This window comes from Tinamus guttatus, unplaced genomic scaffold (assembly GCF_059628265.1).
Source record: "Tinamus guttatus ecotype Peru unplaced genomic scaffold, ASM5962826v1 Tinamus_guttatus_pri_ptg000203l, whole genome shotgun sequence".
In the NCBI taxonomy this organism is placed as follows: domain Eukaryota; kingdom Metazoa; phylum Chordata; class Aves; order Tinamiformes; family Tinamidae; genus Tinamus; species Tinamus guttatus.
Window position 1 is genome coordinate 747,212 of NW_028288737.1, and position 576,716 is coordinate 1,323,927.

A 576,716-nucleotide genomic window follows, 5' to 3' on the forward strand; every position below is an offset into this window, starting at 1 on the left:
CATAAAAAGAAAATTCATCAGTATTCCCTGAAAATAGTTGAAATCAGGAGTTACCTTATCTGAAAGTTCATTAAATAGCTGTCAATAAATTTCAGTGCAGAGGTTTTGAACATCTTTTTTTTTTTCATGTTTTATGATCTACATGGTCATGGTGAGGTAGAGCTGAGTTTTGAGGTGGAAGTGTGCAAGCTATATTCTAGAGAATGGTTTATGTATCACTTTGGAGAGTAAAACCTTGAAGTTACAAAGGATTTGGGCAGGCTTAGCCCTGCAGCATCTGAAAGTTAGTAGGTTAGAACAAGCCTTATGAATGAAATGACTACCATTTATTTTAATTACACAGGAACAGATATCAGCTATTATGTCATAACATAAGTAATCTCTAATTTTGTTGCAGTTTGGAGAAAACCTCCCTGATGGTGTGCTATCTCACAGGTCTTTACCATTGCACTGTTTTATGAAATTTCTATCATAGAAGGCTAGTAAAAAGGCTGCTGCATCTCATGGACCATTAGACTGATTTGGAGTGGCAGTTCCTCTATTTCTCGGAGGATAACATGATGTGAGCCGAAAAAAGAACTAATATACCCCTGTAGCTTTTTTTTTATTTATGCATCCAAGAAATTTTACAAGAATCTTCTACTAAATATAGTCTTCTACTAAAGATAGAGTGGATACTTTGGAATTTTATGCCAGATATCAATGGCCTCACCTTTGGTCTTTGATTGCTACAGGTATATGGTTACCCACCTGTTAAAGGACTTAAAGAAGCCTGAATATTTGGTATTCCTTCCTGTGTGAAAGAGACATCAACAGCTGGGACTGCCTCAGACTGTTTGACTATTTGCTAAAATTTGGTCTGTGACCAGGAAATCTGATTGTCTTGTGCTAGATCTTGGTCACAGCCCACTCTGCTGGGACTTGTGATGTAAAACTGTGGGGAATTTCCTACGATATGGCACCTTTTAAAAAGTATTTCAGAACAAGCTGTGCTAGAAAAGAGCTGTCTCTTCAGACTTGCTTATAAGAGAATCTCACTGGGAAAGAGTTTTGGGGGAATACAGCTTCACCCGAGCTCTGTGCACCTTCACTTGGAGCACCTTGCTCCGAGAAGAAATGAGCAAAACATTACTCATTTTACGAAAAGAAAAGGAAAAGTCGCCTGCAACTTGTGTTGCACAGTACCTAATTGCAGTGTAAAAGCCTCTGGAGCAGGAACATGAACATCCTTTTATGGAAAGAGAGGAGGGGAGATGAGGATGGAGAAGGAAAGTGGGTGTTTGCGGATAAGAGAGAACGTGTCTGGAGAAGTAATGAAAAGAAAGGCTGGCAGCCATGGAAGGCCATTTTTTGTCTGAGAGTGGTGGAGCTATCAAAACAAATAATTTCTCCTAAGTGAACATTGCAAAGCAGTAGGTTTAAAAGAGTAATAATAAATAGGAATTGCACGGCACTGATGTTACTGAATCTCTTAGTGTACCCACTCTGCATAGTGCTTCAAATTCATGGTTAAGCCTAATACTTTTCAGTAGTTTAAAATGTAGAAGAAATGTGCAAATTTTACGTCCCTCCGCATCTGTCTCAAGTAGAGTCGGTGGCAGCCACAGTGGCATAACAGGATGGCCTGGCACGAGGCCTGGAGTGGCTCAGATGTGCTGGGTAGGTGAACTGGCTGGCATCTCCAGGCAGCTGCAGCTTGTCCAAAGTTGTCTGATGTCAACTCGGGCATGGTCAACACTTTAAAATGAACAGCAGAAAATTGTCTTTGAAACCCATAAATTAACAGAAAGAGAAATTGCTAGCCAAACTGGCAAAAGAAAGAATAACATGCATCATATACTCTTGACATTATGAAATAAATTAGAAAGTATGCTATAGCTTTTGGCGTGGACATTCAGCTCTTCCATCTGCAGTGTGGGAAAACTTGCTTTTAATCCTTACAGCTTGAACATTAGTCTCGCACATCCCAACAGAGCTCTCTGACTGCAGGCCATAAAACTCAGTCATTCTCCCTTGCTGTCTCTACCTGCTCCAAGTTAATACCCAAATATTTATCCAAAGCAGACGAGCTTCAACTCCTGCAGTGGGGAGATGCTGAATTTTGGCTGCTGTGTTCGTCTGGGAGGTGGGAAACCACTGCTGATGTCGCCACTCAAGCTGAGACTGAGTGGTCTTGCATGTGAGCAGCAGCGTTTGAGGACATGCCTTTCCTGCTGCCCTGCTGCGTGACAGGGCTGCTGCAGAGGAAAGCGTTTGGGAGCCTGTTGAAACCATTTCAGCAGAAGTGTATCTGGAATGGATCCAACTCTACAAAACATTGCTCATTTTATGAAAAGAAAAGAAAAAGTCCCATGCAACCTGTGTTGCACAGTACCTAAAAACTTGCTGGATGATGGTGCTTGGAAAATCAAAACCGGTAAATCAAAACCTTAGCGAAACTCGAGAACACATTATTGATAATGAATCCAAGAAAGAGGAGAGACCTGTAACATGACCAGATCCAACATTTCTAACATTTCAGTCAACTCAGCAGAGTCCAGTGAGATAAAATTCGTTTTCAGCAGTGAAAGCAAATTGTGGGGGTATTGGATATAGGAACTGGCATTAGAAACCACTAGTGACTTGTCTGGTATCTTTCCAACATTTCCCCACGCCCCAGGCAAAGCCTCTCAAGCAAGGCAACTTTTGAGACCAAAATTAACAGAAGAGTTGCTTCAGCTAACACTGATCTTGGCACATGATTTGATTTCTGCAGGAGTTCTAGGAAGATGGGATTTATATCTACCAACAAACTGAAAAATAACCTTCAGTACTTTCCAAGCAAAGACATCTGTGCAAAGAATATGGAATCACAAAACACATTAAACTTTTTGTTTAGCCTTTTTACTCTATGATTTGTTGCACATTTGTAGTGTGAGTTGCAGGAAAGTCTGTAAGGATTTGACTTAGCACATGGAAAGATCTGTTCTCATATGATCAGATTAGAAAATTTAATGACACCAGAAATGAACAGAAAACCTAATTGTATGGCATACAGAACCTCTTCTAGTCACTATTTTTATAACAATCTTTTATATTAAGTGACAATAGAGGCATAAACAGGAAAAACAATCATTTTTTCCCACGGCTGATGGACAATATGTGCCCTTATATTAATTCACATTATTGTCATTCTTGTTTACTAAGCTATACAGCATGACTCTCTCATCATTCGCATCATAAACATAAATCTAGCACACAACACTAGTGCCACTAGTGCCACTACACCATACTGTAGTTAAACTTTCTGACTTGTCTAAGAATTTAATTAAGTGTAACCTATTGCTCTCCTATATGTTTGGAAAATATACAAATGGATAGTTATAGACAGTTAGCTCTCATTAAATCATTCTTAGCTACATGCCCCCTCCTCAGACATTATAAATCAATAATCGGATTGTTTGTAAATTTATAAAACATTTATTTCTGAACTCTCCATGCATAAATTTTTGTGACAATATATAAATAGTAATAGAACAGCAACAAGAAGAAAAGGAGAAAATGTCTGCTTGGATTATGGGAGTTTGGTGAATACCATTTGAGAAAGAGTGAAGAAGCAAAAGTAGGGATAGGAGCCAAAAATTGGAAGCCAAAGACAAATGTGGGAGAGTCAAGGATATGAGAAGAAGCACAGGAAGAGCAATTTTGAGAAAAGTAGACTAGAATGAAGATTAAATCAGTTCTGTGAGACTATTCGTTTTGAATATTGCTGTTTCTAACATGGATCTACAGTGTTTTGATCAGAGAAGCCATGCATGCCTCCTGATGTTTATTTAAGCTATAGCCAGTAAAGTCTGAGACTGAGTTATATAAGTGTTTGGGGTGAAATTAATTTTTTCTAGAATAGTTTTGCAACTCTACACTTCCCAGATATTTGGAGGGAAAGCAGTAAGCTTCCTTGGAAACCAAAAGCTATTTGTGCCAGAAGTCCCTGTTTTGTATCTGGAATGGCATTTAGTGTGTTTCCTGAAGGACCTGCACAAAATATGGTCCATTAGTATGATCAAAAATATAAGATAGGAAAGAGTCAGATCTACCTAATGCAGAAACACTGAGCTAATTGCTAGACATTAATATTACGTTGTCTGATGAAGTTTTGGCCTCAAAAACAGCTTGGGAGAGTGTATTGAAAGTTACTGAAAGGCTTGTTCATTTTTGAATTACTTAAAAGACTCCTTTCTAGCAAATATGGAAGACAAAGCCCAACTCTTTTGAAAAAGCCATAAGAGAACTCCTGTACAAAGTTCAGCATTCACTTTTTAGCTAAAGTTTGTGTTATGCTTTTATTTTTCCACTTGAGTAATGCTTCTCCAACAAAACTGCACTGCAGGTCTCACCAATCCTATGGATGAGGAATTTTTGCAAACTAGAAACCTGGAAATTCTGAAAATGTTGAAATCTCAGCTTTCAAAAAGCGGCAATACGTTTCTCTTCATTCCCTTCCTGAAAATAGAGTGCAGTCAGTGGATATGAAAGTTAATGACTTTTTTTTTTTTAATAGATACTACTATAGTCACAACTTCTGCCAAAAAGTGACATACACCATCTGCCCAGAGGTAGAAGCTTTCCGAGAGCTCTTCTACTTCTATATTATGGTTCTGCTTCTAAAATGGATCCCCTGCCTGGGCACTCAATATTTCTGTCACAATTTCTGTATTAAAAAATTTAGCAATGATATCTCATGAGAGATAAATGCAAAGCAATAATTTCATGTTTCCAAACACTTCAAAGATGGGGCTTTGTTGCAGACCAGCTCCTGTTAAGGAGGAATTGTCCCATATAAATCTGATGTGGTCAATTAGCAACTGAGCTATCCTCAGGAAATAGCTTCTCCTGGTGGCAGGAAATAGTGGTCACCTAGAAGTTCTCATCTGCTTATAATACATGCATGCAGAATGTATTTTTTTTTCTATTGGGACCTATTTCTGTTTTAATGTATTAGAACAGGGTGTGTTTGAGGGATCTTCCCCAAGGAATTGTTATTCAGCCTTCTTAAAACTCTTGTTCTGAATGGTTTGGCCATGAAAATGGGAACAGCTCCACTTTACCCGTAGTCAGGCACAGTGCTAGTGTGACCATTCATCATGTTCATCATGAAGTGGGTTAGGCTGTACAGGAGCAGGAAGGCTTTAAGGACATTCAAGTTGGAAAGCATAGTAGCCACTAGATGTAGGTTACTCAAGGGAATGCCAGATAGTTCATAGGTGAAAAGAGTTGTGTGCACCAAATTCATTGAGGAAGAGTGGGGAGGAGTCATCCCACAAAGTTAAGTTATACCTTTAAGTTATAGCCCTCAGTTTGTGATTTTCTGAAAATAATAGAGTCTGTAATTACCGAGTTGAAAGAACAACTTGTAATTGTTCAGAAAATCTGCAATGTATGTAAGCTGAAATGTTGCCTCTGACCTGCATTTTCATGTCTTATTTTCCAGATAAGCATCTCTTTTTTCTTAGACCATATGGTTTATGTTATAGACTATCTCTAGTACTCTTTCATCTTGGCTTCATGGGTCAGTGAGAACAGGGGCTGCCTGTTGTCACTACATGTAATGTTACATACAGGGCATATTTGTTCACAGTGTTGTCAGTATTGGCTTAATTGCAATTGGTCTTTAATAACACATTAAAGGCAGTCTGCTATATCTCATGAAGTTGTACCTATGTGTAGCATGAGTGTAAAGAAAACATATAGTGAAGAGAGTACTGCTAGGTATTGGATATACTTCAATGAATATCTCTTTAGTTGGGATTTTCCACTCTGCAAAATTCAAAACTCTTTCATGAAATAGATAAGGATATTAAAGGGTTGTGTACCAACCTTTTCTGATTTCTGATGTTTTTTATTTATAGTAAGTATTTTGTAGCCTTATGTCCTAATTTAAATCCAGAAACTGTGTAGGCACACAAAATATCATTTGATATCCTATTTCCCCAAAAGAGGTTCTCCTACTTTCATTGATTTATACTGGGTGCTTCTGTCTGACTTCCATCAGGAGCTTATTCCATTAACTCGAGTTAATGATTTTTTTCTTTGAGTTACTGATATGACGATCTCTTCCTTTAGCTTCACCTCTTAAGACTTGAACTGACTATGCCTCTCACCTTAATTAGTCTGTGTATATGCTTGTATTCCCACATCTTCTCTTACACCTTTTTTTTCTTCTAAATGCTGCATTCGGCCACAGTGGGCCAAGCTTCTTGCTTTTTGTTTTTCCTTTAACCTCAAATCGGTGAGGTTACCTCTAACTTATATTTCTGCACCAAGAGAACGTAAGACCTGTCCTACCTAACCAGACGTAGCCCCATGTCCTGCCTCTGGCGAAGGAGGACACTGACTGAATGTTTAGAGGAAGATGATGAGAAGCAGAGCTAGAATAAATGACCCTTCCCCTGGTCCACCCTCCCAGCTTCTGGCAGTCACAAGTTTAGGGACTTCCTGAACTGGAGGTTGCATCTGGAGTGTTAATAGCCCCTCGTGGACCTATCTGCCATGTATTTATAGTTTTGGCATTTACAGTGTCCTGTGGCAATGAATTCCACAGCATAATTATGCATTATATTGAGAAAAACTTCCTTCCGCTTGTTCAAAATCTGGCACCCAGTGATTCCACTAAAGGTTCCCTAGTTCTTGTCTTATGCAAAATAATCATCGCCTCTTCACTCTCCTCATATTGCTTATGATCTTCATGCCACTCTTTTCGTTTTCATTAAAATGTAAAAAGTCCGTGTTTTAAAAGTTTTCTCACTAAGGCTGAGCTTCATGTTAGAATAAAGAGCACACTTTCTCATGAGCACAGTAGGATGCCGTCAGTAAATTTTTATAAAACATTTATATGATGGTATAAAAAACTATGTTTAATGGACTAAAAACTCACAGAGTCTATTGTTACTATACAAGTGGTATGGCTCTGCAATTTAAATCATATTTATAATGTAGTATGTTTATATATCCTTGGAAAGGGGTCAGTTTTGACCCAAAATGTGCTTTTATAGTCCATGCTTATTATGGTACATTTCCCTTGCTAATTCTCTCAGGATGCAAGTTTTAATATTTCAGCTTCCTATTCCTGAGGATCCACTGGCCTACTACAAGAGAGATTGTAAGACACATTTTTGGTGGCTCCAAGCTTCTTAGGCACTACTGTAATGTAGCTTGCACAAAGGTGCTTTATATCAGTTTGGGCAATGCTCTGATTTTGATATATAAATTATTTTGTATTATATTATATTAGATAAATGCAAAAAAAAAAAAAGGGCTGCTAGTCTCCCTTCAAATTTCTCCCCTGGAAGGGCATCCTGTTCTGGCCAAAGAAAATGAAAAAAGAGGAGGGAAGGTGTATCATAAAATACAAGTTATGCTGCTCTGTATGTTTGCCTGCATGTGGTCTGCTCACCTTGATCCCACTGGGATTCAGAGCACGTGTGGGGATGGATATTGTGCAGAGTCCCCCTTCCTATGGCCTGAGCAGATGCAGGCCCCAGCTCAGTTTAGGTTTCAGCTTTCCATGGCTGCTAAGGAAGATGTCAGGACTGGGCAAAGTCTCCCTCAGAGAATTAGACCAGGGCTCAGAGTTTCTCATAGTTCCTTCAGATCTGCTTGCTGTCCATCTTTGCTGCACTTTGCTCTTTTTTACTTCTTCCTTTCTGACCCTCCTCCTCTTCTCTAAATTCTGCAGAGCCTCTGCAAATAAACTGTGGGATTGGAAATTATTATCCCATTTTAGTGACAAATTGGCTAACTGAAATTCAACTGATTTGCCCAGCCTCTTGAGATTAAGCTCAGAAGATTGTTCAGCTCTTCTGATTTCTGGCCCATTAATTATGAAACTCATTTCCATTTCATGGAGGGGCCAAACCATGTATCCATGTATTGAAATTTCCAATGTTTCTCCCAAAGAGTTTGTCTTTTCAGAGTTCAATAGCTCTTTTTCTGAATAGCCTTTATTTTACTTCGGTGTTGTAAGTCACCTTGGATTGGTGTTATTGCTTCCTACATTATTTCTCTGGTTATAACTTTCATACATATTACTAAGTCTGGCATGCTTTTGATCCTCTTTGGTGGTTGCGCATATTGAATTATAAAGCTATCACATACCAGATACAAATGCATGCCATCAGCTTTATTTCCTCTGTCTACTATGATATAATCTATGTACAGCTAAGCAAAATTTCCATTTGCGACCACTTTGCCCTCTCTGTAATTTTCTCTATTTAGCCATGCTGTTATTCATTCCGACTGGCTGGTCCAAGACCCACTTTAACAATTAAATCTCTGACAAAAAGTATGAGCAATAATCTAGTGAGTTCACACAGGTACTACTTCTCTCATATCCTTCCTTTTAGTAAAGAAAAACACTTGCTTAAAATTAGTCTGTTTGGATTATTTGACTATATTTTCTTTAAAATCAACATTTATCATTGTTGGTAAAATACTTGCTTCACAGATTAAATCAAAAGCTTTCATAAGAAAGTAATATGAAAATGGCACTTGTCATTTGGTGATGGTTAACAGTTTTCTAAATAAGAAATTTTAGCAGATTATGCTTCAGATTTGTTCTGGAAACCTACATACTTCTCTTTGGTGACCATGGGAGGGTAGCATTACTATTATTCTCATTTCTATATTTATTCTTTTTTTCTTAAATGATGGTAATGACATGATGAAATTTCTTGAGGAAGTAATAATTTAAACATTTTTCAATGCTGAAAATTGCCAGCTGTGTGAAAGAATAGTGGCTGACGTAAAGCATACATAATGTGGATAGAGCTTCCAGATTTTGTGTTATGTGATTGCGAAATGCTTATTTCCTGATCAAGCAGAAGATTTATATGCATAAGGACAGTAACTTTAAGTTCTGTAGAGAACCACAAGAAATGCAGAAATGTGATAAATACATGATTAGTAGAAACATACAAACCAAAGTATGGCTCAGGAAATGGATTTTTCCTCCTTTTTGTGTCATGCATGAGTCTGAGATTGTATGAGTCATGTACTTGTGTCATGTATGAGTCCACTTGGCAAATTTCGAATCAGAATTGCATACACAGCTTATTTAGCCCTTTCTGCAGCACTGCTTTTATTTTCTGTTATTAGCTGACTTTTTTTAAAGTAATATCTTACAAATAATACGGTCTCGTTTTGGCTAATTTGGCTAATTTTGGCTAACATAGCCTCACTTTGTGTATTTTTATCAGATGCTTTGCCGATACTTTGAATTTAGAAGCTAAGGTCTTAGATAAAATCCTCTGCATACGTACCTGTTTACTTTGCCAAAAAAGAAAAAAACATACTGTTGATGATGGCAACTTTGAACTTTCCTTTCAGGAATTCAAACAACAAGCAATTGCTTGATCACCTGAAATAAACTCATGTATGTCTGTGTCCTGTATATAATTTATTCACTGTGAAAATATTTTCACTACTGTCTAGCCACTCACTGGCTGAGCAGCACAGTCATTTTCCTGTTATGACTATTAATATTAAGGATAAATGAATGCATAGATCAAATTATATTAATTCTTTACTATTAGTGTAAGCAAAGAAGAAAATAAAATTGCCTTTCAATAGGTGTTTAATGAATTGGTTGTTTCAGGCTGGTTGGATATGCCAACAGCTCTAAAGCACTAATCGATGTTTTTGGGTAGTCTCAGTAGAAAGGTAAAAAATTCAGTGTGAAGAGAGCTAGAACTAAGTTCCAAGCTTTATAGATGGTCCCTTCATAGTTGTTTTGAGACATGTTGGCAAGGTGGCCTCCGCAAGCTTTTGCTCCCTTTCTCACTCAATAGCTATTTCGTCTCGTGGCATGAGCCCAAACTTTGAAGCACTAGAAGCTAGTCAAAGAGTAGATTTTGTGCTTACAGGAACAATTTCCACGGAGACATGAATAAAAATACTCTGCCTCTGAACATCTCTGAACTTAAGGAAGGTTCTGGTCCAAATCTGTTCTTTCTGGCTTTGCTGAGAACTTGCTGATGGTATTACCTTAGCTATTTCCCTTATCCCAGCAATATATGTTGCAAAATTTTAATTTTGTTTTTTAAAAAGTAACTTTTTGTAAATGGATTTAAATTGTGATACTATACATGCAATTTGGATTCCTACAATAGGAAGATATTCACCACTCTCAAATTATTGAATATATTTAATTTCCTTTTTTTCATATGTGTCTGTTTTTAATATTGTATCCAGTTACTGTGAACAATTACTATTAGCTGTATTAAGCGCAGCTGTCATCATAAATTTCCATACACTTCCCATACACATTTATCCTCATGTTACAATGGCTTGTTTTGCTTAGGTAGACTACTTGACATAGTTTGGTATTTACTGAATGCAATAAAAAAAAAAAAAGAGCTTCTAAATCATAGAACAAGAGCTAAACCTTTCAGAGCAGCTTATGTGCAGGAATGTGCTTATGCCATGGGATATTCTTCTTTGATTTTGGACTAAAAATCTTTCTTTGATTTGGACTAAAAAAAGGACAATAGAAAATCCTGGAAGAAAAGGAGAATTCAAACAGGAACATGGATACTCTGTGCTAATAGAGATATAAAGCAGCCCGGTTGATAAACCAGGGCTTCAGAGGATCATACACTAAGAGCTGGTGCAATCTAGCTATGTTCAGCTGGGACACATGGGCTTCCCACAGGTGCCTGCACCAAAGATGATCTCTGCACATGATGCACATGATGCTTGCAGCCTCACCCTCTCCCCTCTCTCTCTCCAGTGTCTTTTTGAGGGAATAAAGACCCACAGAAGCCCTCTGTGAAATCTGTGATTTGGATGTCTCTGGTCCATGACGTGCCATGGAGATGTTTCTACCTGCAGCCTCATCATGGTCTGTGTCACCGTCTAAGGCACAGGTATGAAAGGAAGCACAGATCAAAACTCATCATATGCTGTTGGAGATGTGGCAAAGGACACGGTAACACACTGTACACTTTATGGTCCACATGCTATAGGTGGTTCAGGAATAGTTGCTGTGGTTGTGGTTAGTGAGACCTACAACTAGGTCTCTTACAGGTTTCTAGGCTGGATAGTAAAAACTTTGGGTTTTATTTATTTGTTTATTAGTTTTGCAGAGATAACCAGGAATCAGGAATCACGCTTATTGGAATCTCTTCACCAGCTAACATGAACATGAAAAACATTTCATTCATGAGCAAATGGCAGGAGCAGATAGGATTTTGTTTGTTTTGGGACCATCCAATTCTGAAGAGCTGAAGAGGGCTGAAGAGCAAGCCAACTGCAAAATATTAATAATATTTTGCTTAATGATTATTCTAACTATTTTCATCACGCTAGGGTGTGGTATATAAATACTCCTGCAAAGGATGTCCTCCTCTTCTGCTTTCAGTGAGCCTGAAATCAGCAAGCCAAAGAGCTGTCCGCACAAGAAGTCAGTGCATCCATGTTCCCTGCTCCTGGATTTCCGCTCTTGCTAGCTGCACACCATGATTTTCTTTACTACCTTTGCCTGGAAGGCTAGCGAAGTTTGTTGTATCACAGCAGAGATACCACAAAGGCATGAGACAGGAATTAAAAGCTAGAAAAATAAAAGCTAGAAATGTCCACTCTTGGTGGAGAGCATCCCCACTACCTGTTGCAAGGATCAGCAATGCTAAGCTGCCGAGTGCTCACCATCACAAATGAAGAATTTGCTGAATTTGGCTCATGGTTCAATGGGCCACCTATACCTTTGTGCAACACGGAAATTGTATGCAATAACCAATGTCACTTTGTTGGCATTAAACACATACGCTCAGACACGCAAGGACTCACACACATGCACACACAGGTGCGCACACAAATTAGCCCTGCTTGGAAATTAAATAGATAGGGCTCAGGTGGGGGCATTTGGACTAATTTTGGGGTTTGATTCTTCAGGATATTCTGAGCCCTGTTACTGCTTTCCTTTCTTATTTCTTCCCCTTTTCAAGGTCATAGCTTTACAGGGACAGACGGTTACTGAAACCGGAGGGGCAGAAACAGGACAATTTTATTAATATTCTAAAAATACAGGGTTGTATTTATGAAGTGCATGAAGTATTTTAAAAGACAGTCTCAACACTTTAATTTTTATTGCCACTTGTCTCCCGTCTCTGCCAAAAAATTTCAACACTATACAAAGGTTCCTTTGTGGTCTAATGCCGTCCAAACCTAAACTTCAGATCCTAGCCACTAAATCCAGTTATTCAAGACCTGTGTAAATTTTCTTTTTATCCATTTTATCTTATTTCACACAAATGAGCACATTCTCCATCTTTCAGATGAAATAAAAAAGGGAGGTCCAGAGCAAGTCTAACTATTAAAAGAAAATCCTACAGCATATTTCAAAAGAGTAAGCATGTTATTTGGCTGTACTCCATTTTAAGTAATTAGATTTTGCCTACCTGAAACTGTCCCTCTAGTTCTAACAGAATATGTTTACTTTTTACTTCCTGCATGAAAATTTGCACTAATTTCGATTAGTCGAGTTCTGCTCCAGAAGGGGCAGATTTTCATGTTAGATGACACTGCTCTATTCATAAAAACCTATTTGAACATGCAGAAGGTTTCGTGCAGACTCTTGGGCTTCCCTGAATGAAGAAAGTTCTGTCTATTCTCTAAATTTTGTAACAACTAAAATACTATTGCCTTCAGTAATGAAACATGGGGTCTATACAGTTCCATGAAATGTCAAATAAGTGCAAAGATATCTCAGTCTAAACAATTCCTGTGAATTCAGCATGGTGCTGTAGGAGGGGCATTGCCTCACTGGATCAGCACAGCAGCCTGTCTGGTCTAGCATCTTTTTGCTGCCAAAAGCTCCAGTGCTGCAGATCTCTGTAGCTCTTGCCTGCAGGGAAAGTTTGTTCCTAAGCTCATCAGCTAACAGCTGATGACGCCCTGAAGTCTTGAGGGTTTGTCTCACTAATTGATTTTTTTTATTCTTCTAACTAGGGTGGTTTTGTGGCTGTTTTAAATATGCATCATCCCTGTGGTATTCATCTCTAATTCACTCCGAATTAATTGAGGTCAACATTAAATTACTTCTGTTGAACAAGAAGATTTTGCATGGTGCTGGAAGTTACCAAACTGTAAAATCTCTAAACTCATCAGTGAAGGCAAAGATAAAGGTCCTATCTTTTCAAATTGCTTTTAAGCAGTAATGAACTTGGGAATGTGCTTATCTTTCACAGATTAATCACTTGCAATTGCAAACCTGGCACATCATGCCTCATGGCAGAGTCAGTTCTAGTCTTCTAGTCTCTTTAAGAGCTGCGGATAACAGGCTTTACTTATTTGTTTATTCATTTTAATATATGCCAGACATATGTTCCCCTTCTCTCTTATTCGCAAGCCAGATAAGATATATTCTTTAGGATTATATGAAGTCTAGTGTGCAGAAGCATGTTGTGCCATAGCAACTGGAGAGATTTCATTCCTTGTTGCCATCTTTCAATGGGGCTTCCTCATCAGCAGAAACCTAAGGCATAGAATCATAGAATGCTTAAGGTTGGAAGGGACCTCTAGAGGTCATCTAGTCCAACCCCCTGCACACGCAGGGTCACCTAGAGCACATGGTACAGGGTGGCATCCAAGCAGGTTTTGAAGATCTTCAGAGAAGGAGAGACTCCACAACCTCTCCTGGCAACCTGTTCCAGTGCTCTGTCACCCTCACTGTTAAAAAAATTTTCCTTAAGTTCCCGTGGAACTTTTGGTGCTTCAGTTTGTGGCCATTACCTCTAGTTCTGCTGGTATGCTGCAGTGCATCAGACAAGGCCATGCAGAAAGTAGTGAGTAGCTGAGTAGCTATTGCAAAAAAAAGTGATCACATATGACTTCAAAACAAAACTTTCCAAAGAATGATTATATTATACTTTACATCTATCATTTTATATTAATAAGCTTCTTTCATTTTTTAAAGTGTCTGATCTGAAGTCAGAGCTCTCTCTGCAGAGCCCTAGTTTGCTTTTAACCCATGCTTTCCTCAGGGCACCCTCAGTGCATTCTTTGCATACTGTTCTGCCTCACGATGGTTGAAATCAATATTAACTTTTAGTTAGGAGAAAGGGAGAAATTATTCAAAAAGCTGATCATGAATAAAAGATACATCCATATCACCAACAAATAAAGTCCACATATTTATTCAAAAGAGGATCTATGTACAAGGAATATGAATCTCCTACAATAAGCCCCCACATTTTTGAAAAAAAAAAAAAGACTATGACTATGCATCATCACTTACTTTGTGATTAATAGCTTGAGAGAAAGATAAGATACAGGACTGGAATTTGACAGAACTGATTATTCTTTAAGTGTTTTGAAATGTATTAATGAAGTATATGAATCTCCCAAATAGGTGACAGCAAAACTTATTCATAATTTTTATCTTTCGTCCACATGGTTTTGGTCAACTTACTGCTCGATATGCACCATCTTTATTGATAAACAAAGAATAGCAATCATACGTTTTAAAATCTACCAGAACCTGATGTAAGGCTGCTTGTCCTTCCTTATACCTGAAGTTTTACTAGATATCTTTTTCTTCTGGGATGCTAATAATGGGGAAATCTGTCCTTTCCTGATGGTTTAACTTTGAAATGCTCCTACTAGCTATGTTATCAGTGAGATCTTTCACTCCGTGGCCTCTCCTATGCTTTACCTTAAACTTTAGTAGACTCAGCAGGGATGTGATTTATCTTAAGCCATTCTCCAGAATACAGTTACTTTTGTACAGTTACCCCTACTCACATAGGAAAAGTACCTGCTTTTAACAAAAGAGGAAAAACTCAGAGGAACGGCAACTCAGGCTGCTATGATTTATGTTATTAGTGAGCATAACATAATTCATTCCTGAAAATGAAATTCTGCCACAAGTTTCCTTAGGACTCTGGACAATTTATTTAGCTTTTATTTGCCTCAGTTTCTATATTTCAAAGGTAGACGTATGCATACAAAGTATTACTTATTTAAAACATTTTAAAAAATGGACTGGGGAAAATTTCAGGAAACAAAATTATTGTAATGTCTCTCCAAGCAGTCGTTACTTGTATGAAGTACGCACTGTAATACTAGACATTTCATGCCTGAATTCTAAAGAGATTTAACCAGACCCAGGTTTAGTTTCCCGAGTAAGCTGCATAGAGACTAGCTTTCAAAGCCCCTTGATTTCAGTTCCTTTCAAGGGTTTCCGACAAGTAGCTCTTTACATATTTCTGTGCAGAGTTTTTTATTTCCATTTGCTGTGTAGGGATGAGGGAAGCCTGTTTAGATTTAAAAATACTAAATCACAAACCACCAGCACTGCTGGCAACCAGAAGGCTTGAGGTCATTCGTTCTGCATCCTGTCCACAAAGATAAGGAAGGATCAAGACAAATTAGACCAAAAGATATATAAAGGACAGAGAGTACTGGACGCATCATTATCAGTAAGTTAGTCCGGATCTGGATTGCACTTCTGAAACAAATTTCCCAATTGCTCCTGCTTACCTTGACTCATATTGCAAAGCAGTTCTTGGACCAGACTCTCTTTAGCAAATGTCCTCCTGGAGGCAAGTCAGGGGCTCAAGCTGCTTATAAGAGTTCAGTCCATGGGACCTGATTAGGGTTAGTCTAAAGCCAAGCTTCTGAAAGAGGTGGAGGATCAGGCCCACACCCTCAGCACCAGCTGCTTTACTCCACCAACCATGTCCTGTTGGTTTGTGTTGCAGGACCACAGCTCCCAAGCGGTACCAGGCCTGTAGGACTGCGTGCATCCTCTGGGGCTTGAGGCATTGGGAATAGATGCAGGGTATTCAAAAAAAGATCAAGATGAACTCTCAAAAGCCCAACATGTCCAGTGCCCTCTCCTCAAGTCCAGTGTTACTGTCAGATCCCCTCAGATCCCTCAGACCCTGCAGCCCTGCCACTCACTGCCCCTCCTGGCTCTCCCTGGCCCCATCTTGATCCAGCCTGGAGCTGCCCTGGCTCTCCTGGGCCTTGCACACTCAGGGTGACGGGATGGGAACTGGTGGCCAGGATCCCCTGAAACTGCCCTGCTGGCAGCCCCCACAGGCAGTTAGCACTGGAGAGTTCCTGCTAAGAAGACAGCCCCTCCAGGGTCCTTTTCTCTCCGCAGAGGTTAGCAGGGAGAAGGAGTGATCTCTGCTTCGTGTACTGATGTTATTATGGAGTTGTTCATTCAGGTAAACCTGGAACTTTGCATGATCAATCACCTGTCTGCAATCTGAGCTGTCACAGAGCTGTCACTTTTCCCTCCTTACTCATTTATCCTCAGTCACTGGGAGGGTTCATCCTTAGTCCCACAGGATGGCAGTCCAGCCTACAATCCTGTCGGTTAGTGCATTTGTTGCCTGAATTTCTTTGGCTTGTCTACAGGTGCAGTTTAAAGCTCTGCATTCCACATCCTCCATACTGGGGTCTGGTCTATGCATGTGTTCATGCTTCACAGGAAGAGCAATTTTTCTCCTGCAGGGCCATGTACACATACACGCAGCCCTCTCCAGCCTGTTGTTTTCAAAATAGCCAGTGTATCCTTGGCACAATTGCTGTCTACTATTTGTTTGGTATCTAAGAGGCATCTCAGTCAAAATCAAGAACATTGCTGTGTGTCAGAATTTCCGAAGGAAAAAGACATACCGTAGGGGCAATTAAATATATACGCGTTTAGACATCCAGGGTAGGATAATGCAAGCTTGCATTAATATCACATTTAAAATTTGTTAAGGGCACCTTCTTTCAATTAAGCTGTACATATTACAGGATGGTGATATATATTTTTTGTTGTTTCTCATGAGCACTGTGCAGCTCAGTTGTGACAAGAGGTAGTGAGATGGTTCTGCTCCCTGAAATCTGCTGCCTGTGTTGTACAGGTGGGAGCTGCAGTCACCATCATTCAGTGCCTGAGGTCTGGGTCCAAAATGCAGGATAAAGTAATGTCTAGTCCTGCCTGGCTGGCTGGTGTACCAAAAGCTTTACCATATAGATATAGTGCATTGCTTTGTGGGGTTAAAGTGGGGTCGGATGGAGGTGGTCGCGTTCCTCCTGGCATGGAGTTCTTGTAATAGACCTGCACTGCCCTTAATGACCCCTGGTTGCATAGTTCTGGTTGTGTATGCTGTTGGGTACTTCTTCTGGGGAATTATTTGCCTGTTGTTATTATCAAGTAATGGAGTTGCTGTGATGTCCTGCTGGCACAAACATGCCACAACGCAGACATGCCATGAAAAGTGCGAAGGAACAACATCAACCAAGACAAGCACCTGCAAAGTCTGTCCTGGTTTTCCTTGCAGAGTCTCTCCGTTTCATATATAGAAGGGAGAGAGTTGAGCAGCTGCCAGGGCAAGATATTCTGGTCTGTGCTGCTCTGAAGAGGAAAGCAGGGCTGTGGGGGCAGGACGTCAGGGCAGTGACATTGCTTGTTCCTCCCATCAGACGCTCCTTTTCCAGACAATGAACTCACCAGAGCTTGGTGGATGCTGGAGCTCTCTCTGCCCCAGACTTTTTTTCCAGGCAGGAGCAGAGAAAATGGGAAAGAGTGAGTTAGAATGAGGGTAGCATGGTGGTGCTATGGCTGTGCCCTGTTTCATGGACCCTTTCAGAGCAGCGACATAAACCTGTCTCTGACACTCCTAATCTCTACTGAGTTGAAATAAATGCAAAATGCTAATAGGAGAGATGTCCTAAGAAACTGTGACCTCATGTTGTATTCCTCTCTCTATGCATTAGTGCTGCTTTTTAACCAGCATCCTTCTCCAATTCTTTACTTGCATGTTGTCACAGCAAACTGTAAATATTGTGGAGCGGTGAGTAAAACCACCTCCTGCATGGCGTGATTGTTTACATGGTAGAGCAATATAGTGTTAAAGATATAAGGCATGAGAAACTGGCTGTGAGAAGTGGATTAGAATAGAAAAGGGGTGGTAGGGCAGTTGTACACACTGCAGCGTCCTTGAAACTGCATCATGATACAAGAAGGTTCAATATGTGGCTGCCTGACTGAATCGCACCGAAAAGGGAAAACCCATGTGCTTAACCTCTGTGTCCAGAGGCATGTTTTTCTTCTTTAAATGTTGAATGTTTTTCCCCTTTGTTGCTTCTCTAGGATGATTTATTTTTAATCCCTCTGAATTATGGGTACTTTTTATAAACTGCTAAATTTAAATCTAGGCTAGCATTTTTCTAAGATCATAGACTGTAAACATCTGTAGAGCATTTTTTTTCCCGCATTTTATTTAAAATTGATTAATTTGATATACTACCTTGGCCAATCTACTACACTGTCACAATCACCCAGGGATTTGCTCTTAGGAGCAGGCAGGATATTTCATAATGATCCTGACCACATTAGGGGTGCTGACAGAAAAACAAACTTCAGCGCCTTGGGGGCTTGCCTGGCACTGAAAATATACAGTGAAATAAAGTCCTATAGGCTTCTTTAAAGCTTGATTTCTTTTCCAGCACACACTGACTAGATCTGTTCTCCTGGTGACTACGATAGCTGCCGGATTCCTTTCCTGCTTTCTAGATAGGCTTGCTGTTTATTTCAACTTTTACTCTGGATTTATGAAGGAGCTAGTGCATCCTGAAATAGAGATTTGTGTTGCACTGGTTCTTTTGAATGTTTTCCTAGTAGATAATGCCTTTTTTTTTTCTCTTTTCTTGTGATTTTCCTCTAATGCTTTATTAAATTGTTTCAGATGATGTATTTGTAGTTTATTTGAAATCGCTAATATTTTATATAGATTTTATATATAAAAATTATAAATAATTTATGCTCATTTCCAAGATACTTCAGAAAAAAACAAAGATGCCACAGACAGAGCAGAGGTTTGAACTGACAGAGTTAAATGGCATCCCTCTGTAGGTGACATAACTCTATAATCAGGATCATTCCAGTGCCCAACAGTACAAAAAATGAGGTGATTGAAAGGCTGCCAGATTTACTTAATACCTAGACTGCTATCTCTATTATCTCCAACATTCAAAACTCCTATTCTGTAAAAAAAAAAAAAAAGTCTTTAGTGAAATATTTATGAACAAAAAGATAAAAGGGGCTGATTGATACCTATACCCTCACAAGAAAAAAGGGAGCAGTACTTAGTGCAAAGCTTGCCTCCTGCAAACCCGTTTTGCTGCAGAAGATTGACCTCTCCGTTTGACATGTTAGGCTGGACGCCTGCTCCGAGGAACAGCCAGGCAGCAATGCCTGCATTAAGCGTACGGTGCTCCAGCACACCTTGTCTGCAGAACATGAGTCCCTGGTTTTCCTAAGTTATGGCCTGGGAACTATGCAGAGCACTTCCATATGCAGCAAGGGATGGAGCCAAGGAGTGAATTAACTCCTTGTTCTCTGCTGCTATTGTGCTCTAATTCTCATGGATATTCATTCTTTTGGAATAGGTCTGGCTAATAAACAATAGTTCTGGTCCATAAAAGATTGATGGTGCGCACCTGGCTATTCCGTCTGTTGTTTGCGCTATGCCCTTGAACAATCCCTGTGAAAGCACTATTTATTTATCTGTGACTAAACTAGAATTGTATCCTCCTAGGTGTACACCAGTGTTTATTTTTGATCGAGATAAATATATTTGTCTCTCAGTCTGTATAGGTTAATACTCTCCCTATTTCTATACTTAAATGCTTAAGAAAGACCAGTTAGCCTTTAAAGCACAGCAAGTCTATGTTAGACATCAGGCATGAGTTCTTGATTCCCAGGATATTGCCTTAAGCACAAAATCATGTTTTTCTTCATAAACTGAAATGTAACAGGGCAGTGATGCTGGGGGAATCCCTTGTAGTGCAGCATAAATATAATGCCCATCAAATTAGGCATCTTTTCATTGAAACCTCTAGAAAGTTCTCTAAAGAATATGATAAAAAAGAAAAAGAAAGAAGAATGAAAATTATGTTGAAGAACGGAAGATTACAGAAATTCAGAAAATTCAGTTACAGGTGAGATGAACAGTTTTTGTTTAAACAAGCAATATCTTAAAACATGACTCTCCCTTTTCACTTTACAAGGAGCAGGCAGACCTAGTAAAGAAAAGAATTATTTTGATTAAGCAGCCTGGATAACATGCCCTCCCTGCTTTGTAGGGTTCGATCACATTTTAGGTAAGATAAACTTATGGAAGTGTATAATGTAGCAATCTATCAATGTCTTGCAATGATTAATGACACAAGTGTCACAACAAACTTATGAAGGAAATGTGGTATTTATCTACATAGCTGATTGAAAGATTTTTAGCAGATTTTTTTACATGTGAGGGTTTTTCCATAGAAAAATGTTATTTTCAAAAAACTTACCAGGTAGGATTAGCATAAGCTCTTTCAATGACAGAAAAATTCCTCAATTCTCCTCTTGTGATGGGTAGCAACTGCCTAATCTGGATCCTGCCCCACTTTCCTGACTTGCATTGGGAGCTCTGACCTCTCATAATATAGAAAGTAATCACAAGGCTTTTGGGAGACAAGTCTCAGCATTTGCTTTTCGGATCTCTTCTTTAGCGACTTTTTGATGGAGTCAATAGGTTGGTAGATCATCAATCCAATCTCCCTACTCAAGCAGGGTCACCTAGAACAGGTTGCCCAGGACTGTGTCCAGTCAGGTTTTGAATATTTCTAAAGACGGAGACTCCACAATCTCTCTGGGCCACCTTTTACAGTGTTTGACCACTCTATATGCACATATAAACTTATATATGCATATGTTTAAGTGAAATTCCTTGTATTTCAATTTGCACTCGTTGCCTCTTGTTCAATCACTGAGCGCCACTTAGAAGAATCTGGCTCCATCTTCTTTGCACCTTCCCACCAGGTATTTATTCACATTAATACAATCCCCCCAAGCTTTCTCTTTTCCAGCCTGAACAGTCCCAGGTCTCTCAGCGTCTCCTTGTATGAGAGATGCTCCAATCCCTTAATCTTCTTTACAGCCCTTCACTAAACTCGCTCCAGTAGCTCCATGTCTCTCTTGTCCTGGGGAGCTCTGCACTGGGCAACTTCCTGGAGAGGTAAACAAAGAAGCAAAGGAATCACTGTGATAGACATCATAAACCAGAAGGATAATTTTGTCAGCAGAGTTTTGAATAGACTTGAGGAGGCCAGGTTAATATTGAGAAGTGATGTTAACACTCAGAAGGCAGAGACGTGAGGTGAGTAGCAACTGAGTAAATCTGGACAGGGAGAACAGACTGTGTTTGGAGATGTTTCAAAGGGAAGTTAGCAAGACTTGGAAACTGCACAGATATACAAGACTGGAGAAAATGAAGTCCAAGTATGATCTGGGAGAAAAAAACAGGTGTTTTCTGCTTTTGTTGCCTGCACTCTATCAGCCAAGGGCTTGCATTAATACTGTGAAAGTATGGTTTTGATATCTTGCTTGAAAATGGCACTGTAATCCCTAATCTAAGAACCTGAGGGAAAGTTCTTATCTGTGCTTTTTTTTCCCTTCAAGGTTTTGTACTGGCATGTTACAGTGATTTTTTTTTCAGTCAACTATATTGGGTTGTATTTTACATGTTTATATGGAGTGATATGACTATGTGGTTGCTACTTCTAAGAAATGACTAAGTCATAACACAGTTCAACCAGAGGTGCACAAGTGAAAGGTATTTTGAAACCAAAACACACTGTTAAATGGACATTTCAGATATTCTACTACTGTAAATCATTATTCTGTAGAAGTCAGTGGATTTACATAGATTTATTCGTGTGGAAGATTAGCCCTGTGTTTGAGTTGCTAAAATTTAATGTAGGACCAAAATTTTCCTTTAGACTCAGTGGGACTTACAGACATCCTCCTGTGTTGGTAGTTGTCAAGTTATTCACGTTATTGCAGAGCACTGAGAAGACTCCCAGGAGCTAGTCGGCATACAAATATAGAGCTTTGCTAAAGAGTTTATGCCCTTTAATAGATAGTAATTTATTAATTAGATATTTGCTACTTCAGAAGACTAGGACAGATTTCCTTCCTCCTCCTCCTCTTCTCCCCACACCATATACACAATGACCATTAGAAGGATGCTGTAGAAGAAGGACTTGCAGGTACCTATGCACACAGTTCATGTGCTTGTAAGTAGCACATCGGGAGAATATAGCACTGTTCAATGCTTTGTAAAACAAACTGTATTGTGGCAGGAAAAAAAATTCTTTGTTGTGCATATTGTTCCAAATCACCTGGATTGTTGCCTGTAGCTTGATCCGACACCGGTTTTGCCAATGGGAGGCATGAAGAAGGAGAGGAAGGTTTTTTTTTTTTATCTTTTCTCCAATGCATGTTCATGTGATGACAAGAGAAATTTCATGTATATGTTTCACAAAGTCCTCGTTCATGTAAATTTCCCAGTGGATTTAACCTCCTGTCTCCACTGACATTTATGAGAAATTTTCCATGAGTCAAGGGCTTCGAGGTTTAGACAGCAGAGAGATTTGTTTTGATTTTGAAGACAAGAGAGAATTTGTCTATGTGACTGAGTCACTAGATTTATATTGCTAACAGATAACTTAGTTTATAAAATATGTATATGAGAGAACATCATTAGTGATGCAATCTATTGTGGATTAGACTTTCCCAAATTACTGAGTAGGTGAATAAACACAGTGTAAGTGCAAAAATCAGCTAATATATTTTGCACATTGATTTTGACAATTACAGCCCTGTTTTAATTATTTATGATGCTTCATGTATTAGTAAGTGATCTGTGGTGTATTTTATGAATAAAATGAAATCTCACATTATGTCAGCTCACCACAGGCTCCTGTACCAAATCTTTGCTGAAAGGAGGGGAAAGATGTTCAGTGTTTATACAGATCATACAATATAACCACTGTATTTCAATGTATTAGTTTGCCGACTCTCTGTCTGAACTGATTTTTCACAATGCCTGCAATATCTGCAGGTGCCACACCAATCTTCTTGCCTACATATTAAATGTGAAACTTAATTTTCTCTTGGAGAAGTCAAAGTGGCAACCCAACATTTTTTTTTTCTTCCCTAGGGTTTGACCCTTCCTATATGTATTTCATTCAAGAGTCCTTTTGGAGTAATTAAAAATGTCAGGAAGCAGTAAGGGCAGGCTGCTCCACGTGGGAGGATGAGCTGGGAGCCAAGGTGCCAGCAGGGCAGTGATCCCACCTCCAGGGCACCAGCAGGTTAGTGACAGTGACGAGTCCCACTGACATCAGACAAGGTGAGGTGATGAGTCTGGACTGGGGCCCATCTAGGGGATCCAGGCAAATCCAAAGGGAGTTGGGCTGGAGACCAGCACACCTACCTGTGCTGGGCAGGGACTGGCTGTCCAGGGCTGAGGTGAAGGGAGGCTGGTCCTGGTCGCTAATGCCTGCTGGTGAAGGGCCTGATGAAATAGAAAGACAGGCACATTTTATAGAAAAGTGAGGCCCCTTCCTCCCCTGCCCCCCCCCCCCCCACCCAAAAAAAAAAACAACTTGATCTGGGTGGGTTAACTATTTTTAAATATTTGTATGAATATCCCAATGCATATGACATCATCAGCACATATGTACACTCATGGGATAAACTGTACTTGCTGGGCCTGATCCAAAAACCATAGAGTCAACAGAAAGCTCTATTTGTTTCTATGATCTTTGGATAAGACCCATATTGACCATACCAGTTATTTCAGGACTGGGGATTGGTGTCATGTGATATCAGCTGGATGGCTGTCCTTCTGCAGATTCAGGAAGGAGTTTTATAATTTTGAGACACGTGTGTTTAGTTTTTTATGCTGGTAAAAATGTCTTTATCTCTAGCAGTCTGCATCTCCGTCTCCTTGTCTAAAAATCACATAATTGTACATTGTTCTTTCCCTTTGGCATTGTCTCAGACATGGAAGCATAGGGGCTTCGTTATTTTCCTGTCCCCTTCTGTTCTGTTATCTAGCCTTTTCCTGCACAGTTTTCCTTTTGGCCAACTGCCAGGCTGCTGCCAGACTTCTGCATGAAGTTTCTTGCAGAAATGTCGAAATCGTGCTTCCTCCTCTTTTCTGTGTCAACAGCTCCTTTCTGTTCCTTTTGCAATTATTTCTGATCTGACATGGTCAGAAGTGTGTCAGTTGAACACAGGCAGCTCTTTGTAACGTTTCACCGTGAAAGTATTCACATTTCAGCCTTTCAAAGCTCTGTGTCATCCATGTTCTAAAGCAAGACTGTGAATAGACAAATTTTGTGCAAGACCTTTGAGTCTAGAGAAGAAAGAGTAAGTTGTTGATCTGGATTTTCTCTCTGTATATTCTCCACAAGTAAAACAGAAAGGTGCTGGGTGGTAGAAGAGGGCCGTTTGTGTCTTTGAGCAGTCAAATATCCAGTTAATCTAACAGCTACTGGTGTGTAATTTTGTCGTTTTGTTAGCTGCCCTGTCTGTACTGAATATAATTCCAACCTCCTCTTGTCATTCTGCAAAATCATTCCTTCCCTTTTCCTCTCCAAGCACACTTTTTTTTTCAGTTTTGCACCAACTTTACATCTGTTATTATAAGATGACAGTTCTTCGAAATACATTTCTCACTCTTCATTGATTTGTGGGTAGCAGATATTAATTTTAGAAACATAATGCACCCTCAGTTTTAATGGGGCATCAGAATATTGCTAGATTTGCCCTTCAGATAAACAATATTGTTTATTTGATATCTTAATAATGCACACAGATTGATTTTTTTGCAGATTGCATACTGTACCTAGTCCAGACATATAGTATCCAGTGATGGATAGTAGTATCTATATAAATGTCTGGTGTCTGCCTAATCAAAGAAAACTGTCTTATGGTGCACCATCTATCTGGCAAACTCTAATACAAATGAGTGTGGCAAGGGAATTTTGTGCATCATTTTGTGTTCTTATTTATCAGTGCAATTCTGTTGCCTTTTTTTAAAGTTACTATGAATTGTTTTTCCATTCCTCTGCTTCTCTATTTTCTAATATGCATATGTGTTGCATAAATATATTACTTATATTTACTGTTTCTCACATGGTGTAAATTATGCCCATTTAGATAGCAAAAAAGTTATGGATTTTTAGTCTGCTTATAGTCAACTTTGGTCAATACTCTGTGCTTTTAGTTAGCTCACTTATTCAGGAGCATTTTAAGCTTTGAGATCCTATCTCATCTCTTCTGTATCACAAGGAAGAAAGCACTTCTATTCTCTGGTCACTAGAACCTGGGTATGCTGAACATAAAACCAAATTCTCAAGGTCTGGAATCAGGATACAACATGGATTTTTTGGGTTTTTTTTTTTTTTTTTTGGTCCCTTATCTCATGTGCTTACATGTGTTTAAGAAGTGAGCTCAGCAAGGTTTTCTTAAATAATAATGAGTTTAAGAGCTTGTTAAACTACCTAAGTAAGTTTGTCACTATGGTTCCATTCTTATGGCCATTGGATTCCACAGAGGAAAACCTATGCTTTCCAGATGGATAAAACTAGCAATGCTGCAATAAGAACATGTTTTCTTTTCTTTCCCCATATTTCCTAAAGCTAGTGAGAATTAAAAGTGGAGTCGATTTATTTTACAGACAAAAATTCACAGGTCTCCAGGGAAGACTATAAAAAAGTAGTGCATGGAGGAAGAGAGTTTTAAGAAGCATAAAGTTCTCTGTGTGTTTCATTTTCTATGTGTCCAGAGATACAGTAGAAGAGTTAGTTTATGACTGTCATGATGGCCTCAGTACAGTGTAAAAGATGATGCAGTTGCGCATACTTATTTGTCCTTATTATCTAATTCATCTAGAAAAGAAATCTGAAGAAGTCATAAGAAATCTGCCTTAAGTCTTTCTAAGATTGGTACTCATCCCTCCCCTCTTTCTTCTTCTTTCCTCCTGATTCCGTTAACTGCCCCTAAAAAAGAAAACAGAAATCATAGGCATAGCAGATCAGGCTTATACAAGATGCCTTCCATAATGTCATAGCTACAACACTTCTAAGTGGTAAATAGCATGGTAATTGCTGAGGACAAGTTGTTGGAAAGGATGTTTCCTTACAATTACACAGAATTTTTGTTCTGGTTATGTCTACACTTGTCTTAGTACATGGTGGTAGACAAGATGATTTCTTGAGATTTTTTTCTCTAGGCACAGTCACCTGAAATTTTATACATTTGCAGTAGGACTGGCACAGCTGAAAAGCACCATGAACAAACATTTCATTGAAGATCAAATTTTCTTGAACTTTAGGTTTCCCCTTGCTTCAGTTTTGTTTCAAATTGAGCTGGCCTAAACTAAAATATTTTGTTTCTTTGATGTGACTTAAAAAGATTTTGTCTTGAGTCATTGCAACATTGTTCTCTATCCAGAGACAAAACAAAGTAAGAATCTCATTGCTGGAAAAATCAGCTTTAAACTTTGCATAGGACCACAGGCGATTTTTCCCTTTCTTTCATCATCGTCCAATCTGAATTCAAGGCAAGCTTCTTCAATCTCATTTTCTCTCTCAAATCCATAGAAAAGCAAGCATAACACAATAAGTATATAACACTTGCATACAGAGCTGTCTTGAGGCGGGGAGTGGGGTGACAGGCAACATGAAGGAAATGGGACCAATGCTTGGGTAGGATTTATACCAGCTATGTGTGGTTAGCTGCCCAAAGTAGGTGGGGAAGCACCTTAAAGACTGAAGGGCAAATTTTAAGTGTCTGTGATGGATGATGTGCTTTGTCTTGAGCATATAGCAGTCCGGGACTCCAGGCGCAGAAGTACGTCTGTGGAGGTCAGCTATCTGACTGAAGACTGCTCGTTACCTACTGGCACTTCCTTGGGATGCCAAGTGCTGAAGAGTGTGTCAAGCCCCTGCGGAGTGGTCTCTTGACTTAGGAATTCAGCCGCTCTCTTCAGGTTGATGGCATTTGATCCCACAGCTAAAAATTGCCTTCCTGAAGTCTGGTTAAAAGCCTGGCACAAATCTGTCACCACTGTTGTGAATTCAACACTTCTTCTCATCACTGACTTCAAGTATAGCTGATGTCTGCAACTGTCTCTTTACAGAATTAGAGGCCTCTGCAAACTGTGCTGGCCATGGATTAAGGCCTTCAAATTTAGATGCCTGTCTGAAGGGTGCTGCAGTTTCTAAGCTGCCTTGGCTACGTGAAGGCCTAGTCATACTGCTCTAACCTGGGGAGAGAGACTCTTTACAATCTGTCCTTAGAGCTCAGTTGTTCAGTTGTCCTTGTGCTCAGTGTGTATTTTAAATTTGAACCTGCCTTTCGAAGCTCACATTTTCTAACTTAGGAAAACAGAAGAAAATCATTGTAGCATTATGTTACTAAACTCCTTTAATTTTAACAGCATATTTAACTGCCTACCTAAAGGCAGATTGCCTATCTAAAGTGCCAGTACAACATGCTAGCAATAAAGTTGATCAGTGTTTGATTTTAGTAAGATTATTTGGAAAGTGAAAGAGCACCAGATGCATGACTGCTCCAATACAGTGATTTTTCCATTAAATTAGAGCAGGAGATGCCATTTATCCTAGAATTATATTGCCTTGATAGAATGTGATATGAAATCTCTCTGGTTCTCTTAGAGAAATGGTCCGTTGGGTCTAATATACAGTACTCCTGAATTGAATATTCTTGGTTTTAATTATTGCATGTGAAATTGATTAAGGCATACAAGTAAATAAAACAAACTTTGCCTAAAAAGAATCAAACAATACTATTGCAAATCTAATCATTTTGTACTGCTGATTAACTTCTTTTTGTAACTGCTTTACGGCAGGAACTTAAATACTTTTAGAACAGTACACTCAACATTATGAAATGAATAATATATTCACTTTTTCTTTCAGTGAGTCATTAATACATCTTATTATTAAGATGGCTTGATATTGATAAAATATAGCACTCATGAAAATGAAGTGAGGGTCTATGCATGTGTGTGCTTACACAGTTTTAAATATTGGTGGCAAAATTTATGACCTTCGTTGGATCACCTAAATTTAATTGAATTTAATTTGAGATTATCAACTGAAAAAAAAAGACAACGTCATTTGCAAAAGCATTGTAATATTTGCCTTTATCTATAATAATATTTGCTCACTTTTAAAATCCTTAGCTGTTATGGTATTTTAGTTGGCTGCTACAACATGGGCTTTATCTTCTATCTGCGCTCTCTTACTTGATTTAAATTAGTTATTCAGAGGGAGAACTCTTTTTTTTTTTTTTCGTTCTAGGCTGTGCATTTACATTGAGAAGTGGTTTGCGAAGGTAAGATGAATCACAAAATATTTTCTTCTTAATGAACACATTTCTGAGAAATATTTTTGTTGTTTCTGCTGAAATAGCTGAAAGGGCAAAAATGATATTTTGTTTTAATTAATTAATTAAAGTGAAAATTAAAGGCATCTTCTTTCACTGGTTGTTGGAAGTTTTCCTAATGAAAATGATTTTTAAAGAAATAATATGATCTCTGGAAAAGCTTTAGTAAAAAATAGAACTTTATTCATCTTCTTAACCTTTTGATAGGAATATTTGGGTGGGTGTGATATGGAATTCAGCATTACTATAGAAATATTGTGGTTCATATCTGTCTCCAGATCACCCAGCAATTTTTAATCACTGTTAACATGGGACAAATTTAAAGGAAACTAGCAGGACCCCTAAAAGTTCATCATTCTTGCTGAGATGAAGTAGATGGATTCCTTTTGGAGTGCAGCTAGTAATTGCTGTGCATAAAAATGGCAAAATAAAATAGAAATTGCATTCCATGGATTCTCCAAAGGTGCTTTCACCTGCAAAACTTTCTGATCTTTGTAATATAGTTCAGAGAATATTTTAAAGTGATTTGGGAAAATCACGAAAATAACAATGACATTCCTATAGTACATTATTATATAGTACAAGTAATGTAGCTCAATGTGTCTGTTTTTGCAATGTTTTAAAATTAATAAAAAAGAGGTCATTTTAATGTATTGGGATCATTTTAATTTCTTCTTATTCCCATAGAGACAGAATGGATAGAAAAGAAAGACTTGTCATATAGATGTTTTCAATTATCAACATAGTTGTTTAACACATTCTGCAATTACTTGAGCTGGTTAGATACATTTGCATATACCTATTGGAACAGATCTTTATTTCTCAGTAAAATACACATATATAAATATGGGACACACACGAAATAACACTCAGGTTTTGTTTTTCCTTTGACAGGTCTGAAATGTATGATTTTAGCTGCCACACGTTGCATTTTCTAGAAATCACTGAGTCACAGTAACATATTCATTTGGTGTCATTTTTAGCCACTTTTTAGAACTGATCTATACTTTTCAGTTAAGTACTAATTTTAATCAAATTCCTTTTTATCTTTGCAGAAACATTTCCAGTATTATCTAGCTTGACTGCACTTTAATTCAGTTTTCACATTTCCATTTCACATTTCCAGTTTTCGTATTAGCTCCTCCGCATGGATGCAGACAATGATGTACCAAAAGAGCTTTACCCCAGAGTGCAGTTTCACTTAATAACATTTTATCTGCAGTAAAATATGCAGTTTTAATCAACAACATTCTCGCTATTTCTGAGTCTGCCTTGGAGATAACAGTATTTTCTTCAGATTCAACTGTTGAGCGAGACTCCATATTCTTGTGTGGATGCACAAAAGCATAAGGAGGTTGTTTTGGAAGGAACCTGAAAATAAATAGCATGTTCTGCAAAAAGCCTGTGTTTGTTCTTTCAGGAAAGTTTTGAAAGTCACGAAATAATGAGATATTCAGTAAAGGATGTTCTTTATTTAATATTTCTCCAAGGAATGGATATTATATATGAGGAGGTGTGATGTGGATAATTACATCCAACTGCATTACAGTTTAGGAGCTCTGGTCCAGAGAGAAAACTCTGGACCATCTCCTTAACCTTCTGCTTTGTAGTCGGCCTGGCAGAGCAATCGTGAGAAATGGAAGCTTTAATGCGTGGCAGGAGTTTATCAGTGGTTTGGTGATGCGTAATGTGCAAATAAAATAGTAATAACAATTGTTCATTGTTAATTAGCTCACTGGCTTCAGCTAGATTGACTGTGTTTGTTGTTGTTGTCGTTATTGTTTTCTTTGGTGCCATAACAGAGATTTTCATAGCATAGATTTTCACTGGAGCTGCTCGGCCCTCCAAATTGCATCACTGTGCGGTCTAGGCTTGTACCTTTCTAGCAGTATCATATTGCTATGGCATGGGCTCAAGTTCACTGCAGTTTAGCAGTGAGGTCATTGCCATAGCATAAAAACTAATTTGAACTAAATGAAATAACATTCCACGTTAGTATATATCAGTAAGGAAGTTAGTAAGTAAATGCATTTTAAGCATTTTACCATCTCGTCTATCTTAAAACTTGTTCAGAAGCAGTTGCTGAAACATGTTCAGCTACCAGAAACACCTTGATTTTAATAATAAGATGTGCATTTGAGAATTTTGCCAAAACATTATTTTTATGCTATGAAATGTTAGAATCAAATTATAAATAAAGCATTTGTTCAGCAATGCTGCCAAACAACACAGAAGAGCCCCAAATGCCCATGGATACACCAGTAGTCCAGTTCATTTTTAATACGTTCTGATCAGGAAGAGGATTATGCCTGGGGCACATATTGAAATAACTTCTGCAATATAAAGGGGATAATGCATAGTATTTCCAGTTACTTTTAAAAATACTTCTGTTTTGGAACCCCAGAAGCCCCTTTTACTCAATTCCTCATGACTTTTCTCTGACATGTTGCAAAAGTGGGCCCGGACCCAAATGCTGGATCCAAACACATGGAAACCTTGGATCCAGGACTACTGCATAGTTAAAACAGCCCCCTTCTCTCTATTATACACTGAACTGTAGCAGCTGTGAAGAGCCTGGAGCTTTGATGGAAAAGATAGACAATTTTGTGATTTAATTGAACTGGAATCTGTATCTAGTTCTCATTCAAATTCTAATATTAATCTAATTTCAATAAAAATCCACAGACAATTTATTTTTGAGTCCATATCTTGATTCAATCCACTGTAAAAAGTGTGATACATTTCCAGTTTTCCATTTGAAGCATTTAATATAGTATGCAGTGAACATTACTTGATAATTAACATTAACATTACTTGATAATAACATCTAATTAAAGCTGTAAAGCAAAAGCAATAACTTATTCTTTGTTCTGGAAAATTGAGATCTTTCCTGTCCTTTCTATGTTGATGTTATTTCGACATTCTTGTGTGAATTTGTGGATGTTGCTGTATAGAGGCAGCGTTAGTCAAATTCCTTATAGCAATTCATGCAGTTTCATGGATATTTTCCATGTTACAGGACAAAATGTTTAGTGTACAAATTAACATTTTATATAGAGAGACTGAATATGATTGCAAAGAACTTAGTAATTTTAGTAAGAATTTTATGCATTGCAGAGATATCATAAGATGCCTTTCCTTAGGAACTCAACCTTATTTTGATTTCTAGTTTATTATTTTAAGTTGTCACACAGCCTTAATTTTTATCAGAATTTATATGCAAAGAAAAGTTTAGACATTGTGGACATGCACCACGGCACGAAAAGCTTTGTAATAAAATTATTTATTTGTTTTTAGGCTATAAATAAGAAGATGTAATCATATTTCCAAAATAATTTTCAATGTAAAAGCCAGCAAACAATCTAAACCAGAGATCAGCTGGGGAAATAGTAGTCTGAACTAGAAACATCTTTAGAGTCTAAATTTGAGCCAGGATTAAATATGGATTACTCATAAAATGTAACAAACCCATATGATTGTAAAAATGTACAGCATTTGGATTGTGTCTTAGATTATAGTAACAGAATGAAAATTATCTTTTTCTATAATGTGATTTCCTTCTGAGAAGTCTAGAGGCATAAATATTTGTTCTTTTGGGGCAATCAAAAAAAAAACTTGAAAAAATAATCCCCATGCAGTAGGAAATTCTTTTTTTTTCTTTTTTTTTTTAAAATCTATTTCTAATGGCAGTTTTAAATTTCTATTTCTGAATGGCAGTTGTAAATGACCAAAGTTTACCTTTCTGCTCTGCTGTCCTGTTTCGTATCTAGAAGGCATGTAATTTATTTTCTTTCCAACCCAGGGCCTGTGTAACCTGAATTATATGTTGCACAAATTTCATCCTGAGTAAGCATCTGAAGAAGAAATAAGAATTCTAGTAGAACCTAGGGTACCTCTTTCAGGAATTCCCTCAGTGGGAGAATGGAGATATCTCTTCATGTTCTTTGGAATTCAATTCTCATATTTTAATACTTTTAATAACACCTAATAATGGAAAAGGGGGCCTCACTTTTTCCACCCTATACTTTTTTTTTCAAGGTACCCAAGCGCCAAAGAAAATGAGACGTGTCAGATGATTACTTTTGATGAAGTATACAGACACATACATCACATCTCATTATTTCTTAATGAATTTCACTGAAAATATAATTGATATGCTAAACCAATTTTTGCTCTTCAAAGCAATTTTTAATGAAATATATTTACGATTTATGAAGTGGGTGCATCCTGTGAAGGCCATTTCCAGTCTGACTTTGATTAAAAAGTTACAGAAGTTATAAGAGTTTAATCGTTTTTCTTTTTTACTTGATTAAATTGAAGAAGTAATGGAGCTATGTCAGGTCAGAGATATAAGAAAAGATCTATGTTCATAACATACAGTGAAGTGAGAAGTTAAGAGAGGGATGACATTCTAACCACAAGCTCAAAGTAGAAGCAACAGTAAAGACACTAAAAAATAGCTCTGCAGACTCTAGCGGGTAACAACACACTGAATGTATTTCTGAAAAGATTTAGAAACAGACCTTAATCAAATGTTTGCATTAATTTGGAGCCTGAATTTAAGTAAGATTTTCTTGGAAAAGAGAGAGAAAAGCAAATTGTCAGCTATTTTGCTACTCTTCGGTAAAAATACAAAAATAAACTTTGTTTAACTTTTTTTTTTTTAAGTAGTAGTAGACTGGGATTACCAGTTCAGACAACACGCATTTGTAGCTAGACAGAAATGGGCCTAATGTAGATGCCTTCAGGCTTTCACTAATGTAGGCTGTTACTAAGTGCATCCAAAACCGAATAAACAAAATTTAGTGAAGCCCAGAGGTGAAAACTTGATCCATAGCCGTGATATTGTGAAGAATGTTTTTGTTTTTGCATGCTGTCCTTGCTTAACTGCACCATTTGTCTCTAATAGCTGGTCTCAAAGTGGCTAAGAGGTGGGAATTATTTTCTGTTTAGTCACTGCTCTACCAGAGCTGGCAAAAGAATTGAGTGGCAACACAGAGTTGCAATGGCCTTAACACTGATCCATTGTTCAAACTCTTTACTACTGCCAGACCACGTTAAAAAATTATGTCTAGATTTTATTAGCACAATCACATATTTTATATTATCTCTGGAAGTATGAATCATAGAATTTAGACGTGCTCTATTTCTAGACCATCCCCCAGACAGTAAAGGACTGCTTTATGTACAGTTTTAAATGATTCTGTGGTCTTTAATTTATTGTCAAATGTTATAGAATGGTCATATCTGGCAGGAACTGGTAAACAGGATCTAAATATATGTATGAGGCTCACTGGCAGACAACTTTTTTTTTTTTTTTCAGCTTGATGTATAAGAGAAACAGTCTACTCAATAAACCCTATAGATATTTTGGATAAATAGGTATCAGCAGAGCATTTGGTAGCTCTTAGCTCTTGTAAGGAGTCCTCCAACTCTGATGCTATTCTAGCAGCAAAAGAAAGCCCTGGCAGTGGCTGCTGTACAAAAGTGTGTCCATGGTAGACTGCGAAAAACTGGGCATCTGGCATGTTGCTTACTAAATGTATCTGCGGATTTTGGTGACTTGACTTGTGACCAGTTCTGAAAGATCTTGTGTGAGAGTTGAGTTTGCTTCTTCCCTCCAATGCAAGAGGCTCTAGCCTCTTGCTTGCTCTTGTTAGAGAGCTGTGATTTTGCGGTATTTCTCCTTATGACTGTGAGTAGGACATTGTGTCTTTTGTAAGGCATGATACAATAAGCTGAGGATCACTAAGATAACGGAAACAGGAGCAGCTGATGTAGAGAAAGCAGCCGAAAGACCTGATTTATTCAGTACTGGGCTAAGAGAAGATCTTATTGCTGTCTACTTCCTGGTTGCAAGGAAGATCAAGCCATACTCTTTTCAGAGGGGCATAGTGGAAGGACAAGCAGAAAGGGATGAAGCTACAACAACAGAATTTCCAGCCAGATGTTATGATTTATTTTTTATTTTTATTTTTATAATGACAGTCATAAAACACAGGAGCAGGTTCTAAGGAAGAGAGAAATTGTGGAATCTCCATCCTTGGAAACTGTCAGAATTTGACTGGACACAGCCCTGGGCAACCTGGACTGGCTTTGAGGGTGGCCTTGCTCTGGGCTGTGAGTGGGACCAGATGAACTCTAGAAGTTCTTTCCAGGCTAAGTTATTCTGTGATAGTCAGTGTGTGTGTGGGAAAGCTAGAATACTGATTTTGAGCAAAACTATTTTGTTGTTGTTTTAACTGTTGTGCTTACAGCAGAATAGACAAAATTGAAGTCTTTGTTTATATTTGCTGTGTAAATTTTCTGAACTGTGGGCTAGTATCCAACCTGAAGTGAAAAAAAATACTCAGCAACAAGCCTGAAACTTTTGGCAACTGCTCTATAATCCATTTGTTGGCTGTTTGCTTTTCTGTAGATGTAGATAAGCTTGGCCAAGCCAAAGATCTTTGAAATTAATGTGTAAATATGTGTTTCAACCTGGTTGCCAGTAAAAGAAACAAAGTAAAATGAAATCAGTGCATCAAGGAGAGATTCTTTGATGTGTGCAGCTTCACCTTCAAAATGGCCAGGAAAGAGCAGAACTAACCTTAATGTGTTTTTATTACAGCAAAAGAGGCATAAATTATGGTTGATTTCTCTCTATTAGATATGGTTTACTGTGCTAATTTATTGTAGCCTTACTCCAGAAGTTTTATTGTGAATGTGCTATGTAGCAGATTAAGCTGAAGTGAAACCCAGAAAACAGCATAACCAGTCTGTCTACCTGTATGCTTTTATTGGTTTCCATCTACTTCCCATTTCTTTGTTAGTATGTGGACCTTAAGAGCAGGAAAATGTTGTTTCTCAGGAAAATACTTGAGGCCAATCAAGTAATAAAATATCAGCTTCACCAGCTGACCACCTATTAATGCCATTGCTGCATCTTGTAATATTTTTTCAAGTGCCCTGGGGAATTAAGTCCATCAGACAACAGATGTGCATAGAAGCAGCTTGGCAAGATGATCATGGGGGATATGAACAGCTGGAGAACTCATAAGTGCTAACAACTTTGAAAATGTGGAGTAGACACCTGGCCCTCCCTGAAGTCAGTGGGTCAGGGTCTCACCCCTTCCACATTGATGTCTATTCTCCAAATGTCTGGAACGGAGGTGACGTGTGCGACTCAGTTCCTTCTCTGGTTTTAGGGGAGAACTGCTTGCTTCCTTGTGCAAGCAGCTAGTGAAAACCACACATTAAGAAACTGAGGCACTGCTCAGCATGAGCACGTTTTTCTCAGTGTAAAAGATGCTAGATTTTTTAATGTGTATATCTTTATGGACATATGAAGATCTGCAAAGTGTGGAACATTTATTAAAATGAAGTAAGACAGAAGGGTAGGTTTCTTTCCTGCTGTTTGGGAACAACAATTAAAGCTAAATCCGGACCAGACAGGGAGGGAATATTCGGCTGAAACCCACCACGAAAGAGGAAGTGCATCCTGAGAACATGACCATAGATGTTCTGGGCTCATGGGTCACTGGGGATGTCACAGGGGCATCCTAGGGGGACTGGAATCTTCTGAAATTGGGAACACCAGAAAAAAAAAATCCTGCTTGTCACTTCCACATATACTTCAGTAAAATAGAAAATCCATCTCCTTTTTCTTTGACTCTTGATGACTCCCTCTGCAGCAATAGAGGCTCCTCAGGTCTCTGTGGTGAACTCCTCCTCTCTTGCTGGGACAAGTCAGTGTAGGGACTTGGATGCTGGTGGTTTTCCCTCTATACAGCAGAATGCCTAAAGTGATCTCAAAATGGTTATCTCAGGTGAGGATGGTCTTTGCTTTGACACTGTTGAAATGGAAACTCCTGGTGACAATGATTTTTTCTTAAGAATTAATTGGGTCTGTAGATGCATATTTTGGTTATTCAGCTATTCGTTTGTATAATTCAGCTGGCTGAAGACAGGATGTAAGAAGAAATATTTACACTCTTTCTGTGCTACTTGGAATTTAATTTCTGGAACTGGACCTTACTGAAAAGTGCATTTATTGAGAGTTTTGACTTATGGAAGCTGTACATACCCATCATGAATGACTATATGGAGTTAAATTAAGAGTTATTACGGAAAATTACTAAACACTCCTCATAAAGAATTAAGTCTTATGCACACTTAGGGAAAAAAAGAGTTTGAAAAAAAAGAAGATTGCTGATTCCACCTGTAGCTGTGAATTGCCACATTCACCAGTTGGTTGTGGAAAACCATAATCAGCAGCTCTGCTAAGGGGCAAGGAGGACAATAGCTGTACTGAGAGACACAATGGGCAATTGTTAGTGCAACAACAGGAGAATTTGATATAAATTGGGGAATTGTATCTCAGGCCACAACTGAGATATTGTTGTATCTCAGGCCATTTGCATGTTTATGGCCTCTCAAGAAAATAAAAGGGATTATTCATTTCTATGTCTGTCTGGTGTCCCATATATATTCCTTGCTGTATCCTCCTTGCCACTGCAGCACCTGGACCTGGTATGCAGAGAGCTGTGCAAGATAAATGGTATTGCTGCAGGAGGGAGAGCTGGCACACTGCATGAGCCAGGGCACCAAGGGCAAAAGTGTGCTTAAAATCAATGCGTTGTGTAAAATTAGTATCTACAGATGCAAGGAAGTGTCAATGAGAGAAGATCGAGTTTGCTATTTAGCACAGCCTGTATGTATTATATGTCAAAATAGTCAGATCTTTTTTGTTTTGTGTTTTGTGCATAGTATCTGCTACTTAGTAGTGTATTAGCAATGTACATCAGATTTGTGCTGAAAACAGACAATCATTTATTTATTTATTTTTAAACAACTTCTGCACTCTGCTGTACTTGCATGGATGCTCCAATGTTTCCATGTTGCATCCAACATGGAAATCTGGGTTAGATATGGCCGTGGTCCTAGGCTGAAGGACAATAGGAGATTTGCTACTGTAAGTCACACAGATGCACAAATTATTTGTCTCAACTATAAAGTATCCTGTAGATTAGTGAAAATATATCTCTGTCGATGCACAAAAATTTGGCTTCAGTCCAGACGCATAAAAGCAGCAGATAAAGCTATCAAACCATTGCTTTAATATGAGTTCATTTTAACAGTCTGATTTTTCTGTACTTTATATCTATAATTATGTTTCAATAAAAGGATAGCTTGTCTCATTTGCTTAAACCACAAGAATAATTCTTTTAACTGACTCCATTAACCACAAACATTGCAGCAAAACCAATACAAAACAAAGCTGTAGCTTGCTATCTTCTTGCATTTTCTTTGTTACATAGGAAATTCCACTGTAAAAATTAGATGAATTTAGTACTAACTTTTTCGGTGATCCTGTGTATAGCTTGATTTATATTTCCTTTAAGAAAACCCTATTATTGAGACAACCTGTCCCAGAAGCATGAATTAGCCAGGATTGTACAGGATCAGATGTGGAATGTCTTCTGTTGCATCCATCCAGCACTCAGCCACTGATGTACCTGATGATTAGAAATTCAACCTCTTGCAGGAAGAAAATTTTATTTGGTTGTTTGTTGGTTTGTTTGTTTCCAACAGGCCATGGTGTTCTAACCTGCTAAGAACAAAGCATCTTGTTTTCCTGAGAACTTGCACATGGGATTAAGACAGGTCTAAGGAAGCCCAAGGGTTACACGGCAGGCACGGGAATTAGTGTATAACTTTTTCTTTCCTTTCCCAAGCAAGCTGGGAAAGTTTCAGCAAGAACTTAAAAAAGAGATGCATGTGTCTTCCTTTTTGTATGTTCAGTTTCTGAAATCTTGATTTTTAGGAAAAAAAAAAAGCACAGTCAAAATTATTGCTTCTAAGCAACATAAAGTTACTCTAAGTTAGAGTTTGCATGCAGACTAGTCATTTCAGAAAGTCTTTAAGTCTAAAGTACTTTTTTCTAATTAAATTTTTCTCATGACTTACTAAGGTGACTGTACAATTTCTCCAAGCTTATCTATATTATTTTTAGTCATATCAATACCCAGAGGAGAAAATGTATTGGATTAATTGCATGTTAAATATATATTGGGATGTTGGGATCTTATTATTTTCTTTCTTAATGGAAAGAGAACTATAATGCCTCCCTATCATTATAAATACATATATGCTCTAAAAAACCCACCAAACAAACAAACAAACAAAACTCAGGGCTGTTGCTTTCTTTCATGATTCACGCCAAAGTCTGCAAAATCAGAGAATGTGGGGAAAACACAGTTTTTAACAGCTTTAGAGATGCAGTGGCCTACATTTCTTTAATTTTCAGCAAAAATTAAGCTGCTAAATTATATGATATCTGTGGTCTTTTACATCATGCTAGTAAGTCAGGATATATGAACACTTGTGGTTAGTTTCATGAAGTTCATTTTTTATACAACATGAAATGCAGTAGAATAGGTTATGCTGTCTAAACTCAAAAGCAAAAAAAAATTTAAATAAAAAACTGTCAGACTATTCCCTGTCCACAATTCCTTCATGCAAAGAAAACAGCTAATATTTTAGACCTGTACCTAACAGGGAAAAAATAATAAATTCTAAATCTGGAGCAAGACAAATGCGAATACAATCCTTTGGGGGCTTTGTTACTGTTTCCTGAATAAAAGTTGTAATTTTTGTAATACCCTTCCACTCCTTATTGCTTGTGTCTAGACACAGATTGACCATAAAGCAATATTAATATTCTATATTGCCCTGGTTAAGAGTTTTTGTTTGGCATCAGGGAAGAACTTTGAACATTTTAATGGTACATTCTGTGGCATAGTAGTTGTGAATGGGCTTATTTTAATGTAGAAATAAGTTGGTTATCGAAGGTATTTTTATTATGCATCTCCTTGTAATTTCTGCCAAATAAACAAAATATTTCTCAGATAATTGGCCTATTAGTCCGTCAGTTTCTGGTTATTTTTTCAGTGTTGTATTAAAAGGCTTGTAAATCCAAAATTTTTTTATTAGCTTGCTGATTTTGCAGAGCCTGATGGTAAATAACCTGGCATAGCATTAAAAGCTCTTTATGGAAGGAAGACAGTATATTTTTTTGGTGTCGACTTCTGCATGATTCAATTTACACTAAGTATCACCATGACCTTTATAACAGCACAGTGAATTTTAAAAGCCAGTTAGCATGTGACGGCTAACTTGCCCTTGTATAATGCGGCTTTAAAAATGACTGCCTAGCCTTCCCAAACTTGATAAATGTACAGCTGATAGTCCAGCAATGAACGCAAAAGGTCTTCAAAAATGCTGAGAACAGTAATTAAGCATTTTGAGAAGTGAAAGATTTATGTCATTAATTATATAAAAATCATTTTAAAAGATCCTCTGCAAATTATTTGTTTATTTAGATGAATAATGTTTCTTCTATTTATATAAAAAGCTTTTGAGACTTTAGCTGTACTGAATCAAAGACAAGATACCTATTTCTCTCACCTTGAATATTGTTTTGTCTATGACATTAAACTCATTACTGTGGTATTTGGAAAAGAGAAGATTGAGAGGGGATCTTTTCAACATGTACAATTATCTGAGGGGAGAATGCACAACTTTCCTGCTTTGTACAATATTGTAGTTTTTACACAAAAGAACCAGCACTTGGTTACTTGTGGAATGACTTTCCACTTTTTGTTTTGGGAACAAACTCTTCTCAGTGGCGTCCAGTGGGAGAACAAGTGAAAATGGGTACAAGTTGAAACACAGGAAGTTCCATCTCCATGTGAGGAAGAACTTCTTTCCTTTGAGGGTGACAGAGCCCTGGAACAGGCTGCCCAGAGAGGCTGTGGAGTCTCCTTCTCCGGAGATCTTCCAAACCCACCTGGATGCCACCCTGTGCCACGTGCTCTAGGTGTCCCTGCTGGAGCAGGGGTGCTGGTCTAGATGATCTCCAGATGTCCCTTCCAACCTTAAGCATTCTGTGATTCTGTGATTCTGTGATCGGGGTGCTCAACTTCTTTCTCACGCAAATAATCATGGCATATGGGAATGATACAACACTGAACGAGTTTAGTTTACTCCTGTCAATATTAAGTGTCAGCACTGATACTATATGAAAAGACAAATCAGTATTCAGTGGGTCTGGATTTGGGATCTAGATGTTTGAAGATACAAGATGCAAAAATCCTTCCTGCAATCTATACGATCCTGCACAGGGACTGCTGTATTGCTGGATGGGGGAAATTGCATTGCTAAGATCATATTAGTTGGATAGTGGCCCAAAATCATTTACAAACCATAAGCTTTTCAACTTCACTCTTTAAAATTTTGAATATTTTTCTAGATGTCAAAATTTGAAAAAGCTGTCTTACTATTTAAAGCAACAATTCAAAATATACTTTCAACTTTACATGCATCATTTTTATAAGAGGATGTTTTTGTTTGATTTCAGGTTTTGTTTTAGTTTTATTTAAGTCAGTACTAAAACAAATGATTAAACTGTGTTGGCACAGAAAAGGGGAGACAAATTTCTTAAGAGGATGATTCCCACCTACATGCTTACTATGTCTACACATACATGCAAAATCCACACAGATATTATTTCTGATTGTATGAGGCTGAGGGCAGGACAGATGTGTGAGGAGCTGAAATTTCTATCTGTATTTCAGTCTTTATTTGCTTTAAGTTAGGATTAGTTTGTCAGGATTTAGTGCTTTAACCAATTACAGTGCCTAACTGAGGTTTAGAGTTGTTGTACAAAGTTATCCTCATTATTGTGCATAGGACAATTTTAATAGCTAATATTTATAATTTGCCAAAATTTCATTGAACTCAAAAGAAATATATTTACTTGGAAGTAAATTTTCAGAGGGGGAATTTCTTTTTCATTCTGCTTCTTTCTAATTCCCCATGAATATACAGGTTAAAAAACAACCCTGTCTGTGAAAGAATAAGGGTCTCTGCTGTAGGACTGTGTGATTTACACCAGGCAATTAAAATCAATTCCTAAGCTACACAAGGCATTATAAAGTGAATTGGGATGTTGAGCACTGTGTGGTAAGTTTTATTATGGTATAAATGCTTTACTATACTGTAAAGAGAAGAATGTAATTGCAATATGCAACTAATATTTTCAAATAGGTAATGTTTAATGGAGCTTTTTGTTGGTTGCACTTACAATGTGTGAGTTCAAAACAGAAGCTGGAGTTGGAGGGCTTCAGGATGTGGAGCGCTCCACGTAGGACGTGCGTTCCTGCTGCCCATCAGCACAGACGCTTTCCTGTAGACAGGGTTATTCTGGACTTCTGTGGTTACTCAAGTGGGAGGGTGGCCACTCGTGCACAGGTTCAGCCTGACGACTGGGATAGCTGGAGGCATCTACGTTGGCTTGGAAGGCTGCTTAGTTTTCCTACCATGTTCCTATCATCAGACAATGCCTGTATGTTAACCATAGGTATATTTAAAAAAAGCTTTAAATAGTGAAGATGCTGTAGAATCAAAGTATGGTCACAGTTTGTCACAGTGATCATGTGGCCTCAGCCTATTCTTTCACCATAATCGCATGTGGCTCTAGGGAGCCAGGTTTCACTGCCCAGTTTTAATTTACCATGAATTGCTAATAGGCTGAGATAGATGCCCTGGGTGGTCTCCAACCATATTAAGCTGACAGGTTCATCAAGGGTCAGCACCTGTCAAATACTTGCTGGGAGGGACCACTGCAAACGGGAGTGGGGCATCCAAAAGACCTCTTTCAGAGGGAGAGGGTATTTATTCCCTGATGGCTAAAAAGCACACCGACCCGTCCTAAGGACAAACAAATTTCCTTTGCTATCCTCTCTGTGTTGCCTTTCCAGCTGCCATGCTTGTGAGGCTTCTTCCTCCACCCACCATTGCTACAGCGTGGGAACAACCTCCCCGATGGGCTTCCAGCCTTGGGAAGAACCAGCTTTGCCAGGGTGGGAGCTGCCAGCTCACATCCTCTCCCGTTGGTCCTGTAGGATTTCTTCCTCCCCTTACCTCTCCCATTTTCTGCTTTCACTTTACCACTTCATGGGATTTAACCTTAGCAGGTCTGATAATAATGAAAAGTGAGGAACACACGGCACATTCACAAAGCAGTAGAGCAGGTAATATACCTATTCTCATTAGGATGTTTTTTTCTGTGGGCACAGAGGGTATGTTTATTTAGTCACAGATGCAGTTTATAACATTTCCTCTGGAAAGCTGGAGGTGCACTAATTCATGAGGCCAAATTCCCTTTTTTTTTACCCCACCCCTCCTTATTTTTGGTTCTTGCAATCTAACTATGTGCTTTGGATTTAGCTGTTCACTTGAGGACATCAGAAATGCAAAAAGCAGGAGAGCAAAAGGCTCAGAGTTGTTCCTGTGCTTATATGTTTTTTACATAAATTTTGGTGTCTACATCCCTAGAGTGGCTAAATTACTATATTTTATGTAGTATTACTATATTTTATATGGTATTATTATATAATATTACTATTTTTTTTTAACATCTGGTTTCAGAAGAGGATTCGGCACAAAGGCACAGCTATATTCTTTCCAGCATTCCTCTGATTAGGAACTCTCGCACACCGCAAAATTCCTCCGTGTGTCACGAGATCTAGGTGTGAGCCTATTTTATCTCCTTGCCCATTGACAACCCGGATGCTTCCCACTAGCAGGGATAGGGAGTGGGACCGTTGTTCTAAAAATGGACTCACGGGGCAGAAAAAGTCTCTTGCAGCCTTCTTAACTTTTAAATACCACGTTATGAGCCGATGGCTCTTGAACTGCGTGACAGCAAAGACATCATATTCAGCAAGGACATTTTATTCTGCAAAGACTGACAATGCAGTGACTGACCAAACTATTCAGCAGAAGGGGAGGAATCAAACACTGAGGTCCTTTTTGCCAAAATGATTGGTTGCTAATATATTTTTATTCACTACCATTCTCCTTCTCCACTAAAAGACGGGGATAAAGCCAAAAATTCAACATATTCTCTAGTTTGCTCCAATGGGCACGACAATAAAGCAGGTAATACAGTGGTCAGGGATAGCAATGTAAGAATGAAAATGTGCATGCACACATATCTAGAAAAGAGCTACTATTTGACTTTCCCTAAATCAGATCCATTATGCTTATAAGTAATGACTTCACTTACATAGCCCAGTAACTTTCTTAGTATTTTTTTATGTTATTTGACTCCATGCCCTGTGTTTAAAATGCCCCACGGCTGGAATAACTGGTTTTCTAGAGTCAGAGAGCAATACGCATTTCAGCACCAATTCAACGTAGCTCAAACAAACAACTGAATTAATGCTCATCTGGAAGCTAGTATACCAAATTGCATTTTCTCTCTGAAATCAAGAGTTTGGTCTGTGGAACATCAGCTGTTTAAACTTAGTGACATTTTAAGTCCTCTTGGAAAGCAAGAAATGTATTTTCTATTTCTGTGAAAGTCATTCCACAAGTAACCAAGTGCTGGTTCTTTTGTGTAAAAACTACAATATTTTACAAAGCGGGAAAGTAATGCTAAATATAATATCTTCTTCTTCTTTTTTTTTTCTTCCTGAGCCACTTCTAGGATCAATATAGAAATATCTGTTCTGCTTCACAAAGGGAAAAAAAAATGCATTCTCTTAACATGTGTCTTGCAGGAATGGTTTCTGGATTTCTGCAGGGAAAGAGCTATGCTCTTTGCTACTGGTATGTTCAGAGACAAACTGAAAAAAACGAAGTGTAAGAGAAAGGATTTAAAAATAAATTTGAAGTACAAAAAAAAAATCTAATAAATTGAGTGAGTACGGAAAAATTCTGACAGCCTATATAATTAAAAAGGTTTATTTACTTTCTTCTCTGTGACCAGAAGTATAGAAAGCCCAAAGGGAGGAGAAGTGGAATGAAAAACAATATTCTGTTAATAACCCAGCTGGTAGAGACAAAGGAAGTGTCTGTGAGAGAGAGCAGGGGGAATGTGGGAGAACATTGCTTGCTGTCTGTGCACTTCCTAGCAAAAACTTAGCAGAATATTAAGCCTATATTCTCCCTAACTCCATATTCTGGGGAGATGTTGTCAGCACCTTTCATGACCCAATGCACGTGGTATCCCAGCCCCAGGAGATCGCTGGTCACAATATGCTTTTACTGAAGTTTTTTTTATCTCCTGGGGCAAGAAGAGAACTTAAGTCTTTCATTCATTTCTTTCATCTCTTTGAGACATAACCTGTTCCCTGAAGTCACTGTTGTTATGGGATTTCCTTGTGGCTACCACAAACTGTGTTACCAAATTACTCCCGTTGTGCAACCACAAGTGAATCTGACAGCTTTCTGCAGCCATTAGAAAGCGCATTACTAAGGAGAAAGGTGAACAAGTCAAATAATTTCCTCTTACTGCCTTGCAACCCAGAAGACTTTGAAATGACCTGGGTAGCTCTCTATTCCCATAAACTTTTTTGTTTAGCCTGTTGATTTCTGGTCAAAATTAACCTGGCATAAGCATGGGCAAACCTCATACAATATTCTTCTGGCAAATTTCAATCCAGATCTAAATTCTGAAGTTCTCTGACTACCTTATTACTTACATAGGTCTGTACCTTTTTTCTGGCAAACATGAGGTAGCAGTGAGTGGAACCAAGCGATGTCTTATGCCATGCCTATGTCTTTAACACCTTTTAAAAAAGTTATGAATGGTGTGTGGCTTAGACACAATCCATCCATATGGATCTAATGGTTATTGGGATGTAGGGTAGCTAACGGACTATCATCAAAGACAGAAAAAGCCGCGAAACTAAAAGATGGCCAGCATAGTTTCACAGGTTGGACTGATTTAAACAAATGCACACCTCCATAGCATGGAGCTGCTTTAATGTGTGGCGGATTTGGAGAGCAAGATGAGGGGGTGGAAAGGGACATAGGCTCTTTCTTCTTTGTTGCTCACATCACAGCCTCTCTAAAATGGACACCAAAGTTTGACAGCATTTTCAGCATTCATGCAATTACTCGTTCGTGCAAAAACATCACTCTAATGTAAAGTTTTTTGTGCTTTTGGAAAGCATGGGACAACCCTGCTGAAGCTCCAGAAGGAAAGAGAACAAAGAGCAGATACAACAAATACTAACCCTGTGAAAAAAAAAAAAAAGGCACCAGAAAGGTTGAGAGCCTGCCACCATAAACATTATTTTACAGGAAATGACAGTTCCTTAAAAATATTGGGAATAATTCTCTGAGGGAGGAAAAAAGAACACAACAACCCCTTTTCAATTTTAGAATTACCAGTGATGTCAAGGCTAAACCATTCCTGCCTTGCGCTCTGGCCTGCATGGTCTGTGAGTAAAAATGCTGCAAGAACAAAAGCGTTGCTCTCTCGTTGTAGCGATGGCTCTTGTGGCTTGGCTTTGAGCACGGCCTAAGCAGCAGGACTGCTGACCGGGGCAGCAGATTTTGTGGCCTGTGGCAGCAGCTAATCTCAGGTAGGCACCGCTGCACTGAGCTGTTTGCCTGGGGTGTGGGCTCAGGTGGCTGTCACTGGCACCTCTCATCTTGCTATGGAGTCGGAAGAGGGAGAGAGGAGCGAGTGTCTTCAGAGGAAAACCCAGCACGCTGAAATTAGGAGCCTGATGTGTGCGCTCTGGATTGCCCTCTAGAGGTGCCTACAGCTCTCCGAGAGCTTTGTGGGAAGATTGGCCTCCCAGATTGGGTTGTTAAAACATCCATGGGGTACTCCTAAACCAGGCTAGTCCCAGATTTAACTCTTACATGTGTATGCTTCAAAGATAGCATACCTCAGCGTATGAGCAGCTGCTTCTGCAGCAGCAGAAATTTCTCAGAAAGTGGAGAAATACAGATTCTCTGGCCTCCCTGCTGTGTCATGTGCAGGTTTTGGTGTTGGAAAGCACCATAGGTGCGGAATGGATGCAGCAACCTGTGTGTGGTTTGGTGCCACCCGCAGGCAGATGCTCCATGAAGTTGCCACACGTGCATTGCCGGGATCTCAGCACGTTTCTCCGCATGGAAAGAGAAACCGAGGCAGTTTGTTCACATATCCCATAAAGGCTGATCACCTCACAATGACGTTTGACTCGGACGTGCTTCTCTGAGTCTGGCTTGGCCCTGGTGTGAATGACACGCAAACTAAATTCATGAACTGTATTTAAACATGAGTCTTGCTCGGCAGAACCAACAATGGCACAGCTACTATCAAACACTATTATTTGCTTTTCAGAAACGTGTTGTATTTTTGAGTGCAGAAAAATAACTACAAAGAAGAAATACAGAGTTAATGGACTTAATATATTAAGAGCAACCAGGTGCGCAAGTCCTCAATATTTGACATACAGGATCTGCTCCTAGAGAGGAGTCCAAACCTTTTGTTTAGCCTCTCTGTGTAATCCCAGTGGAAAGTTTGGCATCTTCAACTCTAAATTTATGATCTAAACTCTGAAGATTTGGACTCCCAGATCATAGGACTACATTTTTTTCAATTCTTTGCATTTTAATTTTTTGGTTCATTAGTACAACTCCACATCAAAAACAAATGAATTAGAATTGGGCTCTCTCAAAAAATAAATAAATTAGGATTCTTTGATAAAGATTTGATCCTGTAGGTTGTAAACTAGGCCTGTGCTGTGTTACTGGTGCATCTCTTTTTTTCCCTGATCCTCTGCAACTGGCAGATTATACTGTCATTCCTTTCCAGAGCATCTACTTGGATGTTCTCCTGTTGTGGAAACCACAATTCAGGCTGAGGAGAGGAAGGGCTGAAGTGCGTCAAGTTAGCGTCGGGGAATTGCACCCAGCCTAAGTTGCTCCAAACCCAGAGTTCCTCAGCTTGTATGCAAGCATCTTTACCAGAAGTTCTGTGATCAGACCAGTTTAAAAACCTTCCTGTGCACTTCAGTCATCAATTCCATAATATTCTTTTTTTGCAGTGGCATTATTTCCCTGTTGAATGAACGCTATGTTCTTCTAAGAAGCAATGGTCTTACATGTTTCTTGAACTGGCCAATGTGCTTGCCCTCTGCCAGCTTTGGCTCCTTGGAGGAGTGTTTGTGGTCCACAGTCAAGTCCACAGCCCTCAAGGGCCCCTCAAGCTGTGGCCAGCTGTCCACCAGGTGGTGTCCTGGGACATCGGGGATCTCAGCTCGAAGCCGCCTTCTTTGCTACCTGATAACTCTGCAGTTGCTGAAGTTTCACCACTACCGCCTGACCTCAGCAACAGCACCCATAAGTGAATTAACAGTGTGCTTTTTTTTTTTTTCCCTTAGCTGATAGACAGCATGCAGGGCTTTCCCCTTTCACCTCAAAGTGGGCTTAATTTCTAACAGTATCATCTAATTATAGCGCTGGTCATTGGAATGGAAAATTATTGTTACTTGTTTATTCACTGCTGGTTGCTCTGGGGACAGATACCCCACCCCCAATATGTTAGTCTTTAAAAATATTTTGAAAAGGACACTGGGGCCCTGAGCAACACTTCCAGGTAGTTCTCTCTCTTGATTGGAGCTAGTCACCAGTGGGCTCCCACTTCTTGATGCTCTCTTTCCTATCCAAGGTGGGGGTAAAAAGTGTGTGCATATATGCACACAAACCCATTGCCTTCCCTTCTCTTCCTCCTTTCTCTCACCCTTTCCTCCCAACCTAGCATTCTCCTAGAGTTGCTAAGGACTTTTGCACCTAAAGCTTTATCCCACAGGGCCAGAAAAATCAGAGGGTAGAGAAAGGGCCAAACGCCTGCTTGCCCTGCTTGGCTCAATCACACAGGGCAGCGGTGGCCTGTCCCAGCGCCGACGCTCCTCCCTGATTCCCAGGGGCCATGGGGCTGCTCGAGTCACTAAGTTGTGCTAACAGCGTGTGCGGGGCTTACCCAGAGCGGGTGCCTCTGTGCACCTACGTGGAGGAGAGAGGCTTCTCAAATGCCCCCTGAGCAAGGGCGTTGCAGTGTGAGGTTCTGCAAAGGGGCAGGGAGGAAAGACATGGAGCTGCAAACAGCCTGGGAGACCAAAGGCGTTTAACCACCTCGCTAAGAGAGCTGTTCCCATCCCTCTAACCGTGAGTGAGCGAGTGAGGATGAGGGCTTTGGGGACCTGCCTGCCCACTGCCCGGTCGACCCTGGCGACCCATCTCCATCACAGCCAGCCTGACCCGGGTCTGAACCAGCGACCTAGAGGAGTCAGTGGTTTCCTTGCTTGCGTAGGCTCAGTTGGAGGAAGGAGTCCTGGCTGAAATACAGGTGTCTGCTCTTTCACTTGGGTAATAAATCTATTATTTTACTGTTATACTGCTCTATGGAGAATTCTGGGTTTGGTTCAGTGGTTTTTTTGGATCCGCTCAGCCTGATTTCTTGTTGCTCTGCACTGATGCAGCCAGCAAAAGTGTAAATTGTGATGGTGCTTCTGTGATGGAAAGGTCTGTCTCTCTGCTGGCTACTAAACTGCATGTAACTCATATCACCAAGACAGCAGAACAAAGTTTACAGCCATTATGAAAGGAGCCCAGGGTTTATGTTTTTATTCCAACTAGCTCGGATCTATTACATAGCTCTGTGTTTATGGCGAATGTGTCAGACTGTCTTGGAACCACTTAATTTCATTGCAGTTATCACTTATAATTAGCTAGAGCCAAGCCCTTACAATCTGTTTTATAATGCAAAACCAAGAATACTTGTAATTTATATCATTATTTCAAAGTGGTTTTGAAAGCTACTTAAAACTACATTTGGTATGAGAAGGCATAGAACAAATGCTTAAATAGTTATTTTTTATTCAGTATGAATGAGGATGTTTACTGCTTCTGATTTTCTCTGTTTGAAAAAAAAATAATCTAGATAGTTATGTTCCTATGCTAGGCAGTTTTAATTATGTGACAACCCCATTTGCTATTTGAGAGTCCTGCTCATGTCTGGACTATTAACGCACAGGGTGAAATGTATAGCTGTCTGCTTATGAAGTGATTCTTGTGGATTTTGGACAATCTTTTTCAAAGTCATTTCCATTTAAAATGTAATGAATCACAACTCTCTTTCATCTCTTTTTTTTAATTGTTTTTCTATCACTATTGAGGAATTCTGCCTAACATTCCCTGCACAATTTGCCTTGGAGATCTTTTAATACTAATAATCTAATTATAAGTTATTAGCACTAGTAGTAATCTATAATAGAGGATGGCCTGTATTACTTGTTACCACAAGCAGGTACCAAGAAACAGGCGACTGGCGAGCAAATGAGAGAGTAGTCCATCTGTTGTAGCTGACTTGATTTGAACTGAGCAAACAAAACTTATGCGTAATTGCTAAACGCTCCTTGTATAACGAGTAAATTCACATTCCTTTCACCTTCTCTAGTGCCTCATTAACAGGCCTCAAAGAGCTTTCCTCTGTTCTTAATTCAGCTGCACAATTCACGTGTGAGGAGCTCGGTGATGTGTTTCCACCGGTTTGGTTCTGTGGTCAGGAGACACTGAGCTAGGACCCAGGAGCAGTGACTCGTTAGTCCTCTGCTCTGATCACTAGGCAATCCCATTTCTCTAATCACTAACAACTCTTCCTGATATCTGTGGAAATATTCAGTAGTCAGTAATAGTCTCCACTTTTAATTGCAGCTAAAGTTAATGAAGCCTCAGGGTATCATTTGGATCCTGCCTCGTTTGCTACACTACAATTTGCTACTGAACGGTAGAACTGCTTAAGTACATGGTAGCTCCCTCCTGTTTCGTTCTGCATTACTCCGAGGTCAGATCAGTATCTTCTGATGCTTCCTAATTGATGACTGTAAATTCTAGCAGAACAAGCCCAGCAATAAGCATGAGCTTTATAGTTATTAGGGTCTCTGCAAATAGATTTTTACCGTGCAAGACAAAATTTCTAGACAGACTCTCTGAAACAGTGAAACCGAACAAAGGATAGGTGAAAAAACTCACACCTTTAGCAATGCAGCCTATTTCAAAATGTTTACTGCAAATCGTGTGCCAGGTTCTAAATCAGTGGAAATGAGGGGTGAAATTATGGATTAATGAGTGGAAGGTAAATCAAGCATGAGGAGAACTTGGGGGGTCCTAGCAAAGTGTCCTACTCTGCCAGGGAGGTTGAGTAATTCTAAGCGTGGTCTACTCAGCCCACATTTGGGTGGGTGGGATGAATTTCCTTATTGTGAGGCAAGGCGAGTTCATCATTTAAGAGAATAGTTACTCAACACCGCCGGTACTGGGGAGTTGACCTGAATCTGAACCAAAAAATCAGTTTGAACTGTTTTTCTTTCAAGTTTTCTTGAACCAGAACTGAACTTGAATGTTATTTTGAAGTTTAGCTGACTTCACTCTGGAAGTGAAAAAAAACAGCTTCAGTCAGAACTGGATGTGAACAAAGCTGAAAATGGGCTCACTTGAGTCCTGGCAGGCCATAGCAAGCTGCTAGCCTTGCTTGCAAACATGCCTAAGGAAGAGGAGGACTTTCAGAATAGATAAGAGGAGCAGGATGCTTTAGTATTCTTAGAAAGTGTGGATCAATTGACCAAATGCACCAGTTAATCATACCGTAAATGTTAATGTCATTTCCTTCACTGTAGGTTCCTAAATCTGGACTCTCATACTGTAAGAATAACAATTAAAAAACAGCCTTGTACAGCAGTGATTACCCTGGGAAGGTTTTGGTAACTTTTCCTGTCTCAGTGGGATCTGATGCTTGTGCTTCTTCTTTGAAAGAAAGGTTTTGCTTCTTCTGCTCAGTTGGTACTCACTTGCAGAACTCACCAGCTCTGTTGGTTATGTGAGCATGTATATACATACAACCACACACAAACCTTTGCTTGCTTTATCCTGTATCTAATGATGTTAGTATGATGCCACTAGTTCATGGTTAAAACAGACAAGCAAGTAAGATGCTCTGGACAAATGTATTATGTCTCTGACAAAATTTTGGACAGTTAATTGGCAAAACACATCTTGTTTCAACCTGCAATACTGACCGACTGTTCCGCCTAAGGGAATTGAGTGTTGAACTTTTTTTCCCAAATAACCTTCTTGGCCTCTGGACTCCATTGTCTGCAGCTGATTTTGCAAATCGGATGAAGCAAAGACAATATTATTCCTAAATTCCCCCAAGTTGTTGCTGGAAGGAAGAAGGGACAACGTGAAGTGGAGCAAATCTCTTCATGGCTGAAGCTTGTTCTCATGCAAGCTCTCCTTATTTGGATTGAGGAAGGTCTCCTCAGCCTTGGCATTGCCACAGTGTTTTCACCCAAGATGGGTGCTACCTGTCTGTTTATAGGAGCTGAGAGCCTCATAGTTGAAAGGAGGGGAGATAAATGCTGGCAGGTGGTGAGGTTACTGTATCCGCTGTGCACTCATCTGCTATTCTCTGTGTGACTCACACAGTCTTGCAGTTTCCAGTGGGAATGGGAATATCTGTGGCCCATACTGTATTTTCAAGTCCTCATGGAAGAAGGAGCTCTTCAGCTTTATATTCAAATTACTTTTCCTGTGGCGTGGAGTGGTGGACATTAGCTCTGGGTCAATTGCAAACAAGTTTATTGAAGATGGTGATACAGTGTAGTCATGGCAAGCAAATCTTTCTGCACATCTGTTCCTGTCTGAGTCTCAGCTTTTTACCTCTCCAGCAGTTTCTTGTCAGAGGTTCTCACAGCTCCCAGAGAGCAAACTCACGAGGTGTCCCGACTCAAGGGCACATTCACCACCGTGCAGCCAGCTGCCCTGCACGAGGGCTGAAGGCGCTGTAGGTCATGGAGTGCTCTAGGGCTCTACTAACGGGCATGGAGTGTGACTCACAGTCATACGATACTTGGGGTAGAGATGAACCTTTTTTGCTGACCTCATGCCCATTTCTGGCCTCCCCGGTCGCTCCCAGTATCGCCTAGTTCCTGCTGGTCAGCGCTGGGCATGGGCAGGTCGGCTGGGCCGCGGATAAGGGCAGGAGGGCTCGTAGCTCCGCCACGCTGTGTCACTCCCCAAGCTGATACAGGCTAAATAGGCTCCTGGCTACCCTTTAAACTTTGCTCACTATCATGAATCGCTTTATGTGTGTTTTATTCAACAGGTGCTTTTCCCATTACTTCAGTTTCTCCTCCTGTTTCTCATATTTTAGTCAGAGTCCTCTGCTTTATGGCTTCTGCGCTTGCTAATAGCGCTCTTCCAATTTTCAGGTTAATGCATCTGATGCTGCTGGCAACAGCGGCACTATGAGGTGCATGTGTTTATTGATAGGGTTTTTGTGTATATCTTGTACTTATTTCTGCTACTGAGGTTTCTCACTGTTCTAGCACACTTACATGCAAACAGTTAAATCCTGGCAGTTGTTGAGGAGAAATGTTGCAGCTTGCACAAAAGACATTTTTAACCAAAAGGTGGCACTGCGGCTGCATAGATTTTACAGGAGATCAGCAGTTTCGCACACGTAAATGAGCCACTCAATATATTGCATTATAACTCCCCCTTTCTTACCTTGTGAACAGTGAGTATTGCAAATCGAGTGGGCAAGTTAGTTGTTTTGCAAGCATTAAAATAAAATCGGTGCTCCAGGAAGCAAACGATTTTTTAACTCTGCTGTAAAACTAATAAATACTTCATTCCAGCTTTACTGAATCTGAATGACTGACTGAAAAAAGAGCAATCGATAGCTGAAAATGTGCTACCAAAGTGTCCAGAATATTTCAGCTCTGGAGGCATCCTACGGGCACAAACCATTCCTCGGAAGGGCTTGCTTTGCAGCCTCTTCGGCAAGAAGAGCTTCCACAGTAGCTTGTCCCAGGGATGGATTCAGCTGCCTTAAGAGCTGTTCTGGGGCTGACTTTAACACGGGCTAATTAGATGCTTCACGGGCAGATTAAACACCACTCAATTCTTGTATTTTACCATGTGCAGGCAAGATCCCTAGTCACAAAGGATGATTTGTTTTGTAGAGAAACCAAAGCCAGAAAGTTTGGGAGGGGATATCCAGGCTTGGTGCCCGGACCAAGAGCCTGGGTGAGCCGGGGCTGGCTGGAAGGAGGGTGCAGGACGCCGGGGTGGCCCAGCCTGGCTCCGCGGCGAGGAGGGAAGAGCGGGCAGCGCTCGGCACCCCATGCCCGCCTCATCTCCTCTGCAAAGGAGCCTTTGCCGGGGCTTTAGCTGAAACTCCTGCTCCAAGCGCCCATGCTAAGGTGTCAAATCTCTACTGCTGTGAGAGCCCTTGTTTCCGTCCCTGTTTTCCAGATAGAAACAGGCGCAACATGAAGTAGCCTCTTAATGGGCTGGTTCAGCATACTGAGGTTAAGTTTTCTTACCTTTCCTGAGTGTCTTTGTACACATAACAACTGCAATCACTTCCTAAATATACTAATATACTAATACCCAACTAAGTTTGCACAAAGTGGGTAATTGTTATCTTTTGTAAAACAAAAATAAGGTGCCTGCACACCCTCCTTCAGCCCCCCAGTTATGATGGTCTCTTTTTTAAGATCTTTTGTATTTTCCTCGGAGTCATGTGCACACTCGCAAAAGTTTTTCTCTGCAACAAGGATGGCGAGCTGATTTTTGGGAAAAAAATAAAAGCACAAGAAGGCAAGGGATTATTAATAAATTTAAGATTTAAAAAGCCATGACTTCAAGAACAAGAATAAAACTTCTCAGACTCAAAGCGATAAAGGATGAGGTACTTTATGGGGAAAAAAAAAGCAAGGAAAATTGAATCTTAGGAGAGCGAGGAGCTATCTCCTGCGCTGCCCCCCAAGGTGGTCCTGTCCCATCACAATTTGCCTCATTGAAACAGGAAGAATTGCAATATATTGCCTAAGACTGAAGAGACTTCTGCCTGCATCACTAACGCTGTTAGCAACTTTCCACTTTGCAGAATCACTATTCAGCCAAACCTTTAGGTTTATTCAGTGCACACAGGGGCACAGCAGCTGAACCCTGCAGCTGCCCACAGCATTTTCAAAGCAGCACCGTATTTTAAAGGGTGTGTATATACATATATATATACATACATATATATATATATATAAAGCTTTCCAAAAGAGTCAAATACATTCCAGCGCCCATAGTTTTCTGTGTACGTGGGGGCGGTGGGGGGGGGGTATGCGTGTGTATTCCCCAGGTGACCAATCCCTTGAGGACCCAAACACGCTGCCAAAGCCTGGGGTGGAGGATTAACACATTGCATAGAGCTGCTCCCCCCGCCCCTCGAATCTTCAAGTGAAAAAAATCCCTAAATAATAATTAAATAATAATTTTTGATTAACGCTAAAAACAAAGCAAAACACGATAAAATGAAGGGTCGGGTAACGAACGCCGCCCGAAGGAGGGGCTGGCACCTCCGCTGCTCCGGGGAGCGCCCCGGGGCGCCGGCCGGGGCGGGAGGGGGCGGGCAGGGGGCGGGGGCGCCCCGAGGGGGCGGGCGGGCGCCCGGCCGCGCGGCGGGCGCGGAGCGGCGCGGAGCGGGTGGCGGTGCCGGGGCCGGGGCCGCCGCCGCGGGGATGCGGCGGGAGGCGTGAGGAGGAGGCGGCGGCTCCGCGCGCGCTCGCGCGGGCGGCCCGAGGAGCGGCGCGGCGCGATGGCCACGGAGGTGGTGTGCGGGCTGACCTTCCGGCTGCTGCTGCCCGTGTGCCTGCTGGCCGGTACGTGACCCCCGCGGGAGCCGCGGTGCCTCCCGGCCGCGGGATGCGCTGCCCGCCCGCGGCGTCGCGCGCGTCCCGCGTGTCCGCGCTGCGAGCCGGGAGCCGGCGCTTCCCGGGCATCGGCGGTTCTCCGGCTCCTCGGGAGGGAGCGTTTCTCCTTCTTCGCCGTCTTTCTTTGAGACGTTTCGGATTATGAAGCGGCGTTAGTTAGCGGGCAGCCGTCCAGGGCTGGGAATTATTTTTGGATGCAGAACCGCCGGACTGCGCGCGCTAATAGCCATCCCTGCCCTTCCCACAGAGTTTGAAAAGACTCCTCGGAGGAGCGCGGCGGCGGCTCGCGCAGCGCCCTCAAAAGCGGGACATTCCCGGGGTACCCCCGCCGTGGGGGGAGAGGGGCAGAGCGGTGGGACCCCCACCCAAGCGGAACCTGATTTCCCTTCCACCTCCGCGGGGCACCGGCCCTGCCGCCCCTCGAGCCCCGCGTTCTCCTGCCCCGGCGCCGGAGCGGCTCTTGCTTCGGGCGTCCTGCCCTTCCTCCTCCTCCTCCTCCTCCTTGCACACCTCGGGCTCCTCGGGGCCGGCAACAGTGCGCGGGTGCCAGCGCAGGGGTGTCCATCACCTTGCACAGTGTGGCCCCTTCATTTTTTAGGGAGTGGTGGGAAAATACCCCTTTTCCTTCACTGTGCAGCTTTGTTTCGGGGAGCGTGAGCACCCTGGGGCCAAGGGCAAAGCGGAGGCCCTTCCGCTGCAGGCGCCAGCGCCCTGACCCGTGTCTTGCTCTTTGTGAAGTGCATGTCCTCTGCCATGCTTCGAGGTCGCCCATCTGGCCACCCCTGCAGGGGCTTGCGACATGAGAGCCGTCACTTCGCCCACGGGCAGGACGCGTGGAGGAAGGGCCTGGTGCAAACGATGCCACCCTGGCGCCGGGTGGGCTGCGCGGCTGCCGCATGGGCTATGGAGGGGCCGCCGAGCCAAAGCCTGGTGGCGTGGGGTGGGATGGGTGAAACTCTGTGCTTTAAGCAGGTTGAGTAATTCCAGACCCTCCCTAATCTGAAGGATGGTTGGATTAGGAATGAGGATAGATTTTACCCGAAGGAAGGGCTCTGGAAAATAAATTGTGCTCAGGTGGAATTTGTGTGTGGGGCAGCGCACCTAAGAGTGCGGGATCCAGCCCGAGCACTAAGCGTTAGTGTTACTGGTCTGTGACACTCTCACTCGTGTTGCTCTTCCCGCCGGACTTCCCGGATCAAAGCAGATTTGGGTGTCGTTGCTTTGCTGCCCTGGCAGTTAGGAACACAGAGGTGCTCTCGCGCTGCAGCAGTACCCACAGCGATGAGAACGGGCAATGGGAACGGACGTTGTCCTAAGTTGCTGGTGGTCATTAGTGTCCTTCATGTGCAGATTAATCCAAATCTAAAACCTGAAGCAGGCACTTCCCTTCTTGAACATGAATAAAAAAAAAATCCCACTGGCTAAATCCCGCAGAGTTGGGTGTGTTTGGAGCCAGTAATCTTGTTCTTTTGGATGTGAGGGGAGTAGCTAAACCGACAGCTCTGTGTTGCCTTGATTTTCTCTGTCTGTGCCTTTTTATTCCTTCTTTAAAAACTGTTAAGTTGATGCTCACTAGGGTGAAACCCAGTTCAGAGTCTCCACATTTCTTAAACGCCTCCACCTGAGTTATCCTTGAACCCATGCTGTCCTGTATGCCCCTATATGAATAAAGCGTTGCTTGTTGCTGTGACTTCAGGTGAAATTATATACACCTGGAGCTGAAAAGCTAGCGCAGTGACTCCTTGCACAGCATGATGCTTTGCCTCCTGCCCCTCTCTGGGCAGTAGCTGTGTGTACCTGCAAAAAAGGTGGAAACACATGGTTGTGCTTTTGTCCTGAATCTTTGTGTACGTGACGGAAAATGACAGACTCCTCTGGTTTCTTGTGATTTATTTTGTCCTTCTTTTTCCTGGAGGAGAGAGTGACCAGGTTGGTGAACACTGATAAAATGTTTGGAAGGGAATGGCAGCTGTGGCAAACTTTAAGATTAATACGGCTGCTGAGCTGAAGGTTGATTCCTTAAATACTTTAATGCTTTAAATGCCTGAAGTACTAGTTTTCAATGTTCTCAAAGCAATATTTAATACTTTAAATACTCTATTTTTAAAGTAAATAAATTCTAATTCTACTTATCTCTGCTGGTATGAAACGTGCATATTTTCCAAGCACCAATTCCTATTATGTAGTTGGCTAAATACAATTAAATGAGTTGTTAGTGTTTTGGGATCAGGTCTGTTATACTAAAGAGTATTGTCTTGTGCCAGTAAGCCTAGGTATATTTGTTTAAGCTTGAGAACTGTGTCTTAAGTGCCTACTGAAGATGGGAAATGCTACATGTATAAAATGAAAGATTTTGGAGAATGCAAATTTTGTTGCGGGCTTGCTTACTTCTTCAAAGTTAATCTACCATCAAGTTCTTTTGAGAGTAAGATCTTATACTCAATCCAAGTTTAAAGGATAACTCATAGCAATAGAAACTTTCTTAGAAATAAAGTACTGTGCTCTGTAATAAGACAGACACTGTTGGTTTTTTTGATTTCTTATTTAAATTTTAGAGACAGTAATAAAGTAGTAATAATAAAAAGTTGAAAAATCAATGAAAGATGTTGGAGAATAGATTTTGGTGCTGGGAAAGATTGTTTTGTTTTTGTGTATTATCATATTTTTAAGCTTCATCCTTGACATAAACTCTTTTTTTTTTTTTTTTTTTTGTTACTCCTGTAAACCCAAAATATGAAGAAAGAACATGATTCCTCCCTCTCTGAAGGAAGGCATCAGAACTCTCTTTTGCTAATTGCTTTCCTTGGTCTATAAAGATTTGAACCACAGAGCTGTGGTTTACATCACTTGATAACAATTTTTAATTTGCCTACTTTCAATTGTTTTACTTCACACACGATTCATTAGTTTTGTTTTAAGGAAAATGTTATTTTCAAATGGGATGCTGGAAAGCAAGCACTTAGAGAGAACAGCTTTCTCTGATTTTAGACGTAGGGTGCTGGATTACATGTTATCAGCAGATTGATAGCAGCCAGCTTTGACTGGCCCAGATGCACCCCAGAAGTTGCACATAAATCTACTTGCTTTTCTGAACTCTTGAATTTTGGCCAAAACAAAGTATGAATTATGGGAGCTTCTAGAAATTTTTTGTTTGTTTGTTTCTGTTTTTGAATGTATTAGTATGTATTAGTATGTACATGTACAGAGCACATGTATTAGTGCTCTGTAAATGGCAACAAATAAGAAAAAATACTTCAAAGAATATAGGGAACTTTTTGAATACTTAGGGTGCAGTTCAGATATTCATTGGAAAATTGCATTTGCTTTTTCAAGCCAAATCTTGAACTCCTGGTATATGGTGGGAATCACTTTTATCCCTCCTTTCAGCAACTGATTCATCACAATGATATTGAATGAATCAGAATGACCATCTCTTCAGGCTGTGAAGAAAGTGTTATGCACAGTATTTTTAAAAGCACGCACCATATTTTCACAAACACATATATTTACTGGGGCTGGAAGTGCCCCAGGAGTGTGGCCAGCTGGACAGAGGTGCTTGTTCTGCCTTTGAATGAGGAGGTAGATTCCAGCACACTTGAGTGTTCTTGGACTTTTGGCCCCAAATTAACAGGTGCAGATTAAAGCTTTGGACGGAAATACCTTGCTCCCTTTGCAGGTGCTGCAATGCTGTTAAAATAATTCATAATTTGTAATCTCTCTGTACGTTTTATTGCAGTATATGTGTCCTATAGAATGACTTGGACAATTTTGTAAAACTCTGGTAGTTTGGATGCAGTGATCTGTGCCATGCCCTGATTTTTTTTTTTCAAAATTCAAGTGAACTTTACACTGTTAATGATAGTGCTGTTTGTTACACTTTTAAACCAGTCAATTCCTTAAAAAGGGAGAAAGAAAGACTAAGTTTTTTTTTTTTTCTTTATCATTATAGTGGCACTGGGGAATATTTACTATGATGTGCTGAAAGGAATGGTAGGGAACAGTATGAGAGAGATTCCCATAGACTTCCTGTTACATTTTAAAACCCTCTTGTTGTCTCAGAGCACTCATAAAAATGTTAGTCGCATCAACAAAAAAAACCTAGGGAAGTCTTAATGGATAGCAGGCTAAAACAAAACAAAACAAAACAAAACTAAAAAGCCCTGGAAAGCTTGGATGCCCATTTCCATGGAAGAGCCTGAAATGGCTGCTAAATTTCTAAATTATTTGAAGAGGGGAAGGAAAGTTACCAGGTCTCCTTTACTGAAATAATTTTTTCTGTTTGCTTAATTTCCAATCTGTCAGGAAAAACACTTCCCAACCACAAGCATATAAAGGCATATTTTTATTTGTTATTTATTTTACTTTTATTTATTTATTTATTTCTGTGCAAATGTGAGTTAAATCTGCACGGCTTCCATTTTCAATGTCAATTAACAGCTTGTGGAGCACAGTGTGCCACCTCTCCTCTAACAGCCCTTGCAGGGCAGCTGGGAAACTAGGTAAATCTCACAAAAAATGGGATTATAGCATCTGTCCTTAAGATTGCATCAGCCAGATTTATTTGTCTTGACTCTTCCATACAGCAGTTCATACACACTTAAGGGATGAAATAAGTTGAAGGAGAATCTGCAGATTACTTGGTGGGTTTAGGGTTTGCCAGGTAGGTAACTTGCTGTGCAGATAGGGAACATGGCCATGGATATTGGTGGGAGCAGCTGACTGCAGAAAGCTGCTTGAAGAACGTGGCAACTGGCCTGGTGTCTGTTGGACCTGGAAAGGGTTTGGACCCGGCGTGTGCAGGGCAGGAGCTCCCAGGCACTGTCTGCAAATCGTGCGGTTCCTCCTCACTGTTGTTGAAACAGCAGGTGCAAAACTGAGACATATTCTGGTTTCCGTATCAGAGCAGTCAAAGCACAAAATGGAATGACAGAACTTTGCATTTTAGGAATGGATGGCTCTTATTGCTATTATTTATTTATTTGGTAGACAAGGAAGAGAATGCTACCGTTAATACACTAGTATGGGTCGCTTTTATGCTGTTCCATTCCAGATAATTTTCTAAATGTCAAAAAACCTGAGACACCCAAACTCTTAAGGTGTGGGGAGGAGCGTGCCGTAGTCTTAACCACTAAAGCACTGAACTATAGTCACAGTGCAGCTTTTCCAGGATGTTCAGAGGGGGAGTTGTGAATGCTGGCAAAAGCAGACTGGCTTCACGGTGGCTGGCACTGCTAAAAATACTCTTGCAAGACCATACCAGCTAATTGCATCCTGTCCGAAAGGGACTTTAAATGATGCACTTCTCCATAGCAATAAAATCTCTCTTTTTTTTTTTTCACTAGCATATAAATGGCTGAATGTTTGCACTTCAGTCTCTTTCCCTTCCCCTCTTCTCCCACTGCAACAGCAGCCTTCAGCAGCCCTTGTAAAGCTGAAGGATCTTAATTTGAGGACAACCTTTCACATGTGTAATATCAGTAATTAATTTCTCCTGTTAGACTGCAGCAAACTAAGAAGCAAGTTACTTGCTCTCTATCCTGAAGAATGGCAGGAAAAAGTCTGTCAGTCAAGTAGATGGCATAAGTCTATGCGTAGGCATTTGTGAAGATTGCATTTTGTTTTTTTTTCTTTAAAAGGTGGAGGTTTTTTTTTTTTTTGATGCTGCAGCAGATTGTCTGTACTAAACAGATTATCTGTAACTAAAGTCACCGAGATTTGTTTTCCAGAGTAGAGCAGTTTCCTGTAGCATGATTTTTGCAGTGGGTATGGCACTTGGTACTGAAGCTGAGCAGGTCAGGAGCTGGCAGCGGGCAGGGAAAGGGGAGGTGGTGCTGGCAGCAGTACGAGGGGCAGAGCTCCCTGAGACCAGCCAGCATAACTAGGGGGTTATGTTGTCAGACAGACCAATTTACAATTTTGAATATTAAAAAGAGATAAGAAAGAAAGTGAACAGGAGAGTTAAATTCTATCATATCTGCTATTTCTAGTGCATTTGTTAAAAGTGATGCATTATGTTCAGGATGTGGTTGACTTAATGTGCTTTCTTTTTTTCTCTTGAAAATCTTACCTGTTCATTTCCTATCTTGAGTAGGCAGAACTAAAGCCCAAATGCTACATTAAGGTTGCTATTTTGTATCTTAATTTCTATTTTTCTTTAATTTGGAACTGCAATGTTAGCTGTGATAATATCCTGTAGCAATGAATTCCAAGGGTGAACTCCACTGTGAATAAAAAGGAGTACTCTTTAATTCATTCTCAATTTGTTGCCTCAGTAAATAATCCTTTGGATGGGAAAAAGTATGTATAATCACTTAAATCAACAACAGTCTAGTGTTCTATTTACTCTTACACTTTAGAATAACATTTGCAAGGCATAAAATCAACCGTTAAGATTAACTAGAAATTAACAGCTCTGACTTTCCTATCAGTTGTCCAAAATTGAAAAGAAAGAGATGAGGATCATGCTAAACATTTCTACCCCCTTAAGTGAGCAGTTTCAAAACACTTTTGCATTTTGAATGATGAGAGAGCCCAGCGTAACACTTCTTGTTTGAGCTCATTCATATAATGGTCAGTTATTTTGGAAATGAAGTAAAACTTGAAGTGAGTCTGTGTGTTTGTGAGATACAGTAATCACTCCTTTTTTTGGCAAAATATTATAAAACACAGGATTTCAGACGTTACATACTCTGTCTACTGTTTCCAAGCCACTAATTTGTTGCACGTAGTCTGACAGACCCATAATTTAAAACTGAAGTATCTAAGTGGTATTAGAGTGAGGGTCAAACTGCCCCGGGTTCAGATGTTGCAAAGGAGACTAAAAATTGTTTTCTTAGCAGATAAGGATATTTGCCACTGTGGTGAGAGATGGGCAAATGGGTCAAACTGGGTCAAAAGATGCTAAACGGTGGCGCGCTCTTTGCTTGTCATGCTGATACCAGTCAGCAAACTGTTTCGTTGGGTAGAAGACTCACTATTAGGGAAACTAGTTTGCAGTTAACTTGGGGAAAGCAGAGTGACTCCTTGCTTGCAGTGATACATTCCAGATTTCAAGTGCGAGATTAGCCTTAAATTTGGGTCAAGCTTTTGTTGAAAGCAGGAGGAGATTGCAACGGCTCTGGAAGGAATAATCAGCGAAATGTGTTTTTCATAATCCATGTACTTCTGTTGTAACCTGCAAGGAAGTCCTTCTCCAAACTGGTAATCTGCAACCGTAGAAAGTAACAGTGATTGCAAAGATTGATTATTATTGATATTGTTGATTGACTTTTCTAGCAAATTATTTGTTCATCTCTATTAAAGAAATACAATGATATTTACTCTGATTTCATTTTAATGCATGGCCATAAGCACTAAAAATCTCTGTAGCATGCCTTGTATTTTTTCTTCTTTAATCTTTCAGAGAAGCAGGTTTTCTGTCACTGAGAAAAAAACTGGATGATAAGCCAAAAGATAGTGAGGGCAATTCATCTTCCAGAAATCGTTTAGATGTATAAAATTCACAGATATAAGTACTTGCTCGTGTTGCCATTTTGTTAGTGTACTTCTATGAAAATAAGACTACGCGTAGAATTAAGGCTAGAACAGAATTGAAAGGAAGACTAGAATAGAAGACTAGTTAGCATTAAAAAAGACCTGTTGTATTTCCTAGTAACGCTGCATTTTTTAACACAGATGCATGGTTCCATCCACTTACACAAGATGACAGCCTAAAGGAAACAATGTATTTTAACCTCTCGAAACTTTGAGAGAGACCAGATTGCTTTTTTGGCATGTGTATTGCAGAGCATCATTCAAAAGACACATATTTTCAATGTCAAGCATGGAATTATAATTACATTTTACGCTTCGTTTTGCATGAATCATTGATAACATCAGAGTTTTCTGTTAGCACTAATTGGATGTTTCTGTGTAGAAATTTATATAGAAATATGTATACATTTTCTGTGTGCTAGATTATGAAACATCTTTCTTCAGGTTGTAATTCTATGGATCAAATAAACCCTGTTACTTTGTGACATATGTGTCACCTGCCGGAGAAGCTGCGTGATCTTTTTGATTATTCTTGCTCATTTTATTCTCTAGGCATTAACACCTTCAAACTACTGTTTATTTTAGAAAACAAAGGACTGTGAAGCAAGGCCCTGTCTCTTTTCTTAACTAAATATTGGCCATGTATATCATGTAAATAATGAATAACATTTCTGTGGTTTATTTTCTCTAAATTGAAAGAGTTAAACTTTTTTTTTTAATTGTTTGGATAACATGCCATTACTCTCTTCTTAAAAATGTACATTTTCTGATGAAGTTATAGTTAAGCTTAGCCCTCTCCTCTCCTCTCCTCTCCTCTCCTCTCCTCTCCTCTCCTCTCCTCTCCTCTCCTCTCCTCTCCTCTCCTCTCCTCTCCTCTCCTCTCCTCTCCTCTCCTCTCCTCTCCTCTCCTCTCCTCTCCTCTCCTCTCCTCTCCTCTCCTCTCCTTTCCTTTCCTTTTGTGTGTGAAAATGTTTTAACTGGAAAACCTTTATCTCCAGAATTCATTCCTTCTGACAAATTTCTTCTTGCTAATCTGTATACAGGCTTTGATGTCACTTGACTGTTTTCTTTTTCAGTCTGATCAAGTCTCTCTTTCTAACAGAACAGAACAAAAAAGTCCTCTCTTTTTTAAAAAGAGGTCTTTATTTATCATTTTTGTGCATTTCCTGAGTAAGGCAACTCTTTGGCCTTACCTGTGTAATAGAAGAACTTTTACTCCTTGCCTAAGGTGATATCTTGCCTAAGATGACTTTCTTGCTTCACACTCATGCTCTTCTTACCATATGGTATGCGCTCTGGGCCTTTGGTTTTTGTTGTGATCTTTGTTCCTTTATCATGAAGCAACTTTCAATTTGGCAAAATTGATCCTGTATTACACTTCTTCGACCCAGCACAACTTTCCTTGCCTAGTTGTCTCCAGTTCTTGATTTGTTTGGTCTTGAAATAAGAATCCAGTTAGGCAATGACATGGTTGGGAATCAAGAGGAGAGGATATGATGGCAAGAGGGCTTTCTTTGACAGTATCTGGTAAACCTTTTTTTGAAGGCAAAATAATAATAATAATAACTATATTAAAAATAATTCTAAATAGTGTTCCTTCTTTCAGCTCTTCAGTATAACCAGTTGGTCTCGTTCAAGCTGTCAGCAGTTGTGGGACATTGTATTCTGCTGTCTACCTCCTCTCCATCTGAGAGAACTCTGCATAAGCCATGTTTTAGACCACTCACTGTTGTGATATTTGTAGGCTTTCCTTTCTATGTACATCCTACTTTTATAATGTAGCATCTTCTATATCAGATGAAAGGTATTATTGCTTGATTTTTTCAAAGAAACTGATTAAAGAGACTAGTTGCTTAGCGTTATTTTGCTTTCAGTATGAAACCATAGCTAAAATTCTAACAGCATTTCCATTTGTAATGTGTGAACTTAGTATAATTCTTGCAACTTTTAAAGATTTGTCCTGAAAATTCATAGTGCTGGTGTGGAATATGAGAGAGCAAATTTCTTTATTGTCTTTAAGTGAAGTGCTGTAGATTTAGCCATGTGCATACTTAGAGTCAAAATACAATACAAGAAATGCTGTGTATATATAAAGGGAAAAATTTAGTGATGTAGCAGGTCTTAAATACCTTTTTACAGTAGTTGATGTCAGCCATTTGTTCTCATTGAGATTTTTGATTCAGTTCAATCATCATGCCCAATACGTACTATATATAAATATTAAAATCTGCTTTTCACAACTTCCCTTGGTGTCTGCAAGTGCAACTTCTCAGCTGTGCAAAGACCTCTACAAATCTGCTTCCTACTAATTCGCTGAAAGCAGAGGCAAACATATTCTCTTGTGTGCACTCAAACAGATCCTTGCAATTTATCATACCACTGCAAATTTAAACAAAGATTGCTCGGAGATAGTAACTGTATATGAAATAATATGACAGGTCGAATAAGCCACTCCTGATTTCTACATTTCTGTTGTAGGATATAGAGACACTGCAGAGCCTACGACTGCATCTACTTTCACGGTGTAAAAATGAGAGTTAGCGTAATCATCTAACAGCTTATATCTTCCTGTATACAAATCTCCATTAAAAAATAGAAAAGAAGTAATGCACAGATGTTGTAGTGAGTAAAAAGGAAAAGACAGGAACTTCCAGATGGTCAACTGTGTGCCCTGCAGGATGCTGCAGTGTGAACCTCTGGAAAAGCAGGATAGCACTTTATTTCCTGCCTCCTCTGGCCACAGTTATGGTATTTTGGGGATTTCCATTTGCTGCTTCCATCTGGAGGAAGCCCTTTTCCTGTTGCCCTTCAAATGGAAATGTATCAGTGTTAAATACAGGATTGTTCCAACAATGCACAGTGTCGTGAACTGGAAATAAAATGAACAACAAGAGAAAAAAAAGGCTCTTTATCAAAGTATCCTGCTTGCACAATTGATGCATGTTAGTCACTGTCAAAGTACGCTGAAATAAGAATGTCTCCTTTTCTTTCCTTTTCTTTTCCTTTTCTTTTCCTTTTCTTTTCCTTTTCTTTTCCTTTTCTTTTCCTTTTCTTTTCCTTTTCTTTTCCTTTTCTTTTCCTTTTCTTTTCCTTTTCTTTTCCTTTTCTTTTTCTTTTCCTTTTCTTTTCCTTTTCTTTTCCTTTTCTTTTCCTTTTCTTTTTCTTTCCTAGTGGATGTGATAGCTATCTTCAGAAGATAGCTGAAGTCACTGAAATGACTTTATAGCTGTGTTGAAAATTTCTTCTAACATTTTTAAAGCTATTGATTAAGGATTTGTACTGTTCAAGGTGTAAACCAGTACCTCTTCTGAGGAGGTAGAAGATTATTCCCTTGGCGATAGGGAGTGCAAGTAATTTCACAATTATAGGATTCTCACATATTTTTTCAAAGCAGGTGAGGTTGGACGCTCCCCTGCAAGGTTTCTGGGGTCTTTATGGTCTAGTCACCCTTGAGTTCCCCTGATCAGCCTGGCTGGCCCCAGGCTGGAAGGGACCTTAGGAAGGCACTAGTCCAACCTGCTGCTCTCAGCAGGGTCAATACTGAGTTTGGGCTAGGTTTCTCAGGGCTTTGCCCTGTTGGGTTTTGAAAATCTTCAAGAACAGAGGTCCACAACATTTCTGGGCAGCCTATTCCCAGACTTAATGGTCTTCATAGGGATTTTTTTTCCCTTATTATAGCCTCTGGACTTGAAGTTTTGGTTGTCATATCTTGTTCTCCTGTACTTTCCCCACTAAGGAGCCTGTCTCCAACTTTTCAGTAACTTCTCTTTAGGCCCAGGGTTGCTGCTGCAGGTGCCCCAAAGCTGTCTCATCTCCAGGCCGAATAACTCCCATCCCTCGGCTGTTCCTCACATGACTCTAGCCTTGGCCATCTTGATGGCCTCCCCTGGACTTGCTCGAGATCATCAATGTATTTCTTGCCCTGGGAGACCTAAAGTCGGATGCATACTCCAGATGTGGTTTGATGAATGCTGAGGAGAAAGGAGAATAATCTGTTTCCATGATCTGTTGGCTACACTGTTGTTGGTACAGCCCTGTAGCTAATACTGAATTCCCAAGATAGATCTAGTCCAAAAATTTTTACAATGCTTAAATGTAAGAAACAGAAACCAGGATGACTTACAATTACCATTATTTTTATTCTTCTATTCTTTTTTTTTTAAGCAATCAAACCTTCTAAAATTAGATCTAAGGATCACAAGTTAAAAAAGAAAGTTGATGTTGGTTTTTATATCTGAACAAACAGAATTTGTACCCAGAGCAGAGCTCTTAGGACTTTTTCTGTCCACTTTTTTTGATTTAAAAACCAAAAGAAGTGTTCAGATTTAACAATAAATCCTAACTCAACTCCCTTACATGGACGCAGCTGCCTTTAAGACATCCTGGGTATAGCTTTTTATTTTTGGTTCCAACCTGTATACTGTATAACAGGGTCTTGGAAGTCCTGCTGTGAGAAATTTTATTTTATTTTATTTTATTTTATTTTATTTTATTTTATTTTATTTTATTTTATTTTATTTTATTTTATTTTATTTTACAGTATTTCTCTAAACTCACCAAAATCTCAAATCTCAGAGTCTAGTTTTCTATTCTTGGTTTTAAAAATAAATAATAATAATAAAAAATGACACATAGCCACTGTCGGTATCTTCAGGGCATGGTCTGATTTGCTATGTTTTAGCACATACAATATGCCTCCAAAAGCAGAACAAAGATTAATGATGTTCCTCAGCTGGAAGAGCTAATTATTAATGAATGTTGTTCAGTAACACTGTCATAGTTATCTGTCACTGATTTGTAATGCAGGGATTAATTAATAGGAGAAGACCTAGACATTTCTCCTCAGTTTCCATAGATGTCTACTGCTTGCTTTCTGCAAGGGACTAACTGACTAGCTAGCAAACTGTTGGCTTTTCTTTCCTGTTAACCATGCCCACATAATAGAGTACTTTTTTAATTAGGTGGCAAGGCTTGTTACTGTGCGAATCAGAGACAGCTAATTTTTTAAAAAACCACAAGAGAAAAATTAGTTCAGAATGTTTCTGCATTGCATTCCTTTCCCTGACACGATATCCATCTTGTGTGGGATTTATAAATTACAGCTAGCAGTAGTTATTTTGCTATAGGGTTGCGATTTTGAAATAAGTACTGGGAAAGCTTGCTTGTGTTTTGAAGGTATGAAACTCTTGATGCTAGTTGTTCTAGCATCTATTGTGTTGGGTTTTAGATCCATTGGAATTAGTTTTTCCCCAAAATTTTCGTCTCAAAGCTGCAAGATTAATATATTTCTTTGGCATTAGTATTTAGCTAACTGGGCTGAGATTAGAGGAGCTGTATATCAGCATTCCTTCTGATGTCTTTCATCTTAAAAGAAGAACAGAAGAAGTTGCAGTATGACCATGTGAAAATTAGAACTATTCATTGCTAGTAATATATCTGGTCTTTAGGCTAGTTATTGTTATCAAAAGTCACATGACCACTTTTTAAAAGAAATCTTATTCTTTATATGTGTATTCTTAGGTAACACATAATTTCAGCAGGGAAAACAGTAATTGATGTAGTGTACTTGAAGCAACCCAGATGTCTTTCCTGAGGGGTTATTGCCATTGTTAACCATGATAGTAGAGGGAAATGTCTTCCCATCTTCTTGTAAAGATGTTCTCTTGTTCTCTTATCTCTTGTAAAAAGTCTAATATTTCATGTGAGGATACCATTGCATCAGCATGAAACTCAGTTGTTCTTTTCATTTTACACTGGATTTATCAACCCATTTCAGTCGTTGCAGAAAGTGATGTTTTACTGTGAGATAACTTTTGTTTTCATAAAGCTGAAAAGTAATTTAAAAGTAGTATTTAAATGTACTGGGAAATATCAGTATGTTTTTAAAAAGTGGAGTGATAAGGAAATACTGACTTTTTTTAGCTTTAGACTCTCATAAAGATGGATACCCGAAGGCATGTTCAAATACTCCTGATATTCTAGCACATCATGTGTGTGCCTTTCCTAGGCTGTGCAAGCAGAAGAGTTAAAGAAGATGGATCTAACTTTCAGAATTGCCAGGCTACATGTGATTCATTGAATCCTGCTTGACACAAAATTCCTCTCCCTTATGCAAATCTGACCTGCAGAGAGGGAATTAGGAATCAGGATTCCTGCATTAGGAATCAGTTGATTTTGCATGGGGAGGGAGCAGGAACTTGCCAGCAGTTAAATATTTTAGAGCCTTGTGCTCTTCACAGAAGATTGCAAAGTAAAGTAAATCAAGGCAAGTTATTTTCATGTATGTTTATAACATTATTAATTCTCTCCTTGAGATACTGCATTCAAAACCTGCGTGAGGAATTCATTCTTAGTAACAGTTGTGGACTAAAATTGATACGGATTTGGTTTTCGACATGTTAATAGCCAGGTAGCCAGAACTGGGGCACATGAAATCACTTAATTGATTTTTAAAACATTTCCTTTTAGGTTGGCAGATCCTTTAATGTATGTTCCTTTTTTTTTCTTTTTTTTAAAAAAAAATTAACAGTCCAGGAACAAGTGCTATGAATGCTAGGAGGTTGCTTGGGAAGACCAGTGTTTTCATTCCATGAATTAGGTAACATATATAAAATGCCATCTCTTGTTAACAGAATTGGGTAACAGAATAACAGAAAAAAGCGTAAAACATAATTAGGAGGAACTCTTTTTGCTGCTGTGTTATAATACCCGAGTTAGTAAAAATTGTGCTTATCATTCACTCTCATTCCTGAGTTACATGTGGTATCTAGCTAGATTTTTCCTTACGCTTAGAAGAGGAAGTATCTGAGATATAGCTTTAAAGTCAGCAGAAGTGATCTGTGCTTAGTCTAAGACTGCAAATGATGTCAATAAATTAATGGCCTTGTGGGTATTTACAGACAGGGGATAAATAGAGGTATTAGGAATGCAGTCTTGAACGCAAAAGAAGGAAAAAGTCTTTTGTGAAGTGTTTAATCAAAACTGCGCAAGAAGATACTGTCAGTGTTGTCTACAGTGCTACCACGATCTTATTGGGATGAAGCTGTTTGTTGCTGTTTTTTTTTTTTTTTTTTAATCATAATCCTGCAAAAACATGTTGTCCTTTAAGGACCTTTGCCCACAGCCTGTAACGTTATTGGCTTTCATCATGAACAAGTTAAAAAGATTTCTGGATGGATTGCTAACCTGGTTAGCAGGTTGGTTTTGCATTTGCTTGTGGTTTTGTTTTGTTTTTCCTTTGGGTTGCTCCTGTCTGGTAGTATCCAAAATAACAGATTCAGGGCCCCGAGGGAGACTGAGTGTTTAGAAAAAAAAAAAAAACCAAGCAAATGGCCTCCATCCTTTAACAAACATCCTTATTTGCACTTTCCTTTATGTGTTTTTTCTGGTAATCATGAGCAGACAGCATCTCTCAGTGCACTCACACCTCCTTCCTGGCTGTCAGTCTTGTATTATAGTATAATTAAGCTGATTATGTATTCAGATTGCTTCTGAAAGAGCAATTACTAATAAGAAGGATTCAAAGTAATAAAAAGTGTTATGATGGCCTCGACCTTACAATATTTGATCTTTGCGTCTTGCATTGATTTATTGCAAGTTTTGAGTGGTCAGCATCCTGCTGTGACTGTCTCTGTTCTGTTTTTGGAAACAACTTCAGTCAAATATAGAACATGTACTGCTACCTGAACCATCTTATAGCTTTAAAATAATAATAGCAAAGATGCAATGAGATTGGTTTATTATTTGAGTCAGAATTACTGAAAGCACTAATATAAAGGTTTAAATTAATATCATTTACATGAGGCTCCTGTGAATGATAAAGGAATCTTTGGTAGTTAGGCACAAAAGAGAAATAACTGAAGAAAACATAACTGTATGAATGAGGTATCGGTGAGAGTACCCTAAGGCTGCCAGGGTGCACCAGAAGTAATGACTTTCAAGTTTACCAGACCTCCATGCACATACACATTAAAGTCTAGGGCTCATCCTCACTTTTTCCCCCAACCTGTGAAATAACTACCAAAGATTCCTTCAAACACCAAAGATGTCTTCAAAGACATCTTTTATTGTAATTATTCTCTTTAATTCAGTAGTTTTTTTGTTTTGTTTTCATTACGGTGTTTGTAGAAACACACACCAAATAAACTACCTAGTTTATTGGCTTAAATGTTTATAACACTTTTTTTTTTTTAATAGAAAACAATCCTTTGGCCTTGCTCAGGCTTTGAAAGGGAAGTCTGGTTACATTCTTCAATTATTGTCTTTCGAGCAGCAATGATATTGCTTGTTAATGGTGATATCTTCATAGTATCACTAAATTAATTAAAATATTCTGAAGCAAATGAACTTTCAAAAAATGTGCAGATGGAGTAAAATAGGTGAATAATATGTACATGGAGCCCTTAGAAATCTTAATTGCTTTTGTGACAGATAAAGAAATCACCTGGGTGATGAAAGCAAACTCCATCAGCTAAAGATGTGCAGATTCCTTTAGTCCCAATAAAATACTGGTTGACTTTTTTTGGTTCCATAGGGAAACCAAATTTTATTTATTTATTTATTTGTAATCCTTCCAGAGTTATTGGGCCCTGGCTTGATTTGATCCTTTTATTTTTATTTCAAAATTTATTTAATCTTTTTAGCAACAGTGATTTTTTTTCCCAGAGACACTGACCGAGCAGGGCAGGTGTCTTCTGCCACATAGCCTCTCTTCTATGATTGACTGCATTACTGTGTTTTGATGTACAATGATGTGTCCAGTAGTTAGAGAAGTATGCAGAACTTTATCATATTTATATACTGGGAGATGCAATGTTTTTTTCTATGTCACTTTTCTATAAAGAGACAAGATGGATCTGAAAAAGCCCATTATTTTGGATGTATTTTAGGAGAGCAAATTTCCCTCTGAAGCTATAACTTTGTCAGGGTTTTGTCTCTTGCTTTTAGAAATCACATGGCCTCCTGTAGGAGGTCCGCTTCTGAAAGCATAAGAACTATGACTTTTTTTTTTAAGAAAGAGAAAAAGAGAGAGAGAAAGAAAAAACCCCATGGATTATGATTATTTTACTGGCATTACTCCAGACAAACACTGTCACCTTCACTGGAAGGAAATTGGGTTACTTTTGAAGAAATACAAGTGAAGTATAATTTGCTGACATATTGAATGTTGTTACAGGAGAGAATCATTAAATAATAACATGAGTGTAATGAGATCACATTTCAGAGGATTTTACATCCTTTTATGAAGGATCGGAAGGCAAGCAGATAAGGACAGTAAGCTGGAGAATATGGAAGAAGGCAAATGGTCTCAGAAAAATAACAGCCAAAAAGAATGAGGACAATATTAGCAAAGTGAAAGGTGGGGTAGCAGGTGCCTCATACATAAGAGCAAAGAAATGAGACAGGCTGGTCTTCGGGAAATACTGAAATATTGAACGAGTAGATTTCAGTATTCAAATAAAAGCATATGCTTGGTGGAAATCTAGAAAGATAATGCAGACAGCTAGGCCAGATGGGAGATGGTTAACAAAAGAAAACACTGTCTGCAAAAAGGATTTGAGTAATAGCATCTTGAAAAGAGATTAGAAGATTGTGACATAAAATGAGTTTTTTTAAAGAGGAGGTGATCAGGTATCTAAGAAGAGGTGTCAATAGTGGCAAATGTGAGATGGAGGTGAAAGAAGGGTGAGGAAAGTATGTGTGCCTGGATGTTGCTGGTGACCCCATTTGGTATTTTCATTTGCTTTTTGGTTGGGAGGGAGGGTGTTTCTCTTCAGATGGTGATCCAGTTTTGTGTTCTGCATCAACATGGCAGCTGGTGGGAGGTACGGGGCAAACCTATCCTGGGAATCAACTAATTTCTTGTGCTAGTATGTTTTCATTTCCAACTTACAAATTTCCTGTATCTCTTCTACCTTTCCCTCCATTGCACCAGCTGCCAACTCTGTTTTTTTTTGAGTCAGTGGGTCTCTGGGTAACATTAGGGATCGTCTTATCAGCTGTGGTTGGGCAATGATGAGGTTCACTGGTTTGCTTTCCTAGTAAAATTTGGTGTTGCTTTATGTCTCTGAGCTGTAGTTGTTGTTTTAAGGAAAAGGGTGCTCTGTAATATTTAAAAAGCTTTAAAGGAAAAAAAAAGAAAAAAAGGTCATGACCACCTAGAGATACTCTTTGATAAGTTAACTATGTTTGTGTATTTTACAGGAAATATGACTTTTCTTGGTAACATTATCTTAGTCATCACATGTCTCACTGGGTTATGACCTCTCTATGCTAGTGCAGCAATTAGACCTTCGATTATTTCTTTTCTTCCAGAACATATTTAAAAATAATTAAGTAGTGCTGTCATATGCTGGCTGAAGGAATACATTCCAGGGCATTTGTTCTGCATTTCATATTATATGACTTCAATATGGATTTTAGAAAAATGGTGGCTATACATTACTTAAACTTTGATTTTATATGTTTTTTTTGTATTTTGAAAATGAACTTATTGACACTCCCTTTTTTATGTTCAGAGAGAGAAAAGTTGCTCATTCTTAGCTCTTCTGTTTTTCTTACTGTGTCTACACATTTTATTTTAAAGTTTACTTAGTAACATTTCAAAATTTCAAAATGATTTAACTTTACATTCTGTTCTCTCCTTTTTTTTAAAGTGATTATTCTAGAACAAAGCTTAAAGGTGGATTTATTTCAGCGATCTTGAGGAAGAAGAAACTGTGTGAGTTTTTTAAACGCTTGCTTGCTTTGGGAGTCTTGTGTGTTACTGTTCTTGCAAAATGGAGTGTGTTTGCTCTGACAGTTGTGAAGGACTGAAATGACCCAAACCATCACGACGATGGCTAAAATGCTCTCGGGACTCCTTAGCCCTGTCTCTGTGAGGAAGTCTTTGCTGGAAAATCTGTTATTTGTTTATTCTTCTTTCATTGCAGCTGCTCTGTTCGAAGTGCTTCAGATGCTCGCATGGGCCCATGAGAGTGTTTTCCCACAAACATTTTGCTTTGATTTGGTACATGCATAGTCACAGATTAGTTTTGCACTTCAACTAAGAAAGCTGAGCAGTGAAAAAGAAATCATCTTTTTTTTTTTTTTTAAATACCAAGCTATATATCTTAAACTTCCTGATTTGACAGAAGAGTTTTGCTGGTCCATGCTGAAGTGGAAAGCATGCAGTAAGTTCGTGGGGGGAAAGGTGAATTTATGCTGAAGTTCAGAGGGAGAACATGAAAGTGAGTGCCTGGGCAGGAGTTGGGCAGGACAGAGAATTTAGTGATGTGGCAGGAAGGAGGAACAAGTTCTGCAGAGGATGGATCCGTGCGAGTAGGGTGGTGCCTTTTCAGATGTGCTTGTGAAGTGTGACTCACAAACCGTAGGGCGAGTGCCATCTTCACCTATTTGACTTTGGATTTTTTTTTGATTCTTGCTTGTGAAAAGGCCAGTTTTATATATGCAAAACAACAATTTTCAGGGCAGATACCAAATTCTTCATGCAGATCAACATTGGTGTAGTAACTAGTTTTGGTGCTCACAGAAGCACAGGGTTAGCATGTTTTAATAGGTGTGAATGGAACTGCTGGTATGTTTGTGTAAGCAAGTAAGCAAGGAAACCTGCTTTTAAAAACTCCTGAGTTTATATAATTAGTGCATGCAGGGACTGGAGATTCAAAACTGGCTTTGTATTTCTCATTTTGGAGTACTGTTAAAAAGTGTCTTGTTTCTTTGACCACAAATGAATTGTAGTCTTGTAAGGCTTTCAGACGTTATTGTATATCATTGCTGCTTGTTTGTCGTTAAAATAAAGTTGCAAAATGCTGGTTACCAAGAAGTGTCCTTTTTGTTGGCTCTCTAAGGAATACAGTGTGTATTAACAAGAAACAGAGAGCTATGAAAAATGCATGAACTGCCAGGAACTACTGCAAACAAGGGTACTGCAAACGAAGCCACGATAACCTAGTACACTTAGAGAATACACTTCTATGATAAAATATTAATCCATCTTATTCAAAAAAAAAAAAAAAAAAGAATGGGGGGGGAGTACTCTTCTCTCCATCGATTTACATGTGTCTACATGTGTTTGATAATGCACTTCCTGTGTTGTTAATGTGTTGGCTATCATTCTTAGATATGCTGAACCTAGAATAGGCAAAAAACTGAATCTTTTAAGGTCCTTCTGATTCGTAAGTGTGTTTGCATCACCAACACAGACTGATACAATAGGAACATATCAAGCTCTACTTTAAAATCCAGCTTTGCTATCCTTTCTCTCATTCCTTGGCAATGCATTTCCAGACCTCCCATCACTCTTTAAATGCTTGAAACTCTTAACCTCCAGCAACAGTTTCTTCAGAGCCATCCTGTGCCTTCTTTATAGCTGCACCAAATTATTCATTAGTCATAAGTAGATAAGTAGCTTTTGTTACCGATTCACTTATGCCTCTATTCTGCTTGTTATTTATTTCTAGAAACCTGGTATTTTCTCTTAGCCAGGGTTGAATCAAACAAGCTGAACTCCTTTAGTGTTCCCTTAAGTCTCCTTATAACCCTCTGTTTTATTCCAGATTGAAGGTGAATAACTAAAACTGTGACCACTAATGCTGACGGGCCAGTGCTTGGTATAATGACATTCGTATTTCCTGCATTTGCGTAGAATAACCCATAGAGATGCCTGTGTGAGCTACCTGTTTGATTATAGCCGAGTTAGAACAGTTTCTTCTAGTCAGCTAAAAGGGCAAGCAGTGCTGCTCGTGACCACTTAGTTTCCACTTAAGATCAGCTTTTTTTTTTTTTTTTTTCTCCGTATGGAAGAATATAGGAGTTTAGTCTTTCTTTTATGATATTACCAAATGTAATTCCCTTTCTCTTCCTGTAGAACTCAAGATCATGCAGTTCTCCTGAGAGGCTGATCTTGCTTTTTATATTGACTGTATCTCCCAACTCTGTGTTATCTGTAAGCTTCATTATCACTCATATTTTTAACTGCTGCGTCAATTAGAGAAAATATTAAGGCCTTTGCCAAGATCTATCTTCAAGGGATTCTGCTAATAACCTTTCTGCAGCAGGAGAGTACTTCTAGCACTGCTCAGACCACTTCTGTAGCCAAGCCACTTCCATTTTATACTTTTAATCCTTGATTTAATTCATTTCTCATGTAATGTATTATCAGCTGCTTCAGTGAACTTGGAATAAAAACAGACTTACTGCTTGGAAGCTGGTTAAGAACAATATTATGTGGGTGTGTTTGGTAAACCTGTGCTTGAGTTTAACACCTTTCTGTGGCTGTGTCCATCCTGTTTTCCTTCAGAACTGTTTGTGAGGTTTTGTGTAGAGAGGTGTACAGCATGGACCTTTTCATTCTCATATATATGCGCTCCTCTTTCACTCTCTGGAGTGCTAAGTTGGTTAGAAGCTTTTGCTTCTAGGTTTATACATTAGTTTTTTTCTGTATTAGGTTAGAGATTGACTTCTTGGTTTGTACAGGTTAAGCATCTTAATTTTTCCCATGTACATGTTTTTATTAATCTTCAGTATTCTACTGTCTTTTTTGCACCAAAATAATGTGAAGATTTCCCCTGGAGATCTTCACCAAAAGAGCTTTTTTATTTTATTTAATTTTTTTAGTTGCTATCTTTCTTATTCGAGTATTCACTCAAGCATTCACTAAGTTCAGTTAATTTAGTCCTGTCTCCTCTTTTTGGCCAGAAGAGCTTTTCACCAGGCTTAAATTATCAAGCTGGCAATAAAAACACCTGTAAAATATATTGCTGCAGATCTGCTGAATAACAGAAACAAATTACAGGCAGAGCTGTCACACGCGTGGCTTCTACATTGCACAGCCCATTTTCGTGCTGTCGCTGGCAGCCGGCTGCATTGCATGGCTGGCGGGTTCCCTTTCCCCAAGGGGGCAAAAAAGCCAGAGGTGACACCAGCAGCTGCACACCTTGATGTGCTAAAAGGTTTCCCTGCTATTTAAAAGCGGTGCTGGGTGCTGACAAATGGCTTGTATGAATCACCGATGAAAACCACCTGCAAATGAAGCCATCCTGGCTGCATTAATAATTAAAGAGTCACAAAAAAAAAGAAATCATCATCCAGACTAGTTCTCCATCCTTTGTGGGAGCTGGCGGGATTGCCTTCTTGATACAAAAGCTGCAGCCAGAGGACCTCTCAGAGCAGTCGGTCTCCACAGAGGTTATCTGCTTGCTTCAAAGTCAACCACAAGGGTTGCTAGAGAACAAGCCAAAATATTTGCTCTCCCCGTCCCCGCCTGGGCAAGCACAACTGCTCCTTAGAGCATTTCCAGCCTGTGAGAGTGAGACGTAGCATTTGCCCACCACGCTCTGGCTTCTCTGCAGCGTTTAGAGTTTATCCTTGAGGAACGGGAAACAGAATTTGCCTGGGGAAGTCGAATAGTTTATTATACATCCATGTTGTCAATGTGCATATGTGCAATGTGCACACAGCAAAGTGAAGTGCTGGGAAAACTTCATCCATGGTATTTTTATGGGGAGTTTTAAAGTTGTGGAAATGACAGTTAGTGGTGTTCACTATCTATAATATTCTTCCAAACTATTCCCAGTATTAGCTTTTTTAAAAAGTGCTTTTTTTGTGAAAAATGACTAGAGAAGAGTGCTTTTTTTTCTGGATTCATAATTTCAATGCATCTAGTGTATTTATTTGAAGTACTTGTGCAGTAACTCTTTAGGACACTGATATAATTTTATATATTTATATTTTTCTCATTAAAGAAATGAAAGAAATGGAAAGGAACTGGAAATGCATTTGGAAGAGAATGTTTTAGACCCAGAACAGTTTTTTTTTTTTTCTTTGCAAGATTTAAAATTCTTAAACAAGAGCTGCTTTGTTGCACATTTATAGAGGGGATCTGTCCTTAAATAAGACTTCCTAAATTCCTCTTCTTTCCTTAATCAAAGGCTCCTACTCTAGCCACTCTCAGCCAGTGCTTACCTGAAATTTATGTTAATTTGAGACTTGTTGTGAGGATGGCTGGGTAGGCATGCTATTGCCAGCTGTTAGAATTTTGTTTAGAAGTATAAGAAAACCTGATAGTAATCCTAAACTCAGGGCAATTAGTGTTATGTGAGAAGCTCTCTTAATTTAAACTTTAGGGTTGTATTAAAAAGATCAATTGCATGTTCAGAGTGTAGCCTAAAGGGAAATGAAATCCTCCTATCTGTACCCCAAACCTTAAGAAAATAACTTTATGTGAGAATAAAAATTTAAAACATAAATAACTTTTGACTTTTTTTTCATATTATCTCATGTTTTTGCTTTTTGTTTGGTGTTGGCAATGTGAAGAGTGTGCAGGGCACAGGTTTCATGTGGTCTTGGACTTATATGCTTCAGTGCTGGGAGCCTGATTTTTTTATTTCAAAATCACCTGCACAGTTTCTCTTAGAAACACTTCTCTTCCCACCTTGAGTCTTTCTGCAATTTGCTTTTCCAAAGTAAAGTAGAAACGGAATAGTTTTGCCTTGCTGTGAATACCCAGTGAGACCTGCTATATGAGAGGTGGCTCCCGTTGATGGGGCTTCCCCGCGGCTGGGTCTGATGTGCTGCAGGGGTGGCCTGGGGTGCAGTGACCTGGGTGCATCCCCATCTTGGAGCTTGACATCCAGACTTTCCGTAATGCATTAAATAACGTGTTCTATAAAAGCCTTCCAGGTTGCACGTCTTAAGAGCGTGTAGTGTCGACATTTGTGCAGAGTAATAAAATACATCTTCCAATGTTAGAGACAATTTTCATTTCATTATTTTCATTTTTTTGCATGGTGATTCATTATCTGAGTATCTGGAGGAGGGACAGTGTTACAGGGCAAAGTGGAATTGCCATCTGCTTATTTTCAGTTTGTAGCATAGCTGTAATTTGCAGGTAATTCAGTAAGTTGTCCAAACATGTTGTCTGTGGGCTTATGACTGTAATTCTTATACTTCGTCATACAGTGCAGGCAGCTTACAAACACACGCAAAAGATAAAAACTGGATAGTAAAGTAATAAAATTATTATCACTTACTTTAAAGAGTAAAATGGAAAATACCCTTCCACATAAGCTTCTGCAAATATATATTTTTTTTTGATTTTGAGCATCCTTCACTTGCACTTAACTACAACAGACTCTTATTAGTTCCTGATGTACAGAAGATTACTGGCAATTAGAGCAGACTGTTATGCTCGATTTATTTCATTTTGAAAATGAGGCAAAAGTGTTGAGAATACTCTTGAGTTTTGTTACTATTCCAGATTTACAGTAATCCTTTGCTTATGTAATAAATAAGAAAAAAACACACACACACCTACACACACGTAAGCTTTATTCACTTTATTCATGCCAAGTTAGTACTTTGGCTGTTCTTGTTGGGATGTTCTGAATTTTTAAGCAGTATTTGTGCATTGTAGGCTGCTTGCCTTCACTGGCTTTGCTGTGATCTCTCATTTTACCTAGCATTTAGTCATTCTAACAACAACAAATCAAAACACCAAATCCAAAACAGAATAAAGCTTAACCTTAAAACATAACTGCAAATGTTTTCTTTTATAAGGGAAGATGGGCAGGAAAATCCTTTTGTCAAGAGCAACAAAAAATTTGTGAAAAACACACGGTGTTTTTCTATCTGCCTCCACTCCATAATAGACACCAGGATACAAAAGCAAATATATACTTCTGTTGTTTTGTTTTGTTTTGCTTTTTCTTACCACTGAAAGTCAGGAAATAGGATTTGTGAAGACTAAAGGAAGTATGTTATATAATAATAGAAATAGAGAACTCATAATAATTCACAAGTAAGGTGAACATCTAGACAGACGCTTTGGCAAACTGAAAAATAAGAATCCTGGTGTAAATGTTCATTTCCCAAGCACAGGAGACCCAATGTTCAGATCCATCAGCACTGACTTGCCTGATGCCTAACCACAGGTCAAAGAAGATCCTCAAGGATAAGAGATTGAATGCAAAAAGCTTGCATGTAGTAAGAATTGAGTAAATGGATTAAGTATCAACAGATGGTAGTTTAATTACAAGCAGGCTCCACTTGTCACTGAAATTATGTGTTTGCTGCATTACAGAACAGGACAACAGCCTGGGCATCAGCTGCCTTAGTGTGCAGCATATCAATAACATGTTCCTGCTGAGCAGTGATAGTTCAATAGCAACGACTTCTTCCTCCGCTGCCCAACTTTGCTCTTTCGTCTTGCAGTTTGCAGGGTCCGGCCTCCCAAAGCGGCTCCCCATCCTGTCTGGGGCTCGCAGGAGGGTGTGAAAGGAGCGGAGAGCCCAAGACACCTCCCTGCAGCAGCACCCAGGTCTCACAAAAGAGGATTTTGGCTGTCTCCAAATTTGGGGGTAAATTCTGCAGACCAAAATTGTCCTCTTCTCACTCTCCTCTGCCCTTTTATTTACTCAAACTATTCCACTAAACTTCCATTTTGAGATTACTGAAAAAGTCTTATTTATTCTACATAAGTTGATTAGACAGGTTTAAATTTGGCTAAAGGAAACTTCTTTTTATTACTTCACTCTGCACTTAGTTTTGAGTGACTTATTATTATTAAATTCTCTGTCTTTGGGCAGACTATTGTTTGGAATGATTTTATTGTCTGTAAAATGTAGATAAAATTGGAATGATTTTGTCTAATCGAATTAATTCTAGGTTTAAGCCAACCTGAAATAACATGAAAAATAGAGTTGTGAGTAAAATATAAACAGATTATATTCTTCCTATATCCCAAAGTTATCAGGGCACAGTTGGACAAAACAATTACAATATTTAGCATATAAATCCTGTAAGATTAGAATACAAACACCATACACAGTGTTGTGTTGAACAGGTGAAAATACTTTACTCTCATCTGCAACTGAGAGGATCAAGCAGAACAGATTCTCATTAGAGTGTTTCTTTGTGTTAAGAATTTTAAAACTGAGGCAGAATATCTTTGACATTATGGAACATAAGGTGTCTAAGCCGTGTTCCCGAACACATTCGTATCTCAAGGCTTTTATGAGTCCAAGTTACCTATTAATGACATTTATAATTCATCATCAATGCTTTTCCTCAGATTGCTTGTCTTATGTTGTCTATCTGTAAGTCTCCTGTACTATATCTGTACAGCTTATGCATAGTTCCTGGTGGCTTGATCTCCAGACCTCAGTAAGCTTCCAGTGATGGTATACTTATTTAGAGATTCTCTTCATTTGTGTTATGAAGATAATACTTTAGTGACTTCACAGATGTTCTACTTCATTCAGATCTGTAGAAATAATCAGCATGTTTATATTCGCAAGAGGCACCTAAAAGAAGACTTGTAATTGAAATAATATTCAATTTAAAAAAGAGTAGTCCAGAAGGTGGCTGATGGCAAATGTCTGTCACAGGATTTTATTTGAAAACTGTCATATAACTTCCAAAAAAAAAATCCACTGAAGCAGAACACCACAATGAATTTTGTTAATAGCTAATATTAAAAAGGTAGATTTTGGAAAGAGAATGACTTGCGTGTTGGCACTTGCAAAGCTTTTGAAATGTCAGCATGAGAAGTCATACGGGATTTAAAATGCAGTTCTGATGCTTTTAATATCCTCTTCAAAATCTGTTTTAGATCATATTCACTTTTAAAATTGCTATATTAGTGCAGCTGAAGATTTTTAAGTCTTAATGGTAGGCCTTTTATTTTTAACTCAAGTTACAGATTAAGAAAAATATGACTGATGTTTGTATCTACATAGATTTTTGTCTTGTATCCATCTGACGTTACCCAGAGTATAATTTATTAGTAATAATGGCTTATCTCTATCAAAGCTCTATCTTTCCATTATAATATGTTTCAGATTTGGTTTCCTGGAGATGGCTTAAATACTTAGTAAATAATGTTAATGTAAAATAACATTTGAACAAAGTGAGCCTCTAACTCTGAGCATGGTATTTGAAATTTGGGAAGCCACAAATCAAATGGGCGAATAGGGAAGATACAGGCTGTCTGCAGTTTGTGCAACCATTTTATGTATCCATAGTGGCCAAGGAGCTTAGATTTTGCAGCTGTGGTACTTTACTTCTAGCTCACATAAACTAATGTTTCTGATCTGTCCTGTTGCGGGAACTCAGATTGGTTCCTTTCCTGTCTCTCAGTAGGGGTTACTTGGATATCCCCATTTTTTTTTCTTTGTTGGATGCCAATATCAACCAATATCAACAGCAGAGGTTAAGGGGAGGTAGAGAGAAGCTGCTCTGATGGGGGTCAGAGCATGCAGAGGAGAAACTCGAGCTTTCCTGGTTGCAGTTTTGAGTTTGGATCCTGTTGGTGGGCCGTAGATTCCCAACACGACTGATGTGAAAATGCAAGAAGCTTTTAAGTCTCCTGTCGTAGAACTGTAAAGTTAAGTGACTGTTTTTAAGAGTGCTTGCTATCTTCTTTGCTAACTTTGGGCAATTTTAAAGCAGTGTTAACTGTGGATTTGTTGAGTCGGAGGCATGAAATCTGTGCTTTGGGTTCAGGATAGTGGAGGGAAGAGCAGGCAGTGTTCCTTGGCCTTCCTGCTCAATAGGAATGTGTGATGGCCCTTTTACTGGGAAATTCTCAAACTATCCCTAGCCATGGGAAATTGGCCTTTTGAGAATATTTGGGTACTTCTTGAGCTCCATAAAAGGTACAAACTCTTCTCCATTCATAATAACTTTGGTTTAGGAAACTTGTGTTCCCAAGGTTTTTAGGTGAATATTGCCCTTGTGATCTTTTCTGAAAGGTTCTTGCAGTTGCCCACGCCATTTACCCACACCTGGGCCATACTGGAGGAGCAGCTGGGACTGGCAGTGGTGACGTCTTTGAGGTGGGATATAAAGAGGTGGAGCAAGCATCACTCACCTGCAGATTGTGGCCTCCATCAACCCCTGTTCTGGCCACTTGGTTTCCCCATAGCCCTCTGATTTCTGTTCTCTTTCTGAGTGCCTGGGGGTGGTGGGTACAAGCAAGGGTGAGTTATGGGGGGAGCAGAGTGAATGAGAGAGAAGTGTGTTTCTTGAAGAGAGGATTCAGTTTAGGTTTTTAAGCTAAATGTGCTGAGTGAGAAAGCAGTGTTTGAGGTGCTGTATAATTCAGAAATCTATCTCTGTTCTTTGTTTGTAAGATACTCCAGAAAGGTCATCCAGATTAATAGGGGTTATTCTTAACTCAAGAGATAAGTATTTTATGATTCAGGTTTTGAATGAAATGCATCCCAGTGCAAAACTATTTTGGCTCATGTGTTACTTCTTAGTGTTTCAGTCTGTTTTCAGACCTCCTGTGTGCAAACACAGATGACATAAAGTCAAAAAGCACAATATAAATATTTGTACATGGATATGGCATAAGGACAAATGTTCCCAGTGGGCATTTTTGTGAATCTACGCTCAGTTTACATTTGTCAGAGAAAAACACAAAGATGCTTGTGTTTTTAAATTTCTCATCTCACCCACGCATGCTGTGATAAAGACTTTATTTCTTCTCTATTTTTTTTTCCTGAGTTCTGGTTGGAAGGCAATAGGCTGTCTGTCCAGCAGTTGACCATTTAGTGAGGCCCCATGGTTGGCAGTGGGACTGCTGAGTGCTGTTGAGAAGTGCTGGTGCTTCACAGGAGGTCTAGAGTAGGCATGAAGGGGTGCCTGTGCTTAGTGCCATAGGGATGCCAAAACTATCTAGAATTTTGCTAGTTGGCTCTTTCTTACTGCTGAATGGAGTTAATAAAAGTACTTTGGTCTTTTTCTGATATTCTTTGTTAAAAGGTTGGCTAGACTTCTTGCCACTTTCTAGCAGTCACAAATGTGCGAGAGGGTGCTTGCTGGGCTAAACAGAGAGGCTGGAGTAGGCAAATATGCTGGAAAGGAGAAACAGGGGGGCTGCTGATGAAGTGATTTGATGTGGTTATAAGGGCATGGTGCAAAATGAGACCAGGATTGAAAGTTGGGCATGGTAAAGAGGATGGTAGGCTCTTCGTTCAGACATTAAGGAATGATTATCATTTATGGGGCAAAAACTTGAGAAATAGGAGCCCTGGGCAGCTCACAGACATCACAGGTAAAGACAGGAGGTAAAGCACAGTGTGTTGTGGTGGGAAGCAGGGCAGTATTGCCAAAGAACCTAGGACAAGATGTCAGAAGGCTTCATTCTGAGAGGACCTTGGCCTTTGCTAGCCCGCCTGGAGGAGGAAACTCAGCGAATGCTTTCAAAAAATGGGAAAGGACTTAATTCTTTGCCACTAGCAAATTTATTTTATATGTATTTATACATATTTATTTACCTTATGCTGCATAGCTCCGTAGTATAGTATCTCACTGTGACGATTAATACCTTCAATTTTTAGGATAGCATTGATAGCTGTAGAGAATTGTGCTTTGATGTAGGCAGCTGATTCCTAAAAAGTTGAAACAAAGTTTTTAGAATTTTACATGAATCACTGTTTTTTTCCTAATAAGGTTGCATATTGGCAATAAAATTGCTGCATGGTACAGTATGTTTGGATATATGTTCTATCCATTCTCTATTCATCTTAGCAAAACTAGCATGAGCTTTGATACCATGTTAAGCCTGAATTTTCTGTTTGTGTTTTGAGTTTTCTCTAATTTTCAGAATGCAGATCTCACCTTGGAGAATATGAAGAATTAGATTTATCAGATTAGGTTGAAACAAATATCTTTCAATTATCTAGCTTATATTTTTACAATCTTTAATAGGAATGGTCAGCTTCACTGTAACACTCACTCAAAAGTGCTCCTTAATATTTTGTTTCAGCTGTACTGAACTGTCCTGATCACCGTATGAACTTGCCTCTACTCCTATTTCAGAAAAAAGAGCATGTAAATTAGAGCCAGTGTTAAACTTCTCTTAATTTACCCAATCAAAGTAAGTTTTAGTCTTATAACATGGTGTCAGCTATGTGAAAACAGATCAATCCAGGAGAACTCCTATGGAGATCACTGTGAGGTGGAAGCAGTCAAACCAGGCAAACCACTGCCAAACCAGGCATCAGGATCATTTGAGCCAAATCTCTTTCCTTTTTGAATCTGTAGGTGAGCAAATGACCTCTTTCCCCAAAATCTTATCAACACTGAATCTGGGAGTGTTGTATTATAGCAAAAAATTCCTGCTTGGCACAGATAGGTGTTTCACATTATCAGAGCGAATGTGATATTAGGTTTAGTATCTACTGTGAAAGATTTGGCATGAGACCTTACTACAGCATTTGGGACAAATTTGAATGTGAGCACTCAGTTTTATTACTCATGTACTATTTCTATGTCTGATTTAGCTTGTGGTAAAATCAGTTAATTTAGTGTACAAGGGTATCTGGGTCTTCTCTTACAACCCTGCTACGTGAAGTACATTTTGCAAGTTTCTGCTGGAATAGTGTTAATTACTATATCCCATACATGTTTTGATTTTTACAGTTTTATCTAACTTTCAAAATATGGCTTCATTTTAATGCTACATTGTTATCTATCAAAAAATAACTACATATTAACACTACAAGATTAAGTTAATTTAATTTGTTCTATTCTCTGTATTCTTGCAAATTCTGTGCCACATTATCTTACTTGGGGGTGATGGTTGATATTCTTGGTATTTCCTGTCTAGCTTATGCTCAACCTTTAAACTACTTGTGAATCAAATTGGAAATCTTGTAAAGTAGTACATGATAGGTAGCGTACTTTATTTTTATACTATCCCAAGCACACTTCCCCCCCCTTTTTTTGTATTTAAAAATAGTATTCTGGAATAACATTTTTAGCAAATCTGTTTAAGGCTTTTGGCCTTGTGGAGTTCGAATGAATTTTTTTAATTTTTTTTTTAAAGTAAATCCTTTGTTTCAGAACACCCTCAAAAATCTGTTAATAAGGAAATATTTTTTTTGTGAAGCTTTTTAAAATGAGCCTTAAATTTTATTTTTAACCATAGATGTGAAGGCAGTGGATGATTTCATGTTTGTACTATAAGTAAGAATGCAATCTAGAACAAGTTTGAAGTTAGGATTGCATAAAAATGACTTTAATTTTTACAAATTAAGAAAATCCGTATTATTCCATTGATATCTTACATATATTTTTTGTACCTGATTGAAGTGTTGGGCTGGCATTATGTTTGTCTCCTCTGTGAGTTTGTTGTTCCTCCCTGCCAGTTATCTAAGACAGGAGACATACAAGGACTAAAGGTAAAGATTTGCTACTGCTAACCTAAAGAATAAATTTTGTGCAGAAAATGGGTATTGTAGGGGAGTTATGAGCAAAGCGTGTCTATGTGTGTGGATGGAGAGCTCGGGGGATGTTCACAGTTGAAAGTCATGGTTGTGCAATGTAGAGGATAATTTCATTTCTCTGACCTCTTCTGACCTCTACCAAATTTAAATTTACTAACCGTGTGGGGTCTTTTTCCGCTGTTATTTTGGTTTACCCTAATGAAAAGGAAAGGACTGAGAACTGGGTTGGGAAATGTTGTTATGAAACAGGTGTAAGAAAAGAGAGAGCTAAACTAGTTAGGCAAGGTGACAAATTCATAAACACAAACATTTCCATTAGATTTTGCAGGTGAAGTTCCCCAAACGCTCTTCCATCAGTAGTTTGAAAAGCAGTAACAAAGGAAAAAACTTATAGAAATATGAGAAAGTAGGAAATACTTGGAACTGGAGAAATTTCTGTGACTTGTATTTTCATTAAAAAAAGATATGGAACTTTGCTAACTAAAGGGGCCTTAATACTGCTTTGCAAAAGGCAGAATATGATATTAAATGATAATAAACAGCTGCAGACTATTGTTTATTTTAATGTCCACAGATGGATCCACATATTGATCTAAGGGGCAAGCTCTGTATTAGAATTTCTCTCTGAGCAGCATATTTCTATTCCATAAACCAAACTGCAGATGGTTATTTATGCATATATTCTTATATGCAAACAAATGAGAGGAAAGCTCAAGCTGAAATTAACTGAATTCCGGCTGGAAAGCGGCTCTGCGAAGAGGGATTTGGGGGTCCTGGTTGACAACAGGTTAACCATGAGTCAGCAATGTGCCCTCCCGGCCAAGAAGGTCAATGGGGTCCTGGCCTGCATCAGGAGGAGTGTTGCCAAGAGGTCGAGGGAGGGGATCCTGCCCCTCTACTCAGCCCTGGTGAGGCCGCACCTGGAGAACTGGGTGCAGGTCTGGGCTCCCCAGTACAAGAGGGACATTGAGCTTCTAGAGAGGGTCCAGTGTAGGGCCAGGAAGATGATTAAAAGACTGGAGCATCTATCCTATGAGGATAGACTAAGTGAGCTGGGCCTGTTTAGTCTGGAGAAGAGAAGGCTGAGAGGAGATTTGATCAACATGTTCAAGTACCTGAGGGGTGACTGTAGGGAGGATGAGGCCAAGCTTCTCTCCGTGGTGGCTGGTGATAGGAGGAGGGATAATGGGTGTAAGCTGAAACATAGAAAGTTTAATCTCCATATGAGGAAGAACTTCTTTCCTGAGAGGGGGACAGAGACCTGGAACAGGCTGCCCAGAGAGGTTGTGGAGTCTCCTTCTGAGGAGATCTTCCAAACCCGCCTAGTTGCCACCCTGTGCCACGTGCTCTGGGTGTCCCTGCTGGAGCAGGGGGGTTGGACGATCTCTAGAGGTTCCTTCCAACCTCAGCCAGTCTGGGATTCTGTGAAATTATATTTGAAAAATGTGTCTTTTTGCACAGTGGGCTTTGGGGACTGGAATTTGTGATTTGCATTATCTTTCTAATGGATTAAGCTGACATCCTGGATCTTTGGAGAGTTCAATATATAAATCCTCACTTTGAGGGGTTAGCTGTATAAAGATTCTAATAAAGTAAGTGTAATTTTTTTTTTAAATGCATGAACATAAAGGGATTGGAATTTGCAGCCGTGAGAAAGTAAGATTGATCATTGTATGTAAGAGGGAGGAAAAAATAATTAAGTTGGTTGAGCAACAATATAGAATTCATGCAAATTTTAAGGAAATTATAATTAATTGCTATTTCTAAAATATTTTATTTTTCTATGATGAGTTGGAAATTTCTGTATGCAGTTTCTTTCTAGAGTCCAAGCTAGAAGAAACAGAACTTGATTGCATAATATTACTGACTTCATGTTTTTTGGTATTTTGCCGCTGAGATTTAATGCACTGCAGGGATTAACCCATCTGTCATTATGTGACATCCAACATGCCTCAGTATGAATTATTGTGAGTTGCTCTATCTTTGCTTTTTTAGCTAATCGCAAAATCAAGAGATGAAGATAGGAAAGCCCTCTTACATCATCCTAGCAATCATAAAGTTGTTCTGTTCAGTAGTTGGGAAATTTCCTAACAAAACAATTTTTTTTTTGTTAGAAGTTATCAGTTTGTAAAAACAATACCCCTTTCTTTACTCCAACCCAGTAATATGTATTTCTGTGAGCTCCTAAGGAAGTTGTAGAAGTCTTTCCTTGAAAACATGCTTTTCAGTTGGTTGATCACTCTTGCACCCGTGTGAAATGAATTATTCTTACTTTGCTGCCTACTGCAGACACCAAAGTTTTGGGTTCTCCTCTCAGCTTTGCTTTATCACTCTTGTCAGTCTTGACATTGATTTGAATGCAACAGCTAGGCCCAAAGCCTTTGAAACTGATCTCCCAAGCTTAATTTATCCTTGAGATTTTCTATAGCAACTGGTTTTAATAGTGGACCTTTCTTTCCTCCATTTCTCTGGAATTTATTCAAAATACAAAGTCACACTTTGTCATGGGTTTCTGCTAATCTGTTCAAATGCAGTTCTAGATTACCAAACAGTGCAATGTCCATCAGTAATGCATCTTGTATTGTATTCTGAGGAGGCACTGATAAGGAGAAAATATTTTCTATTTCTTGAGTTCAGGTAAATTGAGTCCACTTAATAAACCTGCATGTATCACATTCTCTGCTTTGTGTGCTCTGCTCTTCAGATATCATTTTAGAGCATCTTCCTCTTCTTATTAGTCAAATAATTAATTGCTTTTAATAGTTACTTCACTCCCCCGGCAATATATTCTGTGAACTATCTCCAGCATTTTGTTAGTGTTCTACCAGTCCAAAATTAAATGGTTATATCTAGACTCTATGGCACAAGTGATATATACACAGGGCTATTGGAGTCCCTTTAGCTGAAGGCCAACTTGCATAAAATATGATTTAAATGTAAATAAAATAATGGAAAAAAATTACATAGACCGCGTCACAAGTTTGTGTTGTGTAGTACTGATGCATAAATAGTATAAATTTCTTGAAAGAATTCTTGTGGGGTGTTTTTTTGGGAGGGGTTGGGTTTTTGGAATGCTGCTAAAGGTTTCTGTTTTGCACTATGAGATCATGACATATGCTTGGTATTTCTGTGAAGAGAAAAATGCAATGTTTTGAGGTCACTTTTTTTTTTCTAGAGAACAAATCGACAGGAATAATGATGGCAGTTGCCTTGAGACTATAGTAGTTTGCATAAGAATAAGGTATACCAAGGTGATAAGCAATGCATATTATTTGTTTGCTGGCAAAAATCTAGTCTTAATGTCTCACTATGTTATGGAGTTAGCCTGTTGGTGTGGATGGGTGAGGAAGCCAACCTGCTTATCATCACAAAGCAACATTGGAAGGAAAAAATCAGTCATCATTCCTAACCTGCTACATGATGATTTCTGAACTCTGGGTATTGAGGTGTCCAGCATTTATCATAGGAATAAGATGTGCTTGAAATGCAGTACAATTCCAGCAACTCATAATTACCAATTTCTGGTTCTGTGAGGTATCCAAGCATGGTGTCAGACAAATTGAAATATAGCCATGCAAGAGAACGCTTGGTTTAGCCTGGTGGGTGTGCAAGTGCATGCACATGAATCACTTAATTTATTTGATCCCTCCTTAAAGAGATTTTTTTTTGTTGTTTCTTTGGTGGTGCTGTTGCTGGTTCAGTTTCAAAAACAAAAGTGGAGGGGGGAAGAGTTCCAGGAATAGCTTGAGTGCAGAGTGCCAAATTGATTCCTGCTTATTATAACCTCAGTGCTCTGCATCTGAAACAACTCTTGCCCCCTCCCAAAACCTCCTTTTTTTAAAAAAAAGTACTCATGTGGTTCTCTGAAGGGTCCTGAGATGAATCAATAGTGTAAAAACTCTGGAATTCAGCTATATATCTGTATAGCTAGCCACTCTTGCCAATGCTTATAGCACATAGTTGAGTTTGCAAGATGTGACAAGGTGTTCTGTGCTGCTGTGCTTGAGGGGGGCGGGGAGCCCAGTGTCTGCCTTTGGTGTGGAGGAGACAAGTGTGCACTTCTCATCAGTAGCCAAAGAAGTAAAAATAGAGCCGGAGGAGCTGCTGCCTTCTAGGGCTCCGGATATTAACCTTGGGTGTGTCTGAGTGCTTAAAACAAAAAGGATTTGCAGGAAATGCATCAAGAATAGTATTCCAAGCATCTTTGTACAAATCTCATCTCACTCATTACTAAAGCCTAATTAGTATTTTAAAGAATAATCTTTCTTCTTTGGTGGTTGCTTCTCGTTGGTTTAATAATAGGCACAAATGTGCTAGTTCAAGAACACTCTTGCTCTGTTGATATATTTTGTATTGGAATAATCCTGGGCTAGAGTTTGACCGTTTCTCCATGTGCACCAGCAGATGATCTTTGCTTTCAGATGCACAGATCTGAATTCAAGAAATGTGGTTGATTCTGTTTAAATTAGTATAAACCCAACACAAAGAGAAGAATTTGACTTTTTGTTGTACTTTGGTAAGTGGAAGTTTGCCCAGCTTAAAGGCTTTAGGATTTGGCTCAGTATTTATTTTAAATCCTGATTTCCCAGACATAAACTGTTTTAATGGAAGCATCCAGATATTTAAGAATATGCTGCAATTGTATTTTTGTGTGCTCCGGATATGCTTTGACTAAAAAGAATTAGCAGATGTTTGAACCACATAGGCTCATTTTTCCTGAGGTGAAATCATTCCCATGTTGCAGTAACACTTTATGCCTACCTCGTTTCTACCATCTTTTTTGTTTTTGTTTGAGAGATTGATTTGTTCCTCTCCTCCTTGCTGTCCCCCCAAAGGGGGGCAGCACAGACTTGTACCTTTTTGCACTATTCCAAAGCTAAATCTCTTAATCAAATTAAAATGGTAGGCTTGGAAGGGGTCAACAATAACTCTTTTGAAACAGAACTAAAGGAAAGTGAGGTAAATTGCAACCTTCTTTTCATTATTATGTCTGAGATATTCTGCTGTTTTGAGTACCTTGTGTAGTGTCTAATATCTTGGGTTTGTTTTTTTTCTCCTGTGCAGTAAGGAGTGTGGGTGGCTGAGGTGGGATATTTGGGTACCATTTGCACCCAAGTCCTACTAAGATTAAGGATTTCTTTGACTCCAGAAGTCCTGATCTTGAAAGAAGCATTGATTTAGAGCTCAGCTGTTAATTCTTGGCCTATATTTTTTTTTAAGTAAGCGTAAAAATGCAGAAAAAGCTTGTAGATGTTGAATTTGGAGGGAAGTGATGTTTCCTCACTCACAGCATCTGAAGCTAATTTGAAATCTACTGATTCTGCTGCCTGCAAATAAACTGGAAGTCTCATTCAACATCTGCACAGGGTATTATTTTTGGAAATCCCAAAGACCACTGAAAAAAATGGAGTGGAGGACCCACTTTTCTTTACTCCTCTGCACAAGTTGCTGGAGGAGAATGGAAGCTTTCTTCTGAAATGTCAGATTTACTATGCAGAGATCACACAAAAAAGGGGTGGGGGCCAGGTTGAGCTTGCCAACTTCTCCTGACCACAAAACAGGATGTGCTCCCCTTTCCCCACCCCAGCATGCCATGTAATAATCAAACCATTCATACGCATTTCACTCAACATGTTAATACTTGCTTTTTTTTTTTTTTTTAAAAAAAAAAGGCTCTTCAAAACATTTCCTAGCTAAAAACTGATAAACGACTTTTGGCTTATTGGCTTGACATTGATCTTCAGGCGAATGATTGCATTCTTGGCAAGAGAGATGAGCTGAATTAACAAAAATGTATAAATTGAATTAGGACTCTGTCTGATGCATAAGCGTAAATGTGTTGGGTGCTTTTATAAATCTGGAATTAAAACTCCAACTTGGCACTGGCAGGCAACCTCTCTAACTCTGATCTGTAGCAATGTCAACAAAGACAACCCTGTAAGGCTGGACAGTGCAGGACATGGCTCACACGGTGCTTCAGAGACTGGAAATGTTCTTATCAAGCTCTATTTGAATTTTCATATAGATGCAAAAATTACATTGCTTCTCCTTTGGGATGTAGTGGGTTGCACTTCCTGTTTTGGGATGAAACCATTCCAGATTTGGCTCCTTTTAGAGCTGCTTTTTACTCCATGGCCCAAGGACTCAAGCTTAGCAGCTAACTGTCTGCTGATTGAGGGCATGAGGACATGGCTTGTGTCTCTTTGGCTTCCCATACCACTAAATGGATCTGTACTAAAAATCTTTTTATAAATATAATACTCAAACTTAATAGTATTTCCAAACAAATTATTAACATTTTGAGATGCATCATATTTTAGATGCAGTGTATTTTGGTGAGGTTCACTTAGCATAGTGCAAAAATCTTTTTGAAGGATGGGTCTCTTTGGTCAGTTCTTCCTCTTGCAGAAGTGCTCTTGGCTGAAGCCTTGGGAGTCCACTTGGTGATCATATCACAGTGGTTTATGAACAAGATATTTTTCTTTAAGTGTTTTCTTTAATGAACAAGCAAATTTAAATAGTAGATTGTGGATACTGTTAAACTGTGTGCATTTGGCTGCCTGCACTGGGATGGACCTTGGAAAGACGGCAAGAAACACGTGAGCAAGACGTGCAGGATCAGGCTAGTGCTGCTCATTTTAAATGAGCTCTTCATGGTTCCTGCCACTGATTCCATAAGCCAAACATCAGCTTCTGGCTGATTAACCGGAAAATGCAGGAATTAACTCATTTTAAATCTTTGTAGAATGTATGTTGGAATTTTAGCCTTTAAATTCAAAAAGTGCTACTTCTGCAAAGAATCTGGTTGGAGTAAAGCAAGATGGGGTGAAGGGGAAACCTCAACATAACTCTGTACTAATTCAGAGGCAGAAAAAGTGTGCCTATTGATTTGCAATGAAGTATAAACTTCCTTCTGCTATCTCAGTAAAACCTACTCTTCCCTTAGAGGCTGATCTATTAGTTTAGTGAAAGCAAAGATCAAATTTAAATTAAGCTATTAATTTAAAATTCAGGACAGCAGATGGGCCCTTTCTTCAAGCAGGTGCCATTTTGCACTACTTTTTATTATTATTTTCTGAATACCAAAAATAAGGGAGTTTATATATGCAGAAATAAACATTCAGTTATAGGTTTTTGGCAAATAAAATAGAGATGAGACTTCTGGAGTAGTAATATTAGGTCTATGGTTTCCTGTAAGACTATTAACAAACTTGTTCACACAAATAGTTTTCTGTTTGAATGGTAATAGCTTGGGAAGGGAATAAAAAGTTGAAGAACAGTGCAAATATAGCTAGAAGAATCATTTGACACTTCCGGATTCCATGTTGTTTGTATGACTGAAAATACGGTTGGGTTTTGAGGAAATCCTTCTGTATGTATCTGCTATCACTCCAGAAAAGAGGCAAGAACATATGTCTCTGGAGAGGCTGTGTTTTTGTCATGGGAGCTGGATGAAATCGGTGAATTTTCTAGGGCTTGATTTCTCATTTTTGTCAAATAGATAAGAATTTTGCCCTCTCCCCACTCTGTTAGTCTTGACTGCTGATGTTTTCTGCCCTTCAGAAAAGAGGCAGTCTCTTTTGGTGTACTTATGTAGTGGCACAAGTTCAGGACTGGCAGCTCCTGAACTTAGCTGGTAATTTTTTAATGGAAATATTTATTTTTTTCCTGTGGACTTTTTGAAAGATAATTCTACATGCATCTGTTTGATAATTTAATCAATTTAATAGAATATTTTTCTTCTGAAAGCTTAAGAAAAGTGATCTTTTTGATTTTTTTTTCCATGTTTTATCCCACTCCTCTTCATCTGTAAAATTCTTCCTCTGGGAAATCTGGAGGAAGGGGAGAAAAAAAGAAAGATATGAAGCCAAATGTAAAATGCCATTTTGATTTTATGGGATGAAAAAGAACAAAAGTGGTAAGAGTGCTTTTTTTTTTTTTTCAAAATACTGAGGGGAGAGGTACTACTGTTTAATAAAAATAATACAAAAAAAAAAGTGGTGTGTGATCAAAATTTTGTTATTATTATATTTTTTAAATCAAATTTCCACTTACAGGGAAGTGGGTTCCATAAAGGCAGTCAATGTTGTTGTTTTCCTTGAAGAGCTAAAAGTGATGTTACGTTCCTGTAGTTCCATATCTCTAAATGGATTAAGGTACCCATTACGCATGTGGTGCTGAAATCTCCCCTCTATTCCACTTCCTCTGCAGAGATGTACCATGATGGTCCTGTAGCTGCTAACATATCGTCTCCCATATTTCACTATCTTTGGCCTTGGAAATTCACTTTCAGAGCGTTCATAGTTAGCGCCTAGCTGTGTGGTTTTGTTCAAGGCATTGATGAGGCCTGCCCTCAGATATAATTGCCTTTAATTTCATTTCAGATTAACTGTTGGGATGAAAATATGCTCATGCATCTTTGTCTTATAGCCGAAAATAAGTCCCTTTTCCTAGTATGAGGAGAATGCTGCCTAATGAGGCATGGGCATATGAAAATATTACGGTATATTTTCACACGTTCTATAGCTATAAAAATGCAAGCTCAAGACCAGTGACAGGGATTTATGGCTGGTATTTTAACAGTCATCTTAAAAATTGTATTTTAGAACATTCACTGGAGCCTGTAGTCAGGCAGGTTTTTGTTAGAGCTGTTCCAAAATTTGGTGCTCTAAGCATATTCTGAATTGGTAGAACATTTGTGACTGTTTGCAACAGTATAATATTTGCAGAAGAGAGATTTTTTGATGAGAGCATGATGCCCTAAGCAGAGGACAAATGCCTGTAGGTACTAAGTCTACCTTGCTTTTCTGTATGTTAGTAGTGGTCTTTTAATTGCATTTTGGTGTTTTCTCTGATCAGTTGAGTAGTTGAGAACTATAGCTGAAGTGTTTGTTTGTTTGTTTGTTTGTTTTGTTTTAATGGTGGATTTTCTTATAACTGCAAGGAGATAACTTGGTCATTTTATAATAAAAACAATTTAGTTCTCAATTGTTTTAGTGACAAATAAAAAGCAAGAACAATTTCTATAGGGGAGCACTGAATATTCAAAATGAGATACCTTTTGAAGATTCCTTTGAAGTTCTTTAAAGTTGGATAATTAATTGAATTGGGGGATCTAATGTGAATAGACAAAGCAGGAATGTGTTTTACAGCTGCTCCTTGTGGGCCATAAATATTTCAGCAATTAATTTCTGTTTTCTCATCTGAAAAACAGCTTTCAAAAAAAACAGCTTTTGGTGAAAACTAATCCTTTATTGTCATCATTATTATTCTTATCATCTTTATTTTTAGGAACAACCTTCTCTTGCCTCTGTGGTAAATAATATTGCTCCTCTTTTAACCAGATAACACACAAGCAGGACAACATTTCTGAGTTAGGTGTCTCTGAAACTTGCAAGTGGCTGCAGTTTTTCTGTCTGCAGCTTCATCTTTCCAGTTTACAGTGACTACATGTAAAAAAGCATGAAGTTAGTTATTCTTGTAGAGTGACAAATGGGAATACCTGTGATAAATGGACTGATTGCTGTACAATGCTCTATATATTACTGAATGGAATCCTATATGTTCAAACAAAACCGGCATTTTACTTATTTTGGCATATTTCTTCACTGGAGCAACAAACTTAATCCAAGGCTAATTTTGGGCAGCTTAATCATAAAGACCACTTTAAAATCAATGGATTATGTTCTCAACTGGTATAAATTTTGTAGTTTACTGTCAAAAATATACTTTATTGACCTGATAAAAATTTAGACTAATGGGAATGTTCTCATAAGTAAGGTCACAAGAACTTTGTAAGTCTTTACTGCTCTTATCTTCAGGGTATATACAATCCTTATCAGCGAGGGATCACTGGTTTCTCTGATGAGATTGTGAAGAAAAACACATTTTTTACTTGAAAGACAGCTTGGTGTTTGTATCTTTCTGAAATTTTCAGGATATGTTTAAATCAAATTTAATGTGTCCTTTACTTAGTTTTAATCCTTCAGGATGTATACTTTGGCTCCTTCTCAAGGAACAGATCTTCTGAGACTCTCAGTGGACTCATTTCTCCAAAGTTGCGATCTTGCCCAATTAATTTTTTTTTAAGTGTGAAAGATGCACTGTTACATTTTGAGAATGAAGAATCACATTATCATCTTTAAATTTATTTTACTGGTCTTCATATGTTTAGACCATGCTTAATGAAGACAAGCTTTTTTTTTTTTTTCTTTTTTTTAACCGATTTTTCTATTTCTTTACAGCAAATGATCCTTTAGTTTGTGGATGTCTGCATCCAAAACTCTGAAAATGAGGTAGTGGTGAATCTAGAACCTTAATTTACTTGCTGGGATATAACTGCTTTACTTTGCATGCTGATGTGGTACTGCATAAGATCATTTGGTATCTTCAGGATGGTGGCTTGACTCCAAAGAAATATGTAGTCAGACTTTATATTGAGCATAGATATAAACAGATTAGAATACTAACTGCGTGGGAAGTTTTCTTCAAGTTAAACTTCTTCTTAGCTTCCCACATTCAGATGTTCTTGGACAAGAACACAATGGTTTGTTGTATAAACATGAAAGAGGTATTCAATCATTTTGGATTTCTAGTCTTGCTCTTAAATTTTTGCCTGGGAGCTTATCAAAGGTCTGGGAGAGTTTCTGCAATTTATATTCCAGGGGAGAAAACATTGATTGTCCATCGCAGGCATCCATAACAATGTGTGGAAGAAAGCCTTCACAAATACCAGAGACCTGGGAATCTGAACTGAGCAGCAAATATAGATTGTAGCATTTTGGGAGCAGAGAATATGTACTGAGTGACTTGTATGGAAACAGATACAACTTTAAAATATGTCTCTTGTGGCAAAGTTTCTGTTCAGAATAAATTTACAAGAAGATGTAGCTTTCCCTTTTCTTGAAAGTGACTACATTCCTGATTGATAGATTTTTGACTGGAAACTAGACAACACCATGACCCTATCTCCACAGTAAGACTTCCACTAGGTGATTTTTTACTCATGCTAGATAAGTTTTGTACTTGTCAAGGCAGGGCTCTGTCCTGCAGAAGCAAGAGTCAAGTTCAGGTGAAATTTATCTAGGAGTCAGACTTTACTACTACTTCTCTAGAATAGCTGAAGTGATCAAACTAGATTTGTAGGCATATGGTTTCCCACCATGTCTCTAGGTCTTAGGATCTAAGAAGCTCAGATATATTTAGCCTTTGGAATGAGATTGATCACACCAAACTTAAATCATGTGGCCACAGCTGAGTTGTGTTAATTTTCTTTGCAGGTAGCTAGCTAGGAGCAACAGACCCTTCTGAAGGGCAATTCATGGCATCCTTGTGTAGATTCCAGTAGTAGGTTGAAATTTTCCCTAGAGAGAAAATTATTTAACATATTTTAAGAAGAGAAAGAAACAAGCAATTCTTTGAATAAAAAGATGATTTAATAATTTGTCCAAGAAAAATCAATTTGGGACAGTGTTGCTACTGTTATGACTAGACTGCAAAATGAGGGGCTTGCATTTCTTTTACACGGTTGACAGATACCCTGAAAGTAACTCCTCTTTTAATTCAGTTTCCTTTGGTAAACACAGTTTGTTTATAGAATTGACTGAAGTGCTGTTTCATCATTCAGATTTATAATTTTCAGTGCTAACCTCCTGATTCCTTTTTTATTTTTCTACAGTGGACCTAGAAAGGAAGTTTATCTATCTTTCCGTATACTGCAATAAATAATACTCTGCAAAACTGCAGAGTATTAAACACTGCATTAATATCTGTAACTTCTCTAATGCTCAGATTTCTTAATGTTAGCACCTCTGTGTTTAAAGTCCTCGGAGGCATTTGTCTGTGGGGTTTTTGCTTGTTTGTTTTCATTTTTTTTGTTTTTATTTATTTATTTTTACATCCTTCATCTGATTCAGAGTATTTTAGGAGTGGTGTCAGTGTAAGCAGTAGCTGGCAAAAAAAGTGTTTTGGTTCTTTCCACATCCTAAGTCAATTGACTTGTGATTTATGTGTTTTAAAGGGTGAGGACTATGGGTGGCTGTGGGGTATTGGTACAGAAAATGCAGAAAATGTCACTTTGAATTACTCAAGGAATCTGACTCAGTGTTTGAGTAGCTGTTAATAAATGAAGGTCTTAATCCCTTTCTGCTGGTGGAGATGTCTCTGTCACCCAAGTGTCTCCACGCCTGCCACTGGCTGATGTTGCGTTCAGCAGTAGTGCTGTGTGGAATCTGTTTTCAGTGCCTGTTCTACCTTTGCTTCAGTGCTGTTCTACCTTATTTTTAGTGTAAGCTCTGTCAGGATTGTGCAGCTGTAACTGCACAACTGGATTGCTCTCTCTAGATGTCCAAAGAGCAGGGAACACACTCTTCTCATGCCATAAAAATGAATGAAAAGTGGAGAGATTTCTTTAGCTTCTGGTTACTTTCCTAAAGTGAATATGAGAAGTTTGGAGAAGGAAGATAAGCTTGTGTGAATTTAGTGTTAGAACAGGCACTGAGTAAACTGTGTGAGCAGTTGCTGGAGCAGCCAGGAGAATAGGACAGTCCCTGTTCCACAGGCATCCTCAGAGGTGTAGAAGCAGTGTCTGCTTCCTCTTCCCAGAGCAATGAATGAATATGCACAAAATACACGATGAAAAATGTTAACTTCAGTAAAATGTGCTAAAGATGTAGAGTACGTTTTGATGGTTATGAAGCTGCCCTGCTCATAAAGCCTGCAGAAGGTGGAGATCCCAGATTTCCTGTCTGTTTATCTTATGCTTCATTAAATAAAAAGCTCTATTTTTCTTCTTTTGGACAGAGGCTATGGTCACAATGGTTTTTTTTTCTTTTTTTTTCTTTTTTTTTGAGTGGAGCTTGCTTTGGCAATTAGTTGTATGAGTGGGGAGAGGGGGAGAGGAAAAAGTGCGCCTGGAGCGCTCTTCAAGTGGTATGGCAGAAGAGATAGGAAATGAAAGGTGTGTATGTCAGGAAGTATTAAAAAATGAAAAATCACAAAAACTATTCAGTTAACAACCCCTTACCCCTCCAAAAAATAACCTGTCTCAAACTGATTGTAAAGAGATTACTGACTAAGGAGATTACTCAGATTACTCAGTATACAATGGAGAAAAGTCAAGACTGAGGCAAATGTAGAGGACAGTAGAAAATCTTAATTAGATGCCAAGCTGCCACTGCATTTGAAATAAATTATAATGTCTTATAATCTTTATAATGGCAAAACGTACTGGTGATGGTGTCCATCACCGTACTGGTTTTCACATTGGAAATACTTGTACACTTTGTCATGACAATAAAGTTTACTGACATTGGGTTTGCTTTAAAATAAATTATTCTAAGTAAGAAGAATCACACCATTTTGTGGTGTGATCCCAGCTGAGGGCTTTTTTTCATTATTTGTGTTTTCTTTATTTCAAAGAAGCTATGGGGAGTATAGCTGCTGCACCCAAGGTGCGTTTCTAGAGCTGAAAGAAAGAGGGGAACAGGGTCTTGTTTCTTCTACTCTTTGTAAACTCAATTCGCAGACAATCTGCCACAAAGTTATAACTGGTTCCAGACGGTTTGCTGCTCTGAGAAAGGAGGAGGAAAAGGGGGGGTGGATCAAAACCCTAAAAAGTACTCCCTGTCCACCAGTCATCTCTCCTAATGAACACTGGCCAATGGAAAAATGTGACTGTAGAAATGCTGACATAAACCAAGTACATAGTATTTATCAGTTTATCAAAACATTCACAGATTTCTTTTCTTCCCCCCTGCCCCCCCCCCCCCCCCCCCAGAAATAGAGTTTTCAGCCTGGCTCTAACACATGCTAGATAGGAATGCTGCCCAGGGCAGCAGCACCATGCAGAAAGGCTAGATGAGAGCAGGGGAGCTGCATCAATGCAGTATTAGCAACGGAGCCGTTCAATCTGGAAGAAGCATTTGCTGATGTAGCTGTGCTGCTTCTAGCTCTAAAAGTAGCTTGTCGTGAACTAACTAACACAGATATGTAGGCTCTAAGCCTATAACTATTCATTTGCTATAACCATTCATTTGCTCATATCAGGATGTTTGGATTACATTTATCTCACCCAAATATCTTGCATGACAGCCTATAATTCCAATTTTCACTTGTCATGACCATTATTTTAAGGTGGAATTACTCCAAAGTGAGTGAGAGCAAGAGTGAGCCAAGACTTCTCCTCCTCCTCTGAATTTCCATTGGAAGAAATAGAGTTTGCAGGTAGCTCAAGCTAGCCAGATGTTATGCCTGTCAGATCCCTGTTAGAATGTATAGTTCCACAAGAGGAATGATTTTGTTCACTTTTAAGATCTTTATTCTTTTTTTTTAAAAAAAAGATTATTTACAAGTTATTATCTCATATTATAAGGCTGGCAATTGTTTCCCTGAGATTGTAAGGAGCCTTGGGAGAAAAATAGGAGTCTTTCTGAAAGACTAAACGAAAATGTTAATAAATGTGGAAAAGAAAAATCCCCCCACCAACCCTAGAACTAGTGATAATTTATAGTACAACTCTTAATTTCTTTTTTTCAGAAACTGGTAAGACATTAATTGCAAAAATGGACCTTAATTTTTAAGAGTCTTGTTACCATTTACCCTACATCTGGTCAGTCATGGGCAGATATAATATAGGTGGGAAATCCACACAAACTTAATGAGATTTGGGATTGCCTCACTAAGTTGAGCTGGACTCGTGAGGGTTGCTGTCAGAGGCACTCAGACGGCAGTTGGCTCATAATATTAAAAGAGATGAGAGTGATGGCTGTGTTTCTCTGACAGGTTCTCTTCTGTCTCTATTTTATAATGGGTCTTTTTAATTAAACAACAGGGAACGAACTTAACTTTTTATTCAATAATACATTATTTTATGTTAGTAATAAAATATTTTATAATTTCATAATAAATTATTTCATAAACAATTTCAAAACTTATCAAAGTGATGCACAACCATCTGGATTTTGCAGTTTCAATAATATGTGAGATTAGGTGGACTTTCTTCTTACGTACACCTGCCCCTTGTAGCCACGGCACTAAGAACTGTAAGGAAATACTACAGGACAGAGTTTTCCAAAGGTGTGTGTGCATGCATGCACACATGGCTTTTGGTTGGTTTTAAAGACAACTACATGCATGAACCCATGCAAGAAGCAGGAAAACTAACTCGCATTTCCTGGTCGATATTAAGCTATGGTGTTACTAGAAAAAAGCTTCCTGTAGCTACAAATACGTGTCAAATAGACTTGTTTAATCAATTGTGACCTGCTCTATCCATATGAAAATGTTCCTTTTCTGTATTTTTAAATGGCCTTCTCTCTTTCAGTATTTTAAGTGAATTTTCTTTGCTGAGCCCTTGTATAGTTGCTCTGCTATGCTCTGTTTTGAAACATTACCCAGAAGTTATGAACTATTACTCCTGCAGCACTTACCAGCAGTGGAAGCTACCTTTATATTTGGAACTGCAGAGTAGGTTGATTTGGTGTATAGAAATGCATAGACTTGAGGAGAAACTGTAATGGTTCCTTTTGCCCAAAATAATAAACCAGAGCAAATCCTAACATTTCAGTGAGGCACTGGACCTTACTGAGCTGTGCAATAGGTTGTGTGTGCGCAACTTGGGGTGAAGGCACCAATTTAGAGTTTGTTCAATAGTGCCTTAATTTAGGGCAGCACTTCTGTATACTGAATTTCGGGCAAGATGCCTAGGCAAAAACACCATCCTGTCTTGTGCTAAATAAGAGCCACGAAGGTGAAAATTTTTCTGTGTCCTTGCATCTCCTAACTGATTGTCGTGCAAAATGAAAAGAAAGGTTTGGTAGAGTTTCTGCAGTGGTGGACTACCACTAGCAGACTACATTCTTTTAAAGTTAGAATTGAAGTGTCTATTTTGGGGTGGGGGTGGATATTCCCTTTTATCGCTTTAGTGGGTTAAATTCCAACTCAGTGATTCAGTAACATCTTCATGCCTTTGGGAGGATGTCCCAATATGTTTTCGAAAATACCATTGGTAGTTTCTCATGTACTTTTGTTCTTAACAGTTGACTTTTTAGAAGAAAACTAGTCTCTTGAATGGAGAGTCTACGTGGCTTAACTTGGGACGTGTGGTTAGTCAGCTTTTGGTATCCAATCAGATTATTATAAACCATACAAAAGCAAAACCCTTGCATAGCGTGGAAAATATGGGAACTGGCTAGCAACTGTCTTAGCGCAGGGCAGCACAGGCCAAATACTGATTTCCTTATGACACTGTCTTACAGATCATCCTGGGGAAACTTCACCCATTTCTCCTCATATTGCAGGTGGTCATTGGTGGTAGACTAGTATTTAGTGCCAGAACCGCATAGTCTTGTGAATGTGCCATTGTCTGATTCAGTGTTGCACCTATGAGGGAAGACTGTCCATTTTAGTATATTTTAGTCACATGAACTGGCTGCTAATTGGAGTTTTCAGAACTTGGAGGATATAAATGCTAGAAAATTTTATATTATTTTGCAACTTAAAGCTTTCTCTTTTGGGATAACCATACAAAACTGTAGATTTAGAGACTGCAGTTTCATAGTGGTCTTCAGGGATCGGGTGCTTAGCTTTCATAGCTTTAAGGACTGGACGCTTGGTCTCCTTGAGACCAAGTGATTTCAGAGATCAATCAGCTACCTATTCCCTTCCTCTCACCTTCTTTGGCCCCTTGCTTTTAGAGATTTATTTCGGATCAGCTGGGTATTATAATGTGTGGACAGCATCAGCTCTGTCTTTCAGCCAAGAACCTTCGCCTGCGCTGGGTTAAAAACTTTGCCAGCAGCATTTTTTCCCAATGAACATTTTTGTTGAATGGTTTTTCTGTTACTGTAAAAATAAGCATGAATGTTAAATCAAATTTTAGCCTAAAGGTAGCAATCTTTCCTGAGGAATATCCTTGCAGAGCTTTCTTAATAATCTTGCAGCTGTAAAGTTGTTAAACAAGATGCAAACACTATGAAATATCCTGGTGAAAGTAGAAGAAATATGACTTCATTGTAGTTGGCCGAATAGACTCCTACTCATGCTAATACACATAGTACTGTGCACGCATTAGTCCAGAGAGGATAACGTAAGAATAATGTATAATATTTTCAGGCCTATAGTAAAAATGTAATAAAAAATCCTTTTTTCCATAGTTCTTAAACAGACAAGCAGTACATTATTCTTTTACAATATTAGAAGTGACTTTTTAGTAAGATAAAGTCAGAAAAGGAGAGTGGATGATTCATTGTCTTCACATGTCCGTTTTCCTCTGTTGTCATTGTTGTAACAGCTTACAAATGAGAAGTCAGTAGCCTTCTGTTAGTGGGAATGCACTTTTAAATGCTGCTTTTGAACAGATAGTCTCCACTTTTGAAAAAACTGCTCACTACTCTGTGCAGATTCCTTCCCCACCACCCTGCAGGCCATATTTCTTGCCTTCTAATATTTCTTATTTAATGGATGAAATACAAAGTCTATATTAATTATCCTCTTAAGTTAAAGAAATACAAGCTACGATTTGTAGTAAACCTGAAATAATTGCGTATTACAACTCTTAGAATTTGGATGTTCATTTAGAAATACATTGCCTACTTGTAGAAACCTGGTTGTGTGTCCAAAAAGATTTCTTCGCGTTCAAAAGTGTTATTCTATGGCTGTTGTAAATAATGAATATTAAAAACTAAAAGGGCAAAGTTTCATTATGGCATGTGATTTAGGATCATTTTTTTTGTGAGATGCCTTTTGATTTCGTATGATGCATACTGTGTGTATCTATTTTATGAATAAGTTAAATTTTCCAACTTGCAATCAGCATTCAAAATCTATATATTCTTTTATAATTCTATGTTAAAATCATGATTGAAAAGTAAAACAGTTTGAGCAAACATTATCTTCAACAAGCTAAAAATTGTAGGCCATCAGGGAACTCCTTTTCTTCGAATGTGTATATGCAGAACACATATATACTACACTTCGGGATGTTTAGGAAGAAATATTTTCATTATTAGTATTTGCAGTAATATTTAAATATGGAGCAATAAAATGTATTACCTAATAAAAGAAAGAACACGTTTTTGAAAATGATTTCACTTAAAAGTATGTCCTATTCCCAGAATTTAAGACTTTTTGAAATCAGGGAAATACATGAGATTCCATAAAATGACTTTAATTAATATCTAAGGAATTACTCTTAAGCAATGAAATAAAGCTCATTATGTTAATAATATTACTTAGTCTTGGGCCTTTTTTAAGATTTTGAACATTAGTATTTGCTGCAGTGATTCTAGTATAATAATTGGAAGCATTTTGTATTATAATTACGGAACTCCACTTACTTAGGAATTTTTACCTATGTGAGGTGAAGCGGATTTCTGTTCTCCATTACTCACAAAAATGTTAGTTTTTCTTTATTTGTAGATGCACATATACATATTTAAGATATGTATTACATATAGCTAGCTTAATGAGTTATGAATACCTTTATGGACATTGTAAAACAGGCTAGTCTCATTTATCTGTGACTGTAGTGTTTTACCTGTTTGAAAAAATGACCAGATGCCAGAAAGATGAGATATTCTACAACTGTCTTTTTTGGCACATTGTCAGTGTGCCATGTTTCTTATAAGAAAATTTTAAGTATCTGTATGTTATTTTTCCACTTTTTTTTTTCTGATTGCTTTGGGATACAGATTTTTGTAATTGTCCTAGGTGACTTACTGATCTTGAGTTTAAAGATGGTACTTACAGCATGCTATGCATTAAAGAAGAAATATATCAAATAACCACTTATGAAGAAATGAATCAGTTGTGTGTTACAAAACTTTCACTTCTTGATCTAAAGTAATTAAGCTAATAATAAGAAGCTGAGTTTACGTCTAATACAGTAATGTGTAGTATATCAATAGCTATGTTTTTACTATCATTTTACAATTCTGTATTGTTGCTATAACTGGATCCCAAGCAGTGGCAGAACATCAGACAGAAAAATAATGCTTCTGGAGTCTTGTGACTAGACGCTGCTAGAAACCATGGTGAGAAATGTTGTTAAAAAGAAAAATCTCAAAAGGAACAAGAATATGTGGGCTGTGCATGTATGGTACATTTACCCACTAAAGCTTTTTCTTTAGAGTTCTTTTTAGGAAAATCCATGTTTCTGAAAGTCATAAACGGAAGGATCTCCTGGATACGGTTGTAGGTTGCCTGTTTGAAAGGCAACAGGATACTAATGAAATGAACACTTTTGATTTAGGAAATATTTGTTTTTATCCAATGCTTCAAAATATTTTTACATTTCTGCTGGACATTGCATATGAAAAAAAAAATGCAAGGGAAGGTTTGTATGGAGAATCAGTGTCTTTCAGTAGACCAATTTATAGTTGGAGAAAAAAAAGTTATCAAGAACACAATCTCCTCAGGTCCAGCAATAGAAAGCAGTAAATACCAAGGCAATATAGCTCAGGTATAATTGCTCTGAAGTTAATTATACTGATTGAGAAAACATTTTAGAGAAAAGGTAATAAGACTAAAAAGTTAAGCTTTCATTATTTTTGTTGCACAACAGATTAGTGTTTAGACTAACCAATATAAGCCAAATATAGAGAAATTGCTATATCACACAGTTTTCTGAGAAATGTATTTCTATGTTTATTCATTGTGTTTCTGGAATCCCACTGACATCAAAGGAGACTTGATGCTGTGTTGGACATATGATTACAAGTCACCTTTGCTAAATAATACCAGAGGTGGTGAACATGTGGGGTTCATCTGCGTCCTTGGGTCTTCCTTTGTTCTATCACTAATAATTTTATGTCCAACTACTTGTTCTTGGCAGTCCTGAGTATTAGCAGTTATGAACCAATTTCTTTGTCAAATAATATTGCAACGCAGAATAAATATACAGGTATACTGCAGTTGCTCTTTCCTGATCTTTTATCTTGCTAAAAAGGCATTGGCTTTTTTTTTTTACCTAGCACATTAAATTTATTAGACACTAATTTCTTCAGAAGAGTTTACTAGATGAATGGAGATCAGGAAACCAGATATGAAAATAATGAATAGACTGAACTTAACGTTGTGGCTGTATTCTTTTTTAAATTTATTATTTCTGAGACATTCACTGCTGTTGCTCTTGTAACTGCTAAAATAAACAGGTTTTCCAAGCAAAATCTAGGCAAAGTTATCAGTTTGATAAAGGATATTTGGTTTTAAGTAAAGATCCTCAGTGTTTGGCATGGACTTGTTACCAAGGCTTTCACTGATCTACTGCTGACAGAGAAGAGGATCTAAAGCGTACAGCTGCTGTTTGTAAGCTTGCTCTGAGAAAACTGAGTTTAGGCACTGTACTAAAAGTGTAGCAATCTCCATTCTGGGAATTTTATTAGAAGAAAATATGTATAACATTGCATTGAAATCAGCTAAGCTGTTTAATATGATTAAAAGAGGATTTTCTGGGTCTCTGCAATAACAAGACAACAGCAAAGCTGCTACTAGAATGACGGAGAATGTTCATTCCTTCCCTTGTCCTTACCATTGGTGAAAGGCTTGAACCTCTCACTGTCGAACCTTTTTCTATTGATGTTGAAGAGTTTCTGCCTGCCCCAAATTAAACTTGAGAAAAGGTTGATTTATGGATTTGTTCTGGTCTCAGGAATGTCCTCTTTGAGCTGGACCACTGCCATCCATTCTAGAAAGGCCACAGTCAGCTGCCACACATCCTCTGCTCCTCTGCAGAGCACCCTGAGAGTATGTGCGTGGTAGCAAGGCTGACCTCCCCCATTGCTGAGTACTTTCAAGCTCTGATAATCACTTAGATTCCCTCTGGGAATTTTCTGTTTTCCTTTTTCTTGCAGGTGTCTTTAAGGAACAGAGTATTCTTCAGATGTCCTTTAGAGGCTGTGGCTATAAAGGGAGTTCAAGCATTTACCAATAGAAATAGCCTTCCTGGGTCGAAAATCTTAAAAACAAATGTGTGCTTATTTGGTGTTCTGGTGTTCACTCCAAAGTGGCTTCTGTTAAGCTTTGGTAGATTTTTTAGTCTTTGGTCAATTTATTTGAAGGCCGGTGGCAGAATCATTTTAGTTTAGAAGTAGAGCATAGATTTTACTTTTCCTTCATTGTTGCCAGACTTACCCTTACAGATCACAGATTCCCTAGTAAAGTTGCTGACATGGAGTACAAAGCCTTTTTATATGGATTGACAGAGAAATGGAGCCTGGTGTTAAAACATTGGTTGGTTTGGGAAACAAAAATTGCAGTTATTGCATGGATTTGTTTGTTAATAGAGAAACTTTGCATGAATTTATAGATAGAAGGGATAGATGGGATGAGGATGAGGACTAATTAAGACTAAAATTGTTAACTCGTTCTTGGTAGAGTCTCAAAAAATTTCATGGAGTGTTGGCTGAAGAACCTTGTTTCTTCAGGAAAACATTTCTAGCAGAACTAAGGCTCTCTCTTTCCTCCAAAACCAAATCACTTTGGGCATAGCTGAGAAAACTGATTTGGTGATATTACATTTCATGAGTCAATAAATGTAGAGGTTAATTCATCTGCGCACTCTACTACCATTGGTTTATCTCATGGGAACTGTTGAATGTGGTAGGTCTCATAATATTTCAACATCTGCTGTACAGTGTAATTATGGATGATGCTGTAGTGTTTTTTTTTTTTTTTTTTTAGTTGTAGCTAATTGTAGCAATATTGTTGTTTGTTGTAATAGCCTGCTGACCTGATGCTTTCAAGAAAATACACTTAGGCTAAATTTATAAAATTAAAGCGGAAATGTGACGCAAAGTTAGCAGAACAGCGAGTTCTCTCTTTCAGAAGAATTGTATAGCACCAGTTACAAGTTGCAATCAAGTGCTTTTCCTTTGTAGATCAAAATTATTTCGGTGGAACTTCTTGGGGAGCAAACAAATAGGTGGCACTAAAATTCAAATAGCTCTTTAATTAACTGACATTATTATTTAAAAGATGACTTTGGGAGCACTGTAATTTGAAATCTTCATATAGCCATCACTTTTCTTTATATATTTTTGTGGTTTCATGGTTTCATGAGTTTACAGATGCAGAAAATAAAGAGTTCAGGTAACAGACCACATGACTGTCATACACAAAGTCTTTGGAGCCTAGATGTATCTTCTGTGCTCACCTCAAAATATATATTGTTGCAAACATACCTCAAGAGTGTATTCAATTTAAATAATTTTCTAAGCAGAAACTTGAATACTTGTATAGAAATGATTTAAATAAATGGTAAAAAGCCTCTAAAATACACAGGAAACTCAAACAGTGAATGTGTTGTGTTGTTAAATTTGGTTATCCCAGGCCGATTAAGCATTATGCTCTTTCTTCTCTCCCTCCCTTGCAGCCTGTGCGTTCCGTTACAATGGGCTCTCCTTTGTCTACCTCATCTACCTCCTGCTCATTCCTCTCTTCTCAGAACCCACAAAAGCCACAATGCAAGGTAAGATGTTCCTTGGTTCATCCTGGAGGTGTAGAGGGACCTGCGAAAGCCTCACTGATAGAATGAGGTGACACAAGGGTGGTTGCATTGCTCTGTAGTACATACTCTTATTCTACTGGCCCTGTAGTTTATGCTGACTTTGGCGCTGAATGGCCTTCAACACCAGCTGCAGTCCTCGCCCCAAGGTGCACCTGGGCAGCCTGGTGATGGGATTGGTAGTGCTTTTTATGGCATTATTTTACTTGAAATTCTGAAGGATGGTACACTCGGTGAAAAATGACCTTTTCAAAAGCCCCCCAAAGCCAGCCTATCATAAACTGTGTGCTTGCTGACAAATAACTATAGCAAATGACAAATAACTATGACAAATAATTTATGAGATGACAAATATCTATATACATTAGGTATTCAAGCATCAATATATCACATACAAATCAAACTTTTACTGTCTAAAATGTGAAATCAGTTATGCAAAGCTGTAAAGACAGGAGAACTATTAGATACCTACTGTATGTAAGGGGCCATATATACGTTATACATTTAAGGGACTGACTTCTTGAAAATTAACAGAAATGGCAATATAATCGTATGAAAATTTTAGGATTTGTGATCTGTTGGTGGAATTTACTGTGAGAATATGATCATAGATTAATATTTAGTGGTGGTCTTTTTCACATAGCAGCCTTTTGGGTGGGATCTTATGTATTTGCCGATCTGGTTTGCTCAGATAACTGCATTTATAAAACAGTTCCTGTTTTCCCTATTCTCTTTTAGACCAGTATGAACAATAATATCACACAGTGCTAAAGTCAAATGCACATATTGCTCATCCTTTTTGATAGAAACAATGTGAAGAGTCTCTTTCAGAAAGTAAAATTCTTCTATGACACCAAAAACAAAAAGGAGACTTTTAAAATAGGTACTGAAATTATGTCTGGTACCTCGCTGGTAGAATCACCTTACTCACAAATCCACCAACATGGCTGATGGAAATTGAGACCTTTTTAATCAACATAGTTCTTTCCAGAAATGCTTTGGAAAAACTAGACCCTAAATATAACAACTTCTGAGTTTACAGGTTCTCTCTGAGATTTACCCAGATTGTTAGTGGGTTAGTGTTAAGAGTGGGATGCTGTCCTTAAATCTGGGGTTGCAGCTGGCATACCAGAAGGCTCCACCAGACCTTTATGGAGCTAATTTTCATGAGTTTACCTGGAAGTCAGTCCTCCATTCTGGTTTGGCTTCTTTGCTCTTGGCAAATTCCATTTGGCACATTTTGTGCTTTCCTGGGCAACATTACCCTGGGTTTACTTCTGCCAGGGTAGCATTTGGAAGTACCTCTCAATTCAAATATGTTCATGTTTCCTGAGAAGATCTTGTAAATATGCTAACTGATTCTTCTTCATTTGTATGCCCTTCATTGAAATACTAGACGAGAGAAATTGATATTTTTTCTTATCTAAAGAGGTCAGTGTGATTTGACCCAGCAACATGTTCATACCAAACAGGCAACTTTCAGCATGTTAAGTGATAAATAAGCTTTTGTTTTCAGGTAATTTTTGAACTGTTCTCCTTCTAAACATCCATTTAAGCATCTTGCTTACAAACATAGCCATTTGTCCGCTTCTGAAGAAAGAAAGAAATGTGTCAAGCTTTCTTTGAATTCCTCAAGAATAATTGTTGGGATGTCTCAAGTTTTGTGTTAGGGTGATTCCACAGGCCATCCTTCTTTTTTTCTCATTAATGGAGACAATGAAGAGAGAAAGCAAAAGTTTCAAGAGTATCTGAAGAACTATTTGTTAATATATGGCACACAGTGACAATGCTGATCTTTATTTTTACATGTAGAATTATAACTTTTGTTTTATCTGTTCTAACTAATATTTCTCAACTAACATTAGTTTGAGGAGGAAGGAAATAAAACTAAAGAAAAGCCTTGTGTTTCATTTATTGGTGTATCTAGCTTCAGTGGGTGCAGTTTCTTACCCACTCTGTGTATAGGGAATACCACATAAGGAAGAGAGCTTTCCCCTAAAGGAAAAGAGGAGAGACAAGTTGGAGTTAGATTTGTGTTCTGGAAATTGTATCCTGACCTATTCTCATTATAATGCCTCACTCATTTTTATTTTAGCTCCCGTAAATGCTGATCCCTTTGAAAATCCTTGAAGTGACTTACCAAAATGATATCGTGCCACAGTACATGCCTCAGGCTAGGTCCTTTTAGAAGAGGGAGTGTATCAAATGAATGTTTTGCATTCCTATTTTGGTTTTACTTTACAATTATTTATTGTAATTGTGTCAGTAGCATCAACTGACCAAGACACTTATTACTTTTCATGGTATATATATACGGTCTCTACACCTGGGCTAAAGGCAAAGAAGTGTAAAGAATTGAACAAGGATGGTGTTATTACAAAATATTACTCATAAACAGGTACAGATAATAAATAGCTAAAAGTCAGATATCCAAACATTTCCTGGAGTGGACCTGAGCTAGGCCAAGTTTGGGGCCTTGAAGAATTGCATTTGAAATGTCTTGGCAGAGTTGTGAAACAAGGCCAAGTATCAGATTAGAACTGGATTTATTTTGAGATCTGGCCATTAAGTAGACTTCAAATTTGTCACCTCTTTAACTGAGGCAGAAGCCATCTTCATGGTACAGAACTGGGAGAGATCTGCCTAACAACTGCATTTCGTTCCTTTAACTGTGTATTTTCTATCGTGTCCCTCCATGCTCTTCTAATTTCCCACACCCTTTGCCACCCAATTTCTAGCAGTCGAAGAAACATTTCGTCTCTTGGCAAGGACTCATAGCAAGTGGGTGGGCTTAGTTTATGTTGATGGGTAAGTACCCACCAAAGCCAGTAAAAACAGAGCTAAAAGATGAATAAAATAAGCATAAAAGGTAGCACAAAATCTCACTCTAGGTAAGGTTGTCAGTCATTTAATTACAGTGACAGTGCAAGGATGAAACATAAATAAGTGCCCTGCTGGAAGCTAGGTTCTCTTACAAGTGTTGAAGGTGACAGGTTAGAGGGAAGCACTGAGCTTCAAAGAGGAAATCGGGTGCAGCTTCCCAGCTAATATTCAGTTACTATGTTGATCTTGCGTGTTTTACGTTTGCTGCTCGTTCTGTGCCAGGAAGAATGATTGACAGCATAAATAGAGCCATTTTCTAGATGCCAAGAGTGATTGTGGAGGGACACCCTAATCCTCTCCTTCCAAAGACTAAGAAAAAAAATAAATATATTTGATTAAAAGTAATTCCTGTGTGATTTGATAGACATCCAAAAGCCTGGTTTGTGGCACTGATGGCAGATATCTTTCTTTAGAGGAGAATCCTTTTTTAGAATGTTTTCAGTCTCAACATATTTTCTCATATTGCATATTATGAAGTGTTCACAAAAATAACTTTGTTATATATTTTCCGTATGCCTGCATGTAAACATTTTGGCCCCATATTTCTGTCACCTTTTAAACTATGTGTCTGTACATGACAATATTTCTTTCTATAAAGTGTTGAGAGACTTTTCATGTCCAGAGAATAGGAGAGAAAAAGGAAATCTATAACTATTTTAACTAAAAACAGCCAAACCACTATTAAATCAAAGAGTCAAAAGTTAAATAAGACAAATTTTATTCCAAATAGAAAAAATAAATGCTGCTGTAGCAGTATATTTTGCTTTCCTTCTCTTTTTTTTAAAAAAAATCTACTTCAATTCCTTTACTTAAATAACATTTTTGAGTCCTCTCTTTGAGTTCTGTTTTGTTCCAGACATAATTTTTCATAAAGTCTTTGCTTTATTTTAGTAAGTCGTTTTAGTCTTTTGAACTTGTTGGTCTAAGTTCACAAAGCTTTCCTTTCCTTGTCTTCTCATGACTAACTCAGCTCACCAGCTACCACATCTCTGACCAGCATCCTTACCTCTTGCACTTCCTTCTGTTTTTGCATTTCATCACCTTCTTACAGTTACTCAGTTCATACTAACTCTCACCACCAAACTTTGGCTTTCTTAGCTATAGGGTTGCAAATCCCCATCATCTGTCATGTCTGTCATGGACAGAGTCAGCTAGATTAGCTTTTCTTTTCTTTTTTTTCCTTTTTTCTTTTTTTTTTTTTTTATACCCTGAAAGGTTAGAAACGCTAGACTGGGGAGGAACCCAACCTCTCTGAAATAGTCCGAATGCCACTAAAAGCCTCATACAATGTAACTTGCTGTACAATTGCCACTTAAAATCATATGACTTTGCAAGTTTGTTCCTTTAGTATTTTTTTGCCTCTTTCTAGTATCGTCTACAGTGAGATCGCTGTCCATAGCAAGGGCTTGGTAATAGAAAAGCTGTTATGTGCCTACTTGTATTTGTCTTGTCTGGGATCAGTAGCTTGTTTTAATAGTTGTTTAAATAGTTTATATAGTTGTTTTGTGTGACTTTTTTTTCTGTAACAGAGATGAATTTGCATTTACTTAGTTTGTCAACTTTCCTTTATTTCAGTTAATAAATTATATTGTCTTAGATATGAATAAACAGGACTTTGTAGCCAGTCAACATGTAAAGCAAAAACAATAAAACAAAACAATAACAATAACAAAACAACAACAAAAACTGTTAATTTTGGTTAAGGACTTAGAAGGGCTTGTGATTTAGAGTAATGTGCACAGAACTGCAAGATGCAAGGTTGCAGGGGCAGATCTGGGTCACCAAATATAGCACAAGAGGTTTTGGGTAGGTATTGATCCAGATGAGATTTTTTTTTTCAATTAATATTATTTTTTTCCCCATCATGTGAACACCTTATTCAATACTGCCATGTATATGTCCAACAGAGTACCTGCTTTATTAGCAGCTTTTTAACTCACACCTACAGTAATTTGGGGGAATCTTCACACTATCCTTTTTTTTTTTTTTTTTTTTTTTTTTAAGATTTAATACTTGTTGTCCTTAAGTTCATATATAGTTCTCTGAGAAATAATAGAGATGCTGACTAAAGAGTAGTAGAGAATTATTTGTGTTGTCCTCATAGTACTGAATGCCTTTGTACAAGCTGGAAGCATTGGTATGGAGGTGTATTTATAACTCAGAAAATGCTTTTGAGCAATTAAAAATGCAATTTCTACTGGATAGTGCATGTGTTTTACAATGGAGGCATGCCAACCTGCTACATAAACATCTTTTGGCTCAAAATGCTGTGTCTCAGCTAGGTTTCTCCACTTTCAACATTATAAGTATTCTCATGGGAATGAATAGTGAAGTGTGTTATTTCAAATCAGTGGGCCAAATCCTGGAGTACTTAGTCATGGAAATTTTAGCAACGGATGAGTAAAAAATGAAGCAATATTTTTAAATTAACCAATTCAGAAATCCTCTTTCACTTTACATGCCAGAGAACTTTTAATGAATGATGCTGTGTACTTTCTCATTATTTATCATCAAAACATGACAGTTTTGATAATCAAGAATAGTTTCTGTGTTATTTCACTTTTTGGCCTCCGCTAAATAAATTGTAAACAGGGACTCCCATTAAGTTCTTGATTGGATGGTGCATCACCTGTTTCCATTTTCACTGTTATTTTATGTGTCAGCAATGTTTTTGGAGCTGTGTGTGAAATCTTGCAATGAGGCAAAGAGTGGATGTAGTGATTGTAGAAACAAGGATAATCAAAGAGTTAGAAATCTATTTTCAAATTAAATAATTGAAATGGGCTTATTTCTGTGTGCTTGTCAGGGAAGACAGATCTTTGGAAGAGATTCAATGAAAAGAGGGATAATGCTTTTGCTACAGAGGGCATTGAAAGAAAGGTCTTGCAGTCAGATCTGGGTGACTTTTGAGGAGAGATGCATTAAATTAAATGGAAAAGACCTTTTGTTTTAGAAAATTGAAATCAGTTTAGTAAAATGAAAATGAAATATGTTGTGGTAAGTGAAGAAGTGAGGAATTTTGTTAATATTTCAAGTTGATCACAAGCCTACTTCCCTTGTGCTACACAGCTTGAAACTGAATATCTCATTATTTAATTGAATTCTAGCAGTAAATAAAGGGGAAATAAAGTTCCCTTTTTACCTCAAGATATGGGTAAACACCAAGTTTATTTTATAGAGAATTAATTCAGATAAACAGAGAAGAGCTCTCAGAAACTTTTGGTTTTGGCAGTAACACTATTTTTTTAATAGACTACATGTACACATAATCATATCAATCTTGTTGTACATTATGCAGCTTATAAAATACACTTTTCTAGACTTTCCTTTTGTGTTTTACTTCATGCAAGTGTTAAAATCGTTAAAAATTAGTTTATTCTTTTTTTTCTAGAAAGTATATACAAAATAAAGCTTTTATTATTTCATACATTCAGAAGGTAGCAATGAAAAAAAATGGAAACTAATCCAAAAAGAATATGCTAAATTAAGAGATTGTCCTAAACTAGCAGTCCTCTCAACTAGCTCCACTAAAGCCTAAGGAGGAATTTCTGTCCTCAGTTAGAGGAAGACAAGGATAAGAAGAGTACTTCAGACTCAGCTCCTGAAGCCTAGGACTTGACAAGAGTGCTGTGCCACATACGGGCACTTTGACAAATTTGGGTTCTAATGTATGTTTACTGTGGTTGTGAAAGGACTTTAAACTCAGAATGACCTTGTCAGGTTTTTCATTTGAATTAAATAATGAAATTATGAAAATTAATTTCACAAAATCACATAAAAATAGCAGCATCTTGGAGTGTAGGATATGGCTGAGTATGGATCATGTCATACAGATGAATTCTGATTAAGTTATTCTACAGGTTTTGATGGAAAATGGTGCTGAATATGTCAGAGAAGTAAAACTTAAGGAATTGCTTCTCGTTCTGAGTTCTGAAGAAGAGCTAATACTCCCACTTAACTTGCATGTACTTTCTTAGCTTGTAAATGCACAAATGATTGAAAAGTCTCACAATTCCATTCTATGACTGATTTTGACCCCCAATATATAGACAGTATATTAAAAGTGAGCCTAGCTTTTGGACTTTGCCTTGGGGACCCTTTTGCTGCCTGCCATAGGTGTGTGACAGTGATTTGGAGAGCTGGGCTATCTGTTCAGCAATGATTTAGCTTTTTAGCTCTGCAAACCAGTGAACCAGTGAATATAGTAAAACCATTCTGAATTCAAATTTATCTTGCAGGACACAGGTAAAATTTTGGCAGGTTTCTGGTTGTTTTGGGGCAATACTAGACAATAAAATCAATGTGGAATTGTTATGGGATATTATGAATTGGGAGATGAATGATCCTAATAAGTACGGCCATAGCTTTACCCAGTGCAAACAATTTCTTAAACAATTGTAGACTTGTGAAGAAGCGGTGTTATTTTAAAATTGGTTTTGGAAGCACTGAAGACGTCAGAGTTGGTCATCACTATTCTACTTGCCATCCAAAGTTAACAAAAAATAGTCTTTAAGGTTTTCTTAACCTTGCAGGCAAAATAAGGTGAGGGAAACTAGACAGTGGCTGAAAAGCTCAAGCATTTGAATGCGGTGTCATTCTCTAGTTAAAAATGCAATAACCTTTCTTGAACTTCCGTCTTAAGCAATGGTGGCTTTTAGGAGTGAACTCCAGACCTAACTTCTGACCAGCCACCCCCACAAAGAGCATTGAGAATAAACAGAGGATTTGCAAGGAATGAGTAAAAAAGGAATAATCTGTAAAGAAACCATCTTAGAAGTCAGGAAGCGTCTGGATGAAGAAAAATTTATAAAAATCAAGCTAGTTTACACTCTGCAAAGGAAGTGAAAACAAAGAATAAAAAAAGTCTTTAACTACATGAATATTCAATAATTAAAAAGTGTTAGCTGCTAATACAATGGGGTTGGAGTAGGAATTAAACATAATCAAGCTATGGTCAAAACTAAAAAAAATCTAGTTTTGAATAAGGGCAGTACAACAGTACTGGCAATCATGGGCAAAGACAAAAGGGTCTACTAGGAAGGAGGCTGAAAAAAGGAAAATTAGTTTGTGAGGGAAATGTAAGATCCAAGGACTTTAAATGATAAAGTTTTGAAGGATGAGTAATCTCCTTCCTGAAAGTGAATGTGGTACCCTAGACCAAAGAATAAAAACGTTAACTCATATATTTTAAAAAGGGCAGGAAAGTGATCTTGAGGATTAAACACAGTGAACTCATACTTTTCACGCTTTAGAATACATTTGGAAGAAAAGAGTATATAGATATCTTAAGGCAACTGAAGTCTGAAGGACATGGTGGTACCAGGAAGAAAGGATAGCAGAGAGGGGAAAAGGCTTTTTGAGTTAAAAGGGAATGCTAGCATAGCAGGCAGACTTTATACAGGCTGGCAGTCTGCAGACTAGGAATTTTCTACATCTCAACTTCTGGTGGTGAGGATAAAGATCCTGTTCAAGCAGAAAATGATGCATTTATGAACCAGAATATATCATGTGGTCACTTGGGATAATAGAGAGTAAAATTTGATGACCCAGCTGAGACATACAAATCCATGTGATCCAAATCAAATGCGTAATATCTCCAGCAAACCCTAGGTGAACATTAACACTCAGGTGGTTTGCTGGCCCTCCTAAAGATGATTTGGGGTGTGACTTGAGACTTTAACTTGAGACATAAGACAACAGAATTTTTTTCATGGAGGGCTTCAGCGTGGACCACAGCTTTGCAGGATACATGGTGCTCTCTCCTGCTATAGCAGCAGTCAGTCAGCCTAATTACCTTGTGGCATAGGAATAGTCTTGGTTTAACAGTCCCTGGGCAGAGGGTTACTGCCCCAGAGTTAACCCAGAGTTGGTGGGTTATGCAGTTACATTAGACTCAATCAACTGTTGCAGGCTTGAAACTTTCCAGTGGCTTGGATGAGGCCATGGACAGTGTTGGAAAATTTGGGGGCATCATCAGCACTGTGTTCAAAAATCAGAAGAACTACACATTCATGTGTATTGGAAGAGGGGTTCTCTTACAGGAATATGCTTAGATTTTGAAAATAAAATAGCAGGCAGAATATAAAGCTCCTTATATCTGATTTTTATTTTAAAAACTTTATGGTCCCCTTATTCCCATTTCTAATACCACTGTATTTTGAGCTACCATATTTAATTGTGGTCTCATAAAGGTAGAGGGGGAAAAAAACAACAACCTATTAAGTATGTGTTTTTATTATTATTATGATTGACCTACAAGTGATAGGAATTCCAATAAAGACAGTGTGTGACATTTTAAGGGAAGTGCAGGTGTTCCCATTTACTGTGCTCTTGATACTGCCCTGTTTGAATTAATATAGTCACCCGACAGTAAAGCTTGCCCCGAATCCTCCACACAGTACTTCAGTTAATGAGATATCTGAAGAAGCATTAAGAATTGAGCCCAGGGCTGTCTTAGCCAGCAAGGTGGGTGATGGTGTCAGCATCACTTCTCATTGCTGTGCCTTAGCACCAGCTTTTTGCTATGAATTACTGTCTGATAATACCAGAAATTAGTCCACTGAGGTAAACTGAATTTCTTTTAAGTTCATACATAATATATATTTCTTCCGGAATTTCCCTTCTCATCCTATCTCCTTTTATTTTAAACGAGTTCTGAGCAGCCAGAGAATGACCTGATGTGTTCCTCAAATTGAATGCTGAGTTTTAGTTTTATTCTGTATTTTCTCTCTCCTGTCCAAAGATGTCATGTGTGTTATGCTGGAAAACAGTGCTGACTCCAGAGCATAGTAAGTGTTTGATATCTAGACCTCTTTGATTAAAATAGAGAGTTAAGGCTGACTTGTTATGGCTGATCCTGTATCTGTGACAGATGTGAATCCAGAATCTGAATCCCCAGGAATTTGGAGAGCCTTAGGTAGAGATCTAGGTAGTTTTTACTTCTCTGTAGGTCAACACAACTTTACCATGTCATAGTGGCAGTTTCTTTTGTGCTTGTGTATTCGCCTTTTGCTTTAAGTGGTCTGTCTTTCCTTGTTAGTTGTGTGAATTTATGTGTTTGGGGGTCAGGGTGCTGTTCCTTGATCACAGTGTAGTGATCTGTGCTCCCACTACTTGAGGAATTGACCATTTCTTTATTCTTTTCATGAGTGCGAAATTAGTGGTGCTCTGGGGCATTACCCTTGGCGGAATTTCAGTGTTACAGTTTGAGGAGGAACTCTAAATCTGGCTGGCCATGCAAACCCTGGCATCTTGAAATGTGTCTGCTGAGAGGGGTAGATATATCTGGCACTTGGTGAACCTTTAGAATCTGTCTGGCATTGGTGGAGAAAGGGGGAGCTCATGCCTGGGAGCAGGAATCTGGAGCTGTTTTTGGGTTTTAGTGTTTGTATCCTCTAAATATCTGTAAGGGTACCTTATTGCATTTCTGGCTTCTGACCTGCAGACGCTTCTCTTTATTTCCCTGGTTTTGCAGAAGTATCTGCTTCAGGAGACACAGTTATTAAGGAAGGTTTTCAGATCACTTGGAAATATGGAGGTGGAAGAAGGATGTCCCCTCCTCTTGCTGAAATGTATGTAAGGAGTATGGAGCCGCAATCGCGCACACTGAATTTGCAGCAAGGAAGCTGCTCATTTACGAGCACTCGCTAAACTTGCACTAAATTATTCATGATAATGCTTTGTGTCATTACTGTTTATACTCCATGATGACAGTTAATGTGAGTTGGAGTTGTTAGTGAAATAAATAAGCATCAGTCACTGAGCAGGCTGTGTGGCGAGAGTGTATGTGTGCACACATGTGCTGAGCTGAGGGCACTAATAAGGTGCTGATTCATCTGTCCTTCCCTTCCCAGAGAAGTACCTGATCCTGTCATTAAGCTAAAGGTTGTCCATCAAATATTTATCACACTGGCATTCCAGAAGGCTTTTAAGGGCCCGTGCAAAAACCACAGGTCCAGACAGAAGCTATTGGAGTGGGATTTTTTTTGTCTGGTTGGTTGGGTTTTTTTGTTTGTGTTTCCTTTTTAACCATGCACATGCACGGGTTTATGCAACTATTGCAGTTGTGCTTCACTAACATTTGTAGTGAGTGAGACACCAGGAAGAAAGAAGTGTTTTAAACTGAGTGGACTTTTTTGTCATGAGGGAAAAATGAGTTGTACCCTTGGAGAAGGTACCTCTTTGCTAATGTAGAGTCGATCAGACTTTGCTCACTGCTTCTATCATTTCTGCTACTTCCATGGATCTGGCTTATCACTTCTGTCACAGCAACTATAGAAATGTTTTCTGGGAAATAAATAGTTCCCTGACAAAGGTATATTGTAGCAAGCAGCTGTTTCACTGGAAGGAGAGCCGTAATTGAAAGGATTATTACAGCAAAATGTTTCATCTTTGTTTTTCTTGGATGGGTTAACCGACAAAGATGCAATACAGTAGCAAACCTTGCACAAGAGGCATATCTGCTTTTCTTTCCGCTATATCTTCAGGGTAGCTAGATTCAAAGATCAGTTTACTCCCTGGGGAGCAAATCTGCTGTCCTTACTCAGGGAAAACTCCCACTAGCAGTGGGAAATCTGCTTCTGTAAGCAGTGCAGGAAGTGCCCTGTAATATATTAAGAAACCAGCTAAGCCCAGAAGAAACCAAACAAAAGGCATTTAAAAGCATTCCCATTACTTAGGGAGAGAAGCAAGCAGAAAATTAATATGCACATGCTCCATAATTAGCGTTTAAACTCGGTCTGTAATGCGATTTGAGGGGAGCTGTGAACTCTTGAAAATGAAGCTGTTGGTGCAGATGCAGAGCTAGGTGTGCAGTTTCTCATTACTCAACATGTTTCTGTTCTGTCTCCGGATGAGGAGGAGCGCTTTAAACTGCGTTGTCCCCAAAGCAGATTTGTGAACATCCTGCTCTAATTCAGAGCAGAGACCTGAATCTGGTTCTCCTGTATCCGAAGAGTGCTCGGCTAATAGTGCCTTTTCTCTATCCTTGCTCTTCTCCAAATCCCTCTTGGTGAATATTTTATTATTCATAAAAAATCAAGGGCCTGATGCCCTCCCAGCATCTGAGGAGCTCTGTTCATCTGAGGAAGTTGGAGAATGTCAGAGCAGCCATCTGGGTTTCAAACTCTTCCTTGCATTAGGATTTGCAATGAAAGGGAAGAGAAGAGGAAGAAACATTCGAGATTCAAAGTCTTCTCTATCTGAGAGAACTCTATTTGAGTTATATGACAGTGTCATATAACAGGCTTGTGTATCGCATAGCAGTGACATCGTAGCAACAGATTCGGCTGTGTGGGCTTCCATCATGCTCCCGACCCTGACTGCTGTGGACTGGTCTCAGCAAGTGCTTGCATTTTCTTCTGACCAGGAGAACTTTCGTTAACACTGGTGTTCTTCCTGCCCTTTTTGTTTGTTTGTTTTTGTGAGTTATTTTTTTTCTAAAACAGAACCTCTGGCCTACCGATTTGTCATTTATGTTTCAAAGTTTCAGCCTCTGTTCTTTGCACAAAGTAGCTGCACAAACAGAATTGCGGAAGTATTTAGCAAAAATGGTACAAAGAGAGTAAGTCTGTCTGTATGCTTGGTTAATAGATGAGTTGAATTTTTATTTGAAGAATCATTTTCATTTAAATGCATATGGACCAACTTGAAAGTTTCTATGCTTTCTTAGACAGCATATTCCTTTTCCTTTTTCCTTTTTTCTTTTCTTTTTCTTTTCCCTTTCCCTTCCTCCTCCCCTGCTCTCCCTTTTCTCTTTTACCCTTTGCCTCTTTTTCACTTTCCTCTGTGAAGTATTTAGTCCAGGGCTGAACATTGCTGTAAGGAAAAGCACGGCTATGCATTTAATGCTTTTAATATGCAAATATTATTTGAAATAATCATATCAGGGTTAGCAGATCTCCAAAATCTGTCACGTCTTTATACCAGTTCAATATATTGTTTCATTTAATTTGGCCGGGAGAAAAAAAAAAAAAAAAAGTTAAATCCTTTTCTTTCTGAGCATTTATTGAGAGATTTTTTTGCAAATTGAAAAACAGACAGACAAGCAAACCATGAAGTTTTCATCACAGCCATGCCATACTCATCTGGATTATACTGTATAATTTGCATGAAAGAACAAAATTAACAGCAAGATGATTCAGATCAGGTAAATATGTGTAAACGTTTTCAGAAGTGAATGAAAGTTCTCAGAATTTTCATTCTGTGTTTGAAAAGGATCCTTGATGGAAAGAAGGCAGGAGGAAGGACAAAGGAAAAAAAAAAAGTCTTTTTTTTTTCTTAAATTCCCTATTGCTCGTTTTGATAGAGTGATATGGTGTTGCCTGTTCAGGAATCTAAAGGAATTTATTTTTGCTCTGATTTTTTTTCCTTCCTTTTTTATAGACAGAAACATAAAAGAAGATCTAACTAAAAATAACGGAGCAATTCAAGTCACACACATAATGATCACGTGTGTAAGTGCACTGGTAAAATAAACAGTAACTATACCATGAAATCCTTCAGTTTCAATGGTTCACTTTAGAAACTCACTACTTTGGAAAAACAATGAAGAGGTCTGCAAGGAAACACAAGATGAATTTAACTTACCTTTTAAATCCTTTCTTTGTTCATTCATAAAATTCTGTGGCAGAGCTGCTGAGGTCATTGCCTTCCTTGGTTACACATAGGGCTCTAACAAATTCTGAGCCTGTTCTTTAATTGATCTTTCTGGGTGCACTGTGATTAAATTCTGGGAAATTACTAAGCTATGAGTCACATCATAAAAACTAATTAGTGGTTGTTTGACAGTTTGTCTCCCACTCAAACCCTCCACATTTCTTTTAGAACCACATCAATATATAGGCTGTTGCTGGCAAATGGCTCCAGTTTATTTTCTAGAAGGATGTTGAACAAAGTCACAAAGTTTACTTTGGATATTGCTAAGACTAAAATAGGGTAAAATATATTTGTTTTTGTTTTTTCTAAATGGGGCACACTGTCCCTTTTGGCTCCATTTGATTGGTTCTAATGCATATCAAAGTGTTGCGTTGAGTGGGAAAAATCAGCTTTTTGCTGCTACTTAACATTTCATGATACAGACCTTTGCTTCAGTGGTTGATTGTTGGGAAGGTCAGAAGTTTCTTAAAGAAGTATCTTCTGAATGTTCGCACTGATGGGTCTTCTCCCTTGCCGCTTTTTTTTGAGTTCTACATTGGAGAATTTCACAGCAGTTCATATTTCATCAGCATCTCCGTGAGGACTAAAGACAGGAAATCAACTTAAGTGTCCCTGTGGGGCCACTGTGTTCTGGCACACTGTGAGGGAATTTCCAATCTGGGGAAGGCAGTTTCCACCCCCCCACCCCTCCGGAATGATCCATTCACTACTTTGACTTTTAGGATAATGACAAACAGATCCAATAGGTCTTGCCATAGCCTGCCTCAGATAGTGTGGGTGATAGACAAGTATAACTTCTCTAGGGAGGTAAATTTGCTGCCTTGAGTGTATTTCTTTCAATGAAAGTGCTTGGATGAAGAGGTCATTGTGTAATAAATCACCTTTAAAAATGAAGAAATAAATAACAAAAATAAGCAACAACTGAAATATTTTGTGGTGATGTTGAAGATTCCTTTTTCTTTCTCATAGATGGTAGGTGCTATAGCTGTATTTAAATAATTGTCAGTAGCATATAATGGAGCAAAGTATGCTCCTTTACAAAATTAAAAACATAAAATGGACAAGAAGTGAAACATTTTAAGAAGTTTCTTCAGAAAGCAATAAAAATGCCATAAGAAATGGGCACAAGAGGATAGAGACAGAGGAAAAAAAAAAGTATGGTCTGACTGAATTGTGCCGTTAATGCTAGTAGGGCGAGTCCAGTTCATGAATACGATGAGCTGTGAGGACAGAGAGATCTGTAAATATAAAACTGATCATATTCCACTAGTTCCTCTCATTACACAAGTTTATAACACAGACCAAAATCTTGTTTAAAAGTGCTTTGGTTTGGAATAGATGCGCTAAATGTTATTTTTCGCATTAGCCATGAGAAAATTATGTGACAATCTTTGTGTTTAGTTTAAAATTTTTGCTTTCTGTTTACATCTGGAAGTCTGCTTCAGTGTAATCAGAGAGAAAGTGATAAACAGACGTCTCCAGTAAGAAGTTTAGTCCACAGTGGAAGCATTTGCTTTGAAGTGGAAACCTCAGTTTATTAACTTTTTCTTTTTCATGTCTTTTACATGCACATACTGTGGAGAGCAGAAGGTCTATGAATCTGTTGTCTTAGCACTAAATTTCTTGAGTATTCATTACATTACACTTGCTTGTGCTGTACTTGAAGAGGTGTCTTGATTGTGAAGATATGATCTGTAACTTCTTAAGCTGGCCTCAAAAAGTTGCCTTAGTGTTTTATTTTATTGTAGCTGTTTCAGATGCTCTAAGTCAAAAGATGTTGCCTATAGGGTAATGTATTTAGCCCTGTGATCTTTTCTGTGATTGCCATGTAAATTTTACATTGATAAAAACACTTAAAATACTATAGTTCATTATTATTTATATTAGCTATTCTAAAAACATGTAAGGTGCTGTATGGTCTCACAAGGCAACGTAGTTTCTGCCACAAACAGTTTACTAAGCAGAAACTGATGAGATTTTAAAAATTGTAATATAAAAGGGAAGTTTTCTGTTGCTTAGATGATGCCAAAGGGATATTTATAAATGCTTGTGCTTTCAAGTGGTTTGCATCAAAAGCCCCAATGGGAAAGGCACCAGACATCTCTATTTGCACACTTGCATGACTGTGGTACATCTTTAATTTCTTAGAGAAAGAAAGATGTGTTATTACATATGATATCGATGAAAATAACACTATAGATTGAAGAAGCCATTTGTTATATCACTTTAGGATATCCAGGGCCGCATCCTGACAATTAAGATCCATGGGGGAAGACCTTTTCTGCAAACTTAGAGAACACTTCTTGCCCTCTTTCAATGATCGTCCTTGTCCTGACTGCACAGCAGGACTGTGGATGAGCTAATTTAGCATGGTCAGGAAATAAATGAATCTGATTTTAGATGGTCCTACTGAAATGAAGCCACTAAGATACTGGTTCTGTATGTGCTGATGTTTTGCTGGGCAAGGACAAACTAGCAGTCATGACTGAAGAATTGAATGGGACTTAAAGTCTAAAGTTCCTACAAGTTTTTCCTTCTTTGTTTCTTTCCTCCTTTGCTTCTTTCTTATAAAGAAGTTCTTGGCAATAGTCTACCTTTGACAGTCTAGTTGTGAAATCAATCATGAATCAATTTGAAGAAGTGAACAAAAAAGGATATATTATTTGGGTTGAATTTCTGCTGCATGAATCATTTTTGTTGCTTGGGCTTTATATTATGTGCAGTGGACCTTCTAATTGGGAGATTGGTTTTAGTCACTTTTAGTATCTTACCTAGGCAGAAAATTTAACAGAAGCTGAACTCTTGTGAAAACACTTTGTGAAATCAGTAGTGAAGGTTGCTTGCAGTCCACTCATATTTAGAGTATGTGTTTTTACTGGTCATGAACCAAGCCTCACATGTTTGTCTTGGTTCACAAGATGCTCCTTTTCAAAAAAAAAAATCAGTAGGAGATTCAGATTTGTTTTTAATATTAGCAGCTTTTTTTTTTTTTTTAAGAAACAATTTGCCTCTGTTTTCAAGGTAAACTTGAAGGAAGTGCTGCATAAAACAACAAATTTCCTTAGAGGCTCTTTGGCAGCAAAGTTCATTAAAAAAGGATTTCTTGTGAAGGGAGTCAGGCAAGTAAATTATAGTGTAGTTAATATAGCATGTATTTTCTAGAGCACTGTTGTCCAGCAAGAGCAGCACTTTTCAGCAGGAAGGAACAGGTAACAGTAGTTGCTTTCTGGTCCCTGAAGTGCTGTATGTGTTTTGAGATAATTTCAGCTTGACGAGGGCAAAGGCTATAGGGCTGCTCTGGAGAAAGGCCTCCAGTGTGGTAAGAAAATGCCCTTAGGACACCTTGAACTTCCATATGGTTCCCTGCCAAAAGCCGCTTTCCTTTATTTGGCATGGGCACAGCTCCTGCTATTTGCCAAAGGCTTTGATGCTTCTGGTACTGCAGTATTTATCACAGCAGTAATAATCACCAAATTATATAATGGCAATTGGTCTCACCCAGCTCCATGACCACGGGGCAGATGACCAGGTTACCTTCCACCACACGTGGTCTTCTGGGGCCAAGGGCAGTGGGGTCACAGAGCTTCCTGCCTTTGGCATTTACTGATCATGGTGAGCAAATACTGATGAAGGTAGCTCATTGTGGGTATTTGGTGTCTGTGTGTATAATTTGGGACAGAGTCTGGTTTTAGTAAATTATGCTTATTTTGACATTTGGGTTGATACAAATAAAGTAATATAAACACTGAACTTGGCCACTGTGAGTCAGATATTTGTTGTGGACTGCTCCTAATATGCAAGTGCATCCATGTTGTCAAAAACTGTAGCATAAAAACAGATTGTCTGATGGATAAGCATAGTTAAATACCTGCCAGCAGTCACTAACATAAACACTAGCTTGGGAGCTTCCCTTAAACTGAATACCTTTCCCAACCATGTTTTTGATCTTATGCATAGCTTCATCTTTCATGATAGGTTGTAACATGATGGGGATGAAAGTTAACAGGTTTGATGTAACCTTGAATTTAGTCTCATGAACCTTAAAGTATGAACATACAAAAAAAGATTGCTTTATAGGATTTATAATCTGGTTTCTATAGAAAAAGTAGTTGAGTTTTTAAAGCTTTTTTCTAGAAGCTCAGCAATTCTTTTTTTTTTCCCACAATCTATAAATCTGTTTTATTAGCTCTTCTTCCTAACCCCAAAGAACAATCAGCAAAGGGTTAAAGGATTCCTCAGAAACTATCAGATGCTTCAGTCCTGTTTTTCAAGTTAAGTGAAAGCCCTGCTGTAGCCTTCAGCTAGTACAGAATGAAGCACATGATAAATACCAAGTCGAAACAGAACTGGAAAAAACACACATTACTATAACAAAACGGGGGAATTTTGGGTGAGGCGTGATTGTCCAAACAGTTTTGCTGATTTATGCCTATAGAGGATCCATGGCTGTGTCTCGCAGCAAGATCTCCAAGGTTCTTGGTTTTGTTTGTCCATGGCGCACTTCGATACTGGTGATACTTCTTTGTCATTTAACTTCACAAGAAATTGTGTGTATTCAGGCTTGGGTCTAACCCAAGAAAACACAGAGGCTGCTATAACTTCTCCACAGACTCGTAGAAGTGGACAGAAACTTGCAGTTTCCATGGAGAGGAGAAGGCGTAGCCAGTTTGCTGCTGACATTAATGGTGCATTTGTTTTGTCCGTGAGTCAGTAGACGGTGGTGCGGTCAAGGCTTTCTAAAATCAGCAGCAAGAGCCTCAAAGCTGTGATTACTTCCCAACGAAGTTACTAGTATCTGCACCTTCTTGAACGACATAGATCCCCATTCAGGGAAGCAGGTGATTTCTACCAACTTCTGAGCCTTGGAAATAATAGGATTTTGGTACAAAAGTCATAGTTTTACCTGTTTCTTTAATATTGTAGGATTAGATGTGGTGGTTCAAGTTGTTTCACGTGTGCACATTCATGCAGAGCTGTGGGCAGGTTTTTCCTTTTCTGTTTTCTCTCTCAGTCTTTGTTCTCACCTTGGCTTTGCTCTGTCAGACAATCCTAAGGTTTTCTCTGTGCCTCCTTGAGGATTTCACCTATCATTGTACATTGCTGGGGCTGCTCACAATAGTGTGAAGGGCAGAGTTCCTGCTTTATCCCAAAGGGACCCTTGCACCAGGGGGAACCTCCTGCAGAGCTTGGTCCTCGCCTTGGCTTCTGTTGCATGAAGCACGTGGTCTCCAGTCAGGATGTTCAAAGCCCATGTGCCAGATAACTTTTGCTCAGTGGCTTCCTCACATCCTGATTCAATTTATTGACTTGAATATTCTAGGCTCTAGTTATTGACATCACTTAAAAAAAAAAAAAAAACAAGGATAGCTTTAAGTATGTCATTAGGAATTTTATAATCAGCAACTTCGAGCTAAGCAGATTTAAAAAAAAAAAAAAAAAAAAACCCTGAGAAATGTTTCTTAACCTTAGCTATTAAATTAATCCTTGAGGACAGGAAGAATGCTACACAACTTTTTAGAAGAGACCACTGGATCCATTCTGTCTTCTTAACTGAGTAATTATTTTTTTAGGCCTTTTGAATTCTACCACCAAATATCTCCTTTTACTATCCACTTGTTCTGTGTATCGATCAGCAGTGACTCTCTCTCTCTCTTCCATTACACTGAGATACCTTAGGTTTAAAATGAGCTCTTATTTCACTGCTGACCCAAGTAATATTTTCTGAAATGATTTCACCAGTGAACAATTTCTTTTTAGCGAAATCAAATAAAAACATTTGAGTAGATATTAACACTTCATAATGAAATGTGTAGCGTATCTTTTACAGTTGTTTGGCACACCAAATTTATGAAGCAAAAGAACCTGAAACCATCGTCTTTTTATTTCTGTTCTGTTCAAGAGTAGGGAATGAATTTAGAGAAGGGGGCTAGATGTTCTCCTCTCTCTTGGCCTTCACAACACACAAGGGTGGCATCCGTATTCTCTCTGTATAGCTTCTTCACATGTGCGCTCGCAATCCTTATCTTCTTGATAAACGGTGATAAATTCAAGTTTAAATTCATATTCTCCCATATTCACACTTGTGAATTTAGGCACCTAGTTTGGCAGACTGCTCTTGCAAAGCTCACTGCTGTCTGGGTTTTGTCTGTGGGCGAATGTGTTGCTGACATCTAAGAGCCAAAAGAAGGAGCTGCAGGAGGGAGTAAAATCAACTGGATGCAAACAGGTGGTCTCTCTATAATTATTTGGTCGTTTCCTCTGATTATCCTCAGAAAAATAATATTAAACGATGGGAAACCAAATGAGCAGCCTGGAAAACTTGTAGATTCTGGCACTAAAGAAAAGTGACTTTTTCCATAGGCTGAGACTCCATATGCTCAAAGTCTTTGGCTACAACAAAAGATAGTTCCTATTTTACAAATCTTGATGTGAAAAAAATGATAGCTGTTGTTCTTTATTAAGAGCTGTTAATATGAATTTCTCTTTTATGGGAATAGATTGTTTTTAAATATTGTCTCTGTGGAAAAAATCTGTATCTTTTAAATGGGGTGGCTTGGTGTTCCAATGCTTTATTCCAGTGTATGTTTTTTTGCCTCAGACGATACGCCAGGTGTTGCAGCTCAGGAAAGTGCTATGGGATTAGGCTCAACACAATAAAAATGAGGCCTACCACCTTTTGCTAGAGAGCAGTGGACTGTCCTTGACAAAATGAATGAAGTCTCCAGTTAATTTATTTAACATATTATTAGGCCTGATGTACATCAAATGCTTCTACATCTGCTAAATCTGGCATATAAAGTACTGCTCTTAGGAGGGCATTTACATCGTACAGCAAATTTCAGTGAATGGACAGAACCTGTGAACAAACTGTCTAGCTCAGTGACTACTAAATAATTATTTGTGCTCAGACTCCTTTTTATGGAGTGTTTCTAATACTATGCTGCAAAGAATAGTCTTTGTAGAAAACTTTATGTTTTGTCACCACAAACGATTAATAGAAGCCTTACAAGTTTTCTCTTACCAAAATTTTAAGGTTTTGGCCAAAAAATGATGACTTTCAATTCAGCATGAAAGCGGTGGAATTTAGGCTTTCCTGTGAAAAAAAGTCCTGATGAAAGCAGACTTTCCATGAAGTTTTCATTTCTGTATGAAAGATTTATTAGTGAACAGGCACAGACAGAAATATTTCAGGCAGCTTTACCACTCTAGCAGAACCCTGGATAGATAGATCAATATTAGGTTTATATTATGTGTAGACTGTGGTGTATGTTTCTTCTATATATGTTTAGCTCCTGTCCATGTGCCTGAGAGGAAAAAGCTTACTTTGTATCTCCCAGGTGAAGTGAAATCCAGGGTACTTTATGAGACAGTCAGTGAGAAAAGCACTGAAAGCGAGTGTGCTGGATGAGGATCGATCTCTGGAAGAGCTCAGTCCCATCTGCGTTCAGGAGCACGCAGGGTGTGCTTGCGTTGTGGACGAATGGGTTTCTTGGTGCCCTCTGCCAGCCTCATCTCCAGTCATCCAGCCTGTAAAATTTTTGGAGCCCATCACAGATCCTTCCTCCCCTGCCATCCACGTGCATCATGATTTCCTCCCAAGAAAATGCATGGGGAGCAAAGTGGAAGGTCCCTGCCTTGCAGCTGAGCTCCCAAGTCTTCACCTGTCTTTGTGAAACCATTTCTTTATGCCAGAATGGCATAAAATAAATAAATAATAGAAGGGAATCAGCTCTTCCCTCCTCCAGGCCTCCCAGGGATAGGAGGTGAAGTGCCTAATTCAGAAATTGTGTTGCAAATGTCACCCTTGCACGGCACTGTGTAGATGGTCTCCTGCAGCTGGAAGCTGGTTCCTCTGCGCCAGCCGATGAGTGCAAGGTTAAGGCACGCTGGAACCTGCAGCATAACTGCACCTCCAGGGTACACTCAGTCTGGACAATGAAATGACCATAATCCAATAATTTGGGTTAATTTACCTTCCATTGTTAAGAGTGTGTGTCTTAGCACTGGAAAGTGCTATTTATAAACCTTAAATGGGGTTGTCTGTATTATTCTTCTGTATAATTAATCCCATGAGATTTGTTCAAAGCAAAAAGGTAATATTTAAAATGATTACTGGAATTATAGTGCCCAGGGCTCTTGGTGGGCAGCACTCAACCCTGAGTGTTTGGATCATGTCTGAATCTACTTGGTCATCACTAATGGCCTGGGAATGATGGGGGAACAATCTGTTTTCTAAACTCTTTTCAATTTATTCAGCTACTTTGTGTTTCCTCTCTTTGATATTCTGGGCTGATCAACTTTAAGAAATACATGCAAGAGTCTCATTTGTCTTGCCCTCCTTTTTTTTTCAGAATTTGCAAATTGGCAGAGATAAAAAATAACATTAGTTTTTTTTTTTTTCTGTGAATCAACTGATTTCATAAAACTGCATTGGTTGAGTGCAACTGCATTCGTCACTTGTGACCATTGCCATGGAAAGAAATCCCGAAGTAGCTATATATATATATATATATATATATATATATATATATATTTTTTTTTTTTTCTCTTGGTACCCTAGCCATTAAAACAGTGGGGTTGTTATGATTCTGGTCTATTTTTTTGCAGCAGCCAGTCTGAAAATTCCTATCCTGAAGATCATAGTGCATGAGAAGCAGACTGGTCAAATGTGTTTGATTTAACTCTGTGTGCATGGGAGGAATGGTAAGAAGAGTCCTATGTGCATATATATAAACAGACACAAACCTAGATTGTAATTGCGAGAACGCGCTGTGCACCGTAATGTTACTAGCATAGAAACAGATACAGTAACCACAACAGAAAGGAATCACTTTCTGGCTTAATTTGGGGGAGTTTACTCCAAGTCTTGACCTGGTGATTTGAACACATGCACACTGTAAAATCAAGCTGTGTGCAGTACATATTGCTGGCACCTACAGGCATTTCGTATGCATGTGGTGCAGTGTTACAGGTCCTGGCCTATTTTTCAGAGCCAAATTCTATATACTCTGCTGGCAACGAACAAAAAATGTGCTTTGGCTGAATGGATTTTGGCAAAGACATCCTGAAGCCCCAGAATTTCAACTCTTGGAATTGTAACAAAAAAATGTTTAATTAAACTGGCAGCTTAGAACAATAAATGTTTAACTTAATTTTAAGGGGAAAAAAGTCCAATTGTGTGTTCATAATTGTTGTGGAGAAGAGATACGGAGCCCACATGTTTGCTCCTCACTGGATGAGCCTGGTTGTTTTCACAGGAAAACATAGCTCCGCTTGGCACCAGTGAGGTAGCTGTAGAGCTCAAAGGAACAGAAGTGTTGAGCAGTGGGCAGAATAGAGATAGTTAACTCCAGCTACTGTGCATCCAACAGTGTTACCTAGAATCATATGTTGAAATATGTTTTGCGTGCATCTCTGTAGCTGAAATTAGAAGAGTGGTGGGTAAGTTCAAAACCAGTTAATTTTAAAGGCAAAATATGGGTCTATCCATTGTCTCCCATGATGTTAGAATATAGTATAATGGTAGAATAATGTCCTTAATAAGGACATGACTCTAGTATAAAAAAGTTAAGCCAGGTCCCTGAGCGTTATTTAATATCCCTGGACAATTTTATAATAACTAAGGCAGTTAGCCCTTTTGTCCTAATGAAATCTGTTGGCCAGATGTTAAGTTTGATAATTGCTTCTAAGATCTTGCAAAGAACTATGAAGAGGAAACCCTTAAGACTCAAGAATAAGATGTTTCGGCTATCTATTGTAACATTTGGTTTTAAAAGTCACCTGCTGGCAACTTATCCATTAGTAGAATGGTTACATGTTCTTAAACTTATTTACAGACCACTCAATATACTTGTAATTACCCACTTTAAAGTTTCCTCAAAGAGATTTTCTTGATCTGCTCTTCCTTAACTCTGACTCAAACTGCTGGGTACTGTTGCTTTGATTTGCAGGAAGGTCGTCAAATGCCATACTGGTGGCAGTTGCATTTCAGTTACCGGAAATTTAGCTATACATCAGGGATGTTCGTAAGGTCATCATGAAAATTTGAGGTACAAAGGAAAATGGCGTGTATAACATTGGGATGGAAAAAGGAAAACCTTTTTCCTGATTGCTTTTAATAATATATAGCTTATGATATTTAGTTTTACCAGAAAAAAAAAATTATACTGCGTTCATATTAGAGAAAAGTCCAACTCTCTACTACTATGAAGTCACTGACTTGAATCCATAATTCTAACCCCAAACTATAGCTTGACTCCAAAGCAACTCCAAAACTAAAATCTTATTTTGTAATTTAAATCTGTAAATCCCCATGTGAACACGTTTATTTCATATCTGAGAGGTTTATGCCGGATTCCTCTGAACAGATTGGGAGCTGTCTTCTGTTCAGCTGCAACAAGACATTTTCTAATTAGCGTAACTGTGCTCATATAGAAGTTTGAACTGCTACCACTCTTTTGATTTTACCCTTTTTTTTTTAGTGTCTCTGATTAGTTTGAGCTCTGATGAGTATTTGCTAACCACTGAGGACGAGAATGGTGAGGCAATAGATAGCATTTGATGAGGCAAGTGAAAAGTAAAATATTCAGGATGTCAGAATTTTCACTTGCTATTCAAAAAGGACAGGCACTAAAAATATACTTAGGAATTGTCCTATATATCAAAAAAAAGACTTCTTAAACTGTAAAAATATGCACTTTTGGGCAATCTTTAGTCTAACCTATTGGTAAAGGTGAAGAAGCAGCAGTGAAAGCTTGTAAGTTTAGAAATTTTAAAAGTTTTCTCAAAAATTATTGGCCAACTGGATAGCATTGCATTTTTTTCAGCTGTCTCCATGACAACCCCTGACCTTGCCTATAAAGTAGAAAGAATGTAGTCTTCCAAAACCAAGATTTTGATTTGTCTGTTTTGTCTGAAAAATGTGTAAATCAATTGCTAATTTTGAATGCTAGGGTGACCTGATGATTAGAAGTAATTATGCCAGAAAGTTAAATCAGGGTAAGCCAAATAGAGCTGTTATTACTGGAAGTCCTTTTGGGAAAAGTGTTGCATCAGCAAAGGGACTGTAACCTGATAATGGCAGTCTGTGTTTTAAACCATTAACTGTAGAGCAGTTACAAGGTCAAGGCAAAGGACTGAAATCTGTGGTTAAAATATATTTAATATCATAAAATACTGATTGAGTTGTAAGACAAGCCAAAGACTGACTGATTTATTACTGTCTTTGGCTATTGCATTTTTTCTACTTGCCAGATCCTGACATTAATGCAATAATAACCTTCAGAAAGCAAGTGGTGGAAACCTCATATTAATACAATGAGCCAGAGAGTAAATACCTGGAAGCATCAATGAGACTTTAGAATAACGGTTTATCATTCCTAAGATTTTATCCCTCTCCCTGAATTTTTGTTAAGTTTTGCTTGGCTGCTGAAATAGAGCTTATTTGGGTGGATAGAAAACTTAAAACTAGTGTACAGATGATTCTCATTCCTCTGCAGTAGAGTTGTAAGTTGTGATCACTTACGACTATCTGCAATACTTGATTTTTCCACAAGTGATTGGCTACCATAGTATCTTGTTGAACATTTTCACCAGTTTCTGACTCCTTTATTTCCTAAGGGTCTCTGCAGTTACATGACATCTGACCCAGGCATAGAGGAAGCAATTTGGGCAGGTCATGGGCATGAGATTGGAGATGGTCTCTCCTCATGGATTTGCACAAAACCTAGGGTTAAAGCTTGTTTCATTTCCTTTTATTGAGGGCATTAAAAGGTCTTAAGCAATATGATCTTTTATTGTTCTGCCTGGAAAATCCTTGGCTTGACTATTCATATGCAAGCTATCACTACACTCAGATATACAACGAAGAATTTAGAAAATGATATATTCCTAAAAGCAAAATCTCCATTTTGCAAGAATGGGAACAGTTTTGGCTAGACGTTTTCCTGTAGCAGGTCAGCCAAACTGTAATTGGCCTCCACTGATACTCGCAAACAGCAACAATCTGGACACGAAACCAAGTGGTGTGCAACATGATTTGAAATTGTTTGCTTTCTTTGGGGAACTTTGAAGGCTGCTATTACCATTACTGCATGTGCCACGACATTTTCCTTGCAATTGAATGCCTCTAATGCCTAGCAGTGAGCCAAATACATCAGCATCAGTGGGCACCAGGGAAGCCACATTTTATTACATACTACCTTGACTATTGCAGGAAAATAATGATTGGAAAGAACAGCCAAAAACAGATTCAATTCTTTCACCACCACTGCTACTACTGCTACAGATGGTCATCTACATCAGTAAGAACTTTGCAAGCCTAGGTATTAATTCACAGTACTGCATGTTGAAATCAACAAGAGGTGTGTTATGCACAAAGTCTGGATTGAAGTTTTGCAACCTTCTTTGCTTCTCCTGTCTGATTAAGAGTTTATATATGAGAGAAATACTATGTAGGCAGTATAAATACGCTTTAGCAGCTATTAAGATGATCTATTGTGTCCTAAATTTTAAGTTTTCTTCTGCAAGCCTCTAGTTTTATTTCAGCAGAAAAATATGACTGTTTAGAGAAATCCACTTTTAACATCTACTTCTTTAGTTGGTGGTTTAACCTTTTCTAAATCTGCCAGACAGAAATGACCTATGTTTGCTTGTAGACAATGTGCTGATTATGAAAGGAGGCCTTGGGTGAGGCTTGGCAGGCAGACACAGGATGTGCTCCCTTTAGTGACCTTTGGGGATTTTTTCTTGGGTATGTGGGAAGGAGGCAGACACTGGAACGTGACTTAGGAAAGTTGCCTTCAGCTGTTGCAAAAGCACTCAGATAGCCAGATGAGAACTTGCTCATGCTGTTGTACACCTAGGCAGAGAGAAAAAAAAATAATAGCATAAATAAATGAGTTAAATTCATCTGGAAACTAGATACTGTTATGATAGGTGCAGGAAAATCCATAGATAGATCTTGTTCAAGATTTACCATGGAAAATCATTCACTTTTAATTCAGTACTCATAAATCATGTTTCTAGTAGAAGTGTCCATGCACATCAGGCTGCTTGAAAATCATTTCAGTGATTAAAATTTGACATAGTTTCTCCTCTAGCAAGCAAAAAAATGTTTTTCATTAAGTATGTTTTAAAGAAGGGTATTTGGTCTGGAAGCTACAAAATGGAGATAGTAAGTCCTTCTAGGCACTTAGCTTTCTCCTAAAGCATAACTAGATGTGTGGGATGGTCATAACTGGGGAACAACCATAAACTCATAATGGTGATGCTACCCTAAAACTTTGGGGGTGCTTTGATTGAAGTAATATCCTATGTAAAGATTAGGAAAATGTCGTGTTTACCTTTTGTCACTTTTTTGTTTATTTATGGTATGACATATGCTACATATGACTTTTTCATTATGAAATGTGGCGTCATTAAAAATATTATATCATTTATGCTTATTTGGCATGTTTACTGTCACTTTTGTTTTTCCTTTTTTTAAATAAACAATTGTTTATGAAAATAATTTGTCCACATGTGCACAGACCTTATCCATTAAATGCTGTGAGTAGATACTTTATTTGCCATAAAAATCAATAGTAACCTGTTCAAGGAAGCCAAAGAGGATATTTAAAGCAATGTGACTTTTGAAAAATATAGGATAGCTATAGGTGTTTTGTATGCGCTTAGAGAACGCTTTTTTCCTTTAGTTATTTGCTCCCACTGAGTGCCTCAGTGACTACACATAAAATGGAAAGTGTGTCTGTCACCTAGCAAATGTTTGCTGGAGATTCTCTCTGCTGCTGTGGGACTTGTTTGCAAACTGTACCCATGCAGCAGCCGAGCTCTTGCCTTATGTGTTCCCTTTAATGCAGTCCCTTTTTCTCTTAAGTTATCAATATAATACATTAACTTTGTTTTGATGGGCTCTTCTGAGCTAAATATGGTTGCTTCTGCAGAAGGCAGGGCGCCACATCATTATTCCATTTGTGACAAAGAAACTTTTAAAATTGCTGTACATCAGTATGATTCTTTAGGCACAGCCCTTGTTTCACTACCCCCCTTTGTACCTTATGGCTGGGAGTGAAGAGGCCAAAAGACAGAAAGCTCATGGCAAACTTTTTCAGCTATCATCTTGGGAGATGTGCCCAAACAGTAAATTAGAGAATGTGGCCCCTAGATAATGCCATTACTTACTTTGACAAGTTTTTGAATATGAAAATTATTAAAAATCAAAACAAACCAACCCCCCCCCCCCAAACTTAAATACAGATATCTGGGGTGGGGAGGGGATTTTTATTCTGAGTCTTGTGTTTAAACTACAAAAATAAAAAAACAGATAGAATATAGAATTTAGAAAAAGAGAGAGAGAGAGAGAGAAGAGTCTTAAGAAAATTTAAAATAGTACCAGCAGTCATTCACTTTGCAAATATTTGCACTTGTCACACTTTTCTCTCACTTGTCAAGTTGTTCCTATTTTTATGGAAGCAAAAAAAAATGTGTGCACTTATGGCAAATAAATGCAAAAACAAATTCTGCGGAAAGATAGTAGATGAATTGTCATTCATAAGGAAAAATAAATTTGCTCTGCAGTGCTGTACAATAGAATAACACTTTTATGGGAGACTTTAGTAACCATTGAATTTTTAGAATATCTTGGTCTTGCTTTAAAATACAGGTTGGGCTCCTTAAAATGTCATTAAGTTCATTTTGAAACATCAAACCATCTCAGGGATGGTGATTTTCAAATGACTCATATTTAAAACAATTTTACTTATACACTGGAGATAGTCTTCCTCTAGTTAACATTTTGCCAGGATTCATTATGCAGTCTAAGCCAAATATAATTCTGAGTAGAAAGAAAAATTGGCCTGTGGTGAAATTTTCTATGTTTACTCAAGTTTACAGGAAAAGTGTGAACCAGGAATGTTTTTGGATGTTCTCTATCATCTTCTCTATATTAATATACTTTAAAAAAAAAAAAAGAAAAAAGAAAAAGAAAGAACTGCCTTCCCCAAGAAATGGTGAAGTGAATATAAATTTCTCCCTACTGTTACAGACATTATTTGTTGATGGCACTTAGTTTTAGCTTAGTAGGTTGTCTCCCTATTCACTCCCTTGTAAAACCAGAGTAAGAGAATTTCTTTTTTAGGTGATCCCTGGTGTGACACTGCCGCACAAGAAGCACCAAAAGGGTGTGATGGCAATACAGAAAGTGGACAGAGAACTAAAAAAAACTCTTAAAAAAATAGTGGAAGGAGATGCTGCAGCCAGAGCATGTATGTGTAGAGCGACATGAATCCGCCATTTGTGTAACCGTGGCTGTCATAGTTAATACTTATATTGCCAGCAACCTTTATTCCTCCATGCTTTCCTGTCTGTTTAGATTAAAAACTCTTTTAGACCAAACCTGCTGTGTTGTGAACGTGGACTTTGCCAGTTAAACCGTATCCTTCTTGGCAACCTGTATATATACCTGACCAACCTACTGCTGTCAATAAAAAATATTATATATATTGAATAAAGCAGTGGGAAAAATAGTCACAAAGCAATAATGCTTCTCCCTCAAAAAGGGAGAGAGAAGGAGGATATTTAACTCTGTGGAGACTCTGACTCTCAGGGTATGAGACATATTTTTACCACATTATAGCCAAATCAAACAAATTATGTCCAACAGATGAAAAAAATGAAAAAGAATCTCCCTTCCAGAGACTAAACCCATGATTATTATTCATAAATTAATCAGGTCCAACCAATTAATTTGCATTCAGGTGCTCTAGAATGAGTGTGTTTTAATGGTATAGGAAATAGCAGTAGTGCCTGAAAAAGTATTTTATAGATTTTGAGCAGTGGAAGAATCCTCATAAAAAATCCTTTGGGATTGTAAGAGATTCACAAAAGTGTCTGTGGAAGGTAGGCAGCAAACTGAAGACAGTTTTAGTCTTTATCTGTCTTTAGACAGTTTGACAGACAGATAATGCAATATCATATTACCTGGACACTTACAGTTCTTTATGCAAACAGTGCTTAGCCTAGGTAAATCTCAGATATACAAAGACTGGAGACAAAGATTTTGTCTCCAATTAGTAAAATGGTTAAAACTGTTTAACCTTTAGAAAATGTTAAAACAAGGAATAAGAAATGACTGATAGTGATTTTACTGAACACTGCAGGAAATGTGTAAGGGATGCTTGTAAGTGCACACAAGCAGCCAAGAATAAAGGCACGTCTGCTGGAAAATAAAGGCTACTAAATACCTGGAAAGAAAGCCACTTTAAAATGGGTACCCTTTTAATTTTGATTTTATTTATTTATTTTTATTTATATTTCCTTGCATTTGGCTAGTTCCCAAGGGCAGCTTTTCAGCGGTGCCATGTGTATGTCCTTGGAGAGAAGGGGTTATTTAGAACAAGTGCCAGCTCTTACTGCTTACGGTCAGTGACTCGGACTGGAGCCTCTCTTCCTCTCTCCTTCTCTTGCCAGGCTCATTTATTCCAGGATGGTCCCATATCTGCCATGGCCATTAGACAGATGCGAGGCTCAGAGTCCATCTTCCCCTCCTCCCTTGCTGCTGCTTGGGTTTGCAGTATCTTAAATTTTCATTTACTACTAACAAATAGCCATAGATATTTTGCCTTTGGAGGGGTGTAGGTAGAAGCTAGATCCTTTGTGCTCTTTTATACATTAGTTATTTTGCCAAGGCGCGATCTTGCAAGTTTAAACCTGATATTTTGGTGAACATATTATAAGCCTGATGTTTTGGTGAAAGAAAAGCAGGCCATTCCTGATTGTGAAGCTCTTTCTGGTGAGACCAGGTGCTGTGTTGTTCTCTCAATGAGCAGGAATCTGAACCTCCTTGAGAGCTTGATGCAGGGCTTTAGGAACCTAAAAGGAGGCTGTTGAAGTTAATCAGGTCTTTGCTCTTAAAACTGTTCTTGGAGTTAGTTTCTCACCTACCGGCATGCACTTGAGTTTTGAGAGAATGTAGCTGAAACACTTTGTTGTAAACAACTGCCCCACCACCACCACACGCACTCCTCTTACAAATCTCTATTTTGTGGGAAGTAAAAAAACCCCTTTGGTTTTCCAATCAACTTGAATTCAGAGCAAAAGAGCACACAAAGCAAGAAGAAACACATAAAATAGGGTATTTCATCTCCATTACAGGATACATCCATCTCTTGTGAGTCCATCTGGTAGCTACAGATAAATCGTTTTTGTCAGTAGAAAAGCGACAATATTATTAAGCCCACGCTGGATGTTTATAGAACACTTCCTTCTGCCAAATTTTGCCTTCGTGTTACCAAAAGAAAGTTCTACAGAGTTATTTAATTTATGCTCTTGAATCAGAGGTGAGAAATGCAATCTGACTGGCACATAAAATTTCAGGAGAAGATTGGAAATGTTTGCCTAGTGCTTGTTTATGTTAAATAGAGCACTGATCCTCAGCCTCTTTGAACGACGTAGTTCTTTTGACTTCAGAGGAGCAGTGTTGATTCACACCAGCATAAGCGTTTACTCTTCACATTTAACTTGCAATTCCTTTTTGGAAGAGCTGTGTCCATTAAATCTCAATACATTCAGGGTATTCTGTATTGGTTGATTGATTAGTTTCCTAATATGTTGGATGCATGATATTCAGATTCCACACAGTGTGGAGGTTTTCAGCAAATCATACAGCTCTACCACAGAAAAAGTGTTTGAGTTGCAGAATATAAGTTGCTGTTATGTCTCAGGCTTTTCTTACGGTTAAGCAAGCAATGCCGGATGATGACTCATAGTTTCCACTAGTTGTCTGTCATCCCTTCGAAGTAATTTGGATGGGACACAGCAACCTGTTCTGGTTTTTAGGTCTTTTAAGCATATTTCAAATTCCAGAATGTTTACCTGCTCCTTCATTCAATAGCCAGCAATTTTGAGCTATAAAAAGGATCCTTTTAATTTTCTATTTCTTCTGCATGGTAAATGCAGTCATTGCCTATATTTTTTTAATATTGTATTTTTAAGTTTCAAAAATTGTTTCTAGTATCTTACCCACCTATCATAAAATAATTTCAAATCTTTACCTGCAGACTGGCATATTCTTTCTTACTTGTATGTTAATTTTCCTGGAACCTGATGGATGGAGAATGTGAAGGTACATATGAGCATGACTCTCTTCCTGCTCTTCACAGTCTTTGAGATGAAAAACAATTCTGTGATGAACACCTGATTTCCTTTGATATTTTCCTATCCTGTTCCTGTATTTTTTTTAAAAAAAATACTGTTAGAAACCTTTAACAGCACTGTGTCAGGTTTCTTCTTACCTCTTACACATCTGGAAGTGCATTTGCAGCAGCTGAAGTAATTTGTGTGTTTGCCTGTGTTTTCAAAGTCTGTTAGGCTTGAGGTCTCCTCTGAATCCTTAAAGCCCTACAGTCAGTTACAGTAAATCATCACCAATTCTAGCAGGCATGATGTTGAAGGGTTTATGGTTGGACTCAATGATCTTGAAGGCTTTTTCCAATCATAATAATTATATGATCAGTAATTACATTGATTGTGACACTACCCATCAAAAGTGCCAGGTATCTGTTCATTGTATTTATGAATATTTTTAATATTTTTGACAGCTACAAAGATTATTAAAGGAAAAAGAGCAATTTTTTAGGCTTTCAGTAATACAGAGTCTAAACGTTTACCATAGTGATCATCTGGGATCTCTCCTGCTTGTTGGAGTTTTGTGTTTGTTTATTCTAGATGCGTGTGAGAAGCTAGAGGTGCATCTTCTTAAACATGTTTTTATTTGGAGAAACAACTCTGATTGATAGTGTCAGCTGATGTCCCTGAAAGCCGCTCATCCATTTCAGGATGAAGAATTTGGTCTTGTGGCTTGTCATTCATTATTACTTGGAGACTGCTTTGACTGATTAAATTCATGACATGATCCTGCCTTCTGATTCCTGACTGCGCTGTCGTAGATGGAAGAAATCTTCAGGGGACTGAGTGCGATTGAGAGTGCTGATAGATGAACATCGTCAGCCATTTTTCAAAATATGAAACAATTGTATTTTGCCTCTCTTTTTATCCGGAACTCAGCTCTAGAAATTCTTAAACTAGCCATAGTCTTTAGGTTTATAGTGCCTCAGGAATTAGTCCTGTAGGTAAATGCAACTGTGAAAGAAGCTGTGTGATTTATCTGTCCAACTGCTCTTAGTTCAGGGCATTGCTGAAGGAATTTAGGAAGGTGGGATTGCAGGAGCAATTAGATGCTTAAAGTCGCTTAAGTTCTATTTTAGATAACCAAATAAAAACATTACCTCTGCAAAACCTCTACCCTGCTGCCAGCTAACCTAAGTATCTCAAATTCATTGTATGTGAATTATCTCCAGCAAAGTTCCCCCATTTGGCTTGGCAAGGCCGAGTCATCTGCCATTGATGTCATAGCCACTGCAATGCATAGATTCATGTCTGTCAGCCTGCACTCCTGAGGGATAAATCCTGGTAGGTTCAAAGATAGCAACGGGAGCCACTGTTTTGGTTACTGGTTATGGCACTGGGATGTCAGGACACCAGGGATCAAGCTGTGAGCCATCCTTCTGATCACTGTGTGATGTCTGGTACTGCTTTTAATCAGTGCATTTTTTACTCCTGAGCAGCCTCTGTTGGCAGACTTACCCCACTAGCTCTTCCCCACTCCTCCATGCCAGAACAAGACAGCAGAACTCTGAAATGGGGATGCAGTGCGGTGCTCCCTGATATCTTTACTCTTTCCATATGGTTTGGTGCTATGCTCTAGCTATTAGCCACAGTGAAAGAAAGCTTAAATTTCTGTTTGTTAGCATTCATGCAAGTAAATGTGATCACTGAAACACTCCTAAGAAGTTCTTTGGAATCTTCATTGGACTTGAGGGATATTATCAGACCAACTCCCACTTCTTCCTTTCAGTTCCTGCTTAGGTTTGTGGAAGGCCAGGTAGAGCTTGTGGTGCTTTGGAGCAGCTTTTGTAGAGGACGATTGCTAGAAGTGTTTCCCATCTGTAATGTCTTGCAACCCAGCTGGAATCATGTCTGTGTTCCCTGGAGAGAGCTCAGGAGCACGGCATGGCTAAAAGGTCATCTGCAGAGCAAGCAAAGGGAAGTTTTCATCCCTGCCTCTTATTCTCCATGTGTTAGTAATTAAGTGTTACCTGGGTCTAAAAAATAAATGTTGAATCCCTTGATTATCATCTTATTCTGTATTTCTTTTTGGTTTTGCCTAAACAGGAGATAATGGTAGTGGGAAGACTGATGCGGAATTGTAATAATGAAGTAAACTCAAAAACACATGCTTAATCTTGAGCTTTCTTTAGTTTCAAAACAGAGAAAAGTTAGGCCAAACATTAATCATACCTAATGGAGATTGACTCTCCTGTAATTAAAATAACTAATGTACTTTGATCCATGCCAAAATTCTCTGTAATGACTTAAATATGTGGGATCGTGTCTTACTGATATGCTCTCAATAATTTCATTACAAGATGGCTAGCAGAAGCTACCATGAGGTGGCTGCCTAGAAATGTGTCCACATCTGACCAGACAAGGCCGTAAATAAAAATGCTTATTCCTTTTGGGAGTTTTGTTACACATGTTAATAAATAAATAAAATTTATTCCTTTTCCGAAGATTCATTACACTTCTCTGGAAAGAGTACAATTCCCTGTAACTAAGAAACAGTTGACGTACACAAGGAAACGTGGTTTAATAATACAGGCAAGTATATTGCCTGCCCAGAGAGCCACTCGACTACCACCTGGGCAGACTCCCTTGCCCCCAGCATTTGAGCGGAGGCTCCAAGTGCGCAGATGCATTGCACATCAAAAGTTGACCTATATATTTTTTAAACACAGTCATGTTTCTGTTAGGCCAAGTTTGCAATTTGGTATAACTCATATGTGGCAAAAAGCCATGAGCTTTTTGGGCAGGTTCTCCCCAGAAAGACACCGAAGTCTTTGGAGCAGATCTTGCCATCATCTCTCATGCAGGTACTGCTCTTGGGTGAAAATCGCCAGTTTAGTGTGCTTTTAAGGAATGCTGCAGAGGATGCTTGCTACTGCTACCACTGTTGCTGTTCTTTCTCCAACATCCATTCTCTTTCTTTGATTTCATAACTTTATATAGAAAATTCCCAGTGAACTGCTATCAGTTTGGATGTCCTTTATGAGAAGGAATATGTTACTTAACAAAATCCACCTTTTCTATGGAGAAATTCTGATAGATGCTAAAGTGAATATTCTTAACTTTGTTATGTAGAAAAAAATGAAAAAAAAAAAAACTTACTTTTAAACATTGCCAAATTTAATCCCAATGATTGTGTCTTGCGATTCTTGAGCTGAACAGTGGCATTTCATCCCTCCGGCCAAGTGTTGTAAAAGTTCTTTTAGCAACTTGAGTTTCAGCCTGAATTATTAAATGTTAGCAATCAAAAATAACATAAAACTTCCTATTTTGTGTGCTTTGTTTAATCTCACCTCACGCTCTTTTTTTTTTTTTTTAATATGTTACAGCGTATGAACAGGTCTGAATTTATCTGACTGGAAAATAGACTCTGCACTGAATACAGAGTGTGTTTTGTACCAGGAGTGTATATTTGTAAGAAGTAGGCTATTTTTTATTTTAACACTTCAATGTAAGTAATTATGTTTTAGATGTAGGAGTGTAACATTAAATATATTTTTTTTTGTATTTTATAGCTAAAGATATTTAAAAAATAGAGTAATCCTACATTTGCTTCTAGTTTTGATGCAGAGATGCAGCTGTACAAAGCAAAACCTATGACATTTTCTGGAGCTGTTGAAGTACCTGGGTTATCTGATAAGGTTGTTATCTAGATGACAAAATAGATTTTACATTCTGTTGCCTCACATACTGTTGCATAAGTGAGACTATTAACTACACTGGTGATCTGAAAAAAAGAGTCCTGTGCTGTATAGTGGTGTATGTGCACATATATGTGTGTATATACATTTTGTGGAATTGTTCTTCTCTATAATAATTTCAAAAGCAAACTTGGTGCATTATTTTATAATAATCATTTTAAGGTTATTCAAAAATAAAGAAGGTTCAATATGCAAGTCCATGTGGCATATCTCAATATCTTTTAGTTTCATATGAGAAATGCACTCTGGAAAAAAAAAAAGGGGAATTTTTTATTATGTTTTTCTGTAACAATCATAACAAGCATCATGATAATGAGATAATGCTAAGTCTGATTTACACACCACACTATTTCAGTGTGCTCAATGATTTAGATGAAATTCAGAGCTCATATACTGAAACAAGAATTTTGTTATTGTCTTCAACCCCCGTATCTTCGTTTTTGACAGGTACAAGTTAATTCCTCTTTGATTGCCTATCATCCAAATATTGCAGAGAGAGAAGACATACCCTGTGCACCTAAACTCAGGTTCTTCCAGCCTGCAGTGATTTTTGAAGACTCGTCAGGCAACAAAAGGAACAATAAGTGCAGGATTATAGGCCCCGCTCTGTTTTTTTGGCACTCCTGATATTTTGCAGGTTCTAAGCCCCTTTGATTATTGTACACACTTGTGGGGTTTTAAAATACCTAAATAGTCTTTCAAGCTATACTTTGCTGTTCCTCCTACTTAATTTTGGGTAACGGTGAAGATACTTACTTTTTTCCTCCAGATCAAGACTTGTAGCTCACACTGTCATAAGGAACCGAGAGACCATTTTATTATTATTAACAGGGCACGGGAACATCTGCACCCCTGACACCCTCCATAACCTCCATCCTTTATGCAACTCAGCATTCCTTTCGGGTTTTGGTCTGTCAATCATTTAAAAATACAGGCAATGTAGACAGAGTGATTTTGCTGCACTACTTTATTTTGAAGAGCACTGAAACTTAACATATGAAATATTGTAGTTCATATATTCTCATACATCATCTTCCTTGCTATGTTGCTGTATTGTTGCTGTGGGTATATATTTCCAGTCACAGGGGAGGGGAATTTAAAACTGCTTAAGAAACAACCTTTTACTAAAAAGAAGCCAGGAAAGGAGCAAATAGTGCGCTCTGTCATTCCAGTCCTTGCTGTTTTTAGCAAAAACTGTTGGAGATGGTTGTCCTAGCAGCCATCCTGTTATTCACGGGGTGATTCCAACTCCTTCCAGGCTCTGCTCAGCAGAAAGACAGATACGTGCGAAATCACAGCTGAATCTCAACTGTGTCTCATATACCACCCCAAAGGCCTCTTGGATTCTGAAACTGCGCTTAGGCAGCAATTGACCTCCATGTGTGCAGGGAGCATAGATGCTAAATTCTGGCTTCAGGATTAATGCAGTTTTTTACTACATTTGGCTGCAGGGTCCCCATATTTTTTACTGTGTGTGAAAGAATCAAACTACTGATCCCTTCGTATCTACCCCAGAGGACAAAATGCCCAGGACATGAGTGTTGCTCAACCAGTGTCTTGCAGCGAATGCTTGGTGAATAGTGTTTCTTAATGAATGGCAAATAGTTGGTCCTGAAGCTTTTTGATAAAAACCCACAGAGTTGCAGAAAGGAGCTGAAGTATTTATCTTTGAAGATTGCACATACTTTCCTACAGATAGTCTTTGATGTATTGATAAAATAACTTGATTTGCCCCAAACTTGATAAGTCAAGGCAATCCTCTAACGATAGGTTCTGGATCTTAGAGTAAGCGTCTTACCCTTTGAAACAAGGGATTTATTCAGAAGCAAACAGATAAAAGTGACCCTTGGAAGATTATACACTGTAGTGGAGACCAGCTGAATTTCTAAATAAATGTCAAAAGTTTAAAAGAATGTGCATTGTGTCTTTTCAGCTACATCTCTGAGGCAAAAATAAACATCCCTTCAGTCAGTGGATCCACTGGTTTCCTTTTACCATACTTGTGTCCTTGTAGGGCAAGAGAAGTAAAGCTAACAACACAAACTAGTAGTCTCTTCTCTGGAATTGCTAATCAAAAATGCAATCTGGGGCCTCTAATTTATAGTTGCATGAAAGTACTTAAAAAAAAAAGAAAAAAAAAAGGAAATCAAAAGTGAAGGAATAAAATAGAGAATGAAACAGAACAACATTGTACTACTGTATAAATCCATGATTTGGCTGGGTTTTGAACTCAGCATGTGAGTGTGGTGCACTCTCTTCAGAGAGGTTGTAATTAGAACTGGAAAAGTGTTCAGAGATGGGTGAGGAGAGTAGCCAACGAGTATGCCACAGTTTGTGAGGAACAGCTAAGTATGTTAGGGCTGTTGCTGGAAAAAAAGAGCATCATTAAGAGGTACAAAATAATCAGTGATATGAGAAGAACAGGAATTCTTCCCTTTTTTAAATTGTAATAGGAGAATAAGGGAACATCACATGCAGTAAGTGATACCAGTTTCAGAAGAAGTACTCAAGGAGGAGGGGGTCCAGCAGGGATCTGGTGACCTCGCTGCTGCAGAACATTGTGTATGCTGAAAGTATGCAAGGGTTCAGGGCTGGAGCAATCCATGGTGGATAAATGTGCTAACTCCTTCTGATTCAAAAAGTCCCTGAGGCGCAATGTGCTAAATACCTCCGCATCAAGAAGTCCCTGAGGTGGTGGTCACTGGAGGCTTGGAAAGAGCATTTTATAGTTCCCTAGACATCTGCTTATGGCTTATGGGCTATAGGGTATTGGTGTAGCTGGATCTTTAGCCTGTCCAGTGTAGACATAGACATTCTTAGGTTCTTAGATATTTACAAATTCTGGTATTTTTGATACCAAACTGCAGGACTTTGAAGATAGCGGATTGCAGTTTTCAGAGTTTCAATACTTCATGTGAGTCCTTTTGGCTTGTGTTTTGAACTGCTGTCACCAAGTGCCTGGCCCATGGGACAAACATCCTAGGAAAGAAAGGGGTCCGAGTTCATTTTACCTCAACTATAGACTTTATTTGAAAGACATCTTACTAGCGTGGGCTTGACTTACTGCTGGCCTAGTGGGCTTTTCTCCCATTAGGCAAAACACATATGATTGGGTGAAAATTAACCAACTTTGTTTCTCTCTGCAATTATTATCAAAAAAAAAACATAACTTCAAATAGAAATGTTATGTAGAAAATGTATGCTCTTGACTTCTAGACTTAGTGCATATTAAACATTCTGGAATTGAAAGCAATACAATTTTTCTGCAAAAATCCTCTTTCTGCTTTGCCTAGATCTTGAAAAACAATACTATAACAGTGTTTTTTACATCCAGGGAAAAGAAGACAGCTATCGTATATGTGTGAATTTAATGTAATAGGGATAACATAGATCTAGTTGCTGCTCACTTTCTAAGTTTGCAGGATGAGTGGCTTTTGCATGTCATTTGCAAGTAACCATGGGTGGTCTCTTGAGGATCTCAACTCTTCCTTAGCCTCAGCGCTTTCTGCTTACAATATTGAGAAATGAAGAAAGGTCACCTGAAGAAATCAGGTGTTTGTGCAAGTATAGATGAGTTTCTTGATCTCCAAATTTTATATAAATTTATGATCTGCATCAGTTTAATTCCACACATAGAATGCCAGATGGAATATAGCAAATAAGATTAATGCTGGCATTAGCTTGGAAAACAAAAAGAAAGAAAGAAAGAAAAAAGCATCTTTATTCTGAACTTGCTGCAACTGGACTGGGAGATGAATCAAAAGTTCACCATCTCTATGCAACCAGAGGTGGTACATCCCAACATGACATGTTCTCCATCTCATGACAGATCATTTCCTGCAAGACTGTTTGTCAAAAGTTTGTTCTTCACTTGGGAAGTTCAGAATTTCTGTAGGAAAACACCTGATTTTGATGAAGTACTACAGCTCTTTATGGGAAGCTATCTGGTCCTCTTCCACTTTCCCTTTAAAATAGGGCAGTTGGAATTAATAATATCTTTTTAGAAAGAAGAAACTTCAAGGATATGTGACATACTAGAATCGCAGTACATTCTTCAAACACCAGGAAACTTTTAGAACCAAATTATTTCCTGAAATAATTTGTTTTTCTATCTTGCCTCATTTCCTCCCTAAGCACCTTTGATAAAATGGCAACTAAGCTAGTTTAGGCTACTTCAGCTCTATCTGAACTTCAGATCTATCTAACTGAAATTATTGCATTTTTAGAGGAGAGTTGAAATGTTAATGTATTTCAGCTCAAGGGATCTTTAACTGGATTATAAAGAGCATTTTTTTATGCTAGAAATAAATTGATACAGACTCTTCAGAAGGACTCTAAACTGTTCGGAAGACTTTTCCTACCTGAACTGAGGCAGCATGTAGAGTTTCTTGCCAAAGTTTTGCCAGTGTCAAAAGTTTTGACAAGGGTTAAAATTTGTCGCACAACTTCCAATGGAAGTTTGGCACGTAAGTTTATGCACCCCTGCTACCTTTTTAAAGCATCAGGGTGTAGGGTTTGGTTTGCCATTGCCTCATTTTCATTTACATAGTCTTCTAACATTAATTCTTGCTCTCCCTAGTATGAAAATTGTTTACAGTGTAGGAGCCAGCACTAGGACATCAGTGGGTAAGCATTTAGCAGAAAATGAGAGAGTTATTTACATCCTCATAAGCATGGATTTTTTGAAAATGTGTTACAAACCTGTAGCTCATGATTTCTGTCATCTCCCATTACTTGGAAATGGTTTGGATTCTTCATTGTTGGAAGAACTGAGTAACGAGTGGAGTTGCGTGCTCTTAATGGCCATGACAAATACATGGGGGGAAATATGTTTCAAGCACTGCTTCTTACAGATAATAAGAGCCAGGTTAAACTGAATTCAAAATAAATATTATCTGTTATGGAGGACTCAGTTCCTCAAGGAAAGTAATTGAAATTCTGTATTAAAAGCCTCAAATACTCTTCTGAAAGAGGCTTAAAATTGTTCAGAATTTGTATGCACTAATATCTGAGATGATATTTATTTCCTATATTTGGCTTGGTACAATCACTTGTCAAGCCGAGAAGCAGAAATCAAGTAGCTTTTGTTTGCTTAGGAAGCATATGAGGATCATCCGGAAAAAAAAATGAATGGTTAAGTTCTGGATCGTGTCTGACAAAATATTTTGTTAACAAAATGAGTAAATTGCCTGTGTAACTTTGCCAGTCAGAGATTATAACTAGCTTGAACGATGGTATTGTCTATTGATGTAGAGGATACAGCTCATTTGCAGTAGTGTTCTAGGCACGAAAACTTCTAGGAAAAACAGGAAGTCTTGAGAGAAGCTAGACTAAGTAAGCATTTATTTTCCTATGCAGCACTTTTTTTTTTGTTTTCATTTTTAAACCATACGTTTTTATTAATTGCATGCTATGGTTTTGACAGCATATTCCCAGATCTGTTTGGCATACTTGTATCTATCTTTTTTCTTCCTTTCTTTCCTAGAGCTCTGTACTATTTAAAAACAAAACAAAACGAAATCAGAGAGAAATAGTTAGAGAAAATGAATATATATATATATATATATAAATACATAAAAGAGTCAATGAGAATCTGCATTTCACATGCATTCACACAGTCTGGAACAATGTGTCTCAATTTGCTTAAAAAAGTAATGCAAGATTTGGTGGTAGCTACATATTTTATGATAAACTTACAGATTCTTGTGTTGTTATAATGATTTAAGAAGCAATGGCATCTGAAATGTGAATGTTTACATTATAGTAGAAAAGGATGCTTGAAGTTGAAGAATTGTGTCTCTTTTTGTAAATTTGTTGGTAGCTTTTTCCATCACATTAGGTACATCTATAGGTCGTGACATTTGGCTTCCAGGGAATAATGGGACTGTTTAGGAAAGCAGGAACAGAGCCCTTCAGGCAGTGGGAAACTTTTGCTGGAAATTTTGAATCTGAAATGTCCTTGCACTCATGCGATCTGGATTTCACTGCAGCTGCCTAAGCATCTATCTCTAAGCATAGCTAAAAATAAAGGCATAAAATCTCAAACGTGTGGTTTTTTTTTTCTTTTTTTTTTTGTATGCACATTTTTTTTAAGGTTTGGACCTGGGCAGGCACAGCAAGGACAGCAAGGACTGTTCCATTAATTAATTGTGATCTGTTTCTGCCTTACTGCTGGAATCTGGCGAGTGAACGAAGTGGTTTTGTTTTCTTGCAGTTGTGATGTCTGACCACTATTTAAGACTCTAGCAAGCCAAAATCCTTTGGGTGGAGGATTATGTTGAAATGTAAGATACTCTTTGGAAAAAAATATTTTATGCATCTTTTATTCAGCTAAATATAGATGTTCTGATAACTCTGCTTACAGTGCAGTGGAAGGGCAGCAGCACTTTCAAGAAAGGAGGAAGGAAGGCTTTTTATTTTGGGGAGAATATGGTAGCACTTTCTTAACCATTGAAATATATTCTTGACAGATTCAGGACAATTGAAGCATTTTCTTCTCTTGCGTCTACTTAGGTGTGCTTAAGACTTAGTGAATAGGAGCCAGTATGTAATTGTTTTTACTTTGTGGATTAATGGCTTACCATAACACACTCTATGCAGTTTATAAGACATGCCTTTATTATACTTAGTTCTTAGCACAGGCCTTCCAAATTATTGCTTTCCTCTCTTCCTTGTTGCATTGCTCTCTAGTACTGCAATGCTCAAGAGGCCAAGCTTCTTGCAGTAGTGTTAACAGAGTTGTAATATCTCTGTTCAAACTATATCAGATACTGCATACCTCATAACCTGGCAGGGTGAGGGAAGCATCCCCACAGTTCAAGCATCCCTTTATGCCTAAAGGTTCATGAAAATTCGATATGGCCAGCAATATGCATCAATATTCTGCGGAGCTGTGTGCCATTTTACTTTACCTGAAGTGTAGCTGCAGTGTGCATAGAGAAGTACCATGGGTATTTTATATCTAGGAAAGGATGTTTAATAATAGATAGAATTGGCACTCTAGAGTATCTAGCATAGTTCTTAAAGGAACTGCAGCTGCACAGAGCTTTCACCATGCGCCACTGATGGTGCCGGTGGGAAGAGCACTTGATAGCCCCAAGCTGATGCCTGTTATGTGTACTTGGGCAGGAATACACCTTGCAAATGGGAGGAATAGGGCAAATGGCCCTCTGCAGAGTACTGGTTTAAGCTGTGGACGGGTAATGCAGAGGTATCTAAAAGGGATGGACTTCTACTGACTTTCAAGTGCGGTGCTTTAAGGCTTCAAGTTGGTTATATAAGTATTGATACCCCATGTGTTGAGCAGACAGGCTTATTTATTGTGAGAAACAACTAAAATTAGAAAATTCAGTACTAAATTGTTCTATAATAATTTATATATTTAAAAAAGTCCAAGTGCAAAGTAATAAAAATTTTAAATAAGACTCCCAAAGGCACTCATATTTATTCTTTAGTGACACCATGCAGCATCTGTATGATTGATGAAGGAATTATGCTGCCTGAATTGCAAGCTACATTAAATTAGTTTTAAAAATCCATCATTTCCCTCCTTTGTTTTCTCTTTCCTGGTGTCACTGCAGTGTGAAGAAAGGCACTGATTCTTTGAACTTTCTTATTACCTTTCTTATTTCTGTGTATATATGCTGAATACTTAATTAAAAATCACAATATTTTTGTAAAAGTATTGTTAAGAGTATCAGTGGCTCTCTCTTGCACTCTATGAGGCTTGGCTCATCTTCTCTTGCATCCCATGCAATGGAACAGGAAGAGAAGAAATTGCATAGAATGAAAATGCATCCCATAAGCAATGGGAATGTTCCCTCTCTAACATTGTTGTCTTTCCTGAAGACCCTAAAGCTGTTCGACAGATATTGTCAAAGCTAATATATGGGGTCCTTAAGCAGGTTGTGGTGACTTGGCCATTAGTTTTTCCATTTGTCATCAGCTCTCTCTTCTGAAAGCAGCCCTTAAAAAGTTCCACATGCACCAAAAAAAAAAAAAAAGTAGATTTTAAAATCCCCACATGATTTTGCGTGGGAAGTGGTGTGACGTGCTCGGAGCAGTGGGTCCCCCGCTTTGCCTGCGGGCTTGGTGCAGAAGGCAGGAGCTGTGCGTGTTTGCCGGAGGGAGCAGTCCTAGCTGGGCACGTTCAAACAGCTGCTTATGTGGAGGTTACGTGCCTGTGGCTGGGGGGACATGCCATCACTAATCCAGCTCTTGGCTGGATTACCTTTGAAAAATAAGAAATGGATTCCTCTACCATGTGTGAAAAGGTTTTGGCCCTCCTTAATCCAGTTTACTGTTGCAGCTGGCCTGGAGAGCAAGGAGAAAATGAAGCCTTGGCATCCAGAACATCTTCTGCAGCACTGGTTGCAGGGGAAAAGGCTCTTTTACCCTAAAGCCTTCTTCAGAACTTGCCAGAGTGTGTTTCCTGGACATGCCAGGATGCATCCCAGGTTTTATCCCCGATGAAACCCCTCAGAAATGGCACAGCCATCCTGAGAGCATAGCCGCTGCGCTGTGGCAGACCTCCTCCCTCCCTCTGACGACCTGCTGGGGCCTGTGGAAGTGCTCCACACAGGGCTGGGAACAGCAGCACCTGTCCCTGAAGTTACGAATCCACATGTTTTGCTGCTGGTTTGGTAGATTCATTGCATTTTCTTCACCGCATGGTCCTGAGAAGATTCTTCTTTAATAATCATGATGGCGTTTTCTCTTCAAGCGAGTCTCCACATCAAGGTGGGCTGGCGAGAGGGACACCCACATCTATGCATGAAAGGCAAAAAGGAAGTGATCAGAGGTCTCCTTGGATCTGTGTGAACATTTGCTCTCTCGTGTTTTGTTTCTCTCTGTGATAGTTTCTGAAAATGTGTGTTTTATCTGAGGGCCTGGCAGCTCATACTCATGTCAGCTGGATTTTCACCTGCAACGGCATCAGGGCAATCGAACAGTTAGGATGTGTTTGAACAGATACACCAACCAGTTGAGATAAATATTAGCTAAAGTAGGATACAAATCTTTTTTACTCATTCTTAAAAAGTTCTTTTTATAATTTCAGGAGTTTAATTTCAGCTGTCTCTTTTCTCACGATCTTGGTCCTGTACACATGCAGTTAATTTTGCCTATGAGTAATTTAGAACTAAGTTTCCACTAGAAAGAAAAATGTAAGTTAAAATACAGTCAAATGGGCTTATCCAAACCCCACTATAAATTGAAACTCATCCCTTATCCAAATCTGTCACTTCTTCCTTGGCATAAATTACACATCCAGTAATTCACTGATTTTTTTAGAACTCAACATTTCTCCCAACTTGTTGACATTTCTCCAGAACTTTTGAAATCAGGGGCATAGTATTTCTTATTTTTCTCCAAAGACTTCTGGTGTCTAGTTTCTGATGGCGCCACAGAGAACAGGACATGCAAACAACTGCAGCTCAGCGGGGTTTGAGGCTGTTTCTGTCTCACCAATGACCACGAAGAGTCACCCCTGAGGGATCCTGTAACCTGCGCTGAACATCCTCCAGCTGCAGGCTATGGACCTATTTCTTCTGCTGCATTTAGGAGCACATTGTGGTTTTATATATCAACATGAGTGTTAGGAGACCTTTAAAACTCTCCCTAGTTTTGTGCAAAATGGATATTGTTTCAACATTTTCTGCAGTTCTTAAAAGACAGACAGTTGCAAAAGTTAAGACTTCATTAAAGAAGTCTTTGTTCGATGTACAATTCAAGTGTATTTGTTTTTAAGCTTTAAAATATAAAGTTTAAAATCAAGGTATATTTTGGAAAGAAATGACATTTGGGATACTAAAAGGTGGACCCAATGTAGTTTTTTTTTTAATGAAGACGGTTTGCTAATTGTATTGCTTTTTCTTGGGGGGGGGGGGGCAACTGGTGGAAAATATTAGCTGTTTTGTTCCTTATGCTTTTATAGTGCTTAGAAGTCCTTGTTCTAAGTCAGGCAGTGGACCATCTTCTATATAAGTGGAGAAAGAAAATGGCTTTACAGCCAAAAGTATTTAAAATCTATTCCTTGTTTTTCAGTGGCTGGCAGCTGATGTTGTCTAGTTTCTGTCCACTGCAAGGCCTTACCTGTTAGGTCTAGAGAGGAGGTCGTACAAATCTTGCACTTAGTGAATGTCACTTCCTTTCTAGTTCACAGAAATTCATTCACAGACTCAACCATTCCATTTTTCATGTTGTTTGAGTAGTTTAATCGCTCTTTTTATTAAGTTATAAAAATAGTGAGAGTAATAATGCTAATAACAAGTTCATTAGAGTCATTTGGTAATGAATTTTGCATTGTCAAGATAGTGCTCAAGTAACAAATTTTGACTCTGTTGGAGTGAGATAGAAAGGCTTTCTCTTTTTCTAAATTTTCTAGATCATATTTATATGATTCTGAGTTTTAAAAACTGCCACCTGGACATGAGGATATGATTAAACTGTAATGAGTATAAAGCAGAAAGTTGTCTCCTGGCTAGGTGCAGAATAGATACCATATTTTATTGCCTCATGAATAACATTTATGTTGGTATATAGTCCTAGGTAGGCATTGTTTGCTCTGATCTCCAGTCTTGTAGCCATCATTTTGCCAATCTGGGGAAGAGGAAGAGGTCATTTTTTTTTCTTTTTTTCTTTTTATCACAGAGTTTTTCTTTCCTTCTGAAGTAGACCTGACCCAAAACTCATAAAATCAATGTGATTGATATAATTATCAAATCGACCACACTCCCTTCCCAGTTACTGGTATCAAACAAAGGAAAGCAATTTGTATTTTATATATACTTTATCATGTTTAAAAATACCTAAAGCTTGGATATATAAGCATCCAAGCATGTCTCAATGTTCCAGTTAAGCTCATACTGCAGTTACCTTAGGTAGATGAATAAGTGATAATCAATTCCCGAAGCATTTAAGATTTCATGTGTAAGAATGACTAAAGGCAACACTGCGAAGTGGCATCCTGCTTGGCACATGCACTGTGGTGGTCACAAAAATCCCCCTAACCTAAGACATTTCCAGTACTGCTTTAGTTCTCCATATTTCAGGGCTGTTGTGTCTTTGCCCGAAGTGCAAGTGGCTACAACCTGCTTACCAAATTCAAAAGGACTTTCACGACGGGTGAGCAAGGAGACCGTTCCTGATGCAGAATATCCGACTGCCCCGGAGGCAGTGCTTCTCTCTCAGCCCATGAGGCCTGTCAGATAGACTGCCGGGACACCCTCCCATGAGGTTTTGGAGCCACTCAGTTGCTTGGCCATCACCCTCACTCTAGCACTAGCTCATAACCAACACAGAGAGGAAAGGTATGAAGAAAACAGGATGTGCGTAGGATGAACTTGTCCCAGGCACGCTCTGCCGGCTCTGCCTTCTCTAGCGTTGGCTTTGCTTGCAGTCTTTGGGGAAGAATTCAGGTAGTTTTCTTTCTCAATTTGTGTATATAAAAAAATTACCCTCAAATGCATGCAGCAGGTGGTTTGAAATATTTCAGAAATAGAACTTCTGTTGTAAACAGGTCAAATAAGGTGATATTTAATGCTGTCTTTTATTAGCAAGACAACCTAGTCTTAAAGATGAATATTTTCTGAAGTACTAATGGTTCACTTTATTTATTCATAGCTTGCAAATTTGGCTGCTTGTGATGAAGCTGAGTCTTTCCTAAGGATTTATAAGGCATTTTCAAAGTCTCCTGCAAACATTTTCTATTGGCTTTTGGCTATAGATGTCCGGTAAATCTTAAAGAATCTATGACCAAATGTATCTGGCACAATCTTTCCTACAGTGTGTACTGAAAATTATTTTTGAAAAACTACTAAAGGGCAAGAAACAGGGCAGTGTGCACAAAGCAAAGCATTCATTTGAAAGCACGTCTATGCTCCAGAGTTGAACCACGGTTTTGTGTTGTTGTGCCTTCTCACATGTTATGGAATCAGTAATTAATTGAATAGATTTTCATTTTCTCAAGGTTGGAAATACTGGCCTTACTTGGTCTTTGTATCAGGTAACATAGTGACAAGCATACTGATGTTATTCTTGATGTAAAATTGCCATCGGGAGACTCAGGAAACTTTTTTTTGGTATTAAGTTGAAGGAAAATATAGTACCAGTAATAACCATCAATGTCCTTTGGAATCAAAGAGAAATACTCATTTCCCCTGAAGAGGCGATGATGAGTAACATGGAAACGACCAGTGGTAGAAATATTGCTCATCACCGTTTTTAACCTGAAAACCTGGAGGCAATGTTTAGAATTACACTAACTGTATCTCTCTTGCTATTTTGTTTTATAGGGCATACAGGACGATTATTAAAATCTCTGTGTTTCACCAGTCTGTCATTTTTGCTGCTGCACATCATCTTTCAAATTACAATAAACAGTCTTGAAGCTGGAAAACAAATTGAACCTGGTTTTAACTGTGAGTAAAATCCTTTCATTTTTTATTAACATTTTAAGTGTGCAATTTTTTCAGTGGCTTAAAAGGTAAAGGGTTAGTGAGCAGGCATATAGGATGATGCTCTTATCCTTTCTGCAGCCTTTTTACCAACTTGTTTCCTTAAGAAATACAGTTATTAAGATATGAAGACTAGGTGGATCTAAGAAATGAGATTTTATTAGCTATTTTATTACCACCATATATCCATTCTTTTTGAGTTTAGCACTGCCATACGTGTTCATATTTTAGGCTTTCTCAAAATTCCCTCAGACTCTCTGGCTAGTCTTTTGTGTTATTTATTCATAAGTCAGTGTATGAAGAATAAAGTGAGTTACAGGAATGAACCCTCCCCTGCTCTAGCATTATGCCTCTGGTGGAACTCTGTTGATGTTGTACTTTTAAGTTAACTTCAAACGTTGATGTCAGGATTTATGTTTCTAAAGAGTATTTGTCTCTTTCTTGCCTTTGTGGAACAGGAAGAAGCATTCTCAATTTTATTTATATGTAAATACTCCGTAAAAATATATTGCATGCCATTTCGTATCTTCCTCCCTCAGGAAATGTTTTTCAATAATTCATACGCAAACATTGTTTATTGTGCAAAAATTAATTAAAATATCTATCCAGTGATTTCATTATATAAGTTCCAGGTAGAAAATATTTGTACTTGTCTTACCAGGCTTACATTTAACATTTAAAACTGTCAAGTTACCTTTGAAAAATGTTCACTTAATTTATCACAGAGTATGCTGCTGCCACTTGAGTAAACAGTCATACTACAATTAAACACAAGGAACCTTATGTGAAGTAAAAGCACTGGACTTAAAGCAACAAAATCCTAAGGAAATGTGGAGTGAATATTACCATTTCATTCTTAACTCAAACTATTTCTTAAAGTGAAAAGCATGATTGTGTTTATGAAATATTAGTTTTAACTCAAATGTCTGGCTTTGTTCAAGTCAGATCTTAAGCTTTAAGAATATATATTTTTTTCTTTTTTATCAGAAATATATGTAATTGATTTAATGAACCGGACGCATTGCGTTCCTGTATTTGCTTCTTTAGCATTTTTATGCCTAAAAAATACCCTGATTTTATTCAGATTATTGTATCAGTGTTTGACACTGTTTCTATGAGTAGAGAGCTCCTAGCTGCTGGAGACAGAACTGCAGCCAGAACTGCAACTGAGCCCAGTTGACATGAGATGACCCAAGTCCACACTGCTAAACTCTCTTTTCCTCCCCAGTGTTTAAATTACCTCTTAGGAATGATATTTGCCCCACATGGATACCCAAACCGAGCACAGGTTGCTCAGGAGAGCAAAGACCAGCTGGCCACAATTGTTACAGAAGGCCTTTTAACAACTTAACTGTATAAAAATTCAACCATTGAATTTTGGCTCTGGAACATGTTTCCAGAGAAAACTGGCACCATTTGCTTTACGTGCATGGCTGCAGTTGGTGACCCTGTGGAGAGGGTAGAGGAGCTCTGGCATTTGGGATACTGGATCCTCAGGAGGCAGAAGTTAGAGGAGGTATAAGGCCATTGAGGGTGAAGGATGGGAGAACAAGGCTGTTTCTAGGTCAGGCAGTACAGTGAATTATTATTGTTAATGGCACCATGGTACTGTGTAGGCGAGGACAGTTTTATTAGCCCTTCTGTTTGTGTTTATTTGGTGACACAGTCCCGCTGTGTTTCCCATACTTCACCTATATGAGTAACACCTGACAAAATGAGTACCGCAGGATGTGAAGCTGGAGGAATGGCAACACTGTGCCCCTGTCACCTGCACAGCTTTATGGTATTACAATACAGGTACAGCTGTAAATGCAGCAGTCGGAATTTTGAAAATGTGGCAATTGCAATTCTTGAGTTAGCTGTGCGTGTTAATTCAATGCTTTTCACTCAATAAGAGGTATGGAAGTATGGATCAGAAGACTGAAATTTTTCTCCCTCTATCCAGACCTTGATCAGCCATTAATCAGCTACATCTTACCTTAAGGTCCCTGTCACCCCACCCTGTTCTACAGTCTCTTCTGATGCTTATCATTAAGAAACTTTTCCTCCCTAATCAAAATCTCCTTCTCAAGTCTACTACAGAAAGGGGAAACTTTCCTTTATTCCTCTTGATTATCTCTTCTGTATTTGAGGCTGCAGTCATGTTTGTCATATGTATTTTTTCTCTTGTTCTCTTGTTTACGCAACTTTTCTCTTGTCTTTACACAACTTTAGTTCCTCCAGACTTTCTTCATGGGTCATGTTTTATAGGAAGGAGATTAGCTGTATCCTTCCTGATTCACTTGGGCTTTCTCCAAATGGTCCCCAAATTCTTTGATGGCCAGTGCTCAAGACTAAGCACTGTCTCAGCTGTGAATTTACTTGCATGTCCTGGAGTGTAGCAGTTATCCAAAGACCTACAAAGTTATTCCTGTTTATGCTATTTTTTTGCAACAGTTTTTATTATTCACTATAACTATAAATTCTTTTCTTTTCTTTCAAGAGCTGCTGCTAATTGTCTTTTTTTTTTAAAAAAAATCCACATTTATGTAGATGGATCTTTTTACCTTAAGATAGAAATTATACTTGTCCCTTTTATTTTTCCCCCCAAAATGGTTTAATCCTGTCTCATAATTTGATCCTTTCATAGGGAACATCTGCGAATGTCACATTTAAGGATTTTTGACATTTATTTGACAATACTTTTTGAAATATTTCAGTTTTTCTTTAAATTTAATCTTTATTTTGATTTTTCTAGAAATGTAAACTGAATAAATTAAACCATGTGTTGCTTTCATTTAAACTGTAAATAGTCACTTACTGGTCAATTAAACTAACACCAAAGTGTGGTTCAGGGCTTTTGGTGCATATTATGTAGCATATATCTACTGTTAATATCTTATATAATTACTGTTTTTTTCAGATTACACTTAATTACAGATTAAGTAGTGGTATGAGAGAGGAGTATACCCTTCAAGTTTTGTAAGTCATTTTTTCCTGGAGGTGTTCAAATGCCAGCTTGTGGGTCAGAAGAACTTGTTCTGCTTTTCTGTTTATTTTTTCACACTAGTCTATTTTAGCCTGTATATTAGGGGCATGACACAGACTGTCACCTCTTAAAGATTATACAGTTTCAGTTTCATTTTGGAAATGAAGGACAACCATCTCTTTAATGTTTTAATTTGACAAGAAGATTAACTTGCGGCATCTGTAAGACCAAAGCAGAGGAGTAGAAGCTAAGATTCATTTTAAAGTATTCTGTTCTGATCCTTGACTCACATTAATCAAAATAAGCTGACATGTTTAGAATAAACATATAACAGCCAAAGTGTTTAGGCTGTTATGCAAGTTTGGCAATATTTGGATTTTTCTTTGGTAATTTTTTCACCTCCTCATTTTTTAGAGCTCATATTCCTTCTCTCTCTGGCTGGCTACAAAGATGCCACAGCATTAGGGATTAGGTATAGCATCTAGGTATTATAGGTCTATGTTGATAGGTCTGTTTAAAAATATTTAGCCAAGAAAGGGTTCCTTGTGCCTTGTGAATATTATCTGTCACCAATGATTTTTTTTTGTTAAAACTCCACATTTAGCTTAATAGATGGTTTCTGGTTAGCCACAGGTACACAGTGTGTAGAACTAACATAGAATATCTCCCAGAGAGTTTATTTTTTAAATCAGAGATCATAAAAGTAAGGAAATAAATAGACACAAAAAGATAAGACTGTGTAAATCTTCCTACACCATCAAAAGCTGTGTAGTCAGCCGTTTTTCACTAATATTTGCATACAGCCCAGAGGTTTACTGTTTTGAGATAGTAATATTTATGCGCTAATACAATTTCATTATTAAATTTGTAGTTCTGAGGGAATAAACTATTGATTATTAGATTATGCAATGTCTTTTGAACAAGCAATCGAAAATAGGCACTTTATTGGATCACGAGGTAATACAGATTTTCACTTTTTATTATACATGTTATGGTTCTTTCTAAGGACCTAATTTTAACCATCTTAAACAATGAAATTTCCACCCTTAGCATGTATGTCTTCTGCAATGTTTATTCTAAACTTTATTTTCAATAAATCAATTCTGTTATTCCTTACTATACTGTATTACTCCTCTACAAGTGTATCCTTTTGGATTTTTTAGTCAGTCTGTTAAAACCACTCTGGTTTATATTTCCTCTTCATTGAAGTGATGTGCATACATTTTTTTAATTTCGTGCTGACTCTCCCATCTTTTAGTGTTAATTCTACGACCAGATCTATTGCCATGCCTATTGTTACTGAACATGATTTAAATCCCTGCAAAGTTCAACAAGCAACGCTACAGCTATTCGTTCATTAAGTTCATATTCAATTTTTGTTAGAATACCAAAATAGGCATTTAAGGAACTATTAGATACATCAAATAATACAGCTGCTGGATCTGCACTAGATACTTTGATCACCTTCTAAAGACTTTCTATGAATTTCTGCATTAGTTTTCTGCGTACAGTTCTGTGGCAACACTGGGGAGTTGTCCTTGCAAGTTTGGAATGCTACGAGTTTGAACACTTTATTTACAAACCATGGTATGAAGAAAAAGAAAGAAGGGGGCTTAAAGCACCAAGCTGCCTAGATAGCTTCATGGGAGCTAAATTCAGATCCTTTGCTGCCCCCAGTGTGCTGTAGTAAATATCAAATTACCATTGTGGAATCATAATAACTTTCTGCTTTAGATAATTTTGAAATAATTTATTGTCTGTGCCTGAAAGGCTGTTCTGTGTTTGCATTACAACCAGAATGTCCCTGAATTTTTGGATTATATTAAGAAGCAGCACTATCTGATAGAAATCATTTAGGTTCAACAAGGTTCAATGAAGTTCAGCAGGGTCCTTCACCTGGGGAGGAATAACCCCAGGCACCAGCACAGATTGGAAAGCAGCTCCGCGGAGAGGGATTTGGGAGTCCTGGTTGACAACAGGTTAACTATGAATCAGCAATGTGCGCTCATGGCCAAAAAGGCCAATGGGATCCTGGCTGCATCAGGAGGAGCGTTGCCAGCAGGTCGAGGGAGGGGATCCTGCCCCTCTACTCAGCTCTGGTGAGGCCACACCTGGAGTATTGTGTGCAGGTCTGGGCTTCCCAGTACAAGAGGGACGTGGAGCTTCTAGAAAGAGGAGTCCAGCGTAGGGCCATGAAAATGATTAAGAAGGGACTTGAGCATCTGTTGTATGAGGATAGTCTAAAAGTGATCTGGGTCTGTTCAGCCTAGAGAAGAGAAGATTGAGAGAAGATCTGATCAACACGTACAAGTATCTGAGGGGTGAATGTAGGGACAATGAGGCCAAACTCTTCTCCAGGGCGGCCAGTGACAGGATAAGGGGTAATGGCTGAAAGTTGAAACACAGAAAGTTTCATCTTCATGTAAGGAAGTTCTTTACTGTGAGGGTGACAGAGCCCTGGAACAGGCTGCCCAGAGAGGTTGTGGAGTCTCCTTCGCTGGAGATCTTCCAAACCCACCTGGATGCCACCCTGTGCCACGTGCTCTAGGTGTCCCTGCTGGTGCAGGGGGGCTGGACTAGATGATCTCTAGAGGTCTCTTCCAACCTTAAGCATTCTGTGATTCTGTGGTTCTGTGGTTCTGTGGTTCTGTGATTCTGTGATTTAGGTTTCTCTATTTGTTGAAAGCTCAGACTGGAGACTGCATCAGACCTTCCCTGGGAATGAGTAATTAATTTTCCTTTTTGTCTGTTTGCACATCTTTTATACTCTCCTGAATATTTCTTTAAGGTTGTACAGGTTTTGAAAAATACCACATCTGTAAAGGCCACAGTATTTCTCATTGGACTTACTACCCCACCAGAAATAAAGATCATGTTTCTGCTTGGAAAGGGGCAAAGGATTAAATAACTTGGTACAATGCCTCATGCTTTGTTAAGTGAGTGACAGATGGGTACAGGGCTTTCAGACACATTTTAGTCAGACCCCTGTGTCCCTGACAAATCAAAAAACTGTCAAACTAGAAAACTAAAAGCTCTTCACTAAAAAAAATACCCTTCTGTTCATCACTGAACAGGCAGACCTACTCAATGTTTTCAAAAGCCCTGTCTAGCTGCAGGGTCTAGCTGGGATTTTCAGTCACCACCATCATTCCAAGGAAAAAAATCTGTTACTTCCCCACCCCCACCCCCACCTCCAAATTACAGGGTCTGTCCAAAATCTGAGCTCTTCTTTTGACCTTGTCCCTGCTTTTTCTCACATTCTAGTTTTCTGTCACATGCCAGTATTGGAGTATGAGTCCCTGTCCTGGACTGCTGCAGCTGAAACTAAAGTAATTCACAGGTTTATCTTCATTTAAGAAGAGCCACATGTTCAAAAGCAAACCTTTCTTCCAGGAAGAATGGACATTATCTTGCATAATGTCTTCATTTTAATCGTGTTTGTGTGAGCATGTGTCATCTTGAAGATTGCAATCTTGGCAAAGTCTGAGTAAAAATGCCTTTAAATGTGTCAGCAGCAGTTCTTTACGTTATCACTGAGAAATGCTCAGATTGTGTCTGGATGGAGTCTGTAGGAGGGGCAAGATGAGAAAGTGTTCTGGTGTTTTTTACTAAAACGAACAAAAAGCCAGTCTTCTAATTTTGAGATTTCAGATTTTTTTTGACTGTGCTTATGAATGAAAGGGTAAAAAAAAATCTGACTGTGAATTTTCTTCATAATTTTGAAATTTTCATTTCAATCATGCTACTCCATATGAAATGAATCTAAATGGCACCATGAAAATCAGTAAGTTTACATATGCAATTGTATGTAATATATTTGCTTTTTTTTTGATGAAACTATATTTCTAACAGATTATTTTGGTTCCAAGTGCTTTTAATTAATAGTGAAAGTGCATTCTTTTAATGTTTATTTTCAATATGTGATCTTACGTTTTGTATGACTTTCAGTATTTTTATGATATTAGAACATTCTTTAGGTTTCAATGTTTGATTTGGCTTCATAAAAGCTGAAAATGTTTCTAGAATGCAAGTTAATTTGATTAAAATAAATTGATGGTTGTGCTAGTCTTTAAAATGAACAATATTAAGAATAGCATTTCTCCAGAACTTCCCTGGAATTCATGGAACAATCAGCTTAAAAGCAATAAATATCTTTTTGTCCAGATATCCACAGGGAGAGAGAAAGAAAATGCTTTAGAGATTAGTACAACTAATTCAAGCGTGGCTTGTCTGTGGAGAGTTCATAGCTGATGCTCTCTAATGCTGCTTCCCAAGTCAAGCACACCTGAAACCCTAAAAAGGACAGAATGGCAGAAGGCATGATCTCTAAAGTTAAAAAAAGAAAAGTTAATACAGTTCCTATCGTTCTCTGGTTTCATGGTGTACTTACATGAGTAATATACAGGATATGAGTTGAGAAACACGTGAAAAAAGAATCCCTGTGAAGCAGAGGGAAGCTTGGGACTGAAAAGAAAGCTTAGCCTTGGAAATGGCTGTGAGATCTGGTTATGTTGGCATAAATATATTTAATCATGCAAGATCCTTGAAAGGTGGGTTGTTGTACAGTACTACCAATGCACATTTCTGACTTGTCACTTTGTTGTTTCCAAGAGTCAAAAATTTTCAGCATAATTCAGTTCATTCTGTCGAGCACACTCTGCAGTAAACTTTTAATCAGGCAAAGGTTTTGCATGAAGTTTTCTGGTGTGACAAGAAACTTGCAATAATAGTTTATTCTGTACATGAAAGATAATTTTCCTTTAATTCCATGTACATTGAATGTCAGCATTGCTTCAACACTTAACATAACTTTATGCAGCCAGGAAATTTATGACTGAGGAAACAGAAGCTTCTGTAATTGCTTCTTAGGCATGTATGATAGGTCCTGCTTAATTTCCTGCTGGCTGTTGCTGCATAACAGTTCAGAAATCTGATTTTCGTTGTACTTCGGGATTCTACTTCTAGACTCACAATCTGCTATGTAAATAAAATCAAACAATATTCTAAATACTAATTTTCAGCTATTGCATATACATTCTGTAAAATGTGTGTAATTATACTCTAATGATGGTAGTGTACTTGTGTTCCCCCGTTTAAGATGCTCTCAGGATTATTCATAAAGGAAAAAAAAAGATCCTCTGTTCCACGCAGCATACCAACTTCTTACTTCTTGAGGGAAAAGCACTCACTAATGTGCTTTGAGTAGCAAAAAGCTATTTTTCATGGAAAGCTGACATCAGGATGCAGTCTGGCAGTTTATATTTCTTTTTGCATTCCTAATGCAGAGGAACAGGGAATTACACTGTATACTTTGAGGTTACTTGCTGCACTGCAGCATGTTTTCTTGGCCGAACGGAAACCCAATGCTGTATATCATAATCTAGATGAATTTTTTTTTTGATAAAAGACATTGATTTATGTGCTGGTATGAAAAATAAAACATCAGGTGATTTCAGACTGAAGTAAATCTAGAAATGCAGTACAGGAGCATTGGCATAGCCAGTGCCTGTCTCCCTCTGCCCTCTTAAGGGCAGGCGCAGATGTAGCAAGTGCGCAGAGCAGATTGCAGCCAGCTGTGTGGGAGAATGTGCTTGATAACGCTGAGCAGCAGGTGGGAAAGCAAAACGTGAGTGTGGTGGACGCGGTCAAAGCAAAAGAGAAGGACCCGGGGCCACAGCTGTGGGGTCCTGGGGCTGCTTCATCACGAGGTTGGTGCTGCCAAGTCAGCGGTTGTGTCCTGAGGTGGCCGCAGCGCAGAACCGCAGGCCGAGTTGTGGCTCAAGTTTAACCTTGAGCAGAGGGAGCTGGGGCACCAAGGAGCTTGGTGGGGTTTGAGGTGCAAGAGAAACTGTGCAGGGAAACAAAACAAAAGTGCTTGTTGAAGTAAAGTAAATGTGGGAATTGGGGGGAAAAAATAGGTTTCCATTGCTGTTTTGGACAGGAAATGCTTTGGTGCGCTCTCCTGCGTCAGTAAAGCAGAGCACAGGCTTAAACTGGGGTCAGGTATGGGGTGAATTCACATGCTTTTGGAGTTTGCTTCCTCATGGAAAATGTGTATTAAAATTCCGCCCAGTTTCTGCCAGATGCGAAAGTCTAAATCACTAACCATGCAGGATGTGCAAGCGCTGCACCTCGGACCTCTGGCGTAAGCAATGCGCAGCACGCCTGTCACGCTTACACTGAACAGCAGGCAGAATAAGTGAATGGGCTGAATACTCCCCAAAGAAGAAAAAAAGCCACCTTTTTATATCTTTGAGGAGAAGAGAACTTATTAGATGAGTTTAGCAGGGTACAACTGATATTGAAGCATTAAAAATCCCACTTTTGTACTATTTTCCTGATTAGATCTGGAGCACAGCAGTATTTACACCTGTGCATACTGCGCTTGCTGCTGAATTTTATCACACCACATTCCTTTAGAGGTTTATTTAAAGGAATCAACAAACTGAATTTCAAGGGTGTTATAGTCATCCTATAGACTAAAACCAGAAAGATTTTCAAAGGCATTTGTGAAAGTTGTAGCAAATCAAAATTATTTCAGGACCAAACAGTAATTGCATTTTTAGGTGTCTAGAAGTAAGGAGTGTGTGACGTACTGCCTCTTAAAACACAGTGACAAGAGGATGAATTTGATTTTTCAAATAGCACCAGTCATCCCGACTATGTATCTTTAAACGTAGAATTCTGCATATTGGTGAGCACTGCTTTGCATCATAGCTAGCTGATGGCGATGGCCACCTCCTTGGCGTGTGGTATTCCCACTTCATGACCATGCACTTTAGAAAGGAAAAATGCCATTCTACACAAAAGCAGAAAACAACAGAACATTTCTCCTTCCCTAAAGAGAGTTAGAAGCAATTTAGAGGAATTTAAACAAAAAAATCCTACTAGGGTATTTGTTATGTGCACTTAGAAAGAGTACAGCTCACCCCAGTGGAAAGGGCACAATGATAAGAACTACTAATGTGTTATGCTGTGTGCTGCATTTTGGTTCATGGATCGTTTTATCTATGGCTAAGAAACTTTGTAGAATGTGATGAACTCTTTTTCTTTTTCTTTTTTTGTTGTTGTTGTTGTTGTTTGTTTGTTCTTGGTCACACAAATTAAGAATATTAAAACGCAAAAGATATGCCTACATGTACATGGACTGATTTTTAACTCTTCTATCAGAACCAGCAGATTTTGACCTGGTCATGGATTGTGTCCTTGTGGTTTGTTAGCAGTGCAACAGATGGCTACGTCCAGGAAATTCCTGCTTTTTCTAGACCCCACAGGTTTGTCTGCGAACACTGTAATGATTCATTAGAGAATCCTTGTTCTTACCTCCACTGCGGAAACCTCAAAGGACTAACATAACACCAAGAACAGGCTCCATTGTAGAACCTAGCAACTCACCATCATTCTTAGAAATATATGCCTTAGTGAAGGTGCCAAGCTGGATTTTAACGGTCCTCAAAGTCTTACTTCCACCTGGAGGGTGTGGTGGTTTAATGCTAATAATTAAAACACAGCTGCAATATAAAACTTGTGAAATTACAAGACCTACTGTTGAAAGTCATATTAATAAGTCTGGGATTTTTTTTCTGCTATGATATAGAGAAGATAAAACTTAGTTTCATGTCTTTTTTATGTACATGCAGATGTGAGGTACGGACTTTCTCCAACTACAACTGATATCCCAGACAAACATCCCAAGAAGAGTAAAAAATAATTGAAGCAGTTTCAAGTTTATAACAGTTCTGTTCTCCCAGTTCTTATTCTTTTACAGTTATCCTTAGCTTATTCTTTGCTATCTGGTGTTTTATATTTGCCTAAGTCTAAAATACCAGACTAGCAGAAAGACTCACAACTCATTCTGTGGGAAGGGGGAAAATGGATGCCTTTTAAAATATCAGATTGTGCTCAATTTCTGTCTGTTTATGTGCTCACACGTGCACATTTTCTTCTTCAGGGGCCTTACTCTTTACAGCAGGAGCTTTCTATGTTTGTTAAGTTTTAACACTGAAAGGCAACCTGTGCTGTTTCAAGAATAAGACTGATACTGAATTACCCAATTAGCCAGCCTTACTAAGCAAGGGCCACGTTGCAGCACTGGCCTTCCAATAGTAAAATTGCATTTCATGACCACGGTTTAAAACTGGGAACTACCAGTAAGGAAAGACGATGTTCTGAAGTGGATGATGGCATAGGAGCTCAGTATCTGACTTCAAGTATGCGAGCTTCCAAAGAGTTAAGAGTAGTGGAAAACAGGCAACATCATAGAGAATACAATATTTAGAGGTCTAATAGAGAAAAAAAAAAGTAAAAAAGTCAGTGATTTTATTAGTAACAAAGAAATAATTTTAGTGTAGCTATCTGCAATACGTATGTTTTATTGTGTAGTGAATCACTGTAATCTCCGCAACGGAGCTGTTGAGCAGGAATGTGCTTTTCTCCTTGGACAGATGATGGACAGGGAAGTGTGCAAGAAAGAAGGGATACATGAAAGGGAAGAGAATACAGCAGAAATACAAATATATTGTCCACCAGTCCCAGGTTAAAGACATCAAATTCCACATCCAACCTGCTTTTCTGCCATCCTTGGGGCTGCTGCTGATGGAGCATTTGCTTCAACAAAATCTGGGAAAAAGAATTACTACTTGTGTAGTCACAGCACAGGTTCACAAAAACTCTTCACCTTCCTTTCCCACCTTAAACTTCATTGAAAATATTCTGCAGCTTTTAAATGAAAACTTTTGGTGACCAGTGAGATCCAATTTTTCTTCTCGCTGTGATTCTGCACTGTGTAGTAGTTCTACAGCCAAGCCCAACTAATCCCATCTTCTGCTACTGTACTCTGATCATATCACATTTTTATGAGAACTTTTAACAAAATAAATTTCAGCTCATGAAACTGCACTGACTTGAGAATGAAATAAATACCACCCGTTATCAAGCCTTTCTGCAAGCTAGGATTGCGCAACACCTATGATACATGAGTTCTAAAGTTATTTTTATGATTTTTTTGTCCTCACTGAAAAGTTGTCAAAATTCTTTCATGTCTGAAAAAAAAAAAGAAAAGAAAAAAAGTGCAAGCAAGGAAGTTCACAAAGTACACATTCATGTAAAACAAAGCTGGAATATAGGTTCAAAGACATCTGGAAAAAGTCAAAGATAGTTTTCCGTATCTATCCTATGTCATTCAGGATAACTAACAATAAGAAAATGATATCACATTTCCTCTCCATGCTGCCTGTTGACCCTGTTACTTTTTTTTTAATTATAGCAAAGAATAGAAGGATCTACAAGAGCAGCTGCAGGAATTGACAATAAATATCGCATTAAGTAGGAGGATTAATTATTTAATCAAAAGGTAACAATTAACATTTCTGTTTTCTGATATTACTCTTATTTAGAGAAAAACAATCCATTTTACTTAGTAATAATTAAGCAGCAGCTCTTGATTTCAAAGACTTCTCAGAATTTCTTTGGAGTTTCAGTTTTGTTGTTTTGAAAATACCAAGAGACAACAACTTTACTTTCACTTTATTTCAAGAACATTTAATTTTAAAGAGAAGAATTGTTAACCATTATTAAGAATGGTTCTGGTGCATAGCTTGCCTCTGCATACTCCGTAAAGGTGTAGAGCTGATGCTGTGTTTACGGAGAGAGTGCACCCTATAGATGTCAGTTCACTGTTGCCAAAATGCCCTATATTTCTTTTTTTGCACTCTAAGGGTTTGATACATATAATAGCAAATTTTACATTAGCAAATTTCAAGGTGCATTATTAGCCAGTTTCATGGAGGTAGAAAATGAAGCACAGTCGGATATGTACCCAGTTTGTTCAAGGAATATCTAGAAAAACAGCCACAAAATCTTGTATTCTGTTCTTTGTTCAAAAGGATGTAACATAGAGATATTTTTCTTTCCCTCAGTGCCTTTTACATGTCACACAAGGGCTATATTCATCTCTGCTGGGCCAGCTAGCTCAGGCTGCTCTATTAAACCTTGAATTCAACAGTCACCATCATGTTCTCTTCCCTGAGTTAAGATCAAAGTGATCCCATGTTTTTAGTTTTTGTTTCATTATTTTGCTGTTACTGTTTGTGCCTCAAATAGGTACTTTCACCTTGAAGTTGCACTTTTTTGGATGTATTTAATTCTGAGGTAGTATCTGCTATATTTGGGTCATTGCTCACAAACTTTGGCCTCTATAATTTAGTGATTTTCTATTAATATTAATAAAAATCATCCCTCTAGTATGTGACTTGCAGAAGACATTGCAAAGCAAGCCATCTTATTAAAATCCTGGAAAAATTTACAAACTGCAAAATTTGTGTTTGGTGAGGGGAAAATAGACTCTTAAAATTTGCAAATGCTGACGCTAAATCCATTCACTTTTAAGTCAAAGCTGTCAGGAGCATTCTGATCTTCACATACTTTTATCCTGACATGTCTTTTTTGTTGCTGTTATTCATCAGTTTTCCCTCAATCAGAGGTTATGCATAAATTAGTTGTTAAAATGGAATTGCCAAGGTAGCTCCTATGCAGATGATTAGGATCGAATCATCTGGCTATCAGCTTTGACTCATATCTCCAGAAACAGTATGGAAGTCCTTGATCACTGTGTTCTCTCTGAAAAGGCAAAGATGAGGATGAATTATCTCATCAAAGACATTTGTGGAGTCATTGCTAGAAGGCATGTTTGAACTGGGTTACAGCTAAGATGGCATTCAACATAGACCAAAGATAAAGGCCTGAGAGTCTCTTCCTCAAATAACATAAACAAGGGGCAGAGCCAGATCCTTGATTGTTCTCATGTCATTACTCTAGATCATGAGGAGTTTGACTGCATTTTTTTTCAGAGAATATCATAATGTGCTGCGCAGGTACCTCCAAGTGACTGAAGATCATGTTTGTTTAAGAACTGATGGGCTTTGACCATGGACCGTTAATCCCTCCTTGGAACATGAGAGCCTGTTTTTGGAAGAAAAAGATAGCTGTACAGAGACCCTTTTTTCGTCTTGTGGTCAACCAACCACCCAGTCCTGAGCCAACCTTGCCTACAATATTTTGGGAGGAAACTTTTCAGCATAGGAATATTTGTCTTTTAGTACAATGTAATAAGCCAGTGAGCCACTTTCTAACCTGTTTTTTCTTCCCCCAGTGCTTAACTTGGTGACTACAGGAGTAGGATTCAAAGCAATGTTGCTCAATCATAAATAGTCAGATTATCTCATGTATCTGAGACATTCCTTTTGATTTATCATGTTCTGGTTTTCTCTTCTGCTTAGACATTTTTTCCAAGTAAAGTGTACACTATTTTATCTGTGCAAAAATACTTGTAGCATTTTTCCATACAAAAGACCTCCATAAAAATTCAAACAGTTAGGTACCAATAATGTGAATACTTAATGTGCTGAGTAATCATTATAAAATTTCTTTAGAAATGCATGACTACCTGTGGAGGTGCTCTTCTATGAACTTAATGCACAGCAAGTTGAGCTGCCATTTTTCCTAGGCACATTCTGTGTCTTTCCAATTCCGCGGGACATCCAATGAGACCAGCGTCAAAGAGTCTTCGGGCTCCTTTCTTCCGAGTTCAGCTACTCATCACTCAGTGCACCAAGAACCACACAGGCCCTGTGAGATGCAGCTCCTGTGCGTGAGATGAATGTTTTTTCCAGGGTCAGTCTGCAGGAGACTAATTGCTATTTATCAGTGGTGAAGTCTGATACAAGGGTGGTTTCTTCTTTTATTGTAGGATTGTATAGCACAAAGCATAACAGTATGAACATTATATGAACAGTATGAAGTGTTCAGCAGCCTTAACTTGCAGAAGCCAGGATATGGTTTCCCCTTGCATCTATATAATCAACTCTTTTTATATTACCCTGTACAGTTGCTACTTATTGCCATCTAATGTGGTATCTTAATAGGCTATTTGCTTTATCACACACCAAGAATAATTTGAACTCCATTCAAGTGCCATTCATTAGCTACTTCCTATCTTCATTTAGTCCACCATATCACTAAGTGCTATATTCAGACCACTTTTTCAGTGCATTTCCTCTTACAATGCCTCATATATCCTGTGTAGAACCTCCCTAATTCTTTGGATATGGACATCTGGCTTGTTACAATAATTAGCACTTATATTTCAATCATGCTGAACTCTGCTTTCCTTACATTTCTAAATATGAACCCTGGTTCCTGCTTCCCGAGATCAGCAGGAGGTCTCCCAACATTTAACACTTCTTGCAGAAGTGAAAATGCCATTGCTAAACTGTTTCTCATGTAAATCTTGACTTAAATAATTGTATGACTTACGTATTGTATGTGTGTTTTGTACCAAAAACACACGGTATATGTGGTATGGTATATTCTGTACCAGCAGCTCACTCTGAAATATCTCAGAGCAACATTTCTCACATTCAGGACCACCGATACATTTTAAGTAGACACACAGGTTCTACCCTAGCTCAAGGTACTTCGGAACAGTGATGTAACAATTTTTCTTCTTCTAAAAGAAAGACTTGATGACTACAGGAGTAGGATTTAGTCACCTAAAACTAAGGGTGAAAAGATGGAGACAGGAAGGGATGATGACCATCTCCTGGGTGACCATTTCAGTAGATGGTCATCATCCAAAACTAGATTTTTCCATTAGACCAATTTCAAAGAGAAAAGAGCAAGGGAAACTGAGAAATGCGGATGTTTGTTGGGCCCATTATAAAAGGAAGTAGACAGTTTCTCTGTGAGCTGAGAGCCATCTGAAGAGAATCTTTTATCCATCTGAAAAAAGAGGAGGAGCTGCAGAAACATGTCACTAAACCTCAGCATTTATTAGTGTGCTACAATTCAATATGGACTAGAACCTCATTTTCTCTTAATCTTCCTAACACTGTATTTTGTCAATTCCTGCTTAGATTTTGTGTCCTGTTTAGATTGCAGTGTTTCCAAGGCACCAGTGTCCGTACAATCCAGTGCTTTTACAGACCCCCAGCCTGGCTGAACCCTGCTGCTCCCTGGCCACTAAATGGTGCTGATACCAAAAAGAATTTAGAGAAGAATCTATTTTCCTTGAATTTAGAAAAGAGAGTTTAGAGAGTTGACTTCCAGGCATAGAAAGCATAAAATGCATGATGCCTTATGACAAATTGTTTGGATTCCTGATGGGCTTGGGCAGAAATCAAAGTGCAGAATTTGTTTCTTGGTTCACATTTGCATTGAAATATGTTATAATGACACTTTATTTCCCTTTTTATATTCTTAATTCTTTGCTGTGTTCTGTGAAACTTACTATTCGTTCCAGTTTGCCTTCTGAGAAGTTTTACTGCACTCTTTCTATGCGCAATGTTAACAGGCAAAGGTGAAAGGAGAGCTAATTCAGTCTGTCTGCCCACACCTCCCACATCATTCCATGAAAACTGCTGAAGAACAGCTGCACAACACAGATAAATCCCCGAACTATTTAACAAATTCTCTAAAAAGCTTCTGTGTCAGGCCTGCTCTTGTTAGTGCTAACAGTGTGTTAATAGGTGTTAGGGGCGTCTAGCATTTTTCAGGACTCCTAATTGAAATATGAAAATTTGTCAACCCAAAATCTCAAATTTATGCCTGTGTTTTTATCTCTCTCCAGTTAAACATAGATTATTAGGTGTTGTTCATGACATAGTGTGCATATTTATTTGTTCACTGTGCTGTAGAAAAGATGCTGTTACGTATTTCTGCTAGAGATTTGACCTCCTGAGCCCGATCACTTAAGCGATTTGCTGAAGTTGTTTGCATTTCTCAGCTCACACGCTAACCCGTTAACTTCATAGAACATGGGCCAGCTCTTGCACCTGTACAAATCCCACTGCGTGCTCTACTTACAGGCTGGGTGCCATGACACAGGGAAGCCATACTCAATAGGGTCACTTTAGAATTAGGAGTTAAGATATGATTTGTCCCAAAGGCTTTGGCATGACTCATATCCAGTAGGTAATTAGAATGTCATGCCAAAACTTCACTATTCATATTCTAAAATTAGGCATTAATTTTTTTATACATAGTAAACATAATTACTTATTAGGTTTGATAAATGTATTACTAATTCAACAATTACTTTGTTATGAGGCACTAACAGGAAAAAAAAATCTACTTGAGGTCTAAAATCTCCCTCTAGAATTATTGCTTAATGTACAGAATTTTTACTTGAGCTGATATTTACTTAAAGGTGAAATTGCTTTAAAATCCCAAGTAACATATAACTAATGCCATATGAAAATATAAGTGGGATTAATAATGAATTGCAGGAGTTACAGGGGTTCTTGTTTTTTCTTTGTATATAGTGTTCTGAATGCTTTCTTTTTAAATCTAGAATGGTCAGTCTTTGCCTCTTAAAACAGATGTGCAATTCCTGAACAATTCAAATGCAGCTTTTCTTCAGCAGCTGTGTTACATAGTGGGCACTAGGCATGACCTAGTGCAGGGACTGCCACCCCTTCTGCATCGTAGCCCTTGGAAAGGGACTGGTTGACGGGAGTGTAGAAAATAGGTGACATCATTGCCATAGACTCTTCTCTCTGCACCTGCATATCCAGCCCTACGGGAGAGATGGGGTTCCTGCATAGCTCACTTGGTGTTCGTGCATCATACTCCAGGTTTCCCTGTGTCTTTTCTCCAGAAGGTTAACTAACCGTGCTTCACTCAAGCCTTTGGCTCTTTGGAGGTTTTGAGATGAAGATGCTTCAAACCGTGGTGATAAGGGACCCAGTTTTTTTCTCCCACTGTGAAGGCTGAAACTGGGCTGCATTCAGGAGGAATAGAGAAGGAGGAATACAGTTTATTCACGCGATGGTGGCCATTAACATTTCACTGTTTTTCTCTAAATGGCAGATAGTAGTAGCAGTAAGGACTTTCCTGTGCTTTGTTAGTGATGTGATTCACTCAAATTCCAAAAGATGTAAGACAAATTCAATTACATTTTTAGACCAATATCTGTCCTCCTTTAAAAAAGACCAAATGTTCAGATCATAAAATTGAGTGCAGAATTATGCATTTATATATCTTTCTAATATGTCACCAGTTTTATGTATGACTTGCTTTTTGTTAGAAACTGATCCTTTTGTAGTTCTCAGTGCTTTTTCTACTGAATCTTTTTTTCTCTCTTCTGCTTCTTTGCTTCTCTTGCAGCCCATACTGGGTACAGTGTTCCCCACTGCTGTGAATAGTCCATATTTTCAACCATATAAAATACACTTCATGTGTTCCAGCTGGCAAGGACAAGAAATTTTGACAGGCTTCATGCCTTGCAGAAATGTTGCCAAGATGGTCTGATTTGTGTTCAGTATAAGTAGCTTTCTAAAACTGGTGTAAAGAATAGTTTGGAATAAAACAATTTATATATATATATGTGTGTATATATATATGTATTTACATAGACACACACACACGTATAGAATTTGGGCCAATATCTTTCATGCAAGTCTTCCCAAACTGTAGCATTTTTGGTGCGTCTTCTTTTGAGCCACAGTAAGGATACTTGCAATACACTGAATACATCCATGAAGATATTTTGTAAACCATTTGCTTTCTAATGCAATTGATTGCACCTGTGATCCATCACCTGATGTACTGATCCCATTGTGAGACTTTCCAGTTCTTCAGATCTACTTGGAAGTGGAAAGCTAGCCAACAGGCACTAAGTTTTTTGGCTGTGTAGCTTTGGAAGAAAGCAAAAAAAGCAATGAACTGTTTGTCCCTTTTCTTTCAGATATGAGATAATTTCTAAAGGCAACCAAGCCACATGTAAATAAACAAAATATGTGATTTAAAAATGCATTTGAGAGTTGCACCCATGCACCCTAGGCTGCCCATGGTTCCTATAACATAAAAATCCCTACTGTGTAGGAAATTATTACCTCTCATCATCCTCTTTAGTATTTAGTAAAATGTACAATTCTCTTAATACCCTAATGAAGCACTAAATAAAATGCGTTCTAGTGAGGACAAAATAACCACAATTTAAGTAAGTGTGAGAATACCGTCATCATCTATTAACCTATGAGAATGGCATACATTTTAGTGTTGTTACTGATTTTATATGGAAAGACTTAGATTTAGCCAAACAAACTAAATGGTGAGAAATTACTCCTAATGCTCCTAATTAGGCATGCAATGGTAGGAAGCACAAACTACTTGTAAACTATTTGAAGCATGCAAGACAGAAAGCCCAGAGCGCTTTTAAAACGAGGATAATTAGTCTACCCTGTGATTTCTTTCATTTGTTGATAGGGCTCAGGTTATTTGTGGCATCCTAATGAAAACTAATTAAGTGCTGGGAAATGATCTGCTAATACACTGCTTGCAATCTTGCAGGGTATTATGGGCAAAAGTGGGCACAAGCACATAGCATTGCTTCCCTCTGAAATCTGCTTGGGCACCCCTAGTCACTCGAGCTTGGCTACTTTATAGGGCACGAGCACCGAGCAGGTGAGAAATGCTTTTTTGTGACCCTCCTCCCGTGACTTGGGTGGTGAACTCCAACAGATGTTCCAGCTGTGCCAAGGAACGAGTTGCAGGAGGCAAAACCCACACCATTAACTTTTCGGCTTCATCGCAATCCCAAAATTTTAATGTTTGTGAGTCAGAAGGGAGAGGTGGGGACGCATGTGAAGTTTCCTTGGTGGGTTTCCCTTGTGTGACTTCGGGGGCCTGAGGCATCCTAACCCTTTCTTGCAGCATGTTTGGCCATGCGGGCTCCTCCCTGAGGAATGTGTTGCAGGAGTACATGTCCAAGAGTGAGGGATGGGGCTGAGTCTGCAGCTAGTGGCCCAAAAGTGCCTGTTTCTCCCTAAATTCTTTAGTCTTCTCTGTTTTCCTATAGCAGCTCTGCAGTTCAAGGAACTCTTGGTTCAGGTGAATGGGAGCTGCAAGTCCTGAAGGACTTCATTCCTTCTGTGCTTGCAGGTTAGTCTTTGTGGCCGAGGTGTCTTACATGCCCCAAATGTGTCGTTACTTATTGTGGTCATTGCTGTCTTCTGAGTGTCACTGTTGTCTCTGAAATGATTTACTTTTTGCTGTTACTGTCTCTCTGACAGTATGCAAGCATCCACGAGAGATGTAAGGTAAACAAAGTGGCTATTATGCTTAGAAAAAATTATATTTTCTCTCCCTTTCTCTCTCTCTCTCTATAAAAGACAATTTCAGAGAAAAAGTATGCTTTAAAAAAATCTTAGTGGAGTCAAAGATTTCACCATTGGAATGCTAATTTTCTATGATCTTAATATTGCTCTATTTCTGTCTAAGATTTCCCAGTTTCCTCGCCTTAATTCTCTTATCTGTAATTAGTTGTATATGGATGTGCTGCAAAGAAACACTTTGTATTTACCTCTCCCCTGTGTTCATACAGCAGAAATCTGGAAGAAGCTCCCGTTCACCTCTCATGCTCCAATGGGGCAAAAAAAGAGAAAATGAAACAATGAAAAGCAAATTCCTTGTGCTGGCACACTTTACATATTCATCACAGCAGGAAACTAGGTCGACTTTATTATTCTTAACAGTATATTATGTTACAATAAAACTGAGCAGAGGGTAGCTTTAGAAATTGGAGGGATGCCCGTCAATTAGGCTCTGAAGTGAAAACCTTGCCTCTAAGATACTATTCAGCAGGCAGAGCAGTGTTGGTTGGGGTTGAGAGAGAACTTTTCTGCCAAGAAAAATGGAGAAAAAAATCACATTTTCTTTGGGTTTATGAAAAATAAAACTTACTTCAGGTTTTCTTTAAGTTATTTTGCTTTTACTTTGAAAGCTAGGGTAAAGACTGTTCTTCCATATTAAAAAAAAAATATTAGAAGACCTGGATCAGAAATTTGACACCCTTAAACTGCCTAACTAGCTGTTTAGGTTGAAAACCCCCATGGCAGTGGCAGCAAATCTCCCCTTCCTTCAAGACTGCTCCTCAGATCCTTGACACCCTTTTTTGTTCTAAGAACTTTTATATCCATGGACCAGCTGATTCTTTCCCATTTTTCTCCTGCAGTGTGATTTGTGCTGGTGACCTACAAAGTTCTGGTTTTTTTTTTTGCAGTGGTCCACTGTCATGGGGAAGGAGGAGTAGTTTATTTTTTTTAAAAAATAGTTCCCCATTAGTTTGGATTTTCTCTGTTTATGCAGATTTGGTTTAAAATCACCAAACAACCACCACAGCAAACAAATACATGAATAATAAAACAGTTTAAAAAAAAAGAAAAAAAGAAAAAAGAAATAAAAAGCTTTCCATTAACCAGATAGCTCAATTCGCACCCGAAACACATTCCCTTAGGATTTTCAAATGCCGTGCGTTTTGTTGTATTGCTGCCTTATGTAGGAACTGAATGAAATGAGATTAAAATAAGAGTGATTTTAAGTGTGCGTGTGTCAGGGTTAGAGCTGTCTCTAGGTATTTTTGATTTACTATGCATGAGCAGACAAAATAAGTCATTATTGTCTTTAAAATTATCACATCTCTCATCCTTCTAAACAAGCTGATTAAAGAGTCAAATCAAGCGATTCAGCCAATTTTAATTAACTTAGTTACCTGGGAATCATTTTAAACAAATCCCACATGGAAGAAGAAATGCAGAGATTACTTTTCCAAATTTTCTTTTTCCTAATTACTATATCTTGCCACATCACCTCGCCTGTTGTGTGAGTCATCTTCAGTTATAAAAGCAGGTATGTGAGTGCCATATTAAAAATAGATAAACTTCCCATTTAAAATGAGCTGTGCTCCAGTAAGTACTTCCAGATAATGAAGAATATAAGCATATTAAGATACAGAAAGAATGAATCCAGTGTCCTGTGTATTTAACACTCAAATTCTCAAATTAATGCTTCCTCCTCTCACATTCTGCTCGGATGAATGGTACACAGAGCGGTACCATTACTGATCAGTAATCTGTCACTGAGGTAGAATTAGTAACCTCTTATTGACTTGACTGAATAATAGATCTTTCTTAAAATTATTATTCCTTATGTCTAGGTATTTCCATTTCAGCCAAATTATCAAAGTCCATGAAGTGGATGTAAATCTTTCCAGGTATTTCTGTAGATTTGGATCAAACTCAAAGTCACTGTTCTTTCTGTGGCTCGCTCTGTGTGATGGTAAAAAAAAAAAAAAAAAAAAAAAAAAAAAGTTTTAAGTAGATATAGTTGAATTGGTACAGTTTTGTGTTGGCACTTTGGCCAGTCTTTCTCCAGAAAGACACAGAGTTCCTCTGAAGCTCCACGACAGGACAGAGCCAGGACCCCACGGGAGTTTGTGTGGGATCATTACAAAAATATTGGCTTTAGCTAAACCCTTTGAAATGTCCAAAACAGAGCCAAAGAACTAATTTAACTGAAATGACTGTTTATGTGACTTAGGCTCAGTCTAGATGGGGTCTCTCATGGGAAAGTGCACTGTGCAGGCTCCGAATCAGGTTGCTGAAGAGTCTGTCCCTGCCTCTATTTGGCATCGTCTCACCAGCGAGCAGGAAGATGCTGGATCCTCTATATCCCAGATGCCCTGACTACTATTTCAGCTTGAGTCATCTCACTCAAGTTAACCGATCACTAAAAAAAGATATCTCTATATCTCTCTCTATATATCTATAGAGAAATATATAGATATATATGTGTGCGTGTATTTCTTCTCCCCTCTCTCTTCTTAGTTCTGATCCTAGTCAAAACCAAAACAGAAAATATGGGATAGGTCTGTATTGTACCATGAAGCAGCAGTTGTTTGGATCCCTTTTCATCAAAGGGGGCTTTGCTGGACCATTCAGGTATCCAAAGCTTGCAGAGTAGCTGCAGGATGGGAGAGCGGTCTGCCAGATATAGCCATTAAACTTTTAACTACAATATTGTCTTTTTAATATTTATTTTAAAGCAGTAAGCATCTCTGTGCATGTACATGATCATAGAGTTAGAACTACTGCAGTTTGCACTATATTCCTAGTCTTCTCCTTTTACTAGTAAATTTTCCCACTCATTAAAATCTCTTTAGAAAAGAAGTAATGTTTTGATGATTATTATTTTTCCGGTTAATGTGGAATGAGTCAAATCCCTTCCTTCCTTCCCTCCTTCCTTCCCTCCTTCCTTCCCTCCTTCCCTCCTTCCTTCCTTCCCTCCTTCCTTCCTTCCCTCCTTCCTTCCTTCCCTCCTTCCTTCCTTCCCTCCTTCCTTCCTTCCCTCCTTCCTTCCTTCCCTCCTTCCTTCCTTCCCTCCTTCCTTCCTTCCCTCCTTCCTTCCCTCCTCTTTTTTTTTTTTTTTGAGTGGAAAGCATTTTTTGTAACTCCCAATAATAATTTAATATTTGCCTCGCCATAAAATACAAAATAAATCTTTCCCATGGCATTCTCATATAGGGATCAAATCCGTACTCTTTTCTCACTTAAGGGAAAATTTCTTAACAATGAGGGTGCCAGAGCACTGGAACAGGCTGCCCAGAGAGGTTGTGGAGTCTCTTTCCCTGGAGATCTTCAAAACCCGCCTGGATGCCACCCTGTGCCACATGCCCTAGGTGTCCCTGTGTGTGCAGGGGGGTTGGACTAGATGACCTCTAGAGGTCCCTTCCAACCTCAACCATTCTATGATTCTATGATTCTCAGACAAAAGCCTGTTGAAAGCTAGTGTGAGTGGAAGGGAGCTAAAGACTTGCAATGCCTGTTCTTTGCTCTTAATATGACCTCTTTCTTGGTATGCATTTAGTCATCACTTGTTAGTCACCACTGGCCTTCCGTTCTGTTTTACTGGTGAGTTTTCTCTATTCACCAGGCACCACACACAATAAAAGCCTTTTTTTTTTTTTTTTTTCCGTTTCCTTTATTCCTTCTGCCGTTGGAGCTGAGGCCCTGGCCTCCACCCTGTACATGTTTTGAGAGGGTTTCCTGTGAGTTAGCTCTGGTCTGGTCATGCTGCCTCAATGTCCCTGAGTGGTCGAAGCACAGTAGGTGTGTGCTTGGGGTTTCGGTGCGGGGACTGCCGCAAAGAGAGATTTGCTCAAGAAATGCACTCCTGGTCCAAGTTTAAATGCCAGCAGAATTGCTGAAAATGTTCCAAACATGAACATTTTTATCAATTACACTGTGCTGTGTACAATTCAAACAGTCAGTAGCTGGCTAATAAAGGAGAAGTTACAGAAGAGCAACACCCTTAATCTATCAAAAGGAAATTGTGAATCCTCAAATGGTTTAAGTGTCATGGGAGTCTCTCTTGGAAGAGAATCTCCAGTGTGCACATGCAGCACCTACAAGTTTGCTGAGATGGACTGGCATGTGGACATGCCAATAGTTAGGTGTCCGACTAGTCCAGCTCAGGAGGTCTCTGTGGACTTCTGTTGCTTGAGAAATAGAGATGAGGAGTGCCAGCAGCAATGGACTGATTTTGCAAATTGTGTTGCTTTTCATTTCTGGAGTGCTCTGTATCACTGTTTTGTATCTCTTAAAAATGCAAAGTTTTCTTTTTTTTTTTTTTTTCAATCTCGTGCATAGATTTCTGTAAGTGTCACAGGCTTCAGGTCAAAAATCTGAAATTGAAAGGAGTATTCGAAACTGTCCAAAATCACCAGGTACTTTGAAACACCTTAACTTTCATGACATTTGATGAAAGACGAAATCAAATCTGATAATTAGGAAACCCAATCAGAATGTTTCCCTGTTTCTAACATATCATTTGGGGGTCATGCAGGTCATACCTGCATGAGGCTCTCATGATCTAAGTGAGACTGAGCTCTGCCTGGTACCTTGCTTGTTTCTTCAGAGAGCCTGGGAGGTCTCTTTCTGATACACCATTGAAAGGCTCCAAAAATCCCTTGCCCATGCACTGCTACCTTTGAGCTGATGTAATCAAATTTTTTTCATCAGTTCCAAGTGTTGAGAATATTCAACACACTATTCCTACTGATTTCTTAAATGCTCATGCTAATGCGTACTGAAAATGGCCAAGAGTGTCTTTTGATTCAATTTAATTGGATTTTTGCATAGCGAGAAAAGAATGCAAGAATTATGATTTACATCAATAGGAAGCTTCAAGATCAGTGCCAAACCCAAGGGTTGTTCTTGCAACAGGCACGTGCAGGAGGGAGAAGATAGCAGGTCCCTGACTAATCACTGGACACAGTCAGGTCTGTAGGGTGTTCCCTAGCAGTGTTCAAGAAACATTCAAGAAACGTGCAGATGAGGCACTTAGGGCCATGGTTTAACAGGCACAGTGTTGAGGGCTTATGGTTGGACTTGATGATCTTGAAGGTCTTTTCCAACCATAATGATTCTGTGATTCTCTAATTCTAGGATTCTATGACCCTTGTGCATACAGGCATGGGGATGGTACAATGCACGCCAGAGTCCCCCCCAGTATAGCAGAGCTCTGCTATATTGGCAGATACATCATGACATGAAGTGAACAACGTCCATGAGGGGCTGAAAATCACTTACTGAATGTATTATTTTGTTTCCCCTAAGGCTATTATTGCACCTTAACAGCTTGGCAACATCATGATTTGTAAAGGCAGAGGATTATGAGTCTTCTCATTCAATTCACAGTAAGCAGGTAGTGGTAACCAAGCTAAAAAATATACTCCCATGTAAATGAAAGCTTACCTGTCAAAGAAGACAGCTTTTTATTTCACAAAGATGTGTTTTCATTTTAGCTAATTAAGTCTCATATTCCATCCTTATGCTAGGATTTCATTAAGTGCATATGTGAGCATGAAATGCATTTTACCATTGTTCCTGTTAAATGTGAGCAGTAATTCTTAAATACATTATGCTTCATCTTTTTAAAGAATTTTAACACTAGTGCTGTTAATGTAAAACAGAATCTTTGGAACAGATGGGAATGGTCAGGCACTTTGGAGCAAGCATTTGGAACAAAAGTCTAATTAAAGGAATACCAAATTAAGATATTTTTATAAACAGTTTTGGCATTTTTGATGTTGTGGTAAAACACAGAAAGCAAAGAGAAGCCAAGTTAACTTAGCAAATAAAATGGTTTGATTCTGAAAGTGCACAGGTGAATGTTTTCCACGGTCCCAGCAGAGAGAAACACTGAATCGAACTGCCAAATTCTTACTGATATCTTTGGGAGCAGGATCAAGTCTTTAATTCATGAAAAACTCCTGTTTTGATTTTAGTGAGAGCTACGTGACTTAAATCTTGTTTAATGTTTTGGAAGCACTGGGTAATGTTTAAATCAAATAATAAGTTTTCTAGACTTTTAATAGTGTTGTTATTCTCAGTGCTGCTGTTACCTCAGGGTATTTGCTTTTGACTGTTAGAGCACTGTAGAAGTTGATACCAGTGAGAATGAAATTGGCAGGTTTTAAAACAGACTGTTTAGATCATAAACATTTTTAAATAGGACTCCATAAAAAACATGTATATTTTTTTAATATGAAATGTTAGTTGTGTTCTTGGCAGGCTTTGCTTCAGAGAAGTCGCATGCATTTCAAAGAGCTTTTTGCTAGCCAGCTCCAGCCAAAAGATGATTTCAAACCTATGGAGACACACAATTCCCTTTTCTCTTTTTCTTTTTTTCTCTCTCTTTTTTTCTGTAGGACTCTATATATTATGAAGTTGAAGTGTAGCCAACCTTGGGGTGAAAAATTCATGCAACTAGTATACAAAACAGTGGAAAGAATAGAAACACTGAATAAAGATGCCAGTACTAGTCTGGGCTTTAAGAAATACTGTTGACATTTTTTCCTTCAACAGTCTTCAGATCCTTCATCTTCAAATACTATGGAGTATCCTCTCAGAGCCAGCAGCATCAAATAAGCTCCCTGGAGAATTCCTTGTGTTTGCCCTGTGCTCACCAGCAGGGTGGCACTGGCAACTGTTATCCACTGGTGCCACAAAAAACCAAATATATAGTGGTGTGCAGAAGGTGAGGGGTTGAGGAAATAACCATAATAGAAGATATTAATGGAGTGGTTCTTTATTTACCACAATGAATTTATTTTTAATAACATGTTAACAGTTTTATTGTTATACATGTTTTTTCGTTTTCATGTTTGCTGGAAATAAGGGCGTGATGTTCGAATGTTTGCGATCCTGCTTTTGATTACTTTTTAAGTCTCTGTCTTTAGAGGACTTTATCTGTGCAATGTGAAGCTGTCTTTAGAGGACTTCTTTTATAGAATATGAACCTGGTGTTGGTGGAAAGTACTGTGTTCAGGTCTGTTCTGCAGGCAGAAATCTTGCTTCACCTCAAGCGAATATACATGTCTACATGTATACAAGTAGATACTTCCTGTACTGATCAACCAATATGCACTTTTCAATTATTCCAAAGCAGAACTTCTTTTTTTTTCTCCCTTAATGTGAAGGTAAAGCTTTCTTCACCTGAGTTTTGAAGACTTCTAATCTCTATGTACTCCGTTGGACCTGAAAACTCTGCCTGCTTTAGATTGAATGGGGACAATTAAAAGCAATTTTACACATTGATCACTGATTAAAGTTGTTACAGTCTTGCACAGAAAAGCCTTATTCTGAAATATTTGCTTCATTACTAAGCCTTCCCCTGAAATATGCTTGTGACTGACATTAGAAGTGATTTTTTTCTTTTTGGCTGGTCCATGTTAACTTAATTCTTTGGGAAAGGAAGCTGTGCACAGCATAGCACTATAAGTAAATGAACTTCAGTTTTGATTTGCTCTATCTGTGATTTGCAAACCAAAAAAGACAGTAGCTAAAGCTATATAGAAGATCACTGCTTTAGAAATTTACCATGTTCTTCTTGGACTAACCTGGAAAGTTCAGCAGAGTAGAAGAATCAGAGTAGATTTCTGAGCTGATGCCTTTAACAGAGGGGAAAAGCAATGATGTTAAGAGATATGTCCATGGAGATTTTTCTTACTTTTGGTAGTATGTCACTACTTTTCCCAATTACTTTAGCAAGAAGGACTTTGATTATCAGTGGAAATAGTTTTTATAGTTTTTATTAGAGATGGGCATTTGCTGTACAGAATGTGTCTAATCCTCAAATCCTCTAGATTTATACCCGACAAAGTCATTTTCCTTCATCTCTTCTCTCCTTGAGCTCTCTCCTCTCCTCCTCAGTATTTATGGGTAACGCTGCTTGTTTTCTCTGTCTTTCTCTGGTGCCACTCACAAGGAGTCACCCGTGCAGTTTACCAAGTTGAGCAAATGTTTGTTCCTGATTTATGTTCCCCTTTAAGTGACTGTCTGCTATGGCAATGGGAGGTTTTACCACTGCTCTATTTAGCACTGATTTCAATTTAAGCTGAAAAATAATTGTAGTTATTTAGACTTCAGCTACATTCCCCACAGGAGAGTAAAGGAGAGCAAAGTATAACATAGTTTCATGTCCTGCTGTATATTTGCCTCACAGACCTGCTTGACTTGAGATATGTGTGTTCTTGGTAGTCCGTATGTATGGGGCCATGTCATGGCAATATGCAAGAGACTGGCAACAAGAAGCAAATTACTGGGGGTTGCGCATGGGTCACCTAATGCTTGCGGTCTGTGCACTTTATTTTTGATAAAATCTAGGCTCTATTACCTGGATGAAAAAGCCAATTGGAGTTAGTTCTTTGACCCATGTTTGTAGTTTTTCGGGCTGAGTCTTTGACCATTTGGAGAAGGAATAAATGAGCCCATTGCAGTCGTGTGCAAGAGTACAGAGGTTAAACAATAAAGCAGAAACACATCTTCATGCTTTGCTTAAAAATAAAAGGGCTGGATTTCAGAAGGAGCTGTAAAGCTTTCAGCAAGAATCAGAGAAACACTATAGTAAAATGGGAAGCTGAAATGTGAAGAGTGCATGATGTGAGATGCCAGCTCAGCGCTTTCAGGATCAGATGCAGATCATGTTGCTCCAAGGAGACCACCCTTGGATATTCAGTGAACTATAGTAGTGGCCTGCTGCTTGGCAGTTTAAGGGACATATAGAAGCTGCAATGCCCCCCACACACCTCTGTCACCCCCTTGTAGGCTTTCTTAACTGTTCTTCACTCTGGGGAAAGCAGATACTATATACAAGTACTTCTGCCGGGGTGGAAAAATCACCTTACCATATAGACTACAGCTGCACAAGGAAAACAGCATAATAAGAGCAATCATACAATAAAGGCTCTTTACTGAGGGTGTTTGTTTTTTTTCTTCTTATGTAGGTTCAACATGGGAGAAAACGTTACGGCAGATTGGTTTTGAAAGGTAAGCGATCAACTCGTTTCCTTAACCGTGCGAGCAGAAAAGGAAGAACTGTGCATGAGCAGGACTGCAGAATTATTTATTCTAACTGATCAAATGTATCTGTGGCTTCAAATGTATAGAGGAAGCTATGCAGTGTCATGCCCATGTATGTTCAGCTTCTTGTTTTCTGTCCTTTTTCTGCTGTATGCAATCTGAAGCAATTTATTCACCACAATGTGGACTTGGCTCTTAGGTCTTTTGCTGAGGATTTAGTAGCATGTTAGCATTAAAAAGGCAACACACTATTTGGGCAGAAGTCTTACTTATGAATGAAAATATTGCTCTTGTTCATATTATTTTTTCCACCAACCTTCTAACCTGTTACATATTAGTTGACAAAAGCAAATGAAGTTGAAAGAGGACCAAAGCTGGCAGAGAGCTATTCAGCATCAGAGGAAAATTCAGAATTCAGCATTCCTCAAGTGCAAAAGCTTCTTGCAGCCAAACTAAACCACAAGGTCATCATACCAGAAACATATGTCCCTCTTGGAACCTACACTGGGCCAAGCCCACTAAAGAGCAATCTGGCATTGAAGTTGAAGTGCTCAGTCTCATTTTCATTCTTCTGCAAATGGCAAGCAGAAGAATCCGCTCCCCATTCAAGTAGAGTTTTGCTGTTGTCCCTTAACAGAGTGGTTTGCAGCTGTACAGGGGTGTGCTTGAGTTACCGTTAGCTGGGCAATAAATTTTGCTCTTTGGGTTGTATGAGCGCATTCTGTGCATGCTACTTGTAGCAGCTTGATACACCTAACAGGCAAAAAGGCCTTTCTGAAGTTGATAAAAAGCCATATTAATCATGTCAAACAGAAAATGACTTCCCATCTTGCTGCCAGCTGCACAAAAAGCCTTTTTTTTTCCCTTACCTTTTCTTTGCATAATTTTCATAAATGTTTAGACTTCTACAGTCTTACTGACTGATGTGAACACCTTGCTTGTAGTTAAGATATAAGCCAGTTCTCTGAAGCAGAATCAGTCTTCACTATTCAAGGCACAAAGCAATTCCCAGGAGCAAAACTGATGCTTAAGTTTAAATATCCTAGCCCCTACCTGCAATTAAGATCCTCAGATCTTGACAGCAATAAATTAAAAGTCTTTTCTCTATCTTCCTTTTGTAGAAGGATTCTGCTTGGCTAATACTTCTTGCAAAAATAAATGCCTGACTTTCTCTGAAGACTGTTTCTGGTCTTCACCAGGACATGTGGCACCTGGAGAGAGTCCATCTTTCAATGTTAAACATTACTTCTCTAGCAATTGAAAGGCAGTGCTGTTTTTAACACTGTAAACAAGGTGGTACAGAGAAAGGTTTACATTTTGGTTCTATTTTCTCACATTCATAAATATCACTCTGAACACTGATTACATAGATACACTATATTTTGGGTTCTTAAAGAAAAACAAAAAAAGCAAAGCATTTTTGAGCATGAAAAAACTCTGTGAAAATGTAGCTTGTCACTGGTATTGAGTTATCCTTGTAGCTTTACAGGTTTTGATTATTTTAAAAGTAAAATATTACAGAATAGCACTTTTCCTCCACCAAATAAAACAAAGAGGTCAAATGCGTTTCTATTTAAATCTGTTGATACCAGTAGAATTGTTTCTGTAATGACCAACATTTTAATCTGAAAAAAAAACATTTTGTTGCTATACATCGTTAGCAAAACTTGAAAATCCATAATGAGATAGAATACTTATAATTTAGTAGCTATACAAAAAGGTTCTGAGGAAACACCAGTTTTTTTCATTTCATGTCTTCTAAAGAATCAAGAATATTTTAAGACTTTGATCAGATGATCACATGCAAATGTCTCTTCTACATCCCTACAAGCTTAAAAATGCCCCAGTCATATGGACAAGATGAGTGGCAATTTTCATAGTCTTTCATAAGGTCAATATTTAATAAACCTGGATGAGTTTCTCGTCAAATTTAATCTTTAAATGTTTCTGGCTTAAATTTTTAGTCTTAACAAGTTTTAGAAGTTTTCTTCATTAGTTTAGAAAACTAGCTAGTGCATTGTACTGCTTATACTGCAGGTTATATTAAACCTGTAGATAGTGTAAGGCATAATATTAAGCAGTTGAAAGGAAAAACTGATAGAAAGGAGAAATATCATTCTGTTACAGCAATAATGGAGGAGCTTTGGTTCCTTTGGCATCTATGATTTGAGGTGACTTATTATCTAAGCAATAATCAGACTAGAAATTCCTTAATTGTGATACCTTACTGGGTGATATCCATTTAGAGGTAGGGCATTTCTAACAGCACAGAAAAGGAAATCATACATTAATAAAAATTACACACCACCTTTAGTGCCATAGAGATTTTTTTATATATAGATTGTGCTTTTTTAGCAAGTTACATCTAATTTGATTGCTCGATAAGCATTTCATTCGTCATGCTGTCATACAGGTCTGAAGGATGCTACAGTGAAATATTGTTTCTTTCATTACTCTGTTCTCCCTTTAAACTGAAGTAGTATCACTTGCTGATACTGTTTGCCTTAATCAGAGTGATCTTCAGTAATGATAAAATGAATTGATACCTCAGTTCTATGGATTGAAAGTGCAAAGGGGAAATGGTCAGCTTATTTAAACTGATGGTATGTTTTATTTGTAGTGTATTATTAGGAAGCACTTTCCAATTTGTGATATGTTTCAAAACAGCCAGGGTGATGAATCCATAGCACCTGTGTATGTGTAATGTATGCACCACATGAAATGTGGAGTATTCTTAGTAGACTGAATTAAACTGAGAAGCCTACCTGAGAGGAGGCAAATATTTAGAAAAGATTACTGTATGTATTACATTATTGACATTCTTGTTTGAAAAGAAAGACTGTTAAATGACACTTATGCACCCTAACAGATTGATTGTCATTCTGTAATTACTGTAATTGAGGCAGCACATTAGCAGTGATGGGATAAAGATTTGAATACACTTGAATACACTTTGCTATAGCTATAGAAGCAGAATTGTTCTCGTATCAGTTTACACAGAGACAAAAACAATAAATGAGTGGAAAAATAAGTGATTTTTTAAATCATAGATAATACTTAAATATTTTTCCTTATATTTTTAGTGCAAGCTTTTATAGAGCATAAATCACCAAGTGTACAAGCAACAAGGAAATAAGCGGCTTTTGAAAAGACCCATGAATTTCATAGGTCTATGTATAAGTCCCCAATTAACTCTTTTTAGCAGTATTCATTTTGTATCACGTGTAAGTACTTATTGTCAGTATTTCCTAAGCTTAAAGAATTGTTTCCAAACCAAACTAAGAGGTACACACTACCATATGTAGTACTTTGATACACGAAATGCACGTAACTTGCATTCATATAAACAGAAATCCTAGACTTGCAAATCTCTGAAACCGAGAGGTTATTTTGAGGATGCATCACTGTATTTTTTCCCTGACTGATACCTTTTAGCAGGCTTTTCTTTCTGGCCACTGATGGAGATAGGGCACTGGACTGGATCTATTTTAGGTCGGGTTCTGTAGATCCATTTAATTATTCTCTGCATGAAGACTAAGAAAAAATATCAACGGCAAATGTTCTACTATTTAAAAACATATCTCCTGCAAGCTGTTGACATAGGCACACCTGAGTCAGCGTCAGCTGTGAAATATCAGTACCATTTAAATGAATTGTTTGAGCAAAAACATTCTCATTCCAAGAGGAAGTGAGATTTTTAGATACACAGAAAGAAGGACATTCAAAGTCATGTCATAAGAGGAATATGTCTTTGCTTAAAAACTGGAAAATCTATATAAAATGGTCCTCTTAACAACAACCTGTTTTAGAGTGGATTGAGGGATAGAGGAAATGTAGACACTCAGTTTGCACTGCAGAAAATTAGGTCCAGATAATACACAGTCATGTCATCACTACTTTGTGGTTAGCTGATGCCTTATTCTGCAATAGCAGAGTGTTTACACTGCTGTTGTCTTTGTATCCTGAAAAACACAGAGACATCAAGAGGGCTGATTGCTCCGCTTTTATGTAAGCATTACTTGTGAGCTGAGCATGCTGCTTTTCAGTGTGAGATAAATTAAAAATGCTGGAGCTTGAGTAAAGTAGCTTTATACCCAGGAAATGACTAGACTTAAGAGCTTTTCAATTAAATGAAGTGTATCTGGGTTTGATAGATTTAAATGAAGGCCTTTTTGTTATTGATTGTTTTGTGAGACATTACAAATAAGCTAATTGCAACGTATTAGAGTAGTCATCACCTTGTCCAAGATGATCCTGACTGCAGTTCCTGACTGCAGCTTTTGCAAAACATTTTGGGGAAATGTGGAGAATCGTGAAGAACGTTCACTTGTATTCTGCTGTCCTACAAGAAGCAGGCTTTCAAATGTTACGTGCGTGTGAAACCTGCATGCCATGCAGGCTGTCACCTCACACGGCTTTTTTAGTAAGCAGAGTTTGCTTGAATACTGAAGAACCAAAGCAGGTATTTTTGTGAATACATAGGATGATTTTTTTCCCTGCTGATTTCCCTGTGGATGACCTGCTGATTATTAGTGCAGTTTAGATGACAACCAAAATACTAATGAAATTGCCTGGATGGTAGTCAGCTCTGTTCTACTTCCTGCCAAGTGTGACTGAAAATGTGTTTCAGAAGGTGTTGTTCATGTTACTGGCTTGAGATTTTTCAGTCACGCATTAGACTCACCGGGTGGAAATGGCTCATCAGTGTATGAAACCTGTTAAAATTCAAAGGCAGTGAGGAGCAGGTCACCGTGGCCCTTAATCTGAATATCTCTAGTTAGGGTTCCCTGGTGATGGATCTTATGTCCTTGACTAGTAGATTCACTAGTGATTACAGAAATGTCTTCTGCTGATCTAGAGATGATCTAATATTTTTAAAACTTTAATTGACCTGTCCTGCAGACTTCTCAGCTTTTCTCTGCGTTATAATTTCGAATTCAACTAACTCCTCAGCTGCTAAATACGCATCTAGTCCCCCTTTATTTTTCCTCCTGCTGTGTTTCTGTCCTGTGTGTAATGCTTTACATTAATGTTCAACAAAACAGATTTAAGAATGATTTAATAACTGTTATTCTATGTTAAGCAAATACCAACTGATTTAAAAAAATATATTTGAATAATAACAGATGTGTAGTTATTACACTTCTGGCAACATTTGATAAGCATGTTTCTCATAATAAATAGCTATTTCAGTGACAGAGTAAAGAACATTTGAACACCAGTTTCTTGGCAAAAAGATAGCAATTTGTATTAAAAATGAGCTTTTGCATTGAATTTTTGCGTTTGTCTGGTTGAAAGCTTCAGTTGTTCCCCAAATAATTGCTTGTTATTTTATCAGTATGTAATCAGGTCTTGATTAGAAATTACATGCTTGTATATGTGAAAAATATATTACTCCAGCTGCATGTACCATATACAAATATGTATAATATACTATTAATATGAGATTCAGGATGACATAACTGCAGTATTTGTACCATAGCAATGAACAGGCAACACGTAGCATTCCTGACTCCGGCCAAAGACATGCTCAATGTGACCAATAGAGGTAGTTGCTTCGGTCAGTAAAGTCCTGTGTATAGACTTAGGTGTCTGTCATTCAGCTTTTTAATCCTGCAACTATTTCTGAAAAACAAACAAACAAAAACAAAGGAAAATTTGGGCCTGGTAGGTCTCACACCCCAAGAAAAAAAAAAGGCAAAAGAGGTAGGAGCAGGGGCAGGAGATAAAGCTGCTGAGGAAAGTGGGAAAGAAGAAAGAGATTAAATGAATAGATGGCCACGTGAGAGCTAGACTCTGGATGAGAAGTATGACTCCTATGAAAATACATTCCAGGTCTTCTGCTTATTTCAGTAGCTCCTTCAATACTCTTCTAACCACAAAGCAATAAGGAAGGACAGTCTGTCTGCATTGTTTTGAACTGGATAGCGCGGGTGCGAAATAAACGCAGCGTCCCCGAGTCCTGCAGGTAGAGACGGAGCTCTCCCCGGGGCAGCCGCGGCAAGCGGGCTGTCATCACCGCGCCGTGCGTTTCTGTTCCTCGGCTGCTCCCTGAGAGTAGGCCGATGTCTGCTTTTGCAGCTGCTCCGCACATGCCTCTGCTCAGACTAGCCAAAAAAATACTGCGTATCTCTTCCCTACCCCTTGCAGAGACTGAGAACTCAGTTTCCTAAACCGCTCGTGACACGTGGTGGACTTTGGAATCCAGACACATCAGAGATGCTTCCAAGTGCTTCCTTTCAGGTCTAAGCTGCTAATTAGGAGCCTACTGACAATCTGTTTTTCCTCTTTTCCCCATACTTAGGTTACTTGTAACTCACTGGGATACTTTGTTGGGACTCGGCCAGAGTTCCTCTGGGTGACACGTAAAGAATAAACAGAAAGAAGAGAATACCACAGGATTTTATAAATATTTATTATGCACAATCCTGCCTTGGAAATCCAAAGACCATATGGTTTTCTATAGTGGCATCCTCTGCTCCTCCCCACGCTCTCCAGTGATTTAATAAAAAAGAACAAATACACCTTTGAAATATAAAGACTTATCCCAATAGCTTGTTCTGTAATTTCAAGCACTTTCTTCATATGCATCTGAATCCTATAGCCCTTACTTGGGCAAAGCTCCCATTGACATCATTTTGGGACCATTGCCTCAGGCAGGGGCTGCAAGAGGCTGCAGGTTTTGAGCCTTACGAGGTTATTTAAAATGAAACAGTGCAGACTCAATGCTCACTGTGTTTTGGGTGTACTGTGTAATTTGAATCTTGGTTGAGGAAATGTGAGTGCAGTGATTCAGTTGGGGGCACTTGGGAAGGGCCCTGGGATACACTTTCTCCATTTTGGGGAAAGCGGAGTATCTATAGAAGCCTATGCAGCTGTTTGGGTGCCCTGTCCCACAAGCATTTAAGCAAGTGCTTAAGGTTTTAGGCGCCTGATGCTCCCCTTGACTTCAGTGAGGTCCCTGGTGCCTTTGTGCTGCCCACTCAGGCCTTGTATATGACGACAAGGATTAACTTATAGGTGTCCTCAGCATGCTTGGCAGATCTTTATTTATGTCCCCCATACTATTTTATAGAAATTAATAAACATGAACTGATTCTATAATTGTTACTGTTATGTACATTCTTGGAATAATATGATAGCTAAAAGGAACACAGAGAGCAGACGATGGACTCAATACCTCTGCCTTCCCTTTAAGGCGGTGAATATAAGAGTAATATTTTGCTTGTTATAATATATTGCTTGTGACGAAGCTGTTGTCTTCCAGATGATATCCTGGTTTAGTCATTTTACTGTCTGGGTGTTATATCTCATTGATAGTTAGGGAGCTTAGAACAGAATCTCGCAGCCAAAATGCTTGTTGCTTTTTCCAAGCAGCAGCGCTCCAGCTCTTTTCCCAAGGAGCGATGGACAAGTGAGGTGGGCATCCCACAGGCACGCACTTGTCTCGAGGAGACGAGGAGCACAGAGTCCTCAGTACTGCCAAGATGGGATGGCTTCATTTTAGCTTTCAAGCCTTCCCTTGTTTCGGTATATGTGGTAGCCAGGACGGTGGAATTTGTGCGTGTGTGTGTTAAAGCATTCATGTCATCCGCAGTGAAGGAAACGGAGGAACAGAGCAATGTGTTTTCAGTTTGATTGGCTATGGACTGCATGCCTAAGGGTTTATCTTAAATTGAGTTTTCTCTGCCACCTCTGAAAAAGGAGTGGGACTTTTAAACAAAAATCTGAATTACAGAGAAAGCCAGAATAAAAATTAGATTATATTTTCAAGGAACAAAAACAATGTTTAAAAAGATAAGAACAAAGGAAGGTATTTTCCATAATAGCATGTCATATGAAAATATTTAACCTGTAATAAATTCTGAAAGAGAAACAAATGCAATTTAGTTTTAAACCATTTTAACTTCTGGAATTGCATGGTGTTATCCATTTTTATTCCAATATTCACGAAAGTGGTATGCACTGCAGTGTGCTCAGGCCCAAGTAGAACTTTGTTACCTTGCACAAAGCCATTTGGACCTGCTTTTAACAACCAGTGCTCTGTACTTAAAGTGCGATAATACGTCGTGAAGTGATTCTGGAATAATCCTGTTTCTCCCACTGAGAAGGAAATGCTTCCTGGCCCCACTGCAGCAGGGAAAAACTGAAATGAGATCAGAACTAAAAAGTGCCCTTACTGGAGCATTACCCCATGTGCCGCTTGTTTTGCATGGCATGCTAAGAGCCGTGATCTAGGGAGAATTTCCCCTTTTAACTCCAATTTCAGGCTGTGTCAGCTGTGCCCAACTCTTACATCAGTGGGGCTTAGTGTCTGGTGTGGAAGGACTCTCTCCTTTAGGGAGCTCCAGATAACTTAGAACTCTTTTTTTTTTTTTTTTTTTTTGACAGCCTGGAGCCTTTTCTGGGCCAGATGAGGAAGTACCCTAATCTCAGAGAGAAAATATGGCATATGTTACAGTTAAAACCTAAGGCCCCTAGCTAGAGTTTGACATTTGTTTAGTTTATTCTAAGATATAGATTAGATTTTGTGCCATACTATTTCCCCCAACAATGCTTTTAAATATTATTTTTAAATTTAAGCTATTTTTTACATGATAATACTCTTTTTTGGACAGATATTTCATTTGCGTCATCTTTTGAAATATGCTACCATACCTTTTGCAAAAACAAAAACAAAACCCTATTTTTTTCTTCTTTAATCCTTTCATAGAATATTTTTTCAAATGTTGCTATTGATGTTTTCATAGCCCTACTGAGGAAGGGTGGTGTGTGCCTGTGGAAGATGAAGAGAAATTCACCAAATGAGACTTTATTTTTATAAAAGTTTTCTGAAAACAGTTACCATTTGCCTAAAATGCTTAGCCTAGTAATTACTTCCTTAGCTACTGCCCTTTCTCAAAGCTGTCCTTATTAAAAGTGGAAAACTATCTATCATGAAAGATGTAAACATTCACTAAAAATGAACTAAAATGAACTCATTTATTTGGAGCAGATTTAAAAAGATTTTATAGTTCCTTGTTCCCCATTTTTCTGTTTAAGCAATTATTTTAATGATAACATAAACAATCTGTAGCTAAAATAATTATAGTATTCATGAATATTCTCCAGAATACACCACCACAATATGCCAAGAAAGTACTTCCTCTGTGTTTATTGCAGCTAGTTTGATTCCTCCTTTTTAAACAACATTGAAAGAAGCAATGGGATTTTTTTTCTAGATGTCTGAAAAGACTCTCCTTAACAATAAGAGCAACTCCATAAACTTCAAGGGTATGTTTCATGAGGGTAGCAGTACAGAACCAAGGTATAAATTGGTCGTAAGTGATTTAAATAATTAATTTGTAGAATTAGAGATTAAAAATCCAAGGTGGACATCATGCCAAGAGCCAGGAGGAAGTGCTGTGTTTTTTGTTATAGCAGTAAAGCACAGTTGTGTGATTGCTGTGTTTTCATCCTCTTCAAGGATATGCTAAAAGTCAAGATGCTAAGTATTCAGAGGAAGAATGATAGCCTGGTTTCCTGGTAAACCTCCTGTGCATCCAACAAAAGTTTCGATATGCAAACATCCTGAAACTAAATCTCTTGCAAACAGAGTATTTCATAGTCATGTTGCATGAGAATGATAAATCTGAAGTTCACTGTGTGTAGAGGAGAAATGCAGCAGAATTATTAATTACAAATGCTTATGAGTAGGCATGTTCTCTCTTTCTTTTTTTTTCATTTTTAGAAGTTAGGGTTGTCAGGTCTAAGAGATCAAATTCTTGGGTTTACTTTCAGAAGTATCAGAAAACCAGCAATGTCAGTACATATTTTTTAGTAGTCCTCCCTTTCCACAAAAGACTGTCATACAGAGACGTACAACGCTGTCAACACTGTGTGATCTTAAGCATGTTTTTGTCATTTAGCCAATTGCAGAGTTTGGCAATTAGGTTATGAACAATTTCTTTTCTGTAAAAATAGAGGACTCTTGGATTCTGGGAACATTAAAAAGCAAAACTAGCATTTTAAACTTTTTAAAAGCATCGGCATGACGTTTTGCAAATGCTTGAGTCACTTTTGGAATTGGATTTATATCACAAGTATCCCTTAGGGCTTTTGAATATTTTACCTGTAAACTTTCTGTTACAAGTGTTACAAGTGGGAAATTAGCTGAGTTGACTCTGCTCACATCTAATTTTCCAAATCAAAGAGCTGCCCACTCTATTTTTACTATAATATTCCAACATCCAAATACCTGCTAAGAATTGTCCTTCTTCTTTTTTTTTTTTTTTTGACAAAAAGGATACACTTTTTACTGAAAATAAACTTGCTGTAGTCTTAATATGCCTGATCCTAAAAAAAAAATAACACTTAACTACATCTAACATTCTTAATGTTTTGCTTCTATAAAATATTAAGTTGGAAACTGCTGTGGAGATATTATGAACTGCTTCTCTGGAGCAGTGCTGTAGCGAAGCGGCATAGAGATCTTAAAGTAATTTCTTTTCTTACACCATGTCTTGGGAAGCTGAACTTTTAAATGGCTTTGAGTTTTAGCTTTTGTACCTATTTGGTCATTTATTCTTTAAGAGAACAGTAGAATGACGGTCTATTTAGATTACAGGCAAGTACTTTATTATAAAGTTGCTTTCTAATGCATCCAACCTAGTGAGTAGCTTTCAGAAATAATATAATAGCCACTGAAAAAGAAGAGTCAAAAGGGATTTACTCCATACTTCCAGTCCCGAAACCAAGTTTATTAAAACAATTTGGATGAAAATACAAATACAAACTTTGTCCCTTAGGACTATCTTAATTATACTGCCTTTGTAGTTATGTATGTTAAATTAATGGCATTCAGGTCTCATACAGAAGTCAGTTTTGGAGTGGAAACTGTGGGGTTTTTAACAGGCAAATATATATGCATAACTTGGTTCCCAGTGATAATTTTGATTTCCATACAGAATGTCAATATTTGTAATTTCTGAAAATGTGTTCACTTATTTAGTTCTTAGTTTGAAAAACATAAATATTTTTCCAATATCTATTTTCCTGCCTTTACAGAGGTAACTGCCACTAGAAAAATTCAGATACCAGAAGACACCAAAGATATGTTATTGTGTTTAACAAGAAACAAAAGCATTTTTCCTTCTTCCCATTACGTTGTTTTTTTCCTGCAGATATAAAGATACAGTCTTTGTAGTCTTTTCATGGTTTGTCTGTTATTGCCAAACTGAAAGTAGCAAATAAATAAAAAAGAATCAGGTGTCAAAAATAATCAAGAACAACTTGAAAGTCAAAAGTTTTGAAAATGATATTATTTTTCTCCTGATTCTTGAAGAGTAAAGTTGCTTCACATTTCACACCTTTTCTTCACAACCTTGAGGACTAAAAATTGATATGTATAATCTTTGTAAGGAAAACAGAGGGATTCTTTTAGTCACATGGCTCCAGAAGGTGGAGCATTAAGGAAATATAGGATACTCAGTAAGCAGGGCTGTCCAGGAATCAATCCTGGACAGTACTGACTTTTTTAGAGTTTTTTTTTATGTCCTCTAACATTTTTACCCAACAGCAACAACTGTCAGTCCACCAACCACATAAGTCTTACGAGGACAATCCATGTGGCCTCTCTTTGCTTTCCCTGTTGCTTGCTGTCATGCAGCAGCGGAGGTGGGTGGGATGTCCCAGGAAAAGTGGCAGGGGAGCGAAGATGACTGCTGGCACAGGTCACCAGGACCTCAGCTCCCCACCAGCCTGCATCCACCTCTGGAAGCAGCAACCTGGGGTAGGTTGCATTAGCTATTCAGGTAGAAAAAACTACTCTTTCCTGAGGGTCCACCATAAGCAGACAGAGACCTATCATGTCCTTGTGCTTTCTTGTGTGTTCGCAAGGAGCCTTATGCTTTCAGAAAGCTGGTTTGAGCACCTGTGTTTGCAAAACAACCCTGTGTAACAGGGTTGAGGCTGCATTGTGAAGGACCTTAGCTGGCATTGAAAAAGTGAAGCCCATCTCATTTATTCACTCTTATCAAGTCAAGTGAAGGGCAAAGCATCCATAGACCTTATAATGACATGTTTTAGGATGAGACTTTGCAAGTGGACCTTCGTGCCGGACTGTGATTTTGTCTCAGTGGATGGGCACTGTTTTTCACTGCCACTGTCTTGCTGTACCTGCCTTGCAAGAGCCTCTTTCTCCCCTTTCTACTGCAGTTTCTGTTCCTGCTTCTCTCTGTTCTTCATCCAGAGAGATTGGCCTTGCCAATTCTACTGCTCAAATCCACATGGTGCTAGTGGAGGCATGGGGGCAATGGGGATGGTCTGCAGTATGCTGCACTGAGAGAATGAATTAAGCAACTGTTCGATATCTTATTCTGTTAACTGCAGACATCCAAACTGCAAACATAGAAGTGATAGTACATTTTTTAAAATGAGTGGCGTACTGCTGCAAACAGTAGTGTAATTTATCTTCTATATCTGTCATCAATTCTCCCCTCCCACCCACTGACACTATAATGTCATAAAATGTCTTTATTTTACTTCAGCATGTAAAAAACTACTTTGATTAGTTTTTATTTATTTATTGCCTTGCTGCAGCTTAAGTACATGTTTGTATTTGCCATCAGCGTCTCTCCCCCTGCTATGTGATGACATTAGCAAGGGACTGCACAACAGATTCATTGCCATAGCAGATGTGGTTGTGAATGCACAGGCAAATCAGCTGTAGCTTTTGAATTAAGAACTCATCGGTGGACAGAGTAAAGCACATGAATGCAAAAAACAATGATAAGAAGATACAGTAATATAAAAATAAAACTTGATATAAATGAAAGGTGATAGAATACATTAGTGTATCCTCATAGGATTCTTTTACATGTAAGAATGATCTTCCAGCTAATAACATTTACATGAAAAACTTATGTTCATCATGATACATTAATTGAACAGTCTCTGCTTCACAGTTGTAGTTAAAATACATTTGAAGTGTGATCCAATTGTTCTCTTTTTTGAGAGCTCTGAAAAATTCAGTGTGACTGAAAAAAAAAAGAGAAGTAAAATCAGGTGAAAACTTTTTATATGTAAATATAAAGGAAATAGCTGAACAAATTGAAAAATTTAGTAGGCTTTGTCTGTATTAAAAAGGAAGAGTATTATTAAATATTCTGGGCAAATGGCGAGATAATGCGAGAGTTGTGTAAATTGGTGAATAATTAATCAAAAATAGAGGAAATGAATGAGGCTTTTTTCAGAAAATAACATTTGTGTTAGGAAATTAAATGAACTCTGAAAGAGAACTCCCCAGTAGAGGTTTTTATCCATTTTTCTGACATGAGCAAATGTCCTGTATTGACTCTTCCAAGCAGCCAGTAAGTATTCTTTTCCATATGCATATAATAAGAAAAATGGAGTGGAGGTTAACACCCCCGGTTCACTGGGGACTCATATGGTCTCTGCACACTGTCGGAATGCAAAGGAATATACACTGTTCCTGTGAAATGTGGATGACTTATGTGATCTTACTGAGAAGCCAAGATTTCCCTTCATGGGCTACCATTCAGAGGAGAAAAAGACATGTGGGAGGAAAAAGCGATGTAAGGTTTGATGCTCACATGTGCTCCAGTTCAGTGCTGCTAGACATCAGGACAGTCTGCCCCCATATTTCATTTCCTTTTGTAAGCTCGACCAATAATGCATGATTGCTATTAGCTGATCATCTGAATCTCTCTTTGCATGGCAAAATGAGTGAACCAAGAACCTGATTCTCCCCTTTTTATTGCCCAAGAGATGATAAAACTGTGAAAGACAAGAGTCACTTAATTTTTGATGCAGTCCCTGAAACATCTTCCTGGGCACTGTCTTGTCATTATTTCTAGTTTGTCTTCAGAGACAGCATGCAAATTGCCTTCAAACCTGTCTTCACTTCTGGGTCACTTTTGAAACCAGTCTCAGACCATTGCCTGCAATGGGAAAAAGAGACTGACACTGTCAGGGGAAGTTGCTTATCTGACTCACTTACTCTAAATACTAATCTGAAGGTCATAAGATGGAGACTGAACAAGTCTGTACGGTATGGTCAAGGTGCTTGGCACTGACCTTTGGAAAGGACTTCCCAATTCAGAACCTGCATCCCTTTGGAGAAAGCATGCTTATGGGCCAGAGCCTTTGTCCCATCTGCTCCTTCAGTCTCACTTCTGTGATGTACTCTTAGCAACCTCGATGTTTTGCAGAAGTCGGCAGTGTGATTCTGCCAGGAGAAATTGGAGACTTGTGATACCATTTCCCCTCCTTTCTCATCAAGAACAGCACAGGCTCTAACTTAGACAGTCGTTTCTTCATGGTATGTCTTTCAGTTTAGTGGTTGTCTGCAAAATGCTGACTGCACACTCATTTTAATAAGTAATATGAATAATCTGGTCATTCAAGGACAGTTTTAATTAGTGAGCAGAGTGTGATTTCTTCTTATTAATATTTTCCTCATTAATTAGTAGGTTTTTCATTAATTAACATATAGAAGAAATAGTTTTGCCTTCTTACCCTATCACAAGGCAACAGAAGATGACAGCCATTGACCCTGAGATAGCGTTCAGGCAAGAGGCGGTGACAAGCCTGAACCCCAGACCAAGGCTGTGGTTTCTCTTTGAGGTAAGCTGTATTCCAGCTATGCTGCCACCCAGGGCGGTCACAATTCACGCAAAGAGCAAGTATACCAACCATGGTGGAAACCAGGAGGTTCCCCAAGAAGTCTGAAAGCAAAGCGGCCAAAGCTTTGTAGTCTGCAGTAGGAAGAATATCTAAAATCAGTGCTTTCAGCAAGAGCTACAACTGTGGTACACCTCCTAGATGGTAACTCAGATTTTCAAGACAGGGAGCTGTGGAAGGGTGTGATTCAACTAAAATGCTATTAGCAGAGTACAGAGCACTTTGTCATGTCTGTTTTCATTTTGATCCATCTCTGCCAACCCCTCAACCCCACACCCTAAGTGTTATGCTGATTTTACTTTTATGACAGAGAAATTCCCAAGTATCTCACAGTAGCAGACTAAAACCTTTTTTTTTTTTTATGCTGCAGCAGTGGCTAAATAAAAATGGTTTAACAATACTCACAAATGACCCTAAAAGACCATCTGAAAATGGATACAAATAAGAGATCATGAGATACAGGGAGGTAAATCGAATGGGAAGATTCAGTCCCTGCTGCCAACTGGAGTACACATGCAGTCAGTAACCCATTGAGATGAAAGGGAACTAAAACTTGAAGTTGAACAGGGATGCATTTCTATCACATTGAAATCGAAAGTTTTAGTCTGATTTAAAAAAAAGGAGGGCGATTATTACTTCATGCAATTTCTTTAAGCTTGCCACAGTGCTTTAAATACCTTGCAAAAAAAATGAAGCAATCTGATTCATGTCATTAGGTACCACAAACTAATATAGGATATGACAGGTAAAGGAGGGTAAAGGAACTGAGAGGGGAGGAATGACGAGGTAATGTCTCTAAATGAGACACTAGAGTTACTAAGGGTTAGATTTGAAACCTCTGATATGCCTTCCTTGCAAGCTGCAAGTAGGACTAGTATTTTTCTCTGCTCAGACATTTATAATTATTGATTACAGTGCTCTTGCACCTTTGAAGTGTCTGTTACTGTGTCATATTGATCTGATGATGTGGGCTTACCGAGCAATGGCATGAGATCCTTTCTGAAAACATCTCTGTTAGTAAGAATCTACTTGTCCAACTGTTCATTTTAGATTTTTAAGTTGCTCATTTCCTGCTGCCCTGTGTGCCTCTTATTTTCTTTTGAGCTATATTAATTTCAGCTAACTTTTCTCATGCCATTTAATCTAGGAATTCAAAGGTCACAGACATCTGATAGAAGGTATTTTATAGCCTGTGTAGTTTGAGCACTTGAATTGTTAGACTGTTGTCCGTGTTTTTCTTGGCCCACCCAAGCCTCCTGCAGTGCAGTGGTTGCTGGGAGCAATACAGTGGTAAATCTACCAGCAGTAGAATGTGAGCCAGTCCTTGTTTTAATCTGGAGAGCAATCAGCATTGCAATTAGTATCCAAAAACTCTCTAGGATGCATGCTTAACAGCTTGGCTCTGTGCTTTATTTTGTTTTTGTTGGTTTGTGTTCATGAATAAATCATGTGAGATGTCCAAGTAGCACTTGGCACCTGATACACAGCGAAGCTTGTGGCTGGTGGAGTATTAATGTACCGTGTACCAGGATCTGCACAGGCTGCCACAGCGTGCTGCCCAGCAGCACCCGGGCTGCAGGTAAACATGGGAGCAACCAACTTCAACTCTTTTTTGCCTCATTTGGCTCTGAGCAACTCCATTTTTCTCAGTGCTTGGCCAAGGTCGAGGTCTGGCACACCAGCAGGCAGCAACCACACCTGAGGTGGATCCCTCGAGACTGCTTTGGCTGCCATCCATCCCAGTTGTTGACCAGATTGCCTCAAATCGGTGCTGGGAGTTATTTCTCTGCCCTCCCACACATGCACAGGGTGTTTCCCACTGAGGAACTTCTTCACATGTTCCTCTTAAAGAAAAATAAGAACCAGTTTCTCAAGATGCTGGTACATCTAGTTTCTCATTTCTAATTTCTACTAATTTCCATTGCTCTGCTTTTTTTTTTTTTTTTTTTTTTTTTTGACTCCATGCTGCAGAATCGGACGAAAATTGGGATTCTGAAATCAGGGCATTTCTTATGTTAAGTTTTAGTGGAAATGGACTGGACAGTATAAGAGCTGCCTGAGCACTGCCTCTCACTCTCATACTACAGACACACTCTCATACTACAGACACGCTCCCCTGGGGCTGGGGCTTGCTTTCTACAGTGACAACATGCCTCTGAGCCACCCGGGATTCCCTGGAAGGTGGCAATGGGGAGGGAGGGATCATTGCCCTCGTTCTGTCCTGGCCTCGTGACACAGCGAACCCAGCAGCTGAGACACTGAGGGAGATGTATGCAAGAACTAAGGCTGCTGGTGGATGCTGGGGCAGCTGGTATATTTGAATGAAGAGCGTGTGGGAGCAGGAGGGGTACCTCATACTGCCGCTGAAATGTCTTGGACACTGAAGTTTGAACCATGGTATAGGTAGTTGTTAGATATCTTTCCTTTATATTGAGGATAATCCAGCTTTGTATGATGCAGTGTATAATTTGCAGTGTTGCATGCTGTAACTGGGGAAGCATTATTCCCTTCTCATCTGGAGCTGACTGGAAAATTGGGATGTATCTTTGCTTTTGCGTGTTGTATTACATGCTGGCTATAGAATGAAATAAAAGATAGTATGAAATGCTGATCTGTTGATACTCCATGCAGTGAAAGCTACTGAGAGAGGGAGCAAATGTAATTTCAAGTGATCACTGAATGCTAGCCTGCTTCAGTGTTTTCAGCACTTTCTTCTTGAAAACAATACTGTGTAGTGTATGGATATCCCTATGTCCTTATGTAAACAGCTAGCCATAAGTCACCAAGTATTCATAAGCATTGAGGTAAGTAATGGATAGAGTGAATTAATTGCATATGTTTTGCAATGAGCAGTGAAAGCTGAAATATTACTCTAGCCAAATTCATATGCAATATGTGCCTATGTGAAAAGCGAGTAAGAAGTGTAGATACTTGTTAGGGAAAATCTCTTTGGAGATTTCAGAAGACCAAAACGCACCAATGACTGAGGTATCCTCAGCTCTCTTCCACTCACTCTGCCTCTGCCTGCAACCCACATCACATTTGCACTTTGATGGGAAGTAAGTTGTGCTGCGAGTTGGCTTGTCCTTTGCGGAGCGTTGTGGGGGTTGGCACGCGCCGAACCATGGGTGTGGATGGGAATGCGCTCACTTCCTCCTTGGCTGCATAACATCAGTCCTGCTGCACGTTTGGAGCTGTGGGACACGGGCAGAGCTAGCATTACGCTCTACTGTCACGAATCTGGCAATAGCACAACTGAATGCTTTGCATGATAGTGGCTAAACCCCTGCTAACTTTTGTCTCTTATGTGTGCTCCTCTGGGCAACCCGGAACTTGTCCTTTGTTCAGTAAAGAACAAAGTGCTTTGAAAATGAAAAACTGGCATATAGCAGCTGTTAATATATTGCGCATATCCATAATTTCTTAATGTTGGATGTTTTATGCAAACAATGAGGTACCAAAAACTTGGCATTTGCATTTAGTTTCACATAGCTGCACTCTCTCTGCATAGCAGTGTTTGGAAAGCAAATGTTTGGTTAGTATGTGGTTAAGCACTTTTGCAATACAGAAAGTGTTCTTCATTGCAAGCTATCTTTCCTGAGAAAGTGAAGTGTACTTTTGGTTTTTGAGTCCATGCAGACATAGTTTGTAAGCAGTGATTAAGATTTTATGAATACTTTAGGAGCCCTTTGAACTTGTATACTGGGTAGGTCAGCATCTGCTAATATTTTTATAATTACTTTTCTGTGCACTTTTGCTTGCCTCTTCCTCCCACTCTTTCCTTCACATGACCAAAATTATCCTAAAGTGCAGCTTTAGGTGTTGTGGGTAAAATAAATGACACGCTCAGCAGCTTTCAAGCTTTACCTAGTGCCAGGGTATGCCCTGAGGGTCATAGCTAGCTTGCCATTTGAACCAATGTCATAGCGAGCTTGTTGTTTGAACCAGTCATGTCAACATGAACACAGCCTGAGGGGGCCTGTGGCCGGTGAAGTGCTGGCTGTGGGGTCGGACTAGATCCTCAGATCTCAGAGCCAGACAAGCTAACTTACTTACCTTATAGACTTACCTTATACCACTGCCTTTCAAAGCAGTGTAAGTACAGCTATCCCTCAAATGCACTTCCAACGGCAAGGATCAGCATTCCCTCGGGGCTGATCACCCTCTGACACCCAAAAAGTTGCCATTATTTTAAATCCATATTTGAATAATAAATATATAATAATCATCATCCATTTATTTGAATCCATAATCGGATGGATTCCCTCGCCTACGGTACCACACAGTTCCTGCATGATATCAGTAGTTACTCAGTCCTTAACTTCAGGGGATCTTGCCTAAGCTTGTTGGAACTGGAGATGAAACCAATGGGAATTGCACTTCAAACATCTGTAGTGGTTCATAAAGTTCTCCAAAATACTAGATTCACCTCAAAATATCAGATGTCTCGTAGCAATCCAGCAAAAATAAACTATTAGCATATACACTTCTCTTCCTTAGTTTATCAGCTGTGAAGTGTTAATAGGGTGTTACCTAATTGGAGTATTATGAAATAAATTCATTAGAAAGTAATCAGGTCCTATGGAAAACCCCTAAGGAAATCAAAGGAAAGTTTGTGTAATGCATAGTGAATAAGAATTTGAAGGGACTTTTAAACTATGATGAAAAATCAATATGAATTTTGAAATACATTTTTAATGCACTATTTGATAGGAAACTGAGCTTTTACAGCTCTTTAACCTGGAAGTTTTTTTTTAGATTTGGTCTAAATCTAAATTTCATGTTTAGATTTAATGTAAGCTTAACATTGTGATGTGTAGCTAATACTGTATTAACTTGAGGTGGACTTACATAATCAGAGGGACTTATTGCTCTTTTTTTCCGCTAGGGAAAATTTTATTTGAATAAATATTAAATATTTTAAAAATATATATTTTTTTATTCTGTATGTGGCATATTATGTATCGTATTATGCATGTTACTTTATGTATTTTTTTTTCCTGAAGTCATTGCAGTTTGAATTGTAATAGCATTGGTGCTTTGTTGTATTTATGCTGTGACTCTGAAGTAAAGAGGAAGATAATGTGTTTGCCATTCCTAAGAAATGGAATGAGACCAGGCATGGCAACCCGTGTGTGTATGATGTTCACTGTTCAGCAAAACTTTGTGCATTCAGCAGAAAATAAACGATTCTAATTTGATAAAAAATGGTTATTCTGGAAGGGGAAAATTTATTTGTGCTTTCAGAAAACTGAAATGCTGATATCTAGAGTATCAAAGAAGAATATAATGCTAAAATGACGCTGACTAAACTTCTCCTTGACATTTGTTTTTTGTTCAGCTGTTAGTGAGTGGACGTCTCATAAAACACCAGTTGCAACCTGCATGTCCACAGGCACCTCTATTCTCAGGGCAGATAAACTGAAAAATTTTGCCTAGGAATTTCATGAGCACCAAAGGATTTCAGATGTGGACCAGGGTCCTACCGTACTAAAAAATGTGTTTCCGTATAAACACAAAAAAGCAAACACAATCTTTTCCTGAATTATTTTAATTTTAAAGTGTACAGTTTGAAATAACAGGGAAGCGTGGACTGCCTGATGAGGAAACTGCTGCATTTAGGTGCTGCTGATATCATAGAATAATATAACTGTTTAACAGTGATGCAAAAGTCATAAAATCACTTTTGTCTCGCAAGGTTTATTTCCTTACAGAGAAACTCTGACAACCCTCACTATAGTCAGTCACATGTCTTAAAAATTGTGTGCAATATATTTTACTTGATCAAGGAGAGGTAGGAAAACATTTCAAAACCCTAACTTTTTTTTTTTGGGGGGGGAGGGGGTCCTTTTACAGTATTAATTTGTAAAAGGCCTTATGCTTTTTTCTTCTGAATCCTGTAAGAAAGTTTGAAAGAGGAAAAGAGTCATTCTCAAGCTGCTGTTTACTCTATGACTTTTCAGTACAAGCTTCTGTCTCAGTTCTAAACTTCTGTCAGAAGTATTTATTACAATCAGGAGCTGCCCTGTAGGTAACCACACTGGTTATAGATCAAGAACTATGACCAGTTCATTGTACACTGTGATTCTTGCAGAGACTGAAAAAAAAAACGAAGAGAAAAAGCTGTTTCTCTGCTAGATCTGAATAGGTTTCCTGTACTTCTGGTTTAATTTCATCATTAAAGAATCGCTTTTGAAGCAAGAAGCACAATGCGTAGACTGTTATCAAATGCAAAATAAGGCCATGTGTGAATGCACAAATAAAGTGAGAAATTGCAGCATTTACCATTCTTTTTATTTGTTCTGCCAGAGATAACAAGTGGGAATAACTATTTTTTGTTTTAGCTGTTAATATGAAAAAACATCAGAGCAAATTGCTTGGGGCCAAATGAAGAAGTTTATTATTCTGTTTTATAGACAAATATACATTTCTCCATTCTCAAGTAATCTTTTGTTTCCTTTTTAATTATCACACCGAGGTCGATTTGTTTTCCTTTTCGTGGGGAGACAGGGACAGCATACATTTGTGAGTGCTTTTGGTGAATAAACTATTCATCCGCAGAGCTTGCCCTCATTCTGTGGTTAAGTGTTGCCACACGGGCTCTCGACTGCGAGCCTGAGCTGCACTTTACATCTTCCACAACATCATAGTTAATGCTTTGTTCTGAAAAATCAGAGAGGTGCCTGATTTGGGTTAGTGGGCAGCGATGTGAGCGGCAGCACAAGCAGGGTCGCACGGGCTCCTCGCTGCTCGCCGGGATGGGACGCGTGAGGGCCGGCGCGGTGCCACAGGAGCGCGGCGCGGGGAAGGAGCTGCCTTTTAATTCGTTTGCATGGCATAGAGAGGGCTCTATGCCTGAGCGCAGAAAAAAACTAAGTTACAGAAGTGTTACACAGAAGTAAACTAAACCATTTTTCAAAATGAGACTAGCAAATTTATGCTCTGCTTACTCAAACATTGAATTTTTTTTTAAGTCTTTCTGATAAAAATGCCTGAGTGGATCTTCCAGAATCAGTGGGGCAGACTTTGCTGGCAGGTATTTAAAAAAAAAAAAAAAAAGCTTTAACAGTCAGATTTCAACATAACCATCAGGATAAATGAAACTAATTCCACAGGATTTTATGATTTTTTCCATTGTCATGAGCAAGGCTCACTATCTTGTGCCCAAGAAGAAAGGGCAAATTCAGTGCCTTGACTAGCTGAATTTAAATGACATTAAGAGGTACAATATTGCAGAATGAAGTGGTGCATATCAAGCCTTTATTTTTTGTGATATTAAACAGATCAGCTGTTCTGTAATATAGAGGTTGACTCTACCATGCCCCTTCTTTGAGCAGCCAGTTCAGGAACATACAAGCAGTCTCGCAGGGACATGGTTATCTTACTGTTTTACATGCCTTTCAATGACTTACATTTTTTCTCTGCTTCAGCACTCGTTGAGGCCATTAGCAAAATATTTGCAAGCTAGTTAGCTTCAGTATAGTGCATGACCATTTCAGATTAATCCCTAACAGCAAGCAGAATTGGAGGGGGAACATGTCCGGTTTGTGTGAGTGACTTTTCTTTCTTTCTGCTTTGCAAGGAACCACAATTCTAAAAAAATAACTTGCTTTCATTAGGAAGCACTTCATCACTTTAATTGGTGCCTGCCTCTGAGCATGGGATGAAAAAGAATTAGATCCTGAACTTTCTCTTTTTAGTTTTGAGCCAATTCAATACTACTACTGGATATATTTCACACTCATGCTACTAAGTGGTGTGCCACAGAGCTGCATGCTGGTCACTGTGTCCCCATGACACAGGCATTTGTAGCTCTTCAGTCGTTAAAACGACACCAATTACCTTATTTTCATTTTATCTGAACATAGTTTATTTTGCAAGATGTGCAACAGTAGTGGCAAAATGAGAAATGTAACAAGATGCCTGCCAGCGATCATATCCTAATCACCTTAAAGGCTGTTTTATTTTATCCAAATCCAGTAGATAGCTTAATAAATCATTCCTTGTGCCACTAAATCTGAATCCATGCTCACCACTTTAACAGTGAACCGAATTCAGACACCACGTGCAAACACACACAGTCAGGTTTCCCAGCCTAAACCATTCAGTCTGTGCAGCAAAGCTGAGCAATTTCTTCTCTACATAAAATTCAGCCAGTTTTACAACTCTTTGGGAGGAGAAGATTGTCTATGCCAGGACCTAACTCTTTCTCTTTAACTGGTATTCAAATTTCAAGAAGTATTTAAGAGATATGGTTGAATAAAATATATTATTAAAACATTACACTTCACTAAAGACACTTGCTTTTCTTGCAAGTCAGTGCATGGCTCTTGAAGGTGGCTAGATGGAGAAAGAGGCTGTTCAAGCTTCATGGATGGGCATAGCACTGGACTAGGGGTGCATCTGGTTATTGCTTTTTGTGCCAGGAGTGACTAGGGGACAAGAGGGCCCATCTCTCTAGGGTGGCATGAATGCCAGGCTGTCTGTGCTTGACCTCCTCGGTTGAGCTGTAGGCTGTTGTCTTTGCAAGGAATCCCAGTAAGGGGATTGTGATTTGCACAGATGCATCTTCTAGGAACCAAACTGAAGTCCTTATTTTTGCATTTGAAGGTCATTCCTATGCGGCTCTCCACAAACTCATTTCAGAGTTGGGTTAATTAAAATGTTAAATGTCACTAAAATATGAGTGTGTGAGATGCCATTGAATAAACATGCATTCTGTACCTCTGGAGAGCACAGCTGGCCACCTGACTAGACTTCCTGCCTCTTTTTCATGTTTCCATTTTTTCCTCACTACTGGATTGTCTGCGTTATTTCCTTATGTTACAACTTTTCGGTTCTGGGTGAAAATGACTTTCGAAGTAACAAATCTTTCTTTGTTGTTCATCCCATGCAGTGTGAAAGGCGCTGATGCTGGCAACGTGATCAGACTATTTGTACCAGATATTGGGATGTTCATCGCGAGTCTGGCAATATGGCTCCTCTGCCGCAACATTGTTCAGAAGCCAATAACTGAGGACGCAGCACAGTACAACCTGCAGTTTGAAAATGAGGAAATGGTATCAAATGCACGTTTCTATCAGCTTTTAACTAATACAGAGCTTTGGCATTCCCATCTGAGTTGTATCTTGAGATGATTTCATGAGCAGTGAATGTGTTAAGAGTGAATTTGCTTTCAGAAAACTATACAGTTGAATCTAAAGTGGGAAATATGTTATTGTGCTTGTCCTTTGTTGAGGGAGGGGGACCAAGGGAAGCAGAATATGAAAAGTGGTCAATGCAGGACTGCATTTTTTAAATGATTTCATGTTAACACAATATTCAATGACAAATTGTTTCTTAACCAAAGCTGCCGGATAAATCTGAATAGGTTGCTTTCTACCTACATGGCTCAGTTTCTTAGCTAGCCTCTGTAATTCCAAACTTGGTATCCAAAAATAACAGCAGAATCCAAGTAATTATCACAGATTAGTATTAAAGAGAAGAGAGACCATATATTATATTCATGGAAGGAGGTATCTGAAACTGTGGTTACACAAACAGATGAATAAGCTTGTTGTCTTGTTTTTTGTGAATGGCCTTGCTGGAAGTGTTGGTGGCTTGCTGTATATGGTACTAGTGGAAAGGAGAATGACAGAGATACTGAAGACAAAAAAATCCACAGAAAGAGGAAAACGATTTTATAATATAGAAAGCCAAGGAGGTAATAGTTCAGGGTGTTAAGAAATTACCACTATGAATCTCAACATGTTTCTTATCAGACTGTCTCATGTGCCTTGCGTCTCATTTTCTTGTTTTCTTCTTGTTATACACATTGTGGGGAGGGGAATATTGTTTCTTTATTTTCAAGCCTGCTTTTTTAAGGGAAACAGTTACAATTTTGCTCATTTCAGATAGAAACATAGGAGTATTTTTAGTATTTGGGAGGATCAGCTGCCCCATTTTGGTACCACGATGGAGGGAGGGAGGTGGAAATCTGCTTGCATGTTGCCATGTTGTGGCAATGCCAGAAGCTGCTTGAGTTTCTAGCAGATTAGTATCAGGGCTATGTTTTACATTGGTTGCTTGTAACTCTCATGGGCTTTTTGGCATCTGATGATTGCCTGAAGATTGCAGCTTTCAGTTGTATCCTCTCTTTGACCTCATCCTGATCAAATACTCAAGACTTTGTTGTGTCTCTTGGAAGCCAATTGTATTGATTTTAAATCTGCTTTATTGTTGGAGCAGTGCAAAACAGATTTATGAATAGGAAAGGATCTGCAGGGGTATCTATAAGGAGAGACATTTGGAGTATTAAGTAGTGTGGCTCAGGAACATCCAAATTGCATGTTTTGTTTTCATTCCATCTCTCTTTTAAGAGAGTTGTATTTTAGCAGTGTGAGTCCAGACAGACTTCTTTGAAGCCGTTTATCTCTCGGATAGAAAATATGTTTCTCCATGTGTAAGAGAAGAGTAATCTGATGGCAGAAACTCAGAAGAAAAATAAAAGGACATGCTTCAGTTTCTCTCCATCTAAATGACAGTGTTTGAATATTCAGTCTATTAGTTCAGAGGTCGGCCTAGAGTCTGTGTAGGAGAACGGAGCAAAAGGGATGGGTGCTGGCTGCTAGAGGTTAATAGTAATTTGTTTGGAATGCAAAAAAATCCCTGCAAAACCCTGAGCTAACAAACACTGATTGCATAGAAGAGAGCACAGCTTTAAACTGGTTTAGTCGTAGATGGGCCGCTGCAAGGCAATCCACAATGCAATTAAACATGCCAAAGGACTCTGCAAAAAAAGAGTTTGAGGGAAAAGAAAGAAAAGTCTACAAAGAAATATACTGACTGGCAAATGGAAAGCTGCATAAATGTATTTTACCTCTTAGCATCAAAACTCAGCAAATCATAGAATCATAGAATCATAGAATGCTTAAGTTTGGAAGGGACCTCTAGAGGTCATCTAGTCTACAACCCCCCTGCACACGCAGGGTCACCTAGAGCACGTGGCACAGGACTGCGTCCAAGCGGGCTTTGAAGATCTCCAGAGAAGGAGACTCCACAACCTCTCTTGGTTGTAAGCTATATGTAAATTATACAGTAGATACAGTGACATCAAAAATTCTATGAGAAGGTTTTCTTTTTTAAAAAATGAATAATAGTTCCTGTCACCTGAGGTGATCCCCACTGCTTTAAGGTGTTTTGTTACCTTCATAACTGAAGTAATGCATATATGTTAGAATAGCCTGCCTGATTTTTAAAGATGGAGTAGACTGCAGAGTGGAAAATTAGGTATTCATTAAATAAATTTCTCCAAACTTCAGCTGTCTCTTTGTAGGTGTCAGCACAGAACATCCCGGAGCCATTTCTGCTAGTTAGGAGGAGGCTGCAAAAGCAGCTAAATCTGCTAGGAATATGTAATTGGCAGGATGGGCTGCAAGAGACCTAATGCGTATGTAGAGCATGCAAGTGAGTGTCTGAGTTGGAGGAAATAGTTGCATGGTCTAAAAAGAGACCGTGGGTTCTTTTGGGCTCTATGTGATATTTTTTGTGGGCTTTGTGGGCTTTATGTGATATTCTTCAATTCTTCCTTTCTTCTTTTCTTTGAGAAAGGGAAAACTTAATAAGCAATCAGTTCTTTGGCCTCTGCTCTAGCTGACTGATGTCTGTGGCCGTACATCTGTCTGGGCTTATACTGACACTGTAACTCTGCTGACTTTGAAAACACAAAGTGAGATGCAGCAGTAACTATCTTGTAAACAAGCACTCCAGGAGAAGTATTGAGCTCGGTGCCCTGCTACCAGGGGTACAGTCCTGCGTGTATTAGACCAAGCCCACAGCCAAAAGCCGAAGAGCTTTTGCTGGGAGTCCCTGGTCCAGTCATCAGAGATTCATGGCATGAAATTTTCCTAAGAAAGTGTCAGCTGATTTGAACAGGGCCAGGATGCTAGATGCTTAGGCCACAGATGTCTCTGTGAATCAAAAATCTGCATTCTGTCAAGCAAGCAAAAGCAGAGGAACATGTCTTTGCCTTTTATGTTTTTGCATGAAATTATTTATAAAGAAAAATTCTCAGATATTGCTGCTTCAGGGGAGCATGAAATACTATGGACATAGGTTAACTTAAAAAAAAATACTGTAGATACTCACCCCCTAATTTACATTAAAAAAAAAGGTCATATAATTATTGTGGTATTTTTTAGAAATGACCTTTTCAAAGCTCTGAGTCAGTCCCTCAGCTCTCAGTTGTCTCAGTTGTTATCTTGGCGTGCTGAAAAATGCCTGGGTTGAGTAGCAGCCTGTGGCGCTCTACTGTATGCAGTAGCCTCTAGAAACCAGCTGGAGAGCAATATGAAGGCACTGTTTGTGGATTAAGCTACAACTCGACATGAGGAAAGGTAGCAGGTTCAAGAAGCATTCTTTATAAAGCGGATGTCCTCCTTCATTACCTTGCATCCAACTTCAAGGGAAACATCTCATCAGGAAAAGTCTATCTGAAAGAGCAGAACTGGAGGGAGGAGATTGGAAGGTAGTGAGGGACTCTCAATTATTTGTAAGTAACGCTATCCCAGGAATAAGCAAAGAGTGTGGTTTTAATTAACAGTGAGTCATGAAGTAGGAAGGTCTGCCAGACACCAGGCTGCAGTCCAACTCATTACCACCCCTAAATGGTTGCACACTTGGAGCAAATGTGTCTGCAGGCCTTTTTTATTAGGGCTCAGAAAATTTAAAGCAGGTGAATTCAGCTGGAGACAGGCCCAGATTGCAAATGCTGAAAAGCACAATGCCAGTCACAAGGTGTGAAAGGTGGAAGAAAATAAGAAAGACAGTTAACTCCCAGCTGCAGCCGAAAGTATGTCATTTTTGATTTGGTGCAGATGGTGGTTTTATATGCCAAAATGCAGATGCAGTATATACAGTCTGATAGGTATTAGAAAGGAAGTAGCTTTTTCTTGAGACTGCAGATGAAATGCCTAATATTGTAAGTGACAGGGAAAAAAAATCCTTGTGAGATTGCATAACTTAAACTTTACAAGAGGTGTTGATCTTAATTGGAATATACAGTCGTAGTCTTCAATGCAACTTCCTCCCACAGCACTTGTCGCCTTGCCCATTCAAGCTTGTTTCTCATCCACATTCTTTTACAGAGTGATCTGCAGAGTCTGTACTTTGTTCCATAACTTTAGAGCCTCCACCCCTCCTCATTTCTGCGGAAGGCAGAGATTTATTTGGGATCTCAGAGGAAAAAAAAAAAAACACAAGAGGAAATTGTTTTAAGATAAACTGAAGTTTGGGGAAAATGTGAGGAAGGCTTAGCTTGGGTTAAGAAGCTGGACTTAATTCAGGAGTGCTGGGTTGGTTCTTGCTTCAGCCATAAACTTGTTTTGTGTCCTCAAGCCTTCCTGCCTCCTTCATGCCTCTCAGCTTCTGTGTCCTTGGCAAAGAGGGACAATCGTGGTGTTTTGTCTCCTAACTTTGTCTGTCTATCTGAACTGTAAACTGAGAGGCCAGGGTTGCTGCTGCTTGTGCTTGCACTGACCACTGAATACACCAAGAGCCATCTTTTGGTCCAGGTCTCTCATCTTTTGATCCAGGTGTGACAGCAATATGAATAGCACTGAATAGCTCGACTCTGAGAGTGCTGGGAGAGATGTGCCGTGCCTTGTCCAAGGGCTTCCAAGACTGGAAGTTGCCATTGGCCTGGAGGTCCACTTAGGCTAGTAACTGAAAGGAGCTGGTGCCTGGAGGACAACCACAATAGGCAGGAAGCAATAACCCCATTTGCCCATCTCCAACATTAGTGTTTATCCTGATCTCTCTTAGTGAGAGGCTGGTTTTAATCCTGAAACATATGGTTTCATATCCCTTCCAAAAACGTTGTTAATTATAGCTACTTTGGATAATCTTGTTAAACATACAATTATCCAGTGCCTTTTAAAGCCTCGTTACTTTCTTGGCTTCAGTGGCGTCACGGAGCAAGGACTTCCACGATTTAATAAGTGCTCTTTGATTTTATTTTGAATTTAACACTCTTTAATTTTATGGAAGACTCCTTGTTCTACATGTTGTAAAACAAGGCAAGATGCTCTAAGGGAAATCTGATGCATTTACTATCTTGCATATTTGTCTTATTAAAGATTAGTGATCCCTATTATTTTTTTCCATTTCTTTGGTCATTTTCATTACCTTTTAAGAACTAACTACAGTGCTGTAATATCTTCATAAGCTAAAGTGAATATCAATACCTTAGCATCTCTGAAAAGGTTTTATTGATTTAAATGAAGGAATTATGTCATTATTTGTTAGATTCTGAGATTGTTGAGTTAGGTTAATCCATTAGTATCACTTAGCTTGATACCTTTATACTATGGAGAATTAATTCAAACTAGAGAACAGTTCTGAGGAAAAAATTGATATCCTGTTGCTTGTAGTCACTAACACCTTGCTAATTCTCTTGCTTGCAACTGTGGAGATCCTCTTTGAGCTATCTATGGGATGCCCATGACACTGTTGAGATGAGCATCCCATTTTGCTTAAAGATTGTGAAATGGATATCTTCATTTAATTTTACTGTGCTAGTATTGAACACTCAGCTAGCCTGATTAATTCTTAGCAGTGTGGAAATCTCTTGCCCCTTCTTCCCAGCTATGAGATTTGCTTCTTCACCATTTGCTTCTCTTCACAGATAGCAAACGAGCAAATTGATTATCCTGAAAAGTGCCACAGGCGATAAAGAGGTTCTTTGAGCCTCTTGATGCTGCCACCTTTTTCTTCATTACCTCCTTTTCTTTTTTTTTTTTTTTCCTTTTCATTGGCATCTCCCTTTAGCATAGCATTGGCTTATCATGCCCAATTGTCTTCATGACCAAATGGTCATGAGTATTTTTTTTGTTTTTGACTTCTGAAGAACTAGTTAAAACCATACAGATTTAATAGGCTTTGAACATGGTATAAGTAGGATTTCATACCTCATTTCTATGGTTTAAAAGGAGTAGGTGAAGTTTTCTTCTGAGTTCGCTTGCAATGTTTATAATAGTGAAGCTTTCCAGACCTTTCCCAGCTGCCTTCCTCTGTAGCTTTTCTAATTTGTCCTATCTGAACACAGGTCAAATGCTTACAAGTTATATTAGCTTCTCAGTTAGATGCACGTGTCTTTGGATGAGTCTTCACACAAATCCATAATCATACAACAGTACTTCAGATGGATGATGTTCCATAGTGTGATAAATTGTGAATTGACAAATGCTAATAGCATGTTCAGTCTGAAACTTTAGCATGCACCTGTCATGATTTGATTAGAAACATGTTAAATAAATGGTGATTTATTTATTTATTTATTTATTTAATTTGGCAGTTTTTCACAGGCCTTACTGGTTTGTTCTTCTAACAGTCCTCCATTCAAAATTTTGAGATATAGTATTGTTTATCAGCAGAGAAAAATACTAGAATAATATTTCCTTTGAACAGCCTAAGTGATTAATAACACAGCACAAGAAGTCTGTCGGGTCAATGAATATTGCTATTGCCTGTTATTGCTGGCAATTTTATCATGCAATTCCCATGGGAAGGCAGGAAGCAATGTCTTGAAACAGGGCAATTTGTTTTCCTCTCATTGCTCCTGATAAGACTCTGCTCTGTAATTTTGCCATTTCTCTAATTTCCATTGTAAAGGTATTCATGACAACTTCATAGCCATCTTTTAGTTCTTGCGATCTTTTGCTTGAATATACTGTTTCTATTTCAACATTAATTTCTCTGGTATTTTGAAGAAATTAAAAAACACAACACATTTCTTTCAAGTTTGTTTTGAAATTCAAAAGAAATGATGCAATTTGAGATCTTCCTGTAAATTAGATTTTCCATTCTCAGCAATCTGTGGGTCTACACAGTGGTCCACCCCTGAATGAGCTGAGGTGGTAGTGCCAAATAACCACAGCAATCCAGATGGGCTATTTATCCTGCTTCTCAGGAAGATGGATAATGGTACAATGTGTGTATTTCTCCGTCCAGGAATTACTCCTTATGGGTGCTATGTCATTTCACATATCTGCAATAGCTCATTTAGAATTTGTACTGAATCGTGCCTTGTAGTCATATCCCAAGTCTTCTTATTTCCTTTTCACTAGAAAACCGTGTTTAATCATCTCAGGCCAAACCACCAAACTCTGCCTGTGAGTTCCCTCTCTTTCGCATTTGGCTTATATGCCCGACAGCCTTTTGAAATCAAGATGTGAAACTCTATTTCCATATTTGCCAAGAGAGTCTTGTGCTGAAATCACTTGATGTTTGCTCAGGTGCAGTACCTTGGGAAGTGAAATAATCTTTGGCCCTTTGCAGTACAATATCTATTGTATACAGGATTTAATGAGTTGCCTTCCTGTTATCCTGCTTCAGAACTGTGCTCATTTTTATTTATTCTTTCCTTTTTTTTTTTTTTTTCTGGATCTCAGGATGCTTCTATGCCTATGTACTTCCAGCAATAATCCCCAGGTCATTTTTTTTGTAAGGAAAATTGTAGGAAATTTTCTAGGAAATTTTACTATGTAAATAGATGTCATTCATTACTATCGAGCTCTGTAAAAGCACTGAATGCTGTTTTTAGTGGAACATCCCTCTAAAATTTATGTTATAGCATGTAGACATTAACTCAAGCTTTAGCACACTTCAGATCTATTAATGATAAAGCTATTCCTTAAAATCAATAGCCTTCCTTGAAGTTAATTTAGAATTTTTGTTTTCAGTGTTTCAGGTGTGTACTATATATTTTAGAATGCTGATTAACTTCTGGAATCTATCGTTTTAGTTTTGCACCTACCAAAATCCATTCCTTCAACTCCTGCCCCTGCAGGCTCCTTGTGATTATCTCATGTTTGGTATGTTCAGGGTTTTTCCCTGCAGCTACTCAGTGAGGTGCTGTGTAGACTGCAGATTTCTGAAAGTTGTTTCTTTGTCTACCTGAACTTGCAGCCCTCCTTCCTCATGCGCTCCCTGTGCGTATGTGGAATAGTCTTCCCCTTTGGCTTTTGGTAGTCCAGAAAGATGTGAGCTGTCTCTGATCGGCACATATATCTCCTGCAAACTCACCCTAAGGAAGGCAGTCACCGGTTCTCCAATTGAATGACATGTGGGAATTGTTTTTGTGGAAATTCAAGGAATTTGTACCTGTTCTATGTTTGAAAATGCTGACAAACTCCACTCTTCACGGGTTGAGATTTTTGTTGTAACTGTGGAGTTCTTCTCTTGTTTTCAAAATTAGAAAGCAAATGATCCCCTTATCATGGTTTAGTACTGATTGCAATAAAACCTACTGTTTTCATATGACATTGAAGGCTTGCTGTTTCTTTGATGCTGAAATGTGTAGCACTGAAATTTGTATTCCAGCTTTTATACCTACAGCTGTGTCTGTCTAGGGACTATTATGGTATTTTAATTATTTTTTCTATATGCATTATCAGCTATGTGCTTCTCCTAATGATAGGCATGTAGTGAATTCCTTTTAGTCCTATAATCATTTTACTTTGTGAATGAAATATTAAAGCGCCTTTTTTTTTTTTTTTTGAAAGGGGCAGGGGAAAGGCGTAAAAAATAGGAACTCTGTCATGTTATGATATGATCTGTCAACAATTGAATGCACCGGATAAGGTGCCGTGGAGGAAACTGAAATAAAATCATGTGATAGAGAAAGGGTCTATTTCTACATTTCAGCTGCCTGTAAGGTCATTGAATCAAATAGCTTGTCTCAGATGATTCCTGTCCAAAATTTCAATATAAGCATTGCAATTTAAAAAAAAAAAAAGAAAGAAAAAGAATAAAAGATAATCCAGAAATTTGGTCAACTGGCTTGAATAATCTCATAAAAATGTCTAATAAATCATTTTGGTGTGATGCTATCACAGGCATGGAGTAATAGTGCAATCTCTATTTTGAAGATAGAGAAAAAGTTACAGTAAGTGGTTTCCTAATTCTCTGCCAAAAAGAGGATCATAGTTCTGCTGCCAGCAAGGGGACACGAGAGAGATGCCTCTGGGCATGCAAATTGCAACACGGCATGAGAACAGCCAAGCCAGCTTTAAACTAGCGTGGATACCTTGAGAAGGCTCAGCTCTAGGATGCTACAGCTGAAGGGACTGATGTGGATGTCACTTAAAATTATCTGAGGAGGTCAGACTATGCAGTCTTCATAGTGACTTGCCATTTGCTGAGAAAATGTGCACCTCTGTATCTTCTGCAAGCCAATCTAATTCTGGAAAACATTTCTCCGGTGTCACCAGCGCTAAGTAACATGCTCTGCTGTGATCACACGCTCAGCAGCCCTGCTCAAACCGTCCTGTGCTGCGTGCAGTACAGATGGCTGTTTTGCGAAGGCTGCTGTGGCTGGGACCCGGCCAGGAGTAGCCATGAACACGTGGAGCGAGTTCTGCAGACCTAGCGGAGTTCAGAGTTGTCAGACTGCTGCTCTTTGGTAGGTTGTATCGGTCTCTCCTTCACGTGTCGCGTTGCGGGGTGTAACCACACGTCAGGCAGGTCCCCGGGAGCAAGGCCGTGTCAGCACCAGAGGTGCAGAGCATGCCAGTTCTGCTGCCACACAATTGCATATGTTGCATTGCTGCTGCCTGCAGTCTGGATGATTTGAAAACACCATGTGTCACCTAAACATCTAACCGGATAATGGGGCTCAGCCTTGCATCTCTTTATAACTCTTTTAATGCCCACATAGTACAAAGGTAGTTGTAAAAATTGAGCTGGGAAAACAGGATTGTTTTGACCTTGATAAAAATTCTTGAAGCAAAATGTTCTTTTAAAAAGCTGACTGAATTCATATAACTCTGAACTCATATAACTCTCTTTCTCAGGCTTATTTTTCATTTTCTCGCTCCTCTCTGTTTCCTGGTTCTGACTGGGAGGAAATGTCAAAATACTGCAAAAGAGGCTATTTGTACAGCATTTATGAGCCAACTAGAGGGAGGAAGCACCTGAACTCCCATGGGAACTTATCCTATGAGCTTAGCAGTAGAGGCTCGAGAGGTCCTGATAATTAATGCAGCGTACTGGCAGGCACTGGAGTTGGGGCTGTGCTGAGACCTCTGTGGTCTTGTTTGTATCCACACTGGTTAGTAAAATCTCGTTGCTCTCCCAGGTTGAATTTTTGAAGAGTTGCATTCATTTCTTTTCTAGAATTGAAAAGCCAGAAAAGAAGCAGGTTTGTGTTTTCAGACATAGGAGCACGGTGCGCAGGTACAAAACAAATTGCTGAAGCAAGACTGAGTTTTTTTAAGGTTTCCTGTTAGTAAATACATCTATGGGACTAGAGGATATCTTTGAGCAGCAGTGTTTATACTGTACCAGATGAAACATTTAAAAGTTGGATGTTCACAAAGCAGCCCCCAAAGTAGCTAATGGACATTCTGGCCCTGGCCACGGTTGAGGCTCCATAGCTGCCACAGAGACCATGCTGTTTCCTTGCCTGCACTCTGTCTCAGTCTGGCAGTTTAGAGAAGTACAGCACGATAAACGCTCCCAGGACTCCCGCGGGGTTGCTGAAAAACCTAAACTGCCTTTCATCTGTTTATAGAGAGGCTTGGGGCCCTGCTTGCGGGAGCAGAGGTCATGGAAACACGTTTATGACACTGTGAATGCACCGGACTCCTTGAATGGCAGAGTTTATTTGATTTAATCAGCATCCACAGGGATCCTGTAATTGCATAATAAGTAATTTATTATGGATGTAAGAGTATTTTTCTAACTCTGGCCTATGTAGATGGGGTTTGTAGTTTTAGGCTAATCCACGTAGTAAAAAGAGCTTTGCAAAGCAGTCTGCCTGTGGCTCTAGTGCTCTGTGATGAGCACGTGCTTGCATGGCTATTTAATCAGCAAAAAGTGTTAAAACAACGGGCACATTATCACTACGCTAGATGTAAAATCTGTTCGCTGTTTGCCTGTCTTCAGCAATTTGGTGTTCTCAGTGTGCAAAACTAGAAAACAGTCACAGATAATGCAGCTGGTTGGTGGTGAATAATTATTGACTAGAGAGAAAATAAAATCATCAGGCCATAGAGGGAAGAAGGCTTAGGGTGACCTATTGTCCCTGAAAGCAGCTACGGATCAGGGAGAGCTGCAGAAGTGAAGGTCTTCCAGGGAGCTTCCTGTGCAAAGCCTTTGCCACTGAAACCAGAGAGCCTCTGCATGGCCTTATCATTCATAATTCAGGCGTCCAATCTGGAAAAATTTCCAGGACTTCAGATTGCAGTGGTTGTAGATGATCAGAGGTTTCCCATTTGCTAGATTCTCTTTACCTGAAGACAGCAGTTCAAGGCCCCCAGCTAGAAACAGAGAGCTTTGTAGTTTTAGAGGGAAAAGGTGAGGAGTCAGTTCCATGAGAGTCGTGCCTGAGAGTGAAATGCTGTGGTTTTCTTCACAGAAGCTTGTGATCTCAGTAATACCAGAAGTAGGTTGCTCTGCCTTTCCTGTTAAGTGTTTCTAAGGTCATAACATTTTTTTTTTGAACTTGGAATTCATTTATTGGTATCTAAATAAAAGTGGAAATAAATTAATATAAGGGAAAACTAACTTCTTTTGTAACTCCATTGACTTCCTGTATTTTAGCTTTTTAGCTATGCTTAACATGTGTAAGCCAAGATTCATAGAAATTGTTGATCATCTCAGCAATATTGCAGTCCAGTGAAACACTTTTCCTAGCTCTTCTCCCAGGCCATATAGTCATACAGAACATAAATATCAGTACCAGATTATTAATACTGAACTGTTAAGAAAAAAATGGAGCCTGAGGTCTTTAAAATCAGTGAAGGAAGATTCATCAGTCTTTAAAGTTAAAAAATAGGGATGCTAAGTATAATGGCAAGAGAATCCAAGAGCCGCTTTGATGAGAGCAAGGTGCAAAACCAGGAGTTTGGTGTCTGAAGTGAGGGAGAAAGGTGGGAAGGAGGGAAGAGAGAGAAATGGATTTAAGTCTCATCTCTCACAGGGCTGTTCTTACATGTTTTTCTTGTTTTGGCCTCCCTCTTTTTTTTTATTTTGTCTTCATTTTTTTTTTGTTCATCTTCTTCTAATTCATACCTAAAAGTATAAACTCTTTTAGTTTTGTTTCATTTCCCCTGAGGATGATTTCCTGCTTCCGTATGGATAACATCTTTGCATTTTTTTGTGGCTCTTCAGATTTAGATTTCCTGTTCCCACATAAGCCTAGTTAAATGCTATCTCAGCAATTTATACAGAACGCCTGTTTACCCTAGTCTATGACAAATTTATGTATCCTGTCTTCATCTTTAACACAGATGGATAATATTCATACGTGTATATGTATGAACAGTCTTCCCTATAATACCTTACTTAGTTTGAAACTATTCCATTCAGTTGTCTTTCTTGGTGAGCAATTCTGCCTTTTAATGCATAGTGTCTTCAGGTAATTGGAAGTAGTAGCTGGAGAAACAAGATTCTTCTTGTGTCCACAGGCCACATTAGGGTACTGTGTCTTGTAGCTCTCACTGATTCTCTTTGGGCTTGGGATATGAAAGCTGTTGAAGGTTTCTCTGTTGACTGTTCATATTAAATTAAAGGTATAGATCACTAGGGCCTATCCAGGAGGAGCAGAATTGGGCTCAAGAGGACTGGATGAGGAGCAAGTTTGTCTAGTAACTACAGCACAGGCAGGAGCTGTCGACACTATTGCCCTTTGTGTGTCCTTTGTCTTTCTCACTGGTACGGCTGTGGTGTAAGAACATAGATTACATGTCACTTAGCTTAGTCTCAGCACCGTTTCTGGATATTTAAGTAAATAGACAGGAATTTTTGGAAATGAGCAGCAATGATGAACAGATAGAAATTGCCTTTGTGCTGGTGCTGCAAAATGTGGTGGCACTGCTGTCTCCTCTCCATTGCTTTGCATTGGGAACTAATAACTCATTTGCTGAGAGCTCTGTCAGTGAATGGTGACAGTAGTGAAGAGATTGAAATGGTAGTATGTGCTCCACTTGTAAGAGATGTCATTAATGAGATAGTTGGATTTATTCAAGGGAAAGGCAGATATCCTAGATCAATCTTTAATACACATTTCATGGACTGTAAGATAGATACTCCTGAGAATAGAGAGGCTTCCTCCGGGCTTTCATAGATAATGTTAATGCTCCAAAGTGAGAGGAGAAAGTTGGCACCAAGCTAAGCAAGGTAAAATGAAGGAGCTCACAGGGAATTTTGTTTCATTTGGGAATCCACATTCCAATAAATAGTAATGAAGAATTTGGTTGAATTAAGGAGGTTAATATCTCAGCCATTCCTACTGAAGTCTTATCTGTCAATGTGTATTTTTTTTCAGTCAGAAGTAACAATAAATATAAAATTGCTATTTTAATGAGAAAACATGAAAAACAGACTCTGAAAAACTCTTCCACAGAAGAGTTTATCAGATTATAGACAGCAAGAAGGAAAGAATGCTTAGCAAACAAAACTTCATATAGAAACGAAAATACGACCTCTTTGTTAGAAAAACCTGCTGTGCTGCATGTAGGAAATCTTTGTCAGAGACCATTCTTAGGACCTTTTTCTTCTTGAGACACGTCTGAAGTGGGAGGCATCCATGCAGCGCTCCAGTTCCAGTAAATCTTTCATTGCTCCCTGTGAAAAAGCATATAGGCAAAGATACAAGAAGACTTCATTGCTATTGGTGGTGGTTAATTTCAAATCCCTTTCTTTCTCTCTTTCTCTCTCTCTCTCTTGCATTCTCCTTTTGTTTCTTTTATTATTTTTCCCTTCAGGCTGTAAGAGAAAAGATAGAGCCAGATGATGCATTGATGTATGAAGAAGACTTGGACGATGAAGACTGTGGTGAAGCAGAATTTGAAGAAACCACAAAATTAAAACTGCTACGTAGAATTGCCTCCCTAGCATCCAAACTGAAGGAGTTTATTGGCAACATTATAGCCACCACTGGAAAAGTTATTGTTACAGTTTTACTTGGTTCAACAGGTTGGTGCTTTTGAAAAATTTCCTCCAGAGCCCATTAGATTATGCATTTAACAAATGAGTTTTCAACACTTTGGCACCTGTGGGAATAACAATGGAAATTTTTAAAGGGAAAGAAATTGCTGCTGATTTTATATAAATTAACTTTTTGGCAGGCATTGGAATATGCTGAGTGGCTATATTTTTTTTTTTTTTTGTACTAATACTATAAGGTCCTGTCATTCTGTATATAGTTTTCACAGTGATGATACTGTGAATTCATAGATTGGATATACTTCCTAGTATAAAAAGGAAGTAAAAAAAAAAATGCCTAAAAAATAAAAGGAAAAGAAAGGATCAACAGCTAAACTATGCAATGCATAACAGATAAGCAGACTTCGTGTTGGCTTTTACTGTGACGTTAATGTTTGGGAAAGTAGCTGTCTTGATATGATACAGCCAGCTTGTTATGGGACTGTAAAAAGACATTCAATTTAGTCGTACACAGTATTCAGCTACATATAATGAGGAATTACACCAAAGACTGCAGGTTGTAATGAATGGATTTAAAACTGGGTTATTGAATGGTAAATTAGCAATTATTTGTCTACTGGGATGATATTTGAATGGCGTCCTTAGATATAAAGTATAAGTACATGTAAAATTGTATGCTTATATAGAGAATATAAAGTATATAAAGCATAAAACAATAGTACAAAAAAAAATGATGTCGAGTGGTGGGGACAGATCTAGTATGGCTTTCTTAATAAGGTAAGCTTATCTAACTGACTTACCTATAGAACAATTCAAAGTTATAAATCTAAGAAGGAAAAAAGGGAAAAAAAAAGTTATGTGGATCACCATGGAGAATAAACATGTGGAAGAGAGAAACAGAGAAACATTAGGGAAAAAATGTCTAGCAATTACAGACAAATAAATGTTTCTTTGCCATTCTGAAGCTGCATGGGTGAACAAAATCCATGGAGAAAAAAAGAGAAATGTCACACAGATGTGGTAGCTGGCATTTTCTGCTGAGTGTCATTTATTATCATGTCTTCATGATCCCAAAATATGGTGAGAACTGGGAAATGTCCAAAGGAGAGTTACAAAAATCATGCGAGGTCTGGACAACCTCTATTCCAGTGGGAGACCTCAAGCTTAATTAGCCAAATACTTCCTTTCTGCCTGTGCCAAAAAGAAGAAGGAAAAAAAAAAGGATAAATGGTGATTCGTTACACCAAAAGTGCTAACAAATGTACAGAAAGACTACATTTCCTACTACAGATTTCCTGTGTAGTAGGAGTTATGAGGTGATCCTGTAGTTAAATGATAAGCTTAGGCAAACTGAGACATGAAATATATTTTGACTTTTTTTTTTTTCCACAGCCAGGGTAATTGTCCATATAAACAGTTTATTTGTGGATATAGATTATTCTCCTTCCCTTAAAGGGCTTAAATAAAAACAAAGTATATATTTAAAAGAAGAAAGAAGTAGTTACATGCTTGAGGCAGGAATTCCTGGGAGAAGTTTTGCGACCTGCATTGTGGAGGCAGGCAGAATAAGTGATTCCTGTCACCCCTTTACGTTTTTAAATCCATGAGCTTGTGGACACACTAGCTGCAACACATCTCGTTTAGCAACTTGCTCTGAAATGTTGTGCAAAAAGATGTAATAGTGAAATGCATACAAAACTACTATGGGTAGGAGTCCATATAGTATCTATATAGCATTAGCGATCTTACCCATAGTCAAGTGGTTGTGTCCCTCAGCTTATGACAACTTTAGTGATGCCCCTGCAAGTTGTTTCCTGTTCTCTCCTGTTTTCTGTTTTCAGGCATGGGCACCTTTCACACTCCTCACTCGTTTTTGTGGGCTACCCCAAAAGTGCCAGTTTAGCCATTTTTCCAAGTGGAATATTCAATTACATGCACAAGAGGAAAAACAGTGTAGATATAAAAGACAGCAGGGTCCTTGTCATGTGTAAAGTACAAGTTTCTATGAGTTAAAAGGGAAAAAAATAATAAAAAAAAAGCTGATTATTCTCTAGATACCTTTTATTTTCAGCATATACATCCTTTTATAAATTGTTAATGAATAAAAGTTCACTGAATAAAATGAATAATGTTCATTCTGAAGTCTGGTATATTAAAAACATTAGTAGTGTTCTCAGACACTGTCCTTGCAGAGAAGAGTTTATCTGGCAGGAAAGATATGAAGCGTGGTTATGCGCAAAGTCCTAAGGTATGGCGTGAGTTGAACAAAAAAAGGGTCTTCTTATCATCTAGTCTTGCAGCTAATAGCCATCTATTATTATTAAGTGCTAATAGTAATAAGAACAAATTGTTTAATAAAGTTCTTGCCAGACTTAATAATTAGCAGCATGTTTTTCAGAGTTTTTCATTACCCTCTGTGTTTGTTTTCACAGGTATGATGGTGCCATCTTTGACCTCAGCTGTGTATTTCTTTGTGTTTCTGGGGCTGTGCACATGGTGGTCCTGTTGCCAAGTGTTTGATCCGCTGATATTCAGCTGTCTGTGTGTATTAATGGCTATATTCAGTGCGGGACACTTGATTGGACTTTATCTGTACCAGCTACAGTTCTTTCAGGAAGTTGTTCCCCCCAGAGATTTCTATGCCAGGTGAGAGATATTTTTTCTTGTTTAGTTGGGGCATCTGTCATCACACATGGAGGCAAGAGGTCCTCTCTCTGATGGTGTGACATATTTTTATGCATAACTTTGACATAATATTGTGTTCAGTCTTTGGAGTGAAAACACGCTGTGGATCGAATGGGTTTGGATGATAGAGTTGTGTGTGGGTTAGAAGGAGAGGAAGGTGATTTTTGTTTTGATCTGGAGATCCTCAGGCATGAATGAGAAAAATTTGGCTAAGCCAAGCAGGAGAGAAAGGAGGTATCAGTGAAAAACTGCCATGAAGGCAGTGCATTCATGCACGTTTTTGGCAGCAGGGAAGTGCTGTGGGGCCAAAGGTAGTGATGGTGATTGACACAAAACGTATCACCATAGAGTGCCAAGCAGGTGGTGCTGGGCCTAATATGAGGCTTTCAGTGCAACCACTCTCCGTGGTTGCATGCGTGGAACATGCTGGTCTTATGTTCATGCCAACAGCAACATCACTTAGTTCAAAGAGCAGCATCTCTAGATGTTACAGCAGTAAATATTGATTAGGCAGGATTTCCTTGACCCTTTAACTCTTTGCATTCCTTTATACCTTAATATAAAATAAAATATAGAGGCATGCTTTGGGGTATATTTATTCTTTTCTTTTTTCTTTTTTGTTTTCTTTTCTGGATTATGATTGCAAACTGCTTTTTGGTATTTCATTGTATTTCATTGAGTTAAACTACATGTGAACCTCAACTTTATTTCTAATAGGCCCATTGTTCCTCTTATGTATTGTGGGTTGAATATGAAAGCATATTAGACATACCGAGGTGAATCAATGAATGTTTTATATATCAATGTACTTCATCAAAAGCAGTAGCAAATGAGATACTTATATTCAGTAATTTGCACTTGAATACTTTTTGACATTATATTTAGTACTGATTGATAGATGTATAATTATTTGTGATTTTGTAGTTGATGAGGCTGATTTTGGAGGCATAATGTTACACGGAAAATCAGAAAAAGCCCACGTAGTTTAGGTTTTTTTGTGCCACCTAGGGGTGAGTTTAGAAGAATGCCAGTAATTCTGAGTAGCTAGTATAGTCATAAATTGCCTAAAACTTTTATATTCCTTTATGCCTGTGTATTAAGAAAAGAAGCAGAAGAGGATTTCACTACTACCAGATATTGGGGTATGAAGATATTGCCTCACAAAGTTCAGGCAGAAATAAAATGTTCTCACTCTTCAAACACATCATTTCTAAAATCACTGTTATTTTGGTTACTCATTTTCAACTAACTTAATTTTCAAATAATTTGGTTTCTGTATTACTTTTTTATTGTAAAAAGGATACTTCTACATTTTATGATAAAATTTTGTTCAATGCCAATATGTCAGTTTAACTTAGTTACTTCTTTCTGGAATGAAAGAGTCAGTTGCAAGTCCAATGTCTTTACACACTGTAGAAATAAAAATCACCTTCAGAGTTTGGATAGAAAAAGTCTCAGTTTTGGGCTTTGGATCATTTACTGATTCTGCTAGCTTTTTTTGTAAGCAAAATTCATGTAATCCTATTGCAGACTGTCTCTTGAACTGGCAATGTAATCTTTCTTTTACACATCATATAAGGTGAGAAGCTGATATTCTAAGTTACCTAGGAAATCATATTTGGACATGCAAAACTGTGATGACAACTCAACTGCAGTAAAAATGTCTTATTTGTTTCTTTAATCACTTTTCTTTCTTCTGTGCCTTTACTTTGATCTGCTTTTAGGGAGATGTGTTTAAAGAGCATCTAAACAGGTGTTTTTGCAAATCTGAGTGTGAGGAAAAGCTGCAAATGGAGTAGGACTAGTATGCAAGTAGTGGCTAGAGGACAAAAACAGAAGTCAGATGTACTGGAATGGTGTGGAAAAAAGTATTTTGCACTTCCCATCCTAGAAGTATGTTACCTTGTTTTTCAAACTTTCGTGGTTTGAAGCAGACTTTAATAACGCCAAGTTCCCATTAATGCTAGTGGGTGGTTTGTATATGTAAATATGTAAACTAAATGCTGAGAAAGGAGGCTGATGTGCAGTACTCTGCTCCTCATGAAAAATGCGTTTAATGTCTCTTTGGAGGAGATCAGCGGATCATTCTCATACTTATTCAATGGTATGAATTCTCACATATTTTGTTCTGATAAAATTGCTGCATTAAAAAAAAAAAAAAGATACAGTAGGTGTTTGTCTTAGCTCGTGTTAGCTTTAGTATTGTTAGAAACTGACCTTTAGTCATACCCAGAGGGAGAGGAAATCCAAGAAAGACGGGCTTTTATTTCTCTGTAAAGTTTTGAGGGCTCGATCCCCAGCTCCAGCTCCTCATTTTGTGCAGCTGCAAGGGCAAATGTGAAAATCACTCCTGTTGGGCTAATGAAGGATAATATTCCTCTCTGAGGAGCATAAGACTGGTATTTTTAAAAGCTGCTAACATTGTTTTTTTTCTGGGTTTGAGATTCCCAACTTCACAAGAAATGTGCAAGTTGTTTCTGCTCAGAATAACATGTGTTGTCTTTGGATAGCAATGCATGTCAGCTTGCCAGGATATCAATTGATTTCAGACTAGATGAAGCCCAAACAAGCTGAAAAGTTCTCTAATTAACAATATTTTCAGCTAGACTTCCTTCCACTCTCTTACTGCTCCTTTCTTTTAGGACTCCTTCAGCACAAAATTCCGCACTTATGGGTGTAAGAACCATTGTTGCTGTCCTCTGTATTTGCCATATTGCTATCAACTACCATAAGGGCACTGATCTTCTGCAAAGCTTCAGATCTACTGTTGCTCCTCTCTGCTTCTGAGATGTGCCTGTAAAAGGGGCACAAACACTAGCACACGTTCAAATGCAATCCAAAGTGCGCTGCGGTCTGAAGGCTAAAAAATAGGGTAGGGTACAGGGTGCTGAGAAGTGTGAATATAACCAAAGTGTCAGTGAATGCCTGCTAGCAGCAGAGCTTGGACACAGCTGCATTTGCCACTTAAAGCTTTCATGTCTCTGGGCCAGCCCTTAGTGGAGAAGCGAACATCATCACCCAAGGCAGTGCCCTGAGCACTTTGAAAATAGCGGTCCCAGTGGCTGCAGGAAAGCCAGTGTTAACAAGGTTGAATATATTCTTCATTTTGGAGTTATCTATTTGCATAAGTTAACACTGGATAAATGCAAAGTGATCTCTGTTGTATAAAATGCCTGCAGTGACTTTCTAATTTCCTTTAAAATGTTAACTGTGTTGATTTGCCGCCTTATTGTGAAACTGGTGATTTTTTAAAGAGTTGGGGAAACAACAGGAAGAAAAATCTAAAGCAAAATTCTGAAAATATTTTACCAATACCGTAAAATTCTTTTCACTTGATTCAATAAAAACAAGTCAATGAGCTAAAATGACTTTAGAAATTATGTACACAGTATCACAGCCTGAAAAAATACACACAAATATGTTTGCCATTTGCACAGATTTCTGCTTCCTTTCTTCCTGATTTTGTTTATTTCGGCAAAAGGATATAATCTGGGCAAAGATAAGGCCTTGCCAATATGAAGAAATAGGATCAGTGCAGTGGCATGAAGTTTATTCTGAATTAGTAAAGTTTTTATGTCCAAAACTGTGCTTAGAAGCTTATTCATTTAAAAAACAGCGATTAGATGTAGATTAAAACCTATGTGCTTCCTTAGAGTTTTCGGTCTGTCTTATACTGCCTCTAATTTCCAGGGAAACATTCCAGGAGTAACATTCAAAATAGTTTTAGTGGGAATGTGTTCATCTATGGGAAGAAGTTGCTCCTATAAAGCGAAGCAAACCTGGGAGCCCAGGGAGTGCCAGCTGCTTGATAGCAATATGTTTATTCACGTCTTCTTTAAGTGAACAGAAGTCTGGGGTTACCTAACTGATTGTTTCATTGGAACCTGAGTGCAAAAGACAAATCTAAGGTTGTCTTTTCAACATGAAAGAAATTCTCATCTTAAAAATGACTATAAATCTCTCAAGGAGAAGCCTTTTAAATTGAGTTTTTACTGTGATTAGTAATAAATATTCTTAAACATTTATTTATTCATTTAAACTTTCCTACAGATAGAGCCAGAATAGCCAGTTTGTTTTCAAATTTATCTGAGATAGGTCTAGTCCAAAACCCTCTGAACGTCCCTAAAAGCTATGATCTAGTTTCAGAATGTGTAGACCAAATTCTCTATGCATCCAGGGTAATAAATGAATAAATGCCTGTCTAATAAAAACAGTGCTATTGAACGTATGTGTAAGCACAGTCTCGACACATTCCCAGAGTGATCTGAGCAGAGTGGGAGATCCAGGTGCAATTTTCTTTTCTAAATTAGAGGCCAAGCATGCCAGTAAAGTCTTAGCAGGAGAGTAGATGGTGCCAGTCAAAGAAGCAAGATCCATCACTCTGTTGGAAGTGCCTTCATCTACACAGGGCAAAGCACTGGTCTTCTGCTGGGCTGGTAGCTCTGTTGGAGCCCAGAGCTAGGAAATAGTGTCTCACTCGAGTTGTACCTACTATTAGTTCTTGCTGCAGGCCATTTTGGGCATCTGTCTCAAAGGTGGCTCACCTGTAGGATATTCTTCCTCTCATACGAATTTCCAAGGTTTTTGGAGCTGTCCTGTGACTCAGTCATAAGTCAGTGTTCAATAAGACAAGAGTGCTCGAAGTTCATTTGTGTGTCCTGTATTGCACTGCCTATGGTTGGAGCAGTTTTCGTGCCTTCTGCCTGGCTTTTACAACCATGGTACTACAATCCCCAGTGCCAGAGTGGCGGTGATGGATACCCCTAAGGACAACATCCCACCTTGATTCCGCTTCCATCATGCTCTGTCAACCCAAGCAGCAGCGCACTTGCTGAGTATGCCCCAAACCATGCAGACTGGTCATCTCTTGATCTGTATCCTTACTCTTCTAGTAATCTCTTACTAAATGAGGTACCCAGGGCAGTGCTGATCTCAAAGCAGGATTCTGCAAAAGACATTTTGTCCCAGGGTTTTGTGCTCCATACAAAGTAAGTTCCTCAATCCTGGGCTAAGAAACTTTTCTGTATTGCACAACAAGCAGTTCATTTTTTTTTTTATTAGCAGAACCATCATAGTCTCTGTGGTCTTCATTTTGTATTTAGTACCTAATGCTATATACTTGGTTCAATCAAAAAGATTGAAACAATCTTTCCCACTTCTGTTTGCTTTTGTTTAAGGTTAGATTTATTTGCTGACCTTTACTTTGGTAGGGGTATTTCTATCATCAGTCCTCTCTAGATGGTCACTTATTTTTTTCCAAAAAAAGGGGCAGATATTCATATTTTTGAGACATCGTCTGTTACTTGTTGTCAGATATAATTGAAACTCTGCAGATTTCATTAGGAAGGGGAAGACATAGAACTCCTTGTTGAGCAGCATAACTGCACAAGCTCTGTTTCTGTAAAGGAGGCTAAAATCTCATGAACAGCTGTGACAGATATCAGAGTGGACCATCAGGACTGTTCATTAAAACAAAGAGCAATGCAAAGACATAAAAGACAGAGTAAAACAACAAAGTCCAAAACAACAATAAAAACATAACCTTTGGAGAAGGAAAGGAAGAAAGCGATGAAAGATCTTTATTTGAAAGTCTTCGTTTGAAACAAAGCTTATAATTTTCCCATAACAAGTCACGCCCTACATATTTGTATTAAGGCTTTCATTTACTGGGGCAATAGAGATGTTTTGGAGACTGAGGTTACATTTTTATATTGATCCAGATAGACGGGCCTAGGGTGGCAGGTATGAATTTTATAGGAGTTCCCAGCAAGACAGGGACACTCTTTGCGACCTGGAGCATTTCCATGAGCTGGGAGAAAATTCAGTCAGTTGTTGATGGAGGGAGAAAGGGAATATTAAGAAAAAGAATAGGTGTCTTTAAAGCAATTGAGGCTAAATGAGACTGAATATCATGTCTTCACTGTGTCTATTCTGTTCCTCTTGCACCCACCCTCCCAAGAAAAACACAAAAACACCTGGTTAACCTGTAAAATGAACAAAATAGGAGCACTGCCTAACTTCCAGCCACCTGCGGAATCGTGTCTGTGGCTCCCATATTGTTAACTGCTGGTGTAATGCTTCAGTTCTCCATCTTTCATGGAGAAAATTTTCATAATGCTTCCGTGGGAAATCCTGAGAGACGAAGTCATTCTGTTTTATCTAAAACAAAAACCAGTTGATTAAAAAGAGCATGTGGTACAGTGTTAGGTTAGGGCCCTCAAATGAAGATACAGGGTGCTGCTCATTTTCAGAAGCACTTTTCATTAAGAACTGCATGAACCATAATTCGAAGTAGGAAAAAAAACAAAATCTCATTAGGACAGAAGCACAAATCCTCTGTTCTTTACCAGTGCAGGAGACCCATGGCACAATTCCTGCACAGTAAGAGGTGCCTCTGAATATGCCTCTGAATTAGGGGTTCTCCCACCAGATGTTCCCACTGCTCACTCTTCTGAGATTCTCAGCTTAATGTCTGCCATACAACCATTAAAAAAACTGTTCAAAAATTTTTAATTGCTCACTCAGATGGATTCTTTGGAGATTCACTCATCAATGGGCATGCAATAAAGAATATGGCTATATTGTGCTTACTTTGTAGAAGAAATGTACTCAACAAATGTACTCAACGTTGATTTAAAATGATTAGTTCATATTTTGGTGGAAGACTAGTGGTGAAAACAGTTAAGTCAGTGTAAACTTACCTACTTTTACTAGGGAGAATTTGTTCTTTGCTAATCTCCACATGGTTCTTAATATCCAACTCTTCTTTGGTATACACTGCATGTTTATTTAATCACCAAATTCTTGTTTGCACCAAGATTGATGACAAGTTAGAAACTCTCTGAAAAAAAAGGCCATAGGTGAAGTAGTAAGTGAATTTTCTCTGATAGCATATAGCCCTCCCAACCTCCCTTGCAGTCTGTGTGGTGGCTCTCCAACCCCATGGTAAAGCGGTCAGAGTGCGCTCTAACCATTGCCATGCACCACACGCCCACTCCAGCCATGGCAGAAGCAGGGACAGCTTTATTCATGGTGCACTGCGAGTGATTTATATCCCTCTGTCTTCCCCTTGGCTTGAAAGAAATGCAAGCTAAGAGATGTGTTAAGACCTTTTAAAAACACCAGCTTTCTGCCCGCAGGAAGGAGCAGTTTCGAAGCTGCGTTGTGCTGCAGCAGCGAGTGAGTCTGCAACTTGGTGGCCTGGCAAGCTGGTTGGCCCCTGCCACAGGTGGTTCTCATTAGTGGGGAGAGGGGAGTCTTGGCAGTCACCACTATAGCTGGAAACCCAACTTAAACTGCAAACATAAAATCGGTCACCATCCCATGACATAATGTTGGCATAATGCCATTTTCTTGCTGTCTTCTGCCCCCAAGGAGCTGTGTATGGCCGTTAAGAGCAGCAGAAGTGCCAGAGTGCCAATGTACTGCGAATAACTTGTCTACTGACATTAGTTTGACTGAACTGTTTGCACAACCCATCACAACTGAGCCTTCCCACTTTGATGTCCACCTAGACATACGCAACGTGCACATACTTTTAAGTATGTGGTTTCCATGTCCATGCTTGAGTACAAACTCCCTGCTTATCTCAGACTGTCTTGTGTGGACATACAGATGTTATTATCATTTTTTTTTCATGTTGCTTAAGGAACACAGCTCAGCGTACTGCGATTGTTGAACCAGAGCCTAGAGAAAAGAACAGAAAAAGGACAGAAAAACACACACAATACTTTCCTCTCCTACCAGGGTTTGATCTTTGCTGCTTTTCTTGTTTGTAAATAACGAACTTCTGTTGGCATTACTGTTTTCCTAATGTCTACTTGCCACCCTTTCTTTTCATATTCTGGCATGCCCAAAAATTATGATGATTTAGCACTTATGAAGCTCTTTATGTTTCCGTGTATAAACATTAACAAATGAATCATCATTTACTCTTCTGAGGAAGTAGGAAAGACAGTTCTGACTAATCTCAGCAGAGCAAATGCAGAGAAGTTAGTCCTTGTTTGCACAAGAAGAGGTCTACATCGTTTAGTCTAAACACTCCAAGTGGATGTACTTAATCTCTTGCTTATGCTCATTTAATGAAGACGGTAGCTTATTGATAAAAACGGAACTCAAGAAGTACAGTTTATAGCTGATTTAGAGCCAGCTAAACTTTGCAGTTTCCATTGTGAAATTAGTTAATTAGAGCATTTTCTCCACATTTTCCAGTGAACATTTGCATTACCAATATTAACTATCACTTTATCTTAATTCCTATTTCTTGCTGTTTTCTTTTCCCATCCCTTCTCCTTTCCTTCACTTCTCTTTCCTTCCCTTTCCTCCCTCTCCCTACTTTATTCTGGTCTGTTCTACTTTGCTCTCCTCTTTTCTCCTTTTTTTTTTTTTTTTTTTTTTTTTTTAAACAAATGGAAATCATAACATCCTGCCTTCATTTAGTCTTTGCTATAAAATAATACATTCTTTGCTCATATTTCATTTCTGTTGCAGAATCTTCTAATTTAGGTCTCAGTATTTTTTTTTAATGCATTGCTGCCAACTGAATAAGTGGGAAACCTCTGTATCTTCTGCACGTATAACTGAACCCAACAGATTGTCCCAAAGTGGCTGATAAGTAGCATCTTTCCATTTCACAGATGGAAAAACTGCCTCACAGGAAAGTTAAAGAAATTGCCTAACTCCTACAGATAGCCAGAACTTTGATTAATGCTCAAAGTTTTTGGCGGTTCCTAGGTCACAGAACAAATTGCCTCAAATTTAAAATGAATATGAGCTGCACGTTAAAGCAAATCCTGTCCTTGTGTATACTTTATTTTGAGAGGCAAATCTCTTAAGCCAACAGGCAGTTGCATGCCTAGCTGTTGCACTGGATTACTTACATGTTCTGTTCAGGCAGCACCACCCTGCTAAAGGCTGATGTTCACCAGTGTTAATTGAGCATGGTCTCCTTTTCCTAAATCATCCCTTCTGAAGCTTTGTGCCAAGTGGATAGGCTATGTAAAGGCATCCTTAGTTGTTGCTGGTATATGAGCTGAAGGTAACAAAGCTGTCAGTGGGCTGCATTACCTGTTAGAGCTTTGCAGAGCGGCCTGTCCTTCCTCCATACGCCCTGCTCTGCATGTGTGAGCTTTTTGGAGGTGGGACTGTTGGCAGGTGTCCCTTCAGCAGCTCTGCCAACTCCGTTTGCAAAAACAATATCCTTAGTTACTAACTGGTGCAGAAAGACATTGTTAAACCATGCCTCCTGCTGTGCGTTGAGGTATCCAAATTTATCTGCTGGCCAGGGGACACCTTTGTAGGCCATGGATGCTTCTGAACTTTCCTCTCCAGCTTTCCCTCTCTGGCCTTCCACACAGCTCCTTAGGAACCCAGGTCTATTTTTTAATTGCTTCATCTCGGAGTAGAAAATGCAACAAAACCTTAACAAGGTCTGATTTTGTGGACATTGCCTGCTCTTCATTCTCTCTAACCTTGACATGAATATGAGTTTAAATGAGGAAAGGGAGAGGGTGGCAACCCCCAAACCTAGGGCAATCCACTTTCCTTCACAGGGTTGACTTCTCCTTCTCTGTCCTCCAATCCTGGCAGTGTTGCCTGGGTTCTGCAACCTCAGCGCTTCCCAAATTGCCTCCTGTTTATAGCTGGACCTGTTTGGAAATTGCTCCTCAGACCAGCCTGTGGCAGAAGAATGGACATGGGGTCAAGACAGGGGGTATCCTTGGTTTTCCCAGGGGTCTTCCTGGTTCTTCTGCTGCTGCTGTGTCCTTTGGGCTGTTAGATCCTGTTGGGATGCAGTCTTGGTGATGGAGAAATTTTCCTGAGACAGTGAGATCTGAAAATGTAGGGCAGTATAATTTGGGCAAGGTGAATTGGTCTCAACCTGTTATTGTCCTAAGGGTTTGCTGAATGGAAGAATAGGAGTTTCGCTCTTTGACTTAACAGACTTCCATTTTGATAGTCAGTAGTAAAAGACCGTAGAAAATTCAGTGAGATACAGACTTTTCATTTTGAGGTTTAATAAAATTTTGTTGCTTTCCCCTATAAGCAGTTAAACAGCTGGGGTATCTCACATTTACGCTAGCTTTACTTAAGTGGCATAACTCACTATTTAACTATCCATCTATGTAGCTGTCTATCTACCTAACACATGAGTTGACCTACTGCTTTCCAAGCACTTAAGCTGCCATTGCTGGTGAAGGAGGGTCACATTGAAGGAGAGTCTTAGTTTAAGGCTCAGGCTGCTTCTGCAGCAGCTGCTGCAGCTTTACCCCCATTTTACCTTCTTGCCATCATATCTGGTGGTGCTGCCTCTGCTGGGCACTCAGCATCCAGGGGAAATAGAAGAACTGGGGGAAATAGAAGAACTGGGGAAAGGTACCGGAGTCTCTGCCTCAGCTCACAGGGACATTTTTCCTAACGGATACTTGCCTCTGGGAGCAAAGATCACTGGAGCTACGGTGACATTGCTTGCTTTTCTGGTTCACTGGTCTGCTGGAAGGGGTGATACCAGAGGTGATGCTAACCAGAAATACAGAGCACAGCTGAGCTGTATCATGGGTAGCAAAACAGCTCAGGGATCCAGACAACAAACACACTCAGTGACGAAACATCAGGTTTTGAAGACAGGTTTGGTTTTAGTAACCAAGGGGTTAGTAGAGCCACATTAGTGATAACAGTGGGGAATTATTGTCTCTAAGCAAGCATCGCACACTACAAGTTTTAGGGATATAAAGTCACTGCAAAGCTCACTTACTGGATGAAATATGGTATAACTCACAAATCTTTATGTTCAGAGTTAAATCCCCCCTCAGGGCAGCTGTTTTATTTCAGATATTTGAAGTATTTGAATGTCTGAAGTTTAGTCATTTAAATGGATGTCCAATTCTTAACAGCTTCCAGTTGTATAGTCTCAGACAAAACTCCATTATTTGATTACTTTTCAAAAAAGCAGCTTATGTAGCAAATACTATTTAACATCCTGTTTTAAAGTTGTTAATTCACTTGAGAGTGATTTTATTGTGTCTGCTTCTGTGGTTAGTTTTTTTCTCATTAAATAAAGATTTGTGTTGTATTTAGAGTTTTTGCTAGCTTTATACAATTCACAACCCTTAAAGTTATCCCTTCTCCTCTACAGCTTCCTGAATTAATGGTTTATAATTTCTCTCTGTCCTCATTATATGGATGATATTAGCCTATGAGGTTTAAATTACTTCTTTTTTTCATGAGGTTTCTCATGCAATGGCCATGCATTTGAAATTAGTTTTCCTTTAAAAGAAAAGTCACTGATGTTCAGAAGAGGGTGAAAGATATACCAGGACTGGTTTTGTCATTGCCAGAAAAGCTTTGATCCAATAGAATCTACGGAAACCAGGACTTGGTAGAAAAAAAAAAAAAGTACACAGACATCTGCTAAAGAGCTATAGAAATATGACATTAAAAAAAAAAAAAAAGTTAGAATGATCTACTTACCCACCAAGCCTTATATTCATTGTGTGTATGCCTGTATTATAGCGTTGTGATAGCAACACTCTAGTTATGGCTAAACGAAAACACTTCCAGTCTTAGTCTACATTTTCAGATATTTCCAAAAAAGTTATTAACTGCTAAGCTGAAATTTATCATAATTCTTCTCAACCCAAACAACCTTTTTTGTGTGTTATTGTTAATATGGCAGGATTCCATTCAGGCAATTCTGAATTATTGAGGTCTGAATCAAAGCAGAGCCTAGGTTTTTAAAACACTAAAAATGGCTACAACCCTTTCTAAAGATTGTGTTACTCAGAAATGAATAAATGTAAAACTGTAGCCCAGCTGGGGGTTGAAGTTCATGTCTGCAGTATCTCCTTGCATTGTCATCTGTACAGGGAAGAGGGCATGAAGGATGATCTCCTTCTCTGGGGAAACTTCTAAGCAATATGAGTTAGAAAAAAATGCCAATTTTCCCATTCATTCTTTTCACCCTTAATAAGCCGCGTGAGAGCAAATTCTGCCTGCTCCTCTGTCCTCTGATTCTGTGAGATGCTGAATGCATTTTACCCAGTTCTCCCTCCTCTTTCCTACTTGCGCTATTTCTTACATGTTGTGTCAGCTCAGCGTACCCTGGAGCATTGAGCCCTCCACCATCCAAACCCCCAGGCTGCATCCTGGGGAGCAGCAGCCTTCTGGGAGGCACAGTAGGCCTGGAGGGGCTGCAGGATGGGTCGCATCCTTCCCAAGAGCATATACTGCTTTTGGCATATAGCCAAATGATGCACTTGGGGTGGGAAGGAGAGGGTGACTCATGGGGTTCGCTTGGAAGAGACCTTAAGGATATGATTTAATGGATCATGACTTGTGCGTAGCTCTGCTATCCAAGTACAGAAAGGTCTGAGGGATGGCTTATGTGAACAGGGGACTCCTGGTATTTAAGAGGGCTGTGTAGGAGTGATGTTTTCTGTTTGCTAATTTATTTCTTAAATTTTTCTCTTCCTTACCCTCCTGTTGTCCCCGGGGCATTTTCCCATTTGACAAAGAGCATGTTCCTCTTTTAAATTTAAGTTTGAAGAAAATCACTCTTGGACTGTTGCTTGGGAGACTGCCCTTTAAGTATTTCAAGTATTCTTCTTCATGAATCTCTGTCTTCATGGCTTGGCCTTTTCTTCCTGTATCTCAGCGCTCTTTTTCCCCAGGAGAAGATTTCTAACCCTTCCTACTGAAAATAAGATGTGGGGATATCCTGTTGTCCAATTTCCTTTCTTTGTAAATGAACTCAGTTATCCCTTTTCCTTTCCTTTCCTGTCCCATCCAGTTCTTTTTTTTTTTTTTTCCTTCTTTTCCCTTTCTGGCCACTTTTAGCATCACCGTTGTAAAATTCTGCCATTCAAATATCAGCTGGGCTCGATAGTCCTTTCCCCTACGCAAGACATGCAGGTCCCCTGTCCTTTCACATAAGGAGGGTAAAATAGCTAAAATAAGTATGCAGCAGGAGATATCCAGATGACAGAGATTCAAACAGTTCATAAAACATAACTGTTCAAAGATGGATTCCCAAAATTCAGCCTAGCACAGTGGAAATCTCTAATGCTATTGCTGTGAATAACTGTTCTATCCATTGCTATGAATAGGTGTGAATAGTACTGATACATGCTGGCCCCAGCAAAAAGTTCCTACAATCATAAATACTGAATCAGGAAACAGAGTTCCTGAAGTGTCTTGATGCAGACATTTTCTTCAAACTGTAATCTTCATTGCCCTTTTCTGATTTAATTTCCAGTTTGCTACCATGTCAAATAGCATTGGAGACTTGCAGTGCTAGATCAATGTTTTATTTCATTTTATTATTCTATGGTAAATCTTTTCCTGAAGCAGGAAGCAAGTCCCGTGAAATAGTCTTTCCTGCTTAAATGAGTCAGTATTTGTAATGTACATCCAGCTTTATTGTGGATAGAGACCAAATGTTAAAATGTTACATGTTACGTTACATAGGAACATTTGGATGACGAATAAAAACTAAAAAACATACAAAAATGAAAGTTAGGAATTAGATTATATGATTTAATTAATTTTCCACAGAATCCTGTTTATTTGTATTCTAAGCACTTCATTACAACCATAGTTTATTCTGAGCTCTCCATTCTCAAACTCCATCTTCATTGTAGTACAATATAAATCCAATATTGCAGTATACATAAATCATGGCAGTATCAGCTACGTATGAGAGAGTTAAAAGAAACGGTTTGTTAATCCTTACTGGCAAATATCTGTACTCTTCTATTGCCCACTGATAAAGTAACTGGGAGGGAGACCATAACTTCCAGGTGTTCTCAGTGATGGAACTACCCACTAAAATCAGTGTAGTACTGCTACAAAATGAGACCTTCCATTTCAAAATCATTTCCACCTCAAAACAAACAAACCCTAAAACTAGAGTTAATGGCCTTAAATATGCATATAATAAAGCATAGTTGTCTTTAGAAAGAGACTAGCTTTACAATCCACTTTTCAGTGGTGCCTAAATCCTCCAGTCTGTTCCTCCTTTAATAGAAATTGTTTCTTTTTAATTAAACCAAATACACAATACTTAATAAAGATGCACATTGTTTTTCTTACTATGACAAAAGAGAACACAATCACATTTGATCTGGCATTTCACATATCCTGCCTTTACATCCTACGGAAGCAGTAGCTCCTGACTTTGAACGAATGATGGATCACTGCATGCAATAGCTGTACAGATTTCCTTTTTTCCCTGCCCCATGCTGCAGTTAGCTGGTTGCACTCTGTTTCTTGGCACTGTTAGCTTGAAAAAAAAAAGGGCTTAGAACTATAAAACAGAAAGCTGAGTCTGTTAGGAGAACTCTTGATTCCTTGATTTCTTGTTGATGGCATTTTAGTAGCAGAAATACTGTTTCGTTTCCTGAATTTATGATTGAAGAACTTTTAAAAGCTATGTCATAATATTAACATGTGCAGTTACTTTATTGATTTAGTCCTGTAGCTCTGACTAGAATAATTTGTAATACGTGGTATTTAGGAAAGTGTCTGACAAATTGGGCTACAGCTTTAGGCCTTTATGTGTTTGCCAATGAAGCTGATTAGCCAACTGCAAAACCGGCCAATTTCAGTCACCATACATTGATGCCTGGCTATAATATATGAGTACTGAAAACAAAGGAATGTGCAGAATGTGTATTAGCCATTAGTCCACTGAGGTTCAGCAAATCCTGACCAGACTACACTCTCAGGCCAATGTCACGCCAGTCTTCAAAAAAGGCAAGAAGGAGGACCCAGGCAACTACAGGCCAGTCAGCCTCACCTCCGTCCCCGGAAAAGTGATGGAACGGCTCATACTGGCTGCTGTCTCTGGGCACATGGAGGACAAGAAGGTGCTCAAGAGTAGTCATAATGGATTCACCAAGGGGAAATCTTGCTTGACTACCCTGATAGCCTTCTATGATGGAATGACCGGCTGGATAGACGAGGGGAGAGCGGTGGATGTCATCTATCTCGACTTCACCAAGGCTTTTGACACCGTCCCTCACAACATCCTCCTGGGCAAGCTCCGGAAGTGTGGGATAGATGAGTGGACAGTGAGGTGGATTAGGAACTGTCTGGATGGCAGAGCTCAGAAGGTGGTGATCAGCGATGCCAGAGTCTAGCTGGAGGCCTGTAGCTAGTGGGGTCCCCCAGGGGTCAGTCCTTGGTCCAGTCCTGTTCAATTTATTCATCAATGACCTGGATGAAGGCACAGAGTGCTCCCTCAGCAAGTTTGCTGATGATACCAAACTGGGAGGAATAGCCGATACCCCAGAGGGCTGCGCTGCCACCCAGAGGGACCTGGACAGACTGGACAACTGGGCGGTGAAAAACCTCATGAAAGTCAACAAGGGCAAGTGCAAGGTTCTGCACCTGGGGAGGAATAACCCCAGACACCAGTACAGGCTGGGGACTGATGTTCTGGAGAGCAGCTCTGCAGAGAAGGACCTGGGCGTCAGGGTGGACGACAAGCTGACCATGAGGCAGCAGTGTGTCCTCGTGGCCAAGAAGGCCAATGGGATCCTGGGATGCATTAAGAAGAGCGTCTCCAGCAGGTCGAGGGAGGTGATCCTGCCCCTCTACTCAGCCCTGGTGAGGCCACATGTGGAGTATTGTGTCCAGTTCTGGGCTCCATAGGACAAGAGGGATGTGGAGCTGCTGGAGAGAGTCCAGTGCAGGGCTAGGAGGATGATCAGGGGCCTGGAACATCTGCCCTATGAGGAGAGAAAATTTTCCTCATATCTAACCTGAACCTCGTCTGGTGCAACTGGAGGCCATTTTCTCTTGTCCTATCAGTAGTTACTCTGGAGAAGAGATCCACCCCCAGCTCACTACAACCTCCTTTCAGGTAGTTATACAGAGTGATAAGGTCACCCCTGAGCCTCCTCTTCTGCAGATTAAATAATCCCAACTCCCTCAGCAACTCCTCCTAAGGTCTGTGTTCCAGTCCCTTCAACAGCTTTGTTGCCCTCCTTTGGACACACTCCAGCACCTCCATGTCCTTCTTGTAGTGAGGGGCCCAAAACTGAACACAGTATTCGAGGTGCAGCCTCACCAGCACCGAGTACAGGGAGACAATCACTTCACTGGTTCTGCTGGCTACCCTGTTCCTGATACCAGCTTGGAGGCCGTTGGCCTTCTTGCCTACCTAGGCACAGAGCTGGCTCATGTGCAGCGGGCTACTGACCAACACCGTCAGATGCTTTTCTGCAGCTCTCCAGCGGCTCTGCCCCAGGCCTGCAACGCTGCATGGGATTTTTGTGGCTGAAGTATAGGACGCGACACTTGGCCTTGTTGAACCTCATCCAGCTGGGCTCAACCCATCAATCCAGCCTGTCCAGATCCCTCTGTAGAGCCTTCCTACCTTCAAGCAGATCAACTCTTCCTCTGAAGAAGGAATGTATGTCTTTTGCTTTTGCATTTATTTCAGAATATTGATCTAGACTTCAAGAAAGACATTTTTGCTCTTTTGCGAGAAAAAAAAGACAGATTTATTGCATCTTCCAAACTTCAAGTTGTCCTTGAAGTCAAATGCAGTCTTTTTAAAAGTAAAACATTTCCAGTAATTAGTGGTCTCTCCATATTTGTTTTAGCTGTTTCTGTATCTGAACATGTACATATACATGCTTGTCTTGTTTCGCATCTGATTTCCCTCATTTAAACCTCATTCTAAGTTTACTAATGGTATCAATATATGTTGGTTAAGACAAAGGCTCACTAAGATGAGGGTTAAGAACAAATGCAACCAACTCTGATTAATCCTGCATGTAATGACACCTGTGCAGAATGAAGTATGCAGAACTGAATATAATAATATTATATACATTACCTATTGTAATTGTATGGTTTATGGCTGTCATTCCTGTACATTTAAAAGCTTTGAGTAAGAACAGATTAGTTTATGTCCTGTCCTTGAAAAATTTTCCACAACAACAATTGCCACTAAAATAATGACCAAGCTTCAACATCAAATGCATGACAGCTTGTAGCCTTATTCAACAATGTATATAGAATGAGCATTCCCAGGACTTGGATGTGTTTTGCATTTACTACACTTGGAATATGGTGTTGACTATTCGTGCTTAACTATTAGCAACAATTTGTGCGACTTCAGAAATGAAAGTTGCAGACAAGGTGAAATGAGTTAAATAAATACATTGCTGGACATGTGACAACTTAGAGAGAACAGAGATTTAATAAATTATGAATATTTGGTAACTGAAGCATTCAAAGGGTGTAGAATTAATTTCAATATTACAAAGTTTGGATTATTTGAAGCATGCCGCTGAAACTAAGAATGAGTGTTTAACTGAAACACTAATAACATTTTCTAACAGGTAAGATCATGCAGAATAGTTTTGTTTGTTTCAGCGGAGATAAAAATGAAATGCAAATTGATGAGACTTCATAGTTACAGTTATACAGGAGAATAAAATATGTGGTAGGAGGACCACAGCTTCCAGACAGAAACGTGGAAGGATCTTCAGGAACCGTTTTTTTTTTCCTGGCTTCTATAGGAAGTGCACAGTATTTGTTGTCAAGGGAAAGGCTTCCTACTTCTGTAAGAGCTGAATTGTGCTCTAATCTGTGATACGCTTCTAAAACAGAAATAAGGAGAGTCGTACTGTGCTTAGATGGAAATGAAGAATGGGTTGTGAAATAGAGGCGGAGGATAAAACTAATAGGAGCTCAACAGTGATGGACAAAGTCAGCTGGCAGAGAGGAAAGCAGACAAAATAAGATGTTCCCCCGTGCTGATAGAAATATGAACAAAATGCAATTCAGTGTGAATTTCAGTGAGATGGAGCCAAATCATAACACCAGCTCAAAATCTTCTTGGATGCTATGGAAGTTTGAATTTGGGTTAACCCCAAAGGCAGCTCTGTCAGCTCCTTTGAGCTACAATATACATATATATTTTTAGGCAGGATCCATTCTTCTATTTCCTTTCAAACGTTGGATCCACCGAAAAGCTCTAAGAAGTCTTAAAGTTTATAGCTTTTGGCTCATGTTGACTATCAAAATGAGAAGTGAGTGCTGATAAATTGTTTAATAAAATGCTATAGAGCACTAGTTCTGGCAGCTAATGGTATTATACCCCTGCCACTAATCCCCGGTGAATGAAGAGGCATAACCTCTGCTTTTTAAAATTCTTTTCGCTTTATAACATCTGAAGGGCACATTTCAGGTGGAACATCTCTGTTGAATATCATGCTCATTACTTCTTTCACCCTTTCATGCTGGATCTTACTGAGTCAAAGAAGCAGTAATCTTCTAGACATTTACTGTTTATGATTAAACAACCCAATTGAGAAACATTTTATTTTTAAATATATTGTTTTATTCCTTCAGAGTAACCGTAGTTTGGGATTTTTTCAAGAGATAGTTCTCCTTAAACAAAGTTCTCTTAGAATCAAATCTATTTCCTGTAAAAACTGAAAACTCTTAGATACGCTGTGGAAGAAACCTTTCATAAAAAAAATGGTAAAACAAAGAAAACTGTTTATAATGAATACTGATACTCTGACTATAAATGAGTTTGGAATCCTGTAAACTATGATATACTGAAAGACTCAGATTAATTATGCCTTACTACAGCTTTGTTTCAGATGCAAAGATTCTAATATTTTGTCTTAAATTCAGAGTGTTGGGGATTTTTTAAAAATTTGAAGTGTTTTTTTTTGTTGTTTTCAACTTACAATTTCTTACTTGATAGAAATATTGTTTGAGCCTAGTTTTTCCAGAAACAGTCTATGGTCTCGTATCAGCAGTCTTCATACTGCAAACACATTAACTCTAAAGAAATTGCTTTTATTATTTTCCTCTTCTTTTCTTAATGTTTCTGAATTCAGTGAAGCTTTGTGTGTGTACTAGCATCTCCATTGTTAGCACAATTTGTTAATAATATTAGCTAACTTCTAAAATTTTTGGCAGACTGTTTATTGTACTGTATTGAGGAGATGTACTTTATAGATTTGCCCTGGCAGAGGGAGTGGAACGGCTCTTTAACTAAATCATTCTTAAATGTCATGTTAATGTGATTTGCCAAATGGTTTTACAACCACTTTTTCTCCTCCCTTATCCTCTAGCTCTAGGCATACATGGCTCAGGTCATTTTCAATTTTTACATTGAACATAGTAGATATAGTGACATTTTCCCCCCATTGCATGTATTGAAAACTGAATGCAAAGATGATTTATTTTCACTAAGTACTGTGGAATGAAAATATTAATTGAATTTTAGTGAAGATGGCAAATCGTATTTTTGAGCAGAGCAATCAGTATTATAGATAAGTAAAAATTATTAAAATATTAAGAAGAATCAGTAAGATTTATTCTCTAACATCTTTTTTTGTTTTTTTGTTTGTTTGTTTGTTTGTTTTTATCCACAGGCTCTTTGGTGTCACTTCTCTTACTCAGACAAACTGTTCAAGCACATGGATGATCATAAGAAATCAAGAATTATACTGGTATCACAATGCAAATCCAATTTTACTGCTGGTGATGTACTACACCCTGGCAACTCTAATCCGTCTTTGGCTACAAGAGCCTATTGTAATGGTAATTTCCTTTTCTTTTCCCAACTATCAAGTGAAAAACACTGCAGAGCAAACTTTTCTCATTATCACAAATGACTTGGAGGTTGTTTGAGGAAAAAGCTTGATAACAGAAGATCAAACATTCAGGAAAGTTAAGAGAAATAGAGCAGTGCAAGCTGGCATCTTTAGTCCTTCTCTGAGTGTCTTCAAGGGTCTGATCTTGCAGCTTTTACATGAATCATTGGGAATATTTTTGTAAGGACTGCAAAGCCAGAACTGTAGCATTTTCATTTAGAAAGCTAATGTCGATGTGAACTAGCATAGGTATTATCAGATGGCAGGCTCATTGCCTGGGACTAAATCACAGTCTGGCACAGGTTGCAATTTTTTCACAGATACAGCACTGTTTTCTGTAAAACTTTGCTTCTGATATTTGAGAGAAAAATCCAATTTTCATCTAAGAGCAAGAACAAAAGGAGACAAAAAGTAAATTTTTGCTTCTTCCTATTTCAGAGGAAAATAGGAACCCTGATGTATCTTAAAAGTTTAGATACCAGAATTATAAAAAAGGATGATCCCAGGCTTTATTTATTTTAATCTTGTGATTCTTTGAGGCTAAACATGGTTTTAGACTTCAGGCTTATCAGTACTGTGCTCTACAGCGTAAATACCCAGGACTGAGTTATGATTTAGAAAGGTTTATAGTAACAAGAAGAAAAGTGTAAGTTATTCTTGTTTTAAGGGTGTTTCTTCATATAATTGAAAATATAACAGTTTAGCATTTAAAATGCAGACAAAATACATCACCTCTGAACTTGGAAGTCTGATGTTTGGGTTTTACATACTTTAAATTTCATTATAAAAGGTGAATGATGCCAGAACTGCCAGCTTAAGTTATTAAAAAATCATGTCTCAACTCTTCAGAAATCTTAAGATTGCCTTAAAAAAAAAGTAAAACCACAGGGCTTTAAAAGATTGTGGTCCAATGCCCTCTGGCATTGGATTATTTTAGGATCTTTTTTCTTATTTTCTCTGCAGCTGCAGCAGCTAGAAACTTGCTTTTTTTCTTTCCTGAAATGAAAACTGAGATTTTCAGATAATAATATGATTTTAGCACTGGGGCTGTAACAAAAACTTCACATCTCACAAACTTTGTAGTAAAATAATGAGAACTGCTCGCAGAGGAATAACCACATGTGAAATGCAGTTTATGACAGCTGTGTGATCTCAGCATCTCTGGGAATTCATTTCCAGTACCTGGATTCCTTTCACCCAATTTGTCATCATCTTAAATTTTGGTGCCAGCTTTGGTAGTTGCTCTCAATGGAAAGAAGTGGTCCTGCCTGTCTCAGAAGAAGGTGAATCCCACCATGGCCTATAGAGGAGCTGTAGGGGACTGGATCACAGCTCCTTCTTTTAGTTCAGATTTAGACTCACATTGCCTGAGGTGGATCTTCCAATAATGCATTAAAATTAGTCCCTGAGAAATGGAAGAGCTGTTAATTTAAAATACTTTTAAAGCCACAGCTACATGAGAGGCAAGGCGGTCTTTGCATCTCTTGAGAGCTTCAGGTGCCAGGGGAATGATGCTTTCCTTGATGGGAAATAGAGACTTAAAAAGGAAAATATTATAAATAGACTGGTAATTATGCATTAATGTTTCCTTTTGATACAGAGGATGTAGTGTGGCAAGAATATGAGTTTAGAAAAAGACAATGAGATTTCCAAAATGTATAGGCTCTACATTTTCATTATGCACTTCGTTCTCTCCTCTCTGTGTATATATATGCAAATATACATAAAAGTACATAAATAAATTTGTAAATATAGATAGATAGATAGATACGTCTTTTTTTCTTTTTGTTAGTGCACAGATCAAGAATTGCTTACTAGCTTTCTCCTAGTAAAATATATTCTTAATCGTTTAAATCCAGAAATAATTGTAGCCAAGGTTTCATTGAAGTATGATTTTTGGCTTGTAAAATTGTGGTGCATTTGGTTCATTACTAAGTATATAACCTGTGTTTGCAATCTCCAGTGTTTCAAAGTTATATTGCATTTGTGATCTCACCATTAACCTACCTATAAATTGAATGATGACAGAAAATGGTATGCAACATGTTATTTAATGTGAAACAGTTGCTCTGTTTTTTGCTGTAATGTACATTAACAACTGTCTCCCCTAGAATTTTTTTTCAGAAGTATCTTTTGAACAAAACCTGTTCTAGGACGCACATTGCTCAGAATTTGAATATATTTGCTACATTAGACTAAAAGAAATAGCTTTCCTTTCCTTTTTCAGTTTAAAAATGTATACAAGCCAAGTGTAACATTGAAGTAGCAGACTTTAAGATCAATTTGTGAGACTGTGTAGGCCTAGCATTCTTTCCTTTGTATGGGAATTGCATTTTGGAGTCCTCTGCAGACAAGATTCCCGCAGGATTTCACCAAGAGTTGTCTCTGAAACAGGAGCTCTTGAGATTGTCTTTGAATACTGCAGCTGCTGCATGGTGTTAAAAGACAACACTGCACTGAACAAATCCAGTTCCCACAACCTTCCTTCATCTGGCAGCCTCTCCAACACTCTCATCATCTGTCCATTCTCTCTCAGGCCCTCTCTAGTTTTCCCGTCTCTTGCACTGAAGAGACAGAAGTGCACATGATTGCTGGTACGGTCTAACATGTACCCAGTAGAGGTGAAAAACTATCCCTCCGTCTGCTGTTTGCACTTTTGCTGATGCAGCTGCAGCTTTGGACGTTTGCTTTACTGCTGCAGCAGTAAACTGCTGGGTGTGTTCAGTGCACTTTGTACTAGGACCCCAAGGCCTTTTCTGCAGTCTGCTCCCAGTCTGTTCCCAGCTTCTACTGCTGGGTGGGGTGGTTTCCACCCAGACACGATATCTTTGTTCTGCAATTCTTGTTGGGCCAAATCTTCCAGCCTATCAAGGTTGCTTTGTTCGGTGGCTCTAACTTCTGACCTTCTACCTCTCCTCCAAGTTCAGTTTCATCCATGAACTTTGTGTGGGTTCATTCAATTCCATCATCCAGATAGTTCTGAAGTTATTAAATAGTATCAGACACATATGGGCCTCCACTAATGGCTGACTACCAGTTTAACCCTGAGCCATTAAATACCTCCTTTTGAGATCAACAGTCTAGCCAGTTCTCCACTCATGTTGTGGTCCCTCTAACCAGAAGAGATCTTACCAGTTTGTCAGCAAGGAAGTTGTGGGAAGCTGTATTAAACACCTTGCTAAAATCAAGAAAAATGAAATCCACAACTCTACTCTCATTTATGTTTCAGCATAGAAAGCAATCAGGTTGATCAAACATGCTCTACCCTTGATAAACATGTGTTGTCTCTTTCCAGTCATCTTCTTGTCCTTCATGTGAACATGAGCACACACAGATATTTTCTTGGCTCAGAGCTAAGACCAGATGAGCCTTTATGGACAACAGCATTGACCTCATTATTAGATAACAAGACATGGATAAATGTATTAGGTTAGCCTTTGATGATAGTTACCTATGGTCAAAAGGCTTTGAGCTTTTCTTTTTAATTCTTGAGTTTAATGAAACAGAATTGTCTTTTCACAAATAGGCAACAAATAAGAGTGAATTTTCTTTCAATACACTGTCTTGAAGATTAAATATCTATGTAATTGCTTACGGTACAACTGAACAGTAAAGTAGGATCTGTAAATCTGTGTAATTCTGATATCCTGCAGCTATCAGGAAATAGCATGGTACAAATGGACAAGCATTTATAGAATAGCTCTGTCATTGTTTCTGAAAATGTCATCTCAACAAAAGCTATCCATTATAGCTAAAATACATTAAACACTAAAACATGTTTAAGAAACATTCTTTAGATAGGGAACATCAATTAGGGGAAAACTTAAAATCCTCTTGTAAGAATGTTAGTTAGCGGATTATAACTAGTCTTGCAATTTGCCTTGTTTAGGAGATGCCTGATGAAGAGAAGTCTGGTGGCAGAGAAGAAGACAAAGAAGTAGACTGCAGCCCCATTCCAATGACAGCGGAGAGAAGACGCAGCCTGTGGTACGCGAGCCACTACACAACTGATGAGAGAAAAGTAAGGCTGGGGCAAGAAAGTTCTCTGCATGAAATGTGTTTCAAACCTTCAGTTAGTTTACCAACATTATTTATAAATTAACAGAAACAGGTTAATATAGGCCTTGAATAAAGAGATACACACGTGATTATGTAAGGCTGTGTGTTAGGGCAGGCAACTTATTTGTGTAAAATCTAGAAAAAAAAAAAAGAAAAAAAAAGAGAGAAACAGTCCAAGGAAGTAAAAGCAGTATGTGGTGTATATTTTCAGCTTCTACATGCAATAACTTTTCGGACATACTTTTAGCATCAGGCTCTTGTCTTTGCCTGAAACAGCTGGAGAATCTGCCAGGGAGCTGCATCCTGATTTAAAATTTTGATCTGCCTGGTAATTGAGGATTAGCACCCTCCTTGGTAAAGAGGACCTGCCAACTTATCTTCCTTGAAACATACTGGGGCCCTTGTTAGATGTCAATGTCAAGGCAAGGAAGATGGTGTAAATGCTGATAGAAATTGTTAGGTTTTAATTCTTGCCAACTGCAATGCAAAATTTAATTTGACTAGTTCCAGTCAAATTTGGCATATGTAAATATTCTGTTGAGTTCCGTTGAGCCCCAAGAAGTCTACCATAGTAGCAATAGCAGTGAATGTGGTAGCAAATGAATGAATTTAATCTACTCTAACATTTTAAAAAATACATATTTCAGTTCATCTCTCCAAGTGGAAATTTTAAGTTTTCAGTTTAGTATCTTCAACAGCTGTTACAGAAAAACTGGAAAAGTCATACTCTGGAAATATTCCTGAAAATTTCCTCTAGACAAAAATTATTCTGGAGTAATCAATACAATGATACAGAAATAGGAATTTGGGACTTTTAACACACCTGAGGATACTATTGGTGCAAGTTTTCTTCTTCTATGAATCATAATTCTTTAGAAAAACTTTTTGCTGGCTTCATTGGTAGATGCTTCTGGAAAGATAAAACTGTTATAGCTCTTGATTATCCTTTAGTGCACTTTTTTAACCACATAAAAATTACTGGTGTTACTTCGCATTCTCATGATCATTCAGCATTTGTCACTCAGCCTTGGATAAAACCAATCATTTGTATTCAATGAAGAATAATTATAAATGATGAAAAAGATATTGCTAATGATTAGAAATATAAGTATCATGTTTTCTAATCATTACTAATGATTAGTAATGATTAATATAAGTAATACAAGCATTTTTAGAAGTAGTTTTATGATTAGCGCAATTCTAATGATCATTTAAAAGTTTAGTTTTTAAGCATTGGATCATTAGAAACAATTAATCAGCATAGTGCCATACTGATTAATTCTGTGAACTAACACCTAAAATTTCAATACAGCATTCTCGGTTTTGATTTAGAATTCACAGGAACGTGTAGTAAAGTCCTGTCAGTGCTTGTTGTATACTAAATATCATTTTATGGGGCACAATGTACAATTCTGCTGGCTTTTTAAGAATTCTTTCTGAATTCCTTAATGCAAAACCTCTGCAAAAGTCAACACATATACATGCCTGTATTCAGAAAGTTAGACGTATTAATGCTTGAGCCATGCTTCTTCTTTAATAATTTGTCCTTGCATTGCTTTTTGCAGCTTCTGTCAATGACCCAAGATGAATACAAGCCATCGGATGTTAGTATACTACTAGTCTTTGTAATTCTTTCAAATGTGTATAAGTACAAATTACACTGATATATACAGTATAAGTTTAGCTGATATTTTGAAAAGCATTTTGCTTAGTCTACCTTATCTTTTATAAATAACTATCTCAAATATAATTATCTTTTGCTTCCTTAATAATTACACTGAGAACACACTTATTACCTGCAAACTTGATCATCTGAAATTACACTACTGTAGCAGTACCAACTGGCAATCATTGCTATTTCATTGGGTTTAAATAAGATACCAAACCGGCTTTCTAATGCAAGCCATCTTAAACCTTGATTTAGCTTCTTTGCTCTACCTTTTCTTTCATTCTTGTTGAAATGTTGAAGCCTTTAAATGCTGAGGTCTTTGTGACTGACAACAGTCTAATTCAGAGTTTAATTTACAAATTGCGGAAAAGGCAGATCTCTCTTTGGATGGACAGTAACTCATCCATCTATCCTGATGGCTGGGAATCCTAGCAAAGCCTGGAAGTATAAAATCTCCCTTCATCCAGCTTGCACAGAGGAATGGAGATGTGGACAAATTTTGGGAACAGCTGTTACCAAATCTAAATGTGCTCTGCAACCTCTGATTGGTATAACTGAACATAACCCAGTGGCTGTTCTCCCGAAATAGAGTTTGAATCAAGGCACAGTTCTTCCGGGCAAAATACACTCCTATGTCACAACCTTAACAGAAGTCGGTCTTCAACATGTATTGCCAACAGCAGCCCATCACGTGTGGATTTCTGCCAATATGGGAGATATTTATGATGGTTGCTGCTGGAGCTCTAATACAAACAAGTACAAGGGCTAAATTTCAATTCACAAAAAGAAGAAATGCAAGGATGCTAAATTAGTACTAATAAGTGGCATAAATGCTGAACAATCAATAACAATAATTACTACAACTGGTTTTACTAACTGTCGCAATTGTAGGTGTCTCTGGTAATAATTTTAAAATGGAAGGTCAGTTATAACCATAATTTTTGTAGCTACTGGAGTTTAATTAGATGTGATCTTTTAAGGTCAGAAAATCTCCATATATTAGATAGTCTTGAGAGGAAGGATGAATTTGAGATTACAGTCTTGAACATTAGCCAGCCTGTTTAGGCAGGAGACTGGATACTTTCCCCATGTGACTGTAAACTGGCAGTTTAACCTGGGAAAGTCAGGATGTCAAAGTTGGAACTTTCTGGGCTATTTGTGCAGAGCTATGTAGTTGCCCTTAGCCTTCTTCACTTGTGGATGTGTAAACTTACTCAATCCACCTTTAAACTGTTTTTTGTTTCCATTTCATGCAAAGAAATGGACTTGCCAAGAGTGTCTCTGCTGAACACAGTGGCTTTTGCTTGTGTGTCCACACTTTTATCATTTTTCAGATTGGCTGTCTGTAAATTGAAGAGCTGCCTAATGCAATGTGATGTTATAGGAATTTGGGAAAAAAATAACCTTTTAAGGGAGATAAGTGCAGAAGTTCAAAGAAGCAGCAGCATTTCACAGTTTGTTAAAGAACTTCACTGAAATCAATTTGCTATTTTTATTGATATTGCATAAAAAGCTCTGCCAAATAATTTTTGAAGCAGTTACATGCTACTTTTGCATGCAACATGACTGTAAAATATCCATTTCTTTGGAAGGAGCCAAAGGCAGTTGCTTGTTAAGCTCCTTTAAGGTTAGGAAACCAACACTAGCAAAGCAGAGAAATGGGGGTTTCCTTCTCATAAGAGCTGCTCTAAATGCGGTGCCTCTCTCCGATGTTCTGGCAGGTTTTGCTGGTAACAGTGAATGGGAACCCTGTTGATTATCACACCATCCACCCCACACTTCCATTAGAAAATGGTCCAGCCAAAGCAGACATGTACTCAACACCACAGTACAAATGGGAACCTTCGGATGACATGTCAGGTAGTGAAAAGAATTGCCTGGGAGTTGTCCTTACTTCTATATTTCATTATTATTCTTTCTCTCAATTCACTGCCTTCCACATTTGTATCATTTTGTTGGCTCTTTGGCCTGCTGAAATTTGAATAATTTCTGTTGCCTTATAATGATGGCTGACCACATGGCAACTTTGCAAGTTGGGCTACAGGCATAAACTATCCAACATACTTTGCCTCTTTGCCTGTCAACACAGTGATTGAAGGCCTTGTGTTGCTTTCCTGTGCTCAAAAGTAATTTTTCTATTGCTGTGGCTATCAGAGTGAATACAAGTCAAGTCACTCCTGGGATATTTAACAGGAGAGAGTGCATATACTACACTTAAATCAGTTTGATTTGCAAGTAAGATTTCTTTTTCTCCTTAGAAAAGGAAGCGGAGGAGGAAGAGGAAGAGGAAGAAGTCACTCAGGAGGAAAAAGAAAATGTTAAATTACATGCTATGGTCTCTGTGTTCCAATTTATCATGAAACAAAGTTACATTTGTGCTCTGATAGCTATGATGGTAAGTAATGGCAACAACAAAAAAAATGTGTTTTCCTGGTATGAATCTGGTCTGTGGATTTTCAGTTAGTGTTTTCATCAGGGTCATAAAATATTGGTATGCCTCATTTTGGTTCCCTTTTACATTATTAATACATAATTCTCAAGCCAGTTGGTGATGTGAAAAATAAATAGGAAAATACACCTATAAATAGAGTTCTGGGTAAAGCATTACGTTTCCAGGACAGGAAACTCTATGTTTTGTTATCTTTTGAATGTCAGAACATCACTTAGTCTCAGTTTTCTATCAACTCGGAAGATTTTGTATGAGCAAGTTTGTCATGCTTGTGCTCCAATCAGAAAGTTACCTGCAAACTTAAAGCATTTCATACTCATCTAGTAAATTTAAATATATAGTTTCTATTGAAATTCAGCATAGTTTCAATATCCATATAGTTTCTGTATCACTTCAAATTGAAGCATGCATGCAGTTTACTCTCTTGAGAAAAAAGACCTATAAATCCCAATTTCCTATGTTGACACAGAAAGATCTCAAGGCAAATACATTTTTGTGTCAAGCAAGATTTTATATTGCTTATTAAATATATTTTTACTTTCATTTATTTTGCTTCTAAGCCCACTACATGCAAATAACTGGAGGTACACTGTAGCTAGTTTTCATCGTGGTGATTAGTTTAGTCCATTTTCCTAATACAGGCTTTGGTTTTACTGTTTTGGAAAGATTTCAACTGTGATGCAATTTACCATAAAGTTTCTTGGCCCAATTTTGCATTAAAAATGGTAAAACAAATTAGTTGGGCTGCTTTTTGTTTGCATAAACTAATATATATATGTGTGTGTGTGTGGGTAGGTGTTTTAGTTTCAAACTTTATTTGCTGTCCTTTAGCAGGAAAAGTTTCTCATTATAAGCTAAATAAAACAAATCTGTGTAGAATTTGGATATGACTTGATGCATTTTGAAATGCACTGGTAAGTGCAATGTCCCTTTTTCTCTCTTTTTCTTTTTCTTTTTCTTTTTCTTTTTCTTTTTCTTTTTCTTTTTCTTTTTCTTTTTCTTTTTCTTTTTCTTTTTCTTTTTTATTTCATTTTTGTTTTCTTTTTTCTTTTCCTTTTCCTTTTCCTTTTTCTTCTTTTTCTTTTTCTTTCCCTTTTTCTTTTCCTTTTTCCCTTTTTCTTTTTTCTTTTTTCCCTTTTTCTTTTTTCTTTTCCTTTTCCTTTTTCCCTTTTTCTTTTTCCTTTTCTTTTTCCTTTTCCTTTTTCCCCTTTTCTTTTCCTTTTTCCCTTTTTCTTTTTCCTTTTCCTTTTCTTTTTCTTTTTTCCTAAGAATGCAAGCTTCTTATGCTTTGCATTTCTATTTAGCTCATTTCCAGGCTTACATCTGTCAATATTAAAGGTGGAGATCTATTTAAAGACCCTTCTTCTAGTAGAATACTGAGACACTACTAGATTTTTCCATGGTGAAATATCCTCGTTTTAAATAACCTTAGCCAAATTCATCTATGAATTCATTTATGGTGTGATCTGATTCCACTTATACCAAATTCCATTTACAGCAAAACATATCTCAGTGAATGTTAATTTCTTATAAGTCATCAAAAGAGTAATATACTATTTTTTTCACATACCCTAAAAGATACCATTTCTAGAGGGGCTGAGCTAACCTGATTAAAATATTCTTAATGTTTTTTACTTTTCTATATAAATTGAAAGAGAAATTAAAATATTCTATTGACAGGTATTCCAGATTTATACCAAAATATAACTGAATTTTGCCCCAAATAATAACAAGATATGAATAATAATAAAAAAATACTTTTCCTTGATTGTGCCATAGATAAATTTTCAGTGGTTTTTTCAAGCTGTACAAAACATTTGATAGTTTTGAGTATAGGAAGTCAACAAACATGATTACTACAGACTGAATGATCCTCACATAGGAGCACACATACCATACTTTTTCATTTTAAATTAAATCCATAGAGCAAGAAAAGTATGGAGTCGGTGTTGTTTTCTAAGTCTGCTGAAGGCCTCAAATGTGAGCAGCGTATTCAATAGCTACTTGCTAGCGTCACTCTGAATTCTTTGCTGCTAGTTTTGCAAAGAGGATTTGTGGGCCCAAAACTTAGTGTGTATTTTCCATCTCGGTTAGTCTGCTCACGTACCTTACCAAGGTGCAATTAAGATACAAAGAAAGATTCATCCTCAGCTCTGGATTTCTTAAGAATCCATTTTCAATGTGTTTTCTCAGTGGTTTGTTGTAGCTTGCCTGATTAATGTAAGTGGGAGCTGGTCTCAATGAAAATGTGTGTTGGATAGAGAAACACAGTGAAGTTTAACTGACAATATGTGTCAATGCTAGTCCTGAGTGAATCTATGAACATTTTTTTTCTTCTTTTCTCTATCCACAAGGCTTGGAGTATCACATATCACAGCTGGTTGACTTTTGTGTTACTGATCTGGTCTTGCACGCTGTGGATGATCCGTGACCGAAGGAAATACGCCATGATCAGTTCACCATTCATGGTTTTCTATGGAAATTTATTGCTAACATTGCAGTATATATGGAGTATTGACCTCAAGAATGATGAGCTTCCTGAAGTATCAGGATTTTTAGAAAGAAAGGAACCTGGGGAATTAGCATCTAAGGTATGTATTATTAACAGCTGAGATTTATTTATGAACATCAAAAAACATATTATTATGAAAAATATGTTGCTCTTGGCATTTTTAAGAATGAATTCTCAGTATTGGACATGCCCATGTTCAGCAACAGTTCTACTGTGAAGGATAAGTAATTTTTAAAATGTTGCCAAATTTGCTTCTGATTTAATATCTAAACAAATTTTTCAAATGCATTTGGGAACTGCTGATAATTCTGCAGAGAATTCTTAGTGGGTGGAAAATTTCTCAGTTATTTGAATCTATAAAATGGAGGTGAAAGTAGATGTGATTTGATATGATGGATTGATTCTTATTCTCTTAAGCCTCTCCTCTTATAACTGAGAATGTGATGTCTCAGCTGCTTGTGAAAACTTTAGCGCTGGTATCACACATGAAAGCTTCTGGCCTTCGAAACCATAAACCCTGCATCTGCGTGGTCAATGGTAAAATACCTGCTGGTTATAGTGAGAGCCAAGCTGCAGCCATATGAAGCTCCAAATTCAAAGTCAGCTCAATGATTGTGGGCAGCTGAATAAACACTGTAGTTTTAGCGACTTTATTTTCTGTGGCACCGCCTTTGCTGTATTTGGTTACCCATGGGATGTCAGGTCTATCTTTGAATATGATGGCAAATGTAACTGTGGTGTCACTGAAATTACTAATACTACTCACTCCCTTATGATCTGGCACAAGCAGCAGTACGTGATTGTAGCTGAATTTGAGTTCTTTGCTCTTACACCTGAAGCAGCAAAAGCTGAAATCCATTTCAGGTCATGGACAAGAGGGTTTGTTGATCTCAGTGCAGGATATTTTTTACCTTTGATGTCTTGAAAGCCATACAAAGTGTGTCGAGTTTGGCAGGCTTGTTTCTGGGGATTGGACTGAGCATAAACAGGAATCTGTTTCCTAGAGCAGCCAAGAGGGTCATCTCAGAGAGTGCATCTGGTTGGCACTGCTCCACTTGAGCTAAGTGTACCACTTCCCTTGTGCCTCCTAATTTCCTTTTTAGGTGATCCTGCAATTGATTTTCCTGGTTGACATTGCCCTCTGGGCAAGTGTTTCTGGATCCTTAATGCATTTGAAAATTAGTGAGCACTGTATTATGTGTTCCATAATGGTAGAGCTAGTTTAGTAAGAGAGCTAGGTCTCAAGGGATTCTGCAAGGTAAAATTTACAGTTTCTCTCAGCAACTTTGTGAATCTCTAAAAAGTTTTAATTGTCTTCATATAGTGTCAATCACTTTGTCATAGTTTCTGATTAGCTGTATCATCAAATGTGCTTTAACTTGATGTCTTTAATGTCTTTAACTGTGTCAAGAAAGGAAAGTGTTTTGTATATATGATGAGACATCCACACCTATAAAACTATTAGGAGACATCTATTGTTTTTTTTTCAGGTTGAATGTAATGCACTCTGTAATTTTGACTGAATACTGTATTTTGCAAGGAGAGAAAGGGCTAAATCAAGATACTGTTATTGTCTCTGCATAGTTTTCCACATGCTGTGAATGTGTCCTGGTCTGTAAAAGAAATAAAATGGATGCTGAGAAAGGTGACCTAAACATATATCTTTAATCTTCAAAAGTTGTCTTAGACCCAGCTGTGACTCTGGAAATGCCAGGATTGGTGAGGCAGAGCTTGTGCTGCAGAACAAATCTGTGCTTTACAATATCAGAGGTTTGTGTAGCAAAAGCTAGAGCTCCAGGAGGTATCTGGAAGAGCTGTGAGAGTTCGCACAGGCTGAGGATCTCCTGTGAAGGCTCAGCCCGAGCCACCATGCCAATGAAAACAGTTGTCACTAGCCTAGGACCATTCCTTTCCCCCATTAAGTACCTGTATGTTAGGTAAAGAAACTAGGGAATTGTTTGCATTACATTATTGACTATGTCATTATATTGTATTGTATTGCATACAAATGACTTGGTTCTTACATGTTTCCTGCTTGAGATTTTATTAGTCTGGTTCGTAAAGTAGTGAAATCATCCTGCACCACAGAAACCGGTGGAAACCTTAAAAAAATAAGTGTAAAATCAAGCACGCGAAAAATAGACATCATGTTATTTTCTTAATCCTGTCCCTCTCAGTATTACAACATGATGAATTTAGCTATTTCTAAAATACAGAAGTGCATTCTTCATCAGAGGGACTAATCTTTTCTAACTTCTCCTCCTGTTACAGAATTAATCATACCTTGAAGCTGTTCCAGGAGTCAAGGGCCATCTCAAATGTCTTCTTCAATGCAAAGCGCACCTCTTTGGCTGCATCTTTCATAACATGACACACAAAGAAATTTTTGATTTTTAATTTAATTGCATTTAAGTTCCTAAAGTACCAAACATATCATATCAGAAGAGCTAGGATTTACCAAACCCTTGCAATGACAAGACAATCACCTAGTTGTGCTTGTTCCTTGCAGGGAAAAGAGAACAAGAAAGAGCAGATGGGGGTTTTACTGATCAAAGCATAAGTGGAAAACTCTTCAACTTTTTAAGAAAGGAAGGATAAATCAAGTAGAACAAGATAGAATAATAGGCAAATATATCTAAGGAAAGATATAGACTGAAAGTTAATACCCCTATGACAAGTGCAAGTAAAATAAAGTTGTTTATAAGGCAGGATATTTCCTAAATCACTTAACATCCACAAATATATACCTTGGCATTGATGCTATCATTGCCATTTTATGATGGACAGAGAAAAGAATGGCATGAAAAGCTGCTGAAAATACATGTTTTAAATAGCAGGATTTGGGATATGCAATTAGTCTGTCTTTTGTTTTTGTTTTGATTTTTGTTTGCAGATTCTTTTCACGATTACTTTCTGGCTACTGCTTAGGCAACACCTCACAGAGCAGAAAGCAGTTCGGCTAAAAGAAGCTACTTTATCTGAGGTCAAAGTTGGGAGTGAAGAAAATGAAGAAAAAGGTAAAGTCACATCAGATTTAGTGGATTTGTCTGTCGTGACAGACTGCTTTTCTTAATGCTGAACGCAATGTGCAAGGTATTTTTTATCAGCTGAGCAAGACACTGCAAAATCCATGTGCAGCTAGTCTCTCAGGTGGTAAAAATAAAACCTTTGAACTTCAAAAAAATCAAATGCAAATGAGAATTTGCCTTACAGTTGAATCACAAAAATACAAGATAAATTGACTTATTTGAAAAATGTAGTGGAACTTTTGAATAAGCAATTTATTCCTGTGTCCCAAACTCAGACTAGCAGATGAATTGTCACAGGAGTTTAACAATAGCAGAAGAAGAGTTTAAACAGGAAAAGCCAATTGCTAAGTTCCTTAGCAAGAGCAAAGAAAGAACCTGGGAAGAGGAGTGGTGAGGGAGGCAAATGAATGGGCAACCCTTTTGGTGGTGAAGTCTCAGTGCGAAAAAATATTACAGCTAAGCACTATGAGCTTGAGAAGGCCTATTATCTCAATACTTGTTCATGTTTGTCCTTGTAGGGACACCAGGCCTGCCCTCCACAAGTCTCACAAGGTTCATAACTATGGAAACAGGTTCTTTTGACAGGGTGATAGTAGTTTGCCCTTTTTTGCCATGGCTGAGGCACAGGAGAGGAAGATGAAAAGCATTGTTTCTTTGAAAATAGCAGTGTTAGTGCAATGTTAGTTTTGAGCTTGTATAGTTTTATGTTAATGTTTTCTCTTGCTTGTGCTTTTTGGAGGAAACCACAGTATTCTCTTAAGGACATTTATCTCTCTAAATACAGGATCAGGGATTTTATTTTGCTGGCAACGGTCGTTTCTTTGTTTTCCAGATTAAAAGGTTTCTTTCCTAGGATTATAGGTATTACCATAGATGTTGTTTTGACCATGATCTGATATACAGCCCTTAGGTTTTAATTTTCCAGAGTAGCTCCCTGGATGTTAGACAAAGCTCAGAGTCATACCTAGTAGAGCCATAGAGAAAGTGCTGTATCGTCCTGAGTACAAGTAGAAGTTCCTATGGCATTGAAATTCTTTTGCTTGCTCTGAAGGCATGTAGATGATTCAGAAATATGCTCTTTTGCTGTGAGCACTGTGTTAAAGTTTCTTGGTTGTGCTCAGACCTTTTACCTTGCACCCATTTCAACTCTTAGGAGAACCCCCAAAATAGATGGAGGCCAAAAGAGACTCTGTGTCTTTACAGGAGAGGAATTGCAAGAGGGAGAAGTGGCAGAAGAAGAGGAGGAGGTGGTGGAGGAAGAGGATGATGATGATGATGATGAACAGGATATTATGAAAGTCCTGGGGAAGCTGGTGATGGCTATGTTCATCAAGTACTGGATTTACGTCTGTGGGGGCATGTTCTTCTTTGTTAGCTTTGAGGGAAGAATTGTCATGTACAAAATCATCTATATGGTACTGTTCCTCTTCTGCGTGGCCCTCTATCAGGTAAGTGAAAACAGTTCACAAACTAAATTTTATTCTTGAATACAACAGTTCATACGTTTAGATTGGCAGTTAGGTGGCTCAAAACAAAATTGTAGTGTATTTGTTCTTTCATTAGATACAACATTCCGGTAATAAGATCACTTGATCAGGTTGATGAGCCTAATTCTCCTTTGGCTTTTGATTATAGTGCAGGCAAGGTGCGTGTAAATTAAATAAATGATGCCTGTAACACATGCCTCCCTTCTGGGACTCCACTCCAAATCACTGTGAGAACCTGTTTGGAAATTCATGGACTTGTACTCATACCATCAGTCTTTGCAATGGCAGGTCCTTGCAGCCTGCACACTATAAAGAGCATGGAGTCCATTGACTCCTGGTGATGAAATTGAGTGGCTGAAGCTGTCCCTGACCTTTACGCCTGTGGCCCTGCCTTGACAGTCTTTGATTTTACTCAAAAGTCAGAGCTTCAGTGCCTATGTACCAAAAATTAAAAGTATTTCAGAGACCTGTGGCATCATTTACTTTAGATTGAAAGAAAAATAGTCTTTGTTTGCTAGTACAGCACTGTCAATACTTTTGTCAGCGACTCCTGCTTGAGCTTGTTTTAACTTCCTCAGTGTGTGATTTTCAGGTGCACTATGAATGGTGGAGAAAGATTTTAAAATACTTTTGGATGTCAGTGGTTGTTTACACAATGTTGGTGCTTATCTTCATCTATACCTACCAGTTTGAGTCATTCCCAGGGTTGTGGAAGAATATGACAGGCCTGGATGAAAACAAGTAAGTGCTTGCTTGCTTGCCTTTTTTTTTTTTTTTGTTCCAGTGGATTTTTGAGTTTAGTATAGTGTAATGCCCTGAGAGGATGCCCTTCCTTCCTGTAATGGAAACAGATCGTGAAACCATCCCCAGGCATAGCCATAAATTTATCAGTGCAAAAATAAAAAGAGGGGAAAGCACGTGGGAAGGACTCAGAGACTCTTCTCTTTCCCTTGTCTGCTGCTAAGGCTTTGGCACCGCTCTTGTTTCCAATATGATGCCAATGCTTTTCTCTGCCTCTAGGACCACAGGGGCAAGGTGCAGAGACGGGGTCAACATAGATCTGCAGGCAGTCTGGAGCCCATGAAAACAGTCCTGCACTCAATCAAATGAGGAGGGCTGAGTTTCTTAACTTTTCCTTAATGTGCTGGGTAGTCCTCAGTGGGACTTCACATGATGGAATACACGCAATATGAGTGGGTCTTCCGTGCGGGACTTCCAGTGAGAGACAACCTCTCTGGCTCCCATAAGGAGATTTTTGGCAGAGTTGATTGGTTTGTCTCCATGCACTTACAGTATCTTTCTGAATTATTGTGTCCAAGTGTAGAATATCTTTTATTATAAGACTTGCATTGTAAGACTTTCTGCTGTGAAAGTATTTAAAGATTTGGAAAGACACACTGTATTTTCCCTTACAAATGATTTGTACTAAGTTCTCATGAAAAGCATAAGGATTTTGGTGTGAAAAGATGACTTACTTGCTTTGTTTTTCAGACTAGAGGATCTTGGTTTAAAACGGTTTTCTGTGGCTGAGCTATTCACCCGCATCTTTATCCCCACCTCCTTCCTATTAGCGTGTATTTTACACCTTCACTACTTCCATGACCGTTTTCTCCAGCTCACTGATTTAAAAGCTGTAACCAGCAAACAGGACAACACTATTTACAGGTAAAGAAACAAAGTAAATAGAGCTATTCCTTGTCTATGTGAAAGCATTGTTTCTGACTGTTTTAATACTCACTTTTCATAAAATGTTGCTTGCCCCTACGACTAGCTGGTTAAAATAAAAAAAGAGGATGAAGGGGGAAAAAAGATCAGCCTCCCTCAGACCCCATTCCTCCACCAAACAAACCACAACCAACATGTATCGCCTCCCTTTCACTGCGTGTTTAAGTTTTTGATTTGGGGGTACGTTTTTGGAGATATCAATGACATTTATGTATTTATCTTATTGACTTTGATCTTTGATAGGAATTAAATGCTTAGCACGTTTGCCTTTTTGTGAATCCTGGCAGTAATATGCTTTTAGTTTGGACCACCTCTGTTTGCAATGTTCATGATGCAAGCCAAATGGAGATTGGGACATCTCTGGAAAATATCACATTACCTTAGACAATGAAGGCTTTATATTATGTTGAACTTCAGAAAATGGAAATAAAGTATATAGTGTCATATTAGTCATATTATACAATGATTTATTTATTCTGAAGAAATCAACTTATGTAGACAATATTTTTTATTATTTGCCAGTACATAGATAAGTGTAACTTAACTGTATTTTTATAAGTGAGGGACCACTGTATTGCATTATGTACATTCCAGCATATTGTGGAATAATGAGAGTTTATCTTAACAAAGAAGTCTGCTCTGTGACTTACTAGTTTTACAAAAAACATTTCAGAAATATTTTAAGCAATCAATCTAGTATGAAGTGTATGAAGTGTCAGGTACGGGTATGCTTGTGTTCCCTGTTCCCAGTGTACATGAATAAGTTCTACTTCTGCAAACTTCCGGTGTCTATGTTTGAATAAGTTGTTAAAAACAAAACAAGGAATTCCTAATAATGTAGCTTTTCTTTTTCTTTTAATTTTTTTAACTGATTGCAAACAAATCAAAAGTAAAAGTATCAGAAGATAATGTTGTAGTATATGGATTTTACTTGTAGTGAGTAAAAATAATTTTTTACCAGGAATAAATATCCATGGGACAGGATACATAGGTTAAAGCAAAGTAACAAATGAAGCGGATTGTGTGATACCGTTTTTTTCCTTATCCGTCTTTTTTTTAGGTCTTCGTGCGGTATCTGATTGTATTGAACTGTAAAATAAGTAGCTAGATGTTTTTAAATCTTAAATGTGTGAACTGTGCCACACTTGTCATTTTGCAATATTTCAAAGTCACAGTTATCATGTATATCATCTGTTCCTCCTTAGAGCTTTTCACAAGCTTGTCCAATTCCCAAATCAAAACAAATTTTCTTGTTTGTACTATCGTAAACACTGCCTGATATATGAAGATCCAGCTGTTTTCTTCCCTCTTCATGCAATAAATAATCTGACAGCAGATAACTAACTTTACGATGCAAAGTTTCAGTGTGAGAACTCAGCTGACAGTTGCACTGATGGTGCATAGAAATCGATAAAATCTAGCACGGCTACTAGTACCAGCTCAACAGAAATGCTAGCAACAGAAATAAGTAGCAGGGACAATTAAAACACAGCTTAAAGACTCATATGTGCAGTAACTATGTGCAATATTTTTACAAAGCTTCATTTGTTCTTTTTACCTTAAAAACTCTTAGCTCTTAGTTTACCCCTCAAAATTGTTTTTATGTTGCCTCTGTTGCTACAGAAAAACTTTAAAAGTAAAGAAAATGAACCTTTTTTTGCAGCTGGCAGACAAAGTCAATCCTTTTATCAGAAAACAACCAGATCTACATGAGAGCTAATCATGAAAGTTATAGTGAAAAGCAGCTGCAGTTCTTCCATCAGTCCATCAACTGTGTGATTATGCTATTATGTCTGTATGAAATTAGAGAGTCTTGTTAAAATCTAAAACTTTTCTGGAAATTAAAATATTGTTTCGTGTGAGCATATGTGTGTTCACATGTGCAAAGAGAGTTTGAGAATGAGTCTCTGCCAGCTACAAAAAGAAGTGGCAGGCCCTGGCATACTGCAACTCTCAGAGTGAGGCATTTCTGACTATTTATGAAGGTGATGATAGAACCAAGGACCTGGGTCAGTTTTGCATTTGCAAGAAGAAAGGAAAATCCTCTGATCAAGCCTTTATAAGGCCATTTCCTTCCTGCATTGTGAACCGTGGTATGGCAGAGATTAGAGCTGTAAGACAGACAAACTATGGTATGATACTTCATTAAAATCAACTTCATGTAAAATAATAGCAAAATATTTTTAAATATGAACAAAATATTCTGGGACTTCTCTGAGATAAAACAGTAGTGACTTCTTACATTTTGGGATCTATAGTAAGTATCTGTAGCTCTAGCTGAAGTTGCACATCAAATGTCTAAGTATTGTATTTATCTGCTTCTAGACTTTTCATTGCATGGTGTGTTAAGCTTTCAGACTTGGTATTTTATGACAATATGCCTCTCTTGTTAGATGGGAAAATACATTCCTTTCTTTTTAATGGTTTCCTTTTCTCTTTCTCTAACTCATTTCCCACTGCCATCTCATGCATTCTTGTGCTTTCATCTCCTACCTCATAGCCATGCCAAAGTCAATGGCCGTGTTTATCTAATAATAAATAGGTGGGTACTTCAATCTTTCCTTTCCTTTAAAAAAATATATATACATTAATTTGTTTGTTACCTCTTAATTGTCTTCAAGCAAAATATGTGATTTCTTCAAAGTACTGTGAAAATAAGCAGGGGAGAGATTGTTGTTCAGGTATTGTAGCCTTCTAAACCTAGTAGCTGGTGAAATATTTAATATATCTCTCCTGCATATTTATATGTTGCGAGTTCATTTCCTTAGTTGGGATTCTCTGACTTTGTCCATGCCTCAGCAAAGGCAAAACTGGTTCTATTTGTAATTGGCTGCAGACAATAGAGTTGTTTGAGGAGGCTCGTTTATCTGTCCTTTGCCTGTGCATGAAAGATGCATGCCTGCACGTGCATCCGCTCACATACACCCCTGTTCTGCTTCCCAAGCACAAGGGAATCTGGGGGTTGGGTCAAAGAAATGTGGAACCAGCATTTCTTTTCAAGAAAAATAGGAGTGCCTCTACAGATGATTTTCTATTCAAACTGTATCTGATACACTGAAACCAGTGCAGGCGAAGGCTGTTAATTCAGAGCCTGAGTGAGGTGTTAATGTTACCTCACTTATCCTTACTATCCAGCTTACCGAAACCTGTATTTTGTTGTCCTCATGGTTTTATAAAGGGATTCTTGCAAGCAGCTACATAAAGGGATTTCTTTCAAGTTATTTGAGTGCAGGAAGTGTGTATTTCTGTTTAATCAGCTCAGAGGGCCGATTAGGCAAAGGTCCTTAGACGCTGCAGTCATTAAAAGGATATTGTTGCTACTGTATATAAACAGAATATCTCAGTTGGATTTTTGTGAATAAAATTTCCTTTAATAAAAGGTTAATTTATACGTCATGTGTTCAGGCTACCTTTAAATATCATCATATATTCTAGGCCAGTTCATAAAAGCTCACCAGAACTAGAAACATTCCTGGTCTGTAGGAAGAAGCGTCAGAGGGTGGGAGCTGAGGGCCAGAGTCAGGGAAGGCCCTCACCTACCAGCAGCTGTGAATGAGAGCCAGCATGTGAGGGTCAGGATGGGGTCTGGAGGCAGTGACAGGGTCCCCACTGTTGAGCTCCCAACATGTCCTAGCTAACGGCAGGGAGCCAGTCCACATGTCAGGCTGAGGGTGGTGGCGGACAGGGCTGGGACAGACACGGCTGTGATGTAGCTCAGGGCTCTGCCAACAACCGCACAGCTCTGCGCGCGCCGCTGGCTTCCTGCATGCTGGGCACTGGGGACAAGCGGGTCAGTATCGTCCTACAGAGCAAGAAGCTCTGAGTGGCAGATGCCTGAGAAATAATTGAGAAACAGTAAGGTTCAAGAAATACATAAACCAATTGCAAAAAAAAAAAACAAAAAAACAAAAACAAAAATTAAAAATTACCAACAGTAAAAGATGCTTCATGATGAAGCCAATAAGCTATTATTAATTAATCTACTCCAGCAAATTATCACTTTTCGGCCTTTTGGCTAAGATCAAGTGCAGTATAGTGTAGTAATTGCAAATAAATGAAAGTAGTAGGGTACCAGCAGGGACTGGTATTTTAGTTCGACTGAAATATTGCTTCAATGCCTACAGCTAGATATGCTAGAATTTTCTTCTTTGTTGATACTACTCTATTTAATTATTTTGAGGACATGTAATGGTCTCAAAACCATTAACTGCTATGCCTTGAAGGCTTGCTGTCTTCATTTTTAATCATATATTTAGCTGTTTCTCTTCATAAGTATCAGAGACATGACCTTTTGTGATATCTCTGATGATAATTTCCCACCAGTATGTGCCTTCTGAGTTTAAGTCACACATTTGACTAGTATCTGTGAAGCTTATATAGGTAAATTGGCTTAGATGTACTACATTTTCTGCGCAGTTTTGAATCCTGATGACTCTGTTGTCTGCTACATGAAATCACGCAGTCTTATAATTGAAAAAAAAATAGGAAAAGTAACCTTAGGAATGTGGAAATAAATGTGGAAGTTTGGGAAGAAAAATATAAATTGACTAACTTCTTAGAAATTAGGCTTTTTTATCTAGCTTTGGATTTTCTGAGCACACAGTCTGGTACTTAAACGTACCATGTCAAAACATGAAACATTAAAAGCATGCTGCATGTAGTAATTTTGATAGCATAATTCAGCATTTAGCGACCTGATCGTACAGATAAGGGCTTGCAAAAGAGAGATTTTTTTTTCTAAGAGGTCCTATTCAAAGAAACTAAGTAAGCACAGGGCTAAGCAGAACACCTAGGACCTACCAATTAGGAAAAGCAGTTTTTCTGCAAACACAGGATGTGATTCTGTCCCTCTTCATCTAGGAGCTTGAATCAGTGATGGAATAGCAGCACAATTCACACCCAGGGTGCAAGCTTCTTGTCCATAAAGTCATCAGTATTTTGAATTAAACTAACAATTAAGAACAGTCTCTTTATAACTATTAGCTAATATATATGTGAAGAGCAACACAGCTGGGAAAAAATAGACATGTAAACTGATGACTTTGATAGTCTGAAAAGTTCTAATAGTTTTAGCAAGGACCAGCTCTAAATTTAAGTTCTAAAATCCTAAGGTGTAGAAAAGAGAGAGAATGAATGATACTGGCAAAGAAAGGTATGATATGATAAAGTGAAATGTGTCTGGATTTTTTCCTTTAGTTTGCTCTCAAACTTATAGTTGGAAGAATACTTACAAATCCCCTGGCTTCCCAGCTGCATCTTTCAATTGGAAGAAGATGAAAATATATTTACAGTATTGCATCAGATACTTTTGATGTTGCTCAATCTGCCTTACTGACAGCATGGGGTAATACTGACCCTGTTCAGCCCCAGTATAAATAAATTGCCCCCTTCCCATCTGTGCTGCAGTTCCCTGGTCCTCTATAGAAGCTCCCTGTGAATGTCACGATGGCATGCTCTTGGCATCAGAAGGATTCTGCAGACGGAGTAGGAGAATGCTTTACTACTTGTGATGTAGCATGACATATTTGTCGTTGACCTTCTTCTGTAACCCCTCTGTTCTCATCTCCCTTTTTCTTTCTGTTCCGATTACTATGAGCAGCCTCAAGAAAAAAATACCAAACCACCAAAATGAGTAAGTCCCCTGTGAAGTCATGAAATGTTTGCTCTTAAACGATGTCATTTCATGCTTCTACATCTTAAACTCTGACCATTTTCTCCAATGGGGAAAATGTCAAGTTTAAGTGTCAATACCACTCATTACTAACTAACCAGTAGTATCTGAGTGATAAGATGTTACTAATACATTCCAACTCAACTTGCAGAGTGTGTTTGCAGAAAAGTATCAGAATCATTAACTTTCCACTTCTAAGACATTTTCCATGAACAAGTTGGGTTTTTTTTCTAATTATACATCTTGAAAAAAGAAAAAAAAAATCGCTATCATGACTATAGTGCTCAATTTGCTGACATGTTACTATTTACCAACAGACTGGTACACCAAGATGGAAGCCTGCCTGATATAACTATGATGAATTTAAGAGCCAGCATTGAGAAGGAAGAGGATAAAATGCTAGAAGAGGCTGGTGAGAAAAGAATGGAAGAGCCAGATGGGGAGGGAGGGAAAGGGAGGGATGAAAAGGAAAAAGAAGAAGACGAGGAAGACAAGGAGAAGGAAGATGATGATGATGACAATGAGTCAGAGGAAGAAGAAACTACAGGTAAGCTCTGAAGACTGCTAGTTTTGCTCTCATTTTTATTTAAAAGTGGCAATGGGTGATTCATCCTTGATCATCTCTGTTCATTTACTTGCACTATTTCCTTCTAATTTTGCACATCTTTGCCAAAACAGCCTATTGAACAGATACATGGCTCTTTGTCAATTATTTAACAGTCTGCAGTTTCTTCCAAGTAGAAATCATACTTTTATCTGTAAGGTGCTCAAAGATTGAGGACAAAAGTAACCAAAACACTCTTTCTTAGGAGGAAAGTCTTTTAGGTGGTACAGGATGGGTTAGTAGGAGGTTTCCACAAATCCTAGGTACTCCTACAGAGTGAAATCTCTTTAAAATAAAGAAAATACACATACATTTTTAATCTCTGACATTGTATGCTTTCAGGACACTTCACTCTAGAAGTTCCAAATGGCTTTGCTTCATTATTCATGTGCACATTAGTGTCATATTTTTCACTTCTGAATGTGTAGTTGATGCCAGATGAACATAAAAATGCCTAAAGGCAGACGTGGGTGAGGCTGATGTTGTCATATTTCATATTCCTAGTGTGAGCTCCTAGCATGAATTGTTTCCATAATTCACTTAGGAAAATAATCCATGAATAAAAACTGGCAAGAAGCACTCAACACGCAAGGAAACTGAACTGTCTGGAAGTAGCCTAACCATGGACTTCTCTACTCATGCCAACATACATAGGACTGTGATGCAGAAATAGGGACAGGGTCATTGTCAAGGCAAAAGACCAACTCAGCTGCGCTTGGGGAGCTGGGCTGAAGCTATTCCTCTTTTCCATCTGGGAAGAGGCATTCATGGTGCTTGGAAATTTCTCTTGGCCATCCCTCTGGCAGTCTGTGAGCAGAGCTTGATGGGTTTAGGGCCAAGGTCAGCTGGTAGTCCTATGTAATGGGAGATGCATGCAGGGAAGAGGGTCTCTTCCCTGGGGCCTTCTCTCTGCACTGCTGTAAGTGAGGCTTGGCAACAGCAGGAGATGCTGCATGGAAATGTGTGATCCATCTTTAGTTGCATATGTATGTATTTATACCAATGGGTTACATTATTAATTACATAATTACCTGGCAAAGAAGCTAAAGTGACTAATATTATTTTAACATGTTTGTGTGTGTAGTTTTTATTATGAAATAATGAGCATTTTTTCAATGAATGCATTGAGGTTGTACTTTATCTCCAGTGATTATAGGGCCTTTTTCTATATATTACTCTAAACATGCAAATAGAGTTTTCTGCTATACTTTCCTTCCCTGACCCACTTAACTGGCACTGTCTAGATGTACCTTACACAATGCAAATTTAAACAAATACTGTGTTGCAATGCAAGTAGGGTGATAGTGAATATCTAGTTCTATACGTACTCACATAAAATATACCCGTTATGCTTATAAAAGCACTCATGTGGGAACTGAGTTCTATTGCTTAATTAATTTGTTAAGCCTATGGAATTTACACCACTTACTGTTTTTATTAAGATTTTCTAAATTCTGCTTAGGAAAAAAAGGACTGAATTAAAAAACCTGGAATGTGATATGTTTTGCTGTTATTCTTAAATGCTTCCCTTTTTGATATTTCCATATTAACTATCAGAATGTTCTCACAGTGTATAAAATCCTTCTTAGTCTCCAAAATGCTTTGAAATATCTAAACAGTATGAAGACTTCATGCCAATATGTATGAGACTTTCTAGCCAGCACTGTTCAGCATACCTATTACCCTATATACTGACAGAAAACAGGCATTTTCTGTTGTCACATTCTTGCTCCTTGGGTTATTTGGGGAAGATGTCTTTTATAGCAAAACACCATATGAGAAAGTCTACCCAGCAGTCGCCAAATTAGTAATCTTAATGCTCTGAGAAAAATAGGCTTTCCTAGACTACAGATTGGCTTAGCTACTTTATATGTCAATCCTGGGATGGCAGAAATTGCACCCTCTGTGTGCCTTGTTTGCAAGGCAACACAGATGATGCTGATAGATTTAGACATGTGCAGTATAGCCATCTAAAGCCGTGGCATAAGAATGACACTCATAGTGTGCATGGATTTTTTCCAAACTGGCTGAAAAGCATTCTAAATAGTGTTTTGTGCTTTCTGAAAATAAGCTGAGTCTGTATCTTCCAAATGTCAAACTGTGGGCTGGTGAGTCTGAGCTCTAGGCTTAGGTTCAGATCCAAAGACACTGGAGGAAAATGGTACCTCAAAAGGCCTCTGTTAGGGAGGAATAAAAGCAAAATTGGCACAGAAAGCTGCCAGGAACATCCTGAAGTGAGGAAACTCTTTGCAGGGTGGGAGACAGAAGTAAAACCACCATAGCTGATTGGGCCTTAACTCCATTTTAGTTAATTCGTCTTAGTTAACCACTAAGCCATGGCTTTGGCTTCCTTCAGGACTTATTTTAAAGCTCAAAGAGCAGAAGTAGGAGGCTTGTTGTTGCCTGTTGAAGCATTCCTTTTTTTTACAGAAACCTGTTTTTCTCCTTCCTATGCTTGGCCATCTCTGCAGACTTAAAGAACAAGTGGCATCTGGTGATTGATCGCCTCACAGTGCTGTTTTTGAAATTCCTGGAGTATTTTCATAAGATGCAAGTTTTTGTGTGGTGGCTTTTGGAGTTGCACATCATCAAAATTGTTTCCTCTTACATCATCTGGGTCACAGTGAAAGAGGCAAGTAAACATCCACTGACAAAACCTTGCCTGTGGTGGAGGCTTGTCAGCATCAGGGCCCCAAGCGTGGGGAGAAATCTGCTTCTTCATATCAGACCTTACTGAATTTGTGGGATCCAGTGGGACTTGTCAGCATCTGGGGACCTGTTTAAGTTAAGGATGAAGGCCAGTTCCACAGACATACGAATCCATGCCATCTCTAGACTGGCTTGTGGTCCCTGGTACTTCACATGCTATTGTTTGCAGGGTGGGTATGTAATTTTGTGGATCTAATAGGATTAACATTATCTTGGAGATAATGTTCATCCTAAACTAACTATTAAGTTTTCCCTTCTTCACTGACAACTTTGTGTCTGTATTATTGTGATTATTGTTGTCTTTTTATTTCCGTCCCTCTCCACCCCCAGCATTTTTCTCAGTTTCTTTATGTCCCTTTGTGATTTATTTGAGTGATTACGGAAGAGGTCAGACTTTCTCAGTTCTCTTGCTACTCCATATAATTTCTCTCCATCCTTTTTTTGTGTTTTCAGGTGTCTCTGTTTAACTTTGTGTTTTTAATTGCCTGGGCTCTTGCTTTGCCATATGCTCAGTTTCGCCCATTGGCATCCAGTATCTGCACTGTTTGGACATGTGTGATTATTGTCTGCAAAATGTTGTACCAGCTTACGTCTATTGATCCCAGCACTTTTTCCAGTAACTGTACATTGGTGAGTACAAGTACATGTTAAAAGGGTTTGACTGCTGCCTTCTTCAATAAAGAAGAACAAAGGAAGCATATCAAGTATTTACACCTGGTGTGTTTATTTTTGCTGACTATCATTGCCACCTTAAGCAGCTTCAAAGAGATGTTTTACAAACCATGGCATTTTCTTTTTAGCCTGGAGAGAACGAAACTGCAGTCAATTTAGAAGAACTGAAAACTTCAGTCCTCTACAGTGGGCCAGTTGATCCTGCAGAGTGGGTTGGACTGAGGAAATCTTACCCCTTGCTTGTATACTTAAGGGTAACTTCTTTAATTATATGTATTGAGATATTTTATTTGTGATGAAATAAGCAATGCCTTTGAAATGTATCATCTGTCATACAAAATATTTGATGTAAGCCATTGATAATAGGCTCCAGGCGTGTTTCAGGAGGTCCCAGGTATCAAATGAGATAGATAAACTGCATATAGAAATATGGCTTTCTGATTCTTCATGTGTTAGAAGTACTCTAAGAATGTCATATTTAAGAGCTGTAATTAATAAAGAGGTACAGAGCTTTCAGATACCAAAGGACTGAAGGGTCTAATTGGAACAATTGCCTTGAATGACAGTATCTGCTCTAAGTAGGCTTTTTTTTTTTTTTATGTGCTTAGTTCTTATCTACAATGTAGAAAATGGAATGAGGTAAGCAAATCATTCAGAGGCAAATAATTCAAATAATTCATCACTTGTGATGTATTTTTTTCTTTTTGTTTTGTTTAATGCTCGTGAACAATACTTTATCATTCCTGTCTTGATTAAAAAATCCTATTTAAAGTAAAAGCTTTTTAGCTCCCAAAGAAAATCTTGCATGATGGAGGGTGAAGTTACCTAGTGGTATCTGCCTTGATGATAGTTCTTTGCAGTTATAAATAGATAATATTTTGGCATTAGAAATTATTCTAGATTTATTTTATTTGGCTTAATAGCAAAGAAAATGTCCACTCAATCTAGAAGAACTGGTCCTATGATAGAACTGAAGTCCCCAGGCTTCTCTTTTGTCCCTTTAAAAACAGGCACTCAAAATGTCTGCACTGTTGAAGTGAAGAAGCTACCCATGATAGATTCTGTAACTCGCTCCCCAGCATGACTAGAGAGTCCAAGGACAACAAACAAAAACAGCTTGTGAAAAGAAAGCAAAGCAAGCAAGCAACCATCCAAAAAGAATAGATAAACCTGTCTCAGGAGTTTTTTGTCTGAAATATTTCTAGAGATCTAGAATTGACACTTCTGCTTCACCTGTGGATTCCTTGAGGAAAATTCTCTGGTCTGTCCTTTTAACCAACTTTTGGAGTTGGTTACCACTTCTTTGCCATGGAGCAAAAGGCAGGTCCCCCTAGAGACCTCATCACAGAGGGGTTCAAAACTGCATCCTCATCAACCTGTTGTTGGGACAGAAAGAGTATTCTCTAGACAAGACTGATAGTTAAGCTAATAATTGTTATTTAAAAGGATATCCAGGATATATCAAAAGTGCTCGCAGTTTTAGGGAGCTAGTGTGTGCCAGAAAGCCCCTGCAATTGATGTCTGGCTGCTTTGTGGATGCTTGTAGCCTGGTATGCATACAAAGCAAAGCATGAATCGTAGAATGCTTAAGGTTGGAAGGGACCTCTAGAGGTCATCTAGTCCTACGCCCCTGCACACGCAGGGTCACCTAGAGCATGTGGCACAGGGTGGCATCCAGGCGGGTTTTGAAGATCTCCAGAGAAGGAGACTCCACAACCTCTCTGGGCAGCCTGTTCCAGTGCTCTGTCACCCTCACTGTTAATAAATTTTTCCTTAAGTTCCTGTGGAAATTTTGATGCTTTAGTTTCTGTCTGTTTCCTCTAGGTCTATCAATGGCCACCACTGAAAAGAGGCCAGCACCATCCTCCTCACTCCCTCCCTTGAGGTACTTTAGACACTGATTAGATCCCCTCTCAGCCTTCTCTTCTCCAGGCTGAACAGGCCCAGCTCCCTCAGCCTCTCCTCATAGGACAGATGTTCCAGGCCCCTGATCATCCTTGTGGCCCTGCGCTGGACTCTCTCCAGCAGCTCCACATCCCTCTTGTACTGTGGAGCCCAGAACTGGACACAATGCTCCAGATGTGGCCTCACCAGGGCTGAGTAGAGGGGCAGGATCACCTCCCTTGACCTGCTGGAGACGCTCTTCTTAATGCACCCCAGGATCCCATTGGGCGCCTTGGCCATGAGGGCACACTGCTGCCTCATGGTCAGCTTGTCGTCCACCATGACACCCAGATCCTTCTCTGCAGAGTTGCCCTCCAGAAGGTCAGTCCCCAGCCTGTACTGGTGTCTGGGGTTATTCCTCCCCAGGTGCAGGACCTTGCACTTGGCCTTGTTGAATTTCATGAGTTTTCTCACCGCCCAGTTGTCCAGTCTGTCCAGGTCCCTCTGGATGGCAGCACAGTATGATATCTTCAGAAAAGCCATGAAACTTAAGAGAGCACAGAAGTTAATGAAAATTCAGGTTAATGAATTCTCAATTCCCAGTCTTTCCACATCTTGTTTTTTTTTTTTTTTTGCGGTATTAGTACATTTCATCAAAATCTCAGAAGTGGTAGGAACCACACTTTGTTTCAGTGTTAGTCGATGTAAGTAAGACCCAATGCATCTTGGAATACAGAAACTTTTGGTGGTAACTGAAGTGTTTGAGTATTTATTGGTTTATGCTTGTCAGAAAGTTGTATAGTGTCTTGTGGTTTTGATTTCAGCCGGAATTCTGGTTGTATCTCCCATAGAATAACTTACTGATGCTGGCTATTCTGGCCTTTGAAGTTACAATTTACCGTCATCAAGAGTACTACAGATGTCGAAATAATCTTACTGCACCTGTTACTAGAACCATTTTCCATGATATTACAAGAGCACATCTGGATGATGGACTGGTAAACTGCATCAAGTATTTCATAAACTACTTCTTCTATAAGTTTGGTTTGGAGGTAAGTCACAATACACTAATTTTATTTAAAGGAAAAAAAAAAGAAAAAAAGAAAAATTTGCTTCATCTATTTTCTGACCTCCTTTGTGTATTAACAGACACATTAAGTGTACTTTCAAAAATGTGGGAATGGTGTTTTTTCCCACATTTCAAAGGATGTCTTCAGAAAGCATGTGTTAAACTCCTAGATTAATACAATCCAAAGCTAAACATAATGATGTTGTTTATCCCTGCGTGCAGGCAGAATTAAACATCACTACTTCCTGTCAACAATAAACAGTAAACGGCTCACAGACATTATGAGATTTAGGAACGAGTCAAAATTAAAATTAATCCGTAAGTTATTTCCTGCAGGAAAAAAATTAACCTCATCCTAGTCTGTTAGAGGAGGGAGAAGAGCAAATGGACAATGAAGTCCATTGGATAAGTTATTTACTATGAAATATGCACTAAGTTTGAAAACATGCTTCGTGGTACTAGGTGGAGGAACTACTTTAAGTGGAACCATAGAACAGAAATGCGCTGGGATAAAGAGCTTTAAGATAAATGGAGAACTAAATCTACCTTACAGCAATTGACTCAGTCTGTCTATAGCCAATGGAAGTTATATTGTCTGAATCCTTTTTCTTTTCATCTGTTTCCACATGAGGATACGCTTTAGTTGTTATTCTTGATGGTTTCTTTTCTTCTTCACATCTGTAAGTGCTATCAAAATATATAGCAGTGTAATATGTGCCTTGCTTGGCAACAATTAAGTATTTCACATACAGGCTACTGTAACAATGCTTTCTCATTTTGTATCTTTAGGAATCACATAATGGAAACTTGCTGTATTCAGACAGTCAGCACTGATAGAAAAGCATCTAAAATCTGGGTTGCTGGAGTGGGGATAGGGAGTTTGCTAATGGAGCAATACAAACTGTTTTAGTGCGCTGATTTGCAGAAAGCTGGTTTGCATTCAGCCCCAGCATGTCTCCAAGGATTCTGTCATTATCCAGAATAGTTTATCAATACTGGCTGATCAATAGCAGTACTGTATTGACTATTGCTCATTTTTCTTTATCTCTTCTTCAGACCTGTTTTCTTCTGTCCGTTAATGTAATTGGTCAGCGAATGGATTTCTATGCTATGATTCATGCCTTTTGGTTGATTGCTGTATTGTATCGACGCAGAAGAAAAGCTATTGCAGAGATCTGGCCAAAGTATTGCTGTTTTCTGGCATGCATCATTATGTTCCAGTACTTCCTTTGTATTGGCATTCCACCTGCTCCTTGTAAAGGTAAGGACACTTTCCTTTTATAGATTTGCTGCTTGCTTTTACAGAAAAGTGCTGTAAAACTGATAAGTATTCAGGAGAGAGGAGTGAAGTAATTGTTATAAACTACTGATTGCATTTTTGCGTGCTTCCCTCATATAGATTATCCATGGAGAAATGGTAATGCCAACTTCAACTCCAACATCATAAAGTGGTTATATTTTCCAGACTTCATTGTGAAACCAAATCCTGTCTTTCTTGTCTGTAAGTATTTTAGCATAGTTGTGAAGTGTTTATGTGTGTTTTGCTTAATACATCTGTACTCTGTCAATTGAAGCCAGCCTTTTATTTACTCTTGAGGAACAAGTTACATATTCTGTGGGACACTGAATACTAAGTGAGGTTGAGCCTATAGTGAAAAATATCAAAAAATTAGTAAGTTCTGCATCTGTTTTTAAATTTGCTATCTCATTTTAATGAAGCAGTATCAGAAAATATGAATTTCTTTCCCTTATTTAATTTCTTTCACAATAAAAAATAGAAAAAGATGAAAGGTAAGAATTTAAATGCAATAATAAGTGTCAGACTGATGTCAACTGCAGTGAAATTAATACAGCCTTATGGATTCAAAAGTGTGGGAAACACTCAGGTAACTACATTGTAGCATGTCATCACCACTCCCTACACTTAGATTTTTCATTCAAACTCTTTATTCTCCTAGATGATTTTATGTTGCTGCTGTGTGCATCCTTGCAAAGGCAAACATTTGAAGATGAGAATAAAGCTGCAGTACGAATCATGGCTGGAGACAATGTGGAAATCTGCATGAATCTTGAGGCATCATCATTTAGCCAGCACAATCCAGTTCCTGACTTCATCCACTGTCGGTAAAGCTGAACCTTAAAGACTTGGAAAAGTTCTCTAGTGTAAAAGTAACTCTCACAGCTTCCAATTGTACTGATGTTATTTATATATGTGTTCCTATCTCATAACATACTTTTTACTGCTGTATGAGACCAAAGATAGATGGTTTTGAGATAATTAGCTTCCGCCTTAGAAAAAAAATGGCAGATGGGAACAACCTAGAGAGTGTTTCTAACATTGTCTGCTCTAAGTGCTGCCATCTAAGTGATGCTGATGGTCTAAGTGGTGTCATCGCCAAGGGGATGCTCAGTGAGGAATTTGCCTGAAGGTGTGTATTCCCTCCACAAATATCCTTGTCAAGTAGCTTCTGTGGTGGACTTCACTCCCTTGGCTTCCTCCAGAACACACACTTGTGAGAAAGAACCTGGGGTAGTCTGAACTTGCCCATCTGGTTATTTAATTCCACAAAAGTGGTCAGTTATGTCCTGGTGAGTAAATGAGATTCTCTATGAGAATGACTTTTCTGCTATTCCATCTAGAGCTAAGAAACTTGAAAGAATCTTGAAAGGACAACTGGCTTGTCTGAACATTATACACAAATTTAAGAAGTTCAGTAACATGTAAGGGGGGCAGAGCCTGAGACAGTCTGCTCCAGCCGGTCTTCGAACACTGAAGCCATAGCTCTGTGATCATATTTAATCAGGGACAGATTCTAACTCATTCTGTGCCTAATATTAGTTTAAGGTCTCCTCAAAAGTATACTGCAGTGTTATGAGACTTACCAGGAAGATTTGTTAGCTACTGCGTTTTGCTCAGCTAAATGTGTGTCTTGAAAACTAATGCATGTTAACAACAGAAGTCTGAGTATGAAAAGTACATCAAATTGGAAAATCTTATTTTCTGCTTCAAATTTTGCTGGTATTTTTTTTTAACTAGACAAGTGTTGTCATCAAAATCCCATCTTAAAATCTTGTGCTGATCCTTCTGTTTCGGTTAGACATGGTGGCAAAGTATATCTTAAAATTGCTTTAAAGCGGATTTCACTGAAACATGTTCAGTTGACTCACTTGTCCAAAGATTTATAATCAATCCGGGTTGCAGGGTGCAATATTCCAATCTACTTAGTGGGCAGGGTGCTCCTGTCCACTAATCTAAGCAGAAAGAAATAAGTCATAACCTCTCTTCAAAATACTCCATCAAGTGGGGATGCTTTCCAAGAGGCCTCTGCCAAATAGAGCTTAGCTGAGAGGAAAAAGTAGGGGTGTTGGCTGAGTTTTTCTTGTTGCCACTGCTGTGGTATCCATGTTAGCAAAGAACTAATACATCAGTTGCACCAGGCACTCTGAAATGCTTGCTCACTGGGAAAGATCATCGCTGGTGATGTGGCTGCTGGCAGAAAGAAGGGAACTCATTTTCCTATCCTAGTCCAGAAAAAAAATCCCTGTGAAAAAAAAATCACTAGTGATGAGGCTATATTTGACAGCTATCTTCAGGAGGAAAAAAAGAAGCAAGAAAATCACTGCTTTCTAAGTAGTCTTTTTCGGCATCTTTTCAAAGTTCCTTGGAATCTGATAGGTATTTCTAGTCATCTGTAGAAGATATACCCAAATGGCCCAGCATGAAAAGCTTGAAACACAAAGGATGTCCTTTGAAGATTTTGGATGAGAATCAGAGTCAGGTTTATAACGGAAAGCAAAGCCCAAGCTGAACTGGCCTTCTGCCTCTCCACAATCCTTTGGTTTAAATTCTGTCTTTTGATTCACATGCATGGTATGCGTCAGCTTGAAGTCATTGGAGGCTTCATATGCATTCAAACATAGTACTTGGCAGGTATAAGAACACAGACCAAGGTATAGATGATTAGAAGTATGCAGCCATTTGACTGGGAATTTAGAGTTTGTGTTTAGGCACTAGCAATATTGCTAGTGGAGGATACAATTTAAAAAAAAAAAGAAAAAAAAAGGCAGGAAATCAATTCCATTGGTAATGGTCAATTGAACAAATAAGCTTTGATAATTTTGTTTTTGTTCCAACCAAATCGGTGTGACTGTTTCAAGGGATAATTTTATGCTGTGTGAATGAGAAAGAGAATGAAAAGAATAAGGCAGAAAAGGAAACAGAGCAGAGGCATTTTTATTTTTGCGTGAAAAATTCCATCAAAAGAACAGAAAATTCATTAATTTCGGAAACAGAAATGCTTGTTCGTGGTGTCCTTTCTTTTAGATATTATGGCAGGTAATATGTAACTCTTTTCCTTGTTTGAAGTGTCAGCTTCCTGAAATTCTAATGAGAGCATACTTCCAGAATGTGTAAATAGGTATAAACACACCTGCCATAAATGTGAATCTCTTGGCAGATTTTGTCTTCAAGCCCTTCTGTGTCCTCTTCAATACTTTCATTGCAATGTAGATTTTCCCAGATTTTAACTCATGTCATTTTTGAGATACTGTACTGCCCACATGAAGTCTTAAATGTCTAATTTGCTTCAAAGAAGCACCAGAGAGCGGCTGGATAGTCTCTTAAGGTGATTTCCAATCTTTTATTGGGAGTTATAAATCTTTCAGGAGAATGATTCTCAAGCCCTGGAGAATCTACAGAAGGTGTATCTCTGGAGAAAGTCTGGCATCCATTTGAGACAATTTGGAACTGAAAGGCCTTTGTCTATAAATATTTCTTGCACATTGCATCAAAAGTTGAGGAATAGTCTAAATATTTCTTTACATGGACAGCAACCTGGTTCAAGGCTTAGCCAAGCAGGTGAAATGTAAAATGGCATTTATCCAAAAGTCAGTCAGAAAGAACCAAACAAATGAATGAAGATAACTTCATTATGAATAAATTGCAAAGTCTCAAAGTATTTATTCCTTAGTGTTTGTGTGTTTTCTGAGATTGTGCATGTATTCAATGCGACATAAAGCAAGTGACAGCAGTGAACTCAAGCACTCTTCTGATGCGTCTCCTCCCTTGAATAAGATGCTCCACAGTCCAGTCACTGTTGCAGTAAAAACCTTTTTATTACAATATAAACAGTGGCAAAAAAAGAACATGTCTCCAAATTTATTGTTTTCCTGGAGAAATACATAAGATCAGCAATGACATATGCAGTCTAAGGAAAGGATTTGTCTTGCCTTTCCAGCCTCAGATTTCTCAGGGGATATGTGCTTGACCCCAAGGGAGAACATAAGTGAAGAATTTCAAATAAAAATAAAGTTTAAGAATAGAAGTAGGAGCTTTTGTACAGGATTTAAAGTGATTTCATTGAGGATAATCTTTTCTCACAGACAATTTCTAATGCTGAAAAATTCTTATTTCAGTTCCCAAGCAGCTTTCAGATGTTCTCTAGACTTCGATAGGGAAGCAATTTGGGATCCCAATTAACCGTGTCTTAAGAGCAGAAATATTACTAACAGCATATCAATGAAATGTTCCCTTTAAAGTCTGCGTCTGGTTATGCAATGATGGTTACCCACTCACGAGCAAAGAAAATCAGATGGCAGAGAAAGCAAGGAAATGGAGAGAGAGAACAACAGCTCTGTCAATGTAGAGAAGCCCTGAGCTACTACTAGTCAGAGTGATATTGTCAACACTGTGTCAACAGAAAGCTTACTTCTTCCGTAAAACCTCAGTTCAGGTCTATTTTTGGCTTTTCTCAAAAAATGCTGCAATTGTAAGAATATTGCAATTGTAAGAACAGTGCCAGAAAGCTGCTCTCTTCCTAACCATCCCACACATCATTAATTACTATTAATGAAATACCAAATATTGTGGTAAGGTTTTTTTCTTTTTTTCAGAAATAATGAGAACATCATTTCTAGTGCATATTAAGCTACTGAAGATCTGTTCAATAGACTAATTGTTACTTTTATGCTGCTCATAACATCTCTGAAATCATGAAAGTTTTAGATTGCACAGGCAGTCATCCATAAATTTCTTTAATGTTTGTGGGAAATAATCATAAAGATGCTTTCTCATTGCTTTTCATTAAAAATCTCTGTGGTTTGCTTCGGCAAGCAAACTGTATAATACAGGCACATCAGTGTAGGTCTGTAAATATACACTCCTAGAAAGTTTGAAGCCTGAAAGCTCCGGTTGGCTTCAGAAAGCAAGCAGTGTTATACAGGCGCATAAGTGTAGGCCTGTAAATATATACTCCTAGAAAGTTCGAAGCCTGAGAACATCAAGCAGCAAGAGCCCTTTTATGTGGCTTCATACAGTGCATTTAGTTCATTTAGTCTTTATATCATTCAGCTTCAGTATAATCAGTGCTGTCTCCCTTCCTGGTTTCCTGACAAATCTAGTTTCACAGCCTATGGGAACAGACCCTGGACACAGTGCATCTGGAATCAAAACACAAAACTGAGGGAAACTGAGAATTAGTTGGTTTTGCAGTGTTTAGCTATACCCAGCATTCTATATTGCTTTTGGCAGATATTCCTGTTTGAAAGCTCACTGAGTCAATATTAGGTCAAGATTTCAGATTCAAGAATCTGAAGATACCAAGTTGGTTCTTACTGTTTCCCATTGTGGGTCAGGCAGATTTCAGTTAGTTCTGTCTTGCAGCTTCCTGGCAAATGTTTCAGTAAATTGTAAGACATTTACATTCTGTAGAAACCTTTTACCCCTCAAAACTTTCACAGTTGATCTCCATTGGAGAAAGATGTTATTAACAGCCATCTTTGAAAGCTGGTCTTTTAACCAGACTGAATTCCCTAGAAGTTATCGATAAACACAGCATTGTTCGCAGTAGATTGCTTTTGAAGATAGATTTGCTATAGCAGTAACGAGACTTCTTAAAAGGTGATCTCAGATAGCTTTTAACTTGCATGTGTAATGCTGCCAGCTAGGATCACGCTATCATGAAGTTTGTTGAGAATATATTTTTCCCCTTTGTATGACACAGAGCTTGATTATAAAGTGCTCAGACCAGGACACAGCGAGCATTAACCAACTAGAACTGAGTATTTGAGCCTGGTAGCCTCACTGACCTTAGTGCTAATCTTAAGCAGGTGCCTAAATGCTAAAGAGGGACTAGAACATGAAACGGGGTGTAGGTTCAAAGAGCAGCCAGTCACACTGATGGAGGAAAGGAGGCATTGTACTCCAAAACTGGTCACTTTTTCTCCTTTTGCTTCCAGGTCCTACTTAGATATGTATAAGGTGATAATATTTAGTTACCTCTTCTGGGTTGTGCTTACGATAATCTTCATCACGGGAACCACAAGGATCAGTATATTCTGTATGGGCTATTTGGTGGCCTGCTTCTATTTCCTTCTCTTTGGTGGAGACCTGTTGCTGAAGCCCATCAGGAGCATCCTGCGTTACTGGGACTGGCTGATTGCGTACAATGTCTTTGTGATCACGATGAAGAACATTCTCTCCGTAAGTCACTGCTGCTTTTCCTCTGCTCTAAGCGCTTTTATGGTTTCATGGCAGGAGTGTGCAGCTCTCTGAGTGGTCATTAAAAATCCTTTTCAGGACCACAACCTTCTGCTAGTACAAAGCAAGCTCCAGTTAGATCAGAAACTGCAAGTGCATATCCAGAAAACACCTATGCATACATGTTATAGGAAAGTGTGTACCACTGTATTCAGTCCAGCTCCATGACAGCTCATAAGCTATTTTAAAAAGGCTGGATTCAGAGCGGGGCTAGCTAAATATCTCCTTAGAAGCCCAAGAAAATCTCAGTTGAATGAGAAATGAGTGTGAATTAAAAACTTAGTTATACCATGGATAAAGAGTACACATTTAATTAAACCTTTTCTTTAAAATCAGAATTTTAAAGCCTATTAGCATAGTTTTTGTATGCATAGTTTTTGTATGATATATGTTACAGTTAGTGAAATCAACTGAAGAACTGCAAACTGCATCCCAGCTTCCTTTAAAGCTTGTGTAAGTTTTAGATGAATTCAATCTTATTCTATAATTATATATTAATAATTAACTCTTAATTATTTCTGCAAAATATTAAGGGTTTTCTTATATTAATGAGCTGCTTAGAGCAGATTCTTGTGGTGGCACTGATAGGTGATTGAGACAAGCCAGTAATTTAAAACTTTATGAAAGATAAATTTGTATTTATTCTTGGCAATCACTTTTTACCTTTGAACATTTTTACTGCTGGACTGAAAAGAGCAGGCATTTTTCTTTTTACATTTATACAAGTCACTGTACTGAAATAAAATTGATTTATGGGTGGTTTGAATTTGTGAGTGTTCTAAATACTTACATATGTGCCTCGTTTTATGCTTGGGAATTCAGTGGGGCTACGCGTGTGTTAAGTTAAGCTTGTCCATTTATATTTGCAAGATTAAGTCAGTGATTTATAAAAATTGCCTAGCTGCCACATTGCATCATATGCCAGATGTATTACTTTCCCTGCAAAATCACAAACACAAAGCTACCTACCTGATATCTTACCAATAAGGGAAAAAGGAGCAAGATCTTGCTATTTGAAAGTGATATGTCACAGATAAAGACACCTATTATTTTAATCTGTTTTATTAATCAAATATAATCAGGCAGTGGGAGTTACAATATTTTTATATAATAAAGAGTTATAATACTATTCCTGTCTTTACTTCTGCTTTCTCTTGTTATATGAAACTATTCTTTTACTCTCCAGATAGGAGCATGTGGTTACATTGAATCATTGATTAAGAATAGTTGCTGGTTGATTCAGGCATTTAGCCTGGCCTGTACAGTTAAAGGTTACCGTATTCGTAAGTATAACTCATTTTTCTACATAATTTTCTGTAAGCAGAGAATTCCTTCAAAATCTTCTGCCATATGCATACTGTGCCCTCTCCTGATATGTTACTTTGAAAATAATATTATACTTGCAAGTTCAGCTAATGAGTATGATTGAATATTGAAAATGTTTAGCAGTAAATAAAAGTATTTTTAGCAGGAATAGTGGATGTCAGCAATTTGTTTCTGGTTATACACACTGGTGTATAAAGTAATGATAGGGAAGGAGTGGATAATGTGTGTGGATGGAGGTGAGAGATGGAAGAATCCCATCCCCCGGAGGGAAGAAAGACCCTTCACCTTTCAGTGAGCTCTCAGTCTGGCATCACTCTGTCCTGCCATCCTGTGTTGATAATTAGAAAACACTTGAGCTGGAGGGAAGAGAGGGAAGGATTTTTTTTTTTTACTGAATTTGAAGTGGAAGTGACTCATCCTAGCGAGTCTGAAGCCAAGTTCTGAATTCCTGTTTCTAAGGTCTTTGTGTCTGATACTTTTAGAAAAGTGGGGACTAGAGGAAAATAAAGGAAATGCAAAGGTGCAGAACTGGCAGATAAATGATGCCCAGTGCTCAGTGCTTCTTCTGTTATCCAAAACCTCTGTAGGACCAACAGAGACTTGGCCAGGGGTTTCAGACATCCCAGAGGACAGGGCAGCAGGCTTGGAAGCTCTTGGAGCTCCCAGACCTTTTAGAGCGTCTCCCTTGACTATAAAGCCAGCCTTGAGCCAATGTCTGCCCCTTGGGTCCTTCTGCTATAGAACAGCATAGGAAATCTGTTTTATAGACTAGCTCCACAAAGCCCCGCTTTAAATTTCTATTATTCCCAAGCGAAATGTCTTTTAGAGAATAAATAAATAAACAGCCAAAGCCAAAATGTTTTATAGGAGAGCTAGGAGGAATGGGATTTCCTCTTTGCCTCACTCCTCCTACCCCAAAGGAAGGATTTTTGTGGTTTCAAATATTGTTTTCTCTTCTGCTTTGGAAAGAAACTTTTGAAGATTCTTTTGAACTGAGATGTGGAAAGGAAAAAAAAGCATATTAGGTAGTAACAGTCAATTGAAAATTTTTATTTTGACAAATTTAAAGCTTCCTTCTCATGTTGTTGTTAAATAGAGAGAAAAAGTCACTTTGAAATGAAAAACTGAAACACAATTCCAAAAAAAAAAAAGCTGAAATTAAGTGTTTCAGGCTAACTAAAAATGCTTTGTTCATGATCTTTGTTTTCTACTACTCCTTAGAAGAGGGGAAGATTGTTTACAAAATGATTCACTTCCGGTGAATTGTCAGTTTTCATAAGAAATCCCATTGTTGGAAGCTTCCCAAATTGCAGCAAAAGAAAGTATAGCACAAATCAAATGTACATCAGTTGTCTTAAGAAAGAATAAAATTAAAAGACTTCATTAAAAGCTTTAAAGGCTAAGTTTATTTACTTGATTAAACATCAAAGGAATATTTAATACAACAGTCCTTATGCTGATATTTTGGGTTTTTTTTTCCAGCAAGTGGCAATCTAGACTGTAAACTGCCTAGTGGCGAAGCAGGAATCATCTGGGACAGTATATGTTTTGCTTTCCTGTTGCTACAAAGAAGAGTTTTCATGAGCTACTACTTTCTTCATGTGGTTGCTGACATAAAAGCTTCACAGATCCTGGCATCAAGGTAACATTCAGTTGTAAAAAAACATAAATTACATGTCTCAAATCTCTCATTATTACCTTGTTTGTTTATGATTGTACCAAAGGAGTCTTAACCTTTAATGTTAAATTAAATGATCCATGCTAAATTAATAATCACAAGCCCAAATCTGACATGGCACACATGAGAAAACAAATTAACTGAACATCTGATAAAAAATCAAACCATCTTTCCTACCAAAAACCATCTACTGGTCTCATTGTCTTTGTTAAAAGCTGGGAAAGTTCACATGTGTTGCAGCACTTTCTCAACATCAATATATATGTCATTGAATGATAAACTTCCTAAGTCTTGAAAAAAAATAGCCCTCTACTACCAGAGTCAGTCTGAGTCAACAGGCCACTACTAATCGGGACTCCAGAAATGTCACACGAGTAGAAATGTGGGAAAGTTATGACATCTGGTGTAGATACCCTGAGTGTCGGATCACTGAACTGTCCGTATGGCAGGGAAGTATCACTCTGTTTCTGTCTATTACTTACGTTTTTCTACAAGCATTCACTCAGAGTTATCACTAGCACAACTATTCTTCTGATTCTTACTGAGAAGACAGATCGAGAATGAAACTCTGCTTTTAATTCCTGGAAGATTTCTGAAGCACTTATTTTGTCAGATTAATCATGGTATTTTTTCCCCCTGAGAAATACATGCACAAAGCATGTTGGCTTCGGTGTCTGAGTTTGAGGGCAAAGGTTGGCTTGCTTTTCCTGAAAATAAGTATTCTTTATGTTCCCTCTCCTTTCCTCTCCAAGGATTTCTTCAAAAAGGAGTTACATATCACTGTCCATACTAAACAAAATTCCCTGCTGTAATAGAGGTAACAAAGATCTGTGCTTCAGTCTCCTAGTACCTCTCTCAGTGTTTCCTTGCTGATGCCCAAAACTGCTGGGTGCTGCATTTTGTTATCTCTTCAGACTCAGTTATTATGGTATGTTCACAGTAAAAACAACCTGGATAGAAATCATGGATATCAAAAAGGAAAGCTGCTATCCAGAAGGAAAGAGCAGATGAATGTAACTGGCCCTGCACTAGGTTTTAAGAAACATGTTTGGTTCCTACTTCAAGCTTTGTATCTTTCAGTGAGCTACTGCCTAGGCTTCAGCTCTCTAACAGCAAAAATGGAGACATACTGGCCTAGGAGCTCTGGAGAGAAAAACATACTAAGGAGTAGGAAGTACCAAGATATTACGGGAAAGAGTATCATATAAATATAGTGATAAAACTGAAATTTTTCACTGGCTGCCTGGCTTGCTAAAACTCAAGTTTTTAGTCCGAGTTACTTGGACTACAGAGAAGATTGGACTTGGATTCAGACAGCACGGTCTAAGCTTGTCCTTAGTTAATATTGTGAAATGCAAAATCCTTACCCAATGTTGTGAGATACCAAATCCTTACCCAAATAAGATTAAATTGTGATTTGAACAGTCATGATGGGTCTCTGGAGCTGGTTTCCAAGAGTTCAGTTCATAGGAATTCAGGAGTCATTGAGTTGCCAAGGAGAAAGTTCATTCTTTTTTGTACCTAACAACCATACTTTGGTATGAAAGATGTGACAGAAATTATGTCTAGTCTTGATCATTTTCATTTGTAAAAGTGTGATTCTGTTTATGTGGGATATTATGTGGAAGAATCATTCATTTCACAGAAAAGATAGTTGAAAAGTTAATGAAAGTAGTCTTCTGAAACCTACAGATATTCTTATTAAATTCCTGGGAAACCTTTGAAATGTAAAGGTTTTGAATTTATTATATTTCTTGAGTGAAGGTGGCTAGTGAGTGAATAATGAAGAAATGACCCAGACGTGATCTGAACATACAAATCACTGAGTCAGTTACGTTTGAGTGAAACAGAGTTTGAAATTCTTTTGGCAAACTGGAAACTTTCTCAATGATTTGTGTCATCAGGTAGAAGGCACTGTAGTGTTCAGATGGTTGAAGCAAAGCTGAAGCTATTATGTTCATCGTGTTTGGGGTACAGTTCAACCTCGTTCACAACTGCCATAGGGCTGGGATGGAGGGTGGAGGGGACGAGATGTTTATGATGCTTCTGAAAAGTCTTGTAAGGATGAAATCTTGGGTGTTTGCAAGATGTCCTGACTCAGCCTTGTGCCCATCAGTATTCTCAGTTCATGAGCTCTGGCAATTCAGATAATCACAGGAACTAGAAGGCAGAGTAGGGACCACAGCATTTGGTCCAAAATCTGTACAGAAATTATTGTTCATTGATTATTTCTTTCAGTCTCGCAAGTTGTGTTTGATGCAGATGAAGTAGAGGGAATTGGCTGACATAAAGAAAGCTTAGAAACATTTCATATTTTCTCTCTTCTACTCCTCCCTTATGATCCCATTGTTGCTGTAGGGGTGCTGAGCTTTTCCAGGCTACAATTGTCAAGGCTGTGAAGGCAAGAATTGAGGAGGAAAAAAAATCAATGGATCAACTGAAGAGACAGTATGTAATTTCTATATGTATATATGTTTGTATGCTTGTATGTATGTATGTGAAGACCTCAAATTAATATGATTATTTTTTTGTTAGAATGGATCGTATCAAAGCCAGGCAGCAAAAATACAGAAAGGGTAAAGAGAGAATGCTGAGCATGAACCAGGAGTCATCAGAGGGGCAAGACATTCAGAAGGTTTCTGAGGAGGATGATGAAGGTACCGTTAACTGGTGTCATGCCATAAATGTGCTGGAATTTACAATTCAGCTCTAAGGATCTAGATAGTCTAATAGCAAGTGAGAAACTGCTCCTCAAAACTGGCATCACATGGCAACGGTATTAGCTGAATATCAGTTTAGAGCTTGAGTCAGCCAAAATATGGGATTTATACTGCAAGAAGATTTCAGAAAAGTGGTTTTGCTTTGAAGTTACTTTTGGATGACTCTAGGTTATGGGTGAAGGTCAATAGCAGTAAAAGTTTGTTTTGAATAGTATTTATTCATAAACCACAGTGTTACAAATAGGTAACATATGAATTTTCCAGCAACACTTTTGAATGTGGTGAGATTTTTTCTTTGGTCATTGAAATATTTGTGCATGTTTTTTTAATGTCGTTTGAAACGTGGAAATGGATAAAGTAATACCTATCTTGTGCCATATTTCCAGCATTGGCTATGTGGAGAACAAAACTTATGGGATTTAAATTTCCGGAGACTAAAACATAGGATTTTCAGCGATAGTAGATAGGATGGGGGGGGAATGCATTTCTGTATCTGTCATGTGGGAAATGGATACGATGACCAGTGTGTTCCTGTCCAGTATGATATTCCTTATCTTCTAGAGAAAAAACAAGTAATTTATTTTGGAATTTTTAATTTCCATTTGCCATTAATTACAGTTATTTTCAAATCTTGTTTAGAGTGTGTATTTTAAAATGTTGAATGAAACATAATTCCATAAATTACTTTTTTTTTTCCTTTTCCTTATTCTAATGAAAAAAAATCCACAAAAAATATTTAGCTTGTAATACATAGATGGATAACATTGTTTCTTGTAACACTCAGAATTTATCTGTTTTAAAAGTATTTTTTTTCTTGAAATTACAGTCACGTATGACTGTGTGTTTTAAAACACAAAACTGAACTTTTTCCTTGTTTTAGATTAGAATCCTGTTCAAACTGCTGGATTAGAGCGTTTGTGCTTTATGGTCATACTTTTGAATGATTTTTATATTGAATGTATTCAGTAGATCTAACATCTGATGTGTTTTTTTTTGAAAGAAATGAAAAATGATTAAGCAGTATAAGAAATATGTTTCTCATTTTGTAAAATTAATATTTGGACATATTTTATTTTAGGAGAAGCAGACAAAGAGAAAGCCAAGGGCAAAAAAAAGCTGTGGTGGCGGCCTTGGGTTGATCATGCTTCCAGTAGGTTTTCTCAATCATCTTACAAATATGTGGATTTAACCCTTATATCCTTGACCAGAATGAAGGCATTCCCATGACCTGTTTGTTTTATGCCTGATTTTATGATTGTGACTTGATAGAGGGCTTGTTCGCTTCAGCAACTGATTTCAGTTTTCAAATCTTCAAATTTGTTTTTACCGTATTTTGAATTTGTGAGTCCTGGAAGCTCATGGTGCTTTGGACAAACTTAGAAAGATAGCAAATCAGATTTTTTAAAAAAGGACCAGAAAGACTTTATCTTGGCCTCAGAAGTTTCAGCTTCCCTATACTGCTAAGTACAATAACTGTACTTAAAAATGTAAAGGTTTGCCAATACATTCTAACATTAGTCATAATTTCTTTTTCATGTACAGACATCATACGTCTTTTTTTACAGTTCATCAGTCATTCTACAGTCAGCTGTGGAAATCTGAATACCACAGTAAGGCAGCAGGACTATTCCCAGGACTAGGCTGTGCAGTGCTCAGCTAAATATCTCTAATCACATCGTAACATGCTGTTGATATTAGTTATTTTGCTACTTCCATTTTCTTTGTGTGTTTATATAAATGCAAATGTATGGTCAGCCTTGTACAAAATAAATTATTAGTGTGAATTACTCATCTCAAAATTGCATTATGGTATTTTAATTAATTTGTAGCCCAGTTTGGGTACAGAAAACAGTTCATCCCTACTTTAAGGATTGGGTAAAACCAAAAACTGAGCAGAATGCATCCTAATCTCAAAGTTGTGGGCTGTGTGTTTCATCTTTGATCAAGAAAATAAACTATGAACTATTTAAGAGCTATGGAAAATTATATAAATACTCAAGTGTGTAACACTGACAAGAGCAGAATATAAGTGTATATATTTTGCCTGGTCCTAGTAAAAAGAGTTACTCTCAGTGGTACTTATGCACATCTACCTACTCTTTATCTATGAGTATCTATTTGCAAATGACATATTTGCCAACAGTATTAAACAGAAATCTCATACGCTTTTTCTATCAAGTCACAAGTAAACTGTGCCTCTATTTTTCTTTTTCTAAATGACATATTGCCACTTTTGAGAGACCTATCCTTTTTCATAAGCCTTATGAAAACAAGCTTCTTGTCATGTAGTTTCATTAAGAAAACAATGACAAAATAGATCAAAACTATAATCTGTGAGCTTTCACTGTAGAATTTCAGGCTACGGTGACTTTGAAGGAATGGGATATGGTCTCTTGTTTATTCACCACTGGTTATGTAGTAAGAACTGTTCAAAGAGAGACATTGACTTTGGCTCTGACTCATTTCACCCTCATTATGTAATGCTCTTAGGAGGCAACTCACATTTGGATATTTAAGCAGGGAGCATTCTTGGCATTATTTATTGAAATAATGCAAAACCTTGTGGGAAACATCATAGACTGATCTGCAAGCAGTAACTGGCTGCCATGTGGCTTACTTCCACATTCACTGAAACATGGCAGTTTCAGTAGGTGTTCACAGGCTCATAAACTGGAAATGGAGTGATATTCCCCATCAAGGTCTATGCTTTTGAAACACTCTGCTATAACTCTGTAGTATTCTGCCATACTTGGATGTTCCTTCTTTAGTAAAAGATTTTGTGAACTGTGGTTGTAAATTTGCTCTCAAAGAGCCAGGTTGCTGAAGCTCTGAGTTTTATGCCAGTTCTGTTTTTTTTTTTTTTTTTAATTTACCTTATTATTGTCATGTTTTGTTTTTACCACTAGTTTTTAAGCTATTCTACAGCCAGATACGTCATTTTGTATATTATAAGAAGTAAAACATAGTCATAATTTGGGGACTGATTAGAAGTGATAGGAAAGATGCATGAGGGTTTCCTCCTTGAGTCTCCTTGCAGGGAGATACAAGCCCTCCTGGGCTTGCGGATTAGATATGAAATGCCACAAAGATCAGCAGGAGTTAGGGCCACCTGCACAGATGTCCTCAGCTTCTCCTGGGACACAAGAGTTGTGTCTAATGGAGTGATAAAGCCTGAACTCACAGCAGTTCTGGGGAGCTGGACATGAGTTGATGATGATATTAAATGTCTTCTGCAGGTCTCCTTTCCTGCCTCCTCCCTCCTATACCACAGCCTTTTCTCAGCAAGAGGAAGTCTCTTTTTGTAGTAAGAAAGGGGAATTCCAAGTCCAGTCTGGCCATTAATTATTTTCCTAGTAGAATTTGTTCTCTGTAATAATCCCTGTAAGTTACTAACACACTTCTTATTCCATATTGATGAGTACAAGAGTGCATTATTGCTGTTCAATCATACCTCCCTCTTTAGGTGAAATGCTGTTGTAAAAGAAGTGTAATTGCTACATTAGGGTTTTCCCTTGGATATACTTTAACCTAAACTATTTGGAGGGAGATCATTTTCTATGTGTTTTCTTCTGACTCAGGCTCCAAGTCTGACAGAAGGCTGCTCTGGGACTTTAAAGAACTGCACTACAGTATGTGATTCCCCTAGACGTCAGACATCATCCTGCTGGTCTTTTGTGCAGACAATTTCCATAGATTACGATTACTTTTTTTTTTTTTTTTTTTTTGAAAGAGAGTTGTAGACTATTGGCTCTTAAAATACAAATAGCTCATTAATGTGTTTTAAAGGGACAGAAAGGTGTATACCAAATAATTAACTAGTTTGATCTGAAAACCTTTTTCTTTTCTTTATTTTTAATACCTCTGTCAATTAAAAGTGTTGAAGTGGACTCTGTAGCAATTCTTCTGTAAGGATTTCATCGATGTTGAAAGTCATATTTCTGTGCACATGATATTCTCTGTCAGGGAGTTTTAGACACTGAAGTTATGATCTAATGGAGTTCTGGCAAATCTCACAATGGACTTGCCTGGGGGTTTCTACTCTAGTTATTTGTGGCCACCTAGGTACAAAGGGTCTCTGCATAGCTCAAGGTATGATTGAATAGAATGAAAGCTACTGTTAATTTGCTAGAAACCTATAATGAGGGTTAAATGTAATTTTTATATCAATGTGTATTGCTCCCTATATAAAGATTGTGTGACATTTCATCTAAGTAACCTTTCCTTTATATTTCAGCTTCAGTGTGAAAAATTATTTACCAGTCTTTATTGCTGAGTGTTATGCTGTGATTTTGATTTTCCTCTTGCTGATTATGTTATTTTTCATTTCTTTTGTTTCCCTTGTTCATTCATATAGGCCTGTTACCGTTTCAGAAATAAAAATGTTGGTTCTGTTCAAGGATATAAGGCCTAGCTTATTCACTGTGCATCTTTTCTGTATCAAGGTTTCAGATTCTTTCTGAATCCATGGGCAAAAAATTGAAACTCATTTATAATCATGTTAGTACCAAGCAATTTGTTGTAAACAAACCAAGGTTTTCCATTACCTCATCAAAGCTTAAAAGTTTGAAGAAAGCAATAAATAATACCATCTCATTGTGTAGTTTAAAGGATACTTTAGCATCTAATGAGCAGTTCTGTATTTTTTGTCCAGTGGTATTGTTTATGAAAATTCATTTAACTACCTGCTGGGCTTTTTTTTTTTACTTGCTCAAATAACCATCAATTAACAATTCATTTAGAACTAACTTCTTTTTTTTCTAAAATGTTTGACTTAGTGACTTGATATACTTCAAGCTTTTTCTTTACATTTTGCCATTCCATTTTCTTCTCATAGTGATGTTTTCCTAAGTATATTTTTATATAATTCTCATTCATGCCCAAAGTATCACACAGACTAACATCAAATAAGTTGCCTGATACCTATTCATTTCTCTTCCTTCTCTGTTTTCTAATTATGAATTCTTGAATGTCTGGCTGACTATTCATAGGACTTGGGCAGTTCAAAATAGAACCTTTAAGAAAAATAAGAAAATATTTTGTTTCACTTAGTGGTCAGAAGTGGAGATTATTATTTGTTTGAGACGGATAGTGAAGAGGAGGAGGAAGAGGAGAAAAAAGAAGAGGAAGAGCCTCGTAAAAAATCTGCATTCCAGGTACTTTATAGTAATTTGCTGTGCAGCTATTTGAAATAAAATTCAGGTTTCTCACATGATCTCACAGATACAAATTGTCTTGTTTTTTGGAGCCCAGTCCTGAAACCATTCATCTGAGTGAAGGACCTGGTCTTTATTTCAGAGCTCTTGCCAGAGGTTCTGTATTGGTGGCCAGTTCTGAGAGTGCAAAATAAAGTTGTTGGATGACTTTATGTGGGAAAGGAGCTGATGAGAGCAGAAAATTACTTTTGTTTATAAAGAGTTCTTTCATCATGTGGTCATTATGCTTTATATACCTTCCATCACTGTGTATTCAGCCTTAATAAAAATACTAGGAAAGTGAAGCCATTTGTTGTAAAGCCTGCTAAGGAATTATTTCTAATTGCTGTTTTTCTTTTAATGTATATTGTCTGTAATAGTCACCTCAAGAGATCACTGGGATGTCCTTACTCGAATTACCAGTCTAAGGGTTTACATTTATTGAACTGGAGATACAGTATTCTTTAATGATAAGATTGTATTTATTAGGTAATGGAGGCAGAATCATCTCTTTGAAATGTTACTGCAGACATCATGCATGATCCTTTTTCATATTGCAGTCAATTAATGTAAATTCTTTCATGCAGCAGATAGATACTTTTTTATTAATATTTTCATGCTTTCTACTAATCTCTCTTGCTTTGTCCTTCTTTATAGAGAGCTATTGGGAAATTTGCTTCAGCCATTTTAGCCTTGCCAAAGTCTATCATTAAACTGCCCAAAACTATTCTTCAGTATTTAATCAGAGCAGCAAAGGTATTTGCCATTTTGCAAGTGCTCAGTATGTGACCCATCCCATAGATCCCAGTGTAATGCATACCTCTGTCCTTGTCTGCATTTTCCTCTTACATGAATGACATAAAAAATAATGACAAATGAAGCTTCCTTCCAGGTAAATATCATGCACTTCATACTTTTGGAGTAGCAAAGACACAAAAAAAAAGTCATCGATCTTAAGTGCAGCCCCAGAGTGAAAATGCAGACCCAAATTTTCTTCTGATATTTCTGTACAAGATGGTCACATCAAGTTGCATGTATCTTATGGACACTGTGGTAACTACTCTCAGAAAGCTGGTAATATATTTGAATAACCTAGTAAAACACAAATTGCCTTCCAAAATCCCCCTTTTTTTGCCCTTCAGATATTCAGCCTTCATCATTGTTAGAAATATTCATGCATCTTTAACATTTTACTTTGTCTTACTCAAAAACATTTAGCATTACCCATTTTTCAGGTGAGTTTACAACTTTACACTCCATAAATGTGACATGCTATTCATCAGTATTATATCATGTACAATATCATGTAACATGCTCTTCATCAGTATTACAGCCTGGGTGCACCAAATCCAAAGCTAAACAGATACTGAATGTTAAAATTTGTCCAGTGTTAAAAAACAAAACAATACATGTGTAAGTAGCCAGGCAGCATTTAAATTATTCCCCAACTTAACATAGAGTTATACTAAATTTAATAGTCCAATGCCCTTTTTTCAATCTAACCTTCTAGCCTCTTCAACATCTACTTTTTATCTCTAATATCTTTATTCACACCGTGACTGTGGCTAGCACACAGCTTCTCAGCTAATTGGTCAGTGATAGGTGCTGACAGTATCTAACTTTTAGCAAGAAACATGGTATTAGTTCAGTTAACCATTACTGTTCCCTGAGATCACCTGAATCAGCAAACATTTATGAAAAAGCAAAGAGAAAACAGTGCCTCTGATCCTACACATTTTTGTCATGTGGTGCTTGTTTTGGACAACAAACAGCTTGCCCTTAAGAGATTTGAAAGATCTAATCAATGGTGGCAAAATAACTGCCTCTCTGCTATCGCTTACTGCCACAAATCAGAACTGTTTTTCCCTTATAAAATTCCGTTTGACAGTTTGACAGTTAAAAAAAATTGCTTTTACTATTACAAAGCAATTTTTGTATGCAAATTTAAAAAATAAAAACAGGGCAAATAAAAAATTACTGTTCTGTCCTGTAAGGGATAATGCCAGCTTTGCTGAGATATAGATGTGATTCTGCCATTGAGTGCATGTCTGTCTGGTGAATTAAGAGCTGTTTTATTAGAGTGCTATGTTTTTAACATTGTGCATGAATTTGTGGACTCTCCTCCCCAGTTTCTGTCAACAGCATGTTGGTTAGAAATAGAAAACAATGCCAGTTAAAAAATATTTTAATTTTTGAATGAAGAGCATAAAAGGAACAAAAGCATAGTCTTGGAGAAAAATCAGTTTCTGTTATTCACATTTTATATTGTATAAAAAAAAAAGATACAGAAGTATTATTGCTTTTCTCTGCAACCTTTCCTCACAGCTTGAGCAGAGCTATTCAACCAGTAACTTTGTGTTAGTAATACTTTTCACTGCTCTGTCATTTATAAATATTTTGGACCAGTTCCTTGTTTAATGTAGTCACACAACTCAACACACTGCCGATCTGAGTGAGTGCTATGAGCAGGATTTAGCCCCATTAAATTCCCTTGATACAGTAAGTATTACTGCCTTTGTTTTACAAATGGAAAAGAGTAGCAAACTGTTCATGAATGACTTATCTGAAGCAACAGAGGAAACTATTGTCAAAATCAGGGTGAAATTTGAGGAGTTCTTGGCTGCCAGGTTTGGGGCTGTGCATAGACTAGCAAATCTCTAAATGTGCCACTGAGATCTGCAAGGGGGAGAAAAACTTACCAAAAGCATAAGAAATCTGCAAAAACAAATACCTGCACTGAAATATTATCACATCTTATGATGTTTTAGTTAGTTGATTACAACACTTTCTCTTAAAGTTTCCACTACTCTGCATCTGGCCTGTAAAATGATAAAGTAGAAATATAAACTAAATGTAGAGATTCAGGTGAAGTAGCATATATACACAACAGGGTATTAATTCCCAAAGTTCAGAGCATGAATTTTTGTGGGTTCTAATGAAACTTGGTTCACCCACAAGTGTTTTCACATTTGGTTTTATGCTAGCAAAAATAGCATATGAAAACTCAGATCTGCAGGGGAGGTGTTTGATTTGGAAATCAAAATATTTGCTTTCCCCTGCAGATCTGAATGTGTTTACTCAAGCTATATAGTCCTGTTTGTGGTTTATTTTATGACTTACTCTCAAAACATGAAGAACCTTGAATTAAATGAATTTGTTCCTTCCAGTTTGTCTATCAGGCCTGGATTACAGATCCTAAAACTGCACTGCGACAGAGGCGTAAAGAGAAGAAAAGGTTTGGGAAAGAGGACAAGAGAAAGCGAAAAGGATCTGGGGATGGTACGTACACTTACATATTTTTAAAAATGTACACGTGTTCAGCTGGTTGCCTGTTGTTCCTGGTAGCGAAGGCAGCTGAGCAACAGAGAGAAAATACTCTCAGCTTTACTCAGCAACTGGAAAAGAACTTTCTGCTGAAATGACCCTTTCCCATCTTTAGCAGTTATTTAATGCAGAAATGAGTTTACTTTTAGTTCTTGCTCCTTTCACCAGCCTGTGGCAAAGCCAGTCATAGCTGTGTGCTTTCATGCTACATAATATAGGAGAGAGAAAAGAGGGAAGAGAGATCCGCACTTCCATGTAGTTGCCAGATTTATGCCCAGAGCTTTTGACAAATTGTTCAACATCTCCTTGAAGACATCAGCTATATGAAAACGTTCACCAAAGAGCAGTAATTGCAAGAGAAAGCCATAACCCTGCACAGCCAATAGCATGGTGCTCAATGGCATTTCCCTAGAATATGTAAGTGTAACCTCAGGTGTTTGGTTTGAAACAGAGCAAGGACCAAGGCCTTTCACTTCCTCACCTCATAAAAAACCAGTGTCTTACTCCCTGGGTTTTCTGGAGTTGCTGAAATTCTCTCATTTTGATGATGAATTCGTGCATATTCCCAGAGAAAGTTTTGAATTGGACAGACTTATATTTTCTGTCGAAAAATGGTTTCTCTGGGAAATTCCTGAGGAGCTGTATTTCAAATGGAGTTGTAATAAAAATTCAGTGAAATATCCACATAATATTTCTTTTTGCCACATTTCATGTATTGTTCCCCAAAAAGGTTTGAGTTGGCACATGGAGAATAGTGTCAAAGAATCACAGAAAGGTTGAGTTTGGAAGAGACCTTGGTAGGTTTTCCAGTCCAGCCTGCCCTGCTTAAACAGGGTCTACCTGGAGCACACTGTCCAGGATTGTGTCCAGACAGGTTTTGAATTTCTCCAGAGGAGGATATGGTACAACCTCTAGGCAACCTGCACCAGTCCTCACTGTTCACAGGTAAATTTTCCTTCATGTTCAGACAGAACTTCCTATGTTTCAGTTTGTGCCCATTGCTTCTCATCTGATCGCTGGGCACCACTGAAATGAGTCTGGTCCCGTCATCTTGACACCCTCCCTTCAGAAATCCACTTCGCTGTCTCTACATCAAGAAGTGTTTTGCAGCTTGCTAGCTGTGCTCCTCAGTGAGGTGCCCAAATATTCAGAGGCAGCTAAATTCAACTAATGTTTTTTTACTGGTACTATAAAATCATTCAGACCTCTGAAAAATAGGTTATAAACTCTTGATTTTTTGTTACTTTTTAAGGAATGAAAAGAAAATAACAACTCAGAAATTTTGTTGTCATTTAGTTGTCCTTCAGTTTTGCTTGTGATTCCACATTACTTCTATTACAAGCCTAAATAAAAACGTATGGTAGTTGCTCTGGTTCATCCGTGGATTCCCACTCAATAACTTCGGTCATATGAACTATAGGCAGGAGAAAATCAGAGCCTTGAACAGGCCACCTTTTGCAGAGGCTGAAGAAGTAAACTCTAGCGGGAAGAAAGCAAAGGTCTGAGGTACCGTATAACTCTGAGAAATTGCCTCAGCTTACACCAGCAGAAGATCTTCCTCAGCAAGGTATGTAATAAGAAAATGCCGCTGTAAATCACAAGAGAGGAGTGATCGTTCATGGACATCGCCTAACTTTGTTGATAGGGTTGCCCCATCACTTAAGTCCTTTAAAATGGAAACCTGCTTTCCAGTATGGTGGTAGGTGAGGAACCAAACACTTTTCTTAGTAACTGTGGTGTTTTTGAGCTAGGTTGGGATTGATGCCTGCATTTGCGTGTATGTAACTTGTACTGCTTCACTCGTTGTTTGCAATAGCTGCTGCCGATGCGGACTGTGAAGACAGTGAAGAGGAACCCGTAAAGAAGAAATCCGATGGACCAGGTATAGAGGCAGAACGAAGGTTACTCTGCCGTTATGGTGCAGTTGAGACTGGTGGAGCAAAGAGTACTGTTGCAAACACCTGCAGACTCAAATGCAATCACTTGATATAAATTTTAATTATCTAACAACATATACCTAAGCTTAGCTTCCAGTCCAGACACCATTCCTGCTAGTGTCTCTATTGATTTTGATGGTGTGAAATTTTAAAATCAGCACAAAGACTTTGCATTTTTTTTCAGTGCCTTGTAGCAAACTTAAGATAATACTTTTGTCCAGTATTGGCCACTTCAACAAAGTGGCAAATAGCTCCTCTAAAAGTGACATTTTATAAAACTTACCCATTCTTACTCATAATCAGACTGGAAAATGTTCTAAACATTAGAAATTTCAGCACTTTGAAGAATCATGATCTATTTTCTAGCAAAACCAGCTGTCCTAAACAGAGGTGCAAGGGATCCTCACTTCCACAGTATATTTGGACCTTTCTTTCTCACCAGAGCGAAAGGAGAAAAACACACTGTCTTCTTAAATGAGTCTTGGTCAGGCCATACCTTGAGTGAGAACTCATCTTAAAAAGCTGTTTTCCTGCTCTATTTAAAATCAGATCCCACAATACGAATTCCAGTTAGAACTGAGTGAGACACAGATGTGAAGAGATTATAAAGAAGGTGAGAGATAACATTACTTTCTCACAAGACCATTATTCTCAAATAAATCCATTGCTTCATTACTGGCCTTGTTTGTGGATTTTTGTGGACTTTTTTATACATTACTTTCTTGTGAGGTAGACACTCTGTTCAAACACTAAAATGAATCACTCAGACATGTCACTAAGGAAATAGGATCAGTGCTATACAGGATTTAAGGAAAGGAAAGGAGGATTATAATTAATTTAGGTTGAAACTAGTCACTTTAACATGCTTTTTGAATGCTCACACCTGAGTAAAACTCAATTAAAAAGATGGTTGGAAAATTTAGACAGTAATTGTCATGAAGCGCTAGTATCATTAGTAACCTCGCATTAAATCCTGCCTCACACTCTCAGGTAGAGAAGCAGTTGTTCTTTCTCAGCATTTGACCCTTTAAAAATAACAGTCTCTTGCAAAAATAAATATTTGTTTCCCTTTTTGAAGAGGTTTAGATGTAAACAATGCCCGAAAGATTATTTTTTAAAAGTTTCAGAGAAAAGCAAAGCTATGAGAACAGCTAGAGCGTCATTAAAAAAGTATACTAAATCATCTCCAACCCAGAGAAAAAATGACCTTTCAGCTTAGACTGTAAGTGCTTGGCAAAGTGCTATGGTGAGGCCATGCCATACCAGTGCTGTTTGATGATAAGGGTTATTTTAACCTGAAAATTGCCAGAAAAAAGAAAGCTTCTAAAGTTAATAGTAAAGTTATGTAAAGTTAATATTACAGCACAAATAATATGCCAGAAAGCAAGTGTGTGTGTGTGTGTGTGTGTTGAAAAAGGGACATTGATATGGTGTGCGTTTCTATGTATGAATGCTACATTTTCTTTAAACCTATTCGTAATATTGCGTCTGGAATTCAAAGTAAAGGAATGCTCCTAGGAGTAGAAAAGACTTTAACTTACAACGGCAAGACTTTCTTATCTTCAAGACCTGTACCTTAAAGTATATATGAATAAATTTTAAGTAGCTCTATCATAAAATCTCTCTCATTCAAAATGATCTACAAAAGGCCTGAAAAAAAAATGCAGAGGATAGTTGCAATGGCGATATGGCCAAGTGTTGGGGACTGAATGCTATTATATTCAAGATACTGGACTGGTTCCATGCAATAGTTCAAACAAAAGATACTGTTACTTCAGCATCCACTTCCAAGATTGTACCAGCAGTGTTTTGTTCATGTAGTTTCTCTCTACACATCTGTTCACGCATCTCCCTCAGCACACGGATAGATACATCCACGTTGCCCTTCGAAAATCGTTTGCTTTGTTGTCGCTTCGCTTTGGTGTCTGCGCAAGGAGCAAGCACGCGCTGCAGAGGCGTGGGTGACATCTTGTGGTGCTGCTACGAAGTGGGGTTGTAAAACCCTTAGCTGTGCTTTAGCACAGAGTCTGGCTCTTCAGGGGTAACTTCAGACATTTTGTCCCTGCATGGCAGATTCAGATTCTATTATCTTTTAGGCTGGTTACTCCAAAATTAGATCTTTACACTTAGTGCTCTGGAATATTAAACCTAACAAATGGCTGGCTTTCACTGGAAAAAAATTTTTTAGTTACATGGTAGTGTATAAGAGTTGTTGCTTTGGGGAGTGTAAGAAAAGTAGGATAGAAAAGGTACCTTTTGGGAGGAAACATGCAGGAGATAATGCTAAGATTATCTGCTGAGCCACTGAGCTGAGAAATTAGGTAGCGTTTCTGCACTGAGCAAAATACAACTATGGTTGTTGGTATAAACTCGTCGGAAAGTGCGCTGTTTTGGTAAATGCTGAAAGGGAGAGTTTTGTAAATGATTTATATGATTGCTGCTAGTTGATCTGAGGTGGCTGATGACAGAGTGCAGCCTATTTAAAGACAACTGTTCATAAAGCTGAGGTTTTGTAAATGGCAAATACAAGAGGTATGTTTAGGTGTCTGGAAAGCCATGTGGCAAGTCAAAGGCCTATTTAGGCAACTTAGATCTTCAAGCTCAACTAAGTGAGGTTCAAGAACAAGCAGCAAACTCCATGTGCAGCGAAGACCGCACAAGGGACAAGACAAGTAGAGGCCAGCTCTGAACGCGCTGGGCAGCTGCTGAGAGCCTTGTGGCTGTTGAGGAGCTCTTAGAAGGTGGCCAAATCTTTGCGTTTCATTTTGCAGACTTAGGCACACAATATCTCTCTGAAATGAAGACTGACTGACGATTGCAGGATCAGGGAGCTACAGAGTGGAAAAGGGATTCCAGATGATAAGTGTAGACATACAGGCAGGAAAATGGTACAGACAGCCAAAAGGCCTCCAGCCATCTCCAGATATTCCTTACCACGACAGGGGCTCGCAGCATGGTTTATTATTAGACAATAAGGGAAAAAAGAGACTAACTCCAAGTAGAAATACAATGAGAGACATTTACATCCATTAACTCTCTTGCTTTTCCTCTCCCCTAGATAACATCATCAAGAGGATATTTAATATTTTGAAGTTCACTTGGGTCCTTTTCCTGGCAACGCTAGACAGTTTTACAGCTTGGCTTAATTCCATCTCAAGAGAACACATTGATATCTCTACTGTGCTAAGGATCGAGCGTTGTATGCTGACCAGGGAAATTAAGAAGGTAACGCCTTTGGTCTTCTGCTAATGCCATTTCCAGAGCAGCAAAAAATGAAAAGATTGTCTTTTGAGATCGAGGCACTATGCTAAGGAAAAAGAAATATTAAAATATCACTTATATACCCATTTTAAAAGTAATTCTGGGCTCTTGTGCTGCTTGCTACTTTCTAAATAATTAAATATTAAATTACTTGATTAATTACTTGGAGCTAAAACAGATGATGGGAAAAATAATTCTTTGAGCAGTTGATAATAAGGATTTAACTGAAAGACTCCTGCAAGAAATTGCAGTTTTGATTCAAATAGAGGAGAAAGTATGGCATTTTAAGTACCTCAGAAATTACCCCTGTCCGAATATTTCAGCCTTCTTGAAGAGCAATTCGCTATGAAAATGGCTGAAGAGGTACAGGCAGAATCTACTTCTACTCACACTGGAACTGTGTGGTCCCCCCAAACCAGGCATATATTAATAGAATCCCATAGATCAAAATAATGTTGACAGTGTAAGTAGAAGTGTGTTTGGATCCTAAAAAGCATTGCATGTAGGTGATACCTTCAAGTTGGTATTTTTACTTTATATTTTTACCTTATTCAGGTATTTTTACATGCTACTTGATACCCAGATATTTTTGGAAACTTGGCACAGAATCCTCTTTTTTTTCTTCTTTTTTTTCCCTTTTTGTTAAATTTGTTAAAATTGGCAGACTCTTTCAGAGATAAATAGGTTGAAAAGGTAAATAGTTCACTAGTAACCTTTACCTTATGAAGTGCTATACTGTCAGTAAGTAACCTGAGCCCAAGAGATTTTTTAAATAGTTTTTTAGTCTCCTTTAGAAAAGAATCTGACCCTATATGGCCATGAGACACCGAGCCATGAAGATGGAGGCACTTCAATATTAATGTTTTGTTACTTTAGTTTATTACCAGCCCCTGAGTGTCTGAGAGAAGTAGATGCGTAAAGAAAAAAAAAAAGAGAGAGAACAAAAGAAACATGGCATACGCAGAGTAAATCCTTGTTTGGAATACCTCCCAGCTTGTGGCAAGGAATAGAATAGGGTACCCGAAACTGGAGATTATAGCTGGATCATCATGGCCAATACTACCAAGGAATCTGTACATGGAATTTATCTATCTAATTCCCTTTTTAATCCATTTTTAATGTTGGCTTACAGAAGATTTTGTGGCAATGAATTCTATAGTATAATTCCATATTATGTGGAATAGTACTTCCTCTTGTTTCTTTTAAATCTCCTTCCCAATCATTTTTGGTTCTCCTGTAGACCAGATTTGTAGATTTCTTTGCCTTCACTATTCTGATTATGTAATTCTGCATGGAGTTGTCTCCGTCTTTCTCTTCCAAGTTAAAAAGTACTCTGTTTAGCCTCTCTATACACAGAATCCATTCCTGCTTCTGATCAGCTTTATTGTCCTTCTTCACATCATTTCCAGATTTAAGAAGGTCTTATTGAGACTGGGTGGCCAGGACTGCACACTATTTTCAAGGTGTGAGTGAAGCACAGTTTTGTAGAGGTGTATGATGTGTTCTCTTCTGCTTTCTTAGTAAGACCTAACCGTTAAGGTTCTTTTTGATTTTTAGTGATTATTGATTGAGGTTTCAAGATGGCATCTTTCTGCTTCCAAGACCTTTCAAAATAAAAAGAGCTAATGTAAAGCCTGCCATTACGTATATCCAGATTAGATTATTTTCCTGTTGCATTTCTTTGCACACAGAATTCATCTGTCAGCACAGAATTTCATCTGTGATTTTTTTTATCAAGTAATTTAGTTTTCTGAAGTTCCTTAATAACATTTTGACCAACCTTAGATTTGCCTATCATCGCAGATAATTTTTTTTTCAACTGCAAACTTTATCATCTTGCTATTTTGCTCCTTATTCAGATTATTTATGAATTTGCTGGACAGTAAAACTCCTTGAGGGAACCAGCTGATCAACTTCCTCCTAGCTACAGGGCTTGTTTGTGCCATTTGTTTCCTGTCTTTTAATGAAGGATAAATATAAGAGATATAGTCCCTTTTTTTCCATGGCAGGTTAATTTCTTAAAAGGGTCATTAATTTCTCAGGATCACTCCTGAAGCGATGTTTAAGGATTAGTGTCACCTTCTTTTCCTCTGGCACCCGGGCTATTTCACATGTCAGGTCCTGCCGAGCGCTTTTGTGAACATTGTCCAGCCGTTGTTCAGTACATTTTTTTTCTCTAAATCATTTTCTATCAACACTACTATTTGAAAGAATTCCTCAAGCCTGTCTTTTAATCCACTTGTTCCATGAGATTTATGAGAATCTCAGGAAGATTCCAGTCAGATTCATGAGATGCCATTGGGAATTTCAGTGACCCTCTCTGTACTGAATATGAATGCAAAAAAATTCAGTCATGTTTTCTCCTGCTATCTTACCTCCTTGAAGAGTTACTCCTTTTTATGCCTTGATCACCGACTGATACCTTGGCTTTCTGGCAAGTGATTTTTATGATATACTTGAAAATGTTCATGTCACCAGCTTTTTTGAATATTGCAAGGTATTTGTCAACATCTCTCTCTCTTTTTTTTCATCGAATTAGCACTAGTTTTAAATTTCACTTTAGAACATTTTTTTCTTGTTTCTATTTATTTTTTCCTCTTGACTTCCACTTGTTTGTATTTCTACTTTTAGACCTGTGTCACCTCTTTCCCAAGCTTTTTCCGTTCCATCATTTCTGTAGAATTTGTACTGTGATACTAGATCATCTCAGCAATGCTTTTTATCTCAAATCTCAGCAGTGTCTGCTGTTTCAACATCCTTGCTTAGAATCATGTGATACTCACTCGCTACTCCTTAGTTTTTAGAGTTTTAACATTTATGTATAAGCCAGACTAACTGCCTATTTAATAGTACTTAGTTATTTGGGACCTTATTTTGTGTTCTTCTCTACTTCTTTTCTGAGTGTTACTGAGTTTTTCCCCTCCTTTCTGTGCAAGATTTTTTGTTTATTCAATTTTATTTATCAGTAGCCTAATACTGTTTTGATTACAGTAGAGCCTATCCTTCCTTGTTTAGGCTTTTATGGGCTGCTTCAATCCTAAATCTTATGGTACAGGGGACCCTTCCAAGAATGTCCCCAGGTCATTAGCTTTAGGAATAGCAACTTAAATTTTGCTTCCAGGACATTTCCTTCCTCTTCTATAAAATATTGGCACCAGTGAGCACTGGAATCACCAATTCCTCTACAGCCTTTCCTAGTCTCTGTAACAGCCCTGTTCTTCTAATTGCTGCTCAGGAAAGGAGGCTCTCCCTGCAGTTACTGTGATGATATAAGTTTTTTCTTTTCATCCAGAGGGGAGTCAGGGACAAGTAATCTGATATATGAAGTTCTTTTTTGTCTCTCTTCCACCTGCAGAAGAATATGAAATTGAGTCCTTCTCCTTCAGCTGTGGGGCACTTTATTGTCACAGTTGTTCTCCTTTATCCCAGGCCTGCAACTGAATGCAGCGGGTCCTTTAGTTTCAGAGGCATAAGGGCACAAACATTTAAAACTTCACTGTAGAAGCAGCACATTTTGTGTACAAGCAAACCTTATTAAAAGGCCAGGGGTCAGACTGTGCTCTTACAAAGTTTTTTTAGTTGGAAAAAAAAAACTTTACCTAAGGCCTCATTAAAAGACAGCAAAGTAATTGTAAAAATAGCAATCTTATCTCAGTGCATCTTCTGAACATAGTGCAACTACTGGTGGAATGAGTTGGATGTGTTTCTGCATTACAACAGGCTATAAAATTCCCAGTTATGTTCTTATTACAAGTCTTCAACATCCTGATGACAATATCATAGCTAGGAACACTTCATTCCATGCCCAGACCTGGGTTGACAGTTAATAAGACCATCCTTCATGATCTTGCTTGATCAGAGAACAAGTAAATTACAAAGCTCTGCAAGGTATTTTTCACAGTTTCACAATGTACTTATACTTCATGAATGAATTCTTATTTCAGGGGCACTAATCAAATCTAAATCATTTTTTGCTGGGCCTGTGTTTTTTTTTTTTTTTCTGTTTAAATACCTGCTACTGGCCACTAATAGGGAATACAATTGTTAGATTCAGTGATGCTATCTCAAAAAGCTCTGTGTACAGGTTGAGACATGGTCCCATCCCATCTCTTATCTCATTTTCACACTTTAATGCTTTGCACTGCACCAGCACAGGTTTGTGGACCCTGCATGACCTGAAGTCACTTGCTTGCTTCAGTTTTGCTCTGATACCCAACCTTGTATGTTATGGCAGTAAATCAGAATCTGTCTTGCTCTCTAGAAAGGCACTTGAAGATTATCATGTGCTGCAAAGCTGGTTGCACAGACCCCTCCAAGCTTATCCGTGCCTTGCCAAATGACTGAAGAAATCAGTTCCTCATATCATGCACACCTACCACAAGTACATGCTTCTTTTCTCCTTCGCAGGGTAATGTACCAACTCGGGAGAGCATCCATATGTACTACCAGAACCATATGATGAAACTCTCTAAAGAATCAGGACTGGATTCAGTTGATAAAAATGCTGGTCAAACTTCTGGTTTGCAAGCATCTGAAAGAATGGATAGTTTAGATTCAGCAGCTTCTCGTGACAGTATCTCCAGGTATGTATTTAATTTTATTTTGTGAAAGATAGAGGAATTAAGTAGGAGATGTAATTTTAGAAAATGTCTAAGTGCTTGTTAACTTTCTAACCAGTGCTGAACATTCCTTTGATTTATCCATGGCATTTCCGTAGAGAAAGCTCTCCCATATGTCACTATTCTTCTATAGCAGTACACCAATTGTACAATAAGCAGATGAATGAATTAACTCCTTTTCCAACATGTGACTACACCACTGCTATCTGTTTCCCTTAGAATTAGGAGTCAATCACAGGACTTCTGATCTTATCAAAAATAATGTAAAACAAGAGCCCAGCTGAGGATGCTTATGGGCTATTGTGTTATGAATTAAGGCATGGAGTCTGGAGATGCCATAATTCATCATTAATATTTTGTCTTAGAAAAATAAGATTTTGTCTTTTGCACACACACAAAAATAAAAAGATTTTGTATTGATAGAGATTCTGGATTTGAAAGAACAAGATCCCCCTCCCACACAGGACAGGGGGCATCTGAAGGTCCTACTGCTGATTTCCTCACTACTAAGATTATAGTCCAGCAGACCTACATAGGATGGATCAATTATCCATATTTGTTTGGGACAACCATCTTCCTCGTTGTCTTCTGAAGATAGATACTGCCAAGTCCCTTGCCAAAACAATTGCATGCGCCTGCCATTCCATACGTTCAGAGGCACACACATTCACTTCCTTCCCTTGCAGAGGAACCTGGTTCCCACCATGTCCCCGGTGCTCTTGTCCCTTAATAGACTGCAGAAATGGTGTGACAGCATCATAAAGGGGAAGAGGGAGGGCTGTGAAAATAAAGCTATTTCATAATTCTTTGCTTTCTGATCTTTGTGCTTTTCTCTGAAGTGTGGCAGTATCGTATTATCCTTGATACTCCCTGCAAATTCAATAGCTGATGTGTACAGTAAATCATGCTTAGCTTTTTCTAATGACATATGGATAGAGCTTCGCAGACTGAAAATAATGAGGGCTTATCTTGCTTCCTGATATATTGGAAAGCAGGTGTAAGAGTACTATGCTTCAACAAAATATTCAAAAGTTGCTCTCCAGGGTGTATGCTGACCTTTGAGAGACACGCTCCAGTAAAAACACCCAAATCCTAGCAAATATTTCTTGGTGGCTAGCTACCCAGCTAGGCAGCACCTTTGTATTTTGATTCAAATTTTTATTAGAGTGAGATTATATGAGAAAAAGGTGAAGCCTAAGTCTTTTGCAAGCCTACTTGGAGTCAAACAGGCATATCTGGACGGCAGAATTTAGCTCCATGCAGTTCAATCTTATTTGAAGTATGTGTACTAATGACAACCTGTCTTCATTAAATAGTTTTTTATTACCATATTTACCAATAATAGAAGTTAACATTTATTATATAAGTGTAATCTGGAGCTGTATGTAGAAATAAATGGAAAACAACTCCAAATTGAATTATTAAAAGACAATTCTTCTAATATTTGTATGTAAACTCTATGAAATGCTATCTAGTGTGAAAATGGTATCCAAATGTTTTTTTTTATAGAATATCAACCTATTTTTCATGATATTTTGAGTGTATTTACAAATTTAAAATCTCTTTTCAAACTTGGTGATTCTGTGGAGCTGCTTTGCAAAGAGAAAGAGTTATATCTTCTGTAACGTTTCAAATGTATTACTGTCATCTCTGAAGATGTCACAGGACCTAATAACAAAGGAATAGCAAAAGTAGTATTACAACTGATTTCTCTAATTGAAAATTCTCTTTCTGGTAATGAATAATTAAATAGTCTTGTACTGACATTATTTGCAAATTGTGCACATCTGCTACTATAATAATAACCTGTAATTAGAGGAAGTAAAAACCAGCCTGCTGATTGAATGATAATGCCATCTGCTTATTAGGGCACCCTTGCATGTCTCTTCCGGAGAGTAGAAAAGGGCTTATGAGCCATTTCAGAAATGTGTAGTGTTTTAAACTTCATATCAGTTTATTGAATGATTTTTCTGAATTGCCCAAACAATGTCAGAAGGCATTTTACATTTCAAAATAATGACTTCTAATAAATATAAAAGCAATTCATTAAATCTAAAGCATCCCTATGGAACTAGCCTTGTAGTAGAAAACTTTCAGGAAAACCAGTGCACTGGTTGTCCTTCTTTGGTTGCCCCACATAAAATCCTGTAGTGGATACTAGGTCCCATGACTAAGATGGACACATTTGGAGATAATCAGAGCTAAAAAAGCCTAGAATTTTTCCATTATGATACCATAGTTCTCAGTATTCAGGACAGAATTACTGAAAGTATCTCATCGGTGCTCTGAGCTATAAGTTTTGCAGAGTACTGTCTCTCACATGAGACTTTGCTCTCACTTAATCATCTTTTTTGTATAGTTACTACAGCTGTAATGAGGTATTCCTAATGCATTTTTTGGTCTCCTTTTGTATAAATATTTGTATTCTAAAGACAAAATGTAAAGTGCATGCAGGACAAGAAGAGATGATACTGATGCCATTCCTTAACAAACCCTTTTATGAGTACCACCAAAAGAGATGTAGAGGTAGCATAATAGAGAGCTTGCTCCTGCTAGTTTCCAAATAAGTAATGGATTGCTTGTCAGCTTAAATAGCCTGTAATTTAGGTTAACATGATTAGGAGCTGATTAAAACTAACTGACTACCTTTTTGTGGCCTGGCTTAAGTTGTGAAATATCAGGTGACCGTAGTCAGTCTTCAAGTTAGAAGAGATTGCACATCTTATATCTTCACAAATAATAACTTCTCAGTTCCCAACTCTAGCTGTGTATAGGCTTTTACAGCGCTGAAGGGTGGAAGTCCCAAACTTTCTTGTAAAAACAAGTATACATGAGGGCTCAGGATTTCAGCTGTTGTGCACTAAAGCAGCCCTAAATGGTGGCTCATTTCTTGAATACCAAAATGAAGATCGAATCCTCCATGGTACGCTCTTCCTAGTGCTTCTATATCATCAGAAATTCTTGGATTTTAGCCTTGCATCAATAGATCAGGACCCCTGGGATATACACCCCTTCAAAAGAAGGAAAGCAAATAAAGTCCTTTAAATATTCAAGAAAAAATTCTGTGCATCTGGTTGAATGTAAATGGGCTGTTCCCTTTTTTGTTGTGGTCCAGAGGCACCTCCTTTCACAGGAAGTTTACACTAGTTTACTTCTCACTTTCTCTGCGTTGTTGCCAGCTGTTTGATTCCAGATTTGTTTGAAAATAGGATCATAATGTAGTCATAAAGTTAACGCCAGTCAGTAACAAGCACATCAGCAGAAAAAAGTAGAAAAAAAAATAGAAGGCACCTCTTAACTGATTAACTCTCTGGGAAGGGTGGTTCATTTCGCAGAAAGGAAGTCATAAAGAAACTTCCTACACACTCAGGATAAAAAACGTCTCTGCTATATATATCCCTATTTGAAATGGAAATGGATTTCCAATCTACTCTATATGAAATGTTTGAGCTTAGGGCTTTTAATGAACATTCAATTTAAAATATTTATTCCTTCAACAGTTTCAAGATGCTAATGCTTTTCAAATTTTCTAAGGAGCCGAATTGAAAAGTTCATTGAGAAGATACATTTGGGTTAAATTTATGTGATTGTCGATGACTGAGTGAACATCAGCTTTGCTAAATATGAATATCTCTACTTTATTGGTGTTTCCATTTCCTCCATGCTCTGCAACATCTCCCTGAAGAAGTGCACTCAGAATACACACACTTGTGCTACAGGTGTCATCTCATACAAATATCCAAACATTCAAGGATCTAGAGCAGCTGCTCTGTAAATATTTCTTCTGATGGTTCATCTTTCGTTTAAAAGCATTACATAATCCAAGTTATTGCAGGCACTAAATCTGGGCCAATGTTTTTATCTACTGGTATTAATAGATATTATTCCCTTGATTTTTCTGGTTCCCAGGTCAGAACTTCCTTGTTTTAGAGGGCAGCTGGAATGTTTTTTTTCCACTGAAAATATACAAATGAACACATTTCGCTTTGATTTCAGTAGCTGTTCTGCTTACGGCCCTTGGGAAGTTCCTACATTTAAAATGCTTCAAAACCTTACTAGAAGTTGTTACTTTTTGAAAGAAACAAACTTAGCCTTTGAATTACAAAATAAGATGCAGATAATATTGCAGCCCACAGTCACAAAGACAATCTATAAAAATATTATTTATTGTCCACCTGCCATCTCCCTATATTTCAGCACCAAAACCTCACGGATGGTATGACAGCCTGACTATGCTCCATAGGTATATGTGCAAGGGGAAAACTCCTCCTTCAGGAGCCTGCTGCACTCAACAACATGGTGCTCCCACTGACTTCCATGCTGTCAAATCAGCCTTCAGGGAGCATCTCCTGTTCCTCCACGAAGCAGCATTCCCTGCTTCATTAAAACCCTTTGCCACGTGGACAGCCCTCCAGGTTCTGCCCAGAGGATGGCCATGTGCCTTTGTTCCCACACGGGGAATCATAAAGAAGTTTGTAAAATACCTTGGCCTAATGAATTGACAAGACAGGAATGCTCTTGCCATAATATAAAGTACTGTTCGTAAGAGAAATATTTCACAATACCTTTGGTGTCCTGGGGATGTTTTTCTTCTGCTCAATGACCCAAAAAAGATCATTCATGAAAGGATGCCTAGGAATAATTATTACTTCGCTCCATGTATGTTGCTGTTCTCCTCCCTGTTTTCCTTAAGGCAACAAATGCAAAATTGTTGCTTTATCCCAGCACATTTTTCTGTTAATTTCAAATTAGCAAGACTAAAGTCAAACAGAAAATGGCATTGCACTTCCCTTCTGACTTCTTTCCCAATTCACTGTGTCCTTGGACACATATAATTCTTGGCTAGATGGCAAATACCCAGGTGTTGCTACTCAAGTATTGCATAGATAAATGCAGGGAGGGAAACAGAGACTAAATCCTGTGCGTCGGGGTCCTTTCTTTTCTCATTACATCTGAGAGACTCAAACGTGTTGAAACACCAGGTCTCTCAACTCACAACGGGCATCTGTGTTTTTCAAAGATTTTTACAGGGGAGTACCTACCATATGTCATTAACGTATTTGCTTCTTTCTTGTTACTTTTGTTTAAATATGTACTTTCTTTCTCATAACTCATCCAATTCTTCTCCTTCTCTCCAGTAACATAGGAATGCTCAATATATGGTGTGTGTCTCTGGTTGTCGTGTTGTCTTTGATAAGTGAAAGGAGATAAGGGTTTACTAGGTCTGTCTTTTAAGTTATCCATGCTACAGATCTTGAAATAGGAAGAAAAATATTTTTAAGAGGTGACTGAAATAAATGAAACCTTCTGGAAAGAATCATCAGGGCATACTACTAAATATCAAAATAAAAGCCATCTCATTCAGAGCAGGTTATATTTGGCATGCAACTGCTGGCTGAGTAATATATCCGATTTGGCTCTTTGGTTCGGAAAGAGGATTAGCCAATGTCTGACAGCTATTTTTCTATTTGTGGAATATAAGTTTATTCAGGTTTAAGAGCTCTTTTAGGAAATTGGCCTGTACCCGTAAAAAAGGGTTCAACCCAACATATCATTAATAAAATAGAATTTGGATAGAGGAGGTCACTTTCCAAAACATTTTTGTATAATTCAGAATTTCCAGGGAAAAAATGAAGAAAATAAAACCTCCTCGCCCATATCACTTGGTGCCCTCCAGAAAACATATAAAACCTTGTGTTGGTTGATATCTTTTGGATCAGTAAATACATCACTGTTAACCTTGTATTGCCCCTGTGTGATTACGACCACCCATGTCTTGAAATGTGCTTACACAGTAACTCAAAACAAATCCTTATCTTCTCTCTGAACCTTTTGTCCTTTGTGTCAGTGTTTTGCTGCATGGCGAGCACATTCATTTACTGAACCGTGTGTATAGTAATATCGTTTGTATTTAACACTGTCTTTATAACTGTTTGCGCTGCTAGCTGCTACACTGAAGCACCATGCTGTTCTCAGGCAGTCAACCCTTGATGATTTAGATGACCTGACTCTGTTCCTAAAACAAGTGAGCGCGCCCGACCTAGGCTTCGTAAAATGCACAGCATGGATATGTCCTCCTCATCAGCTGACAGTGGCAGTATAGTGTCAAGGTGCTTAACTCATGCATGCTTTGTTCACTCATTTACCCTGACCATTATATACTTTTTGCAGTATATATAAATTTGCATTGCAGAGATTTGTTGTAACAGAGTGGTTTGCATGATTAACGGAAGCTTCACTCCCTCTTTGTCATGGCCAGATTCTGAGATTCAAAGTCAAGGTTATAAACCAGGATTCACTTACTGTTTCACTTCTTTTTGTGTGACTTTTTAAAATCTTGTATTCATATATTTTTAAAAGTTTTTCATTACATTAATCTGGCTGTCCAAAAACAGTCTCCTAATTTTGTATTTATTCAGATAGAAAAGGGTCTGATTTTCAGAGTTACTAAGCTGAGGCTTGTTCATACTGAAAGTGGAGGTTGGTAATGCAGTTTCTCAGCAAATCAGCTATCCTAAATAGGTCCTAAAAGGAGTCTAATTTTAGGAATTATGATAGACAAATATTCCCTTGCTCTTTCAGGTTTTTGGTTTCCTCCACATAGAAAAAGATTGTTAAATATGTTTTGATTTTTCCTAGCATAGTTTAACAATCAGTAAGGTAATGAAATTAGGAAAGAAAAATTTGATATGAAAATATGGCAAATATTAATATACAGTGTCAGAAAGAGAACCATTCAGAGACATTTATCTACTTTTAGCAAGTCAAAACCATGAAGTTATACAACAACAGGAAATGAGAACAACTAATGTTATAAATGCAAAATTTATGGCATATTGGTACAGTTTTTAGAGTCTTAACAGCATGTCACAAATTTTTGGTGCTAACCATTAGCTTTGAAAGGATGAGATTTTATATCCTGAGTAGTTTAACCAGAATGATTGCTACTAGGAATCATCAAAACACACACTCTAGTTCTAATTCTTACAAACTCTATTAAAAGTCTACTAGAAATAAAGCTATCCAACCTAACCACAGTTAAGTTTGAAGAGTGTACAAGGAAAAGAGATGGAACTTTATTTTAAACTTTGGCAGAGATAGTACTTCCAGCTACTACTTCTCTTAAAGGTTATTCTTGAGGTGAAACTCTGGCCCCATTCACTTCAGTAGAGCTATTTGAAATCTATTTTCTTTCTGTTGAGATGCAAGAACATGCAGCTTGACAAAAGCCATGTTGAGGCCGGTTGTGTCACTTTTGGAGAGGGGTTGGAATGGAGAATAAAAGAGAAAGGGTGACATTTTTGGTGAGAGATGAGAAAATACTTGTGAGGGAAGAAAAGGATTAAATCAAGGCCCAGAAATATTTAAAACCAATGGTGTCCAGATTTCCACCTGGAGTCACTGAGTTGCATGAATTTTACATCAGCTGAGGCTGCTGCAGAAATAGAGCAGAAGGGAGAGTGATTATGGACTTGAAAAGCCAAGTGTAAGCAAGGTGAGCAAGCAGAGAACTGAATGAAATGAGTAAGAACAGTTGAAAAAGAAAAGAGATTTATATGTAAGAAAAACAGGCAGATAGATAAAAAAAAAATGAAGACCATAATGAAGAACATAAGCAATCTGAAGGTAAGCAAGATGCTCTTTTACTAGAAAATGTCTTTAATCTGGATTGAATTCTCCTCAATTGCAATTTACTTGTTCTTTAATTGACTTAGAAGCAGACTTGATGTGTGTGTTCAGCTGTTTTTCCAGTGTATGTAGTACCTCTTTGAAACCATAGGATCCTATTTAAAGCATCACGTTCAGAGAAATGCATGGATCCCTGTAGTTCACCATGGAGCATGATTTAAATGAATGTAATAGCAACTTCCAAATCTAGTCACAAAGTTGTTTCAACTGCTTTCAGAAAGTTAGGGCACTTTCACTTGTTGGTGACATTAATTTGTCCTTTGCTGATGTGAAAAGATAGTAGATCACTGTGAGGTTCACAGAGAAGTCACTTGGGGCAGAGGGACCCAGATGGTCCATCTGTGTAAAAGGAGATCCTGGTGATACATTTTCTGCTAAATGATGTGAACTATAAGGGCAGGGGTTGCAGTAGGTTTGTTCAGCTTGTTCACAAAGGTACAGTTAATGAATTTTGCTCAGCAATGAGCCTCAACTCTCTCTTCAATCCCGTCCCTGACAGTGAACCTACACAGGTCACCATGCTCTACTCTCGTCAGGGGACAACAGAAACTATTGAGGAGGTAGAAGTGGAGCACGATGAGGAAGGAGCACATTCTGCATCAAGGCAGGAGGAAGAAGAGGTAGAAGATTACAGCCTGGATTCAGAAGGAGCTGCGTATACTCCTGATACTGATGTGCCATTGTACTCCACTGTGGATAGCAATGCAGAAGCCCCACCTTCCTATAGCAAAGCTGTCAGCTTTGAACACCTTTCCTTTGGCTCCCAAGATGACTCAGCTGGTAAGAGTCTCATGATGGTGAGCCCAGATGACAGTCGGACGGACAAACTTAATGATACGATACTCCCTCCACTGACGCATGAGCTAACGGCCAGTGAGCTGCTTCTGAACAAGTAAGGAGCTTGACAAGGAAAAAGTTTTGGTCCCAATATGTGAAGTTTTGCCATGATTTTTCTCTTTTTCTCTCAAAACTAGTCTGTGGTTTCTGATAAAGAGCTTGTGCTAAGTTTGGATTAAGGAAGAAGCTCATTTCCTGTTTAATTGCTCTAATTATAGATTTCCAAAATAATTCATATGCATGTGGGAAAGAATCTCCACTTTGTCCCCAGATACTGTAGCTAGTCATGTAGTTAGCAGTGGATTTCTGTGTTAGTAATTGTCATGGGTAAAGGGCTTTTCTAAACATCCCATATAGAGAGGCTTTCTGTTCCCCAGACAGCTGTGATTTCAAGTAAGTTTCCTCCCAGGACTATCTCATAATGTTTCTCCTTTAACTATTTTAGATTACTAAAAGGGAAGCTCTGACCCTTGGCAGAGTTTTTGTTTAAGTCTATAGGAGCTGAGAGCTAGTTAGAGAGACCACCATGCCTATGTACTTTCATAAGAGATAGGATGCTCCACTATTTGCCCCTCAGCCAATATGCTTAGTAAGAAAACTACCATTGAAGGGGGCTTGGTACCACGGCATCCCTTCCTCTGTTTTTAGCCTTACTCCACTGTGGGAGAACACCCATGAATGCAATAACAAAATCTGAAACTGCAGTAATGTCTTTCAGCCTAACTGCAACTAGATAGAGTGGCTGTGTAGACATGGCTTTGTAGATCAGTGACTTTTCTTCTGGATGCCCATCGTCCTTTTGGCTTTTTATCTGCATCTCTTTTTAAACCTTATGAAAAGCAAAGAAGAAATTTGTGAATGTACACAAAAGTTATAACTTCATGCTGCCTTTTCTATTTAGTTAATTTAGGTAGGTGAGAGGAGATTGAACACATCTAATGCTCAAGGCCATTTATTATGTTATAGTGGTATGTCACAATGCTAATGATATCACTACATGTCCTGATGGACCTCTAGAGTATCTTCAATTTCACATTTGTGTTAATATATCAGATATGAATCCAGGCGGGGCCACACCAGAACTGCTCTGGAAATATTAAAAACATTAAAAGAGCGCGTCTAATCATTTTGTTTGAAATTCTTGTTTGTTGGCTTAAAATTAGGCCATTTGATCGTAATATCTAATCCAATTTTATTTTTTATTGGATTCTCCAGCAGAACTATTTCGAAAGGTGAACTAGTGGCTGACTAAAAGTAGCTCTTATGAATTTAATTTTCATTTGACTTATGATACTCTCCTCCTCACAGGATGTTTCATGATGAAGAACTAGAGGAATCAGAGAAATTTTATGTTGGTCAGCCTCGAGTCTTGCTCCTTATTTATGCCCTGTACAATACCCTGGTAGCCCGATCAGAAATGGTGTGCTATTTTGTGATCATCCTTAACCACATGATCTCTGCCTCCATGATAACCTTGGTGCTTCCTATCCTGATATTCCTTTGGGCCATGCTGTCTGTTCCTAGACCAAGCAAACGTTTCTGGATGACGGCCATTGTCTATACTGAGGTATGGTGCTCTTTTTGCAACCCCGTTCACCAAACACAGAGAAGAAAAGTTAATTGCTTTGTATGCCAACATAGCCTGTTTGAACAATAGGACTGATGCCTTTGTGATTATATTGATAAAAATATTTGTCAAAGTCCTCAGCCACTTATTTGATGAATCTTGTTTGTGCTTTTCTTCACCGTAATGAGCAATAGTACTGTGGGAACATGAACTGTTGTTCCTCTGTAGCATGTACATACATGCTTATTGCTCATGTTTAAAACTGACAGTGCTTTAAAACTGACATATTTCTCCCTTCTTAGTGGCATGAAGCTATCATATCTGCCATGCTTAGAAAAGATCGCAAGTGTGTTGTATTTCTGGACAGGTGGCCATTGTTATCAAGTACTTCTTCCAGTTTGGCTTCTTTCCATGGAATAAATACGTGGATTACACAAAAGACAAACCTTACCATCCACCCAATATTATTGGCATTGAGAAGAAAGAGGGTTATGTGCACTATGATCTCGTTCAGCTCCTTGCTTTATTCTTTCACAGATCCATTTTAAAGGTAACCTGAGCTCACGTGACTTTTTGTTTTATGTTTATGTTTTTATAGTCATTCATGTGCTGTCCCAGCACAACAAATTTGTTTCCCCCCTCTAAAAATACTGTGATACAAAAATACAATGTTGATATGCTCCCTCCTCTTTTTTTCCACTAGTGCCATGGATTATGGGATGAAGATGAGAAAGGGGAGAACTCCAGTAGTAAAGAGGATACTGATGATGAGCTGTCTCTGGCAGGAGGCAGGAGAGATTCTTCTGGCTCTCTGAAATCTGTCAATCTTGCAGCATCAGTGGAGTCCATCCACGTCCACTTCCCTGAGCAGCAGACTGCTATCAGAAGGAAGAGCTCCAGCAGTGGGTCACAGCTTTCACATAGGTCCAGCTTCTCTTCACACAGATCTAAAAGAGGTAAATGCTGTGGTAATGCTGGGATTTGAAGAATGTACACTGATGTCCCATAGGGTAAATCTGCTGAGACTGTATCTGTTGCTATGGGGAAACAAGACTACTGAATGCTGCTGAAGAAATAGGATATAAATCAAAATGTCTTTGAGGTTGAACATACCCCAAAACTTGTTAAAAGTCAAATTCAGAGCCACTTTCTGATTCCTGTGTCTTTACAATGACATTATCCAAAAGCTGGGAAAGGAACTTTTAGTGTAGCCTAGATCTGGTACAGCATAGTCTTTAGCTGGAAGAAATTCAAAGAATATATATTTTTCATAGGTACATGGTACCTGAAATGAAAAAAAAAAAAAAAAAAAAAAAAAAGATTAGAGATGCTGGATACCTTCCTCATCTTCTAAAAAGGAAGAACTTGCCTGAATATTTATTTTACCAATCCATATGAGAGAGATTAACCAAATATTTGACTTTATCATTAGTCCTCTTGCTATATAGTTATGGATCAAGTTTTGATCTTTGAAACCTTTATTGGATGCTGTCAAGATTTTATCATATCAGAAAAAAAGCGTAAGGATTAACTTCAAAGTTTCTTTCAAATTGTGAAGTCTTCTGCATGAAGTCTCCAGATTAATTACTTTCTAGTCTTTGCATCTAAACTTTGATTTTGAAAGAGCTTCTTTCCTTCTCTTCTTTCATTTTTTTTCAGGAAGCACCAGTACACGAAACAGCAGTCAGAAAGGAAGCAGTGTGTTAAGCATCAGGCAGAAATCTAGGAAGGAGCTTATTATGGAAAAGTTTCGAGAACAAATGATCAAAGCCAAGGCCTTTACTGTCAAAAAGTGAGCAATGTGAGGAGTTGTGGGTTTGGGAGGAGGTTCCAAATAGCTGATCGAAACATCAAATAGCTTTTTAAAGACTGTAATTTACTATTTCTGTTAATTCAAGGGAATGAACGGATCTGTATACTCGATGGGTATGAATTCACTCTTAACTTCCACCAGCTGAACTTCACACCATCAGCAGGGGTTGAAATAGCACTGAAGGGTACTCAACTGCCTGATAAAAAGCTAAATATCTTGTGTGAACTGAAGTATTATAGTTGACTATGTATATTTGGACTGAACAAATGCTAGCATAGTGCTAGAGAAGCAATCAGTAAAAGGGACTGGTGTCTGCAAAGCTCCATGGAGACTGTCATAGCATATCTTTACATAAATTAATGCTATCAAACTTAGTTATTCTTATCTTCAGTGCAAGTTACAGTATTGTTAAATTGCATTGTGGTCTATGTTGTTTTAGAGCTCTCCAAGTGTATGTGCCCATCAGACAGTTTTTCTACAATCTTATTCATCCAGACTACAGTGCTGTGACTGATGTGTATGTGCTGATGTTCCTCGCCGATACAGTGGACTTCATCATCATTGTGTTTGGATTTTGGGCTTTTGGGGTAGGTCATATAAAGCATCTTCACAAATTCTCGGTTGGGACCTTTGCTGGAGTTGCAAGGTTATGTGCGGAGTGTCCTTCTACCTCAGTCACCCTGTTGTATTTTCCTTTCCAGAAACACTCTGCAGCAGCAGATATCACCTCTTCATTATCAGAGGACCAGGTCCCAGAGGCATTTTTGGTGATGGTGCTCATTCAGTTTGGTACCATGGTGGTAGACCGAGCACTGTACCTCAAAAAGACTGTCATGGGAAAGGTCATCTTCCAGGTCATCCTTGTTTTTGGAATACATTTCTGGATGTTCTTTATCTTGCCTGGAGTGACAGAAAGGTATAGACCTTTACAGCCAGACAGTACATGTTGAAAAGTGATGTACTACCAAGTTATTTGAACTTAAGTAGGAAATGGCTATAACTTTGGTCATAAGCTTTGGAATCATAAATACATTTCCCTTTGGTCTCACTTTTAAACAGAATTTCAGAGTAACTTTCTACAACAGAAATGGTGGCCAACATAGAGGAGTTTGAGGAGGGGAGAACTAAATTATATTGGCATATACTGAAATATTCTCAACTTAAGCCAAAAAGAAAGTAGTTGAGAGAAAATGTGCCTGTGAGTGAGTGTCTACAGCACTCAGCTGAAGCAAGCTTAGCCTGTATTCAGTTCCCTAATCCCAAGACTGCATCTTTTAAGAGAACATTTCTGGATACATACTGAAGTAACCCAGGGAGCCCCCATTTTCCTTTCTCTTCTAGCAGAATGTGCCTCTTGCCTTTAAGCCTTCCTAACTCATCAGAAATCTTGCCGTTTTAAAAGTGGCTGTAGAAAAAATCCAGAGTTAACTTATAACTTGGCACTCTTCTGGAATGTGTGAACTATGGGGTTCTAGTTCCTCAGGCTGAGAAAGGTCTAAAACCCATGTTCTTTATGAACAGCAAAACTTCTCTTCCGCTGCCATTGCCACACCACCTTGGAGCTGGCATGGATACTGTGACATCCACAAAGAAGTCCTGCATTACATGTATTATCAAATTCATCCCCCAAACTCATGTTTCTCATTGCATGGTTCATTGCATGGTTCATCATTCTGTATTGCAGCAGTGCTTAGGCTGACTCTGCTCCGACTTAGAACTTTAAATTGCTTAGAAGCATTTACCTCACTTTATTGATCATATAGAGATTTTGCATAGAGATTTCATTTGAGACCTCTGTATTCATTTCAAGTCAGATTGATTCTTAGAAGCACCTGCAAGAATAGTTCTAGTTTCTAACCGGAAATATTGGACCATCTCAGACTAACAAGCCGTTTTTGTCAAGAGGTATTTCCTGCAATTCCAGCATGCTATCACACTGCAGTTCCACTTAGAAATGTCAAGTGTTCTCCAAAATGATCAGAGGGCTGGAGTACAGGACATACGAGGAGAGGTTGAGGGAACAGCCTGGAGAAAGAAAAGTGAAGAGGGGAGTTTATTGCTGTCTTCAGTAACCTAATAAAAAGAAACTGAGAAGGAGCTGAGCTCTTCCCAGGGATGAATAACAGCACATTAAGAGGCCACAGGTTAGAACCCTGGAAATTTCAGCTGGATATGGTGTCAATTTTTTGCCATGATGTCATATACTGGAGCAGATTGCCCAGAGAGGTTGTTGGAGATCTTTAGAGATATGTTTAGAGATATTCAAAATGCAGTTGGAAAAGTTCACGAACAAATTGGTCTAATTTGACCTAAGCAAGCTAGGCCTGTTTAGCCTGGAGAAGAGAAGATTGAGAGGTGATCTGATCAACATGCACAAATACCTGAGGGGAAAGTGTAAAGAGGATGGGGCCAAACTCTTCTCAGCGGTGGTCAGTGACAGGACAAGGGGTAATGGGTACAAATTGAAACACAGGAAGTTCCATCTCCATGTGAGGAAGAATTTCCTTACTGTGGGGGTGACAGCCCTGGAAGAGGCTGCCCAGAGAGGATATGGAGTCTCCTTCTCTGGAGATCTTCAAAATCCACTTGGATGCCACGCAGTGCCACGTGCTTTAGGTGTCCCTGCTGGAGCAGCAGGGTTGGACTAGATGATCTCTAGAGGTCCCTTGTAACCTTAACCATTCTGTGATTCTGTGATCTGATTCAAGTGGGTGGGATTAGAAAAGGTGATCTTCAGAGGTTACTCCAACTTGCATTCTGGTAGGCATCTTTAACGGTGGAGATGCCTAACTGAACACTGCTGGTCACTGATAGCTGACCAGGGCTAGACCAAAGGCCAGCCACCTGAGAAGACGAGCAGCATCTGCTCAGGAAGGCTGAGCATGGGGGCTGAGAGCAGCGGCCTGTGTGGTCCAGCAAAGTGCCTCTAGCACCAGCGGGACACAGCACTGCTCCAGAGCCCTCATGCTCTTTGCAGAGCCTATTCCCAGTCTCCCCTATGATCCTGAGCTGACAGCAGGCACTATTCAGGCACTTCCTTATCCAGCTTCTTACAGTTTATTGTATTACCTCTGTAGCGGGGTTGAAAAACAAAGATTTTTCATAAATTCTTAGGAACAGAAAGCAGGAGATGCAGGCATGTGCAGATACAAAGGCCATCATTTTCTTTTATCTGTCTTTTCCGTTACAGGAAATTTAGCCAGAATACAGTTGCCCAGCTCTGGTATTTTGTGAAATGTGTTTATTTTGGCTTATCAGCATATCAGATACGCTGTGGATATCCGACTCGTGTTCTTGGCAACTTCCTCACAAAAAGCTATAACTATGTGAACCTTTTCTTATTTCAAGGGTAAGTCTAGACTTCCTTTCCCCTTCCATTCTTTTCTGAAATACAGTTCTGTTATCACTGAGATGTGCAGGTTATTCAACACCTCTCATCACAGGAAATGAATCAGTAAGATTGTGCACACTGCACTCCCCTGTATACACCATCTATGCCCAGTAGTCCATAAAAAATCAATTTCAGGAATACATATTTTAGAAAAATCCACTTCCCAACCTGAATTCAGAAGCCTAACCTAACACTCTACCATTCAGGCACCAATGGAAGAGAGATTTTTTTAACACTTCTAATAAATCACCTCTGTGACAATCATTAGAGGCTATATGTTGTGCTAGAAAATAACAAATGTTATTCCCTCCACAGTCCTTAAAAGTAGTTAGGCATCTAATCCCCAAAAGGTCACTGAAGCAGGTCTAATGTACTACCTCAGTGGGTGGAAAGGAAAATAAAGTGAAAGACAGCGCACGTGAGAATTAAAAGCTATACATCAAACAGTGCTTCCTCTGTGTATCTTTCTAAAAATCTGCATGTTTGAAGCCCCTCAGGAGTCAGGGGTTTTAGTGCAAATAAAGGCAAAGTTTTGCCTCAGAGTGGAAGACAGTGTCAGGAAGGCATAGCCACCTACCATTTATGTTGTTACCATGATGTTTTCTTTGAGCCATTTAAAAGCATAATCTTTTATTTCACAGAATAAGTAGAATATATTTTGCTCTAATAATGTCAGTCTTTTCCCAGTGCTGCATTCCAGGAGGAAAAGTTATAGAAGAGCGCTTTGTTTTCACATGAAGTAGTCTTTGTGGCCTGGCCAAGCGGAGAGGTGTGGGAATAGTAAAGGGAATGGTGCACTTTGGAAAGCTGCTATATGCTTATTGCCTTCCTCCTATCCCACCTTCTTCTTCTGTTTAATTCAGAGTCATAAAGTCCAATTCTCTATGCAGCTGAGCACTGCAAATAGGCAATGCACTTCATGGTTTAAAGAGGTATAAGATAAATTCCCACCATCCTGGGAAAAAAAAAAAAACTGTAAAAAAGTTGTAAAAAGCTGTGTTGCTCTACTCCCCTCCCAGATCCAAGGAATTTGAGTAGACAAGGAAATCCATCCCATTCCATCAGTGCATGACAGATTATTCATGCATAATCACAGGGCATAATCACAGGGGGCTGTGAGAAGAATGTGAGCTGTTGCAAAAGCTACCACGCTTACAACATCAGTACTAGCTGAGCCATCTCAGGAGATGGTTGCATTCAAGTTTGCAAAATTTCCCATTAAAATGTCTTTTCACAATGGTTTAGTTCTCCCCCTTGTGATATGCTTATTGTGCTCATTTAATTTCATTTCTGAATAATTTTCTCCTCTGGTCTCCCTTCAGATTCCGCCTGGTTCCATTTTTGACTGAGCTGAGAGCAGTAATGGACTGGGTTTGGACTGATACCACTCTCAGTCTTTCCAGCTGGATCTGTGTGGAAGATATCTATGCTCACATTTTCATCCTGAAATGTTGGCGAGAGTCAGAAAAAGTAAGGATCACTATAGAAGTGATCCAGGCCTCCTGTCCCTTGTGCAAAAATGAAGAAAAATAATCAAGAGTCCCTAGATCACTGGGAAATCCACCATAAAGACAGTTTTCTAGAAGATACACCTGGTGTTCATGTTCAGAAATATTCAGACCATTGGGTATTTTATGTTAGTTGGCAGCCACTACAAATGAAATTTCTCTTTCGTGACCAATTTTTCCACTATCACATGAATTCCACAAACACATTAATTGCATACCTGAATTTCAAGGATGGGGTTGAAAGGTCTGATATTCACCCAGACTCAGTTCATACAAAACTAAATGAGTAACCTGCAGAAGAGTGAAACTGTAGCTCAGAAGAAGGGTCAAGATAAGGAAGGGCTTGTGCCTCTGCCGTAGGTCTCAAGGATTCTTCTCTAGTGTAACTGGAGAATGAGCTCAGCTGGTTTTGTTAGCTTGGGAGAATCCACACACATATAAATGTGAAGACCAGATAAATTCACCATTTGTTTGCCTGAACTTCAGTCTCTTTAAATCATTTAAGCTTCAATTCAAATTAAACTTGCAAATTCTGGATTCCTTTTAACCTCTATAAAGATTGCAACCATATGCTTCTTTATTTTGCCAATTTTGAAAAAGAAATTAAGCATTCTTTTGAGAGTGACCCAGCCAGTCAGAAATTGTACATCTGCAACGAAATGGCTGCATTTTTAAGTGTTACTGACGTATTTCTACTTTTATTATAATCCTGTCTGTTAATGGCACTTACTTTCCAAGTATGTCAGTTAGATTAACTGAGAGTTGAAATACACACAAATCTTGTATATAGCCCCCTTTTTTTTGTATGACCTATATTTCAGCCCTAAGTGGAGTGTCATCAGAGGCTTCAAGAGTCAGAGAGTGAATAATCCAGTTCTACTTTGACTCACTGTTTTACTGCATTTTCTTTAACCTAAAAGAGAGTTGCCCTGGCTTATGTGATCTCAAGTGGGAAGATTTCCAAATGTAAGCTGGCATATGTGTGTTAATGCCATGCAGCAAAATAACTACCAGTAACTTAATGAGTGTTGTTTAAGGTACTTTCAGTTCTCTCTGTATTTGTCTCACATTAAGTGATATTCCTAAGTACTTTAGCTGTTAGTCTCTCCAAGCTTTTCTGCAGCAGCATTAAAGGTGACTGAACTATTTTCTAACAGATAAATAATGTGCCCCTGGTGGTCTTAATACGAGATTTTAATGAAAACAGTATTCTGTAGTGCAAGACAAATGATTTGATACAATGCTTTTGAAAAGTAACTAATTTGTCTTAAATATAGCATTGTATTACAAATTTAATATTCTCCATAGGCTTTATGGATTCAAGTTGTAAAGCAAGAACAATTTCCTGAAAGCCAGATTCCTGGCACATGTATGAGGTGCGGTGCAATACAATGCATCTTTATACTGCAAATGTAGTGTGTGAAAGACAGGATCCTAAAACAGTGTGCAGAGTAAAATCCTGTATGAGAATATTCTGAAGTCCATTACAGAGATGGAAAGACATTATGCAGGATGGTGAAGCTATTAGAACATTCAATCAGCCATTAACAGAGGGAGAAAATTATGGACAAGGGAGAACAGATGTGCTGTCTGATCTGCTTTGAAAAGAGAAGGATAAAAGCAAGATCATTCTTGGTCTCAGAACCTAAGCAAGTGAAGGATGTCAAATCAACAGTGTCCAGACTTCAGAAACAAAAACAAAGATTGAAGCATTATTTAAATTCAATTGATGCTGAATGGGCTAAGAAACATAGTGGAACATGAACAACTGTTAGGAATATATGGTGAGGCATGAAATGAGGGTGGATCAGACAATCCTATTACATTGTGCATATCGGTTGCTGGCAAATACCTATTATTTTTCCTGAAACACAGTTTGCAGATTTCAGGCTGTATTGGAGATATTCTGCCTTAATGAGGTTTGAGATACTTTGAGCAAATTGTTGTATCATTGTTGGTATTATTATTTTACTTTTGGTTCCTGTGGCTTCATGTTTATGCTGGTTCAGACAAAAACTTCTATTACCAAACCTGATGTTTTCCTTTATCTGTGGTTGTGAGGAGTCAAAACCATGAAAGTTTACAATGCTTTTTACACCAGACACACACTTGCCATGGATTTGTTTGGTGCCCCATTCTGCAGTTTCCAGTAATTCACTGTCTGTACAGGTTTGGCTAAAAATCTCAGTACAAATTACTCCAGGAGATTAGAATCCATAAGATCATTATTCTTACACCGATCAAAGTGTACCACTGATAGAAGAGATGTTACCATATTGCTGTTTGCTTTTGCAGAGATATCCTCAACCGAGAGGCCAGAAGAAAAAGAAAGTTGTGAAGTATGGAATGGGTGGCATGATTATCGTCTTGCTGATTTGTATTGTCTGGTTCCCACTGCTCTTCATGTCTTTAATCAAATCTGTTGCAGGCGTCACCAACAAGCCTCTAGATGTATCAATCACAATAACTCTAGGAGGTTATCAGGTAACAAAAAAAAAAGAAAAAAAAAGAAAAAAAAATCACTGGTTTTGCACTGTGTTTTTCTTGCACATTTCCTTTTTCTTACCTTGAGTTTTCTGAGTGAAAATTTCCTGGTATACACAGGAGATCAGCATAAACAGATGATCCCTTTTGGGTTTAAAAACATGTTAGTTTGTCACAGATGCAAAATATTACCTTTAATTGTAAGATAAAAATAGAACCCATTGCCAATAGAAGCTGCATAAATTAACCCACATCTGGAACTCTGAGGTAGCTGCCTGCAGGTCCATCTGTGGGATGGATGGATGGATGGATGGATGGATGGATGGATGGATGGATGGAGGTAGTCTGTTGAGATATAAGATCATAACCTTCTATCAAATTGGGCACTATAATTGTCCTAGACTGAAATACACAAAATTCTGTATTTCATTGGTAGCAGCTGATATGAGTTAAATGTGACAAGAGTGTGTTCTTTTGTTTCCTAGCCTATTTTTACAATGAGTGCTCAACAGAGCCAGCTCAAGGATTTGAATCAGACTGGTTTTAATGAATTTCTGAGAAGCTATAGAGATAACACTGTAAGTGACTTGTGGAATATCTCATTATTTAAAAATGTGCGTGTGTTTCTGTGGAGGCTTTTTGTGAGTTTTATTTGCATAGCTGTAAGTGGCCAGACATACTGCTGTCATTGGGAAGATGTGTCTACGAAGACAGTTTGCAAGAGTAACATAGATCATGCTTGTCAGGCCAGGACTGGGTTATAAAGAAAGAAGTTGCCCTTAATCATGACATAATTGCATAAACTCACCTCCATTTGTCCTGTGACATGAATAAAAACCTTCCTTCTAAATGACACAACTTCAGTAGACACATGGCTTTTTTGCTAGATAGCTAAACAGAGGTGCCAGGTGTCTTGTAGCTCCAGAGACTGCCAGCCATTACTGGAAACGTGAGTCATCACACAGAGGCCAGGCACAGTGCATCGTTTGTACAGTGCCTTACATTTTGTGATGATGACTGAAATTATTTGGAGTTTCAGAGAAGCTGTGTGAAATGCCAGAAGTGCCAGTCAAAATTGGCAGGTACTAGAACTAGCAAATCTCACTGGGTTCATAAGAAAGGTTGTTAGAAACTAAAGGAACTGAGATTAAATAGACTCTGCAGGATTTACCTGAGTAATTTTTCAGACTCATTTTGGCCTACTTGGCCACCATACTTACACTTTAAACAAAAGTGTAATTTTTGTTTTGCCTTCTAGGCTTGGTTATACTTTATTTATGCCCCTTCACATGTAAAGCCCCAGTTGGTACCTGAGGGAAACCATCAGTGCAAACCAATGAGCTTGTAATTAACTGAGCAGTTATAATTCCGCCAGAGCAGGAAATGTGTTTGTGTACCTTGTGTGAATGTCACCGCAGTGAAATTCCCTTTCCCTCTTCTGCACCTACAGGCTGCTTTGCAGTTTCTAGAGGGCTATGGAAAGGAAGATATAACTCTAGCAGATCTAGAAGGGAATTCAAACTCTTTGTGGACCATCAGCCCTCCCAGTAGAGAGAAAATGATACAGGGACTGCTGGATTTTTCAGCTGAATTCACTGTAGTTCTGTCATGGAGCATTCAAAGGTAATTAATAAGACTGCTATGAGGCTGCTGGATCATTTGCCAAGCCTTCACTCAACAAAATAGTTGCACACTGCATTTTTTGGTGTTATTTTCCAGCAAAATGGGAAGAAGAGAGGCAGGGAGAAGTGACCTTTGTTACACAGCAATAATAACTTGATGCTTGTAGTTCTCAAGAAATGGAGGAATGGAGTCACTTCCAAGTACATGATTTAATAATGCAGGGTGGAGTTTTCAATGGGCCATGAGTAGGAGGAGAGGAAAGTAAGAAGTTTCAGCCACTTTTACAAGTAGGTGCTCAAATAAACTCTGCTGCAAAGGAAAACTTGTTTGCATTTATGGGCAGAAAAAAAATAATGAGGAAATTGAGAAGTGGCTGGTCCTCTTTGGTCCTCTTACTAAGGGAGACTCAAGATGACAAGAAGCTGTTTGTTAAATACAAATCTATTTGGAGCCACTGTTATGCAAGGAGGCACAGATCCACCTTGTTGAGACTAATGACTCTGGTCATTTACTATGTCTTTCTTTTGGCCTCAGTGTAGAAATAGTGCTTTGCATTGGAGTTTTTTCCAAGAGCTGGTCAGAATATGTGTTAGTTGCATTCAAGGTGGAGCTCACCCAGTCAGCAGGATGTCATGTTCTGACTGTGACCTGGGATCCCTATAGACTGCCAGGTTAAACTGGAGGTAATCTGTCACTTCACTGAGATTAGCCAGTGCTGCTGCAATTTCTACCTGTTTCTTCAGAACTTCAGAATCCAGACCATGGATTGTTATAGCAAATTCCACCAAAGGACTATGCACAAGACGTAGGTAGCTGAATCACTATTTGAGCTCTAATCATGCTGTCACTCCTTCCACAATAAAGAACCTGTACCCTTAATTCAGCTTTTTTTGACCCTCCTTATCTTCCTGGAAGCATAAAGTATTGCCCAGTGAATTATATCCCTCCTTCATTTCTGAGCCATCTATTAATTTTTAATATCTCCTCTCAGTTTTCCACTATGCTTGTATAGCTACAAACATTAATACACTAGATTCCAAAGAGACCTTTTTCACCCTCAAGTTCTCTTCTGTGGGTTATTTTGTAACCAAGAATGACTGAAAGTGGTGAAAGCTTACCACTGTGGCCTTCCTTTCTTTTTTTCCTTTTTTTTTTTCCTTTTCTTTTTTTTTTTTTTTTTCCTTAAAGGGAAACTGCTATCTTTTATCTAGGTCAGGAGACCACAAGCATCTTTAAGATGAGCCTCTTCTGGTACTCCAGCAGTTTATGCACTTTTTGCTCTTGCAGGTCATCTGCCAGGGGGATTTCTCTGTGGTCCCAAGAACTATGCACCCTACCACAGCATCCTGACAGTGATGTAGGAGTAGGCGAAAGTTGATCCTGTTCCAGCTGTGTCCTAGCCCATGGAGAGACCCGGGCAGGCACAATGGTCCCTTTAGGCTAGACGATTGAACACATAGTGCTAGTTGGTCTGAGGAACTGTAGTTGAGAATTGAATCCTTACCTCTCCTGACACCGATTCTGCGGTAACTGAGATCATCCTGAGGGCCAAAGAGAGACCAGTCTCCCTTTCCCAGTCTGTTATCACTCTGGCATAGGTTCACGTGAATCTGTCAGCATTTTCCTGTAATGCATGCAAAGGCAGAATCAGTTAGAACAAAGCATCTTTAAGATCTGTCCTCAGTTGGCAAAAACACTTTCTCAGGTAGCGGTAGCATGATACTTGCTATTTGGGAAGATTTTGAGGGGAAATCAATGCAGTTAGACTAGTTAGACAACCAGCCTTTGCATTCAGAAAACAAGTGTTTATGTTCTGCTATTACAGCTCATTGTAGATTGAATAAGTGCCTTCTCTTTTACTTAAAACAGAAATCTTACTCTCGGTGCCAGAGCAGAAATAGCATCAGATAAACTTACCTTTAGCCTACCGGAGAATACCAGAAGAGATATTGCTAAAATGATGTCTGGACAGCAATTGAAAAAGGTGTAAGTTGTTTTCTTTGCTTATTTATATGCAAATCTTGTTCTAAAAACTCATTTTCTAAGTCAAAGAGGCCCATGCAATAGTATCATTTGTCTGCCCATCCACCCTCCTCTAATTAGACACCTCTTTACAAAGACCAACAGCATTGAAGTCACACAATAGTAATGTTTCTTTAAAAGTAAAAAACTTCATCTATCTTAAATGTAGAGCAAGGATACAATGAATAGTGGAACACCACCAGCAAGCATGTTGAAGCTATTAGCTACTTTCCTCTGATTTATTGAAAGAGCACAAGTTCATTAGAGTACAGTCATAGTTAAGGTCTCTTCTGAGTTACTTGAGTTCAGCCTTATGATTTGAGGGAACTATATTGATGAAATTTTTGTTCTAAATAAGTATCCAGACTGTATTTTTCATTATTATTCTTGAACGGGTTTGGATTGGCAAGGAAGTGTTAAATCACTGTGGTCAAAAGGTAACGTCTGCAGTAGTTTCTGACATCAGATCTTTTCCTGTAATGGAAATTTGCAAGGCTGTCACAGTGTTCTCTTCATCCGAATGTCAAACACTATTGTATGGACATAGACTTATAGCATTAACAGCAGTGGTGCCTCCTTTCAGATTTGAAAGGTATTTGGCTCTTTTTCTTCCTTCTGCTCACTGGGGATTATTTTACAGCAGTAGTAGCTAAATACTACTAAGCCAACATGTCATCCCTGAAGACCACCTAATGTGATCCGTTCCGCAAAAGTTTAGAAGTTAAAGCTGAGACCAACTGAGAGAGTGAAACCTCTGGGAGGCCTGTATCTGTTAGAAGGTGGAAATGAGATTTATCTTCTCTGTGTACTGCTATTCTTCTGCACTCATACACATGTATATCTTGCACAACCAGTTGTTGCATTTAAAAATACTATAGACCTCCTATACTTGTCAGCCCAGTGATGCTACAGAAGTACTTGCTAGGGTGCCAAGGAGAGTAAATCTTCTTTTATGGGAGGAAAGAATATACTAATATTTTTCTGATGTAGATACACTTGCATTTGCACTATGCATGCACATGCACTATTGCAACTATGTGTTGCAATAGTATTGTTGATTGAAGCTTTTTTAACTTTGCCATAAAGGAAAAATGGTTGAGACAGCTAGTAACCATTTGACTACTCCAGCAAGACTTTTCTGCCACCATCTCTAGAGGAGCAACTTAACTACTGAGCTTAGTTACCTGTCTTTTGGGCCTGGTAGAACAGCAAGAGAGATTTTAAAATATAGCCATTTTTGTTTAACTATGCCCTAGGGTATGTGAAAACTGTTGGAGGACATCCTTTCCTAGAATTTTTCATTCACTTGAGGAAAAAGTTAGGATAACATCTGAATATTTTAATGAAATGCCTCTGTCTTTGCATGTTGCAATTTATTCCCACTTATGGCTATTTGATTTTGAGTCTAATGGAAGTATTTTCACAAACTTTTTTCCTAAGTTTAAAATGCTCCAGATAATACAATATGTGAAAATATTTTCCAGTAACAGATTCTGGGAAATAATCTCTCTTCAGGTGATATTGCCTAAACATTTTGAAATACTAAAGAAATAAATTTTCTATGTTTTTTTTTTTTTTTACCTTACTTACCACTGAGGATGTTGCTTTTCTTTGTGCTGCTTGTATAGCTGACTATAAAAGCAGCTTTGTTGAAGAGAAAATACAATATAAATTCTTCATTCCTTGTAAAAGCACATGACCGAGGTGTGTGGAATTCATGGCATGCAAATAGGGACGTTATGGATGGAGCTCCCTATCGAAGTGACAGAACATGGTTAATCCAAATAGAGTTCAGACATTTAAACAGTGTAAGGTAATAGCAAGGTGAAAGCTTGGGAAATGTGTATATCCTCATTTGGTATTTCTAGACTATTTTAGAGGTATTTAAAAAATGAAATATTTGCTTTTTTTTTTTTTTCCCAGAACATTAGAGAAAGTGTACCCATACTACATCAAGGCTCCCAGTGATTCTCTGGCAAAGCCCATAAAGCAGCTACTGTCAGGTATGTATCCAGCTCATGGAAAATAAAGTGTGGCTGAAGAAAGTGCAATACAACACTCAAGTGTGCACATTCTGAGCCCTTGTAGGACTTTTCTGGCTGAAATACACACACTTGTTTCTATGTGGTGCCTGCAAGCTAGGGGAGAGAAAATGTGGTAGAGTACCAGGCAGAAAATAGATCTGAGTGTATTCTAACTTTATATTTAACAAGGATACTCAAGATAAAGCCCCAATGTTCACCTTCAACTCTCTTTTCAGGAACTGCTTTTCCATGTCTTCTTAGGAAGTGATGATAAGTTTCTCCTGTATGTATCTCCTTACTGCTTTATCACAAATAACCAAAAGTGCTACATTTCTGTAAATTACTTTCCCTAGTTCACCTCTTGAAAATGCACTGAATGACTTTTAGTGTTTCCTTATTGACTACAGAGAATCCAAGTTAGATAAATCCTTGGATTTTGAAGTGCTATTGTGCATCTGGAATGCATATAAAAACTCATATACATAAAAAACACAAGCACACTTATGTGCGCATACATACATGAAAAGCCTACTGAGTTGGAAGAGAGTGCAGGAACAAATCTTCACCTGAGAACACTTACTTAACAGAGATTAAAGTTGTTTTTCAGGCTTTTATTGAGCAGCGTGTAGTGCAGTAATGTTCAGTGTTGAATAATCATTATTAGATTAGTTGAGAAAAGTAATTCTTGAGGCTGATTCTGGCTTTTTGTGTTGCAAGAAGTTTCTCTTGCCTCTCTGTCCTAGAGAACTTTCAATTTGGGATTCTTTAAAAGGACTTCAATGTATTAATTGCTAATGTATGGTCCCTAGAAATCACAAGTCCAACTTGTGTCAAGTACACAAAATAGTATAGTATACTTTGCATAATATAAAAGAATAAAATCTTTTATGCTATAGAAATAAATGCAGATATGGTTCCTGACTGATGCTTTGGCCTGAAAATAGTCAAATAACTTGAGAGCTGTATAGAAGAAAATATAGATCATATGAAACATTTTCTTTACTTTTTAAATGAAAATTCAGATAATATTTTAGAAGGAAAGCTGTAGCTATATAGATACTGTGTTTTTCCATAGAATATTGCAAACTGTTTTTTAAGAGAGTTATAACAAAACCCTTATTCCTACATTTCTCCATCTCTTTATCACGCAAATGATCCAAACTGATTTAAGTTTGACTTTCAATTCTTGGTATATGTGTTAACGTTTCCCTTTTCCAATAGAATGCGGATGGGAAAACATTACCGTTTCCCTGGTCAAAAATGTGTCCGATGAGGGAGTTCGTGAGTGGTGGGTTTTGAATCAGCTTGGGAAAAGATATAAAACGTCTGAAGAGAGTCTTGAACTCTTTGTATTCAGTGATAAAGTCAGTCCTCCAAGCCTTGGATTCTTGGCTGGCTATGGGTAAGAAGGAATCTTTACGTAATATTAAAATAATGTAGATAAGGTGGAATTACAGAAGTTATTTGCTATGTTTGGTGGGAGGATTTCTTTGTTGTTGTAATATTTGAGAAGACCTCAAGAAATTGATTTTGCAATGATTTCAAATTCATATCTATTTTGAATACTTATAGAGGACTTCGTCTTTATAAGGAGTGGTCTCCGCCTTACCTGCTCTTCATTGGAAAGAGGCAGCAGCATAGAATGTATACCTGCAAAGTGCTGTTCATGCTTATAAAAACAATTTTCCTAATCAAGTAAAACCAAACAAAAAAGTTTAGTTTAGTTGCACATCAAATTCTGCCCATTTTTGCCCCTTTCCTCATCACCTGCATCTGGTTATGCAGTTATGAAATACAACTCCACACATAGAGAAAGGCAAGAGATCTTTCTTCCTCAAAGCACTGCCCTCCTGTTACAATTTTGGAGAACTCCCTATGGGAGAATTCCCATGGGAGGTCAGTGTAAAGGATAGCCTGTCACTAGCTGCACATACTTTAATTAAAAAATGAAAGCACATTATATATGGAATCTGACAGACCATTTGCCTCTAGCAGCCCATGACTGGGAAATTTCCCATGGTGATTTCTATGCAGTAGCAGGCAGGATGTAAGAACATCGTAAGTGACTGGTGTTAAGTCATTTAAATCAGTGGTCTCAGATGTTCCTGTTCCCAGTTTTCTGTGGGGTTTTAAGAGACCTTATTTTCCCCTGCCCTGCAGTGCAGCAGAAACAGTATCCTAATTAGAAATGTCCATTCAGCTGAAAGACTAAAACAAGGTGTATTGATGAGCTCCCCTGCACTTGTCTGACTCTGCCAGGCATGGTTTGAACTCTTTCCTTTCTTCTTTTTCAGCATCATGGGACTTTACGCCTCGGTTGTCCTGGTGATAGGGAAGTTTGTCCGTGAATTTTTCAGTGGGATCTCTCACTCCATTATGTTTGAGGAGCTGCCCAATGTAGACCGAATCTTGAAGTTGTGTACTGACATTTTCTTAGTGCGAGAGACTGGAGAACTGGAACTGGAAGAAGACCTGTATGCCAAACTAATATTCCTGTATCGCTCACCAGAGACTATGATCAAGTGGACTAGGGAAAAAACTAATTGAACTCTTTGGTGTTACACTGCAAATCAAGTTGATTTCATCTGAATTTTAAAGAAAAAAAAAAAGCACAATATTCTCTTAAGAGCTAAGCCTTTTATAGTTAGGTAGCAATGGGTTTTCACTGATGGAGTCCTGGAAGCTATGGCATTAGGAATCCATGCTGCCTTTCGAATTAAGGATTAACAGTGAAGAAGGTTGGATGATATGCTGTTTTAAAGTGCCACTCCTGTAAAATCTGAGGACTGCTTTGTAATTGAATCAACATAAAGTTTGCATCCTTGTCTGGCTAATTTGATTTTCCAGGTGATAATTACCTTTAAAGAGAAAAGACAAAACAAGGGAGTGAACTCCCAGATGACTCCAGTGTACCTTCTTCAGCTTTTCTGGAGCCACGCAGTTTGGATTGTGCAATATGCTGTTGTACATCACTGACTTTCAAGCTACAGTAATGGGACACTGACTAGCCTTCAGGACACCCAAGACACAAGGCCACAGTGGGAACTGAAGATGTTCTAGCCATTCCCATTTACAGAAAAGCAGAGGTTTTGATGTACAAAGGACACTGTGGACAAACCTCTGTTAGCAAAAAGAAACCACATAACAATCTCTTTAAATGCCTTATTTTATTTGTACAGTCACAGAAGACATTTCCACCAAACATCAGTGACTTTTCTCAGGAAAAAAACAACAAACAGCAGAAACTTGACACTGTCAAGGTTAACTAATGGCTAGAGTAGTTATGGTGAAATATTGGGATGTTCTGCTGGGCCATTTTCTCCAAAGTTACTGCTTTCCATTTGATGAGAAAAGAAGGTCAATTCAATGACGCAAGGAGCTACTTCATTTCTTATAACCCTTAAAGACTGAACAGTGTGTGCTTCTCTCTGCTCCCCATGACATGCTTTTTTCCATTTCGATGACTAAGGCAACTTTGTTTTGCTATTAGCTGATATTCTTCTTCCAGTGTTTCAGGTATACAAAAATGTTTACATATTCCAAGTCACATTTTTACATCTGAGACGGGTTTATTTTTTTTTTAATTTCCCAAATATAGACATACATATGAGCTTGAAAAATGGCCTTTTTCTTAAATTACTATTATTAGTGACATAAATGGCTCTTTAGAGGACATTGTAGCATGAAAATTTACAATTGCATTGTAGGTTTCATTCCATATTAAAAAAAAATTGAGAAAAAAATCATTGAGTGGGTAGGGTATGTTAAAAGGGTGTACTGTGTAGTTTTGATTCATAATGACTTAAAATAAAGCACATGTTGCAAAGTCATTTTAGAAGTATTTTTTCCTCTGCCTTTTTACATGAAATGGGAAAAGTTTGACATTCATCTAACACTGTGACAAATAAATCACTTTCTTATAGTTAACTGCTATTTATTGTATGAATGATTAGTTAGTGACCAGAAGAAAGTAATGCAATATAATTTATCAGAACATTTTACTGCAGAACTTCATAAAACAGCACAGTTGAAGTTAAAACAAACAGCTTAGAGCTTCCGTGACAAAAGCTGTCACATACTGTGAGAATTAACATTTTGAGCACTGCGAAGCGCCCAATATAAAAATCCCTTCATCATATTGTAACGATAAAGTCAGTTGGTGACTGGAACTCATTGGAAGATAACCTGATTTCCTCCAAAGTGGCTGCCCGTACAAGCTGGCAGCATTCCCCTGTGCCAGCTCCCTTTCTTCCACAGGAGCAGTGAATGAGCTTTTCTTGACATGGGATCCAACAGAGATACCAGAATGACCTTTGGGTTTAGATGAATCCTCACTTGGGTTTTCATTGACTTTAAGGAGAACAACACTGGAAGGAGGAGTATGAATGGTTTAATGTGTTTCTAAAGGTACCAGCCAGCAGAACCCTTCTGGCCCTGCTTGGTCACGGCTCCCCATTTTTAATAGGCACTTACTTTCTGCTGAAAGAAATCTCCATCTGCAGACTGAGCTATACAGTTCTTAAATCTTTGCAGAAATGTGCTGCCTTTCCTTTCATGGATCAATCAAGTTTTGAAAATAAAAGGGTTTGTTTTCTTTTTTTTTTTAAGGAATAACCTGTAATCAAATTGGTGACATATGGACTGGATAAGTGATTGCATAGAAGGAAAATTGGCTGGACTGTTGGGCTCGGAATGGTGATCAGCAGGATGAAGTCCAATTCACAGCCAGTTACTAGTGGCATCCCTTAGGGAATCAATACTGGGACAGGTGCTGTTCAAGGTCTTTAATAATGACCTGAAGGACAAGGCAGAGAACACTCTCAGCAGGTTTGTGGACAACTGCAAGTCCAGGGAAGTGGAGGAGGAAAGAGAGGAGGGTTGAATCACTGGAGGACAGAACCGCCTTTCCTCAAGGGACGATGTTCCTTGTAGATGTTGCAGAAAAGAGCTGACAGAAGCTTCATGACATTCAACTAAAGCAAATGCAGACTCTTCACAGGAGGTCAGTTAGCCCCCCACAGAGCCATTCAGGTTGGGCATTTGGGCACTAATTGAATAGGGAGAAGCTTTGCAAAAAAAAAAAAAAAAGATATGGTTAGGGTTACTACCACACTACAGTACTTGAAGTACCAAGTCTATGGGGTTCCCCTGCAGTATATCAGGCTGCATTTGGAAGACTACAGCTGCAGGTCAAGGGAACTGATTAGTCCCTTCTAATCTGCACCTGTAAAACCACATCTGGACAATAGTGCAAGAAAGACACTTGACATACCAGCGTGAGTCCAATGGAGGATTGGAACACACAGCCTGCAGGGGCTGATGGAGCTGGGCTTGTTCTGTATCAAAATGGAAATTCTAAATAGAGAGCTTATGGATGTCTATCCACTTCACAGGAATGCAGTGAGTTTGTGAAATGGTTTGCAAATGTGAAAAGGAAAGATTATGACAACAGTTCTGCAGAGAAGAACCTGGGGATCCTGGTGGATGCCCAGTTCATAGAATCATAGAACCACAAAATGCTTAAGGTTGGAAGGGACCTTCAGAGATCATCTAGTCCAACCACCCTGCACACGCAGGGTCACCTACAGCACATGGCACAGGGTGGCATCCAAGCAGGCTTCAAAGATCTCCAGAGAAGGAGATTCCACAACCTCCCTTGGCAGCCTGTTCCAGTGCTCTGTCACCCTCACTGTTAAAAAATTTTTCCTTAAGTTCCTGTGGAACTTTTGGTGCTTCAGTTTGTGGCCATTTCCTCTTCTCCTATCACTGGCCACCACTGAAAAAAAGGTTGGCCTCATCCTTCGCACTCTCTCCCTTGAGGTACTTATAGACACTGATTAGATCCCCTCTCAGCCTTCTCTTCTCCAGGCTGAACAGGCCCAGCTCTTTCAGTCTTTCCTCATAGGGCAGATGTTCCAGGCCCCTGATCATCCTTGTAGCCCTGTGCTGGACTCTCTCCAGCAGCTCCACATCCCTCTTGTACTGTGGAGCCCAGAACTGGACACAATACTCCAGATGTGGCCTCACCAGGGCTGAGTAGAGGGGCAGGATCACCTCCCTCGACCTGCTGGAGACGCTCTTCTTAATGCACCCCAGGATCCCATTGGCCTTCTTGGCCAGGAGGGCACACTGCTGCCTCATGGTCAACTTGTCATCCACCATGACGCCCAGGTCCTTCTCTGCAGAGCTGCTCTCCAGAAGGTCAGTCCCCAGCCTGTACTGGTGTCTGGGCTTATTCCTCCCCAGGTGCAGGACCTTGCACTTGGCCTTGTTGAATTGCATAAGGTTTTTCACCGCCCAGTTGTCCAGTCTGTCCAGGTCCCTCTGGATGGCAGTGCAGCCCTCTGGGGTATCAGCTACTCCTCCCAGTTTGGTATCATCAGCAAACTTGCTGAGGGAGCACTCTGTGCCTTCATCCAGGTCATTGATGAATAGATTGAACAGGACTGGACCAAGGACTGACCCCTGGGGGACCCCGCTAGCTCCAGGCCTCCAGCTAGACTCTGCACCGCTGATCACCACCCTCTGAGCTCTGCCATGCAGCCAATTCCTAATCCACCTCACCGTCCACTTATCTAACCCACACGTGGCCATCAAGGTGCCTTTGGGGCAAAGCAGATCAACAGACTCCCGTGTTGCATTAGGAAGAGTGTAGCCAGCAGGTCACAGGAGATGATCTTTCTCACCTCCGCCCTGGTGAGACACCCCTGGAGTGCTGCGCTTACTGCTAGGCTTCCCAGAACAGGAGAGACATGGAAGAATTGAAGTGATCTCAGCAAAGGGTCACAAAAACAATTAAGGGAAGAGAGTATTTCTCATACGAGAAGAGAACTGGAGCTGTTCTAGCTGGAGAAGAGAAGGCTCAAGTGGATCTTATCTATGTGTACAAATATTGGGGAGAGGTGGAGAAAGGAAAAGGTGCAAAGACTACAGAGTCAGACTCTTCTCAGTGGTGCCCAGTGACAAGGGGTAAGGGGCTGTGGAGTTTCCATCCTTGCAGCTGTTTCAAACTCAGCTGGACAAGGTCCTTTGCAACCTGCTGCAGCTGACTTGGCTTGAACAGAAGGATTGGACTGGACAATTGCCAGAAATACCTTCCAACACTGACATTCTGTGATTCTGTGATTTTATCTGACTCACAAAATGCTATCTGCAAAATGCTTAAGTGCCCAGGCGAACCAGTGCTTCCTTTCAGTAAGCATCACTGTGATGCTGCATCAGTTCAACTGCTACAACCCAACTGTGCTACTCTTGAGCAAATCAGCCTTCCCTCTCATGCAAAATTGGATGCCAGAGAGTGGTTTCATCTCTTGGATCTGCTCTCTGTGAATAAATGCATGTTCCCCATGCCTTTGTCACACACTGTGGGCTAGAGAGTGTTCTCTTCATGCCCCAGTTTTGATTGTCCTTTACAGCAACCAGCATCAGAAGAAAGCCAACCTTGCTCGTTAGTAGTTGCCACACCACAGTGCTTGAAATTACCATTCTCTCTTACAGTTAAATAAAGCAAACCTAACTACACTGTCAGAAAAATGACCATTCTGCAGTACCTGCTTTAGCGTCATTCCCATACAGAAAAATGGGGCACACAGCTGAGTGGCCAGGAAGGTCTGGGGTCTGGAGCTGAGTATACTGAAATTTTTGCTTCTTCATGTTCTCACAAATAACTCATTTCACCCAAAATGCTTTGGGATGAGGTGGTACAGGGCTTGCGGCCATACAAGCTCCAAAGCAGGACAGCAGAGCCTGCTCATGTCTGGCACAGACAGAGCACAAGCTAATGCTGGCAGCAGCTCTCATGTGTTACAGTGCCAACCGACAGGAGGAAAGTGGGCCCCTTCAGGTTCACTTTTCCTGGTGTATTTAAAGACAGACAGGAGCTTGAACTAATTGTCTCACCTTTTCCTGATTTCCGCTGAAGGAAAAAGAAAAAATATTTTCACTAATCACAAAAGTTCTTCTTAACTAATTAAGATTTTTGGTTGCATTGATCTCCACACAGATTTCTTGAAGCAAAAACTAAGTCTGTGAACCCCAGATATGGTTTAGGTTAATGTGTACCTAAAATGTAACATTAAATTGACCTCTTCGTTTTCTTCAGGCATTTCAAGAGAAAATTAAAACAAATTAAAAACTCCTTCATCTATTTGCTCATTTCCTTTACTACCAAATGCAATCTTTTTTTCTTCTGAACAGTGTTTATTCCTCTGAACAAATTGTATGTTAGTTCTCCTTGTCTCAATCTGCAAATGCAGCTACACCTCCATGACCATCAAGAGCCCTGGCGTAACTTCCCAGACAACAGGAGGAGAGGCCGATTCCAGCTGCAGTATGTTCCGCTCAGCCCTATTTAGAAACGTGCATTTGTGTGGTTTGTTTGTTAGCTTTCTAAGTCAGCAACAGGAGAGCTGACCGACAGCACAACTACTGCTACGATGCCCATGCAACAAGACATATAATTCAGCTGCCAGTGTCCGTGCAAGTGACATTTTCCATCAGTTTGCTAAACTGGTTAACGCATGGGCAATGCTATGAGAGTAAACCTGCTGCTGTTCCTCTTGAGGCTGTGTAGTATTTAAATAGAGCTTTCCCATCCCGGCTGCACCTTGAGGATTTTTGTTCATTTATTGTTGACTCTTCTTTGCAGGGGAGCAAAATGAAGTAAATCCCTTATGTTTTATTGAGAGGTTGGGAAAAGCACAGGCAAAGCAATCTGTGAGGTTTCAACAGGAAAGGCAGTTTTAGAGTTTATTGGTCGTGGGAACAGAATGAATGAATACAGTATAGCTCCTACGGTATTGCAGGGAAATTTTTCTCCTGCAGGTTTTTTCTAGTCAGATTAAGAGTTAAGGAGAGAGACAGATACTTGTTACAGAAAAAAAATGAGCTGGAGGAGAAATAGTATTCAGACTCATCCAGCAAGGCTTCTGTAGTGTTTAAAAATGACAATGTTCATGGTATGAGAAATTATCCAAGATATTCAAAACACCTTGAATATTTGCCCAAGGACATACTGCCCAAGTGCAAAGGCACACAGGCAGTTACCAAACTCCTCTCCTGTCCTGGCTTGACAGGCACCTCCCAAGTCCAATCCCACTGAATGCTATTTATAGCTGTTACTAAAATAAAAATCTAGAAGAAAAGTTTTTTATTATGAAGACTTTAATTCAAAGATGGCTGATGAGCAGGGCACCTACAAATGCCCCCTCCCTCAGGAGCAACAGGGTGACTGGGGGAAACTCGTGTTTCTCCTGTCCCAATATGCTGCAATCACTCATATGCTTTGCAAATAGCAAAACCCCTGCCAGGCTGAGCACCTGCATTCCCAGATGCCAGGTACCTGCTATTTTAGCAGGTGTCGTACCCTAGACGCGGTTTGCTGCATACTCAGCCTCCAACAGTGCATCTTCCCTGGCTTGGCCTGCCTGCAGCGCCTCTTCATGCCCACCTGAGGTCTGGGGGAGCTCTACCAGCCCCTCTACAACTTTTATTTTCAGAGAATAGCAGCAGCTACTCTTTTATTTCAACGTTTCTCATTTTCGGAGTGCAGCAGCATGGACGTCAAGCGCACACATCTACTAACACAGATTTTGCGCACCTGCATGTGCATGTGTCCTTATGCAAGTGCCTTCTCTTTTGATCACAGAGGACTCTTGCATTAGCTCACATTAATTTTTCAAGCCACTGCATCCTGCAGCCTACATTTGTGTGGAAGAGGAAGCTGCCAGCAGACACCAGTAGCTGATGCTGATGTGACCATCAGACTCCTGCAGTAATACATTTGTAGAAGGCACATTTGCAAGGTTGTGAAAGCTAGAATGAGGTAATGCAGTAAAATATTAATGAACCTTTTCAGCTGACATTGTTAAATACACTGTAGAAGCTAAACTTTGGCGGTCAGGAAAATGTATTTATTATACATTCCTCCATCCACAAAATTCACCTTTGCTTTTAAACAAAACTGGTGGCAGTGGGGAGAAGTAAAAGTATTAACTGCAAAACTCATCATAATTCAGAAGAAAGCACTGGATGGGTACCTTCTTTCTTCTCAAAGAAAAAGGAATCTGCCACTGTAAAGTGACTAAAAATATCATTGTGGTTGGTTCCCATCACTCTCAGGCTAAGCTCTCTTTTGTGAAGGGTACGGTTTGGAACAGATGGATTTGGAAGAGATATTGTGTGCACTGATTTAGTGATACCGCAGCGTGTTCTTTGAGATGTTTGGTCCCTGATGAAGATACCAGCTGTAATGGGCAAATTGCAACAAAAAAAAACAGAGGGAGGAGGAAATGTGGGTCTTTTTTAAGTACAGACTTTGGTTCTGAAGGTCTTCTCCAAACAAACTTCAATACCCCAACCACATTCTAATCCATATCCTGTAATAATCGATTTTAATTCTGTGAAAAAGTCAGATATAACTACTGTTGTTGAAAGACACGATTTGTTTGTTGTGTGTGGCAACACCCATTGCCAAAAACAGTTCCTTCTTCATTATTACAAATTTCTCGGAAAGTTTCACAAATCAAAGAAGTTTGCTAGCTTTCAGCACAGCACCTTGTGGCTGACGATGAACTGAAACTCCTTTTTTTTGAATCGTTTTTCCGATCCTATGCTTATGAAACCTATCAAGATAGATCAAGGGATTGTTGTACCTAACTGACCGCATGATCTGTTGCATTCCACCAATGCTTAGATGCTGTGAGTCAGCATGAGCCAACACCAGAGTTTATGAATTTCAAAAAGCCTGCTCCCAATGACTATAGTTGAATCAAATCAACAGATGAAAAACACCTTATTTTTATATGTGTAAATATATAATCTCCAGAAAATATAAGGCAGCAGTAAAGAGAAAATGGAGAGAAAATGTAGGATGACTCTTGAAGGTGACAAATGCAGCTGCGCATGACGCCAACATACAGAGATGCTGCCTCACACCTGTTCTTTTTGAATCCTTTAGGTACTGCACGAATCCTGTAGGAACCCTGCATGAAAACATGACATGAAGTTTTGCTGCTGCATCTGGCCTTATTTCCTCAAGGGTACTGAGACAACTCTGCAGAGCTCTTTCTGGGTGCACCAAAGACACTCGGCCAAGCAGGCATGACAGAGATCAGTCAGTTGATCAGAGAGCAGGGACATGGAGATATCTTTTTATGACATCACCAGGACCTAAAGATGGAAAAATAAAACTTGGCAATTCCTCCTTTTCTTTTCTCTTTTCTCTTCTTTCTCTTCTTTCTCTTTTTTCTCTTCTCTTCTCTTCTCTTCTCTTCTCTTCTCTTCTCTTCTCCTCTCCCCTCTTTTCTTTTCTTTTCTTTTCTTTTCTTTTCTTTTCTTTTCTTTTCTTTTCTTTTCTTTTCTTTTCTTTTCTTTTTTTCTTTTTTCTTTTCCTTTCCTTTCTTATAAATATATATGCTACATTTAACTAAGACTTGGCAAGAAGTTTCTCTCTTGTATAGTTAGATTCCAAGGCATTTAGTGGAAGATTTGATCCTTCATGTGGCTTTAAAAGCCTTATAGAGCATATGTTGTCTACATTACAATTAAAACATTTACTTGCAAGTGTTTATAGACTCTTTCAGTTTGTATGTTTAATGTAACAGGCAGATTGCGAAATTAGACTCACAGAAGTCAAGAATTCTCAACTATGGATTCCCAAAGCAACAGTAACTTATATCGCACTTCCACATAAAACAAGAAAAGAACTGATTCAGATGTCAACAGCAATACAATTCACGATTTCATTTTTTTAAAGTAGACTCTAGCAGCCAGTGGAATAGGAATTGATCTCCCCATCACCAGGCAAGCATCTTATTATTCCTGTTTCACAAACATACAGCTAGACCCTCCCTGTCTCTCAAACAGAGAGACAACCAGCAAGCAAATCTCGCTGAATTCCTAGTATCTGCTGCACAAATCCATCTTTTCTTTCCGCGGGGCTATTTTATGTAATGATCGCAGTTATGGAGAAGTGGGTAAAAAAAAAGTGTTCAAGATCCTGTGGAGGCATTGGGGAAAGGCAATTTGATTGCATAGCCAGTCATTAGGCTGTTTCTACTGATGCACTATCACAACTGGCTCTCCATCATGCCGCACACATGCTGGAAACAGCCACACCAGGGAAAAAATACTCTCTAAGAAAAGGGCGCCTACAGGGCATAAATTTATTGCACCTATTAAGAACAGTGCAGAGCATAAAAGCTGACCCCTTTCAGCAGTAAGCACTGACACAACTTTCCAGACTGGTTGCTAAATCTGTTAGCAAGCTCTAGAGCCATCCAAATTCCCAGACATAGGAAAGGTTCAATGCTTGCTAATGCAATGGTCTAAAATAGGCGTCACGTCTCTTCCCATAATACCACCTCCTACACACGCTGCTTCCACTTCTGGCACTCTCCAAGCTGCTCATTGGGATCCAGCTTGTGGGATAAACCTGCATTTTAATGTTGTTTCCTGACCCCAACTCTAGGCTCAGGAATAAATGCTAAAATATTAAGCAATGTTTTGCTTAAGTAAGTAAATATGGGGAGACTGTGCGTCCCCATGTTGTTAAAAGCAGATCTAACCATTTGCTTCAAGAAGAAGAGAAACTATGGTGACAGGACACGGGTCAATAAAGACAAAGCTTCAATGCAGGAAATTCCTATCAGATAAGAGAATTTATGCTTTTCTTTACCATGCAAACACTGCAGCAGGTTGCCCATGGCAGCTGTGAGATCTATCTCCTTCGAGGGACATCTCCTTCAAGTCTCAGCTGGTAGGTCCTGAGCAAGGGATGAGATTTTGAGCCTGCTCTGCTTTAAGCACAGTGCTACCCCTGGCGCTCTCCAAAGACCCCTTCCAGCCCAGATTCTGAGTGTGTGGGTCTCCCTTTTGAGTCTCACTTTAGAGAGGTGAAGCAGACCAATCTCCATGACTGCTGCTAGGTGCCCCAGCTCCCCAAACACTGAATAAACACCTTTTTTTCTATAGCAGGACTCTGCACCTTTTTTTTTTTTTTTGTCATCATGAACAATATGCAGAGATCTGTATAAAAGGCACTGCTTACTTCCATCCCAAAGCTTGGACACTTTGCTCTACTTGTTTTTGACTTAGATGAATATCTCTTCAGATTTCCAGGATTCTCTTTTTCAGTTTTCCTTAGTGTTTCTCTTTTTTTTTTTTCATTTTTAAATACAGTTTCCTTCATTGTCTATTGGTTCCCTGAGCCCAGTTTCTTGCTGTGAAAATATTCTATTTTATTAACCTCTGAGCTAAAAGATGTCTACAACACTCTATCTCCTTGCTCCATCTCCTGAGGAAGTTTTATTTCTTCAAAATTTATTCATGTGGATAGTAAGGTTTGCATTTAAGATGTAACTATTACTTCTTAAATCTCCCTAGGTGTTGATTAGAGCTGATAAAATGGCTGAGAATGGTTTTCAACAGGAGTTACAGCTCTGTCAAAAACAACACTTTTGCAAAACTTTATGACTGATGAAATTTTTCGGAACTCAGCAACCAAATCAGTCACTGTAGTCCACCCCCTCTGCCAAAGTTTTACAGCTCTTGCTGTTCTCTGACAATCTTAAAATGCCTCTCCCTTCCTTTCCATGTCCTGAGCGAATACTAGCTTGGAGGGTAGGAGGTGAAGAAAGGGAGGGAAAAAGTTATTTTTGGCTTTCAACTTTTTATGGCATTCCTGTCCCATTAGGTGCTGCTCATTACACCCCAGGTCAGAACAAAACCGGTTTTGCCCCTCACAGCTTTCCTTGTGAGAGGCAGCTTGTCCAGGTGCCAGCCAGTGGTGATAATGTCTCAAACCACCGATGTGTTCAGCACCCTGATGGCGCTAAAATGCAGGCACGTAGAGCTCAAGGATGCAGACAGGTTATAAGTCCACTGGATTCTGAAACTCTCATTTGTTTCTCAGGCACAATTCCCCAAACAGGAGCTTTCCTTGACTTAAAAGCGTTGAGCTCAGAGTCTTCGTGATTTGCAGGGCAGCAGTCTAGACACGAACGCGTGGGTGGGTGAGCGGGGACGGGGTGAGGAGACAGAAGAGGAACCGTGTTGCTCTTTCTTCTGGGAGGTTCCCTCATTCTCAGATGAGATGCCCGGAGACCGCTTAATGCTGCTAGGTGCTGCCACAGCACTGTGAAGGAATCAGCACACCTGGACCTAAGGACTTGTGATAATCCTTGTCCAACCATTTAGCCGTCATATTAGACACCACAGTACTACATGAAAGACATGAGCTTCTTTGGAATGGACACTTAATTTTCTAGGGTCTGAATCAACTATAATTATCTCACCAGCATAACTGCATAGTTCTTAAGAAAATGCTTTCTTTCTCAGGGTCTTCAGCATGATTGACACTCAAGAAACTCATTGGTGTGTTTTAAGATCCCAATTCGCAACTTATTGTTTAAAAGTTTGAAGTCTGCTTGCTCTGTACCTAACAGAGAGCACCAAAGATCACCAGAAGGGGATCTGTTTTTAGGAAATAGATCCATGACATAATCCTTCAGTGTTTTTTTTTTAATTTATTTTTATTTTTTAAATAAAGCCACTCAATTTAACTGAATTATCACACAGGCCTCTCCAGATACCATTCAAAACCTAATCAAGACTAAGATTATAAATACCATGTGTCTCAACAGAATTTGACTCTGAGTCATGAAAGGTGAGATCGTCTTTACAGCTTTACACCAGAGGGATAAAGAAATTGCACCAGGGAAGCAGTGATTTCACTGCAAGAAGGAAACGCTTTACAGAAAATAATTAAAGTTAACAGAAAATGTGGCTTATGTGAGTCATGCAAAGCATGTGCTTTTGCTCTTGTAACATAAGGCAAAAGTCTGATCTCTGTGCAGCTGAATTACAAGGAAAGCTGTCACTACAAGCAGACCCCTGCTTAGGTAACGCTGTCTGTGTCTTCTGCGAGACGGACACACTCTCCCATGCTCAAGGAGAATAATCTTTGTAATAGAGTCAATAGGAGATCTATCAGAGGGAAAATGGGGGGATGTGCGTTTGACCTATGTCTGCTAACTCTTCTGAAACACTCTTGAAAGGAGAATTAGGTTTAATTCTGAAAGGAAAACGTATTATTTACAGGCGCATTTCCATAATCTGTGAGAAAACGGCAAAAAAATCCTTCTTCAGCATCAGGAAAGTGGGCAGCTCCTCAAAGGAAGAATGGTCTAGGAAAAGGAGATACTGCTGGGCAGTGTCTTTGTTTATTTTTAATTGGCTCCTAGAGATTACACAGGGATCATCCAGCTGAGCTAGAACCCTCTCCTTTTTAAGCAAGTATTTCTCCAGGACTAGCAGAGGGAGTTACCCACTCCCCTGGTGCATTGAAATTTGTAGGCTCACTTCCAGGGCCGACAAGTTCTTGCAACCAAACCTCGCTTTGCTCTCCGCTAGCAAATACATAGCTGCCATGCTCAAAGCAAGTAAGATAAACCAGATCATGCAAACGTGAAATATTAGAGACAGCTGCAGCCAAAGACAATTCAGCAGGTGACAAGCGCCTTCATGAGGTGGTTGGCAGAAATTTGTAATGAAAACAGAAGGAAAGCCATTGAAGTATCAGCCATCTCTTTCTCTGAAGTCTGCAAATTAAACAGTAGCACTAGACTGATGCACACAAGTGAGGAAAAGCAAAGGATGGAGGCCTGATAGCCTAGGAGTCAGATATATCAGAAGGCAACAGCACAAACTGTTACTGGAAGGGCAGCAATTATAGGTAGATTTGACTGCTTAGTTTTTGGTATCCTACGTACCAGTGCATCTTAAGCAGACGCTGCATACAGTCATACAATTAAGATAATTTCAGTGAGTCTCAGACCATACACTTCTTTTTCTTGGATCTCTCTCTGCAGTCATGTACTTCTTTGACCTCATATTTGCACACTCCAGCAGCTATTATATTTTCCTTAGCATTCAGCTCTCTTCAGCTTTCATCACAATGATCTCTAATCTGTTTCAGAGTTGATCTGGCACAGAAATCTGCATTGAAAAACTGCATGTAACAGCTGAAGTCTGCAGGCCTTATAAGTTTGGAGAACTTCCAGTTGTTTCCAAAGGACTCCCCAGTCAACATTCAAAAAAGTTCAAAGAAGTGTCAGGCAATTCAGCTGACATTAATTACAATTTAGCTCCCTGACTCCCCAGGGCCTGAAATGAAGTGGGAGAAATACATGTAATTTTATGTAAATGAACAATTATACAATATATAGACAACAGATTTGGGATACTAGTGAAATTTGTTCCTGTCACTGTGGATGGCTGATCACAGCTGAACAGTGGCCCATAACCAACTTGCTGGCCTCCACATGCCCACTCAACCCCTGACAAGAAGTCAAGATTCTGTCAAACTCCTAATGAGAAATACGAAAAAGTACTTAGAAGGGGGAACTTTTAGCAGAGAAGACATCGCTTCCCAGTCTCCCTCCTCTCAGCAGTAGTTCAACCCTGACACCTCCTTTGCACTTGGAGACCCCCCATGTAGTCTCTTTTGCAGTGATGTTTGAAATGACTCACTCTCTTCTATTAGATATTGCATATAGCCCTCAGGCAAAAACATAAAGATACACGGCCAAGTAGCATGCCTTAGGAAAATGCAGTTATAATTTACTCCGACCCATGATATGGCACTCACGATATGTCTGAGTGACACTGCATCACAAAATTGAAGTACCTGCTAATATATGTTAGATTACATGTATTTGTATTTCGCATTTATAGTTTTTATATTCCTTATGGTGGAAGGTTTACAGCATGATTTTTCTTAGAGACAGAACTTTAAACCATTTGCTATTTCCAAAATGCAATCTCTGATGTTCTCTCAAGGGATATTGTTTAGAGAATGCTTAAGAGTATAACAGATTGGTTGAGATTATATAGTAGCTATTCTCTAATGTTTGGGGAGTCCAGGATAGAAATATTTTGGAGTAGTTCCTGCAGTCACTCGTGTCAGCAGTTCAAGGCAGTCACCAAGCAGTCAATCCTACCTGCAGCAGCAAAGTAATCCCTGTAATGTGTTGAAGCTAGCAGAGTCCCACATTTGCCAGCAGATACCATATGCACATGCAAATTGCTCATTCTTCATATGAAAAAATTTATTCCCCAGAGTCAGCAGTCCAACTCTGCACAGAGCCACTTCTGCATGGAATTCCCAGACCCAGAGGCTCTGCAGGGCACAGAGCAGAAGCAAGGACTCCTCAGGGAGGTAATGTTCAAAGGTGTCCCCTCGTACGGGTGACAGACTTGCTGCCACTCCCCGCCAGCCAGTGTATTGGAGCAGCTACAGAGCTGCCCTAGCAGCACTACGTGTCTGCTAGACAAGATAGTCCTGTCCCATCGTGGTCCTGCCGGAGAGAGCTATGAAGGCTTCACAGCCAGGCACAAACACAGACCAGGCTTGGACCAGGTAAACACGATGGCCAGTTTTATAGTTGGCCTCTAGTTGAACAGGAGATACTGCAGCTGCAAAAATACAAATAAATGAACAAATAAATAAATAAATAAGGATTGCTTGCTGAATAGAAGAATTTGCCACTTATATTAACAGAAGTCAACTGCAGTAAGGTCATAGAGGCAGCCTGTGCAATAGCTAGAACCCGGGGGAACAGTTTAGAACTGATGATCCATAAATCTATTTTCATGAGCTTTGTGCTCATGCACAATATGGGATAAGAAATCACTTGGTTTCAAAAACTGCTGCAAATGGGGCTGCTTGTAAGAAAGCCTCACCAGAGACCACTGCTGCATTCCTGCCTCCCTTTGTGATTAAGACTACTGTTAACACGTCTTCCCTCAGAGGTAAAAATGCGGTGGTATCACTTTAAACGAATGCAGAGCTACAAACCACATCTGGACAATAGCAACATACAAACCAAAACAGTACGGAAATGCAGGAAATGCAGGAATGTCATCCAACATCCATTTGTGCAGGAAACTTAATATCTAATTTTTACAGTAAAATACATTAACGAGTAACATCTTCTAGTTTAAAAGCCTAAATCAAACGATAAAAACACAATTTCAGGTAACATAAGTCAGTTACTCGAAAGGATAAAAAACAATCAGTTTCCTGCATAAAATTAATATCTATGTGCACTGCGGCTCTCTAATAGAAATGACTACACAATTCTGATAAAGGTGCCACGACAATGAATGGAAAGGGCTTCTTCCATTACAGAATACATGTTAGCATATTCTGATACCATTAAATGGCTGGTGCAAGAATATTGTAAAAACTTGGCAATGACGATATAAACTTTCAGTACATGTAAACCTAATTTCTATCTTCAACATAAACTTGTATACTCCAAAGTTTCATTTTAAACTTAGTAAGAACTCCATTAGCTTGGAAATGAGAGCTCTAGCCTTTCAAAACAATAATAAAAGACCCATTGCTGCACACACAAAAGATGCTGAACATACTGGACAAGAAGTAAGTAAATGAAAGAGTATATGCCTGCTGACAGCAGTCCACACAGAGGCACATTCTTCATGTAGTCACTAAAAGGTAAAGATCACTAAAGATGTAAGACTAACTGTGGACACCCAAAGGAATGCTTTACTGCACACTGTACTACCAGTCATGTTGAATAAACTCTTTCATGGAGTTAAATTTTCGAAGTGTTTGAAAGAATTCCCTTCCTTCTTGAACTAATTTTCCAGATATTACTAAGATACGGAATAAATTTAGGACAAAATCTAGTCTAGTGTTGCTAAAAGCGAAGGTATCACAAGGCTTTCTTGGGACTTCTCTTTATGGTGAGATTTAACTAGATATTTTTCTGTTACCGACAGGTACACAATGGTTAGCAATGTAGTCTGTATCTGCAGTGCAATACTGAAGTCAATTCCCCAGAATCCCCTCTTCTCAAACTTTGATTTGTGTTGTGAAGTGGTTTTCTAAGACATGAAATGGATTCCTTCATACGAAGCTAATTCAGAAGGAGTGCTCTAGGTACTTAATGTACCATAACCATTTATATGCATTTAGTCCATGGGAACAGCCTACCTTTTTCTTTTGGGGAGGAGGTTGATTAAAGCCAGGAATGGAGAAGTACAAAAAGTCCTTGGGACCAGATTAGAGCTAGTTCACTGCAAAACACCCCAAATACACATTTTATTGATGTTAGATTCCCAGTACTGACTGTTTCACCCTACTGATCCTTCCTGGCTCCCCTGTCTGACTCACAAGTGTAGACAGTTACAACAGGAGGCCCAGGTGGTTATCTAAAAACACCACTCTCCTTCAAACAATAGATTAAAATAATGCCACACCCAGCTCCAGCCTTTCTGCCTGGTGCATTTACAGTTTTCTAGTTTTCCTTCCCTTCATCCCATTGCCCTTGCTTTCCCTCCTGAATTCTGCTTTGTGGTGGTTTTTTTGCTCACCAAAGTGAATTGTTTTGTCGCACAAGTGCAAATGAGGATGTGGAGGTCCACTGTTCCTCTTCTAGAGGCCTGTGGTGTCCCCTTCATGCTGCTGCAATGTGCCGTGAGTTATGGCGCAGTCTGACTTCTGCTAAGTCAGTGGATGTACGCACACCTGCTTTATGTCAGAGTTCAAGCTCAGGACCTAAATGCTTCATGCTGTCATCATAAGCTTTGGAGAGCAGTGACAGGCAAACATCAGAAGATGTGTGCTCACCAGGGATCTAGAGAGAGCATTAAATGCTTTGTTAACACCACAGCCCACAAAGTTGTTGACCTGGGAACTCAATCCATTTAACAACCATCAGAAATACTCTCCAGGTCAGTAATTATATTCAGAGTTCTTACCCCAAGTTAGATTCCATAGGAAACATGTTTTCTAAAAAGGAAGAATATTTTCAAGCTTTCATGGCTAAAATACTTAATGGCAACATTATGGCTACAACAAATTCCTCTCTCAGAGGAAAAACTTCAGGCAAAAATTAGAGGAGGGATTTGATTTATAATGGAAAGTAAGTTATAACTTGCCAAGTCTTGCTTACACTGAATAATACTTAGCACCTACATAGGAAAATTCCCACTGACTGCAGTAAGAGTAGATCTGAGGCTTTAAACATGCAGACTCCACTTCAGCTCCAGAATAAAAGTCCTAAAAATTAGGTGTCAGATTGGGACATGCCCTTCCAATGAGAAAGGGGAAGAAACGGTACATGGAGCCCTAGCTTCCTCTCGTGGGATGAGTGGACACTCACTTCAGCCATACAAGGGAAAACTGAACTTTGCGTGTTCATTAAATGCCTACGAGAGAAGAGCAAAGCAGTGTTAGACCAAAGGTCTGCCTCAGAGCTTGCAGGTAGGAGAATCAGTGCCGGGGGAGAGCCTGCACCTAACCCTGGCTGTTAAGGACTGGTTAAACCAAAATGCTTTAAACAGGCTTAAGCCACACCTGTTTCCAGTTGGGAAACAGGCAAAACTTGCACTTTGCTGCAAGCACAGACAGCAGGTGACCGCCTTCCGCAGCTGGCAGAGTTACCTGGGGTGACTTGTATCCTCCTTCCTCCCAGGCAAGAGGAACACGAGGGCGTGATGCTGCAGGAGCAGCCAGCCCCACCGGTCACCCCCGCTGATCAGGGGTCACGATCCAGCTCTAGGTGAACAGGGCGTAAAGGGAGCAAAGCCGTCTGAACAGCATCCAGCCCAGCTTTATTGCTTGTTGCCATATCTGTTCTCCAGTCTGCAAAGAAATGTCAATGTAACGTGTGCTCTGAGAGCAAAGCTGCCATTTATGGACGTGGCTGCCAAAAAGCAGACAAACCTGAGCATCTGTATTTGCAATCTCCACTGCGCCATAAAAGACAAGGTCAGACAGAAACCATGTGTTTCATATTTGCAAATCTGAATGATTTATATTAGGGGAGCAGAGCTGGAGTGCGTGCAGCCTCTAGGTTGTTAAAATTTAATTTACTAATCAATTACTATCAGATGCTAGACTTCTCCCACTGCCCCATATGAGGAGCATAGTTTCTCACAATAACCCCGTCTTGATTTGTAGTGGCTGAAGAGAGGTGAAGTTAAGTGGGTGAGCAAAGCAAAGGGTCTTTCAGAGTAAGGTAGCACTGAGTGCCATGAGATCTTATTTTCAAGTAAAAGAAGACACCAAAGCATTTTCTCCCCAGGCTCCAGGAACACTTGGCTCTTTAGTTCATTTGGACAAGGGTATCCACTCTGCCTGTTACTTGCACAAGGCACTTACTTACACCGGAGGAAGCAGATGGATTAAAATGAATAGGACCTCTCATATCTCAAGGGAGCAAGTCTGAAGGATACTCAGTGTCCATAACTACACTGTCCTCAGTTTGTTCACATTGCTTCCGAACCACCATCTTGTCCCAGTACATATATTAACAAATGTACCTGTTTCCAGTTTACAATTTTTAATAAATTACACAGGCACACCTGAGTACCTGAAACTAAATGAAAAAAGCACGAAAAGTAAGGACGGAGAGGCAAGAAAGGTTCTTCTTGATAAACACCCTCTCTATTACATGCTTTACAAGATATAGGTTGGGTCTTCTAAAATGCACAGCTCTGGGCTGAAGGTTTACAGATAATTTTGATTTGTGGGTGGGAGAGTGCGTGCTTGTGTGGATAGTTCTAGCGCTTAACTGTAAAATGGACTTGTTAAAAAAAGGAGGATTTCAAGTTCCTGCCTATTTTGTATGGCTCCATGACAGGATAGTTCACATATCTTTGAGGAATATGTCCAGCTGAATTGTCAAAATTCATAGTTCTCTTATTGAAAGTTTAAAAATAACTTGTAAATTCAGACGGCTTACATTAGCCAGGGACTCTCAAACACAAACTCAAAGCAGCTGAAGGACTTTTCATGCTTTCACACTTTTCATAGCTTACATTCTGATATATATGACAGCTCCCACACTGTTCTCAGAGAGCCTGAGGATCTCTTCAAACCTCGGGGATGCAGGGCATGATCCTCACTCTTTCTTTCTGCTGGGCTGAAGAAATCCTGAAGGCTTGCAAAAGTTCTGCTGACACAAGCAGATGACAGCTGAACTGCCCTTCCCCTTCCCCTCTCACGTCTTCTCAGAAGGATGGACAATTGCAATTGCAATGCAGTGGAGATTTTCTAGCTTAAAATTAGAAGAGCACAGACCTGACGTTATGCTTCCATCCTCTGGTCTCCAAGCATCATACTTCTCAGGTAGACTTGGACCTCTCAAAGGCACAAGACACTTAAGCATTCCTTGTGAGCATTTGTCTGTGCAGCTTGCTACTGATGATGGGAGGCCTGTTTGAATATCAAAACCCATCATAAAGGATTAAACAAAAAATACCTTCTCAACACACCTTTGTGCAGCACTATTTGCAAAGTGGAGGAATGAGACAGTCTTCAGGGTCCCAACTCCACTTCATTTAAACACTACAGTTATATCCAGTTCATGATATAAACATCACCTTAGTATTGGTTGAACAGTTTTTAAAGCGTCCTCTGTTAAATTTAGCTCCTTTCTTGGGTAGTAAGTCATGCATGAAATGATCCTGGCTTCCCTCTAACAAGGTAATCAGAGACCAATAGCATTTTGAAATTATGGGCAAATTGCCAGATCTTCTGTCCAACTCTTTGCTATCTGCATTTTGGGTGACAGGTTCCCTAAGAATAGGTTAATGTTACTACTCTTGGAATGGAAGAGGGAAATATTTTAAACCAGGGAATAATCAATCCAGTCCAAACTTTCAGATGGAGAATCATTCACATTAAGATTCATGAAACGCTTAGAATTCATTATTTTTTTCCAACCAATACCCAGCAGGTCACAAGCAGTTGGATAACTAACTTCACCATGGTCTCATAAATCACAGCACTACAGCTTTCTGGGGGGAGGGAAGAAGAGGAGGGACTGCAGGGGAGTAGAGAGAAGGGGGAGAGCCAGAAAATGTGAGTGAAGGTCTTAAGAGTATTTTAACGCAATCAGTTACCTAAGGACTGACTGTAATAGACAGTATATCAGATTATGCTAAACTTCCAAAACAGAACATTCAGGGTTTTTTCTTTGTTTATTTCTTTGCATTTCTGAATGCTAATAGTTGAGATTTGCTTATACCTTTCCAGGACACTTCATTCAGCCCTACTTTTACTAAACGCAGGAGACAAATGCTGTAGACCTGATGTTTCCTGCTCACTGTAACTAGAGAACTCCAACAACACTACTGTGTAATAGATTTATTTCTACCTGGCACTACCACAAATGTCCTAATTAGTAATCTGTTAAACCAATGAAGTGAAACACAACAATATGTATGCAAAAAGCACAAGGAGTGCAAGCCAGCTGAAGATCATTGGGTGTAGCAGGGCCATCCCCGCAATATGCAGATATAAATGCTCATAATCAAAGAGAACAGCTGATAAAAATTTTCGAACCCAGGCAAAGAACAAAACCAGTGACGGTTGCAGGTTGACCACTCCAGCAATTATTCTAAATATCAAAATCCTATTTCAAATCCCACCTGTGGGAGAAAGTTATTTTTTACGTTCTTGCACTGTAGCGTTTCTACATACTACACTCTACATTCCTACATTCATACACACATGTGGTTGATGCCCTCAGTCCTGGAAATGGATGAAGTAATAATTCAACCAGCCCAAAACAGAGTTTAAGAAGCTCAAAGAGAATTTGCCTGTAATGAAATGGCCTTGACAAAGATTAGATGTTGTTTTTGACCTCTAACTCATCCTTGAACCATATAATCTTCCTGTCTATTTGTTTCTTTTCCATAACTTTCAATGCCTCAGTAAACAGGACACAATGTTTAGGTACTCTGACAAAATAGAAGAGTGGGTATCTGCAAAAGGGGAGTCTTTTACTGGTGAAGACTAACAGGTGTCTTAATCCAGCCCTTGCCTGTCTGGGAGAAAGGGGTCAAGGCCAGACGCTTGCAATCCTTCACTGCTGGAATCTTGGCCGGTGGGTACATTTGGCTGCCTCAATGCAGTGCACCTTGCACACAGCTGAGAATCTGCTGCATTATGTCTGTAGGCAAGCACATGAAGGGGAAAGAGAGTTTATTGCTTCAACGTGACATGTCCTTGGAGAATGCTGGATTCCAACTTATCTCCCACATTGAACTGCAGGGACATTCAATCCCTGAACAATTTCTGGAACTAGATTTCAGTATTTGCTCCCAGCTCTGTGAATATAGGCTTTTGGCTACAAACACCTCCATAATTACAAAATATAAATATAAATATAAATATAAATATAAATATAAATATAAATATAAATATAAATATAAATATATACACACATATTTGCAGAAACATAAAACTGCATTTTTTTCTTCCTGTAAATATTTTCTGTCCTTCCTTCATAGTATTTTTTTTGAAATATGAAGATTTGCAGATGTGAGCAGACCTGAGTGTAAAACGCAGTATTGCTTCATCTGCCTTGTAGAGGTTTCAGCCTTTGATTGTCCAACCTTAGTGCGGTTGGGATGCGCAGCTTCCTGACTCCTTAGCCAACCTCTCTTGCCTACCTTTATTTTCTTTGCCTACCTTTATTATTCTTTGCCTACAAAACCTTTATTTTAAAAATTCTCAATCATCAGAAACAAGGTGAGAATCAAGAATAGACTGAGATATCTGCTCTGAACAATTAGAACATAGCCTGGTTATAAAAGGTGGCGAAAAGCCCACCAGCTGCTGATCATTCAGCCAAGAAAGTCTGGAACATTTTGAGAGCCATAAAGTGAGTATCACCTTCTGGCTCAAACAGTTGATCTGTAATGTGGCATCGCTTGAACAAAATGAAGTATAGGGACAAATGTAATTTAGAGATTGACGGTCTCAACAAAAATACACCACAGTTAAGTCTTTGTCTGACGAACAAATCGCTGCCCAAGATTTTGCACACTTTATTTAGACATCAAGGAGAACACCATCATCTTTAAATACTACTTAGAAATGGTGTTTAGAAAAATTGGGAAGAGAGTCAAAGGCACAAATAATTATACTGAAATAACTTAGAAGACTTATGAGAAACATAGCATTCATATTTGAAGCAGTAAACTCACATTTTACCTAACCACCTCAAAATGTTATATTTAAATATCATATGTTACATACTATACTAGTGAACTACATCATAGTTAAATCAAAGGCGTGTGAATTCCTCACTCAGAGAAAAGAGTTCAATGATATATGATGGCCCTTAAAACTTGCTTCAGTGTGGAAAGTTATTGCAGAGTAGTTTGTGTAATTTAAGTAGAAGCACTCATTTATTCTACCACATCTCCCAGTGTGGATATGGTCTAAATCGAATGATTATATATCACATTCACTAATTATTTGCATTTAGTCAAGGATAAAAAAAAAAAAAAAAACAAAAAACAATAACAACATAACTCCTGCCTTTTTGTCTCCAGAATACACCACAAGCTGGAATTCAGAGAGAGATCTGTAGCTTTCTGACAGCTCCAGTCCTGTAGCTTATTAATTTTATTACCCATTTCTCTCCAATGAATACAAACTAAGTTTGGAAATGTGTTACTTAGAAAGCAAGGATTTTAATAAGATGCCAAGAATCAAGCAAAAATCAGTCAAAAGGGTGAAGACTTACTGGAATATCCCACTAGAGCAAAGGCTTGGTTTTACGTCAGGGTAAATTGCAAAAATGGATCCCACTATACGGCAAAGATTTCAGGAAGCACTCTTATTGCTGCAAAAGGGAAAAAAAAATGGGAGAAAATGCAAACACCAGTGAGAAAGTGTGATGGACAGCAAAAGAGATTCCCTTTATTTTGTTCTATATTTGTTTGCTGTGCAACATAAATTTCACATTAGCCTGGCTGGAACCCTCCTTGGATTCTTATTTCTAAGTTCACTCCTGCTCTCTGCTCCTTCTCAGATCACAGATGGTCTCCTTGTATCTCTTTCAATGCTCCAGCCATATTGAATCTATTAATTAAAATGTCCTCGTTTCTGGACCATGAAGGCTAGAGTCCTAGTAACTGCAATAACTGTGTTTAAAGGTGGCCGGTATTTTTTGTTACTGCAATGTAAGTCTAGGTACCCACACTTAGAGTATGTGCAGCAATGAGGAGAATTGTTCATGATGTAAACTTTGCTACAATGGAAACACAATAGGCAGAGCTTTCTTCTCCCTTTGGGTGATGTACTAGCTAATAAATTATATTCTACATTACTGGACATCCGAAAATTACTACAGAGAGCTATTTGCAACATAGCCTAATCAAGAAAGTGAATTAATGATGTAAAATGAAGGAAACAACCTCTGTTCTTCATATTTACGGGTTGTATTTTTTAAGCTAGTACTGAAATGTCCTGGAGAAAAAAAAAAACCTTTCTGGATTCCCACCACCATCACACACATACATATGTTTTTGACATCAAAACTGTTTCAACTGTTTCAAGGTCTTGTGGGGTGCTCATCACAGATGTAGAGAACTTCTCCATGTCTCTATGCAAAAGCAGTAGGTAGAGATCAATCCTTGCAGCAGAAATATCTCAACAGTGTTGAAACAATCAACACATACCCCAAATTAGGAAACTTCAGGTTATATCATTTTCTGCACAACTACTGCACTTCTGTCTCATGAGTAAATGCTAATTCTGAAGTATTAGAGTTTCCTCTTTTAGATACCTTTGATCTAAACAGAACAGAAAAATTATTTTAAGTCATAAATGCCAGTGGAGAGATATATAGCACAGGTATACATTCAGGCTGGTATGTGCACTTACTATGTTGGCCACATTGCATTAATACTAGATTTTGTTTGGCTGCACTAAACTAACCACGAAGCATTCACACCCGTTCCAACATCATCCCAGTATCTGCAGACAAAAATTTGCAGCAAAATCGTATACATGTGCAGCCATTTGACAGCCTATCCATCAAGAGATCACAGATAGTTTAGCGCTAACATATCCAAAGATGAACAACTGACTCGCATATGCCAGCTGCGTGCTTGCTCTTTTTCTATTCCCTTCTTTCTTTCCATTCCAACCACAAGGAAAATCTCATTCCCTAATGGCTACAGAATGACAGATACAGAAAAAAAAAATAGATATCTGGGTTTCGAACTGCATACTAACATGCATGATAAATGAAGGGGAAAAGAAGAACATTAATATCTGTGTATTGAAGAACATTAATATCTAAGTGAAAGAAACCTAAGTTTTCTACATCTATCTTTTTCTCTCAAATCAGTAAGAGAATTCCCCATCCTTGTAAGTTTTCTTTAATAGCACAACTTGCCACCAGACTCATGTCTTCCACAAGGATCAGCTGAAGTATTTCAAAGAGGGGAGAGAGAGAATTCTCAACTGGTGTTTCCCAGAAAAACAGTTCTCAGGAATTCCCACTAGATGCAGTATCTGGTATGTTCAGACGGAAAAACATTAAATTATTGAAGTACCAGAAGAGTATCCTACTAAAGCTGAAGTTTGAAGTATAGCAGTACTTCTATATCTCCTATCAAATCTTTAAAATGCCTGGCCTAGACTCAGCATCACTATAGAGCCGCTTTACTCTCAGTCCGCAGAGGTTTAACTGGCCACTCCTTATGCACCAGCTTGTGCTCGGGGCTCCAGGGTAGCTGAGAGTATCTTCCTTCTTTCTCCATTTTTTCAGCTTGGAAACTAATACATTTACACAAGACTGGTGCCAGAAAATTACTGGACAGTGGTCAGTTAAATAAAACACTTGGCACAGTGAGACACATGGGGTACCATAGGTCTTTACACTTCATGATTTCTCTGCTATATTATTACTAACACAATTACTCTGGGACAGTTGTTGAGAAGTGCAGCAGAGAAAGTGCTGGCTAGAAAGCTGTCAGCTGCACATACAAAAAAAGAAAGGTCCCTGTCTGCCGCAAAAACGTTTTCATTTTAATTCCTGACTTGCACTTGGCTAGTGACAGGCAAGGGACAGAGATACCAGGTGGTATTTTCATACAGCCTCACACTGCACATGACAGCAGAAGCTCCCACCGCTGCGAGCAGAGCAGTCACGTCAGGCCTCATCGCTCACTCCCCTCCTCCCTGGGCGAATCAGGCAGAGAGTAGCCTTTTTTTTTTTTTTTTAGAACTTAGTGTTTTGAGGCAATTCCAGCAGGAGTCCTCTCTCCCATCACGAAACATGTCATTGCATGATGACTGTACTTCCTCACTCTTTCCATTTTTAGTTAACGTTTTTTTTTTCTCAAATTGTTGCCTTTTGTTCCAACCTTTGCATTTTCCCCACAAGGTGCTTCATCTCTTTTCAGAAGCTACGGACCATGGGTACTCTGAGCCCCACATCAGCTGCAGCCACTCTGTGTGGACAAGAGTCCCCTGTACTCTTTCTGCAGACTCTCTGAGGCCTCCTGACCGAAGGTCCTGGCAGCTCTCAGTTCTTCAGAGAGCCTTCACAGCTAACAGCTCCTGCCTCTCCTGCCAAGGGAATTTCAAAGCCAAGGACCACTTTGATGCAGGTATCCACAACTCATCTTCTAGAAACTTTCATCTCTACCCAGGCAAGTAGCAGAAATGCTTCCATCTGCCTCCATGAGATGACTCAAATCACATCAGAGAAGTCATACCTTCTTCTCCAGCAGCCAAATGTGGGAGAATACAAAAGGTGACAACTGATGACTCCATCAAAGAATCATAGAATCATAGAATCACAGAATGCTTAAGGTTGGAAGGGACCTCTAGAGGTCATCTAGTCCAACCCCCCTGCACACACAGGGTCACCTAGAGCACGTGGCACAGGACTGCATCCAAGCAGGTCTTCAAGATCTCCAGAGAAGGAGACTCCACAACCTCTCTGGGCAGCCTGTTCCAGTGCTCTGTCACCCTCACTGTTAAGAAATTTTTCCTTAAGTTCCTGTGGAAATTTTGGTGCTTCAATTTGTGGCCATTACCTCTAGTTCTGTCGGTGGCCACCAGTGAAAAGAGGTCAGCACCATCCTCCTCACTGCCTCCCTTGAGGTACTTATAGACACTGATCAGGTCCCCTCTCAGCCTTCTCTTCTCCAGGCTGAACAGGCCCAGCTCCCTCAGTCTCTCTTCATAGGGCAGATGTTCCAGGGCCCTGATCATCCTTGTGGCCCTGCGCTGGACTCTCTCCAGCAGCTCCACATCCCTCTTGTATTGTGGGGCCCAGAACTGGACACAATACTCCTGATGTGACCTCACCAGGGCTGAGTAGAGGGGCAGGATCACCTCCCTCGACCTGCTGGAGACGCTCTTCTTAATGCACCCCAGGATCCCATTGGCCTTCTTGGCCAGGAGGGCACACTGCTGCCTCATGGTCAACTTGTCATCCACCATGACGCCCAGGTCCTTCTCTGCAGAGCTATGCTCCAGAAGGTCAGTCCCCAGCCTGTACTGGTGTCTGGGCTTATTCCTCCCCAGGTGCAGAACCTTGCACTTGGCCTTGTTGAATTGCATGAGGTTTTGTGAGGTTTTCCACTGCCCCGTTGTCCAGTCTGTCCAGGTCCCTCTGGATGGCAGCGCAGCCCTCTGGGGTATCGGCTACTCCTCCCAGTTTGGTATCATCAGCAAACTTGCTGAGGGAGCACTCTGTGCCTTCATCCAGGTCATTGATGAATAAATTGAACAGGACTGGACCAAGGACTGACCCCTGGGGGACACCGCTAGCTACAGGCCTCCAACTAGACTCTGCACCGCTGATCACCACCCTCTGGGCTCTGCCATCCAGCCAGTTCCTAATCCACCTCACAAGAAAAATACCAAGCTCGCATTTATTAGGCCAAGGCCGGGGGTTTGGTTTTATGTCCATTTGAAATAGCTAGGGTTCACCTTGCTAAGTTATGGTTATGATTTGTTTAGGCTATCAGCAGGCAAAGGCTGTTAACTCTCTGTGGTCATTCTTTCATAAAATGTTTGTGGCTGCAGGTAAAGTTGCAGTTGTAGGAAAATCAGCCCTAGGGTTTCATGTCTGTATTGATAAGTTATACTGCACACTGGCTGTGGCTACTCTTCATTCACCTGCCCTCTCTAACTCAGCTTCTAACCACCTGATTTCTCATTCTCTTGCTCAGAATAAAGGAGAGAAAAGCAAATCTGTCACATCCACTGAGGCAGGGATTTGGGTCTGGTAAAGGGCAGGTTATCATGTGATAAAACACACTGATGAAATAAATGCATTTGCCAAATCCCAAATTAGAAGAGAGGAAGAAAGGAAGAAGGAGAGATACTTCAGCATGATGGGAGGGGGAAGATCATGACCGGTCATCTTCTTCCTGCTGCCCAAAGCCCCGGGATTACAGAGAAGCTCCCTTGCTTCCTGCTCCTCTTGCCCAGGCTGTAATGGACTGCCCGGGAGTCTATTAGAGGCACAGACAGAGCGAGAGCCTCCAGCAGCCAAGACAGCCCCGTCTCCACCAGCTTGTTGGGCAGAGAGCCCACGGAAGCGGGAGCACTACCCGGCAGTGAGCGCTGCCAGGCCGCTGGCACCAGAGCCGCTCCAGGAAATACTCCAGGGCTTGTGAGTCAGAGCAGCCTCCAGGCTGGGAAATGCTTCAGCCCCTGCGGAGCTCAGAGACAAGGCCAACAGTAGCAGCAGGTTACGCTATAGCAGGACTGTATTTAGTACCTGCCCCTTGTATTGCTGCCCTTGATATGGCCACCTCGTGGTTCAGCCATTCTGTATTTAAGGGTTTTGCCCCCAGTGTGACAAGGCCTGGTAGGAATCACGCAGGGTCAGCGTGTGAGGGAAGGGCGATGAGCAGGCCCTACAGGACTGCTTGCTTTCCTCCCTAAACATAGAACTAAGGCTTGCAACTAGTGGAGGAAAACTCTGCTTGCTCTGTGGCACCATCTAGTGCAAGCAAAGTAATAACACTCTTCGGAGAACAAAGCTGGAACAAAAACATTGGGCTATGCCTGGTTTAGAATTAAAGCAAACTAAATACAACCTTATAAATACATATCGAAAGCATGCGAGGAAGCTGGTGATAGCATATTTCCAATTTAAACATGCTAAGGCTTATTATATCTTTCCACAATCAATATGTTTCTGCCAAGTTATCTAGTCAGAGTCAGATTTACTTGGGTGGAGAGGGAATATCTAAAGGGATTCCACCGCCGTGCTCTGACACAGTTAGCACCACAGCCACATGCACCTCCGAGTACAGACACTTCAATTACCACTATTTCTAAAAGTATAAGCTGCTTCTAGAGATACCATCAACAGCCATTTTTATTTAAATATATATATGGATTTAAAAATGCCTCTTACTCATATTCCAGGCTGGATACCATACTACTACATTTATAGACTGGGACGCAAAGTGGAAGAGTAATAAAACTGAATCTTCACCACCTCTAAAACTAAGACAAGAGAGCTTTTTAGGGGATGACAAGATAGAGCAGTCTCATGAATTATTTCCAACAGGTGCTAAGTGACAAAACCGGGAAGAAATGAGTCTATTTTATAGAGTTGTTTGTCCCTTCAAATCTTTACATTAGAGCTTGATGTTTCTGCTCAAGCTCTTACAAAGTTCAAATAAGCACAGATCATAAGTAGCTCCCTCCTGCTCTGGGAACCGGCATCTGCTTGCTCCAATCTACTCACCATTAACTATTTGGAGGAAAAGAGGGTTGTACCTTTTTTTTTTTTTTTTTTTGCATTTCCTGCATCCAAAGTTCTCCACTCATGATAAATCTAGATGATCAGAAAACCCTTTTCTTTTTTTCCTGTAAAGCTTACTTCTTACTGCCACAGGGCTGATAAGCATCATAGCCTAATGCCAAAGATTCTTCAGCTTTCAGACATTACAGTAAGTCTAACTTCTTAAAAAAGTTGATTTCAGAAAAGTTGATTTTCCTTTAGCAATGAAGTCTTCTAACAGTTATGTAGTTCACATCCTTAAACTGTCTAAATATATGTGTGCTATGATCTTTGTTCTCATTTGATATTAAAGAGGTCTCAGGAAGACCTGTCACAAATTTCCAGGTCAGTCCCTCCATTCTAGTATTTCAGTTCTCATAGCAACATGCTATTCACTTCAGTGAAAAGTTATTTCTGAATTATCAAAGGAGGTAGCTATAGTGCTATCCCTAATTCACAAGAACAAATAGATTTGTGGAAAGGTACATGCTGCATATGGTAGCTGTAGTACTAATAGTTACATTTCCAGGTATCATGGACCTTTGCTCAGTTTGCTAACTTGCAAGAACTGCTACTGTAAAGGAATCCAGTAGTGTTCCCAATTACCAACAATGGAAATAGTTTATCTATGAAGAGCATTTTTGATTTTTCTCATATACTCAAGCATCCTGTTTATGTAGATTATTTATGAGCATTCTGATGTAGATAACACAGCTAGCACAATATTGATTTTTTGAAATACTGAAATATGCTTTCCCTCCACTTTTTCACTATTAGAAATATTCATAGCTTAAATACTAATGCAGACTACAAAGCACTGACTGTGATATAAATACATTACTACTACAGCAAAAAGGACCCAATAGAGCACTGGATTTCCCAACTGAAGTGGTGTAATGGAGCCATTAACCTCTATCTAATTGCTCGGTCTCTTGACCAAACTTGAAGACACCTAAGCTCAGTTTTCTTCCTGAGGACCCTAGCACTGGGAACTTCACTCCAGGTATGTCTCATCGGTGCTGAACAGAGGATCATCTCCCTCAACCTGCCGGCCACACTCTTTCTAATGCAGCTCAGAATGCTGATGGCCATCCTTGAACCAAAGGCAAATTGTGCGCTTATGTTCAACTTGGAATCCACCAGGACACTGAGGTCCTCCCTGTAAAGCTGCTTTCCAGCTGGCTAGCCCCCAGCCTCTGCTGGTGTAAGGTGTTTTGCTCCTCAGAGTAGAGTAGAAAATGAAACAGTATTGACTGCCAGGGACGCTACTGATGAGTGGCCTCCTGCAGGAGGCTCAGCCCAACAATTCAGCCGGTTTTCAATCCACCTCACTGACCCTTTAATGTAGTCTGCACACCATCAGCTTGTCTATGAGGATGCTATAGGAGATAGTGTGGGAAACTTCAGAGGTAAAACAAGATCCACTACTCTCCCCTCACCCACAAAGGTAATCACCACAGAAGTCAACAAGTTAGGTGTTCTTTCGAGTATCAAGTTAATTTTAATTTTATGAAAGATAGTAATGGTGGTACAGGATTTCCCTTAATTCAAACATGAAAATACTTCATGCAGGAACCTTTTCTTTATGTTTGTCAACAGCTATAAAGTGTGCAGTGTATTCTGTATTTGAGGCGACTCATCCAAAACTAAAAGGACTGAAAAAGTCACGGAAGAGAAATCAAATGGGACAGATCCATCTGGTACTCATTCCAGTTTCTTTAGCGTAGAAGGAAACAGTCCGAACTCCTTATGTATTCAAACGCACACAGACACACACACAAAAGTTGTAAAGCTCAATTCTCATGCAATTAATTTGAAGTTAGGCTCCAAACTGGATGTGCGTGTGTGTTTTAATCCCCACCAGATCTAAGTGAAGAATTACTAGCTTGCAATCTCATGGACCAGTATTGATTTGAAAACATAAACCAAGTGATAAGGTTAAGTAAATCTAATGAACATGGTAATTTTTAAATTCATAATTATAGCACCTCAAATATCCCCATCCCATCATTTATTGTTCATGAACTCAGCACAAAGAAATCAGTCTTAAAAAAAAAATCCTCCTTTGTGTAATTACACCTAAATTTATTTCCACTCAAATAAAACACTCCAACCTTAAAAAAAAATTAGAAAGTAACTGCAACAGAACTACAAATTAATTCTTGAGAGAAAATTAGGTTACTCTCTGGAGCTGCTTAAATGCACATCAACACTAGTATGTAAACAAATAATGAAATATAGATATATCATTATAGATATATTGATAAAGAATGAATCATTCCAGAAACAAGTTAACCCTCTCCACCCACGTCTTTTTTAAATCAGCATAATTTAAGACACAGATTAAGTCATTTTTTACCTGTGCTTTTCTTCCAGTCATCAACATTTCAAAATATTTATTTGCCTATACTAGAAATTCTATCTATCTACAGATATAATTCTAATTTAGGTTATCTATGCTAGAAGTTCAAGTTCTAATAACTAGGAGATCCGCCACACTAAACTGTTCCTAATTTTATTTTGTTTGGGGACGCCCTTTTACGCTTTGGCAGAGATGATTTCAATACTGATCTTGGCAGATGTGTAGTCTGGGTGCTCCCTGTGGGACAAGGAAGGTTTTTTTGGTGTTTTTACCTCTCCCAACATTGCCAGTCCTCTCTAGATTTCAGCACATTCAGTGAAAGGCTGCAGCGCACTGGGGCATCTTTGAGAAGACTTTGAGAGTCTGCTGTACATTTAACCAGCCCCACTACAGAAACAATCCTCTACATCCAAGAATGCATCCATCCTTCCTTACCACTAGAAACACTGGTGTTTCTCTAAATGGCAACTATGCTTTGTGTGCGACTGATTAGGCAAGTTAAGTTAGAAGTGATATTCCAATTCTTGCTCCATCTTTAAGAGTTGGTTGTAGAAGACAAATTAAGATCTGTCAATCATCTCCCACACAAATTTATTTTCTCAATATAAGCCTTCAGGGAGGCAAAGCGAAAACAACAAGGAATCAGCAAGATGTTACAGACGATGAGGGTGAAATATATATGTATTTTCCTATTTTCAGTAGATGGAATTGCCTAAGGTAATTGTGTTACACTATCTTCAAAATGAAAGCCATCAGAAAAGTAACAAAAGGTGGGGAAAAAAAAAACACAGGATAAATGTGACAAGTTATAGCAAGTGTCTAACCTGTACAGACAGCACTAATAGACAATATCCCAAATTATGAGTAGACTCCCAAGATATAGTCCTTGATTGCATAATACACCTGCAGGATTTGGCAGAAAGAATCTTAGTCACTAAAAATTTGGCTTGAGATTATGGAACATCCCTCATCCTTGAGATAAGGAGGGCAGGGCTGAAGCCAGGGCTGGTCAAGAGCAGGGAGGAGCAAGCACAAACATGAGTTTCAAGTTTTATTTTGGATAGCGGTGGAACACAGAACCTCTTCACATAGAGGAAGCATCTGTAGAGCTGTTACGAAAACATTTCATACTCTTAACACACCACAGATTTGGAAAAGGAACAAAAAGCACAGGTTTCACACTGCTTGAACACTTCACACTGTGTTTGGGCATACAGAGCCTTCAATTAGAGATAATTTAGAAATAAATCTGATTTTGCATATACATCACATTGATCATTTCAGTTTTCATGCACAAATTCATTTTACTTTTCTAACAGTCACCAAATTTTAGGAAACTTTCCTGCGCTAAATAGATTATTTTCACTTTATATCACTTGAATATTTACAAAAGTGTGCAAATTGTTTTCAAAGATAGAAATAACACTAACACATAATATACAGACAGCTTTGTTTATAGTTAAACATTTACTAAAAGGCAGTTAACATTTCTATTACATTTTCATTACCTAAAATAAATTATATAAAATAGACCATCTGATTTTCAGCCACTTCCATTTCTGCAGTTTTGGTCTTTGAAACAACACTGCAATCAAATATTAAGATTCTTCTCTTTAGATTGAGACAAGGCCCTTTCAGTAAAATGGCAGCTTAATATGTTTAGTACAAATTATTTCTGTCCCAGACTTTCTATACTTGGCCTGGGGATGCTTGAGAGACAGGAAAAAAAGAAAACAACTGGGGGAATGAGGATGACAGCCTTGCTGACAGAAATTCTATTGGCAACATGATAAATAGTCTTTGCTTAAAAACTGAATGCATTGACTTGAATGTTTCTTTCAAGAGCTTGTAAGTGTTAAGTGCAATTTAGATCAAATCTCCAAGTCCTTCCACAGATGGACACAAGACTATGAAGTTTTACTCCCTCGTGCATGTTATCTTCAGATACATGCAACCATTTGTACACAAAAAGAAGCAGACTCCTCTGGGCTATTGAAAAAAAAAATCAGAACTGGAAATGCTTAGTGGTACAAATGATGCCATCTGCAACAGGAGAAGCCTGAAGAAAATTACTTAGTGTTCCCAGTGCTTCTAAGTCTGCAATTTAAAAAATATATATATTTTTATTTCCCCGCAAGTGCATCATGATCTTCAGGAACAAATCCAGAAGGCAGGAGTAAACTGAGTGAGCTGCTCCAGGGGTGAGAAATGATACAGGCAGGTCTTTAAAACCATCTTTCATGTAAATTCTTAATCATTCTGACAAAGAAGAAACTCACTCCCTGCATTTCAATTTGGCTATGTTGTGGAAGTGCAACTTCCTTAATAACAGAGACTATCTGGCAGACAAAACACTATAGGTGCAATTTCAAACGGCTTTCAAATCCAAGCCTATATAAGTTGAAGCGCAGGAAAAAAAAAAAAATCTCCAAAAGTCCATGCAAATGGCTCATGTAACTTCTAAGCAGCTGTCAGTGTTACTGGTGTAGCTTGCATAGCCATCACAATGCTGCAAAGAGGAGCATTATCCACTGCAAGGAAAGTTAATATAAGCCTTCCAAAAATTTACCTTCTTCAGAATTATGTCATACATTCTTGATGTTTCTGAAGACATTTAATTCCTAAACACAGCAATAACTTTATTGACACTTATGCTGTGCTTTTGTCTACTTTTACTGAAATTTGGGCATCACACACCACCCATACGTACATGCCAGCTGGATACAAAGTGATGTCACTCTAGTGCAGCTCCTGATTATGTTCTCCTGAAAAGCAGACTGCAGGTACAGCTTCTAGGGTCACCAACTTTTAGGCATAAAATTGACAAACTGAGACACAATGGGAGCTTGCATAAGACATAACAACTTGAAATAAAATTAAAATGCAGAAGATACTTCAAAAATATGGTTACTCAGGAAGACTACAAAGTAGATGCTTCATATATCTTTGCTATTATTAATAAACTCTGAGCTACTTCAAAAAAAATACCATTTCTAAAAGATTGCTGTTTTATGCCTTGCAAATACAAAATAAATAGATGTCTTTGTAGCCTACAGTATTAATTAGAAATGAACAACTAAAGCACTCAAAGCTCAAACACATTCACAAAGATTTCACATAGGTTTTTGCTGAGCTTTGTCCACAGAGCATTATTTTCAAAGCATGTTACCTCAGTTTCTGTTTTGATTATGGTATGCTCTTCATGGGAAAGACTACTAACACACAAAAGGCTGCCCGATCCTTTCATCCCAAGATGCACATTACAAACGTTGTGCAAACAGGTATTTCCAGACTTCAGGTCAATAATGTTCTTGGGATAATAGACGAGTATGTGTGTACTTTTAAGCTTGCAAAACAGCTTCAAATTAGTTGACCTAGTATTTTCCAGACTCTGTGGATAGCTCTTGCAAAAAATATGATGCAAATGAATATTCCTTAGTGGGGTAAAATCATGTTCAAAATAAACAGAAAGCTCCCACTGGAGATTTTGTCACTGGTATAAGCAATATGTGGTACAGTCAGCCTTTCTTAAATAATGCTAAACAGGAGATAAACTTAAGATGATTCACCTTGACACTTAACTCGCAGGAAATAATGACAGACATGTTCTACAGACTAAAAAGTGCCAGCTGTCAAAACCTAGCCTTTTAAATTTTGTTCCCCTCTCCCTACCCCAGTGCTTCCATCCAAGATTTTGGTTTCTTTCTAACTATGTTTTTATTAACAAGTTCTCCTTATTTTTTCTCATCAATATAAGGAAGGGCTCTGAGGGAACTCCAACCAGGTAAGAAATGGAATCCGAAAGCGCTTCAAGATGATAGGTACAATCATGCTTTTTCTTTTTTTCCTATTTTGTACCCAAAAGCTGCCAAGTTAATATTAGCATTCCCATATCATGATTGCAATGAAGTACTGATAAATCTAGTACCTTTGGATAAGCTCAACATCACAAACAAGTCAGGTATTTCAGACAACATACACCTGCGTCTAGCAGAGTCCACCAGAATATTCATCCTCCTCCTCCTCAGCATGGGAGCCCACTGTGGCTGGTCCTCTTGCTTTGTCTTGTGTCGCATTTGGCGATTTCTTCTTGATGCCACCTCCCGGGACCACCAAGGTAAGACCTAGTTTGGCATACTGATAATAATAAGACAAGCTTAATTTCTATACTCTCACAATACTAAAACTTAATTGAATTACACTGCACAGAATTCACTGGAGTTAACAAAACACCCATGAAGCAAGTGAATCACATTTGGTACAAAAAAAAAAAAAAAAAAAGATTGAGGATGCTCTCAGAGTATATTTCTCCGGTTTAGAATAAGCCTAACACAGATTCCTTTTCCAATCTCGAATGCTGATGAATGAGAAATTCGATCTGTCTACTATAAAATAACAGACTGCTTATTATAAAATAACCTGACCACATCGCAGTTTCAGTTTTTCAAGTTCTACATAAAAAGCATCATTACCACATAACTCGACACTATCACAGTAACAGTTCATATAGACAGTTCCTATGAAGAGTCTTCCAGATTTTTTTACAATAAAATACCTTTACTGTAATATTAAATTGTAAAGGCGGGTGAAACCAGACAATGCAAATTAGTAGATGCCTGGGTGTCTCCTTTACTTCATGGCTACTACTTTCTTCAGTGGAAAAATGGAAAAAAAAATCTTTTACTAATTAGTTAGTAGCACTTGTTAGGAAATAAGTGCTGAAGAAAAAAACCCAACACACCCATCAACACTATACTGTAGATACCACATTCCATCTCTAAAATGATTATACAAGTGTATTTCTGAGCTAAAGCATTTGCAGCAGAGTGTTCTATTCTCAAAAGTAACACGGCAAAAATGGAACTTAGAAAGAATGGATCCATCCTTTAGATAGATTCAGTAGATCTGCTGCAACCTGCTTTTTCCTTCAAGCTTCCAATGCAGCAATGCAAGACTTCATAGTGGCAGGCATCAAAGTAAAAAATCAAGTTCACAGCCACAGAGTAGGAGGAAAGAGTAAGTTGCAATCTCTCTACTTTCCTCTTTTGCATAAAAAAAAAATCTCTGAAACTGACTAAGCAGGAAGATAATGAAAAAAAAAAAAAAAAAAAGAACTGCCCACTTACATCATTGTCCATGTACTTGAAGAGTGGTAAATTGCAGACTTCAGAAACTTGATCCTGATCTTGCTGGTCATACCCTTCTAAAAGTTGCTCTAGTGCAGCACAGTCTTCACTTCCATTAAATCCTGGTATACTTGAGAAAATTCAGATTTCACTTAAGATATTCAAGCCATCTAATCAACACTCAGCTACCTATCTTTAATACGAGAAAGTTAATAGCTTATAAGAATCTGATGATATGCTTACTCCATGAAACTGTGCAATCACTTTGATTTCCCCAAGTACATGGAAACTTTTACTTTCCTCAATATTAATTTGTATGTTGAAAATTAGACTATAATCACATTCCTGAGAGAAAAGAGAATGTTGGCATTTACAATTTTTGCTGACTAGTCAATAAACTTTTCTTCCAATACATATACAGAATGTTTCTGTAACAAATTTCTGTATGAAATAAAAACTGAGTCCTTGGAAAATATGACCAAGCTGTTTAAAGATGGATCTTAAAAAAAATCATTACTAAAAATAAAGTATCAGTTTAACTTACACATATGTTCAAGTCATTTCCCTAAAAATGTAATTTAAGTAAAAATATGTAGTCTCAGTATTTTGTCACTGAAATTCTAATGAAAGTTGAAATGAAGATAGTTACTGGAAAAGCATCTGGAACCAGGGTTTCAATGCTAATCCAGATACTCTTTTTTCCCCGGGGTGGGGGCTGAGGGGGGTGGTGCAGAAAAATTCTGGTATCAGTATCTTCTTCATTTAAATGTATTCAAATGGACTAGTTCTTGCTTTCTTACTCATCTTTCAGTTCAATCAAGTGATTAAGGAACACCAAGAAAAGGAAAATGTGCTTTTCTTCTTCCAGTGTATGACTTAAATACAAGCACAAGGGAAAGATCTCCTTCTGTCCAGCTGTAGCAATTCACAAGCAAAGAATTTTTCTTAAAAAAAAATATTTAGACAAATTCTCGTTCAATCCAATCATCACACTAAATTGATTAGCAGAAATACTGCTATTTAATGCATTTTGAGACTATCTATCCTCAAATCATAATAAAACAGTTATGACAATATAGAATTTCAACTTTCAAAAGGTTTCAGTACACGACATGACAAAAAAATCTGAAAAAAGGGAACTGTTGGCAACTTCCAGGAAGTCCCCGTTTTACTTCTGAATGTTTGTTTAAAAGCATTAACATATCTCTGTTAAGTCTGAAAAAGAAACAACCTGAAAACAGAAAATACTGCAGGACAACTGTGATGCAACAACTCTGCTATTCAGCTTTTATTGGGGAAAGCATTTAAAGTACTTCTGATTTATGTTGCATTTTATCTTTCACATGTAAGTACTCATTTATGATTAACTTTTTGTTTTACGTTCATGGCAATTGCAGCTAAATCTGTCAACAGTGAAACAGTGAAAAAACATTTCCTACTAATTGCCTACTAGAGAATAATACAGGCTTAAAATTTCTTGAAAGTATTTCCAGACTTCTTTAATAAGACTAGATCTACAGGAATACTCAGCTTAAAATTAGAAAACAGTAAAGCAGACTTACCTATAGCTTTCCCTCACACATCTTTCTGCAGCAACATAATCATTTCTGTGAAGATGAACCAAGACTTGAGCAATAGTTTTCTAAGAAAAAAAGAAAAAGATGTTGGACTGTTAATACTTAGCATCAAAAGATTGTTAAAGTGTGTGATGATCGCAACTTACTGGAACAAGTGGGTCAGAACAACGCAGGGAAAAAGTTTAAGCCAGATCACAGTACGGTTGAGGTTGGAGGGGACCTCTAGAGATCATCTAGTCCAACACCCCTGCTCCAACAGAGCACGTGGCACGGGGTGGCATCCAGGTGGGTCTGGAAGATCTCCAGAGAAGGAGACTTCACAACCTCTCTGGGCAGCCTGTTCCAGGGCTCTGTCACCCTCACAGGAAAGAAGTTCTTCCCTTCCAGTTTAAAGGCAAATCAGTTTGCCTTCCAAAATAGAAGACTACGTTCAAATTAATTTGAAGGCTTATCTAGAAACCATTATAGTTCAGGAGTATATGATTCTTAGAGTAGAATTTTTACCTTATAGCATGTTGGATAATTTTCAATTTCCTTATAAATACTTTTTTCCTTTTGCAAAGACAATGCAGCCTCGTCTAGTCTAAAAAACAAAACAATAGTTATGATAATAAACACCAGAACATGAGAATAAAAATGCAGAAGCTACTAATATTATATCTTCATAGGTGACAAAAAAAAAACAAGAGGTATTTAACTCATTCGACTGCAGATTTCCCTCAATAAAAATAGATAAATAAAGAGTAGCTAACAATTCCTTTTGTATACATGTAGACCAAAAATTGTGTTTATTCATAAGCATTTCATAACAATTCACAACACGAATCCAGTAGAAGCTGTCAATCACATCTGATATTGATGAACTATCAAGACAGTCACAGAAACCAGTTTCTGATTTGAACACCCATTTTAATCACAATTTTTCAAACTTCAAAAAATTATATAGCAGAGGAACTATATAGCAGCAGTACAACCACATAACTCAGATGCTCCGAAGTTGGGCAGACTTGCTCTTTTACTAAAAGATTTTCTATTTTCTTGCAAGTTCTTTGTAAGCTTTCTTTTTCAACTGCAACTATAGCATGAAATACAGATCAAAAACATCTAGAGACTGGGACAATTTATTACAATATTCCATACAATTCAGTTAAGCAAGTCGGTTAAAATGATGGTCAAGTTTTGTGGCAGCAACCAAAAAGAAGCTGTTATTGAGACTAAGTCATATTCTAAGGAGTCCATAATCAAGCTCTTAAAAAACACATTTATTTCCTCAGGTTATGCCTTAATTCCCCTGTTTTTTTTTCATTCTCCAACTATAAAAGATTTTCAAGAACTTACCACAAAGTAGGGTTGGATTAAAAAAAAAAAGAAAAAAAAGAAAAAAAAATTTATGAAGTAGTTTAAGGATTAATTAATACTGGGGTATGTCCTTTCTAACTATTCTTCAATAAACAAAAAAGTTTTTACAGTCTGCACATTCTGCCATCCCAAACAAATTCCTAGATGAATATGGTAGCCCAGTATATCCTCTCACACAAACTGAAATTTAGTCTTAAGTGCTTCTCAGAAATCTCCAAGTAACTGTATACAAACCCAGCAACAATCACTGAAATTCATTATTGAACTGTATTTCAAATAAAATAGGTATAAAGCTATACCTGCGTCCTCTGACTAGAAGTCTTGAGGCTTTCCCTAGCATTTCTAAAGCTTGCCGTAAACGTTCTTCATTCTAAAGAAGAACAAAAAGAATTTCATAAATTCATATTTCATTTACATAGAATTAAGACCACTAGATCTTAACCTAAGAACATTTCCTATCACTTGAACAACTTTTCTACTATAGTTCACAAACTGAGGAGAAACATGAACAACTTGGGGGTACCCAAGTCCCACAGCCAACTCCCTCCCATATAGATCTAGAGAGCAAAGCAAAAAAAAAATCCAGTGTTGTTACGGTTGAGAGATTTGTTACGTATCTTGCTAAAATCTGCCTGTGTATATCATTGGCATTAAGATATGTTCAGGTCCCAGACTGACAGTAGATAGGAGAAAGCTTCTGCTTAGATTTCCTCTGGATAGAGCAGATCTGCTGCAAAACTCCTTTCCCCCCCATACTAAACAGTAAGAGGTGAGAAAGCTGACATGTGAATTTCAGATTCTGCCAAGTGCAAAACTGAGAAAATTTCAGACAAAGAAAATAGACTCCTCACTTCTTGTGCTATAGAGAGGGAAGTGACAGAAGTCTTCAGCTCCATTACCTTGCTACGGATGTGAAAGGAACACAAAATAATTTTGAATCCAAGCTTACTTTACAGCTGATCATAAACACTAGTTTCTTCAAGTCAGTCTACTTTCTGGCGTTGTAAATTTCTTTGCTTGTGAAGGAAAAAGAAGAATAAAACTTACTTCGAACACTGATGCTGCCTGTTGATAGAGCTGTACAGCCTTCTCTGGGCTCACATTTTCTATTAACCTGTAATAAATATAAATCATTTGCCCTTAGATCAAAGGAGAGTACCTTCTGCGTAAAAGCATCAAAAGGCTTGGAGAAAGACGGAGTGATGGCAATGCCAGACATGCATTCTAGCCACCAGCACCAGAGCCTTACTTTCCAGCCCGTTCCAGTGCAATCGCTGCTGTGTCTGGTGTTCCATTCTCCAGGTACATCATGCTGGCTTTCTCAATCAGCTGAACCGCTTCAGGAAGCCTCTGCATCTCCTGCAAACACAGAGTTGGAGGGATGTCACGGCCAGTTTGTTACACTGCTTACGTGTAACAAACCAAACAAAATGAAAATGAGCTTTAGTACTGTATCTGTTCAGTTGTTGACTGGTAAGGAAACAAAATAACAGAACAAACAGAGTAAAAAACATTCTTTCTGCATTACCATTCATTTGTAATGGAACACGTCAAATATTCAGTGCTGCAAATTTCTTATATAGATAAGCCAAAAGACTTCCACTACTTGAACATTCATTTACATGTATTTTCAAACAGTCCAGTACACCATATTCTTCAATGTAAAACAGAGCTATGTGATCAAAAAAAAAAGTCAGCAAAAATACCTTTAACATCATGCCAGCTTGCTCATAAGCTCTGCAGAGAGAAATTTGAGATTTAGTTAGATATGGTGTATTTTAGCAAGCTGTAGCATGTGTTTTGCTATCCAGCAACATGCATCAGCTATTACTTCCCTGTTACTATTTGAAACTTGCACATCTTCAAAGCATTAGTATTTCATTTAATGAGACAATACATGAGTTAGTGCAGTTGAAGTACTTCATCGATGGAAGATAGCCTTTCCCCTTTCTCCCACTAATATCTATTCTCATGATCTGATCCACTGCCAACATTAAAAAATTCTAAATGTACAAACACCTTATTTAAGAAAAACATAATTGAAATTAAAAGGTGCTGGAAGATGTCCAAATTATCACTTTCTTCAGTTAGCTACTTCAGTTTTCCAGACTTTCCTAGCCTACGCTTTGATGAAACTGATTTTGAAATAGTGAAACAACCCAAATTATAATACTTGTTATACTGGAAACAAAACTGTATTTCTTATTTTGGAAAACTTGTTTCAGATCACACAGTGCATCCGTACTTACTTGGCAGCATGGAAGAGACTGGAAGTAAAAAAATCGAAGTCAAGGAAAAAAAGCCGAAAAAATATAAATGCAGATTAGTAAAGCGACGGGACCAAAGTCTTAAACAAGTACTATATTCAAAGAGTGTAATCACCAAAAGGCCAATCTAAGTATGTAAACAAGGTTTCAAAAATAAGCAGATCTATGGATGTAATAAACACAAATACCGAAGCATAACTGTGTGCATAAAGTCATAAACAGCCCATTTAAAAGCTGTTCCCGGGGACTAATTTGGAACTATGAACACCACACAAGGCCGAGATGGCATTTAGTTTATAATAAGCATTGTAAGCATTTTGGAAAAATACATTAATTTCTGCAGCAGCACCTAGACATCTCAGGAACTGGTCAGGACTATCATTCCAGCTATTAGTCAAAGCAATGCAAGTTTTCTATGAAAAACATATTTTTCAGTTTTTCCACTCATTGCATACAAGAAGAGTTCTTAAAGAAAAAAAAAATTGTTAGGTTGATGAAATCTGAAAACGTATTAATACATCTTCTGCTAACTCTCATTACCCAGTTCTAAGTGACAACTAGTCAGCTCTTGGAAAAAGAAGGAATAATCAATGAAAAGATACGCTTTATTGTTTTCATGTGCTTCAGCTTCCCGTAAACAGGCTTCCCTTGCCTGGTCAAACTGCTTGGCATTCTTAAAAGCAACAGCTGCAAGAAAGCAAAAAAGTTCTTATCTATAGTTTGTTATTTTCCTTCTTTTAGCACTTCTGCTCAAGTATTTAGCCACTAAGAGAAACAAACAGCCTCTTTATATGAGTAGTAACAGTTTAACAAGCCCTTCCAAAAAATCCCATGAGAGTCTTCCTTAATTCATTAGTCACTTAGCTACCCTTAAAAACATTTATTGCTGCACTTTGATACCATACATCACACATATTGCATTCAGCTTCATTTTGGAGTATTATTCATTCTATATATTAGTTACAGAACTGCATATGTACATACACATATGTAGATATGTTTAATCATTAAAGATTATACAAATCCAGTATAGTATGTTAGTTTCAAAAACAAGAAAGTGATTTATTCTGATTTTAAACTGTATGTTATAAAAGTGATATAAAAGCCTAGAGTACCTAGAGCAATTTCCTCACCTACTTCTGGATGCATATTTGTGTCTCTGTATGGATTACACGTTCAAACAGAATTGAAAGTCATTGGAACATTTTGAAATAAAAATAGTAATAATAATAAAAAACCTGGTCTTCCAAATAACCTGGTCTTCCAAATTTTTAATTCAAGCTTACATGAATTAGTAGGAATGCCTACTGTGTTAAGAGTGTTTTCAGTGCCCCCCAAAGATGAATTGCTATGATCAAAAAGAAGGAAACAGTTTAAAATGGTGAAAAAAAATCAACAAGGAAGAATTTTATTTTTGCCACGACACTTGCAAAGATAAAAAAGGAGAATAGTTTTACTATGCATAAAAACCTTGGCAGCATCTCTCCATTTTACTGAGAGCATCTCAGCTGGAAATACTTCCAAAGGTAATGAAAAAGGAAAGCTATAAAAACAGCTAGAATCTTTGTTGATGGATAAGATCATTTAGGGGTGCAGAACCAAAAAAAAAAAGAAAACTTTAGTATTACAACATGCAGAGTAGAAGTAATTTTTTTTCAAACTTATCGAACTTAAAACTTTCTCCAAGTCCAATTTAAAGTTTAATTTAAACTTTTAATTAAAATTTTAAAATTTTAATTTAATTTAAACTTTAGCCTTTTTTAAACCTTTTTTTTAAAAAAAACTTTAAGCTTTACTTACATAATAACATATTGAAAAGGCATAAAATATTATTTGGAATTAAGCAAAAAGTGTACTTTGAAAATCTAAAGTGTGTTACCACATTCACAACCATCCATACCTGCTTTCCCATATTCAGTAGCTGCACTGTCATAATCTGGTTTCCACTTTAAGAATCCAGTTTTCAGACTAAAATTCAAAAAAGAATGGTATTAAAAACTAGTAATATTTTTACTTTCAAGGAACTTATGTAACTTTAAGCAACCTCTCAAAAAAAGTGACTAGCCATATGCCAGTATGCATCACAACTGTAAGAATACATGCAATTCCAAACAATGCCAGGAATGAGCACTGTAGCCATCTCCAGTAGCCACATGCTCTGTCTCAACACCTTCCTACCTCTACTCTGAGTAAGTGGTCGCAAGTCCAGCTATCCAACAGCAGAGGGTCAACAAAAGAGTACTTCTATCTCTATCAATCTGGCATCTCAGGATTTCTAATACCACGATACCTGGCAATACCTTTTCGTTAAACAGTATGAAGGTTTCCAATGTTCCTCTGTAGCCACTTTTTGCTTATGAGAATTCTCCATTCCACATCCAAACAAATGAAAGAATTTACCTGCCAAAGTCTTATACCTTCCTCATGGATACATATGCAATAGCTCACGACACTAAGTGGTGTCGCACACATAGAGGGGCAAAAATAGACATATGAAAATAAGGTAACTCTTCAGGTGAGAACAACTTCAATATTATTTCCTCATAAAAAAAAAAACCCACACAATTTAAATTAGATTTTATATTCACATTTGTTCTAGCCAAACACTTTAGATGCAAAACACACTTATATTTTTAAAAACAGCTATATATAGTCTATATTAGCTTTGCCATCTTCATTGGCTAAAAGGCACAGTACGCAGTAAAGCAAGTCTTTATATACTGTGCTATTTTTAACATAGGCAGGAGCACAAATGCACTGAACTGAAATACACTCTTACTTAATCTGCATCCAAGTGTGAGCTGAGATCATTTTATTTCAAGCGTGTTCCAGGATAAGCTCACAGTGAATTCCACCAAATGACACTTTGGGGAAGGCAGTTTGAAGATGATACTCTGGATTTGTCAGGTTGCAGGTTCTGACCTCCAACACACTTTGTACTTTTGTCTTTTGTTTTTTTAGGTTGCCTATCAGTATTATTATTATTATACTATAGCATCTTTGGAAATGAAAACTCCAGTTCATCCACACTATAGTCAGTGAAATCGAAGCTTATAAGCAAAATGGCTGTATTTTATATTAAAATACACATTTAAAGGTTAGCTCACATAGCTGATAAAGTTAAAGGTAAATATCAGCACAGGCCGTTTAAGGCCATCTAAAAAGAATTAGACTTTTCTCAATCCCGTTTATTTGGTTTCCCACCTGATTCAGTAAGGTTACGCTCCTTCATTCCCACACACCTCCCTCCCCCAACCCCTTTCTCTCAATTGTCTTTTTCCCTCTTAATTTTAGCAACCGTGGAGCGGGGACTCCGTTCGATTCCCGGTCGCGGCCAGGGCGAGGCCCCTACGCGGCCTCCAAGGGAGGCCCAGGCCCGAGGTCTCCCGGGGGCCGCCTTGCTCCCTGCACCCCTCCCCGGGGCACCCCATGACGCCGCCATCTCCGCGCCGCCCGCGCCAGGCATTGTGGGAGTCGTAGTTCCCCGGAGGCTCCCGCCACTAGCGGAGGTGCCGGGGGAAACTACAGCTCCCAGGATACTCCCCCCACACCCGCAGCGGACTGGGGCGCGGAGGGAGTCACGAGCGGCGGCACTGACGCGGCGGGACGCGGCCCCGGGGCTACGCGGTGGCTGCGAGCGAGGCAGGGCGCGCGCCGCGGGGCCCGGCTCGGGCCGGAGGCCCCAGGGCGCCCCGGCGAGGCAGGCGAGCCGGGCGGGCCCGACCGCCGAGCCGACAACTGGCTGCCGCACTCACTACTTCTCCGCCTTGGCGATGTGCTCCAGCGCCTCGTTGATCTTCTGCGCCGCCATCGCGCCGGCCCTGCGCGCCCCGGGAAACCGCCGCTCCCGCTACGGAACCCCGCGCGGCCCACGGCGCGTCGCGGTGACGGGACGCAGCGGCCGCGTCCTGACGGCGCGTGCGCGGGGCGGGGCGCTCCCGCAGCGCAGCCGTTGTGGCCGTTGTGGCCGTTGGGCGGCGCTGCGGGGCGCAGCTCCTGCTGGAGCGGCTGGCGGGGGCAGGTGGCCGCGGCTCTGCCCGGGGAAGCTGCTCTGTCCCTCCTGCCCCGATGGCCTTGGAGGTGGCGTCGCTCCTCGGTGCCAGTGCAGGTGGCTGGCTGATCACTTTGTTGGGGGGTCAGGCCATGTGGTGCCGCAGCCCTGTCTCACCAGGCAAGAGCTGGGAGAATCATAGAATCGTTACGGTTGGAAAAGACCTTCAAGATCGTCGCGTCTAACCAAAGGCACTTTTGTGCCTGGCGTCCAAAGCCAGGTCATCCCTAAGGCCAACAGAAGCTTTTTAGAAAAGGTAAAGGAACGCAGGCTCCTAGAGTTTTCAAATTGAGTGACCTTCCCCATCAAACTAAAGCCGGGCCCATTCTGCAAAGATTACAGTTTGCCTTATGTCTTTCCCTCACTCAATTTTATTTTTGGGTTTACTTGTGAAGGAGCAAGGATTCTGGGTTGCATTGCAACCATTTTGCAGGCCATTTATTGCTATATGTATAAAAAAAAGGCAATTGGACCTAGAAAGGTGCTTATTCTCCAAACTTGGACATGATTACAGTCTCTTATTAATCTAAATATGAAAAATATTTTATCAACATAGAGCAGAAAATACAGAGAGAAGTTGGTTAGTCTTAAAAAAATCTTTAACAGACCACAGGAGTCATTCAATTACTTATAGGAATCAGAGCTTTGTGACTGTTGCTACCTTAGTTGGAAAAATAAAAAGCACTGTATTTACATGCTTCATTTCATGCTACATAGGCATCAAACTGAGGGTTCTGAACTGCCCTCGCCTCCCTTTGTCTTCTGACACATTCTCTTGGTGACATCGGACCATAGTATTCTTACTTTGATTCTTGAGTAGTGCTTGAGAGGCCGTCTCTAGTAGACTGTGGAAAAATCCCCACTAAGCGTTGTGTACGATGGTATATACAGAGTAATAACACTGTATCCTAGAACAACATAGATAAAAGAAGTGTAAAGTGGTTTTCTTCTTTCAAAAGAAGAACAAAGTCCTCCGTTCTTCTCAAAGGGCCAGTGAAAAAATATCTAATGGGATATCTTGTGAAATTCAAGAAGGTCCCTGGCAAGTGCTCACTGGTAGCAGCTAACAATTATAGGCAGCTACAGTTGGTGAGATTGCTTGGTCACCATGACTGTCTTTTCCCTTGCTATGTCAGCCAGGATAGACAGGATAGTTCTGGCCATGTAACTGTGACCTTGCTGCAATATCTTTCAAAAACCCAAAACAAACAAACAAAGAAAAGCTTATGTTCATTGTGAAAATTAAATCATAGAGCTGCTGTATTAAAGGGAGAAAATAATCTCAGAGTGTTTCGGAAACACCCAGTTAATGATTTATTTGTGTTAGTGTTCCTTGACTGCTGTGTGCCCTAGGTTATAAATAGCTGTTCAGGTTCTGATGAAACTACACGTGCACTGTCTGTTCGCACTTTATACTAGAATAACCAGATAAAGATCCCAAGACTACTTTTTAAAGAAATAGGATATTCCTGGGTAGCTTTTCTTTTGTAGGCATGAAAACTCTGGGGATTAACATCTGGGAAGGATCATACCACAACATCTGGTGCTGAGCTGTGAATTATAATTTGATTGTTTAAAAATGTCTGGGTACAATGTGAAAAAAAAAAAAACGTTATGGCATTGAAAACAACAGCCTTTCAGTATGCCTTAAACATTTTTTTACTAGGTAGATAACAACTCTGCAAGAGGCCATTCACCTTTAGCCAGTTTACAGATGCTCATCACTAGTCCCTACAGAGTTTCTGTGTCTGATCTAAGATAAGTGATTCCTGATACGAGCTGTTTTAACTAGGCACTAGGGACTAGGCTAACAAAAATGAAAGGCATAAACTAAAAGCTTATTTTGTCTGAAATGAGTTAAAGTCACCTGCATGAGATTTCATAGGGCCCATTCTCTATCAAGAAGTTGTAGGCAGGCAGCTGGTGGACATCATCTTCCAGTATTATGGCTGGGCTCATCCACAGAACTGTTGTAGAGACAGCCTGGACCTCTCTCACAGTTCTGTTGTTAATTGTAAGAGATTGGCATAAATGCATATCAATACCTCTTAATATCAAGAGCTTTCCCTCTTAGACCAATTTTGCTATCCATAGGAACTGGCAAATATCAACACTGACCGCTGTCCATACCAAAAAGACTCAGTGAGTACTGATTCCCAGATATGTCGCTAGGGTTCAACATTCATAGATATCAGTCCCTATCAGTAGGCATTGATATGTCTCAGTTTCAAGAAACAGGGATTCCTATCCATTTCTGTATCTATCAATAGATATTGATATAAATGGGTATGGGTATTTAGAGTTAGTGTATCCTTCATCTGTCACTGAGAAGAATGCTTGAAATAGATCTCAGAACACAGGCAGGAAAATGCAACAGTTTTGACCAGTTTTGAAAGCTTGATTAGCTGTTTTCACTTTTCTGCAATATTCCCAAACTGCACAGTGCATGATTCTTCCAGATGCCAGATTCCATGGACTCTACGTCCATGAACAGGGAATTGAGGAAAAAGAGATTTCCTCTCCAATCTGATCACTGAAGTCCAATGAAATCAGTAAGTCTGTCTAAGCATCTGGTTACATCTATTGACTGCATAGTCTTGCGCTCCTGAAGCAAGATTTGTAAAGGAGTGATAGCACATTCCCTATTTGTAGCTCTATCTGGACAGCAGCTGCCATACAACATTCTCCTATTTTGTGCTAAGAATGAAACCAGTCAGTGTTTTGATGGCATTGTTAGTAAAGCTTTCAGTTAAGTTAATTTTCATAATATGCATAGTTGTTAAAGAAGAAAAAAGAAACAGAGATGAGTTTGTGTTTTTTAGTTTCCTAACCATCCAGAATGGTAGCATAAGGTAATCACATCTGCTGCATTCTTCCAACATACAAAAAAATTGTTTCTCAGCATAAAAGGCTTCCTGAGATTAAACACTTCAATCATTTACTTGACCCTTCTACCTCATGATACCATTCATTATGTAGTAACATCGCAGCCTGTTTCCTCTGTAAAATAGCCAGTTCTGCCATTCTGAGTTACTTACATGCACTGTTATCACACTGCTGCAGTATATCTTTGCTCAATTGTGAACTTTTTATGACCAGGTTAGCCAATCTGTGGGTCATCCACAGATAGATAATAAAACTTTTTCTCACTATGTGGAAGACAATTACAGTGAGCATGGTAATGACTTGTCTTAAGTGTCGTTCCCTTTAATATCGTCTCTGAAAGCACTAATGGAAAAATCTTAGGCTAGAAGAATTAAAGCTGCCTTGTTAAAGTCATGTTCTTCACATGTACCAATGATGTTGAATATATCTCTCAAATATTGTTTTCGGGAATTATAGAAATGAATCAGCTACCAGTTCTTTCTTTTAAGCTGCGATATTTTCTTGCCTCTAAGTCTGCTCAACAACTGCAACAACCGCTGCAGTTACAGATCTGCTTAGCCTCTGCATACATTATTAATAAAGATTACAGATGCACTTTCAGAGGAAAAAAGGTAACTCAGGATAGTGTTTCCCTATGGTTCTGTGTGCCAGAGCTTCCCTATGATGGATGTGCTTCATAGATACCTTTAGTTCTCAAAGTGTTGCACTGTACTGTAACACCCACCACTTCTGTGCATTTTCTTTCTACCTCCTACCTTTTTTACATTGTTCCTTTCTGCCTTTTTTTTCCCCTCCTTGTTCATCTTGTTTCTGGTTTTGTTCTTTCATGTCATGGCTGCTTTCTCTGTATTTCCTTTTTCTTCTAAATGCTGCTTGAGGAAGTTTATTCTCCGATTGTAGCAGGAGACCAAACTGCACATATTCTTACAGATTATTTAAGGTCTGCAGAAGAGAAACAAAATCACTGTTTGGTGTACTGAACATGTGGTCTTTCCCACATCTTTGGAGAAGAGGCTATAGTAAGAACAGGGAGGAAAACAGTATTTTCATTTCAACTCCCCATTCCACCTGTGGCTCCTGAAGCAAGATTACAAAATACAGAGAGATATCACGTATTCCTATGTGATTCTGAAAATCACACATCTTTTTTTAAAAGCACATATGAGATAGATGGCAGATTTATAGAATCAGAAAACAGTGGAGATTGGAAGGCACTTCTAGGACTGTCTTGCTCAAAGCAGGGTCAGCTACAGCAGATTGCTCAAGTCTGGAAACAATTGGTTTTTGAATGTCTCAATATAAGAAGTAAGCAGGCTGGGATGAATCATAGATATCCTAATCAGCAATCATAGTAGTAAAAAAAAAGCTGTTATTATTTACAATGGATACTACTGAACAATTAACATAGAGCCAGTAGTGAATTCCTTCTCACTGTCATCTTCAGATCAAAACCCAGGCTCTTTTATGTTCTTGGAGTTTGATATGATATTCATGAAGTAGAATTCAAAAACTCGTGTTATGTAAAGGTCAAAAAAGTCCCTTCTGGAGTTAAGTCTTATGAATGTGAAATCCATAAAATAGCTCCTTGATTTAATTAGCGACGTAATGTAATCTAAGGTACACAAGAGGGCTCCATTTGAACATGTATTGTGAAGCACTTAGGGTGGTGCCTGATGATGTTCTAATGTTACACAACCTTCAAAGCTAAATTGCAGTCTAATTTAGAGAAGCAGAACATTCTTAATTATTTGCTATGAAATTTCCATCTTAGTTTGGTCATATGTTGGTTTATATCAGTCTAAAAAATAATAGCAAGATAGCTCCATACTAAAATAAATACAAAAATAAAATAAAAATATTAAAATAATTCACATGAGGCCAGCTAAAGCGGCCCATTACAAAAACATACAAAATAAAATTCCTGATTCTGTCATTCACAACAAATGTATCCATTCTTCATGAAACAGGTTTATCACAAATATATCACACTGCAATGCAGGCTGGTTTCTAACAGTGAAAACGTCCCCTTTGCTTGATTTTACGTTATAAATCCAGATTTTTCCATATTGCTACCATGGAAACAAATGGAGAATACAGGGAGAATGGACCAAAATGGGACTATTGCATAATAAGATTTTGGTCATTCCTTCACAGACATAAACAGACTTTTGCAAAGAGGCTTTGCTGCACCATGGCAATACCCCTGCAAGTCCCTCAGGGCAGGGACCATACTTGCCTATACTCGATACTGCTGTATCAGGCATATACATGCTGCAGCAATGCACATGTCTCACACATGCTAAGGAAAGACAGGATATATCCTCCTTAGGTAGCTTCTTCTGCCCTTCACCCTATTATTTGCTCTACTTTAAGAGCAATTAATTGCTCTTATTAATTGTTCTACTGGGCAATTAATGCCTGTGAAAACAAGTGGAGGGTAAATGAATTGTTTCTGCCAAAAAGGTGTAGCAGCACAGGCAAAAAAAAAAAAAAAAAAAAAAAATGGTTTCTCTAACTTTGGTTGCATCAGTAATGGTAATGATTAACAGTGGTAGTGATAATAAAGAAAGGGAACTCACAGTTTCCTTGTCCATCCAAGAAAGCATGTCCATCTGTGAAAGAACGCCGTTTTGCTGGTGCGTTTCCGGGCACTTTTCTGGGCTTACTCACAAGGTGCTATTGCTGTCTCACTCCTGTTAACCCTGATTCTCTGCATATGGGATTTTATTCCAACATATTTTGCAGTGAAAAGGGTGCCCTACATAGAAAAAGAAGGTTTTGAGTTGAATTTTTCCTTTCTAAATTTGAGTATCCAGAGGAGCCCATAAGAGGAGTGTTTTTTCATTAGGCTTTACCATGGAGAAAAATAGGCCATTCCTGAAGAAGTTGAGATCTGAACAGTGCATCATCCTGTGCACTGTTCAGTAGGTAGATTGGAGAGATTAGTGTATGTATAAATATCAGATTTCACTAATCCAAACTGTTGTAAATAATAAAAGAGTTCTATTGGCAGAAACTCCAAGATCAAACTTTGGGATATGTAAAGATAATGTTCAATACCAAACCAGAAATCTAAGGTTACCACAGTAGGATGAAGAATTGTACAAGAATCTTGGTATAATCCTTTAGGAAGTAATAATCTGGATGCAGCAGTACAAATCTGCACATGAGCACCATAAGTAAGCAACATCCCTTGTCCAGCCCAAATAACCTTTCCATTATGATGTTATTTGACTTGAATGTTTAAACATTTCATATTAACACCACATTCCGAAGACTGGTAGTTATAGTTTTAGGTTTTTTTTTTTTTTTTTTTTTTTTTTTTTTTGGCCAAGGAGTATAACCTACACTGACATAGCAAATACTCTATGCATTTACAAACCCTTCTGGAAGGAAAGCACATAACATACGGTTTCCGGAATGCAGTTTTTTCTCACACATAATTATTTCATAATCTATTTTTCCTTCTAAAGGATACATTTTGATTGAGTAGACTACCAATGTATTTTTCTTGTTCCTTGAAATGCTTAATGATGAAAGAGTACCAAATATATCACTGAAGGAATATTTAGCAATTCTCCTTTGAATCAGTGCTATAAAGTGCAGCTAATCAGCATGAAAAGATTATTTTATGTTACAGACATGCTGTTCTTGACAATGGGGTACAAATACCTGAGGGGAGAATCCAAAGAGTGTGGAGGCTTGTTCAAAGACAATAGTACCTTGTTAGCAGATAGTTAACCACAAGGGTGTCAGTCTTTGCAGCAGATGGGGGACAGAGCCGAGAAAGACGAGGACTGAGGAACACCTCCCCCTGCCTCGTGTGCGACGTGTCTTGCCAGAAGAAAAGAAACAAAGCCAGACAACCGCGCAGGTGGCCAGATGCTGATTGGTTGTGCGCTTTGCAACACTTGTGTTAAGAAAGTATAAAAAGAAGTCGGTTTGGAAATAAAGTTGTCTCACTCTGCACCCCAGACTGAGTCCGTTTCTTCACAAGGTGCAACAAATGGCGCCCAACGTGGGGCACGAAGACTAGCTGTCTCTCCGGTTGCACCGCCCAGCTGAACTCCCGGGAATCACGCTGAAAGGAAGCGTAAGGATCAAGCTGAAAGGAAGCTTACTTTGTGTGCACACTAAAAGCCTCTTGAAAGGAAAGAGGTAAGCGGCTGGGAACTATGGGTTCATACCTAATGAAGGAACAAAAGGACGATTTAGAAGCTTCTCCTAAAAACTTGAAACCGCAAAGAAAAAAATTAGGTGAAGAAGAGCTGCAAAAGGTTCTTGCATGGGCTTCTAAAGACGATCCTTCGGTGAATAGTAAGAATGTTTTTAATCTGGAAAGATGGGACCAAATTGGGGTCCGACTGTGGGATAGTGCCACGCGCGGTGATAAGGCTGCTGCTAACCTGTTGCCACAATGGCGAGTTGTACTCGAAATATTGAAATCTCATAGTGGGTTGCAGTCGAACATAAATGACGGGATCGGGGCCCCTGCCATCCCCTCCGCGCCTCCTTTACCTCAATCGTGTCCTGATGAGAATCAGAAAAGAAAACGTGCTGCAAAAGCCTTTGCGGTACTGCCACCTGATGACCAGGACGATGATCCTTTTGGTCCGGGTCCTATTGACCCTGGAAAGGAGCCAGACCTATACCCCCCGGATCCTCACGATAAATGGGCCTCAGTAAAACGAGGAGCAAAACAGGCGGGGGATGTGGGCATGCTGAAAGCCTTTCCCGTTATCTGTGCACCAGACCAGAATCCGCGTTGGGAAGGTTTGTCGTATAATCTTATTAAGGACGTGCGACGTACGGTGACAGATCATGGCCTTGGCGCACCATATACCACCCACCTTATACAATCTCTTTGTGATTCTTCGGTTTTTACTCCCCATGATTTTAAAACTTTGTTTCGCCTCATTATGACTGATATGCAATACACGATGTGGGAATCGAAAATGAGAGAGCTTGCTCGAGCTCAGGGGGAGGAAAACCAGCGGCTGTCGAAAAAAGGTCCTTTACGGGCTGTTACTGTGGACGTGCTAATGGGGGAGGGCGATCACAGTGCTACAACAGCACAAGCAGAAATCCCCCCTGAGGGCTTGCAACAAGTTAAGGCACTTGCTCTCCGCGCCCTTAAGGCCGTTCCGGAGAATGGTAAACAAAGACAACCTTTTGTTAGCATAAGACAAGATGCGAATGAGCCATATATGAAGTTTTTGGATCGGCTTAATGAGGCTCTGGAGAAACAAATTGATAATGAACAAGCACGAAGCTACATTTTTAAGCAACTAGCAGTTGAGAATGCTAACCCTGATTGCCAGAGAGTTTTGCGGCCACTAAAGGATCCTACTATTGATGACATGCTAAAAGCATGTATTAATGTCGGTACCAAACAGTATGAATATTCACTGATGGCCGAAACATTTGCAACAATGTCTATGAAAAAGCCATGTTTTGCTTGTGGCCAATTTGGGCATATTCGTAAATACTGTCCGAAAACACAAGCAAACAAAGGAGCGCCTGGACTATGTCCGCGCTGCCACAAAGGACAACACTATGCTAATCAGTGTCGATCAAAATTTGATAAGGAAGGTCGACCGCTAGCCCCTTCGGGAAACTTCAAGCGGAGCGCGGCAAGGGGTCGCGCCATGACGGCAAATCACCCCTCGGAGTGGCTCCCACCGGGAAGCAGCCGCCGCTTGTGCACCAGCACAAGCGGCAGCTCCGGGGTGGACCTGGCCACCACAATAGAAGTGTTAATTACTGATACATCTAGTTGTGCTAACTGGTGTCCACGGCCCCCTGGGGCGAGGAATGGCAGCACTGTTAATTGGGCGATCTTCAACCACGAGACAAGGGCTGTTTGTGTGTTACCTGGAGTTGTCAATGCAGATTTCATAGGAGAAATTAAGATAATGGTATGGACTCCGATACCACCCTGTACTGTGCCAATGGGAAGATATGGACGATATATTGATTGCTGCAGAGCAAAAGGAAACAGCAGAAGAGGCTCTGCATCAGATTACGCGAGCAGCATCAGCTGCAGGATTAAGAATTGCGGAAGATAAAGTACAGGAAAGTCCGCCTTGGCGATATTTAGGATGGAGAATTTCTGATCATCAAATTCGACCACAATCATTGACCTTAAAGACAGACATAAGGACTTTGAATGATCTTCAAAAACTTTTGGGAACTATTAATTGGATCCGTCCCTCCTTAGGGATTTCCACAGAAGATTATCTAGTTCAGTAAATCCGTTCGTAACCTGTCTAGTAGGACAGACTGTTGATGTTTGGCATATTTTGTTTATTGTTAGCATGCCTGCTTTGTTTCTTGTTATGTGTTTAAGGATAGATTGATCATTTAATTAAGTCATGGCTGTTCAAACAAAAACAAATAAAGAAGGGTGAGATGTGGAGGCTTGTTCAAAGACAATAGTACCTTGTTAGCAGATAGTTAACCACAAGGGTGTCAGTCTTTGCAGCAGATGGGGGACAGAGCCGAGAAAGACGAGGACTGAGGAACACCTCCCCCTGCCTCGTGTGCGACGTGTCTTGCCAGAAGAAAAGAAACAAAGCCAGACAACCGCGCAGGTGGCCAGATGCTGATTGGTTGTGCGCTTTGCAACACTTGTGTTAAGAAAGTATAAAAAGAAGTCGGTTTGGAAATAAAGTTGTCTCACTCTGCACCCCAGACTGAGTCCGTTTCTTCACAAGGTGCAACAAAAGAGGATGGGGCCAAACTCTTCTCGGTGGTGGCCAGTGACAGGATGAGGGGTAATGGGTACAAATTGAAACCCAGGAAGTTCCATCTCCATGTGAGGAAGAACTTCTTTCCTGTGAGGGTGACAGAGCCCTGGCACAGGCTGCCCAGAGAGGCTGTGGAGTCTCCTTCTCTGGAGATCTTCCAAACCTGCCTGGATGCCACCCTGTGCCACATGCTCTGGGTGTCCCTGCTGGAGCAGGGGGGTTGGACTAGATGACTTCTAGAGGTCCCTTCCAACCTCAACCATTCTGTGATTTCTACATAGTGAACAGTGTTATAAAAATAATTCAAGCCACACAAGCACACATGTATAAACAGAGCAGACAGGGAATGATAGACCTGTAGTCAGTGGCTGAGTCTGACCCAAGCTCTGAAAGCAGAATTTTCTGCAAAGGTTGGTACTTTTTGAATGTGGTGATTTGATTCATCACAGAAACAGGTCACAATCTGGAAGCTTCTGACCTACATTTGGATGAAAATATCACCCTACTTCACTAACATTTGGATCAAGAGTTTGTGTTAAAGCATAATTCTGCTCATCATCCGGAGTACCAGGAATAGCAGGAAAACTATTACTTACTATTACAAATTCTATTGAAGAAGCACAGGTTGATTGTTGTGCATATATATTAGAAGACACCCTATATTTTCTGACTGTCCAGAAACATACCAAGAAAATGAATAAGTTACTGCAGTACAGCCGTGGGATTGCTAAGTAAATCTGGCCTGCAGACACATTTATATAGCAAAGCATCCAATCACTGCTTCCATTTTGATGAACCACAAGTATCTTGGCATTCTAATCTCTCCGCAGCATGCAAAAATCTCAGCATGTAAAAAAGAGACAAACAGTGAAAACACTGTAGTTCAGGATTGCTTCCTGCCATTTCATCATTTAATGCTTGCTGAGTTCCTCCACAGAGGAGGACTAAGGGAAATAACACATTTGTGATGTACTGCAGACAGGGAACCTATTTAAGTCAAGATTTATTAGGAATGTTTAAGGGATATTCATCCTAAATCTTGTATTTTCTGTGACTTCTGAATTTTGCTCACTTTAGCTATCCTTTAGAGATGGGCATCAAATAAGACAGCTTGAGAGGTGTTCTTCTAGCTAGGGTGAAAAATAATGTGCTTTAAGAGTGGGAAGTTTGCGCAAGCAGCAAAAGCAATTACAAATACAGCTACTATTCTTGAAAAAGAGTATTTTCAGGAGAAAACTCAAAGAAAGGTTGTTGTAATAAAAGTTAGATGTCATGATATACAGGCCCAGGTAGGTGCTATCCAAAAGCTATTAGAGCCTTTTCAGGTCCTAAGCAGATACAACAGCCACCTTTGTGATGGATCTGCAGCCTTCCATTAGGTCACTGTGCTCCTCTACCCCCACAGACAGCTTGGAAATCACATGTCCATTTGAAAAATTTTCATCTGCCAGTTACAAACATCTATTTATAACATGGGACAGCAGCAAAACAGTTGTTCTCTATTTTCCCATTTATTCAATTGGAGCAATTGATAGTATGTTTTGTTAAAGCAAAGCAACTTGGAAGCTATCAGGCAGCTTTTTTCTATTTTTAGACGAAAAGGCTTTTTATCCCTGATAATAAAGCAATCAAAAAAAAAGAAAAAAAGAAAAGAAAAATGAAAAAAAATCAATGCACAGCTTTTGCATTATAGTTTTGTTTCGAAGTCCTTACCTTTTAAAATGATTCTTTGACGGATGTTACATTTTACACATATTTTACTCACAAACTTTTTTTCATTACAGAAGAAGAAAGATTACTTGTTTTAAAGCTATGCACAAATCTCAGACTGAAGAGAATTAGCAAAAGGTAAGAAAGGTCATGCCTGGTTAGAGAAAAGATCTATCTCCTTCAGTTGTCTTCTCATCAAGAGTGGCCAAAAGCAGATGCCTAGGAAACAATATAATAGGGCAAACATGTACTTCCCCTTGTACTCCTCTGGCCTCCAAACAGTTTTAGTTCAGAGATTTTCTAGGTGGAATTTAGTTTCTGTGAATTTCATGAGCCTTGGTGGATTTCTCTTCCATTAAGGCTTCCATGTTCCCTTAGAACTATATAACAACATACAACCTATGCACCACAATCACAGCCTCCTCTGAAGGGGTATGCTACAAGCTCATCTAGCTGTTGTAGGAAGAACTACCTTCTTCAGATTATTCTGGATTTTAGTGGCTTTATTTGATTGTCCTGAAAGGACATTGAACAGTGTTTCCCTTTCTGCCTCTGCCAGTAGCAATTTTATGGATTTACTAGTTTCCTGGTGCAAAGTCCTGAGAGTGGGATTGGTGTGGGATTAACTTGGCAATGCTTAAACATACAATCCCGTTGTCAATAGCTGGTGCCAGCAGTGTACATTCTTGAAGTCAAGATACCCAATAGAGCTCTCTCTCTCAGGAAGGATATCAGTACAGAAATAAAGATATTTAGCACTGATATTGAAAACAGTTTGCCCTTAGCAGCTTTGCAATCTTCAAAGGCAGCTTTTATATACACTGTATTCCTTGTAGCTGTGAACAGTTTGAATCAAAGGATTTTGGTCTCTCCAGATGTGAGAGGGTTTTTATGCCAATATAGGGTTCATGTACTACTTTATATAAGGCTTCTTATAAGGCTTCCAGACACATATACCATATAAGCTTACGTAGATTTAAGTGATTTGCTGGCCGTTTGCACAGTTTTGAAGTTCAACTACCCTATGCAGAATTAAGCTGTATTAAGTTTCTTGTTAGGACTGCAGCTCACTGAGGTTTCTTACACAAACATCTCTGATATATGTATCAGAAATAAACCCTATGCCCTTGTTCTCCTTCGACATGCCTGGCTGTGTGTGCTGCATGTGCGGGTACAGCTGCTAGGCACGGCTGGGAGGCACTAGAGGCAAGTGCATATGCTGCACACAATATAGTATTTTCCCAGCAGGCATCTGCCTAGTGTGAGTGTGTTAAAGACCTGAGAGTTTTGGGAGGCATTGATGCTCAGTCCTGGATTTGCAAGGACATTAACGGCTTTGCCAGCTTTCAGAAGAGTAATAACATAATAAAAAGGAAAAGGGAAAGGAAACATGTAAAGGAAACATGTTTAAATGTATCTTCTACATGAGGAATGGAACAAAGGGTCAAGCATGCTTCTCTCCTGTCTCACTGCAGTTCTTTCTTCTTGGCCTCTGTCACTTCCACTCTCTCAGCACAGAGTGACCGAATCTCTGCCTGGGTGCTGGCTCCCTCTTTTGTACCACAGTGGCTTTGTCAGATGTTTTACTCGGCACTACTTCGAATGCCAGCTGACCACACTCACAATGCTGTATTTGACAGGCAAATGCTGATTAGTGAAGAATAAAATGCTGCAGCAAGAAAGACACTTTTCACAGAATTATACCCCTAATATCTTAAATTCTTACAGAGGCCCTGGGCAAAGAAAATTGCCCTTTGTCTATTAAAAAAAATGCTTTCAGCAGTCTTCATTGAAAAGCAAGTCTGTCTGGTAAGTGTGAGGGGAAATGAGACATAGTGTCAGAATATGACCTATGTATGTTATTCCCTGGCCAGTACCATGCATTTGGAAGGATAAGGACAAAAGTGTTTGTTCTAAATAACAACTTGGAATTCAGTTGATAGAAATGAAATCATCTTTTTTCTCTAGGCAACCGCTTGATAGGAGGTTAAATCTGAATATAGAAAAGACAAATCTTGAAGGCTTGCTAATTTGATTTAAAAAAATGTAAAACACTGGTAGTATCAATATGCTAGAAAATAAGTCAGTGTCGAGGTATACAGATACTTCTGTACCTTGACAAATAAAAACAAATTTAAATTCTGTATTTGTAGTTTCTCCTAGGAAGTCCATAGCAGAAAACGAACTTTGTCCAATCCGGTGCCTTAACTGAACAACCAGTCCCTCACTCTGAAATTTCCTTCAAGCATTTTCTTCTCCATTAAAACTGGAGAGCAAAGGACAGAAACTGTTTATGCTAAGTTATTAACTTCAAAACTAAATGCCTTCTGAAAAATCCAGATTCGCAGCTCCGCTGAGCTGCTGCTGATGACACCATAGAACAGCAACATCTTCTATGCTGCCTTTACCCTGGGCTGATGGAGTTCTAACTAGGCTGCAATAACCAGACGACCATTGGTCAAGGTACTGGACAAGAATAGTATTGCACAGATCTTGTGCCAGGTGGGCCAGGCTGACTACCAAACATACTCAAGATATAGAGGAACAACTGGGTGAACATAGAGCTACTGACTATTGAGGGGAATCTCCTGATGTCTTTTTAGAGGGGAACTTCCTGCAGTGTTGTTGAAAGGAGGCAGATATGGACCTGCATGGTACTGGTAACAGAAAAGAAAAAAAGTGATGTTACAATATCATGTACTGTAGATAATACATATAAGGTGCTTTGCAGTTGTTTCTCCAATTGTAAATGACAGCCATAGAGGCTACAAAAGGGAAAGGACTGAATGATTGCTGTATTCATTGCAGAACAAGAAGATCATGAATACAAGATGACCTCTTTTTATTTTAAAAATCACCGTATTGCAGCATCCCCCTCCCAAAAAACATGCACACACTCTCAAACCAGCACGGTGCAGACATTTTCTGTGAAGGCTATTTCTCTAAGGCTCTATTGCCTGCTTTTTAAGTGAATGCTATCCTGATTTAACTGCAGATGGGATTCGACATTGTGATGCTGCCTGAGTTCCTGCGGGAACAGCAGAGAAGAGGGGAAGAGGAGACATTGACCAGACACAGCAAGAGCTACTGCAGATCATTGGTTGTCGGTAACTGCCATTGTAAGTTCATTCCCTATGGCTTCTGTAAGGCCCTGCAGATAGAAGATTGTGGTTGATAAATGACCCATGGCATCTTGACTCTGTGCAAAGAGTGACACTTAGCTCCCATTCACTTTTTTTCTGTCCATATAATTATCAAAATGAATTTCCAGACAAAAATGCTAATGTTTTACTTTGGGAAAATATTTTGTTGTGTATTCAAAAACATAGCTACTGAACTGACAAGAGTCAACTGTGCGCAATGAAGCATTCTGATCCTTAATTCCGGAAGACATAAAGTGCATATATATCACAGTAATCCTGTAGAAATGCATAACATGCACAGGATATCATAAGCATATCATAGAGCATATGGGATTTAGAGTAATGAGCTCAACAGGAACCTTCCTGATGAATTAATTCATATAGCACTGCAATGCGAACATAGTCTTTATGTTCATTCCTGTCCTACTTGGGCCCATCCTATGTGGATTTATGTAATTAGAAGTCCACGCCAAAGATTCCCTATTGTATATAAAAGAATCCTCACCTTTACAACAGCTCCTGTGCTCGAGGTTTCTATATCCCACAGGCAGTGGGATTTGCATTTCTACTGCTGCCAGTCTACTTTCCTTCATGGAACTTCCTGACTGTCGTGGATAATTACAGCCTGATGAAACCAGGATGAAAATATCAAGGGTATCCATACCTGCATGCCTGATCATCTTTGGTGAGTGATGCTCATATACACACTACCCAAAGACAGTGATTTTTCTTCTTTCCCCACCAATCTCACCCTTTTCCCCTCCCTCCCTCCCTCCCTTTTTTCCCTCTACTTTCATTAAGTACTCGCCCCCATGTGGCATATAACATAGTTATATATAACACATATACACATAGTTACATATAACACAACAACCCACCCCACTGCTCAGAGGGTCGTACCCTCCCTTTAAATTAAAATGGCAGTCCTCTTCTGCAGAGTTTTTTTCAGCAGGTGAGTTTTACCAGGCTTCCTGTATTTTATTAATGCTGTATATGATGGTATTTGATGAATGAGGTATATATTTACTGAAATTGTCTATCTTTTGAAAGAGTCATTGTTCTCCAGTATTTTCTTTCTTTTGGGTCACTAGAAGTTTATTCCCCTGCACTACTCCATGGAGGGTATTAGGCTTTTCTACCTTTTTTAAAGTTGTTCGAGGGTTTTTTTTTTATATTTTTTAGAGTTTTATTAGGGTTTTCAAAGATGCATGGTTCAATTGTAATCCAACAGGGCAACACCATAGTTTTTGGGGATTGAGGGATAATCCTTTGAAACATTTCTTGCAACAGGTGATCACAAAATAAAATTCAGTGAGATGACTGTCAGTGTCACCCTCTCAACTGTTTAGAGAAAGACAGGCTTAGAAAAATAAATGGAGAAATGAGAAATCCTTGCTATAAGCAGAATTTTCACAGGGAACTATCAACTTTTCCATTCATAATCTTAGCCAGTATTTTTGTATTAGTAGTGCATGCTTTTTATTTTAGGTCACAGAATGTATTTATCACTTCTGCTGTATTCCCATGTGAAAAATGTCGGTAATTCTAAAGTGTCATTCCGCCATGCAATAATGCGATACAAAGGCGTTCTGAGAAGTCTGATTCCTTCAAGGTTTTTTTTTTTTTTTTTTCCTGTGTGTTCAGTTAGCTTAGATTCCATATATAGTAAAATCAGAGCATGACACTGCAATGTTTTGCACTGAATGCAAAACTGGGACCTGTGATCCTGTGAATCCAATGTCCTTCAAACTGTGTTGTTCCTAGTGCTGTGAAAAAAGAACATCAGTCGGAAACCCGCGGTAGAGTCATACAGACATCCTGGTCAAACAGAATTTCCCTATCATCTGAGTCATTGGGAAACCAAAGCACAGGAAGCTCCTATCACCAGGCTGCAGGTGTTTCCAGGGCAAAGGCAGACTGCATTTTTACGAGTCAGCTGTAGAAATGGCTGCTACATCCCGGGACTGAGGTTTCTAGGTGTTGCTACAACACAAACAGGAATACTTAACCAAGTACGTAGAGCAGAGGGCAGAGGTAGAAGCTGGACTTGAATCACTTTATATGCAGTCACAGAAATTCCTTATTCCTTTATCATGCAGTATCTCTTCAGACCAACTGAAAGTACAGTTATTTTTTTGGAGGAGGGAGATTTACAAGTTCCAGCTAAGGACAGTCAGGAGATAACATTTTGATATCTTATTTGTTGGCCACAATGACTTGAGACTGGTTCACTTTAATAATGCTCTTTCTTCCTATTATTGTCTCTCTTGGTAGAGTGCTATAAATTCTGACCATTTTCCTTTGAACTGATTCCTAATCCACGTTTCTTGTTTAGGAAAATCAAGTGTATTTGGAGGTAAAGTTAGCATTTTCCTAATATTTCCGTTGCTTTGTTGTTGTTACTGCTCTGATGTGGGAAGACCTATTGGCCGCAGACATAACTCCCTTTTTACACACAGCTGGCAAATGAAAACAATATCAGAACATCTCCATGACACACGAGGCTTTTATACAGTGATGTTTCAGACTTTACTGCAGTTTCCTTTGGAAATGCTTAAAACAACTACATCTGTTTCCTTTCATTGGGATTTTGTGTTCTTTAAGCCAAAAGGAGGGGATAAAACTCATTAATTCTGAACAATAATTGCTATGTCCTATATAAATATTTTTTAGACTGCAGAGTGTTTTCTTCTTTCCACTAAAAATATAAAATAGCTTGTCTGTTCAATGTAATAAGAGTTCCTGGATACTTCTACATTGCTCTGTTATGCACAAATACTTGAACTAGATTTAAGCGTTCTGGCTTGGATATGAGTATCAAGCTTGCAATGGCTACACAGAATGCAGTACAGAGCCAGACTCATAACGACAGGAGAGAGCCCAACATGGGTTTAATTTACTGTCTTTCTCAAGCGCATTTTGCATCCTACAATGAATATCAGCCTGTCATAGCTAGACAGCTACCAGTTTGAGTATATGCTTCCTGAAACCACAGTACAGAGCACTTCTGTTATAGACACCGTAGCTGTCTCTCAGCCTAGGACCAAATAGTGACTCACAGCCTCCCCTGGCACTGTACATGAAAGATGGTGAAGGCAGTCATAAGCCAAGTATAATTGCCCAAGTATAGCCTGCATTTTGCTGATCTCACAGAGAGGCAAAATTGGGTCATGCAACCTACAAATTCAAATACATCTCCTATGCAGCTCTACAGAAGACCTGTTTTGTAGTTCACATCATATAAAAATCGGGAAATTTTCAGAATGGAGACATTTTGGTATGTTCTCTAGTACACTGACAGAAAATGTGCACATTCATGGTCACAGAGCAGCTTTGGCAGTGTACCTGGGACTTCAGCACGCTCAGAATTGTCCAGCCTGTTAATCCTTACGAGATCAGGGAGAGCTTTGCTTCTACAAGACAAATCTCTGAATGCACAAGAAGAAATTGAAGAGTATTAGGACAGACTGTTACAACTTTATGCTTCTATCTGCATTTTCACGCTTGTTCAGGGCTTAGCTCTCTTTCAGACCTCTCTAATCACCCACTGCTTTATGTCCTAGTTCTTGTCTTCTATCCAGGGGGAGCTGGATTTCTAGGCAAAGGCAAAAGGAAGAAGTGTTTGCCTTCAAATTCTGCAACTCAGTTGCAAAATGTCTCAAGTCACTTGTATCCTTGGATTTCAACCTAAACTAAGAGCTACTGAAGGCAGACCCTACAGAATTAAGCCTCTTTGTGACCTCTTTAGCTATGACTCAGCTTCATCCACAGCAATAAGAACTGTTGACTGAAAAATGCAATTCTAAACCACCTACAGGTTTCCAGAGTGTTGTTTGTAAACCTTCAATACAAACATGAAAAACAAAATACACGTGGTGACTGAAACAAAAGTAAGGAGGGGATTCTCTGCGAAGAGTAAAAGAAGTGTCTTTTTTTGATTTTAAAATTGGGACTAGCAGAGCACTGTCAAATGTGGAAAGGAAGTACATTTGAAATGTACTTGAAACGTAGCTTGAAATCATGCTGCAGATAAATAACTGAGATGTCCTGAAGATTTCCCAAAATAGACCTGGGTTGTGCCTGAGAATAATCCTTTTCTCAGAGCAAGTCTGGCACTGAGTTAATTTACTAGATTTGAACACAAGCAAAATATAGATAGATAGACAGATAGATTAACTGGTGTTCAACATTCTTGCTGTTTACATTTTATCATCTTCATTCTCTTGACTTATACCATTTTTTTCACTCCTCCTTCCAGAACTTAGTGTTGTGCATGTCCCTCTCTTCGTAAATCCCAGAGTCCATGTAATAATACTTCAGAAAAGCAAGATGTACAAACCATTGCTCTGTAGCTAATATGAAAACAACATATGGTGGAGGAATGGCATCAATGGAAATACTCCATTTTGGAATCTACTTCTTTCTGGCAATATAAAGTAAAGATCTAGACAGAGTTTACTATATGCGGTAGGGAGAGAGGAGAGAATACAGCACTACAGATGATACCAGATGATTAAAAAAATGTTTAAGATGATACATTTGCTTCCCATTTAACAGTTAATAAAATATTTTTGTTTGATGTTCCCCTTTAAAGTCTGTCGTAATTGATGTACATATGCGAGGATACTTCCTTCCTATTACCTTTCAAAAATAATTTATCCTTGAATATTTTTCACTTCTCTAACTCTGTATTTTCCTATTTTTAATGTAGTCCCTTCCTCTTCAACCATGACACCATGCCAGCTGTGAGATGATAAGAAGTAACTGAATCAATTCCATTCACCATTCGCACAAACAAGTTAATCAAACAAGGTATTGTCTTCTATTGATAATCCTTTCAAAGGATGAACCCTCCATTCATAAATCTAACACGAAGTCCTACCACAGCCTCAAGGTTTAGATGCATTAATGAATAGACAATTAAAACATGTAGGTTTGTAGGTTTTGTTTGTAGGTTGTTTTAAGTTTAAAGGCACATTGCTAAGAATCTTTTATCTAAAGATGACCTTTTTTTAAGCTTTATAATCTGCTTTGGAATGTTTCTTGGATACATTCGCATAAACTACTCTGGCAGAAAGAAATAAAAAAAAAAATCAGTTCCAGTATTCATATAGAGCTTGGTAATAATTTGGCTCTAATCATTTGGCAGTGTATATAGAGTTTTAGAATAATTCTTTTCTCCAAAATATTGAATGAAATGATTAAATGCACATGGCTTCTCATTCTTCTGGGAACCTGCATTGTCCATTGTTACAGACAGTAGACAAGAACTGGTGAAATAAGATTGCCCTGAAAGTCTTACTATATTTGGAAACTTAGTTGTGGAGGTAACACAAAGACCAAGCTATTCCTAAAGCTATACTGATATAATAGCAATAATAAATAAGCTCAAAAATATAATAATCAGAGGTAAGTAGCTAATGCTCTGAAAGAGGAGGGCATAAATTGTAGGAAAATATAAATTCAAAATCCTAATAATTACAATGAAGTAATTGTGCTATGGGAGGTATGAGAAGCTGTCAGAACAAAAATATGATAGTAATTAGAAATTTCAGTTACCCAACCACAGACATAGACATCATACAAAGCTAGATACCATACTAGGGAAGGTTGAAGAGATTAAATTTTAAATAATGAAAATGGTAGTGCTTTGAAAAAAAATCCCAAGAAGGGAATCAAAAAGCAGAATTCAAAAGCAGAATTGTCAACTTGGAGCTGTTCCAATATGATGTAATTGCAAATCACTCAGCGAAAAGGACCCTAATGTGCTGAAATTCAGTGTTCTTCTCAAACAGAAGAAGAACTGCAAAAAGAAATGTAAACCAGTCCCATCCTGACACCTTTCCCTCCCCCCACAAAAAAAAATATCAGTGGACCTCAGAGGAATCAGTAACAGAAATGAATAAGTTAATTAAAGGGAGCAACTGAAAGGGTAGAACATTTGTGAAAATGACAGCATAGAGACAGTTTAAGGGTACTATATTAGAAGACTAAAAATCTTCAGACAAAACCAAAGGAACAAATGTGGCCAAAAAACGGAAGGAAGGGGAGGGGAGAGGAGAGGAGAGGAGAGGAGAGGAGAGGAGAGGAGAGGAGAGGAGAGGAGAGGGAGCTATGAGGATTAAAATTACATCCTTCATAAATGGGAATTATGTTAAAGAATATAATGGAAGAAACGATGGACATTGGCAAGATAAACAAAAAGCCATAAAAATGAAGGCCAATAAGATGCATGCAGTTTACCAAAGGTATTAAAAATAATAGAAACATTACAAACATCAAAAGCAGGAAGCATGCCAGAGAACTGGTTAGCCTGAAAAGTGATCTCAGTGTAAAAGGCATACTCAAGAAACATCAGACAAGAGCAGAAAAGCTAAAGTTGACACCAAGGCTTTTCCATTCACAGCAGAGATGTTTATAGAGTTTCTCATCCCAGGGCTATTCTTTACAGAGAAAGAGCCTAAGGATTTATCTCAAGCTGAAGTGTTGATACAAAGACTTTTGTGCCTAGAAGAAAATGTAAACCACGCAATAACTGTTAATCATGAGCATGTGGTATTTACCTAAGTGCTCCAAAGGAACTCCCTATGCGCTGTATAATCTCTTACTTAAATCAGTCTCAGCACCTAAGAAATATAAGGTGATGAATACAATGGAAAATTTAAAAAGAACAGAGTTAGTACACATATGGATAAATACAATATAGTTGGGAAGGCCATGAAGTGGAGAATAAAGCCTTTTAGAGGAAAAGTATAACCTTATAAATCTATTACAGTTCTTTGATGCAGCCATTGAACTTGTGATTCAGTTGACATTGTGATTTTATCAACAAGCTTTTGACAAGATCTCTCAACAGAGATACTTAAAGAATCTAAGCTGTCATAGGAGCGTTCACATAGATTATAAATTTGTTAGAAAATAAAGTGTAAGAACAAATGTCTGGCTTTTGCAATTGAGAGAGGTTACCAGTAAGACCCAAGGGAACTATACTGAATTCATGCTCTTCATTAAATGAACTGGGAAGGGATTGAAGAGTGAGGTGATGAAGTTTGTAAGTAATGCAGAATTATTCAGGCTAGCCAAACTAAAGCAAGACTGCAAGGAGTTGTACAAGGATCTCATGATATGAAGTGAGTTGGTTCAGAAAAAATATATGGGGAACAATTAAGTGTTTGAATTTATTGCCAGATGATGAAGTTATGGTCAAGTGGTTTAAAGCAAACAAAGGGAAGTACTTTTTATGCAATAATTAAAATATTCAACTCATTACCACACAATGTTGTAGAGTCCAAAATTACAGTTAAATAGTAATTAGTCAAATTCATGGTAAAAGAGTTCATACAGCATGGCTAAATGCAATGATGTAGATATAACTTCTGTAGATATAACCAAGTTACTAAAGGAAGCTGGGAAGGTAATGCAATCAATAGGTCATTCTGTAATTTCCCTATTGTTATATTTTTACCCTAAGCATCCACTATCAGCTGGATTACAATCAAATGAATCAAAAGCTTTGAGCACTGACTTTTAAAAATTGGGAGTATCCTATTCAATTTGGTTTTGGTTTTGTCTCTTCCATCTCTTCAAAATTGTCTCATCTTGTAGATTTGAGAAAGGACATTTACTGTACGTTTATACAGCAATTAGAACAATTAGGCCTTACAGTTTTTAGATTTTAGCTCTGAACTTTCAGAAGTTTTTATAATATAGATTTAAAGATATCTTTCACACACACACAAAAAAAAGTTTCTATATTACCAACAAAAAGACACATACAAAAACCTGCATTAAAGAAATTCAAACTGCAATGTCAAGTACTTGGAAGTCCAGAAGAATGACATTTAGAATTCTCCAAGCAAGTTTTGACCTTAGTAGCCAAAGCCTGGCAAAGCTATGGGCAAATGACAGTGACTACGTAGTAGGGAAGTAAAGTAGTCCAGGGAAGATGCCATGTTTAATTTGGACTATTTGCCCAAATTGTATTTGTTTACCAATTTATACACACATTCTACTCATATACAGACATAATGTCCTAACTCTAATACTGAATTAGGTTCTTCATTTTAGTTTAAGTATGAATAATGGAAGAATGATAAATTTAAGAAACACCAGGAATGATGAATGTGTAAAACAAAACCGTAACACAAAAGAGAAGGAAGAAGGCAAGGTTGGAAAGCAGCAAAAGCATAAGGGAACAGCTTTGTAGAGGTAATATATTGTTTTTTTCAATTGCAAAGAACTTGTGTCATCAGCAAGACAGAATTATGCAATTACTGTAACTAGTTGTATTGTATTTGGAACAGGTGACTTGGATACATATGTTCTAGCACTGAACACGGCCTCAAATCAAAAAGAATCTGTTGGATTTTCTACATGATCAAATGCAGATAAAATAGGAAAAAAAATATTTATTTATCATCAATTTATACAACAGTTTCTCCTTCGCCCTCCTCTCCAATGACTGCATGATCTCTTATAATTTAAGTATTGGTATCTAAATTAAGACCATCTGAGCTAAAGGCAAATGCCTGAAGGTCTTTATCCTTCAAGTTTTTTGGAAGTTTGTTCCTTAAGGTCAAATTAGTCAACAAATTCTGGTGTACATAAATATACAATCCTTGATGGGGCTGGGCTGAAGTCTGCTTGTCCATCCACAGCGTCTAGAAAAGCTCTCTGGGGTATGGTGAGCTTCATTTGATACACCGACTGACTCTGCTTGCATCCTACCCAGCAGTTAGATAAAAGGTGTTGGTGTTTGGGAGGATGGTATCTTTCCTGCAAGCCTATTGGGAAGTGTTGTCTCATCATTGCCTAATACCAGAGAAGTTACTGAGGACCATGAGCAATCTCAATGTTAACCACACAGGTTAAATAAGTTTTCTGCCAGGAGAGGAAAAAAGGAGAAGTACTTTTTTTCCAGTCTATTTCTTTTAATGTCTACAGCCACCTCTTTTGAGCAGTGTCTAACTGCTATTCAGGTCTTCCTATTTTCATCCATTGCCAAATTCCAATAAAATGCCTGCCTGATCCCTGCACTGAACCGCCAATTGTTTAGGAAGCAGCAAAAGGGCCATACGGCTCATTAGCAAGAGTTCCCTATGTTGAGCAAACCAGCTTTGCGCAGTGGAACAGATTTATATGTGCAGTGGAACAGTTCAGCATGCTGGAATGGCCTAGGACACCATGTATGAAAGTGAACTAATAGGTTTCCCTGAAAGATTCTGTAACAGTGAGTGCTCCTTTTTCAAACTTTTCAAGTCTGCATTCAATTTTCTGTTGTTGATGGTGTGAATATTTGTCCTAATACAATTGTTTACATGCAGTTGCTAAAAGATGACTCCACCTGAAGCATTTGTAAAGTGTCCTCACTGTGTTTTCTATTTTTTTTTAAGATAAAGATCCTGTTTTCTTATGATTGGTTTGTGACTTCTGAGGATATAGTAGAGTATAAAGCTGGAGATCAGAGAGTTTGCTTTATGTTCACATTGCATTTAGTCTTACCTGACAACCTTCTGATTGCTAGAAAATGTAGCAGTGTACAGTAGAGTCAATCTAATATCCTGCTGACGGATATTATGGAGACAAGTAACCTTGCAAGATTGAAATGAGGATTAGGTACTTTGGAGAGTAAATACGTGCCAACGAGGATAAAGGAGGATGAGGCCCATCAATCCTAGTGCTTTGGGACATAATCCATTCATGAAATGGGATAAGGAAACCTTGCTTTTTTTGCTCGTTTAAATCTTGGTCTTAGTGCACTGTGAATTTGAGTTTGTGAATTTCTGGTTCCAGTCTTCATGTCATATGATGCAGAACAGATAAAAAAAGCCAGCATTTAAGTTGCATCTTCAGGGTAACATTGCCTTTCTTCTTCATCTAGCTTCTAGATATCTCTTAAGTTACCTACAGCATTAAATGGAAGATACTCAACTCAGTCTGTTCACATGGCCTGTGAACTGATATGAAAGGGTAGTTATGCACCATTGCCAATCACTTACTACGTGAATTGGTCTGCTGCTAATCTGTAAGTGCATAAATGATCTGAAATAATGTTCTTGATCCTTAGCTGTCCATGAGCAATCACCAGGTGACTCAGTAAAGAAAAAATGCAAATTTTTTGTTGTCATAACAACTGATTTTTGGCCCTCAGGTCGTCATGAGCAGATACTAGGCAGGCTCGTGGGACAGATGAATTGTTTCACGGACAAGCACCTGCTCCCAGGCTACTTACATCTGTGGATCACCCTCAGAAGCCTAGACACATCTTTAACACATAGAAACACAGGCCAGAAGAGTGGGACAGGTGAGTTAGGGGTTTGGATATCTCTAAGTGAAAGTACAACCCTCCGAAGTGCTGAATTCTCAGAGCTCCCCTTAATTCCTGCAAGTCAAAAACAGTGAATTGATAGGTACTTGTTTGGATCTGGATCATTGTTTGCTTGGTCATTGAAGGACCTGGCCAACTTTACTTAAATCCTTTTAACTTATGACCATAAAATGAAACATCAGGTAATGACAAATTCCTCTCTCAACCACAAACTCTGATTTAGGCTATTCAGGCCAGAAACATGTTTCAAGTGCTCCCTGTAATGAACAGAAATTAGGTACTAATTCACAGGGACCGCGTGAGAATAAAACTGAAAAATTACAAGTTACAGCAATGAGAAACAATGAGAGATACACCCCTAACTGAAATAGATAATTAGGTTTTGTTTCATAGAATTTTCACCCTTATCCTTCAAGAAATGGCTAGGACCCTGTGCTATTACACTGTAACAACCACTACAGTGTTAGGACTAACATTTCAAAAACTACTGTAACGATCAATTCTTATAAATTCTAATCCTAATTAGATGCTTAATATACTCTAAGCACCTAACGAATGTAGTGGAGGTGAGGTATCTCTTCTCTGGACCTAAAGAAGGACGCAGTGTTATACTAATCCCAGGGAAATCCCCAAATATTAGGGTTAATCACCCCCTCTCAAGCATGCACACTCTCTCACAACACACAAAATTCCAGCAAATCCATGCCTCATTTTTGAGTAGTACATCCTAGAATATACACACCCCTATACCATGTGATGAAAATGTGTCCCGGAGTTGTATATTCCATACTAATTTTGAAAGCAAAGTGAATATAATGCCTTTTTAGGCATATGACTAGCAATCATAGTAAAGCGTGATCTCAGAAAGGTCAGAAAATATGTGCAAGTTTGCAGGCTAACCGCAGGCATCTACAAATCACAAGTAGCTTATGCCAGGCTGTTGTCTTGGTATTCCTTTGTGCCATTCATCCTTATTTTTAGAAGTATCTTCCTTAGCTAACACAGAGATTATTCTGCACTTTAATTTGTAATTGTTGTTATATGCACTTTAATTAGTACAGGGTCAAAAGGAAGGCTTTTGAAAAGAAATATGAGGTCTTTGTTGTCACCACATGACAGCATGTTGAAAAGCTACCAAAATGCTATGCCAGAGTAAAGGAGGGATCTTGCTTGTTGTTCTGCTTCTCAATGTGAATTGCTGACTATTCAGGATTTCTTTGGACTGTGGTTCAATCATCACTTTCAGAGTGAAGAAATGACTCCATGACGAGAAAGGGCAAAAAGTACTCTTGTTTTCCTTCAATTGTATCAACATTTACAGTGCTCTGGATTATACCAAATGAAGCTTAAACCTCTAGAGAAGGAAAACTTTGTGAGTACATACATCCACTCAACTTTTGGGGATGTGGGGACATTTTTTCCGCAAGGAGTGGTGGCCTTCTCTCCAGAGCCTATGTCGCAGAGTTTGACTGCATATCCTAAACTGGGCAAAAGTCCTTTAACCTGTCCATTAGTTTTCCATGCAAAATAGGAGCAGTATAATTCTCTTAAAAGCTGGTTATGAGAAGCTAGGGGTTCTCCTTACCTCTGTGTGCCCAAAGCGGGGGTAGGGGGGTCAAAGAGGAAAAGCAGGTTGAATGGTTAACTTTCGCATTCTCTTACATTGGGCCCAGAAAAAAAATAAAAAGAATCCAACAGAGAGGATAGAATCTGAAAATCAGTAAGAGAGAATTGAAGGCAAGGTGAGCAAGCAACTATGTGTTTGGTATGCCTCAGGAGCCATTTGTGCACTTACATAGAAAATTTTAGGTGAATTCTTGCAGGCCTGAATGAAGCAAACCTCCCATGAGTTTCAGTGAGGATGCCCAAGTAAATATTCCAGGATTTGGCAAAAAAAATATACTAAAGTGAAAAGTTTCTCAATATTTTCTGCAACTAGAATTTTGTAATACATCAGACTAAGATAGTAGGTGATGAATGGCTTTTTTCTTTTAATTTCTTTTTGTTATGCAAAAAAAGATTTTAAATCATGTTGTAGCTATTAAATACCCTGGTTTTATTTAAGATAATAGAAGTATCACTAGTTTTGAAATACTGAGGACCATTAATGTCCTGAAGGACTTTCTCACTTCTTATTTAGACAAATCTTCTCTTAAAACTAAAACACATAAAACATTTTTGAAAATTTGACTTGAAAGATTAAAAAACAACATTTTATCAAAAGATATATGACAGAGGCAGATATGGGACCTCAGGATTCCTGGATGACGTTCAGCAAGTGTCAGTAAAGACCTAACAGTTTCTTGTGAGTTCGGTTCAGTGGTCACCATCTGATTGCATGTATCTCCATCTGCCTGCATCTCAAATATGACTAATACTTCTCAGTAGTGAGGTCAGAGGTTAGGTGCTGAGCTGCTCCAGAAAGACACAAGAAGCAAAAAGGTCTATTAAGCGCAGTCCCTGTTCCTAAGCCATCTCTGAGTGTTGTCTGGAAGAGTCAGTGGGGTGTCTTCCGAGTTCTAGGGGTTTTAGGCCAAAACACTGTCTGACTTGTGAAGATAGGTAGGGGAATCACAGCCTTGTTCCTCCCATGCTCCTATATCTGGAGCAAATCCATTTCTCCTTTCAACATCATTAACCAACATACAGGATGAGATCACCCACCCTGCACTCTTTCAACTCATATATGCAAGACAACGTATTACATCCCCAAAAGAAACAGAAAGTCACCCTGCTTCCCTGTATGCACAGCACATATGGGAAAATGAGGAGTATTTCAAAGGAAGGAGGAACCGGTATGCTGGCGGCCCCATCTGTGCTTTGGAGCTGAAGAGGAGCCTGGAGACCTTTGTTCACCCAGTCCTCCTGGACATTAAATCCAGCAAGAAAAGTAAGGGATTTTTTTTTTTTTTTGTAACACAAAGAACTGTAAGAGAACTCACATGCAACGTCTGCTCTCAAGAGGTTGCTGAGAGGTCCGTGTGTATCTACTGGCACAAGACTATCTTAGTGTGAGTCTGCTACTTAAAAGAATCACAGTTACAAAGAGAACTAGCTACTAACATTAGCATCTTCACTTTTATCTTCAAACAACAGATGGTGTTAATCTGGAGCTTTGCATTCCTAAAAGTACTGGAATTACGAAGCATCTTACTTCCAACAGGACCATAACACACAGTGTAAAGCTATGGAAAACAGTCAAAATGAATGACCAGAGCAAAATATGTCTGTCATTAAACAGACTTTGAGTGAAATTCTTAGTTGTTCACACAAGAAGCTGACAATCTCCGGGTCTTATTCTGCTTTCATTTACACTGCCTATGTCTGGAGTAGCTTGAGGAAGTCATTGAAAACTGCAGTAGCTTCAATGAGCGATATGCACTATGACAGGATAAGACTAATAAGATCAGGATCACATTCATACACCAATTTTACACAGGCATAAGTATGAAATGCACTGCAACTGGGTCAGATTTCACTGGAGTCACTTCAAATTCACTTCACTGTTACTGAGACCAGAATCTGAGGCTGCTTGGGATGAAATGTTAAGGTGACATTGAGCCTTTTTTTTTTTTGCATTTCACGTGAGGAAAGCTAAAATAAATAGCATGAAAGGACCACGCATTATTAGGTAGTGTGTTTGAAATAATCCTGCAGTTGTGTTTTATCTTTTTTTAACTGCAAGCCAAAAAATTTAAGATTTAATTATTTGGAGAAGGGGGATGGGAAGTGCGCCTTTGAAGAAAGTCCCATGAGTTTCCAAACACTTCAACATTTCATCGTGGCAATCAGCCAGATGCCAAACAAAATGCTGCTTTCCACCAGGGATCTGACAGGTGGCCTTTCCAAAGTTTACACACTGAAGTGAGAGCTGATGTTCTACTGCTTATTTTTCTGCCTTTTAAGTTATTCCTTTATTGAAACCAGACTGGAAACATCTTTCTATGTAACAAAAGATAAAATCTTTCCTTTAATATTTTGGGATTTTGGTGTGCTTTTATTTTATCTATATCTACTTAAGGGATTAGTATTCCACACATTTGGATGAAAAAATATTGGACTGGCAAAAAAGAGAAATATATATGTACAGCCTGAAGATAAGTTATCTGAAGGTACAGTAATAATGCAAAACCAAATGCTACCTAAGGAAAATCCAAGGAAAAATCCTTCATTTCCCTCAAGGCATTTCCCCTACATTGTACCACTGGCAGGGAATCTTTGTGTGGCCGGCAAGCCTGGCACAGCATCTGTGTGGATCCCTAGAACAGTTTCATTAAGGCTCATGTTACTTGGGACTCCCCACCTGTCACTGCCACAGCCAAAGAAATAGCTTTGGGGAGAAGTAAATACAGCCTGTGGCTGCATTTATCAATTCTTTCTATATGTTTTCCTAGGGCTATCAGATGTCTCCTCAAAATTTGCTGGACACTCACAAAAATTCTGTAAATCTGCCTAGAGAAAATACAAAGAGGCAAAGTACAGCAGAAAATTGGATATGTGAGAGCCCCATGTTGTACCTCTGTCTTTCCTTGCTCCTATCATGTATGCATGATGTCCCTACGAATACAAAGCAAGGTCCAGGTGAAGAGTTGAAAGAAACTGCATCTTCCTCTGCAGCTACAGCTGATCTGCACTTTTCCTGCATTCAGGAATCCTCAGGAATCCTGTATCCTCTTTGGATGAATACACAGGAAACTATCTCCCAAAAGAGCTTTGCTTTTGTAGGTGCAACTCTCTCAAAGGAAACGATACTCATGAGACTCCACAGAAGTTATCATCAGAGCTACTGCTGCATTACATCAGCACAAAATTCAAGAAAACGAACACTACAAATGTACACTACAAATAACATGTAGCTGAGGACAGCAGCAAATGCAGGTTTACAGACTTTGATCGCATCTGATGTCTGAGAGACAACTATGAAGGAATTTCCTAGAGGTCAATGTAATTGCTCATTATTGGTATCTAGATTAATGAGGCTGACATATACTTGAATCATTTCACCATGCCATAATGCTGTAAAGGATCTTTCCAATTAGAAAATTGAAAATGAAAGCATTTGAGTAAATATACCACTGGGCGTATTTACTATATTCTGTGAGTATTTCTAACAAAGCCAGATCACAGGACAAAGTCCTTCTATTCTCTGAACACTCAAAATAAGTCATGGAAAAATGAAAATACAAGACATTAACATGTTCCCCTATAGTAGATTGTCCAAACTGTATCTTAATCCTCGTGTTTTGTCCAGTCCTTTCTATCCTATCCTCTGTTTAGCAAAATTAGGAAAGAGCAGAGGAAGGTATCACTGACTGTTTACTGGACTAATAGAAGCCTTCCCATGGCTGGAGGAGAAATGCTCTTCAACATCACATTTTTAAGATCTCCACCTCCATCTGTTCATGACAATAGCAAAACAACTTCTGATTTCAGTCATGCAGCACAGGCACGTCACAAAATAAGCAGAAAATTATTTACAATTGTTAGCAACATTCCATAATACTTAGAACAGATGGAAAAATGCTTGAACTCCTCTATGAGAAGTAAATAAGCCAATAAGCTCTTGCCATCTCTCCTCCCACCCTACACCCTTAAGAACATTAAAAACAAACAAACAAAAAAGACAAGAAATCAAATAAAAGCAAGTCAACAAAATAGGCAGGCAATTCCTTAAGATGTATCTTGTATTCATCATCTCTGAAATTTTCCAGCAACCACAAGCCCCGCCAATCCTTTTAGTCTTACAAAACAACATAGTCTTCTGCGCTCAGATGCAGTAATTACAGATAACATGCACAAAGAAAAGCAAATAAAACAATTTCATTTGGCAGAGTCAAACATGCAGTTATGTATCTATAAAGGTATTTACAAACCAACAGATCAGTCATAGCTCTTGTTTTTTCCAAATATCATTTTGCCCTGAAGAAAATCAATTATCACATAAGTAATCCTAATCATTAAAACATTCATTTTGCATATCAGCATCAAATCTCAATGGCATCTGAAATCTAAATTCACAGAGATAAACATTACATCTCTGACTCATTTCTAAATCAGGAAAGTCTTGGTTCAAAACTCATTGACAGCAATGGAAAGACTCCTTAGAGCTTAGTGCTGCTGATGCAGGTCTTAGGTGGGGTTTTGCATTTTATTTTGTTGTTGTTGTTGTTTTGGCTTTATTTTTTAAATCTATTTTTATGTCACTAACCATTCCTGCAAATAGGCAAGAAGCAGGAAATTGAGTGACTTCAGAGCTGGGCGAACATCAAAAGCTGATATATTTTACTGTTGTTTTACAGCTTTATTGCTCATATATGTGGAATTTCTTTGCTTGCTAGTATTCATTGTAAAGCATCCGGTCACCAGCTTTGTCTACACAGAACCCCGGACACACAAGCATGTGTCCTAATGCGTGAGTACTTTAGCAAAATACTTCATGTGAAACTAACCCAATACCATCTATGGAGCTGGATGAAAGCCCATCCTCATCCTCATTAAGGAAATTAAAAACAATAATAAATTTTTTTAGCCTGAATACTACAACAAAAGCCAGTAGAAACATTCATCATACATTCAGCAATTTTAAAATCATGCAGCATTTGTGGAGGTGAGTAGGAGGAACTGTAAATGAAAAAGGAAGCCAGATCTGGCTATTTTCATAAGCTCTAGCACTCAGGAACCAGATTGCAGCTGAAAACTCAGAAACGGAAATTACTGTTATTACGCCAGTAAGTTGATTCTACTGAAACCTTGAAAGGTTGTCTCATTGGAGGGATGATGAGGGGAGATCAAATCAAGACCTTACAGCTTTTTATTTTTGTGGGAGCAGATCCCCACGACAAGAGAAACACATGTAGCCTTTCAGGGATGAGCTGTTAAACCAATGATAGATAAGTCAGTCTCATGCTTGATGCCTAGTTTGGGCTCAGCTCAGCATCCACGTGTAGATCTGAGCCAAGGAAAGCCAAGCCAGCAAGGATATTTTGGCACCATTTTCTGGCAGCCACAGTGACCTCATATACCTATTATATATTTTCTTTCTCATACTCCATGTATTTAGTCAGCTTCATTGGCTGGTCTTTTTTTTTGGCTTGTTTCACTATGGCTTGGCTGTACCTTCAATTGTTTGGCTTGCCTAAGTCTGGTATCATTTGATTTGTAAAGCTGCTGCAGTTTCTTAATTAGATAATGATAGACTGGAATCCATTTATGAAAGTTTGTTTTTAGCATTTCATACTGCATATAAGCTTTATTTTTTTCATCCTCTCATTCATCTTGCTGGATACAGAGCAGGAGCAGATACCGTAATTTGCTAGGGAGTGGAAAGGAGGTTTCGGGGGAAGAATATGAACAAGTAAATAGCATGAAACCCTCCTCAAAAACAGCCAGTTCAATTACCAACTCAGTGGCGCACTTTTTATAAGTTCTGTGGTAGGTATTATCTCACTCTTTCCATGATAGCTTTCTAGTTTCCCTTCCAATATCAATTTCAGCCACTCACTCATGAGGATACATTCTGTGGTGTCTTTCACTATCTAAAGTGCAGGCAACAGTTTTCACCTGAGTTATAGCTCTCAACAGATCAAGCAATGCAAAGGAATGTGTGCCTATTTCCTAGCAAAATGGAACTATTAGTTCCAAACCCTTTAATCTCAAACCCACTAGTTCCTGCTGATTTTTGAGATATCAATATAATAAGACAGTATTCAGACTATCTGGACAGAGCCCTATAAAGTCACAGAGGTGGTAAAGTGGCTGCTGGAGGAAAATTCACACTAGAAAGGCTCAATACTCATTCCTGCCTTCTCCCTCTTTCATTTCCCAAAGTCCTCCTTTTTCCCCCCTGCATTTCTGCATCCCTGTTTTTCCTTTCCCAGTCAGACTTGCAACTCCCTGTTTTAGCTGTACTTTCTCTCACCTCTCCTGGTGCTTCACTCCCCCTTGGCATGCTCCCTGGCCTCTATTCTGCTCAGGTAGGCAGGGGAGTGGTGAGGAGGAGTGCAAAGGTGCCTTCAGGGATTTTCAAAGCCCATCTCAGGCTGAAGGTGGCAAGGATAACTGTTGGCACCTTCTCCTGCTAGCAAGGGCAGCCACTTGTATTTGTCAGCAAAATCAAATAAAATGCAATGGGGTAAAATATACCAATTAAGGAAAGGGCCCTTTCCTCCTTCAGAACCACATAAATACATGATAAAAACGCCTGGTAGGACAAGTGCTTTCTGCTGCCTTTCTCCGCTGAAAAAGAGCAAGAGTAACAGAAGTATGACTGGCTTCTCTGCCCTGTTCATATCAAAGCTTTGTCAGAGCTGTTGTCACACTAGCAAATATAAGCTCCAAGTACAGGCCAAGCTACTTCTCTCTCAATTTCCTCTATATGGGTTTGAAGAACAAATGGGATCTGCTCCATCTCAACATTGCTGCTTCAACCCCAAACGAGCCAACTCTTCAACCAACAGTGGTCAATATTTAGCATGTGAGTTGTCACCAGCCAGATTTTAGTGCTACACTTGGTACTGTCGCAGAGCCAGGAAGGGCTTACTGTGATGGCAAGCAAATGGTACAGTGCAGGAGCAGGGATAGGATCTGGCCTGGAAAAAAGGGCCACCTGATTTTGCTTTGAAATAACTATTCAGATGTGTTAACCAGCAGAGTAAAGCACCAAGAGAATAACCTTGGCAAATAACATGGCCACTCCTGGGAAAGCTTTTGCCTTGGTTGATTACACAGCAGCTGCTGTTCTTCCTCATGAGGTTGACCTACTGTAAGAGAAGACTCATTGGGTTTGACTTTGTCTAGAGCTCACTTCCTGGAGAAATGGCAGGCAATTTGCAGCAGAAACTGCTAGGATTTGTACCAAAGATGGGCAAAAGTTTTCATTACAGAGGCCAGAGGCTGGGTAGGGTATCAGTGGAGTTGTGCAACGGCAACCCCGTCTTCTGTAAGGGCTTGATGGTAGCTTAACACACACACGTACACCATGAAATGTTTAGCAAGCACAGGAACCAGCTGTTCCTGTTTCTCTTCCATTCCCTCTGGGGACATAGCATAAAAAAATGTGGACCACACCGCATTTTCCCACAGGCCAGCAATCAGCTCATTCCAACTTACCTCTTCATTTCCAGATGGGCACTTCCCATATTTATGTATGATTCCAAAATGTCTTTTCCCTCTGAACTAACATAAATCTTCTTGAAGACAATTCAGCTGAATCAATAGCAAAATTAGAAGAGGGAGTTTAAAAGCACCTTAATATTCAAGCAAAAGCCATGATAGTGACCCAGCCAAGAAGCAAGTCCTGTTCTACTAAGCAGATACATAGGAGGAAACAGTGCATTGGCTGTCCATTTTCTGCTCTACATTCTGCCTCTCAGTAGGACTTCGAAGATGAAGACAGGAGTACAAGCTGCAAGCTGCAAGGTGGTTTTATTTCTAATTCTTCTGTTAACATGCTTTGTTATTTCTTCAGAGGTTGTGACTATAATTGAAGGTCATATCGGGGAGCTGGGGGTCAGAAGACTAATTTGGGATTCACTTGTTATTTCATAAACTATTTTTTTTAAATAGCTTCTCCATACTGCTAACAGCCTGCCTTTATTTTATTTTATTTTTATTTTTATTTTTTGCGTACTGTGCAGATCAAAATCCTCAGCTGCTTCATAATCAGAATAACAACAACAAATCCATTTGAAACCATCCAAGTGTCATTTTGCAGTGCACAGCAGTGTGGAAAGATAGTTGCATAAGGAGGAAATAGCTGACTGAAAACGATTACATTATTCTCTGACCACATGTTGCATTTGTTGCTTTGCATGCAAAAATTCTGCCCAGAAGAACCATTATTGGGCCAATTATATTCTCAGTCAAAATTTGACAAATGGAAAAACAAAATAGCTCATGTTCAAGACCACCAGCATTTCTCTGATCATTGCTGAGCTCAGATGACCAGTGTAATGGAAGGAGAGGACTATACAAATCAGTTTCTATTTTCAGCATATTATGTAATGCTTTTACATATACCTCCCTAGCAATATAAGCACAGGGCAAGTGAGCTCAGAAAAGTCATGGTATTCAGTATGGGTCCCTCAAATCAGCTTCTTATGTATATCTGGGTAAGTAAGTCCTGCAAAAAAAAGTGGCAGAGATCCACAGGGAGGCTTAACATGAGAAAGAGCACAGGACTGTGGCTGAAATTTATAATGATGGATTATTACTGTCATATGAACAAAATCAGGAAAATTTTTTGCTTTAGGAGAGAATAAGGAAAAGTGGGGAAATCTTCCTGCCTCATTATAAGGTCATAAAAGCTATTTAGATTAAGTAGCACAGACGTCATTAACTGCTTGTGAACTTAGCAGATAAGGCACAGCAGATGAATATTCTTTGGGGGTTAAACTTGGCCCAATCTCTTCTTACAACAACTCAAGATGCCAAAAATAAACCCAAAATAAACCCATTTACTGTCCACTCCAGATTATATATATATGTATATATATATATATATATATATAAATAAATAAAAGCAGAACATCATGTAATAATGCTAAGCAGCCACAAAGTAAAATCACACGACATAGAAAATGAAGTCTGTCAGGGTAAAATACTGTGACTTCCTGAACCATTAAATTCCCATGAACTCCACAGGACACTTTCTAAGGTGCTGGTCACTGGAAGAGCAATAACGAAATAGGTGAGCATGTGTCATTTGCATGTCCTTTGATCTCAGGTATTATAGAAAATGGGGATGGGGAAGGAAAAAAATGAGATGGAACTTCCACAAAACATGAGTTAATTCCAGCAGAAAATACACCCTGCCTGAATATCCACTATAATGGGTGGTGATGACAGTGGTGGTTAATCAGCTGATTCATAGACACTCAAGTGATCAAAGATGTGCTTACATCAGCCAGCTGGGGGTAGAAATTACAGCACTAGAGAAATCCATATACTCTCTGCAAGATACATTATTTAAATATGTGGAATTTTGACCTTATCAGTCTAATAAAGGTAGATACCACATAATATTAGAAGTACTGCTTTACAGTCTTTATCTATGTATGGTCCATGCAGAATTCATGTATTTGTCATATAGCCTGCTCACAACAGGCTGGCATATACCCAGTGAGTTAGATCTAGAGGATTTCATCAAAGATGTACGGATTCAAGGAGTTTTGATGCCAGAAACTGAATGTTCAGTGTTAACAGAAGAAAAAATTAGAAAAACTCCCTTTTAAAACACAATATATCCCATCAAATGGCATGAATATCACCAAAATGGAAATGCTGCTTTATTACTGGGTTCCATTCTTAAAGTTATTGTCCTTGAAAACAGAAGTCTCCTCTGAGACTCAGAATGGGCTTTTTAAAACACTTCATGCAAGAACAGAGGATATGGCTACCTCAAAATCAAAGAATTTGTCTGTTTACTTAGCATTGCTCAGAACAAGGATTATTTGAACCATAAGAACATCCTAGAATGAAAACCTACTCTCCTAATTGGAAATGAGATTGTTTGGAAAACACATCATACAAATTATAACCAGCATTTGATATCAATTTCAGACCTTTGTGGATTTGTCATCAGACGCCTGCCCTAATTTCAGCATGAGACTGGACTATCTGCTCCCTCTTTCCATGGCTCCCTCCAAGTCACGGCTGAGGAATAGAGGTTCATTCAGTCTGGTTAGCTCCAGCCTTGCCATTATGTCAATTCTCCCTGTTTTCTGGATCAGTGACAGCCTTCAGTTATTATCCGGTGGCGTCAGTCCAAGATTGGACTTTCCAGAGATTGAAGCACAAAAGAACAGAAGTCTGATGCTGGTGATGAGCCAGGACAATTGGTTTCCAAATCAAGATAAAACTGTAATCGTACTTTTTTTTCATGTGGGAAGGATCCTAATTTTTTGATTTACCCAGTATAGATCTCATCAGAATGAGCTTTTACGCACATGCTTATATACACAGCTGCCATTATCCTTTGTTCCCGGGCTACGTATTGACAGAATAAGAAGAACAATCCTCCTAAAATATACATATAGGCAAACTGTTGAGTAAAATCAGTGTCTGTCAGAACGGAACTGTTTAAACACATTTCACTGTTTCATTCTGGGGATAATTAGAAGTGAGACAAGCCCTGCTGAATTCCTGTTCTGGAAGACCAAACCCAAGCATTGTATGAAACCACATCATGAACATTTGCTCCTACATGTTTTCCCGTGTTTTCTGGCAGACAGTCAGCATGCTCAGTTCTGAAAGAATTACTTATTCGCTGGTAGCAAAGTGGAGCTGAAAACCAAGGAAAAGTGCCAAAAGATGGTTTTACTTGTTTTTTGCACTCCAATTAAAGGACAAAACTGGACTAAAGAGAAAAGACTTGAATATTTTGAGTTAAGTGTTGATGCTTCAATGAAAGTTTTCCTTGTAACAACTTCAAAACAACATTTTGAGTCAGCTCTTACAGAGAAGGAATGAACAACGAGTGTTTACATATAGTAAGGATAGATCCACAACTAATCAGCAGAAGGACTTCCTCATAGGCTTCCACAGACTTGGCACCGCAGCAAGAGCACATACACATCAGATAACCAAATTGCCAGAATTCCTTCATGTGTGCCCTGCTGCTGTAGTTACATGTTTCGTGTTTATTGGTATCGTTATCAAAAAGCCCAGACAAACTCACTATAGTTGTGCACAACAGATCCAATGGTAGCGTTAGTTGAGAAGTTTGAGTTCTTCCATTTTCAGACACTCTGTTAACATGACACTCTTCTAAGCATTTAATCAGTGTCCTGATGCAATGTATTTATAAAATCTTATAAAGGCTTCTATGGCCAAATTAGACTAAAAAGAGATTAGATCCCCTTTTTGAGACAAGCTTACAGATACCTTACATCTAATTATCAGCTTATATGGCCCATAGGCCAAGATGTTTTATCAAATGAAAACTAAAAATTGCAGGAGCATTTTTATGCATACCATTGTTTTCATTATCAACTAGCACAGTCTCTTCAAAATAAGTAGTTCAAAACATTCAACCACAGAAGCTAAGTTCCAAGCAACTTAATGAAAATGTAATATTCTCAATGGGCTTTGAAATGAAAAAAAAAAAAAAAAAGGAAGAAGAAGAAGAAATCCAAAAACCTGGCCCTACAGCTGACTCCAGCCTCCTGGGTTTGCTTATTCATGTCAGCTTAAATTTAGAACCCGTGCTAAGAGAGAGAAAAAAAACAGAAAACAAACAAAAAAAAGCACAAGGTATAGGAGACTTGGATTCAATTCACATCTCAGAAAGACACTCTTCCTATATTGTCCTACAGTCAAAAAGCCGGAAGAAACGACTTGTCCCATTGAGTTTAGCCCCCTGCAAATACGGTAGGAAGCACAACATTTACTGTGCGTGCCCAGTATAATTCATGTGCTGTTGTGCAGTAAAGGTCATATTTCAGAGGAACACTAGACTCACCAAGTCTAAAAGGGCCAACTGTTGCTCAGTGCCTGGAATAAGAGCTTCAGCAAGATGCAAATTGTCATTACTTTATGTAATTAACCTGAGCCACAGCTCAGCCTGCAACCCCAAATTAAGCTAATTTCCTTAACTGGTGGCTGAGGAAACTGGGAAAAGAATCATAAGCAATATTTTTATTTAAAGAGGAGCCACTTCCCCTTTTTTGCCTCTGAGTTCTAGCTACCCACATTGTTATTTCAAGGATTTCTGGGTAAAAAGTCCAGGCGGGCCTTCTCTCCTCATCCGATGGTGAATGCCCAAAAGTCCTGTTTCAGGAGATCTTCTGTCCCTCAAGCTGAACAGGCGGTTGCTGCCTGAACTCTCCTCCGGCCGCCCATGGATGGTGGCAGAATGACTCCTCCCAGTGGGAGGACGAGGCGGGAAGCCGGCCCTCCAGCTGTGCAGCTTGGATCAAAGGTTTGCAGCGGCCGGACGGGACAGGAAAGAGCACAGACTTTGAAAAAATGCAGTGAAGCTTCCTTGGTACCATATAGGGAAAACAACACACATAAAGCTGTTTTTCTGCAAAGTACCCCACTGTTGACTTTGTACCAGTCCCTGCTCCTTTTAATCTGGAAGACTATATTGCCCTAGCATGACCTATAAGCTGAAGAATTAGATAATTTTCCCCTGTGATTAATAGCTCATGTAAAATTAGTAGGAAGGAAAAAAGATGTGCGAGTTAACTAGCACGTCTTTCTTGGTGGGAGGATGTAAACGTTGAAGGCAGAGATAGTATTACCTCCCTTGGGCATTAGACGCTTGGTGGTTCAGAGCACATGTCTTTGATAACCAACGTCAGTATCTCTTTCATGTCGCTGAACAGAAAATAGGGCCTCTTCAAAGAGACTAACTCAGAAAAGAAATTGTTAAACAGGACAGACTGGGTTGAGCAATGCTGGAAAATAAGTACCCTGAAGGGGCAGGATTAGAAGTGAGGTCAGCACTTTCAGACAGGGCAAGGGAACACATTAATAGCTCTCTGTACTGCCTCTGAAGCTCGGATGGTTGTCACCGAATATCCATGCGGTCCTCCCTTTCTCTCACTCCATATGCTGCCCTGATGATTAGCATTCTGCTGTCCTGTCACCAAATACACGAATTATTTGATGGCCAGCAGCTTACTGGACTAAGCTTTTGAACTTCCATAGAGCTTTGATTACACAACCTCACTGAGAAATTTGTTTTTTAATCCTGACTTTTTCCCTAATGTTAATCCGCTAGTAGATACTTGTTCTTTATCTAAGACGCCGAGGCAAATGCACGTGAAAGAATGAGGCTTTGTTCCTTTGCCATCCGGACTCCCATTTCATGTGTGCTTCAAATAAGGGAATTACTATCTAATGACTCACAGTTTTCTTTTCCTTAACCCTTCTAGAGACAAATGACTTGCTGTACACTGATGATGTAATTTCTCTCTTGGATAGCTAATAAAAAATTAACCTTTCAGCAGAGCCACCTTTAGAAAAGCACATGTGTTTGCAGGTTGCAAATTCCAGAGGATTTTAATAAAACTGGGTTCTTTCTCAGTACCGGAATGTTTAGGTGTTGTAAACACCTTGCAGTGCCCTATACTTTCTGGATTGCCACATATTCCTTGGGACACACTATGGAGGGAGAGTAGGGAGAAGAAGCTGTGCTTAAAGGGTATCTCCACGGCACAACTGAGTACCATGACCAGGACCTCAAGTGAGGTTTGCATGGGCCGTGTGGAGACACAGAGAGCTTGGAGCCACGCGCAGGAGATGGCACACGCTTGGCAGCGCATCCCGCCGCAGGACGCGCTAGCTGGCTGTGCTGAAATGTGGTGCAGCAATGCGTGTGCTGCTGCCAGGGCTAGCTGGCTCACAAGCAGCAGGACATCTCTACTGCATTGTCCATCGCTAAGTTCAAAGATGCTTCTCCTACTGTCAGAAAAAGGAAACATGATCTTTTGTTTAGGTGACTTAACATACAGTTTTTCCAGCCTGTATACTTTGAGTCCAGGCGCTGCCAAAACCATTCTTGTGCATGGTTCTAATTAAGAAGGGGTTAGTTTCTGTCCAGCATAAACATGTATAAACCAATTAATTACTGTCTACCCTGGCCAGGAAACTTTGTCAAGCACTTTGCTAGCAAGCACCTATTTAAGCTCAGATGCAGCTGGTACAGTTTGAGTTCTGGCGTAGATAGGGTCTGAGTGAGTCTAATGCTGCCTACAGAAGCCTAAGCATATACTTCTTGAACTTAATGCCAGCAACTCACTCATTTCTTGAGTTGATAAAGAAAAATGGAAACACTTGAGAACAAATCTTCCATCATCCACTGCTTACTGTTGCTCTGGCTTAAATTGCTTTGCACATTATATCCCCAGTCTACTCAAATATATCATTTGTTTCCTTTTCTATTTATTTCCAGGAGCAACTTCTTACATTTTTCTTCTTCGATTTGCTTTGCAAAGACTTCAACGGCCAACCCTCAAAATTTGTTACAAAGAGGACCTTAAGACCAGAAGCAGAACAGCCAGTTAAGTTCTCTAGAGACTCACAAATTCACTGCCATTTCTAGTTAAGTAAAGAGCAGAGCATGGTAAGCAGGGTCTTCTCGAGGTTGTACAAAAATGCCACACGCACAAATGACTCAAACACATTTCCTGTGTGCCCTGCCTAGGAGTGCCAAAGAAAATAGGAGAGATTAAAACTTTATCTCAAGCAACAGACATCAGGACTGCCTTTCCCACAACTTTTGCTGAAACTTTGGTAACTAAGTAGCGTTGGAGAGGGACCTGTCTGGTCTACCAGTATAGCCCAAACACATCCAAGTGCTGTCCCTAGCTCTGCTTCACCAACACTGTGTCTTGTTGGTACCTCAGCACAGTCGCTGTCTTTGCAGAACACCCAGCAAATCAGGGATCAAGAGGAGGACAGTGTGGCCAGACTCCTCTCTCCTAGGTCAAGGCTCAGTGCACAGTAATGCCCATCATTTAGACGCTTACCTAGCACTGAAATCATATACCCCTCTGGAGAGATGGCCAAGATCCAAAAGATCTCCAAGCAAAAGGCAAATAGACTTCATGGTATTTTTTGGAGGAAGGCAAGAGAAGGCACATACTGGAAAAAAAATGACTGATCCTGAGTTTCCAGTATGTGCCTTCACATAGCTCATTTCTCCACCATAGATCTCAGGAGATCTCACAGCAAAACTTGGATGTGGTTTATAGTTTTCTAAAGTGAGTGAAGTTTGTTAGCTGTATTAAACTGTGCAGTTGTTAAAACTGTATCTGTCTATTTTAAATCACACAATCAACTGATGACCAGTCAGTCAACCCCTATCCATACAGGGTCATCACAGGTGTAAGATGTAGCTTTAGGATGTTTTTAATTAATTAATTAATTTATTTATTAAAGGGGGAAGAAGGCACTTGTAATACAGTCACTCAAAAGTCAGAAGATCTCTCCATTGCACAGAATGGGTGCACTACTGTCCAATGCAGCCTAGGTGCCAGAGCTGTGCTTCATTTATGTCCTCCTTTAAGGGTGGGTATGGACTTTGTGTAAATGGCTGCAGATCAATGAATTTCATTCAAAATTAACTGTTGCTATTGTTTGCGTAGCTGAGAGACATTTTGCTGAAGAGCCAAAGAGCAGGGATGACAGTCTGCTAAACAAACCGGCTTTCCCTTTGTTCTGGAAAGACAAAACACCGTGACACCACTTTTTTTTTTTTTTTTTTTTTTCAGTTCTGCCTCTCCAGTGGTATCAAGTGGTGCAACTTGAAGGTGAAAATCCAGATATATATGCTTGGGACAGAAACATGGGTTCAACGGTATTGATGAGAACAATGCCACTGAAAGGTGGCTTGATTTATGATGACAGGCTGATTAAACCCCAAACATACAGATATGTCAGCAGGCATTTAGATACTACTATTCTTGCATCTAGGGATAGGTCAAGAAGCTGATTTTTTCTTTTTTCTTAACGGGGTCAATTCATATAACTCAAAGCTACATTTCCCTTCATGGTGCACTTGTTACTACAAACAATACCTGTCTTGTAAAGGAGTCTCTGCTGATAATGACAGGTCTGAATAAACAGTCAGCTGGCACATGGGTTTCCATTAGCTTAAGTTTACATGCCCTGTCATGCTTCTCCAGCTGTCATTTGTCACTCTGCTTTACACAAGATCAGCAAATATTATTGCCCCCGCTCGCGTTCTTAGGAGAAGGAAAAAGAGAGCGCGGGGGGAATAATAAAGTGAGTAATCAGTTCTGCAGAGCACTGGAGCTTGCATGGAAGAGCAAGCTTGAAATCCCTGGTGTTCAGATGTGGAGTACAGCACTGCTATGGGACAGTTTCTGAGGCAGCTCTTGCAGCCGTGATGCTGCAAGATGCAGCACACAGAAGCCACAGCCCCGAGATGAAACGCAGCCAGACTGGGGGCTGCTTCAGCACTTACTGAACGCTTTCCTGGCCACAGAGCCTTGGTGCTACTGACATATCTGCAAGCCAAGCACTTGTCAGAAATCATCCATTTCCAGCCTTCACTGACCCTAAAGATATATAGAAAGCTCTTTTTTCATGCCGGGCTGTTGGGTGCCGATACAAACAGGCAGGCTGGACTCATCATCAGCTTCATATATACAGGCAGGCCATGCACACGTGTATGCACACACAAATACACATGGAAAAACAAAAATAAATTAGGACTTCTGACATAAACCTAAGTCTAAAAAAAACACAAAAAGCAGTTGATTGCATGGTATGTTTAATGGAAAATGTGTTTCAGAGATTGAGCATCCCACTAAGCAAACCCGGAGCTTATTCCGCGGGCTCTTGATCGATGTCTGATCAAGGACCACAGGATGCTTTGTCGCTGCTCCCCCAGCACAAACGCTGCCGCTGGCTCAGTCTGCTTCCAGTTTGAAAGGGGTGACACTTGGGGAGCCAAAGTGACCTCAGCTGCATTGAAACTCCCCGCTTGCTATTAAACAGCCAGCAGGGATTTACAGGAATAGCAGGAACCAGATGGGAAACCACCAGGACTGAGGACGGTGGAGCTACAGATTCAAAGGTCATTACTGCTCTGCAGGGAGTGCCAGAGACACATGTGTGCTCTTGTGGCCCCGAGGCTAAAAATCAGCTGCAGACCTCTGCAGCCTGGGGAGAAAAGCCCCTTTCCAGGCCTGCTTGGAGAAGGCCTCATCCCTCCCCAGGCGCGTCTGCTGCGATGGGCATTTAACCAGCAAAAGCACCTGGAAGTCGGGCTGCGTCTGTTTGTTTTTACGAGGAGGGCCAAGGGGTTAAGCAGCGGGGCAGAGATGGAAAAGCAGATGACAGGGCCCCTTCCTGGCCCCGTCTGCTCTCCTGGGGCTCTCCCTCCCCAGCAAGGCCTGGGCGCTGCTCCCAGGAGTAGGGACAGGGCAGGGGATAGGGCAGCCTGGCCACGGATCCTCCTGGCACCAAGACCCCCTTGGAAATGATGGGAAAATGTGGCTGTTTGGAGCTATGGAAGACAGGCATTTCCTTGCTGCTTTCCTTCTGATCAAGAGAGTAGGGCAGATTATTTAGCAGGGTAACTTTCCTCAGGCAAATCTGATGCTCTCCACACCTTAAATTACTCCTGGAAAGGTAAGATGTGGTGCCAGACACAGCTGGATGGTGCAGACTCGCAGGCTGCAGCAGTGGTGCCAGCAGCCTCAAGCAGGGTCCGGGTCCTGCTCGAGGATCTGAGGATGTGTCCCGTCGTTGCTGCAAGCTCCGTGCCTTCTGCTGCCTGCTGCTTAGGGGGCAGCTCACGTCACCACCACCAGTCTGTTAATGCCGGCCCGGAGGGTCCTCAGGTTTATTTGTCTGTACAAACAAATCCTGCTCCTTTTCCCACATATTCTGACATTGCCTTTACTATGCACCAATCATTAAGCAGTGCTGTAAACCCTGTTTCCTAAACTTTTGGGGCAGAGCCTCTCCTGCTGCCTTTCCTTCTCCACCACTCATTATCTCCTTGCCAAAGCATACATACAAACGTTGATGAAATAGCTGCAGCCCTGCAAAGAGGGAGAGACATGCAGCCCAGCCCTCAAGGGCAAACTGACCCTGACCAGGAATGCTAGAAAATCCTCAGCTAAATCTGTGAAGTAGCCTCCAAGCAGGATTTGGTGCCACAACCTCCATTCATCCTTCAACGTTGTTGCCTCTTTGAGCAGGATGAGCAGCAGCACAGGGGGTGGCAGACCTTTGTCATGCAGCAGGAATGTTAACCTCCTCCAGATTTAAACGGCGCCATCTGAAGAGCCGTTCATGTTCTGAAATTAATTTTTCATGTGTACATCATGAGGTCCTAATAAAAACGTTAAAAACTGTCTTTGTCCTCTGATCCCAACAGGGCTCTCTTGGCATTTCTCATTGCTGTTGTTGTCCATAGATGACAAGGTTGTTGTTAAGCTTATGGTACCAGCCCTACAAAATGAAAGGGATTTAGAATTAAAAAGAGAGAGAGAAAAAAAAAGGGAGAGACAAAACAAAAAGACAACAAAAACAACAACAAAAAATACACAGAAAGAGGATTCTTGTCTATAGGGGGAAAAAAAAAACCCAAAAACAGATATGTGCCAGGAAGCAATATAAAAAGAAGCAGGGACTTTTGATGTTTTCTTTTCCCTCCTCCTTCATTCTTGGCTGAATTATAGGGCGTAACATAGTATTTTCAAAGCATCTTTTACAAACTTTATTTAGTTCAGTGATTCACATTTCCCGAACAAGGTTAACCAAAGAGAGAGATGTTTCTGCCCTTCCCCCCAGCTGCTCCCCAACTTTCAGCTAAATTGTATTGCATTGTTAAAAATATTTATCAGACAGGAACCTTCCCTGATCTCCTTCAACTGCATTGTTTTTTCCCAACAATGCTCAGGATGGGTCATTACCACCCATTACACAGAGCATTTTTTAAAACTCTGCACAATCTGGAGCATCAAGCTTGCGTAACAGCACAGATGCGCATACTTAAGACTGAAGTCTTTATGGACATTGCCCATCAGAATTTTTCCCTTCCTTCCAAATACATTCTCCTGCCTGAAAAATCCAAAAGTTATGTGAAAAAAAAAAAAATTGCTGACTTTCTCTCCTAGACTTAGTTCAGCAGTCCCTGGGAAAAGCTGGAACTGAAATCTGATGCACAAGAAAGAAACCTTAGAGAATACCTGGAACTTCTGGGCCTGCACCTGAGTCTCTGTTTCAGCAGCCCATCTGAACAGAGCAGCAGAGTAGGCTCCAGGCAGATGCTGCCCTTGGGACCTGCCTCACTGCACATTCATGGTCTTCATGGTCACAAAGTGTTGAACGCTCATTATTTAAAACTGAAGCCTGATTTATATCTCATATTTCCCATGGGATGCCCAACGAGGATCTTCTTGTCCAGCTCGCTGCTGGCTCCCAGCTCATGGCTTCCACAGCCAGGACAAGAGTCCCCCCAAAACCAACTCGAGGGCAGTGCGAGGGGCTCAGGCACTGCAGCCTTTTGCTTCAGCAGTTCAGCCCAGTCTCTCCACATAACTTGTAATCCCTTCAGCCTGTGTAACAGAGAGAACAGCAGCAGCTATGTCAGGACACTGGCACAGGTTAAAAAAAAATACATGTCGAGGAAGCCCTGTGCACAGTCAAAGAACAAAGAGTTGGGTGGGCAGGGCATGACAGCCAAAGCAGCCCAGTTAGGATCCACTGCAATGGGAGAAGAGAGAAGATTTGAAAAAATCCAGTATCCTTTTAAAGAATGTTTGAGAACTTTAAAAAATACATGAAAGATCAACATTGAAAAATTTTCATTGTGTCTTGCCTCTTTTTCACTGATTCCAAGACAAGTTTCTGCTGTCTCTACTAGAAGCAATTATAAGGTCAGATTTGTCTGAAGGGACAATCAAACAAGAGAGAAGAGCCTCTGGCTTCTTTCAATTTTTTTTTCTTTTTTAGATTCACAAAAGGTCAAGAAGAATAAATTGCAAAGGATATTCTTCTTGTGTAGCCAAACATATTTCCAAGCAGAGACATTATGTTATAAAGAAAATCAAGTAAATATAAGGAGGCTGGAAACACCCCAAGCCTCAAAAAACTTCTGACTGCAAATGTTATCACTCTCACATGCTAAAGCAGTAAAATTGCCTTTATTCATGGCAGCGGGGTAGGAAGACCTTCTAATAAGAGCTTACATTGAGGGACTGCACTTACAAATCAGAGAATGTCCCAGGCCTGAATGCCAGCATGGCAAGGGATCATCTACTGTGATCCCTTATATAGCACAGGAAATAGTATATTAGTCAGAAAATCCATACTTATGCTGGAAAATGCTGATTATACACAGTAATATATGTAGTCTGCTCCCTACAGTATATGAAGAGGTTTATTTAGGTCCCTCATTCCTACTCTGGCATAATCTGCATGTTCCAGATGCAGCATGTTTGACTGTTTAGGTGCTTTTATTCCTACCTGGCTTCCTCCAGGCAGGTCACATAGCTCCATTTCACTGAGCAATGAAGAAAAATGCAGAGGATTACCTGGCGGACATTAATCCACTTAGACTGTAAGCCAAGAATATCATATTCATTTTTGTGAACCTAATCCACCATTGGGTATTTAGGATTTTCTACATCCAACAAAAATAATGAGATACAGATCCTGTAAAGAAGAAAAAACTGCTGGGTAGATTTAATTTATTGCTTAGTGATGTCCTTAGTGCCAAGGAAGCCTACCAAAACCCTCTTTCTAGGGGATATTTATCGTGCGTAACACTAAGCTGGATTTTGACTTGGGCCCACAGTGGCTCTAAGGAGCCCTGCCTAAACATTTACAGAGGACGTCTACTGGCTGACAAAGAGGGGCTCGTGGCCCAGCAGGGTAAACCCGGCTGCTCCAGGCACTGCAAGACAGAGACAGGTTTTAGATCTGCACTCACACAGCACCTAAAGTGGACATGGTCCCAAAACCAGGATCTCCGAGGTCTTTCTGACTTCCCAGGTAATAAAGTTGCACTTTTCTCTAATTGCTATGGTCACTGATAGTTTATGTTAATCAAATGACACCAACATAAAGTGATGGGCTGCCAGATGATCAGAAAGCATTTTACCGTCATCTGTTTCTGACATGTTTGTGTGCACTGTTCAGTCTACCATTAAGGCAAATAACGACCCATCTTCTGACGTTGGATCCCTTAAATAAGTGATAAATTGAAAGCCAATGTTTAAACAAAGACCCACAACTACAAATTCAGCTTGACACTCTGCAGGAAAAGGGTCATTAGGCAGTAGATGCCAGATGAGCTTCACCTGTCCCCCAGGTGATTTCTGATGTACTTTAATGAGCCCTAAAGATCTCATTCAACTCTAGACACCCCAGTTCCTAAGAACACTAGTCTGAAACAGCCGAGCCGGTTGCTGACTGTAGGTGCATGACGATCCCAGACACACGCCTTTTCTCCCTAGCAGATGTCACTGCAGAAGCACAGCCTGGTACACAGCCTGGTACACAGCCCTCACGCATCCTGCCACGTGCCAAGAGATGCATTTTACACACCAGCAAAAGGCCGTGCTCGAGGCATGGGAAGGGATGTGAGCCCTCAATAACGAGGCCTCTTCAAGCATGAGCCATGGCACTCCAAACCACTGTTAGTGATGTGAAATGATGACTGAAGGATCTCATCAGACCTTATGAACCTGCCTCTCCTTTCCCTAATACAGGGGCATAATCCTAAAGAAAGGAATAGCATTTCAGCAGGTAGGTAGAATGTTACCATGTAGTCTTTACTATTGCTTTGAAGAAAAATTCTCAGAATCTAAACAGTTAGATGACTGCATATATAGGGGTGAGTGTGTGTGTATATATATACACACATAAATTTATTTATTTATATTTAATCCTGCATTTGGGAAGAGTACGTGCTATTTTCTCCACCCCCTAAGGTTTTCCTGTCAACACCCATAATTCCCATCCAGGATGGGATGTATTAAGAAACATTAAAAGTGTTTTCACTTAAATATTATCAAATTATTTTTTAGGAACCCATAAAACCAAAACAAATCTTCCATTACACTCCCATAGCAAAAGCCAGTAATGATTCCAGGTAGGCAAGAAAAAAACATTTTATCTTAGGAAAAAAGTAGTTGAAAGACAGACTTGCTTGCCCTGAAGGCCATCCAAAGACAGACAAGCAGATAGAGAAAAGCATAAGGAAAGCTCGGAAGCACATTTTAGGATAATATATATTATAATTTAAGTGTGCTTCCCAGCTTTCCTTATGGTTTTCTCTATCTGCTTGTCTGTGCTTCTGCAGAAATAATGTAGAGAAGGATGGGAATTCGCTGAGTGTCAACTTAATGAACCCCAAGTGATGGAATATGTGCCTCATACATAACTGAAGGTCTTATTTTAGGTATGTCCAATAGCTTTTTCCTCTCCCGATATGCAATTCTTACAGCTTTCACTTCTCTCCTCCCTACTCTAAATTAGGAATCTACAGTCAGCAGCCAAAATGAAGGGCAAGTACTTCATTCCAGAGCACACAGCAGGATGCAAGTATTCATATTTTTAAAATAACCTCACTCAGTCCCTATGCTGATGCATTCAGTCCATTCTAAATTTTAAAAACTGGTGAGGAAATATTCTCATGAGCTGTACCTGACCCTAAAGCAGAAGAGTAAAGTTAACTGCATGAACTTCTAATTTGCTAAAGCAGAATCCTCCCCACCTACTGTCACTCCTTCTGACAAAGCCTGTCCTCAAACAGGGACAAACATATGTAATCCCAGCTGGCGGGGGCTGCAAAGGCAGGTGGAGAGGTTGATGTTTCATGTCTGTCATTGACTTCCAATAACAGTGTGCTCGGCCTGTGGGCTGGTGAAATTAAGTCCTGAGAACACGTTCTGAGTACCTTCAAACGAAGGGGACAGGATATTTTACATGTGGCACATGTGAAGTTGGTGAGCCTCTGCAGAGGCTGCATGCGAATGTCAGTAAATCGCTTCGATGTTCAGTCACAATGTCACAGTTGACAATGTTGTCATGTTGTCAGGTGACAATGGTGTCTCTTGATATTCTGAATCAGGGAGGAATTTAAGCACACATCTAATTACCAGCTTGTTTTGATTATTCATTTGCAGAAAAAAGGCACAAGCTTTAGTGTCTTGCCTAACTTTGTCATGAAGTAGTGCAACAAGCATTACGGGAGCTAGAAGAAAATAGTTAAAATTAAAGTTTTGATATCAAAAGCCTATCTAAGAATGGGGCTGATAAGAAAATGAGGGCTGCCATGCCTAAATGAGCACGTCTGGTCAACTTTATTCTTAGCAGGACAAAGACTCTTTTCTCTGAGGCCAAGACATTATATCTTTAATCTTTTTCCATATTTCTCATGCTTATCACGTATGGGCGTATCATAAAGATGTCTTTTTCACTTTTTCCTTTTGATTAAAGTCTCCGAATAATGCTAGCCAATATCAATAACGATGCCCTAAAAATAACATCAACATTACACCAGAACCTATCAGGGAACACAGCATTATTCCCATTTGAGTCTCATATGGATCACTCCAGCACCATGTGAAAAACCAAAGAGGAACAAAACTCTTCAGCTACATATTATGTCCAGAGTATTATTTGCATTACAGAGAGTGAAAATCTAGGTGATGTCTTACATTAATCGCAGCTGAACTGGTGAGATGTAAATCAGGCAGGTTGGGGTAGGACGGTGAGAGGGGAGTGGAGAAGGGGAGAGAAAATTGGCTCAGACTTCTACGCCAAACAGAAACCAAATGTTATCCACATTCAAAGTGCCATAAAGTTTTTAAATGCTTAGGAAGCAGTGAAGTTAATTTGTCTTACCACACAGTCAATGATCATTGAACTAAAAATCAGCCCGACGTGTGTGTACGTACGTATGCATGTTTAAATACATACCAATATACATATACATACATATACAAATACGAATATGTGTATGTGCTTATATGTGTGTATAGAGAGATACAGATATATACACACACTCATGCATACATCCACACACTCATGTCAAATCTATGACGGAGACATACCATCCATGTGAAAGGTGAGATTACAGCTAAACCAAAAAAGAATTTCCCATAAGAGGAATTGATTGCCAGCTAGCCAAGTTATTACAGACAATTGGTAAGAATATATGACACAGTGATAATAAGGACACTTCACAGTCCTAAAGGAAACAACAATTGTGGGAAATCATTTTAACAGCGCTCAAAAGGATTACAAAAACCCAGTTTCATGTCATTCTACAACTGACTAATGATTTCCCATAAATTATAACAGATTTCAAGGGAAAACAATTAAGGTTCACAGAACCAAAGACATATGAAAGCTTTCAGATTTAAAGTGATGTTGCTCATTTAAAAACAGCTGGTCTTAACTAGCTTTTTCTGAGTCCGTTGAAGGTACATTCCCCATGCATTGCAGATAACTTCTGCAATGTACAAGATCATAAAATTGTGCTCCAAAATCGCAAAGTTAGTTGTAAAGTGACTGAATGTTCATCAAAAGAATGATATTGATAGATTTGATAAAAACTCCAAAGAAGATTTCCTGTGTTTCAATATTGCAATCAATTGCCAGAGAGAAACAGGACTGTAATAATATTCTTATTCACTTTCCCAGAATGTAAACTGTCACAACAAAAGCCTTTGCTGCTGATGGGTGAGCCTCTGTGTTACTCAAACATTTTGCCCAAGAATTGACCTTGGCTAACTTAACCTAACACCTCAGTTTCATATTTGTTAATGTTCTTCAAACAAACAACAGTTTGCCACTGTTTTTTGCATGCCTAGAAATAACAACTAGCAACTTATATGTGTATATACATGTCTAAATAGGTGACTGAATCCTTAGATGCATAATGATCTGTGACACATTTTGCGTCTTAAGAAAGCAAGTCAAAAAGCATTAAAGTTGACCAATTGCTATGAATTATTCTAATTTTGAACATGTCCAAGCAAAACAAAGAAGCATCTGATCTGCATTTGATCATTCACTCTCACAAAATATTTTAACCAGGAATCTGAGATAAACACACACACTCTGTAGAGTTTTTGGGGCAGTTACAAATCATGCTGAACTGAAGTGTAATTAGGTGATGTGGAGTTAATAAAGCATCCTGGCCTGGAGTCCCTTCAACAGATAGGATTTCAAGAGTTCCATACCTATGTTTGAATGGAGTATGTTTGAAGTAGGATTTTATTAATGAGCAAAATTGCTAGCAAATCTTCTTGTCCCCTGAAGTTTTCAGGTTCAGGGAACATGAGGATCTGCATATGTATTCATGCTAATGAAACTAAAGGGCTATAAGAGGGTAGATGGGAAACTTTGGGTATGAGTTACTGGATAATTTCCCCATTCTTCAATGGAGTAATGGGCATTCTGAATTTTGAATTAATGAAGTGATAAAATCTGGCTAAATAAAAGATATTTTCCATTTCAAGAACTCTCACTGATTTGCTCCCTTAAGTATTTTCTGCCCAATGCATAGAAAGCTGAATAAGTACAGTTCACTACCTTCTCACCTGTGTCGGTAGGACTATGTGTTGGCACCTGCCTAAAGATTTATTGTAAGATGTTTTGTCAATTAGATTTCATATAGGCAGCAGAAACAAGCAGAACAAGAACATTTCTCTTTCCAGAGCCCACAGTACAATCTGTGACCCATCTGAGCTGGATTTGAAGTAGGGACATGGAGATGGTGCACGGATTTTACAGCCATTATTCCATGAATGATGGGAGATTCCTCCTTTAATGAGGAAAAGATTTATAGCTGCTGAGAAGACCTTCTTTAACAAGAGGTATTTGAAGCTCCAGACATTGAGCTGTTTGGAGCAATGGGTCAATTTGTTTCAAGGAAGACTTGAAGGCCTTGTGAATCAGAGCTGTTTGTTAGAGGTAAGCTTCTCTTCGAAGTGGCTGCCAGCCTCCCTGTGTTTTTCAATGATTTCAGACATTGACACAGCATAGCAGCTAAAACCTTTCCCTCTTCTTCAACTTGTGAGGAGATTTCATCCTTTCTTCTCAGCCATGGACTTGGCATTGTTGACAAGTGGGCCTTTCCTACTTCTGGCTGAAAGACCACGATGCTCCAGCTGTTCTGTGATGCTTATTAGGAAAACAAAGCAGCTTTACTGCTCCAGCAGAATTTTCTCTGCCTCCCCATTAAACATGGCTCTTCTGGGAGTTTGTCATCTGGGTGCTCCATAGTCCTCATGGCCTCCTGGCTGGGGATGTGATGTGCCCACCACAGAGTCCAGCTTTCGGGAAGGAAGCAGCACTGGAAGGCCTCTCTGCATGAAAGTCCTCACTGCCACAGATCTGCCATGACCATGAGCAGCGCGACGTAAAGCCCACCTCTCCAAGCAAGAATCTTTGCTAACTCTTCTGTGATGTGCCGCAGAAGCCCTGCACAAGTTGTTTATGCTTTCCATGCCCCATTTTAGCCTCCTACTCAACCAGCATAGCATCACTTATTTACCTGTTGCCACTGGTAAGTAGCATCCCATGAAAATACCAAGCTGGACTTAACTGAGCTTATAAATTATTTTGAAATTCCCAGATGGAAGTTCTCTATAAGTATAAAGTTTTATTATTATTTCAGCTGCTCCCTTCCATCGCATAATTGCCAAAAGAGGCTTTAGAAAAGCCTCAAATTAACCATAATACTTTTCTTGTTAATGACTAGCAAAACATTATACCTCTCACATATGGATCAATTGTTTGATTTCACTTTACTGCACTAATGTGAGTATCATTCCCTGTCTTGTTCAAACCTGGTGTAACTTTCTCTCTTGGTGAATATATTTTGGGGGCAATCTGTCTGTGCTTGTTTGCAACTTAGATGATTTCAAATTTAATTTATGGAGAGACTAACCCAAGGTCAACTATTATTACCGTTTTGAAGAAGTGATTGTAAACTGGGAATCGCTCCTGCTTTAATCATTTCATTTGCTCGACAAAGCAGAATGGAAATAGTTAGTATTGAAAAATGTGTCTTCCAGTGTAAGCATGCAATGTCAAAAAAAATTCTAAGATTAAAAATGATAGCTTTCAGCTGTTGCTCAGTAAGTAGGCAATGTTTCTTCTGGAAAGCCGATACTCCCTCTTCAGGGGAATTTAAATGGACAGAGTCAGAACTGGAGAGTAGAAGAGCCTTAATGGGACTGCAGCCGTCGCTGTGATTCTCTCTGCAGGAGATGTTTAACATCTTGTTCGCTACCCACAACTGCCACTTTTGGGTTGTGCCTGAAGTGGCCACTGTTAATCCCCACAGGGGCATGTCATGGGGAGGTTCATTAAAAGACTTGGTTGTTATGTATGTGTATATAAATATATACATGCACACACACACACACTATGTCATATATATATATGTCTATATAAGCATACATGCACACACACAGAGCAGCCTCAGCATCACAGTTCAAACGTAAGGTAAAACAAGAAGGATCAACCAATCTTTAATAGAAAGCAGGAGGAAGAACTTTGGAACAACTTTTGCCATTCTGCCTGGAGATTATCCATCAGCTGTGGTTAGAAACAAAAGATTTCTGCAGGGTTTTACTAGTATTCTCTAAAGCCACATCACATGGAAAACACAGAACCACAGAAACATTGGGGTCGATTGTGAACTTCAATACATCTATAACTATGAGGATAAATGAGAGTAAGTCTGTAGATATTGTGGCAGATTTTCCTACATGTATCTGTAACATCTGACACGTAAGCACCTGAGAAGGACCACAAAGCGGAGGCTGCCATGCCATTTTCTATTTTAGTTTGGAGTTTGGGATATCCAAAACAAAGGCCTTCCTCTGCTTTGAAATGGAGGAGGTGTTTACTGTTATGACCTTTCAGTACTTTCTCTGCTTCACTGGTTGGCAATCCTATCACTTTCCCACAGTTTAATAAAGCTGTTTAAGGGCCAAATTGTAATCCTGGCTAGGCTCATGCTGCACTTTTCCCTCCCTCAGCCCACGGGTCTGGAAAGAAGATATGCTCTGTACCCAGCTGGGCCCTCGGACAGCTCAGATGCAGATACCAGAGCCCACACAGGGGTTAGTCAGAATCTGGACTCCAGACAGAAAAGCACAAAACACCCTCCCACCCGCTGCTGCTGTCACTGTCACTAGATGTCTGGGCACGGGACACCTTGTCCCACGTGTGGGGCTGTTGAAAGCCTTTCTGCCCTGTGCTGCAGCCATGTGCAAGATCATCAGCACATACCCTGATGAAAAATGCTACATGCATGTATTGGCTGCTGAAAGCATACACTGGCTGTATTCTCCAAGTGCACTGAATGCTTGGAAAAAGTACTTCTGAGAGCCAGCTGTCTTTGCACAGCGTAACACATGAGCTTCTCAGCTTTAATCACAAGGATTTTTATTTTTTGTTTTAAGGATATGCCTTGTATTCCTTAAAAATGCAGCATATAAGCAGTGTTATACGTGTATGTCCTGACAAAGCTACTTGTTTATCAAGGACACCCATTTCACTGCGGGGAATTTTGGGTTGAGATGCATCAGCACTTCATCTTTCTTTCCAATGATGTCCAGTGTGGCCTACCTGGCTTGATGTGTGGGGCAGACAGGAAGCAGTGAGACACGGTGTCTTTCCCAACCCTAAGAAAGACGACTGGAATCTTGTTTCCTTCCAGGAGCACAATCCATTGCTACCTGCAGGGTGAAGAGCATTGCCACAGCCAGACAAAGCTTATCTTGCCTTTTATCAGGTCTCCCTATGGGTAAGAAATAACGCTATCAATGCAAGAGAAACTCAAGCCAGCCCTGAGCTGGCGGAAGACACAAGACAAAGACAAGTAATTCATGGCTCACATCTTGATTTCTGTTCTATCAGTTCCCAAGTGTTTTTCATTGAATCATCTGGTTTTCTCCAAATATCCATGGAGTCAAACAACATCATATTCTGCCCCTCCTTTTCAGTGTCCTAAGAACTCTCATTTGAATTTATTTCTTCTGCCACATAAATAAATTGAGCGTTTCCTTTATCAGTAGGAGGAGAAAACTCCTCACAGGAAACTTTTACTACCTTTGACTCTCAGTAAAAGCCATATATAATTTTATATTTTATAGATTTTTATATAAAATATATATTTATATAATAAAATCTATAATTTTTAGAGTCAGCACACTGTAAAAAGGAGACCCTCCTAAAGGAGGACCTATATGGAGAACTGAACAGCAAGAGTTTGACCCGGTATTGCTTTTGTCTACAAAGTTTAAAAAAAAAAAAAAAAAAACTCCAAGTCTCCAGGAATCTCCCTTGGCTCAGATACCTTCAGATACCTGCAGCCCAGATGACCTGTGACTTGTGCCATGTCATTCCCCCAAAAGATCATGATAAAACGGCATTGCCCACGCAGAGCTCTGCAGCCTTCGCTGTGCCTGCTGCAGTGGCTGTCACACCTATAGTTTGTCTTCTGCTGCTTCTGAAGCAAGTTCCTTCACATACACAAGATTAACAGCACATCTATTCAAATCACATCCACTGGATTTTCTATTTTGTATTCAGTACGGAGAAAGATATTGCTGATGCCACATTCTGCCACCCTCGCTTAAACTCACCTATATGACCACATGAGCAACTTACAGATGGCAGTGTAGTTACCTGAAGAGTAGAAAATGTTTTGGGGTATTGATTTTATGAGGGTAGAGGTGTCCTAGTGACCTCCAAAGCATGAGCCTCATCATTACACCATTTGAACGATTGTAGCAGAATTTGGCCACAGTAACTGAAAAAATAATATAAAAATTAAATTGATCATATTATATCAGACAAAAACAAAAGTGTCAATTAATAGCAAACAAACAATTCGAGCTGTGTAGAACACAGCAACAGATGGACTGGTGGCATTCCCAGATCTTAAGTTTGTAGGTTTGCATGCTATGGCTTTATTCCAAAAGAATAAGAAGGAATTTCTCAAACCCTCAAGTTACAGCAAGAGCTACAACAAAATAAAGCATGTATAATTTTTATGGTGGTTAACAGTAAAAACCCTATTTTGGGGGGGGGGGGGGAACAGGGGGGAGGGTAATGGAAGGAATAAGAAAATATGACAATCCAATAAAGCCTGGCACATTTTTTGCTTATGATATCACTATACCATTTTGCAGCAAAGTTTGACATTAACTCACTGCAAGCCAAGAGACTAAGTCACCATCTTGCACTGAATGCAAAGGCTCAGAATATGAGGCCTTCATCCGCAGAGAGCTTCCCACAAAACCACGGGGGCGCTTAATGGCTCACTGCTGGAGAGGGCAGGCCGCAGACTGGCCCACTGCAAAATGTTTAGAGCACTCAAAGCTCTACGGCGGGAGGGCCAAGTCTTCAGTCTGGTGAGTGACAATTTCACAGTCATGTCAGAGGCTCCTTGTAACAGTGGGCACTCACAGTGTTGACAGAAGTCTACGTGATCTGGTTGTGCTCTGGTTGGCACTGCATTGCCTATAGACCATGATGCATCTCCTCAGGCATACTCATGCAGATGAAAGAATAGCCCCAAACAATTTTTGATTGCCATATTCTATACTATTAGTCAAGTGAGAAAGTCACAGTTTCTGGTCTCAAAAGCATGGAGACATATTTTAAGTGACATTCATCACATTTTATTTCAAATAAACCCACTACATAACCAGAGAACAACACAAATTTGTTTTCACAGTAAGTGCAGATTTTTTGGCAGTCTGGACTAACTCGAAGGCAGTATCTGAGCTCTCTACTTTATAGTAGCATTACTCTCAATACAGATATACTGTATACTCAATACTGTATACTGAATCAATGAGTTATCGTGTCACATTAATTTCCCAACTTGTACAAAAATCTCATTGCATTCAACTTCCAAAAATAGACTCAGAGTCTTGCTTCAGACTTGCTTCAGAGTGCTCTGAGCTAGCTAGAGACAAACACACAGTAGGGTGCAGACTTCTTGGGAAAGGTCAGGAAGCATATTTATTATTTGTGTAAGAGGCAGCACTGAAGCAAGGAATAGTGCCAGACTAAGAGAAATGGATGGTAGTCTGCTGCTAATGGCCAAGAGAAGAAGATAAACACGATGGTATGCTGAAGAGATCTGACTCAAACAGGCTGTCCACCAGGCAGAAACCCTGAAATGCAGGGACCAGGCATTTTTGGATGAAGTGGAGAGAGAGGCAGGATTCAAAATAAGGGGGTGGGAGGAGGATTTTGACTGTGATTCCAGCACTCCTTGATTTCCCACTCAGCTTCCATCTGCTGAGTGTCTACCTCGCTGAAGTCAGGCATTTGACTGAACTGCAGGGAACAGGAACAACATCATCAGTCCTGTGAGGCACTGCATAGCTGGGACAACTGAGATTCTGCCTTTGCGGCTTTTCTGGCCAATTTTGTTTTGGCAGTAGATCTTTCGCCATGGTCTGCCTGTATGTCTAGCACATTGCTATCGCTCTTGAGAAAAAGCAAGTATTGGCAGAATTTAATTGCCTTTCTCAAGTGAATTCCATGACTCAAGTAAAATCCATGACTGCTTATGGTCTTTTACAAGTAGGACATCATTAACAAGAAAGTCTGAGGCTTTAGATTATTTTACAAGTTGATATCCCTTTTCTTAAATTTTAAATCCCAAATCACATTGACTTTCAATGAAACAGTCAGTGAACACCTGCATTACTTTGGAATACAAGATTTGCCCATTATTTTTATAACTAGGATCTGCTGAAGAACATTGTGAGAGTATCAGACTTCACTGAACAACTTACTTTTAGACTTTGCACCAGAAAGCAATCTGCTTATCCCTCCATTCTGTCCAAGAAATACAGCAATGAGGAAACAGAAACAATATAGGATTGGTCAACTTAAAATGAACACTAAAATCTTTTCTGCAGCTGGTGTTCTGGACTGCACAATCTGTAGACTGTGTTGAATCCTATCCTTAAAGACAAATCGATGTGTTTATACTCAGGCAAATCAGCGAGGAAGCAGAGAACAAAAGTGAATCTAAACAACCAAAGAACTACGAAATATTCAAACTGTGCTAAATATGACTGAGGCTTGCAGCATTTTAGCATGGCTATAATAAATAACTACTTTGACCCATCATGGGATTCATTATCATGGGAATCATGAGATTCATTATCATGTCCTTATGTTTCATGTACCTTTCCATGAAGGTTTGGAAATGCTTCCCTTCAGGTCATACCACACCAGTGACATCAGGGTACAATCATCAAGCAGCTGGTGGCTTCCCATGTCCTTACCTCCATGCTGCTACAGTGCCTGCCACTAACTACCCACTCCAGTGTTGGGACACCTCATGCAGATCTTTTGCAGCTTCATCAGCAGAAAGCGGCATCTTCCATTGCAGAGCAATGTTTCCTCCCCTTTATGGGGACTGGGGACATTTTTTGATACCAGGTTAGGTACTCACCTCATCTCTCTCCTGTCATGAGAAAACTACTGGGGGCTGCCACACAGGCTGGAGCTGATCATATACCAATTTGTGCGCATGTAGACACTCAGCATGAACTTCCATATAGACTTTTGGCTTTTAATTTTGTTGTCAAGTTCAGTTTTATTAAGTTCTACCCAGTAATTCTTACCAAATTTCTAGTGAATCCAGAGAATAAAAGCCAAACCTCCCAACACTTAAATGTAAAGTACAGGAACTACTATACTATTGATAGCTACCAGTAGGTTACAGTAGGCTCAGTAGGCATAATGTAACCATAAATTACAACAAAGTTTCTCTAGCAAATTCCAGCCGTGATAAGCTAATACTGCACTGAAAAAGCAAGTGAGGTCTTGCCAAGAGCACACTTAAGGGCCTTTTCTAAAAGAGAAAGCCACAATAAAAAAACACATCACAAGAAAATAGACCGTTCCAACCATATCAATACGTGCCGTCTCTAAAGATAACCATGTTGGGAAAAGACTTTCCAAAAGGTCAGATTAAGCAGGATAGTATGTTCAAATCACATGTCTCATAGATTTTATACCGCTAAAGCTGCAGATGGAATGATGGGAAAGGAAAACAAGTTACGTCTAACTATTTAACTTGATCATTTAAATTGCTAACTATGAGTTTATGTGCATATTTTTATAGGTATCCTATCTTTATATGCATGAACTGTTCTTTCTCCAGCTAAGCTTTCCCACATGTGAAAAGTTTTGGATCAAATATTGCAGTAACTATGTTTTCTTTGAAATACCAACAGCAAACTCTATGCTGGGGCTTTAACTTACAGACATTATATTTTTAATAGGTTTTAGTAGATATCATCTCATAAAAAGTGGTAAAGTCTACTCAAAATGTAAATTACCAATAAAAAATTATATTTAAGCCAATATAATCCTTAGGAGGGTCCTCTGCAGAAGTGTTAATGAAACCAACATAAGACCAACACAGGTCTTATATATATTTATATGACACACACACACACACACACACACATATATATATATATGTCATATATTTTGATGCTGAAGATGCTGAAGAAACCAAATGGGGGTGGGCAGGGGGAGATCCCGCCTTGTACTGACTGCCATATCATTGCCTGCTACTGTAATTCCATTTATTTTTGTGGAATTACTCATGACCCTTAGTGATAGATTCAGCTTATACGAAAACACATCCATGAGGTTTCTGACCCCAGGATTACGCATGTGTTTATAGGTATTCTATTCTTAGATGTTATTCTGTTATTTTAATTAAGTTTTAAGGAGATGATGATGCTCAAAAATGAACTTCTGGTCAGGAGAAACTTTAAGCATTAAAGTCAGGATAATTTAGGGCTATAATAAAGCATGTCCACAGCCACTTCTCTGGATGAGAAAGGCAAAATCGCCCAGGCAGTGTAGACAACAGCAAAGATTTCTGTGCTGTGGAACATGAAACTTAATTTGCCCTTTACTATACATTCCAGTGAGATGGTGTAAGAGTATGCACATGCGTGCATGATAATGTTCTTTGTACCTGTGGATATTGGAAACTTTCATTACATGCTTTAACTGCACAGAATGCCCCAAGAAAGACAGTACCCTTCCTGAAGGCACATGAACAAACTCAGGTGTCTTTTAAAATCAAAATAACATCACCTGCCCCTTGACGAAGGTGGTCGAGATCTTACAGAGACCCCACTAGGATTTCTGAAACCAAAGATGTGGCCAGCATATGGGATAGGATGGGCTCCTCTACACTCACCATGGGACCAGGACCTGAGCTGGCTGTGGGCAGGTAGGTTCTGCACTGGAACCAGCACAACCATGCTAACCATGCTAGCACTGTGCCTGAACTGATAGGTTCTACCTGTTGTGTGTTTTTTTGGTAAGGTTATTTCAAGCCTCTGATCAAGCGCAATGGTGTGTTTTCCAAGAAGACTGCTTAAGCTTCTGGAGGGAGGACAGCAGGAACTCCTTAAAACAGCATTTGCTAGATACAGAGTTATACCTCAGGCTGGGTTTATACAGTCTGGAGCAAGCCCCCACCTCCTCTGCTGGGGAAAATTTATTCCTATCCTGCCTCCATCCTTCTCTTCCCACTTTTACAGCACAGTCAGACTGCACTGCAGTGAGTATTTCAGTCTAGAGGCTGTCCCCACAATGTAATCCAGATTTTTAAAGAAAGATGCTCTGCTAGTGAAGCAGCTGGCAAATTTCAGAATTGGCTGGAAGCTCTTTTAGTGTTTTTCATTCTCAAAGCAACAGTTCCCAGGCCATTCTTAGCCTCACGTTCCTTTTCAGATGAAGATCCTAAAAACCCAAAAGCTTTCCTTTCCTTTCCTTTCCTTTCCTTTCCTTTCCTTTCCTTTCCTTCTCCTTTCCTTCTTCCTTTCCTTTCCTTTCCTTTCCTTTCCTTTCCTTTCCTTTCCTTTCCTTTCCTTTCCTTTCCTTTCCTTTCCTTTCCTTTCCTTTCCTTTCCTTTCCTTTCCTTTCCTTTCCTTTCCTTTCCTTTCCTTTCCTTTCCTTTCCTTTCCTTTCCTTCCTTTCCTTTCCTTTCCTTCTTCCTTTCCTTTTGTCTAATGGAAAAAAAAAAGTATTAATATACCTCCAAATTGCACCTCACTTAAAGGTCTCTTAAAGGATTTAGGTTGTTGTTGCAAGTGACACAAGCAAGTAGTTACTGGTAGTGAAACTCGGTAGTAATGGCCCAGTGTCATAGTGAAAACTGATCCTTTGCTGAACAACACCAAAGGCAGCCTGTCAAGTTTTGTGTTTTAAGTCCTCAAATCCCACTTTACCCACACTGCCAAAAAAGGAACTTTGGACAGAAAATACCAGTGACACCTAACTAACGCTCACAGGATGAGGGCAGGCACAATTTCCTAGCAATAGTCAAGTCACCAAACCCACTCATGGGGGAATGAGTGCTGCCTTCTCAAGTGAGTTGGTCACTCATGATCAGCCTTCAGAGAACATTTGCTGTCAGTCAGTGATGCTGTGACAGCTGTGTTAATTATTCTCTGTATCTTTGGATATTTTGCAGCTGTTCATTGCAGACAGCATAAGTTCTTCCACACTGCCCTTACTGAAGTGGGGAATGTCTGCAGAAAGCTGCTACCAGTGACCTGGTTCCAGTCTTGCTTACGGTACAAGACAGGAACCTAAATTAATCTCCAACTACAAAAGCCCCAACATATCTGCTGTATTTAGTTCCTGGTTGGCTTAATCTGTGCATAGCATCCTTGCAGACTGGCTTGCCAGGCTTAACGTACTTTGTGTGTTTGCTCTTCTGTTTCCTGGAGCACTTGCTTAACTCTTATCTCCTTTGGATGCTCTGGGGACAACTCCTGGAACAGTTCCTAAAATCGGTGCGTCATAGCTAGTATCATTTATTTTCTTTTCATAGGTGTGGAGACAGCCACAGGGGACCCATCAGTCTGTGCCTGACTCCAGCATTGCCTCTTTTATGTGTGTGGCTTTGTTGCCAAAAATAATGGCAAGAGACCAATCTCACTCCAATACCAGCCAACATACAGATAATTTCATGCTTATTGCCATCTCAGACTGGCCAGAAATGCTTCCAAGTCCTCCTAGTTCTGTCAGAAATGGGTTTAGGCAAAAGGAAAAAGTCATCAACCAGTTTCCCCTGGCTGCACAGGAAAACTTATCCTATAAATTGAAGTAATTAATCAACTTGTTTGCTCCTAGCTCATTTCAGGAAAGTGTAGATCTTCACAAAAAGTTTAACACCTAGGTCACTTTTTCGGGAGTTAAGTTCCAGCAGGTTTAAACATGAAATCTGTCTAGCTAAGGTCGGGGGGCTGGCTTCTGTTAATCTTGCACATACTGAAAAGGATTTAATGTCTTGAGCACTCACAGAATAAGCGAGCCTGCCAAAAATTGCAACATTTATCTACAGCAATTTTACTGAAAATTCAGATGTATCAACCGGGTTTAATATCTTGGTCTTGGACAGGGAAATAAGATCAGAGTGTTAGAGCATCTTGAGGTCTTGCTGAATTTACTAAGTTCTTCAAAGAAGAGGAAAGTCTTAATCATTAAGCAAAACATAACACTGCTGTACACCCACGTGACTTTGCGTTTCTACCTGTAGCTAGACACATGCAACATACAGGCAATCAGCATTGATCAAAGAATTCCTTTTGCTTCCCCTAAAAAAAAGACTTAAGAATTGCCATCACTGTCCATATGGGGATGAAAGCAATGAGGTCATGCAGAGACACCAGCTCAGCCATCTGCATTGCTGACCAGCAGCAAAGTTGGTGTGTATGAAATGCTAAGGAAGATAAACGCTCAGCCATGGTGAGATGGGCCAGCCACTACCCACCAGAAAGTGGTATGAACTACATGTGACATCCATTAGTACTGCTGTGTTAGGACTTACTCTTTTTAATCACACTCCACAACTTCGTCCAACAGCCCTTTCTTCACCAGACCAGTCTCCTCCACAGCTCTTTTCTTCTTACATTGCTTACCAGCCCTTTACCTAAAGAGTGGATCATTTAGCAATTTATCACCTGGTGACCAGTTCACATCATCAACATATAGATAATGAAGTACAAAAGATGGATTCTGAATCCTTCGAAAGGCCAGTTCAGGCTTCCTGAGATAAATAACATTTAGGAGGGGCAGATGGAGTCTCAGCCACAGCTGTTGAGTGAAAAACAATTTACAACTCACGCAGCTTAGGAAAAATCACAATCCCAGGAAGTGTTTTATAAATGTACAGAATTGTCTCATAAAAAAATGGTTTCAACTTTTTTTTTTCTTTTTTTTTTAACTTAAGCTGAGGTGACTTGTCATTTTTAAATGGCCCCAAAACCACCAGCTGTTGATGATGACATTACCTCAGCTTTGGCATTCAGAAGCATTGGGCCTTTTGCTATCTGTCTTTGCACACCAGTCTTGTGGCACCTTTGTTTCTGGCAGAAAGGACTCTGTAGCCCCACTCAATATGGATGATATTCTGGGACTACAGCTGAAAAAGGTTTACAATGAGACTTTTATTGGTCTTTAAAAAAAAAAAAAGAAAGTCATAATTTCATCAACCCTAAAACATTTTGGTGTTCCTTGATTTTTCCAGTGCCTCTCAAACCCAGGGAGCAGAAGAACATGATATGCTGCATCACTGGCACTGAAATCCAACCTCAAAGCCTCAAAAAGTTTGCAAAGTGAGCCTGTGGATCTGAGCAGTCCTAACAAAAACACAGCCCTCACAGTGGCCAAGTTAGTTGTTCCTGTGTTGATCAGCTCCTGGCTTTGCAGGCCTCTCTTGAGCTTCTCTACAAGTCTTCTCCGTTCCATGCCCCTCCACCTCAAGTGTGGCTCTCTAATAGTGACTGTATGAAAGCAACTGTTAATGCAGGCTTCCAATGCTTTGTCTAAAACAGCTGCTGAACAGAAGAAATAGCATTCTCATCCTTCCTTCAGATATTTTCTGGTCCTCTAAGTAGCCTTGTGCTACAGACTATTCCAGTTGAAATCGATGTCCCATCCTCTCTCCCTTCTCTCTCTTCCTTCAGGCTTGGAAATAAAACATAACCATACAATATTTCTACCCAGGGTTTTAATTATAACAGCAACAAACCCAAATAATTATTTATAACTGTCCAGCTCTGAAAGAATGAAGAAATGGCTATCAAATCATTTGTGTCTATCCTGACGCCCACAGTGCCTTGCTTTGGTCCAGTTAAGGAAGTATAAAGAGTCTTTGAAGTAGACTCAACATGTCATCTGCGTATGTTTGCAGCTGGTTAACTGTTCTCATGGCCATAACAGACAAATGATTTTGTGTATCTATCTGACCTATATTTGTTGATACTAGCTTTCTTCCTTGAATGCTCCCTTTGTTCACTCTCCAAGCCCTTTCTGACTGCTTTTGGCCTCACTTCTTGCAAGTTCCTAAAAAGTGCCCTGACACAAATTTGCAGAAGTCTTCCAGAAAATCTTCTAAGAAAACACAGCCTTCAGAGAGTTGACATGACAGCTTGCACAAGTTATCCCGTCATCTCTAGCTCCCATCCATCCTAGAAAGCCAATACTGACTGTACATGGTCTGGGGGAGGAGGGGAGAGAGAGGTGGTACAGCCACAGACGAGGCCTCCTGCATGACACCCTTTGGAGAGCTGCCCCATGCCTGCTAACCCCCGCACGCTGCTTTGACTCCTTGCCATATCTCATTGCTCGCCAGGCCCAGATCCACACAGGCATTTCTGTGCCTAATTTTAACCGAAATGAAGAGGAGGCAGTGATCTAAATACTGCTCGCTCTTAGTCATTTGACAAGCCTTACCTCCCCCGGGCTGTCTTGCTCAAGGACAGCACGAAATAGCAGTAGGGTAGTAGTTAAGGTAAAATACTGTCAGCTCATTTTTTAAAAAAATCTCCAGAACTAGTCAGAGTATTTAGCCACCCACTCTGGCTCAACTCATGACTTTCTCTAAGTCTATGTGGCCTTCAAATGTGTTTAAATATAAGAACTGCTTTTACCTGAAGATATGATTCCTTCATGATCTCTAGACAAAAACACTGGACATTGCACTGCAGAGCAAAAAGTACCATGGCATATAGCACCAGGTTAAAAATGTTTGACTACTCCTTTCATCAGCTCTACATCAACGACATTTAAGCATGCTCAGTGGCATTACTGAGTGCATTTTTGACATTACTGTCAAAGTTCATAAGGCCCAATAGCTTTATAGGCCAACCAGATATTTTTATTCTTATTTTATGTATCTAATTATCAAATCACACCTGACATTCCTAAAGTTGAAAGTATGGTTTGGAGATCTGTGGCCATCCCTCAAGCCTCGTAGCTGAGGAAAGCAGATCGTTCATTTCTATATTTTTGTATTAAACCATTTCTAATTGATTCCATATTTAAGTTCACACATTGCAGCATTTTTGTTGTTGTTTGCTTATTATTCATTTGACTTAGGTCAAATGACTAAGTAAGACTTAAGTGAAACTTAGTAAAGGAAAACAGAATGGAGTTACTCTGCTGACCTGGTTTTTGACAAGGTCTGTCTCTACGAAATCTAAATTCTGGGACAAATCTAACCTTTCATCTTGAATATCATAATTTCTTGTAAAAGGCAGAAGCAAAATACAGACATATGCTATAGAAAAAGCAAATGTTTTATTGATACACATGTGGCATTCAGAAATATCTGTTTGTTTTGGAATCCGTGCTCTAGTTAACTGGTTAACACATCCACAGAAGCATCCCCAGAATGCAGCAGGGTGTGCGCCTCCTCCAGTGTCAAGATCTGTGACACTGCATATTAAAAGTCTGGATGAGAAGGATTTTTCTGAGTACTTCAAGTGCTGCACGAACAAATACACCAGTCTGGATACATTTACAAAAACAAAAAGTTGGTGATTACAAAACTGAAATGAGCATGCACTGTGTTTACATCTGCTTCCTGGAAAGTAGAATAATCAGATGGGGGAAGAAATGTCTTTTAAGATTTTATTTCTCTTTGTTTGTTTGTTTGCTTTTGTTATTGTTTTCATTGGCTGCTTTCCTGTGGCAGGAGAATATGGAAGATTTCTTTATTCTTATTCTGTGCTGCAATTTGATGAGACAGCTGGTGCCCCATGCTGGAAGAACAGCTGGGAATAGTCATGTAATGTTTCTGGACAGTATAATACAAGCCAGAAATGTGTGTTCATCAGCTATCAGTCACCTTCCTTTTAATTAGTTTCAGATGTTGCATCTAAATACATAGCAAAAACTCAGCAGTCCCACACACTGAAATAAAACATCCCAAATTGGATTTGTTTTGCTGCTAAAGTCCACTGGCCTTTAAAGAGATGGAAATTCCAAGTGATGCCTAAAGACTCTTTTTTCAGAGCACACTTACAATAAATGTTAGGCATATTACAGTGTGCATACAAAATCTTGCAGTAAAAGAACTTACACCTATGGCCAAATCATGCCTTACACAGAAGTCTCACTGAAGTAGAGTTAACTGTATTTATGGAGAAAGTGTAGTTTAGCCCAATGTAGTTGTCTAAACTCTCTGGGCATCCAGAAAATGAAAAAAAAAAAAAAAAAGTGCTCCATGCACCTCTCAGAGTGTCAGAGTGTGTGATGTGCCCTTTGGGCCTATGACTGCTGGGGAAGCTAGGTGGCTACAACTCTTACTTCAATCAATACCTCTTTAGGGGAAAAAAAAAAAAAAAAAAAGTTTGTTTTGCTTCCAAAAAGGGACCTTGGAGGAAGCAAAAGCATAATAATACAGTTAAAAAAAAAAAAAAAAAAAAGTTGAGCAAAACCAGCCAGCTTGAATCATTTTGATTCACAATTATTTCTTAAGAGGTGTTAACTCCTTATCTGCCCATAGGGTAACAGGCAAATAGGTTGGCTGAGCAAAATGAAACTAATTATCTCCCCTATAACTCATTATCTGAGAGTCTGTTTTCCTTTGGGTTATTGCTAATCATTAGCCTTAAAGGTAATACATATCTTTCAAATAATAACAGACTTAGTTAAACATATGTGATAGACATTACTGAGACTCCAAGGTTAGAAAAACATATTTTGAAAACACAGTGTTTTTATTTATATTATTATTTGTTTTTAACAGCCTATCAGCCAAGGCAAATGTTTTTATCACCAGACAAATCCGAAATTCCAGACAAAACTGTAGGATACAGCTGGTATTTCTACGTTTTTCTGTCTTGTTTGAAGAAGGATGAGGTTCACAGCTCAAGTGTAGAGATACTGGCTGAAGAACTGCAGTCACTTCAGAGAAAAACGTAGTCATTTCATAGCCTACGCAGAATAAAAACGAAAAGGCAAGCAAAGGAAAGGAGAGGAGGTAATTTATTATATTGATATTGATGGCACATCACCATCACTTCCTAAGATCAGTTTGTGTTAAATCTTTTGCACAGTATTGCTCACAATGCAGGATAAAACATGGCAAGACAGCTGTACCATTGCTATATGTCACAGGACCAAAATAAAAAAGACTTGCATTAGCACTTATGGAGTCACATTTCTACAGTAAAAGCTGTCCTTTTTACTTCTCCAGCACCAGGATGGCTTTATTTTTGATCTTTAAAGAAAGCTACAGTGATAAACAAATTCCTGTATGAGGAAGAGAAAGTAGAATTGATACCATAAAGCTTTCATTCTTTTCATCTCACACATACGTTCCTTCTTCTCTCAGAGTCTGGTGAGCTGCCAGAAACCGGGAAATCTGTGAGCCTGGGTGCAGGAGAGTCAATGAATCACAAGGAAACACTGAAAAAGAAAGGAAGCTACGATGATTACTGCACGAGTTAAGAAAGGGTCCTTTTCCTCCTGCTTTGCTGGCTGTGTGCTCCATCATGCAGAGGCCTTATCTTCTGGGCCCTCACAGCATTGGATCTGCTTCCCGTTTCATATCTTGGAGGCAATCATGAAGCAAACATAAGGCCAGAATTTCATCAAGTGCGTGAAGCTTTGTAATGTGATTCAGCTCTTTTACAATGAGGAGATTTTCGTATATCAAACCCCACCAGGCCAAAGGAATGAAGGACAGCTTACTGTCAAGGTCTCAATATGTGGCAACTCTTACCGAATGTAACGCAACTCTAAACATGATTCCTTCACTGCAGGCTGTACATGCACACACACACACACACACACACACACAAAATAGGTATCATAAAACTCCAATTGCCAAAGAAATCACCCTGTGCTTTGAATTTTTTGGCTAGGATTATATTGACGGAACTATAATGGTAATATTAGAGGAAAAAATAGCCTGCATGTTTTTCCCATATGGAGAAAAATCCATAAGACCCTGGTTTAATGATTGTCCATAAACAAATGAGGCACAACAAATTGAAGTTACATGAAAGAAAGGGCCAAGGATTTTTTTCCCCTTTTTCATTCACACGAAGTGAGTATGAATCAACTTATAACTTGAAGAAAGCCATGTGTGTCCTCTGAGGAAGTGCGCATTTTCAGTTTAAAGTGCTTTGGTGAAGCATTAAGACATCTTCTATTTCTATTAAAGCCTATATGAAATTTGCCCTTGACTTCAAATTGAAGTAGAAGCTGACCCTTAGTATCTAACTCAGGCCGGCCATTCACTATTTTAAACTACTCTTAATTATTAGAGAAATGTGAAAACGAAAAGAGAGTAAAAAGAAAAGAGCTTGAACACTAAGGGAAGAAACAAGAGAATTACTGCTTTTTTATTACATTTCCACTAAGAAAGCAAAGTAAAATGTCATATAACAGAACCAGAGCAAGGACTATTAATAAAAGCACATGCTATTTTAATCTTTTCTTAGTTCAGATAATGAATGCTCACTACTAGCATATTTACAGGTCTTGTTTGTATCTCAACACTGAAAAGCAAAAAGCTCAAATGATTTACTTCTTTCTGCTGTAAGACTAGTCATATAAGATGAATAGAGAAACAGAATAATCCAGGTGTAACCGCAACAAAACAAAATCTCTCTTCTTTATTTTTTTCCCTCCTGTAGTGGATCTTTTTAACACAGCTAATTAGTGCAATCTATTCCTTTACGGAGAGTTTTGCAAGTGCCCAACTTCATGCATTTTGTCAAGTAAGTATCACCACCAGCATTCCACAGAAAGGGAAATGGAGACAAAGACAAGTACCTGGCCCAAAATCGCATAGTGTGTCAATCCCAAGTGTGAGACTGTGGGCATGGTAACTCCCCTCCGGTGTCTAAACCAGTCTCACACTAATCTCCCAAGGCAGTCAATAGACAAAGGTAACACTGCTGAAAAACAATAAAACAATGAGGAGGGATGAGCCCTATGGAAAATGGATGTATAGGAGAAATCACTTAATGGACAGTGATGATGAACTTTTCCTTGCCTGATGTCAGTCTTCTCCCTCCTCACACCTCCCCAACACCCTATCCATCCTTTACACTGCTGCCTGGATAATGCAGCTCATGGGGTAGCAACGGTGGGGAGAAGAGCTCAGTCCCTCTTGTTTGGATCCGCGACCTGTAGGCTCTGGTGGCCCATGCCAGAGGCTTATAACCATTGTCACTGCCTCTGTGCCACCAACAATTTAATAGAAGGGAACTGGGAGAGATGAATATAAAAGTAGAGGAAGTAACTTAAGTATCATACTGTTTCATTTTTTTATGTCCTGGAAGAGTAGGAACTGTTTTGATCCTAAGCTGAAAGTCAATAGCTCAGTCCTGGGATCAAGATATCATCTCTTCGTTTCTGTGCTATATTTTAATTTGTGTTTCTAATTTGTGTTTCTTTGAGTTTTTTGTCTGTCTGTCTGTCTGTTTGTTTGTTTGTTTACAATAGAGACTATGGAGCCTGAGCCCTGCTAGCATTACTAGTTAGATTTCCTACCAGCCAATGGTCCAGATCAGACCAGGCCATCCTTATGCAAAGCACATAAATGACAAGTCAAACACTTGAATTTAAACCCACTACTATTCAAACTGTGGGTTCAGAGAAGCAGCAGGAATCAGATCTTCTGTTTATGATCTTCCATTCATTTGATACACAAGAACCCATACACAGGGCTTCTGCAGATATTAAATAAATAAGAACAATAATTCAATCCCCCCTTCCTTCAAAAAGTGACCTAATATTACTTCTCTTTCCTCTTAAAAAAAAAAGAATTTCTTTAAATGGAAAAAATTAAAATTCTCAAACTCAAATTTGGAAGAGCTGTTCAGCAAATATTGACTCCACATGGAAAGGCAAACCTGCATTCTCCCATCCAAGGGCTTGGGAAAGCTCCACAGCCTGGAGGCTGAGAAACTTCAGACAAAAGGAAGAGCCAAAAGTCTGGCTCCCTTCCCAAGCCAACCAGCACCAACATCCCCTGAGCCATGACATCTCTGGTTTGGTATTATTCATGATTGCCCTGGATAAAAGAGTATCGTAAGCCATGCTCACCTTTGGGAAAAATCATGCCTAACATCATCTTGGAAGGCCTGAGCCAAAGCTTATTGAAACCAATGGAAAGATGCCCGCTGAAATCTGCTCTCTTTGGGCTGCTCACCCTGTCATGTAAAGCATGGAGCAATGTTGTCATAGTTGTCGTTCGGGGAGTGGGATGTCATTTGGGGAGTATTTTGTAGGAATGTCTGTTTTAGGCTACACCCACACAGAACATATTGCAACAGTTAGCTAATATTTCCTGGGGGTGGATCACAGCAGCTAGCGTTGCACTGGAAAGAACACACAAAGCAGAAGTAGATGCAAACCAGTTTTTCTACTACACAACCATCCCACAGCAGTGAGGACACCCAGTAAGACATGAAAAGGAGACATCAACAACCCAAAATGGCAGAGAGAACCTCGCATTGGTAACCCACACCTCCTCTGGATCACAGGCCAGGCCCCGTTGGCAGAAAGTTGAACTTCCAGCATCCACCTACACATTGTTATACCCTAACTATTTTCCAACTCATCCTGCACAAAAAAAAGGCTAATAATCAGCCAGCCAAACAACCAAATAATCTTACCCCTCCAAACATCAAACAAACCAACTCCACACTGCTGTTTCGAAGTGTGCCTGAAAAAGGTAACACCTCTGGCTTTATGTGCTTTTTCTTGTCCTTACTTTTTGTGATCTAGTACTATCTGCACCTCTTAAAAGCCCATTCTTACCTCCATAACCACATACCAGTAGCTTCCTCGCACAAACAAGTCTGTGGCAACAATAGACTTTGCAGGTCTGCACACCTGCATAAATATTTGCACTTTCAAACCCTTCTGCTGCAACTCTCTCGAAGTTGATATGTTAAGACTTATTCCAACCCCAGCAAAGTGTTCAGAAAGTATGCCAGGTAAATTAGCAAATTCATCAGTGACATGAGAGCAGAATCACACTCTGACTTTTTCTTGCTTATGATGCTCTCTGTGTGTGATGCTATTAAAATGAAGAGAATCCATAGGAATGACGAAGTTTCATAGAACTGCTTCATCCTCAGGTCCTTGAAAATCACTGCACATCACTACTGGAGTAACTCAGCTAAGGCTTTCACGAATTTTAGCAGAAAGCATGATAAGAAACAGCATACATAGATCTCAACTAGCTGCCTCATGAAGGAGCAAAAAGTGGCTCTCCTAAATTGCAACATAAGTAAAAATGAGCAATAGCCTGGGATTTTACAGGAAAAGCAGCAGTCTGGAAGAGAAGGAGGTTGAACAAGTCTTGCCTGTTAGTGATAATAGCTTTAAAAATGATGCAGCACAAGATAATCTGAGAGACCTCTTTGCCCCCCCCACACACACTTTTTATTACTAATTATGTTTTGAAACAACCATTTATAGAAGAGATGCACGCTGCACATTGTCAATTGCTAACATATGTCCCACGCTTGGCAAACAAGGGAGCTCGGGAATGACATTTTGTGAATAATCAACCTCATCATCAAAAAGTGCCTGCATCTTTGCTTTGGGATTAATAATATAATTTTCCCCAAACAAGATGGTTTTCTCACGATGGTGCCAAATGGAACATATTAAGTTTTAACGATTGCTCAGAACATTGTGCACTGGAAAGGCAGGACTGGTGGTGTGAGAATCTGTCTCGGACCTTAGGACAAACATCTGCACATGTACCAGCCACAGACAGTGCTTAGCACAAAGGGGCCTCCAGGCATTGCTGCAATACAAATAATACTCTATAACAGCTCCGTTTGGCAAACCAAGTCTGAGAATTTGCAGAGTTCTGGAAATCACTCACAAAGCACTCAGTAGAATTCAATCCTCAGAGCAATCAGCAAAAAATATACAGAACAAGGATAGGACAGTACATGGAGATGACAAGCTTATGCCAATATTATGTATAGTCCACTAAAGAACCACAGACAGAAAATCTTGTTGCATGGTATATGTCTGAGATGGAAAAGAAGTGAGCAAATGCATTTGAAAGGTTCACCTAGCTTTCCCCTCAACACGTACATGCCAAAGCTCTGACACTGCTCTGACACAGATGGGAGAGGGTCTGTGTAGATGTGAGATTCCCTTCACCTCTTCAAGGACACACAGCAATGTAGCAGATAGCTCTAATGCAAGAAACGCTCTGGCCTCTGACTTCCACCCAGTTATTCCTAGTAAATACAGGTGGGTACAGACATGCCCCTCACCTGCTCTTCAGTCTCACTCTCCACTTTAGGACAGGTCACAGCTTTTACAAGTGTAAAGAAGAAAACAAGTGTGAAAATATCTTCCAGCTATAATCACCCTACTGAATTCTGGGTGAGTTGAGGGGAAGGTCTGGAACAGCTACTCCGGAGCATGAATCACCATACTTACTTTCCATGATTCCTTGGCACTGATACCTGGTTCACTAAAGCAGGAAGGCCAAGTGTATTCTGTACTGTGAGGCTACCCTGTGGGAGGGATATCATATAGGAGAACTGATTAGTACCAGAGGAACAGCAAGCAGGCAAGAAGTGAGCCCTTTCACTCCTCTGAAGGGGAAACAGAGACTTCAAGTGTTTGGGAAACCATGAATAAAGAGATAAAGACGAACAATTAGCTGAAGTGCTGTGGATTACAGCAAGGATTTACCTCACTTACCTTTAAGCTCCCAAGCGTTTGTTTTAAGTCCGTGTTCATTGTTCAAGTTCTCCCTACAGAAACTCATAGAGGGTAACTCAGCTTAGACAGTTCAGGGTGCCCAAGGCAGCTTTGTTCTGTCCAAGTAATCAAAGGAAACTAAGGCAAATACTTAGAGTTGGTTTTACGGCTCTTATGTCTACAAAAGGGATGATGAATGGAGTTAAATCCAACTGGAGACCGGTAATGAACAGTGTTCCCCAGGGTCAGTGTTGGGGCCCATGCTCTTTAATATCTTTATTGACGATCTGCATGAGGAGATTGAGTGCACCCTCAGTGAATTTGCAGATGACACCAAGCTGGGAGAAGGATGATCTGCTTGAGGTTAGGAAGGCTCTGCAGAGGGGTCTGGACAGGCTGGATTGAGGGGCTGAGCCCAACAACATGAAGTTCAACAAAGCCAAGTGCCGGGTCCGGCACTTGCGCTACAGGCTTGGGGCAGAGCGGCTGGAGAGCTGTGTGGCAGGAAAGGATCTGGGGATGTTGGCTGACAGATGGCTGGACATGAGGCAGCTCTGTGCACCTCTGTGCCCAGGTGGCCAAGAAGGCAAAAGGGATTCTGTCTTGCATCAGGAGCAGCACAGCCAGCAGGACCAGGGAGGTGATCATCCCCCTGTACTCGGCGCTGGTGAGGCTCCACCTCAAATCCTGTGTTCAGTTTTGGGCTCCTCGCTACAGGAAGAACATGGATGTGCTGGAGCATGTCCAAAGAAGGGCAATGAAGCTGTTGAAGGAGCTGGAGCACAGACCTTAGGAGGAGCAGCCAAGGGAGCTGGGGCTACTCTGGAGAAGAGGAGGCTCAGGGGTGACCTTATTGCTCTGTACAACTACCTGAAAGGAGGTTGTAGGGAGGCAGAGATTGATCTCTTCTCCGGAATAACTACTGATAGGACAAGAGGAAATGACCCCAAGTCACTCCAAGGGAGGTTCAGGTTAGATATTAGGAAAAAATTCTACACAGAAAGAGTGGTGAAGCCTTGGAACAGGCTGCCCAGGGAAGTGGCGGAGTCACCATCTCTGGCAGTGTTCAAGAAATGTGCAGATGAGACACTTAGGGACATGGTTTAACAGGTAAAGTGTTGAGGGGCTTATTGTTGGGCTCAATGATCTCAAAGGTCTTTTCCAACCATGATGACTCTATGATTCTATATTGATTCTTAAGTCTTAAAAGTAATCTCTCTCCTTCGAGGTATGTACTAGCTTTTCAATGGGCATGAACCTTCCATACTCTGCTTTCTATTTTTTTTGGTCATTTCCTAAACCCAATATATGAACCCAGAGAAAATATAGCAGCCTTAAAAGCATGAGTTTGCTGGGAGATTAAAAGTCATTTATCCCAGTGCCATATATATCAGCCTAATGGACTGCACACCTAGAGTGCCCCATGATGCCCTGTTTCTTCTAAAATACTTTTTGAATAGAAAAAGTCTATTTCCCTCAAAAATTGAGATTCTGTAAATGACCTCAATTACTACACATTTAAATAAAAGCAATGTTCCCTCTTTTGATGCCTCTCAGATTGGGGCTCCATTTTGGATGAAATGAGGGCCCTTCACCTTCCTACGTGAGGAGTATCAGTAGCTTAAACAGTGGGGAGAGGATGGAAAGACCACACACTGAAACTCCACTTTCTTTTATTTAGATAAAGTATGTTCAAAGAGCTTTTCCACCTTTTAAATCGCTTTCCTATTTTATCAAGATTCTCAATAGTGCAAAACCAGAAAATCCACATAGACCTATTATTTACTCTCTGCTGCTTTCTATTTCTTGTTCTGTGCCTCCTTTTTAAGTTTTTATTTCTCCTCTTTGAAACAATGCTGTTTCCAAAATACAGTGAGAGTACAGCTCTTGACATCCAGAGGAAAACTGCACTAAAAAAAAGAGAGGTGGGAAACGTCGTATCATGCATAGCATCAAAGTGTTTCAAGAACAAAGCTCAAAGGATAGTTCACCTGTGACCGTCTTTGTAAATTCTTACACACTGTGGTGTGAAATGAATGCATTTTATTGTGTTACACTTAACACTTCAACTCCGGTCTCTGGTATTAATGGGAATGTCCTTCAACTTTAGCTGTTATTGCTTCTTTTCTTTGATTCATTAGTTGTTTACTGCAGGCTATTAACAGCTCTAGAACTAGCTTTAATCCATAGCCAGAGTCTTTAAATATACTACATCATCAACAGGTAATTATTCACTTTGAACTCTTTACTCCTTTTTTCTTAGCCCTGTAAGGTGATATTTGGGGCTTTAAAGTACAGTAACAGATTACTTCCATCAAAGCATCAAAATTAGTAATGCAAATGTCAAGAAGCCAATTTGTATACTTTAAACACAAGGATGGTAATTTTTTTCTTTCCCTTTTTAACTTTTGACTCCTAGTGCAGCTCTGGAAAGCTTTTGATGCTTTTGCAACCACAATAACTTGACAATTTATGCTTTAAAAATGGGCAACTGTACTATAAATGCCCTGTACAATAAATTCACCAGTGGTCTTAGCCCTCTTCATCATGCTCAGTCATACTTTATTCAATAGTCCCACTAGCACTCATCTTAGAAATCAAAAGCTGCAGATTAAAATTCCGGGCTTGCTTTTCTAGGCATACATTTTTGTAAGCACCAGTTTGTGCTACATTGATTCAGGAAGTCTTTGATTCAGATTCTTTGGCTTCATTTCAGGAACATCTTTGGGACTATGCTTAAGTGGTCCTGTACTTAAGGCTTTCCTAAGTGCTATCCTATATTGCTATGTATTTCCTGAACTGGGTTCTTAGTATGCGTGCTTGCAAATATGTTTGGGCCAATCCCAAATACATAGCTAATCATACAGGTAGGGCATACATATGACCATCTGCCTGCACAAAGTTAGAGAAAAGCAGGCTCTGTGATCTTTGCAATTTACTGTGCATTCACTTCAAGCTCAGTTTCTCAGTCTTGAAATATCAAATGTACCTTAGAGTTAACACTGAAAAAAAAAAAAAAAAAAAAAAAGATGTTTTTTGTTTTGGGGTTTTTTAAGGTTTGTTTGGTGTTTTGTTTTGTTTTGGTCTCAGGGCTCCCTTTTTATCCCTTTCCACAGCATCTCAGAATTTTGATCTCTAAAGATCCTCTGAAATAATTTCAAGTAACAGCTGATGCAAACCATAAATGCAAGGCAGAGTTGCATTTATTGAGTGTGTGCAATGTCCTCTGGTTATCCATACAGCTAAATCTTTTGTGCCTCTGCAGTGCTAAGATAAGTGGCTTGTACCTAAGCTGGCACTGGTGGGGGTTTTCTTTTCTTTTCTTTTTTTTTTTTTTTTCCTAAGCTCTGCACATTTCGTCTCAGGTCACAGTCACAGGCAATAGTAATCACGCACACAAAAACCATATGGGCAAACTCCTGCTCACCTAATTCCTAGGAGTTGCTAACAGAATGAGTAATGTGATTAAGGCAGTCAACTTTTAGACCTAACTGCTTTGATTATGGCAGCATCCGTAGAAAACACTGAAAGCAAATAGTATTTTCCCCATTTTTAGATGAAGCTGCACCAAGTTTCCAGCCTTTTTTCAATCAGGTTCCTCGTTTTAAGAATGCAAGTAAATTATGGAAGAAATGTTACATCCCACAGCTTAGTCCAGTTTACATGTGTGCCTCACCGCGACAGGGAATAAGCACGAGTGCGCTGCACAGGCCTGGCTGGAGCAAGGCAAGCAAGCCTGAGCATCTTGTGCTATGGAGGATCCCAAAGTGCCACCAAGCATGTGTGTTCCCTGGGGAGTTCAGATGATAAAAATTAAGCCAACAATGAACAAGATTAGTGCGGAAGATCTTAAAGCTTCTCCTAAGAGAAAAGTAACAAGCAAAATACTTTATCTTTGCAAGCATCTTTTAAAAAGGTCATAAGCTGTATACACTACAAAGGCACTGCCTTCTCCCCTCCATCTCTGTCTGTGATTTCTTTAGATTGAAGAAACCTGTTGGCTTGAGTTCTAAAACCCCGGATAGCAGCTTTGATTTGTTAATTAAATTTTTACTGCTATCTGCATTTGATATCTCAGGCAAATTGTATCCGCTTGCAACAACAAAAAAGTCACATCAAAGGAGAGCTCCATCTCCCTGACCTGTAATTACAGAATTTACTGCTCAGTGACGCTGGCTGTAAGATGCACCTGCCCGGCAGCCCCTACGTACTATCTACACCTAAAACAAAGCCATTTCATTGAACTGGAGTGAGCCGGCACATGCCAAACAAAAGGGCTGTATTCTCTCAAGTGCTGGCCTAGGATATTGCTTGAAACAAGGAGTTTCTGAAAACATTTTTTTTTTTCCCCTGTGTTATGATACTGATTTGGGGATAAGGGTGATCTCCCGCAGAGAAAGGCAGAACTAGGAGAAAAGGGAAAAGAAAGGGGGATGGGAAGATAAAGGGAAGTAAAAAGAAAAGGAAGAAAAAAGAAAAAGAAAATCAATCACGTGATTTTAAAAAGGAAAAAAGAAAAAAAGCTACTCAAATGTGAACAAAACACAGAAAAATATTAGGAAGTGTAGGGATGGAGAAATAAGGAAAGGAGAGAAAAAAAAAAGAGGGAGGAAAAGAGACTATAAAACCTGCATATAGTCTGGTTTATAACCTGGTATACAGACTGGTATATAGACTGGAATTAAAACTGTGCAGGCACAGAATTCTCTCCTTCCAACACCCACACAGGTAGCGCAGAAATCCCCAATCTGTGTCAATGCATTCTTTGGCCTTCGTTTGCTTTCCACTATATTTTGAAACAAGCAGAAATGTAACCTGATAAAGACTCACAACTTAGTTGTTATTAAACTTGAGAACCTTCCTGGGAGTCCCAAGAGTTGTTATTATGGGGTATGTTTGGGAAACAAAACACAAAGAAGGAAAATAAAGCAGCACAGTGAACAGGCTTGCTGGATAGGAATTTTCCCTGCAGTGATTAGTGTGCAGAAAATACCTGTGTAACCAAATTTACATTTTTGAAAAGTAAAACTTTTGTTGAAAAATTCAGTTTTTTTGTTAGGAAAAACAATATGGCCACTCTAGCCTATAGAGCCAGAAAACTTTTGTCAGTACAGCTTTTGTGATGACAGAGACTTTCAGGCGGGGCAGTCAAAAATATCCTGTTTGATTCTCTCTCATGGCCTTCTTCCCATAAAAATAAATGAAATTTAAAAATAGATTCACTGAATTTATTGCTCATTTCATGCTGATTTGTGATCTGCATTCCTTCTGATTTTCTGGGCAGATTTTTTTGAGAAAGAGAGGATCTAAAATTGGCTTCTTTGACTTACTTTGGCAGGAGCCACCCTGGAACCTAGTGGGAGCTTTGCTACCAATTTCAGTAGGCCCAGGTTTTCGCACCTTGCATGTCTTTGGCCTCGGTGAACTCTGACTGAGCAACCTCCCTGAAAAGGATGGAGTGGGATAAAGGGCCTGTAGACATCAAAGGTATTCTCTGTTTTCATTGGAACTTCAAAATGCGGCTGAAATGTTTACTAAACCCAACTGACGTGATGTCTCTGAAAGCTTGACTGAAAAGCACACACCACAGTAACCTGAGTTTTCAAGCTGCAAGCTGTGCAAGAGCATCTCTGACCTCAGCTGCACTCCAGAAATATAGCCTTTTAAAAGGGTATATATATAAAATACTCTTTTCTCTGGTACTCTTGCTTCCCCAGCGATGTCTGAGCCCTCCCCCTGGATCTATAACATTTCCACTGAAACCAGTGCTACTTGCCTCTGCTCCAAGTAACAGCCATAGCTAGGCTGGAAATCAGAAGCAGCTCCAGACCCTATTGCCTCACCAATGCATCTCTGGCGCCAAATATTGTGATATAACCTTGGGAAAAATTAATGGCAGGTTACAGGAAAAGCTCTGGTCTCTCTGTTTCCAGCCTGACTACATTAAAATGCTTTTCAACTAGACGGTATCCAGTTTCCCCAGGTCTGGATAAAAGCTGTTGTAAGAGCTATTTTTTTCACCCTCCTGAGAGCAGAGAGAAGCATTTGAACAGGGGAGGGCAGCAGCAGGAGGTTTCTGCCCTCCTTGTGAAGAAGGAGGTGAGCTCAGTCTCCTACCCCTTTCCCTCTTGCTCCGCTTCTCACCCACCTTCCCTGGCCTTCAGAGCTGAGAAGGAGGGGAAGCTGGACTTTGGCTGGACACTTACTGGTTTCAGAGCAAGGAACCTGAAATCTCAGATGAACCTCAGAAGGCGCAAAACCAAAGTTAGTTAGAGACCAAAAACAGAAGATGAGCTGGGTCCATGGAATATGGCTCATGTCCTGATTTGCAAGGATTAGACAAAATTTGCAGACAATAAGTGGCACAAAATCCTGCTGCTGTGAATTACTGCTATCTGCAGGATTCACACCGCTGTGTAGGAAGCCCTGAAGTCAGGTGTATTGACACGGCCTCAGATCTGGGCATTTTTCAAAAGCAGAAGGATTTGCAGATAGGTGAGAACTGACTTGATACTCAAGCTTCCTATTTATCATGACAATGAAGGCTCTGTGGCATGCAAAGCTGAGGTCGTGGTGTGGAGGAGAGCCCTAATGGGCTTGGGGGATGAGGCCGAGGCACTATCCAGGGACAAGGGAGATGGGGCCAGCTGACAACGATGTTGGATACATGAAAGCACAACAGGACTCTTGGACCGGGAGTAGGTAGGGGTGAGATTAGAAATACAATGAAGATGCCAAGGTACTTTGTTTTCAGGCAAAGCTAGATGCACTCACAGAGCTTTCTGTAGACCTATGCATGCATTCACTGGATTCAGACTGAGGTCTTGAGATGAGAGCAAAATTATCTCAATCAGTAAGTTTAAGGGCCCTGGAGAGAAGTGAGTGAACTCACAAAACTCCTGCAAAATATTACCAAAGCACATCTGAAGTGTGTCATTTTGCAAGAGCTGTAGAATATTTTTCATTTCCACAAAGACCAAAGGAGCAGAAACACAAACGTTGACTTTCCAAATTGAGAGTAACATCAAAGGGCAGTCAATAAGGGAGAGCATTAAAAGGGGACAGGCACCAGCCTGCCAGAAACAGGACCTTTGCCTCTTCAGTAAAGAGGACTCTTTTCTTAAATTATGTGGAGGGTCCTAGATCACATTGAATTGGACAAGTAGGAGCTCAGAAGAGGCTACTCACCCTGAGGGGTGTCTGTGATTTTTGCATGAAGGTGAAACAACAGAGACTACATCTCTGCTCTATGCATAAACCATTCCCAAGTGCAGATTTACATTCTCCCTAAGTGTGGCTCAAGATGCAAGTTGGCTAAAAGGGGCAGAGACTGAGTTCAGACTGGGTTTCTGCCGTGCACCTGAGTTTTCCTGCCAGGCAAGCCAGGTACCTTAACAGCTAGAGCAAGACCATGTGCAGGCAGTCTGGGGATCCCGGCACAATACTGAGGCCGTAACCCACAGAGAGGAGCCAGGTAGAAACACCAGAAACTGGCATAAAATATGTTCATGCACAGAGAGCAACTTCTGAGAGCTAACATCTGTTAGCTGGACATAGAAAAGAGTTCTTTTTTCTTTTTTTTCTCTAGAGGGTATCTCTTTTGATTGCACAAATGAGCATGGGAAAAGTGATCTGAGAGTACTTTCCAGGGTTGTCAATAGTTACACAACATTTAAAAAGCCAAGGCTAAAAGGAATGAAAAACAGTGAGAGCTTTTAAACGCTATTAAAGTCATCCCAGTTCAGTTCTGAAAATGTATTCACAACCTATTTACCTAAAACCAGGAGCGCTGTGATCCTTGTTTACTGAGTAAATGAAACACCCCATATGTTAGAGGGAAATGACCCACGAATGCAAGTCTTTACAAGCCTCCTCATTACAGTGAGATCAGAATGTCATATGTGTCTATCATTTTCTCAGGGCTTTTTCTTCTCTTCTTCCTGCTTTTTGTCAACTTCAGTGACTTCCTGTCTGCTTTCTATTTGCAATTGCTAAAGAAAGGGACAAAAACACACACCATTAGATAGGAGTGGGACAGACCTGGGGATTAAAGTGTCAATGAAAATTGAACTGATGAATGTTTTTTGCCAATACACGAGTTTTCATAGAAAGAACACAAAGAATGTTTCATTATATAAATACATTAATTCTACGCAGTTTGAAGCACAAAACTTTGCTATAGACCATATATACAGCATATACACGCCATATTCTCTTGGTTATTTTTGCAAAGGCAAACGCAAAAGAGCTGGAACAGAGCAGTTTTGGAACAACTTTCACTCATTGCAGACAGCATGATTTTTCAGCCTTGCCAGCACTCTGTCTCACCTTTAGGATGCTTGTGTCGAAGTGAGATTCCTCCTGCTCAAAAACTCCCAGCAGCTTCCCCCTTGCACAAAAGGCCTCCAGCTTTCTGGTAACACACTGATCACCACATACGTTACTCTCAGATATTGAATTATCCCATTGAAGAAAGCCTGGATCATTTCCACCTCTCTGTCAGAAGTTAGTGCAATGTTTTAGCTTCCCTGACATGCTTTTTTCCCAGATGAGATACTCCTTATTGTTCATATTAATGTCTGATGCTTATTGAGCCTTCTGAGCCTATAGGATCTTCTCCAGCTCCCTGACTGCATAGTCCCTCGCTGCACAGATGCCCACTGAGCACTCATAGAATGCTTAAGGCTGGAAGGGACCTGCAGTACCTTCTTTTTTGAAGAGATGGTTGTCTGTTTTTTAGCCCAGTTTTCTTTATCTCCTTGCCCATCTGCCTGCTACAATCAAGGCTGCTGCCCTTCCCTCCTGCTACGTGCCTGCACCTACTGCCCCTCAAACTGTACCTTCATCCCCTCTCCTGCCCTGTTGTGGACTCACCAAGCCCAAGGCACAGCCCTGTCCAACAGCATCATAAATGTGGTCCCCCACTCATGCAACCATGGCTTTCTGCTCGCTGCATTCTTCTCATGCTCAGGGTACTGATTCATTCTCACCACCCCTGCAGCGTCCTTAGAGACTTTTGTTTCAAGAAAGGTTTCAGCTCTTTCCCTGCAGGGCTCAGAGCCATGGAACACATCACTGAAACCCTGAATGCCGGCTCAGTGCGAGTCTTATCAGTGTCTGTGCACACCCTCATCAAGCTATCTGTGCCTTTTCACCTGGCCCCTTCCACTGCTCCCTCATCCCTCCTTAGATGCTCATCCTCCTTCCGCCACCAACCGCCTTCCTGGTGTTCCTTTTTATCCACCTACATCGTTTCTGGCCACTAGTAGATTCTCCAGATTACTTGCTCTATAGCATACTGTAATAAATAAAGCTCCATGAGGGGACTTGAGAGATGTGACTAAACAGCTGAGATTCTCTGTCAATTCCAGTTCTAGCATTTTAGCTTTAAGAAAAAAGCAACAGTTGATCGTAAATAGGGATTTGGCATATGTGCTTTGTTGCTTATCAGCTCGTTTGCTCAACAACAAAGACAGGAAAATGCTGCAGGGGTCATTTCATCAGGAGAAGGCTCAGAAAACCTGCAAGGCTCTGATGAAAATCATTTAAATGTCATAGTCAATGGTTAGATTAAGTGTCTGTGGTGGTAAATGGGAACATATTAAAATGATATGGGAAGTTTAATCTGTGATTGATCTCCCAGCAATTACCCTGCTTTCTAAATCTCGGCATATCATTTAACGAGGTGATTTCAGTGTTCTAATAAAATGTGGCAGGGAAATGTTTCCAGATGTCCAGTGTGCAAGGAAGTAAACGCTTCTCTGAAATCAAAATCTGTATATTAAACCAACCAACATCATCTTCTGATTGAATTCTGTTTCAATTGCAGAGAAAGAAGTCACTAAAAAGTCACGGGTTTAAAAAATCCTTTCAAATCACACCACTTCTATACAAAATGCAAGTTCTCCCTTGCTGCTGATTTCATGGTATAGAAGATCACAATTTCACAAGTGTTGAAATAGCTACTTTTACGATGTTTCTCTAAAATTGATTACTTATTCTTCCGTTAGAAATGAAAAGCATTGCCACTTATGTCCTATGGATTAAGTTTTCCTATCCAATCACTGCAAAATTGAGACCAACATGTATAGTCTCCCCTCCCAAACAACGATTTGAGGAAGAAGTTTTGATTCAATGTGCAGCTTCATTAAGAACATCAGGAGTTGCATTTGATCAGTCCAGTTGTCAAACACGCCTTATAACTAACACAAGCAGGTCACTAGGGTTCCCAGCCTGCTGTGCAGCACTTCTTGAGCTCAAAGATTGATTTTCTTTCATTCACAAGGGTGCCTCTAGCAACCCCCAGTCTGATTTCCATACTTCAAAGAGCCCATACTGAGACGGTCATATGACACTTCACCAGAACCATGCCTGCAGTCGTTTATACGTAGCCTATATAGGAGTCCCTGTACCTTACTAATGGATAACTGAGTGGCCCTGGCCTCTCTCAGTCTTCCTGTCAGGTAACCGAACAGTCATCTATGGCTAGGGTGTTTGCCCTAAGTTTGCCGGACATGTCTTCTGATAACCATTCTTCAGCTAGACACTTAGGTCAGCTAAGTTTTTAAGCTGACCTAGGTTAGTTTTTAAAGTATTTTGGTGTCAAATATCTCAGTAGGTTTTTTTTTTTTTTTTTTTTTTTTTTAGTGGTGTGTGTATCTATCTGCCTTGTACAAAGCAATTTGACACCATGGTAAAACCACCCCCGTCATAACCTCTGCCTTCACTACCTGCAATTTTTGGCTGTGGTATGTAACTACTACAGAGCACGGGACCAATGTCTCTATTTTCTGTCCACTTGAGACTAGATGGTTGTCTCTGTCTGCATTCGCCCTTCAAAAACAAATAAAAAGTCAGCTAATCCATGACAGCTGAGGTCACAGCAAGTCTTGATTTCAGTACGTGCAAACACAACCCTCTTAGCAGAGAAAAGAGGGGAAGAGAGCGGCACACTTAACCCTCTCTCCTCTGTAAACAGTCTTATTAGCTTTCAGCTTTCACAAAAGCATAGTCCAGATAATATATGGCAAATATTAACCAGATATTAACTGCACTTCTATTCACATGACAGTAAGTAATGCATTGGGTCCTCTTGGTTAGCTGTGTTTGGAGTGGAAGGTCTATATTGACTTTTGAGAGATTACAGATGAGGGAAGGAATACTTTAAACGGTCAGTATTTTACAATGTGCAAGTTAGGCGAGTGCTTAGTGCCAGCAAGTTAGAGCAACAACCCAAGGGACTGATTTTTTTCCATGCCTTTGAACGTTATATCAGCTAAACAGTTGAAGTGTGCACTCAAGTTTATTTCAGAAATGGTAAAAAAAAATGATGCCAAAAGCAAACTTTAAGCACGATGTGCCTGTCCTATCCAGGGAGCTTGAAATTATAGAATATATTTATTACAGATTGCTCACTTTAATATGTTGCCAGAGGGTGTGAAGGCCAAGCTGTAGATTAAATTTCCCTTTCTCTTCCCTGTATAAGATACAGTGATATGACACACAGGCAACAATATACAAAGAACATTTGCCTATGTTTTGTCTACTTACCAGCTCCCTTTGTTTAGCTCTATGAATCTTAATTCCAGTAATCAGTGAGGTCTCAATACACTGGGTGCCTGTGAAATATGAGCTCTGAAACTAAGGTCCCAACTGTTCCCTTTCCTAGGGCAAAAGGACTATGGTCTGGCATCTATGGTCCTTGTCACTGCCCAGGGACCAGCAGTATTGCTGGTGGTGCAAGGGACACTGGTGCTCGAGGAGGCTTTTCTGGCAGAGAGCCTCCTCATTTCCTCCCGCAGGTGAGAGCTCTGTCTGTATTTTCCATTAGTTAATTTGGACTGAGGGATCCATAATGAGTATTTGTTGCTGTAGGAGAGCTAGGAGGAGGAACAATTGAGGGGTTAAGATTACTAATGTCATATTATGTTCCTTGGGGGTGGGAGAGCTGACTGAGAAGCTAAACTTCCCTTGGAGCTTCTTCAAAAGCACTTGCCAGAGGAAACATCATAAGCACCATGGTTTCACACATACAACCCCAGGTTGTGTGCTGTCTCCACTCTTCACAGGTACACCATGCAGGCCCAATAGTCTTTCCCCCAGTAATCTAATTCTTACTCTCTACAAACCTGTCCCTTCAAATGGGTGAGGGTTGTCTGAAGGTGTCCAACATCTAGAGTTGCATCCAAATAGAGCAGGACTTTTAAACAGACTGAAGTTACCTCAGTGGGGGCCAAACCTTTGAAAAAACTTGCCAAAGTACTTTCTTCTTTCGTCTGTTATGCAAAGATCGCATTCATCAGATGATCAGGTATTGAGGGAGGCCTCACTTCTCCCTTCCTAGATACAATAGCCATTAATGAAATTGTCTGGCCTCCCAGCCTATTCTTTTGTTACTGTTCAATTTTATTCTGCCACAAGTCCCTTCTGTAAGACCAGGCAGGCAGATATACCAGAGTAGCAACCAGAAAGCAAGAGTAAATGAAGAGAAAAGAGAAATACGTATATATATATTAGTTTAAGCAGGAATTCAAAACAACTTTGAAGAAATAATGGCAAAAAAATGGTTTAGCTTAAAAAATGCTTGTCTTAATTAGTAGATAAAGTGGCAGTACAAAAACAACTAACTGTATACCACCCGTGGAAGACATTTAATATTCAAGAAACAAAACAAGAAATGCTACTGTCACAAGCAAGGAAAAACTACAGACTCGAATCAGTCAATCTGAAATGATTCCTAAGATTACAGAACAGTGTATTGTGATATGCTGGACAGTTTCCTCTTCGCTTCAGGCACGAAGGAGTATATATTTCAAGCTTGTCACTGAAGAAGGAGACAATGACCAAATGGAACCGCCAGCAGGAACACTGATGTAAGAGGAAAAGCTTTATTAACATAGAACTGTCCCTAGTTCTCTCCTTATCGTAACAAGTACAATTAAAAGTTCTTTGACTAACTAATGGATAAAATACTTCCTGCATGTACAAAGCAATATAACACAAAGGAAACTGCACACTGAATGGATGTACATCCTCGAAGATTTGCTTTATTAAAAGGTCCATGTGAAAAGCTATAAGGAATCTCAACATATTTTTTTAAAACATTGTGGAAATCATCATGGCTATCTTACACTCTGTCTCAAACAAGACCCCAGGGCAAAAAAATTAGAAAGCATTAAGATTGATTAGATAAGAGTGATCCTGCAATTATCCAACACCTCCGGAGAAATGCACCTTTCACAGAACACAGTTGCAAGATCTATCATCAGCATCAAAGAGAACTGCATATAATAGCAAGCACAGGGAACTCCAAACAAAGCTGAGAGCCATGCAGGAAAAGTGGTAGTGTGATAAAGCAGAGGAAATCCAGCTGTACACTGATAAGCATGAAAGGGTTTTGCAAGTCAATGTGAAGAGGCCCCAGTCTAGTGACGCTATTCTAATAATGAGCAAATTTCTTGTGACCTTCAATCTAACAGTAAGACATCTTGAAGAAAAGGTTAGGATACTCTTGCTTGCTGCAGCCTATGTTTGCATTGCCCACACACAGCCAAGTCACTAAATATTCACCACAAAGTCTCTACCCTTTTTAAGAGGGTTTTAAGAACTTTGATTTTACTATTCATTTCAGCAAAATGAAAGCCAAGCCCTGGCAGGCTCCTGCAAAGCAGTGCAAGACTCTAGCATTACTGTTGATGAATAATCATCATCTATAGTATGGAAAGCTGAATAAACATAATGTTTAAGGTAGTGGTCATCTGGTATTTATCTCTCTGGCACAAACAATACCATAGGAGCTCACTGTGGATACCAGACATGAAGATTTAACAATCTACTTCACAAGCATTAAAAGAGATGCATAGATTATTAATCATTGTTTTCCTTTTGAACTTTTTTCTCTCTGTCATGTGCTCAAATGATGATGGTGATTCTTGAAGCTAGCAGCAAAATGCATTAACATTCATTGGCTAGAAGATAAATCTCAAGAAACTCAAAGTGTAAATAAATGGTGGCAATTACGTATTGGAATAAGACATTAAAGAATGTGGTGATTTTGTTGTACCTTTAAGTTTTAAATCATTATTTAATATCTTTCCAAGTCAGGTGTTGTAATTTAATAAAAATTTGCTGGATTCAGTAATGGAATTATGTGACTATGTTCCTTGGTAAAAGCATAAAAGAAAATAATTCATTGGTAGGTAAAATTGTTTCCAAACTGTGAAATGTCCATGTTTCTAGTGAAACCTGCATTCAGAACTGCTGCCCACCCACATCTCATGAAAGTGCACCCAAGTGAAGTTTAATTGTGCATAGGGTTTCTACTGGCCCTTTGCGGTAGAGAGAAATACACCCTAGTCAATCAGGGAACTCAGCGGTCAGGACTTCCAGCTACTAATCACAAACATACATAAATCTAGCATATTTTTAATGTGTGCCCAAGAAAGCCTGCTTTATTCTGTCATTTACTGGAACCCCAAAAGGGATATTCTTTTGACTCTGAGTCACCAAAGCAAGCAAAATCTTAAATTTATAAAATGATATCTCTTCAGTATATGAAAATGTTTTCCATATGCTGTGGGATTAAAAATACAGCATCAAATAAAAACAAGTAATTTGAATGGATTATTAGGAAAGGCTTAGTCCTATTAAGACCTATATAATAAAAGGAAATTAAAAGGAAGAGAACTTTTACGTATACAGTTAACCATTAATGCTCTGAGATAAAAGCTTAGCTTCTTTTGTCAACTTCATATTGTTCAGAATGTGGGAGAAAAGGTGCCATTTTTTTTTAAGGAATAATCAGACTTTCATGGCTGAGGTAAAAAAAAAAAATCATTATGAGCATCTCATCCCAGCATCTACTAATCAAAAAATAGTTAATATCACTGTATACTTCTACTACAGGAGCTAATCCATTTTGACTGAATGACAATCTGTGTCTAAGGATATTTTCCCTTTGTTAACAGAGATTTCAAGCTGGTAAACCAGCTGTGTACTATTTTCACTTTGGATTCTTCTGTACTGTCCTTTGAGCTGAGTGGAATGTTTTTTTCTCTTAAGTTAAAGAGACCGCTATTATTGAGTGCTTTCTGTATAAAGATATACATACTTAAATATGTACATAAATACTTACATATTGTGGCTAAGGCATTTCTCAAACTTAGCAAACTGTAGAACTCGTTGATTTTTTGCTTTTAGAATTTAAATTGAAGACCTGAAATTACTTTATTCAAATTCATTGAGATTACTCTAAAGAAAGAAAAATGAAAGTGGAACATGACACTTTGGCAGAGATATAGTGGGTACTGTAAGCTTCTACACCTGATGGACATCTAAGGGTCATAACAGCCCTTTTTAGTCACTAACACCTGGAACTATATCTGGAACTTTCCTTAGAATCACTGTTCTCATATACATAACCCATCATATAAAAATTACCTAATTTCTCTATTGATAGTTTTATAACTCTTAATCACTTAAAAGCAATTCCAAGGCATCAGTCTCTATGATATACCATATTTTCAGGAAGAATATTAAAAATAATTGGTCAAAGAGCAGATTCTTGCAAGATTGTTTCGTTCATTAAAACCTCCTTGCTCATTAAGAATTTCCTTTTTTGGCATTTGGTTATGAGTTTTTTGTTTATAACTTAGTGTTCATCCTATGTTCAATTTGACATACTGCTTCTGCTTTTCCAAACATCAGAGCATACCAGAAATAGGCAAATATTGTCAAATATATTTTACAGATCAATAAACTGAGAAATTCAGCTACTTTCTAGAAATTCGACACATGAGAAGATGGAGATGGTAGCTAAGACATAAAGAGTCATAAAAATGGAACATAATGCAGATGAACAAAATCCTTTTTTTCTCCCTGTTCTCTAAGCAAATGAAGACCTAAGGCTAAAATGAGCTCAGTTTGCATTCAGATTCAAATATCAGGCAAATCCAGAGATTTTTGGATTTACATCACAGAAGAGATTGACTACCATATGTCCTCCATCAAGATCAAAATGACCCAGTGCTCAAGGAGGATAAGTTTTCTCTGGTCCCACTTGTTGCTCTGTAACATGCTCTGGAAAATTATGCTCTTCCATTTTTTTTTCTTAAATAAAGAAAAAAATAAATTAAAACAATTAAAGTAAAAGCTGGGGAGAGCTAGGGTGAAGTTATATGTTTGTGTGGGAAAAAAAAAGAAAACTTTCTCTTGACTGATTTTTCTACACCAGTCACAGTGCTTGCAAATTTGCTAAACAACATGTAAAACAAATAGAGTAAATTATTCTAAGTCTCAATTCAGCTGTGGAAGCAGAAGACTAAGAAGACAGTAGTAAAAGATGGAAAGAAGAACTAACAGCAACATCAGTAATAGGATTAGCACTACCTTATTCTCTCTCAAGTGGCCAATGAAGCACATGGTGAAGGTTTCAGTTATGGAGTGAAATAATTGAATTATCTTATTTGGTTCAAGTCCTATAGGTTTCGTAAAAACAGTGGGAGACCTGAACAAGCAGGGTTACAAGTGAAGAGGGTGACATTACAGGCAGCCCTGAGGTGGCTGCAGTATTTTGAAGTTCTCTAAGCAGAAGGCCCATGACATGCACGATTAATGTAAGCAAAGAAATAAAAAGCTTAAGCTGTTTATTTGAAAAGAAAATAAATAAGAGACTTCCCAACTTTTGAAGGGTCCTAATCCACTCCTATACCGTACCTTGTGGAATGGTCATTAGGCAACCCCCGAGGAATGTGCCCTGTCACTCCATCAAGTGAATTGCACGCCTAGGGTTCAAGTCTGCTCTGCAGGCAGAGCTGAGGAAAGCAACAGAGTGAGAGAGAGAAGTGAAATGAGGACATGGTGCCTGAACTTTTGAGGACAGCTGTTTGCACACTTTATACATCCTGAGAATACACGCTTCATAATGCAAATGTTCATATACCAGTTTGTGCATGAGTTTTCCCAAGCAGCTAACTCAGCAAGCATATCAGTGCCTCCAAAAACGCCATGCCAGTCTATTTCTCTCATGAGCATGTGTTAACTAGCACATACGTGCTTACATGCTGATAAATCTCAAACACTTCCAAGTTTTAGGTTGAAGATAATGCCAAACTAATGCATTAGCTCCAAACAGCCTTGAGCTTTGGCTAAGTTTCTGTTCAGATCTGAATACAAATTTTATGACTAGAATCTTTTTCTACCTCAGCTGCCAGATCCAGATTCTCATGGGAGACTCTTAGGATTTTCATAATTGTTTGGTGGCTCTGTAACTGGCTAAGTTTCAGAAGGTACTGAAACCATACTGTAAAGATACGAAAAAATGCTCCTTACTCCTTGCTCCTTACTAAAGGCCACATAAATAAAACCAGACGTTTGCCAGACGTCATGCCAATGAAATATACAACATGAGAGGATCATCTCCATGCGGAGAGCAGAAAATTCATTTCAAAATTTTTAGGCCCATGAGTTGAGAAAAACTATGATGATGAAAATACACTAGCCTTTGGGCTTTCAGTACAAAGCCTAAAGCCAAAGTATCAGTGAGCAATAAGGAACAGTTTCTGTTAGAAGGTCTGTAAGCTTGCACATTCTTTCCCATCTTGAGTGCTTTTTTCTGCCCTGGTTTTCTATTCCTCTCAGTTCTACTCAAACTGCCCCAAAACCTGGTGCTAGAGCACCACAAAACTGAGTACTAAAAAAAAGAAAAAAGAAAGAAAAAAAGAAAAAAAAAAAAGAAAACTACAACTCAAAGAGTTGTAACTGCACAGCTGAAGGGGCATCGAACTGCAGTGGAAAGAAAAGGGTACAAGTGGTCAAATATCTCTCTACCAAAACTGCCAGCAAAGCCAGCACAGCCCAAAATCTAAACCCTAAATCTTCTAAGGTGTGATCTGGCTGACACTAAGGAAAGCAGGTTCATGCTTAAGTGTTTGAATGAAAGGGACTTTAATCTCTCTCTCTTTTAGTCGTGACTTGGAGTAATGAAAACATTTTAGACAGAAGCACGATTGTTTTGTTGATGATGTCCCTTCAACTATTTACAGAAGTAGTGCCAAGATACCACAAGAAAGGCTGAGCATAAAGCATTTCCAGCACATCAAAAAGCAGGAAGTATGGGAAATCTTCTCACTAGAAAAGCCTGATCTCATGAGATTTCCAGCTCAGTTGCTTAACCCTTGCCACCCCAGCAGCTCGAAGAGTAAGTACATCAGCACAGACTTCTGTGATCTCAGCGATTTATAGCAGGCTCAGTGATGCAAATCACATTCCTGTCCAGGGGTGAGATGGTAAGTTAGCTGCTCACTGACTGAGACAGAAGAAAGCTGAAGTTATGGTTGTCCCAGTTCAAGTCCCAGTTTGGCCTGCTTACCCTCATTTGAGCCTTGCAATAAAAAAGACTTCAGAGCTCTGAGATGACTGAGCGCATTTTGCTGTGCTCTGCTGGCCTGTGTGCCAGGGGAAGGGGGCGGTACAGGCCTGGATGATAAAGCAAGCAGAATTGTATGGAAAGGGCCTGTTTTTTGTCTAGCAAGCAGCTGCATCTGGGAACTTCTTTAACATCTGCTCCTGGGGATGCTAAGAAAGCTGCCAGTGCAGCAGTGCTGTCTGCATGGGCTCAACAGAGAACACAGCACTTTGGGACAGGCCCTGGAGCTGAGTACAAAGATATATCTGAAGAACAGCCTTTGCAGGATTTGCAACTACTGGCATGAAATCTTGTTCTTAAACAGGATGTAATGATTTATAGTCTATGGAAACAGTAAGTGATGCCTCTTAGCAATTTACGGGACAGGTTGGTATCTCAGCCACAGGCTGCTCACAGCTCTGAAGCCTCCTGGTCTCTGTGGGAACTTTTCTCCCCAAACCTCCTCAGTCACTTTGTGCCTAAAGGGGAGTCCTGCAACAATCCCCTCCTCTGGTTTGCCTTGCAGGTGAAGAGAGATACTTCAGCAGGTCTGGGAAGTCTCCAAACCCTGTATATGCCCTCCAGAAGTAACGATGGCAATACCAAGTGATGACAGCCTTCTCATGCAAAATGCTATGTATAAAAACACAAGCATTTCAGAGAAAACAGATCCCCAAGCAATAAAAAAACTTATGTAGCTTACTAGCTGAGTGGCCATTTCCTATAATGTGCACCCTAAGGCTCTTCCACGCCCTGTAATTGTAGATTACAGGATGATTGAGCCCCACACATCCTTTTCCTCCATGCTTCAGGAAGAGCCTCCTTTGAAAGCTGCCTGCTATTTCTGAACTCTAAGTTCCCACTTGGCAAAACACAGAGGGGTATTTACCCTGCCATACGTAGGTAACTATGTCAATTGTCTTAGGAAATGAGGCTCCTTCATCTCATTAGCAGTGAGGCTCCTACACAGCAGGTGTTTCAATTCAGCTGCTCTCTTTAGGGCTGGCTTAAAGAAGAGCAACTTCACCCACAATTCAGTGAAATCACCCCTGTCACATCCTTTTTCTCCACCTCTTCTCCCCTGCCATGGGGTAAGCAGTGGTGTGAGAAGCAGATGCAGTGTTTAGATATATTGCTGATCTCAGAGGAAGGTGTCTCTAGTGCTAGTGTGACAGACCAAATCTTGGACAGTGAATACAAGGCTACAGTTAAGGAATATGTTCTTAGCATAAGGCACTAAGTAGGTGATAAACATACAACAGGAACAAGTTAGGATTCTCTCTTCCAGCTGAGCATGATGAGCTAACACAAACTGAGAAAGTTAAACTCTTTATGCTTATATATATCTAGCCCACTTCTGAATGTTAAGATGGCTGGCCTGTATCCATACAACAAACATGCCTACCTGTTTTCATTTCTCCAGCTTGTTTCTCCTCTGTTTGGTTTCTATTGTAGTTTAACTGTATGTGATATACAGTAGTGACAAATTTGAAACCCCCGGATAAATACCTTTAAGCTTGTATGTTTCCTCTAGGGCTTCCAGGTCTGATGTTTTTTTTGTTACACATAAATCTGTTCAGCAGTCCTTAGGCATCTCATGTGGCCTCAGATTTTTATAAATATTTAGCTCACATCAGCTGATTGCCTTCAGCAAATTCTAAATTAAATAGAAGAAGTTGCATCATCATGAAGAAATATATATTTTTTATAGAAAAACACAGTGATGTTAGCTGGCATTGTATATTTTGGTTATGGCTTCAGTTGGCAAAAATGATCCCTGAAGAAGCTAAGTCCTGACCAAAATTCACAGACCACTTGGACATGGTAAGAAAGTAGCCTTGCTGTATGGACTTGACTACAAGATAAAGTTGAAATTAATGTCTAAGCTGGATAGCTGAGGAGTGTTGGGCTGGATAGCTGAGGAGTATTGGAATGAATCTGTCCAAGAGGCTTACAGCAAGGGATTAGTACAAGCTAGAGGTTCCAGCTGCTGCTCATCTAAGCTGTATTAAAAGTGTTTTTGGGAAAAGTGGAAGTGGCAGGAGGGAGGGGGAAGCTGTCTCTAGAGGACACCCTTTTACAGAACCAGTTTAAGAGAACAAGTTAAACAAGTTGCAAGGTGAGAGGACAGACAGCAATGGAGTAGGATGGAGAAATTCAGGGAAGAGTAGTCTGAACCTGCAGCAATTTGTTCTGTTCATTTTACTGAGCCTTTGGACACACAGACACGTTTCCATGCAAGAGGCAAGATGGCATAACTGTCAAAATGCATTTGCTTACTCCAAAGCAAATGCAGACCTAATCCTCCTTCAGCTTCACTCAGCTTCACTGAAGATACAGCCACTGAAAGACACCTTATTGAATGGCTGTAATACAATCTGTATCTGAGCACTGAAGCTGAACAGATTTAAAGTAAACTGCAGCAAGTCACTCCCATATCTAACTAAGTGTCTGTGCCGCATTAAAACAGCTTTGAAGTTAAATGTGCCAGAAAAGACCTGTTTTCAGTATATAAGGAAGTGTATACTTCATATTTTTGTCATGGTATTCATTGAGCAGCATGTTGTTTAGGGCTTTGTTTGGACTAAGTGCTGGTAGGTGTCTACTAAGCTTGGGCTGCTCCCACTTTGATGTGTTTGATTACCATTTTGCTTTGCTGAGGATCATTTTAATTGATTACATCAATTTAATATGGAGACTGACTCAATAAAAGCATTGGCCCAATAAAAGCACATGCATGACAAAATGGATTAAACCAAGCAAACACTGCTCCACTGTGTGGTAAAGGATGTCACTTGTATCATTGATGCTTTGGTCAAACAGGATGCATGCAAGCCACTACCCTGGAGCAGTGGGCACTCTCTAGCTCCTTTCCCCATGTCATCTGCTTTCAGTGTGAAAGCAATTAGAGATCACTTCTTTAGCAGAAGGACAGACTGCTGCCTCCAACCACATACTGAACTGTTCATAAGAGCAGAGTCATTAGAAAATACCTCTAGAATAATACATTGAAAGTGATATGAACTTAATATTCAGATACAGCAGTATGTAACCATCACACTTTCCACAACTTTTCGATCACAAATTCTTGCAAGAAAGCATTGTTGGTCACAACATACAATGCAGCAGAGAAATGCTTATGAAGAGAAACACAAAAGGAAAAATGAATCTTGTTGATATGGTAGAAGGAGTAAAAAATATGAAGTGGATGTGGGGAAAGTAGAAGTCTTAAGAAAACATCAAATCGCAGGGGTAGATCTCGTTTTATTTCTTTCACAGTTAGCAAGAACATTTTGTGCTCCTGAAGTAGCACGAAGAGAGGTGAACCAGAAAGCTTGCTGAAGTCTATAATTAAATGCCTGTGTCATACTCAGAAACGAAAGCATTTTTGATTCTTTTAAGGCTGAGGTAAACAATACTCAGAACCAACTGAGTAATGAGAAAACCTTGTGAAAAATGTATCCCCAAACCCTAACAGAATTCTGTGTGTGTGTGTGTGTTTATTTTACGGCAATGGGGAGGCTTACCAAGTGTATCCAGTAAAAGAAAAGAAATGGTCAAATTGCCTCCTAGGAAAAAGAGAGCTATGCTCAGTTTAGACCAAAAAAAAAAAAAGGTTACCAAGAAATTTAAATTCTACTTTTTCCCATGTAGCAGATCCTTCCACCCATACCTGGGCACTGTTTAAGGCTGTGGTCAATATTTAAAGACATGTAGAATCTGGAGAGTCCTTCCAGTTGTTTCAGCTCTACGCATAATAAAATAACGGCAAATAAATGAGCCCTGCAAGAGATACAAGGTCTTGATGTGCTTATTATTATTTACTATCTTGCCTTAATCAATGGTAAAATAAATTAGAAATAGATTTTTACTTCTTGTATCTATTTTTTTCTTTCTTTAATGGAAACACCATTATGCTATTGTAATCCTTTGCTGCCCGTGCAGCAGTGCTTGTTACTTAAACAAGACAGAACCTTCTCACTTCCAACTGAGCTGTCAAAATAATAAAGGTACTAATTTTTGACCTCTATTAATATCCTGCAGCCCACAGAAATGTCCACCCAAGCAAAATATAAGGGAGTAAATATGCTTCAAACGTGTGGCTGGCATGTCAGCAGCTTTTATGAAGGCATCGCAGAAAGTAAAGATGCAATTCTTCTTGCCAATATGTGATTTCACATCCTGAGAAATGCAGAAGTTGATTCAATGCACACAAAGAGGCTCCAAACAAGTTTCTGAAAGAAATCAAACTGTTGGGTGCCAGGTTCATTGGCCAGAAAATGAGATTGGTTTCTTGTCTACAGGAGACACACAGCCGATGAGAAGAGACTAAAGCAGCTTTATGTGTTCAGTGAAAAGGCCAGGGCTACTCAGACTTGGCCCGTGTCAGTTTCAACTGCTCTTTCTCTTGAGCTCCGAAATAATAATAGTCTGTTTTCTCTTTTTTTATGTCCTTTCAACCATACTGCTATTTTTACGCTTCACTTGCTGGCACAGGGATCAATCACTATAGGAGCTGATTTACAACCTGTATCCCAGACTCTGCTTCTAGCATGATGAAACAGGAACAAGTGTATTTAAACACACATTGTGCAGCGTCTTGGTCTGGTTCCAGGAGATGTTTGAAAATATAAGGCTGAGAAAAGATACTAGCTCCTCTATAATTTATATCAATTAGCTTCTGAACAGAGAATCGGTTTCACTGTTTCCACAGAGTGAACCAAAGTCTTCCAGGGCTTGTCAGCAGGTCCCTCTTTAAAGGCTCGTTTTGTCTCCCCAAGACATGCAGTCCATCCTGCAAGTCATTATGGATGGTTCTTCTAGATTAAAAGGGAAAAGGATTGTTTTACTGGGGAAAACTAAACAAATCTGCTATCCCATACCATGTATTTGACCTTATCTGAGAAGACTTTATTCTAAAGCCAACACCCAGACTGCAGTTCATGTGGAGCATGGCACACTAACATAACCTTAGAGCAGAATCTGATCTTTGACTTGATCACTGGAGACTGGCTTTAGCAATATCCACATAAAACCTATTGACCTCAGAGCCTTTTCAAGAAAAGATGGAGAAATCAGACTGCTTCCGCAGCTACCCAAAACTCCTGGGAGAGTCCTACCAAAATGCAAGGGCAGCCCCAAGATTTTTTAGCTGGTAGAGATCGTACTGAAGTCAGGCACAAGGTGCTTCTCAGTTGTGTGTTGTGATGCCAGACTTGGTGCTTAGCATGTTCAATGCCAGTGCATTGCCACAGAAGTGAAAACAGGCCCTGAAGCATATTACCAAGGGTTATCACATCCAGTTGAGGATAGACCCCACAATCCCTAAGGTCAGATCCACCTTTGCCAATAGTATGGAGGTATTCCCCACTCCCACACAGTCTTCTGAAAGCTGCTTAGTGGGACATCCAGAAAAATTGCCGTGTGTATCCCAACCCAAAGCTCATTTAAATACATATAAGTTTTTTTAGTTGTCTTCAGTTCAGTTTTTCGGTTCTCTTTTCTTTTAGACCACACTAATAACACATCATTGGACAATGCAACTCACTGACTAAATTTAGAGCCTCCTACTCTTCTGTAGAAATCCACAGGACTGTCAACTATTATGTAGATATGCAAAGGCAACACATTCCCTCTGTATGGAATTCAAAAACTAGATCTTTGCTATTGCTCCTGAAACTCTTTTTTTTCTAACAATACAGATGACGTTTAAAGCAAAACAAAATAAATCAGACAACTCGGAGCCCGTGACACCAAAAAAACAAGCGTGCAACGTTATATATCTCTACAGGTCCTTTGGGAATGAAAGCAAAGATGATGGCGGAGAAAGTTTCTACTCCCTTAATACGGCACTTTCCTAGAAAAGGAACGGACCTTGTGTACCTGACACAGGGATTTCACATATTAAATATACATTCCCTAGATAGAAATACCTAAACATTAAACGGAGCAAGATCTCAAAAGGCTGCCCTCACCACACTACACCTGGTAATTCCTGCTCTGTCCTGTGTTCATTGCCCTTTATCTGTCTATTTCCATCACAAATGCACTAAGGACACCAGCGTCTGCCAAACTATCTCCAAGGGATGCATAGAGCCCCATCAGGCCTGTCTGGCTTTGAGCATTTGCCTGACGTAGAGACAGAGGCATCTGACCTCTTGCCACATCTGTACAGGTGATCTCTGTGCTCACCCTGAGTCCAAGTCTGCACAAAGACTTTGGAGCACAGGAGGGACAGACCCCCACACAGGCACTTACTGCAAAGCTGATAATCCGTGTTAGGCCTCAGCTGAGCGCAGCAGCAGATCCATGCTGCCCACCCAGCTCAAACATGTTAAGAGGAGGGCGAGAGTTTTACTCAAGAGACCAAGTACCTAACAGATGGCCACTAACATACATACAGCCCCTCTTTGGGATGTTTGGAAGCCAGCCTCAGGGTGCGTTAGCTGTTTAGGATAGCCTAGGCTATCCCTGTAAGGAGGTAAAAGATAAAACCTCTGTACTTTCAAATCAATCTTGTTACTGTCAGAAGTTTTATCTGCAGAAATAGAGACAAAGAATACAATCCTGAACAATTTTAAGCAGTCCTAAATGAAACCAAAGCAACCGTTTCTTAGGTTATCCCTCTTCCCCGTCATTTCTGGATCACCAGGTTTTTCAGTGGCATTCAAAGTTAAATGCGACTTGACAGAATACTTTGCACATTATTCTGTCTGACCATCTGATAGAAAAGTAGGCTTATCTGCAAAGTACAAGGGAGAGGTAATAAATCTTTGCTATCAAGCAGAAAGCAAATGACCTGATGGCAGAATCTTTCTTCATAATATGATTGCCCAGAAAAGGCACTGCAAATTTCACAGTTATTGAATACAAAACAAAATACTCTTTTTTTTTTTTTTTTTTTCCTGCGTGTGTTTTTTTTTTCTATTCATCATCTCTGGTGATTGTCGGGAAGTTATGGATATTTGGAGGTTGTCAGGAAGTTATGGGGCTCTGGTCAATAACGATTCTGGTCATCAAAGTGGCAATTAGAGCTGGTCATGAGACTTCTAACAACATGTCATTTCTCTGGAAAACATTGATTCATTAAACCCCAAAAGTTTCATGTTAAAAAATATCTGTTTCAATGAACCTACATCAAACCACAGGTAGTTTTCCATGCCTGGTTTGCTAGCCTGGCGGGCTGTTTGGGATACAGGGATTTTAGGCTAGATGCCATTGAACCTGTAGCCTAGTGATGCTGGGAGACCAGTCAGCAATTGCAAAATATAAATTCCCAGCTCAAGGCCTGACTTGACATGCCACTCGGTAACAGTCAGCAACAAGGCTGGAAAAGAAACATGTCCTGGGGAGAATATTTTGTTTTGGAAATATCATGCGTCATTGTTTCCTATTCCTATTTTTTCCCCTATAAATTTCTTTTTTGTGGCTAATTTCAAAATCACTGGTTTCCTTCCAAATCAGAACAAAACCAAATGTCAAAATTTCCCACGGACCAGGATTTTGATAATTTGGCCCATCTTTCTGGTAATAATCCAGAACATTTTCACTTAAATTGGTAGTACTACTCAATGGTAATGAGCTCTTTGAATTTCTATAGAACTTTGAGTGCTTCTCAAAGCACTTTCCAAATGCAAATGCAATGTCCTACTGCCTTAAGCTGCCACAAAGGCACAAGCAGTACCAGAACCAGGAGAGAAAATCGAAGCCACTTGGCAAGGTTAGCATGATCTACTGAGCCCTTGCAGAAGACCCTGCTTTCAAAGAACAGTAAGAGAGCTGGGCATATGTTGCACTCCAGACTCCCAGTCTGTATCTTATTAACTAATATTTTAAAACAACAAGCTATCAAAATAATCTGAGCCAGTGCAGGGCACAGATGCATCTGATGAGAAATTGAGCTATTTGCCTAAATTGTCGTTCACTTATCTCTTTACTACTGACCTCATGAAGTGAGATGGAGTTATATTGGGAGGGAGAAGGAAAACACCACATCTTAATCCCCTACCTGTGAGAAACCCAGATAGCAGTAGCTATTTTCCCTATGACATTTACATCAACAAGCCACGTTCCAAAGCCCATCACGAGCAGGACTAAAATCTCCAAACAATTTACGTCCGCACAGCACCCAGCAGAGTGAGAGGATGGGGATGTGAGTACAACCCAAAGCTCCTCGGGGAAGGGGCTTACAATAAGTATAGAGCTCAGTGCAAGGAAAAATACTTAAATCCAAAAACTCCATCCAAATTTTGCTTCCAACCACTTTACTCCAGTGACTTGAGAGGACCACAGAGGATTTGTGCTTCAGAGTAAACAGAATCCAGCTGAGCTGATATGTAAACTTGCTTTGGTAGATAACCTGCATGTACTGGAAGTTATTCGTGCGTATCCAAAACTCACTCTCATCAAAGGAGAACCACAGAGAAAGATTTGCAATCTCTGTGTGATGAGTAGTGATCACTGAGGCTTCAAAATAGTTCAGGGCTTACGGTGGATGCTCCAGCAGAAGAACACCTACTACGCTGCTTTGATTTCATTCCGGAAGCAACTGCTGGCAGAAGAGTGAAACAGCAAGATCATCCCACAGAGACCCATGCTTCTGGGGATGCCTACCAAGATTTGCTCTCCAGCATAAGAAAAGCACAGGTGAAAGTGCTTAAAGTCAGAGGAGACCCACTCTTCTCTCTTTGGGCCTGGGAAACCGGGAGAAGCACAGGGTTACACACATTGCATGCTCCCCAGGGATCAGAAAGGAAAGCATTCTCTGAAACTGTGATGCAAGTAAAAGAAATGTGTTCTGTTTCTGCAGCAAAACTCCGCAAGTTTACCATCCCGTGTTTAAGAAAGCAAAATTGTACCCTATTGCCCTACCTATCCTATTAACTTCTAAACTTTGACTTGAATTCCAGCTCATAGCTGGGATCCTGCATGTCCCAGGAAGGCAACACTGACATACAAGCTGCTCATGCAGCTCTTTCTTTCTCCCTCTCTCCTCTCTTTCCACATGAAAACCTTACAAAGAACCACCAAATTGAGTTTTATTTACGTGTGAGGAGTTTTTAATGCATTCATTGTCACTTTTCAAACAAACAATGAGCAAGAGATCAGCAGAAAGTAAGTTCCCAGATAAATTACACATATAAGAAAACATTAGCTGCCAGTTAGAGTAGTTTTAGGCCTGGAAATATCAAAGACAACCTCAGATCACTGCAAGTAATGCCTAGGCATGCAGGATAAGAGCAAATAGTTGTGAAGTGTCTGGCAGTGTATTCATCTGAAGGTAGCCATATGCATTTGTATTGTATTCAAGGCTTGTTTTCCAGTCTCTTCCATTAATCAGATTAATAAGTAAACCCATGTGCTATGCTTATATGACATGCTAGACACATTTATGAACTGCAGAATCTAACTGTTCATTTATTAGAAGAATTTAAATGAACAAAATATGTTCATGAAAGTAACTTTCACGAGGAAAACAAAATATAAACCGAGGACAGCAGATGAACTGAAAATCCTCCCACTTTCCACATCTCAGCTCATATCTTTTAAGCTCGTAACATTGACCTCTGAGGGCAAAATGTGTAATGTTCACCTTAATTATTGACTTGGCAATCTCTGTCAAACAATGAATGAAACTGGTTTCATCAGAGGAACAGCTGAGGAGTCATGTTCCTGTTGAGATTAGGTAGGCTGTAAGGAAGAGGGCCCAAAATGATAATGTAAAAACACGGAGAAAGAAGAAGCAAATGGCATCAAATGTATGAACTCTTTTCTCAAAGAGTACTATACTTTCCCCTGTTACTCCCTTTTGTAGTTCTGATACGCTAAACAAACAAAAAAGTGGTATACTTAAACAGACTCCACAATTTATCCTTGCTCTTTGTGTAAAAAAGGGATTTTAACAGAGTCCTAAATATACACTAGAATCTACGAAGCTACAATGAAAAGTATAATTTGATCCTCTCCACAGAGTAAGTTGGATCTATCAAAGCTGGAGAGAAAGTGCATGCAACTTTCTATTGCTATGCCAAAATAATACCCAAATATATCATCTGCAGTTTCACTCAAAGGCATTTCCAGAAATCTATTCTATTCCTTTTTTGCAATAATTATTGTTATTAATGGCAGTGATCCTCCATTCCTCTGAAACATGTGCCATGCTCTTGCATGATGTGCAGGGTCATGTTTTCCAAGGCCTGAGAATTTCACATTAAATAAGTTTCATCGGATCAATGTGGGTGCCAATGGTACGTAAAGAAGTTTCTTACCACCACAGCTGTGGATGGTTATTTCACAGCTCATTTGGAAAAAACACACATTTTATGGGCTTTCAAAAACATTTTTTGGGGGAAGAAAAGGTGGAGACCTTTCCTGGAGATGTCTCTCAGTTTCTACCTCTGAGTTGCTGTACACATAATGACTTTCCATGGGTGAAGCTATTACTTCTACAGAGGGGCAGCATTCCAGTGCTACCATGTGCAACAAGTTGATTACAGCCTATGGGATCCATAAATCAAAATGTCATGAGTTAATGTTTTAAGACTGGTTGCCCTAATGTCAAATGCAATCTCTTGGCAGCAAGAAATTAATTCCTTATTAACAAATTGTGTGATTCCGTATAACACACCCCAAAAGAGAAATGCAGAAGTAGGTAAGTTTCTGTAGGAAAAAAAATAAAGAATAAATAAATAAAAAGAAGGAAAAAAATAACCTTGGAAGTAGAAAATTCAACATTGACCTCTAAGACCAAATTAGCTGTTATCCCATTTGCTTGGAACAGGGAGCATTTCAGGACAGCTTCCTTTTGCACATTAGAATATTCAGTTTCATCGTTATCTCTTAGAGCTCTGATGATGTTGATCTGGCAAGCAATGGAGCATTTTTATTCCAGCTGGGTGATTTTGGTGAGCATAGGAATCTGTGCTATTTGTCAGATGTTTGGCTTGACAAGTCAAAAGTCTTGTTTTAAGGTAGGATGCTTTAAACAACGCTAGGAAAAAAAAAAAAAAAAGGTTTTACAGTATCAAGACAAAAGGCATGCAAGAGAGTACGCTAAATGCAAAAACCTGGTAAATTTAACAGCTGGCAGAGTTTACCATCTTTTTGCCATTTTACTGTTTTCATGGAAGACAGTAAAAAGCCAGAACTTAATGATGCTGTTCATCCTACAGTCCCAACTGACTGCACAAATGAGAGTGCTTAAAGAGTATGTCTCTTTTCTCTTTTTAATCTTTACTTTTTTCAAACAGAGACAACTCACTGCTGAGATCTATATCCAATATAGCAGCACTCATCTACATCAAGAACCTTACTATAATTTACAGAGCTTGTGATTTTTTCCTACAGAAAGAGTATTTTTTGTTTGCAGATGTTAGCCTCATGTGGGTGTATATTCTGAAAGGGTTATGAAAGGCTGATGTTTAGGAATTTCTTGGGAGAGGACTTCATAATTTTTGCAATGGTGGGTCCATGCTGGTTTTCTTTTCAGGGTAGTCACACTGCTGAGAAACAAGTGTCTGGGTCATTTTCTATATGTTTTGGCTCGAGAAGCCTGAGAAGAACCAGAACTGAAACTTTTGTCTCTGGGTCAGCACTAGGTTAATCTACAAGGAAGACCTCTGCTTTATAAAGAGCCTCGGGTTTATTGTCTTCACCAAAGCAACACTGCCAGCTGAAACACTAGACTACTGTAAGCCATGGAGAGCAACAATCGTAAACCTTTTCTGAAAACACCCGGTCAAACACACTGTGTTTCATTTGTATTTCTCGAGATACATTGCTGAATTTCTGGGAAATGATCCAGCGGGCAATTTGGCATCAGCAGTATTTCTTGGAAAAGGATATTTTAAGTAGTAACCTCAAACAGTTATTGATGTGAGCATTCACACTTAGAAACTCATCTGTGAGGGCTATCAGGAAATACTACGTAACCTGTAATCTTAAGAAAAACTTGCCGAGCACAGTTTGAAAATCAGACACTAAATGAGGAATTACTCATGAATAAAACTGCCCAGGAGGATCTATTTCCTGAATGTTTTAACCACCACCTCCATCCCCACCAAAAAAAAACACACAAAAAATGTATGTGAACATATGAATGAATCATGTAAAGGAGTTTGAGAGCTATCAGACCTTCATCAGACTTACCTTTTTATTCCCAGTCTCTAAATGCTACCTTCTGACTCTTCTTTTATTTACAGTAGTATAAATTCAAGCAGCTGTTTTATCACATCTGTGTTTAGGTGCCCAGGGAGAGAAGTGGACCAGCTACCAAAATTTCTGAATATCTATCAGGAAGAAGATAATTAATCTGCTGAAGCATTCCCTCTGCATCACTTAATTCATATGGACTTGAGGGAAAAAAAAAAAAAGTCATGATTGAAAACCCCGAGTTAGTCCTAAAATGATAGGTTCAATCTCCTAAGGACTTTCTCTATGAAGAATAAAACAAAGATACATTGGATTCCATACCCAGAGGATTCTCTCGGAAGAGAATTTGTTGTTGTTCTCCACAATGACCTCCAAAGTAGATTTTCTACCGGTACTCTGGTCTGATATCTTAGAAAAATGACAGCCTCATAACCATTAGTAAGTGTTAACACTAAAGTCATATTGATGGGATTAAGACGAGGTGGAAGACATTTACAGTTTTGGAGAAATGGTTGAGAGGCATATTTTCTCCATTGGATGTGATGTCTCAATTAATCCTGTTTTTTAATCTTTCTTATGCTTAGTTCGCTTTGGCTTCTTGCGATCTAAAATCACAGGAGGTGCTAGGACATAAAGGTTTCTTCAGGAAGTTCTGGGTAGGAGAATTGTTTTTCTTCTGCATCTAAAGGAAAACGTGCCAGAAATTTGCAAGGCCTGGAATATTCTCTTTATTTTTTTAGCGCTGTCATTATTTTCTTCACAATGTGGTTCCAAAAGCACTTAGGGTCTTTGAGCCCCTCCAGCCACCTGCTAACAACTGGCACAGTTTAGACTATATATTTGCTTATTCTCCATGTTGTGTCTCCAAAAAAATTTCCTTCAGTGGATGCTGTTGCTATGACCTCATCTCTACAGCTGCCGGCCACAGTTCAAAATTCACAGCAAAGAAGTAGTAAAAGACTGATTTGTTACTTCCCGTTAGTCTCTACTACTGAAAGAACTAATACCCCCTGCACGGATGAACACAGTCTGGAAGGCCTTGAAAAGGTTGGCTCTGGGACATGACTCCTCAAGGTGTCCTTATGAGGTGGAAGGGGATTATCTTCCTTTGCTCCCACCACCCAACTACTTCCAATGGCACTTAACAGAAGTAAGCAACTTAGAGATCAGCAGCAGGACTCTGTGTTGAAAAGTGTGTTTTGCACTCCCAGGAGACCAAAGGACACCTGCACTTTTAGAGAGCGGCTCTTCTGCAACACAGTCCCAATCCCTATAGAGGAACATCTCCACAGCACTGGAGGCCACCTTTGATTGCCTGACAGATTCAGAAGGACAAGGTGAGGGGCAGAGACACCTAGCAGCATGCGTGCCTTAAAGTAATCATGGTAACACTTCTTTCCTATGGTGACTCTCAGAGGTTGCTCTTTAGAAAATCGGACTGAGGATTAACTGGTCTAATATTTCCTTGACAAATGAATGGTTGCTTATAGGCATCCATAAAACAAGAGGAATTAGGATGAGTTGATGCAGAAGCACGCCATGCTACCGTGGACAAAACAGATGTTACAGCTGAGGCAACCATTGACAAGTCCAGTTTCCCTGCTTGCTGGGCTAAGCTAGGGAAGAAGAAAGATGGAAGGAAGTGGAGAATTAACTGCAAAGAAAAGCAGGCTCCAGATGAAAATAATGTCCCTAATGTTTGAGGACCCAGTTCTGAAGTCAAACTCTTGCATTGAAAAGGGTTTCATTCTGTTAAAATGAGTAGTTATATTTCCTTATAGTATGGTCAAAATTAATATGTATATTTGTGATAAACTGGCTGATACAGGGAATTGTAGCTTTACTCTTATTTGTGTGTGCTGAAACTGTACTCGTGGTAGGAAAGAAACACCATAGCCTTGTTCTGAGCAGAGTCCCTATTTGTTGGCTAGAGGATAACCACTCCTCTGCAGATCACATCTTTTTTCCTAAACAGCCCTACAGACTGAGTGAAGCAGTAATGAGACCTCCTGTCAAAAAATAAATAAATAAATAAATAAATAAAATCTGCTTTTCCCACTGGTTTGGGATCAGCAGCTTCTCTGATGCCTAGAAAAGTATGAGCCAAGGTATAAGTTTTCCCAAAGACTGTGTACTGTTCTTTCAATCTCTCTACTGCATTGATTTACTTTAAAAGGTGGAATAGGATTATGCTAATGCCTTCATCCTCATGGAGGTTCGTAACATGATTTTCTTGTCAGTCACTTATCCTTATGGAAATAAAATTCAATCATTTTTAGACTTCTATCTGTTTCTTAAATATTTTGAAATGGGTTAATGGACCCAAAGTTGCAGGGAGGAATGGAGTGCCTTAAACACACACACACACACACCATACTCCAAACCAAATTTTTATGTTACTGTAGATAAAGTCTAGCTGTTGATTTTCAGACCCTGGCCTTTTCTCACATACAAATTTTTGTCTGTGCATATATAGCCAGAAATAACAAGCATGCACAGAAATGACTGAATTGTCATAGACAAAAAAAAAAACATTTGTTTAAATGGCAGTTTTTGTCTGTGAAAGGTTTAGTCCCCACGGGCAGATGCAATAGGACTATTGTCTACAGAAATAGTATTGGAACTGGGCCTGTATCACTAGGATAATGCATGCAGTAGTTAGCAAATACATTCAGTCCCAGATGGAAAATCACATTTTCTTTTGTCAAGAAAAGTCTTACCCTATTACAAGTATTGTTTAGATTTAAACCTGATATATGAAATCACAGCAAAAGTCCTTGCAACTTTTGGGTGATTAGTCTGACTCCCGGCTCCAAGTTTCTAAACTATGTCCGCAGCTACAATCCTGATTTATTCATTCTCAAAACCAATAATTTATTTATATAAATACAGTTTACTCTGTTTCATGACTCATTGAAACTCAAGATGACACCAGTAAGCAAATCATCAGCCATGACTCACCTTACTGATTTTACCTGTGTTCAGTGAACAACAGTGATCAGAGTCGATATCTCACATGCATACTTTACTTTTTGCCTGTGAGCTTCTCAGAGTTTTCTCAAGTATATGCATTATTCACATTCATACCTCACATATTTTCCAAAAATCTTATTGGTCTGAAAAGAATTTGTGAAGGAGAAAGAAGAAATTATAGTTCAATGTCTGTACATACTAAAAGCATACATACTTTTGAAAAACGTGAGGGAATGTGGTGACCTGGGCACCTTTAAAGAAAAGCATTTTTCTAACAATCTGCCAGTGAACCTACCTCTACAAATGATAAACAATAATAGAATAGTGTAAATAATGTAAAATAGTGTAAAAATTTATATTCATTGAGGTTTTCCTCATATTCATTGAGGTTTTCCTTGTAAGCTTCCAGCTAGCAAATGCTACATTGCACAATACAACACCCTTATGTAGAAAATGAAACTAAAAAATATTGCCTAAGATAACTTACAGAAGCATGTTAGTTGGGATCAAAAACAAACAAACAAATGAAAGTGCAGATTTCAATATATATTTAGGTAAGTTTGGCCATATGTGTAGACTATGCAATGAGTCAATGTTTTCACTAGGGAGTTTTAATCTTTTACAAAATGCGGAAATATCTTACAGTGTGCAGAGAGGTACTTCGCAGCTGAATTCACTGAAAAACGCATTCCTTGACCCACAAAAATAAAATCAGCCTTCATACTTTTATCTGTTTTGTAGGTTTATTTTTGAACCAAGTTTCTGCTAAGAATGCTAATGCTGCCGTTTGTAAGGACAGTTTTACTAACTCATGAATAACATATACGGCACTTCTAAATGCCCACTGACAAATTCCAACACTTGCACCTGGTGATACTCAAATCCTGATCCTCATGTCAACTTATGAAAGTAAAATCAAAGCTATGGACACAAGAAGAAAAGTCACTTTTAGATCAAGGCACATTTTTCATATTTGGAGAGGGATCAAACACTATTCACAGTGACTTGTAAGTCTGCTGAAGGTGGTAGGGGGAATTCCTCTTATTCTGAGCAGAGCCCAAGTTTATCTCAGTAAGCACACATACAAGTTCTCCATGACCATATCAACACTACAGTACTCTCCAGAGGAATCCATAGAGCAACAGCATAACTGAATTTGGGAAATGAGCCAGGTAAAATAAATGCTGAGCAATTGCCGCAGTGTTCAAGGTGCTCCCCAGAGCTTTTGTCCTCATTCTTCACTGCTCATCCCTACAAAGCCAGACTACAATTCAGAAATATCAGTAGGGGACATGTGAAGAGGGAAGGGTGTTTCCTCCCCCAGGCCACTATTAACATGTGCGTGGCATATCCCCTCAGGAAGGTATTTAGACCAAATTCTGATTTTTTCTTTCAGAGTATATCCCATGTACTTGTCATCCTGTAATCTAGGCTGGGAATCTGCTGGGTTGCACTTTCCTGCATCAGGAACCAGGACTGGACACACTGAGAAAAATCCTGCCACACTCCTACATCTCCAAGTACCTAGATTCAGGAACTGCTTCTAGATTCCCCAGTCTGCATTGCAGAAGAAACGCAATCTGCTCCTTAATGTTTTGAAGACCACACTTGCCATTTTGGCCAGGTTTGTGATCTCCACTATCCTGCAGCATGTCATGGGTGGACCCAGAAAGTCTCTGGGCAATGCACTCAGTTTCCTTCCCTTCACTTCCAGGCCATCTGTGCAGTAGGAGGCTGAAAGCGCTTATTATCCAAGCCCATGAACCTGTGATAAAATGGAGTGTTCATTAATTTTTTTTCTTTCTTTCTCCACACAAAACATAGAACATGGCTGTTTCCCCCATGCTTGAATTATGGTTTACATAATCCAATGAAAGCACATCGTAGCGATTAATTGTGGGGGGAGTAAATCAACAAAAAAAGTCTTTACTCAGATTTTCAAACTGGATTAACTTTGGTCTTTTTTTTTAGGAAAAAAAAAGAAAAAGAGGAAATTGTGAAAAGTTACTTTATGTACAGCAATCTTTTAATTATAAATGAAATGCTTTTTGTTGTCAAGCACAGCCTACAGTTCTGAAAACTTTTGCTTTTATCTAGGATTTGAAGCCTAAGTCAAAAATAGTTATGTTTAAGTCATCTTATAGTCCCTCAAAGAACAGAACATTTACATCAATTTCATTTTTTCTGGATTTAGTCAAAATCTAAGGGGTTGTAGCTAAATTTGACTTACTTTGTAATAGAAGAAAAATCTCTGAAGAAAAAAGCATTTTTCTCAGTGTGCACATGACTTTTTAGACTGCTAAATATCTTTTGACATTGTTGTCAGATGTATTAGCAAAGCATTCTGTAATGTAGCTGGCTGCTTCTCCTCAACAGCTGCATACATAATAGTTATATTTGCCATTGTTTACACAATGTTAACACATTCAATGTAAAAATAATATAGAAAAGGTGGAAGATCAGATTTAGAAGAAGAAATGTGTCTTAAATTTAGGAGTTCTCTTGACAGAGATTTGTATCAATTTGGGTTATTTTTGTGTTGTCACACTTGGCCATCTTTATCTTAAGATGTTGGTAATCTATTAGAAATAATAGCAGAATAAACTTTTAAATTACTAATTTCACTACACCAAAATCAATATTACCTGCAACCTCCTGCCCAAGAAGATCCTGAATGTTTATTCTAATTGGAGAACATGACAATCAATGTTACTTAAAAGGGATCGTTTTTTTCCGAGCAAAAGATAAAAGTTTTAGAACATTTAAGCTCTTATTTTTCTTCTTAGAAATGGATAGTTGTATGCTGGCAGTGCAGGGAGTCATTACTGTATTTAATGGCATACTATTATGCAGCATCCAGCTGCCTGAGAATACAAGCAAAGATAGCAGAGCTAGATATTTTTACCATATATAATGCATAGGCCACAACATATAAGGTTGATCAGAGGGCTATGGGTGATATCCAGCAAAAACTGGGTTGTTTGATTGCTGCTGTTTTGTTTCTAAACAGCTATTTCAAAGCTTCAGCTGCCATCCAGTTTTTCTGCAGATTTCATCACACAAAAATAGCATGGCCTATCTTATTCTTCAGCTAGCATTGAGAAAATAGAAGTCAAATGAAGAATCCTCCACAGTTTTGCTGCTTGCCCTGTTTTATCTGGGTTTTATCTGCCGGCACTAAACATCCACCCAGAAAGTCTGCCAGTCTTCTAGCAACTTGGGCAAGAGCTATAATCCAAGAATTTCCAGTTCAAGACTGGGGCAGTTGCATGCCTGAGAAGATGGTGGTTTCAAAGACCAAGTAATGGATTCTCGATACAAGCAAAGCTCTCCCAAACACAGCTGCTAGAGAAATACCATCAGACCTTGTGGTTTGACCTGAATCTAAGAGTCTGCCAGCTCCCACTGTACTTCTTAGAATATTTTTGTACTTCAGCATCCTAAGAACACGTAATCCCCTCAAAATAAATTTAGAATAAGTCTTGTTCTCTAACTTCAGTTTCCTGCCCACTTTCTAGCTGAGAAACTCCATGATCTACTTGGTCAGTTGTTGCCTTTCATTAGTTTTCTCCAGCCTAGCAAAAGAATATCCTGGTCTAATGCTACTTTGTTACTAGGAGTTTTCACTGACAAAAAGCCTGTGCTTGCAGCTTCCCTGATGCTGGCAGAATGGCATTTTTGTACAATTAGCATGAGATTATATTGGTGTCTAAGTATTTTCTCTTTCAAAGTTTATTATGAGATTAAGGCACCTCATCCCTCCCAATGGACACTTCTACCAAGCAGAAGCACTTACACAAGTTAAGTTTCAGCAATTAAAATAAGAGTTCCCAAAATGCAAAACAAAATAAAACAAAAAACAGGAAAGGAAAACTTCCCTGAAGCTTTGTCTAAACTGTGGGATCTAAGAGCACTTCTTGCTTTCCGATCCAAGTGTGCACCCTTGCTGAATCCTGAACCTTTGTCTGAATGAGATCTGGGCATGCCATCTCAAAAAAGTCACAGGATACTGAAAGTCTCTTGGAAAAATGAAGAAAAGACCTAAATCAAGTTGCAGGTATTTATGTAAGATTTTACATACCTACTTTCTCTCAGGGAGAGTATCATGTGAGTATCATTAACAAGGGTCCTCAGCCCTTAAATCTAGGAATGTCAGTTTTGGCCTCATTTCAGTTACAGTACCCCAAAGCCTCTCTGATATAAATATTTTAATCATTTAATCATTCACCTCCCTCATTTTCAACTTCACTCAGCCTGCTACATCAATTACCTGTGCCAGAGCTAGTTCTGATAGTGAGGACGGCAATCCTTAGTGTTGTTTGCATATCCATCTCAAGTCAGCCTTCTCTTAAATGATGAACAAGTAAATCTCTTACATACATTTGTAGTCAGACAAAATTTATCACTTAGTTTGAAAACAAAAGGAATAAACCATTTTATTTTTAATGAGAAAAGACAGTCTAATCTTACCCAAAGAAAGTGAACATATTCCCACTGCAGTTATCAAAATCAGGGCTATACGATCTGCATCAGCATGACTCCTTATAACTTTGGGACCCCCCCACACAAGTGCTGATAGCTTCTGCTTGCATATTTATGCTTTTCACTGGGGAAGAAAAATCCCTTAAGAGCACTGATTGCATGGGAATATGTATGCGGCAAACAGCACGCCAGGCGGTTGCACTCATCAGCTCAATCAGCTCTAAACAGCTTCTGGGACAGTTTTGGTGGGAGCAATGTTTTGCCATCAGACTACCTTTTCTTCTATTCATGGTGAGCTGTCTTGATAACTGACATGGTTTCTGTTCACTCACCTATTTGCAGGACAGATAGGTAATCCCTACAGGGTATTGAAGCATGAGAGGGACTTGCGGTGGCAAGTGGCTGAAGTAGGAGAATGAGGAGAATTCTCTGTGCCTGAATCCTCTCTTGCCAAGCAGCCCAGCAGGAAAGCTCTCACACATTGCCCAGACAGAGGCAGAACACATGACTTCTAACTGTATGTTTGCAATATGTGCAATCAGCAGTGGAAAGGGTGGGATTTCTCAGCCCTAGCATGGGTGATTAGCTTATGTTTCACCTCACCCCAAAATGGACATCTAAAAGAAAGCCAGAACTGTGCTCTAGAAAGCATCTATTTCCAAAGGCAGCTCTAAAGGGCTGTGGATGACTAGTTCAGCTGTGAGTGTCCTAGAGGTGACATCTGCTTTTGTGCAGAGCAGTCCTGCTGCCAATTACTCATTCACAGTCTCTGAACCTATGATACATCTTTATATCCTACATGAAGATTCTGTTATTTCTTCCAAGCTTCAAATGTGACATGTCTTGAAAGGAAACTATGTATGTGAAAAAACATTGCCATCTCCACATAAACTAGAAAAAGACACAAGGCATGGGAGATTTACTACTGCTATGATTCATCATTGCACAGTTCGTCTGAAGGGTTCTTCCTCCTTCATTAAACTGCAAGTAGTAAAGAAATAGGTATCTATTGCAAGGTGCTCTAAGAATACCTGTGTGATCCAATGACCCTTCATTCAATAATAGCCAAGCAGTTTCCTGGTTCTCAAGGAATTGGCTCAGTCATCCTTGACATAATGATAAGCTTTGCTTTCAAATCCATTTCATTATCTGCACATCATGAGGGCAGTTTGCCATAAGGATGCATTAAAGAAAAAATTCCACTTCTGCCTTGTAAAAATATCCTGCCACCACAGCCTGCAATGTTTTTTCTCTGTATCATACAGTCCAATATACACTCAAAATAGCTCTCAATGACATCATTCATGTCTTCCATTTTCCTCTTCAGTAACCAAATTTGTGCTAATAAGTAGCTTTTAGGATGGATGAGTCTTTTTCCTCAATAAATACTGTGAATTTTTTAAGCTCTGTTGTAGTTTGAACAAGTGTTTGGAGTGGAATGAAAAATGCCTTAGCGTTTGCCTAACTCATGAGAGATTTACCTTTGGCTCCAATAGAAGAAAAGTGATGATCATCTGGGAAAAATCCAAGCCCAAGTTTTTCTCAGAGATGTTGTTTAAAACCATGCTTTGAACAGGCGCTTATGTTTCAGTATATTGTTTTATTATAAAGCTAAAATAAATCAAGCTTATGTAATTTTACCATGTTTGTTTTTCTGCAAAATGACACTTTGCATCCTTTCAACAAGATCCTTTTGTCAAATAATCCCAACAGTATTAATGTAATCTTACAAATATGCTAGAATTGACTAATCTTTATTGCATCTATATCGTGACTAGGGATACAATAAACAGTCTGCTCAACTCAGATGGGTGCTCAATAATAAAACCCAGAAGTCTTCGTCCCCTCCCTTCCTCTTCCCCTTCCATTCACTACTCTATACTTCTGGAAAGCAATGTCATGAACTCATTAAACAATCTTGGAAACAGATGAAGACTGCTTAGATTTATTTTCTTATTATTTTCTTAGAAGAAATTATGAAAAGAAAGGCTGCTTTTTCTGCACACTTTCTCCATCAGAGAAAAATTGATGTCTATCACTAATGTTGATACCTTGCACATTCTTTCTCCTGTAACAATGCATTGACTGAATGTCAATATAGACCAAATGGATGTGGTTAAATATGAATGCTACATAGTTCTTAGTTTGATTTAGATGAGTATTATGTGTCTCTTTCCTCAGTTATGTATTTAGATATAGCTGATTTATCAGCCTAACTGCAACACTTCTATTAGCACCACCTGGTGGGATCTGCACATTCCAGAGAACACGATGCAGTTGCAATTCCCTCCATGTGCATGTAGCTGCATGTGCATGCACATACACACAGTACACACAGAGAGATTTGAGGAATACAGAGCCCAGAGAAAAAAAAAAAAAGACTGGCAGGCCTCATTCATCTGTACTTGTGCTCTCACTGCAGCAACCGGAATAGTGCCTGCTGCTGCATGTCTTTATTTCTCTGTAAAAATTCTCTGCTAACAAAGTTTAGCAGGAAAAAAAAGAAGTTGTTTCATTCAGTAGCTCTTCAATAGTAGAGGAGTTAGTCAACAAGGCTGTGCTTGCCTGTTGCATTTCTAAGAAGTGTCTTTCCCAGAAAATTTATGTTCACTAACTGCATTCACCCAAATGTTTTCAAACTGTTTAAGTGAAGATTTTTTAAAATGTATCAATTTCTGTGAAAAGAGTACATCGTGACTTTTCTATTTCAGAGAAATTTGTAGTTATTAGGGGAATTTTGTTTTATGAGAGTGTTTTAAATTATTTTTACACTACATCATGATATTTGAGACAATTAGTTCATTCAATATGGAAAAAATAGTGAAAGACAAACTCTTAAAACACTGTAAATTAAAACTGTTTTGAAATGCTTGCACTGAAATGCTTGCATTTCAAAACAAATGTTCACATACTTATACATCTTAATTTTCTGAAGCAATTTGTTTTGCCTGAAATCCTAAAACAATGTGCTTTAACTCAAAATCAAATAAAAATGCATTTCCAACTACTAATAAAAACAGCAAAACTAAAAAAAAAATCCAGAAGATCTTTTTTTACCAACTCATCTATGAAGCATAATTCAGTAAGTCTCTACCCTAACTGGCAAACAAAAGGCAACATCTGATCCTACAAGTCTCAGCACAACACATAATTAATATTGGCCCATGAATTCTGAGGCTGAAGTAGGAGATGCATTTTAAATTTTGTGTTACAGATGATATTCCAACAGAGGTAAAAATTATGCTTTCACATACAGTAAAGGGAAACTCTCAGAAATGTATTAAGTAGGTAGTCCTCACTGGTAACCTATGCTACAGATTCTGGAATTCAAAGACTGATAATAGATGCAATGATAGGATAGCACAGAACAAAAGTCACATTTTTTGGTAAACATCTTCTTATTTCACAAGGGCTTCTGTAAAAAAAAAAAAAAAAAATCTTAATCTTTCAGTTATGTACCCACCAGAAAAGACAGGAACTGTTATTAGATTTGTCCAAAATATTCGTATTTCTCCAAACATTAAATTATCATTTCTGAAATGAATCCTACCCATTGTGTAAAATATAGAAGAAAAGAAGTAAATAGGTAAAATAAAGAATAGCTCTTAGTCCCCAGATGACAACAACTTTTTATGATCAGTTCATATTTCCTACAGCTATTGCCAGCATTTGTTTATTCTATGACTTACAATGGTATCTATTCTAAGCATGCTTTTTTCTTTTTTTTTTTTTCTTTTTTTAAAGTGTTTTAGATGTCACTGGAAGACTGTAAGATTGCATGGTAAAATACCCTGGAACTGCTTCCCCACTGAGAATTGTTCATTGAAAACCCTAAATGGGATGAGGACGGAGTGGGGGGGGAAAGCAGTTCATCACCAGTTCACATGGTTGCACTTCTGCTCATGCTGTTCTGAGATTTTCAATAATGTTTATGCAAAAACAGTGAAATAATGAGCTTACCATTACCTTTTCAAACTTGTGCTCTTCTAGCGTTTCTGTGAAAATAGAGGAAAATCTTAGGTGTATAATATTGGTTTATAAATTGTTTATTTGTTACTACACTTTTCTAAGCACTGCTGAATTTCCTGGCTAGAGAGTAGGAAATACAACAACCTACTATATAATAAAAGAAATGATGGATTGGGCTCTTCTGTCTAGGTAAGTGAAGGAGTGAAGTGATTTAATAGGTGCAAACAACAATCCATCGTGCCTGAAAGGTAAGCCCTAAATGATCAGCCTCCATTCCTCTACTAACCTAGCACAGAGACCTCCAGAGAAGGGCTCCCCACCTGCACCTAAAGTGTTGAGTTAAAAAAATGTATGTAGGACAGTATTTGAGACAAAAGTAGACACTATATTTGACATAGGTGAGTCAGCAGGATGCAGACAGCATAGCCTTAAGGATATTTTTATTCTTGTTTGAATCAAACCAGCAGTAGAGCTAAGAAAGAGCTCTGCTATTTTTGGTTATACACAATAACATATACCACATACACCAAATTACAGCATGTGGTGGAGGAAGAGCCACTCTGTATACGGGAAAAAAAAAAAAGAATAAGGAAAAACAGCATTATCAAGGCTTTTAAAATAAAACTTCTAAAGCACCTTTAAATTGTAACATCTTGAGTAAAGAAAAGCTTGAATTATGTAAAAGCAGGCAGGGAGCCAACATCTGGCAATAATAAGATTGTTTTGTAAGCAAGCAGTTTTCTACACAGCACGCAGCTCTTGGTCCACATTAGAGCAAATAACGAATCCGTGAAGATGTGCATGGTCTCTGGCTGCCAGAAGGATACCCTAGGCTTTGAGTGAAAATTTTTGTGTCATTTGATCTCCTAAAACAGCCAGCTGAGATGAGTTATATTCCCCCTGCCAGGAACCTCGAAAGAATTGTTCAAACCATACACTCATTCCTGCTGAATTGGAAACAAATGCCATAGCTTCATTGTTGGACTTTGAAATCAAATTCTCTCCAGCTCTTCCCAACGTTCCTGGGAGGAAACAAAACTCCTTCCTGCGTCTGCCACTTTTGTCTCTGTGGAGGACCTCCGTCCCTCCGTCCCCCTTACTCCTTCTCATCCCCTCTCTCCTCCTCCCAAGATTGCAATCTCTCATTCCAGAAAGCCACATCACAGGCCTGTCCCATGTGTTAACTATCTTCTGTTTGCTGCCATTAGACTTTGCCTTTGCCTGTAGAAATGGGATCACTTAATTAGGTCCAGAGAGCTGGAGAACAACGAAGCCATTCAGGGTGGCTCTAAGCCAGCATCTTCTTCCCCTAGCTTTTCTTTCTTTTTTTTTTTTTCCTCCCTCTCTTTTTTTCTTCTTCTTAGAAGGGGGAAATTTCAAGCCTTCATTCCCTGTGCCCGTCCACCTGTAAAATCCACAGCACAGCTGAGTAGACGAGAGACTTAAACCGGGATCTTCAGAGAGACGTTCTCTGAAAGGCAACTGCCCCAGCAAAAAGCAAACAAGCCCTCCCCACTCCTCAGTTTACGAGGACACAGGACATGAGGTCCTCCAATGGTCTAGAAGAGGCTCACACAAGAGTAGGCAGCAGCCCCTTCCAAACCTTGAAGGGCACTGACCACCCCAGTCACTGAAGTACAAAGCAGCATTTTTGACTCCAAATGGTCTTGCAGGCCATGCTCCGGGCTGTGTCTGGGTATGATTTAGATTTTATTCCAGGCTTCATTAGAAACACAGTTGCTTTCTGTTAAGTCAAGAACAGTTGAACTGTATCTCGGATATTTAACTCTCAGAGGATCTTTGCTGACATCTCTGTGCAAGTGCTTCATTTCAAAAGGTCTGGCTGCCCTTTCTCTGGTCTTTCCCATTTCTCCCTGAGAGCATCAGAGAATACTCAAAATTTACCATTTCAGAGCTATTTCACTGAAAATGTAACACTCACCTGCTGAATAATGTAATAATCATATTAAAGACATTTCCTCAGTTTTATTATTTGACTTATAGTGTTTGTTCCCTAGAGATATTTTGCCAGAAACCCAAAATAAGCTGTAAACCACTACTCCTGCATACCAGCACCATTCCTGCATACCACCACTCCAAACCAGCCAGCATACAGCCACCAGCTAAATTTTGGAAGCATCTCCTAGTCTTTCATATGCTTGCTCAGTATTATATATTGACCAGGCTTCAAACATAAAAGTGATAGATTTCATCTGGAATGATGTTTTCCCAGGTACTATTTTAATAATCAATTTATTCTCCTTTATAATAAATAACTACATAATAGATTGAGAAAGAGCAAGACTATCTGCAGCACATATTTCAGCCAATTCAGATGAAACAATTCTGTCAGGTTCTCTTTGGTAATTTAATGCAAAAATGGAAGGAAAGAAAAAGATCCAATTCTTAAGTTGCTTACTCTTTTTATACCTGCAGGCAAGTAGGTTTCTTCTGAAATGACAAGTTATAACACAGTACTTTGTGTTTCAAAAGAGGTAGACTGGAGCATTCAGAATAAAAGAGCTGCTTATGCTCAGTGAAAATCAACAGACTAGCAACAAACGGAGTACCGCAATCTTTGAAAGTCTCCTAAACAAAGTATGGGAAGAATTTCCTTCTAGACAATGAAATTGAGTCCAGAAGGGATATTTGGAAGCATGAAATATCCAAGTCTGAAGCTTAGCTTAGGCTTTTGCTGGTGGTTTTATTCAAATATTAAACTGATCTACTTAGGCTCTTACCCTGCTCATCTATATATGCCTGCAAAGCAGTATATCTCAGTTTGCACACTCTTACTCAGATCCACCACAACTGGACTGTGTGCACACAAGCAGCACCTGAGTCTTGGGAGGGAGGGCTCTCAAGAGGAAGCAACAGAAGCGGGCTTCCTCTTCCAATTCAAAACAAAGCTTTTCCATACAGAAAATTCCTGGAAGCTACATTCTTATGCCCAAGGACAAATTTCTTCAAAGGATGTTAAAGTGAAGGGAAGATCAAAGACCAGATAGGAAGAAGCAGGTTGCAGTGGAAGATTCAATCATCAGGCAAATAAACAAACGGGACGTGTGACCCTGGAGAGGACCGTAGGGAAGCTTGTCTTGCAAGCATAAACATGAGGGACTTCACTGGAAACTTGGACCGGTCTGCGGAAAAGACTTTCTTTGGGGAAAGAGCCAGTGGGACTGATTTGCCTGGGTGTCAGTGACATAGGCAACTGGGAGGCACTCTGGAGGTAAAATTTAGGCTTGTGGAAGGAAAATCGAGGACCAAGATTTCTACGGTTTCTTAGCAAAGTCTAATAGTGTAAAGTAGGTGACTAAAGGGTCAGAAGGAGGGCTTTTGCATGAATAAATCAGTTAAGAGATAGGAAACAGAGGGTAAGAGTAAGTGGCCAGTTCTCACAACAGAGAAAAGTCACCAGTTCAGTTTTACTGAGACGAGTGCTGAGATATGAGTTATTGAATATATTAATATATTCAGACATTATTTGAAAAAGGAGTGAGCAGTGAAGATTGCTGATGACACTGAGTTATGCAGAAGAGTAAGAACGTGAGTAAGATTGTGAAGAATCACAGAAGAGTCTGACTAGACTGAATGACTGGGCAATAAAAGAGCAGCTGAAATTCATTGTGTGTAAATATAAAGTAATGCACATGGGGAAAAACAATCGTAGCCCTGCGTAGGCAGTGATGGTTTCCAACCTAACAATTATCGCTGTGGAGCAAGACCTTAGTGTTATGATAGATGAGTCCATAAAAGCGAAGTGAAAATTCCAGGAATAATTAGAAGAAAGAAGAGAGAGGAAAGAAAAATCATTATGTTGCTGCTATTTCCATCCATAGTTCACACATACATTTCATATCATGGGCAGTCCTTTCTGAGATTCCCCTTTTTGAGGGGAATAGAATTGTAAAATGTTCAGAAAAGGACAGTGAGACTGTCCTTCCAGGTGTGGAAGGGCTTTCATATGCAGAACAAGAGGGTACGCTTGGCCTCTTTGCTCTGGAAGCAGCTATGACCAGATCCACAAAACCACAATGGGCATGGAGACAGGGGAAGAAGATTAACTGTCCACTCCTCCACAGATGAAAGCAACAGATGCACTCAAATGAAAAAAATGATCAAGTTCAAAGCAGGTGGTTCTTTGTCACAGCAGAAAGGTCATACTTGCTAGTGGACATGGACAATACAAGAAGTTTGCACCACTCCTGTGGCTGTGATAGATTTTGAAGACAAGATACAAAATCAAGCTGAAATCCAATTTAGTCACAAATCACAGCTGAAGCAAAGTCTCAGGAATTCCGCCACTCCTAAAACTGAAGAAGTTGGCAGGAGATTTTTGAAAAAAAAATACTATTGATGTATATGCAGCTCACATAAGTAGTCAATTTCTCGTTTCTGGTTTTCTGCATGAAAGACCCACATTCACAACAGATGGAGAAAGCATCTGATCCAACCAAAGAAAGAGCAACTACACACAATGCTGTCAAATAAACACACTGTTGTAAATGACTTAAAAGAACAACCACCAATTTCTTCTCCCGAGTCTTCCAACTGTAGCGTTTCTGCGGATTACCTGTAGCCCAGACAAACTGTTGTGCAATCAGTGACTGAAGCATCCATTTAAATTGTCTGTTAGGTCAACTCTTTTGCATACACATTCGCACACCATGGTTATCAAACACAGAAACAAAGGAAATATCCTGGAAACTACAGTCAGAAAATAGGCTCTAAGAAGTTTTCACCTCCTTGTGTTGATATTTTTCTCCTGCATCAGTACATTTCAGATATGAAATAACTGATAGAAGAATGATTATTACTGCAACCACTCTGACAAATGGACATTAGCACTGATTTCTAATGACAGTGGAAGCTAGTCTTGTGGCTTAGTGGAGATCCCCATATATTCAAAAGTATAGTTTATAACAATATCTCAGACAAATTAATTATGATTTGAAACTATTTGAAACCTTGTGGGATCACGAATTAAAAGATTCTTATTAATAATGCTCTGTTAATAATGCTCAGTTCTCACAACAGAGGGAGCTGGCAGAGGTCATAGCTAAGCCGCTCTCCATCATCTTCGAAAGATCCTGGAGAACGGGGGAGGTGCCAGAGGACTGGAAGAAGGCCAATGTCACGCCAGTCTTCAAAAAAGGCAAGGAGGACCCAGGCAACTACAGGCCAGTCAGCCTCACCTCCATCCCCGGAAAAGTGATGGAACGGCTCATACTGGCTGTTGTCTCCGGGCACATGGAGGACAAGAATGTCCTCAAGAGTAGTCAGCATGGATTCACCAAGGGGAAATCTTGCTTGACTAACCTGATAGCCTTCTATGATGACCGGCTGGATAGACGAGGGGAGAGCGGTGGATGTCGTCTATCTCGACTTCACCAAGGCTTTTGACACCGTCCCTCACAACATCCTCCTGGGCAAGCTCCGGAAGTGTGGGATAGATGAGTGGACAGTGAGGTGGATTAGGAACTGGCTGGATGGCAGAGCTCAGAGGGTGGTGATCAGTGGTGCCGAGTCTAGTTGGAGGCCTGTAGCTAGCAGGGTCCCCCAGGGGTCAGTCCTTGGTCCAGTCCTGTTCAATTTATTCATCAATGACCTGGATGAAGGCACAGAGTGCTCCCTCAGCAAGTTTGCTGATGATACCAAACTGGGAGGAGTAGCCGATACCCCAGAGAGCTGCACTGCCATCCAGAGGGACTTTTACAGACTGGACAACGGGGCAGTGAGAAACCTCATGCAATTCAACAAGGGCAAGTACAAGGTCCTGCACCTGGGGAGGAATAAGCCCAGACACCAGTACAGGCTGGGGACCGACCTTCTGGAGAGCAGCTCTGCAGAGAAGGACCTGGGCATCATGGTGGACGACAAGTTGACCATGAGGCAGCAGTGTGCCCTCATGGCCAAGAAAGCCAATGGGATCCTGGGGTGCATTAAGAAGAGCATCTCCAGCAGGTCGAGGGAGGTGATCCTGCCTCTCTACTCAGCCCTGGTGAGGCCGCATCTGGAGTATTGTGTCCAGTTCTGGGCTCCACAGTACAAGAGGGATGTGGAGCTGCTGGAGAGAGTCCAGCGCAGGGCTACAAGGATGATCAGGGACCTGGAACATCTGCCCTATGAGGAAAGACTGAAAGAGCTGGGCCTGTTCAGCCTGGAGAAGAGAAGGCTGAGAGGGGATCTGATAAGTGTCTATAAGTACCTCAAGGGAGGCAGTGAGGAGGATGGTGCTGGCCTCTTTTCAGTGGTGGACACCGACAGAACTAGAGGTAATGGTCACAAACTGAAGCACGAAAGTTCCACAGGAACCTAAGGAAAAATTTCTTAACAGTGAGGGTGACAGAGCACTGGAACAGGCTGCCCAGAGAGGTTGTGGAGTCTCCTTCTCTGGAGATCTTCAAAACTCGCTTGGATGCAGTCCTGTGCCATGTGCTCTAGGTGACCCTGCGTGTGCAGGGGGGTTGTACTAGATGACCTCTAGAGGTCCCTTCCAACCTTAAGCATTCTATGCTTCTGTGATTCTATGATTCTATCTTTTTGCAGATTGCATTCATATAGTTGATATGTGCATGCTGGGGAGTTATTTGAAGCGGATGGCATTACTTTCACATGTATCTTAAAGGTAAACTGAAAAAGAATTCTTTAATTTTTAATGATGCATAATATATTCTCCTCAGATGGGCAGATCTTCACTTTTGTATTTTATTAATGGAGATGAAAATTTGGGCATTAAATATATTAACATACACTCCCAAGCCTCTTAGAGTTTAGGTAGTATCAGCATCCTGTTGTAACTCTCCATAGCAATGACAAGGGCACACGTATGAGTTTGTTGGGCCTAAGCTTGTTTCCAAACAGACCAGAGGAAAAAAGGTAGATAAGAGCAATTAGACCATTAAAAGTATGAGCCTCCTCACCCCTGAAACTGGCAGCCCCACACTCCTGACTTCTATGTAGCTTTTTGTATTGATATCAGCAATTCATGTGGCCAGTTAGAAACCAAGAGGTCAACTGGCAGGAAGAAACACAAGGGCCTACCAGAAGGCCTTTACTACAGCCTATTGGATCGTGATGATCTTAGTGAATCAATACTCCATATGAAAACACATACCATCAAAAATTTCTTCGTGCAGTTTTACTAAGTCATAAAAACTTTGCCCCATTTGATCCTAGATGGATGGAAGAAAAAAAAAAGGAATATGTTATTAGTGGTTTCCTGGGCTTCTGTGCGCTTTCATGGCTGCTATCCCCCACTGAGTTATTCAGATTTTCTCACTCTCTAAGCATGTAGACAAACCATCTCCAGAGTCCCTTATCCTTTTAGGGTATGGGATTAAAAATACATCAAGTCATTAAGTAAACAGCTCTTATCAAGATGGATCATTCCCAGCCATCATCTTTCTTTGCAGGCCTTTTCTGCCCTATCAGTCCTGGGTGTTCTCCTCATCTCCCATGGATGATTGGAATGGGTGGGACTGGAGATGATAACTTCTTCCCTTTTTCTTTCTCCCAAGCAATATCCCTGTCTTCTTCCCATCTCAAGCTGTCTGCAGCACTTTATCTCATTAACTAGTTCTCTAGCGTATGCAGCTCCCATAATAGAGGGCCACTACAACGTTTTTCTGCCAGAGTATCCCATTAAAAGCCATGGGGTAAAGGCAACAAAAGCCAGGTAGGAAACCATAAAAAACACTGACACAAAATACAGTGTTGTTTAAACTCGTGTAATCAGGCAACCAGTCCTGGACAAAAATCACTTCAAAATCACTTCCAAATTTTGAAAAAAGGAAGATAAATTAGGATTCAAGTAATCCAAATGTGACAGATACAGTTGCATTGGTGGAAGAATGAAATAGAATAAATTTGGAATCAATCTGTAGGCAAATAAATAAGCTGATGTTTCAGCCACAGAATTCTTCTGACTTATTTTTATTGTATAAATGACTGCCTTGTAGAGTTAAGAGATCTGAAAGAAAAACATTTTTTTGACTTAGTTCTCAGCAATTCATAGAACTCTGTTCAAAACTTTTTGTAGACAGGCTTTATGACTTTTAAGGACCATAACATACTCAAATTCAATATCCCTGTAGTAGAAGGGTGGAAAAAATCCACTACAGTACCACTAAAAACTACATAAAAATGAGAAAGCTTAATAAAAGGAGACTAAGATAAGTTGCTAAAAGGGTAAAGTGCCTGAAGTCAGTTTGGAGGCCATCTAAAAATATTTTATTATATTTCAGAGTGTATTACCTCTTGAAAAGGCATAAAAAATAATAATAATAAAAAAAAAACAGCATTGTTGTTACCTTACCCTAGACTAAAGGAAGCTCTTTCAAGTTAAAAAGGCATTCTTCAAAAGTGGAGGCCACATTTCAGGTAAAAAGGAATACAAAAGTTTGTAAGTTAAATGTAAGAACATAATAAATCAAAAACATTTTGAAGAACAACTTGCTACAGGCATTCCAATTATTCATAAAAGTCTTGCAAACACAGAAGTAGCAATATCTTGTCAGATGTGGCTGAGTAATACTGGACAACGGTGTAAAAGGAGACCTCAAGGAAGATTAGACTCTATCAAAAAAAGATAAACAAATAATTTCAGCTGTTGTTTTTAACGGAAAAGCTGAAAGAGGTTTATGTGTGAAGCAAATTTGAATTCTCTAGCTAAATTTCCAACAGTTGGGTATTAGAGTAAACGAATAAAACAGTAACAAACCTCTAAGACCAGGTGCCATCCACACAGCAGTCCTAGATGAACCAATGTACAAAATCCAAAAGTACGTGATTTATCACTTCAGTGGCTTCTAAGAGCTCCCAGACCAGAGAAATGGAAGGTTGCACAGATGACAAAACTTTTTAAACATATGACAAGAGCAAAGAAATGCAGGGCATTTTAGAACATTAGTTTCTATGTCAGGCTGACTGGTTGTGACATTAATAGTTGATATACTGGTAAATATCTCATAACAGGGAAGAAATAAGTGGCTTTTATAGGGGACTGCCATGCTTCCAATACACATTACAGTTCTTTGAAGACAGCTATAACCATATGAATAAGAATGATTAATTTGATCTAATATATCTGGATTTCCAGAAATCCTCTAGCAGATTGAGCGGTACTTAAAGGATCTAGGCTATCATATTTAAAAGAGAAAGAGTTTCTCAGGAACTAATACATAATTAATAACACTTTTTTAAATAAAGAGACAGAGCCTGAAATTAACATCCATCTCTCAAAGAAGAAATATCTGGTCCATGATCTCTGCTTTCCAACATATATGTTACTTTCCATCAGAGACTGAATAGTGGTTAAAGTTTATTCATAATATAAAATTTCTAAAGATAATCAAAATTAAAATGGACTGTATAGTGTTACAGAAAGATCTCTGCATGAACAGTCATAAATGTCAGGTAAACACACTAGTAACTAGTAACTAGCAACTAGTAAAATAACACATGATGATAATAATCACCTTAACCATATAGATAGAATGACAGACTCTACAAACCCAGGACAGAAACTGGGGATACCTCACAAAAATAGACCTTGGGGGAATATTAAAACACTAGAATCTACCAAGCTTACAGAAAAAGAATAGAGAAATTAGAAATATTATGATGCTTTACATTTATCATGAAAAGTCACTATCATTTTGTTTACAGTGGCATAAATCTGTGATGACCTTGCCTCTTGAGTGTTGTAGGTAGAGCTGGTCACTGAATTGAGACATACTAAAAAAGTAAAGGTAAAGAAATAAGCAATAAGAGGAAGTACAGAATGACTTTTGGATGAGGAAAAAAAATGAATCAGTCTCTTCAGCTTGCAAAAGAGACACTTACTGACAGATATGATAGAAATCTGCAGTTTTGGAATGGCACAGAGAATATGAGCAGGCAAAGGTTAAACTTCATATGAAGCCATCTGATAACAGATTTAAGACAAACTGATGAAAGCCCTTTTTCACACAGCAGATAATGAAATTGTGGCTCTTTCTGCTGCATGATTTTTGGAGACTAAAAGCGAAAGCGGTGCAAGAGCAATCAGACCAATAAATAGAGAAGTCAATCTAATCTCCTCTACACAGGAACTTCCAGCTCAAGAAGACACAGACTGCCAGAAGCTGGGAAGATAAATTGCAGCAAAGTATTCAATATTCCTGCCAGCAGCTTCTTCCCTGAGCAACAGGTACTGGCCACCATCATGGAAAGCACACTGGTCTAAATAAGCTAAGGATACTCCTATGAATTGTGTGCAGACTCTCTAAAGCTTTATGAGATCAAATTATCTAAAAGTACTGGCTGCTTCTCCTTCCAGGTAAGCCAGGAATATGGCAAGAACCAGCTTTCTGCAGTGCTACTATTTCTGGCCTTGCTTGAAGCCAGGGAAATACAAAGCTTTTTTGTATCTCAGCTGCTCCATTAATTATCAAATAACTTGTTCCGTATCTCCATTTCTCATCTTGACATATGGAGTTCCCCAGAAGAGACCACAGTAGTAATGGTTTTTCATTGTAATGTGCTGCAAAACACCTCTCCACCCTGTCCCCCTCCCCCAAAAAAACACTAAAAATCTTGGAATATTACTAATGGCAGTGCCTTGACAGTGGTTTAGTGATAAAATAATTACCAATATGGAACACATTAGGCATAAATTATCATTTACACATCATCTATTTGTGTTAAATTATGAACACGAGAAAGGCTCATAATCAGTTACAATGAATTTGTATTTGCTGGCATCACAAATGATGTTGACTTTTCAACAAAATGGTCATCAGGGGAACATACTGAAAAAAAAAATTAATTTTCATCAACAACACTTACTTTTATTTTAGAAGGGACAGAATTCCTACTGCTCGAGTTGTGGGACACATTGGACTTGCAGGTCAGGTCATGGCATCTCTAATTTCATTTAGCCCAAAGGATTGCACTAGAGGTATCCACAGTCCTGGTTTGAAGCCTAATTTGTATTTGCAATGTGTTCCAGAGTCATTGGAAAAACACAATCTAAATGCAAATTAATTTGATAGTACAATTTGGACTGCTCCAGATTCCTATCTATGTAAACAACTAGATTTTATAGGGTTTTGAAGCTGCTTGTGAAGATAAAAATCTCTGAAAATGAACAGACCTCACCACAGATAAATTTCACTAAGGGAAAATTTGCAGCCGACTTTTGGAAACATTCCTAAGGGACTATGTCATAGACTAGGAAATCCATTCTGGTTAATGCTATAAAATTGCTCACCTTAATTCGTATGCCAAATTCTTCTCTATTGAATAACAATTTACGGTGTACTTCAGTGTCTGCCAGAAACTGCTGAATGAAAGCCACAGCTGTGTCTGTTATTGGGCAGAAACTGAAAACTTGTCTGATGCATTTATTCGGTATATGAATAAATGCCTGATATTTTTTTCAATAAATATCTATACAGAAAGGTGTATGATGTGGTCTACAAGAGCTATTCCTGAGGACAGACACATCCTCTGTCCCTATGAATGTGGAAGCAAAAAAAAAAAAAAATCAAAGGCTTGATTAGATAGTGGCTTTTGCAACACTAAAGGGCCCATGTGCTTGAGGACATCTAGAGATCTAATCTGTTGCTAATAGACTCTGGCATTTTAATGTACAGCTATACATATCAGATAGGCTGTCCCTAGCTTTCCTGTAAAGAACTGTGTATGAACTAGAAGTGGACTGACCTAGAAGTTATCGCATTATGGGCCAATCTGTAAACTTCTGCATGGGGTATATTAAGCATTTGTGTAGTAGACATAACCACTCTCATTTAAACCAGGATGTACCCCAGGTAGGAGAAAGTCCGGTGATTTTAGCAGAATCTTTGTAAAATAAAACACCATTCAATAACACGACATATGCTGCCCTGATGTGATCGGAAGCATGGTTTTCCATACTTGCTTGTGATTTTTATATACAATGTATTCATTTTTATTTCTGCATCAAGAGTTTTTTTAAAGCATTTTTTAAGTAGCTATGCTAGGATAGTTCTTTAGTGATTTATATACAGTGGGTTTGGGTTTTTTGCTTTTTTTGGTGAAGTTTGTATCTTGTTATGGAGCAAGATACCTCATCTCTAAAAATCCAATATTGCCTAGCAACAACATGTCAAATGAAATATCAAAATAATGAAAAAAATTCAGATACATATCTGCCAGAGAAATGTCAGGCAAATGATTCAGTTCAAGCTGGCAGTAAAAGCCCACAAAAATTTAAATTACAGCAAAAGTAGTATGTCTAAGAAATGTATCTTAATTTTCAGATTATTCAGTGTACTGTTTAAATATTAGCTTAAACTCCTAGTGTCACTATTGCATCCACTCAGCTCCATAGATCACATATACCCCATGCTGTATAAACAGAAATGAACTGAACAGATAGAAGTAACTCAGGTAGGTTATTAAAAAAAAAAAAAAAGAGAGAGAGAGAGAGAGCAAACCATGGATTACTGGAAGAGACAAGACATTCAGGCTGGCATTTGAATCTTAGAGCATTACATCTCTAGCCCTGAATAAAGCAGGGATAGATTAAGTCATCCTGGGAATATGCTTTCAAGGTTTTCAAAAAACACATTTTTATTTTTAAGCAAAAGCCAAAACTAACTTGATCATATGAACTGGGCTTCGCAGCAACTACCAACGCTTGAATCTTGCTTTGATTAAAAAAAAAATCATGGGGAAGATTTCATCCATTCAATTATATGCCCCAACTAGCCACTTTTAACATTTTTCTTATGTTTGGGGGACACAGCGATGACTCCCGAACATTGTTAGAGGTACAGTATGAAATTACGTTGAAAACACAGTGAGTGAAGAGAAAAATAATATATGGTCTCTGAGATGCACCCCGTGCCTCACAAACGCCTTCTCACACGTGCCTAGACCTGCAGCACCTCCTGGGCAGTGAAGATAGGCATGGGCCAAACACATCTGCTCTCATCAATGCTCTTCTCACCCAATGCGTTTGAGGAGCATGTTTCCCTGATGCATTTGCTAAGCTATTTTCTCTCAAGTATGCTACACAGAATGTAGGCCTGACTAGAGGAAAATAAAATAAAAACAACAGCAATACTACCTGTGTACCACTCCACCAAATTAAACAAGCTGTGTCTCCTCAGAGGATGGCCTGCGCTGGCAAATGGCTCCAGGGTTGCAATTACTCAGCCTTCCAAGGCTCAAGAGCTGTTGTCAGCCCTCTCCCATTGCCCTCCACCTCAGCAGCTGGGAATCCAAATGAGGTTTTCTCAGATCTATCCAGTTTCTCCTTTTTTGTGGATCATAATCAGCGTCTCCTACGGGGACAATCCAAGGTACCTTGCTTGCTCAACAATGAAGGCCTCTAAAACTGTAATGCGCAGTCTCGATCCCTGGAAGTTTTCAAGCTCAGATTACTGAGAAGTGTGGACTAACCTCAGAGCTGACCATCCTTTGAGCAGGAAAGTAGACTGGAGACCAATCTGAATTACTCTATGATGTTATGATTCATCAATTCTTATTGTTAGTTTTATCAAATTCTATTATATAAAAAGAAGACCAAGACGGTCCTTATAAAAACTTCTGTCAGGCTACCTTCAGGTTCATTTTCCTAATTAAGAAGATTATGCAGTGTGAGAGTGGAAAGCCAACTTTGTTCACCTCTTTTTTGGGTAACAACTACTGTGACTTAAAACCTGACATTTGTAGTAATTGTTGAGCATTTCTAGCATGCCCTGTCTTCTTCTCTTTCATTCCACCTAAGGTACAGACTTACTTTAAGGATGAAAAGAGGTAGATAAAAAACCCATATTTACTTGGAATACCATATGATAGAGCTGATAAAAGGCCCATGCATATGCTTCCTCTTTCAGTATTTATGGGTCTAAACCCCAACCCAGATCCAGTTTGATTCCAAACTTTAGGAAAGCATAAATCCCCAATCTTTATTAATAAAATATCCAATTTTAGAATCCTTGCTCTCAGAAAGATTAGAACAGCTGGGATTACTGTAACTGCAAAGAAAAGGATAGAGTTACAGAAAAAAATGTGTGTGGCATAGATAACAAGCCAGGTGCTCCTACAACTTCCCATTAAACATGACAGTAAAGTAGTAGAACTGAGAGAAATACGGTTGGAACTAACAAAAGGCAGTGGTTGTATCTATTGCACAGTAACTGCTGTAAAATGCTAAGAACCTAGTGAAATTAAAAATAAATAAATAAATTGCACAATTAAACAAACAGCACATTCACAGTTTACATTAGACCAAAGATTTGTGCTAAATGGTTAGCTTTTGGGTATAAAACACAACAGGTTCTTTCAGACTTGGAAGGTGCTACCTACTTTAGACTGATTGGTCATTTGCTGTCCACTACACGGTTTCATGAAGGTTTTCTTTGAGGAAAAGATCCCTCGGCATGAGCCACCATTCCCAGGGAAGTGCTATCAAACTTGGTGAATACAGTGAAGGATACTAATTCTAGTTCTCCAGCACTACAAAATCTACATGGTATCAATGAAGAAAATTCCAAAAAAAACAGACAAAGCTTCAGTATGAAAGGGCTTAGCTGCGCACAAAGCGTATGAAAAGGGACAAGTGTTCACCCATCATTTCCTCAGCACAACTTTATCAAAATCATATGTAAAGTAGCACACAGAATCAAATGCGTTCATCTGGGAATCTGAAGTGATCTGGATAATAATGATCCTGAATAATAATGAGGCTAATAAAGGCTTAGATTTTGGCTGCAACAAAATAACGATTCAGGATGCACGTGCATGCACTGTGCAGCCCAAAATCTCACCGCTTTGGCTTAGCCAAAAACGCAAAAGACATGAACGATCTGCTGGCCTTTTGATTAACGGGTGACTCAGGCATTTTCTGCTGTAGAGAGACCATACTGTTTGCAAGAGACTTTCCAGCTGCTGGAGGCAACCTTGAACCATGTATTACTTAACCTGTTAGTAGCATTTGTAATGGTTTCTTTCCATTAAAAAAAAAAAAAGGAAAATAAATCTGTCTTACCAAGGTGAGTCTCAAGAAACACTTTGTAAAAGGAAAATCATCAGTTTTAATTCACTGTGGTTTTGCTCTGTGTATGTTAACCTGTTGCCATTATCTCCAGTTGCATTATATCTAGCTGTCTGCTTCCAAAGTCAGACCGTTGCAATGGAAAATAAGAAAAAAAAAAAAAAAAGACCCTAATGATTGAAAATGCCCAAAATAGCCTTAGGTTTTCAAACCCAATTGCAGAAGTAAAACTAATCTCTAAATGTCTCAGAAGCTTGAATCCTTTTGTTTTTTGAAGATTCTATCTAAGCTTTTAGTGAGTTTTTATTGCCCTTTCCCATAATCTCTTGGGACCCCTATAAAAAGCATAGCATTTCAGAAGCACTTGCATGTCACTGGACCAAACTCCAAAGTTCTTGCTGTTCTCCCTTCTCCAAAACATGCTGTCTTAAAGGGATCTTTGTTCAAAAGTGCCCTGAACAGGGACCTCCGAATGCAGCGCACTGAGCACTCCTTCCATCTGGAGTGGATAGACAGCACAGCTGTCCGTTATTAAAAATTGTGCTCTGCTTATGTATCCAGATTACATATCTCATCATTTCACCCCACTTTCCTAGAAAAGATGAGGGAGCCTGGGAGATAATAGCGCTTGAGAAGTGCTTGGAACTATTCCTCCACCCCCAAAATTTTCTTGAACCAGCTGTGAATTGTTTTCTTTCTGCATTGTTGCAATCCTTTGCTTCTGCAACGCAGTAATTTTGGCTCAAGAGTGCTCTTAGAGCAACAGCAGCACCATTTCCAAACTATAACTTTTTATCCTTATTGGCACAGCATTTCATCAATTCATCTCCATTATCGCACGCAGCCTGAGTTCAGCTTCCCCAATAGATCAAACATGCTTTATTCTCAGACAGAAAAGGATTTCTTAACGTTTCTTCTGCTCACAGCACAGCTTGCAACATTACCAGGTCTTGTGCATGCCATAAACAGAGAATCTCTCTCAAACAGCAGGGTAGAGCCTAGGACAGATCAGAGCAGCAGCAGCAGCCAATTTCTTCTGCTCCAATTATTAATTACTCAGCATTTTCAGTCCGATAAATTTCTAACTTGAGAGTTTATTAAATGAAAAGTTTGTTATAACACAAGCATTAATGATCCCTCTTTTAATGAATTCATTTGTAAGTATAGCAAGGAATCTTATTAACAATGTCCTATTTTAGTCTTTTTTTTTTTTAAATCCCTCCTCCAATTTAAAGTTTGTGTTAAGGAATATCTTCACTTTTATGGTTCTGTCAGTGAATTAGTGAATCATTTCCATGATTACATGGGAATTATAGAGATAGTGACATTTTCAAAGTACCTTGGAATATTGTTGTATATCATTTGTAAAGTTCTATAAAATTCTTCATTGAGGGAAAAAAATACTGTTTTTTTTTTAATTGAAGCAGCAAAGATTTTAATCAAAGCTGAGTGATGCAGAGGTTCTGCTGAATGGCTCTTTCTGTTTATGCTTTCAGCAGATGAAAACACTCAGTGGAAAAGTGTAAAGTGACATGAGCCATATATTTTTTTTATCTGAGTATCAGTGAAGCAGATATCTAACCAAAGAACAAAATTTAAATATTCTTGGCATTTTATGAAAATGCATAACACTTCAGAAAGACTATGATTTGGCAATTATACCTAGCTTTCCTAAGTTATGGCTGATTCATTAATATGTTCCTCCACTATATTGTGCAAGGATAGAGATCAAGGGAGAGGATGGAAATTAAGCCTCAAAACCTAATAGAATTATACTTCAACAGAAGGTGAGATGGACAACAAGGGCTTAAAATAGATATTCTGAGTCAACCTCTTGGGAAATCTATAATTTTTCACTGATGATTAAGCTCCCTAGGCTGAAGTTAGGTCTTCTGTAAATACATGGCAAGGTACTTATGCAGATGATGGTCTCAACCTCCACTCTCTATGACTAATATTTCTGTTGAAATTATCACTGCAATACTTCAATGTTTTCTAACTACATAAGTGAACACAATATTATTTTAACAACATATAAATCCAGGGGAATCTTGGCAATATCTTCAGAGAGAGCAGAAAAGGACCTGTATTGGACAGGGACAGTGTAACTTAGGCCATCTCCCACACAACAGTGAAATCTCAAAGTAAACCAACATAGGTGTATGTGAATATGTAAGCTGTTTTATCTATGGGGCATTATTAACAAAACTTAAAAGAAAAATTAAGCAATTTTAAAGCAATTTCCTTTTTATTCAACACTCATTTCCAAGCCTTCTGAAATATATTATGTTCAATTAAAATTTTTTACCATCTTGCTCCTTAAAGTTAACTAGCACTGAATTTTCAGTGTTATGCCTGGTCCTACGTTTAATTACCTACACTTAGAATATAAGACACCATGCTGATTTCTGTCTAGAGGAAATGACCTAGGATCATTGGAAGCATATGAAGCTCATTTTAAGATGGAGCAATAACTTATATTAGAGGATGTGAAAGGTCTTAACCTCCAGCCCTTCAACATATTGCAGCAAAAAGTGCCTCTTTTTTAATTAAAAAAAAACATCTGCAATGCATTTTTCCCCCACGGCCATTTAATAAAAATCTCCTAGAGAAATGGCTGCACATGAGCATAAATGTAGAAAGCATCACCCAGTATGACTAGTTGGCTTTGCTTGGGCCTTAGTTTCCTTTGTGCTGCAACTCTCAACATGCTTCTGCAGCACAGTCTTTATTTCTGTTAATCTTTCACTTACACAAAAAACTGTGATGAGTCTCATCCTCACACTCCTCACGCACGTTCCCCAATGTGAAGCCTTCCCAGAGCTCCATGTCACTAGAAATTCATTGTGAAAAGTGTTCGGCTGGCAGATTTCACTCTACTCAGTTGGAGATCCGGTTGGCAGTTGCTATTTCATAGTAGAATGATGAGGCTTGACCCTGAAAAAAAAAAAAAAGTGAGAGAAGGAGAATTGTACAGGTATCATACTAATATTTTCTGCGTGCCAAAGACTATTTTGGTTGATTTCAAGGAAATAGCATTGTACTGTTACTTAGAATAGGAATTTTAGAAGGGCTTCAGGAAATGAATGTCCAGCTCTCAAATCAATCTTGGACACTCATTATTGTCTAACTATAAGCTGGGATAACGAGACTTTCCATTAAGTGAACATTTTTTGGAACTTAGACAATACTAACTCATGAAGCTTGCAAGAGCTAACTCTGACAGTGCTATAACCTTTCCTAAAATAATGAAATGAACTTTAACAGGAGAGGCAATTGAATTTTCCCTTTGAATTATCAGGGCAGAGATGTTACAGCATGGATGATTATAGCAGACAGATTAGTCAGAAAGACTAAATCAGAGGGAGTGAAACTCTACCTTGCAAACAATAACAGCCTCCACTGAGAATGCCAGTTGCCAGCTCTGGAACAAGGAAATCTGGCTTTTTCAAACATCTATCTAGATAGCCCAGGCACAAGTTATCAGGGGGCTGATAATCCCACTTCGACACTCCACATCACCTCACCTCCCATCTTCCCACACCTGAAAGATACAGAGAAGATTCAAAATCTACAGCTTTGTACTTTGGTTTCCATCATCCATCAACTTGTGTGGTACTGCAGCAAATTGCATTTATGCTAGCCAATCTCCTTTTCCTATGGTATCCCAACCTGGCAATGATATCCCCACTGTAAATCCCAGCCACAAAGATGGAGTCTGAGGCTACAAAAAGGCTCTCTTAGGCGTGCTGGACTTTCTGATTGCTCTGGAAGGAGAGGAAAGAAGCTCAGAGATATTCTTATCTCATGGACTTTAGCCAGCAATGCCTGGCCCCTTGGTACATTGGTCTACAGACAAGAGCAGCCCCTGGCTGCTCCTCAATCTGTGAATACTCGACCACATGCCATCATGAGCCAGTATCAAGTGCAACTTTTTACCTTGCCCATAAAAAGCAATGGGCCAAAACAAGAAATTGAGAGCAACCTTAAATTAAGCTATGAGGTAGCCATAAAACGATATTTCAGGATGGCCACTTCTATCCAGAGCATAGGTTTGTGAATCATGGTGGCTTAAATTCGAGGGAGTCCATGCTTAATTTCTATTAATTTGTCCTGTAGTTCAGCAGATATCATTGACCTTTTCTTTAAATGGTTTCTTATGATTTCTGAGCAAACTAATCTGACAATCTGACATAATCATTTTTTTCTACCAAAACCCTCCTGTCATCTAAGAACACGAATCACGAATTAGAGATTTTCTCTAAATTTCTTCAGACTTACAAATTTTTCTCCAAGTCTCTTGCAACTGCCCACCGCTACCAAGTTTCTCCCTGTCTTGGCTGAGAACCATTCAACAAACAAGCAAAAGGGATGTCAAATTTCAAAAGAACAATTTATGTCCAATCCATGGTTTGGGCAAAGTTTCAGGTCAGTTCTTTATTTTACCTCTGCTACCTCCCACTCCCATTCCAGTTTACGATGGAAACCTGAACCAAGGAATGCCTTTAGAGTGGCTACAAGCAGTCTGGACACAAAACGCTAAAAACTAAGCTCAGTGATTTGTTTGTTCAAGAACACCAACCAAGCACCTTTACCATGTGTTAAATACAAGTTATTTGAAAGGCATTTGAAAGCTAAATTGGGCTTAGTATTACCTTTTATGTTTTATGGGTTGTGGAAATTTTCCCTGCTTAATTATCAAAGCATTTTATAGCCTTCTACAGTCTCCAGAAGAAAAGAACAGAGGAGAAAGGTGGGGGAGGCAGCCTGATCCGTTAAGGCATCCGGATGAAAGCCTGACCTCCAAAGCTCCGAGGGAATTGTAGAGTTTGTCAGATTTTGAAAGTAAAACAGCGACTGCCTTTTGGGGAGAGCTGGAAGCTTTGAAATTGGAAGCTGAGAGGCAGCAGCTGTAGTGATTTGCGTGGCACAGGCCTGTCATATCTTAGCTGATGTGTTAAATACAAATTCTCCATGGTGGAAAGCTCACAGAGAGCTCACCAGGCTTCCTGCTGGTCCTCCTACTGCCAGCAGCTCCTGCTCAAGGTCATGGTTGCAAAGGGCAGGATAATAGGAGCAGCAACCGAAGATCCATCTCCACAGAGGTGCATGTCCATCTGGCACAGGCAAATAGAAGTGGGACCAATGGAAGTACAGGCCCAACTCAGCTGTTATGCCCTGCAGAATCGCAGGCAATTTTAATTGTATTACAGCCCAAGTTATTCCTCCAATAAACAAGGAAAATAATTCCATAAGGTGCCCCTCTCCATGGCTCCCACAAGTTTCCAAACTGCCAGCCCGGCTCAGGGCAGTCAAGAAGCTAGTTGGGCTTTTCCTAGTAGACCAGTCACTGCTGGGGCAAGTCACTTTTTTTTTTTTTTTCCTCCTGTTCACAATTGCTGCTTTTCCTGACTCCTATGACAGCAAAGGGGACTCTTTGCACATATTAAAGCTCTGCTTACCAAGCTTAGTTACTGAAACTGCAGAATCAAATAATCAAAGAATAAATACTTCTAAAACTAGTCCAAATCTCTCCTTCCCCAGAGCACTCCAGGGGAAATTAGGCACCTAAGCTTCTTGGAAATCCTGCTAGGAATTTAACTGCATGTTGTATAATTAAAGCTCCTTAAAAACAATATGACCTTCCCAGACTGTCCTTTGAAGATTTTGGCACTTAATAGCAGTGGGTATGAAAGATTTTAGTGAGCCATAAATTCATTTCCAAGTTTCAGTAATAAGGGAGTGTCACATTCATTCAGACTGCTTCCTTCCTCTTTCTATCAGACAAAGTTAAACACCGAGCACCATAAATAATCTAGGCACACTTGTCAGCATCCAAGGTTGGCCCAGATTTTTCAAAGGCTATTACAAGCTATTCAATGAGCTTCCTAATGCTGTTAGACAACTGCCAATTCAAGATTTTGAAAAGCACAAGTTTGCCTAAGTGTATTTATTTCTTCCACACCACACGAAATGGACAGTGACTGTGACTTGTGCATGCAAACAATTTTGGTGCTTGTTCAGCTATGACAATGATACAGCAGTTATATTGCGAGCAGCTTGCTCAACAACATACATATCAGAAGAATTTTGCATGCAAAAAGTTGGATTTACACATGTAAGAATAAGGCCGTGGAAGAGTGAAGTTTCAGAGGCTTGGTAGGTGCTAGGTGCAATTATTTGCTTTAGATCACAAAAAGCAAAACTCAACAGCTACTTTTAATATCCTCTGTACTCACACATTTCCCAGCATATGTCTGGCTTATATCAAGGATGTCTACTTTAAACCACTGTTAAATGGTTCAAAATAAATGTTGCATATATGTTCAATCCCCTCTGACTCTGTCCAGCACTCCAAGCCAAGAAATTAAAGTGGCAGCAAGACATACACACTTTGGCTTCACAACAAAGATAACCCATCTCTCTGCAAGATCTGAAGAAAGCGTGGGGATTGTCAAGTTGGCAGGAAAAAGAGAGGAGATGGTGGAGGAAGAAAAGCTAGACAGGAAAACAACTGTAAAGATGAATCTGACAATGGGGAGGAGTGATTTTAATAAAGCGTGCCTGGTGACGGTCAGGCAGAATTTGAGGAAAGAGATCTTTGAAATACGTTCTTTATTTTCACAAGCTATTTATCATCTCTGAACACTTAGCCTACTCCTGAGAAGTGATATCTAATTTTTCACCTCTGCCTAGCTACAAGTTTTTTCATTCACTTTCCTCTCATCTGCCTTCAGGCAGGAGAACAGAGCACTGCTACATCACTGTGGTCGTGCAAGAACAGGGACTCAGCATCAAGCATGATGGTTTGAATCATCATGAATAGTGGGTTAAAACAGCTGTGCTGAGCTATCAGTTGTCCAGTTGTGCTGCTTCACAACAAAGCCCTTAGAGGGGCTTTTTATCTGAACAAGAAAATAGAAAAGAAAAAAAATAAGGATTCAGTCAAATGAATGTAAACAGAGGTAAACAGAGGTAAAGGACCAATTCTTACAAGGTTTTTGCTCAAGTCATGCAGCCCTGAATTTATTGCACAGTTCAACTGGAGTCAGGGAGACATTTAAATAAAGCTAATTTTAATAAAGCAATGACATGGGACTATATCCCAAACTCAGCATCAAGAGAAGAATCTCGATGAAAGAAGACAGAAATCACTCCCATAAAACTAAAAAGTGATAACAAAGACCTTATTCAATCTACCTCATGGACATCCTGCGTAGACTTAGGTAATTCTAAGTTACATAACATTTAAGTTAAAAATGCCTGTAGGCAGTTCAGGTTACTAATCACAAGTGCTTCACTTTGATGTGGCATATATTCCTTTCTACTGACAAGCTTTGGAGATAGGCACTGGCTTCTTGAAAAGAGACATATTGTATGTCTTGCAATGAAATAACATAATATGGCATATCATATAATATGGCAGCGAAAAATAAGAATTTGGGGTAATGTGAAATGATGATAAAACAGCAAGATGAGATCATTTTAGGTTTCTGAAGACCAAGAAAGGAATAGGCATTCCATGGATGGAGAATACATCAAAAGGCAGCCTCTGGGAAATGGAGGCTGTGGCATTAGTCAGGATAACTGGCCCTGCTGCCCAGGTCTACCTAAGCAAATATTAAGGTAGCTAAGTTCCAAATCAGATGTCGATATATGATAAATTATTTACCCTGTCTTTCTATAAATTACAGAAAAACTACCTCCAAGTTTGGCTACCAACATGCAGAGAGAAAAGAAGAATCATTTTTCTTCTGCTCTCAGTGGTTTTGCAGTCTTTTGATTTGCTTGCTTTGAAAGAGAAACAAAAAAAAGCTTTTAAATTAAAAGTTAATAATAACTTGCTCATATTTAATATGATATAGTCTGCTTCTGCTGAATTTATGACGAACTTCATCTTTGCAATCTTGGTATATGGTATCCTATGTTTTGGAGATACATTGTTTCTATTAATTCCTTAAATTATTGGTTCATTTAATGCCTAATTCAAAGAGCTGAGTTATTGACATCAAGGATAAAGTCAAAGTCAGGCCGCTATATCATTTCTGTGCTGCAGTTTTTACACTGATTATTGGTAAATTCCTGGATAATAAACAGCTTTCTGTTTTGTCTTTCAGATTTTCTTTTTTCTTTTTTCTTTTTTTTTTTTAACAGTGATCCTTTCAACTCTACATACCCACCCCCTGTACGGCAAGTTATAATAAGCATCAGCTCATGATACTTCCATCTTGAAAAAAAAAATGTTACCAATAAGGCATGTGCTTATTTGCACATCCACAGACTAAAGATCTAGGGTGTCATTGCCTCCATGACTTCAAAAGCCCGTGATTTCTGTTGGTGGGAAGAGATACGTTCCATCCTCCCCAGCACCCACTCCCTTCTGGTGTGGTAGTTACTCTCCCATGTTCATCCCTATGTTCTTGCTGTGAAAGGCTCTTTATCCCAGCTGTAGCTCTGCAACCTCTTCCACATCTTTGCTTACAGAAAGCCCATGACATAGAACGTATTTTGATTCAGGCAGCATATTCATAAAGTACTTTTTCATTTTCCTCTCTGCTGTTTGCTCAGCTCTTAGCCTCAGTGTGATTAGGTGCTGATTAGTGCTCCCCCAATCAATTAATGGGAAGCAGAGGAAGAAGAAACAGCGGGTCATAGCAACCAGACAGGCAGGTAGTGTGGCAATCACAATATATGTTTTAGTTTGAGCCATCTCTACAACATGAAATAAAGTTTACAGATTTCAATTAAACTGTTTCTACACTCCACCTGAACATTTTGCTAACTTGCTGCTTTGTGAAAGTCCCAGGCTCGTGTTCAAGGACAGGCCACAGTAGATAATAGGGATACAAACCACATGTCAAAAGATGAAAGGAAGGAAAAAAAGCACCCACGCATAACTCTACAATACCCAGTAGCTGTTTTAGTTGCATATCACAGCAGTAGCTCTGATCCCTGAGTAGTATATATAGCATATGCTCTCTAATGCATGCTTTCAGCTCCTGCATGCCTATAAGAAATGAGTAAACAGCACTAGTGGAAAGCCATAAGATTGTCACCTAGATAAGCTGCATAAATCTAGTATTTCAAATCTCTGAAAATGGAATTTGGCTGTTTGATTCAACCATAAATCAGTATTCCTGTTAATCTCGTTTTTAGAGTAGCTTTTCTGTGCAGGTTTGAGAGTCTCAAAGGAATATACTGTTCATTGATTTATATCCTAGTCTTGCTGAAAAGGTGATTTACCATTGCTTTCTGCAAACAGTGGACTGAAGCTAGCTGGTTTCTCTGAATATGCAAAGCCTGTACTGTATATAAGGTGGGAGACCTTGACAGTTTGTAACCAAGTAAACCATGCTGATCCCCAATGTTTGCCTTGAGAATTACAGTGCATATTATAACCGAAGCCATACTGACCCCAAAATTTAGCCAAATGAGAAAGTGTTTTGACATCTTTTCATATATTGGGACTGCTTTAATTTCTCTATTATTTCAAATTTTAATTTAAAAATCTTTCTACCTCACAAAATTCACCTTGAAGAGCATTAACAATAGCATCTAGAAATGCCTTCAAAATTTATTTTACAACATTCTCAATCAGGCCATACTTGGGTTTCAAGAAGTTTCCCTTAAACTTCCAGCAATGATCACTTATTTTAAGACTTATTTTAAGACACTGCTTACAGTCTCAATTTAAAAAGCCGCTGCAGTGAACGGAAGTTCCAGAAGATTTTTAAAACTCAAAAAATGCAGATAAGCCCTAAAAGTAAAGGAGACACCAACCAAGGATATCAGATCTCACATCTGATTGTTCAATCAGCTTTCAGCTTGCTCTTCCTGTGTGTTTGATAACTCTACTGTCATTTTTATTTCTGTGTATACATGAAACACAGTCCCACAGTCAGCTATAACTCTTTAGTAAATATTTCAGGATGTTACATCTCTTTAAGGCCGGTCAGCCAACTTTTACACAACAACTCACCACTTTTACAACTCCCTTCTATGATGAACAACTGTCACAACTGCTATGTATGGCTATATAGAGATTATATATCAAGTTCATGCCTGGAATTCAGGATCTATTCTTCAGAATATATTAAAAAAAAAAATCAATTCCAGTGCACAGGACAGGACAGCTGCAGAGTATAGCTCTCATATGGCTTAGAGCAGTATATTCTGCTCCTCCAGAGAAGTAAGGGAAGCAGACCCATACAATATCTAGATGACTACTATTCCCTAAAATCTCCAGCAATGCATAGCTGAGTAATCTTGAAATGTTGTTTCTGAGTTCCTTGATGGAAACCTCAGGAATATCCATGAATCTAGGTTCTTTGCCTCCAGAGGTGACACAGCTGTCTGCATACTGTAGGCATCAAGATAGCAGATATTTTCATTTTGCTGATGTTTAATTTGGCAAACTAGTCTGACACATTCTTTGTAGCATTTTCCCATTTCTGGCCAAAACTGTGCACCTCATTGGCCAGCTGAATAATGAGGAAAGATTATCTGCTTTGTAAGAAATTGTGCCGCCACTGTCACAATACAAAATCAGTGTAATTTATAACTACTTCTCTCCCTTCTCCCCTCATTTTGCCCTGAACACTAGGTCTCTTATATCAACTTACAAGCCATTTTTCATTTTAGAAGGTAATCGGTTTGGTTATTCAAGTGGAATGACAGAACACACCTGTGATCAAAGGGAAAGGTAGATGGAAAAAACATCTCCCGAGTTCATGTACATATGTCCATTACTCTGACCCCGTAACAGTCTCTCATATAGGTTTGGTCGATTATTAGCCATTTTACAGTTATTTTGAGAACAAAGAAGCTATTGAGCATGTTTGGCATGCACTTGGTTCTTTATTAATTTAAACTGTCCAAAATAGTGACTTGAGAGAGGTCAAATACATCTTAATAAAAAAATAAAATAAAAGAAAAAGCTCTCATATAAAGGAACATATTAACAGAAGTGAAAGTCAAAAATTATCATTCTCGTGGAGAGCGAGACCACCTCCTGCTATTCAAATCAACTGAGTTACTAGAGGAACTCAGTAGAGGAGAGAAATCCCAGGTTCAAAAACCAGTTTAAACTGATTAAGCGTTTTCAAGATCCCTGTTTAAAGTAATTCATGGTTTTCCTCCAGGAACTGTTTTGAGTCTGCTTCAATACAGCGGAGAAGAAAACCAAACTTTGCACATGGCATTTTTTCACAAAGATGGAACTCTTTTTTTCTTTTAATTTTCTTTTAATTAACTTCACTTGCACTATAAAAGAAACATCACAGGATTGCAAGGTTTACTTGACAAAGTTAAGGGCTGCTATTCCAGTTCTGCTATTGTTTCAGTACTGAAAATAGAGAAAAAGATTGCTAACCTCAGACTTTAATGAGTATTCATCTTCAAATTCATGGATTTCTAAATTAATCTTAGTTTTACTCTCTTTATCTAAAATCAGTTTTCATGTTTATCCAGGAATCATGACCACACTAGGAAAGGGTGAAAAATGGTGCAAAAGGAGGAATCACCTCTGAACGGAGAGCTATGAATCTAGCTATGAGCTAATCTGATACATATTGCTGCTTCAATTTTCTGGCTAGTTTCCAAAATGTGTTCCCCTGAACATATGACTGGATCAGAAGGAAAGATAGAGAGTTGACTTCAGTTCCTCATCATCTTACTGCTTTGCTTTGCTTGAAATTATAAATTCTTTGCCTTTAGAATTATCTTCCATTGCTATGAAGGCAAGTCTGATGGAACAGAGGCTTATGTGATTTCATCAGATAGGAGATATTCTGTAAAGCCCTCCAAGAACGAAAAGATGAATGGCCTGCCTATGTGGCCATTTACAACAACAATAAAAAAAAACAAGGATAAGAAATGAAGAGAACCTTCGCTATCCCCTCCACCCATCCGCAACACGTAAAAATAATGTATGAAATATTGCGTAGAAAACAAAGTATTCATAAATTTCCTCCAGATTAAAAAATTATTTTTAATACTTCTTTTTTCATCAGTTTTAATCTAACACAATCCAAATACAAAACAACCTTTCCACTCTTCTGCTTCTTCTGGGCAATTTTTTGTAAATCTTTTTGTTTGTTTTTGTTTTGTTTGCCTGGCTATTATAAATTTGTACTGTTAGAAGACACATTTTCATTGCTTTATAGATGGAGATGGTTTCCTATCTCTTGGCATAAGCTTTTTCCCTGGTGGTGTGTGGGTCCTTCTCTCTCTCCCCCAAATGATAAATGATATAACACATTCATTTTTTTCTCCTAGGATTATAAAAAGCAGGTGTTAGGAATTCCAGCAATTGTCATTGCAAAATCTTTATATCATCTTAATAAGCAGAAAATATGATCTTCAAAATGTCATCCTATTCTAGGATCCCATTCTAGCTATCAGAACAAAAGTAAGCAATATACAAGCCAAGTAAAGTGGTGCTGACGATGTTAAAAACATGTATTTGTTCAAAGGCAATCTCTTCTCATTCAGGGAAATAGCTACAGTTCTCTAGCAAAGATGAGGGTAGTGTAGTTACACCACCCTCTGATTTTCCATGAGAATATTTCCTTTGCAACAGTGTGGAGCGTGCTAAGAGTGAGGTACCAGGCAGATAGAAGGATAGATAGAGGAACAGGCAACCTGCCCGGTTCCTTGTTTTGAGGATAGAAAGATGAGACATCCAAATTCATAAAGCTACCAGTATTCATAAGCAATAAAACCCTATAGCTCTAACCTATAAAGAGCCATGAGCTCGTTCTGCCTGTCCTCCAAGCTGACAAGAAGCCTACAGCTGTGGTTAGCAGGGCACCATGCCCAAGCTAATAAAGTTCAGCTGAGAAGCAGGGTATATTATTTTAGGCCTAATGCCATACTAGTTTGCTATATGGCTTCCAGTCAGCTCAGAGTAAGGACAGAGCAAGCTCACATCTGCTTGCAAAAGATCACGTAGCCATTAGTTTAGATAAACATAAAAACATAGCATAGGAGCTCTTCAGATGTGCAGACATGCAGTAACTGGAAACATCTCTGCCTTTGCATGCATATGTCCTGAGCTCTGCCATCAGTAGGATATATTCATTCTGACTGTCACCCACTTGAGCCAACAGGTATCTCATGCCCCAGTCAAAAGCTACAAATGCTACAGCCAGACTGAGGTGCATGGCTAAGTAGAGTCTGAAGATTTGGGGATATATATTTCACATACAGAATCTGCTGTTTCAAGTTGCTGAAAAATCTTTAGTAGCAAGTGAAATTAGGATGTGAAAAATGAGGTAAACCTGCTAGCGTTGCCTCATGAGCGTGGTATATTAAGTTGTGCTTGTGCTGTGAAATATTGCATACAGGGTGTCCTGATATGCGCATGTTTACAGCTGACAATTCTAAATCCTATTTTAAGGGAGAGACAGCTGTAGCAGAGATGAAGAATGTGAATTGAAAAAGCACCTGTCAAAGTTCACCTTTCTGTGGCTAATACTACTAGTATGAAATGCTCAGGTGTATTTTGTAAGAATGATTAATGTTTTGATATACTTTTCTTAGAAGTAAGAGCTTACCTGTTTCTCCATTACTAGCATGATGCTACACCACAGGTTAAAATGCTACTACTCTTCTGAAATTGTGTTAAATGTAATGCCTCTCTTTAAAAGAGACATTCTAAGATGAATGCTTGCAAAGCACAAGACGCCGTTTGGCTAAGTCTACTATCAATATCTAAAATACTATTATTTCATCCTGCAGATAAATTTCTTATTTGGAGTTCTAGCTTTTGGCCTCTAGGAAAGACAGGAGATTTTTCATCCTTTTGGGTCAGTACAATATTAACAGCAAGGGATGAAAATGTCTTTAAATTAACACAATCTCTCACATTTCACTGAAGAGGAAAGAAGATGCTCCATTCATTGCTGTCACGTACATATGGTGGCTTCTCACGCTCCTCATCCACAGAGGAATATCGAAGTAAAACTATGAAGAGTCTCTTAATCTCTCTGACGGTTGTCAAGTAAACTGAAGCATGTCAAGCTGTATATTGACATTCATATGATAGTCTCAGAATTGTTAAGCTGCCTCCACCAAACAAGATGAAGGCAAAAAAAAATCTTTTTCAGTGATCTTGTCTTAGATAACTACAGTATTTAAATTCTCAGACAAATCCCATTAGCGACACAAGGCATTGAAAATACCTGCAGAGAACCATGTTGATCTTGTGATGTAAACCCCAAGGTAGGATGCAGGGAACTGGATTCAACTTTTAGTTCTGCCACAGATTTTTATGCAAGAGTTTATTCACTGAGTTCCTCTTTGGCCACCATTAAATCATAGAATATAATCACAGACGTGTTCCCTATACCTGAAAGTGCTAGGAGAAAAGAAAACATGTGCATATGTAAGATGTTTGATATTTCTGTAATGATTTATTGCCAGGACATGTAAATATAGTATAAGATTTAGCAACAATCTCACAACGAAATCCTAAAGCCATTAAATTGTCAAACTTTTCACACTTGCCAAATTCAGACAGCATAACTAACTTAGAAGCATCTAGTAAGTTCTCTCATCCACTGAAGTGTTACTGTAATTTTAGTATTGACTTCATTGGATGCACGGTTATGGTTGAGAAAAAAAACCTTTCTCACAAAAGCCTCTGTGAAAATGGGTTTCTCTCTCTTATCTGGCATTCATCAATTGTCAAGAATGAGATTCCAGTGGCTTTTACCCAATCCTACAGATTGAGTGATATTCATGGGATTCTAAAAGCAAAGGCCTTGTCACTATATGTGTATAAGTGCACCAAGACAAAACTCTTTGCTCCACCAAAGCTAGAGTGACAGCAGTGTTTACACATATTCTTCCCATACCAGGTATGTGTCCAATAAAAACAGGCCTTAATTCTGATCTCATATATACTTGTTTTCACTGGATGGAGTTAAATGATTCAAGGCTTGCCACAGTTAAGCAAAATCAGAAATAGGCTCAATCTCCATTTTTCACATTAAAAAAAAAAAGAGTTGGGGAGGAAAGGAGATGAATTGAAATACATCGGAATCTCCAAATCAGAATCTAACCTGAAAAAATGAGGTCAGTTTTAAATACATATTACACATGCATATATGGATTTACTTTTTTTTTTTTTTTCTTTAAAGTCTGAACCTTACCAGGAGGAAAACAACCTGAGAAATGTCCATTTGGCCACATTTCATTTTGGAAAGTTTTGTACGTCACTGTCCGCCTCTTCTCTTTTCTGCACTTGAAACTGAAAATCTGCTATATTAATCAGGTAAAATGACATGTTTTGTTCTATACATATTCACATTTGCCCTGAATTAAGGTAATTTTTGTTCCAGAGTAGATACATTTATTAAATCAAAAATATTCATAAATGCATGAATTATTGGTAAGAGATAATAATTTTCAATTTTATATGCGATTCTGGAAGGAAGATATAAGCGTGGAGACTTTTCCTCCTCAGCAAACCTTTTCTTCTGCAAACCTAGTACCAAATAATTTCCTGCACTAATTATGTTACAGACAATTGACTTTTCAAGTACTGTTTCAGTGCTGATATTTACAAGGAACAAGAGGACCAATTTTATATACTGCAGATCTGAAAATTACTCTTGGACTTAACACAGTCATTTAAATGCCAAGTTTTTGTAAAAGCTTCACAAATGTCTTGGATTTGTAGTTTATGAAAAGTTTCATTCTTTAAAAGACTCTCTCAATCTTGCCAGCAAAGTGGTGGTAAAATAATTTTAACACTTCTGCGAAAACTGTAGCACAGATTATTAGAGATTATAACACACTGCGCGAGGCCTTGGAGAATACGTTAGATTTTAACAGTGCTTGAAAGCTTAACTAGAAGCTGATCAAAAAAAAACCCTCTCTATCTTCCTCTCCTCACTGCAGAAACTCAGCCTTTTCACACACACACAAAACAAAAGCAACACACATTATTAAAAATGAAAATACTCAGATTCAGAATGGCTGCAACATTCCCACAAAGACAACTGAGTCAGATGGCTTACGTTACTTCTGTGGTACAATACTGATTTGAAGCTACAGAACTAGAAACCTCACGAGAGTCTGCCATGGTACTTTCCAATTTAAAAAATTGCTTAGAATTTTACAAATATTTGTATCAGAAATAATAGCAGAGAAGAGTGGCATGTGAGTACGAAACCTGCCTGTGTTAGCAGTCAAGACAGAACATCATAGAAATAGGAATTACTAAAGGAGGGACACCAGGTTGTGGCTACTCAAAGCTGGCTTCGGGTTAAAAAGGTTCCTGAAAATGCTTTAGTATTTGCAGCTCATTATTTCCTTGAGAAATGAAATAGCGTATGCCATATTGTTACTTGAACTTAAACTGATTTTTTGACAACTTTTGTACATTCCAGAGGAAAATCTGGAATGACATCTGTTGCATTTCCAGCCCTTTTGAAGATCACAGTTCATATGATCATATTGATGGTCCTAAAATGTTCTTTTCCTGAAGCTTGCTGTGGTCCTGCCTTGACGTGCATTACAGACACAACCTGCAAAGTCTTTCAAGGAGCCATTCAAAAGGTAAGTGCTCCATGGGGGCGAAAGGCAAAGGATTGCTACAATATCAGAAATGAGCTTCTAAATGGAGGATAGGATTAAATGATGAATTCTTTATGCAGCATCATCTATGGAACCTTGAATTGCTACACTGCCAAATAAATATATCTATAAAAATGTGGTGGGGTAGGAGAAAGTAGTGAATGCTAACAGATGTTACAGTTGTTTAGGGCTTGGTCCAAACCAGAGCAGAGCATGAAGTCAGGCATGCCAGCAACACAGTGGTAAAAATAAATATAAAACTGAAAAGGAGCTTTTTGAATGGGAAAATATAAGCTAGTTTTACACCTGAGAGAGTCCTGACAACAACCATTTCCTTCCGAGGAGACAGGTTGCAAGACACTGTAAGAGAACTTGGAGAAAGCTTCTATATTCAATGGGAACCAAAAGCAAAGTAAATATCCGGCTTCATAAGGAAGGGGAGGAATAGAGAATCAACTAGGGCATCGCAGGGGAGAGCTAGGAGCAGCCAGGTAGATCTTCTCATGTCAAGCAAGTTTATAAACACTGGAATTGCTAACTGAAAACATTGGAAAGGTGACAGGTAGGCTGGGATTGGACAAAAGTATATCAAATATTGCAGATTTTGCAGTATTGCAAATATTGCTCAGAGCATCTCTTCACTCTGCCTTTGGCATCAGTGAGATAAAATACAGCTAAATATCCAAAGAAATTAAAGACAGCGCTTTTCTCTAAAGCACAGGATTAAAATAAGGAACACGCTCACAAAAACTGGGGAGTTGAGGCATTAAAAAGATTCGTATAATGGGATATCATCACTAATAAGAAACTTTTGGAGGAGATATTATACTCTATGTTTGGAGTTAAAATCAATTTTTAGATTCTAGAATTAAAGCTATATGCAAGGAAGATCAGATCAGCCGTTTGCACCCAAATTCCTAAATCTCTTTTAGGAGCCAGTTGTTGAGTCTGAAAATGCAGTTTGCAAAACCAAAGTGTGCTGAAGTTATTTCCTGATTGTGGCAGGAGGTATAGGAAGACCTTGTGAAAACAAAACCAACTGAAAAAAAAAGACAGAAATAACCTCCAACAGTACTGATTGAGCTTCCTTTTTTCAGAACTTCTAATCAAACTCCCTTTTGATTTTGCCCGTTGCTGTATAAGATGTATGATCTAATATTTCAGATTCATGCCCCTTCTGATCTAGATTTACCAGACACTTTGAAGTCAGGCATAGTGACATCTTTTCCAAATGACTTAGACAAAAAGATTGCTTGCATTTTTTGGTATGCCTACGAAAACGTATAAAAACAAATTCAGAATGCTTTAAAAATGGCAAAGAAATACATGTGGCAAAAGCATTTTTATGGGTCTGTCAGATAAACTTACAGAGGAAATCATTTCTTTTAAGAAAGCATCTTTACATAATTTAGCAAAGACTAGAGTGTGCGCCCAGATTCTTTACAAACCATTTATCTATCTCTAGTTGAAGATATTTAACCAACCGTGTACTTACAAGAGAAGGCAAGATTTGTCAAAAGAGATAATGTCTTTCAAGTCCATATAGCAGGCAAGCTTTCAGGCATACAAGTCTTTCTCCAGCTCTTCTTTTTTTTCTCAACTATACAGGTTGATACAACAAAATAAATCACTTGTATGCCAAAACTATAGCTACAACATTGTTATACTCACAAAGCTGAAATCTCAAAAGACTCAGTGCACATGAACATAAGTTGTCAGCTGAAAACTGGTCTGGCATACTGGTAAACAAAGCCCTCACTAGCAAACATTTCTGCAAGAGCATTTGTTGAAGTTCTACCTTAAAAAACTGCCTGGTGAGAATGAAAACCTGACAGTTTTTTTTAGTTTTATTTCATTTTTGACTGCTGATGTTAATAGGAATGTCCTGTTCAAAGAACTTCAATGCCAGAAAAGAGAGACAGACACAGGGGTGACTGGATGCTGTAGATTCCTTGCAGTTATAAATGAAATACCGGAAAATACATCTGGGAGCCACATTGCTGAAGGCTGTGCAAACTGAACCAAATGAAGCTGACGGTTGAAGCAGCTTTAGAACTGAAGGCAGATAGAGTCCTGCATTTGCAAGTGACCAAAAATTTAAAGAATCATTTCTACCTTCAACATTTGCAGTTGAAAGACTCCAATTTCACCCAGACTGTTTTCAATATAAACGCATCATGCCTTATTTACTTCTCCCAGACATGCAATGAAGGGTGACAGCAAATGCCAGAGAAAGTTGCTGCTTTGCTTCTCAATATTCTCCTGTGCCTTTTTCAACTTAGTGCTGAAATAGCAACGTTACATGGGTGCGAATGCCCGTCTCACCACTCCCATCAGAGGAAGCAATTACCAGGAACATGACCTGTGCAACAGCGACCTTTAAACTCTTGAAAGGACTGTGCTGTACACGCAGACTGCACGACTCCTGTATGTGCAGTATCAAAGACCCTTACTCTAGGTACATTTGATGAACAAAAACTGACTAACTGTTTGGCAACATTACCCAAGGGTTATCTTTCTCCAGTGGCCCTGCCGATCACAGTTAGGCTTTGAGCGGCAGGTAACTATGGTCTTTACCCACACACTTATAAGTGATTTCAGTGACAAAATAAACATTTATTCCTGAAAAGTGTCTCACCTCTATTACCCTTTTCCATTGTTGTCAGTATTTATCAATACTTTCTTTAAAGAGGCTTTAAGCTAGACCACCACTTCCATTTACAGTCTCTTCTGCACTCATTCCTCCTCAAATGTCCACATTACTGTTTGCCAATTTGCACGCGTAACAGCACAAAAGGGAGAGACTGAAAGCCCTTCCACTTGGCATGGGCTGGACTTCATGGGCACAGACACCCTCTGCATCCTCAGTTACAGCCCAAAACAGCCCCCCGGGTCAGTGAGGAAGCTACATCCCCACCACCTGCCTGGCCTTCAGCCATGGGGCCAGGCACCATGGCGATACTAGGGGGAGGTCTGAAGCCTCTTAAGGAAGCAGCTATTGCTGCTATTGCAGCTATTGCTGGCCCCAATAAGGTGGCCCTTCCCACAGCAGCAACCACTGTCTCCCTCCCCATCAGAGAGAGGAGCAGCCATCCCCACTCTCCAGGGGTCTTGCAGGGAGAAGCTGGTTGCTGCTCTTTCCTTGGTTGTGTCTTCCCTGGAGTTTCCATGTTCCCCCATTTCCAAGCACGAGACCACAGCTCACTCAGAACTGCTGTCTGCCGTCCTGGTCTGGAAACCGTCCGCAGGCTGCCCTGCACGCAGTGCCTCCAGCGCAGCGCTCATCGCGACCGGCTGCAACAAGAAGCTGCCGTGAGCTTGGAAATAAATGGAGGCTCCCAAACTGAGGCAAAGCCACATGAGAGGTCAGCTCAGCCAAACTGCAGCATAGAGCCCAACTACGCTGGTAGTTACAGAGTGAATCCATAGAAAAGACAATCGGTAAGGACTGCAGTGAGAGTATGAAAAGCAGCCAAGCAGAGGGGCAAGTATTGCACCTGCTGAATGTTGCCAGACACCTATCTAATTTTAGGAGTGGTTATTTGGGGCTGTAGAATGATTTGTTGGTTTTGATTTTATTTTTCAAGATATTCCTCACAGAAGCAAAAACTCCTTAGAGAACAGCCCCTCTTTCTGGTAGGCAGCAAACTAGAACAATGAGGAGTCACAAGCCACTGCACTGCAAATAATAAATAGCTTTAATTTAGGGAAGCTTGTGTTTTTATTTATTTAACTATATTTTTAAAACCAAGTTGGCACTCCCAGGATACTTCAGTCAGCTCTGCAGAAATGTAGAAAACTGGAAACCTTGAAAAAAAACAAAAACCAGAAAATGTTAAGTATATGTGGGGAGAGTTGCACTGAGGAAAAAATGAAAGGAGTAACTGCTGCCTGTACAGCTTAATTAAGCGATTTCTGAGGGGCCACGTGTCAATTGGTTAAGAGCATCTGCTCAGAATAAATGGCTAGAAGAAGAACAAAAAGTTAAGACAGTAAGAAGACAACAACTAGAAATAATGACAACACTAAAAAAAGGCAAAATTTAGACCAAACATCAAATATCTTTTACTAAACAGGTCCTAGGAATTAGAACGCTCCCATGGATGAGAATAGAAGTACTTTTCTTAGTACACATTATTTTATTCTTCATCCACCTCTTTTTAAAGTCAGTCAGCATGGAGGACAAAATCTTGCACTATTAACAAATGGATCAGATACTTTCAGCATCTTTTAAGATAGTACTTGCTGGTTATAGGGAATATATTCATTACAGAACTCATTTTTCAAATTTGTCTGTTAGTTATGTAAAATAAAACCAAAAGCAATCAAGTGGAAAGGAAAAAAAAAGAAAAAAAGACAGTGCCTGTTCATCAAAATGCTGACACTGAAGTCATTTTGTACTATGCTCTTTCTTAGAGCAGAACCTTTCAGAAAAAGACAAAAAAATACAGCCTGTTGTACCTCAAATCCCCAGATATTTTAGGAAAAGCATTGACTTGTCTAAAAAAATTCCAGTGTTCTTGGACTCTCCAGCTGGTATCTCTTCTGCAAGTGGTTAAGTAAAAAGCAGGTGTGTATTCTCTTGAGTTGTCTCTGTGGATCTATATTTGAGAATGACAATTTCTGGATGATATTCAAACATTCCTCTGGATCCGTGTCATCTTGGCAAACAGCTATAGATGCACATACTGACCTGTATCTCTTCATCTGCTCTGTGTTTTGCTCAGCCCTATAACCACAGCCAGTATTTGGATTTCATCACACAGAGGTGCCAAGTCTCTGCAGAATTAGAAAAGAGGAAATGTGTGTGACTCATCCTGAAGAAGTCCAGATGTAATGTTCCCATTACCTGTTATAGTGAACACTTACCATTTCAAAACCAATTTGATGTTCAGGGGTTGCACTGACAGTTTCATAGCTTTTTATTATTATTTTGGAGAGCTGCTCTCAAAAAAGGTCTTTTTTTCTTATGGTGGATGCATAGGAAATCATCTGCAGCTTTCAGGTTACTACTGCTTCTTAGCCTAAAGCCCACCTTTTCAGTTTACTGTTCAATTTTAGTCCTAAAGGAAATCTTCATAACTTTGGTGAAACCTAGCCAAGTATTAAAAATGAAACCCAACTGGGTAGACATCACAGCAGTTCCAGGGCATGCTGCTCAGCTAGCTACCCACAGCGTGCAGCAGCGCAGAGAAGCAGACTGTCCTTGTTTGAAAGCTTAGACCTAAGTCAAGGGATAGAGCTGGCTTAGAGCTGACTACTAAGCAGGTTACACATCTCTCTGTCTGCACTCGAGTCCTTACTCTCTGCACCATCACAGAAGCCTCTTGTACTCCTCTGTCTGATGTGCTCAATTTGGTATAATTTACTGATGACAGTACTTAGGAACATTTAAGCAATCCATTTCTTGCCACCATTTTTTATGTAAGCTAACATTTTCCACTGGTTTTGGATTGAAAATCGAAAGTATAGGATAGCATCCTTCAGTAGTCACAGACAAAACCATCTGTTCTCCAAGACACAGCAGCTGAATGCTTCAGTCATTTAAGAACTGCTGATAGTATATATGTAACTTCCTTCTAAATAAATACCCAGCAAAGACAAAAAAAATGTGTCTCTAACCAACATTATGTACATGCATTTTATACATGATCTAATGCTCCATACAGTTCACTTCAATGACTCTTTCAAGGAAAATAAAAAATGAAAATGGTGAGCAGATATAAGTAGGGCAGAAACTTTTCCATTTTTTAAAAAATAAGCTGGCAGCATGTCCCAATCCTTCCATGCACCATTCACCAATATTTACAGAGGTACCGTCTGATCTGTTCTGCAGACTGGAAACACAGGGTCAAGGTATGTGAGTTGGTAAGCATTAAATATTCTTTTGCCTGGAATATTGTTTCTTTTTATACCGTTACATATTTGCAGTAAACCAAAGACATCAATCTTCTACGAGTTTGTGGGTACACTTGAAAGTAACCTCGTCTGGCACAAAGCAAATCTGTGCTTTGTTTATGCTCATGTTTAACCACTGTTGAGTTTGGGGCCACTATCCCTAGGTTGAGGTCACTGAAACACTGCATCTCACATCAAAGCTGGCCAGAGGCCTGAGACAACCATCAACCTCTTACCAAAATAATGGTCTAAATTCAAAAACTTCATCTGATGCCTTTACATTGAGAGGCGGCCAATCTGAGCTCTGATTTGAGCAGCCAAGCTTGCTGCTGCTTACCACAAAAGAACACACCAGAAAAAAATCATCCGCTTCTCCTAACAAAAACAGGTAGGAGAAGTGAAGTCACGTTTATAGCCCTGTAGTTTCGGGAGCTGACATCAAACATTTTTAAGCTTAAACCACATGTATCACCTGGAGAATTAAAAAAAAAGAGTGCTCAGAGAATGAATAAACCAAAGATAAGAACAGAACACATGCATTTTCCATAGCACTCTTATTTTGTAGCCATTTATAATATGTGGCTAGCATGGAAGAGTCTGGTGCCTGCTCTGCCAGTTTCAATTTAGAGCTGAAAGAAAGATGTTGGTTGGTGTTTGAGAGGTGCTTGCTCTTGTCCATTCAGTTCCAACACTGATGTTACATTATCAGCAGAAGACTGGGTCAGAAGAGGTTGCAGGAGGATACCAAAAGCAGGAGTTTCCAGGTAAAAAGCTATGTTGAGAGTGAACAAAAATTGTTTACACTTGAAAACTGTCCCCAAGGAGACACTTGGACAGCAGAAAAATACTTTACCATGGCTCAGGAGAAGAGAGACTTCTGTGCTTCTGAAACCTCTGGCGCGTTCTGTTTTAGGAATTTCAATTCTGCCACTGCAATACTTGAGCATTTCCTCCACACTAGCTGAAAGAGAGACAAGCAAGAGAGAGCAGAGAGCTGTGCAGAAGCACACTCATATTAAATGTGATTTTAAAACAAGAAAGAAAGAAGTGATGTAACCTTTTCAAACACCTAAGTTTGGAATAAATGATAATCATAAACATTCATTTATATAAAAATTAGTATTCTAGGATGTTCCGAAATGGTGGTTAAAGCCATGGATGATTACGCATATACTATTTACTTACATGCAATATTACAGGTTTTGTTTAATGATGCCCAACTTTCCTCTATTAAAACCTTCACTTTCTCTTTTTTTAAAATACATTTTCCAAGTTTTGCTCATCTGAAATAATGTTTCATGAAAGACAGTGATTTCAGATTTAAATAAAAACAATAATTCTAATGATAAGTATATCCTTTGAAAAACTAGCCATCGTGAAATTGTAGAGATCTGTATTAGAAAATTGGATATCTGCATTACCATTCTCCTGCTCTGATGAAGCATATGCAATTCTAAAGGGGACAGATGGGAAACAACCTGTTCCAACATTAAGCATTTACTATGTTTATGAAAACCTTCTAAACTGAGGCAAGTTTTGGGGAAAGAGGGGCTGGGAGCACATCCTTGACACACAGGTGTCAGAAGGGTGCCCTGTAGGGAAACTGGGTGGGTTTGCCATTGTGAGAGAGAAAAAAATCAATCAAACCGGCAAACACACCGTCCTCCTAAAATGCACAGGAACCTCTGTTATAGGTCATCTGTTCGGACTATAAATTCCAGCACTCAAAAGCAAGGAAATGACATGACCAGGACTCAGAGTTCAGAGGCCAGGGCAGACTTACGCTGCAGGATGGTCTGGAGAGTGATTATCCTGTCTGTTGGGTTTGACTGAATTTGCAGGAAAGGGGAAAGATGTGGTCGAGGAGCCACCAAAATGAAAAACACAAAGCAGGTCAGCACCAGACAGAAGGATTTGGCCACCTCCACTTACCCTCAAAAGTCTCAGGGAAATTATTTAAAACAAATTTCAGAAACTCACATTTGAATGGTACCTAAGCACTTAAAGATGCTGACTTTTGCTTCCTGACACCATGAGCAATTAGACATTTTGTCCAGTTAGGTGTCTTGAAAAACCCCAAAAAACATCCAGCTACCTACCTTTGACAATTGTGTCTGCAATGGACATATTGTTTATGTATTAATAATGTGGTGACCATGTTGTTAAGAGAAGCAAGTATTAACTGCATTTACTGAACGGAATAAAAGTAATAGTAAAATAAATTGACAATTTAGATGAAAAAAGATTTGCCAGGTTTTTCTCATGCAGCCAGTACGCTGAAAGTCATTTGACTAAGCAAATACCTTTTAAGGAATTCTGTGAATTTTCAGTTGTTTCCATTTCCTTCCAAAGCCAACCAACAAAAATGAACTGCTCTTTAGAACACTTTAAAAAAACATAAAGGAAACATAAATAAAATTTAAATATACTATTTAAATCAGGATTACTTATGCACGCCACAGTTCAGTAAAAAACAAAAAATGCTTTGGAACCACATTCTAGGTTAAAACCTAGGCAAAACAAGGCCATACAGAAGGTGTCGAAGGAACTTAAATAATGGCATTTTCTAAATTTTGATTGTTTTTTTAACCCTATTAACATCCCTACGGGATAATAAAACAAGTGAAAATATTATCTAAAGAAGTATTTCTATGTTAGTGTTTTTCCAGAAATCCTAGCAGAAGCAATCTGGATTACTTTAATTTGAATATCTCCTATGCACTATAAATCTTTCTAATCCAGTCATGACTAACTAGGACTCTAAAAAAATCTTCATTTTGTTAAAATAAGGCAACAAAATACATTCTCTTCTGCAACTAGACAAGAATGTAAGCCTACTTTGGAAACCTGCAGGGAGAAAATAGGAACATTTCTGCTTTTCCTGATGGCCTCTGATTCCAATTATCCTTTGTAAATAGAGAAGGCGATATTTTCATCACACAGCACTTGCAAAAAGTCAGGAGTCCAAAATCACTTGACTACAGTGCCTTAAGGTCTGAGCCAACCCTCCCCAGTATATACTCTATGGATATGTGGATTTTGAAATGTTCCCTGAGTAAACAACCAAGGTATTGTAACCAATAATGTATCAATTTTTCTATATCTTTCTAATAAAACAAAAGATAATAAAAATAGATAATTTATTCAAACAGTTGAGCTTTGGAAACCAATCAATCAGGCCTGTTTTTTCAGGTACAAAATAAAGCATTCTCATGTAAGATGCCAAGTTTTTCTACAATCTTGACTCTTCCAACACACGTGCGCCTCTCATTTCTGAGATCTACCATCACTTTCATCAGTGACTTCCAAATGGACATCTCTTTAAAAAGAATGGCTCTTCACGGGACTTAAGTGAAAGCACAATGAATTATGAATTTAATAGAGTGATATTTTTATGCCAGGTTCCCTCTCCTGTAGCATACATTGGCGTTGACAGTTCCATCACAGATTTTTTGTCATTGTAACGCTTCTTGTTGCTATGTAAAGAAGCTAATGAAAACTATTGTTTTGTGCCATTTTCAATTATAAGAAGATTTGTGAGGGGCTTGTGGAGATGCTGTGCTGATTCTTCGCCTCCCTACTACCTCCCACATTCGTCTTTTTATTTCGTCTTTCATCTCCTTTATGACGCCCCACATCCCATCATGCCACACTGCACCGGTTAAATAAACCCCTAAATCTAGCTTTTGTGTAGCACTAATCCTTTTATTTCTTAAATCTTATTTAATCCAAAGGGCTTCCTTTCATCTCTTTAACTGTCAGTTGGGTCACTACTGTTTCCTATCAACAGCTCCTGCAAATCCCGTATGGAGTTAAAAAGCTTTCAAGTGTTTCTATGATTCTCATTAGCTTCTACTCTGCCCAACACCTGTTAAATACCCTATTGCTGCTGTGCACACGCTCCTGCTTCCCCCTCTCCCCAAGGTGGCTTCCACTTCACTCTAGCACTAATCAGGGTAGAAAGGTTGAGTCGCATTGCCCATTTTTCTGGGAAACTCCCTGCCCTAGTTCCGGCTCAAACATTAGCAAGGCTTGCTTAAAGATGTATTGTTTAATACAGTGCAGAAAAAAGAAAAGGTCTTAACCAGCTCAGGGAGGGGAGGGGAATCACAATAGGACCTTTCCCCAGTGCCACAGGAAAGGATTTATCGGTTGTTTTTCCATGCATTAAATTGCTGCTCAGAAGAAAAGGTGTCCGCATTTCGCCCCTTCTACTCTTGCTCTCCTCTTGATCCCTCACTAGTTGAGGGACCTAATCTGGATCAACATTGTGAGGGAAGAAGAAGCTTTCAAAAGTTGCTCTCTGTAATGAGCATCTGTTTTTGTAACACCCAGCAGGTTTCTGCTGCAAACTCCTACCTTCTTATAGCAAGATATTGGTAGAGAAAGATCTTCCTGGGGTTTAGACACTAAGCAGAACTTACAGTCCAAGGATCCATCAGTTCTCACACAAGTGTGTATTTGGAGACCATGTGCACTAGCTCCCTGCTGCCTGTCCTTCCGTGGCCCAGACCAGCTCTTCATGCTCAGCTGTGTTTTGCAAATCTCAGAGAGGCAGTGCAGATTCCTCACATGTCTCCCACTTCTTGCAACCTCCCACTGCACAGGTGGCCACAGTAAAAGCCAAAACACGGAGCTGGCACGGCTAGAAATATCATCCCCTTCAAAGGGAGGGAAGTGCCTTTCCTACACCGCAGCCCCAGAGGAATCTTATCAAGGCGGTCAGCCTTCCTCCAGGCACCCCCTCACTCCGGCCTGCCCACGCACCTCCCTCCCAAAGCTGCTGGAGATTTTAATGCCAAAACACAAGATGAGAATCCAAAAAAGTGAAGAGGTCAGAAGTGGCCGATCTCTTTTGCACCCTACTAGACAAATAGGCCAAAATATCAGATGATTTTGTCACTTAGTGTTTCACATTCAAATTATTGCAGAGTGCCTGAGTACTGTGGCAAGAAATTCCTCCTGCGGTAGATCTATTTTTTCCTATCTGTCTCTTGTTCACATTAATTTGCTAACCAAGAAACCCTCTCTTCTATAATAAACAGAGGGCAAGACTCTTCTATAACATTTTTTTTTAAATCAGCATTTTTTCCATATTTTTCCCGTTAACAGAGATAAGTGTGAATACGAACATACTCATGGTGGAATTAGTGTAGTAGGATTGGTATACTAACTGGCAGGTACCTGAGCATCCTTGTTTCTCACTGATGGCTGCTGTGAATGGAGAAAAGGACCGTTCAAGCCTTCATTCAGCAGCATCCTTCAATGTAGGGAACACAAACATCTGCAGCGGTCCACCAGCAACCCCAAAGCTAGTACCCGTGGGCCAGGAGGGAGGAAGAGGCCTGTGTCACTGTATAACTTACATCCTCCACAGCGACCTCCAAATCCTACCACATAAGCAGTCTTCTTTACATTCAATAATGCACTGAAACTTAACCATTTATATATGTTGGGCAAAGCCCATTCCCAAAAATGGGATTTTGGATGAAGCAGAAAGAAAGAGATGCACTGGCACTGGCATGATAGGAAAGGTCTTCTTCCTTCTTGCTTGGATTGGTCTCTCTCACCCCACAGCACCACTCTGCAGCTCTGCAAAGGGCACAAAGCGGGAGCTCACTGCTACCAAGGACCATGCTCTAGGGAACCCGGGCATGCAGGTGAACACCCCCAGGAGCAGTGAAGCAGCTGGGATCAGTCAGTCACAAACTCTTCTGAACTCTAATGGTAAATGGCATCCAGAAGGGAATGCTAAACTCCATCTCACTTCTGTTTTGTCTGACATATTTCTAGCTTTGCCTCTGTTTCCCACCTCTTTTTCTTTCCAATTCCCAAACGCAATATCCTAACACCTACAAGCAAGGTCATGGGATTTAACAATTACCTCAACGCTGCTACATAACCACTGTATGAAAGCAATTACACTGGTTGCTAAAGGTCACAGATGCTCTACTTTTCAGAAATAAGGTATTTATTCCCTTTTTCATAGGACAAGCCTTATCTCTCTCGTCTTTCATGTGCATTTGAAGAGTACTGTCCCTGCATACTTCTCACTACTGTACTCATGCCCTACACAGGGTGAGCCAGGCAAATTTGGTCAAATTTCAGTCATGCTAAAAGAAGTCTGAGACTTGTTGAACTAAAGTGTAAAAATTATCAAAAAAATTAAAAACCTCAAAATATAAATATGATTAAAGGATAAGCACAAAAATTTCAAGACAGGACATGTTTCATATAGCAGAAAAGAACCTATCATGCCTTGAGTTAATATATGATAATAGAAACTGCTTGCCTGTGATACCTGTGAAGACAAAGGCCAAATGAGGAAATGTCCAATGCAGCCAAAATCTCAAATTAGTGCCACTAGTCTAAAAATCAAACTTCCACTGTATAGGCATGAAATATAAAGACTTAAAGGTGTGTGTAATTTGAGCATGGCAGCTTAAAGCTGGAGAGCAAACAGTCATGCTGGATTCTCAACCTGATAGAGGAGATCTGCTGAAAGAGCTGCTAAGAAAGAAACACCATAACTGATCCGCGTGATTACAAAGGCATGTGCTGCTACGAGATGGTCTCGGGCTACGCAGGGATAACACCTGCACATACTTTGCAGCTGATAGGTTTGAAAACCATAGATAACATAAAGGCTATGATATCAAAATTCGTAAACACTTTATCATCTCCAAACCAGTAATTTCAAGATGAATTATCATGAAAGAACATAACAATGTTAATAGTCTGAATGTAGGAATATTTCAACTTTCTAAAGATCAAGCATTTACAGCAATAAAAGGGATAGCAGTATAGTGCATCAGTTCTTCAAAGTTGCCTGGAAGCTGTTTTAAGTAACACATATTGCAACATATATCTCTTAATGTGAGCTGTATTCAGCTTCCTTCTTGCTTACATACAAAATATTCCAACATACCAGTATGATTCCCTAATCACAGAAGCAATACCATATTTCGCAATACTTATTAAAACACAAAGAGAACAGGAATCCAAACACTAGGGTATGTATCTAAAAGACCACCATTTGTAACCCCACTGTTTTTAAATTGGGGTTGTCAGGCAGCAGTTGTAATAGTTTTCAAAAAGCATAGAGGAAGAAATCACGACTGAAGGACTATCAGAATCTGCCCAAAAATTTCTAATGTGTCGTGCAAATAAGCACATGCTTAGCTGGGATAGCTGTTGCAAGAGGAACAATTCATATTCGCTAACTGTACTGTAGTCTGAGTTCACAAAATACAGGCACAATCATCATTCACACATATTCCACAAAAATTGAAGAGAAATACAAAGGAAAACCCCCAATTCTTTATTTTTCATCTGGTTTCACTTTAGATTCTTTCATATCCTCATATCATCCTTCTCTGGGAATTACATGACTTACCCTTATGCTCGAGCAGTTCACAAATAGTAAATGTGTTTCATAATAGAATATTGGAAGGAAAGGAAAATAATTACAGTTGAGTCTTGAATTTCTTTTTCATTTTTGAAGAAAAATTCAAAATACTTTCTTCCAATTTTTTTTTTTTGGAAATTAGTATGAGGAAAAACACTTCATTTTTTACAGTAACTCCACCTTTGGGCTATCAGTGTGACATGAGGATAAATCACGGCCAGCTAAGAGGGCATGCAAATTGGGAGTGATAAGTTTGTTGAGACAAAAGAGGAGCTGATGAAAATTTTCATCTAGTCACTTAGCAAAATCAGGATTTAACTGCTTATGAAGACCTTCTTTGTCTATGGTGAGCTCTACTGAAACACGTTCATCTCATTTCCCATCACACTCTGTAGTCCCAGGAGATGGTCAGGTAGCCCACCTGAGGTTGTGATAGAAGCCAAGCTACTTTTCTGACACACAGTCACTCTACACACATGTCAAAACGGGGCCATCAGTACTTGTTCATTAGATGAAGCAACAGTTTAATGTGTTCTGGGAAAGCGACTGCAATTTTGGATTCCTATCAAAACAGTCATTGGCAATGACTTGAGTGCATATGTGTAAACTCAGTATTTACGCAGATTGCCAGAATTGCAATGCGAGAGCATAAAGCCTTCTCTCTATCCCAAAGAGTAGCAGGGGCAGTAGAAATCTTAACCTCTGAGGGATTCAGGAAGCATTCAACAGCAAAATGCCTATGTCCATGTAAAACAGCACCAGACACCAGAGGTTTGAAGAGTTTGGCAATTACACATCAAGCTGTCCAGACTTCTCTGTTCACCCTATCAAGAATGCGACCATTTTCAACTATTCACAGTAATGAGGTTTTGAGGATGAGGAGTTTCATGTAAATCAGACTCACTTTACTTACACTATTAAAGCCTTTTGAAATATGATTGAGTATAACAGTAATTGGCTGTAAAAGTGATTATAGATGATGAGATACATAGTTGAAAGAAAAGTATGAATCTAAATGCCATATTCATAGGTTACAGTAAGGACGAGTGCTCCTTACTTCAGCTGGCTGAGAAGTTTATTTTAGGCTCTTCAGAAAACTGTTTGCACTGTATGCATGTAATGGTTAAAAATGCTTAGCTGTTTTTAGGCGATGATATTCACAAACGCACAAATGCAATCATCACTAAACACAAGATGACAAAGATTTCCTTTGTAAATGCAGCCATTTTGAAGAGAATATATAATTACTATTGCTGTTGCATTCCTCATCAAATTATACAGTTCTGTCAAAGCAGTGCTTAGCAAGGTAATCAGTTTGTGCTGAGAAAGAAAGAAAAAAAGAATGGCAAATAATAGCACAGAAAGGGTGAAAAACTCAGATTTGCCACAGAGAAAATTAAATCCTTCCCACCATTCACATTACCACCAAAATGTTTATGCTTATCTCTTTTTCTCCTTTGTGCCACATTTGATGCTCTGGACAACCACATCATTAGTGAGTTTGTCTGGGCAGCTCAGTCTGGCCTCATCAAAGCAGCCTGACGGAGACCTGCAGAATTTTCCTGGGAGCACACCACCGTTTCGCAGATTCCTGTGAAAAGACTCAATCGCGGCTCTGTCTGCTTTGATCAAGCCTCTCTCCGAAAGCATCTGGATGGAGTCTCAGACAAGGGAAGCTTAGAAAAGGAGTTGGCTGCCAGCCCTGCTGCAGCTAGAAGAATTTGAGCAGGGTGGAGGGGAGGGAGGGAACGGAGCATTTCATTTCCAGTGAAGAGAGAGATGCAGCCAAAAGATAGCCCAGATTTGAAGGAAGTTTTATCAGTGCATAGAATCTACACAGTTCTTACAAACACAGGTAGGAGGTCCCAGGATAGACTGGTTAGGTTTTAAAGGATTTTACTACAAATCTAGTGCCAGTTGTAGATGTAACTTCTCCTCCTGTGCTGTGATAATTCATGGGATTTAGAGTCAAATCCAGGCCCAATTCTCCACTACAATTATTCACACTGTGCAATCATTCACACCGATACAAAGTGTACAGATGGCATGCACAGAATGCCACTGAATGTGCATGCAAGCATTTTAAAACCATTTTGAACAGGTGCAAGCCAGCTACAAACTGCTTCCAGCACCACAAAGCACTGGCATTAATGCTATTACCGCAAAACTCGGGAATAGAGCAAGCAGACATCAGGCTGACCAAGGGGTTCTCACAGACAAAGGATCAAGTACCAGTACACCAGATAGATCGGGCAGGAGACAAAAGTTATGAGGAGTCTATAAGTTGCCTATCAGCACTTGCTGGTTCAGCACGTTCACTCCCAGCTCACATAACTGAGGTGCAGTCACATGGCAATTGCAATGGCACTTAATGAATTCTGAGGGTGGACGTTGCCCTGAGAGCAGAGACAGGGACCTCTCCGCTGACTTGGATCAGACACCACAGGCATGACAGCCAGGTGTGCTAAGCCAGATGAGCATGAAGACAAATAGCTCCAGCCATTTTTTTCCTCTCACACGGAGGCAGTAGATTCAAGTGATACACCTGATTTCTGAGCTAGACCTTGTGGAGAAGCTCAAGACAGTCACCCATTCACCTATCCTATGAAAAAGACAGAAAAAAAATGTGTATTTTTATTCATTTTCTTGCATGGTGTTTTACAGGAGTCTTAAAATCTGTATGTTTGCCACAGTATCAGCACCACTAGCACTCCAGTTTGGAACTTCAACACAATAATGATTATATATGGTCACATCTTTTTGCTAAGAAGGTACTGGAAGTTACAATACTTGAGACAACCTGCTCAATCCTTGGCCATGTCAAAGATTGTTTTCTGAGCTCTGAGGAACTCTGAAATCCACTCTTTCAGTCCCAACTCATTGCACTGTAACCATGTGGTAGTCATAACAGCATAGGGTAGCTCCTCTCCTTTTCCTCCTTCACTCATAGTCTCTGTGTCTGCTGCTGGACTACTGTTGATTACTAAGCTTTGGGGACCATGAGAATGGAGCCAGGCAAAGTAAGCAAGACTTGCTTTTTAAAATTAAGCTGGTGTTGTGGAAAAGAACCAGAAATTCATTCTGAAGATGAGCTGAATGTAAGTAGAAAGAAAAATAAATTAACCCTTTGAGCTTTACCAAGCTCTGGATACTACACATGTGGCCGTCTCCACCAAACAGCAAGAGTGAAAACATGTGCAGTCTCTCTGTTATATCTACAGCCTAAACCTGAGCCTTCTATTCTGTTCAATCACACGAACTGTCAAACTCTGCCTGACCTGCTATGATTTGTCCAGTCTCTGCCACAACACTAGCTTTGAGCACCTGTGAGTATTATATACTCCCTTTTCCTGCCGAGCAAAGTCCAGAATGATGAGTCCAAGCATCACATGCGGAGATGGCAACTGCGAAGAGGGGTCCTATAGCAGCAAAGGTGTACAATGAGGCCTTTCAAATAACACGCTCTGGTCCAGAGCCAGACCACAAGTCCTTTTTGCCCAGATCTCACCACCATCTCACCACAGAAGAAGGAAGACAGTGGATGTTTAGGGAGTGGGTTATGTGGGAAGTGGACTACTGACTATGAGGAAGGAAAGGCTTATCCCACCCTGAACCTGGAGGGCCAGATACAAATGCCTCAGATCTTCTTCTTCATTACTCTAATGTGCACTAAGATAAACTGGCACGTGCCTACCAGGACGCCAGCATCAGAGCACCACTGCTCCGGGTGCCCTTTCCTCAATGTCGTGCACATACTGGAGGTAGGAAAGTTGATCTTGGCAGCAATTCATTGTGCATCTCCAGCTATAAAGGTCTTCATTGCAGAAGAGGTGAGAGACCCCTTGGGAGCCCTAAAGACATTCAGGATTCTGGTAAACAGCCGGCTTGTGCAATATGAGATTTCACAGCACCTCAGAGAGCTTAAAGCAATCCTATTTCCAAATATTTGCTCCACTGAACTAACTCAATGAAGCTACTACACTGTTAGTATCCACTGAGAGCTGGACTGAAGTGTATCAGACCCAGATTGACGCAATCATGCACAAATATCCCCATTTTGCTGCAGTTCTAGCCAGTGCCATTTCAGTCACAGGCAGAAATGGAAGACTCTCTTGCAATATATTTTATTCACATAGATGTAGAATACTTTTGTCTTTACTGCAGAAGACCGCACTGGCTTATGCTCCACAATGACAACCTAAACAAAAGCTGGTTAGAAGAGCAGAGAAAAAGTCTAATTAATAAGCCAATTTTGCAAGACCTGCATTCAGCACATGACATGTAAGAGTCTGAAACAATGAAACCTATTTCTTTTCAGTTAAGGGTTTGTCTGTGTATCCTGGAATGATATCACAAAAACGGTGATAGGAAAGTTTTGTTGCAGAAGAGAAACCACGAGACCAAATGATTTCAGATACAGCAACACCTAGAAGGCATCCTTGTACAGATAAATAGATATAAGAAATACTGTCTCAATAGTTGAGCTGGATCCTCTCAGAAAACTACTGTTTTCTCAGTATCCTGGTGATAAAGGTGCAGCTAAGTCACTTAAATGGTTTGCTGGAAAGCAGATTGGAGCATCAACATCCATCTGAAGGCACTGATGTAGCCCACCTAGGGCTGAGCCGCGCCAGGCTCAGTACATGGGAAGCAGTGCAAATGTGTTGCTGGGGGAAGAAATGCAGTTAACCATGAAAGCCTCTCACCGGGTCCAAAGAGAGAGCTAATAGGCAGTTTTTCCCACATCAGGCCCCTTCCCAAAGATCAGCACCCTTGCCAGCACATGCACTGCACCCTGACAGGGTGACTTACTACACACACCAGTCTTCTGTAATGTGAGAGTCCCAGCATCACTGGGAGCGGAGCTAGATCAGTGCTCAGGCTGCGATAGCACACAAGCTGTTTGCCACAGCAGTTCAGCTAATAAAACAGCATTTGTCCTGTTCTTGTATGTGAGCCAGGATTTGCCTTTCAGCAACAGGACAGCCACTAGCCTCACAGGGTCTGAGCCACCTAGAAGAGCTCTGGTGTGCACAGATGGAGTAAGCACTGAGAGCTCTCAGCAATTCCCCCATCTTTCCCTCTCCTCTTAACACAGTAACTTGCTCAACAAGAATCTTTTGAAAAATCTCTCTTCCTCTAATTATCATTCATCTCTCTCTTGCAGAACTTCAAAGGAAAGCATCTGCACAGGTAGAGCCACCACCTTCTTGCAGGTGCATATATTAATTGCCTCTCCCTCTCTCCTGGCTGCCAAAGGAGGACAGGATTCAAAGGAGAAGCCTAAATTAGATACTTTAAATTGTCTTCTGGAGGAGAACTCTCTCCCTCCCCTGACTGTATGGGAAATCCAGGGAGAGCAACATCTAGAGTTGTACATCATGGACATCACTGGTCATGAGATATTTGAAGCCGACCACATCAAGACACCTTTCTTATCACAATAAAATGTCATGGCTGTGGGAAAGTATGATACACAAGAAGCATGTTCTCGCTACAGTCCCTGACCCGAAGTCCCGTGAAGTTAACAGCAAGGCATTTCCCCCGTCAGGACCCTAAGAAAAGATAGGACTTGGAAGCACACGAGGAAGGTTATAAATCTAGGTGGGAAGAACACAGACAGCCGAAGGCTTCCTGCCTGTGGAAAGGATGCTTGCGTGGTCACTTCTGCCAGTTTCCATGGCAGTAGCACAAGGAAGAGGAAAAGGGCAGTTCCTCCAGTAATTAGATCTTGTACCATTCAGTAATTCACACGTTCAAGACAAAATCTTAATTTTACTACAAATCAGGCACACGGGCACACAAAAACTTCACCAGCTGACACCAGGCAAAAATCCAGATAAGCAGACTGAACTGATGGGTGCTGACAAAGTTAAACAGTGCTCATCTTTTAGTTCATATTCACTTTCTGTGCTAGGGGAGAAAACAGCTAAGCAAAAATGAAAGTAGTTACCACTTCAAATAATATTGCTTCTAACAATTTCCTTTTTATTTCCAGGGAAACATATTTTTTAATAAAGTGCTTATTGGCAAACATTTACAATCAAAACCAAAGGGAGTTTCACCATTCTCTGGAAAGGTGAAGAATGAGACACAGTATTGCACAAGACCTGAAATAAGGGAAGGCATTCATAATGTTTCCCTCCTATCTTGGAGCTCCTCACCCACAGCTGCTGGTCATGGACTCCTGCACACTGCAAGAACCCAGAGTCCAGCTGAGCATCTGGCCAGTTGATAACAGTTCATTTGGTCACTACTCCCAGATCCCCCAACCAAACCTCTTCCTTTAGAAAAACAGAAATTAAAGGGAAATAGTGAGAGAAGCAGCAGGATCCAGAAGATAAAAAGTTGGTCTGGCTAACAAGAGAATAGGAGTCCTATTCACAGAAGAAGTCTCTAGGTGCCAATACAAAATAATTAGATTTTCTGAGCAGTCAGTCACGTTGGCAAGAAGAAAGGCTAGCACAGAAAATCAAGAGTTCCTTACTGAGCTTGGTAACTTCAGTTACATGGACCTTTACATAAGTTTTAAAAGCAAAAAGAGAGTATTCAAGGGGACATAGCCTCTCTGTCTAAGTCATTCTTGCTTTCTTGTTGCATATCATATGCATATGATATGTTGCATATGATATGTTGCATATGTTGCATATCACCAGCCATTTCATCGTCATGAACATGTAAAGAAAAAGAAACAACAAAGTCAGTATACATGTATTTTTAAGATAATATAACAAATATCAAAAAAGATGTATAAAAGCATTGCCACAGTTCTGTTGAATTTAAATCAAATCAGCTTCAGCAAGATAACAATTAAGAGATTTTTCTATCATGTTAGGATGCAAAGTGATTGTCTTTGTACAGATTTCCCTTTCAGGTCTTGGACTCCACCAGCAAGATTTTCTAACATGTAATGCAGCCCTTACATCTAGCCCTTATTTTTAAGATAATTTGCTGCTATTCTCCAAGCAAATCACCATCTGAAAACCCTTAACAGGTATTTGCTGGGCAAAATAATTCCCATTTTAAAGAAAATTGGTGTCACTGAAAGTGGAACAATGAATACTGCAACTTTGAAGAGACCTGAGAGATGTGTTAGCAGCCAAGGCATACACTAAATAATCAAGGAATAATATCAGGATTAATTATATAAGTAATTACTGAAGGATTTTCAAAGCACACAGATGTCTGGAGCTATCACCTGTAAGAGAAGGGAAATAGTCCAAGGACAAGGACAATGATAAGCAGAAATGAGCTTCACTGTGAAACAGCAAACTGGCCCCACTAAACTGATCTTCTCTATGTATAAGATATTTTAAATAGCCAACTACAAACTTTTGGGAAAATTGGTGTCTTTGTTTATTGAATTACTGAATAAATTTAAATCTCTTGATATTTTATATTTTTTTAACAAATTGGGTGGCTTGGCAGAGGGAGCTGAGCTAAGCTAAGCTGAACAAATGGTTTAAGTTGTCAGTAAGCTGTATATTCATGTTTTAAGAATAAAGCATCATTAGAGCAGGCAATCCAAAGCAGAACTTCATGAACATCACAAGTTTATGAAGCAACTGGTGCCTCTAGAACTGCCATTTATTTCTCTTTGTGCCTTAATTCTTTGTTGCTCAATTACAACTCTTTTTAATTACTCATTGAGTGTTTAATAAAACAAAACAAACCTCCCAGCATATGAATAATGGGCATAATTTCCAAAAGATCACCAGCCCGCTCTGTTCCCTTTGCAGAAATAACATATATTAGAGAACCTCAGAGTCGCAGACCACGTTCAGTCTTTGGCAGCTCTGTGGTCTGCACCTACCTCTGGCTCACGGCTCCCCAGCATCACCACTACTAATCCTTGGCCAAAGCAGGCAGTGGGACCAGTTCCTTCAGTAGTGTGACCCCCCCAAAAAAAGCAGCCTCAAAATCCCCTCTGGTGAAGGCCATTCATGAAGCAGAGGAGTTTTTTCCACCTAAGCTTGCAAAGGGAAACCCACAGAGGCCCAGCAGTGATGGCTGCCCCAGGCCACCTCTGTCCGGACGTGCATCCCATTGCGAGCTCCCCCGCCTCGGCCCCGGAGCCTCCTTCCCGCTTCCCGCACACGGAAAGGCAGCAGAACCGGGGGAGACCTGAGTGTGGAACAATTGTTTATATCTCGGTACAGGGAAAATCTGGGATTATTTATAGACATTTTTATGTTGCTAAATAACAGATGTTGCTCTGAGAAGCAAAATTTCTTTTGTTTGGGGTGTTTTGCTTTTTTTATATAATGAAGTTTAGAAAAGAGAGCTGAATTTTTGATCCAGAATATAGAGGAATTGCATCTAAATAGAATAAACTGTTCTTGGGACATGGGTTTCATCTAGTATTTACATAATTAATTAAGTATTAATAATGCAATTAATCTCACCTGTGATACATTTTAAAGAACATTATATTTCCCTAAACCACAAGAATAACTTTTATTCAAAGGGCTTCCTTTCTCTATTATTTTTATATAAATTTAACAATACAGACACACATACAAAAAAACTCTGTATCAATAAGAACACACTGAAAATAAGTAGTGAACAATAAAAATAATAAAGAAGCATTCACACTGTACCAGAAAGCCTACCAGTATCCATCTACTAGTGGTAAAATGGCAAATTGTGACCCTGAATTTGGACATAACATATTTACCAGAGAGGACAAAATATTGCTAGTGGAGAAAGAGCCAGAGTGTGTTTAGTCACGGCTTGTGCACTGAACACTGTAGTAAACTTTTTTTTTTCTGTATATTCAGAAAAGCAGCAGGGTCCACCAACTTCAGTGCATAGATCATTGCAAGCTCAGGTCTCATCAACAGCCCAATACAAGGCGATTTGGAGGCACGGCTTAATTGAAGGTCTTCTCCCTGCTACCTGCTTTACTGCTTCTTTCCTACCACCTCTTCTGGATGGGTGCCTTTTTTTAAGTGGAGCCACAGAACCAGGAAATTCTTCAGTCAACACCTTCTGCTGAAAGAAAGCGAAGCTACCTTCACTATTGCATTCTGGTTTGCAGCTCACATGTAAGTTGTCAATAATTAAAGGAATAGCTCTAGAGCAAAAACAACTGCTTAGAGCACTGCAGACTTTATTCTTCCCAAGTTCTCACTGGCTAGCAGACAGAGCTACAATCTTACGTAGAGTATATCTCGGCTTTCCAACACAGAGCAAATTTGCTTTAAAAAAGGTAATATGATAAAGTTTACAAACTACCTGTCATTGCGAACTGTCCAAAGTTCTCTATATAGAGTTACATATAAGACAAACAAGAATTCTTTCTTTTACCACCTAAAGTCTGAGCCAGGAGCATGCAAAACTCAGCAGCTACAGAAACAACACTGTCATCTGGCAGAAGATGCAGAAAGGAGCAGGAAAAAGTGGGGTAAATCCAGAAAGCCTACGCTAAGTGCCTCATAAATCACAGAAAATTTGGTGATCACGAAGGCTCTTACCATGGAGGCTTGTCTTTCATCCCGAAAAACTGGATCACAGATTATTACATATCTGTTATTTCAGGATCATCACTACCCTGTAAAGGAGACATATATTATATATGTAAGGCATTTGGAAGTTTGAATATGTAGGCAAGCAAGAAAAAAAGGCATTTACCTATCTCCACAGCTACTGTGAAGGTGGATACACTAAAAGATGCAAAGGATCAGATCTTATGGCCTGCATAAAGGGCTATATAACAACTCAAGGGAGACTCCAGGACTCCAGGTGCGCCATCGAACCATGTCACATGGAGGTTACACCTTTTTGCCCAGTGTATTGTTTTCCTGTGAACTTTGTTCTTCAACATTGCCATTCAGTGTTTTCACTAAACATAGAATAGAAAAACATACAGAAATAAAATGAAAGAAGAGGCAAAGAAACAAAAAGTTCTTACTAAAAGTCTGAACTTACAGAATTTTTTTTGTAGACAAAACAAGATTTACATTATTGAAAGGCAAGGGGAATGTGTCACATTACAATGTGTAAACCATCTGGGTTCTCTGTAACTCCAGTTTGCGAAACCACCTCAGTCTTTGTTTGCTCAGCACAATCATTTCCAAGGATGGAAAGAAAATGACACACCAGAGCTCCAGTGATCTGGCAAGGCAGAACAGGCCTGCAAGAGCCAGATGAGCAGCTGACGGCCTAAGCACCACAGGTCTCCCATCACTCTGCAAGTACAAATCAGAGGACAGGGGCAACCAAGCAGCATCAGGCTACAGCTTCCCTGAAAAACGCCTCCCCGTGAGACTTGCTGGTGGAACCTGCAGGGGACCATGCAGCATCAAATAAGTAAGTAAATAAATAAATACATAAAACTAAATAAATAAATAAAGTGGGGAAAAACCCACATGGTTTTCAGACAAAAGAAAAAAGGAAAAAAAAAAAAAAACACAAGACGACTGTTATGCAGATCTCCCAACATGCCACATCAGCAGCCTGCATTTAAGCTGGTCATGCTTTTTTCCTCTTCCTATCCTTTTTTTAAAAAAAATAAATTATGATGATCATCACACAGTCCATTTAATCATAAGCCACAATCATCTTGTCATCACCGCTCATTCTAGCAGCCAGGGACATAACCCATGACAAGAGGTTGAATTAGTCTTAGTCCCAGTGACTATGAAGGAAGCACAATAGGGAAGAATTCTGCACAAAATTAAAATCTGTAAAAGTCAGAGGGTGTTTTTAACATACTATTAACCACAATCTGCTCTCGCCTTGGAAAATAACTTTAAGAAAGGCAAATAGGAAACTGATCATGTAATGAACTCAAGAAGTTTCCCTGCCTCACAGTTTCTACAGATTGGGTGCCATACTGAGGTACAGGTATCATCAGATAAAGCTAATTGCTTTACAAGGTAGAGTATCAGAGGGCAATTTTGAGGCTATATCTGTCAAAATTAAAAGTGCCAGCATAGGCCTTCCCCCATACCTGCTAAAAATCTTGAAGCATTACTGCCTCTAAATTTAAGCTTTGCCACAATCCAAAACACATCAGGTTGTTACTCTAGCAAAATCAGTGATTAGAAAGCATTAAGGTAAATAAGCACATGCACCAAGGCAATCGAACTGCATCAACATGATTAAAGGGTCGTTTTCAGATGGTTCATGTTTAAGTGAGAAAATAAAGTACAAGGCATGAAAAGAATCACTGGCTCTGCCTCTTAAATTGTGCATCTGAGGCTCATCTTGTGCATTACCTCAAACTCAGTATGGTGGGGGTGGGGGTTAAAATAGTTGGTTGTAGGAAAACAAACATTACCAGCTCTTGCAAACATATTGGTTTCTGCTAATACACAGTGTCCTGTTTCCAGCAAGTGTTTACTGATTGCAGTAAACATGTCTTGATTACTCAAAAACATCTTAAATTAAAATACAATAGGTATATTAAGAAATCTCTTTTAGTAGCTGCAAATTATAATATCAATCCTGCCAGTTCTTACATATGCACTTCATTGTAAGCTCGTCAGTAATCCTAAATTAAGTACATGCAGAAGTGTTGACATGATTGGGGCCATCAGAGACTCATCCTCCAAGTACTGACAACGTAAGTAATGTGCTAGCTCCAGCTAGACTACCAGTGTTGTAAGACGGACCTCAGGCAGGAGGCAACTGCAGCATCGCACCCTGCTCTGGGGCTGGATCCTGACCCGCATGCAGCGAGGAGGGAAGAAGGTTACTGAGTAATGCCCTTGCCACTTACTCAGCAAGCATGCGAACTCATACACAGCTTTTAAGGCTTCAAATACACTTGACTCCATTAAGGCTAACTACAGATTTACTTTGTTTCGCTGGTCAGGGTTTTTAGCGAAAAAGTGCATATAAAATATATGAAAAGTAAAGCACTTTCCAACTTAAGAGTGGCAGAATCTAATTGCAAAGTAATAGCGTTTTCCATGTAAACATGCAGCATTATTATGAATCATTATTTTTAACATGCATCATCTGAACAAGCAACAAGCACAAAGGTATTATGAATAATAGCATGGTGGTACCTTAAATACAGAACAATGAATAGTTTTAATCTCTCCAAGCTTACAGTCTAGACAAGAGCAGGGGAATGTGAAAACCAAGACCTTACAGTAGAAAACAGTTGAAGTAATTGAATTCAGAATGGGATATTATATTTAGATTAAGACTTCTAATGAAAAGTTAATTGGATTAGTGCAAAGAATACTTGGATTTAAGATAACATGCACTCAGCTTCTTGCCATAAACCTGTCATATCTATAAGCCTGGAAAGAGAAAACCCTTAATTCTGCTAAGTTTTAGAACAGCATTTAAAACTAAGAAGAGATGTTTTAAGACCTTTTTCTTTTTAAACAGAGTATGAGGCAATAGTAGACTAGCTTCAGATTCTAAAAGGATCTCATTTATTGGTTTCCTTCCCTTAAATCCCCTTAAATATTCAAGTATTTGTATGCGGGTAATGTTTTTTATTCATAACAGTGCCATGGGGCTGGTGACATGTGTATCTACTTAGGCCAAGATGACATTCTGTATTGTTACAGGATGAGAAAAACTAAACAGGCACCCCTTAGATCTTTGTCCCTTACTGTGAGAGAAAATCCCATAAGAGCCATCAAAGCACAATGTGTACTTAAAATAGCAAATTATTAATCAAAATGATCCAACACATTCATCTTCAAAATGATCATTGAATGCACATCCTGCCTCTTCCCACAGACACAGAGGATCAGAGGACTGATGACTATGAAGGGCTTAAGAGCATAAGGGGAAGAAATGGGTGCAAATTTGTCAAGGACGCTAACAAGAGCTGACTGCTCTTTGACAAGCAGTTCTTCTGCCTAAGTGCAGGCATGGAAATTTATCAGTGAAAATTAGGGTCATAAAAAGAAATGTTTGTGACACTACATTAAGGAAAGGAGGGTTGCTAGCTAATACATGTATAGCATTGCTTAAAAGTGTCTTTGTCCACAAAAGGCTAATCACACGGGAAACATCATTTCACTTTTCGAACAAGTTTTGTAGTACTTTCTCCAAACAGGACCGAATTTTCAAGAATGACTCAGCTGCTCTCACTGCAGCATTTATAGCCCTCCTTAAAAATATATTAAAATCTTGCTTTCTTACATATTGACAATCCAGTTCCCATCAAAGTGGAATTTCAAAAATCTTGGCAATTACATCAGGGAAAAAAGAACAGGCAGATATCCGAGGATCACACAGCAGACTACATAAGAAGGCCTGCTGCCTTCTACTTAACTAATAGCACTTTTCCTTTTTCACCAGTCCTGCTCAGTACAACAAAACGACAATTTTTCATCCTATCGAAGAACAACATGAGCAGAAAAACGCATTTCCAATCACAGGATAAGAACGTATTTCCTAGACTAAAGAGTGCATGATCCAGGTTTACAAGACAATCAAAACACAGAATAAACGGAGCAAAATGAGGGCACAAAAATATTTTTAAAAGACAGTGAGACAGCTTCTCATGTGCTGCTTGCCTGGACTTTTCTAGATGACACTAGTCAGGATGAAAGAGCTGGGCTTAACCTGTGGGGAAGTATCTTTAATTCCCACTCCCTGACATACTAGGCCAAGGAAAACTGGCTCCCATAGCACCCTCCTTAGAATTGGCTGCTACAAAGAGTAGCAGTCATAGGGGCGAGCAATAGGGCCAGAAGCAAAGCTGGAACACGCCTGAAGCCAAGGGGTCTGCAATAAAGGGTTGCTTCGAGCACCATCTAATTTCTCACTGAGCAGCCTTGCCTCAAATTAAAAGTGCGATGGACAAAATATATCTGAAGTTTAAGAAAATGCAAAAAATGGAGGTTCACCAGTGGCAGAACTGAACACAGGGAAGTGACAGGGTGCAAGGAACTTGAACGAATGGGCAGAAGCCTGTGTTTACTGTGGGAAGAAGGTCAATTCTCACAGGCCACAAGGTAATAACAAAAGCCAGGGATGTCGTAGTAGATTTCAAAGGACTGGGTGAAAGTATCAGTTTTTCTTAAAAAGACTTTTAAAAGTGGTGTAGTAAACAGTGAGGCAGCCATTTTATAGGCCCAATCTATAAGCCTAAAAGTATCCCTTCACACAGTTTCATCAGATTCTGCCTCTTTACATCTCCTACTTCTTCATTTGTCTGGCTAGCTTTAGGTTTCTCCTCATAACACATTTCAAAGCTGAGATGTGTCTACTCTGAGAAAGTAATAATCCCCCCAGCAAGGAGCCAGCACCCACTCAGTGACCCATCAGGTTTTTCCTGAGGCTCAGAGTTACTTTCCATCTTACTTGAAATCTAGTGGTGTGCCCTACCCTTTTGCCTAAGGACTCCCTCTGTAATCATAGACATCTGCTTACAAACCATTTCAGCTGATACTTTATACTGAAGTTGAAAGGTTTGGTAAATCCTCAAGTATCATTAAAAACATGCATACTAGTTTGCCTGCATTTTTTTTAAGCCATTCACTTGAGGCTTTTCTTTTGCTCCTAACTTTGCTGTTTGTTTTACAGACTTTCTTCTAGAAACAATTGCTTCTCCTTCGTCTCAACCATAAATTCTCTACTCTCTTCCTACCTGCTTTCCCAAACACCAACTCAGAATGTCACTAATCCATTCAATACCCACTTTCTAGGGCCGCTTGAGGAAACTAATACCCACTGCTTGTGTGTAAATCAGCTAATTGGCAATGGGTTTAACACTTCTCCAGCCTATAGCCAAAGACAGAGAGCAGACAGAATCCCCACCCCAGCCCAGGCAAACACTTGGCAAATATATTGTGAGCCAGTGTGTTACATTAAATGCATGTAAGATGCTTCTTCTACTGTGGAGCAAGCCAGTCTACATCCCCACTGCTCCTCCAGAATCCCAGGCAGGTTTAAGCAGTTTGCAGCATGTCACTCGGGATGCATCTACACCATGTGCAGGCTGTTTGAGCCATTCAGAAACAGAAGCACTGAATCCAATAGAAAAGGAGTTACACTCTCTTTTACAAGGGAGGGAAAAAAAAAAAAAAAAAGAGCCTTAGGAAGTCTTAGTAGATATATCCCTATAAAGGGAGGGTGAAAGGAGATCAAAGGATTTACGGAATGAACGTGTCATGAGATGTTAAGAAGACAGTGCAACAGGAAGCAAATAACTTACAGAGGTGTTGGCAGGGCATTCAAATGCCCCTCAGCACAGAAATAACCTGGAAATGAGGAAAAAATTCTATATACAGGATTACAAGAACTACATAGTACATCAGTGCATGGATGAGAACAGGAGGAGGAAAGGATAATTTTGCCACTAGGCAGCTTTGCAAAATTATTCTTCCATGCCCTGTCAATGCACTATTGGATCTGGATTATTACTACAACCAAAGTTCCTTCAGAGTTTACAGTGAGGCTGCTGTAAACAAATACTTTTCCACTGAAACCAATGTAAACAAAGCATCCAGTAACACATTTTCCTTTCCAACAATTGTACACTGTCTAATGGCATATGTGCTCCAAAAACACTCGTATTCTAAAGTGAGCACCTTTTCTTTGCCTTTAATCAACCTCTTTGACATTTTATGAACCGAAATCAATTTCACTTGTACATGAAAGGTCAGAATCCAACTCTGCCACTACATATTTTTTTATTTAGCTAAAACTCCACTGACTCCAGCAAGGTTACTTCAAACAAACCCCTGGGGAAATCAAGCATAGACTCAACCCCACAGACTTTTGTTTGAACACAACAAAATAGTGAAACAGTATCTACAGTATCTAAACCTTTAATACTTCTCTCTAATAATAGCATAGATGTTTTAGGTATTAAAAGCTGATCTTCTTGCCATTTGAGAATAGTAGTACATTTGCGTACCTGTTCTACAGTATTTAATGCTTTGGTTAAAAAAGATAGATTTGGATGCATATCCTCATCAGATAGAAGCAATATAAGCAATTGCTGATGATAACTCTTCAAATAAAGTTAATACCATCTAGTAGCATCTCTCTAGGTTAACTGGGACAGAAAAAAAACATGTCCGAGAAAGAGACTTCATCTGGATTTCAAGGTCAGAGCTAGAGTATGCTTTTCTTTCTATTGTAAAATCCCCATCTCTTGAGAAGAAAGAAAACATTTTCCTGGAGGATCACATTAAATTGGTCAGAATTTCCTGAATAAATGACAAACAATAGAGAACTCTTCTGACAACTATGTTGTTCAACACATCAGTCAGCATTCAAGGTGCATAATGCTGCTTGTGGCACCAGGGGAATCAGGAATTCTTCTAACCAGGACTCTCTCTTCAGCTGCTCAAAAATCTGAAGACAATATCTTGATCTGTACGCAAAACACAAACACCATATGTCATAGGCAGATCAGACAGAAAATGCTACACAATTGTCACATCTGTTTCAACACAGATGCAGTTTGTACTTACTTCATTTCACTTCACTTTTCAAGAGATTACTTTTTCACTGACAGTTAAGTTAGAATTGATGTATGCTTAACTAAGTCAGCTGAAATCTTAAAATATGTATTTAATTCCAGGTATATCTATTTCAGCGTAGTAAAAGAGGGCAATGCTAAAAGAAAGTAATGATTTATAAAGTAACTAAGCCACAATGACTCAGAAAACAAGACCTCCGGGGTTTATCTGGTCCACCTCCTTTTTCCAAGACTTCCTCTGTTTTAACACAACCCTGGCTGATGTTTGGCTAATCTGCAGTTGCTGCAGAATTTCTTCTAGTGATCTCAGGCAATTTATTCTAGTGCTTCACTGTCCTCTCTGTCAGAAAGTTTTTCTAAATATATAGTCTTCATCTTTGCAATTACAGCTCTAAATCTTTTGTATTTTTTCCCTATTCACTAGGGTTATTCCTTTCTCCTTTGCACTAGTCACTTGAATGCATGAGAACTATATTCACGTTTCCTCACATCTCCTTTCAATTTCCCATTTCTTTAAGTTAAGCAACCCCAGTCTTTCCAATACTTTAATAGTTTATATATTTTAGCTCTTTTTTTTATCTAAGCCACTGTCATTCTTTACATGAAATGCCCCAAACCAGCCACAGTACTCTAGCTGAGTCCTAAACATTTCTGACCAGAGCAGGAATTTTCTTCACATCTTTCATACAAAAACTTGTTTACAAATCAGTGCAAGTGTCTTGCCATCTTTGGGAAAAAAAAGAAAAAGAAATGGTAGCAATTGTAATTCCTAGTTGTGATACCCAACAATCCTCAGCTATGTTTCTGCAGAACCTGCTATCTAAACAATTGTTCTTATCCTGTTTGTGTAGCCAATTGGTCTTACATAGCTATACTGCCCTGAATTTATAGTAGTAATTACTACTACACTACTGGTTTTTAAGCTAATGAATTCAATCCATTTCCTCAGGACATCTCTTCAAGACTAGTCATATTCTTATCTCCAATCAAAAAACAGTTGTTTGCTGCTATTCATTCATCTTAATGGAGTTTTGAGGTACAATAAGGAAAAAATTAAGCAAAATGAGTGAAAATAAAAGTAAGAAACTTACAGGTATCTGGCCTTTTTCTGCAGACCCACGTTCCCACCCAGGGTCTGATAACCTGGAACATGGTACACTAAGGAATGGAGATTCAAAATACTCAAAAATAAGCACAGACCACAGGACAAAAAATATGCATCTTCAGGAAAAATAGGTTAAAAAAATCCTATCTCCCAGTTACAAGGAAGAAAAATATTTTTTCTAGATGTCTGGCCTACTGTATCCATGAGGCAATAGAAATCAAACAATTTAAGCACATAACCTATTGTTAATATGACCACTCAAGCATAGAGGAATACCTGGCAGCTGATAAAGTCAAAGGCACACATGATTTTGTTTATTCCTTAGACAACTGTTTTACTGCATAGTTATGCACAGAGGAACAGCAGAATTAAATTATCCAGACAGAGTCAAACAAAGACAGAGGAACCTGAGATCTGAAGCCATAGGATGATCTCTTCTTAATCATAGGCCAGCTACCATCTGGAAAACCCTGTGACACTAGCAGCCATGACAGAAAACCTTGAGACACTTACTGGGCAAATGCCTGGAATCACATGACTCTAAATAGTTTTTTTTTTTTTTTTTTCAAACATAATCATCTGACATGAGGTATCTGGAGAAAGTATGGAGAATGCCCGAAGCTAAAAGCAAAAGTCAGGCTCCATCAACGGTTTTAAACTACTTGTTTCATGGCAGAAAAACTAGTGATACATAATCTCATGCTTCAATTCTTCCTTATCTAACACAGATGCAAAGTTCATTTAAAACTTTTTCCATCATTGAGGATTTCTAGATATTGTTGTCTATGGTACTGTTGCTTACACTCTGACCTTCCACTAAATGCAATGTTAACATCTCCCCTCTACCATATGCCCAAACTTCCAGAGATGCCAGAGCTTTCTGGTTATTGCTCTCTTTCCAAGCTTGATTGAAACCAAAGGGGTCAAATATAGAAGAGGTAGGTAGCAGGGCAAAATTGCACGCAAGCGGAAAGTTACGTAGATAACAATGATGAGGATTGTTGCATTTTAGGGGCCAAATCCCAACATTAACTTGGGTTTGACAGGGTTCTTTCTGAAGCACACTGAGCATAAGGGCACTGAGATTGGCAAGAGTTTTTCAAAGGATGTCATCTCCCAGACTCTATAACCAGTGTCTTACTACTCAGTCTTTCTGTTTGCTATATTACATTAGATGTCATATATCCCAGATATAAATAGTTGTTAGGCCCTAACCTTACAAATATACATGTGCATATTGATTATGATATGACTACTTAATCATGTGAGCACCCTATGAGTCCTCTCATAAGACTGGAATCAAGTTGTCTATTCGTCATTCCTAGACTTGTATTTTGTGATTTAGTGCTTACTCTGCTTTTTGACTGTCTTTGCCATCTAATTAAAAATAAGACACACTAAGCCAACATATTTGGCAAATACCAGACATAATATCTAGTTTCTAAGAAAAGTGATCTAGACTATTAAAGGACTTTGATTTATTACCGTCATCCATTGTTTTAGTACACATTTTGAAGAAAAGAAATTAAAGACACAAAGGATAGTTGAAAATTGGGGGTACAATGTAAAATGGGTTTACCAAAGATTGGACTTCTCAGAATAAAAGATTTCCAAACAAGAGAAATGAATCACTTTTCATATGTCTGGACTTCATTAAAGCTCTTTATACAGTGTCATATGGGAAGTGATCATGCTGTAGAAAATGGGAATTGAATTCAACAATTGTAACCTCATAAGAAACTAACTTTCAGGAAAGATGTGCTGACAGCAAAACAATTGTATGGGGGAGGAGTTCTCTTGGACTTCTCCAAAAAACTATATATTTCCATTCATGCCTTTGGTTTAAAAAGCTATGTCCTAAAGATGGGCCTATTAATCAAGAGGACAACTGGAGAAATTCAAAGAGTGGAGTAGCTAAAAACTGTGACCTGTGCACCACCTGCAATATATATATATTTCAATACATAATATATGGCTTGAAAGGCAGCTGGATGCTGCTAATGACTGTAATAGCAGATCAGCTGGAAACCCAACACTACTATTGATACTGCTAGCAATTTCCAGTGTGGGGCTAAGGAGAAGGCAATTTCCAGCTTCTCTGTCTGGGCACTGAGAAGAAACAGATGACCTTGAGGCATGCAGCTCTAGGAATCAACTAACATCCAGTAGCACTATGCTAAAGGCCAGGCATTTAGAAACCACTATGACTTTTTGCCATAGGCCAAGATCTCATTAGTTTGATGAAGGGCAAAAGAAAGATTGAATCACTCAGTAATTGCAGAAGTTAGAATCACATCTGCAATGTCTATGTGAAACAGAAATGTGGTCCTGATGCAGAGGAAAAACTGTTTCCCCGTGCAGCAGGAAAACATATTTCATTATACAGCACCTCTATAATATCATATACAATCATAGCCATGTATGACCATCACATATTGGAATAGGTGTAGATTACTATGATGGATGAGGAAAAATGTCTGTTTAATATCTATAGCTAAGCTGAGTACATTTGAATTGCATCGCTTAGCAAAGGGAGGTTGAATGCAGATGCAATTGCTGTCCACAAAAACATCAAGGTTTTCCAACACAGATATTGATACTAATTAATTGAACTGTAAGACAAGACCAGTACAAGAACAAAAGGTATAAGATAATCATGAATACATCTAAGCTGAAAATTAAAAGAATGTTTGTAAACACTAGAGAAATGGCAATCTGACTCTAGCCCTAATCCTACAGTAATTCACTGGAAGATGGCATTTGATTCATGTAGTGACTCCGAAGTTCCCTTCTAGCTCCCTACTTCTTCATTCTTCTTCATACATTGTCATCCTAGACTCCGAGGCACTGCGAAAAAGATAATTAAACCCAGCATGCTACAAAGCTGGCAAATTAGATCAAGTAAGTTGCCAAACTGAGGCCTACCTCAGGCTAAGTTAATATGGACAGAATTGATTTTTCTTATGTGGTACACTATGTGTAAGCAAGACATGTAATCTGCAAAGCTTTTTTTCTGCATTTTACACCAGGAATTTTTCTTAACTTATGACTTGCAGGCTGAATTATATTATCATCAACCTTTCAAAGCGAGTATCTTCAATCAGAATTACACGAATACTAGATATGGTACGCAAAATCATTAAAAAAAAGGTCACACTAACACTGATTCAACATGATCAAGACTCTCTCTGTGAAGTCACAGTGCTAGGCTGGAGGAGGAATTTTCTACTTTTTAATTTCAATTTGAACTAAAAAAGATGCATTTCTATAGTGTCCACAGGGTAATAAATAACAATTTGCAAAAAAGAAAAAACATAAAGCAATCAAGTGCCACAACACTTTAGCTGAAGCCACAAGTTCCTGATGTATGCTGAAGTAAAATTTCTGCTAAAGGACAATTGTACCCAGAAGTCTAAATGTGGAAAAAGTTAAGTGTTTTGTAATAAGGGATTATCGGAAACAATTATGCTACTTTGGTGTCCTACTCGTTAAGACAACTTTACTCCTCTTTCAGCGGTCTCCATTTGTTTATTTATAGCTCATTCACTTATTAATACTCTTTTCCAACAACTCAAATGACATTTTCCCTATAGAGTCAAAGGGGTGTACAATGCAAGAATAAGCCAGAATGAACATGGCAAAATATATTTTCCAAGAATGAAAGTCCATTTGTTGTGAATGTTTTCATATTCAACAAACGCCAAAAGAAATTACTAGCAAGCTCCTTTGGAGGCCCCACTCCTACAAATAAATTCATGGGCTGGAAATGAACCCATATTCAAGGGTTCATTTGAGAACTTGGAAATCTCTGTTGTGTTCAAGTAAGGGCAGCAAGCAACTGCCCATAGCTACCAGAGGATACCATGGCACCGTACTTCATTGCTTATGTAGCATTTGGGATAAAATCTGCAAGGGTAAACAGCTACTGCTGATGCAGAGAGTGTAAATAGCTGTGGGAAGTTTAGGATATGACTAGAAATGAAATAGATGAACATTTGAATTTAATTTGTGCAAAGATTTCATTAAAAAGTTGAATGTACTTCATTCATTCATAGAAATTTGTGTTCCTGCTATTAACATTCAGAGAATATTTAATGACTCCAAAAGCCTATTAAGATAAATCCAGAAAGTAGATCTTACTGCATATTTTGTTCATGTATTTATTCACTTTTCAATTTTTTTTTACATTTTATTCAATTTAAATAGAAAATAAAATCAGCAGAATCCTACGATTTTAATTGTTATTTAGTCTTCTAGAGTTTTCTTGAAGAAAGAGTTCTAGTTTTGCCATGTAAAAGGACAACAGTTTCCTAATGAAGCATCACATTACCAAATGTGAAGATCTGATAAAATGAGATAATGCAACCTATTAACCTATCAAATTCTTGAGGCAGATGAGAACAGTTCTCTAGAAATAACTGCATTTGGAGATCACTGCCAAGAAGTCCTGAGAAAAAGCAAGCTAAAGTTGACATTCTCATTTTTGACAGGGATATTTTTGTTGTAAAGTAAAACTGAGTGCTTATAGAAATGGCCTGTTTGGACTTGATATGGCTAAGTCACCTCCATTTGGAGCAGGGAGCAAAATCTATTAGCCTAGAGACTCTTTCAGAGATCTAATCAAAGTCACTATACCAAAATCTGTATTTCAGATTCCCTAAAGCTGAGCAGGTTTCACATTCATTTTGCCAGCTCAGATTTAAACAAATGACCCTGGGGTCAAAAGGCCCACAACTTTAATCCTGTTAGAGTCTCTGATCCTTGCATGAATATGGGCATAACTTTTAACTTTCTTACACCTCTGTCAGCTCAGCTGGAAAACTGGGTGAGAAGCACAGCTTCACTGAAAACCAGATGCCCCATCTAAGCAAAGTTCTACTCAAAAATAAGTGAGCATACGCTTCCCTTAAAGCAGTCACTGCAGTCAATAAAATGTGCTGTGGGGGAAAGCAAATATAATCCCTCACAGAACATAAATCACAGAGTATGATTTGATGTTAAAAAAAAACAAATGGCATAAACATGACACATACAAAAACACTAGGTTCTACAGAACAAAGTCAGGACTGAAGTGTAGATTCTGGAAATGTATATAGATAGATATACAGAGCTTTACTCACATAAGATATTTCTCAACCAGTTCCATGCAAGTAGCTGTATGCATAAATAAAACCTAGACATAGATATTCCCTTTCAAATATGAAAGTAGGATGTTCTCTGTATACATCTGAGTACACTGTGAATTTAAGATCTGATTTATTCCATCTTTCCCAGCTGCTACATTCATCAAGCAATGAAGGATCACTGGCAAGAGAATAAGCTGTATCTCATCTATCTGTAGTATGCAGAGCATAAATTGATATATCAAATATAGTGCTAAAGTTCTTTGGTACATTATCCTTTCCCTCTTTCTTAAGCACTCAGCTTATTTTTTCTGCTGCTTACTTCATCTGCACATAGGTTTGTGCATCCTTGGCACAGAGACCATTTTCACACCTGTCAAGGAAGTCTCTGAGGTATCAAATAAACACACTCTCCTTAGTGTCATCTACATTCTACCCAGGTCCAGAGAAAAGCAAAGGTAAATAAGGATTATGTTTTAAGGGAGTCCATAAAAATCTGGGGAAACTTTATTTACTTTCGATATTTTTTTTCCTAAAAAGAAGACAAATCAAGATAAGATGTTACTTTTTAAACATCATGGAGTATGGAAATAGTGAAACAAGCAATAACAGTTTTTAATTATACAGGGGTTTTTGCTATTTCTTTTGGAAGTTTCTGTGGGAAAAAACTGCGTGATCATTAGAAATTTTAAGTGTGTTCCACAACAGTTAAATCCCCGCTCAAGTCTTGCATTTCTTGGCTAATATTTCAGTGCTGGCCTCATTACCAATCTTTTCTTCTGCTAAACTGCTAAAAACTTTTTTACGCATTCCACCCCAAAAAAAAATATCTGTGGGGTGTATTTACAAGTAACACAGGATTCCAGTATTCAGTGATTTGAATCTTGATTTCAGCAGGACCGTTTAAAAATCAGTAACAACAGAAACAGGAATACCATAGTATTGTCATGCCATAGTCTATTTAATACCTATGGAGAGCCAAGAAAAAGATGTGAGCAACCATTATTTGTTCTACACATGTCCAAACACATTGGCTTTCTTTCCATAGTAGTTTGATTTCCCCTGTGTCATCTACAGGGCTTGCCGTTACCAAAACTTGAAGAGAAAGCAGAAACATTATAGTGCTGCAGGACTATCTGTATATAGTACACATGCAAATTAGTAAAACTATAAAAAATAGAATCAGTTTACACACAAATAAGTATGAATAGGATATGCTGGGAAGAGTTCATATAGCTTTTGTGGAGCGAAGTCACAACTCTGTCCTTTTGGAGTTTTCAGAAAGACTCAACAAGTATGTAGACAAGAAGGTCTCCAAAAGGTCCTTCTGAACTGGTTCAAAGACAGGAAACACGGGGTAGGAATAAACAATAAATTTTCACGCTGGCATTACAGAAGCTGTATCTGTGCTGCTCAGCATATTCACCAAAATATTCATTCCCCTGTAAATGAGGAATGTGAATGTTAAATGTGGAATGTACGTGTAAAAGGGAACCCTTTTAACAGGGGAATGAGTATACTGGTGAATATGATCAGCCTGAATGAAAAACCCTGTAGTTCAAAAGATTTTCGTAGTAAAGTTGAGACTGACACTGAGAAACCACTTTTATAAAACTGACTGACAGAAAGGCAGGTGAAATTCTTGCACAAAGAGAAAAATCATTCTTATATCTCAACTATTGCTATCTAGGGACAAAATTTTAAGATTATAATAGGTAGTTCCATTCACCCCATTGCCTCATGTCAGCCAAAAAATAAAAACCCTAAATGCAGGGAATTACTAAGCAAGGAGTAGGCACCAAAGCAAAACACATCATTACACAACTGCACCTATGTGTACGTACATCTTGAATACCAAGCATGATTTTGGTCCCAATCATCACAGAAAGAGGATATCAAAGCTATAAAAAGTACACAGGCAACAGGGATGACAATAAGCATGAAGCAACTTCTATACAAAAAGCTGATTTAAAAGACTAGGGTTGTTCATGTCAGAAATGACATAACTGATAAAATCACATGTGGTAAGAAAGATGGAAGGAAAGTGTTATTTCCAACAATACATGAAATAAGGGCATAAAAAGAGATTCTCAGCTGGCAGTTCTAAAGTAGAGAAAGTGAGGTATCTTTTAAAGCATCATACGCTTAAACTCCAGGATCATTGTCAGACAGTATTGCAGATGCCAAAGTTTACATTGATTAAAGACATAATTAAACAAACGCATAGAAGATTTTTTTTTCATGAGCTTTTAGTTGCCAGGACACCATCTCTGGCTCAGGAAACCCCTAAATTACAGCTCACTGGTGCTTGAACAGAGTATCAGTAAAGTATAATTATAAAATTGCCAGCAGTTACCTTTGAAGTGAGAACACTAAACAACGTGCGCATTAGGAGTGGCCATAAGGCCACGGTCTCCCAGGGGCCAGTTTCAACATTAAATCTACATGGGATTGCAGCACTCCTCAAAACAAGCAAGTAGAAAGTCAGGCCCATAGAAAGGTTTGGTACTCAGATTGTGTTTTATAACTGGACAGGCTGGAGTATTCAGTGGTAAAATCTTACTCGCTGGGAACTGTTAGGGGTTTTCTTGCTGCCTTTGGTAGGGCACACTCTCCCAGCTCTCACTATTAATTTTATTGTTCTTTGCACCTCTTCACAGACTTTTCCACTGGGTAATGCTGTCAAGAACAAAAAATGTATTTATCGTGCTGACATTTCCCAAGGGAAAGCACATCTTAAACAAATCATTTCTGGCCACTTTCTGTGTGAACTGGAGATAAGGTGGCTCCTTGGAAAACCTGTGTGTGACTCTCGCGGCATCCGTATTATCTCCACCAAAGTACAACTTGCAGGAACTGTGCACACAAGCCAAGGGATTTTTTTCACTCCACCCACATGCTGCCCGAAGGTTTTTTAGACTTGCAACATTTTGTTTCCAGGGAAACTATTGATCTCACATTTCAAGCATTGCCAGGGCTGCCTATCTGCTTGCTATTCACTTCTCTCTTTAGATCTCTGGAAACGCAGTTGTGCCAAAGAGAGACTCCATCTCACACACATCTGCGGAGCTCTAACAAGCTCAGTAGGACTAACGTTTGGATTCCTCACAGCTTTCCCATTTATATACTCCTTATGCACCAAGATGGTGTAGAGCAATACCAATCTGATGTGTCTTGAGATAATCAGCTCCTTGGTTTTTAATTTCTTCTCCTGGCAAACCCTTATAAGTAAGGGTATAGGCATCATTCAGGGTATCCAGGTTTTGTGGAGAGGTTCCTTCCAGTATGTGTACTGCTATTAAACTTTCCTGCTGCTTTCTGCACTACTAGTATTGTGGAAAGGCAAAAAGACAGCAAAGAACACCTTGGAATGGGAAGCTAAAATCAATTTACTGTTTCTTCTAGGTGCACTTGCAATACATGAGGCAGGGATACAGCAAGCTTTGCAGGACAGAAAGGAAGAGAGCAGGACAAACAGCCTCCATCTAAGCACTGGCCATGCAATCACACTGTATGCAGGGATGTTCCCACAGGCTCCAATGACTGCTGTAGGGTCAGGGACCCTACAACAGAGCAAAGATGTTCCAGAGAGGTCAAGTCCATGGTGAACAGAAACTTAGGTCTCTTTGCATGCATCTGTACTGCTCCCAGCTCCTCCTGTCTTCCCAGGTTAGGCCGTTCAGTCAATCTGTGCCTGGAAAACAGAAGCAAAATCCAACCTCATAGGAGGTTTTTCTGTGGTGTCACTAAACATGAATTGCTAGCTTACCTAACTCTAAAAGCCAAGATCCTCAAAAGACACAATTTAACCATACAACTAAGGACACACATTCAACAACAAGTCCTGCTAGTTGAATTCCATCCTAAGCACTCTGGAGAGAAAAGGCAAAAAAAAACCAGTCTTTATAATTCTCAACTAGATTCATTATTTCTGGGTTGCACATTAAAACAGATGTCTCATTGATTTCCCAGTCACAAAGAAATCATTCTTTTCATGTCTTGTGACGGATGTTTCTTCAGATGAACAGCTTCTACTTCAAACAGGATTTTTACCTCATGGAATAACTTTTCCTTAACTGATTTAAAAATATCTATTAGCAAACCAAAGCCATACCGATTACAGTTTTTAAGCTAAGGTGAATAGAAAAGCTCTCTTTACAAAAGTATGAAAAATGTCACTGTCATTTGGCATTTCTCTCCTATACAGCGCTGACAAACACAAATCAAAACAAGTGTCTAATTAAGGACCATTTTCTTATTCGTTGTTTATTTTTTTATTTCATTGTCATCCCTGAAAAAATATGCCCCAGATATATCTATGTTTTACATCAACCCCTCTCCTTCATTAATGGGAGGAAGTTTAGTGCACTAAACAAAACTTTCTAAAACAGTTTTTCTTTGCAAAAAACTTTAAAGTGAGAAAAAATACAGAAGTGTATAAATATTGTTTTCTATGTTGAAAGTAAAATGTCCTATGTCCTACTTTAAGGTAAAGGAAAGCTGGGAAAATAAAGTGGTGATTTACTCTAAGTACAAGAAAGAAAGCATTTGTTTGACTGTTTTGTTTTTCAGTCTAGAAAAGACACACTGCTAAAAAGACTGTCTTGGTCTTTTCCTGTTAATCCTTTGCAACACAAATCCATTGTCCCACTTGAACTCATTATAAATGAGGAATAAACCTCTCCCATGAGCTACTTAGTTAAATAGAATCTGGGGAAAAAAAGGCTTGATTACAGCTTTAACATGTCTCTTCATTTAGCTGGGAGAATTTGCAGTACTATCCCCTCTGGCAGATTTTTCTTTTTCTCAAGGGATTGCATCAAAGACGAAGAAAAGAGCAGCTAATACATTTTACAATGAACAGGGCATAAAAAGCTACATGCACCAACTCACTTCCCAGGCTGCTTCTGTCTGATGAGAGCACACCTGAAATACTGCTTCTTAAAAAGATGCTTACAGTAGCTGCTGTTTGCCTATGAAAAAGTACTTTAAAATAAGCTCATACAAGGGATCAAAAATATACTCATAAACAAAACTGTTTTGTTAAATCAGCATAAAGCTGATTATAATATGCTTATTTCATTAAACTTAACTTAAGAGAACATCAAGGTTTATGATTTAAAGTTAAGGGCAAATAGAAGGGTTTGAAATGCCAATGCTTAGTTTCCACAAGCTTCTTTTCACTGATTGCTCATATTCATCACAGCTATCTTTAATGACATGCCTGCTTTTTCTTCTCAGATAATAAAATAATATACAGTAAACATAAGTCTTGGGGACTGAAATTTTGTAATCTGAATTTTCTGCTTATATGTGCCATTCCCTATGCATACCGGTAACCACTCTGTTTATGTAATTGTATATACATAGCTGTGAAAAATGGGACCTAACCAAACAGAATAAAAACCTAACAGAAAGAACCACAAATACCCTCAAAAAAAACCTTAAATAGCAAAACGCATCCAATAGTTTTTCTAAGGAAAAACAATAATATCTCAAACATTTTTTATAACTCATTCTAAGTTGCAAAAATTTAAAGGGAGACATATATCTTTTTCTATTTTGTCACATTTCTGTCATATCAAAATCTCTCACAGCTTCTAGAGGAATAATGAAATGCTGCTCCCGCTTTTTGTATGCAAGAAATATGGCCTGTCCTCACAAATGAACATACGTTATACAACATGCATAGCGTCCATAACTGCTTATATGCAAATATATACGCGCAAATGTCAGCAGACAGGCCAGCAACACAGGCTGCATTATTTCCCCAACCCACCTATGCAATCCAGCTATTTTAGGCATTGCAGAGCATGGCTTACACATGCACACAAAAACAAACATGCAGGGTGACATCTTCTCCACATGAAAAGATGAGTCTGTAATCTCTGTGGGTGTCAATTTAACATAATCCCCACAGAAAAGTTTTACTTTCTTTAAAACACACTAATATCTTAGTTAAAAAGGGTCCATTCATTTCAGGCCCAAAATACATAAACATGCCTTCAGTAATAAAGTAGAAAAGGTACTTTTTGCTGATGTGTTGTGGTTTAGGATTTCTGAGGCGGTGAAGTACAGAGCTAGGTTGTTGTTTTCATTTTCTGAGGGTTTTTATTATTATTAAGCTTTAATTTAGTTTGGCTCAATCCTTGTTTTGTAGGTATGTAAATACAAGCAATCCAGTGCCAATAGCCAGAGCAATAATTCTGGTCAAAATGAAACACAGAGCTCTAGGCTATAAACTTAAGACAAAAATCAAAGGATTTAAATGAAATCTGACATGGCAACTCATTAAATTCAAGACTATCCATGATATTTTATTAAATATCAGTTAAGTACATCTTTAACTGAGATGAATGTAAGTTCAGGAAATGAAACAGTCATTGACTAAATATTAGTACACTAGAGACAAAAGAAACACACCATTTCTGAACCAAATCAGAGGAATAAGACCATTGCTTCATCTTCAAGAGAAGCTGAAAAGTCTTCAGAGGCATTTACACCCTGCTTGCTTTGGAAAGCCTTGGAACCACCTGCTTTTCTACCCTCCTGTCCTGTTTGGCCCTTTCTTAAACTTTTCAGTTTTGTCTTCCAAAGTTTTCTAACTGGGGATAATCTGGTTAAATATGTAAGAAATAATTCTTGTGAATAGATTTCAGCTTTTAGTTTCATCAATATCTCACTGCAAAGAGCTCAGTCTAATGGGTTTTGTATGTTGGAGATATTTCTTTCAAGTCAGAATTAGCTTCCATTTTCAGTGAGTATTGCCTTGTTCTTATATGATCAGAAAAAAAAAGGAAATATCCCTCTACACATACTGTGTTTACCATAGGTTATTGTATTTACTTTTAACAAAGCCCTTTTCATCCATCTCTTTCCTAGAATATGCTCTAATAACAGTCTTAACGTAAGATGACTGAACTCAGTATTCCCAATGAGGAAATCACTGTGCAGACATCACAATTCAAGTACTTGACATCCTATTTCTTATGAATTTGAACATTTAGTTTGATTTTGCTTTCTTTTCTATATGCTGAATGTAAAGCTTTCTCTTGCAATGACACCCAGATACTGCTTTCCAGCACATAAAAGTGGTAATACTGAAGTCCAAGTTTGCAGTCCTATTTCAGAAAATAGCCAGATATTTCAGCAGAAGACATTAAAACACCTACAAAAAGTAATTCAGATGATCTTCCCTTCTCCCGTGTCAGAGATTCTCCTTATCTCTGCTGATTGGTTTTTAGATTGTCTTCTGTGATGATAGAGTTAATGGAGTTCAGCCATGTGTGAAACATTCTAAATGTTTCTTCCACAGAGACATTAAATCCATGCCATTAAATCCATTAAATCCAGTCAGTTAAATCCATGCGATATTCTCCCCAGTCTAACTAACTGAAATATTTTTTGTCATTACACGATTCTTTTGTTCATCTCTTTTTGCATATCATATAGCAAGTATCTCAGGATACAAATTTAGCTCCCTTCTTGTAAACATTTTTGCTATAATATTTTATTACATTCTTGTGTTTCTGCAAGCACTTTGTTTGTCACAGTGTGGCTGTTTAAAATTCTTGTATGAGCACTGTAGAAGATTTTACCAGAATTAACATTTAAATTAAAAGTACCAGTTGTTTTTCCTTTACTTTTTTTTTTAAATTGCCCAATCTAAACTTAGTAATAGATTGGTGAGACACAACTTTTCCATTGCAAAAACTGTGCCAGTTAGGTTAAGTATATGCAGATACTCTTCATTTTTTATTTCATTTTTAGTGTTCCCTTTAAGCAAGAAAATACAGTTCAGATATTGTATCAGAATCAATACAATATCTCAATACAGATGCTGCTGGTCTGTAATATTCACAGCACCTTTAGCCCTTTCTAAAGGCATGGGTACAACACAGGATAGCTATATATTATTTGAAACAGGTGGGGGATTTTTGTTGTTGTAGGTAGATTAAGGCAATAAGAATTGTAAAGTAATGAGATTTTTAGATACTTAGCTATTGTCTTAGGCACATATTATTGAAAAACTCCTCCTCTTATATATATGTGAAAATAATTAGGCTGTAGGTGACGGACCAATAGAGCTCATTCAAAAATAAGTAGTCTCATTCCTGGCATTTTCAGGACTAACTTAATGCAGGCTGATCTGCACTACAAACACTTCTAACTATGCGTCTCACTGCTTAGACATACATGCACTATATGGCAATTGAAAACACATTTTCCCAGTCCACCAAATCAAGTCCTCAATCCTCAGAGGATAAGAAGTGGCTAAGAACAGGGAAACTTAAGTAGCTGCCAAAATACATCTTAGTGTTGCAAGTTCTCCTCTACCCTTCCTGCTTTAACAAGCTACAAGAAACATGGCTTATTTTACCATATATCTCAGGCTATGGCCACATTTCCCTGTTTCCAGAGCTCTGCAAGCCCTCTGCAATGGAGGTACAATATGCTTCTCAGAGAACTCAAGACATTATGGATTGCTGCAGAGATTATTTTTCACAAAAGTTATCGTAGATAATTAAAAAAAATCCTCAGCAATGTTTTAAAGAAAAAAGTAGGTAAGTTAATGTTAAGAGTACTTACCTCGGAAAGACAAAGTCACAAAACAGCTGTTTTAGAGTGACAGATGTTTTACTCTGCCAAATTTAAAGGACCAGTTTCCAAATACTACTAGCAAACAACATGCCAAGCATTATACGTAGCTGCCATACAGATGAGGCAGCATTCAATGAGGAAAATACATGATGAAAAGAAGCAGTAACCATTTAACCAGGAAGAAACAGAGACACATTCAATTAAAGAGCTCCCAGCTACCACTGCAAGGCCAATTCCTCAGCTGCTCACACTGCACTGGTCTTGTACCATCATGAATATGCCTCAGCTGAAACACTTCTGTCCCCTTGCATGCAGTTTGTGTGTTTTCCACGTCCACGTGGCTGGAAGCATCTAATGCATAACTCAAGTGTTAACAGTACCATATGCTCTGTCGTGCTTTAAGAGTACTGCCATGTGTGGAAGTTTCCCACATTTAATAACGTCATGCCATCACACCTAATCTGTTACACAAGAGCAGCGGGCCTGGGACATGGCGTGACTCAAAGAGAAGACCTGAGACCTTCTCACCTAATGCAGAAGTATATATGGCACCAGCATTTTGCTAAAGTCTCCCCAGACTAGTGCAGCTGTAACAGGATTACTTGTAAATTGTCACAGCAGCATTAAATATGGGTCACCAGACGATTTTAGAAGATGAAAGGTACAAAATGGAGCTAATGGCAGCAACTTCCCAATCTGGGGTGGTGGATTCCTTCTTCCAGGACACTGTATGCTTAGCAGTCAAATGTACTGAAGAGATGTAAAAGAGTACAATCTCACCTTCATGCCTGGGGATTCAGTGTGGAACTTTGATTCAGTTTTCTTCTGAATCAAAATTAAATCAAATGTCAAGATCTCAAGTATTTCTGAGAAGTAACAACACTGAAACTTTGTCATAGCTACCCCTGTGAGTGTTCCATACCACTGCTATCTCTTTGTTGGAGAAAAAAAAATGTGGAAACAGATTTTCTGAGTCCAATATCCAGAAGCTCTTTGATCTGAGCTGTGAAAATAAATTATTTACTGGATTAGATGGTATCTTTGGTAGTTCTAGCAGTATTGTCTGCAAATTTCCTTTAGCTGTGCATAACAGATGGACAACATGTTCATTTTTTTTACAGGCGGTCAGTATTTGCAGAAGAGCAGAGATGGAAGGGGAACAGCCTGTTTAGTTCAACATGAAGAACTTTTCTTGGAAAGAAGATCTTCAGAGAGGTTTAGGGCTTTTTTATTTTTCTTATTTTTTACATGTTTTGCATTATCAGTTTGGACCTCAACACCACAGCTCTATTGTTTCTTTCTGGAAACTCTTAATCAAAGTTTAAACATTAATCAAAAAGGAAATAAAACTAAAATTACATCTAAACTACACTGAGTTATGTCTTGGCAACTCTGTCCTTTTGACCTTGCTATCACTTTGATGAATCCAACCTATTGTGTTGTATAGTACAGTGCTGGCTTGCATGAGCTACCACACAGGCTGCCAAATAGTATACTGACTGATGGATTTGTAAATGCTTCTGTTAATGAAGCTCTGAGTGCCCACGGACAATTTCATAGATGGGTCCAAACGAAGCTACTGAACAAAACCAACACACAGGCAAACATTCCTATTCATCACATGAAAGTCTGAAGTGACTTGAGCCATACTGTAAAGGTCAGAAGCCTCAAATTCTCCTAGACTAATGTAAAAAAAAAAAAAAAAAAGAACCCACAGAGATAACAGTTTTCTTAAGAATAGCTGGTTGCGATTTACTATTGGTAGATCTATCATTAATTAATCTTCACCAATAATATCAACAAACCATTATCATTACTAACAACCCACTAATCTCATTTGCCTTGGGAAGAGAAACAGCGGTTCAAATGGTCTGGATCCAAACTTTATAGGTAATCAAAATAGGGCCCAATAGCCTTTGAGTCATGTTATTGTATCTAAAGATCAGTATTAACATTTCAGCTCCATCCTCAAGCAGAGCATTAGTGATGTGGGGGAACTGGTAAATGTCCTCCAGCCCTTCCAGTGGCAAACAACTGAACTGCACGTTGTAATCCCTATTTCATATGCAGGGAAGCTCTCAGGCTCTGAGCTGTGACTTAGGAAAAACAGAAGAAAACTCCCAGCCCAGCCACTGATCTGCTGTGGGACCTTACTCAGACCATGACAAAGCCCTGCAGTTCTTCTCATCTCGGCCTTATCTCTGCATTTTTTATGGCAACCACACTGCATCATGTGGGCAGTAAGATAGACAAAATGGCAGCAAGATCTAGTACTAAGCTGCAATTACCATCTGAAAAGATGCCTTTCTAGTGATATCACTGCAGTGCCATCAGAGCTCCTTGAAACAAATACTTAATTGTTTTTATTACATAAGAATCCTTGCAGGTCATGTCTGCCTTGCTGAGCTCTGCCACCAGAGGAGGGAAGATGGCCGATGTAGCCAAAGTGCGTCAGTTCTGCAAACCCCTCGTTTCCTGGTTCCACAACTGACCAGGCTGTGTCCACACATCATTGCTAGCGAGCAGGCGCTTTCCGAGAAGGAAAAGAGAAAATGTACTGTATCATTGTGGGGCAGCTCCAGTACACTAAATAGAGCCATATACTATCACTTCATAAGCAAAACCTGCTGCTGAGGGGAAGGAAAGGTTATGTTTGTTTTTGAGGTTTTAAAAGCTTTTTTTTTTTCCTTACTTTTTTTTTTCTCTTAACCCAAAGGGATCCAAACCATAAGTTCCTTCCTGTCTAAAAGAGTAGGGCCTGGGACATTTGTGGCCTGAATCTCCTCTCAGCTATATATTGAGTTAAATCAGATGTACCTCCAGTGAGCTGACAGAGCTACTTCAGTGTAAAACCAGGGTGAGGGAGACAAGAATCTGCTCCACACTAGTTAGAATGGCAGCAGCCGTTCAGAGCAGTGTCAGCATTTCCAAACCAAAATGATGTTGATCTTTCAGCTGGAACACACAAGATTTTGAAGCTCATTCAAGTACTCTGCACTAAAGCATTCAATTCATTTCCAGTGTCATTTTATTGCAGTTGATAATGTGGGTCCATAGCCTGCAGAGGCCAAGAAAAATCTTTTCTCAGATTGCCAGTTTTAAACTTAGATAAAAGGGAAGGCTAATTAGACTAAGCAAGGACATTGACTAAAAAGCCTTTGTGGGTGCCACAAGGTGTGATATTCTCAAGTACTTCCTGATTTTTTGGTGACAGATGAACTGTTGTGATCATAACTTATGGAATGCAGACCACAGAAGTCATTCAGCAATTCCTGCAGTAAGACCACAACTGGGTCACTGGGAATGTTTCAATTAGAAGGTTTTGGACAATGGAAACAATTCTGAGTATGTGCCTCAAACAAGGAAAAAAATACCTTCATGAGCCTCAGATCTTTTTCTTTTTTAAAATAAGTGATATTTGTACAGTCTACAAAATATATATATTTATCTCAGAGGCTCCCAATATCATAAATAAATCTTCTTCCTTTGAAGAAAAACAAGTGCAGCCTCCAAATTTGTTCCCTGCAAGATTTTGTACCCTGGCACTAATTCAGATTTTCTGGTCCTAGTTAATCAAGTGAAGATAGACTTTGCCAAGGAGAATATATATGTTTGCAGCATACACTGCTTCTTCTCTGTATAGTCTTTGCTTGGCCTTTAAACCTCACTTGGTAATTCCTGGCTTAGATCCTGAACCTTCTTCCAGGCTTCTGATCTGACCTTTGCTTACTTTCTTCCTCCTAAACCACAATGAGCTTGCTTTACTTTCCCTAAACCTTATCTTATCTCATATCCCAGAACCTGCTCTCCAGTTCAAATTCCCAGATCTTGTGGCTGAGCCTCTAGATATGTTCTTCAGACCTTCTGAATCAGTGCAACCTATGATTAATCTACTTCACAAATTCTAATAGACTGTAGTACCTACATCCCATCTCCAAACCTAATTTGACTCTTGTCAGGGGGACTGCCCACTATAAAAACTGCTATGTCCCTTTTCCCTCTCACAGAGAGGGAATATGGTAAGTAGTTATGGCCTCATCTGTGATGACTACCAACACTAAGCTACATTTATTGCCAGGCCACCCCCACCCCTCCACATCAAAAATCTGCACAACCCTCAGTTTGGAAGATTTTTAGGACTAAAATTGTTTGCAATCTGTTTTACATTTCTGTACTTAGCATTTGAATCCAGCATTTGAATCTGCTAACCTAGTAGATTTTCTGGACACCCACACACTCCTAGTATAGGATGTCTTTTTCTGTGTTTTATTACAAAGGGTGTTTCCCCCTCTGGCAGTGGACAGCATCAGCCCAAAGCAGCAATAAACATTTATATTTCCAATTCTTATGCTACCTTTACAGTTTCATCACACCTTTTGTGATACTCTCTTGTGTTCTCCCTGTGACTTACCTCACTGTCCCCCTTACTTTGATCTTGATCCCAATCAAATAAGAGCGTTGACTAAGATAAGCTTTTTATGGAGATATTGGTCCCACCTTAAGGAGTTCCTGTCACACAACTGAGTAGCTGGTAACACTACAGTGAAGCCAAAGGGGGCCGCACTGCATGGGAAGGCGCAGCCATGGGGACTGTTACCCTCTCCTGAACTGAACAGAATGTGACTGTTCTGCACTTCAAGTATGCATTTTTGGAGTACAAGTAGCTCTGCTCTCCGGTGACGAATCCTATCTGGCTACATCTGCTCAGGTTGCATCTGCTGGCTCTTTCTTGTGGTTTCATGTAGAGGTAGGAGGGATGCTCAGACTGACTCTGGTCTATGTCCCCAAGGTTCTCACAATCTAGGAGCAGTACTACTGAGTACTACCCGAACTGCTTACATTGGACAGCTCTGTAACTGGGGTGGAAGTGACAAAAAAAGCTTTGCTTCTTCTGTGGCATCAAACAGAATTAGTTTAAAGCTGTTCTAACAAAAATGGCTTTAGATGCTCTTGGTAAAGTCCTGGCTGTTCAGAATATTTTTTCTATACACAATAGACACATGAACAGGTGTAAGATGATTCTAACTAATATGAAGAACCCCACAAGGATAAGGGAGATACTGTGCAAAGAAGTTGTATACTTTTCTCCCTTGCCCAGAAAATATATTCATAGATTGTCCTTTTTTTCCTTTCTGGGGAAATAATCCAACCTGTGTGCACTGGCACACTCATGACTTTTTAACGTTCTCCTACCCTTCTGTCCTGACAGACTGCCCAAGAAACCGAAGAGGTGGAGGTTTAATATTTTATTACTTTTATAGCCTTTTTCTGAGATGTTTATAAAGAAGGAAATTGACCTCTTCCTGGATACCAATGAACTGTCAACTCCCTTTAGCCAGCTTCTTTGTAACACGTGGAAAGCCTTTGGTAGAGGCAGACTTACTAGCTTTGCTAGAGCTTTAGAGGGGGAGTGAAAAGAAAGCAAAGAGCGTGTGTCTCAAAATCCTCCCCCTGAACTCCTCAAAACAGGTAGACATTCAATATGTCTCAGGCAGCGTTCATGCTCCTACGATTTGGATAGGGCTTCGGAGAGGTAGGGAAGAAGGCAGGCAACATGACAGAACTTCCATTTAAGCAAGGTTGCTTCCTGAAGTCTGAAGTAGTCAGGATAAATTGTACATTGTTCAGAAAGATATAAACAAGATATTATTTAACTTTTGCACAAGCCTATACAATTACAATTCTTCCC

At 39.0% G+C, this 576,716-nt stretch overlaps 2 protein-coding genes across 2 annotated transcripts; one reads left to right on the forward strand and one right to left on the reverse strand.

Moving 5' to 3' along the window:
- Positions 1–54,776: 54,776 nt before the first annotated feature.
- Positions 54,777–335,042, forward strand: PIEZO2 (piezo type mechanosensitive ion channel component 2). Its single transcript, XM_088524117.1, has 54 exons — positions 54,777–54,840; positions 108,028–108,123; positions 155,873–155,998; positions 185,125–185,167; positions 208,779–208,941; positions 222,628–222,838; positions 225,241–225,454; positions 244,900–245,068; positions 249,011–249,142; positions 250,746–250,784; positions 252,571–252,709; positions 253,108–253,244; positions 255,653–255,889; positions 258,704–258,827; positions 260,043–260,287; positions 260,919–261,067; positions 261,818–261,991; positions 264,552–264,593; positions 267,651–267,683; positions 268,040–268,269; positions 270,798–270,958; positions 271,489–271,665; positions 271,836–271,961; positions 274,443–274,643; positions 275,717–275,921; positions 276,060–276,161; positions 276,619–276,784; positions 281,897–282,140; positions 283,384–283,480; positions 285,006–285,165; positions 287,560–287,649; positions 287,737–287,858; positions 289,000–289,071; positions 292,971–293,074; positions 296,281–296,392; positions 298,254–298,319; positions 301,433–301,599; positions 306,043–306,218; positions 314,443–314,835; positions 316,089–316,347; positions 316,715–316,897; positions 317,051–317,303; positions 318,007–318,139; positions 318,600–318,747; positions 318,862–319,076; positions 321,351–321,509; positions 322,874–323,021; positions 325,355–325,543; positions 326,029–326,121; positions 326,994–327,166; positions 329,036–329,152; positions 331,112–331,191; positions 332,434–332,614; positions 333,507–335,042. Exons 1-54 carry the CDS (start codon positions 54,777–54,779, stop codon positions 333,757–333,759), a joined length of 8,292 nt encoding a protein of 2,763 aa, XP_088380243.1. The 3' UTR covers positions 333,760–335,042.
- A 33,710-nt stretch (positions 335,043–368,752) lies between these two features.
- Positions 368,753–379,426, reverse strand: NAPG (NSF attachment protein gamma). The gene is made up of 12 exons (XM_088524065.1): positions 379,257–379,426; positions 377,402–377,469; positions 376,104–376,188; positions 375,484–375,501; positions 374,941–374,971; positions 374,484–374,593; positions 374,282–374,348; positions 373,534–373,604; positions 372,380–372,458; positions 371,861–371,940; positions 370,299–370,428; positions 368,753–369,309 (listed from the first exon to the last, which is right to left on the reverse strand). Exons 1-12 carry the CDS (start codon positions 379,310–379,312, stop codon positions 369,160–369,162), a joined length of 945 nt encoding a protein of 314 aa, XP_088380191.1. The 5' UTR covers positions 379,313–379,426; the 3' UTR covers positions 368,753–369,159.
- Positions 379,427–576,716: the final 197,290 nt, after the last annotated feature.

Coding starts and splice junctions, on each gene's coding strand:
- NAPG (XM_088524065.1), bottom strand. CDS start 379,312: ATGGCGGCGCAGAAGATCAACGAGGCGCTGGAGCACATCGCCAAGGCG. Junction 377,470..379,256: donor ATCGCCAAGGCGGAGAAGTA/GTGAGTGCGGCA, acceptor TTTGAATTTTAG/TCTGAAAACTGGATTCTTAA. Junction 376,189..377,401: donor TACTGAATATGGGAAAGCAG/GTATGGATGGTT, acceptor GCTTTCTTGCAG/CTGTTGCTTTTAAGAATGCC.
- PIEZO2 (XM_088524117.1), top strand. CDS start 54,777: ATGGCCACGGAGGTGGTGTGCGGGCTGACCTTCCGGCTGCTGCTGCCC. Junction 245,069..249,010: donor TACAAGAGCCTATTGTAATG/GTAATTTCCTTT, acceptor TGCCTTGTTTAG/GAGATGCCTGATGAAGAGAA. Junction 253,245..255,652: donor GTGCTCTGATAGCTATGATG/GTAAGTAATGGC, acceptor TCTATCCACAAG/GCTTGGAGTATCACATATCA.